The 479,958-nt window shown below is 38.7% G+C and overlaps 1 protein-coding gene across 6 annotated transcripts; it reads left to right on the top strand.

The window, feature by feature from the left end:
* The first annotated feature begins 81,096 nt into the window (after nt 1–81,096).
* Samd5 (sterile alpha motif domain containing 5) lies at nt 81,097–461,272 on the top strand. 6 transcript variants are annotated; one of them, XR_012447804.1, is made up of 3 exons: nt 81,097–81,805; nt 123,724–126,027; nt 126,985–128,612. XR_012447804.1 is itself a non-coding variant. In XM_074072460.1 (3 exons), exons 1-2 carry the CDS (start codon nt 81,347–81,349, stop codon nt 123,394–123,396), a joined length of 486 nt encoding a protein of 161 aa, XP_073928561.1. In that variant the 5' UTR covers nt 81,097–81,346; the 3' UTR covers nt 123,397–123,425; nt 123,724–128,612. The 6 variants fall into 6 exon arrangements, 4 of the variants coding, with proteins under 4 accessions (XP_073928561.1, XP_073928563.1, XP_073928559.1 ...); XR_012447808.1 differs by having other exon boundaries at nt 123,724–127,127; nt 127,733–128,612; XM_074072460.1 differs by adding an exon at nt 123,370–123,425 and having other exon boundaries at nt 123,724–128,612.
* Nucleotides 461,273–479,958: the final 18,686 nt, after the last annotated feature.

Here is a 479,958-nt window from a genome sequence, read left to right as displayed (position 1 = left end):
ATGTCCTGTGTAAATGGTACAGTATCATTCACTGCTTTAAATAGAAAAATATTGGCATTTTACCTCTTCCTAGGAGTTATAGGAAGATTCTGATTTTCTTCCATTAAAGATAATGTTTTTGTCATTATAGTCTCAGTTTTTGTACAGAAGTGTTTTGTCATAGGCACCCTAAGAGAAGCTTTTGAAATGTTTATTATTCGTACTAAGGCATCTTTTAAAGAAAAAAAATACTTCTCTAGTCATTTTATTTTTTCACATTTTATTCATGTTGCTAATACTTTATGTACTGTTTAGCAATATTTTTTTCTAATCATGCAAATCCTAAGGAAGTAGTCTAACATTTAGTTCTGATCCCCTTACATACTAGTTTTAGAAATAAAATTCCATGTTTTTTTAGTAAATGCTTTCTAAAACAATATAAAAATTGGGCACATATCTAATTAACAAAAACAAAGTTTTAGATAAGACAGTATTTGTTACTAACAAAGTAAAGAAGTCAGAAGACTTCACCCCAAGTTCCTACTCTTCAGTGAGTTTTAGTTTCATTTAATTTTTGGTAGTATTGGGGCTTATACTTGCTAGGCAGGCACTTTATCACTTGAGCCACTCCACCAGACCCCAGTAAGTTTTATTTTAATCAGGCATCTCTTTACCCACTTGGAAACATTATAAATCCTTTATGTTTCTCAGCCCTCCCCCTAACTAGTCCGTGGATTTTTAAATAATTTTTATAAGCACAATGATGCCATCCCTACACCTCATAAACTTCAGACACTCAAAATCGCAGATAAAACAACTTAGCACACAGAAAATTTGTGTTCAGGCAGTGATTGTAAAGATAAAGAGTGCTGTAGATGTGATGTAGCAGTGTCATGCCAGCAGCCCACAGATCTAGTCCTAGCTGCCTCACAAGGGTATCTTAACAGGTGGTGTCTGCGCTTTCAAGATCAAAGACTCCAAGAAATTATGGCATCACCTGAGTGCAAAAGTTAAAAGACCACATTTCAGAAATATAACCTTTCTATGGCCCTTTAACAATATGACTAGATATGGGGAGTGGATTATGAGAAGCCTGTGAGAACTGGACATTAGCACAGCTGTACCCAGTGTTCTGTAGGCTGAGTTCCACACATCCCAGCCACAGAATAAGGTGAGAATAAGATGCAAAGCAGCTGCTTTTCCTAAGATGTTTTTGCAGGCTGAGATTGGTACTGCCCCAGCCACAGAAGAGGAAAATGCAAATCAGCTGCTTTTCCTAAGTTGTTTAGGTTCAGAGAGGTAGATCACAGGTTTCTGTTGTTACAATGTCACTCCCCTCCGCAAGAGCTGTTTCCCACCTCCTTGTTTACCACTGGGTATAAAAGACTTGCTGAAGAAGGACAAGAGGCTTTTTGGCTTTTGAATGAAGGGAGGCTTTGATGTGGGAGGCTTTGGAAGGAAAAGGATTGCTGAAGGGAAAAGGATTGCAGAAGGAAAATTGCTAAAGGGGTATTGCTAAATAAAAGGGTTGATAGAAAGTCTGCACCAAGAACTTTATACATAGGCTTTAGAAAAGCTAAGCTAAAGAAAAGCTACAGAGAACACAGGACAGTGCAAGTCTAAGGACCTAGACTTTGAGAGTTATGCTAATGCAGGTTTTAGTTGCAAGTCTGAGGGCAAAGACTTTGAGAGAGATTATGCTAAAGAAAACATGGGACAGTACGAGTCTAAGGAAAGAGACTTTAAAGAACAGAAGACTTTAGAAGTGAGGTTTTAAAGAACTGTAAAGGAATAAAGCCTTAAAGTAAAGATAGAGAAAAGAAGCAGAAATGAAGAAAATAGAGTGTTGTGCATCTCCATCAGAGCACACAACACACCTCACCCCAACGTTCTATCTGTCTATCATTGTCCTTTGTGCATCTCTCACCACCCCCAGTTAGGCCTACTTTAGTTCAGTTAAGTAGATGCCATGAGATTTAACCATGGTTCTCAAAGAAGCATCAGAATCTCCTGAAAACACAACTCTTGTTAAATGCAGATTGCTGGATCACATCCACTGAGTCTGCCAACAGCATGGGAGAAGGCTTGAAGATTTGTATTTTTAAGGAGTTCCCAAGTGAGCTGATACTGCTAGTCCAGGGTCCAGACAGCCCTGTTCTAGAACCATGCCCTTCACTGCAGTTTCTTCTCTGTACCAAATACCTGATTGTCTCCTTTACTATCCTGGAACTTGGTAGGCAACATGCTTGCTGATAGGTTTTAATTTCTGAAAATTAATATATCTGAACTAATACACCAGACATATGAAGTAAAAAGAATTGATCATTTTTTAAAAGTGTTTCGGTATGTAAATATGGATATTACACACTAGAAGAACAAAACACTCCCCAAGGGGATAACTCCACACTGCTTTCCACTGCTAGCACTCAGCCTTGCCCCCATCCTCTCAACATTTGAACCTTTGGGCCAAAGAGTAAGACTACAGTAAGACCCATTCTTTTTTTCAACCTATTCCCATTCAGTGGGATTGTCATAAACATGTTAAAAAATTCTGTGTTACTGTGTGTACTTAAAAATGTAGAAAAGAAATCTAGACTACTTAAATGCTAGTTGGATTTGGGGTGCATTTTGCATTAATTCCTCTTATGTTCTAATTTTCTTTCTATTCCATGTTGGGGTTTTTTTGTTTGTTTATTTACATGTGCATACATTGGGTCATTTCTCCACCCTGCCCCCTCCCCCATCCTTCTCCCCCTCCCCTCCCCACTCCAGAGGAACTAATACAGAAACCTTAAAACGACAGGTTGTCATGAGCAGGGGATCGGGAACCAAAGTAAAGATCAGTTAGAGTTAAATCAACATGGGTCATAACACACAGGTACATGAAAGCAATAGTAGGAATCTTTCTGTATAACTATCCTTAACTAGCAAAAACGCTTTGTCTTTCTTGTTATGCATATGTCCTTTCTTCAATAAAATCAGTGATAAGGGCAGAACGAGACCTGCCTGAAACTATTCCATGTTTTTTAACTAGTCAAAGTAGATGAAAAAGCCAGGACTTACCTTATGAACCTAAAGCTCATAAACAAATATATACTGCTACTGCTTCATGGTTTGCTTCTTCCAACGTAACCATCTCTTGATAAATAGAGCAATGAATCCATTCTATAAAGATTATACAGATTCTTACAGGTTATATTTTAAAATCTGGTACATAACCTTCCGAACAGTCTGTTGGAAATGCTCATATTTTCCTGATAACTAAAACTTACAGTGTGTCTATTGGCTAATAGGCCAGACAGCCAGCCTAGGATTTTATGTAAGTGCACTGAAAGTGGCATTTCAAATGCTGACACATCAGCCGGAGTATGAAGACCAGCTTTCTGTTCCTGAGATTTCTAGCAATGCTAATAACTTTCCAACTCACTCAGTCTCTATTTGGCTGAGCTTGATTATTTGTAAAACTAGATCTAAATATTGACCTTAGCTAGGAAAGATAACCTCTAAAAATCACTAGAAAAACCATTTTCATGCAAATAAAGCTTTATAATCTTAAGACTATTAGTCCCTTAAATTTTTTCTCTCTAATATAGAGAACAAGTACTTTTTGGTGTTTAGCCATAGCATAGTTACCATTTTTCATAGGTCATTTATAAAACATCTCTAAACACAAAAGGTGTCTGCCTGAACTTTAACTGTTGTTTTCCTGTTCTTTTATATAGTCTCTAAAGTCTTTGCTTCTATTTAATAGGAAAAAGAGACCTTGGAGTCATATCAAAACCTGAGGCCATTTCTGGTGCTTACCCACACTGCAACTTCACTTAATCTTTATTGACACTGATTTCCATCACAGGTTGATGGAAAGAACAAGAACAGGGTCCACGTAATAAAATCCTCTGAAGGATGCTTTGTGCTTACAACCAAAAGACAGCACAAGGGACAAACTCTCACTAAACTGCTGCAGTTCCCTCTCCATGATATACATGGGTAGCTCTTGCGGGTTATGAAACTGCAAGAGTTTCATAGTCTGTAAAATGGTAATGATTATGAATCGAATACATGTAAAGTACTTGGAATAGTGTCTGATACAAATAATGATATGTGTATGTTTTTATATGCATATATACACAAATAGACATTTTTTTTTAGAGGTGTTGGGGTTTGAACTCATTGCATCATGCTTGCTAGGCAGGTGGTCTACTACTTCAGCCACTCTAGCCCAATATTTTTAAAACTATATTCTTCTTTTCTTGTTTTCTTTGGGAATGGGGGTTGGGCTTGATATAGAGTCTTGCTATGTAGCCTAGGCTGGTCTGGAGCCCTTAGTCGTCCTGCCTCCAGTTCCAGAGTGCTGGGACTTGTAGGCATGCACCACCAGAACCATCTTAAAGTCTATTCTTTATTCATTTCTCTCACAATTTGCTAAAAGGAATCCAGTTTATAATCCTCAAGCAGTTCTAATACTCTTGCTGCCTTCTGAATTTTAGTCTCCCACATATTCCCTGAAAACTTTCAAATGCCAAAACCTTCAACATGCTCCCTCCCTCTCTCCCCTTAGACTGTGGTTCCCAGATCTGGATTAAGAATGATCCAGATTCTCTTCTGCATCTCAGATAAGGGCACTCAGATCTGCACTCCTGAGTCACCCCATCATGATGTGGGGACCTCCTCTGAATTCCAAATAAGTCTAGAGCTTTGATCCTACTCAGACTTCAGTGAATTCCATCATTTCTTTCCCCTCCCTGGAGCTAAGCACTGGTGTCTGGCTCAGAGCCCTGTTCTCTTTCTCCATCCAAGCCTGTATGATTTATTATCTAGTCTGGATGGACCAGAAAAAACCATCTGCATCCCTCAAGTGGAGGCCAGAACCTCAGACCTTGACGTTTAAATTCAAGCTGCCATTGCTTCAAAAATCATTTTTGCCCCAAAACTGTTGTGTGTACCAGGGCCTCTAAAACTCCATTTTGAAATGCAATTATTAGCTTTTGTTTGTTTGTTTTTAAGACATGATCTTGCTATGTAGCCCAGGCTGGCCTCAAACTCAGTGTATTCTCTTGCCTCAGCCTCCCGAGGGCAGGAATTACAGGTGCATACCACCACACCTGGCTCCGGCTACTTTTGTCAACCAATATTTATTGGACGTCAAGATATGACACTCTGTTCTAAATATTGGAAATAGAAAAGTGAAGACCAAGGCCCTGCCCTAGAATTTATATCCCGTGACAATGACATTTTTCTTTTTCTTTTTTCAGTAACAACACTTCAGTACAAAGGGTGAAGTGTCCTTGGACACTTGAACAAGGGAAAAAAAGGAATTTCGGGTAGGGGAAATACATCATGTAAAACATCAACTGTTATCCCACCATCAGTATTGATTAAGTGATTGAGTACCTGTTCTCCCTTCCTCAGACCTCACGTTCAACCAGTCACTATTGCAGCATTTATTGTCACAAATTATTCTCAATTATTTTTCTTTCCTGTTCAGACCTGATTCTGCTTCTGCATCTTCCATTTGAATTATAGTTGCTATTTCTCACTGGAGGACCTTTTCTGTTAAGGTGTTTCTCTTTTAAACTTTTTGAAAACTCATCTGATAACCTGTCATGAAGTTCATTGCTGTAATTCATAATTTGGCAAAATGACTACTTAAGAGTCCCTTCTGTGTCTATTATCCTGGTGTCATAAACCATTCCATGTTTATCTGCTACGATGAGCTTCTGCCTTTACAGTGCATGCTGTCAATTCTCTGAGGCTTTGTTTATACCTGGAGTTCATGTTTGTTTTTGTGATTTTAAGCCCAGGAAAAACCCACTAATCCTTTCTAGTCAGGCTGCAATGTCATTTTCTCTTAAAAGCCTTCCATGCTCCCTGGAGTGTTTTAATTGCTTCCTCTTCTCCCTTGCAACCATTTCTTCATACCATTAGTTCAGTCCTTCTCACAGTGGGGTCTAGCTTGTTGGTCAAGCACCCATGCACCCATCTCCTTGAGATCATGAGCTCCTTGAGAAAAGAGACTTGGTAAGGCCAGCATTTGCCCTAATCCCTGTCAAATATGAAGTATTCCTTCATATTTGTTGGTAAACTGACAAAATTCAAGAGATTTTGTATTTTTTTCAATTTACGAGCACTTCTGGGCTTTCATGATATCTAAATGCACTTAAGTTTTTATATATTTCCTATTTTAGCCATAAATGTTCAATTGCTGACATTTCTCTTGGAATTTCTCTATAAATCATCTCCTATTTTTCAATACATTGATATTCCATTTAAAGGTTTTTATGGCTCTGGAAGTTCTGAAAACTTAACTGTTTCCAGAAGTTTTTTAATTCTTTAGCACTTTGTATTTTTTTTTTTTAAGAAAAGCAGCTTTGACACTGGCAGTGTAGCTCAGTGGCAGAGTGTGTGGTTAACATCCATGAGTTGGTCCTGGGTTCAATTCTTAGCACAAAAAAAGGAAGAGAAAGAAAATCAGCCTTATTAGGAAAACTAAAGCAATTATATGATAACTTGAGCAGCTACATTGTACAAAAAAGAACTTGAAATTTCTGACTTCCTCTAAGACCTATACTCCATGTACATGTACCTGGTTCATTATCCTCAGAACAGAGAAAAAAACCCCAGTTTTTCATTAAGTGATGATACTTCCCTTTCCTGTGTACAAAAGTCCATAAGAAACCTCAGGTTCTAGAACAAACTTTAGTACTCTGTATTCTGTGTTGTGTACATGCCATGTGTTGTTTGGAAACATTGCTTATGAGGTTAAGAAGACAAGACAGATACATGAGTCAAAGGAGGAACCTAGGCAATGCCAAGTCTAGTAACATGGTGGCTTGAAATAGTAATCAGGTTCTCATTCTCTTTCATGTGTGAATTTAATTTCTCAGAAAGGAACATTTACATTTGGCTTTATAGAAAAGAAACTTTTTAAAAAAAATTCATAGGAGAATCATTCTAGTCTTAACTTCCCTATTGTCTGTTTTCTACCCTACTAACCTATGGACTAGAATCACGTGGAAATACCCAAGATCTCACTTGAGACTGTAGTGTAAGGAAAAATAGAAACTACAGTGATATAAATTAATAACAAATGGCATTTAGGTACTGAGTTAAAGATATAAATAGCCCTACCTTTAACAAGTCACTACCTCTCAAGCAACTACACTCAAGCTTTGTTTATTGAATTGGGGTAGTGCTAGGGGAGGGGGTCAAAATATGAGATACAGTTAATTGATTAGGATTTTTTCATGACCCTAGGTGTCTAAAAATCTAGCTAATGGTTTCCAAAGTAAAGCCTGTTTGGTCTGCACATGTAAGATTAAGGCTTTTATTGGTGATTATAATGGATACTAAATGAAATTTTTTAAAGATATTGTTACAGCTTATACAAGAGGAACATAGTCACTGTGCAACCACGTAAGTGTAGGGATTCCAAGCCTCCTCCTGGAAAAACACTGATGTCTAAAGAATTCAAAGAAATGTGCTGACTCAGAGGTTGATGGTAGCAGAGCTAAGATTAGAGCTACTTAGAATAAAATCTGGATGTGGCTCTCCACATCAGAAGAGCATTTTCCTGCCCTCATCCTCCTTTCTCCTCAACACACTAAGCATCTCAGCACTTCTGCACTTGCTGTTCCTGTCACCAGGAACACCTTTTCCTATGCCATCATGTAGCTGGCTCCATATCTCTCAGGCCTTAGTTTAAAAGGTGAAAGATTTATACAATCTGAAGAGAAACCAGAGTATGTGGCCCAGTTTAAATGTCACCTCAAGCCTTTTTTAACTGTAGTGTCTGACCTTGAAATAATAACCTGCCCTCACCTTCCCATCCATATCAGGTCACCTTCTATTAGGGAAACTTTATTCAATTTCTTCCAACCTTTATTACAATCAAGATTACCTTGTTTAGCCATTTGTTAGTTTATCTGTCCTTCTCAAAGTCCCCTGACAGCGGGAGTCTCATCCATGTTGTTCCCTGCTGTGTCCCTAAATCTAGAATGGGGCAGGAGACATAGGAAATCATTAGTTATTGAATGCACCCAGGTCTTCTGAGACTTGGTCCAGTTTAACTGGGGTAGAAGAAAAGAACTTTGAGTTTTAGCATGTCACAAATTATAGGATGCCTGATGCCCTCGTTTTTGGAGCAAGGGTAATAATGCCTCCTATGAGACTGTGAGGAGGAAAAAAGTAAATTATACATGCAAAAAGTGCTTCATAAATAGAAGCATATCCCTCTACAAATAAGTCACCCTGAGAAATCTGAGACATTCTGTGTCAGTTTCCTTTTCTATAAAAGTAGAGTTGAATTAATGACATTCTAGCTATAAAATTTTTTTATTCTCTTTTATTTAATGGAAAAACCTGAAAAATTCTTCCCTTGTTAATATGTCACTACAAATGATACCTCCTTTTCTTATTCTTTTAGCTAAATGACACTTCTGGTTAACTCCTGTAATGAATCAGAAATTATGTGGGCATAAGTGAGGTGACAGTGCATACAATATGAAAGAAAGAGATTTGGATGCATTTTAAACAACTGGTAATGTAATGCTGTCACCATACTATGAGGACAAGCCAGTCATAAGCCTCTCGAACAGCAGCACTGACATGCACCCAAGGTAGCAGCATGCACTGTTCCATCACTGTAGCTACCAAGCATCCCAGTTCCCACCTGGTTACAATGGCAGTAGCCCTAAATTGTCCATTTGTCCCAACAGCAGGAACAGCCTTTTCTAGAGTTTGTCTTCCTAAATATACCTAAGGACCCCTAAATTGTTCATTAGTCCAAGGATTAGCCCTCTGTCTGTCTACTCCTGTTCAAACCACCTGGTTTTCAGAGGCTCAGCACTCAAATGTAATCCTAGGAACTGTCTAGTGGATGGCCATGTGTACAAGTGGCCACCTCCACAGTCAGGGCATTTTACTATGAGTGCACAAGAGGGAGAGAAGAGTTCTGCTACTGCTGCCCTGGGCAGGTTTTTACCATGTAGCCTGACCTCTGTGTCCAGAAATAAGGGTCACTTCTCCCCACATCACCCATACTTCTTTAAAACCTCAGGGCTTAAATGCAAAACTCCAAGTGTCTTTGATAATCCCTTCAGATTTTGTCTGCTTTCCGTCCTCCTGGATGAGAAAGAACATACAGGTGAATGGGGCCAAGGAGAGTCCAGGACCAAACTTGTATTTGACTGGAGTTTGTGTTCTCTTCAGCTGCACAGAGGCTCATTGCTTTCTTTGTGTCCACAGATCACACCTCACTTCCCTTGTCAGTACCTGCATAAGGAGTGGAGGAGGAACTTCGTGATACCACCTGTTGGCCTGTTCCAGGATGACTAGTGAGACTTATCCTACTGCTGCAAACTGTCCTTTCTCAAAGCTAGGTCAACAGCAATTTCTCTCTCTCTCTTTCTCTCTCTCCCTTTTCTCCCCTCCTCCTGCTCCTCACTTCCCCATCCCCTCTTTTTCTATCCCTTAGATTAATTCCTAGAATTATTGAAATGAGAATGTGTTTTCCTTCAGGAAAAACTCTACTTGAATGTCCAGAATATACTTGCCTACAAGCCTGCAACAGTCCAAAATAGCCCCCCCAAAATTTTTTTCTTGATCCCTGAGCTATTTTAGATTTACCCTAAGTAACATAATTATAAATACAAATAAATTGCTATTTACTTGTATAAGTCTTAGAAAACAAGACAGAAAAATAAGGAAATGTTAATTAAGAATGATAATGAAAAGCAGATATGTTTGTTTATTCCTTGCAGTATTCTAAATTGCATTGACATTTTCTTTCCAAAATACATCCATGATAACCTTTGCTTTTAAGTGTGCAAATTCACATATGAGTCAGGCCTGTGTATGGTTTAAAAGGATGATGAGAACTTGTGAACAACTTAAGAAGAAAGCAATCATGGTGATCAGGATGAAGTGATATGCATAAACACTAAAAGACAGGGACAAAAGAAGACAGGAGCAAACTCCTGAGGCCCAAATGAAAGGATCATGCCAAAGGTGTGGAGGGAGAAGTTAACTACAAGATGCAACCAGAGGACTGGGAGATAGTGCTCTGGTAATGAGTTCAGAGCAACTAATATTACGGACTCTCTTCTACTACTTTTTTTTTTTCTGGTGGTTTGATGCAGGGTCTTACTATGTAAAGCCTGAGCTAGTCTTGACACTCAATCTTTCTGCCTCAGCTTCCTGGGTGCCAGGATAACAGGCATGTGCCACCTGGTCTGGCTTTCTTGCCACTCTTGCTCCTTCTGCTTCTCTTCCACTATTGCCTTGGATTTCTTTTCTCTTATCATTTAAAGTACTCTGGGTTGGAGTTGGCTATTGTTTCTTCTTTTGTAAACAAACAAAAAAAAGTGGAAGACTTGAAGGGGAAATGGAATATAGCAATAATAGTTGAAGGTTTCAATACCCATTTTCAGTAATGGACAGCTAGATAATGATAAAAAAGGGAGTTAGAAGTTTCCAGCAATGCTATAAACTAGATCTAATGGATATCTACAGAACATGTCACACAGCATTAGCAGAATACACATTCATTTCAAGTTCACATGGAATATTCCCTAAGATAGACCAAATGTTAGACAATAAACCAAGCCTCAATAGGTTTTAAAAGATTAAAATCATAAAGACATGTTCTCTGACTTTAATAAGATGAAATTAGAAGTCAATAATAAGAGGGAATGGCAAAACCACAAATATGTGCAAATTAAACAGCACTTTCAAATAAATAGTCAATGAAAAGTCAAAATGGAAAGTAGAAATACTTTGAGATGGATGAAAATGGAAACAACATACAAAAACTTATGGCATTCAACTAACACAGTGTTCAGTGTTATGACACTAGAAGAAGGAGAGAAAATGAGAGCTAAGTAGTGGATAAGCTAGGTGTTGAAGGTCCCATTTAGTCAAGAGGCTGAGGCAGGAGGATAGCGAGTTCACATCCAGCCTAGGCTACATAATGAGACCCTGTCTTATAAAACAAAATGACAATAAGAAGTTGGCGATGATGTGGAGAAAATGGAGACGTATTTTACTGGTAGGAATGTTAAATCATGCAGCAACCTTCAGGAACATTTGAGTTTGTCAAAATATTAAATGGAGAATCAACATCTCAACCAGCAATTCCACATATAATAAAGAGAACTGAAAATGATTCACACAAGAATGTGTACACAAGTTCATAGCAAGATATCTCTAGACTGCATAAACCTCAATGTTCATGTACTGTGGAATGGATAAATTATGATATATTCATATAATGAAATATTATTTGCCAATAAAAAATGAGCTAATGGTAAATGCTACAACATGAACAAACCTTGAAAGACCTGTTAAGTCAAAGAAGCCAGGCACAAAGATCACTTATTACTCCATTTATATCAAATGTTCCAAAGAAGAAGATCCACAGAGAAAATGTGTAGTGTTTTTTACATGCTGGGTAGAGAGAATAACAATGATTGCTAAGGGCACATAGTTCCTTTGGGAGCTGATTTGAATGTTTTAAAATTAGATAGTGGTAATCACTGGAAATTGCAAATACACTAAAAGTCACTTTAAAGTATAAAACTTATGGAAATGTAATTTTTTAAAAAATGAACCAAGGAAAACTGTAAAACCACAAGAAATCTTACATAGCCAAAGTAATCTTGATCAAGAAAAATAAAGCTGGAAGCATCATGCTGTGATCTCAAAATACACAAAAAACTCTATATTAATCCACACGCTACAGTGCAGGCATAAAAACAGACACAAAGACCAATGGAAGAGAACAGATGTCAGAAGTAAATCTACCAGTTTACTGCCAACTGATTTTTAACAAATGTGCCAAGAACACAATGAGAAAAGCACAATCTCTTTAATAAATGGGGTTAGGAAAATGAATATTGACATGCAGAAGGATGAATTGCACCCTCTTCGCACTCCATATATAAAAACCAACTCAAAATGGATTAACCAGAAGCCCTGTGAAACTGCTGGAAGAAAACATTTGGAAAAACTCTTCTTGACATTTATGTGAGGCATGTTTTTTGTTTGTGTTTTGTGCTACTAGGTTTGAACTCAGGACTTCATGCTTGCTAGGCAGGCACTCTACACTGAGCTATACCTCCAGCCCATGGGGAATGATTTTTTGAATATGTCACAAAAAACACAAGCAACAAAAGCAAAAGCAAAACTAGACAAATGGGATTGCATCCATGTAAGGAAATGTCTGTAAACTATGTATCTAATAAACAGTTAATATCCAAGATATATAAGGAACTCATATAAATGAATAGCAATAAAAGACAAAAACAAATGAAAAATTGGTAAAAAGCTCGAACAGACATTTCTCAAAAGAATATATATAAATAGCCAACAAGTATATGAAAAAAATGTTCAACGTCACTAATCATCACAGAAATATGAATCAAAACCACAGTGAGATAACCCCTGATATTAAAGACAGAAGTGTGAACAAAGACGTGGAGAAACGGGAACCCTTGGACACAGCTGATGAGAATGTAAAATGAGTCGTTATGGAAAATTATATGAAATTTCCTGAAAAAATTAAAAAATAGAACTGCCATATGGTTTTGCAGTCCCACTATTGAGTATATGTCCAAAGGAAATTACACTGAATGTCAGCAAGACATGTGCCCTCCCACGTTCATCGCAACGTAATTCACACAGTCAATGTATAGATTCAGCCTAAGTGATCCTTAGTGGAAGAATGGGGAAAGAAATGTGACACACTGCACACACACACACACACACACACACACACACACACACACACAAATGCCATCCAATCTTAAAACAGAAGACAACATGGATGAACCTGGAGGAGATTATGCGAAGTGAATTAGCCAGTCACAGAACGAGTCAAACTTACAGAAGTAGAGGTTGGGACGGGATGGGTTGGGGAGATGCAGGAGGAATAAACTCTGGAGCTCTAATAGACAGTGGGGTGACTATAGTTAATAAAAATGGATGATATACTTGAAATTTACTAAGACAGTAGATCTTAAATGTTCTCGCCACACCAAAAAAAGTGATTATGTGAGATAATAGCTTGATTGTGGTGATTATTTCATGCTGTTTACTTACATCAAGACATTACCTTTAAGCCTTAAATATATACAGTTTTTATTTGTCAATTATGTCTCAACAAAGCTAGAGAAAAACATTCTCAAAGCACAGCCCCAGCTACTGGGAGGCAGACAGGAGGACAGTTTAGAGATCAGTCAGGCAAAGTTAGCAGGAAACCCTATGTGAAAAACGAACTAAAAGCCAAAGGACTGGGAACATGGCTCAAGTGGTAGAACATATGGCTAGCAAAGGTAAGGGCCTGATTTCAATCTCCAGTACCACCAACAGCAAACCAAACCAAACATAAAACAGTACCACATATGCATAGTACCATCCTACAGACTGCCTTCCACGGGCTCATCAGGAGACACACAGCTGAGGAAAACAATCAAGGAACATAAAGATCGATAAGTAGAAGTTGCCTAAACTGAAAAACAAAAAGTATAAAAAATATCTTTCAAAAATGGAAGGAAAGTAATTAGTTAGACTGACAAAAACTGAGAGCAAGTCATTCCCTGCAAAATTGCACTGAACAAAAGGTTGAAGTTTTCAGACAGAAGGAATGCATTATCTAACAGAAACATTTGCACAAAAATTGAAGAGCAGTGGAAATTATAAAAATGAAGGTAAATATAAACCTTTTATACTTATTTTTACATACTCTAAGAGATAGTTAAGTGTGCTGGTGCTTGGAAAAATGGAATATTTCTACTCCTTGTGTCTCCAATAAATGTAAATATAAAGGAGGAACGAAATGCATAGAACAGCTATGAAAACTGTAAAAATTTAATAAGTAAAGTCAGATCATGGAATAAGAATTGAATTTCAAGCATTATCAATCTGGCACTATTTCCCCCAAGGTCTAAATGTAAAAAAGCAACATGAACTCTAGAAGTAGGTGCTTTGATTTAGACAGAAGGAATCCAAAGCAGCACACAGAATAGAAAGGAACTGATAAGACCCAGAGAAAATGCAGCTATTGGCTGTTTTCCTACTGTCCTGATCTTCCACAGTCAGCTGAAAATAACCATATTGATATCCATTGCTACCACAAAAGATGGCTTGAACCAAATCTTTAAGGAAGGAAGCCTTCTGTAATCAAAGACTTCCAATGCTTCTTTTCCCTACACCACTTGACCCCAGATGGGAATGCAGTTGCAAAGGTTTGTGAAAGGACAGGTCAAATAAAGTTCCAGTTCGTGTCAGTAGGACCAAATGCAGGGGCCCCAGAAAATCAGAAAGTACCAGGAAGGGAGAAGTTCAAGAAAAAAAAATGTTCCCAGAATTTGCTTGAAAGCATTGGCCTCACCCCTGATGTGCATGAGTCTGATCAATTACCAACATACAGAAACTTTGAGGACAGAACAGATAGGTAGCTCACTCCTCCATTCCAGAAACAACATGGAGCCACATACAGGAGACAAGCAAGATCTAGCTGAAACTGCAATCAGAGGTCACAGAGGGTAGGATAGGACTTGCAGCCTGAACCTAAGGCAGGTCAATTGCCTGCTAACACAAAAACATCCAGGTGTTCATAGAGTTTGCAAAAAGATGCCAAGTCTCATTCAAACTACCTAAAATATAAACCAAAATTACATGACATATAAAAATCTAGGGAAATCAGTAGACACAGGGATCAAGATGACACAGAGTTCCAGTTATCACTGAAGACTTGAAAGTAGCTATTACACAGCTACTAGGATATAAAGACCAAAAAATAATAAGGGCTAAAAATACATAACAGCAGAATAAGAACTGTAATCCCAGAGGAAAGAATCAGTGAGGGTTAAGATAGATCAATAGAAATGATCCAGTTTGAAAGACAGTGAAAACAGTTTAACTTAATTGTTCACAATAGCCCTTGAAGCTAAACAATATTACTATCCCCTTGTTACAGATAAGGAAACTGAGGCTCAGAATATTTAAGCAGGAAAGGCTTTGGACTCTAGATGCCACTAACACTCTTCATCACCCACCTGATGCTACCCTAAATAACTATCTTAGGTTCTTTAGCAATTTCTTTAATGAGGTAAAATTATAACAGTCCTTACAAATCTTGGTTGACATAAAAACACAATACTCCATTCTAAGACTGCCTGTAGCTTTACTCCGGGCCTGAGTAAAGTCAAGCTTTGTTTTCATGGCTCTTCTGTCAGAACCGTGCACATTTCTGTTGGCTGGTGACAAGCAAGTTATTAAGCACTTTGCTTAAGACTAAAGTTTCCATTCAATAAGAATTTTGATGAATGAAAAAAATACTTCAAGCACTGTGATATCATTAGAACAGGCCACACAACCTGGGCTTCTAAAAGAAAATGCAACTTAAAAGCAAAACAGGAAAATAAGAATTAAACACACACACTGTTCACTGACACTTCCCTCTGGACTATTTTAGAACTTCCAGGCACCTGTAAACCCCATGCTTCCTTTCTTCGTTTTATTTTTTGAAACACCCTGTAGGAGGTCACAACAAGTCATTTGATTTCCTAAAAGCACCCATCAATGCTTTGTTGTTTTTGTTGTTGTTGTTACTCTGTTCAATGTGATGATTTGTACAACTATCAAAAGTGCACTGCAGGCCACCTCCTGGGGCTAGAGCTCTGTGGTGACCCCTGTAGTCTGCCAAATGCTGGTGCACATCTGGGCTCTGTGCAGAGCGGGGGACTGCTTCTCTTGCTAGCTACGTCATACTCCGTGCTGACGTGGGGCCAATGGTTATCCAAACCCCAAACCTCACAGCATTTTTTGGTACCAGCAGCTCCTTTCCTTTCTAGTTCCAACACTGAATGAAGGTCCATGCACCATCCTCAGGCTTTGGGTGAAGTCACTCTTGGTTAGGCCGTTCATTGTCCTGCCTCCATTTCTCTTGTTTCCAGCCTACCACTGAAATCTTACAGTTTTTCCTTCCTATTACCCACACACCCTAGAGTCTCACAGTCAACCTTTGACATGAGGTTTGTGTTTACTTGGAAGCTATCATTGCATAAGTTCAAAAGTTTGAATGCTTTCACTGGATTCTCCAGAAGATGGAGAAGGGGGTATGCTGGCTATCTCCCTTGCACCATGCATAGGAGGAGCACAGCATGATGTTTGGATGGGTTAACTATCTTCTCCTTACGAGGTTCTTCCACTACAAGCACATGATTGCAGTGTGGATCACATCCCACCAAGAATTCCCCAGTGGAGTTCACCAGAGACCCCTGGTTTCTTTACAGCACTGAGGCCTGGTCCCTGTCTAGGTCACAACTCTCATTCCAGTTATTTTCCCACTGACTGGTGGAAAACTGTCTTTCCTCCCAGAAAGCTACTGTTGTTGCTGCTCCTTGTGCATCTCTGTGGTGCACAACTGTGGGCCATGAGGTTTGTAGCTCTGCTCCACTTCCTGTTTTGCAGCTGTGGAGTGGAAAGGCACAACAAGAGTCACACATTTTGGTCTGTAGAACTATGATGACAGCCCAGCTCTCATAGAGTACTGATGGGGTAAAACTAGAAGCCATGTTCCAATCCTGACAGATCAACTGTTAGCTAGCTTACTTAGGTTTATGTAACATCCTGAATTCAGTTCATTATGCCAGTTTCCCTGGAACCCATCTGAGCCCCTTTATGGTTCCCTCATCTGACTACAGAGCCCTGCATCTTCAAGCTTCTGGTGGAGTTTTCCTTCATCCTCACTCCTAGCTTTCCCCCTTGCAGGGGTCACACTGACTTTGAACCCTAGTCTGTATCCCAGTCAGACCTCCCTTTCTCGCATGGGTCACTCCAACCTTAATATCTTGCATGGTCCCTTCTTCAATTTCACTTTCGCAAATGAGTTGCCATGATTTGAAATATATGTGTATGTTTAGCTTCCTCTGCACAATTACCTCTCCAATGCCTCTCCCTTCATGCTTCCATGAACTGATTACTCATCCTCCTACCTCTGTCCTGGCAGCAGCCCTGAGAGCTCCACTCCCCCCCTTTTGACCTCATTTCAGAATATCCCAATGGCTTTAAAAAAAATATTCCCTTTGTATGACTTGCTCTTCATTTTCATCCTGCCTCTTTGAACTTCCATATTTGCAACAGAGAAGGCAAGGAAACTCACCTTCATTATATCCCAGGTGTTGAAAAGTAGTCTCATTTCATATTCCTCCTATTTTATGAGAAATGATTGAAAGGTTGAGGAATGATGAGGGTATGGAAAAAAGGCTTAATAACATTCCCAGTGTTACATCAGCTAAGAAGGAACGGAATTTAGATTTGAAGATGTACACAATTCCCAAACTCCTGTGGTTTTTCCATCACAACACTTCCTCCCAGACATTATTTATATAAACAAAACTGAATTTTAAGTCAAAGCATCCAGAGACTCTTAATGCATTCCATTGTTCTCCTGGAATCTTCTAGAGGACTTAGAGCGGCATTTCACACACACAGACATGGCCCCTTAGCAAACCATTTCTTATAGTCCTGAATTCTAGAAATGGAAAGGACCTGGCAGATCACTCACCTCACTATTTGTGAGGAGCCTGGAAACCCAGGGAGGCTGCACAGCTTGTACTATGAGCTCCAGGAGGCCAGTTGTCCTGAGAAGTGCATCCCAGCTTTGTGAGAGGTCACGGCACCACATCTTGAGCTAAAGGCCCCATAGTGGAGATAAACCAATGGTCCATCTTCTGAAGACACCTCAGGACTAATCCATCCCCCCAGCCGTCCCCTCTACCTCTCTACCATTTGATGTCAGAGTCAGGTCTCCATCATCACCAGGGTTCCATTCGCACAATCATTCATTCCACAGACACCGCCCATTCTATGCACACACATCTTCACAGTCCCTTCCTCCATGTCCCTAAGCCTCAGTCACTATACTTTACTCTTCTGATGGTCCCCTTCCTTCGCTCTAACTGCTCACAGTTGCTCTAACTGTGCCCTCCTGACACTTCCTGCCACAGCCCTCCACATAGAAGTGGATCCTTTTTATATTCCAAGTCCCTAAAGGCCCAGAAAAGCAGGCATGCTGTTAATTCTTAACTTCCTTCAAAAGTCAAAGTAACAATTAGATGAGAACCCCTCATCGTCCCACCACAAAATGCACCCAACCTACCTGCATTTCACTTCTAGTCTCTGCCACGCCTTCTGCCTCCAGTGGCCTATGCAGGCTCGGACTAAGTCACTCTCCCACCTGAGCACAGGATTCCATCTCTTCCACCTCCTCAAGTGCATTGCCTCCAGTGTTTCCCACTCCAGCCTGCATCAGTTCATCTGTCTCTCCTGAATCCTTATCATGGGCACACAAACAGGACCTCCCTTGTCCCCAGCCCACACCTTTCCAGTAACACACACCATTTCACAGGAAAGCAATTGATGTTCTCTGGACTTACAGCCTTTACTCCTGTTTCCCTTAATGCTTTCAAGTCTCACTTTCATCCTTATAAAAGTGCTATAGTCAAGGTCACTAATGATGTATGCATTGCCAAATTCAGTGAGATCCTTCTCACTCTCAGCAGCTTTCCAGATGCTTTTTTACTTCCTTAATTTGGGGGAACAGTCCTGGGGTTTGAACTCATAGAGTCTTGTACTTGCTAGACAGGCACTCTACCACTTTAGCCATGTCCCATACCTTTTTCATTTAGGTTATTTTTCAGATAGGGTCTCATGCTTTTTGCCCAAGCCTGCCTCAGACTTCAATACTCCTACCTAGGCCTCTGGCATGGCTGGGATTACAGACATGAACCACCACACCCAGCTGATTTTAGCCAGCTTATTTTACTTAGCCAGGCATCCCAAAACTCAGGAGAATTAGGTTGGGAGGACTGTGAGTTTGAGGACAGCCTCAGAAACAAAACAAAAAGTTGTTTTCTTCTCCTGGGTCTGAAACATTGCCCTCTTTGGTTTTATTCCTTCAGCACTGGATGTTTTCTTTTCTTTTTTCATTTTGTCATATCTATTACCTGTTCCTTCTTTATCGGTCACAGGATACCTTCTCCATCTACACTTATACTTCCTTAGTAATCTCCCTTGGGCCCATAACTTTGAACACATGACTCCAAAATTCACCTCTTCAGCCAAGATGTCTTTCTCAATGACAGGATCCCACGTGAAGATGTCCATTTCAGATGTGGAAAAACTAACTAGCTAAATAAATAAAAAGCCAGAAGCTATAAAGGAAGGTATCTCATGAACGTATACCGGGTCACAAGACCTACCTCAAAAGACTCTCTGAGAACATGACTGCACGAAAATCACTGCCACCTTACACAAAACACACTTCTATGAGTATGCCTGTCCAGTCTTGGACTGATGACACCATTATTGTTGATCTTGATGTCCCAAAGAAAACTATTTCAAAATAACTTATGTAACCCTTTCACATCACCTTTGAACACCCTTGGCTTCCTTTGCCTGCTTGAATATCTGTACACATAATCCCACTGTAGCATTCATCCTAAGGAAGCCCATTATCATTGAAGAGTCTCTCCATTATGTGGGCTGACAATGTCACAAAGTAAACACATCCAAAACAGAAATTATATGCGTTAGAACTAGATACAGATATTGATTATATAACATTGTGGATGCACTAATGTCATTAAAGTGTTCCCTTTAAAATAGTTAATTTTAGCCAGGCACCAGTGTCTCATACCTATAATCCTTGCTACACAGGAGACAGAGATCATTCAGTAGGACCACAATTCAAAGCCAGCCCAGGCAAAATACCTAACACAAAAAGGGTTGGTGGAATGGCTCAAGGTGGAGGCCCTGAGTTCAAGCCCCAGTATCACAAAAAAAAAAAAAGAATAATTTTACATTATGTGAAATTGACTTCATTAAGAAAAAAAAATTTTTAAATCCAGAACATTTCTTTCTCTACCAAAAAAGTAGTCCTCCTTCATTTAATAGACAGACAAAATACCTTCTTCCACTTCCCAATTTTCCTGACATCCAAACCATGAGCAATTGCTACACTTTAATTCGTCTACCTACTTCTCTCTGTCTCCCTGACAACCCCCTCTCTGAGCCTCTACCATCTGCCCCTGCAACTCTGACTGCTCTCCCTGCCTCCACTCTTGGCTCTGTACACTACCTTGTCTGTTTAGCAGTCAACAGGATAGTTAGAAAAATATAAATCAATCCATATTACTTCCTGATTAAAGCCTTTAATAGATTCTCATAATAATTAAAATAAAAGCCAACTCCTGATCACAGCCTACAAGACTCACGAGGGTCTGACCCTGGTCAGCTGCTTCTCCATCCACACTCTGACCACTTTGTTTTACACTCACATATATGTCAGTCACAATGGTCATCTTTCTTTACTTGAAAATGCCAAGTACATTCCTGCTTCCTTGTATTATTGGAAAAAATTATTGTTTATCCCTGAATCTCTAGTAACAAAAAAGTCCCAGACACATAGTAGGTATTAAATAAATAAGTGTAAAATAAAAGAATTTAGTCCACAATTTTTTCTGCTTTTGTCTTTCAAAATAGCTTCAAAGTATTGTAGCATTATTAGAATACAAAATTATATCAAATGCTTCTAACTAAAATGGTCCATTTCCAGAAGAATTTTAGAAGATTCTAAAATAATCAGTAAGGATAAATATGTTGGTAAAAATTAAATGTGTACAATTGTAGGATGGCTGAGATTTTTCTTAAGCAACAAAAGAAATTAAAGCCATTAGTAGACAGATAAGATTTCTACATACACCTAAAATTTTATTAAGCAGCATAAAACAAAGTCAAAAATTTAAATATCTGTAGAGAAAAATATCCGCAGTGAATTTGACAAGATAATAATGTAACATTTTGAATACATGAGAAGCTCCTAATAATTACAAGAAAGCAATTTACATCTCAAAATAAGTCAATACATGTGTAGGTTTTTCTTAAGTGGTTCAGGTGGCTATAGGAAGATATCATCTTTATCTGTAAAATTATAAAAGTAATAATGAATAGCCAGCTTTTATCTGTCAAGTTGACACCACTTTTAAAAAGTAACCTAAGTGGGGAAAAGATCCAGGAAACAAGGTGTCTTCTCATTGTCAGTGGGATTTGTGGTTGAGCTGCAACTGTACCCTGGAATCTGGGCTAGACTGAAGTGACTTGCTTGGCAAGGGAGGAAGTGACTGTAAATCCAAAGACTGAGTGTGTAAAGAGTGTAGCAGTTCCAATTGAGCACTGAGACGCAGGGAGACTTCTGGTTGGGGCATGTTGTGGAGGCCCTGAGAACATGTGGATGGAGAGAGCTGTCTGGTCAGCCCTCAGCTGTTTAGCCCCCAGCCATCCAACTCATCCCAGCTGTGGGCGCAGACACCATGTGCAGAAAAACCCAATCACTCCCCACTGAATTGTGCTCATATTGAGCTTCATTAGTAAGTGACTGAGTGTTTTCTTTAGCCACTAAGTTTTGAGGCAATTTCTTACCTAGCGGTGTGTCACCAAAACAGAGGTGAATTGCTGCAATCATTATGTAATAAGCTTGTAACACTAATAAAAGAAAAAATGTAACAACACCCTTCCAACCTAAAATATCACTCCTTGGCATCTGTCCCAGGGAAACAAAAGCACCAGTGCATAGGATGCATGAACAAGAATGTTTACTGCAGCATTTCTATTGCAGAAAAAAGAATATAAGTGTGGCAAAAGGTCAGAAATAGAATAACACTGAATATGTTATGACACATGTTTTAAAAGAATTAGAATATTATCTGTTATTTTGAAGTGATTTACACCCAGTGAAGGAGATGCAGAAAAATACACAAAACATTCTGTTTTTGTAAAGCAAATGAGAAGGAAAAGTCCCCGACACACATCTGTATGCCAGATTTCATTAAATATCAGATTATAAGACAAATGGCAATTCCAGATAGTAAACAAATTGCATTTTAACTTTGACGTAAGGTGGTGTGTGTACATGGGACATAGACTGAAAAAAAGTGAAAAAACCACACCAGTTTGTTAGTACAACTTGAAAGGCCTTGCATTTGGAGTAAAGGGAAAAAAACAAGAAAACAGCAAAAAGGGAAAAAGAGATTGAACTTCTCATACACACGATAATATCCCATTTCTGTAAAACGTGCATTTGCAAAGAAACTACACTGAAACAGATCTATGTCTATCATTCATCTGTAAAATGCTCATAAAAATTGTCAAATTTAAAAAATCAACTTTTACGTGTTATTCATAGTGTGATTCTGTTTGGACAAAAACAAACAAAACACTTGCATATGCTCCTAACTTTATGAGCATGGAGAAGGTTGTGGGAGAGTATACCCCATCAGGGCATGACTACTCTACATTGTCCTACTCAGGATCAGTGTGACCACATTGTGACTTAAAAAAGACAAAGAAAATCTAAAATAAGCAAAACTTGAGAGAAAAAATACATTATGTTGCCATATGGCTGAAGTAAATTTGTTATTTTTATTCAAGGATCATCATTTCAACCATCCTTTTATAAATTATAAATTTTTATTAAATGTCCCTGTCATTATCATCTCAGGCCCATAATAAAGGAACAAGTGTTTTGCTGATTCCTGGGTGATCAATGACAAACTTGAACCAGGGAGCCAGCACAGTTTATATATCTTCGTCTATTGTCAACATTCTTGTCATTTTAATTACTCAGTTTAAACATTAAAAAAAAAAACTACCATTGATCTTGAAAAAATTGAAGGTTTCATTCAGATCTTGACATTGAAAAACCTTGTACTGTGTAACCAGTAGAAGAGACTAAGGTAGAGCTAAATCTGTCCCCAAGCACAACTAAATTTTTCCCTCAGTGTGGGAGTTCACTAAAAGATCACTAGAACTGTAGTCGATAGACTTAGTTGATTCTCCAGCTGTGTTCTGTGAACAAATCATTTCCCTCTTGGAGGCTCAGTTGGCTTATTTTTTGTAAAATAAAGAAAATCCCAGCCACACCTACCTCAGGCCTCATTATAAAGACTAGATGAGAAAATGTAAGAGCATATAGATTTTGCTAGATTCCAGAAGTCTTACCAAGGATACAATGGAGAGAAAAGGAGTACAAGTCAGAGACAGGGTTTTCTCAGGCATTGTCTTAGCTAGGTGACTGTGGGATTCCAGATCACCTCTGCAGACTTCATTTTTTCAGATGTAAAATGAAAGGTGGGTCTGATGATGGCTTGTAGTGCTTGATTTTTATTAGAGAAAAGAATCCAGTCCTCAAATCTATAAATTTAGAGAATTCCTACAGATTTATTAATTTGTATTTATTGTGTGAAAAAGAAGAATTCTCAAATTCTTTAACCATCCACATAAAGCTAAATATTATTTAGTTGAATTTGCTTTATGAGCACAAAGACATTAAACGATTCTTTTTGGTATTAAATGGTAATGAAAAGTATTTTACAAGGTCCAGATAACAAATGAAGACAAATGTGTCTATAATCCTCTTTCCATAAAAGTACGAAATCTTCATTTATCTTCTGGGATGACATCTATTCCTTTAAAAATATTTCCTTTATTAGATGCATTTTAGTGTCTGACTGTGCCTCTTCATGATTCTTACATCTATTATAAACTGGCGAGCTCTCAAATCTCTCAGCTGAGACTCGGTTCTGCTGACTTCCTGCATTCTTGCTGCTGATTGATGGACTTCCTCCTAATGGAGCTGCCAAAAGAGCAAAATGCACAAATTGTACTCTGCCCCTATTATGACTATGGTCCAATAGGATTCTTGTCAAATACTGTAATTCACATCTGCCTCTCCCCACTGATATGCATGATTTATTTTCTAATAGTGGGCTTTAAAATAAATACTAATAAAATATCATTGCATTCTGCTAACTTCTGTGTTTTATGTTTTCTTTTGTTTTCTAATGATTCAATATCTCTTTTGACGCAGGTATCACTCCTGTCCACCAAAAGCATGCAGTGGTCAGACCAGATACCTAATTAATTTTATATGTCAGTTTGACTGAGTCCTGAGTTGCCAGGTATTTGGTCAAACATTATAGTGGGTGTGTTTGAGAGGGTGTTTTGGATGAGATTGACATTTCAGTTGGTGATACAAGTGACATAGATCGCCCTCACTAATGTCAGCAGGACTCATCCAACCAAAGGCCTGAGTAAAATGAAAAGGATGAGTGAGAGAAGACTTCACCTGCTTGAGCACTTGAGCTCAAACATTAATCTTCTCTCAGACTAGAACTTACACCATTAGCTCTCCTGGTTCTTAGACCTTTTGACTTGGAATCATATCTCCAATTCTCCTGGGTCTCCAGCTTGCTGACTGCATATTTTGGCACCTCTCAGCCTCCATAATCATGTAATCAATTCTATGTTATATATACATATATATGCTATATACATGTATGTATATGTATGTATGCATATCTATGTACACACATATGTGTGCTCTATTGTTTCTCTAGACAATCCTATGACAACCTCTATCTAACTTTCAAGGTCTTCCTTAGTTTAACTCCACCCTAATATCCATTCTTATTTTAAAAGAACATTATTATATTAGTAGTTAACATAGAGCATGAAAAGCCTTATGCTAAGAGCTTTTATATACATTATCTCAATTAACACTATAATTGCTATAACAATGTCTATTTTTATTTCTTTTTATAGATAAGGACACTTAAATTCTGGGTAATTCTGGGAATTTGGCCTAAGTCTCTCTAACTTCTAAATCCGTATTCTTAGTCTGGGTCTATACTATCTTCACAATTTGCCAAAGGAACCCTTCCATAATCAGAACAAACCTTTTCAATTTGTTCTGGTCTCCATGTCTTAGAAAAATGACCATTTCTGAACTTAGATATATAACAGAATCATCTGGGGGAATTTTTTTTTTAATCTAAGGAACTCAGAGCTAACATTCTGACCTACAGTTGCTCTGTGGTATGGTTCAGGAATGTGATTTTTAACATTCCCAGGTGATTCTAGGGGATCTCACACTTTAGTTATTGGGAAGAAAGGCCTACATTAGGGTAGGCAGTGGTTCCCAAATTGCAGTCACTATTGGAATCACTCAGAAAGCCTGTCTGTTAGGGTCTCTCCTCAGAGTTTCTAATTCAGTATATTTGGGGTAGAGTCTGACAATCTTCATTTCTAACAAATTCTTATGTGAATTTTTTACTATTGATCTATATTTTGAGAACAACTTAGTTAAGCTATATTCCCTATTTTCAATTTGCTCCTTTTACTTCCTCTAATTCAAATTTCTACTTCTTCAAAGCTACCTTCCTTATGACACCTGCCCATTTCAGCTTTTCCCCTCCTTCCTCTTCCTTTTCTTATGGCACTGGTTTGTGTGTCATCCAAGCTAGCAGGTCCTGACCTCTCAGGAGAAACCCAGAAAAGAACAAGGCATCCAGTCTTGTTTTCTTCTTTCCTTAAACTCCCTGTTTTGAAAAACCCAGTGAATATGTTTAGGTTTGCCTGGGATATCCACATGTGCCTGTGCTCTAGCCACCAGTAAACCCCTCCTGCCCTCTCCTCCCCCTGTATCTGCCCCCATTCTTTGGGATGAAGCTCCCTGCAAAGTTGCTCAGGCAAGGCTTAAGATGCTACTGTGAAGATATCAGGAGCCACTGGACAGTCAGCATTCCCCATGCCACCCATGTCAGGACTGTCCAGGCACCTTGGACTCAGCACTTCTCAGAATTTTGGTCAAGATAGCCCATCAATTCATTTCCATATACAAACCAGACTGTGCTCTCTGGGACTCTGATGTAAATCCCAGGTACAGTGCACTCCATGTGACAGGATGTTGTATACCTGACCTTGACCTGAGCTCTTAGGCGGTGACTGATTTTTTTACTTACCCCAAGTTCTTTCCTGCAAGACATTCTGGCCCTTCTTGCTAACAGATCTGCTGAAAAAACCACCCTACTAATCTTCTAAACATGCCCAAATGTGTCTGAATCTGAGATGAAGCAATTCCAGTTCTCAATGGGATTCAAGCCACACAATACTTACAGGTGATTCTTAGAAGGAGGAAAGAAGGAAAGAAAGAAAGAGAAGGAGGAGAGGAAGAAAGGAAAGAAGAACAGAAGGAAGGGAGGGAGGGAGGAAGGAAGGAAAAAGAAAATCAAAGAAAAGACTCCTTGACTCTTGATGTTTATTTTCTACCTACATTTAGCCCATAATGCCCAGGATAGCATCTAAATGCAACCACCTCATAACACATCTCCATTGTACTTGCTGGAGCAAATGTTCCCTCCACACCACCTTCTATACTCTCTCTCCTCCTTTTCCACCTTGTGCTGTGCACTTTTCCAATCCTTTTTTTCCAAATAAGCTTGAATAATTTTACCTTTTGAACCATCTGTTCATAACTTTGGGTGTCTCTTCTACCACCTGGAGACAGCTCTCTTTCATCATTTCTACCTCCTTCTATCTATTCCTACCCCCCGCCACCTCCACCTCTATGCCCACCCCACACACTGAATAGGTCCATACCTGCACCTAGAGGAGGCTGCACAGGCTAGTATCTGGCTCCCAGAACAGGCCCCACCCTCTTCCTCTTTGGCTTCCTGGTGAGACAGATCAGAAGGATCTGATCCTTCCTAAGGGCAATTGACTGGGGCTAAGCACTATTAGGTACTGCTCAGAATGTTAATTTCACGTTAGGTCTTTATTGTAAGCACTCTTTAATGTTTACTTCTCCTTCAAATAAGCTAAACTGTGTTTGGGGTGGGGGAAAAGGGTGGACGGGAAACCTGGGCCAATTTGTCCTTCAGATTAACAGCTGTTGATCCCTAATCTTGTGCCCACCTGCCTTAAGCAAGATGTCAACTAAGCAGCCCTTCTTTTGGCTACTAGTCAGAGTGCTACCATGGCATCCTGGCTGCTTTGAGCAACTTCAGGAACACCTTAAGGAAACTACACTCCAGCTGCAAAGATCACTGCAGCCACCATGCTGCTGAAGCTACAAACTTCTGCCTAAAGAGGCCTTGCTCCAGTCACAACCACTCCAGGCAACTTGCGGCCAGCTTTGGAAGACTTCACTCCAGGCAAGACAAAACTTAATGAATTGGTGATGACCCTGCTTGCCCTGGAGCTAGTTATTCTCACTCAGGACAGGAGGGGGAGCACCTCTCCAGTGGCTCAGAAAAAACTCTGTGACTCATGCAATGTAAGGTCTGTGATTGGTAAAACTGGAAGCCTGCACCTGCAAGACTGTGATTGGTAGAATTACAGTCTGAAAACAAAAATGTCACACCCCTTTTATAGCTACATAAGCAGGCTCTTTCTCAGTCTTGTCAGGTCAGTCTTGGAGACTTCATTCCTGTGACATTAGGCCCCAGTAATGGATTCTCCTAAATTGGTCTTTTGTCTATTTGTGGTCTTTATCATGGGTCGAGTAGACAGCTGGATGAACAAAGAGTAGAAAAACTCTGGGGACTGCGACTACAGTAGCAGTGGCAGTGGCAATTAGGAGGGGATTGAAGAGTTTCAGAGAGCCACCTAGAGTTAAGGGCACTAATACCTGAAGCTCTGAGCTGTAACACTAGGAGGCTGCTGAAGAGTTCCAGGAATGACTGAGGGTGAAAGCTAAGACCACAAAGGACAGTAGAAGCATTGAGAAAGCAAGAGACAGTAGACAAGCTAAGACTTCAGAAAGTGAGAGCTGTGAAGAACGCAAGCCAGGAGTCTTGGGGACTGCAAGCCCCAGTCACCAGTAGATTTCAAGAGAGCTGCCATGTATTGAAGAGCTATAACTCTAGCCACTGGGTGCTGGCACTAGCTCAGAGCAGCAAGCCTCTGTCTTGAGCATATACAGCAATAAACCTCCAGCTTTGAAAGTTTGGAGCCAAATCCTCGAGCTTTCAAGGCGTAAAGCTGTATCTTTGAGCTTGGAAGCCAAGCGTTTGAGGTGAACTCAGGACCATTAACACTAAGAGAGCTGTTCCTTGCCAATCATGATTTCTGTATGGATGAAGCAAAAGACGCTCCTCCCCAGCTGTCTGTGACATTGTAATGAGCCTGGAACTCAGAAACTTCTGGGTACAGTCAGAGACTTGACTCAAGCTGGGGAGGATCTTCACTTTCTTCTCCGTTGCCTCAAAAATTCTCTTGAGATCGATCACCTCCATGCTGCCACCCCAAAACACATAGCCTTAACTCTAGAACAGATGTTTTCATTCAGTCCCTTGTATGGTTCCACAGCTGATACTAAATTCCTTTTTTGATCAGGAGTGCAAATGCCCAAAACAAGGGCCAGCTCTGCCAGCTCTACACCTCTCACCACCAACAACAAAATTTTATTTCATAATTAAGACATTTAAACTAGTCTTACCAAAACAGCTTGGTCTAGATTCCCTCTACATATGCATACATGTGATGCTGGTGTATATATAAATACATGTGAATATCCAACAGCCAAGCATTTACTGCATTGATTATTCATATTGCATATTGGCAATAGGCAGAATATTGCCAATATATTGGATTGGGTTGAAAAATTTGTCTTATGAACTTTACAACATCCTTTTTTTGCTTTTGTTTTTGGTGGTACCAGGGTTTGAACTCTCAGCTTTGTACTTGCTAGGTAGGCACTCTGCCACTTGAGCCATGACCCCAGACCTCATATCATCCTTCTTGGCACAACTTTAGTCTTTTTATTCTGGGGCTAATAATTGTATCTAGTCATTAGATTTAGGATATTTACTTTTCTGTTTTCTTCCTTTTTCTATTATCAAGCTTTGGCCTCTCTTCAAATTTTAGGCCTTTATTTGTTCTGTAATTATTTTTAAACAGTTTTATTCTTTATAATACAACTCTAACTATAAGAATTTTCTTGTAATTCTCAGAATTCAGAGCCTGAATCCTAAAATTTAACAAGATAGAAAAGCACAAATTTCCCAGAGGCTTTTTGTTTCTCTTTTACCCTCATTCCACTTGACTGTACAGAGATGGAATGAAGAATGACAGCAGATCTCACTCATAAAACAGGCTGGAAATTCAGAGAGTATGAATTCTGGCTCTGGCTTTGACATTCACATATTTATAACCCCAGGGAAATTATTTAAGCTTTTTCTCTGGTCCATGGCACACTTGTCAAATCATGTAGGATTTATGATAAATGTCGTGTTTGATCTATGGTAGATGCTGAAAGCTAAATATGGGTTTTTCTCTTTAGTAAGACAAAATAATTATCAAATTTATTTATTAATGCAGTAGTTTCTAAACCTTCAAGATAGAGGGAATCAAATTTTAGGCCATTAAAAAGATTCAGATATTTGAGTTCAACCACAAACTTGCTGCATCTGATTTTGAAGTAGTTCTGAGTATGGCCAGTCATGAGAGACCCTAGAGTCTCAAGCCAGACTGGAGAACTGCTTTTGCAATGACCACTTGCTATCCATCTTCAGGACACATTCATTACACTTTCATCATCTTGCCTAATTTGTCACTAATTAATGAGAGATGATCAGGTTTCAATTAGTGGAGATGTGTTATGTTTTTTAAGTCCTTGTAGTTCACAGAAAGATCTAGGGAGTTGACAGACTCATATACATTCTCCCAGACCTAGAAACAAAAGTCTTGCTTAATCAATTGTGTAAGGATCATTTGTTTAAAATAGAACTATAAAATAAAAAGAGGGAGAAGAGTAGAGTTAGTGGTTCCCATTGTATAAATTTCTGTTATATATTTCAAGACCTCAAAAGTTTTGTATGCAATGAAATTTAGCAAAACTATTACACTACGAAAAAGAGAATGTTTAATAAAAGGTGGAAGGGATCTTGGATGTTTTTCAATTGCCTGAGAGAAACAATTTAAAGAGGAAAGATTCACTTTGGCTCACAGTTTCAGACGTTTCAGTCCATAGTTGGATGGCTTCATTGCTTTTAGGCTCAGACAAGGCAGAACTGTCATAGAGGAGGGAATGGCATAACAAAGCTGTTCACCTCGTGGCAGCCACAAGCAAAGAGGAATAACAGGAAGAGGTGGGGAGCAAGACACATCTCACCCCCAGCAACCCACTTTCTCCAACGAGACCCTCCCAGTATTCTATTCATATTTTGAACCTGTCAATGGATTAAACCATTTGTTAGGTCATGGCGCTCATGGTCCAAAAGTCTCTGGAAATATCCCCACAGACACCACCAGAGGGGTGCTTTACTAATCTCCTAGGCATCTCTCAATCCAATCAAGTTGACTGTCAAGATGGACCATCACAGATGTGGAAGTGTGTCTTTGAGTGATCTTGAATTTGCTGCCTTTTAAGTAGCTTTCTGCCCCACCCCCAAAAAAATTACTTCCCAAAGCATATTTTCCAGCAGATAGGCAAGTTATAAAATTTATAGTCTTTTTTTCTCCTACTCAAAATAATACTCTGAATTGGTGGCTTAAAGGGCACCAGGATTTTGATCTTTTCTTCATTCAATAGAATCATGAGTTGTAAAGAATATTTATAACAGACCAGTTTACTGTGCCAAATCTCTCAGTCCTTCTGATCCTCTTCCCCATTCCTGCAGGAATTTTGTTCCTTTTATAACTAGGTCAGTTAAGATTGGGCCTCCAATCTATTTTTTGGCTTTGGGGTAAAACCAGATTCTAAGAGTGATAGGAATCTTAATTGAAATGTGGAGTTCCTTGAATTCACCTCCTCATCTTCTTTCCCAGTCTTCTTGCTTTGCTTCAGATATCCACCTGGTTTATTTAGCGGCATGCTAATGTCTCACTTTTGTCTCTAGGGCATCTTGCAGGTCACATGTCTCCAGGCAGATCTAACCAGGCTAGTCTTCCTTAAAAACAACTTTAAAAATCCCTGCTATGGTTTGAATATGGCTTGTCTTCTCCAACTCACGCTGGAATTCATTCTCCTAAGTCATATGTGAATAGTAGCAAGAAGATGGAAACTTAATTCCACTGCTGTGTTTAGAGGTGGGGCCTTTGGTATGTGACTGGGGTTGGATAAGGTCATTAAGATGGAGCCACCACTGAATCTTGGTGGTATTTTAAGCAGAGGGAGCAACATGTGTCTGTTCCCCATCTCTTGCCAAATGAGTCCCCTTTAGGACTCTACGAGCAAGAAAGCCATCACCACATGTGACCCCTAGATCTTGTACCTCCAGAACTATGAAACAAAATAAGCCTCTTTGCTTTATAAACTTGCTTGTCCACAGGTATTTTGTTATACTAGCAAACAACAGACTAATACATTCCCCAAGCCCCACAGTAAAGTTTTTGAACACAATTTATGTTCCTATACATCTAAGGAAAGTCACATACCCTTGCTAATAATGGTGGTAAAATTTCACAGTCATAATGATGTCCTCAACTACCTAAGACAGAGCAAGTAGGGCTTGAAAAACTCCACTCCCTCTCAGGAATTTGAAAGACTAGGATCCCTGCGATTCCACCTACTACTGATTTTCTTCTGCTCCTCCCTGTAGCCCTAGTCCATTAACACATGGTAATGCACACTGAGCACCTGTGTGCCACAGGTCTTAAAGGCAGCTGTTCCATGGCTGAGCCCATGGAACTCTGTGGTCAGTAGAGTCCAGCCTTTGTGCTGTCCATGGGCCTGTGTGTAAGTCTCCCCCTCCTCTGTTCCTTTTTTCTTTGAGACTGATTTAGCTTCTCAGTTCCCACAGTTTTCAGACCCTAATTTCAGCTTTTAGTAGCTACTTTGGGACTTTGAAGGAACAGTGACTTGAATTTGAGGCTGGAATTCTTCTTGCCCCCAAGTCTTCTTTAAGATCAATAATTCAGCATAGGATTGGAAGATTTATCTTGGGATCCAGAAAGGGTCTCATATGAAATAATTGAGGGGGGCTGGGAGCATATAGAGCATATAGCCTTTACTTGAGAATCATTCCCTTTACACCAACTTCCCATTAAAATAAAGCTTTTGAGAGTACAATAAAATACTAAAATGAAACCTGAACTAAAATAAACATAGCAAAAGATAAGAAGGACAAAATAGCTTAAAATCATAAGAGGTAATGTCTAGTCACATGCTTAGGCTGATTTAAATGCTTAAAGTTGCCAGTAACTGCTCTAAGGAATGGAGGTCAAGTTGGGTAGATATGTGGGGAGAGAGGTTGTTCTCCCCACAACAAGAACCAAAGCTTCTTGTTGCTTTGGTTTCTTGTTGAATATCTCTGCTGGGTATCCATATTTAAATAGTGCTGGAAGGTCTGTGCTGTAAAAACTAATTGCCACAATGGGATAAATATGACCTCTTCCTGCTTCCTGAGACACAACTTCTAGAAATGACTGTTTTGGGAAAGGATGAAAAGCGCAACTGCAACTGACACTACAAAACCATTTTATTTTATACTTTATTTTATTTTATTTTATTATTTTATTCTGGGAAGTAACTGAATCCAAACTTACCCTAAAGCTGCAAGCCATAGGCCCATTGAAAGTTGAAGCCAATCATTCCTATATGTTACATTTACAGACTAAGAACCGTTTCTTCTATGTTGAAGCAAAAAACACAGAACCCTAAATATAATTGTAGAACCCCAAAAAGAAATACAAACAGATCTGTACTATGATCCTGATGGCTACATACCATACTACAGATTCTCATCTGTGCAAAGCACTCAATGCAATTATGTCATAATGTTATCACACGTTGTTCCCTGGTTACCAGCTCACAAGCATGGAAGAGCATTTCTGTTTCCATCCCTCAACCTTTGACACCATTTCAACATGATAAACACGGGGACCCGTTCTTGATAGATTTACTGTAGAATACTCCTGTATGTGGAGCCTATGGCAACTCACTGCAATGACACATCTTTTGGCAGAAGCAATTTAATCTTATAGCAAGATGGCACTAACCATTGAGACTTCCTTGCTTAATATCTTAAAATTCATAGCTACCATGTTGAAAGTAGATCCTGTCCCACAATTCTCTTGCTGGAAGCATTCACCAATGAAACAGCAAAGAAAAACAGAGTACATGATGGGAATCTTCATAAAAATCTTTCTTTAGAACTGACCACTCCGCCTCATTACTAGTTACGTATCTATAGTGCAGTTTCTGCTGCGGGGTTCTTAGAGTAGTCTGGTGAAAGGAAGGGCCCTATAACTACCCCTTCCACCCCAGGACGTACATAGGTCCACGTTGTACCTGTTGACGGGAGTCAGAGGAGAGATGGTTGAATCTTCCTAAATCAGATTAGGAGAGAAGGTAGAAAATTGATCCTTAATCAGACTAAAAATAAAGGTGTAAAGTCTAATTTTATAAAAGCTTACTAACATCTGGGGCATGATTCAAGAGGTAGAGTTCCTGTCTAGCTAGTGTGAGAGGACCTGAGCTCAAATCCCAGCATCATGAAAACAACAACAGTAGACCTTACTAACAGCAGTCATAAGGAGACTGCATTTTTACATAGAATCAGACAAAGCACACCAAAAAGAAAAGCAAAACTAAAACCAATAACAAAGCACTGAATCTTGTTGGATCTGACAACACTCCTCAAGAGCTAAGGGCCTTGGATGGCCACGCATGGCTCAATGTCTTCTTGTTGTTATTCCTTTCTCCATCCCCAACTAATTACTTTAGAATTCCCATTTTATTCTGCCCCCTTGTAATTTTATGTAATCTTAAGTAGAAAGGAAGAGATGACCAGGTGAACACCTAGAGTTCATCTTTCCATCTTTCTGGTTATCATCACCAGGGAAGGAGTTGGGAAGATTTGGAAGGAATTTGAATCCTAATGTTTTCTTTCTGTGTAGAAATTAAGATCTTCCATCTATGGGTGAATAAAATCTAAATTTTCTGGGCCAACTTTCCTGGGAGCCTCTGAGGCCAAGGCCACCACAGGGCTGGTTCCAGGACAGGTGTTAACAATCACAAATACAATTCCATGTCAAGACTGAGGCCAGAATCAGCACTGAATTCCCACAGGCCAGGCCACACATCACAAAATGTTTGCTGAAATATGGACCCTCTATCACTGACAATCTCCTGACCTAAATCCCAGCCCGAACCTAGGCTCCAATCCTTTGATTTTTTTTTTCTCCTGTGGCTTTGGAACTAATAAAAGAAAAACTCCAAGATGTCCTAAATTTAATTAGAAGAGCTGCAGTATGGAAAGGAGGAGAGATAAGGGAAGTTAGTCAGTTTACAATTTCAGGACCAACTCGCAAAGATTACCATCTTCCTGAGTGTGTGTTAAAACCTTGACACAACCTGTCTTGTTTACAAAAATCCTGCAGCTTTTTCTTGAGACAGGGTCTCACTATGTAGCTCATGTTGGTTTGCAACTGGAGTTCATCCTACCCAGCCTCCCAAGTGCTGGGGCTACACTCACCTGGCATCATAGCAGTGTAGACTTCTAACCCCAGCCAACCCAAACCACAGTGCTTCTCCTTGTAGATGAGTTCCTATCCCAAAACTTTCCCCACTTTGTGTTATTCTGCCCTGCTATCTACAGCCAATATAAGTTCAACGTGGACAGTTTATGCTTTCTGTCCCCAGATTTCCATCATAAAAATAGTCTTGGCTCTTAGTTTCCATAGACATAGTTCCAAATGCAATCTGGGCTTGCCACTGGTGGTTGTGACTCTCTCAGGACCTGCTCTTTTTCTGGTTGGCATCTGTAATGGCTCAGGAAGCCTTTGATTGCCAAGAACCTTTAGTCTAAAGAGTTTGGGTTTTATAGTGCCCTGTAGACTCCCCTCTGGCCTGATCTCCCTCAGTCATACAACTTGTAAGATAAGAACTTAGCCCCTCCTCCTCTCTCACAGCCCTGCCTCTATAGACCACTCAATGATATGTGCGTTTGGGGGGAGGAGTGGTATGGCCCTCATCTTGTCCTTTTCCTATTTTTGTAGGTTCACAAGAAGCCCAAGACTTGTGGTTACTCTGTACATATCCTTCCCCAAATTGTGACTCTCGTGAAGAATATGAGTCATGTCACAATCAGGATATCACATATATATTTACATTGCCTTAGTTCTGGAAGCCAGAACAAAATAGCCCAGGCTGGTAGGGTGCATCCGAGCACATACTCCTAAGAACAAGTACAATTATTAAAATCATAAGTGTGAACTGAGAGAAACTCTGTAACAATAACTGGCGCCTATTCTTCAAAAACATTAAGGAAATAAAAGACAAAAAGATTTATAGGTTATAAAAGACAAAAGAGATATCACAGTGAAACACATGATCTCTTAGGTCTTAGATCAGAAAAATTTTTTCTTTTAATTTCTTTCTTTGGTTTTTAATTTTTTTGCTACAAATGATATCACTAGAAGGCCAGGTACGGTGGTACACCCCTATAATCTCACTTACTTGGGAAGTAGGAGGATCATGGTTGGAGGTCAAACTGTGCAAAAGCTTGAGATCCTATCTAATAAACAAACTAACAGAGAAGGGACTGAGGCATGGCTCAAGCAGTAGAGTGAGGCCTTGAGCGAAGTCCCCAGTACTGCAAAAAAAAAGAGAGAGTGAGAAAAGAAAAAGATTTAGTTTAATTGAAAATTTGAATATAGTATCTCATTCAGGTATCAATATGATTTTAATAATTGTACTTCTTCATAGGAGGACATGCTGGGGTTTGTAAAAGAAAAGGAAGGAATGATAGAGCAAGCGTAAAATGCTAACACTTGGAGAGCGTTGGCAAAGGGTGGATTTCCTTGTACTGTTCTTGCAACTTCTAAGTTTCAAATTATTTCAAGTTAAAACTTTAAAATTAAAGTTTAAAATTCATCTCACATATAAAGTATTTAAAGAAACACTGACCAAAATCTGGCAAAGCTTTGCCAAAGAAATAAGCAGAATAATTAAATCTCTAATAAGTTTAATATGCAGCTACACAGTCACAAAAATGAAGGAATTGCTTTTTTGGCTTTTCCATTTTGATTCAGATTTACGTGGAACACATAAATTCACTTCAGTAGAATATTGAAGATTCATCAATATGCTGAACATCTTTGACATCAAGTACTCCACCCATCTTTCCTAGGATGGTGTCAGAACCAGAATGTGCTTGCTATCCCAGGGTGTCATGGTAGCCCCATGCAGGGTGTCACAGACCTTGGTACAGAAAGAAAGCAGACCACAGTTGCTCCCACCTCAAACACATGCAGAAGCGAAAAAGAGAGGTGCTCCTCTTTCTTGCCTTCACCCTAGTTATCAGTAGAGCCTTAATAAGAAAGGAGAGAGCCTTGTCCTTCAAGTTTCCTGGTCACAATCAGAGAGGAGAGTCAGGCACAGTGGGACATGACTCCCCAGTCACATCAGTATAACTCACAAGGGACAGTTAGGAAGATTCCTCTACGAACTCTTAATAATTGTCAGAATCTTTTTCCGACTCTCTCTGTCTTTGCCTAACCCTCCCCCACCCCACCCGCACACAAACACTATTCTAATTTTCAGAAAATACTCAAAGAAAGTTAGCAAGCTGACTGGGCAAAAGTCAATCTCAGCTGAGGCAGAAGGTGCTACCAATTCTTCCCATTTCCTGAGTTTCTTGTGAAAATCTTCCTGAGCTTCTTGTGAAATTTTCTTGTGAAAATTTCCTGCCTAGAAGTAGTAGGGCCCAATCCAGGACAGCTAAGAGAAGGGTTCAAATCACCCAATAAAAAGTGTGTCTAGTTCAAAGAGCCTTCTCTGTTTCCTTTGTATCTTGGGGCCACAAGAAAAGCAGATAAAATAAGAAATCAGGAGGCAGAGATAGGAGGAGCACAGTTTGCAGTTGGCCCAGGCAAAAATTAGCAAAACCATATCTCAAAAACAAACCAGGCATGCTAGTGCATTTCTGTCATCCTACCTACTCAAGAGGCAAAGGTAGGAGGACTGTGGTCTAAAGACAGCTGAGGGAAAAGCATGAGACCCTGTCTGAAACACAAACTAAATGGGCTGGGGGAGTGTCTCAAGTGGTAGAGCATGCTACCTTAGACAACTTAAACAAACAAAGGGACAGCAAATGCCAAACAAAAGTCAATCCTTAATACACAGCTTAGACTCTATGTAGGGAGGTGGTAGGGAGAGTGAGTTTCTATAAGGGTGGGAAAGTTGATCAGTGAGAGCAAAGCACATTATAAGAGAGCAAATCAAAGGTCTAAAACGAGCTGTGCAGGTTCACCAGACGCACATAGACAAGAAATTGCACAGCCACCACACAAAGATGAAACAAACCAATAGGGATGGAAGGACACACCACACAATAATAATGAAAAGAGTAAAATACTATATCCACATTATACTAAGTATATACAGACTGTACACTGTATACACACTGCTAACATGATATATATTTATATAAATATGAGGAACATTATATATGTGCATATAATACTTCATACAGAGACTGGAATACCATAGAAGACTTTAATAAGACCTCAAAATTGCTAACACTGAGGCTAAAAAACAAGATGATAACAATAGAATTAAGAAAAAATAAAACTTGCTGATCACAGGAAACAAGTTGAAAACAGTTTTACAGAGTAAATAAATACATCAAAACAGAGAGGAACTGATGGGTATGACATGATATTGAATTCTGGGCAAGAGAATGAAGCATAAGATAATTATATGGAGGATAAAGAAAAGAGATTAGAGCAAATGGCTGAAAATGATAGTTGTGAGAATGGAGAGTTAGCATGAAGGAAATTAGTTGTAGCTGAAGCAGAGAAACAAGTGGAGTAAAGAAAGCATTTCCACTCTATGGCTGGACCATGCTTAATGTGCACAGCATCATCTATCCTCAGAAGCTAAGCAGAATGAAGCCTGGTTAGTACTTGGACAAGAGGAAAGACTTAAAAAATACAGAGAATTTTCTATGAAATTTCAAACATAAATATACAAATTTAAAAATACTGTACACCTTATAGCTTAGTTAAATTATTAAAATAAGGATAGAGTGAGCATTCTTCAGATATATGGGGGAGAAAAGCAATTTACCTACAAGAATGGAAAGGTTGGGCTGGCCTCAGATTTCACAGAAACATTCATGAGAAAATTAAAAATTCTATAAGAAAGAAAAGGATGACCCCAAAATATTCTATACAGCCAAATTTTCACTAAAACAAAAAAAAAAATAGACATTCTCAAGCATGAAAGCAGTCTGGAAATATGATTGTCTATGGGCTCTTTGTAATAACAAAAACAAAACAAATAAGCAAAAATAAACAAAAACCACCAAAACCCACCACCTAATTATAAAATCTAGTCAACCAAGAAATTAAGTTTAAAAAAATATTCTAAAAGGTAAAGGCAGTAAAAAGTAAAAGAAGTGGGAAGAACTTTAAATTAATATAGAAATAAGATCAAATAACTGGAAATTGCCATTCTGCATTGTTACAAGCCCCAGCATTGGGAGATAATTCGCTGAGCCTTCATGTGGCTGGAAGGCAGCCACACTCACTGCCTTTGTTCTGAACTCCTTTTTCAAGGTGATTGTATAGCAAATAGCCTTGGAAGATAGCAATAGTATCTTCTTATGCAACACAGGACAGCCATGCTTTCTGTCCATTATAAAATATTAGGGATTCCTAGATTCTTGGTTCCTCTCTTCTAAGGCAACTTGTCACAAGTAAGGTGTCTAGGTAGCCTCATCTGAATTGCCTTTATGGGACTTGGGGACAAATGGGGCTGATGTGAGGTACTCACAATGCTGAGTGTTTCTCACCCGGGAATCTCCTGTCTTCTCTGAGCCATGGCCACTAACTTGTTAGCTCACAGATAAGTTAAAACCTCAGACCATTCACAGTTCTTGAGACATATTAAAACAAAAATAATAATGAAAGTAACACACTGGAAGGGAGAAGAGGGGTAGATGGAAAGGTAGGGCTGATCTCATTTTTCTTGGCAGAATAACAATGAACATTATCTAAAATCAAAAAGTTTAATTTAGACAAGTAATAACTTCATTTTAGTGATGCTGTAATTGTCCTTTTTCTCTTACTCTTTTAGAAAAGAATACTTCTTAAAATAGAAAATAACAATTAACTAAAGTTCAGAAATACTCTCCAATTCTTTTTTCCATTAAGTTCAAGTAAAATTTAGTTTCTTGCTTTCTAATTATGAATAGCACAAATTTCATAATCACTTATTTTCATAAAATTGTTTTTACTCTATCCATCATTTTATCAGCATATATGCTGATAGAAATGTCTAGAATAATGTTCAACAGATGTTGACCTTGTTTGCTTCTGAGTGATGGGATTTAGATTATCTGTTGCTTTTCTATTGGTAATTGTCAATGTGTTTTTAATAGAAAGAGATCATTTCTACAAGTACTAATATGGTGGTATTCTCAACAAAGGTAGAAAACACTAAAAATATGCATGGATCTTAGTTGACAAAAGTTCACCCCCAAGCCTAGCCTTGATTCTTTCAGATTTTTACAGTTAATGGGAAGTTCATAGTATGAAATAAAGAGCTAGGATGTCTTTAGCTAAAGAGTAAGAGTGGGTAAACTTTTCTAAAAGAAGACCTTGCATAATAGTGTAGGATCCTCAAACTTGGACCCAACTCTTGGGAGTGCAGACAATCCACTTATATTGCAATGGCATTGGCACCATCCAGTACTCTTTGGTCAGAAGGAAGGCATAAGTGATAGTCAAGGTGTGCAGGAGTGATACCGTAACAATCACAGCCATTGTCAGTAGACCAGCTTTGGTGCTGGCAAAGAGGAGATAATGGAGCCAGCAAGGATCTTCAGTGGAAGCCAGCTGGCCATGGAGCCTCCTTGGGATCCAGATCTCAATTCACGACCTCTGGCAGCTATGGGAAGAGAGTGCTTGAAAAACTGAGCCAAAGAGAAGGTAATATAGTAAAGTACCTCAACATTATAAAAGGTATATATGACAAACCTACAGCCAGCATTATACTTAATGCTGTATACTTAATTATACAGCATTCCCTCTAAAATCAGGAACTAGACAAGGATGCCCACTATCTCTACTCCTATTCAATACAGTACTGAAATTCCTAGCCAGAGCAATTAGGCAAGAAGAAGGAATAAAAGGAATACAAATAGGTAAAGAAACTGTCAAAATATCCCTATTTGCAGATGACCTGATCCTATACCTTAAAGACCCAAAAAACTCTACTCAGAAGCTTCTAGACATCATCAATAGCTACAGCAAGGTAGCAGGATATAAAATCAACATAGAAAAATCATTAGCATTTCTATATACTAATAATGAACAAACTGAGAAAGAATATATGAAAACAATTTCATTTACAATAGCCTCAAAAAAACAAATACCTAGGTTAGATCAAGAAGAATTAACCTAGAAGGTAACACACATGCACAGGAAATCAATGCAAGTCAACTCCCTTTATAGTTATCCTTATCTCAACTAGCAAAAACCCTTGATCCTTCCTATTATTGCTTATACTCTCTCTTCAACAAAATTAGAGATAAGGGCAGAATAGTTTCTGCTGGATAGCGAAGGGGTGGGGGAAGGGTGGAGAAATGACCCAAACATTGTATGCACATATGAATAAGATAAAAATTTTTTTAAAAAGAAGGTAATATAGTGAAAAATAAGAATATAGGATACACCAGTTGTCCTAAAACTTCAGATACTCGGGCTACTTACTCTTCTGGCAAGATAAAAACCACAGAAGTAATATAACTAGATAACAAATGCAAAGGAAAAGTGTAAGCTTATTTTCAGATACAATAGTACAGCAAATATGTACATTGTACCTATGCACACTATTACATATTGGAATTAAAACTGTCTGCAAATTATCAAAATTTGCATGGCCAAAATGGAAGTCAGAGCTGGACACTGGTGTCTCATGCCTGTAGTTCCAGCTTCATGGGAGGCTGGAGTTGGAAAGATTGCTGTTTGAGGCCAACATGGGCAAAAAGTTCATGAGACCCCATCCCATCTCAACAAAAAAGGGCTGGGCATGGTGCTATGCATGGCAGATGGGTGCTGCCATCCCAGCTATAGCAGGAAGTGTAAAACAGAAGAATCAGGTCCAGGCTGGCCTAGGCAAAAAGCGAGATCATAACTCCAAAACAACCAGAAGAAAAAGGGCTGAAGATGTGGCTCATGTCAATGGAGTACCTGTTTAACAACTACAAAGCCTTGAGTTCTAAACCCAGTAGTGTCACAAAGCAAAACAAGATCAAAGGATACTTTTTAGTACAAAATCCACATCATTTCCCCTATCATGAAGAAAACAGCAACAAAAAATAAGCATGGAAGGGAGACTACCTACTTCCTCTTGTCACCAGGTGGCTCAAGAAGATAATGTACTAACCTGGTTGTGTAAAACCTGGAGCAAGCAGCAGAGCAGGGCCCCCTCCACTGACATCTTTGTCACTGGCCTCTGAGAACATAAGATTCCAGTAGGAGATTTTCCTAAGTTCGAAGGCCATGAAAACTAGGCCTCTTTCCTCCAGTCTATGGAGTAAGTTCTTCCCAAGGTCATCCTTGGAGGAGGCTGTAGAATGATGTCCAAGAGAAAAAGCATAGCTATGGCACATTTGCAGGATACAACAGGCAGAGATAAGGTCTCAAAGTTTTCAGAGGAGTCTCAAAAACATTAGCATTAAACAAATGAACATTTACTTTGTTTTAATGGCATAGGTTCAAAGGTAAGAGAATGTAGAAAGGGTAGCCTGTCGGCCTATAGAATCTATGTGTCCGGGGAAAACCAGGTGGGTGATGGAAACCCTGAACAAATACTTACCAAGATCATAAAGCATTTAAGTCCGTGGTGTCCCAGATGGGGCACCTGTTCCCCAGGAAAACATATAACAAAACAAAAGGGGTGGAAAGAAAATGGTTGATTAATTATTTGTCCTTGTCATAATAGTTTTTTTGTTTGTGATATTTATGAGTTTATAATTAAAATATACTTTTATGTGAGGTCAGTTGCCCCAAAACTCTTATTAATCAAGGTGCGTGATTTTAAAAAAGGATTAGTGTTACTGACTGTGAAGACATTCAAAGTCATAAGATGCGTTTCTAGTTTCAGACACCTGACCACATCCCACTTATTTCTGCTGTGAGACTGCTCTTTGAGGGCTCCTGGGCTGCAGCGATCCTGCACTGGACGCCTTCCAGGAAGGTACTGCACACACTGGCTGAGGCTCTGAGGAGCTTTCTCGAGGTTTCAGGACCCTGAAGAAATGATTAGTGAGAAGAAACTGTCGATTTAAATTAGAATGACACTGATATCTCTGTAATTAGTAGAAATGAAAATTGTTAATTAAAATGGTATCCTATTGTTTCCTCATGTGATCTCTATAAGCCACAAGATTTTAATCAAAATGAAGCCTCAATAGATAGAATTTGTTACCCTAAAGCAAGCATTAAAAGTACAGGGAAAAATGGTTCACTTCCAGAGATAGTTTGTTGTTGATAAACAATTTTACACAGCGAACATGCTCAAATTAGGTCTTTAAAATTTCATTGAAACTTTTCTGCTAGCAACTACTGTGGCCTGAATTGTGGCCCCTCTCCCCTTAAAATTGCCAAGGTCCTGAGTCCGAAGACCTCGAAATAGGACTAAACTTAATGACGGGGGTCTTTACAGAACTGTTAAAAATCAAACAATGTCATTGCAATGGTCCCTAATCCAATATGACTGATGTCCTTACAAGAAGAGTTGACTAGGACATTGACAACCATAGAGAGAAGACCATGTGAAAACACAGGGAAAGATGGCCTTCCTTAAACCAACCTCAGAAGAAGTAACTCCTAGACATCTTGATCTAGGATTTCTAGCCTTTAGAACTATGAGAAAATTAATTTGTTATTTGAACCATTTGGTCTTAGTAAACACAGCATCACTTCTCATTGTGTTGTGTCCACTGATGAACTAGACACCATAATGGGAGATGCATTACTCTTAGACCGGTTGACCCACTCCAGAGGATGGAGCCAGCCTTCTCTGAGGAAACAGAATACATGAGGTAGAGTGTAAAGTGCAGACAACTGAGGTTCTGTCAGGAAGGAGGAAAACGGGAAGGTTAGAGGACTGACAACGAGCCTCTTACACTATGCTACATTTCTTTTTCAGAGAGGCAGGAAGCTCAACCTTCAGTACTACACTAGCTGATTATAAAGTCAACTCAACTTGACCTACTTATTTTGAAGACTTTGGCAAGCAACTTAAAGTTTGTATATCTGAGTTTCTACATCTATTTTTATTATTGGTGAATTGATTAGTTAATATATGTAAAGTACTTTGAAGAGGACTTAGCACATAATGATTGGTCTCTAGGTCATAAAATTCAAATGTAGTCATGTTCTATTAAAAAAACTGAACACTTGAAAACTCTTCTGTGTTCTAGGGAAAAACATAAAAGTTACTGTTCCATCAACATTTCTCAAAGAAATATCTAAATCCAAGTGAACCTATTTCCCCATCCACTGGCTTTATGTCATTTTGATTAGAAAGGAATAGACACATGAGCAGAACCCTGAAGGCATCACTACAAAAATAATAGAGTTACCAGAAACCCTATCATGGTAGTCTCCCAAACAAGACTGTATTGAGAAAAGACATTATTGTTATTCAAAGAAGCCTTCTTTTAGCAACTGTGTTGATTGTGTCTTGTTGGATTCCTCCCAAATGCAGAGGGGCAGTTGTCAGAAAGATATCAAGTATTTCCTGTCCATCCAACAGACACTTTTTGGCCAGTGGCAATTTTTTAAAAGTGGGGGAACATTTTCCTTTCAATCTAGAACCTACATACAATGCCTAACACATGAAATACTTGAGTAAGTTTTCTCTGGTCAACCCCTGGCAACCCTGTGCAAGGCTAGAGAAGTAGCCCCAAAGCATTTAATAAAAGAAACACGAAAAGTAACACATGGCATCCTTGTCCAGATTAACAGACTATTTTAATTAAGGTTAGGAGCTAGGTCTCATGTATGATATATTTTGGCAACATTGACACTGATGATTTCCTGCTGTGTTTTGAGAATTTGAATGTTACCAAAAGTTGGGTGGAGGTTCTTATGAAGGTCTAAAGTGCTATTTGGTGGATGTCACAGGAGCCAGAGATCCCCTTGAGAGAGTCATGAAGGGGCAGGGACCAGGAGTAAAAGTGCCAGGGTAGGGATCAGGAAACCTGAGCACTTGTATTAATTGCATCAGGCAGAATAAACTCACAATTCCAATTAGATCTATTGGTAAAGTGACCCATAATTCCTTGCTCAACTGAGGATGCTTCTGAGATTGAAAGGAGTTCAATTACTAGTTATGCCAGGACACCATAACTTGCAGATACCCATCCATTCCCTTCTGCTCCAAGCACACATCCAAGCACCCACATCTTCCACTAGTGACTCTTCTGATTTTTTTCACTTGGTCTGAACAGCCTGACATCCTCTGCTGCCAATGTAGAAATTAGGCTCTGTGCCACTAGAAAGTTGATCTCATCTTGTAGTTAATACTAGGATGAATTGTCAAAACTTCCTGAATGAATCACAGACAAAAAACTTTTCTGTGAATAATAAAAATGATGACCAGACAATACATTAAAAAAAAAAAAAAAGCATCACATAATGAAAGAACTCTGAGGTCAAATACACATTTTTCCCTCCAGAATAGGACTTGGAAATCTCTAAGGTTGAAGCTTTCTTAGAAAGGTGACTGGGGTGTTGGACCATCTATAAAACTCATTAAATTATATACAAGCTTTTTTGGCTCAGGGATCTCTGAGTGCTCTGCTTTGATTGCTTTTCAGAAACTTTTGGCACTTTATTTAGTTATATAATAAGTGTGATTTCTTTTAGGAATGCTTTTGATATTACTTCCAAGAAAAATTCTCAATTCTTTTTCCTAACCAACAACAAAAGCCCACTTGGGCTTACCTAATATGTGATGCCTACAATCTCAGATTGATGTGGAGCAAAAACCCTTATGTATTTCCAAAACTAATGATGTTCTTTTTGCTATAGTTATAGAAAACATAACCTAATTATTTTATCTGGGGTGAACTGTGAATTACTTCATGAAAGTAATGATTCCCTCATCTTAAGAAGCCTTCTGTTTTGCAATGGATTTTTACATGTGTCATCTCTCTTCATCTTTTACAATATAATTTGCTATGATGCCATCTTTGCACCATATAATTTGCTATGATGCCATCTTATTGCTGAGAAAACAAAGCTCAGACAAGATGAGCTTTCTCCAGACCGGAAATATTACAGCTGGACTTGCACCCAATGAAAGAGAAGATTCCTGTTCCATTCTGTACCACAATTGCCTCCTGACCCTCATCTTAAGATAAATTGCAAAGCTGGAATTCCAAAGGAGCTAATCCACCTGGAATCACAGTGGGATCTTCTCCAACCTCCTAGCCTCTGAATTGGGTTCAAGCTACAACCCATTATCTTCTCCTAATTCCTTCTGCCTCCTGTCCCTTTTGAGCCATATCATTTCCTCTGGTATTTTCATGACATTCCTGCTTTTCATCTCATCTCCATAGTAATAAAAGGGAGCTGCCTCTGAATCTGGTTAGAGCAACCAGCTTTGTTTAGGAATTTTCAGCCTCATGCATACTTTCAAGTTTTTGGAAGCTCCCATAGAACATTAAGCCAGTTTAGAAAATCTACTTAAAGAGAGAAGTCTGTCTTCTGTCCAGCCCTTTTCTCTGTAACTTCTTTTCTAAGGAAATCTAACAGACTAAAAATCTCTTCCATAAAGGCTTGTTTTGGGCCCACAAGGGTGGTTCACATCTGTAATCCCAGCTACTCAGGAAGTGGAAGTAGGAGGATTGTAATCTGAGGTCAGCCTGTGCAAAGGCAAGAGAGTCTATCTGAAAAATAACTAAAAGCAAAAAAAAAAAAGAATAGAGAAAGCTCAAGAGACAAAATGCTTGCACAAGACCCTGTGTTCAATCCCTAATAATGACAAAAAAATTTTTTTTGACTGGTGGAGCACCTGCTTTGCAAGAGTAATGCCCCATGTTCAAACCCCAGTCATACAAAAAAAATTGTTTTGACTGTTATTTATGTGAGTGATAACTTGTCTTTTCCTTCAAGGAAATAGAATTATATACTTAACCTCGGTATATCAACTTTAAAGCAGCAGCCCGTTATGCTTGCTTAACTTGTGGCTTATGTTAACCTTGCCCTTTACTTCATCTATAGTTAATGGAGAAAGACTGTGAACCCTGACTCCTACCACAAGGAGAAGGGGGCAGTGTTGTGTCAGGATTAAAACCCCAAGTGGAGTTCCAGCTCAATGTACTTCCTTACCAGACCTATGTCGGTGGCACACCGTTCTGCAAAAGTAAATTTTTTTTTTTGCCTTGCTGACTCCTAAATCTTATTTCTAACATTTACCAAAACAAAGGTTATAGTGCAGAGATACAGAAGATCTTCAAAAATCTACATTAATGCAGTCAGTTTGTGCTATTATAAACCTTAATATTTTAATGTATCTCAAATCACCTGCATCAGAACTACCAGGAGTGTTTGCTTATAAATATAAGTGCAACCCTTTGCTCAATTTGCAAAATCAAAATAAGTAGGGGAGGGGCTGTAGAATCTGTATTTTAAACAAGGACCCAAATGGTTCTCAAATTCTGAGAACAGCTGCTTAAGGAGCTCAGTACCCAGAGCTGCCACTTCAGTTCTCTCCGAAAGCTTGGAAATGAGATTTGGTCCTGCTGAGAAAGGGAGCATCCATTACCCTCAGAGCTGGGGGATCCTCAGTTGGATTACAGTTCAAGTCCAATAGGCATATAAGAAACAAGCCTACAGAGGGTAAATAGTTAAGGAAAAGTGTTTTTTTCCCTTAGGGGCAGTACTGGGGCTTCATATACTCAGTACTTCACATTGCTAAGTAAGCTCTCTAACACTTGAGCCACTCTGCCAGCCCAGAAAGTGCTTTGCAGTACTTTTCACAGTACCAAACAAGATGATAAATCATGCGTTTTAACTACTTGTTCAGATGTGGGCCCCAGGATCTCCCCCAAGGGAGGCCTCACCACATCTCAGGCTTTATGCAATATGTGTTTGTTTTCACAAGTGTGGAGTTTAGATGCAAATGTTTAGTTGACATAATTTTATAGATACTTACTTAATCAAATATCTAACATTTATTAATTTGATTTAGTAGCTTTTCTTCAAAATATGAAGTCTCTATAAGAGTGTTCAGGGGAATTTAGAGCCCTGGCATCCAATATGACCTTGGAGGATGGTGGTTTAGGACATTATGAGTACCGGAAAGTGTCTTACACACCTCAAATGCCCATTTTTTTCTGTTCTCAAATGTTCGCTTTCAGAAATGGTTTAATCAGTTCACCCAAAAGTCATCAGGCGAACATACTGACAAAAAGTGCACAGTAAACCTGCAGTGTGCTGCGATAATGTACAATGAAGAACACAACAATCAATAATTCCCAATATTCATGTCATCAGTGCAGCATGTAATCATCTCTGGAGGGAAAATGGCTTTGCTAAATTAAGTTGGGAAATCAGCCTCGTGATTGCACATCTGAGAATGAAGCTGATTTTCTTTTCGGTTATTTATCTTTTCTTGCTGGGGAGGATCTGGCTGCAGATTTGGATTTTGTATTTGTAGCTCAAGATGGTGCTTTCCAACATTTGCTGGGATTACTGCTTTGTATAATGAGTTTAGTTTTAATTTCATAAAAACCTGTTGTTATGAACTAGGTGTTTGTGTGATGGTTTATTTTATGTGTCAACTTGGCTTTGCTGATTTTCTACAGGACCGTGACAAATGCAGTTTGTATGCCCCAAAATTCGTATGTTGGAGCCAGTCCCCAGCGTGATGGGATTTGGAGGTGAGACCTTTGGGACGTGATTAGGTCTTGAAGGTGGAGTCCACCTAAATGGGATTAATGTCCCATTAAGAAGAGATATGAGAGCCTTGCCTCCTTTCTTTTCCTGCCTTTGAGGATACAAAAGGATAGCTACTGCCAGGTGCTGGGGGGCTCAGGCTCGGAATCCTAACTACTTGGGAGGCTGAGGTTGGGATGAGCTCAGTTTCGGGCCAGCTTGGGTAAAAAAGTTCACAAAATGAACAGTTTTTTCAACAGAAAAAAACTCGTTGTCATGGTGTGTGCTTGTCATCCCAGCTGTGACAGGAAGTGTAAAACACGAGGATCACAGCCCAGGATGGCCTGGGATAAAGTGAGACCCATCTCCAAAATAACCAGAGGAAAACACACTAGATGATCCAAGTGGTAGAATTCCTGCCTGGTACTGAGTTCAAACCCTGCAGGGCAGGGAAGAAAGAGAGGGAAGAAGAGGGAGGGATAGGGAGGGGGAAGGGAGGAGGAGGGAAACGGAGATAGAGGGAGGTCCACAGATCAGGAAGCAGATCTTCACTAGACACAGGATCTGCTAGTATGATCCTGGGCTTTCTGGCCTCTGGAACTGTGAGAAATAAACTTTGTTGGTTAAGTCACCCCACCTCTGACACATTAGTCACAGCAGCCTGAACTAAGACACCTGTCAAACTGCAATCCTCAGTGGCTGTGAATTTTTCTATTTTGCTCAGCAATATATGAGAGTACTGACCAATCTACACCCTGTGTCAGCACTTGGTATTATTTTTTTAATTTTAGCCATCCTAATAGGTATATGATGCTATCTCATTTAAGTTAATTTGCATGTCCTTAATCACTCATGAAGTTAAAGACCTTTTCACATGTTGATTTGCCATCTGTATTTCTTCTTTGGTAAAGTGAACTCTTTGGCCCATATTTTTCTGGAGTTTTATGCTCTTTATATAGATATATATAAATAATTTACAGCATATATATATATGTGCTGTAAATTATTTGCTAAATGTATACCTGAATTGTTCTTTTTTCCAGCTTTTTAAGTTATTGCAAATAGCACTTTTAAAAATATTTTCAGTGTATCCATATTTAAATATGATTGAGTTTTGTGTGTTAACTTTATATCTTACCCTGGGCCAGGGTCCTGGGCATACTGCCAAATCACCAGCACTTGGAACTAAGTTTTCAGGTGGGAATTTATTTTTATTATGAGGAACTGGGGATTGAACTCAGGACCTTGTGCTTGCTAGGCAGCCATGCCAGCACTTGAGCCATGCCACCAGCTCTTTTTGTGTTGGTTATTTTTGAAATAGAGATTGGCTTTATGCTCAGGCCAGCCTGGACCTCGATCTTCTGTTTCTACTTCTAGCATTGCTGGGATGACAAGCACACCAGTATGCTTGACTCATTGGTTGAGATAGGGTCTGGAGAATGTTTCTCCTGGCTGGGCCTGGAACTGTGATTCTTCTGATCTCACCTCTTAAGTAGCCGGGATTATAGACATGAACCATGGAGCCCCACTTAGGTGGGATTTGACCACATGGGAAGTCTGCATTCCTGTTCCAAATACACCCCGCCCCCCCAAGTCCCGCTAGTCTCTTGTTAGGAGACTTCCAGTGAAATTGTGTTTCCCTTTTGACACTCAGAGCTAAATCTGAAGTAAGGGAGTGACTAACACCTTCATGTGGTGATATTTTTCTGTTTCACCCTATTTCTTTTAATCACCTCTTGTAAATTCCAGCTTTATGTGGAGTCAACACCCCACCCTCATGTTCCAGAGTTTGTGCATGGCTCTTTGAATCCCGGTACTGTGGAGCACAGGAACTGGCAAAAGCCACAGACAGTACTACTGCACACTCCCAGGCCACTCTCATTTGTACTTGTTTATCATTTTTGCCTTATTGCTTGTGTTTTTCTACCAGCTCAACCATGCTTCATAAAGCACCTTAAAACTTTTTACAGCAATTTCCTGTTCTTGTGATTATTTATTCTGCAATGTCACCTACAATGGAATCTAATTAACGTCTCTTTAATGTCACTCAAAACGGAGTTAGGAGGCGCGAGATTTAACCCTGTCCTAGCAGTGTGACCTTTGGTAAGGTTTTCATTCTGTGTCATTGTAACTTCATCTGTGAAAAATGAGGAGCAAAGACTAAAGGCCCCCTGTGGGGCTTTCTAGCTAAAAATGTCCACGCCTCTTAGATGCAATAATTCCTAATTGTGCAGGATCTTAGATTGTTATTAATCACATTCAAGGACTTAATTTACATTGACACATTTTCCCATACTCTGTGGTGTCTTTGGGGAAGTCTGGGGCCTGTCTTGTGTCAATAATTGCAAAGATGAGACGGTTCTACTCAAAAGTATAAGTTTTCTCTGACCTGACTGGCTCATTCATTTTCCCTTAGCAGGAGCTCTTATACTGGGGACTGTATACTTGATTGATGATTATTTTAATTCTGCTTTAAAATATTATAAAAGCAAAAGAAATATATCTAAGTAAAAGTTTATGAAAATGTTATGTGCCTGAAACTATGTCATAACTTCTACTAACACTTTTTAAATACGGGGTTTGGATTTCTTTAAAAGTGTCAGTCATAGAAATTCTAAAATTTCTGATAATGTTCTGGGATCTTTTATTTTTTACCACATTCAACACATTTCAAAACCGTTCAAAAAACAAACCATAAATCAGTTGCAGGCATTGAAAAGGAAAAATTCTCCTGAAGCCAATGCTGTGTTTATTGCTGAGAGCCCATGAATCATACGGAACAATGTAACCCAAGTGTGCTTCCCTTCTGCTATGTGAAGTTACAAGAACAAATCGTGGCCTTGAAGTAATGAAATACACTGAGATAGTACAAAAATATGTTATTCAGTTGCTTGCTACCTAATGTGATTTAAATTGTTTTTCATTCCATTATCCTCGGCTACTGGGCACTTAAGTTGAGGCAGATTTATGAGTATTTCATAATTAACAAGTGTTCCTCTCTGACAAAGAAAGTAGACAAATTTGGGGGGAGGGGGATCTTTTTTTTTCTCTGCTGCTGTGGAGTTTCTTCTTCAACACCTTACTTCCCACCAGTCTATGATACCATTAACTTTAAAAGCAAATTAGAATTTAGCCTCTTTCACTGTTCTCACTTCAGTCAAATCAAAAGGCACTTAATTAGCTTCCTTCTAGGATGTATTACTGCCATAACAGGATCTAATATAAACAGCATAAAGAGCTGGTCTAAGACTATGCTGTTCAAACACTTTGAATGAGTTATGACCAATGCCTAAAGGACACTGTGGATGAATAGATGACTTTATCCACTACTTGTAAGACTATCTAAATCCTCAAAAGGCCCATTTTGCTAGGTTTGGGGAGTAATGAGTCTTTGGACAAAAATTAAAGTTTGATAGTTCATTTTTCCAAGTTGTTTTAGCAAGCTTGGTTATTCCTAACAAATATGAGGTACTCTAAAAGGAAAATGACTTGTCTACTTTTCTTACCCTACCTCCAGCAAAGGTGGCACTTCAGGCCTTGTGAACCGTTTTTGCTGTGGCAGGGCCCTGCGCCTGTTCACTGAGCTTCTCAAGAGCTAGCATGACCTTCACACTGTGAGGACGAGACACCAGACCTTCTCTGGACTTTCCTGACAGTGAAGTACTCTACTCTTACACCGCATGATCACTTTGGCGAAGCCCGCAGGCATTTCTTAAATTCCACTTTTCTCCACACAGATTTTAGAAGCAAGCTGTAAGTCCTGGTGTGTGTTTCCCAAGATGGTTTAGTGATAACAGAAACCAAGAAAAGAAATATAGTTGTCCTTTGGTATCTCTGGGGAACTGGTTTCAGGACCCCTCTCCTCACAGATACCCAAATCTACAAATGCTCAAATGCCTTATGTAAAAACCCCTGTCTGCAGAATCTTTGCATATAAACTACACACAACTTCCTATGTAGTTTAAATCATCTCTAAATTATTTATAGTACCTAATCCACTGTAAATGCCATGTAAAGAGTTGTATCGTTTTAGAGAGTGATGACAAGAGAAAAAAATGTACATATTTAGTACAGAAACTGTATTTTTTTTCTTTTTTTCAGACACTGCATTTTGAGCATTTTCTATCTGCAGTTGTTTGAACCCCTGGTTACAGAGGTCATAGACTCCACAGCTGGCCAACTGTACTTTCAGAGGCGAGAACAGTTAACTGAGGTGGGCCGCTGACACAACAGACATGGGCCCTTGTGATATGACAACATGGAGGTCATTGGGAACCTTTCAAGAGAGTAGAGAGAAAAGATGTTTAACTGGGAGGAGCTAAGGAGAGGTGAGGAAATGGAGGCTGTGATCAAAGATAACTGATAATTCTGCTGTAAAGAGTAACAGGAAATAGTGATGTACTTATGGTGAGTCATGGAGTCAACAAAGCTTTTCTTTTTTTTCTCAGCCCAGGCTGGTCTTGAACTCACAGATCCACTACCTCAGTCTTTTGAGTGCTGGGATTACAGATGTGCCACCATAGCTGGCCTGAAGGAAGCATTTTTAAGATGGGAAATAGCAGAGAAATTTGTGTGTAGGTGAGAAGAAGCCAGTTGAGATGAGCAACAAGTACAAGAGTGAGAAGGGAGCCTGCAGAGGCCGTCCTCCATTACTCTGAAGAAGCAGGGCTCTGCTTATCAGAACGAAGCAGAGTCTACTTAACATTGGTGCAGTAGGACAGAACAAACTGGGAGGGTGGAAATTATTAAATAACATACTGCAATTTAAAGAACTGTTCCATATGCAAACGATTTCAGAAAACAGCCAAATGACTAATTTGAGTGTAAAAAGAGAAAGACAAATGTTTTATATTTAATATTTTAGGCACTTTAGTTTTGTCAACAATGAAGTCTTCAAGACAATTAGATAAGCCCATTGCAGAAATGGGGGAGCAGTGGGAAGAAAAATACAAAAATGTTATTGAAAGTGATGAAGAAAATAGTGAGACAGACACCCTTACTTTCTGAATTAGAATCTTCATTTAAGGCTATGATAGTTAAAAATGTTATTTTTGAAAGGAACTTAACAAAAACAATTGTAGAATGCATCTTGAAAGAAAAAACTATTATTTGAGAAAAGAAGACAGAGTCTAAACATCTTGAAATTATAAAAATTAAGTTAGCATGGTATTGGCATAAGAATAGTTAAACGAATGACTGAAACAGAAAAGGGAGTAAAGAACCAGACCTCCAAAATTAGCAAAGAAGGAAGGGTCATTCAATATATGAGCTAAAATCTGGTTAGGTTTCTTTTTTAGTTTATATTCTCACTTACCAACGTACTATAAATAAATTTAAGATGACTTAAATACAAGAAAATCAAACCATGTGGTGATTCTTCATGCAGTTGTCTCATTTTTGATTGGGAAATGACTTTAGTCTTTTTTTGTATTTGTTTTTCAGAGACAGTCTCCTTATGTAGCCCAGACTGACCTCAAACTCCTGATCCTTTCACCTCAGCCTCCCGAGTGCGGGGGGATTATAGGTGTGAACCACCACATCCAACTGGCTTCCTAATCTTAAAGCTAAGACAGAGAAAAAAGATTTGATTACATGAAATGATAAATTTTCCATTGCAAATGCAAAAGGACAGGAGGATCTCAGTTTGAGGCCAGCGTAGGCAAATCTTAATAAGACCATATGTCAAAAAACCAGACAGGTTTGTTGGTGCACATCTGTAATTCCAGCTTCTTGGGAGGTGGAGGCAGGAGGAACATGGTTGGAGTTTGGCAGGGCAAAGTTAGTGAAGCCTTATTGGAAAAACAAACTAACAGCAAAAGAAAGGCTGGAGGCGGGGCTCAAGTGTGTTGAACTCCAGGCCCTGAATTCAATCCCCAGTACTGCAAATAAATAAATAATTCCCCCCAAACAAACACAGCAGAACTGAGGGTGGAGCTCAGTGGCAGAGAGCCTGCCTAGAAATGCTCATGACCCCAGGTTTGGTCTCCATCAAAAAAAAAACAAAAACAAAAACTTTAAAGCAAACTGAAGGACCACATTATTTTAAAAAATTCCTTCAAATCAGTTAGAAAGTATTACGTCCCACAGATAAACGAACCCAGCATATGAACAGATATCTTACAAAAAACCACAAATTATTATTAGATATTTGAAAAATGTCACTTCTCTAGTTACATGTAATGAAAATGTAAACAATATTATGTAATAATTTTCATTGTCAAAAATACAAAAGAAAATCTTTCTATTAACTTGGTAAGATGGATACCTGTGGTGGAAAGACAATTTGTAAAATCTTCATGGAAAGTGATTTTGACACTTGAACACTGTGTATTTCCTTCCTCTTCCAGGGACTTAACCTTAGGAAATAATCAGAAATGTCAACCAAGATGATGCAAAAGATGTCCATTGAATATTTATTTATTTATGTGCACATATAAAAGTGAGAAGGAAACATATTCATTATCCATAATGAATAAGAACCATTTTATTTCTTATTGTCTAATTTCTAGAATTTCAAAGTAAGTATTTATTTTTCCTAAAGTAAGTTTAAGGAAAATTTCTCTTTTTAAATAGGTGAGTATGTCTACAGCCTATTCCAGTATTTGATGTGCAGATCTCCCATGATAATGCTAAATATACCTTGATTAAGGAAAGTATAATTCTTATTTAGAGATGAAAGTACACTATAGCCAGAAAACACATATGTCTGTAAGAATTTCAATTTTCTATATTTATCATTTTAGACAAAAATATTTATTCTAAAATCTAATTTATAATTTTGTAGACAGAAAAATTAATAGGCCATCTTTATTTTTTTTTTAAATGGAGCTGCTTGTTTTCCTATTGTACATATAAGTATTACATATGAACATGTAGCTCAATCAAATGATTTATCCACACTTACAAAAATGCAGCATTTCTATAAATTATGATAAAATAAAATACCATGTGCCAGATGAGGTAGCATATGCCTATAATCCCAGCACTCAAGAGACTGAGGCAGGAGGAGCTCATGTTTGAGGCCAGCTTGGGCTTCAGAGTGAGGCCTTGTCTCAAAAATATATGAATAAGTAAATAAAATACCTTGTGGTCAACTGAATACGTGAACCAAATGTTTAATAGATAATTTTTTTAGTATCTTAAGTATAATAATTTCAACATGTTACAGGTTGTCCAAGCTTAAAACTCATAATTAGAGTCTAGTCAAGTTGGTAACAAAACAAATGTGTAATTTATCCTTGCATATAATTTTTAAAAATTTGAAATAAGCCCAGTTTCTCTTCCATATATATCTGCAAAACCCATTTCTATTATAAATGGCTTCACAAACAACACAATTTTATGTTTAATTTTCATTATTATTTTCTAGAACAGTTTGTCCCCTGAAATATTAAAGAAGAAAGATGTTATATTGGGTTTATAACTTACTACCACAGCAGGATCTGCTAGTTTATTTTTCATAAGATATTTATTTTCTTGTACTTTTAAAAATTTAGAAGACATTCATTAATGAAACAGATTCCACATCATCAAAGAACTGGCTTTATTTTTAAATCCCGGTTGTGTCCAAATTGAAAACATGTGTCCATATTTTTCTGAGCACTGACGTCACGGGTGATAGCAGAAAAGCAAGCAAACATCTTTATAATGTAAAACATAAATCCTGAACTCCTTCACGAGACCGCTGTAGAAAGACAGCACAATACCGTGACGTTCTTAAGCTCACTCAGCATCAGAGCGCAGAGGGTCCCATTTAACGTTAAATCCCTTCTTTTACCTTTAATACTGAGTGTCCAGGAAGGTCCTTGGCTCAGTGGGACTGACACAGTGGCTCTGCGTTCATGTGACAACACATGGATGGAGACCATTCATCTTCACCACCACCATCTTTGTTTCTGTGGTGTCTCTAGTTTTTGCTTTCTTTTGACTTTTTAAACTTTTTGATAATGACCTTCGATTTTCTTCTTTCACCTCAACCTCTTCACTGCGCAAGTCCTGCTGCTTACAAAGTTTTATTCACAAGGCTTTAGTGAGTTCATTTCAGGTGCTTTCATAATTTTTGATCAAGTATTAATTAGTGTATTAATCCAATGCAGTGAAAATAACATCTAGCTTGGAACTGTAGAGTGCAGGTTGGCAATTGTGTGTCGCTTAACAGTTAGGTGACTACAAATGACTCACAGCCTCTCTGAGTCCTAGTTTTCACATCTTTAAAAGAAGAAAAATGCTTCTTTCAAAGCTTCGAGTGATGAAGCTTGCAAAAGATAAAAGTTCTCCACAGTGCTTTGCACAGTGAAGCACTAATACACTTATTATTTTATGGCTTAATGCTTCTTTGTCCTCCCTTCCTCCTAGTGTCTCTGAGGCTCTCCACATCCATAATTGAATTTGCTACTTTGTTAAGATTTGAAGTTTATGCTAAAACCTCAATGCACCCGCACTCTGGAGCCCACACACAAATGCCTTGCTCTTACCCCGTTTATCCACAGGTGCAGGCGCAGTTCTAGGCAGGGGGACGTGGTGTGGCTCACTAAACTCTGAATAATGAAATGATAGAGGTAAATTAGAAAAGTGTTACACAGAACTAGGAAGAATGAGACCAATTTTCATTTTGTTGTAGTTCTCTGAGGCTGCCATACCATTCTGCTATAGATCTGTAAACACAAGAGGCCCTGAACGTTTCAAAACAAAATAATCCAGAACAGACAAGACAGCCGAATAACTTAAGTAGAGGCCTTTGAAAATCCTAGTAAGTGTCTCTGAATTCTACTCTGCATGGATTTCCAAATAACCAGAGTAATGTTGCTCTTCTTATATTTAATGAAAGTATTTCTTTACCAAGAATTTGCTGAAGTTGTACAAACTCTTTAGCATAAATTTGCCGGGCCTAGAATTTCCTTGTGGATTTCTCTGCCAAATATGTCTTTACTGCTCTTTTTAAGAATATATACAAATCAAGAGTGGTGGCACATGCCTGTAATCCTAGTACTTAGGAGGCTGAGGCAGAAGGAACTAGAGTTCAAGGCCAGCCTGGGCTACAGAGCAAGACTCTGTCTCAAAACAACAAAAATCCACCATTTATCATCCCTTCCTTCACTCCAAAACTATTCATTAGACACTTGCCATGTAGCAGTGTTCTAGGCCTTAAGTACCCTACAGGACTCCCATGCCCCCCTAAATCTCTATTTTCATTAAATCTACATTCAATATTATGTTAGCTAATTGTAAGTTCTGAGGAGAAAATAAAACTTGAGAAAGAAATAAAGTATATGGGGGGGTATTCATTTATTTGCTTATTTGCTTGATAAAGTGATAAGGGTGGCCAAGGAAAGCCCTACAATACCTGAGGGAAGAACATTCCAGGCACAGTGAGCTGCCAAGTGCAAAGGTTCTGAGGGGATGTGTGTGCCTGTCACATTTAAGGACAGGCAGGGAGGTCATGTCCTTGAGTGAAGGGAGGAAGCTGAGGAGTTGTTGGACAGGGTGGTTTCCTACAGAGCCTTGAAGAACTCTGCCTTCTGGCTTCTACTCTAAGAAAAAGAGAAAGGTGAACACTAGGGAGGGCATTGGGCAGAGGAGAGAGAGGGACCCACACACGTTTCAATAGGGTCACTCAGGCTGTGGGGTGGGAATAAATGGGAAGATAGTGAGGCAGAAGTGGAGAGATCAGTCAGGAGCCACAGCGGTTATCCTGACCAGAGAGGAGGAAGGCTGGACCAGGGCTGTGATTCTGGGGTCACCAGAAAATATGAAAAGCACTGTCATTGTGATCACCCAGAAGGGTGCAGAGAGAAAGAGAGAAAAGAGAGAGAGAGAGAGAGGAGTTGGTGGACATGTAATTCAGAAATGCCTATATTATAAGGGAGCAGTAAGAAGAAGAATCAGAGTTGTCCAGAGCTAGGCCCCTGCTGGACTTCCACAGTAGGAAGAAGGACCAAGTTGTTCTGTCCTCCTGAGAAAGGAAGACAAAGAGGTCACTTACGTTCAATCTTGTACTGGACCACACTGGAGTAGTAACAACCAGAAAAAGAAATTAAAGACATGTAACTTGGAACAGAAAAAGTAAAGTTTTGTTTATTTTCAGATAGCATAATCATCCATGTAAAAATCCTAGGAAACCTACACACACAGAAAAACAAAAACAAAACCAAACCAAAAAAACCCCAGCTTGAATCAGTGAGTTTAGCAAGGTTACAGGATACTAGGTCAATTTTTAAAAATCATATTTCTTTATAATGCAAACAATAGTTAGAAACTGAAAATTTGAACATAACATTTATAATAGCAATAAAAATACAAAATACATAAGAAGAAATGTATACGTATTCAAGGCATGTACACTGAAAAAGGACAAAGACCTTGGTAATGAAGATTAATGAAATCTAAATAAATGGAGCAATACATGCTGATAAAGAACACATATTCAGATTTTATAAAGAACTCTTGCTACCTTATATTAAAACTTGATAAAATGGGCAAAAATTTGACACTTCACCAAAAAGATATCAGCACAGGAAAGTATGGTCAGTGTTGTTATTCACTAGGGAAACACAATTAAAACCATAATAGATACCACTCCACTCCACCTCCAGTTGAAATTAAATACATTTGGCTACAATTTGAAGAACTGAATGACAACCATTACAAAGGATTGTAGTTGTGCCAGTGGTTTTTCTGTTGCTATGAAAAACACTAGAGAAAACAAGACAGAGCCCTCTCGATCCCATCACCTCTCAATAGCGCCACCAGCTGGGACCAAGTTGTCAGCCCATGAGCCTTGGGGAACATTTCATGTTCAAACCCTAACAGTAGCAAATCAAATGCTCGTACCTATTGGTCAGGATGCAAGGTTATTCAGTCCCTTTGGAAGACATTTCATTGGTTTCTCTTTTTTTTAAAAAAACAAAAAACATTTATATTAGCATGTAATAGTTGCCATGGGTTTTCATTGTGATATTTCTCTACATTCAGCAGTGTCTTATGTAATTCCTAGTACTTACCATATAACCCCACAATTCCACTCATACGTGTTTATCCAAGAGAAATGAAAGCATAGCACCAGCCCACACGATGTGGATTCAAATGTTGGTAACGTCAGCATTCATAAAAGCTAAGAACTGGAAAGGCCCCCAAATGTCCATTAGCTGCTTACAAATGGCGGTAAATTCTTACGATTGAAAACGCTGGTCAATTCTAAGGTACTAATTACAGATTCACACAACATGAATAAGTCTTAAATGCATTTTGTTAAGTAAAAGAAGCCAGAAGCAAAAAACCACATATTTTATTATTCTCTTTGTATGACATTCTAGAAAAGGCAGACTCATAACAGAAAGCACATCAGTGGTTCCTGCTAGATAGGAGTGGGAACTTACTGCAAAAAGGAAGGAGGAACTTTCTGGAGAGATGGAAATGTTCTATGTTTTTATCGTGAAACTGGTTTTTGGGTTTTATATGCATAAAAAATTCATAAAACTGCATAGTTCAAATGGATGAATGTCATTGTATGTAAATTATATCCAAATAAAGATTTTAAGAATTTAAACATAAAGGACTTCTACAAGTATATTAAACATGGTGGCAAAAAAGAAAAAAAGATACCACTTATCACAGTAAATAATTCTGTTTTTCCCCTCTACCATAGCAATGCTAAAACAAGAATGTTACATTGGGTTAAAGAACTTAAGTAATTAACTTTAATTTATTCATTATTTGTAATAGGGTTTGTTGCAAATTAATTGCTGACCAAGAAGACAAGTCAAGACTGAGTTTTGTCCTTTTTTTCAACAAAGATGGTGCATTAGTCTGGTCAGAAAGCAGTAACAAACAGTCCATGCTTCACACAACAGAAATTTTCTTTTAATTAGGTTTATTTTGGCAGTACTGGGGTTTGAACTCAGGACCTTTTGCTTGTGAAATGGGTGCTCTACCATTTGAGCCACCAAGCCCCAGACCAACAGAAATTTTCTCTCACAGTTAAGGAGGCTTGGAAGTCTAAGACCAAGAGCAGCAAGGTAAATTTCATTCTAAGGCCTCTTCTATCAGCTTGTAGGCAGCTGCTACCCACCTGTGTACTCACGTGGTCTTCTAGGAGAATGTAAAGAGAGAAAGAATAGGCTCTCTGGAGTCTCTTCTTATAAGGACCCTAACCCTGCTTGATCAGAGCTCCACCCTTTTGACCTTATTCCCTTAAAGGTCTGGTGTCAAATGCAGCTGGATAAAGAATGAAATTGAATGACAAATAGCTGCTGTCCTCCACTGTCGGTGGAGACATGTTTATAGATAGAGTTTATAGATAAGAGTTTAGGAGTGCAGTCACAGAGGTTAGCATATAGAATTATGAGAATCTAGAATAAGGGGGTTCTCTCTGTGGTCACTCTGAAGAAACAGCAGGGACCCCTACCCAAATCTTGGTTCAGATGTCAAGACTAATACTGCCTTGCACACCCCCACGAGAGTGTGGAAATCTTAATTCCTTACATAAGTGATGTTTCAAGGGAGAGCCCCCACCCGCAAGTCCAAAGTGGCTTGACTGAGCCAGGGAAGCTGACTGGCTCTGGGCTTTTTCTGTGGTGAGGTGGTTGGGCTGGGCTGAAATTTCCTGCTGGATACAGAACAGGGAGCACAGGCTGGAATTTCTTATCACCTTACCCAGGTGTAGCACACAGGATGAGAGTCTGTGAGGCTTGACAGCTGTCAGGAGTAAAGCATCAAAAATGGAGGCAGGTGTTTTCCTGGTCACAAGTCCAGTTTCAGAGGGGTAGGGAAGGGAGAGGAAGCTCTCCTGGAGAAAACCAGGCCAGAGATCATACAAATACTAACATTTATTAGTATTTATTACTGTTTTCATCTGCTTATAAATATGTGGGAACTGCAAAAAATTGAAAATACAGAAGAATATAAAACAGAAATTAAATTTCACTCATGATCTCACCACCCTCAGACATGTTATCATTTAACATGTCTAGGTTTGATCATTAGAAAAGATAAATTATTTAAAAAATGATAGCATGGATTTTTTTGCTGGTGAATTTTTCAGTAACTCCAGCTATTTTAAAGTACAAGAACCTTTTTTCCATGCAGCCTTGGTATTGCTATTAAATGGTACTACATGGACGCTAACATTTCTATTGAATTTTCTTTACCACCTGGTGATGCTTCCAGACTATTCTGTTGCATTAAACATGGCAGAACCAAAACCACTACACATTTTTAAAGTTTTAAAATCTACATTTGTTTGCTAGAGAAGTGTTATTTTTACCACATCTACTTTCATTTTGTTGTCAAAAACTGCTGCAATTCAAACTTGACCTTTCCTGTTTGCTGCCTCTGCAAGAGTCCTAATACCTCAGGACCAACGGTTCTGAGGGCTCCATAGAAAATACTGTTTGCATTTGGAATCCACACTCTCTTGCCACTTTCATCTTTCAGGTGCCTAAAGAAATTGTCAAAGAAAGGAGGACAAACTTTCATGTTTAAAACATTTCAAGGAGGTTTGAGGCTGGGTCATGCTTTAAGTGGTAGAGCACCTGCCTAGCAAGCTTGAGGCCCTGAGTTCAAACTCGAAAAATGCCAAGAAAAAAAAAGACAAGCAGAGTGGGTTCCATTTATCCCTGTAATTTTTGCCTTTTAAAATTCCTTATTCTTATATCTAAATTATTTTTATTCATCCTGTTTTGCTCGTTCCCTAGACTTCCTTGTTCAGATCTATTTCCTGCACTTCACTTGGTGAATAGCAATCCACAAACCCAGCTCAATTAGAAAACGAATGAAGTTAGCTCCACCGTAAGGCAAAGATAGTCATGACCTTGAGCTTTGCCAAGAAAAACCTCAAATGTGCAATGACCTTGAAAGACCTTGTTGGTCAAAGTGGTCCCCAGTAAATCTTCTAGCTCATCCAAAGAAGACTAACTCTAGATCATGGAAACATGTAAACATATTTCCTCTGCATCAACAGTAAGACCTTTGTGTGATGTACCCAACACAAATGCATGCAAACTGACATTTCATTTCAAAGGGAGAAATGCAGCTTGGACCCTCCTTTTTGTAATCATTAGCTGAGTGTGTTCAGGTATTTATACAGAACAAAGGGCTGGAAGCATTTACTATTAGACCCTTTATAGAAAAGTTGGGGAATCCCTACCCCATGGGTAGATAGAACAGGAATCCCAAAACTTGTATTTATGCCAGAATTTATTAAGCATTGGTACTTGAAAGGAAATGATAAATATTTGAGTTGATAGATTTGCCAATCACCCTGATCTGGTTATTATTTGTTGAGCACATATACTGAAATATCATGCTGTGCCCCAAATATATGTAATTATGTCAATTAAAATTTTAACACAGATTTTTTAAAGTTGGCATTTGATATAATACTATAGATATTGGGATTCATTTAAAAGAAAATTATTACTGACTTGTAAGATGATGAGCTTTTACCCATTGCAAAATAACTGGGGATGGAGGATATCATGCCACATGTGGGACAGAAACAAAGCAAGTGACTTTGAAAGAAGGCATGTGGCCTGCTCTGTAACTTTTTATTAAGGGCTCATTCATTCCTGCTTTTTAATGGCATTGTGGCACACCTTAGGCAAATACACAAATAACCATCACCTTTACCGATAGACCTTAACAAACTTGGCTTGGTGCTCTGTGTACAAAGCTATAAAAGTCTAGTTTGTATTTCAAGAACCTTACTACTAATAATATTCACTGACATTCATAGAGCTATGTGCCCAGTGAACATTCTAAGTTCCTTACCAGGATTATCTAATTTCGTTCTCTCAGGAGCCCTATGAAGTAGGTGCGATAGGCATCAGCTCATTTTAAAGAGGAAATCCCATGGCTAAGAAGGTTCAATAACCTGCCCATGGCCCTGAAACTATGAAGAATCAGAGTCACCAAAGCAGTCATTCTAGCTAATCACTGAGATCTACTCACCATCCCACATCCTGCTTCCCCAAAGTCTCCCGTCCTGTGTGGCGAATTCTCACATAGCTTGGGGATCCATCATGAAACTCTGAAGGGAGGTGGGGTTACTGGAGAGGCCTTTCCCTGTGATAAATAGGACTTGTTGTCATGGTGGGAGGATACATTTCAACCCCCCCCACTAACTCTCAGCTGCAGGTGTAGAATCTTTGGACCACAGGCCCAACTAGTTTATGAATGACTAATAACTCCTCCTCAAGTCAGAGTGTAATTTAGGAGCACAGCACCCTCCAGCCCTCGGCCCGTCTGTCCTAAGCCTATGCCAGAAACTCTAGGCTAAGCATTCCTCTCTTCCAACAACCACATCTGTGCCATCCTGTCTGATCTAGGGCTTCGAACCTAGATCCCTATTTTGTGTTCTCTCTGGCATCCACTCTACCTGCTGGATGCTACTCCATGCCACACACCTGCCATGATTTTACCTGTCCACTCTCCCAGGGATGAGTAATAACACATGGACTTCCACAGCCCTATCATTTTGCCTGTCCACACTCCCAGGAATGAATAACACATTGCCTTCCAAGGCCCTAACATAACAGTGAACATCCTTATAGACTTTTGAAAGAATTGGGGGGATATATATGCTGGAGTAGAATTGCTGAATCTTTGAACCAGTCTGTGCGTCACACCCCAACAATCTTCTCTATAGACTTCAGGTATATCAGCATGTACACCTGTATACCTAATGTCAATATAAAACCTAGGTATTATATTTGGCATTTTATTATACTTGACAAGTAATACTTGTTGTTTTCCTGTATATTCCACGTAGCTATTAATGTACCCAGTCTAAAACCACAAGTCAGATAAATCATCACTACATACACACTGCAGACAAAACTGCTAAACATGGAACTGGCTGAGCACCAGCAGCTCTCCATTCTTTAACCCGCTGAGCACTTGCCTGCTGTGTTACCATCCATGTTTAGGTGTCTGTGATTCCCACTGTGCTGCAAGCTCTCAAAGGCAGTGAGTGTTCCTCATCTTTTATCCCAAAGGAGATGTTCTCAGTGCCTGACACAGGGCACCTGGGACATGGCTGCTAACTTGAATACACAGAAAACAGAGAACTGAAGAATCAGCTGGATGGAAAGTTGATGACATTTTGGTAGATGGAACTAAATTATCAGTTAAATAATAGCAAGACATTCATGTTTGCTTTTCAGGAAATTAGAACTTTGGATTCAAAATAAAGAGATGTTTTGGGGATAGAAGATGCAGTGGTAGGCTTTTGAGTCATTACTAAAGTGAATGAGTGAGTTGCATGAGAGAAGAACTGGTGTATTGAGAGGGTGACAGAAAGCTGGGTTATTTAGTGGTCATAGGAGAAAGAGCCTCTGCCAAAGAAGGGCAGAAAAAGGAAGCTTAGAAAGGAAGAGGGAAATCACTTGGAGTGTCGCCATGACCAGGGAGGTGGACAACAGGAGGAATCTGTGTCCTATCTACAGGTGGTGCAGTAGGGTCACAGTGAAGCCAAGCAGAGGCTGCTCAGTCTGAAAATTTATATTTCACTCGTGTCTTTAATAGAGCCTATTGATTTATATCAGTATTAAGAAATGTACATTTTTCTTTTATCTGTGAAAACTTTTTATCTGCGCTTCACTGTAGGACATTTGAAGTATTTATTTCAAGAAAAAATTCAGAATGTCACAGTTTTAAGAAAAAATGTAATTTTTTCTGAAACAAATTATGTTACAATATTTTCTCATAGGTTACTCTGTACTGTAACAAGGTTTTTCCTAAACATTAACTAATTCCTTTGGCTCACGTCACATAAGAGCTCCTCTGAAAAAATAGGAGCTACGTATATTTTAAAGAAATCCTGTATCTTTCCACTACACACTAACATCGACACCATTTGTTCAAAGAACTTGCATTCCCCTAGCAGCCCCACATGGAACTGGAAGATGTATGAATGTAAGCTCCTACAAGGTTACATAATTTATCACTGTGCTCTTATTTATCATCCAGTTATCGTCCTCATTGAATTTCCATTTTAATGCACACCCTAAGTTTTTTGTCAAAAAATTAAAACCTTTCTCCATTAATCTCACAGAACTTCTTGGAGAACATAGTGCTTGCAAAGATCTTAAATTTTTACCTCTTCAGGAAAAGTCTACTTTATAGTTTTATAGTTTATAAATCCATCATAATGATTTTTATAAGTTATTCCCACCTTCCTTTTACTACTCGAAAGCATAATCTTTTGGATTTTTCTGGAATGAGAAAGGAATTGGTGGAAGTCATTTTCTATTATTTCCAGGAATAGAATTAAATTAATGTAATAAAACTTAAAGAACAATGTCTTCTTTTCTTATAGTTTTTGTGCTGATTTCTTTTATTTCTTTTGTACCTGAAATTTATGTCTCTCTCTGCCCACAGTCAGTGACTTACAAACCGCCTTTTCCCATCTACACTACCGAGCTCAAGGCCTGGAAAAAGATCTTTGAATCTTGTGATTTCCTCTTCTACAGCATTTTCAGGGTGATAAGTAATGTTAGGGTGATTTTGATTAGAATGTAATTTGTGTTCTCTGGAATTCTATCAAGTGTAGTTAACCTTTCTTTGTCTCTCTAATACCAGCACTGGTGCTTCTTTCGCTAGTACAATAATTAGTTCTCATAACCTTAAGGTGGCACATTGCTTTCTGAATCATCAAGACAGATTCCAGTGTGGTTTTACTAGGTACCTTATTTATAAAATTCCTTTAAAAAAATAGCTCTATATTATGAAGTTTGTCCTAGTCTGACTATTTGGTTAATTGGAGCACTTCTTTCTTTGCTCATTGTGTGGTAGCAGAAAGACAGCCACAGTTCTAAGTGTGTTTGTGTGTGCTATAGTTTGGATGATCAATGTCCCCCAAAAATCCATGTGCTGGGCTGGAGGTGTGGCTCAAGAGGCAGAGCATCTTCTTAGCAAGCATAGGTCCCTAAGTTCAAACCCTAGTACTGCCAATAAATAAATAAGTAAGTAAGCTAAAGGCTTGGTTCATAGGGTTGTGCCTGTTGGGATGTGGACCTTTAAAAAGGAGGGAAATGGAGAAGGTCATTGAGGTTGTGCTCTCCAAAGAGATTGTGGGACACTGGTGCCTTCCTCTTTCTTTCACTTCTGATTATGGGGTGAGAAGTTTGTTGCACCATGTGCTCTTTCCCATTGTTAGCTAGCGCGCCCAGAGATCCAGAGCAATGAATCCACCTAATCTTAGACTAGAACCTCCAAAACTGTGAGCTAAAATAAACCTTTCCTCTTTGTAAGTTAAATATTTTGTTATAGTGACAAGACTAGCTAACATAGTATGGCTGTATACATTTATCATTTCATACATGTAAATCTTATCTTGTTTTTTCCGAGAGTCAAAGTTCAGTTAGAGCAGATAAATCTGCACTTGCACCTGTGTATCTCAATGCGACCGAAGAAGAACCCACAATCCTGCTGATGGTCTCATTCAGGTTTATGACAGTAAACCTCAACTGTGACCGAGGATGCTTACCTTGTTTTTCTAGTCCATCACTCTCCTTCTGTCTGCAGTGACCATTTCTGCACCACTGTAACTCCCTTGGCCTCCTGCTCTCCCAGCAGATGACTGGGCCTCTGGTCATCAATCAGAATATAACTTCTACCTCCTCCCCTCCCTAAGACTACCAATCCATCTGCATCTGTCCCCACAGACTATATAGTGCCAGCTGCTACAAATGGGATGGACCCTCTGGGCCCTACCCATGGCCTAGTCCTCCGCTCTTGCCCTGGCATTCTTCCCCTCCCAGCCACCTCCATTCCCACTTTGCTATCTTAGGATGAGGCAATTCACTCACTTGACTGCTCCTACCCAAAGTTAAGGCGTAAGGTTGGGTCCTCTTTTTCTCTGCTTCTGGCAAGTACTACAAATATATCATAAATTCCAAATGTTTCTTCCCACTTTTACCATTGTCTAGACCAAGTTCAAGTGGCTCTCACTACTGCTAGGCCTTCCTGAGTAGTCTCACTGCTTTCACTCTGGCTCATTGTAATCTTTATTCCAAGGAGCAGCTAGAAAGATCCTGTTAAACTATAAGTCAGTTCACATTGGACATCCTGCTCAATACCTCCAATGACTTCCAACACACTGCATGAAGCTCTATAACTCTAGCAGTCACTTGGCCATTCTCTCTATTCCAATTACCACCGCTTTCCCCAACTCCCACTCAGAAGGGGGGGTTTGCTGTTCCCTCTGCCTACCTAGGTATTTTATGGCACGCTTTATTAATTTTTAACTTTTTCTTCCTAGTTTTGGTGGTACTGGGATTTGAACTAAAGGCTTCCTAGGTAGGTGCTCTACGACTTGAGCCACACTCCCAGCCCTTTCTTCATATTTTTTAAACATCACTTGAAATGTTATAGTTGTCTGTGTAAGTTCCACAGGGACCAAAATTTAATCTCTCTTGGCTACTTTGGTGTTTCCGTGCTTATAGCAATGATTAGAACAATGACAAGCACTCAATAAATATTAATAACAAAATAATTAACCAATGGCATAAGGTATTTTTCGTATTTGCAGTTCTGGTTGCACCCCACTCTTGCTGTGGACATTGTACATATCCTTTAGTATAGAATTCCCGTATGATCTGCTTGGGCTGATATAACAACAGACTGGGAGGCTTAAACACAGGAATTTATTTCTCCCACTTCTGAAGTCTGGAAAGTTCAAAATCAAGGTGCCAGTGGATTTGGTTTCTGATGAGGGTCCTCACATGGTTGCCTTTTTGCTGTATCCTCACATGGAGGGGTGGGGAAGGAAAGAGAAAGATGAAGGAGGGGCAGGAGGAGAGAAAGACTGTGCACTCTTTTAAAAATGGTCCTAGTCACATTGTGGATGCTCCATGGCCTCATCTAGACCTAATTAACTCCAAGGGGCCTCCTTGCCTCCACAGGGGGCTAGGGCTTCAACATATGAATTTGGAAGGTCACAAACATTCAGTCCTTACCAGCTCCTTTCACACTTCTAGCTCTTGTCCTCTTCATCTCTGACTGCCACATGACATATCTGATTTTGTCAATCTCATCTTGTGGGTTTTCTTTTGTTTTTATTACAGTAGGATATCTGCTGCCTTTCTATAGGGCTATGAGTAATTCCATAGATAGAGTTTTCAGTGCCTATATATTTACGCTGTTATTGTGGAAATTTGCAAACACATAAACTAGCTCTATCTCCCCAGATTATTCTGAAGCAAATCCCCAGCATTATATAGTTTCATCTGTAAAAATTTTGTCTCTAAAATATAAGGAATCTGTACATCAAAAAAGGAAAACACGCATTACAACAATACCATTATCAGAGCTAAAAGTTAAAAAAAATTTAACAAATATCCACAAACTTGTAGTAAGCATTCATATCCTTTTTTTAAAAGTGTTTTTCTGTTTTTGTTTGTTTGTTTTGGCAGTACTTTGATGAATTCAGGGCTTTGAGCTTGCTAGGCAGGTGTTCTACCACTTGGGCTATGTCCACAGCCTTTTTTGCTCACTTTCTTTCTTTCTTTCCTTCTTTTCTTCCTCCCTTCCTCCCCCCGCCCCCCGGCCCGGGGTTTGAATTCAGGGCCAGGCATTCTACCTCTTTAGTTGCACCACCAGCATGCTTTAGTTGTTTTTCAAATAGGGTCTGGCATTTACGCCTTGGTTGGCAGGACCACTATCTTCCTATTTGTGCTTCCCACTTAGCTGGGATGACAGGCGTGTGCCACCACACCCAGCTTTTTATTGGTTGAGATGGGCTCTCACTGACATATTGCTTGAGCATACCACAGCCACAGCTTGGGAGTAGCTGTGATTACAGGTGTGAGAATTATCACACTTGGCCTTAAACTTTTTTATAACAACTTTTGACAGCATTTAAATCAGGGTCCAGAGGACACTGATCTGCCTTTCTCTTTTCTGGAACTCTCTCCTCTCCTCTTTTTTTCTTCTTCCTATTCCTCCTGCTCCTCCTTCTCCTCCTTCTTCCCCTTCCTTTTCCTCCTCCTCCTCCTCCTCCTCCTTCTTCTTCTTCCTCCTCCTCCTCTTCCCTCTTCTTCTTCTTTCCCCACTGTTGCTGAAAAAAAATGGCCATTTTTTTTCTGTACAGTCTCCCCCAGTCTGGAGTGGATTTTACTAATTACATATCCTACATTTTCTTCTCTTTTGTTTCCTATAAATTAGTAGTCAGATGTAGAGCTTTGATCAGATTCAGGCTTAATATAATTGTTGGCAAGACTGCTTCTTAGGTGGCCTACTTTCAATAAGAAGGTACAATGTGTTTTTTCTCCTTTTGTGAGATTGTCAGCAGTTATAAACTTTTGGTCTGACACTTGCATGTCATCCTTAAAAATTACTGAGTGTGAGCTGGCACTGGTGGCTCACCCCTGGGATCCTACCCACTTTAGAGGCTGAGGTTGGGAGGATTGAGGTGCCAAGCCACACAGGAGAAAAATGTCTGCAAGACCCTGTCTTACATGATCCTATACCTTAAAGACCCAAAACCCCTAGACATCATAAACAGCTACAGTAAGGTGGCAGGATACAAAATCAACTTACAAAAATCATTAGCTTTTCTATACATCAATAACGAACAAACTGAGAAAGAATACATGGAAATAATTCCATTTACAATAGCCTCAAAGAGTAAACTTAACAAAGGATGTGAATGACTTCTATAAGGAGAACTACAAACCTCTGAAGAAAGAGATCGAGGAAGACTCCAGAAGGTGGAGAGATCTCCCGTGCTCATGGATTGGTAGAATCAACATAGTAAAAATGGCTATACTACCAAAACCAATCTACATGTTTAATGCAATTCCCATCAAAATCCCAATGACATTCATCACAGAGATTGAAAAATCTACCCTAAAGTTCATTTGCAAACACAAGAGACTGTGAATAGCTAAGGCAATACTCAGCCAACAGAGCAATGCTGAGGTATCACAATACCCGATTTCAAACTATATTACAAAGCAATAACAATAAAAACAGCGTGGTACTGGCACAAACACAGACATGAAGACCAGTGGAACAGAATAGAGGACCCAGATATGAATCCACACAACTATGCCCACCTTGTTTTTGGCAAACGCGCCAAAGACATACAATGGAGAAAAGACAGCCTCTTCAACAAATATTGCTGGGAAAAATGGTTATCCACCTGCAAAAAACTGAAACCAGATCCATGTTTATCACCCTGTACTAGTATCAACTCAAAATAGATCAAGGACCTTAATATTACACCCAAAACTCTGAAGTTGGTACAGGAAGGAGCAGGAAACACTCTGGAAGTAATAGGTACAGGCAAGGACTTCCTCAATAGAACCCCAGCAGCTCAGCAACTAAGAGAAAGGATGGATACATGGGACTTCATAAAATTAAAAAGCTTCTGCACAACAAAATAAATGGTTTCTAAGCTGAAGAGACCACCCACAGAGTGGGAGAAATTATTTGCAACCTCTACAACAGACAAAGGACTGATAACCAGAATATGCAGGGAACTTAAAAAACTAAACTCTCCCAAAATCAATAAACCAATAAAGAAATGGGCAACTGAACTAAACAGAACTTTCTCAAAAGAAGAAATTCAAATGGCCAAAAAACACATGAAAAAATGCTCATCTCTAGCCATAAAGGAAATTCAAATCAAAACCACACTAAGATTCCACCTCACTCCTGTTAGAATAGCCATCATCAAAATCACCACCAACATCAGGCATTGGCGAGGATGTGGGGAAAAAGGAACCCTGTACACTGCTGATGGGAATGCAAGCTAGTGCAACCACTCTGGAAAAAAATTTGGAGGCTTCTTAAAAATCTAAACATAGATCTGCCATATGATCCAGGAATTCCACTCTTGGGATATACACAAAGGAATGTGACACAGGTTACTCCAGAGGCACCTGCACACCCATGTTTTATTGCAGTGCTATTCACAATAGCCAAGTTATGGAAACAACCAAGATGCCCCACTACTGATGAATGGATTAAGAAAATATGGTACTTATACACAATGGAGTTGTTCCATGAAGAAGATTGAAATCTTATTGTTCTCAGGTAAATGGATGGAACAGGAGAACATCATTCTGAGTGAGGTTAGCCAGGGTCAGAGGACCAAAAATCGTATGTTCTCCCTCATATGCAGACTTTATTTTTATTCGTTTATTCACATGTGCATACATTGTTTGGGTCATTTCTTCCCCTATCCCCTGCTCCCTCCCTCTCCACCCCCCCACCTCCCCTCACTTCCAGGCAGAATCTGTTCTGCCCTTATCTCTAATTTTGTTGAAGAGAAAACATAAACAACAATAATAAAGACAAAAGCATTTTTGCTAGTTGAAATAAGGATAGAGTCCTAGTATTGTTTCCATGTACAAATGTGTTACATCCTAAGTTGATTCATTTCTAACTGTCCTTTTCACTAGTTCCTGATCCCCTTCTCATATTGACCTCTGTTGCTTTAAGGTTTCTATATTAGTCCCTCTGTAGTGGGGACATCAAATACTTTCATGTTTTGGTGTCCCCTTATCATGTGACCCAAGTCCAACCATAATTCTGTATTTTCCCTAGATCTAAAGTCTGCATATGAGGGAGAACACACGATTTTTGGTCTTCTGAGCCTGACTAATTTAGATCTAGGGCAAATGCAGCAATGTTGTTGGACTTGGGTCACAGGCTAAGGGGAGAGCACATATGTGGAGGAATGGGGATAGGTAGGAAACCAAAACTTGAAAGTGTTTGATGTTCCCACTGCAGAGGAACTAATACAGAAACCTTAAAGTGACAGAGGTCAATATAGGAAGGTGATCAGGAACTAGTGCAAAGGTCAGGTAGAGATGAATCAATTTGGGTTGTAATACACTTGTGCATGGAAGCAATGCTAGGAATCTCTCTGTATAGCTGTTCTTATCTCAACTAGCAAAAATGCTATGTCTTTCTTATTATTGCTTATGTCTTCTCTTCAACAAAATTGGAGAAAAGGGCAGAACAGGTTCTGCCTGGAAGCAAGGGGGGGGGCGGGGGGCAGGGGGGAGAAATGGCCCAAACAATGTATGCACATATGAATAAATGTATAAAAAATTTTAAAAACTGAAAAAAAAAAAGACCCTGTCTTAGCAGAAAAAAACTGAGTGTGGTTGTGTGCACTTACCATCCCAGTGATGATGAAATAGGAGGGTCAGAGTTCAGGCTGACCTGGGCAAAGAGCAAAACCCTATCTCCAAGATAACCAGAGCAAAAAGGGCTGCAGGCATTCCATTAATAAGTGAAAAAGGCAGTAATGTATTATCATTGCCATGCAAATAATATTGAACTTGTGATCGTCCTAAGAGCTTAGGGACCTTCAGCAGTCCACATTAGAGAGCTTAGGTGTGTTAATGTATTAAGAGTTGTATTAGTGATATTATTATTTCCTTAGGTAGAATGAGTATAAAGAATTCCACCTTCTATGGAAATGTTACAATGAGCCTCCCACCCCACAAAACTATTTTATGCTAATAAAAACATTAAAAAGTAATTCCACCTCACCATTGATTTTGTTTCCTGAAATAAAGATCATATATTTTTTAAAAAGTAGAAAAAGTACTTGATTCATTCCCTTTATGTATCAGTTTTCAAAAAAAAATGTGATTCTCTAACATTCTGTAAAGGTTACTATAAAACTAAATAATAATCAAAGAGATATTCTTCAAACAATAATGATATTGATTTGGAAATAGCAGAGGACTGCTATGGGAGTACATGTGCAAGGTAGGCTATGGTTCTGTTGAAAGTATCTTGTCTGAGTTGTGCAGGCTTAAAGAATGGTAAAGATAATCTTCGTTACAGATATTTGGGCAAATGCAAGAGGCGTGCATAGGGTATGGAATACTGTCTATAGAATCTAGATGAAAAGCATCTCTTGGGGGCCTCTAGAATGTCCTTGAAACAGTATTTATCTCAGACAGGCAGGCATTAATGTCTACCCCATTACTTACCAGCTCTAACTTTGGGTTTGACATGAACAGTTTTATCTTGGTATCTGCAGTTCACATTGCCAATTTAGGTTTTATTAAAATATCACCTGGGCCCATATTTGATGGGCTTCAATCTACCTCAATTATTGTCCTTGTTGATAATGCTCAAATGACTCCCTCATTGCAGGGTGCTTATTCAGGTTGGCTGTTGAGTCCTTTTGGAATGACCCTCAGCCATTGTTGAGGAGAGAGTCCTTGCTTTCTGATATGAAAAAATTCCCCAGAAGGTATCATTCATTTCCTGCTATGACTACAAATAGGACTCAGAACTAGGAATCAGGCATTTCCCTCAAGAAGACTTAGTTCCTGCTAATGAGAAATGGCATTAGAAAACACAATTTGGGCTCTAGAGATCTCATTACTATTGGGTCAGTCATTGCCTCTGAATCTTCTTGTAAACAGAGAAAGAAAAAAATTTTTTTAAAGATAAAAATATGGGCCAGGCACAGTAGTTCATGCCTGTAATCTCAGCTACTCAAGGAGATGGAGATGGGGGAATCCTACTTGGAGGCTAGCCTGGGCAAAAAGTTAGCAAGACCTGCCTCTGAATGAATAGATTGGGCATGGTGACATGTGCCTATGTTTCCCTTATAAGTAGGTGGATGGCAGTCCAGACCAGTTCAAGGCAAAAATGTTAAGACCCCCATCTAGAACATAACCTAAAAAGGCAAAAAGGGCTGGAGACAAGGCTCAAGTGGCTTGCCTACAAAGCCCAAGATACTGAGCTCAAACCCTAGTACCACCAAAAAGAAAAGATAAAAATACAGCATAAGTTTATATTGACATTTCAAATTAAAATTCAGGAGTAGAGTTTTTATTTCAACTAATTGATGTTACAACAGTGCCCCTTTCAATTGTGACAAAAGTCTTGAATTTCAAGAAGACTAACATTTATCTTGCTGGAGATATAGCTCAATGTTAGAGTGCTTGTCTATCTTGTGCTCTGATTCCCCATACTGCCAAAACAAACAAACAAAAACAGAAATTCACAAACTATTAATTTTACTTCACCATGTGACACACACTCTCTCAGTATAATACTTCCAATACTGAAACGAGTTTACAATTTGTTGCTGGTCCTTTTTCCCCTGGGTAATCCCATCCTGCACGTATGATCAAATTATTATTTTTTTAAAGTCTCTTGGAATGGTTCCTCTATGTGTGTGTGGCTTTACTACTATGAAGCAAACAGGTTTATTTGTTTTATCTTACTTATAATTTGGTGAAGTTGCTTTTTTAAAAATAAATACTATTTTTCATAGTTATGCCCAATGTTTTCATGGTTCCACAGTCAATTCTACAAAACAAAAATATATTCAGAGACGTCTGGATCCTGCCCACATACCCTGTACTCTATTTCATCTATCCCTTTTTAGGTAATCATTTCTTGAGCTATATGTTTATATTTTCAATGTTAATACATTAAATATTACACATTTAATATTAGCAAATATTAATTAAATGAAGAGTAGCATGCTATACATACTTCCCTTCATTTTGCTTTTTTCTCAATTAGTGCTATATCCTGGAGATCACTTTATTCTTGTGAACAGAGATAGTCTTTAATTCTTTCCTCAGTTGCTGGGTAAATCAGTCACAGTGTTGATGTACCATGGCTTAGTCTATCAGTTCCTTACTCATGGACTTTTGGGTTGATTCCAAAATTTAATTGTTATTAAGAGTGCTGTGATGAATAATCTTATCCATACTTCTTTTCTATTTTTATTTATTTTTTGCTAGTATGTCTTTCAGATAGAGTTCTAGAAGAGAGATTGCTAAGTCCCAGAGAAAATGGAATTTGTTGGATATTGCCAAATCCCCTGCCATAGGCACTGTGCTGGTTATTCAGTTATTTTTCTCTCATTTCTATTAATATTTTATCCTCTACTCTGAAATGTTGGAACCAGGGCTCAGCCCACCACATTTCTGCTTTACCAATTGGGTGTCTTGAGTTTTGCCAAATGTGTGCATAAAGTAGACAGAATGGCAGGAAAAAAGAATGAAGTTGGGACATGCTGCTTTGTGATGTATTTCCTCTTTCTGTCAGTATCTCCTAGTGACCATTTCCACTCAGTAGGAATGGTTTACAGTTTCTAGCTTTCCACACACCCTGGGGACTCCTTCTGAGTTATCAACGCCAGCCAATCAGCAGCTGCAGTCCAGGAGTCTGAATCTCCCCTCTGCAGAGGCCTCCTGGGGCTTCTATACAATCAGAGGGTGACTTTTCCTTAGAGGTCTGGTCCCAGCTCCCTGGAGTCCCATCTCCTGAACAACCAGGCAGCATCCCCTATAGAGTTCTGGCTCTTGGTTCAGCAGGACTCATCCTCCCAATGCCATATTCTAAGAATCCCAACCTCTTTCCTTTCTTCCCCCTACCTTTAAGGATAATGGCTACGTCCTGAAGTTACTACAAGCTGGGATACCTCAAGGTTTACTTGTGTTTTAAATTTTTTAATACCTAGCTAACAATGTTATTTCTGTTAAACAACGTGAACTTTAATTTTTGGCTTAGTTTGACTCATGGAAGTGTATACCATTTCGCCTCTTTTTAAAATCTTCAATTTATGAGAACACTTGTATCTCTTCAGCTTGGCCAACAGAGTTTGTTGCTAAAAGTTTTGAATTTTTACTAATTTTGTTGATAAGAAAGGGTTTGTATGAAATCATAAACACAGTTTATGCAAACCCAAGACCTCTGTGCAGCATGGGATCCTCCCATCAGCAAAGCCTAGTTCCTCCAAGTATTGTTGGCAAATTGAGGAACTGATGTCTTGATCAAATCTTAAAATGTTTGAGCCTAACAGCTGCACTCTGAAATTTTCAGTCTCAAATTTCAGACTCTTATGTTGGGGTTATTCTACCATGTTGTCTGAATGAGCCCACATTACCTAAAGTGTGGACCAGCTGTGACCTCAGAAGACAGGCTGGGGTGAAGGGGAAGGAGAGATTGTCTTCTGGTCTGCCCATATAAAAAAAACTATAAAAGGCAAAATTCTTAAATGATGAAACTGGATACATTTAAAATGTAGCAGATATTTAAGGATTAAATTGAACCAAATAATTAAAATAAAAAAATGAGTATATTCTTCTATAATCTGAAAGTAGGAAAACTTTCCCAATTTTGGTTCAAATTCATGAAGCAATTAATAACATCAGTACAATGAACCTTTACCAAAAACATGCTGTATTGGCAAAGTAAGAAGACAAAGGCTTCCTTGACCTTGGGAGGAAATAGATAAGTGACCTCAAAGGTCAGAGATAGTTTCAAAATGGCTATGTAGCCACCCAACCTCTCTCTGAAGCTCCAAAGGGGACAAGGCCTTAGGCTTGCTAAGAACTTTCGTGATCTGCAGGTTTCTTATAAGTTGAGAGTTCAAGAGTTAAAGTATATATTCCAGTATCAACTCTACACCAAATAAGAAGGAATAAAGATGTTAAAGCAAACACACAAAATTACTTTGTCTACAAAAAGAGAGGACCAACCACCTCCCAGGTGTCGCAAGTCAAGTAGATCTCAGGAAACAGTTGTCCTGACTCCTGCATGAAAATAAACCCTTGGATGAGAACAACTCTTATTTGTTCAAGTTGGACAACTGGTTATAAATTGAGTGGTTGTATTATTGTGATTACATATTTCAGTATTTTGCACTTGTCTGAAATAGCTCTATGAATGCCATTTCACTTGTGTGAAGTTATATAGCCTCACTTTTAACTGCCAAGTTAACCTTTCTGACTTAGATTGAAACAAAGTAACAACAACAAAAACAAAAAAGTTCCCCTAGACACTGGCCATATCATCCTTCCCTAACAAAATATGGCACCTACCATTTTTTACCCCGGAAAGACTCCATTAATATTTCAGTGCATCAAAATACAGAATGTTTAGAGATTACTGGAGATAAGAGGATAGAATGCTTTTTAATAGGTCTCATTTTATTTTCTCTCACTCATATTGTCTCTTATTTGCTCTTTCTATTAGTGACTTCTAAGTCAATGACCTGTAGACCACCCATTTTATCCCTTTGTTCCTTCTTTAAAGAAAGAAAGGCTGTTATAATAGCAATGAATAATCTAATGACTTCCTGCTGGTACTCCCTACTGCTCCTTGTCTCTCCTTCTCTCACACATGTGTCGTCACACACAAGTATAACATCTACAGCCTAGTCACCCCTACCTGGCCTGCCCCAATTAAGGTGCCAACCATGCCTCCTTCCCAGACGCTGGAGAACAGACTGCCCCTTAGTCAATTAAACCCTTTCTTCTCATTTCTCCCCGTGCCATTCTTCCTTCTAGATGCTTTTTAGCTCATGGCTTAAGCACTGGCAAGGTGTATTTAACATTTTAAGGTTAATATTATATATTCTTGACTTTTACAAAGCTAGACACCCTGGGGACTGATGTTTAATAGATGTTAATGGAATTTAATCTTTACACACGCTAGGTGCAAACATTTGTCTTTTAAATAAATTTGTATGAAGCCTTATGTATCACCAAGAATTTCAAAACAAACTATTTTCCCTCTCTAACCTTAAACTGAGTTACTGAGCAAAGCAGAAAAGCTGTTTTTTATATTTAGAATTTAAAGCCTGAATATAATTATCATTAATTAAGTGCACTGAGAGTATCAGTGCTAACTTTGCATTTTGCTAGTTATTGCCACTGCAACATAGTTCTAAAACAATGCTTAAAAAGAAACTTCCTCCACAACCTATTTTCCCAGGAATTTTCATTATGGAAGGAGTCCTTCTGAGAAAAAAAGAAGAATGGTCCCCAATATATTAAATAATAATGGACATGTAAATTTTTGTTCAGAAAAAACACTCCAATAAACCACTATCACTCACAAATACATTCTAAAAATGAAAGGTATTTGACAATGTGTGCTGGATAAATTAGTGTTCTAGGACTGTCAGTAGGAGAATAATAGCTACTTATTTTTTTAAGTACATTTTTGTCTGGATGTCAAATAAAATGTAATTTCAAATTTTGGCCAATGTTATGATTGTCAAAATTTGGATAATAGCAATTCACAATTCATGAAGTAACATATCAAAAACTGTTGCTTTACCCTTTGCATATTATAATGCTGAAATCTTTCCAGTTCCAATTAATGAAGAAATACTCTCTTTTATTTATTTTTTGCTTTACTGTCTGGTACTGAAGTGTCTCCTTAATAAACATTTGATGAGTAAATGAACGAGTTTGACAGCAGCCAGGCACTCACAGCAAAAACGAGGTGATACAAAAAGCAATGTGAGGAACATCTGGGTGTTTGTCCCAGTTGTCACATGCTAGCTATGTGACATTAGGAACTTGACCTTCCAGAACTGTTGCTTACTCTATGTAAATTTGGATGCTGGAGGTGATATTGAAAGGCCTTCTAGCTTGAAAAGCCCTCTAAATCTTAAAATTAGCCCATAATTGTTCTTGCCAGTTTTATTTTGGACTTTCATCTCGTGACACATTCAGGCTGCAGTTCTGCATTTGTGATTACACACAGTGGCCTCTAGAATGAAATTTATTATGGAAATCAATAGGCAAGCAGTACAAAGACAGAAGAAGCCCTGCAGGTTCACACACAGAAGCATGGAGAAGTGTACAAGAGAGGCAGAAGGAGTATGTGGAGGAAAAAATGTTTCCCCAACTCAGACAAGTGAAGTCTCCATATAGCAAGTTTATGAGAGAGGTCAAAAGTGAGTAGGTTTTATTTATGACTGATTAACAAATGATTAATTTATGAAAGCCTTCCCTCCAAGAGAGCACAGGCCGATTTATTTCCTAATTGGATGGTGCTCTGCCCATAAATAAAGGTGAATCGCTGCTGCCTGTCTGTCCCGGAGAGCATGTGACAAGACAGGCTTGTTCTTGTCTCTGGCCTGATTTACTATATGACCTTGGGCAAGTCATTCATCTTCCTCCAAGCCGCTTTCCCTAATTGTAAAATGGAAATAAAAATACTCACTGCCTTCGCTGAAGACTGATGAGACAAGATGAATGTCTTGAAGCTTCCAAAGGGGAAAAGGCTGTGTATAAATAAGAAGGCAAAGAACTCCTAAGTTAGTGTGCTGCACTTTCACGACAATGAATCCTCTAGTGCTTCAAGCTTACCGGTCACAAAACAAACAAAGCAAAACAGGACTACGCTTGTTCAACTAGCCCAACTTTTCCTGCCGGCTGTGTAGGAGACCTTGAAGGCTCCTGGCTGGCAGCCTGACCCTGAGTTCATTACGTACTGCACAGGGCTGACCCTTGCTCACTGTGAACAAATGAGCAAGTTACTGTTTCAGTGACTCGAGTGCTTCTTCTGCAAGTCAATGGATGTCATATGTGTGTCACAGTACTTGCCATATGTGTTCAAACCTGTACTCATGCCCGTCATGGACTAACTTCCTAGTAAATATTTGCTGATGACTTCTGCTTCTTAGCAGCATAATTCAATCTACCGGAATATTTCCTTTTACAATGCAAAAGGTCTTTATGAGAGAGCGCTGGATACAAAGATAAAAACGATGTCAACATTTGTACTTTAGAAAGGTGGCAGTGTACCAGTGAAAGCCACTTCTTTCTGCTGAACAAAAACGAGTTTGGGGAACTTGGGCAACGCCTTAAAATTCGCTGGCGTTGACGCTAGGGGACACTGTGGGTCTGCTTTGGCGAGGGAGAGACGGTGACCCACGCGGGCGGGGAGGGCTGCGTGCATCCAGCAGCCCAACGCCCAGGCGCATCGCAGCCTACCAGGATCTGCGACCTTAACTAGGGCTTGGAAAGGGCGACCTGGGTAACCCCTGGCTGGGGCTGTACGCAGCCCCACAGCCACTCGCGTTCTTCTCTTCCCTTTTCCAGTTTATATGGTCCTTTCTGACAGCTGTTTTTAATTTGAGATTCTTGGGAACCCGGAAACACCTTGCAACTGTAGGGCGCTTTTACATGGGGTATTTTCCAGGTCTAAAAGGAAAAAGCTGCCATCTGATCTTCATGGGGTCCGAGACCCAAGAGGAGCTTACGTTCTTCTAATTTAAGAAGAGACCCCCACCCCACACACACACCTTCCTGACCCTCACCTTTCCCAACAGATTGGGAAACGACTCTGAAACCAATACGTGCCTTCCTCTCAGTATGGGGTGAGAGTCTGGCACGCCCCACGAGAAAAAGGGTCCAGGTCAGGTACTGAAATAGCCCAAGTGTGAAGCTGAATTGCATGTCTGCGAAAAGGAAGTAGACTGTGCCTGCCTCCAAGGTTCCTCTTCCTTAGTCCCAAGAAGAGGTCAGACTCAGAGAAACGCTGTCCAGGCCCTCGGGTCCCCAGTCCCAAACGGTTGCTGAGGCATTGGCACGATGGGGAAACTCGGTTGATTTTGTTCCTCTCTAGAGAGAAACTGCTACTGTGCCAGTGGCCCCGAATGCGAGCTGCAGGGCGAGGTTACGGATTTTCACGCGATCCTCGGGCCAGAGAAGGGAGGGTCTGCTCTGACCCCGGATCTCTTGGACTGGACGCCTCGCGTGCCCCTGGGGGCAGAGCCACCGAGGGTCCCTGGACAGGGAAAACACAGGGCAGACGAGAATGAGGGGACCCGGTAGAAAGCAGAGTAGGGTACCAGCCTAGCCGAGGAGAAAGTACACCCATCCCAAACTTTCGCTGATCAGGGGACCTAGGAAGGGCGAGTCAAGCAGCAGCAGCCTTTCGCGTTGCCCTGCGTGCCTAACTGTAGTTAGGAGGGGCTGCGCGCAGCGCCGGCTGGACACGGGCGGTCCCCACGTCGCGCCCACCCGCCCGCCAAAGCGCCACCACTCGGAGCGCAAAGCTAGCGACCACAGAAGCAGCCAGGTCACTGGGCTCCAGCCTGCGAGCGGGCTCCAAGGACAAGGGAACTCAACGTGCATCAGGAAGGGAGAAGGGACACTTGACCTCGCGTCCCCGCCTAGCCCTCTGGGGTGGCAGGGACGTGCCCTTGGGCGCTTACAGGTTGGAATCAGGCTCGGAAAGAAGTGAGCGCAGAGACTTCCACGGGCTAGAGAAGTCGGATTAAAAAAAAAAAAAAGTGAGAAAAAAATCCAGGGCAGCCACCGACGCCTGGCAGCATAAAAGCCAACCGGAGGACGGCAGTGACTGTCACTCCGGAAGACGCGGTGCTCTGAGAAGGCAGCGGCTCTGCGCGGACGAGCCACCTCCCCAGCGTGGGGCGCGCGTGCAGACGCCCGCGGCGGCGGCTGGAACGCGAGATGCTGCGCGCAGTCCCGCGACTGTCCCGGCTGGGGAGAGGCCCGGGCGGCGCGGCGCGGTGCTGACCGGCGCGGGTGCGCGGGGTGTGCCCGGCCCCGCCCGCCTCCGCCCCTCGCGCGCCCCTCCCCGCGGCGGCGGCGCATCCAGGGGCGGCGCGGAGCCGAGCGGAGCGGCTCGCCCGGCGCCAGTGCCTGCGAGCTCCGCCGCTGCGCGGGGAATTCACTTTGCTGCTTTGACGCTTCTCCGTCTCTCCGGCTGCTTCTGATGGCTCTCGGTCTGTCGGATCCTTTTCCTTAACAGGGAAACTTTACTGCGATTTCTTTTTCTCCTCCGAGGAGAGGATTAAAAGTTCTTCCAACTGGTGCAGCCCGTGCCGCTTGGGCGCTGAGAAGGTGTTTCCAGTCCCACCATGTGCACCAACATAGTTTACGAGTGGCTGAAAGCGCTGCAGCTCTCTCAGTACGCCGAGTCCTTCGTGGATAACGGCTACGATGACCTGGAAGTGTGCAAACAGATCGGGGACCCGGACCTGGACGCCATCGGGGTGCTGGCGCCCGCGCACCGCCGCCGCATCCTGGAGGCTGTGCGTCGGCTGCGGGAGCAGGACGCCGCCGCCGCCGGCCTCTACTTCACTCTCGAGCCGCAGCCGGCGTCCCCCGCGCCCCCAGCGGATGCCATGCCCCCAGGCCGCCGGGGGGAGCCGTGCGGCGGCCTGGCCCAGGGCACTCGCGGGGACCCCCGCGGCCAGACGGCAGTCCCCCGCAACAGGGAGCTAGTGAGCTACCCCAAACTGAAGCTGAAGATCATGATCAGGGATAAGCTTGTCCGCGATGGAATCCACCTGAGCAAGCCCCCGTACTCCCGCAAGGTAAGGAGGCGCCGCCCCGGCGGCCTGGGGCGCACAGCGGGAGGGCACGAGGTCAGGCCTCTCCTGCTGGGGCTCGGCACCGCGTTCGGGTGACTACTGAGAGACCAGGATGTTTTGGGTGACTGGGACTTTCTTCTACTTTCGGCGTTATCTTTTTCTTTTCTTTTTTGGTGTCTGTCTCCCTTAAGACGAGATTCCGCGTCCAGGTGTTAATTCCAAACTAGGACTAAGGCACCTGGGGCTCACCTGTCCGCATCTGTACTCGCGGTGCTGCTCCTGATGGAAAAGGGGAAGATCATAAGCCTCTGTAGTAGTGTTTGGGTCTGAAGGATACCAAAAAATGCTTAATACCGACTTTATTTTTGACTTTCCTTTTTCTCTCAACTTTTTTTGAGTTTTGGTGGACAACCCTGAAAGAGTGGGAGATCAGGCCCTGTTGTCCTCAGTTCCCCATGACTGAATCCTAACAGGGTTGCAGATTTGAGAAGTGTAGCAGTAATATGAATATCCTGGGAAAAATGTGAATGAGACATGTAGCTATCCACTAGAGACGCTGCACGTTCCTTTCCTTAACTTAAGTATCCTGGGGTAATGAAGTGCTGAAGACAGAGCACATAATAGGTCCACAGGGTGTGCTTGTGTGTGTGTGTGGGGGGGGGGGGTGGTGGTTATTGGTCCAGATGAAACAAGTGGGTATGTCTGTGACTTACAGAAAGTCTGCATTTGCAAGAGAAGAACAGAGCACAAGGAAGTGTTATTTCAGTTCCTATGAGGGATTCTCTATGGGGGAAGGGACTAGAAGTTCCTTCAGCTGCTCCTTGAGGAGAACTGAAGTGTGGAGTGAGTCTTGAATTATGAGCTGACAGAAAGTGCTGTTGCACACCAGAGCCCAGCCTCTAGCTCTGGGTGGGTTCTGCAGCCACTTAGAGTCCTGACTTGGCAGACAGCACAGGTAACTTTCAGGGATGCCTGGAAGTGTATGGGAAAACATCTCAGCTTGAACAGAAACCCAACACCCTGAGGGGGGGAATATGGGTGATCTAAGTGTCATGTGAGTGTCTTGGGCCTTTGAGTTGCTTTGTAGCTTTAAATGAAAGTCATAATGCTTGCGTTGAAAGAAGTTCAAGTGACAGCTTTGTGAAAAGTAGATAAAGTAGATGGAAATAAGGGGTTTCATGTTATCCATTTCTTATCTTGCAGGTAAAGGGAGGCAATTCAGATGATCGGCTGGACAACATAAATTGGTTTATAAAGAGGATAGGTCAGATAGTTTGCCTCAAATTAAACATGTATTCCACTTACGTGTCTAGGTTGGGGTAAAGGGACCTTGTCAGTCAGTAATACGTGAACTTAGTCTTAGACCAAAAGAGAGTGAAGCCTGTTCAATATTTGTTGTTAACACTGGTGAGCTTGGGCTGAGAGCACATGGAAAGGGCCCCGATCAAGTCCTGGCCACCAAGGGATGCAGAGAGCAAGGTATACTAGGGCTTGTTCAGTCTTCAGGAAAACTACAGTGTGATGTGGCTGAGAGGGCAGGGAGGCTGTGGGCTGGAGGTGAGAGTGGTACTCACCAAGGAACATGGTTTGATTCTGTTTCTTACAAAGCAAAAAAAGAGGCCTAAACACCAACCTAGAAGCTAAAACGATTTTGAGGACAAGCAATGTCTGAATGTAGGCTTGGAACTGTGGGGTCTTGCTTAGATCAGTCAGTCAGATATTTATACAGAATTTCCACGTGGATTGTAATGGTATTAGCTTCCCATGCAAAGAATTATTTCTCAATTTAGTTATGTAGCCTAGGCTGGCTTCAAACTCACAATCCTCATGCCTCAGTTTCCACCATACCAGGCTTTCAGCTTTATTTTTATATAAATCCTATAACAATGATGTTTGATAATAAATATATGTCCCTATTCACTTCTTGTACATATTTAATCTTCTTTCTCAAATTGACAGAAGAATAAATTGAGAAGTGTTTTCATAGATGCTCCAGCTAGGGACCAAAAAATTTAGAACTAACAAACTTTATTGTAAGAAAGAATAACACATACTGATGTAGGAATTAAGCATAATTAATGTACATGAAACTGAGTAGACAAATGAAGAGTGGCAGGTCCGTGGTTCATTTGGAATTTGTTGCTTATCTGCATTGCTTCTCAAGTGATGGATTTTAAATGACTTAGGAATTTGTTTTCTGAAGCAGCCCGTTCCCTCAAAAACAGTGTTGGGATTTCTTCATTAAAATGCAATTCATATTATAAGTTTTCCATTTTCTGTGGCTCAGTCTAGATCAGAATAAAGAATATTCATTTATGTACTTTTGGAATTCTGCTTGGTAGAGCGGCTTCAGCTTCCTTTAGTTATGTGCATGGCTGATCCCTGTGACTGTGCTTTGGTCAGGATACTGGATGGCTTGAACGTGGATTGTATCAAAGGATGGTCAAGATGGGAGTAGCGAATCTTTCACAGAAGAATATAGGTTGAGGCACTTCCTCAAAGGAAGTCTATGGGTTTGAAAACCAGGAGTTTGGAAAGGGCACTAACCTTGAAGTCAAAGGATGTTGGATGAGTCTATCATCTGCCCTGACTTAGCTTCCTTGACTGTGTGATTTCTGTGTTTGTGGAATAGGGATTAATTTTTATGTAAATTTATTTACATGTATAAGTTTTAAAATCAAGTTTCTCTATGCCATACCTTCCCCTGGACTCCAGGTTACTCTGACTGCAGGATGCAGACGCCCTGTCCTCAGAGATCTTAGGGTCTGGCAAGGAAGACATAAAATAGAATGAACAACATTGAAAAAGTGTGATGATTGCTTTGATGATTGCACGTGAAGCCATGACCAGCTGCATCCAACTTAGCTGCAAGGAATTGGGACCATGGGACTGGTAAATAGAGGGGAGAAAGAAATGGTATTCTGGAAGCTACTAGAAACAGTGGTGTTTCAAGTAGAGATGGGTCAAGAGGTAGGATAATGGTCAGGTAGGACAAGAACGGAAAGGAATCAGTGGGAAGTAGCAACCACCCCATTAAGGACCTTTGCAATGGCACTGTGGGTGGTAGAACCTCTAAGAGTGGAGACTGGGCATGCACCACTTTTTAGTGGAGTTTGAGTGGTTAGAGCTAAGGCTACAACTACAGGAGGGGAATCCTAGGGTTGAGAGAAAGGTTAGTGTTTAAGGCTGGGAAAACTATAGCATGTCTGTGTTGTAGTAGGAGTCAGAGAAGGGAACTAGGGAAGGAATGAGGGAAAGGAGACAACCTAAGAGACCAAGCACCTGGAGAAGGTGTGAAATAGGACCCCGGTGAGGGAAGGGAAAGTGAATTGGCTTCCAGTGGGTGGGAAGTGCCTGTGTCATGGTAGCAGGAAGGAAGGGGGAGAGACTGCTGTTGCTGAAGGCTCATATTGAAGAGCTGTCCTTTGTCTGACCAAATGATACGAGTGAGGGGGAGATAGAAAGATCAGAGGTTTAAGGAGAAAGTCGTATTAATATACACATATTAGCTGCTATGATTTGATGTTTATAATTGTGCCTAAATATAAACATTGCACAATAAAATGTGTAGTATTAAACGTACCTACACACATATGGCAGGGTACCGTCACCATTCATATATTTGTAAGACAAGCCATGCATGATGTCTTCTTGAGTGCTATGACATGTGGCAATGCTTGTGAATGGGGGTTGGGGCAGGTGTAAGGGGTCTGGGGCTACAAAGGTAGAAGACAGTCCCTAGGATAGATGGAGGGTAGGGTGGCTGTTTAAATCTCTTCACTGGAAAGTATCTCCTTGCCCATCTACCAACTGAAACTATTTGAGTTAGTATAACCTTATTTACTAATGCTGCAGAAAGGTTAATCTACATTCATACCTTAGTGTGAATTGAATTAACTAACAAGACTCCCTGGTAATAGGGGTCTCTATGGGTACTCTGGAGAGTTGGTCTAGGATGAAGGAATTTGGAGACTGAGGTGGCGTGAAGGAATCTGTGTGTGGAGGACACAGAAGAGGGATTTAGAAAGGAAAGAAAGATTGTGTCTTTTGGAATTTTGCCTTGGGTCTTGGCAGAACTAAAATGACAATAAATATTGTTCCTCCTAAGAATTCCTTCTGCTTTTATGATATTACCAGGGCAGATTAGAAACCAACAAACTTGAAGTTTGTACAACATACACAAGTATCCTCAGCCTAGATCCATCTAGGCTTTTCGCACATAAGTGGCCTCAGCTAGCCACCCATCTGTTTATCCATTCTATCTATTCATTATCTGTCCACCCATCCACCCATCCACCCACCCACCCATCTACCCATCCACCCACCTGTCCATCTTTCCATTTAACCATTAGTGAGCATGCATGCTGGGCCCTAGGATTAGAGCTAGACTGACATAGTCCTTATTTATGTGTAGTCCTTACCTGAAATACAGTAGTTGTGTCATATCAAAGTTGAATGTTCTACAGACATCACAGGTCGAAGAATTTTACACTTGTATTTATTCCAAGTGGCAAAAAGGTCAACTGGTAAAAACTTGAATGAAAAGGGCGTTAAAACCCCCAAGTCTGTGTATTCCCTTAAGTATTTTTTTCCCTTTTTTATTTTATCATTTTTACATTTACTCACATGTGTACACATTGTTTGGGCCACCCCAGCCCCGCCCCCTCCCTTAAGTATTATTGAAGGAGGACTGGGAATTAAATGCTGGTTCTGCAGGGCTTTTAGAAGACCAGGGCCAGGACTAGGGTGAGGCAGGTACCGCACTCAGAGTGCACAATTTAAGGAGCTGCTTGTTCTCAGGGTCCTGCAGCAGGGCCAACCACCATTATCAAAATAAACTCTTTATCATGAATATTCAAGTATGAGTAGGTATCATGACATCTCTCTAATCATACACCAAGCAATCACCTATCTTCCTACATAGTTGATGTGGTCTTCCAAACTTAAGCAAACATGATCTCTGTGAGTTACGACAGCTCCTGGACCTTATCCAGATGAGAATAACACAGTACAGTCATAGTCCTCCTTTCTGCTGGCACTGTAGTGTAGTGATTACAAGCACAGGCTCAGAACCAGACTGCAGAGTTCAAGTGCAGCTCTGTTCCCTGCTAGGTCACCTTTGGCTCCCCTGTGAGGAAAGGGCAACATAAGTGGCTACCTCATAGGCTTGTTATGGAGTTAGATGAGCTCACACTCATGAACTTGCTAGATCAAAATTTCCATCAGTTGTCTAGAGCTGCCCCAACAAGTACCACACACAGAGTGTTTAAACAACAGAAATTTGTTCTCTCACAGATCTGAAGGATGTAAGTCCAAGATTAAGTATCGACGGGCCTCGTTCTAAAATCCTAAGGGCCTGTTCTGGGATGCAGGTACAGGGCCTGGTAGAGGCTCCAACCAGCTTCCTTATCTGCCAGTGCACATCAGGCACCATTGAACCTGCTGTATCACCTGGTCCAAGTGGCAGAATGGCTTGAACTGCAGCCCGGACCTGCTTGCAGAACCATGTGTTCTGGGTCCCACACAAAACTAGCAGCTTCTCAGGTCACGCAGTAAATTGGCTGGAGTAGCACGCCAAAGGAGGAATCCGTTGCCTTCCAAATCCACAGAGGCACATTAGGCACTTTGCCAGAGATTTGTTTCCCACCTTCTGATATGCATATGTCTTCCCATTAGGTCTAGAGTAAGTTGGTTCATCTCACTCACTAGTTCTGAACTGCACAATGTCATCAATGTAATAGGCCAGTCTAAGGTCTTGTGGAAGAGACAGGTCATTAAATTATGACAGAACTGGAGGGTTGATGTTCTCCTGAGGTCAGACAGTGAAGAGTACAGCTGGCCTTGCTGACTAAAGCACACTGCTTCTAGTGGGCTTAACTAGCAGGTGTTGAGAAAAGAGTATTTGATGAGTAGCCTGGTGCTTGCCTTGGTTTTTTTCCCATGAACTCTGTACTGAGGTTTGGGCACAGCAGCCTCCATACTATGTAATGTATATGTGATATATACAATTGAACACAGAAGAGCTGTATCTAGAAGAGCTGTTAGCTCAACTCCTGATAAGATAGGTGGGTATTTGATAATAAGTTCTTTGTAGAATTTTAGCACAATTTTGCCCTGCCGTTTTATGTGGCTGAGGATACAGTAATGAAAATGATTTTTTAAAAATAAAAACATTTCAACATTTAGATATTCAAAATTAAATTGTGATTTTTTAAAATACTCATTTGGAAGATTACAGTTTTTCTGGTACTCAAAGCATTTTGGGGACTCATACCTGCAAATGCCTTTTGCATTGCCTTCAGTGATGGTAAGCCGTCCTTCTTCTTAGGTGAGTGTGGTTTGGGGGTGAACACTTAAGGTAATTGTGACTCAAATCAGGCAATGAAGAAGGGCGTTCAGGGCTGGGGGCATGGTTCAAGTGGTGAAGTACCTGCCTAGCAAGCACGAGGTCTGGAAAAAAAAAGACATTCAGCAAAATATGAAATGGAAAATTTATGTTTTTGGTATGACTTGCAAATTGGTTTTTAGATCATAATATTTATAATCCATTCCCTACTTTTAACCTCTTAAGAAATATACTCTTTAGTGCGTATCCATGTGTGCAAATATGGAAAGTCCTCCTGAAGGCTTTTCAAAATACAAAAGTTAGTTCCTGAGTGTTTTCAAAGACTGAGACACAGTCATGGTCTCTGCCACCAGAAATTATGGGAAGGTGGCTGTGTGTGTACGGGGGAAGAATCGGGTACACTGCACAGGTGTTAGTACACTCAGCAGCACAGTGCTCCATGGGCTGTCAGTGTTTAGGTAGTGCATTGGTGTTTTTAGGGCTTGTCATTTGCTTCTCCTGCTGGTCTTAGAAATCTTTCTTCCCTGCATTGCCATGTCAAGTCTTATACGGGTCGGAGTTGAACTCATTGTCCTTCCTCACTCTTGAGTGAAAAGTGGATGCCAAAGGCAGGCAAGAGAAGAATGGGGCTTCCTCTTAGGTAGTAAGCCATGCCACACAAAAAAGAAAGAAGAAAGGTATTTTGATAAGAGTGTAATTCTTTTCAGGTTATGTATGTGCTTAGATTCTTGTTCACCAGGAATATGTTCCAAAGTGAATTTTCCTGAAATAAGGTGAGTCACACGACACAGACTCGGCCAAGGCTGGTCCTTGAGATAGACCAGGACTATTTTGAGGTTTGGAAGAGCATTGACCATGGTCAGGAAAGTGAACAGGAACTGTGATGCTCATATCTTCTCAAGGTCATACCCACTGTGGAGTGAGAAACAACATCCAGTCCTTGGCGACAGCAAAAGCTTATTGCTGCTCTTAGTATTGAGGTACAGTGATTTTACCCATTATTTTCTGTGTTTAATGAAATAATTCTATTTCAGATCAATCACTATTTGGACTTGTGAAGGCCTGGGAGGAGAAGAAAGAGAACCCTTGTTTTTAGTCAATATAGTAACTATTAAGGCGAATAACTGTGGATCATGCCAAAAAGCATTAAGTAAACAGTCTGTCTTACATAAAGACTAAGTGACATCTAATAGCTTAAAGAGATTTCATTACTGCTTCTAATTGAAATAAATGGTCTGAGGCTCGCTAACAAGTTTAGTACTATGTTCCCATAAAGTTATAAATATCAACAAAATAAGACTTACTTCATTTGTCAGAAAAATAATTGGTGTGTTTTCCTTATTTACCAAAATCATAGGAAGTAGAGCTGACAAATTTAAGATCTTTTTCCCTAAGATCATAATAAGACTAGAGGTTTTTGGCAATCAGAGCTTATCATTATTTAATATTGCACCTCTATTTGACAATATTATTTATTAATTTATATTTTGAGACAGGGCCTAATTATGTCACTCAGGCTGGCCTTCAACTCGAGATCCACCTGCCTCAGCCTCCTGAGTGCTGGGATTACAACCTTGTACCACCACACCCATCCTTGCAAAAATTATTTTAAGAACTAGTCATGTAATAATACACAATAATTATTTCTTGATTCCTTCTTTATTTTTAAAGCAATTAATTAAAATAAGGAATACATTTCAATTTTAATATATTTAGATTTACCAAAACATATTTCTCCTGTTGGATAGAATTTGCAATTAAAGTATTATACTTTGCTGTATGTATTCTTTTTTACAGTTTTAAAAGATCCAAGTGATCATATAAGAATAAAAGAACTGAAGGAACTCGAAGGAACCCAAGAGATGCTTGTTTTTACAAATCACAGTGCTTTTGTTTATTTCAGACTGACTGCTTGACTCAGGAGCAGGTAGTACCATGAGGGAGGTGTCATAGCTTTGCAAACTTCCTCTTCAGAAGGACAATTGGAATCAAAGATGTAGGTTTGGAGTACTTTGTAATCTGGAGTCTTTGAATTAACATCCATGTAGACTATAGTGGTTATTACTTGCTGTGCTGGGGATCAAACTCAGGGATCAAACACACGCCAGGCAACCAGGAAAGCACTCCATCACTGAGCTACATCTCAGTCCTTACAATGCTTAAGTAATAAGAGAAGCTATTGGAAGCTTTCATACAGACCATCAAAACTCAACAAACTAGGCCAGCAAAACAATATTTTTTTTCCTGGGAGAAGTATCATTTCATTGCTATTATTTAGAATTATTAGTAAGGCATGTTCTAAATAAAAGATTTTATTTTGATCTAAAGGACCCTTTTACCTCCTGCAACTGGGTTGGGTTCCCCTCTGCCCAGTGTTTGATATAAAGAAAAGTGAGCATTTTAAGAGAAGTTCTTCCCTGTGTAAAGTGGTGTTCATATCTGTCTCACAGAGTTGTAGCAGGAATTAAATGGTATAATATATATGAAGTTGCTTTGTAAACTCTAAAAGAATATTCTAGATTTAAGGTATTCTTACTGATAGTGAATAAATCATTATGTTTACCACAAAATTTAAAAAATTATGTTGAAAGGCAAAGACACTGAATTGAGAAAGTTTGGAGAATAACAGAGTGTCTCAAGAGAAATTTTAAATGGCCTGTATCAGTGTGGCTCATGCCTATAATCCTAGCTACTCAGGAGGCAGAGATTGGAGGATCAAGGTTGGAGGCCAGCCTAGGCAAATAGTTTTCAAGACTTTATCTCAAAAATACCCAACACAAAAAATGGCTGGCAGAGTGGCTTAAGTGGTAGAACGCCTGCTGAGCAAGCATGAGGCCCTAAGTTCAAGCCCCAGTATCGCCAAAAAAAATAAAAATAAAAAAAATTCCGACATGGCACTATATTTGTTTGAAAGCTACTTGTAAGAACAGACGTACAACACTAGTGTCACACTGCATATGGATAAAGTAAAGCTGTTCCTGCTTCAGTCGTGTGATGCTTTGATTTCCGTATTCATTGTGAAGTGATTTCATCAGGCTGATTAACTTGTCCACCACCTCCCATTATTTACCGTGTTTTCATGGTGAAAACATTTAAGATCTAATCTCAGCAATTTTCAAGTATGCAATACATTAATATTAACATAATCACTGTGCTGTATAATAGAGCTCCAGAGTTTATTTATCCTCTCTAATTGAAACTTTGTATCCTTGAACCAACACGTTCACCACTTTGGAAAATGGTTTTAATGCTAATACATATTCTGTCTTGGTTTAATCATCGTTAATTTAAGCAGTCCCTCATGGAATACGGGTAGGTTGAAATCTTACCCATATTATTATTGATTATTATAATTTTCATTATTTGAAAATGTCAGGTTTGAGAAATGGCATTTCATTATTCTTTAAATTGCATTTCTTAGATTACAATTTCATATAATTTTATGTTTGTGGCTTTTTTTTTGTAATTATGCATTGCCTGTTCATGGTACTTTCTTATTTTTTTCTACTGCCCTTAGACCACTTCTCATTGTTTTGCAAGAGTTCTTCAGATGTTAAGGGCAATGATGACTTTTTTCATAGAAATTTCAAATTTTTTCCCAAACATAAGAATATGTTTCAGTTTAGAATTTTATGGGTTTCTGGATGTCCAGAATTAAAAATTCGAATATATTATACCTGTATGTTAAAAGCTATTTGTTACAAGCTAGAGGAATATAGATTGTGTAGAATCAGGCAATTAAATTAGAATTTTCTTTACTATTTATTTGGGCAAATGATTGTATGTCACTACACCCGGATTGCCTCCTACATAAAATGGGTATAAATAGTATCTACTTCTTAAGGCTATTGTGATGAATTGATGAAATATTACAAGAGGAGAGCCTCATGTAATTCCAGACATGTAGTAATCACTCAAAACATCTGGCTAACATTTATGGTCTTATATGGAATTTAATGATTGTAAAGTTATTCTCAATTTGAAGACCTTACCTTAAATTATTTGTTCATCTCTGTGCCATTTTATTGAGACTTAAAGGTTCTTTTCATAGTTAAAAAAAACTCTAATAAGAACAACTTTTTTTAACCTATTAAAACCATTGAAAATATTTTGCTAAAATTTGTATTTGCCACTTAGATTTTCCTTTTTATTAAGTTAGGAGAATCATTGTCCATTGTTGTGATTGCTTTTATCTTTATCAACCCCTTCTCAGCACCACAATTAATGAATATATATCTATAATCTCTTTCTTTGGTTTCTCTTTTTACATTTAATTTTCTATAGAGTGTGAAATTTATTTTGGTACAAGATATAATGTAAAACTCTAATGCTACACCTAATTATACATACAGTCATTTTATCTCCTGTTTTATAGCGTTTATAGTTCTCATTTCTTCAGTGTTACTGCATCGGCTAGAATTTACAAAGCAATGTTAATAGGAATCACAGTTAGGCATCTTTGTCCTATTTCAGTTTCTATTGGAAATACTGCAGATGTCCTGGTGTTATTCTGTGATTGGCTCTTAGAGTCTTCATGGTTTTTTTTTTAATCCTTTTTCTAATTTTGTAAGAATTTTTATTGGGAATTCTGTTGAAATATATTTTTAACAACTTAAAAGTAGTCAAGTTTTTTCCTTACTGGTCCTCACTCATGTTGAGATGTATTACCTGAGTAGATTTCCTAATAAGCCATTCTCACATAGCTCTGATGAAGTAAAAACATGAGGTGATGTCTCTTGAAGTCGCCTGAGTGTGAGATGGAGAATTTATAGAAATCTTTTTCCCAGATTGTTATTACATTCTTTTACGTGGTGTATTTTAGTTCATGAATATGCTTGACGTTTACCTTCAGTTGTATAACTACTTCATCAGTCACTGTCATTTGACTTCCTGCCACTAGCTTCTTGGAAGTTATGGTACCTATTTAGATGGGTTGTAGATAATAATTCAGATTTGGGTGTTCGGTTTTGGTGATTTGAACTCAGGGCCTAGTACTTGCTAGGCACATGTTCTGCCACTTGAGCTATCCCTCCGAGACCAATAATTCAGTACTTTTGGTTTGTGTAGACATTTTGTTTTTAAATCAGGGGGAGTGGGTAAGAAGTTACTTTAAATTCCTGTTGATTTTACTGTTTTCATAGAAAAGAGGGCCTTTTCTTTTCCTCAGTGTAGTTTTCAAAATGTGTTCTTTATTCCCTATTTCCCTCCAGTAGTCCACTCACTTCCTGTCCCCAGCCCTTCCCAGATTTTAGTGGAAGATGCAGATAGAGGCTGTTTCCAGGTGCCATGTCAAACTGAAAACCCTCATATGAGAAACTGAGGTCGTATTCATTTTAATTTGAATCTTTAGCTTTGCATCTCCACACCAGCTCATCATGTAACAGAGGTGAAATTGGAAAACTCTTTAAGACATATTAATTTAACAAACCCTGATTTATATTTAAACACTCATTGAAAGGTCAACGAGATGAATGAAAGAAAAGTCATTGAATTAAAAATGGGGTATAGGAATAGTGTATTTCTGGAGAAGATGCGTAAATCAGGTGCCAAAGTCAGCTGAGTTGGCAGAAATGGATACACCCAACACTTCCCAAGCTAGCCATCAATCATGCAATAAAGATATAGCCACTTTCAAGCAACCATGTATCAACGCAGAGCTCAACACTGCTGTGTTATGAAGCACTCCTCTGGGAAGCTCTTGATTGACAAAAATAGTACTGCTTTAAGTAGTAGCAATATTTTCATGGCCAGAAAGCAATAAAGCCATAGATGAGCTTTATGAAGGAAAAATATTTTACATAAAAACCACAGAGCAATGCTTAGGACTGGCTTCCTCCAGAATCAGGTTAAGGTGCAAAGTAGCTCCCCCTAAATGTGAAAGAAGAAGCTGATAATTTGATAAGTTGTTAATTACATCTCAGTCACTGTCATTTATAGGCATTGAAGAAAGGATGGGATTGACTGTCATCCGGGATCACACACACGCATTGTGTCTCTCGCTTCCTCAGGCTTGTACAGTAGGCAAATAATTCAGGAGACTCCTGTTGCGGCCATGATACATTAGAGAGAGCCAGAGGGTATGCAAAGTAATTTACTCTTTGAGAGTTACCTTATTGCAGAGAGGGTGGTAGAGAGCTGCCTGTGGATTGGTGAGGTTCACTTTTCAGTGTTACTGCTGTGTCACTCTAAATCAGAGCTTTCACTGCTACTTTTTGGCATAGCAGTTTGAAGCAATGTATTTCTCTCTGTCGATATGATCCCTGTGTGGATATGCTTACCTTGAAAACGGTGGTGGGTTGAATCTTCTAATCTGATCACTAATTAAAACATTGTGGCTGTGACACACTTGACCTGCTGGGCCATATTAGACCTGCTGTCTAACAGGAAGTATGCTATTGCCTGTCCTTCCCAACACAGCTGGTTTTGGATGCATATGCTAAATTATATTAAAAATGATTTGTGGGGGAAGGGAGAGAGCGATGATAGTGTTGGGCTTTTTTTTTTGAAAGTTGGCATATTGAAAAAAGCAAGCACTTAACAGTGAACTGATGCTATATTCTGAAAATTTTTTCATTGTGCTTTGATTTCATTAATTGTGATAATGAGACTTAGTCTTCATTTGACTATATGCTAATTAATTGTAGGTTTGTTTGGAAGGGAGGATGTCTCTGCTTAAATGGCCTCCCCTACTCTGCTCGTGGAATTTAGAAAGATAAAATATATTTTCCCTTCCTCCCTGGATTCACTTTTTAAGTTAACTTGTGTAAGTTAGACAACAGCCTTAAATGTGCCAGGACATAACAACACAAATTTTATGCTATTGTTCAAGTCTCAGGATAACCTTCTGAGGTAGAGGTTATTTCTGCCATTCCTGTTTTATAGATGAGGAAAACAAGGCTTAAAGAATTAAAATAACTTAGGCAAAGTCACACAGTTAGCAAAGTTCATTTGAAAACCAGGCGGACTGACCTCAGAGCCCATGGGCCTTATCACTGTCCAGTTCTGCAGAGAAACATTGCTTCATGGGATGTGGCAATACTCTGTCTTTCTGTTGGTGAAAAGTGGGTGAGGGTTAAGGAGTGGATATGTCCTAGAGGGTTTTTTTAAATTGCTTTTTAAAAATTTAATAGCATACCGATTAATTTAAATTTCAAAGACGTTATGTAGAATGAACCCATATTTTATATTTGATTTAAAACAAAGAGAATTCCTTCATTCTCTTAATATGTGATATGAATATGAAAGACAACAGGAGAATGAAGAAAAAGCGATATGTAACTTAAATCACACCAATCTGGTAACAAGAGTTCCTATTAAACGTGAGCTTCCACTGTCTTGTCCTGTGTTCTGTCATAGGATGAGGAAGTTATTAGTCTTCGTTAGCAGTACATTAGCACTGCTGTGTCACATACTATGCAAAACAATATTAGTTCTCTTTGCTTCATGTCTTTAGGAGTTTTTACCATATTATTAACGTCTTTGCTAAATCCTTACTTTTCTAGTTTAGTTTATGAAGATTCAAAGTTTTCTGTCATTTAGATAAGGTAGAGAGTAATTGGAGCCAGCAGTCACTTAATCAAATGCTTCTTTTCTTACCCAGACCAATTCTAGAAATGGATTTGGGTTACTTTTATAATCTGCAGTACAGTTTTTTGAGTATCCAGATGAGAGAGTTGGTGTCTGGGGTGGGACTGGGCAACAGTTGAAAGTCATCTTGGTAGGTAAATTAGCCAGCAAATAGTCCTATTACAAGGTCCAAATCCCAACAATCAAATAAAAATCAAAACAAAGCAGAAATGTAGCTACACAGTGTCTAAGTTGGTTTTGTCAGGAATGAGCATTTGCTGGGAGTTTGCTCATTAACATCTTGATGGTTTTTCATAAGCAAAGTGTCTCACCAAAATTACTTTTGAGGATACTTTTCTGGCACACATAATTCTTGATTTGTTTGCTTAAAAATATACCCAGTCATTTCTAATAAGCAACCCTTTTGCCTACAGGCAAGTATTTGAGAAGTCTCTTTTGCTATTAAAATTGAGAATAAATATTTGAAATTCAGTTGGTGGCAGTTATGATCTTGGAAACATACTCCCTTCTCAGCCTTGATTGTGCCAGGGGGACTTAACAGGTATTGAAAATCTAGTTAGCATGGTGCTAGTTCCAGTAAGACTGGGCCCACATTCCATCTGTGAAATCATGTGTGTTTTAATGAGAACAGACCTAGGATGTCTTCAGACATGTGAGTGTGAACACAAGGTGCACAGACCGAATGATGGCTTTAGTGTGCTTAAAAGAAGAAAAACAGAGCTTCAAAATAATGAGAAAGCATTGGTAATACCATAATATCCTATTGGCTTAGTAACTCATTTTAAATAATATTAAACTCTAGAGTTCTGCTTTCACTTAGGATGTGAAAACTCCAAGAAGACATTGTTCCCACTTTAGCAATGACAAAAAAACGAGTAATCTGTTTTTTTTTCCACCCCACCAGAGACCTGAGGTCTACAGGCAGTCAGATTATCTATATTTCAAGTTGAGGAGGGATACACCATTGATTTGTCTTTGTCAAGAGCCCAAGAGGGAGGATTAGCAACCATCGGAGCAGATTTGTAGAAAATAACTAGAATTTTTGTGAAATTTTAAAGGCAACAAGGGCTAGCATGACCATTTGGGATTTCTCAGGAACCATAGACAGAAAGAGGGTTGGTATCCATTTGCTGGCTTTTACAAAGTATTTATGAGAACAAGCAGAGGCAGGGCAGGGAACCAGAGAGGTCCCCTTCGAGGAGGTGACCAACTACTCCTGGTGAACAGGCACAAAACCCACCAGTGTCTGGGGCCGTCTGTCATGGGACACAAAAGCTGTTAGAGGCTGTGGGTAAGCAAAGAACCTTCCCCAAAACCTGACCGAGGTTAAAAAAAAATTGCAGTTCTTCAATACAGATAAAAATGATGATTTCCTAGCTCTGTGCTGCCACCAGATAAATCCTGTCTATACCAGGGGAGGGCTGAGAAATCTACTTGTCCCCAAGATTTGAACTGATATAATAGAGTGGTCTGCCATAGCTGGCAAGGAATGGGCTGAACCCAAGACCCACCATCAGTGCAAGATAGAGACAGGAAGTCATTCATGGTTGGGAGGTCCCATCCTTGGAGCGTCAGTGCACAGGATCTGTCAAAGGCAGATGCTATAATGGAAGAGCTATGAGAATGCTTCTTGATTGTGTCATGAGACTTGCATGGAATAAAAGCCCAAAACTGAGGAGCCCAGAAAGAGACCTCTTCTGTTGCATAGGTTTGCAGGGCCTGCTGGAAGCTGAGGGTGGAGCAGGAACACTAAGAAAAACCCTGTGTCACCTTACACCTCCCATGAAGCACAAATTGGCTGGAATCCACTCCTAGAGAAATTCAAAGTCCTTGCTGCACCAATGGTTACTATAGCAACAAACAAAAAACGAAAAGCTAGCTCAACTACTCTTTAGATCGACTCACCTACCCACAAGAATAGCCAGCAGAAGAAATATGCCTATTTCACAAGTAAAATCATTTTATCATGTGCTCAACTGGTCTTTTTTTATACAGTGTTTTACATTTAATCAAAAATTACAAGACACAAAAAGAGAATGGGAAAAATGGGCTTAACCAAGCAAAAAGCAGTCAAAGAACTAGACCCAAAAATGGGCAGATGTAAATATTTTAATAACTGTTAATTATAAAAAATGTATTTTACTAGAGTAAAATATTAATAATAGTGAAAATGGGGTACAGGTACAGGGATATGTGGGAGTTCTCTATACCATCTTTGTAATTTTTCTGTAAATATAAAAATATTAAAAAATAAAGTTTAACAAAAATTATATTAAGGAATATATTTTAAATACATTGTTATAAATAAAGGTCAAGCCAGAGACTGGGAGAAAGTATTTGCAAAGCACATATTTAATAAGGGACTGGTAAGTAGAATATATAAGGAACTCTTATAACTCTTATAAGAAGACAACAGACATAAAAAGACACTTAAACCTTCATCAAAGATGATATATGGATTGTAGTTACGCACATGAAAGATGCTCAACACTATAAGTCATTAGAGAAATGAAAATTAAAGCCACAATGAGTTGTGCCTCAATTAGACTTGCTAGCATTAAAAAGGCTATCAGAAATGTGATCAAGAATGTAAACAAGTAGAATTCTCAAACAGTTCTAGTGGGGGTGAGGATGGTCCAATTGCTTTGGAAAATAGTTTGGCAATTTCTTATAAAGATGAATGTAAACTTCTTACAAAACCAATCAGCCCCACTCTTAGCTGTTTACCCAAGAGACATTAAAACACAGGCTGAAACAAAGACCTCTATATGAATATAAATATTAGTTTTGCTTAAAATAATCCCAAACTGGAAACAACCCAAATGCCCATTAAGAGTAGTCTCATTTCTGCATTGAATGTCATGGATCCATGCTATGGAATAAACTAAGCAATAAAAAGGAACGGATTCTTTCAATAACATGGGTAAACGTCAAAGTCACTGTGTCAAAGGAAGGAAGCCAGATACAAAAGATTACGTAGTGTCCTTGCTAGGGAAGCACTCTACCATTAGAGCCACTCCATCAGCCCAAGACTACCTAGTATCTGATTCTTTTTATATGATATTCTAAAAAAGGCAAAACTATAGCAACAGATAAAAGAACAGTGATTGCCATGGCTGAGATGAAGGGAGACTACAGAAGAGCACATGGAGAATTTTGAGGCAATGGTGGATGGTGATATTGTTATGTCTTAATATTATGGTGTGCTTACATGACTATATGTATTTGTCAAAACTCATTGAGCTGTACACATAAGAAGGACAAATGGGGTGGGCATGGTGACTCACTCCTGTAATCCCAGCTACTTGGGAGATGGAGATAGGAGGATTGTGGTTTGAGGCCAACCTGGGCAAAAAGTTTGCAAGACTCCATCTCAATCAACAGATTGGGTGTGGTGGCATACATCTGTGATCCCAGCTCCTGGTAGGCATAGGTAGGAAAATCATGGTCCAAGCATGGCCCTTCAGAAACACAAGACCCTACCTGAAAAATACCTGAAGCTAAAAAGGGCAGATGGTATGACTCAAGTGGTAGAGCACCTTCAGAGCTAGCATGAGGCCCTGAGTTCAAACCCCAGTAATGCCAAAATAAAAGGATAGCTAATTGTATATACATTACATCTCAAAACACTCCAAAAATACCATCAAATTCTGGAAGAACATAGAGTAACTTCTCATCAATTTAACTGGGCAATCTCTGTCTATATTTTGCAGTGCTGTCTGGTGGCATTGAACTTACTAACTGCTTAGTGTTTACCTTATCTATAACATAGAATGACAATCCTGCCTACCTTGTATGAATTTTTGGGAGCATTTAATTAGGTACTACACATAAAGTACCTGGAAAAATGTCTGTAACTCAGCAAGTACTCAAATGTGTCTGGGATGCTGTTGATATTGCTTTAATTTCTGTGAATAATAAAGAGTCCTGTGTTACAGCTCCTTGTCCTAATGATGTCCTGAATAAAGAATGTAGAGGATATTGCTAATTTACTTTGAAATTGATGTTTGTTTGTGCCGCTAAGCAGTTCCGTTTCTGCATTCGTTCAGTTTTTTTAAACTGAGCAGTCTCTCCATGCTAGCCTTTGAAGAATCACCTTGAAGATTAAGACAGTCTGTGCCCTCAAGAACTCACTGTGGAAGCAGACTGGTTTATAGGGTCTGTGTTTACCGTAATGTGTGCTGTGAGTCAGCAGGAGGACCTGGATGGGGGTCCAGAGAAGAGGCAGGGAGGAAGACTTCCATGAGGAGGTGCATGTGTGGCTGGGCCCTGGAGTGATGTGTGTTGGAGGCAATCCTGTTACCAATTTGGGCTGTCTGGAGTAGGAATACAATTTTATATTAGTGTCCATGGGACACTAATGTGAGAGGGAAAAATTCTTAAGTAGAATCTTTGTAAACTGTATTTGATCTATTCATTGATATTCCAAAGTATTGGTAGTTAGACGTTGCAAAAGATATGGTTCTAACTTTTTCCCTTTGTAACTTAGACTTGCTGTCAGTTGCAACAGAGAGGTCAAACTTAAAACCAAATCCATCATCCTCCTAAAGAGAGTAGTGGAGATTTTAATTCAAGTGTGAACCATGGTGGGTGGTTACTGTGTGTGCAAAGGCAATGGGTGTGAATGTCAGAGTCTGACAGGGAGAAGCCTTTGCCAGCTTGTGTTAGGGCAGCACTGATTATTGCCCATGTCCCTAAATGTGCTTATGTTCAGCTCCTGAGGTGGGGACTGGTCTGTTGATCACATACAGGTAGACAGACACGACTAAGAAATCCAGGTTGCCTTCTGGAAATCTAGATCATAAAACATCTACCTTTAAACCAATCTTAAATTCCAACATTGCAGGGACCCTCCAGTCTACCACAAAGACCACAACTAGCTGTCGTTTGTCCCTACCATAGTGTCACCTACACATACACACCCTGCTAGAAATGAGTTCTTGAGCAGAACTCAGACATGAGCTAGGTGTGTTGCAATTAAGCAAAAAGTGCAAAGCCCTGTAAGATGAGCATTTTTAAGGCTTGAATTTGGTGACTTTAATATTTTTGTTTATTACTGCACCTTAGCATATTCCCTGATGATTATTAATTAATATTGCTTATTCCATTCAACATGTATTTGTTAAACACCAGAAATGGGCAAACCACTGTTAGGTGTCACGTGGGGTCTGAAGGTAACTATGGTATAATTGTGCCTTAAGGGAATTTATAATCTGGAGGAAGATGGCACAAAGTAGATTTTTATCATTCTTTTGGGCCAGGTGTGATTTTTCACAGTAAGTGGTGTTATGTTTCCACTAAGTTATCGGTGACAGGGAGGTGGTGAGATCATAACACAGTGGTCTTGTGTTTGCCCTAACACAGCTTATGTAATAGAAATGGTTACTGAGGTACCCAGGATCTATATTGTGTGTTTAAAAGAATAAAGTTAGTGAAAAAGACTTTCTCGCTTTAGAAGTGGTTTGACCAGGTCTCTTCTGGGAATGTGTATTGATGGAAGGGCGTGGGCATAAGGAAAGGGTGAACATGGTGGATGTATTTTGTAATCATATATGAAAATAGAAGAATGAAACCTGTTGAAATTGTTCTAAGAAGTGGGGCAAAGGAGAGGAGGGAGAACAATGGGGATTAAATCTAAGACATATTGTAAGCACATTCGTAAATATCACAGTGTATCCCCTCTACAACTATTATATGCTAATGAAAAAAACTATGAAGAAAAAAAGCAATGCTTTGAGAGGACATTTAAAAATATATACAGTTTGGGTTCTTTAGCATTTTTTCCTATGGTGGTCTTTCTTTTTTTCTGTAAAGTAGATTAGGCTTTATCGTATATGGGAAAGACATTTTTCTGATATTAGATTCTGTTTTAGAAAAAACTTTAAACAGAACTATCAAGTCAAACATATTCTGAGGTTATGCTTCAGGAAAGGAAGTATCTGGGTTTGAGAGTTCTGTTGAGGATAATTAACTTTGGACTTTCAACTGTAAGTATAAGTGACTTTGACAGGAATCACATCCATATCAGAGGAGGGATGATTTTTGGTAATACTCTAACTCACTACCACGCTGCATGTGTGCCCAGATGTGCACCCACACGTGCATGTGCACATACAGGTGCACATGTTCGCACATCTTACTGTTTGGGATTTTCCTCGGGGGAGCAGGGTCTGTGTGCAACATGGAGGAAGCAGGTACAGAAGGCCTTTTTCTTGGCAGAAATGAGCCTGTCAGTTCTCATTTCTCTCAGTGAGGAGTATGGAGTAAAGTAGCCTGAGGTGTCTTCTGGGGCGAGCCAGCTCTTTCCTTCCCCTGGCATCCTGCAGGTGTGCCATGTGGCCCGAGCCCCTATCTCCCAGCCACAATTGGCTATGGTTTTGCTTTTTGTCTTGTCCTCATAAAGGTTTGTGTAATTAATTTAATAAGCAGAATAAACAGTGAGAGGCAAACCTTGCAAGCTGGGGAGTTTCTGTAAATGCTAAAAATCACCAGCTGAAAGAATGCAGGTATAGTGGCTGGAGGAGTTAGTGAGAGGCTGGCCAGGTCAGTGGTTCCCACAGGTAGAGAAGAGTGGCTATCTGGGTTCTGAGTCCTGGGCATTTCAGCCTTCTGTGAAGTTCTATGTGATGTCTTAATCTTTTACTATGAAAACTACAAAATCATAAAGCGCAGTTAATCCAGTTAACCTCTGAACTTGACCCACTTTCATTTAGAATTACCCTTGTTTAAAATTATAAACTACTGTCTTGACTACAGCACATTAAACAGTGTTATGTTTATAAACATAAGCTTCCTCCCCGGTCCCACTCTAGATCCTTTCTGGCTTGAGAAGTTTATTTAACAAAGCCAGAATACATGTTCTCAGGACCTTTACATTTTTTTTTAACTCTTGAGGATTGAAAAATAATAGCTTTTCCCATTTTCCCCCCAATTTTAGAGGTAAAAGAGGTTCTTTAGGCTAGAAAACACTTTGTTAATTTTTGTTCTAATGTTTCAGAAAAGAGCCTTAATCCTGTTTACATGAGTAAAGTCCAGTTCACATACGAAATTACACTGAAGTCATAACAGTCAGTTATGATTATGTAAATTGTAGAACCGAATCTAGCTAAGCATTTAAAACACCCTGCCTGAAATTATAGTATTTAATTGTAATCTTAGATTATTATCAGGATAAATGTCTTCATATTTCCATAAGATGTGAAGGCAGGCCCGTGTCTTAGTCATCATGTCACTTGAGCCCCAGCACAAGGCCCAGTGGGCACTCAGTAAGGAGCACCACAGTGAAAAAGAAATGTTCACTAAATGCATGCTTTGAAACTGGGCGGGTGGCTGCTACCTACCTAACTACTGGGAGGCAGGGATCAGAAAGATAGCAAATAGTTCTCAAGATCCTGTCTTGAAAAAAACCCATCACAAAAAAGGGCTGGTGGAGTAGCTCAAGGTGTAGGCCCTGAGGTTAAACTCAGTACTGCAAAAAAAAAAAAACCAAAAAAATACTTTGCTCCATTTTTATTTTGTCAATGTGGAAAACATACCCACCAATAACTAATATTCATCTCAGAACAGCTGTGTCTGACTTCCTGGTTGTACTTGAATGGAGGAAATGCAAACATGTCCAGAAAGTCAGTGCAGGCCTTGGGCAGGGAGGCACTTGGCTGTCTGCCAGAGGCCAGCATATATGGAGCTCAGACAGATCCACCAAGCCTAGGGAAGATCCAGAATCCTGGTGCACAATGCTTAAAAATTTAGGGAAAAGTATACAAAATTAGATAGAGGACCTTGGGAAAGAGGTCACAAGGCTTCACATTCATTGTAGTCTAGCCTAGGATCAAAGGAGTATTTACAAAATTAAGCAAGCTTGCAGCTTGAGACGGCAAAGGCAAACAGGATTTGTAAGAGCATTAGTGGTGACAGGAGACAACAAGAGGAGTGTCACCAGAAGTCAGGCAGCTTGAGGAACTCTGGATTAAAGAAACAGAACCATTGAATATCTGTCTCTCTCCTCTCTCCTCCCTTATTTTAAAGGATTGTCTCATGCAATAGTGGGGGTCTGGCAGGTCCAAAACCTCCAGGACAGATAGACGGGAAGCTAGAGATCCAGGAAAGAGTTGAGTCTGAAGGCAGACTCAGTTTCTCAGGAAACTACAGTCTTCTCTCTAAAGGCCTTCAATGATTGAATGAAGCCCATCCACATTACGCAGGATAATCGGTTGGCTTGACTCAACGTGTTCTGATTTATATGCTAATTACATCTAAAAGTTATTTCACAAGGACATCTAGATTGGTGTTTGACAAAATCCTGGCTACCTCAGCCAAGTCAAATTGACACAAAAATCTAACTATCATGGCTTGGATTATGAGGAGTGCTTGGGAGGGCAGGCCACCTCCTGCCACACTGCAGAGAGAGCCTCTGGCACCTAGAATGGAGGAGAAGGACAGCAAGTGAAACATGGAGTTAGGTCCTGCTTTGCTGTTAGCTGGTGTAGTTTCAAGTCTGAGGGAGGTGAAAGCCCTTTTATTGTTCCAGATGTAGCAAAACGAGAGTATTTGTGAGGATGTGCATGTCATAGGAGAAAGGACTGTTTTTTGTTTTGTTTTCCTTGTAGAACTCCTTTGAAGCAAAATATTCAGAAATCTGAACCCTCCCTCCCCAAAGCAGAGTTCCCAGCTGCTCTTCTAGATGAACTATTCGGCCCAGAGCTGAAAGCAGGTCCCATGGGCAACTCCGGCATCTCTGAGGAGTGTTGTTTGAAAACCTCTGATGAGTGTCATTTTCAGGCCACTTCCCCAGAATATATATATGAACATTGAGTGACAAAATCAAGACCTTTTGCTCCTCACTGCCAAATTGTTGTGTATTGCAAGACCTGTAGTTTTGCCTTCCCTTGCATTGGTTTGCCTGAACACCCCCACACACCCTCTGATGTCTACAAATATTTTTACACTTTGAAATGAGATCACCATGGTAGATTACACTCCATTGCTAGAGAAAGTTCCAATGAGGTCAGAATTAGAGACCATAGTTGAACTTGCATAAACATGAAAAACTTTGACTTTTTAAACAGTTTACCATGGAAGGCTCCCTTTTGTTCTTGTTAGCGTTTGTGTGCTTGAGTTGCTTGGAGCCAAGTTGGGTAATAACTAGTAGAATTTAAAATATTTGGGCATAAGTAACTTGAGGAAGGACATCTAGTTTTGAGATTTCAAAAGTGGTATTTACAATTATGGCCAAATTTCTTTTCTACTACAGCACTAAGAATAGTTTTCAATTGATGAGCTTGTGGTTGATAAGAAAAGATGAAAATTGGTGGAATATTAAATGCGTAAGTTAAATTTTAAATCCACCTGCTTTTTAAATATACTATCAATTGAGAATAGAGAAAATGAATTCCTTGGGCTCAGGTAATCTGGGAATTGAGAACAAACATGAAGGATGGGCTCAGACGGTCTGAGTGAGTGGGCAGGAGGCATTCAAGGGGAGTGTTGTAGGATTATGCAGATGGGCAGCTTGCGAAAGGAATGCTCAAGGGAGAGCAAGAGCCTTTCTCCTAACGGTAATTAGAAAGGTATGTTTAAAATTAAGATACTCCAAGGAGAGTAAGACCTTGAAGATTCTGGGCACTGTGAACAGAAAATTAGAACACATCATTTCTAAAAGTCTCCCTATGGTAGCCAGCACTGTTATAAGAAAACTGTTGGTTTTGCAGGACTGAGACCTTCATTGTGGGCAACAGGAAAGTCAGCAAGAATCAACGTATAGAAAATTTTATTCTTAATAAGATGAATTGTACTGCATGATCAGCTATATGATGTAAATCATCAAAAGTATATTTACATATGTTCACATACTTTCCAGTATTTATGAAATATTTATCTGACATTCTAAAAGAAATACAGGCTGAACATCCCTAATCCAAAAATCTAAAATCCAAAATGCTCCAACACCTGAACATTTTTGAGCCATTAGCATGACACACAAGTGGAAAACTCTACATCATGTAACTTTATTTCATCCGTGCAATAGTAAAATATTGTATACGAATTACCTTCACGCTATGTGTGTAAGGTATATATGAAAAATAAAAGATTTTAGTTTGGACTTTGGTCCCTTCTGTGCATGCAAACATTCTAAAATGTGAAAAAAATTTGAAATCTGAAATCCTTCTGGTCTAAAGCATTATGGGATACTCAGCCTAAAATATGAGATTTTCCTGTATAATCAGAAATTCTGTCCAGAGCCACATTGACATAATTTCATTTGCCACCAAAACAACTTGACCCACAATTATCAAAAATGGCTGGCTGGGCATGGTAGCACACACCTATAATCCTAGTTACTTAGAAGGCAGAGATCAGGAGGATCACTGTTTGAGGTCATCTGAGCAAAACGTTCTTGAGACTCCATCTTAACCAAGAAAAGCTGGAAATGATTGCATATGCCTGTTATCTTAGCTGTGATTGAAGTGTAAATAGGAGGATAGTAGTCCCCAGGTTGGCCTAGGTATAAATAGCAAGACCATATTTGAAAAATATCTGAAGCAAAAATGGGTGGGAGGTGGCTCAGTGAAAGAGCACCTGCCTAGCAAGTACAAGGTCCTGAGTTCAAACCCCAAATTGCTTCAAATATGTTTACCAGAGGAGTATTAAAGACTTAGTGGCTGTTATTAAGTTATTATCCACTAACATTGCAAAGTTATGCTCAGGGTATGACTGTCCATCAAAATGGCTTGGTGACTTTGTCCTATGTTCATTTCTTATGAGCACATAAATAAGAGTGATGCCACAGTGTCTTTGTTACCCTTCTGCAAATTTAGAGCCATGCTTTTGTCATCTTAGTAAGGAGATTAATGCTGATATTTTCGGATCTCTCAGTTGGCTGCGATGGGTGAGGTTGGATATGGCAGTAACAGAGGAAAGGGTGCACTATTTTGTGTCCTATTGTGGATGACATACTCTTTTTAATTTTTTCATTCTTTCTTTTGCACACTATTGTTTGCTTTAGAAATATAAAGTCTTGACTGAATAAGAAACAGTCCACATAATTTTCTTCCAGAATTGACTCCCCAGATTTGGCAGTGTAAAATATTCTACCTTATTGCTCTACACAGAGAAAGTGCTTTCAGAGTTAATTCTGCATAGCTAAAATTCTTTGGCAACAAAATAATTCTGAATACTAGTAGAAAATTTATGGATTTCAATTAGGGTTTGTAGTGTATCACAATTCCAGTTTTATATTCCATGCAGTTCGGTGTTTTGGATTTTTAATGGAGCCAGTGCAGTAATAATAAAAATGATTCAAAATGCACCCAGTAATTACAAAGATTTGCTGTTGCCTTTGCATTGAAATGATGATGATTTATGCTCAGTGAAATTGTGGTCTGTGACTCTATTTAGGTTATTCTTGCTATTAAGCTGCTTATTAGTTATGGTCAGTGATTTAAAGCTTAAGAGCTATAATATAATAGAGGGCTGTAAAATTATTTATTCTGTAATAGATAATAGTAAATTTGAAACAGACGTTAGGTTAATTATACCCTGTACATTAAAGGATACATATTAGCCCTCTGTCTTTTCTTAGGTCTTCTGAAATTCATTTCAAGTAAGTGGGCAAATGGGTGATTGGACTAGATGAACTGGTTTACTCACTTGTGTCTCCTGGTTTGTGAATAGTTAACACGTTTTCTGAACATTCTTGAAAACAACCTAACTTCTCATTGTGAGTCTTCACCATGCTCAGCAACTGCTAGTCTTCACAGTGTGTGTCTGTTCCCAGGTTGATACACCTTAAAGTCAGCTGAAAAAAACAGATGGGATGTGATGGGAACACACTTGAGAAGAAGTAGACTTTGACCTGGTGTTGTGGAGGGAGTTTGTCGTTATTCCTGTGGATAGCAGTCATACATAAATTTAATGTCTATATATGTATGTGTGTGTCTATGTGTATCTCCATACACATATGTAAAAATTAGGATTTATATGCTTCTTATTATAATTTTATATAAAAAACATCTGGTAAAATTATTGACATGTATCGGAATAAGGATTTCTTGTAACATAAATTTGATACTCAAATTCATGTGTAATGTTTAGGTATCATATTAACTCAAGAAAAATATCAGAGAAAGAGACTATATCTATAAAGCTGTTAAATCATTGAGAAAATACATGTGAATTATCAGAATAAAATAGGCTTTAATAAAACAATATCTGCTCCTTCCCCAACCCCCAGCTATGTGGGTCTGTGGGGACCTCCTGCCATTCAGTGACTCAGGGATCCAAGCTCCCTCCCTCTCCTGGCTTAGCATTTCAACACTGCCTCTTCAGGGACATTGGCTTAGGATGCTTTTTATGAGTGAGGCCTGGAGTTGACTTTTTATTTCTGCTTACATCCCATTGACCAGAACTCCATCAAAGAGCCTCAGTCTATTGGTAAGGGAACCTAGGAGCTAAAGCCTTCCTTTGTGGTAAGGAAAAGAGAATTAAAATGGTATTAGATGAATGCCATCTAATTTTTCATCTGCAGCAATATGTAAATGCTTCTGAACTCTGCATATAATACTGTGAATTTATATTCATGAAAGCATCATTAATACATGACATCTTTTAAATAATTTCATGATCTCCTTGCTATCACATACTAATAAGTGGAATGAAAATCTGGTTGTACCCAGGTTCCTATCACTCCTGGCTTGGAGATTGTTTATCCTAGTTTTTCTGCTTCTTTCTTCCTTTAGAGTCATTGGTTGCCTGGACTAAGCACAACCCTGCCCAGTGGGCAGTTAATACTTCCCATTAGTCTGTCCCATGTTGGACCCAAGCATTCCATCATTGATCTCCTCCTTCTGTCCCTAGTGAATTCCCTTCCTTTCATGAGAATTAATGGTGCACATTTGGAAGATGTGAAAGAGTCATTATTTAGCTGTTTAACAGAACATTGCAATTGATAAATCCAGTTACATGTTGTATTAGTTTTCTATTGCTGCATAATTAATTACCACAAACTTGGTGGCTAAGAATAACACCCATTTATTATCTCATAGTTCTGTAGGTCAAAATTCTGAGCAAGCGCCAAGCTTGATTGGGTTCTCTGCTCAGGATCTTACAAGGCCAAATTCAAGATATCTTTCAACTTTGACTCTTACCTGGAGGTTCTGAGGGAAAATCCACTTCCAAACTTATTTCCTTGAAACTATTAAAGTGAGATCTGTGGTTTTTGCCAACTGTTAGCCATGGGCCACTTTCCATGTCCACTGATTACTTTACTTCATTTTCACGTGGCTCCCTTCATGTTCAGACCAGTAATGGTGGGTTGAGTCTTTCTCAGGAAAGCTTCCTGTTTTCCAGCCAGAGAAACACTGTATTTTGAAGGGCTCATGGTATTAAATTAGACCAACCCAAATAATCTCTCTTTTGTCATGTCGTGCTGCATTCTCATGGGAGTGACAGCATGTTCATAGGTTCCACCTATTCAGAGGGGAGGGGATTTTCTGCAAGAGCAAGAATCACAAAGGTCATTCTGAGAGCTCTGTCTAGCATACATGTTCCTGCCCAGGATAGTTTAGAAAGGAAGTTTTTGTTTAGTGGAGCCAGTATTTTTGCCAATACAGATTTGAAAGGTAAGAAATCCTTGTACAACAAGAATTAGATGTGAGTGGGTGTGACTGGAGTTAGAGGAGAAGAGAGGTTGAATTTACTTTCAAAGGCTTCTTGATATTTAGGAAAGACTAAAAAAGCAACTTTACTTATGTAATGAGTATATAAAATAGTTTACTTGCTTGACTTTAAAATTAAGAACAATATTCTTAAGTTTTCTTTAATAAGTATAATAAGGAAATACATGGTAACAGCCAATTAAAAAAGATAGATTTAGCGGTGAATAAAGAGAAAGCAAAGCGGGTGTTGTCTGCCGATATTTTAAGAAAGCAGCAATGCCCCTTAGAAGGTAATGTTCTGGGCTGGGGCCAGGGCTCAATGGTAGAGTGCCTGCCTAGCAAGTGTGAGACCCTGAGTTCAAACTCCAGTAGCACAAAACAGCCCCTCCCCGCAAAAAACAAAAATAGCACCTACCCATGTTGTGATTGTGCGTAATGGCTTAGTGATTTTCTTGCAAAGGAGCACACCATCGTCCCCCTCACATCTCTCCCCCGCCGTTTTTACAGAATGTGACAGAATTTGTTTATTCTATGCATCTGAACTTGATCGTACTGTCTCCTACCATCCTAATCAGGGAATGGGACTACAGACAACCAAGACCTAGTCTGAATTCTGTCATTAACTTCCTTAGATGTCACCTCATTGTGATTTCTGAGAATTAAGGCCATCACAACATTAATAAAATGAAGAAATTTATAATACGGGAATTAGGTGATTGCCAGTACTTCTTCTGAGGTATCTCCTTTGCCTAGTTTTATTTTCTCATTGGAAAAAGACCTGTTGAAAATGATCTTCTTTTTTTTTTTTTTTTTTGATGAGTCTTAATATTTCTAAGTATTGGGTGGCCATGAGCTCAAAACAAAACAAGATGCTCTGAATGAATCTGCACAGGGTTCCCAGAGTGAATTATTCCTCTCACCCTGGGCTTTCTGCCCATGACAATGAAGGCACAAGTGATGTAATAGCATCAGTGCATTCTCAGCCACCTGTTCTACACTGCCTCTCCCCACAGGAGATTATAGGTCCCTGCCATTTGAACTGTGACACATTTTAGTCAACCAAAGGTGGAGTGTGATGTGGCTCTCTTCTAAGCAGCTTTATAAAACTGTGCATCATTCACAGACTAAATCTTTTCCCTTAGTCACAATGACTGGTAGTGTTCTTGGTAGTGACTATTATGTCAGTGTTGAGCCTGGAGTGAAAAAAGTGGCACAGATTTGTAGCTGACTCCTGGTATGCATCTAACATAAGTAAAAAATAAACCTTTGTTGTAAACTATTGAAATTCTGGATCATTTGTTACTACTGCATAATTGGCCCATTCTTACGGATACTCTGGTAGCACTTCAGACCATCTTAGTCTTAAGTCTAATTCTAGCCACTGTGGAGTAAGCAGTTCTGCACAGGTGACGCATAGGTGCAAGCTGACAGCTCATTGGTGTAGGTTTGGACTTCCTGCTGCATGTCTAGTGGCTTTACTCACTTTGTCCTGTACTTCTACAGGAGCTGACTAAGCATTCCAGTATGTAAACAGGAAATGAAAGGAAATAAATACCTAGAAGGCAAACTTTGACAAGTGAGTAATGGAAGCTGATGGAGAAAGGTTTCCTTCTTTGTTTTCTTCCTTGAGTGGTTCTGAGATGTGTTTCCTAAGGCTCCTGGGAAAAGTTTTGCATAATTGAGCATCACATCACCCAGTAGCCAGCTCCCTCAGGCATCCTGTGTTGGCTTTCACTTCTTTGTTCCACTCTCTCTTTGCCTACCTCCTACTCTTAGGAAATTTCCCAAGAAACTACTTGCATGGGAGCTTTTATTTCAGACTTCTCTGGAAGAACATGACTCATCTCCACTCTTAATTGAACCAATCAAAGCATTATCTACCACCAGAGTGAATTATTTAAGTAATTCTACTGTGTGAAGGATTATACAGTACGTTAATAACAAATCACAAAACATAAACATGTTTCTACTCACACTGGAGGTTAGATTTGTTGGTTCAAAAATAAGCCATACCTCTGGCACACAGATTACCCTCCTATCATTAGATCGTTGGCTGTCAGTCCATCCTGAAGACGTAGCACACAAGGCATAGTTGGGAAGAATCCATATTTTCTGAGATTAAATAATGGCAAATTTTTAAATGCTGAAGCACAGAATTTAGGAGGTTTTGGTAGACCTGTCGTCTATAATACCTTGCCACCCTTCAGCTCCAAGTTGCCAGTTTGCTGACTGTGCCCTATGGGACAGCACTTGTTACTATGGGATATACTGCCTTGTTTAGAGAGTGAGATGACCAAATTCCCATAGTGTCTTGGCTCTGCTTCCTTGTCAGTCTGTTCCCTGTAAACATTAAAATCACAGTTTGAGAGAAAGAGTATATTTTAAAATCATCTACCCAACCACTTTATTTCATAGACTAGAAAACAGATCCATGAAGGTTAAAGAAAGTGATCTGCTTTATGGGGTGGGAGAGAGGAAATGAGGGGGATATAATTTTGACTGTTAAGAAGACACCATTCTTTTTTTTGACATAATTAAATTCTTGATTGTGATGCTCTTAAATGAACCATGAAATTCTAAGCACTTACAATGCAAGTGTGATTTTTAACTAAGGCTTTTTTTCTACCCCCAATCTGAATGTTAAGGTGGCAGATGCATAACTAATCTTAGTTGAATCTATATTAAGAAACCAGCAAGGTGTCTTTATTTAACTTGCTTGATCTGTGACTATAATGTAGTGTTAAGTAGTGTGATTTTACACATTGTGTTGGAAAAGAAAAATAACTTCTTTAATGTCAAAGGTTATTTTATATTTACTCTCAAAGGGAATGAGGAGTGCAGAAGAAAAGCACTGAAGAACTTTTTCCTAATTGATTTCAGCAGGGGTGTGTGTGTGTGTATCTGTGGATAAAGCCTGTGCTTGGGATTATGCCCTATGTCTTATAGAGAAGAGAGGTTCTAAAATCCTTGTTATCCTAATTTAAATCTTCTGAAAAATATCCAACCCAATGAGCTGTGGTTTTGCTCAGGAATGTTTCCCTGAATCTGTATTAGTTCCAAGAAATTTGGGTCTTTTGTATTTTATCTCTGGAATCATGGTTCCTGCAGAAATGATAGAGGATTATCGTGTTCTCTGGTTAATGTCTTTGCTTCAGATTCCTGAAGGAGCGAACAGTGAAATATTTCAAGGCCCGACTGTGGGAGATTCGGTGGAGAGGAAATCCAGCTATTCTAAGACAAGACATAAAATATGTTGGTCTTTAGTTTCTTGAAATTCTGCTCAAAATCTTCTTGCCTGCTGTGCACTAACCAGAGCAAGCATGTAGAGGCTCTTTGTGTTGTATTTGAAGCTCAGATTCTGGGGTTTGACTTTTAACTCTGTTAGCCATTTAGAAAAATATTTGAGCTTCTTTACGAATCCAGTTTTAGCTTTCAGAGATTCTATTTCCCTGTTAGGGTGACCCCAATCCAAGGAACACAGACCCCTGAGGAATTAACGCAATTGTGCTGTAACCTATTTGGATACCAGCTATTGCCAGTGGATATTTTCATAAATAATATTTGATATAAGTATATTTGAAGATCTAAAATTCTTGTTGCTTTTAAAGCAGTGAGTTTTCTCAATTGAAAGGCGGTGAGAAAGTAAGAAAAATATAGTAACGCTATACTCTGCATGTGTTTGTGCTCATGTGCGTGTCCAAATGTATATGCCTGGGGGATGGGAAGAGTGTATGTTTTTAAAATAATTAAGAGGTATTTATTCTACAAGCTGAGAATTACTACTATGGTAGTTATGGGATGCATGCTTCCCAAAGGTAAATGAAAAATTTTAAAGTTAATGGCTAAACAGTGCTTAAAGCATACATGTTATTCACAGTTTATTTTAATAACATTTGTGGATGACTAACTTCGTAATGCTGCTGAACATCTATTACGTTTTTGTTCTGAAGATGCGCCTGTGTGGCTGTGCCTCCTTAGGGCTTGGTTTACATTGCTCAGTGATTGAACTAAGAGCTATAAACCCCTGTCTTTGTATATGGCAGATACTAAAAAAAAAAAAAAAAAAATCCAGACTCTTTAGATAGGCTTGCATGGTAACCTGCCTTTCATAAATTAGCTTATTTAATCCTTGCAACAGCACCCTGAGGTGTAGGTACTTCTGCTGCTCCTGTTTTCTAGAGGGAGAACCGAAGCAAAGCATGGTGAGGTTGAATGGGAACAAGGCCATCCATCTAGGAAGAGGCAGTGCTGGGGATTGAATGCAGAGTATTAGCAGATCCTAGTCTGTACTGCTTCCGCCAGGTGTAAATGGGATGACTGCTAGGAAAACCTGGAGGCCAGCTTGTTTGGATTGAAATAGTATGTCAAATAATATGTGTCCTCCTTTCTTCCTTCCAAACTCTCTCTCTCTCTCTCTCTCTCCCCTTCTCCCTCCCTCTTTCTCCTCTCTCTCCTTTCTCTCCTTTCTCCTCTCTCTTCTCTTTCTCTTTCTCTGTCTCTGTCTCTGTCTCTGTCTCTGTCTCTGTCTCTGTCTCTCTCTCTCTCTCTCTCACACACACACACACACACACACACACACACACACACACACACAATCACAATCACATACTCTGTGCCTGCTGGGTACAATGACATTAGGCTATGTGGGAGCCTCTTTGTTGTACACCTTGCTCCCAAACCTTCTCCTGGGAACTGTGAATTCCTAGAAGCAGTGTGCATGGTTGAGGTCTCCAGTGTGTGGTGGAACTCAGACCTGTTTACATGTTTTGCTGTTTCATTTAACCTATTCACACTTCCTTAAAGTTCACTTGCATGAGGTCAGCCTCTTGAGGGTTGTTCAGATGGCTTGTACGTGCTCTGATGGCCCATGAGAACATTTGAAAGTCCCTTTTTGGCCTGTCCAAGGTAGAATGATGGAAAAGAGCATGGGTTCCTTGGATAGGCCTTCCCTCTGGCGGCTACTAAACATGCAAATATACTTTGTTCAGAATTGCAAAAAAGGACTATGAATGTTGTCTTTCTTCCCTGCCTGTTCCAATTTGGCAGGCAGGCCCAGTGGAGGCTGCACTGAGACTGGAAGCCAGAAGGCTATGGCTTACTTTGATAGTGCAGGCTGGCTATGCTGAGAATTGCCTGAGTCACTTTCCAAAGCTTTTGCTACTGTCAAGGCTAAGAAGTAAAGTCCCTGAAAGAAGCAAACATTTCTGGGATGACCAGCCATCTTTGTGAATCCTCTCACCAGACAAGAGAGAAAGGTCATCTCACTTCATGGCAGGAGGGTTCCAATTCTTAGACTGAGCCAGAGGGGAGGCCCAGAGAATAAATTTGGAGTGAGTATTAGGAAGGAGCTACCATGTGAAAGGGAAGAAGTATATTCCAGACTGATGAGTGGATCTGAGACCTGCTCATGCTGACTGTGACCTCTCCCCTGTCTCTAGTGAAACAGAGCAGTGGTTCTCAAAGGGTGGCCCAAACCCTCAGGGCTCGATGATCCTTTCAGGGGGTTTGTGAGGTGTTAGTTTCACAACAAAACTGTGACATCATTTGCTTTTTTTCATTGTGTAGATGTTTGCACTGGTAGCAGAAAAGCAATGGTGGATACAAATGCTGGCACATTGATGGTAGTCTATATCAGCACTTATGTATTCTTCACTTATATACACATGCCTCAGACCTAAAGAAACCATTTTCCACTATAAAAACCCTTGGTCAGGTGATAGAAATCAGTAAGTTTATTAAATATCAGCCTTTGTGAACATGTTTTAAAATCCTGTGTGACAAAATGGAAACTACTTATGAATTTTTGTTACAAGTGGACTGCATGAGAACCTGTCTCCTGGACAAACACTTGGGCTGTTGTTTGAATTGCTAGCTAAACTAGCTGCTTTTTCATGCATCACCATTTTCACTACTACTATGGGAAGAAGTATGATTATTTAGACTGCCAAATACTGGCAGACTTCTTAGAAGTAAATAAAGTGAACCTAATATTTCAAGAAAGACAATCAACAATATTTGTTGTTAAAGATAAAATTTGAATGTTCACAGAAAAAATATAAATTTAGAAAAATTCTATCTCCCACAGAGCTTGACAGTTTCCTAGTACTTGAAGAGTTTTTTTTTTTTTTTCGATAAATTGGGTGATAATACTAATGTCATTTTTTGATGTGGAATAATGTATATGTCAACCTTTGGAAAATCTGCCTAACTCAGGAACCCAATTCTTCCCAAATGACCAGTGCATGATGTTATAAGATATAGAAAAAAGTCCATTATAAGTAAAAGATAGAGCAGTAAATTTAATGGAATAAACAAAATACAAGAAGTTCATGTATTTTCATATTTCACTTTGCAATTGATCTTGTAGAAACTATTTTCATTTTGAGAATGTATCAAAAAGAATATCTAAAGATATCCATCTGAAAAGGTCACTCCACTGTTTTTCCCCTTTCCAATGACACCTGCATGAGTTTGGATTTTCTTGCTGTACTTCAGCTAAAAAATATATTCCCACAGACTGTGTACAGGAGATGAGAGCACCCAGAAGTCCATCAGACCAGTCATATGGAGATAAGCAAAAATGTAAAGCAATAGTACTCTTCTTAACTTGAGTGAGAAAATGTATTTATCTTCATAAAAATGTCATACATGTGAATATGTGATGCCTTTCCTTTTTTTTTTCATTTTTCTTTTATTATTCATATGTGCATACAAGTATTGGTTCATTTCTCCCCCCTGCCCCCACCCCCTCCCTTACCACCTACTCCACCCCCTCCCTCTCCCCCCGCCTCAATACCCAGCAGAAACTATTTTGCCCTTATTTCTAATTTTGTTGTAGAGAGAGTATAAGCAATAATAGGAAGGAACAAGGGTTTTTGCTGGTTGAGATAAGGATAGCTATACAGGGCATTGACTCACATTGATTTCCTGTGCGTGGGTGTTACCTTCTAGGTTAATTCTTTTTGATCTAACCTTTTCTCTAGTACCTGTTCCCCTTTTCCTATTGGCCTCAGTTGCTTTAAGGTATCTGCTTTAGTTTCTCTGCGTTAAGGGCAACAAATGCTAGCTAGTTTTTTAGGTGTCATACCTATCCTGTGATGCCTTTCCGAATGTTAATTTTAAATGAGCTAAATTTTAAAATATTTATCCCTTATAATTCCTTAATACAACAAATATGGATAATTATAGCCCATATAAACAAAAGCACTTTGGAATTCTCAATATTTTTTGAGACTGCAAACAGCTCCCCACACCAAAATGTTTGAGAATTGGTAGTGTAAAATATTGCAGTGTTTCCCAGCAGGAGGTTTCTGAGCTGAGAGAAGGACTCAGAAAGGTTTTTCAGGTTGAGAATAATGGCTGTCTCATTATGTATCTTAACTATACCCATAATAATTATTGAAACATTTTCCTTTGTAAAATAAAAACCTCATAGGCCTCAAATATACTTACTTTGCACCTTAAACTCTCATTTTTTAAATGACTGATATCAAGACAAATATATGAGCAATTAATTATATTCAATTTAAATTTATTAAGAATAATTATGTCTATGATTATAGTGTGTCATTTGCAGAGAAATGCTTGGAGCAACTGAAACCTTCTCTCTTATCTTGCAATTTCAAGCAAATGTTCAAGTATATAATAGGCCAGTAGAAATTTTTAGCAAAGAAAAAATAGTTCTATATGGCAATTATTAGCTGATTTTGATGCTATACCAAATGACTACACCTCAGTCTATATTTTATTATCCATGGAGGGCACACATAAATGCAGTATGTAGTTTTTAATGCATTTTTATAAATCATGCCTTTTCTGACATAATTGAAGTATTTTGCATCACTTACTGGATAGGAAGAAGTCAAGTCTTTTTCCTTACATGTTAAGAATGACATCAAATATAATATCTAAGTGTTTTACACATTTTATATTTCAAATAAAAATATGAATTGTTTTGCTTAAAGTGTTTTGTTTAAAAGTTTTAAAATGTGACTTTTGCTTAAAGTCACATTTGTGTATACTTCCAAAAATGATGAAGCAATTGAAAACATTCCTAAGAGCATTTGAGACATTAAATATTTGGTAAAAGGGCTGTATGTTAGGTTTCTAGGGCTGCTGTAACAAAGTACCACAGACTGTTTGGGTTAAAACAACAGAAATTTATTTTCTCAGGGCTGTGCTTACTCCAAAAGCTCCAGGGGAGACTTCTTCCTTGCCTCGTCCAGTCTCTGGTGCATCCTGCCACTCCTTGGCTTGTGGCAGCATCACTGTACTCTCTGCTTCTGCTTTCATGTGGCCTTCTCTGTACTTTGGTTTCCTTTCCTCTTATGAGAACACCAGTGATTGGATTTAGGGCTTCCTTAAATCCAGAATGATTTTGTCTCGAGATTTTTAACTAATAACATCTGCAAAGACCTCTATATCCAACTAAGGTCCCATTCTGAGTTTGGGAACACTATTCAACTATTACAGATTTTCATTCAGAAGTGACCATGGTGTACAAAAGTACACTCTGCTATTGGACAGAACCACTGTGCCTCAGATTAGTAACTTGACCCTGGCAGTTATCTGTACTTGAAGTCCTCTGCTTCTTCATATATTAGATTGGGTCCAGGATCACTGTCAAGTTGGTGTGGGTGAGAATAGAGGAGGTAATGTGTAAGCACAGTGCCTGTCACAGAGGGCATTCACCCAGGAAATATTAATGGTCTTAATTTTTACTGTTGCTGGGGCAGGAGGCAACAATGATAGAATGTTCTACAATACTGTAATGTCAATTATATTGGTGACTATTGGCGTGATAGTTTGCAGATTAATGTTAATGGTGATTCCAAAGACCATTATTAGTGCATTAGTAATAGATAATTTTACTGTGAGTAGGTAGATGTGGGAGAGACAGAGGGAGGGGGAGAGGAAGAGGGAGAGTACAAACCCTAAGTGAGCACTCCAAGAATCTGGATAGACAGACATCACCAAAAGTGTGTCATCTAAAGAGCAATCAAATATGTTTCAAAGGGTTGGACTGGTGGACCAAATGCAGAGTTGGCACTCTCTAGCATTTAGGATTTTCTGTATTCTAAGCATTTTAGAGGCTCCCTGTGTCTTGATTGCATTTTGGGTGGTATTTGGAGACCTTAAAGCATAATGCAGAGAGAAACTCTACAAGCCCACATCATGCTCACTCCATGTCATCCAATCGAACCTGCTTTACTGCAGCAGTCAGACCAATTTCCTTTCACAGATGTCATGGTGGTGATTTTGGACTTGTCTCCTTCTCCTTAAAGCTCCCCCTCAACACTGGTTCCACAGACAGCCTTAGCTCTGCCATTCCTGAGAAAAGGAAGTCCATTGCCCAAAAGTGTCTTCCCTCCCTCTCCCCTGTACCTCAAATGTGTTGCCATCTTTGCCCATCTGGTCTTCTTTTCCTCTATTACTGGTGAGGAATTAATTCTCTCTCCTCTGAGACTAATCCCTCATAATTATTACTCTTGACCCCAGTAATAATATGGCCCCTAGTTGTCCATTTGTTGTTTGCATTTAGTCTCTATGGAATCCTTCCACTCAATCTGTATATGTGCCCAACCTCCCTTTTGTTCTTGAGATCTCTCCCCCTTCAACTACCATTTCACCTCCATAACCATGCTTTTAAACTTCTCTGCAGAGAGGTGATCTAAGCTTGGCTTCTTGTTGTGACCAGCTGTTAATTATTATACAGTCACTGAAAGAAGAATACAAAATTCCTAGCAGTTAAATTCCTGATCCTTTCTTCCTGAGGAGGGAGATAAGATGTGGCTCCGACTCCAGGCCATGAGGATGTCCTGGTGACAGAAGGGATAATGTCCTGGAGCACTGGCTACCAACAGCAGACCACAGTCCTGCAGGTTGTTCTGTGTGTGTAGTTAGTTTATTCAAAATATTCAGCGATGAAGACAGCAAAAGCCTTTTTGAAAAGTAGGGAATTTACATAGCTATTCAGTTGGAAAAATTATAAAATCATTTAATGCCCCAAGGATAGCATAAACAAAGATGCTTTTATTTTTTAACCTCTGAATTTGTTCCTGAGAGTGTTCTGAATAATAATAATGCAGGAAAATTTCTCAGCAGCCTCTCCAGTATATTTTGCTTGTGCTGAAAAGCTGCAGTTAAGTCCTGAGTGAAGATTAGAACCGCGTGGGTCCGGGGGAAGCAGTGAGAAGCAGCTTCTTATAATCCACTTAATTTGTTCAGGAACAGAACACTAAATCAGCACCTAGCAAGGACACACCAGGATGAGGACAGATTGGATAGTGAGAGCAGTTCATAACTGAATGGCACTTGGGTATTTGTTTCTAAAGTAAAAAAAAGGAAATCTATGCAAACACTTTTCTAGTCTATAGAATCCCAGGAAATCTATTTTGTAAGATCCTCCAGTAGAAAAAAGACACCTTGGACACATTTACATCCCAGCTATTGATATAATATCACATTATGTCCTCCTTCCTGCTAGGGTCTGGGGCCAGCCTGGGCCTTTCCCATGGCGGAGTCCTCAGAGGACAGCCTTAGAAAGTCTTTCATAGAACTGAAAGCCATTAACACATATGTACTTAGTGGACATGTATTGATCACTTTTTCTCAATTATAAGCAAAGGAAAATGACTGAAATTTCCCAATAGGAACTTATTTTGGTGAAAAATTATAATGTAGGTGATTCAAGCAATGAACAGTCATAGTGGGCAAACTTAAACCTAGTATTCCGGTGGGAGTTAGAAAGAGGTGTAAAAGGTAGGGTTTACCCTTTTTAAGTCCCCTCTCTTTAACCAATGTCCCCTCTTTTTTAGTCCCATCATAACAGTCAGTGTGGCATAGCAGAATGTTGAAAAACGTAGCTTGAGTGTGCCATAAGGTAAAAAAATTCCTTGTTACCACCCACCCAAAGGTTTGGCCCTGTGCCCTTTCTGTTGTCCAGGAGGGGAGAAGGCAGTGTTTATATCATCATATTTAATTTTTTTTCTAGGATACCAGCAAACTGTATGAAAATTACAGACAATTAATCGTATGGACCAGTTGTCATTATTTTATTTGAACAGCAAAATATGGAGAATTTGTGTCTATTGGTTTTACATGTGTGATCCAACTGTATCTTTTAGTACACTATAACACTAGGTAAATAACTTCCCAAAGGTGTAGCCTGCATATAGGTCTGATTGCCTTTAATTAGGGGAAAATCACAAGGTCAAAATAGTAACAGACTTGAAGCCAGTTAAAAATCAGAGTAATCACCTGGGAAAAAATTAATCTTATAAATCTTCATTTGTAACCACAGAGTAATAGTTTCTTTGGCATCAAATAACTTTTTTTGTCTCTTTGTTTCTCAGATTAGAATGTGAACAATAATAGGAGATGTAGCATGGAAGAACTTCCAAGCTTCTGAAAACTGAGGGGCTCCCCCAAACCCCATAAAAACCTAGAACAAGTGAGAACGAGAAAGCCACAGTTCAGCTCAAGAATTAAGTTTGGGTGGCCCTAATGTAATGACTTGGACTGATAGTGGTCTCAAAGTCATGTGCGGGGTAAATAGACCAACTGAGATATGAACCTTTTAGCAGTTTTTTTTCTGCAAATGAAGAGATGAAATAATTTAGCACACAGCAAACAAGCAGCTGACCATCATTTTTGATTTTTTAAAGTAACCTTGTTTTTTAAAATAGGAAAATATCAGGAATAATAAGAACCAAAAATATAATGTGGTTTTCATTCTTCCTGAGGTTGTTTTTCATGAACTTTGAGAAAATTCAGATTTAAGGTGATTGCTTCCATGACTTTTTTTGGAGGAGTGTACTGGGAATTGAACTCAGGGCCTTATGAGTACTAGCTTATGCATGCTAGGTAAACGTTACCGTTGAGCTATAATCCCCAGTCCACTTTCATGATCTTTAAATCAACCTCATACTACAACCAAGGAAGAAGACATGAACACATGTGAACAGCTTGTTGTTTTTCTTGGTGGAGGGAACAGAGATTAGTTTTCTTTGTAGGATTGTGCCATATAATTTAGGGGAAAATGAGATATGAAAACGTGTGGTAGGGAGTCGTTCTGTGGAGTGGATTTTTAGCCCATAAGAGTTCTTTTCAGCTGTTACCCCCTTCCAGCTTGTCAGAATTTGAGAAATTTGCTCGTTTCCATTCACTTAAAGAGTGGGACCCAACAGAAGCAGGCTCTGGGATGTCACAAGGTATATTAGCCGTCCCATCCTGGAGCCCATTCCTAACAGGGAAATTACCAGTGCTTCCTACGCTCATGAAGCAACATGTGCTCTGCTAATTACTGTTCTCTGTGACTGCTGTCTTGAAACTCTCCATGACCCAATTGTGTGGAAATCCTGTTTGTCTGCCTCCCACCCTCTTCCCCAAAGAATGAAAAATAACAGATTGCAAGACTGGACTTGTTGAATGAATGTGATTCGCTTTTGTGGACCCAAAGGCATGAGAGTTTGCAGGGGCTGTCTGCGGGTAGATGTGTGAGGTGATACCACATCTCCAGATGAGTTTAATGTTGGTGATAACCTACCCAAAGGCACGCCCTCTCTTTCTCTGGGTTCCTGCAGTATGTGAGGTAGGTGGGCTGCCTTGCTTGGGGTGGATGGCCTTGTGGCCCTTTCCCTTCCTAATCACAGTCCCCCTGCATCTTAGTGACCCCTAATACTATAGCCTAGGCTCTGTGAGTTTTTGCTTTCTTTTTTCTGACTCAAACAACTAGTTAGCTTATGCTCTACAGGATGTATAATTTTTGTTGTTAATGTCCTTTCACTAGCAGCTTACATCTAAACAACTTCACCTTTTTTCTATCAAAACAACCTCCCTTCCCTGCGGGACTTCCTCTCAGTGCCTCAACCTCCTGTGCACCCCCCAGCAACTCACTTTGTCAAGATAGATTGAACGTTACTTTTTCACAAAGTGTAACAGGAGATCATTTTAATGGGGCCATTCAACTTGGATATGGGTTTTTAGGGTGACTTTTTGAATATATTAGTTATTGGGTAAGACATTTTCTTAGCATTACACACAAAAACAAAAAAGGAGGCCTAAAACAGCTTGCATGTCTGGAGAAAGAAACTCACTGAGCATGGACAGTAGTGCTTTCTATTCATATAGATATGATTGCCTTTAGAGAAACTAATTAATAAGGACACATCAGTTAACATATTGCCATTAGCAGGTGAAAATGCACATGGTAAAACAAATCACCCCTTAGAGAAATGTATGGAATTATTGTTCTTTACATAAGACTTCCTGATGTCTGCAGTATGATTTTTATTCTTTTGGTTCTTATTAAGCTTCAAAGGATAAAACTGAGTGTTAGGAGAGAGAGATTGAGACTAGAAAAACAAGAGAAAAAAATGATTCAATATTTTCCAAAAGCTTTCCCAGTTAAAATAACAACATCATCAACAAATAGTTGACCCCCAGCAGCACAAAAATCCCAGGAAAGACTCTGTTGTCCCTCTCTTCCTTTTGAACTATCCTTTTCTTCCTTTCCGTACATCTTGGATCTGTTAAAAGATTTTCAGCACATGGCCAAGCTGTAACAGATGGACAGAAAACTCTAATCTGTTCCTGTCTTAGTTTCAGAGAGGTCATGTGGCAATGAAGGGGTTGAAACTGTCAACACCTATCAGAGCTGGGAGATAATTAGTGTAATATAAATCTGAGAGCCCTGATTGATGACCACACAACAAATGAATTGGAGTAGGCTACTGTTTTGTCAGAAATCCTTACTAATCTGCTTCCAGCTCACGCTTTTTGAGTGCCTATGTGAAAAAGTTATTGTTTATGCATACAAATGATAATAATTCAAGACAATTGTGGATTTTTTTTACTTTGGAAGATGTGTTTTGAATTAGCACTTGCAGCTAGAAGTTGAATAGAAAAGTACGCCCTTTGGGCACGAGATAGGAAGCCTCTAGAATGTCTTGCTGGGTGTTGACTCTTGCTTTGTTACTCAGGTTGCTCAACCGTGTAGGACTGGATAGTGTGATTGAGGAGTGCAAACTATTACAAGGTGTGCTTTTATTTAATTATTTTTACTTTTCTTACAAGAAACATAAAAGGGAAAAGAAGTAGACCACTTTTAATAAAACACAGGCTTGAGAAGAATGAAATACACTCTTCTCTTGTTAGCTTGAAAGAGAAAATTGATCCACGTAAAGCAGAGATCTTAAAGCTGTTTTTTCAAAAGCCCACATGGGAACCAGAAAGGGACAAGCGTGACTTGAAAAGAGGAGCAGGAATCCATGCTGGACTCGGGGAAGAAGGGGTAAAGAAGAACTTCAATAACCCAGCTATGTTCAAATCCACAGGTCCCAATGGCCGGCATCCTAGAGTACTTAATGAATTGGCCGAAGTCTTCACAGAACCGCTAGATATCATTTTTGAGAACTCGTGGAGGACTGATGAGGTGCTGAAGACTGGAAAAGGGCAGATTTAGAATCTTCTTTCAAAAAGGGAACTGGATGGTGACCCTGGAAATACTCATCAGCTTTAACTTTTGGCTTGGAAAAGTTCTGGAATAATCAACTTAGTGAACTGGGTAACTGACTTATAATAGCTAGAAGTAAGGCAGTGAAATCTCACACTTAAGGGAGTATGTAGCTCATCTTTGAAAGGACACGCCATTGTGAGACACGGTCTTATGCCTATCTTGAGATTCTCCCCTTCACTCTGTGGACTCTTAATGAAAATAGATGGGGTTGATTAAGGCATTTGAGTAATTAGTAATTGTAAGTATAATACAAAAAAGTGGATTTATGATGACAACTAGTAATTATATCATTTCTAAATTAGCTTTTTTCTTGAGAACAATAGACTAAATTTCACATTTTAATATACATGTTCCACTTCCTGTTTTCATTAAGTTATGATATTTCATGTAATTCTGTATAGAACAGTTTGGTGAAGGAATTCTTCTTTTAAGGTACTTTCTATAGTTATTGCATAGATAGGCGTGTTCATAAAGCAGACAAGTTAGGGAACATCACCAAGGGAGGAAATGCCTTTGACTTCTCTTTTTGAATTTGATCTGGCTGAGGATGGGTGGTGACATTATAAGGGTGTCATCCTCTGACACATATTGATCAAGTGTCAGCTGTTTTTATTCAAAGTGAGTTTTACTCCCTGTGTGGTGACTGCTCCCACCCAGCTCTTGCTGAGCCCCAGTGTCTCGTCTTCCCTCCCTCCATGGCCCCCAACTGCAGGTCTTGGAGGAGTGGGGTTGTGACAGTAGTATAAACAGCTGTGTCCACCACAGTCACAAAGGAGAGTAGATTGCAGGAGTTGGGGAGGAATTTCTCTAGTTCTTTTTGCTGTTTCCTTGGGGTGTTGGTAGTTTTGTTTTCTGCTTAGAAAATATAGTCATGTTGATGGGGTCAAACCTTAGTTGAAAGGAGGCCGTGGAAGAGGTGCATACTGCAACAAACTCCTGGGGGTGGCGAGTTCTGAGAGCCCCAGCAGCTGTGCATTCTGCAATCTTCCTCCCACTACTGAGAAGTGTGTAAGAGATGTAAGCCTACATCAGAAGAGTCATGGATAAGAACAGGATGCTGTCAAAGGAAAAAGATTGTCATTCATCTTGTCTTGCCTAGGAATGGATAGGCAATTAAGGAGAAACTAGGTCTCCCAAGGACATTCTTTTTTTTTTGTTTGAATTTAGGGCCTCATGCTTGCTGAACAGTGCTCTACCACTCAAGCCACAGCCATTTTTGCTTTTAGTTATTTTTCAGATAGCGTGTCTTCACTTCTTTGCCCCAGCCAGCCTCACACTGTGGTCCTCCCACCTCTTTCTCTCTTATAGTTGGGATTACAGGCATGAACCTTAAGTTCACTTTCTTTCTTGATGTGGAGTCTTGATAACTTTTTGCTTGGCTGGCCTTGAACTGTGATCTTCTCATTCTCTGCCTCCCAGTCTAAGGGCATTCTTAACAACAGTTTAGCTACCTTTTAAAAAATGAGTGAAGGCACTGGGTAAAATCTGTCTCACTCTTAAATACAACTGCATGATTAGTTGTCCTTTAAACTACTCTTAGCTTGCAGTTTTGTAGGGATCTTACTCCAGTCAGTCGTTCACCACTTTTTCAAGTGAAGTAGTCTAAAATTTCCAAGTGAATTTCTTTTTTAAGGGATGGGGGAGTCTGTATAGATTTCTGATACAATTTATTGTGATAATAAATGGCTTCCTGTTTGAGACCTCGTTTTCAGGTACAGCATCGATGGCAGATTTATTTCACAAACGTACATTTGCATGCATTTGTTGAACTGAGACTAGAAAGGATCCAATTTCTGAAAAATCTGTTATTTCACTACAGGCATTATGGTGCAATTTATTGCAACCAAAAAAAGGCTCTGAGGTCATTTCAAGTTTTATTTTCTATTCAAGTAATGTCTGATTTCAACTGTTTGGCCAAATTTAAATCTCTTTGTGTGCACTGTTAGAATTAAAAATTTACAATAGTCTGCTTGAAAGACTTCTTCGTTAACACCAGAGGAAGAAAACTTGAAACAGACGAAGGAATTCCTCTGCATTAAAATCAAGAGAGGTGGGATGGAGAATATAAAAGAATTCTTCTTACCATGAACTGCATCTATTGAGAGAATTAAGCTTAAGAGAAGTAAGTTATTCAGTGTTTTTTTTTCTTTTATCAAAACACTGCTGAAATCCTGAATATTTGAATGAAAATGAAGTACCCATTAACCAAGGGACAGATATGTCAGCAAGACTCAGGCCCTGATTATCCTGATTTGTATTTCCTAGAACATTTAGTGATTAATTAGAGGCTTTTACTTTATAATTTTGCGGAGTTTGGAGGATTCTAGCAAAATTTCCTTCAATTCATCTCAAATTTTTGGGGGCATAGGTGGAAATTTTATTCACATAAATATTTCTTAATTGGGTGTGATGGTACAAGCCTATAATTCCAGCACCTGAGAGGCTGAGGCAGGAGGATTGTGAGTTCAAGACCAGCCTGGCTACATGGAGAGTCTGTCAGAGAGGGGGAGAGAGAAATATATTTTGACCTCAGGAAAATGATTTTAAGGGCTCCTACCATTGAGGAGTTAGAGCCAAAAATCTTGAAAAAACCTGAAGTTATTGCAGTTCAGTGAACTCAAGCAAGTTTCTTAATCCAGAGAAATTTACAGCATATCTTGGTGTTATAAAATAGCAACAATAAACATCGTGTTTTTATTTTAGGGTTCCTCAGACCTTAGTTCCAATTCTAGAATTATCCTAATAGTGCTTTCCTGTAGTGAATCTGTTAGAAGCATAAGCTGTAGCATAGTTTAAGGAACGATCTTAAACACTTCTGGAACTTATTAAAGCTTCTTTTCCCTTGTCCAGAAAATGGGAAAAATAAATACCTCCTACAGTTCTCAAGAGGCTTATGAGTTCTTGGCTGAGGACTGGCATTAGTAGTGCTGACCACCTCTCCCTTCCCTTCCTGACTTTTAGTTAGCTTCTTTATTCTCTTCTGTGGATGAGATTACATCAACGTGAACTGCAAAATGCAAGCATATATTGACGTGTCCCATTGCTACCCATTGCTTCAGACCCCTCTCCTTTCTATTAGGAGGAATCCTAAAAGGCTACCAGGTCTGATCATAGTGGGACTTCAGTAAATGTTTGGTGATTGAATGAAAAGAAGGTGATTTTTAAGAAACAATGATCAATGTCTTAGAGGCCAGCACTTCACAAGACCAGACCCAAAGGAAGGTATTTTCTTATCGTTCTGATTTCCATAACAGCTTCAGGTTCATAAGTTTGGGGTACAAATGAGTGAGTGGCAGATGGGCATTTTCCTTGAGTTTATGCCTCTGATTTACAAAGTAAGAGTGCAGTGGCCTTTCCCCAATTCCTTCTGGGAAGAATCCAGCTAAGAGATGACACAGATGACGGTGCATCAGCCAGCTCTCTTCTGTATTCAGAGAAACCAGCTGTGCCAGTGGCCAGGAGCACCTGCCTGAGAATTTTTCTCTGTGAAGAGCCAGAGTGTTTGTTCTGCTTCCTTGCATGGGGAGGTGGGAGGGCTGAAGAAGAACAAAAAGAGAAGATAAAGGAAATAAGGTTTTGGAAAAAATGTTTGACTTTTGTCAATTGTTACATGTAATATTTAATTCAGTATCAAAATATCATTTTGATATGCATATGGGCAGTTTCTCAATTTCAAAGTAAATAAAGGACAAAGAGTAGACTGTTGTAGCCAGCCTAACTGAAGTTAGGACCTGACTCTAAAATTGCCAGTTTTCAGTTCCAACCAAGTGGCAAGAAACAGAAAATCTTTTTTTTTTTATTTTTTTTTTTTTTTGTGGCATTACCAGGACCTTGCACTGGAGGACAGGCACTCTGCTACTTGAGCAACAGTCCCAGTCAAGAATTGGAAAAGTCTTCGAAAAGACCAGCTGTTGGTGTAGAATAAAGCCATGTGAGCACACACACAGTGGTGTTTCATTAAATAAAACAAGTTGTGCAGAGCAAAGCAACTTGGGCTGTGCCTTTTAGAATTTTCCAATTTTACCACTTCCTCTCAGTGTCATTAATTACATAAACCTACATCAAATATTTTACACTACTTGATTCTGCAGCTATATATTTATTCATCTCATCAGATAAAATCAAATAACTTTCTTGTCGATGGTCATTAGTTATTATTTTAGGTATTTCCATAAAAAGCCAAAGGAGGGAAAGTAGCAGTTAGTTTAGAAAAATTAGCAACCTAACTTTCTCGCTTAACTTGTTGAAATGAGTATTTTCTTTTGAACTGTTTTAAGATTTGGGAGTGAAGTTTTGTTTTTTACTATTGCTGTTAAATTTTTTTTTAAGAGGAAAATAAGAAGTCAGATCCCACAGTCAAAACTGGGTGGCTTTTTTTTTTTAAAACAATTTTGCCAAAATTTCTTCCATTGGGCCGAAAAGAAAACAAGTCAACTTCTATACATTTAAGATGAGAAATGTCTCTTATAGTTAAATTCTGTATCAGGCCCTTTATAAAATGAATTTTTCCCTTTTTAGTCCAAAAATGAAATGTTGACTCTCAAGGACAATAAATACTGAGAAGGACAAGTGCTAGGCCTTGTTCACTGGTCCTTGCCCTGTCCCTGGAACATGTTGGGAGACCCTGTTCAGGTTACCAAAGCCATCATTCATTGAACAGTTCTGCCCATACAGAAGTGAGAAATCTACATGGGTTTCCATAAGTAGCCAAGCACCATTCATCCTGATTGAAAGCTAGCCATTGGTTTTGTAAACATAATTGCAAATTGACACTGTTTCCTTTCAGTTATGTTTTTTTAGAAGGGACTCTATTGGAAGACTATGAAAAGCCTAATTGAAACATCATTGTCAAGCATCTCAGTGTCATGTGTGCCCCCACAGCCCTGTAATTCCCAAGCACCTGTCTACCCCTCAATAAATGTTATGCCTTTCACAGTGGTTCCGTCTTGGCCTCTTTTGTAACCATTCACATTTTTGATGAATTCAACAGCTTGTGCATTGTTTAAATTGACAATAGGTAAATGTTTATGGCACTATAGCATTACTGTCAGCATGGGAAATCAGACTTCTAACTGCAAAGCAAGGAAAAGGCAAGTCTCCTTAACTTGCAATGCAAAATGCAAGTAACTCCATCAGGTGTGCTTGGATGCTTCTGTATGATTGTTACATATGAATCGTGTGGACTTCTTGTGTGATTCTGGGCAGCGCAGGGGCTCACACATTGGGAGGTGGAGTGGGGTGCTGACTTGGGTGGTAGGAAGGGTCCTATGTGGTTTCTCTACATGTGATTCCACTCTAGCTCCCACAGTACTGAATCTACTTTATCTTAAAATTGTCGTGATTCAACTGCAGATAAGAGGATCTCAGAGGTCATTAAACTCAGGGTCCTAGATTGAAATCCCAGCATAAGTGCTTTTTGGCTTCAGGAAATTGGGCAAATGGAATAATTATGTACTTGTGTAATTATTCCAGTAGCTAGCCCCCAAACATTAATTTGAAGAAGTTTCATGACATTGCATTGAATTATAGATAAATGTCACCATGTGCTGGGTTTTGATGATTATCAGTGACTGTCTTTATTCCCACTGAATGTAAGATGAAAGGAAACTAAAGTTAAAGTAAAGAAAATATGGGGTAATTTTTTAAAGGAATAGGTAAAAATCTGAACTTTAGAAGAGGAAAGAGACCTTAAGAATGACCCATCCAATTCAGAAATTACGCAGTTAGAACATAGAACATGACATCCCATGGTAATCCACTAGACGGGTGGCAGATGATTGGTTTTCCAGATCCTCTGCTCCTGGCTTTTTGTTTGAAGCAGAAAAGACTCATCTTTCTAGATTGGAGTTAGTTTGAACTGAGATTGGTGGTTTCGAGATGTAGCCTTAGCATTTGCTTTCAGTAAACCAAAGCTCCATACATCCCAGGGCCCAGATGGGCCAGCACCAGGCTATGAAAAGCTGATCTTTAGATTTCAAGTCCTCTTCAGCCTCATAAGCATGTTTAGAAAAGTTCATGGCATTGGTGGCCAGCACAGAACTAGTTTTTTTTTTTTAATGGGAAATACACGTACATAGTAAATCTTACCAATAAGTGTTTGTTAAAGAATGAGATGGGTAGCTGGGGGTGGTGTACACACGTGAAATTGGAAGGCAGAGGCTGAAGGATCACAAGTTAGAGGCCAGCCTAGAGAAAGTTAGAGAAACCCCATCTCAAAAACAGAGACACGAACCAAAGGGCTGGGGTGTGGCTCAGGTGGTAGGTGTACTTGCCTAACATTTGAAAGCTCAATCCCAAGTACCGCCAAAAAAAGAAAAAAAGGAAAGGAAAAGAGAACAAATAAGATGGTTTATGTCATTAATGAAATCACATAAGGCAGCTTTTAAAGTCTTTCATCTGAAGCTGGATAATGAATACCTCTAGTCTCATTCCAAGCCATCTGCTGCCCCACTGAGATTTTTTAGAATTTAAAAGAGGAATCATGAACAATTTGAAATGAAAAACTTACTCCCTGCCCCCTCCCAGTGTTACCCCAAGGACAGAGTGCATTCGTGTAATTATGGACACTTTTTTGGCCAAGCTCCTGCACGCTAAAATGTAGCTATGTCCCAATAACAGGATGTCTGTGGAGTCTCATCTGTTTCTTGGTTAAATAATGAGCACCGGTTGGGAACTGTACGTATTCAGTGTGCATTCTCCTACATTCCTTTCAGCTCAGTCAATTTAACTTCAACTTCATTTTGGAAGTTAATCCATCTCTATAACAGCAGCTCACAAAAGTAGTCATTTTGAGTGAAGAATATACATTTAATTTTACTTTAAATCTTTGCCTATAAATCAGAAGCTCTGAATCCATTCTTGGTTTTCCTTGTGAGTAGAGCTGTCTGATCCACTTCCTCTTACACCTTCCATCTCCCATCTGTAAAAGCGTTCAGTGCACAGCAATACCAAACACCCTGTGAAAGGTTGGAGAAACAGATGGTATCTGTGAATAACCTCACACTCTTTAGGAGGAAGACACTGAATGGCATGGTCTGGTGTTTTCCATGACCTCCACCAGTCTGTGAGCACATGTGTCTTACTAAGGTTGTTTGCCACCTGGTACTTCCTTAGTTCCTGCTGTATTGCCTGGACCTTGTAGGTACTCAAAATAATTGTTGAATGAATGAATGAGTGGGATAAATGAATTTTCTCTCATGCCTGAGGAAACTGAACTGGGAGATTTTGTGAGTTGGTCATACCAGGGCATTTCCTATTTTTAGGTAACTTGGAGGAACATGTGATCTTTTTGTTTGTAAGACAGCATTACTCTCCAATCTGAGAAAACAAGTTTCCTTTCATAAGAAGTTTACCTGGGGGTAAGGTTTTGTTGCTATTATGGTCTTCTGACTTTCTTGTTTTCTTTTGTATAAAACAATAAAAGCAAATAATTTATTCAATAAAATTTTATATATGCAATGAGATCTTTTGCAGAAATGTATTGGGGATACAATTTGTGGAAGACACATGCAAATACTAAAATGACACACTATTTGAATTAAGATTTTCTTTTCATCATAATTTTCTAGTCTGAATTGTGAGAGAAATGTCATCGATTCTTGCAATTAAAGCTAATAAGTATCAATCTATCTCTGCAATTAAAGCCAATCAAACTATGGTTAATGAGCTTACCCCATAATGCTATATATCATATGCTACCACAGCACAAAAAAATGTGACAATCTGTTCTACGTAAATACTAACTTCCCATTTTCAAACACATAGCATCTTACACCAGCCTCTTTTAGTTATATTTAATACAAGTTTGTGACTCATGACTTTGTCCCTGGAAATCATTATTTTCTTCCTTAAATTTACTATAATCTTCTACCAAACAAAAACAGAGAGAAAGGAGAGGAGTAGTTAGAAGTTTGATTCCCACAAAGCTGCTGAGAATTATGATTGCTTGGCCTCAGAGGGACTTCACAACCCTCTGTCATCGCACACCTTGCCTTTCTCTTCTCTGATATGCACGGAAGACATGAGAGGGAGGGAAGAACATAAAAGGTTTAGAGTCACAAAAACTTGGATGCAAATCCCAGCTCCCCCTACTTGGCTATGTGAGCTTATGCAAGTTACTAAATACTTTCTAATGTGTTCTGTCATCTGCAAAGTGAGGTTAGTAGCACCCCCTTAAAATACCGCACAAGGCAACTGAAAGAGTCTTGTGCTGGAGGAGCATGAGTCAGCTAGACAGTTTTGGCGGGTACAAAGTGCTGGAGTAGAAACATAAAAGAGAGGTTGTGACTTTATGAGTGGAAATTGATTCAAGCTATGTTAGAGGAAGAACTTACATTTATGGATCAACTACAGAACAACATTAAAAATATAATTGCCAACACATAAAGAGCCATTTAATATGTACCAGGACAGAGCACTTTACACATATCCTATTTAATCTTTACGAAAACCCAGTGAACTTTTTACCATCTATAGATTATCTACACTCTACAAATGAGGAAACTGAAGTAACAAAAGTTTTTGGTAATTTGTCCAAGGCCACATAGACAGTAACCAACAAAGCTGGAATTTGAATCTCAGCAGTGTCACTTTAAGCCTGTCCTCTTAACCCTTATGATTTATGGGAGCCAAATTTAATACAAGAGTCAAATATAAAGACTACATATGAAGAAGTATAAGATAGCAGATTGACGAGTTATCGTACAAGAGGCGGTGCTTGAGGGATGAGGGTATGAACTAAAGATGGCGTCATAGTCAATTTTGTGTTGCTGTAACAGAATACCTGAGACTGGTAATTTATAAATAATAGAAATTATTTTCATAGGGCTCTGGTGGCTAGAAAGTCAAGATCAAGGTGCTGGCTGGTTTGCTTGTCTGGTGAAAACTCCCTCCAGAGGAGCACTGAGGAACACTGACCTCACATGGTAGAAGGAAGAAGAGCAAAAGAGCAAATGCTGCGTGAAGCCTCTTTTAAAAATACCTCAATCTCATTTATAAGGGAGGATCTCTTGTGACCTCGTCAGTGCTCACCACCCCGTGTCCTGATACTATCATCTGGTCAACATCTGAGTTTTGGAGGGGTCACATTCAAACCATAGCATTCTTCTCCCAGCTCCTAAAACTTCATGTCCTCACATGCAAAATACAGTCATTCTATCCCCATAGTCCCCAAAATCTTAATTCTTCCCAACATCAACTGAAAATCTGAGTTCAGAGTGCCCTCTGTCATCTTAGACATGCGCAAAACTTGAAGATGCCTCTGCTCTCCAGCGTCAATCTGTGGTATCAAGCAAGGGATGTGCTTCCCAAATGCAATGGTGGGACAAGCATAGGACAGGCATTCCCATTCTAAAAGGGAACGATAGAAAAGAGGAAGGAGTGATAGAACCTGAGTAAGGCCAAAACCCAACAAGCAAACATTATGCCTTAAGGCTCCAGAAAAATCCTTTTGACTTCAGGTGCCGCTCTCTGGACACATTGGTGTGAGAGGTGGTCCCTAGGCTCCAGGTGACTCCAACCGCACAGACCACAGATCTCCTGAGTTGGAGTTCGGAAGCCTGCTCTTTGCTCTTCTCCCAGTCCGGCTTTGCACAATGGTGGCTCTAGCTCTGGGATCTCAAGGCCATCTCTGCCCCCATGGCTCCACTAAGCATTTCCCTGGTGAGGGTCCCTTAGCTCCCCAAGGCCTCCTTTGAAATTGAGATGGAGGTGGTGGCCTGCACAGTTCATGCCGAGCCTGTAGAATGGGCACCACATGGGTATTAGCAGGGTTCAACACTTGTGCCTTCTGAAGTGGTGGCCCAAGCTGAACCTCAATCCATCTGAGGCACCGCTGAGGTAGCCAAGTTTTGCTGCAGTGGAACATGGGGAGCAGAGACTTGAAGTGACACTGGGTAGTGAGGGAGCCCTGAAGTCCCACGGTTGCCCTGGGCCCTTCCCTTCAAATCATTCTGCTCCCGAGGCTCTGATGTTCTGGGCCTGGGAGAGCTAAGGCAGAACTGAGGTTCTCAGAAATGGCTTTGCCGTCTGCTCCATTGCCTTGAATCTGGCCTTCTCTTGTCTCTATTAATCCTTGAGCCACACCCTCAGTTTTCTCTCCTTAACATACTTTTAAAAATACAAGGCCAGGCTGAGAATTTTCTAAGTCTTTATACTCTTCTTCTTTTGTAATCACAAATTCCATCTTTAAACCACTTCTGTCTTTTTGCATTTTACTAGAAGCAGTTAGGAAAAGCCACATCAATCCTTCAGCATTTTCCTGCTTAGCGATATCTTCCATCAAATATCCTAGATCATCACTACCTTCTACAAAGTCCTAGGATACAAACATAATCCAGCCTGATGTTTTGACTCTTTAAAACAAGGTGGTAGGCTGGGCATAGTGGACAGCTCATACCTGTAATCCCAAATATACAGGAGGCCTAGGAAAGAGGATTGCGGTCTGAGGATGGCCCCAGGCAAAAGTATGAGACTGTATGTGAAAAATAACTGTAGTAAGATTGGGCAGGGGACATGGCTCAAGTGCTACAGTACCTGTTTAACAAGCACAAGACTCTGAGTTCAGACCCCAATACTGCCCCAAACCAAACCAAGGATGGCCTTTCCTCTAGTTTTCATTATCTTGTTCTCCATTTCTGGGAGACCCCATGAGAACAGTCTTTGCTGACATTCCTACCAGCTTTCTGGTTGTGACCCACCTAGGTGATGTCTAAGAAGACTAAAGCTCTCTCTGTGGCCCTTCTGTTCTTCTGAACCCTTATCAGACTTGCTCTTAATCCACCTTTCATGATAATATAGGTTTTTCTAGCATTTATTTCCAAATTGCTCCAACCTCTGCTCGTTCTTCAGTTCTGAGGCTGCTTCCTTGTTTTTAGGTATTTGTTATAGAAAAACCCCACTCTTGGTAACAATTTCTACCTTACTCTCTAGTAGTGCTATAATAGAATACCTGAGACCAGGTAATAAGGAACAGAAATTTATTTCCTCACAGTTATGAATGCTGGGAAGTTCGAGGTCAAGGTGCCAGTAGCAGGTTTTGTGATCAGGTGAGTGCTGTATTCTCTAGAGAATGTCCTCGGGTCCTCACAGGGCAGAAGGCAGTAGGATGAGAGACCCAAAGCTGTGAAAGCCTCCTCTATAAGGTTCTTAATTCCACTAAGATGCCTCTTAAAGGGCCCACCTCTTAATACTGCCACCTTGACAACACCTGGAGTTTGGAGGGGGCATATTCAAGCCATAGCATTCGGTGTCAAATATGTTACATTCCATCAGGTCTAAGATGTATTCAAGAGAAAGGGCACCATTAAGCTCCACTGACAAAGAAGGATCTTGCCACTCCAACTATATTAAAGGTTCACGATAATTTTTTTTTCTATTAAGATTTTTATTTTCAATTTGTCAACAGAGCTATCTTAGACTTATTTATACATGCATAGTAATGATTCATCACTCAACATACATAAAAATAACAGTACATAGAAAGTGATCTGAAGATGGTGGCTAGAGGGAAGAAGCAGAAAGCGTGCCTCCTAAAGTGAAATCTTGGAGAGATGCTGGAGACACACCTTGCAGGCAAAACCACCGAGAAGAGGCAAAACTTTGACCCCGCCACACCTCCAGCCTGCACAGAGCATCTCCACTTCACATTAAATGGAGAAACCAGGAGGGCCCCTGGGCCGCCAGTTGCCTGCGCTCAGATGACTTGGGAAGACGCGGACAAGGTGAGCTTAGTGGTATGCAGTACTCCCACAGATGACCCTGGGCCAGATAAGCATAGCCCCCTGGACAGACCGACCCCCACCCAAGGAAAAAAAGAGAAACTGAGTACTAAGCAATAAGAACAATAAAGACACGTTGCAAAGAGGGTGGGGCGCCCTGAGCACCGAAGATGGGGGAGGGGCAATCCCTCACAGAACTGTAAACAAAGAAGCCGGCCAGAGAAGGCAGGAGTGGTGGCACACATCCAGCAACCAGGAGCAATTGGTGGAGGAAGGAAAACTCCACAGGAGATGGGGGAAGGCCCACTTCCCATGTGAGCTGTAAATAAACACGCAGGCCTGAGAAAGTGGGTGCAGTGTCACCTCCCCCAGTGTGCTTGGAAAGGGGAAAGCTTGTAGCAGTGGCTCATGCACAGGAGAACTCTGAGTAAACAAAGTCTGTGGGGCCCAGGTGAGTGCTAAGCTCACCCCAGAGATCTGCATAAATAACGCCTCCAGCAACAGCAGGCTGACATCAGTGGGCAGGCAAGCCACAGCCGCAGATACCATTCACAGAACTGACTCCAGACTCTTTTTTCTCTCTCTCCCTACCTTTGATGAGAAAACAACCGAACTACACCCACATGCTGAAAAACTTACTGAAACGGTATTGCATTTGAACTTGGGACACTTTGTGGGGTTTTTTTTTGTTTTGTGTGGTTTTATTTTATTTTTCCCCTTTGATGAGACAACTACAGAACAACATCTGAGGCACCATCTCCAGGATTAGAGTCTGAGGGACAAACACCAAAATTATTAAGACTGCAACTTTATTGCATTTGAACTTGGAGATTTACATATATATATTTTTTCATTTATTTATTTTTAATTTTTATTTTTATTTTCAATCCTCTCTCTGTCTCTCTAATGACTTTTCAGCTTATGGTTGATTAGTACACTGTCCCTGTTTATATCTTTGAAACTTTTTTGTTTGTTTCTTTGTTTTGTTTTTTCTACTTGTTTATTTGTTTTTTCCTTTTCCTTTAACTTCTTTGCTTTCCATCTCCTCTCACCCTTCCATTCTAAATATCATTAGTGCTATTATTACAAGCCAGAAAATACTTAATTGCACACAGTACAGGGACAATAACAACACCAAGGGCAATGATGGGAAGACAGAAAAAATAGGGAAACCAGTTTCCCCACAGCAAAAAATTACTACAGGAACCAGAGGGAAATGAAGAAAGCAGATACTCAGATCCAGACTCCAACAAAATGAAGATAAACTATGCCAAAGAACCCAATGAAGCCCACAAAATAATCTAAAAGAAGAAATACTACAAGTACTCAATGAGAATTTTATAGAGATGATACTGGATAGGGTCAACCAAAATGTACAGGAGACACTCAAGAAATTCTAAGAAAGTGATCCTACAGCATTTTTCTAGGCAGATTCTTCTACATTGTTTTCTACTCATGTCCATTTGTGGCCCTGTTGACCTCAGAGGAGCACTTCTGAGACCCTATGCCTCTGGATTTCATCCAAGCCCTTTAGAGTTTATGTGTTGGAACTTTCTCAATCTTAGCCATGGTTGTCTAAAGAAGGTTTTCAGACAGCCACTCTTTCTTCAAATGGCCATTAAATGGTTTGTTGACTGAAATGTCATGGGTTTGTGACTCTGCAGTTTGTGCCACCAGGCATGGCAACCACATTTGCACATGTGCACATGGTGACAGCTGTCACTCAAAACTGATGGCAGTTCCTCTATCTGTTGTTCTACATCCTGGTTTCATGCGTGTTTAAATGTGGAAATGTATGCACTCAAGCCAATGAGATGTGCCTGTCTGTTAAGATGTGTAATTAGGAAATTTTTACCGCCCATTTCATTTTTCCTACTAACACTTGACTTTGTCAATAATGATGCATTAGTCACTTGGCCTGTAACTGTCTTGGACACAGTATGAGAATTGCTTTTTGTAGTTGAGTCTGTGCTAATATTTTTCTCCAGTGGGTCTCTGGCATGGTTTGCCCATAGATGTACAATATGGACTAGTTAGGGTTGGATTACTGCCATCTCTCTGTATTTTATGGAGATCCCTGGCTCATGGAAAGTTTTTAAATGATGATCTAAATATTATTTTTATAGAATTTAGCACCTTCCCCTGTGGAACAGTAATGTATTTTTATTTTTAATAATGTCTGATTATAGGCTAACCCCTCCTACTACCAAACACCTGCTCACTACTGGTTCAGGGTAAGAAACTTTTCTGTTTGATCCTTAAGTGTTAGATCTCTGACAAAGAATTTTGAAGTTTTAAAATGTCTTCAGGATCATTTAAACTTTTTATTTCTTGTGCTCAGAATATGTGTGGTGTAATGGAAAGAGGGAGGATTTTGGGGCCAGGGAGAAAGGACTCCAAACTCTTCACTACTATACAGGCTTCATACAAAAAAAAAAAAAAGCCTAAGTGTTTTCACTAGTCAGAGCAAGCTATATACAAATTTCATTTACTTCTTCCAACAACCCAATAAATAATTGCTATTATTGGTCCATTTTACAGGTGTGGAAACCAAGGCCAGAAAGTTTTAAGTCCCTTAGGGAACTCCCTTCTTATCTGTTATCCTTGTTGTCCTTAGTTTTATAAGAGACAAGTTTGATGAATTCACCGTAAGCTATACAAGGCACACAGCATGTGTCTGGTGGTTGAAAGGAACCTAATTTTATTACACTAGTTCGTAATTGTTTTCTCTTACTCTACTCCATATGGAGTGTTAAATTGCTATTGGAAATTGCCTTATGGATTTTGAGAGGGAAATGAACTTTTTGGAATTTTTTAACCCAAATAAAAATAATTTTCTATTACACAATTTGAATCTCCCTGTTTTGTCATAAGGTATTAGTAATCTTTATATATTTTTTTAAATTAAGAAAGCCATCAAGCAGCTTTATACTGATCGCCAAGACTTCTAGTGCCTGTGAATATTCTCCATGATGCCTAAACTAAAGAATTTGTATTTCCATTGGTCAAATAGCTATTCCAGTAGATGTTTGAATGAGGCAACCTAATAGCCTCTGGGTGTTTGTGAATCAATAACCATCCAGTTGTTTGCATAGCAAATTGTAACTTTTAATCATTCTTCTTATGCATATGCAATCTCAATGTCAGCATTGGGAAAATTCCTTCTAGGAAACTATTTCATTACCCTGACCAAATAAAAAGTAGAATATTTATTACATATTTAATAGGAAGGTAATTCAATAACTTGATAAGTATAATTAAGGCATAGTTTTGAGAAACATTGAAGTTGTTGCCTCAATGTTTTAAGCCCATTTTCCCACTTGCCTGCCTTCCTTCCTCCCCTCTTTTTTTTCTTCTCAGTCTCCTTTTATATCTTGGAACTGACAAGTAAATGAATTGAACATATCTCTGTCAGCTCATAAATCTTATTCATCTGCTTTTATTTTCCATTCTATAATCTTCTTCCAAGTACATTTGAGGAATAAGTAAGCATACTTTCTAAAAAGCTTGGCATATTTCCTGGTTTTGGAGGTGTAAGGAGAGGGTTGGCAAAAACATGATTTTTGAATGAAAAATGAAGTCTATACTTACATTTAAAATCTCCAGAGAAAACACAGATATAAACCAAAGTAGCCATTTTCAGTAAGGAGAATAGCCAAGTTATATGTGATTTTGGTGACTGAGTTAAAAAAGAAGCATGTTGTAACTGAATATGCATGTAAATTTAGTGTATAGTATATCCATAACCCAAACCATAGTGTAATCTAGTGTGTATAGTGTATTTATAACCCAAACTATAGTGTAATCAGAACCAATAATTGGAAAGAAAAAGTTGATGAAAGCTACCTTCTATAATAGTACCAGTGTACTATTATAAAGGTCCAATCTATCAAAAAAAAATAAGTCTGTTAAATGCAATTTAGGAAGCAGGCAAAGCCTTTTACCATGTCACACAATGGACAGAAGTTGAGACACATTTACAGAGCTCACTTTGTGGAGTTATATATAACAGAGAGAAAAAAGAGGAGCAAGAAAGCTCTGCACTTAGTGTCCTGCCATCAGAAGAGAACTTTCCCTTGACTTTTCATGTTTTTTGAATTTTGTTTTTGAATTTTATCACCCCAATCATTAGTTGCTTAAGGTTTATCTTGATATCAAGCCTGCTTAGCTATGTTGTTCATGGCATGTTTTGGGGGTTTATCTATCTATCTATCTATTTATCTATCTTATTTATCTATTTACCTACCCATCTAGATATACATTTATCTGAATAAAATTTGCCTGGTCTCATACACATTAAATAATTTCGAATGAGTATATCCTCATTTCCATTCCTGCCTCCTTGAAGAAGAGATTTTCAGTAATAACTTGGACTGGGTATCACTCCTCCCTGCCCCCTTGTAGATAGAAGTGGAGTTTTTATGTTATTTATAAGGAACTTCATGACAATGTGTCTTTACAATACTGGATGAGAATTTTTTTCTTCTTTACACAGTTGCATGAGAACTTGACAATCTGGAGGAATTTTCTCGAGAATGAGTTTGCTCTTTGATTCAAAAATAATTCTGAGGCATCATCTACTTCTAGAAAAAAATAATATAATTCCCCCTTTGAAGATTGAGTTGTCTATGGTAGACATGGAGGATGATAAAAGTTGAAATATGAGTAGGTTGTAGCTCTTGTTCACCCAATGCTTCCAAAACAGCCAGGAGTTATAATCATCAGATAATATATGGCAGAGGAGGGCAAGAATCCTTCACGTTTAAACATACACCAAGAGTAACATATGCAAAGTGAAAAAAACACTAACACACTTATTACCCACGACACAACAGTGCATCAATGGAAAAGAGTTAGACGTGGGTTTCAATTCCTTTCTGACACCTAAAATCCATGTGGTCTTGGGCATGTTGCCTCACCTATCTTAGTACTATATGGACTATTTACTTAATTCTGTTCAGATACCAAGAGCCCAATCACCACATTCACTTTAACACTTGGCAAATATTCTATTAAGACTATGTGATGATCCAGGCACCAGTGGCTCGTGCCTGTAATCCTAGCTACATTAGAGGCTGAGATTGGGTGGATTCCAGTTTGAGGCCAGCTTGGGCAAATGGTTTGGGAGACCCTATCTCTAAATAACTAGAGCAAAATGAACTGGAGGAGGTATGGTGTGAGTGGAAGAGTGACTGCTTTACAAGTATGAAGCCTTGAGTTCAAACCCAGAAAAATTCCTACATAAACAATCCAGTTTGATTTCTTCCTATTATGGCTTATACTGTCTCTACAACAAAATTAGAAATAAGGGCAAAATAGTTTCTGCTGGGTATTGAGGGGGTGGGGGGAAGAGGGAGGGGGCAGAGTGGGTGGTAAGGGAGGGGGTGGGGGCAGGGGGGAGAAATGACCCAAGCCTTGTATGCACATATGAATAATAATAAAAAACAATCCAGTTTGAGAATAATTTATGATGCAGTACATCCTCTAGGGACCACAGTGGGCTCTGAGGGAACATGAACGGGATGAACAACAAAACATCTTGAAAGAGGAGACAGACGTCCTGAGAAGTCAACCTCTATCAAAACAAAATGGCACTGGTGTCAAATAAATTCCTGATATGTGCTGGGAAAGTAAAGGGGTATTAGTAATTGAGAATTGAGATTGCTTATGGGGGTGGGAGTAATGTAAAGGAAAGAGGAATTCCAAAATGGGGGGCTCCATGAGCACAGGTGTAGGGAGGAGGAGTGTTTTGTGGAAGACAGGACATTGTCTAGTGTATCTAGAGTGAAGGGTGAGGGAATGAAGAAAAAAGAAGATGTGTTTGATGTAGCATGGAAGCAGGCTTCATATGGGTGAGCTCATGAGCTCAGTAGATGGTTGAAAAAGTCCTCTGCTTGCTGACTTTGCCCAAACCAGCTTTACATCTAAGCATCTTCAAATGACTTTTATATTTGAATGGAGCTAATATAAACATCCCTATAAAATTATTCCCATCTGTATCAGTTGTGCATCTGAAATTGGTACAGGGCTTTAGAAAAGCCACCTGTCCAGTGTTATCTGCAGGAGAACTTACCATGAGCAATTTGGGGGTGCTGCAGTGAAGAGGGACTTTAGGGACCCCCCTCCCTTGACTAAATTAGAAGCAGAGAGAAAGCACAATTATGTGTGGCTGGCTTTTCCTCTTTGTGGTTTGTATTGTGAGTACACTGTTCTACTTTTTTAAAATCTCTGAAAACACACTGGTGGATTGGCTGAAGTGGTAGTGTGCCTGCCTAGCAAGTGTGAGGCCCTGAGTTCAAACCCCAGCACTGCAACAAAGGCAACAAAATCTCTGAGAATGTCCTGCATGTGCAAGGTGCAGAGCCCTGAGCCGTGGGCCAGGCTTCTGATTGGCCCCAGTGTTCCATGCTAAGCAAGCAGTACCTCGGAATTGCTCCCCAGCCATGGTGTGCAGCTGACACATGACCTTCTCAGGTGTTAGAAAACACATTTGCTTCAGGCATGTGAAGTGGGTTGAGCTCTGGGTGACATCGATGTCTTAGACAGTCTAGTTATGCAAAATAAAAATATAACTGAACATTAAAATACTTAATGGTTTCTTAAAGTAACATGCCCTTTCGCTAAGTGAAAACAGGATGTATAAAATCCGTATCTAGTTTGAAACATAGACATTTCATTACATGAATGTCTCCCCAATATGAAGCTGAGCAGCTGTTTCTCCAGATGCCACAGCAGGGCTCTGAAGGGAATTCTTGCTAAATCTGATACCGTAGTTAGCTAGATATTGGAAGAAATACTACAAGATGTCTCTGATCTAATCAGTAAGCCTCAGCAAACCAAAATTTAAACCCACGGCATGGAATTAATGTGGGAATTTGGAAGGGAAATGTAATTGCTAGGTTTTTGAGCTTGCCACACTCTAATTTAATTATTTAAAACCTATTAAGGATCATTCACGGGAATCCCTCTTTGTTTTTGCTACAATCAGTTGCCGCTGTGGCAGTCAATTGTTTGGACAAAGTGTAACATTAATATCCAGGAGATTTAGCTCACTATACTATGCTTGGGCCAGCAGATTAAATTACATGCGGAGCTCCTACAAAGAAGGAACCAGAAAGTTGCAGGTAGTTCTGTGGAGACAACTGCACCAAAATGAAAAACTGTTCAGCAGCTGTCCTATAACCTATTGCCATTCTGCCCCAGGGTAATAAAATGATGAGCAGGGGAAATTTATGGGATAATTCCATGGTCTAGAATAAATTACTTGATAATGATGAAAAAAAGTGGAATAAAAAACCCCACAAAATATTGGTAATTTACTTTGGAGAAACTTATTAGCAAAAACTCTTAGTTAATTCTCCTTGACAATAAAAGATAAATTTCTTAATGTTCTTCCATTTCTAAAATAGTCTTTTTTTTTTTTTTTTGGTAGTTCTGGGATTAAACCAGGGGCCTCATGCATGCTAGGCAAGTTCTCTACCACTTGAGCTATGCACTCAGCCCCCATTTCTAAAATATTCCAAAAATATGCCAGGCCCTGGTGGCTCATCCTATAATCCTAGCTACTCAGGAGGCAGAGATCATGAGCATCATGGTGTGAAGCCAGCCCGGGAAAACAGTTTGTAATACCCTATTTTAAAAAATACCCAACCAAAAGAGGGCTGACAGGGTGGCTCAGTGGTTAGAGGGCCTGCCTAGCAAGTGTGAAGCCCTGAGTTCAAACTCCAGTACTGCCGGAAAATCAATACAGTATTCTAAAAACATTAATTTATATTTCCAAGTTTAGTTATTTTATTTTTTTAAAGGCTAAAAGTGTTCTGTAGTACCTTAAGAAGTACTGACGTTAATACAAATATATATAGTCTATACATATAGGAAATATACTGGAAAGTTAAATTATGCTGTGCTAACAATGCTTATCTCTGTGCTAACAATGGTATGATGTAGCCATTTTTACAATTTTTCCTTTATTACTGAGTGTTAGCACTCAGCATTTGTCACTAACATGATCACTAAAACACAAGCCTTAAAACAAAGAACTCCCCCGAACACTTCACACACTTTCATGGAAGATTTGCTCACATCTTTCAAATGTTTTTAACCAAGGATTTGCTTTTGTTTCTCAAAGAGTGGATTTTCACTTTTATGTTTTATTATACTGATAAGAGAATTATTCAATCTCTGTGATTGGATCCACTGCTTCTGTAGCTGTCTCCTAAGACACAGAAGACCATGGCATCGGAGCCCTGGACAGTGGTCACTTAGCCCAATGATGCTCCAGCCATGTCCTCCCCTACTTCTCCATGTCCTTCTGCCACTGTGGCTGGCTCCACGCTCATACTCCTTGTTACTAACTAGTGAGGCTCTAGGTCAATGCCAGCATCAGGTGGCATATGTTCCCCTGATTCTGCACAGCATCTGATCACTGCTGAATTAATAGATACATTACATTAATATTCATGTTTGGTTAGTATGATATGCCTTCTTGGATTAAGCAAAGAGGGACATATATTTTTCTTTAAAGTGTTTCAGGCTACTAATTAAGTTAGCTCCATGAGTGCCTAGCAAGATGTGTCTTGTGTGTTATTCTTGACAGATATGATATCAGCTATAAACCTTTATGAGAAAATGTGAGAGAAAGGAGAAAGGAACATAAGAGAAAAATCATTGTTGACTTTACAAAAGCAGCTGCTGGTAAAAACAGATATAACAAAGCAATGGTTCTTAATCCTTTAGACTGCATAAATATGAGTACATTAGAAATTTTTGGAAAAGAGGTGACTTTAAAAAATTGAACCCATTCATTTATTCTGCACTATTGCCCTGGAGCTGAAGTGTCTTCAGTAAACCACTTTTATTTTGGAGAGGCATTTTGGGCCAGACGACAGGCTGAGGACCACAGTAATAGTGATCTAAGAACCTGCAGACTATGAGGACAATTCCTTGCTAGAAGAGCTGATATGGAGAGGAACAGAGGCCAGTGGAGGGTTTTTACACATTGACAGGTTCAAATGCAAAGTTACAGAGATAACGCCAAACACCCCTGTGAATATTATTAGGAAAGTGGAGGTGGGAAAGAACGCGGCTGGTGGAGTTTTAGTATGAACCCTTTTTTGGTAACTTTTAAGTCAGAAACGATGCTCTCAGAGTCAATAATTAATCTCGCCAAAGAGAATAAGATTTTTCTCTTAAGAGCTCTGATGGGCTCATTACTGTCTCTTGTGAACTTTGTTTAATGGGCAGGAACTCTCAATGAGAAGACAACTAAGTGATCCTACTTTGTAGGTGCATTAACTCTCTTAGGCCACTAGAAATTCATTCCATAAATTACCACTGTAGCATAAGCAATCACTGCTTAAAACCGAAGAAAAGTGTTCCAAAAGAGTAGCAACTTACTCCTTTTATTAGCAAGACAAAAAAATCCCAATGATAGTACTAAGAACCTGCCATCTCTTTGTCATTTGTAAAACTATTATTAATTTTGGTCTTTAATTAGTTGCACACAAATTACACGTTATGAATTTCTAAATAACTTTTTCTTTTTCTTTTTCTTGAGTCCGAATGCTTTATTAGTCTGAGTGTGAAAGTATCTCAATATGTTCAGATCATGAATGCTAAGCACAGAGAGTGAAACAGTAAAAATTTAGTGTTGACATCAATCCTGTGGAACAGACAGAAAAAGAATTAGGAGTTACAGCCAAAATCAAATTTGCCTACCCCAGTTCTGAATGGCCTGGTCATGACAAAAAGAAATGGGTCACAGTAAAAGATAGGGTGAACAGTGAGTATGAACTCAGAGCTGAGATAACAGTTCGCCTTAAGGAGGGCCATCCCTTGGTGCCATGATTAATTAAGGTATTTGCCAGTCACGTGGCTTGAATCATCCTTTGGAAAGGGCAGAAAGTCTGGATATTTACATAGGGATTGTACGCTCATATTCAAAGTGTTGTCACAGCTTCTCCTGGCAGCCAGTGACTTCTTGGCAAAATGTCTTCAATTATGGGCAAACTGCCTCGTCTCATATCATCATAAACCAATTTGTCAAGATGTATGTATTTGGAAAGCTAAGGAAACAAATATTTTACTTATTTTCAATGGGTGGAGAGAAATCCTAGTGTACATTCATTGAAAGAATACCAAATCTTATGAAGTGTCACTCTTAGATAAATGTTTAATAAAACATGCCTGCACTTTCCATGAAGGAAAAAACACACTAGACAAGAAATAGCTGTGTTAATGTAGAAGATACTTACAGGAAATTGCTGCATGGAGAGGCCAAAATATTTCTACTTGAATACCACATTAAACTAACCTACATTACCATGATCTTTCTTTAAATAAGTTCACATTGTCTAGATTTAAAATTTTCTGATTTTTCCATATTCTGTAATAATCTTGGGGGTTAAAGTGTTAATTATAATGCATATCACAGATAATATAAAGAAATATAGAGTGTGGAAGGGCCTCTGGCAGCAAAAATAAAATACAGTGAAGGACAATTAATGAAATAAAAACAAAAACAAAGAAATATACTAGCATTCTTCCATATTCCTTGCTTCTTATCTTTCTCTTTCTTCAATGTGCTATAAAAAAATTCAGGATTATGGGTACTATTAAACTATTATTGGTACATAAATTATGTTACATAACTTCTGTTGCTCTCCATCTATAGCTTTTTATGTTATTTTGAGCTTTGAAAAATATCTGCTTTCCTACAAGGTTGATTGTAAAGTCAGTACTTAAAAACAAATGTTATTTCCCATTAAATTTAGTAATGGGCTTTTTGAGTATTTACTTGTGTTTTACTTGTTTAACCTGTGTCTTCCCTTCTTGAGTATAAGAGGGCAAGAACCATGTCTTTTTCACCACTGCAATCCCAACACCTACGATAATTCTAATTCCTGGTAAAAATATTTTTTCAATGATTATTGAAGACATACTATTTTGAAAAAATAGCATCGAGTATAATAAGTCTGAAATTTTATAAAATAAGCAAGTACAATTAAGAGATCATCCAATCTCATGTTATAATGACTTTATTAATATACCAACAGGATATTTCTTTTGGTCACTGAATTAACCATATTTTTTTCCTGCAATATTTTCAAGACTTGTTTCTTAGTACAATTTGTGTTACTGTAACAAAATATAGGAGACTGAGTGATTTATAAAGAAAAGAAGTTTCTTTATATCATAGTTTTAGAAGTCCAAGAGTATGGCATTAGCACATTGACTTTTGGTGAAGGCCTCATGATGGAAACAGAGAGAGGACACAAGGAGGCTCAGGGGAGGGACCAGACTCACTTCATAACACTGTGTTCTCTGCAGGGTACATAATCCAGTCCTACAAGATCCAACTCAAAAGACCCAGCTCAAGCACTTAAGAAAGACATTCATCTATTCATGGGGCTAGAGTTCCCATGAACTAATTCTCTCTTAAAGGTCCCACCACCCCTCAGCACTGTTACATTGGGACTCAAGTTTCAACATGAGTTTTGGTGACAAGCCATACAACTTGGTGGGACTCTCCCTCTGCTAGAGTCCACCTTTGATTGATGTAGCTTGCCCTTAGAGGTCTACCAGAGTAATTATTTATTTTGTTTTTAAGTTCTTTTCTTTTTCTTCTTCTTCTTCTTCTTTTTTTTTTGCAGTACTGGGGTTTGAACTCAGGGCCTACACCTTGAGCCACTCCATCAGCCATGTTTTGTGATGGGTTTTTTTTTTTCCCAGGGGTGGGCTTCGAACTGCAATCCTCCTGATCCGTGCCTCTTGAGTAGCTAGGATCACAGCCATGAGCCACCAGCGTCTGGCTTGTTATTTAAGCTCTTAGAACTTAGCTTCTCTCCTAAATTTCATGTCTAAGTTTGTAATAACAAATACAGCTGGACTTTGAGGACTCATATTTCTGAAGGATGTTCTGCACTACCTAGAAACTTACAATGTTTGAAGCTTTGCATTTTGTAAAATAAATTTTGGAGCTGCTATTTGTACTTTTAGTGTTTGATCTTTGTACATAGACTCCTTAGAATGAGAGATACTTGCCCTCATAAGGTTTGCAAAATGGAAGCAAAGAAATGAAGGTGAAACAATAAGGTGACAGAAGGTAAGGAGTGAAGTCCAAAACAAAGTTGCTTTAAGTCTTGCTTATTTATTCTTAACATTATATGCTAATAAAATACCTCAGTGAGAACATAGATGTGCAACTAATGTGTTTTCAAGTATTTCACATAAATATACAATTTGTATAATACTGCCTAGTTTCAATGAATTATTTTAGTTACCTGAATAAAATGCATTTCCTTCCTCTGTGGTATGATTTTGAAATAGCTTTTGAAAGATTGCTACCCAAAAGAGTTTGTGTATCAAGATAATATTACACATGTGTTACTTATAAGAATCACTTAATGTAGAGAAACAAATACTGGGTTTTTTTCTTTTCACTTTTACTCATTTCTTCTAGTACTTTGATTCATTAACTATGGACATGATTTAAATCTGAGCCCTGTTGCCCAATTCTGCACTCCTAGTTTATCTCTGTCGTCCTGGTGTCATTATCAACAGCATCTCTCCTTCTACTTGCACAAGTTTGGACAATCATTTCTATAGTGAGTCCATTATTACAATATTTATAACACCTTCCATATAGTTAGAACTTGATTAACTTCTTCTCACTTTCCTCCACTATTGCTTCTCATAGACCAAAGTTGCCTTTCTCATATATGCCCTGGAGATATATTTAATATGGCCGTTGTGAGACATGAAGGTTTGGGAGATGAGTACAACATCTGGATCCAAAGACCAGCTTGCCATTTGCTGGCCGTGTGACCCAGGGTGAGCTAGCCAGCCTCTCCAACCCCTTCTTGAAAGGCAGTATAGCATAGGGATCGCAAGCCTGTACTTTGGTGCCCAGTGATGGATAGGAACCCCAGCTCCATCATAACTTAGGCAAATAGGAAAGTTCTTAGAGTAAACCTTGACACATACATAGCACTCAATAAATGTTAGCCATTGCTTTTAGTGTTCTGGGAATCAAATATTATATAAATGCAAGTGCCTAGTACACAGTCAGCACTCAATAAATGAGAATTAATAATCTTACTTGATACTATGTGGAATGCCTCTTGCTTTCTGTCTCTTCCTTATACCAGCAATAATGTATTGATCATCGACGTTCTAAACCTGGGCATGCATAGGATGTGTATATGGGCCCAGAATTAGAAACTCTGAGCAGATATTGCTTTATATCTCCAAATAGACTGTTCAGGACTGCCAAATAGCAGTTAAAAATCTGGGGAAATGCCAGCACATTTCAAATAAGATGCAAATATGAACTGCACTTGCTCTTAGAGGGTGTATAAAGGCTTTGCTAAACTAGAAATGCAGAGGAGGGTTTATTTATCCTCTTTTTTTGAAGTGAGAGTCAGAATCATGATGGTTTAACGGTTCTAAGTATTTTGTTGTTTTTTTCCAGGAGAGAGAGATTGTATTTATCTTTTTACAGGCCCAAACTTATCTCTCCATATGCATGAGGAGGTATTTCATTTATTTAAAAGGCAGGCAGCATAAAAGGCATAGCTCCCATGAGTGAGGTATACCTCCCTCATGTACCTTGCCTGGGGTCCTGCACTTGGAGAGTCCAGGAGGGTCTGCTGAATTGAAAGGTCACACCTGAGCAGAGATGAGCAGATGCTTGATTTCAGACTACCTTCTTTCTGCTTGTTTGCTGGGACAAAGTTCAATAATAAGTCTCCTCTACCTCCCTTAGCAAATGATAATTTATGCATAATATTGGACATTTCTTTGCCTCCATTTTAATGCTGGTAGTATAAGCGTGGGCCTTCTGCACAAGTTCAGTTCAGTGCTATTTCTGAGTAATGTGCTGCTCAGTTTTCCATTGGAATGGAAATTTTACTAATGTTAAGATAGGACATTTTTACTAATTTGACTTACTGTACTCAGAATAAGGGTACAAGAATCATTGTGACATTTTTGGAAAATGACTTAAGCTGTGACAAGCTCATGGCACCTGCATGTGTACATCTTCCCATGCTTAAGGCAGCACCTGCTTCAAGGAGCATGAAGTTCTGAGTCCTTGAGCCACTTCCAAGCAGGGCTGAGAAGGGTGACCCTGCCAGAAGCAGCTCTTCTGTCTCTTGAGGTCTCTCCAAGTTCTCTACCCTGGTGGGGGTGTGTGTGGAGGAGAACAGCTAAATGGGTATCAGGACAAACAGCTCAAGAGTTAGGACTAGAAAGAACTGGAGAGATTTGCTCTCTCCCTAGACTCTGGGGTCCTTCACCCTCTATATTCAAAGAGACATCCAGGTCATTTCTGCTATTATGAATCATTCCACTCTGGTAGTGGCTTCTATTGATTCTCCTTTAGAGGGACCATATTTCTTTTGTAGTGGACAATGAAGAAGTAGCTACAACGAGGTAATGAAGAGGTGGCCCAGGCTACTGTGGGAGAAGCACCCACCTATAGAATCTCTCAGGAGCACTAGGGGAAGTTCCTGGAGGAGGAGACCTGAAAGGTAAGCTGCAAGCCTATCCTCAAACAGGTTCTTTCTGATTATTTAAAAAAGGAAGTCTGGAGCGAGCTTTTTCTTCCTCCTCATTATTACTGAACCTAGCTGGACTTAACTGGGGGCGACTGGAGATGCAGAAAGGACAAAGGATAGACAGACAGACAAAAAGTGGGATCAGGTGTATTGGGTGCTCGGATGGAGATGTCCAGCAGCCTCATTGCTTATTTTCTCTATTATTCCCTTCATTTACTTTGCTTCTTTCCTCTATCTTTATTCTTTAATGGCTTACTCCTTTACAGTTCTTTAAAACCTTGCTTCTAAAGTCTTTCCTTAAAACCTTGCTTTTAAAGTCTTCTTTTCTGTTCTTTAAAGTCTCTTTCCTTAGACTTGCCCTGTCCAGTTTTTTCTTAACTGTCCTTTATCATAATCTCTCTTAGAGTCTTTGCCTTCAGACTTGCCCTGTCCCATCAGACTTGCACTGTCCCATGTTCTCTCTTTAGCTTTCTTAAAGCCTCAGTGCTCAGACTTGCAAACAACAGCAGCTGTGTCTAAAACCTGCATTAGCATAATTCTTAAAGTCTCAGTCCTTAGACTTGCACTGTCCCATGTTCTCTTTAGCTTTTCTTTAGCTTAGTTTTTCTAAAGCCTGTGTTAAAGTTCTCCATGCAGACTTTCTATCAACCCCTTTAGCAATTCCCCTTTAGCAATTCTCCTTCAGCAATCCTTTCCCCTTCAGCAATTCTTTTCCCTTCAGCAATCCCTTTCCCTTCCTTTAGCCTCCCTTCATCCAAAAGCCAAAAAGCCCCAAAGCAAAAGCCCAAAGCAAAAGCCTGGCGTCCTCCTTCAGTGAGTCTTTTATACCCAATGGTAAAAAGGGTGGAGCAGGAATTCTCGGGGAGGGGAGTGACATTGTAACAGGAGAAACCTGCAATCCACCTCTCTGAATGTAAATAATTTAGGAGAAGCAGCTGTGCTGCATTTTCCTCTTCTGTGGCCAGGGCTGTGCCAATCTCAGCCTGCAGGTAAACATCTTAGGAAAAGCAGCAGAGCTGCATCTCACCTTGTTTCTGTCCAGTTTTCATAGGCTTCTCATAATCTTCTTCCCACAGAAGTCCAGATATTTTAAGCTCACCCAATCTTTTCCTATCTGTACCTCCACACTTCTTTCTCATCAACCCCTACCAGCTTTCTCTGCCTATCACCATGTTCCCCCAACACTTCAGGTCCTCTTCAGGTCAGCCTTTCCCTCTTCTGATTCCTAACGTTCTCATGCTCAGTCATGTCCAAGGCTCAGCTCTGTATTTTTCTCACTATGAGTAGAGCAAACAGAAGTGATCTCCTCTGTCTTCTCTTTTTAAATAGACTCTAAGCTCCTGAGCCTGAGACTGTGTGCTAATGATAACAGCAATGAGATGATGGAAATAGTGATGAACAGGTTCTGTGCGAGGCTTTGGGCAGGATGGTTAACCATGTAAGACAACTGACAACACCCATTTCAAGGGCTTGCTTGAGGAATAAGAGAACATATATAAAGTACCCATGCCTCATGGGTGCTGTAACAGCTGTTAACTCTTATTCTTCTTCCTCACTCTGAATTCAGGCTCCATCATATCCATCCACTGTTGAGATGTTGAACCTCCTTCAACCCAGGGGTAGATCGTAGACTTCTGGAGCTAGAAGAGACTTTTAGGATTCTGTAGTCTGGGAGGTTGATTTAAAAAAAAATCTATATTGTAGCCTCCTACAATATTGCAGAGGTAGTTGAGGGTGTTGTGTGTTGTTTATGAGCTCATTCACTTAATGGGGAAAAGATATTAGTAGGGGGAGTGACTTAATTGGGTCACAGCATCCGTGACTGAATCCAGCACCCACATTTGTTCATTCTTTCATACATGTTATTGAACACTGAGAGCCAACTTCATATCATGCACTAGGAAAATATCTGGATTTATAGTGCCAAACAAATAAGAATTGACTGACAGTCCAGTGGAGAAGCAGAAAACATGCAAGTAATTATTCAAATAAATGTCTGATCAAGGAGAGGGTGGGGATTCCCCCTTTAGGTTCTTGCAGTCTACCAACCAAAGTCCTCCATACAAGGAGTCACCAATTCAATAGAGCCTACCTAAGTGGCATAAAATGTTGGCTCAATATATTTGGAATGTTCTTTATAGCAAGTGTGCTTGCAATAGCAACCCATGCCCAGTGTTGTGTAGAAGCCTCAGCCTAGTCACTTGCATTTGGCTGAGTGCAACACTTTTCAGGTTTTTATGCAGAGACTGACAACTGGAACACAGATTTGACAAGAATGAAGCCTGCAAAGGGCTCCACGTTGGACCCCTCTCTTATCCACATTTGTGTTTTTTTCCATCATTTTATTTTTCTTCTTCATATCTGAATGCTTACAGAAAGCAACCATGGCAGGTCTTCTTACTTTTTTTTTGTCTGTCCCAAACTCATCTCCATGAATGTAAAATAAAAAGCAACAGGAAGAAAAGAAGAAAGTGCAGCAATGAATGCTTCCATCTCGCAGCTTAATTAGACTGCACGTGAATTATCTGCACACTTTGGTGTTTGCCCCTCCCTTGCTCATCTTCTGCTCATTTCTTTGCTTGTTAAGACTCGATCAAAGGTTAGGAAGGAACAGACGGATGAGAATGCAATAGTCTTGGTTCCTTTTTATTATTAGTTCTCGTCGAAGGTTTTGGTGGCACAGAAGATTGAAGGTAAAATGAGATTCTAACAAATTTATGGATAATTCCATTGACTTTAATTATGCTGAGTCTGAATAGCAGAGAAAAGTGAGACCAATTTTGTGTTGCAAGTTTTCATCCAATCCATTATGCTACAAGGGCAGTATTGGTAATACTGGTTTTGCTTTAAGCAGTATTATTAAACAGACTTAGTGGAGTTATGATGATGGCTAATTCTTTTAATAATGACAATAGCGGCTGGTGATGTAGCTCATGGTAGATCACTTGCCTAACATGTGTGGAGTCCTGGGTTCAATTCCTAGCACCAAAACAATAGCAACAAACCTCAAAAACCAGAAACTAGAATCATCACTAGCCAGCATCTCTCTGAACTTGAGCCATATGAGGAAAATTGGGGGGTCCACTCAACTGGTCCTCAGATAATTCCAGCACTTGAAGCCCCCTGTGAAACATCAGAGTAAAACTGAAGTAACTTCACTGTCATTCAAAGTACTGTTTGCTGTACTCAGAAGGTGACAGTGTGGGCACCCTAAAATGTTGTAGCTGTGTTCCCGTGGTAATCACTCACTAACATCTCTATCTCCAGCCCCAAGAGGAAATCAGAACTTATCCTACCTAACCTAAACTACAAATGAAAAGCTTGGTGGAGCTATTAATTTTATATAAAATGATTTTTATAAACTATCTTAGAACTTGCCCTGCCCATGAAGACCTCTGTGTGTTACAAAATTGTGGGAATTGTTCTAGCACTGAGACTTGTTCTACCTCATACGGTCCCTCAAAAAATTCCCAGAATCTTTGAAATGTTTGCACTATGCAATCTGTTTTTTGAGCTAACAGCAGTGAATGTTACTTGTATTAATACTGTGCAAAACGCTTCCTAGGCAGGATAGAATAGTGCTCTCATCAGACCTATGAGGTAGTCTGTTATTTCTCCCTTTTAATAGCTCAAAGTGTAAAATAACATTTCCTGAGTTAGTTGGTGGCACTAAAATTTTAACTTGGGTCTTCAGCACAGTCTTCAGCAACCTTAATGTGCTGTAGGCTAGTACATTACCTATCTTTAGTAGGTGATTTGTAGGCAAGTCATCCATATGCCTCAAGCTTCAGTCTGTTTTCTAGAAAACATGATAATATGTGCCCACACATAGCTCAATATCATTTTTTAATATCTTTTTAAATACTGGGGATCAAACACAAGGCCTTGCCCATGCTAGTAAAACTCTGTGCCACCCAGCTGCATCCCCAGCCCTATCTTAGAATTTCAGTACCAAGACAACATGGATGAGTGTGGTGCTGACTTTTAGCAGCTGAATATTGTGCTGGCAGAGTTTGGATACATCTTGTTTTCATTGTGTGTTTAGCTGTAACCTCCTCTACATTTACCAGGTTCACAGTCAGGTAAGATACTCCTATCCATGTAGGAACCTGCCTAGAAAACCAGATTATTTTAGTACTTCTGACTGAATACATATGGAATACTTTACTATTCTGCCTTAACATTTTCCTCTTGGCCAGGATTGTGTATTTGTTTATACTTTTTTCCATAAGTTTTCTTTGACATACACTTATTTTTGTATTTTTATTGATGCATATTAAATTGTACATGTAAGGGGTCTTCATCATGACATTTCCACACTTGCATTTTTCTTTTACACTTTTTCTATTTTTTATAATAGCTCCTCTGACTCTTACCAAAACATATATTAGAGTATAGACAGGTTTATGTTTCATGCCCATGTCTTTATTTGCAGCACATTCAATAATGTAAACTTTCATATAAATAATCTCAAGTTTTTAATTTAATATTATTTTAAAAGTTGATTATAACTGTATTTCCAGTTTCAGATTTTTTAAGGCTGCTCATCTGTGGTTATGGCTAGAATTGCTAGTCTGGCAAAAATTTAGTTTGTGTATATTTACAAGTGATTATTGGAGATTAACGTTCACTTTCAACAAATATATTTTCCAGAGAAAATAGGATTATTACTTGCTCTGAGAATGCCATTTCAAAAATTCTGTTTGAATAATGAGTTCTCAAATACTCTAGTGTTTCCCCGATTATTAATAAGCTATTACCCAAAATTTTGTTAAGTTATGAGAAAGATCTATAAACATCATTAGGTTCACATACTTACATGTTTATTAAACAACATTTCTTTTAAAGTGACTTATATGTTCTTGACAGACATGCCCCTTTCCTACACGTGTGCATATCTACTTCACCTGGTACATTGGTGCTATAGAAGTGTCCACGTCTGCTTTCGTTTCATTCTGAGAGATGCTGTTTGGATTGTTGTATCAGCTGATGGAGATCTTTCTCTAATTTATTCAGAGACTTATTTCAGGGAAATGGCTTACCTTTGGCACCATGTACTTCAAGTTCAAATAAACACCATTTGAGAAGAAAAGAACTTCTTGTCTTTTTTTCTACTTTTTTGTTCTTCTTTTTTCTATTTTTTTTTCTGGCAATACTGGGGTTTGAACTCAGGGCCTTACACTTGCAAAGCAAGTGTTCTACCACCTGAGCCACACCTCCAGCCCTTTTTGCTTTATTTTTTTCCTGATAGGGTCTCGTACTTTTGCCCAGGCTAGTCTTGGACTTTGATCCTCCTACCTGTGCCTCCCATGTAGCTGGGATTACAGGTGTGAACCATCAAAAACCAGCTTATTTGTTGAGATGGGGGGGGTCTCACTAACTTTCTGCCTGGACTGCCCTTGAACTGTGCTGCCTTTGTAGCTGTGATTACAGGCATATGCCAATGTGCCTGGCTTGGGGACTTTTCCCTTCTTGCCATAATACTTATGGTGCTTGTCATGATGGTGGAGGAGGGGGTGGGAAGGGCATGTGCTGGGTTTCAGTGACCAGCTAAGGTATCACCTGGGGTCCTGGTGGCCATGTGTGTCTGTGATGCTGCTGTATAGTTAGCCAGGGAGTATTTTAGAAGGATACTTATCATGCAGATGGTTCTTTAGAAAATCAGCATTTTCTCAACTGTAGGGTTGGTGATTTTTAGGATTAATTAGTAGGGTTATTAATCTAAACAATTAAATTCTCTCCTAAGAGTACAGCTGTCTGATTAATTAATCTATTAATTAATCAGTGGTTTCTCCAGATGTCTGTTGAGGTACTGTCCCTTGAGCCCTGCTGAGATACGTTCACAGACGGCGAATGAGTCCCTTTCACTTATTCAACTTTACAGTAAGAGGAGACTATTTATTAAGAGAGGCCTGTTGTGAGTTTGCTGTGAGCAAAAATTTATTTGTAATTATTTCAGGTAATCCTTCTCACTCACGGATGTGACATACTTCCGTGTTGTGAATTGATAATGTTTGATAGAATCTTAATAGCTGCTCAGATATATTTCCTCTCAGTATACTAAAAAGTATAGTTACAAAATTAAACATTGCAGATGAAAAGAGAAGCGTCATCACACCCTTAAACATGATTTATTTATTTCAATAGAGCAAGAAAATTATACTGATATTTTGAGTCATGAATTTCATGACTTCTCTATGAGCCATTACCTTCCAAGGCTAAATTTTAAGTGGCAACCTGTCTTCCTGACTTTGGCGACTGACTCATGAGAGCTCCAGGTTCCATAAACAGTCCTTCTGTGACTATATCTGGGAATCCCCAGGAAGTCATTGTCTAGTGGATCCCAGGGTGACTTCCTCTACTGGACATGGCTGAACCACCTGACCTGTAGTCACTCAGATGCTCCCAACATACAATCACCTTCTCTTCTCTGTAGACCAGTTACCTTTTTCTGTTGCACAGCTATCTAACTTCCCAGTGCCATACTACTTTGGCTGGATTATGCCAGGCCTCCAGGCACAGCCTTACCACACCATTGATGCAGCAGAGTCCTTGGGATAACAAAAAAGTTGCATATTCTTTTTAACAGGAGTATGATTCTCTCTTCCCAACTTTTTTTTGTGGGGGGAAGGGAAGGCATATATTAACAGCAGAAAACAATGTGGATTTGGGGATCAGAAAAACTTGGATTTGAAGTGCTCACCTATCTCGTAATTGACTGATATTGACTTCACATGGTAGCCAAAGGATGCTACACTTGAAATACTGAATGCGATCCAAGCATCTCATCCTGCTCTTCCTGGAGTCTAGCTCTTGAACCCCCTGTAGAGTCAAGAACATCCTGTTCGGTACATCTGATGTGCACTCATTCATTCCTTGGTCAGGCTGGACCTACTTTGTGTGACTGCTAACCAACATTCTGTTGAATTATGTCCCAGAGGTGTGTCCCAGGTGCATCAGGTGGACCTGGTGCATCAAGGAAGAAAAGGCCTAGGTGATAGTTGAGGCTATGAATGTGTAGAAGTTCAGATGAGAGCGGAGGACAGACCTCTAGTGGACATTTCTAGGAAGGGCACAGGAGGAGAGCTATCAGTAATGAGTGTGTGGGAAGAGATGTGATCAATGTCTAGCAAAGGGACAGACCCAGCAAAGGGACAGAACCATAGTGGGGTTGTCACAGATATAAGGGACAGTCCAGAGTGCAAGTAGAAAATGTGCCACATGGTTCCAAGAATCTCTTTGACTGAGCAAGGCTAGGACAGTGGTGACACTGATGAAATGGTAGCCAAGAATGTCTAGTTCCCAAAGTATGAGAAGACAACAGGAAGAGATAACATGGCTTTCTTGAAAGAAGCAGGACTCTGATGAGTCCAGAGGCAGTAAAGGAGGCAGACAGGGTTAAGAGAGATGGAGAAAGCTGGGCATGTGGTTTTGCTTACCAAAATAATTTAAAATTTTCCGGGGGCATGGCTCCCAGCACCTGCCTGGCAAAAGCCGAGCCTAGAGTTCAAACCCCAGTACCTCAAATAATTTACCATTGGCAGTAAAATAGGCTTCTGAAATTATATAAATGCTTTTTAATTATTACCTCAATTGTAATTATTAAAACAAGAAATAAACTAATCTGATATAAATATAAAATTTGCCAGAGTTTGGGGGCAGAAATTTATTGTTTTCAGTCCCTTTTTCAGATTAAGCCTGGTATTCTAGCCACTGAAATACTTTGGGGCAAAAAATACAAGTCCAAAGCCTCCTTTGAGGCCTCAGCATGCAACTCAGATGTTTCTCTCTTGAGTTAGAATTCACAGCAAGGAGAACCAGATCCACTGTTGGTTCATAGTTCAGTTCTGTTCCTTGTTACTGAAGATTTGTAAACAATGAGCCCAGCTTTGCTTGATTGCTTGGTAAAGCTCAAAACCCACTGCATATATCAAACTGGTTTGGGGTTCTTTCTTTCATTTATTCAAAAAGCCTTACTGACATGTATTTTTTGACCTCTGAGGCAACACCAGTGTGGCCAGGAAACAAATCCTGACGCTTTGTGTGTTATTGGGGCTCCAAGAGATCCTCAGATGAGGGAATCTTCCTCGACCTGTGTGAGGGCTTCACCTCCATCTTCCCCCTCCCTGTTTTCCTGGAGCCTTCTATTTGTGGGGACCAGAGCAGAAGCAAAGGAACCAGGCACATAGGTGCTTCTTATAGTGTGCTCAGAACCAGAGTTGGATCTTTAGCTCTGAGTCCTGGAGAAGCCTCTATGTATGGAGCAGTCCCAGGGGATGCACCCTAGTGGACGTCCCATTTGTTAATGAATTGTGTTGACTTTTGCAGCCGCTCTTCCTGGTTCCTCCTCTTCCAAGTATTTCTGCTTTCATCCGAGCATGGCTCTGGGAAGTTCACTGGGAAGTCAGTGGATTCCTGTGCAAGAATACACCAAGCATCTAGAGTTTGAGATGCCAGATTTTTTTTCCTTTTTTTTTCCCTCTTGGCTTCAGACAAATTCTCTATTCTTTTATAGATAAAAGAGTTAAAAAAAAAAAAACAAAACAGAACAGTGAAGTGGCCAGCTTCCCCTTTCCTTTCTTTTGGGGAGTGTTCCAGGGAGCACCCCTCCTATCCAGCTCACCTTAGCTTGCCTTTCTGCGTTTAAATTCACAATCAGGCAAAGACGTGGAGTTATTCTTAGAGTACATTACTTTCTCCCCACTTCCCCTCTCCTCATTTAGAAGCCTATGTTTTGACATAATTTATCATGGGTTGTCACCCTTGATGATTAAAAAAGGCACTAATGAGACGAAGCTTGTCAGGACTTGATCACAGGTCTCCATGTTCTGTCGGATGGTAATGGGACGTCTTCAGAGATGCTGAGAAAGCAGGAAGTGTGAGAACGAATTATGGATTCTTGTAGATGAGGGCAGAGGTGAGGTGAGTCTACCCAGATTCAGAATTCCTTAAGGAAATCAGATGCCAGCATAGCTGTTTCCCCCTGACTGACTGTTTGAGTGGTGCGCTAGCAATAGGGAGTAAATACTCAGATTTTGAACAAGATGTCTGCAAAGTAGATTCTTCCAAAATGGATGTGAGGTTTTCTTGCTGTGATTGGGACTAAACTAAGAAGATGGTGCTATTTGAATGAAAAATACAGCGTGAGGGCCTGACACATTAAGCCTCCTATAGGTTTCATGTGGTCCATGCAAGCTGACCCCAGACAGATTAGGCCAAGTTTAAGTGCTCCTCCAATGGGACTTCTTGTTTTAGATCTATCTTTTAGTTTGGACCAGTGTGGTAGCTAGGAAATGAGTATTTAAAATAAATGAATCACAGAATCCATCACATTTCTGCCATATAAATTTGCAGATTATAAATCCACATAATTGTACATATCCTAAGTATCACACACACACACACACACACACACACACACACACACACACACACATCTGGACTACGGACATCTATTTCATCCAGGTATTTGGATGTCAGGTTATCTTTATGTCCAAAACAATTTATTTAACTTATGTGAGAACTTTTTTCAGTGTTAAGATTTGACCATACCTTATGATTTATTATTTAAGAAAACATTGTGTGGGTGTCTGTTTAATGTTGTTTTAGAGAATTGAAATTTCAGTAGATCCTGAGGGCACACTCTTCAAACCTTGACAGATAAGCACACATTGACATTGTTTGAAGATAAACATGTCTTAGATTATAATCCTCAATCCTGGTCATGAATTGGAACACTTGTTAGGAAAAGATATAAAATTTAAAAACTCAAATAATGAAGTGAAAGCATCATTTTTGTCTTTCTTTATGAAAGATTAATCGTGGTGTGTTGTTGGTGGACAGATGTAGCTTTCTTCGCCATGCACGTGGTTATGTAGGAAGAAGCAGCTGCTAGCAGGAATGTGTGCTGGGAACATTCATATTTTATGAAATCCATGTTGGTCTGTGGCCTCCTCACTTGAATTAGCGCACAGTTATCCTCAAGGAAGGCCGAGGAACCATCAGACTGGGAGGTATGGCCAACCATGTTCATATAGCAGGAGCTGCTGAATTCACCCCCACCAAATTGTAGCAGCTGGTTTTGTTTTGGTTTTGCTGTCTTATTTTGTAAAAGACAAAAATGCATTTTACATTTTTTAAATGTCGTAGCACATATTGAGAACTACATAGCAGCTTGAGAACGGGTGAAATCTCTCACCTTAAAAATCATTCATTTCCATTTGAAATTGGACAGGCTAAAGATTGCATACTCTTAAAAATTCTTTTTGCTAAAAAGTACATCACACTTGACATGACATTTTCAATTTTGAGAAGAATATCTGGACTGGAAAGGGTGATGGTGGTGAGGTAGTGCCATTAATCCTTCATTTAAAAAAATCATGTTATCCTTTTTAAAATTGCCTATGGGGATAATATATTGGGTCATATTTTAGAAGCATGCCTTTGGTGTATCTAAAGGGACCCTGTGGGGGGAAAAGAACATAGTCACAGAACATTCTGGTAAATTGTTAGGGGTATGTGTGTGTGTGTGTGTGTGTGTGTGTGTGTATGTGTGAAAGAGAGAGAGACACACACAGAGAGAGACACAGAGAGAGACAGATAGAGAGAGAGAACTATTCAAGCAAAAATGGTAAAATGAAACCTGTACATGAGGAAATTGGGGCATATCAAATGCTGAAAGAATACTTCCATTGTTTTCTTTTTTAAAATTTTTATTATTATTATTGTCCCACTGGGGGTACATTTTGATATTTACAAAAGTTCTTACAATATATCATAGTTGAATTCACCCCTCCATCATTCTCCTTTATCCCTCCCTCCCCCCATTCCTGGAATAGTTTCAACAGGTCTCATTTTTCCATTTTCATACATGAGTACATAATATTTCCACTGTATTTACCCTCCTACACCCTTTCCTTATATTTTGGCAGTACTGGTGTTTGAACTCAGAACCTAATGCTTGGTCTACAGCTTGAGCCATAACCCCAGCCCTTTTAACTTCAGTTATTTTTCAGGTAGTGTCTTGTGGTTCCCTCACATTCTGGATTTAATCACTGTATGCTTCTGATTCTAGTTGATACTATAGTCCAGTAACTTTTCTAGAAGACATTAGCTTATGAAACCACATGTGTATTTTTAAATCTTAATTTCCCACAGAAGTCAAATTAAAAATACTCAATTTAAAATTCAATAACCCTGATTTTTTAATCTAAACTATAAGCTTACTATTATTGGAAAATAATATTTTGTTTCTAACCTGAGTACTAAAACCTGGAGAAACAATAGATTTAACAAAACCACCAAACTGAGCTGTGCCAGACTGACAAGACGGTTTTTTACATAAATGTACTAACTGTTTTTTGACCAAATGATGTTTAAATATCAGGGCTGATGGCTTGAGTTAGTCCCTAAATGAGTGACAGATCTCATTTTTAATGCTGTACTTAATTTCTCCCAGTATGAAAGTTTGGCAGTTCTGGACGAGTACAGTTAAAAATGACAGTAAACACGTTCTGTCATTGCTAATAGGGAAGTGTAGACCGTTTTCCCTCCCACACAAGTCTCCGCCGGGAGACAGTTTCCCAGTTAGGTTAAGTGCTATGCAATTACAAAAGCACTTTCAAGAGGGAAAAAAAATGAGTTGGCACATTTGGAGAGTATGGAACACATAAGCTCATGCTAGAAGTGTTAGGTGGGGATCCAGTTCCCACTCTGGTTTTCGAAGATGTAACTACTTCTGTCTCATCTTTCCTTCAAGGGCCAAGGACACTTTACTCCTCAGTATGTTTGGAAGAATTCTTTTGATTCTCTGACACATTGACTTCATCGAGCTTCAGTGGCATGGAATTTGTGAGGCAAAGCTGGCAAATTTACCAAATGAGTTCATCTAGCAAATGAGTTCACCTAGTACATAATTGTCTTAATGATAGCTTCCCAGGTAGGTCTTCTAGAATACCTGCAGCCCACGTACGCTGATGTTAGGAAAACTCCAGGGTGTGACTTATTGGATAACTAAAACATGGAAACCGCGTAATTCTTAAAAAAAAAATTAAAAAGTGGAGAACTTAAAATATTTGCCAGAAAGTACTTCTAATAATATAAATGTGGCAACTGATTTGTATCTGTGTGCTATAATTAGAATGTAGATAATAAGGTTTCTCTGACTCTTTTTTTGTGTCCTTTCAGTGCCAAGTCAGTGTCATTTTCATGTTGCTATTTTTAGCAGGATTTGAACCTTATAAAATGTATTTGCAGGAAAGGATGGAGAAGTATCTATAAGTAATCCTGTTGTCTTAAGCCAATTATGGGAACCAAAGTGTCATGTAATGTACTTGAAGATAAATGTTTTTTAGATTTTTACATAAAGCAATGAATAGAAATAAGGCAGATGAGAAGAATGTTTTTAAAAATATTAATCAATTAAAAAATCTATTGAAATGCCATTAAAATCATCCAATTTCTCCTTTATGTTTTTCTAAATTCAACTGAACTTACACATTTTTCAAGTTTATCATGCAGTAATCCATGATGGAGATATGAGTTAGACTCCAAAGATAAAGGAATTAAACATAAAGATTTACTCTGGCTGGGTGCCTAGCTACTTGCCAAGGCTGAGATCAGGAGGATTGAGGTTTAAGGCCAGCCTTGGGCAAATAGTTTACAAGACTCCTTCTGTAAAATAACCCGAGCAAAGTGGACTGGAGGTGTGGCTCAAGTGATAGAGTGCCTGCTTTGCAAGTGGGAAGCCCTGAGTTCAAACCAGCCCCACAATCCCGAAAGAGACAAAAAAGAGATTGATTCTGGACAAAGGAGGAAATTCAGCTTTTAAGGAAAGAAGCCAAGATGGCAAAGGGAGTGTGACTATTTCCCAGAAAGGATGCTTGAGACACAGGATGCTTACCAGAGAGAAGACTCTAGCAGGTCAAGAACAGTGCCTGCCTGCCATGCCAGGTGAAGGAGTGAGTAACAAGTTTCAAATGCTGGGATAGCCCATGACAGAGGAATTAGATAGGTTCTATTTGGTCCCCCAAATAGAATTAGCATCTGTTCTGCTTGATGAAGGAAAGAAATCTCTATCATCCAGCTGCTTGCAAGAGGATGGGTGCTTGGGGGAATTTGTTGCCTGGTCAGCTGGGAAGACTCTTGCCATAGGCACTGTCAGCCAGAGACGTGCACAGAAGTGTAGGCCATGTAACTCTGGTAGCCTCTTCTGATGTTGACGTTGTGAAGAGATCTTGTACTGTTTGTGTTTCTTGGATTCCCATTTGACTTCACTTTTCTGTTTAGCAAATGTTGAGGTTTTATAAGTGCTCTTGGACTTATTCACACAAAACAAACTAGCCATGAGGGTCAGGGTAGGTCCTTAATTGCAATACATTTTACATACAGGTGGCACAAGAAGCATCTATTTCCACAGCATTGTGGTGCTTGTTTTAACTTATTCTTTTTTTTTAAATGGCAGCTGACATTTTGGCATTTTTTGCTCACCATTTGAAGGAGTCTAGCTAGTGGGTAGTGGATTGAGAGGAATCACAGCATTAATGACAATAGTTAAAACTTTCAATGCACTGACATTCCCGAAACTATTCTAAGAAATGTGGTAAATTAAATATATGTGACTATATATTATGTAACACACATATTACATATTATTATGTGGTATACATATGTATGCCCACTCTCGTTCAGTCCTCACACCATATTTATATCCCACACTTTACAGATAGGGAGACTAAGGAACACTGACATCAGGCAACTTCTTTACAAGGTCAAGAGCATCAGAGCCAGGAGGGACTCTGGGCAGCTTGTTCCCAATTGTGTGCTCTTGGTGACTGTTACACATATTCAAATCAGATAGCTATGTTCTCTGAAGTCATACACATCTGTCTGAGCTTATCCAAAGAAAGGCACACATGAGAAGTCCCTGTCTTCTGTTTTCTAACCAGCAAGTCTAACTCCAGGCGGTGAGCATGTTTCACAGTGGTGGTTTGCCAACATGTTGGAACATTACTGTCACCTGATGGGGCTTTACAAATCTTTTGTCTTCAGAATTGTTTTCATTAACTCTGATGAATTTTAAAATCTTTTTTTATTTTTATAGATTTTTTATTAGGATATATTCATTATACAGGAGGAAGTCATAGTGACAATTCCAATTAGACTTACATTGTACATTGGTTACCTTGCCCCCATCGTCTCTCCCCCTCAACCCCCTCCCTGCCCCACTTAAAGCAATTGCAAGAGGTTTCTTAATTCTGTTTCATATAGGTTTATGATGTCCATCAACCCTATTCCCTCACCTTTATCTCCCTCCTTCACCCTTCCCTATACATACTATACCTGTTTTACCATCCTGTTTTTCATTAATATTTAAGTTGATGTTCGAAGGGGTGTCTCAATGTATGCCCACTGTGGGTGTACTTTATTTTGGTCTGTTCAACCCCTTCCATTACTCTCCTTTACCCCTTTACCTCCTACCCCCTATTTTTTAACAGCGAAATAGAGACCAATTGCTTTTAAAAGGATACTTGTTTCCTGTGTGAAATTGGTAAGAGAGACTTTTAAAAAGCTATTATTTTTTAAAGTCTCTGTGATGGATTTAACTGTCTCCCTTTACCCCCAAATTCATATGCTGAAGTCCTAACTGCCCCCCACACCTCAGAATACGGCCTTAAGTGAAGGGAGAGGATGTTTCTGAGGTAATTAAAAAGAACTCCTTAGGGTGAAGGTGAAACCTAATCCAATATGACTTGTATGCCCATAAATGAGGACATTTGGGCATAGACACATAGGGAGAACACTGTGTGAAGATGAAGACAGCCATGTACAAACTGGAACACATCCTTTCCTCACAGCTCTGAGAAGCAGCCAACCCTGTAAACCTTGATCTTGGACTTCCAGCCTGCAAAAGTATGGAACAGAATATCTCTGCTGTTTAAGCACCCTGGTCTGTGGCAGTCAGCTATGGCAGGCCTGGAAAACTAGCATTCCTTGAGAGAAATCACTTCACACTTCTCCTGGATTACTGAAGGAAAAGAAATTCAGTAGACCGGGGAGGATCCCAGGGACTGGGCTTATCTAAACTTTTATTGTCCCTAGGTACAACTGGATTTTATCTTCCTGTTCATCTAGATCAAGTTAGCACAACATATTGTGGTTTTCAGTGTTTTCCTTAAACAGTTAAGAAAACAGTCCCCACCAAGCACAAAGACACCCACATTGTGCTCTGTAAATTATGAATGTGTCTTCTTTCCTTCTTGTGGGAATGGACAGTAGAATAAGGACATCAACACTTCCTACCCCCTGGGAACTACCAACACATATAAAGACAGAAGAAATACAATTTAAAGAAGATAACATGAACAGAAAAGGAGCAGCTGATTTTGTCTATGAAGGTCCAGAAAAGCTTAAAAGACAGGGAGGGCAGTTGGTGAGCTCAGCAGAATTTGTGAGGCAAAGAAGGTAGCACTGAGAGTGTGTTGAGTAAGAACAAGACACAAGAAACATTCTAATGATCCCATGTCTATGATGATGAAAACCGGCAAAGTTAATCTACAGTGTTGGTAATGAAAAAGTGGTTACCTGGGATTGGAGTAGTATTGCCTAACAGGGAGCAAGAGAACTTTCTGGAATGTCATACATTTGCTATGTGCTGATTTGGATAGTGACTTCATGGTATACATATGTAAAAATTCAGCAAGCTGTTTACTTAACATTTTTGCATTTTACTGGATGTAAAGTTGATCATAATTTTTAAGAAGATAAGCAGCATGAAGGTATGCATGTAGAATAGTACATTAAAAATAAAAACACCTTCAAACAAAGTATATCAATACGACTCCTGAGTTCACAATTCATATGTCTCGATTTTAAGAGCTGGTTGAAAATTAAAATTAGCTTCTGTTGATGCCATGGGAATACATTAGAGTTCTGATTTTAAGATTAGATTCAACAAATGTGTACTTTTAAATATTTATTAGCTTAAAAATAGATCCCCGATATTATTTGTCTCATGACTTTGGGCGTCTGTTCTCTACAATTTAGGGAAAAGTGTTCATTTTTTATTTACACCAAAATAAATTTAAGAACAAAGTTGAGATTTTATTTAGTTGGGGTGAAAATTATCCAATATTTCATTCGTGGCTGTGAACTTGTTTATAAAAAGCCCTCTAGAAATAGTGGAAGAATTTGCATGCACATTTTACTAGCAAACTACAAATATTAATAAATGTTTACTTCTTTGAAATATGGCAGAAATATGTGTCAGTATAAATGTATCTTCCTCAGCAGAGTGATATCAAAACATTGGCTGAGATGACTCGTATTTTTTTTTAATTGAATGCAGTTGAGTATTTTTTAAATAAATAAATATTAACCACATTTGAATGCCAGAGACTTCAAGGGTCTCCACTGCTGCTGTTCTGGATTAGAGGCCATGACTTTCATCTCGACTTTCTGTGGTTAAGAGAAAATGCTGCAAAGGCCCTGGGGCTGGTCTGAATTCAAGCTCTGCAAGTTTGCAGACTGTGTAATTTTGGGCCCTTGCAGTGTCCTCATCTGGGAAACCTAGCAGCTCCTGCCTGTCTTAGTAGGAAGCCCTGTGAGGACTAAGTAAGAGAAGCTGAAAGTGTGGGCCTGGTATATAATAGGTGCTCAATAAATGCTCCCTTCCCTCTCCCCTTTCTGGATCCCTCTGGCAGGCAGTGGCAAGGATCACACTGACACTGTGCTCTTGTACCTTTAATTCTGCTATTTACTTGTTGAGGACCATCTCAGAACTGAAATCAGTAGCACAGGGGGAGTGCTGTTTGGTTCAGATTGTTTTTGCTCCAGTTTCATTTTAATAAATAAATTCTGTTTAATATTAGATAACTTAACAGGACAAAAGTGTCTTGTTTTGTATGATTTGTTTATTTATTGGTATCTACCTTGTGGAGACTCCTTTGTTCTTTTCTCCTTTTCTCTTTCTGTGGGCTGAGCTGACCACAGGACCTTGCACACACTAGGCAAGTGCTCCACCAGGAGCCACACCCAAGCCACTGCATAGTTCTCTGTCTTAGTCACATGAGGGGCACTGCAGACCATCTTTCTTTGGTGGGATCTTATACCTGGTTTGACAGGATTCTGTCCTCTGAATGGGAAATTTCCATAGTGTATGGTAACTCACAGGATTATAAAGAACAATCATTCCCCAGAGAGGGTGTGAACATTAATGAACAGGTGAGAAATGCCCAGAAACTTCCATAAGAGTGGAGTCTCTTCTGTGGGTTGTGTGTTCAGTGTTGGCTGCCAGGTGATGGGGCCTCAAATGACTGCAAAAGATAACCTGTAAGAAGCAACTTTTCTGATTCATTGGCTTTTGGAATTGGTTTGTGACTTATAGACTCTACTTAGAACATAATTATGCCATTTCCATCTTCACAAATGTGGTGTACTCTGGAATCTAAGCTGCAGGGATAGCTTTATGAAATGAAATTACTCCATAGTGCTTTAAATGGAAATTGCTGCATCAGCTCCATGGCGGAATCTGTTCTGGAAGCTAATTGAAATTGCTCTGGCAGATGCTCGAAACAAATGCTGGGTTACATTAGCTTATGGGGTCACTTTCTCCACCATGTCATATGCACAACTCATCACATCGGCCTAGGTTCTAGGAAAGAGCACAGAACCAGTAGGCTGCTCCCATCAAAACACTGCATACTTCCAGTAACGTGACAGATCTGTCTGTGGCCTGCAGGTGCTTTGTACAATGACAATGCGACTTCTTATAAAGACCACTTCATTTGTTGATACAGATTTAATGTGAATGTGTTGAAAGGAGAAAACTTACCCTGTGCGGTGGTGTGCACCTGTAATCCTAGCTATTCTGGAGGCAGAAGCAGGAAGATTTCAAGTTCAAGGCCAGCCTGGGCAAAGGTAGCACAGGACAAAATAAAGATAGCTAAAAAACTAAATAAAAACAAAATGGTCAGGGAAGTGACTTAAGTGGTAAAGCACTTGCCTAGAATGCACAAGGCCTGGGTTAGTTAGGAAGGAAGGAAAGAAGGAAGGAAGTCATTCTGGGCAAGTGAGTCATTTATAATTATATCAACATTCATTTAGTCTTTTATTCAACAGACATTTATTGAGTGCCTAATAGTAATGCTAAATTGGACTGAATGCTTAGAATAAGCCAGAATATGCTGCTTCTCATGTTTAAATTTACTTAATCCTCACAACAGCCTATAATCTCTGTTTTCTTGGTGAGAAAATATAGACAATGAGGTTAAATGACTCCCTTAACATTTGTCCAGTCCTCTGAATGGAAGGCATTAAGCTGCAGGTGGGGCACACACGGAGCAGTAGGATACAGGGAAGCTCCTGCTTGGGTGCTTTGCAGTGGAGTTGGAGGGTGGACTAGGCTGATTGATTCAGAAAGTCTGTGGAGTCCTAGCAATGGTGGGAACATGGCCTGCCTTCTTTTCTGGTTAATGGCCTAGTGACACACTATTACCATTTGAATTGTGATGGCTTCTATATGAAGTGTAATGTATTTAGTCAAAATAAATTGAATGCTGGTGTTTTGCCCTTAAACCACGTGTAGCCCTTGCATGAAAGAGGATTGGCATTGCTATGCATTATGGTGATCTGCTCTGGGAAGCTCTGGGAATTCCTTCCCCTCCTCCATCGCTCTCTGCTTTGCTTCTACAGGTCTGAGCCCTGCATACTTTCCTTGCTCATTTGCCTTTCATTCTCCTCACTCACGGGTGCCTCATACTTCCTGCTCACAAAACATGGCCTCAGCCCTACTCCTGAATGACCCCCCTAGTTGACCAATTTTGACCACTACTTTACTTGGCTCCACTCTCACAATGAAGACCACAGTTCACAGCATTTATTTGTACCTTTACTCCTGTAAGCTATGTTGATTGAGCACTGACTATGTGCAAAGCCTGGACAGGAATTCTACTTTTGAGGAACTTATAGAAGTGGGTAGATAAGACTCAGTTCTACCTAATTCTGCTTCAGTCAAGAGGTATTAAGTACCATGAGATATAATACAGAAGGGAAACACTTCAAGAAAGATGTGGAAAGATTGCATGAGGGAGACTGTATTTTCTAAGCAGAGTTTTCTCACCAGTGTGCTGGGGACCACATACAGGTGACCAAACAGCCCTCACCTCAGTCATCAGCCTGCTGGAGGGACTTTGGCCTGGAGGTTTACCTTGGTGGCTTGTACTAAGTGCATCATTTCCTGCCAAGAACATTTTCTTAAAGAAGGGTTAGGTGTTGTGGTTTGAATATGAAATGTTCCCCATAGGTTCATGCGTTAAACACTTGGACCCCACCTGCCAGCAGTATTTTGGGTGGTTTGGGAAACTTACTGGGTATTTTGGGAGTATTTTGTCCCTGACTCCTTCCTGTCCCTCTGTCATGGCTTCTTGTCTGCTATGAGGTGAAGAAGCTCCCGTCTCCGCCCCCACCGTGATGTTCTGCCCAAGACTATGGGAGCCAAGCAACCGTGGACTGAACCCTCAGAAACCAAGAGCTAAAACACAGCCTTCCTCCCGTAAGTTGTTTCCAGGTTACAAGGGGGAGAGAACTGGGAGATAAGAAGACCTTGAGAATGGCTTTGAGGTTTTATAAGAAACAACAAAAAACTAAATAAAATGGTGGTGAGATCATGAGGTTGGGTAGATGCAGGAGGCATTTTGGATGGACAATCATAGAACTTGACTTTTGGCTGGAGTAAGGCCAGTGTGTGAATCAAAGGTGGGGATGGCAGCAACAGAAAGAGTGACATCAGGGATGATGCCAGAACTTGAGCCTGGTTACTCAATGATACTTATCTTTGCAGCCTCTGTCAGGTGACATCCTGCTTTCTGTGTTGTGGCACAAAGCTATTCTCAGTCTGAGGGAATGATTAAAGATTGGTCTGGGCCAGTTAAGGCCCTTTGTTTCCCTTTGCTAGTGACGTTCTCAGAGTACAGATGTGACACAGGTCTAGTCAACAAGCTTCATCAAAGAAGCCCACTAGGAGCTCTCAGATAAAAGCAAACTCTGCTATATGCAGAGTTTCTTGCAAAGTGAGACCATACATGTGTGTAACATTAGTATTTTGCTGCACGCAGTATCTTTTACTGCATACATACCTTGAGTTGATAAAATCACTAACGAGACCATGAGAAAGACAGAGGGAGAGGTGATTGTGATGGAGCAGTGAGAAAGAGACAAGATAACAGTTCTGTCCAGACCTGACATTTTTCACCCTAGGATAAAGTATTTTTTTTAAAATTTTGTTAGTCATACAGGTTTTGTAGTATAAACTTATGAGGTATAAAATAATGTTGTGACTTAAGAATACAGTGTGGAATAATTAGATCAAGCTAGTTAACCTGCCTGTCACCTCAGGAACTTCACATTTTTCATGACGTGAACTTTTCATTTTTCCTCCCCTGGTTGTGGCTCACCTGCTAGAGCATCAACCTCTCCTCCCCCCACACCCCAGGCCCAGCACAGGCAGGGACCTTACTACTGCCTTTCTCATACACATGTTGGAAAGTACCTTGAACTGACTTCAGATCCAAAGGACAATCTACTATAAGTCTCAGGGACATCTTTTAGAGTATCTTCCACAGGGCAGGAAGGCAGCAGGTGCTCAGGAAGGGATGGAGTGCAGGATTGCAAGGGTACCAGGAGCTCTGTCCTGTCTATTCCCTGGTGTGGCCTGACATGGCTGTGTCAGGAGACCAACCTAGAATAGGAGTCACTTGGACAAGTCCACATTCCTGATAGGCAATCGGGCCTGGCTTAATGAGCCAGCCTGGACTGTGAGGTGACAACGTGTAGAGCTGTGTGTGTGGTGTGCGTGACAATCAGGAGGGGTTCCCATGCACTTTACGGACATCTCAGAACATGTCTACTACTCTGATCACTTATGTAGTTTTTCTCTTCCAACAAGTTGCCCCCCTGTCACTGGAGGAGACTTAATGAATAACTAACCTCATACAACAAGTTACTTCAATGTCAAAGTCATTACTCACGTCAAAGGACTTTAATATAAAAATTGTGTTTCTGTGTTTTAGGATGTATGGTGTGTTCTGACCTGTAACAAATATTCCACCATGTCCATGAGGGGACAATTCTGTCCCTCTTCCAATGAAGCAGCTGTAGGAGGACAGATGGAGCAATCAGATATCATCTTTGCTGTTTCCATGACTGATCTTGTTAGCACACTTTCACTGAAGGAAATAATGTAACTCAGCAGACACTTGCAGCAATTCTTCTGAAAAAACAAATACATATTGTGAGAAAATAAGGTTTTGCTCATCACAACTTTGACAGCATTATGGCTGGTGTATCTGTATTTGAAAACTTACGATCTTAAAGGGTCATTAAATTTAAATAAGATGGGGGATAGGGCATGGCTCAAGCAGCGAGTGCCTGCCTAGTAAGTAGGAGGCCCAGAATTCAAACCCTAGTACTGCAATAATAAATAAAATAAAATAAAATGAACTTGAATAAGATGGGACACATCTGAGAAGTGAAGAATTGGTAAATGGCAGATGTCATTACAACATTTTAATTATACTAAAATTTAAAAGAGGGCTTATACAGTTGGGGGTTTACTGTGTTTATTTCCTGGGTAAATTTATTTTACATTCCAAATATTTGTGATTCTGAATCAAAATGAAGAAAGTTGTCTAACCCTTCATCCTTCTCCCCTCTATGCTTACAAGCAACCTGAAAGTGGAGCTATGTACTGGGTAGGCCTGGTGGAAGATCCCAGCTGCACATGTGCACCCTAGAAGGCACAGAGGTGACTCTAAGAACACAGGCTAGAGCTACCAGCTTTGCTTAATATGAAGTAACTAAACCATTATTTTTATTTTAAAGCAAAGAGAGATGGATTATAGAGAGAAGGCAAGAAGACATTGAGGTTTAAAATTTTTAAATTAAATTAAAACTGCCCATTTAGCCAGTCCTCCTCTGGTTTGGCACCTGGTCCTACATGGGTGACATTGGAGTGACCCTGAAGTGGGGAGACCAGAGCTGGTGTCGCAGTGGTGCAGGAGTTTTGGGCCCATGCATGGGGATGGAAAATATCTGTGGCAGTGGCCCTGGACTGTGAAGGCCGGTGGTCTCCCTGAGATTAGTATTTTGTGGTTAATGCAGGCACAGTATTCCCACTGTATCTTCCAGTCATCTTAATAAATGCCACTCCTTCCATTCTTTGTGCTTTAGTAGGGCTGGAGTCACTTAGCATGAGAGCCAGAGGGAACAGTGCTCACCTAGTCTAACTGGCACCCTACAGAATAAAGCCTGAGACTGGAACAAATAAAATCATTAGGTGGATCTGTGACACTACTAGATGTCACTCAGTCATCTATCAGGGACACTGGTTAGGAATCCAGGTTTCCTAGCTTCCAATTCCAATTCTTTTGGGAAAATGACAGTACAGACAGAGGGACACCTCAGCAATGAACACCTCAGCAAATGGAGTTCAGGGCAGTGTCCGGGACCTGTGGCCATAGCCTGTAGGTTGGTGAACTACAGCCCCATGTACAATCCATTTTTAGGTACCTCACAAACTAAGCATTTTTAGAGGGACACACACACACTCACACACAGCATATCTATGACAAAGACATATAGCCTTAAAGCTTGAAATCTACTCTGTCTGCTTCTTTACTGCAGTTTGCTGACGCTATGGCACTGGGGCAGATGGTGCAAGTCCACATTCATCACAGCCTCACTCACAGACTCCACGTCAGATCCACGCAGCAGAGCACCCAGCTCCAGCCAGCAGGTCAAACCAGTCAGGACAGTACTCTTCTATATTTCTCCCCTTGATGTGCTGTGATGTAGTTCTGACTGGAAGTCTTCTGACTGGGGGAGATGGAGGGATTTGGGGAAAATTAGTTTTTCTGATATATTTATTTGACAGTTCTGGTCTCACTTCTTTGAATGTGACATGATTGCTGGAGTTTCAGCAGCTTTGTTGTTACTCTGAGATAGACATCCAAGAGGATTACAGAGTCATTGGTCCTAAAATTACTAAAACAATGGCAGCAACCAGCTGTCTCAAAATGTCTTTCTGTGTATAAGAAAATCAAACCCTTGTTTACTTCACCACTATGATTACTTTATCTACCACTTGTACCCAAATATCTTCCTACTGATGGAGACACTATTCAACCTCAGAAATGCCTTACTTCCAACTTTTTCTAAGACATATTTTCAGATCAATCAAGAGTTACTGGACTTGTTCTCCAACCCCAGGCCTTTTTTTTTTTGCATGGTACTGGGGTTTTGAACTCAAGGCCTACACCTTGAGCCACTCCACCAGTCCTTTTTTCTAGAAAGGGTCTCCCAAACTATTTGCTTGCGCTGGCTTCAAACACTGATCTTCCTCATCTCTGCCTCCTAAGTAGCTAGGATTACAGGTGTGAGCCACCAGTGCCTGGCCTGCTGGACTTTTTGATCTATATTTTTATTCATAATTGTCTCCACTCCCTTATTACATATTCTGATACAGGTTTAGCATTTGTAATTAAATGATTATATATATTTTATATCCTTTTTGTGGTACTAGGAAGTGAGGGCCTCCCACTTGCTAGGCAGGCACTCTACCACTTGAGCATGCCCCTAGCTCCTTTTGATTTAGGTTATTTTTTAAATAGGGTCTCACATTTTTTGCCTGAATAGGCCTCAGACCATGGTCCTCCTACATAATTATACCTTCCTCATAAATGGGACAATGTGCGCATGTCACTATGGGAATTGGTTGGGATGGATGGCAGTTTCACCAACTTTTTGCCTGGGCTGATCTCGACCCATGATTCTCCTAATTTCTGCCTCCTGACTAGCTGGGATTACAGGCGTGAGCCAAAGCACCTGGCTTGATTTTTATATATTTTAGATAAGCTCTACAACCTTCAAAAACTACTTAAAGTTTCAGTTTCCAGATGTCTAAAACAGGAATAATAATAGTACCTCTAAAAAGGCCTGATGAAGCAGGTAAAGCACTTGTCTGGAGCATGACCCATAAGTATCACTCAGAAATGCATGTGGTTGCCATGTTGTGGGTGTCCTTCTCCTATTCACCCTTCCCTTTTCCAGGGCCTTAATTAGGTAATAAGCATTTTAGGTTATGAACACAGCCCACCCCTTTACTGAAGACAATGACCTTGAAACTACACACAAAATATTTATCCAAGGAGAGGCTGAACTTGTGAATTCAGTGATAGGAATACCCTGAGGCTTTCTCACTGTAGGTGGGATTCTACCTGGGATATTGAGATAGACAGATCTCAAATACAAAATAGCAGAGTAGGCTGCTGTTTCAAAAGTTACCTGATAAACTGGATGAAAACACGGAAGGAAGCCTGGCTGAGCTTAGCTATAGCATGGTTTGATGGTGTTCTATAGAGGACAGGTGAGATGGGATACCTGGTTGAGATACATTTGGTGTAGGAATTTTTTTTTTTATCGTACCATTTTATATGTCTCCTAAAGAACCCTTGGGGTTTGACAGGAAAAAGAATCTATTTAGTACAATTAGGAGCTGGGGAAAAAAGTGTTTTTTTTTTTTTTTTTTGTAGATGATGCTTCAAAGCAGGAATATTTCTATTGCAATAAATTATTTTTGATTGTCTCTGTACCTCTTCCTGCTCCACATCCCCACTGAATGGCATCATTAAACAGTGCCCGATGTGAATATTAATGCAAGGCAGAAATCTGCCAGCCAACACACCATGCATTCAGATGGAGGCTATCAGTAACTTTGCTTTCCTGTTGTCTGTGTTCTTTATGATGCCCAGTTTAGAGTTTGTGGGCCCTCCAGTAAATCTGAGGGAAGATTTCTTTGTATTTGCCAGCATAGGCCTAGATGGAATTTATCTCAAAAGAACATAAGCTACTGGCAAAAATGAAATTTTACCAGTTTTAAAAATCCAGTGCAGTCCACTGGATGTTTTACTTCTTTTTCCAAATGTTTGCTGCACTGGATCTTATTGTTCTGTGTGTAAAAGGATTAATAATGCTGGTCATTGGATCCCATAGCCTAGAATTTGTTGAACATAGTTCCTGAACACTGAATGAAAGCCCTAATAAATATTTTAGTCTATGAAGAACATCTAGCTCCTATCTCCTCATGAATAAAAATAAAACAGTTGTTTTATATGATATGATGGTGGCTTTGCTTGGTGTTTTTTTTCTCCCCTCTAGGTTTAATGTTTTCTTTTAACCCATTCTCAGGCTTTGGGTATGGAAGAAAGGCCCCAAGTAGAAGAGTGTGACAGCTCTGGTTCTTTTTAACAACTTGATGCAAATGTAATTTCTAGTCTAAAATAGCCAAAGAATTTGAAAATCATATCTGTCGATCATTACTAGATCGTTTTGAAGTATTTGTGGTTTATGACAGATTTTTCTAAAATTCAATGGTTTGGCAAATGTAGTAAAAAATGATCAACTTTTTGTCCATTTTAGCTCAGTGTAGGACAGATTCTTATGCATACTCTGAAAATTAAACAAACAAACAAAAAGCAGCAGGTCACCAGGATCCAAGAAGATTTGCTAAGATTCTAAGATGACTGTGCTGCTGGTGAGGGGAGGCCAGTCCAGTCATCCACATTGCAAAGGCGTTTGTCAAGAGATCTCATGATATACTTGTAGAGAATACAAAAATTTGCTCTAAAATGGTTTTCAAAGATTCATTGGACCCAAATGATTTTTTTAAACAAAAAGGTTATGATACAGATGTGCATGGAAGCAACGCTAGGAATCTCTCTATACAGCTATCTTTATCTCAAACAAGCAAAAATGCTGTGTCTTTCTTATTATCTCTTCTGTTTTTTCTTCAATAAAATCAGAGAACAAGAAGGTGGAACAGGTTCTTCCCAGAAGGAGGACAGGGAGGTGGCCCAAACAATGTATATACATGTTAGTAAATATAAAAATGATAAAATAAAAAAAATTTTTTTAAAGCTCACAGAGAAATGGAATATGACTCTCCTCCCCACAAAAAAAAAAAAAGAAGAAAGGAGAAAAGACAGAGATGTCTTGAGGGGAGGAGAGCGCCCCTTCCCTCTCCTTCCTTGCCCTACTGAGTCCATGGACTTGTGACCCTCTGTGGAGAACAGGTGGAAATCACTGGCTGATCAGGTGACATGCTGGGCTGTGTGGATAATTTATTGAATGACCACATGGAATGACAATCCAGCATGCATACTCCAGGGGAATGTCACAGGTCTTTGTCCTCTATTTCTCCTTTTTTTAAAAAAAAATTTCTTGGGTGTAGCCTCATGACCTTAACTCATCCTTGTGGGCTGGTCCTGGGAGGGACCTAATGCTCCAAGTCCCTTATACTTCAATAGAAATTTGTGCCATAGCAAAAATAATTGTTATTCTCACTGTAGACTCGCTTTCAGTGTATTGGGAAACATATTACTCTCCTAATAATAAATTTTGCTTTTGTTTTCACTAAAAAATAATTAATTAAAAATATTTATTGGGTAAAGATATTGGTGATCAAATTCTTGAGTAGGAAGATGGGGGAAGGTATTAATATTGGAAGGCAAAATCAGATTCTGAAGACATGTCAAAAGGACAGAATAAGTGACAAGGAAATCCAGTAAGATGAAATTCAATGGGAATAAATGAAAAGTTCTGTCTTTAGGTTAATAAATCAAGTCATCTACATATAAGATGGGATATAACTTAGCAGCGTGTAGGAGAATGGTTTGGCATTTTCAGCAGATTTTAAAGGGAATACTAGTCAAGAGTAGTTAAAAGATGCTATCTAGGACTGGGTGACTGGTGATCTTTTGTTCTTTGATGGCTAGGACAACCTGAACTGTTACAATCAATATGGGGATGACAGTTGTTGAGCTTTACTCTGGGTCAGTTGCTGTGTGTTTTCCTTCCTGATGGACTTCTGACCATGTAGTTTCTTCCTATGGGAGTGCATCAGGAGTCCTCTTTTTATATCCTGTCCTCCTCTCAGCACCAGGAAATGTGGACCGATGTTCTCTGTAGGGTTGAAGTTTAGCACTGACTCAAGGGAGAATTTTCAGTGCCGTGATCCCTGGGTTTTCTTAAGACAGAGTAGTTTTGTGTCTTGTGACAAAAGAAACACATTGCTGGGCGCTGGTGGCTCATGCCTGTAATCCTAACTATGTAGAGAGCAGAGATCCAGAGGATCTTGGTTCAAAGCCAGCCTACGCAAGCCCGTCACAAAAATAGGGCTGGTGGAGTGGCTCAAGGTGAAGGCCCTGAGTTCAAGCTCCAGTACAGAAAAAAAAAAAAAGAAGAAAGAAAGAAAGACATCTGGGGTGTGTGAGATCACTTGTAACCCAGTACTGAGTGATACAGTTTGAAAGTATTTGTAAATGGTGAATGAGCCTTAAGAATAATAATAAGCCTTTAAAGTAATATTCTTTGCCAATTGATGGTAACACGTGTAAAATCACTTCTACTCGTAACTCGTAATTTTAACAGGTGAAGGCAGAACTGCTTCAGAAATTCTTATTAAAATGTCATACAATTAATGTAAGCTCATCCTTCCTCTCTCCTTGCCTCATTTTGTCCTCCCACCTTCCTATCCCTCTCCCCCATACTTTCCTTTCTTTCTCTTTTCCTCTGTCTATCCTTTTCTCACTTCTTAAGCACCTTCTAAGACGTGGGTACTATAGAACAAAAAGGAACAAAACTTTTTCAGTTAGCATTAAGAGGTAAATTGAGCTGGGTGCCATGGCTCAAGCCTGTGATACTAACTGTTTGGGAGGCAGAGATCAGGAGAATCAAAGTTTGAGACCAGTCCTGGCAGAAGTTCACTAGACCACATCTCAACCAAAACCAAGCACGGTGGCCTGTGCCTGTCATTCCAGCTATAATGGGAAGCCTAAAATAGGAAGATTGCAGTCTGGGCAGGCTCCGGGCATACCATGAGAGCCTATCTCAAAAATAACCAGTGTAAAAAGGACTGGTGGAAGGGCATAAGTGGTGCAGTGCTGCCTAGCAAGCATGAAGCCCTGGGTTTAACCCCCTAGGGCCACCAAAATTCAAAGATCTAACAGAACAATTGCAGGCAATTTTAGGGTTTTTTGAATGCTTTCTTAAGGAGATATATCAAAATAGAACCTGTCTTATTCAGTGCCAAAGACTTGATGAAGTGTGTGCCCATAAGCACCAAATGCAGCACTTTGGAGGCAAGTGCCAAGTCCTTTTGTTTTAAATCTGTAGCCATCATCAGAGATAAACTTTCATCATGCTTACCTGCTATTTCCATTGAAAAGCTGATGCATTCCAGCAGATGATTCTTCCTGTCGCTTCTGTTGTGAGGTTTCCTAACCCGAGGGCTCCTTCAGGTTGCGATTTCTTATTCCTTTTGACACCAGGGGAAAAACAACAATGACACTATTAGCTTGGCTGGTTGCTGAGTGGATTGAAAATGAGTAGGGCATCTTGGGCTCACACTAGTGCCAGCAGTCTGGCATTTCATGGAGAGAGTCTTAGGGAGGAAGCTTACAACCCACAGACTGACAACTTCTGTTTTCCCCTGTAAAGGAGGAAATTTCACCAACACAACAGCTTCTGTGCAAACTACTGACTCAATCTGGTAACTTGTTTGTACTTGAACAATTTTAGAAAATGATTATTTTACAGACAATGATTGTTTTACAGCTACCCAAGTAATGATGTAGATTCTTTGCCTTCCTCTTCTTTTCTTTCATTCTTTGATTTTTTTTTTTTTGCTTGTGTTATATTCACTTTCTCCTTTTGCTTTAATGAGATAGAAATTGCATGCCAGACAGGGGTTTCAATGGTGTTTGGCATATCTAGCATCATCACCATCACTTTTAGGGCATCTTAATTACCTCAGAAAGAATCCCTGTGTCCATCAGCACTCACTCCATATTTCAACTTCCATGCCACCCTGACCCGTACTCCCAGCCCTCAGCAACTATAAATCTTTTGGTGTCTATCTCTTTGCCCATTCTGGACATTTCATATAAATGGAACTCACAGTATATGGTCTTTGTGATGGCTTCTTGCAACTAACACAATATTTTCAAGGTATATCTGTTTCAGCAGGTCTCAGTATTTCATTCCTTTTTGTGGTTGAATAACATTTCATTGTATGGATTTACCATATTTCATTTTTCTTAAGACCTAAGAGTTCTGTCCCTTCTATTATATTATAGAAGATTACTTTGAGTGGAAGGAAAATCCCCCCAGTAGACTTATACTTTCTGCAACATATAATTCAGTACCTGCCACAGAATACACACTCAGTATTGATGCTATAGAAGTAAATGTGGAAAAATTGAGTTCTGTGTCTTTTTGGCTTTGACAGAATAAAGTTGGTTAGGAAGAGATGGGAGAGAAAGTGAGAGAAATGTTTTGATGTGATAGATTGAGAATGGAGTTGTAAAAAAAAAAAGGCAAAATAAAGAAGAAAGGGAAGCCCCTCCCCATAGTAGGGCAAGAGGACCTCAGAAAGAAGAGTCCTAGATATAGTTGAAAAGCCAATGGATGCCCACAGGCAGTTCAAGTATGAGCCATAATTTTACAGATCATGTTGAAAATTTTGACAGAGACAACTGTATACACAGCTTGTTTCTTTAGTTGATATAAATACCCTGAAATTGTTGAAATTTGACTGTAAAACTGATTCATTTATGAATAATTGAAACTGTGACTTGGCACCATCTTCTTCACCACCATCAAACACCACCATCACTATCATCAACATTTATGAAACATATTGAAATGTCATTAAATAGCCATTTCTTGGTACTCAGAACACTTTGCTAAAAAACTGTACATGAGTTATTTTATTAGTCTCTTTAATAATCCTATAAGACAGGGCCTATTAATATCCCAAGCTTTATATAAGAGGTTAGAGTTTGAACTAGATTTGACTGGTTCTGATATCTATACATCCTTCTAAAGAAATTTCTAGGGGCAGTCTTATTTCTGTTGAGGTCTATTTTGACTTCATAGTTACACTTGTTTGGATATTGTTAGCAAATATCCACATGTAAAATATGTAGACCCCTTCCACTCCTATTGTGGTTTCTGTGACTGTCATTTGCCTATGGAATAGTCCAGATGTGTTGTAGACAGAGCCCTTTGTCATTCTTGCCCTCTTCAGCTTGCCTTTCAGGCATTGGTGATCTACCATAAGAGAAGGGTGTCAAACAGCCGCTATCCTTTCAGTCCAAGCCCGAAAATGAACACAGATAAGGAGCAGACCTGAGTCAACCTTCTTGATTTTAATTTTGGAACCAGCCCAGCTGACTTTCAACCTAAAGTTCACTCAGACCAGCTCAACCATGCAAATTCATGAGAATAAATGTTTGCTATTGTAAACTACTGGACTGGGCAGTTTGTTACACAGACTTATTCTGGCAACACTGTCTGTTACAATAGTAGCTACTTGTTCTTCCAACTATACTTTAATGCAGTAATTAATCCAACCATGTTAGATTAGATTATGTATTGCATACTAACTGCTATTATAGGTGATGCATATGGTAAGTCTTCATTGTTTTTTTATTTAGTGTTTAGTCAGAAAAGACAATGTAGAAGAAGGAGAAAGTTTGGTAAGTGCCCTGGTGGGCAACTGTTATCTCTGCTCTAGGAGTTCTGAAGAAAGGGTGTTATGAGTGTTGGTAGGTATCCAGAAAGGCTGAAGGACTTTGAGAATGCAGAGTGATGTATATAATAATCAGAAGAATTTAACTCCCCTGAACACTGAGAAATGCCATTTTTGTGAGACTTTCTACTATGCTTTCAGCACATAGCGATGGAACTCTCATCAAAAATTGAGAAATTGAAATCTCTCCCAATAATTTATTGCTGTGCTCATGAGGTCAAGTCACTGTATGACACTGCTATAGGAAGGAAACTACCAAATTCCCTCATTTTGTTCTCTTTCTTTTGTCATCAATCCCATGCTATTAAACAATAAGGTATGTGTCATTGCATTCCTGCATCTGTCACCTTTTACCAGTTTGTGTGTGTGTGTGTGTGTGTGTGTGTGTGTCCAGTGTGTGGCATGCTGGCTGCTGGAAATGGTGCTGCCTTGTCGTTAAGTATTTGGACTCTGGGTTCAGAGCCTTTCAGATGATTTAAGGGTTCTACATCAAGTAATCCTTCTGAAGGGTCAGTCCCATGGTGGGCCATCAACAGATGTTAAACACTATTGCAATAGTGTTTAACAGTGTAATCTAACAATGCCTGGTGGACAACCCTTGGACTCAAGAGTGACCTGCTGCCACCTGCTGCTATATTACTGTCAGCTGCCTAATTTTCAATATCTTTCTGGTCAGACCAAACAACGGACTTAGGGAAACTTCACAAGACCTTATTTTGGGTGAAGAGAAGAATGTGTTTTAAAATCATTCCTTCTGGGAAATAATGCTCCAGCCATGTGAAGACAAGTAAGAGGGAGAACAACAGCTCTACAGGTGTGGTGCAGCCCCCAGCAGGCTGGGATGGGGCTGGGAGCTTGTGGAACAACTACACCACAGAATAGCTCAAACCCTACCAGCCATGAGGCTCCATTGGCCAGCCTTGCTCTCAGGCAGAGAGGAATCCCAGGCCACGAGGATGGAGCCTTGACTGGGTGAGGAGGGTCTCATACTGATCAGCTCAGTGGGACCTGCCTGGCTCTCCAGAAACCTTACATTTAATGGAATATACTTATCTCAGCCCAAACCTGTGGATAAATACTTTATCGTTCTGAACCTCTGCTGTCCTGTCTGTAAAGAGGAGCCGAAATGAACCAGAAGGACCTTCACCCTAATGTACTGTTTGATGTAAGGAATGAAAGGCTAGAAAGATGTTACCATGTTGGTGTTCCCCAAATGTGCCCAGGTATTTGTATCATGGTGGGGCTGCCTTTCTCCCTGAGCGTCCTCTCTAGTAGGAAAACATGCAGCTGGCTGGTAACACTTAGCTGTGGTCCCACACCTTTCCATTCTGAGAAAGAAAAAGAAACCCTTCAGTTTGTGCGTGTTTTTAGCTTTTCTCAGTCCAGCTTTGTGCAGCAAAGTGGTGTTCAACATGATGGAGACTGAAGGACTTACAGTTCATTCTCGCTCCTCTGCCTAGCAGCTGCTTCAGGAAAATGAATGGTGGGCTGTCAAAGGAGTGCGTTCCTGTGTGTGATTTAAACATCTCCCTTTTCATAAGCAACTTCTGCCCCCCTTTTTTTTCATTTTAAACCAATTTAATACTTTTGTTCAGCACCAGCCATTATTAATTTCTCTCATGCACATATTTCAAATTCCTCACATGACAGTTTTGAGAAACTAATGAAAATTAGAGTGTGTTAGCATATCACATTCCTACAGAGACCTGCTAATACATTCAATTACACTTAGTAATGCTAATGGAGACTACAGAGAACAGGACTGCCATTTATACCTGCTAGCTCTCTCTCTCTCTCTCTCTCTCTCTTTCCTCACCAAATATTTAAAAAATATATATATAAGCCTAATGCAAAGGAAAAATCATTTTGATGCTATTTTAAAAAGTGGCTATTTCTGAAAATGCCTTGCTTATGGTAGGAAGTACCTGTAACTTGCTTATCATTGTCAGTAACATTAGTCCATTTATCTACACTTCTGAAAACCTTCCTTTTGCTCACCAAAGGCTTCAAAGGAATTAGATAAAGATATTTTTCTCCCCAGATACGTACTTTGGCAATTTGATTTTGTTTTAAAGTCGCACAATTACATTTTCTCCATCCATTCTGCAAATCACAGCCATCTTGGGAATTCCTTTGAAAATTCTGGTGAGGGAGGGAGGATGTGTGGTGGGCAACTGATCATAGTTTGATCAGCCCTGCCCATCAGGACTGGCTGTGGGACCCCCTATTCTATTGAGAGGTGTGGGCTTGAGTACGTGTGCTCTGGCCAGCAGGACCCAGTTAACACTAAATACTTTCACAGCCTATTACAGAGTAAATTTAAATGCACATTTATTCTTCCTAAGGCTTTGGGTTTCAATATTTTGTGCTTTGGATGATGGGCTTTTGGAATTCAGGAATAGTGTTATTTATTTTGTGTAACATACATGCACTTTTGCAAAAATTATTAATACCTTTGTTTACTAGATAGTGATTTAGTAAGCTAGTTCTTTCAAATATATTCATTAATTTATTTGTGCAAGATCACATGTTGGTTTATTTTCCTTTATTAAGATAGACTAGTTAGGACAGACGTCTAGACATCAGTTAACTTGGGCAAATTCTGTGCTGGGCATTGTTGTGTGTGGTATGGTTCTGAAGATAAACAAGATGAAGTTAGCTATTTAAGCTGTAAATTATAAATACTTGGTAGGTAAAGTTATTCCATTTTCAAGCCTTTTTTGAATCTTTGTAGCTTTGGAATCTATGTCAGGAAACTAGAATTTCTAGCTATGATGTAGTTACAGTTCTGATCTAAGAATAATGCTGTAATTGTGCAAATTAACAAAATACAAGGCATAATTAATGAACTTGCCAATTTAAAAAATGCTAAATATCTTCCAGTATTCAGCCTATGAAAATATGTGTATGTTAGAGATGAGGTTATTCAAGTTTGATTCTCTGTAGCCGAGGCATGTGTTTACATGTGAGAATGATATTTTCCACATGCAACCTCTTTTAGAGGACCTTCATGCATGGCTGTATTGTCCACATCCCTCAAAGAGAGCCCATGTGTCAGGAACAGTGTGGTTCTTGCCAGACACTGTGGCTTCCATCTTTAATCCCAGCGATTCTGGAGGCAGATATCTGAAGGATCAGCAGGGTGGCACCCACCTGTAATCCTGTGGGTAGAAGGATTGTGATCTGAAGCTGGCCTGGGCAAAAGTATGAGACCTTATATAAAACTAAAGCAAAAAGGGCTGGAGGAGTGGCTCAAGTGGTAGAGTTCCTGCCTAGCAAGTGAGAGGCCCTGGATTCAAACCCTAGTACTGCCCACCCAAAAAGAATATGGCTGCCCTTCTAGGGTCCTTGAGGAGTGATAGCTATCAGGGGCTTTCCTTCTAAAGCATGAATGCTACATCCCCATCTTCCCTACCCCAGCGAGGCAATGAACTTCACCCCTTTTGCTAGCCAGAAGTTCTGGAGGAAGAAGAGCAGCAGAAGCTTGTCACTTGTTCCCTCAGAGCTACCACCTCCCTGATTGTGAAGGTTGAGAAAGGTGTTCAGACAAGCTTCCTTAGTGTCTTTTTTGCAAGGATTTTCATGTGTAAATCATGAGCTGAAAGTTACATTTTCAGTTTGAATATCTGTTTTAGTTGGCAGCTAACTCCTAAAAACTTCAGCATTGATTAATTTTTTTCAGTGCTGAGGATCAAAGCCAAGGCATTGAGCATGCTAGGCAAGTATTGCCTCATCTGAGTACACCCCCTGCACACCATAGGTTAAATTTTAAATACTTTTATTTTTAAATGACAAATAATAATTGCATTCAGCATAGGTAATTTTTTTCCCCAGTATTGGGGATTGACCTTGCATATGCTAAGCAAATGATCTACCACTAAGCTACACCTCTAGCCATTTTTTTTTTAATTTTATTTTACTTTACTTTAGAGACATCCTGGCCTCTAAATTGTTCAGCCTGGCCTCAAACTTGGATCCTTCTGCCTCAAACTCCATAATAGCTGGGATTACAGGTGAATGCCACCACACCCTGCTTACATAGGTAGTTTTGAATAACCATATAGAAACAGGGACACTTTGTAGTTTGAGATCATTTTTTTCTTTTAGGAAAGTTTGCTGTTGCATGGAAAGGACCAGGATGTTCCAGATGGTTATGTAAGTGTAGAGGCAGGAGTAAAGCAGAACCAGCAAGCTAAATCGTTCAGCCAAAGCTACAAGCATTACTACTAAAAGGCTTAATGGTAAAAGGTGACAACATAAACTTAGCTAGAACTTCCAAGAAGGAATGCTAAAGGACCTAAAAAGTTTCTCAGACAAGGAAGAAGGATGTATTATTAACGTATTTACCTCCCAAAACTAGTATTATTGTGTCCAATCTCATTTAAATAAGATTCAATGGGAAGTATCCCTATTAAAAGAAGTAAAATCTTATGATGCTGTGTCTTTAATACAAATCCCAAAGCATCTAGAAAGATGCCCAGCCAAATGGCCAGTGGCTTGCAAGATTGTGAATCCCAGCTGTGACCTGAGAAGTTAGACCTGGGGATTTTGTCTTTGGGAGCACTCAGATGCTTATCTTGTTGCTTAGCAATTAAGTATTTTTTAATTTAAGGTTAGCTTCTCTTGTTCTGCTTCCTCCCCTCCTCAAAACGGCCTTTGAAGATTCACTGAACTCCTGCAGAAACCTTAAAGTTGCATAATAGTAAGCTAATCCTTTGTAAACTTGCTTTAGCATCAGGAGACACTAATATGGCTTGACACTGATGGGTGGTGGTTGCTTTGTTGGATGAGGTGGGACACAGGATCTGAGAAGCCAGACTTTCCAACCTGATCCCTAAATTCTTCTGTGTCAGCCTCCTCCGTGGCTCAGCTGGTGGCTAAGAGGTCCACCATTGCCAGAGGTCCCCTAAGTACTTCCTTTTCCATAAAAATGAGCTTCATCTGCACATGACAACATTCTACACCCAGCTGCTGGGGAGTTTATTAAGGGCTGATGGGCACTACAAGGATCTCAGGGTCCCTCATCACAATGTGTGTGATGGAGCAAGTCGCCCTTATCAGAAGAGGGACCCTCTGTGTGTGGTAAAGTGAAGCATTCAGAGAGGGCAAAGGAAATAGGCACACATCTCAGAACTTGTGTCTTCCTTCTGCCCTTTCCAGCTTGGTTTTTGCCTGACGAGACTCACTAACTCTCTTTCTGCCTTTTTAAATTATCTTTGCTTAAAAATTTAATGGTAGGATTCCTAGACACTCATCATAAAATTTCAAAATGTCTATAAAGAACGTGTATGTTTTTTAATGATTCAGATCCTAAAGTTTGAAGTTTTGTACATGATTAACACACAGTTCTCTGGAAACCCTGCTGCGAGCTTCTTTTTGGTATTCTGCTCTATGAGCTATTGCAAGATTTTTGCAGTTACGTTTTTAGTGTTTGGTGGGAGCCAGGAAATACAGAATCTACTAATTTTACCTACAAACTTTGAATAACTTAAATAACTTTTAAAGTTTTGAAGTGAACTTCTTGTTTCACTGAAGTTTGAATTCATGGGTATGTTTACCTAAAATTATTTTCCCCTTACTTCATCAGAAAATGCTTAGAAAAAATCTTTTTCATCAAAGCTTGGTTGTTGCTGTCTTATAACAATAATACTCTTGACATAAACATGTTTAATTTATCTTCACATGTTATTGTTTTTGTTTTAATTATTTCAGATCTAGAAATATGAATTTTACCTTTTGTTAGAACTTTTCCTTTTGTTTAATAAAAAGGTGATCAATGCAGTTATTAAGCACACATTATACAACATTTTTTCTTTTTCTGTATAAGAAAGTAATGAGCTGGATTGCAGTACACTGTAAGTGTTTATGTGGCACTTGTAATTATTTCGTATTTCTTAAAAATTCACTTCATTTTTAAACCTTCTTACTTTAAAATTTTGATTAAAGCTTTTTAATTTTTTAGCTCTTTTCATTCAACTCATTGTTCTTAGTGTATTTAATTTCATATATCTTATGAAGAAGAACCTGAATAGTGTCCCCATTGATAGATACTGGGGCTCAGTGTCCTCACCTGTGTACTGAAAGGTTTATGCTAGATGATCCTAGAGGTCTGTCAAGGCTTAAATTTAAATGGTGCTTTAATCAAGGCAGTGACCAAGGTGAAGTCACATCAGAGCCTGAATTACTCTGTTCATGTCCCATAGGCTTGAGACTTCACCTTTGTATTCAAACTACAAAGTCTTCTCTGCATTCCCTGAAAGACATTTGTTCTTGGAGACATCTACCAGTACTCAGTACCAGTGACTGTCTAGCCCAAGCCTTTCATTTTGTAGATAAGGGAAATAAGATTGTGTTTTATTGAAACATCAATGTTAGTGTAAAGAAACTGACATTTTGTTTTTTTTTCCAATAACTGTGCAACTCAAGTGTTACAATAAATAATCTCAAACCAAGGCTGCAAAACCTCTAAGCTAATTCTGTAAGCATTCCTAACTATGGTGGAAACCTACCCTTTGGCCCTGGGGGAGCCCTTCTTCCCTAGCTGAAGGTACAGGCCTCAGTGCAAATATGAATGGGTCCCAGTTAGCTGACTTCTGCACTATTGTCACCCTAGAATAAAGTCACTGAAAAGAACTGAAAAACACAAGTCCCTTAGGTGTGCCAAATCCTATGAGGATAATTGTTCCTTCCCCAGACGAAGAAGTTTAGCAAACAAACTCATCCTGCTATAATAAGAATTTTGCTCCTTCTTCATCCCAGCAAGGAACACTAAGCTGTTTCATATCTATTTCATATCTAAAGTACCAAAGTGGTGTCACTTTGGCACTTTATTTGATACTGCAAGTCCTCATGTTGAAGGACATGTGACATTATTCCTAAGTCATAAAGTCTATGTCTTATTCCATTTGTTAATGCTTTTGTTGTAAATTAGGAATTCATTTTTTTTAGCGTCAACCCAAATATGCTTTTTATGGACTCCAGCATTCCATCTAATTTTTTAAAAATTAAATATTTGCTTAGATGTGCCTCCTACAGTCCTTTTAATCATGTGGATAGATTCTTTCTTAGTTATCTGGGGTAACAGGGATAAGGCTGACTAAAACACACAGCAAAGAAGCTAATTATATCCAACTGTGTAGTAAGTAGTTCTATTCCTTGCTTTGGCTTTGGTATAGTAAAATGCAGATCACCGGTCCAATTTGAATTTTACTTCCTTAACCCTACAGTAACATTTAGAGGGAAGAAGAACACAATCCATAAGTGGAAACTGACCCCAAACTCATTAGACTTGTCCTTTGTTTACCAATAAAAGGCCATTTCAAGATGTTTTTTCCTACTCCTCTGGTAAAGTCTATAATCTGAAGTATTTTCTTTGCAGAATTTGGGTGTTTTATGGAAGACTTTATTTTACTGAAAAGAGAGAGAGAAGAGGGAGAGAGGGAGGAGGAGAGAGAGAGAAAGAGAAGGGAAGGAGGAAAGGAGGAAGGAGGGAGAAAGGGAGGGAGGGAAAGAAAAGAAGAAAACAAGAAAAAACAAAATAAATGATGAGTTCCTGACATATTAGCAAGCCTTTGCTTAGGGTCTTAACTTGTCAGGGTTAACCAGTGTTGTAAATCCAAAGTCACTGTGTTTAAATGTCAGGTATCATTACAAGTAGGAAAATTGGGACATTATTTGCATGTGAATGGGGACTGGATGTTGATTCATTTCATGATGAATGTTTGCCCTTAGTGAAATGTTTTACCTTCTGTGAAATGATAAACAATATTTCTTACTGACTGTAAAATGTGACACCAACATTGTGGTTGCTCCTTAAGTGTTACTCCAGTTAGAAAACTGTTCCTAAACAAAATAAAATGAAAGGATACCTAGTCAGGGGAGGCGATGAGCTTGGAGTCCTTCACTTTTAAGGTCCAGGCTTCCCTTCATGTATGGCTTTAGGGTTAGGTAGGTGCAGAAGAATGGGGAGTATACATTCAAGGACACATAATGATTTGTGGACAAAGACATTTTACTCATATTCCTTGGGAAGTATTTTTGATCTCTCTAGAAGAAATTAGATTTTTTCTTGTGTTTTATTTTATTAAAGTTTCTCTATATTGATCTAATCTGCTTTCTCATTTATAAGATTAATACTTTTAAAGGAATAAACACAATCACAACTGTGAGACTATTAAGGAGGAAATTATTTCTGGACAATGTGTCAGTATCTCTTCAAGATTTACAATTAGCGTCTTAGAGCTCAATCAAAAATGTTCTGTTTCTTAATTGTTTTTGTAGCAATATTACCAAATACTTCTATTGATTGAAAATACTCAGTTTTCTAAGGCCACTTTGCTTTATAATCTTTTCAATTAGATTAGAGTTTAAAGCATGATTCTGTAGTCTATATATTTCTAAATCATTTTATGTGTATATATGTGTATATAGAGGTGTATTACATGTTTTAACACAATAGTGCTCCAAGCTGTCATGAGAAGAATGGGCTTCACAGAGCCCTTGATTAGCCTAGGGTCAAACAATAAATTAGGAGTGGGGTCAGAATTAGAGTTTGCTAGGGATGCTGAATTCTGAGCTCATTGTTGAAGCATGCTGGTTCTAGTTTGATCTGCTAGAACTAGAGATCAGGATGCTGACAGTTAGGTTTTTGTACTCTGTGAAAAGACACTACAAAACTGAATATCAGAGACCATGCGGGAAGCCTCCTTCTTAGGATGGGGACACCAGCGGCCTGGACTTTATCAAGGAAATGCCATGCAGTAATCAGGACCCCCTGGGGCTGCCAGGCAGGGGCACCTACACAACAGGATACCTCACTGATTTGAAGAAATGTCACTACCAGCTGATGGTGTATGCAAGGAGGGACAATGATCCGTGCTTGGGGGTCCCTTGTCCTGACATGTCTCTTGCAGGAAACTGAGCAAAGACCAGCTTCCGTGGGCTGCATGAGCTAAATATTGAATTCTTGAAGTTCATACAGTATATTTCTGAAACAAAGAGAACACTGATTCTTCCTCTGCCTGAAGGGGTGAGACAGATTTCCATATTAGAATCAGAATTTTCTATAGCTCAAATATTTATCAATCCATCACAGATTAAGTATGTAGACCATCAGAGGATAAAAGGGCAAGCTACATTGAATTCTAACGTACTATGTATATTCTTGCACATGGGTGAACACCTTATGTTTCAAAGGAGTTCCCATAATTTTGCATGTGGCAGGGAGAGGGGTCATAAGCTTGAAAGAGGCAGGCTAGGGGTAAGAGGCTGATGAGGTGAGTGGGACACTGGACCTCTGACTCATCCAAGGAGTGCTGGTACTACTTGGCTTTGGCTGCTGACTATATGAGGAACACAGACTCAGTGCTATTAAATTTTAACACTTGTTTTCATAATACATTAAAACTCCAGGATTCTAGGTGAAACTGCTCAACCTTCAGTAACACCTTGTGCCAAATGAAACACATCCAAGGCCAGAACTGGCCCTTGGGTGATCAGTTTGCAAACACTAGGGTCATTACCAGTGACTTACTATATGTCAAGGTCTGTGCCAAATGTTTTATATGTATGTGCTCCTTAAGCTTAACCTCAGCCTTTTGGAATAGGTGGCATTATTCTAATTTATTGATAAGGATGCCGAGATCCAAAGCAGTTAGCTAACTTACATAGGATTCAGTTACTAGGATGTCACTAGTTTTTAACTGGGGAATCCTGCCAGTTTTGAGTTTTAGGATGATTACTCTGGCCACATTATTGAGTGAATTGGGGAGGTCATTGGTTTATGGGGGTGATAAAAGAAACAAATTGGAGTATTCCAGGTGAGAGGATAGTAACTTAAACTGAGATGAAAATAACGTTAAATGATGCAAGGATTATTGACATCATAGGACAGACCAGACATGGTGGCTGAGTAGGGGCAGAGGATGAGGGAGAGAGAAGATAAATTACAGATCAGGATTTTTTTAATCCAAAAAGATTTTAACTAGTATTTAAGTAAGTGAAACAAACCCAACTTTACTCATAATTAAGAAAATGCAAATTAAAAGCACACTGAGATATTATGTTTTTTTCTACTGGAAAAACTCCAGAAGTTTGACGGCTTTGTTAGAAAGATATGAAAAAGCAGTATCCAAATACATTCTTGGTGGGAGTTCAAAATAGTACTATGATTCCTCTGGAGAGAAACTTGGCAACCTGTATTAAGATTATAAATGCATTTGCCTTTAGCCCACTAATTTCACTTCCAGGAAGTTATTTTATAGATATATAGTTTCATATATGTGCAGATTTATGTCCAAGGTTATTTATTGCAGCACTGTGTGTGCAAAAACATTTATCAGTAGGGGCCTGGTTGGATAAACTGTTGTAGATTTCCACAAATGGAATATTTTCCAGATGTAAGAAAAGGATTAGGAAGTCAAATATCAAAGTGAGCAGAAATAAATGTTAGTTTTAAATCTTTTTGGAAGGTTCATGGTCTTTATGGAAAGTTGGTTCCCAAGTGGCTTAGTTTGTTTGTTTTTGATAAGGATTGATACTAGGGTTTGAACTCAGAGTTTTGTGCTTGCTGGGCAGGTTCTCTACCACATGAACCACTCTCCCAGCCTGATGTGTGAATTTTTTAAGAGCATATTTTATTGTGTATATTTAAGGAATACAGTGTAACACAGATAAGGGTAAGGTTTCTGATATAATTGATTGTGCAGACAGTTAAACTGCTCAAAAAAAAAAAAAAATGGAAAGAGCCACCTGCTTTGAGTTGGTGGCACATAGAGGTCAAGTTTGGATAGGCTGAGTCTGAGTTTGAGACATTCAAGTGGAAAAGTCCAGAAGAAGATATTTGATGCTCTAGGGAGCAACCTGGGATGGAGGGAGAGACTGTACGTAGTCATTAGAGATGGGAAGTGTTGAAGAGGATGAGTCAGCTGTGGTGGGGCATGTATTAAGAGAAACCATAATTGCTATCAGAGAATTAATTCCAGATGTTGTGAGTTGTTTATTTTATTTTTTTTAATTCATATGTGCATACAATGTTTGGGTCATTTCTCCCACCTTCCCCCACCCCCTCCCTTACCCCCCCGCCGCCTCCCTCTTTCCCCCACCCCCTTGCTACCCAGCAGAAACTATTTTGCCCTTATCTCTAATTTTTGTTGAAGAGAGAGTATAAGCAATAATAGGAAGAACCAAGGGTTTTTACTAGTTGAGATAAGGATAGCTATACAGGGAGTTGACTCACATTGATTTCCTGTGCATGTATGTTACCTTCTGGGTTAATTCTTTTTGTTCTAACCTTTTCTCTAGTTCCTGGTCCCCTTCTCCTGTTGGCCTCAGTTGCTTTTAAGGTATCTGCTTTAGTTTCTCTGCGTTGAGGGCAACAAATGCTATCTAGTTTTTTAGGTGTCTTACCTATCCTCACCCCTCCCTTGTGTGCTCTCGTTTTATCATGTGCTCAAAGTCCTGTCCCCTTGTTGTGTTTGCCCTTGATCTAATGTGCGCATATGAGGGAGAACATATGATTTTTGGTCTTTTGGGCCAGGCTAACCTCACTCAGAATGATGTTCTCCAATTCCATCCATTTACCAGTGAATGATAACATTTCGTTCTTCTTCATGGCTGCATAAAATTCTATTGTGTATAAATACCACATTTTCTTAATCCATTTGTCAGTAGTGGGGCATCTTGGCTGTTGTGAGTTGTTAAAGACAAACTGCATTAAGGCTTCTTGATGTCCTGGCAGGAAGTCACTCTGAACAGATGAAATGTCACTACCACCATTGAGAATTCATCTTCCAAGAGGAAATTTAGATGATATGGGCAGCTTTATTCCCTAAGTATCCTAAGTCCTTCTGAAAATGTCTACTTTGTGTTTATCTCGATAGAATCCAAAGTTCTGATGGACTGCTTCAAGAGATTAAGTACATTGCATTGATCAAGGTTATGTGACAGAATTTGAATCTAGATCTTTGGGACTTGATTTCACTCCATATAAGCTAGTTTGCTTGACCTTGGTGAGGGAGCAGACTTCACCCCAAGGTCAGCTGTCTCAGAGAAGCAGATGTGTGGAGTGCATCCGTGCATCCAGTTCACTGCCAGAAAGGGAGATCAGAGCCTCTGACCAACTGAGATGCACCCCACCCTCTCTTCCTTTCAGAACCATTCTCCTGCCAGAAATAGAAAACTCTGGGAAGAGATGTAAGTAATGGTGTCCGATTTAGATCCTCAGAATTGGAGATCATTTATTTTAAATAGCCCCATTCAGGCAGAACAGCTGTGCTCATTCTCTTTTGGGTACATCTGCAAGTCAGCGAGAAAAATAGAAAAAGTAACTAAAAGTAATTGGTCTGGAACTTTATTTGGAATTGTAACGCAATCATGAATTTACTTCTGACATCTAAATTTAAGTACCAGTTAAAAGTTACTGACCAACGATGATTCAGTATACACAGCTAATCACAACAAAAACTTGACAGGAGATGCCATTTCTTCCACACTAACATTTTCTTAAGCTTCAGCCATTTGAACCAACAAAATGTATCACTTGCAAAGCAGAATTGATTGTGGAAGATTCACACAGAAGACGTTTCTGTATTACCTCTGTTGGATTCTGATTAGAACTGTTTATGTTCACTTAATGTTTTCCATATGTTGTTCCTATGCTAACGCTTAGTCAGTGCATTTATTCTCATCCCCAGCTGTGGAAGTCTAGACCCTCAGCAACCGCTTCAAAACAAATGTCTGGATATTCAGGCCAGAACTATTTATTTTATTTTAGTTTCATTTTTCATGGAATCAGGGTTTGGGTGACCCACTTGTGACTATAACCACAAACTTCAGATTTTTTTTTTTAACTTTATGATGGAGCTATCTTGTCGTAGGATCATTCAACTTCCAATTTGACCAGCATTGCTATGTCCTATAGCTCTAAAGATAAAGCAGAATGTTCTAGAAAGTTCACATGAAATGAATTATCTTGAGACTTAAAGACTTAACTTTGTTATCTTGTAAAAGTGGTGTGTGTTCAATGAATGGAAGGAAAGCCAATGAACTAATGTACAAATAAGATTTAAAAAATCGCTTAAGATTTTGTCAGCTGAAGAAGAGCATAATTTAGTGACTATCCTTCCAAGATCTCTCTTTATGTGAATATGTTGCCATGTATTTTATTATTATTATTATTATTATTATGGTACTGGGGATTGAACTCACAGCCTCAACCATTTGAGCCATACCTCTAGCCCTTTTGCTTTTAGTTTTTTTTAGATAGTTCTCAAATTAACTTTGCCTGGGATCAGCCTTGGACCATGATGCTCCTACCTTTGCCTCCTAAATACTTGGAATTACAAGAGTGTGCTGCAATGCCCAGCTTAAATGATACTATTGTTGATAAAGCTGCAAGTATCCCTTGTATACTGACTCATAGGCAATGATCAAATAATTTCCCACCCATACGTAGACACTTTGGGTAGTGAAACGGGGGCTGTTAATAATTAGGGTAAGACAATGTGTGTGTGTGTGTGTGTGTGTGTGTGTGTGTGTATACCTCTTAGTCCAGGCTCCTTAGACTAATATTGCTCTTCTCATAGACCCTTTATAGGTATTTTTCATTGATTACATATTTTTGAATATTTACTATATGCCAGCTATCAATCAATAAAGTAAATAAAACCCAGTCTGCCCCCAAGAGCTCACAGCCCCACAACAGTTAAAACAGCATGCAGTGGAGACCATGGTAGAAGGCACCTTCCATATTATGAGAACATGTGGACCATCAGAGAAGACTGAGGTGAGTTTTCCTTCATTAGTGGAGTTAGCTGGTAGAGATGGAAACAATGGGCATTGTTCCAAAGAAGCAGTGATGTGTACAAAAGCTAGAGAGTGTATGGGATTTTGGGAAACTGAAAAAGGCTCAGGATGATTGTGCAAAATAAACATCTTTGGTGGAAGAAGGGGAGTGGCTTATGATGAGGCTGGACATGATGTCAGAGACTTAATTATGGGCCACCTCAAATGTTCTGCTACAAAAACTGGATTTTATGGTGAGGGCCTTGGCACATTTTAAGCAGTAGTAATCAGACGTGCATGTTAGAATTCCAGATAAAGATGGGATTCATAGGAAAGTTTGGGGTGGATCTAATAAGATTAAGGAGGTGGCAGCAACAGTGTTGTGGCAAGGGAAAAGAGGGCATGGTGGAGTCAAGTCCAGTCTGAACAGTAGAAACATTCACAGAAATGCAGAGACTCGGGATGAGCTAGCCTTGAAGAAAGGAAAGAGGGCAATAGAGTTGAGACACTTTTAGTTTGAGGCTCCCTCCAAGAGGGCATCTAAGTAGGGTGTGACTTCAGCAGGAACTCAGGAGAGAACTGTAGGTCAGAAAGAGAGCTTGAGGAGTTCATATCTTATAGGGGGTATTTGAAGTCCTGAGAATTTGAGGCCAGTTGGATTTTTATTACTTATCATGAATTTCTATTAACTCTGGTTCAAGGTTATTGAATTTGTAATAGAGTAGAATAAATGGTAGCTAAAATAATGACGTTTTGAAATTCCTTCCACCCCACCCATTTTAATGAAAGAAACATTTGTCTGAGAGATGTAAAATACCACTATTCAGAATTTATTGTCCATAGGAGTTGGCAAAGAGATTTTTAGCTCAAAATCAAATTTAGAAAAGTCCTTGTTCTCTCCCATTCATAATAAAGAAATGTGATTAAAGCTCTTTTGTTAGAAGTAACAAGTGATTACAGTCCAGACTCATTATGAGAACAGGAAGTCTTGCTTCACTGAAATCCATAGTCTCAACGCATTGTCGTCACTGCAACTTTCTCCACTGCTAAAGCCAACGTATGATTTTCCTCCTGAGGATTGCTTGTCTCACTAGTTGCTATGGTCTGAACATTCGTGTCTTCTCTGAATCCATATTTTGAAATGTTCACCCTGAAGGTGATAGTTTTAAGAGGTGGAACCTTTTGAATCATGAGGGCAGAGCCCTTATGAATGGAATCAGCGCCTTTAAAAGATAGGCCCGGGGAGTGCACGGTGAGTTATTTGCTTTTCCATCACGCAGGATTCAGCAAGACATTGGCAGCCTGTAGTTGGGAAGCAGCACCCTCTAGACCCCAGGCACGTGGGCACATGATCTTGGACTTCCCAGTCTCTAGGACCATGGGAAATGAATTTAGGGGTATTGTTTAAAAGCTACCCAGTCTAAGATGTTATGTTATAGAAGCCCAAACAAACTGAGACACAAATCAAATTGGGAATAATCAGAATATGGGAACCACCCCCAGCCAGCCCCTCCCAGCCAGGGACTCTGTTTGAATAAAGGCATGAAGGGTCATCTAACAAATTAGTTTACCATTTCCGTCCTTCCTCCCTCCCTCCCTCCTTCCTGCCCTCCTTCCTTCCTTCCTTCATTTCTTTTTTCGCCAATTAAAAGCCATTTGGTTATTAGAATTACTGGTAAATAAAAGTGTCAGCTAAAATGTAAAGACAGAAAAATGACAGGAGACATTATGTCTCAGGTAGTCACCTTTTCACTTTTCTAACTGCAAATATATAAAGTGTGTTAACTTCTGGCTACATGACTAATACATAACTGCAATAAACGCCATTTGATTTCATTTGAATATCCAAATTTTGCCTCTGGTTTAATGATTAAGAGGTTTTTTTGGCTGTTTTTTGAGATTTTTTTTTAAAGTGCTTTTTGAAATCCTAATCCTGTTTTATAATAATTTTCATTCCCCTTTCAACCTAGCAAAAACAGATTTTTTTGTTTGAAGTAGAGATACTGATGCCCTCTGTTATTTTCTCCCCTTAATTTTCTGTAATGCTGTGAACAGATGCTCAAGGAGAGAGTGCCAGTGTCAATGGCTCAGTAGAAATGGTGGAGGAGGCAGGACACGGGACTGGCAGCAAGTGTCCTTCTGGGGCCCCTTGTCTCAGATCACTGTAGACTCACTCCTTGACTGTGAGCATTGAGCTGGATTGTTGTTGCAGCTCCTTGCAGCTCTACTGGTCTATTACCCTACAGCCAAGACATATATTTTCATTTTCTCACCGTTTTTGGCACCTCACACTTTTCTTTAGCCTATCAAACATGTTGCTGAATCCTGTCACTTTATTCGGTCACCATTAATTTACTATTTATTATTTATGTGCTTGGTGTCAGCCACTGTCTTAGATGCTTTCTTTTCTTGTCATCTCTTACACTCATTAGACCTGCCTCCCCTGAGTGCCCAGAACACCCAGGTCCAGCCACTCCCATCTTTTGCCTCACAGTGATTAAGCTTCACTTCCCACTTCATATGTACAATGCCTGTGCTTAAATACACATCCTACTGTGTGTGTTCCTTCCTTAAATGTATGCATAAGACTTCTAAGGAGACTAAGGTGATAATGTGTTGTGGACATGAAATAATATTAAAAAATGAGAAGCAAGGTGAATCAAAGTGCTTATTTCAAATCATATATTTCCTAGAAACTTGTCACATTTTCATCCATATAGTAAGATGCAGAAATAGACACTCTAGATGTAGTTTAATAGTTAAAAAAATAAAAAGGCAATTATCTAAAGGTTGGTTATTTGTTTTAAATTCTATTTTTTAAATTTGATTGTCCCACTTACAAAATGATAGCCAAAGATATTTAGGGCAGGGAGGTGTGTGTGTGTGTATGTGTGTGTCTACTGCATATATTGCAAAGATAAAGTATGTGCCTATGAAGACTTCACACATCCATATGCATGTTATCCATGGCTCCATGGAACGGTCTTCTTAATTACGCTTTATATATGCTTTGTGCAGCCAGGCATTGATCTTTCAAGTGCTGTTGTCTGGTTCAAAGACTTGTAATTAGGCAGAAAGATCTGGTAAAATGGATTCTATGGAATTATTCAAATGCTCTGTATGTATAAAATTGTTCATCTAGAATTATTTATCTGGAAAAAGACAGTTTCAAATGTGAACTGAGCATATTTTTAAAAATTCTATTCCTTCCCGTTATTTACTTATATTCCATGCATTTCTTGGACATTTGCAAATTACAGGGCTTTTGTGTTTTGCTATGAAACTGCTTTGTGCTTTCCTGTTGGCCTGCTAATTGGTGAGCTCAAGAATCAGGGCTCCTGTATTAACCCTTCGTGAGCTGTGAGTCCCTGGGTGTGGGAAGCACAGTCATCACATTTGAGACTTATGCCTTCCTGTTCACGTGCAGCACTGGTCACAGTCAGGAAGATGCGATGGAGAATGACAAGAATTTCATCAGCAGTTTAGAACAGAATCCCTCCATGTTAAGGATTCTTTAATGAGCCCTTTCGTCTTTTTTTGTTAGCATTTGCCATTCCTTTGACTTGTGCAGTCTTTCTCCTGCAAGATGAAATCCTGTTAGGAATTTTAAATAAATAACTGGATTCCACATTGCCATTCTGAAAACCATGAAAGGCACTATGTTTATTTTTCTGGAAGGCATTGTCCCGATCCGTAGGTGGTCATGTGAAAATTCTTAGAATTTTCTCCCGTGAAAATGGAGAGACAAGGAGTGTCCTTGTTCCTCTTTCACACATAATTGCCCCACCATCACGTACCTTTCTACAAAGTATGAATTTCCTACTCCTCATCTGAGAAACCGTCTCTGCACAAAGAACTCCCCTGAGGACAGACAAGGTGGAACCTGGGGCAGCAGGAGAGTGGCAGGAGCCACTGAGCAATTTCAGTGACTCTTAGGAATGTGAATTCTCCATTCCTACATGACTTATTTTTTGACCACAAAAAATAAGTAGAGTCCCTTTTGGGACTCTACTGCTGCTCCATTTCAGCATCTTCAAAGCATAGCTTTTCTTCCTTCCCTGAGGCCCCTGCTTTCCACTCCGGCTGCTGCTGCTGCTGCTGCTGCTGCTCCAATGGATGTGCCTGGAAGTGAGCAGCACCCTCCACAAGCAGGGGTACTTCTTCCCTCCATATTTTTTTTTGAGGTACTGGGACTTGAACTCAGGGCCTACACCTTGAGTCACTCCACTAGCCCCCCCTTTTTTTGGTGATGGGTTTTTTTGAGATAGGGTCTCACAAACTATTTGCCTGGGCTGGTTTTGAACTGTGATCCTACTGATCTCTGCCTCCTCAGTAGCTAGGATTACAGAGGTGAGCCACTGGCACCTGGCTTCTCTCCATATGTCTTAGCAGTGTTTCCAACACAATGGTTTTCTGCATGGCTGGCTTGACTATTTTTCTTAAAAAGTTGTATATGTATATTTGTATATATAATGTTACATATTGTATACTATATGATATGCAATAATGCAATTATATATTATATTATATTATAATTATATTATTATATTATATTAATCCTAAAACAAAGTCCAAAAGCATCCAGAAGACCCAAGATGTCTCCCAAGACTTTTGATATCATTTGCTAGTCTGCCGCCTATCCTCCCACCTCCCACCTGAGGCAGCAGAGGCACTGGTGGCCACCACATCAGGGTCCTTGAGATTGACTAGCACAGCAAGTGGTTAGGACCACAGTGACTGCTCATCACATGGGTGCTTGGTCATCATGCTCATGGGCACCCAGCTGTTTTGCCTCTGGCAGTCAAGTGCAGAGAATGTGAGGATGTCTGTTCCAAGCCCTCCCCACAGGTTTTCCTGTAGTTGGTTCATATTAACATTTCGTTTCTTCTATAAATGATCTGTGGAAAGAAGAATAACAATGAATGCATCAAGTGCTACATAGACCTTTTCGGGCATACGAATGTTCCATTTCCCAATACATTTGCCACAGGCAGAAAGCACTGTGATTTACACACAGAAATAGTTAATGTGCAAGAGGGAAAGGAGTACTTGACTAACCGTTAGGCCAGCATGGGATGGGAGTGGTTTTGTATTGCAGCTAACTCTGTGACCTCAGAAGGTTACTTCCGGCTCATTTCTGTGTCTTTTTCAGATTAAAAAGTTCATTTATTAATTTTTTTCTCCTTTTTGTTTTAAAATACAAGATCTTGCTACATAGCCCAACCTGGCCTGAAACAACTGCCTATGTCGCAAAGACTGGCCTCAAACTCTCAATCCTCCTGCCTCTACCTCCCAACCACTGTGATTTCAGGCATGTGCTACCATGCATGGCTATTTATTTGTATTTTAAATTTTATCTTCTGAAATAATAATTATGCATGCATATCCTCTTTGTCCTTGTTCTCTTATAATTCTTTTAAGCTTCTTAAAACTAGAATATTATTGACTGGTCAGGAAAGCCACACAGAAAAAGACATTCAGAGTGGTTTTATTAATCAGAATCTGTGTGACAAAATTAGCTCTTTCAGTACATAATTATAGCCAGCACAACAAAAGCAAGTGGACATTTTTGTAATTTATTAATTCTAATATTTGCTTAATTATCTAGAATACATGTCAAGTGAATAGAGAAGCTGCAAACTACATCGTATATCCAACTGATGACTTTTACTACAATGCTGTGTCATTCATCAAGAAATGTGTTAATCATAGAGCACAATGAATGTGACAATTGAAATAATATAACTGCAGAAAGCATATAGATTTTCAGAAAAAAATGGGCTTTACATCAAAAAGCATTAAATAAGACAAAGAAAGATACTTTCTAACATTTAGAAGATTCATATACAAGGTGTAGTAACATAGTCATGAATACCTAGGTACCAAATATCACAGCAACTGCCTCCATAAGACAGAAAGCCATGGAGCAGGATGCAAACTTCAGAACAATTCAATTACATGTAAAAATCCAATACAAAATAAAGGTATTATATCAAAACACTGAGCCAAATATGACTTCTTATTGTTGAGACAGGATCTTGTAAAAGTGTACACATACTAGAAGAAAACATGACTGAATCCCTCTCCAACTTGAGTGTAGAAAAGGCTTTTTATTTCTTATTAAAAATAACAGATAAATTTGGGTACAGAAAAATAAAATGTCTGCATTCCAAAAGCAAAAACAACAAATAAAATCACTCAAAATGGTAAGCAACAAAAGTAAAGATGTTGAAAGGCAAATGACCCCTGGGAAAAATATTTTAAGCACTTATCACCAGTAAAGGACTCATACCTTACAACCTTTGAGTTTTAAACATGTTTTAATAGTTAAGAAAAAGAAACAAAACTCCTGAAAACAGGAGCAGAGGGCAGAAGACATGAAGATGCAGTTCACAAAAGGAGAGCATATGAAAATGCTCAATTAAAGACATGCTAATTAAAAAACAACAATATGATTTCTAACCATCATATTTGCAAGCTTGAAAGACTGGCAGTGCATTCTATTGGAAAAGTTGTAGGGAAACAGGCACTCTCCTCTACTGCTGGGGCACCATCACTACGCAGAAGGTTTTGGAAGTAGCTACAAACTATGTATGCATTTTTTTTCTAAGAATGAACTCTGAAGATAAACCACAAATGCTGTGTCTGTCTGTCTATGTATCTATGTATCTATCGTTTCATTTATTAGCTATCTTTCTGTCCCCACACATGTATGCATACACACACACATATATATATACATACATGTGTACATATGCATACATGTGTTAATTGAAACATTTGTTGTAATTATGAAATATTGGAAACTACTTAAGTCCAGACATAGTTTAATGCATGCACTGTGGTATACACACAAATAATGTATTATTCAGCTGTAAAAAAATGAGGAAATCCCTCTATAATTGAGGGATTTTCAGGGGATATACTTAAGTGATAAAAGCTATGTACAAAGCAGGATATTCATATACTTCCTTATATATATATGAAATTTAAAAAATTAGAAAATATGCATATATCTGCTTATTTTTACTAGGATACAGGAAGAATAAACCAGAAAGTGAAATTGTTTACTGATAAGGAGTGAGTGCAGAATAGGGTAGAAGGGATATGGAAAAGCCAGACAATTCTCTGAGTAAATATTTTTGTGTTGTTTTGACTTTTAAAATATGTTAATATATACAAATTAAAAATTAAATCAGTAAGAAGAGGAAGAAAACTAAAACAAATGAACTATATTTCATAGTGAATATTTTAACCACATTGAGGAGAAAAAAGAGGGAAAGAAAGAGTGAAGAAAGACAGGAGGGAAGGAGAGGGAGGGAGGGAGGGAAGGAAGGAGCTGTGAAACTTGTGAACTCAGAATTCAACTATGTATCCTTAGCCCTAGAAAGTGTGTATTGACAGTTGCAATCAAATCCTCTCTGTTTATTAGCTTTGATTACAGTATGGGCAAAGCAATTTTCAAGTCATTTTAGATAAATAACAGGATTGAGCAAGTATGTGGATTTGTTGATATTGTTGAAATCCAGGGGAATCACTAGATTCAGTGTGGAATAAACACATAAATATAGAAGGGGAAAGTGGGAAAGAGCCCCATGGGGATACACTGGACCTAGAGATATGCATAAACTCATGATGTATTATATATAGTGTATCAAATATATATACATTTGTGTATGCACATATATATGTCCATATGCTGTAGATAACTATTTATATGTGCATATGTGTATGTCTTTATATATTTCTGAGCTTTATTGAACAGATCAAGAAGGAAAGACATCTAATAGAAATGACCATACCTAGTACTTATATCTTGATCTTTAACACCATTCACCAATCTAAAAGGAACCAGAGAGCCACAGAGAAATGGCCAATTTCAGGTCTGGGGCAGGTTAGGTAAAAGGCCCTGGACCTTCTTGTTATGCTACAAAGGAAGGAGGTGCTGAAAAAATTTTGAAAAAGTGCTTCAAGGCTGCAGCAGCCAGCATGAAGGGGCTTCTCTTGGCCATAACTGGAGCAACTGGAGTGCCAAAATCAAGAGCAGTAAGGAATTATTATCCATTGAAAATGTTAGGAATTCTGAGGCCATGCCAGTCAAACAATAATACTAACAAACTGCAATACTCATGGGAGAAAAGAGGGTCTTGCTTCCAGGAGAATGGTGGCAGCTGACTGGAGAATGTGGAAGACTCAGGGGTGTGCAGGAGTTGGAGAAGTAGGACTAAAGATTGGACCAACAAGAACTATCATTTGATGCTAAACTTAGAAAGAAGTATTGATAATAACTAGTAGGATATTTTGATGGTCTGAAATTGTTTTCCCCATGTCCTGCTTATTAATTGTGAAGGAGAAAAATCTATAGTAATTTTATAGTGAAAAAAATTAGGCAATATGTTTTACCAAGGGATCAAAATCACCATCACCAAGGAAGGGTAGATGGGCATTGTGCATTGTTAGCTGTGATATGTTGAGAAGAATTCATCACCTGTGCAGGAGTCTGACCTAGAATAATACCTGAATCTAATCTCAAGGAACTTGTGGGAGAACATCAGATTAAAATAAATAATAAATGAAGATGTGAAGAACTACATTCTTCAAAAATGTCAGTTGTATAAAAGCCACTGAAAATTACTATAAAAGCCAAAGGAATGGTCCAGATAAATGGCTGTAGAAACATGACAAAGGAAATACATGGACCAGACACATCCTTTGCTCGAGGATAGAGAAATGGTAGGAAAGACACTTTGGGGACAACTGATAGAACTTTGAGCACTAATTGTAGATTAAGTAAAATTATTGCATTAATGTTAAATTTACTGAAGTTGGTAATGCCTTGGCCATGTAAGAGAATAGTGCTATTCTTAGGGATAAAGGACTTGATTTCTTATAGTTATGGATGCTAGAAAGCCCCAGATCAAGACACCAGTAGATTTGGTGTCTGGTAAGAGCCTATTTCTTTGTTCATGGATGGCCTTCTTTGCATTGGAGCCTCACATAGTAGAAGGGGCAGGACAGTTCTCAAAAGTGTCTTGTATGAGGACACTAATCAATTCCAACCTATGACCCAGTCTCCACCCAAATGCCTCATCTCTTAATATCATCTTGAGGGTTAGGATGTCAACATTATGAATTTTTTGGGGGATGCGAGAATCACAAACATTCAGTCTATAGCTCTAGTCAAAAGATAAGTGAGAATCCTTTGGATTTGTGTTTTTTAAAGTATTTAAAAATATTTCCAAATAAAAGGCATTTAAAAATGGGGAAAACAGACTTCTTACATGCATCCACAGGGGCTTACACACTGTTAAGTGATGTCCTGCTACCTTGTTCAAAGGCACCTTATAAATTTTCAGGCCAGTCCTGAAAATTTCAGAGGTCTCTCCAGAAGTTTCTCCAGTGCCCATCTCAGTCCAGTGAGGCTGTCCCATTTATTTCAGAAGAGGTTAATAAGATAGCCTGGGAACCAGTGTTATATATTTCATACCTCTTTTCATGAGAGAGTAGACTCTACTTAAGCCAACAGAACCAAAAGAAGTCAAGATAAAAGAGCACAGTTAACTGTGGAATTGTCTGTAGTGAATCTTTCCCTGCAAGATTCTAGTTGATTTAGCAATGGACACAATAGGTACTTATTAATTAAAAAATGTAGCAATTTTAGTGAGGAACTCGAAGTGGTAGTTGTTAAAGGACCTGGCACAGGTCTTCCAGTTACATATTTAAAAATGTTTTACTAATTGAGATTATATAAAACAGTAAAGAGGCCAGGGTGTCATGTGTCATCTCCTACTGAGCTATCCTAAATGAGGCAAGAATTGTCCTAAAGACTAATGGGGATCATGCCTATTTTATGAGGACTGATCTCAGTCTTCCTTGGGCTGGCAGAATTGCTCAAGGGTTAGAGCACCAGCCTAGCAAGCTTGAGGGTCCTGAGTTCAAACCCTGTTACCACCAAAAAACAAATAAAAAAATTTCTATGTCAATCTTCCTTGGATATTCATAATAATGCTTGTAATAGCTAACATTTATTGGGTGTCCTAGAAGACACACTGTGATAACCCCTTCTGTGGATCAGCTAATCTGGTCTATAGTCAGGGGTCACATGATGACCTTTCACTCAACAATGGACCACCTTTACAATGATGGTCCCAAAAGATTATAATAGAGTTGAGAAATTCCTATTGCCTGGTGATGTCATAGACATCATCATATCATAGCTCAACCCATTACTCACACGTTAATTGTAATGCTGATAGAAACAAACCAATGGTACCACCAGCACAGTACATAATAATAGCTACCGATAATAAATGACTATGTTACTGGGTAATGTGTTTGCTGTACTCCACGTTTATCTTTAGAGTATACTCCCTCCACTTACATAAAAAGTTCACTCAAAAACAGTCTGCTATATTACTTTGGCAGCTGCCTCATCCATCTCATGTTTACCATGTCTCTTGATTGCATCAAGAGGCCACACCGAGTGACTGACCTATACCTTTTCAGTTTGTAGAAAAGCACTTTGTGATGTTTGCACAACAATGAAATCACCACTAACCCTGCATGTCTTAAGACATAGCCCTGTCATTAAGTGGTACATGACTACACGTTCATTAGTTTTAGAGATGAAGAGACAGACACAGAGATATAATTTACTCAGTTTATGAGTGGTACTTACTCCAGAGCCTGACCACTAAAGCAGATTGACTCTGAGATTAAAGACATCTAATGGAGGATAGAAGAATGAGCTTAAAGACACTTTCTCAAAGGCAAACTTTCTTGTAGCAGTGACAGTTAAGTTCTGTGATAGAATGAGCTGAAACATTTAGACCAGTGTGTTCCTAAGAGCTTTGTAATTGCCAGGTGATGGTTGGTGTGCTGTGAGTCATTAATAGCTTAATGGGTATTCTTTGGGGATATAAGTTTCCTAATCAAATAAGATTGGGAAATGGCATGTTCTCAAAACATTTAAGAAATAACTTTCACATCATTGGTTCTGGGGACTTAATTGGGAATTTTTTTCCATCTCTTTGATGTGAATTTCTTTGCTATAAATTGTTTTACTCTATACAAAGCTTGCCAGTGGTAACCTACAAGATTCTCCAAAAGATCATGGAATGAGGGGAAGAGAAGAAAAAACAATAGGATTTGTGCTTGCATTTTAGACACCAACTTCAGTCTTGTATAGTAGCTCAGCCCCTGCCTGATCAAATGGCATGTTTTGAAGGATGGAGGAGCTGTTCATTAGAAAGATCACAGATTCTTGAATGTGATCCAGAGAAGAAGGAAGCATAATTTTACCTTTGGCTTCCCCAAAATACCAAAGAAAGAGTGTTTTCCATTAAGAGGTTTCTGTTAAATTGCATTTACTAAGCAAAAAGAAAGAAGTAGCAGCCAAAGTTTAAGTGATAAGCTATATCAAATAATTCTTTGGAAATACTTAGCAAACAGTGTATAACTATAAAATTAAGGTAGATTTCCCATTTCACGCCTTCCCCTTACCCAATGTGTTAGATTATCTTAACTTGAAGTAGCTGAAAATAGAACCAGGAAAGCTGTAGCCAGTCTCCTGTAGGTCATTGCCCTGCTGTGCCTGTGGAAAGAAAGGAGCTCTGTGGGGAGGAGGGGAGGTGGTCACAAAGTCATAACAGACCATTTTCTGTCTTCTCCCTGTGATTGTCCTCAATCACTGGGCAATCACGATGCTATTAAGAGGACCCTGGCTGAAGACACTCACGTGCTTCGCTTTGCCATTAACAACATTGACAGGAAGCTTTGAGGTGGCTGAGGAGCTGATGGGTCTTGAGAGCCTTGAATTAGACATCTGCCTGTCCTTATGACATGACAAAATGCCCCAGCACCTTCTGAGGAAGGATGCTTGGGCAAGAATGGGGACTGTACGTGTGTGACTGCCTAAATGCTTTTATCTCTTACGTGTCTCTTTTCCTATTCTACAGTTTGTTACATGGAAGTGCAGTAAGTCTCCGTTGTCATACATAATTGTGGCAGGGGCTTGTATGGAAACTGAGGTTCAGGGTGGCCTGGGAAATAGGATTTATAGGGTAACTTGCAGAACCCCTTCTTTGCCCAGATCTCCACACTCTGGTCACCTCTCTACCTATTGAGCCAATGTTGGGTAAAATGAACATTTCCAAGTTTAGCACCCCATCATGGTCCTGTAAGCCCTGTGGATTTCATGATCTGGTAGGAAATAGGAAGTCAGCTCAAGGTTTCTTTAGGACAACGTTTCAAGACTGATCTTGCAAGCTTCGTTTTTAGATCACTTTCTTTTCTCTAAGGTGCACATGAGCTTAGGTACAGATTTGCCTCTAATATACGAGATCAGGAGACTACAAACATCCAGATGGGCTGCCAGAGCTAAAGTTCCGGGTGACACAAAGAAGTTATAAGTATGTATTCCCTTTAGGAGCAAAGTTGAGAATTCTTTTTTGTTTTCCTGGGAAAAGAACAACCATGAAAAAAAAAAAAAAACTAAAATCTTGAGATTTTAATAATTGTCTCCTTTTAAAAAGCATTTACATTTGAAACCATACCTTCAGACTTTTTGTAAAAGAATATAATTCTAAAATACAGAATTAAGGAATGAAAGGGTTGTTTTTCACTTGGAAGAAATAAATGCACAAAATATTTGGGAAAACATACCTGTTATCATTATGGATTAAAATGAGGCATAGCATTGTGATGGAAAAGAGTATCTTTTAAATTTTGAGACAAAGCTTTTCTCTAAAAATTCTCATAAACATCTTGGAGGTGTGGGAGCATCATATTGTATTGGAAAAAGTTATTCATCACCAAATTAGTAATCACTCTCAAATATCATTGGCAGCAGCCATGCTGATTGCCAGAGAACCCTCATTCCTTAGGAGGACCTGGCTGCTTGCTCATGGCTCCCATTTCTACAGTCCATGAAATGTCTCCCCTGACTCATTTCCTCCTGTTCTTTATTCCTTACTCACTGACAAGAGTAAAGAGAAAGAGCACCAAAGCACAGATGACATGCTTGCCATTCTGAGGGACAGAGGGGCTAACCAGTGTCACTCTGTTGTGATGATCAGAATTAAATGAAAGAGAAAAGAAACATGGTATTTTATGTACTTACATACCTTTCTTAATTAAACAACTAAAGTTCACCCAGTTTTTAATTTATCAAACTTTGGTAACAGAAAACAAATTAGGTTAGAGAAGTAAGTCCCTTCAGAGACGGCTGCCCTGGGTATGCCTCTGAGACACCTTCACTCTCTTGACAATTAATGGCCTCATTCTAAATAAATCCACTGGATATCTTGTGTACTTTAAAAATGGAAATGAATGAGGGAGTAAAGTATTAGAAACAGAGGAAAATGGCTAATTTCTATTTTGTTATGTATTCAAATTATGTGAATTAGTGAAGGATTTAGAAGTTCAATAAAAAACTGAGGAACTGGTCACTAAATTGTGCAGTGAATTGTATAATAAATGTAATCCCTCTGGAAAAATTGATATCTGTCACCTTGTGGATGAGTGCACACCAGTGTACCAGGAACGTTTGCTCTACACTTTGTGCAAGATTGACAATGTCCAGGCAAAAAACCTTGGGTTTGATATCACTGAAGGAATATGTTCTTTCTATTGTCTTTGATTATCCCCGAACAATAATTCCAAAGAATTCTCCTCATTTTCTACGTCTCCTCTTTTGCATGTGTTTTATCATTTCGATCTGCTGTCAGGTCTTCTGTAAACCCTTTACATAATTGGATACAAGTTCTACAACAAAAAGATCCACTTTGACACCTGCCACTTCAGAAACAAGTGCAAGCAAAGAAACAAGGATATTATAATAGACAAATGTATTTATTTTGACAGGTGTGATTTGGTTTTAGTTATTAGTATTTCACAGTATATAGTAACTGTCTTGTAGGATATTTTGTAAAAAGCTATGACATCTGATAATCTGTCATTACCACATTAAAATACCTCTGTACAATTAAGGCTTTAGTCAGAAGAAGGGTTGACTTTGATTTTTAGTGTGAATTACCATGCAGCTACAGAAAAATGTGAATATGAGAATTAATGATAGTGTTGCATTTATGTTAAGCTTTTCATTAGCAGTTTGAAGATCTAGTCATTTCTGCCACTGTGACATCCTGAAACCTTAATACAAGAATCTCTAACACTTGACATAGAACTCTTTAATTGTTATGACTGTCCATTTCTCTGCGTTTTTTTTTTTTTTTAATAAGGGCTTCATTTTTTAAAAGAAATTTGCAGTCAGTCCTTTGGAAAATTTATAATAGAAATCAGGTTTTTAGTTCTAGGAGAACAAAGTAAAGCTGAGAATGTTCAGAGTTCATCTAGTGGTTCATCTAATCAGAAGGCCTGCTGTCATTTTATCATCACTCAACAATAAAAACTTCCATTCAGTCTGCATCATTTGTTTAAGTTTTCTGGTGCTGAGTTTCCTTGCAAACTCCAAACAGTAAGAAGAAAGATAGGGAAGGACTATTCTGCTCCTCTCCGATTGCCACAACACTTTCAGAGGCTAAAAAATCTGATTTTGCTTTAATTTGTACTCAGCAGTGTCAGCTCTGTCAGAGGAAAGGACATCCCTGCTGACAGCAATCATTATAACTCCAGGAGGCCAGCAGAGATAAATACACTATAAGCCATCTTCAGAGTGGGTCAAACTTGTTCTTAGGCTTTGAGGCCCAGGTACTTTGCAGAGAGATTTCCTCTATCAGGCGAGTTTCTCACTGATGGCCAAATCATGCTTGTTTGTGATCCTGTCTTAAAAAATGTTAGTATGTCACACACCAAAATATGACCGTTGTGTTTACTGAAGGACTCTTTTTCATGTGACAATGTATGGTAATGCTCGGCAAATGACAATCTTCACAAAATGGAAATAAATAAAAACACAAATTGCAAAACATTGAACACCATATGTAATTTAGCAGGCATTTCATTTTCATCTCTCTTGAGTGAAGTGCATATTTGCAGAGTTAATTGGAAATCAAGTATATATATTTGATATGTATATCAAATCCAGAAGCATGAAGTCACAAAGTACCTAGGTTCTTTATTTATTTGCAGTTAAGAAAAAATAATCTTAAGTCCTACAAAAGGTATAATAAATAACACCAGGCAAGTGTCTGTTGGTGGAATTAAATTATGTCACTGTTCACTCCTGCTTTGAGTATTGTTGTTCTTCCTTTGTTCGCTGTGTTTGGCCCACTGTGGCCTTTATAAAATTTTACTTAGGTAACAATTTTTTCATCATGTCCCAAGACTGTAGAGAAGCAAGTGGGGAATCACTCAACCTTGTTTAACTAGAATGAGCATTTGTACTGTTACTGGGAACATGTTTCTGGTAATGAAGATCTTCCCCTAAAAGAATGTTTTTATTGTATTTTCTACTGTATCGCCTTTATTGCATTTAGAGAGAAAATTTAAGCAATCGAATCTACAAGCATAATTTAATGCAATTTATAGGATTCTGTAAGGATGCCTCTGTTCATTTTGCATGGATGGCTCTCTTTCCTTTTTATATTCTTTCTTCAGAGAAAACCTAGGATACATTTTCTAAGTTAATATTTTGAAAATGTTGGAATAGCTTAGGAAAAAAGGGGGGAACATCAAAAAGAAAAGTCGTTATATCTACTGGGTATCATTATGGATGGGTTTTATTTCTTCTCTGAAAGTTTTGTGCTATATAAAATTTTGCCATTGAGATTTAAGCATTTTCATAATCAGAAGAGGAAAATAATGGGCATCGGATCATTGAGGAACAAGCTACCAGTCATTGTTCATCCATGGAATTCCTACTGTGTTCCTTTCTTTAATTAAATTTTTCTATCCTGCCTGATGGGATAGAGGGTGACTTCCCACAGCTCATGAACTTGCCCATCAACTTGCCACAACAGCCATTTCCACAACTGGATGCTCTGAAATGTCGTCTGAAAATTTTTGCCAAGCGAATCCTTGAGGTGGTAACTTGATAAAGGAGATGGCTCTGGAGTGACAGTCTATAAAGAACCTCATAGGTATAATGTCTTTTTTTCTCTGAAAGACTTAGAAATGGATTCATTTTTTTATCATTCTGTGTTGCTTTTGCCCTTCTAGGCTGCTAGCAAGTAAACACTATGAAATGATTGTTATTTTTCCTTCTTTAAGAAACACATAATCTCTGTCTACAGGGGTAGGTTTTAAACTTTTTGCTATCATTACAAAATGATTGATGAATTGGCCTTGCTCTGACTTAAAGCCAGGATTTATGGAGGACATATCCCACCTTATTGGGACGTATATGTGTATTTAAAGAAGAGCCCTTTAAATTAAAATGCTTTTCAGAGAGTCCCAAGATGATTTCATTCAGATTCTCAATTGGTGCATCTGCCAGCCCATTCAGCACTCTTGTTGGTTGTCACAAGTACCAGGCCTTGCCTTCCTCCTGGGCTCTTTTTTTGGGTGATAACTTATAAAGCAGAGGAAGACTGAAGTCATCTCCCTTGGTGGCTCCAGCAAGCCAGTCTCCCTGTCTCTCCGAGGTGGGAAGAACCTTTCTTTTTTTATAATCTGATTAGAAATGAAGTGATTTGGATACAGTAAAGCTTTGTATTTGATTCACATTGCCCAATTTAGTAAACACAATGAGACCCAGAAAAGTGTTCATGTACTTGACTCCTATAACAAGAAATAAGTCCCACGCCAAGAAAGAAGAAACCCACTGGATTCTTAAATAACAGAATTTAAAGACCTTTCCTCGGATGCTGTTGATAACTTTTGTCCCAACTTCTTTCTCACACTTATTCCTATAAATTATATCTGTTATATACTTTTTCCTGGCCATGTCCCATCCATCAAACTTTGTCACCAAATTACTGGTAATTCTCACTTTTAGGCCTTTCGTGTCATATGGATCTTTGTTGGAATATTTGTCTCCCCATTTTTTCAAGGTCAAAATGACATGTCATTTCCACTATCTAGAGCCCATCTGGCTGGAAATCACCCTCCTCTCTGTGAACCACATGGTTATTAAAGCCTTTCTCAAGTTTCACCTGGGATTAAAGTGCTTGTTTACATATCTGTCCTCACTATTACATTATTAGGGTTTTTAGAGATGATAATAAGACCCATGTCTTGAAATTCATCTCTCGTTTCACCACAGTTTATTGTTCAGAGTTTTGGAGGTATAAGGCAGTATGTTCGGTGTTATTGTTGTTGTTTAATTTGAATTCCCAACATGTATTTATTTTTATGGTAGGTGTTGATTAGAGAAAGGAAGAAAGGCATTAAAAAGTAATTTGCAAGAATTGGTAATAATCGCATCTAACAATTTGTATAGCGATTTGCAGTTTTTTTACAGAAAGGCGGTGGCATATAATAATAAGGAAGACTTAATGACAGAGACTGGGCTGTCTAAAACACTGAGAGGAGCAGCTTCCCCTGCCCTGAGCGTGCAGGAGAGGGTGCTTTCCACTTATGGGGGCCCACACCAGTTCAGTTCATGTCTTTGTATCATGATAATAAAGAGCTACTTTCAAAGCTGTTGATGTTTGCTTCCACTCTGAGGTAGTGGGCTAGTAACTGTATGCAGTAGAAATACAACTGGACTTTTGTATATCATTTACCACTTTTCTTGTCTCCTTCTTCCCTTCTGTCTTCCCATCTCCTCTCACCAGTCTCCTTTTCCATATAAAGTTTAAATCACATAAGTGGTAAAAGAGAACACGAATGATGATGAAATAATGATGAAAGTGAAAAATGAAACAATTTCAAAGTCTGTCTGACTCAAAGTGATAAAATCAAGAGTCACGTTAAGCACAAAATGATAAAGATATACTTGGTATAAGCTTTTATTCATGGTAGATTGGTTTAAATATGGCATTATAAAATATGTCTAGTTGCAAATAGGAAGCAAGAATTTCTACTCCTAGCAAAAATCCCAAATTTATACTAGAATATGTGAAGTAAAATGTGAATTTCTGCCTTTATCCTTCTGCCCAATCTCATTCTCTTTTAAATATGGAAATTTTATTAAACATTTTAGGTACATTTGTGTGAATATTTTTCTGTGCATTTCTACATGTGTACATGCATATGCAGGTTACAAACAACTTGCATCATGCTGTACATAATGTTCTGCAATTTACTTTTTTTCACTTTCAGTACGCCTTTAGAGATATTTTTCCACATTGGGTACGTAAGGCTTCCCCCACATTGTTCCCATGACTATATAGTTTATGACCCTTTTCACAATGATTGACAGGTGATTCCTAGGGCTTTTTGGCATTAAATATTATTGTACATGTATGTTTTTGCACATATACATGTATATATCTAGGACAGAATTCCAGAAGAATTATGGGGTCAAGGTTTAAGCATATTTAAGAAGTAAAATTCCTACCAAAATATCCCCAGAGTGGCTGAAACCAGTCACTAGCACCAGTAGCATAAGGGAACATGACTTTCCCATGTGACTTCCAGTATTGGGTGTTATTGATTCCTTTCTTTATATTTTCAACAAATCTGGCAACAATTAGCTTATCATTTAATTGTTATTTTTCCTATTATCAGAGAAAGGCAGCATCATTTCATGCATCCATCATATTTTTGAACATGGATTGCTTGCTTATCTTTCCCTTTCCATCTGTCTTGTTTATTCCTGTTTGGAAATGATGTGAAATGTATAATATCTTATATCTAGTACAGCTAGTCCCTTCTCATCTTTCTGTTTCAGAATTCTCTTAGCTAATCTTGCAGTTACTCTTCCAGATGGATTTTAGAATCAACTTGACAAATTCTCTTGGGGTTTTTATAGCAGTCTGCATTAAATCTATAAATTAAATTTAGCAGAGTTTACGTGTTTATAATATTGAATTTTCCATCCAGGAGCATGGTTAACCTCTACTCTTACAGAATTTTATTTGCGGCTTTCTATACAACATTACAGTGTGTATATGTTTGTTATTTGTCTTAGTGCTAGCCTTTTATGCTTTTGTCACTATGGTGAAAGGGAAATTTTCCCACTGTGTGTTCTTGTGGTTTTCAGGATACATGGGCAAACCAAGGATTTTTTATTTATTTATTCTACACACTTTATGATACACTTTGAAATTTTAGCATAGGTTCCGTGAACTTTCACAGATTCAGAAATTCATTTTTTGTTATGAAATAATACAAATTTTTCCAAGTTTGAATTTATAAAATAAAGAGATAAAATGCTACATCATTTTAAACAATCCAACATATTTTTTTCACTTATAATGTACTAGAGTTATGTGAATGTATCCTGTTATTTTGAGAACCTGTATATTTTTGTGTGGATAATTGTGATTTATTTTTGTCTGTGAAGTGCATATGTGGGAATAAAATAAACTGATAGCAAATAGCTAAAAAGCTTATAATGAAAAACTCAGCCTCCTATTTTAGCCCTTTCTAGTTCATCCACTGTCCCCAAAGGCCACCACTTCATGTAATTTCTGATTATTTTTCCTGGCATTTATCTTCATATTTCTAAATCTTCAGATTACATTAATCTTCTTCAAATTTAGCTTTTATTTGAAACATAAAAAATCATGCATAGTAATGGCATACTATATTATGTTTAATAACATCCTGCCCTTTCTTGAGGTATCAACATCTGTTAGTTGACTAGGTGAAGAGTTACTTTTATTAACCCTTCTCTTTTGCTCCTTCATTTCCTCCCAAATAAAATATATCACATTTTGTTTGTTTTAGGGCAATAACTACTATTTACACTATTATAACCATTTTACATTTTTTATTGCTGGACCAAGTAGTATACCATGATTTGATTTTGTCTTGGATTTTTTTCTAGTTCTGTGGTAACTTTGCTTCTTCTCTTCTTAAAATTATGCCATTCCTACTGTATCATTGGCTAGGACTCTTGGAATAATGTTAAATAGTAACAACAATAATACTGATTATTCTTATCTTGTCCTGGTATTTTACATGAATACCTTGGATATTTTTTTTTCAGAAATCTACATTTAATTGTTTCAAACCAGATCATTTTTACTAATAAAAATAGTTTTGTAAAATAATGTTTTATCCTATTTCCTTGAAAAATGACACTTCAATGGAAACCTCTATTTATTATGGTCTCAGTTTTTTTTCGAGCTTAGTAAGACAACAATAACATAACTATTGTTAAATGGTAATTTTATTTTCTTAAACTTAAGCTAAATTAAAAGAAAAACATTAAAACTTTAACCATCAGTTCCTTAGTGATGATATGGCAAAGAGGCTCTTCCACACCTAGACATGGTTGGCAGAGCTACAAGAGGGAAAGATGGGAGTGGAGGAGAGGGACTGATGTATGCAGGAAAGGATTTTTTTTTAATGGAGATTAATTTGTGAAAGAAAACAGAGGGGATAATGGGTGCAGGTCTTCAAATACTTGAATAACCTGTAAAATGATTATACTATACAAGGTAGTCTTAAGTGCTATAATTATTAGGAAAGATTATCAGTAAGATTAACTTGCATTTAGTCACAATTGTCAATACATACTCTAACGATATGTTATATTATAAATATAAACTGAAAACTACTGCTTTGTGTCCTTTTCTTTCATGTCCCTTTTGAATAAGAGAGAAAGGGGACAATGGCTGTGATAAATTATCAATTTCCAAGTGCTACACCTCCCTGGAGAGCCTTGCAGAGTTTGGGAGGGAAAGCAAGACATTCTAAGATTTTCCTCGGTAATGGAGATGGAGCAAATTGGAGGAAGAAGGGGATTGCTGACACCCAGGCTGACTGTCACAGCAGCCTTCCAGATGCTGGCCTGCAGAGCCTGGGCTTACTTGGGGCTAAGCAGTTCTCTCTCAAGCTTAAAATTCAGGTTTCACAACTCCCTTCTCATACCCAGTACCAACCTGAAAGCCTAGATTAGTAATTTGAATTCTATATCCAACTCACTTTTTGTTTCTTAAAGATCTGGTGGAAATCTCTACTCTGATCATTCCCAAACATTCCAATAAGGGCTTTGGGGTGGCACAGAAGAACACCCCCATTCTATGTGCTTTAGTTCCTGCCACTACTGTGTTCTATTGCAGAGCCCTGGACAAAATCGCTTTCTGCTTGAAATACCTGGAGTTGATCCTGCTTTTGAGCCCACACCCCAATAGAGGCAGTATCATTCTCTCATTTTTTAATGGCTTGAGAGGTAGATGGTTCATAGTCTTTGAACCAGTTTCATGTCTTATTAAAACAAACAACATAAATGTAGGATTTTAGCAACAAAAGAATCTAAAAGTGAGGAGAGACAACTGAACAAAGTCACTGATGACTATTTTCTCACTGTTTCCCCATTTTTTCCAGGTTTCAAGGTAGGTTTTCTCTTCCATCATATGCCTGTTCTAGGCAATAAGGTATTATCATTCTATTAAGCCAAGAACAACATATGTGAAACCACTGACTCTTGCCCATGGCAGACATCAATAATTGATCACAGCACTCCTGCCTGCTGATAGCTGATTTGGCCTACATTCTTCTCAGTACAGTGATCTGGCCAGCTGCTATGAATTGATTGAAATTGGTATGTAAAAAGAACCTTATGTATTGCCCCAATAAAAAAACCCTCAAAGACATAAAAACCATAATGTTTATATAAAAACAATTATGATCAGAGAATAACAGAGATCATCAAGCACTCTTTTTCTCTTCAGTTTCATTGATAATTTGTCATTCTAACAAGGATACTAAATGCTTTAGTGGTGACTGAGTGTAGCTCCAACCTATATTCATGGCTTCCTTTAGAACTGTAACCCTGGTTCGGAACCATGAAAGGCCTATCCTCAACCTGTTCCTTTTGTATTGGTCATGATGTCGGCATGCAAAGTGGGCACCTAGTACACATCCACACTATAAGATGTAACTGTTTCCCCAACAAACTGATTAAAGCAGATGTTCTTTTTGGAAGTACTAGGGATTGAACTCATGACCTCATGTTTGCTAGGCAAGGACTCTACAACTTGATCCATAGCCCAATCTCCAATCCTGTTGGTATTAGTTTATTTTTCAGATGGGATCTCATGTTTTGTCCTCACTGGACACACAATCCTTCTACCTCCACCTCTTGAGAGGTTAAAATTACAAGTGTGCACCATTATATCTGGCTTATGGTTTATTGATTGAGACTTATATCTGACACTTATCAGTAAGATCTATCTTAAATTTGCTATATTTAATATAGCATTTGTTGGTCCAGTAATTTAATTTAAACGTAGATTTTAGTTTACTTTTTAGCTTTACTTTTTTGTGCCAGGGAAAAATTGTAATACCTTCATAAAATCTATTTCAAATAAAATGACAGTGATTTCCCTTTAATACAGAACTGGAATGAATGTCTATAGTTCAAGGATAATGAATTGCATAAAACTTCTGCTTATTTACACTAATAAAATGGCATGCAAAAGAAATAAACTTCCTTTGCATTTTACTGACACTTGTAAAGATGCAGGAGAAGGCCGAGAATTTAGCTTTAAGTTTCACTATATAAACACCAAGGACAGTCACCTTTTACCTCTGTATTTTACAAACTTTGAAAGCATGGTGTGTGTTGTTTTTATGATAGTTGAAGTTTGTCATCTTTCACTCAGTTGCCTATTGGTAATGTTCCCCCTGAGAAAAGTCATCTGAAAATGTGAAATATGCCCAGACTGGGATAAGCAGAGCATGCTAGAAGTTTTAAGTTCAACTCAAGCATCAACTCCTGCCAGGTGCTGGGAACAATTCTGGAAGCTGCAGGCAGGAGCATGCATGAGAAATGTCTCTGTCCTCTCAGAATTCAGAGAATTTATAGTCCAACCACGATAGGAGCAACGAACATAGATCTTTCTGATCTGCAGGGTCCCTTCCTCAACTTCCAGTGTTTCCTGGAACGTCACCTCATCAGTAGGGCCTTTCTCAGAGCACTCTATTTTAATTCTGCAGTTTCCTTCTCAACTTTCAGCTCTCATTATTCCATCCTGGTTTATCGGACTTTTATTAATAGATTGCTATACTGTTTATCCATCATATTTATTATCAGTTTCCTCCCATTGGGAAGTAAATTTCACAGCATAGGTATTTTCATCTGGTCTGCTTATTAATGAATTTATAGATCCAAAAACATGCCCAACATAGTAGGCAGTCAACAGCACACAAGCTGGGATGCTTATATTTGAACTACACCTTGGAGAAGGGATAGAAATTTTGGGAAGGGGTGCAATTTTTCAGTAGTAAGAGCATGAACAAAGGTCCATGACTAGGTAGGAAGGAGTGGCCTGGGGATGGCTTGAGAACCAGGGTTATGAAGGTAAGAGGAGATGCAGGATTAAGGGAGATGAAGCAAAAATGTGAATGAAGGAAGGTGAGGACAGATGATGAAGGGATAGAAAAATAAAAACTGGTGAATGAATGGACCTTGCTTTGCTAAATCAAAAGGAGTGGTTTTTCCCATAAAGATAGTAACTGTTCTTCTGACTCATGACTTCACCTCACAAACCAAATCTTTGAAGCAACCAATGTGTCAGCCTGCTGAACATTAATTAGCAGAAGAAGTGGGTGCATTGCAGGAGTTGCAGGGGCAGTGGATAGTCAACTTGTAGTAAGGGGAGTCTCAGAGGCTGCAGAAAACTGGCCCTCACTGTACTGAACATGGCTGAGAATAATTCAGGAAGGCCAGATGTTAGAAAAGTTGTAATCTTTGAACTCTGGGCCTTGTGCTTGCTAGGCAAGTGTTCTGCTTTGAACCACACCTTTAAGCTCTTCAGACACAGTCTTGCATTTTTGCCTGGGGGTAGACTCTGAAGCCTCTCCAGTAGCTGGCATTAGAAGCATGGGCCACTACCCCTGGCCAGAGAAGTTGTCACCTTAAATGGTAAGAAATGCTCCAGGAATGATGGCACAGTCAGTCCTAAAGTTTCTGAATGAGGTGGAGGAAGGGAAGAAAGTAGGGCTTTAGCTGTCATCATCTTCAGTGGAGGGGTGCCCTGGGAGCCATGAAGGTAATAGCTGGGAAGCAAGAGAGCACGATCTTTCTGGCCCCTGGTCCTTGTGCTGGAGATGGCTATGAACTTGAGGAAAACTCAGCTACATTCATGTGAGAAGATGAATTTTTGTTCTTTGGCTTAGTACCTTACAAAGGGAATGGGATTTAAACACCCAGACCAGAAGGTCCTCATCATGGCAGAAACACGCTGGATGGCAGCAGAATTCTGGGTCAGGTTCAGTGCTGTGAAGGAAACAGGGAAGTGCCCAGGGATGGAAGTGGCTTGAGAGTGAAGACACAGAGACACAAGCACTGGAGAGGCACTAGGGGTTTGTAGGTGGTTCATACTTAATAGGGAGCTTTGTGAATTGTCACCTTATAGGCCCAACCAAAAGTGAGCAAACAGTCCACTCCAGGCGAGTCTCCTCGCTGATAATTGAAACACTCCTGGCATATCCCAAGTGTCATCTTATATTACCCTGCAAATAGCTGCTCCATTTAGGATTGCATTTAATGGAGCTTACTCAGAAAAGATAAAGAATGGTACAATTGCTTCTCATCCTCCATCTTTGAATAAGGCATTTACTTCACTGAGGAGTGGAGGTGGGGAAGATAATGTGTAATTTATGGCAAATTATCATAGATATTTATAGATACATTTTACTCATAAGACTATCTTAATTTTATTTTGTATGCCTGACTTATGAAGGCAAGGCAATTCTTATCTTTTCATATGCACATTAAAGTACACATATTCATTATATTAAAATAACATTGATAACACTTTGTGTCTTGTTACTATTAAAAATAAAATAGTAGAATTTACAAGGAATAACAAAATTTGTTATTATAAAGTGCCATCGTCCCTCATTGTTACGCTGTTAGAGCATCTTCATATTTTAAGGAATTTGCAATCACGTAAAATGTATTGAATTTGATAGACTCCCACTATAAAACAGCCGAATGCCTCATAACAACCAACAAAGGGGTTGCATTTTTTTCTGCTTGGCAGATTAACTGCTGGTTTTGTTTCCTGCCAGATCGCTCCCTGTAACATAACTAATAAATCAGGATTATTTTCTTTCTTTTTTGGGTTTTTGTTTTTTTCTAAAGCTTACCAGACCTCTTATTTTCTGCTAGATAGAAAGACTAGGGACTTAATCTGTACCTGCTCCCTGCTCTCATCCACAATTTTATTTAAATTCAAATGCAAAGATAAAATGGACATTAGGATGTTCTAGCATAGAAAAAAAGCCATAAAAGAGTTCATGGAACACACACACATATATACATACACACCCATGTACACATACGTCTTGTTCATCCATTTACCTGTTGGTGTGTATTTGGATGGGTTCCAGTTTGTGACTATTACAAGTAAAGCTTTACAAAGAATAAAGCTATGAATATTTTTATGTACTCAGTTTTGTAAGATCATTTGTTCTTCTTTTCCTAGGAATAGAATGGGTAGATCAATTAGCAGATCTGTGTCTACTGTTTTAAGAGCTAACTATACAGTTATCCAAAGTGGTTGTGTCATTTTATATTCAGGCTTTGTGTGTAAGAGTTGCTTCATATCCTAGCCAACACTTGGTATAGTCAGATTTATTTCAGAAACTCAAATAGGTTTAGAGTGTAATCTCATTATAGTTCAAATTCTGTTCCATTAATCTGTTTGTCTAGCCTGAAGTCAGTAAATGCTATCTTGATTATCATAGGTTTAAAAAAAATCAGGTGTTATAACTCCAATGCTTTTCTCCTTTTTAAAATTGCTTTGGATTTTCTTGGTCCTTTGCATTTTCATATAAGTTTTAATTGAGACTGCAGAGAATCTATAGATTAATTTGGGAAGAATTGTTATCTTAATAATTTTGAATCTGTTCATACACACTATCCTTCCATTTATTTCAGCCTTCATAACTTCTTTCAGCAATATTTTGCAGATTTAAATAAAAACATCCTGGGATTTTTGGACACTTTCATCTTTTAGAATTTCATATTTTGTTCTTATAAGTGATATTTTTTTTCAATTATTCATTTACTAGTAGTATGGAAATACAAATGATACTATATTTTGATCTTGTATACTGCAAACTTGTTTTACTCAATGTATTAGTTCTAGCAGGTTTGTAATTTTTAAACATAGATGAATTTGTGGGCTTCAAATAATGATGGTCTTTCTGTTTTCTTTGCATTCCGAATGTCCTCTATTTCTTTTGACTGTCTCATCTCTCTATTTCTTTTGATTATTTGTCTCCATCACAATGTTGGATAGACATTGTTGTTTTCTTCTGCTTTTAGGTGAAATGTGTTCAGTCTTTCCTTATCAAGATGTTAGCTTTAGGCTTTTGTAGATACCCTTCACCAGGCTGAGGAAGTTTCCTTTTAATGTTTGCTTAATTTTGCTCAGGAATGGATGCTGAATTTTGTCTATCATGTTGTATGAATTTGGTGTAATGCTCATATCCCAGTCTTTTAATATAGTGAATTGCATTAATCTAAATTTGATTGTTCAAAGAATCTTTCATTCTTGGGATAAGCTCCACGTGGTCATACTGTATTACCAATTTTATATGTTACTTGATTTGATCAGCTAAAGACTTCTAAGGACTTTTAAATTCTATGTCCCTGAAGGATTTTCATCTGTAGTTTTCCTATGATCATTTTCTATGATTTTAGCAGCAGAGTAATGCTTGCTTCATAATATGAATTTGGAATCTGTTGTCTAATTAATATACTTGGAACCAAAAGTGTTTCAGATTTCAGATTTTTTTATTTTGGATATATATTTTATTTTAGTTATGAATCCTTGCATATGCATTGTGAGTTATTTTGGGGATGGCACCCAAGTCTAAACATGAAATTCATTTATGTTTCATATAAACCTTAAACATGTAATCTGAAGGGAATCCATTATAGTATTTCAGCACCGCTACTCTTTGACTACAACCTATTGCATGGGGTTAGGCATTTTCTACGTATGGCGTCATGCCAGTGCTCAAATAGTTTCATATTTTGGAGCAGTTCAGATTTCAGATTTTTAAATTAGGATGTTCAGCCTGCATTCCTGCTTCTTCAATATTCTGGAAACTTGGTATGTGATTGGTATTACTTCTTTGTGAAATGTTTGGTGTAATTCAATAGTGAGGCAGTTTAGACTCTGCATTTTATTTATTTTTGTTATTTTGGTAGGAAGACTGTGAACTACAAATTCTTTTTTAAAAACTAGGCTACTTAAAGTTATCACCCAGCCAACTGATTTGCTCTTTGTTCTTTAAGAAATCATTTTAGACGGTTCTGACTGTTGTGTCTTCAAGTTCACTCATATTTTCTTTTATAGTAAGTAACCTGGTATTAATAATGTATCCTTCATGTTAGACACCTGTTTTTACCTTAAAATATTTATTTGGGTTTTTTATTGCTTTGGACTCATGTCTCAATTTTATCTGCTTAGTTGCTCCTCTCCCTTATTGAAAATAATGAATATAGTCACACTAATGTTTTTAATGCCTTTGCATTATTTCTACCATGTCATTTCTGTGTTGATTTGGGTTATTTTTAACCTCATTGTGGTCTCATTTTCTTCCTTCTTTGGATACCTCATAAATATTTAACTGCCTGTCAGATATTGTATCATGCCCATGAAATGTGACATGTTCCCCTCTGGCTGGTGGAAACAGGCACTGTTTCCAGCCCAGCAGGTCTCTTGAGTTCTCTTTCAGTATGGGTCTTCACAGTGTGGTACTCACTTGCAATCTCTAGATGTCTACCCCTCAGTGGACTCTCACCCATGTCTCCTCCATCTATGGTGGTCATGGATTATAATACCCCTACTTTGAGTCATGGCTTAAAAATTTGGTGCTACTTAGTAAGCTGAAGTCACTGTAAGGGCTCATATTGTTTGTTTTTTCACAAGGGATGTTCTTCATTGTTTAATGTCCAATGTGAGAAAACTTGTTTTGTATTTTTTCCAAGTTTTAGTTCTTTTACATGGGAAGGTATATGTGGTACTTGTTACTGTACCTTGACTAGAATTGGACATTTGTTAGGTCAAATCTGGAGGTCTCTGTGGGCTTTGTTTGGTCCTGGAGTTGGTTCAGAGATCTTTTTTTGGTCACTCCTAAACCATGGTCACTCTAGCATGCACCCTATACGATCCAAAGTCCTCACAAAAGTTACCTCGACCATACCTCTGTGTATGTAAAGTGATTTTGCTTTCATTTTTGGATTTATAGCAAAGGAAACACATCTGTGTAACTTTATTTTTAAGATATTTTAAAAAATCAAAATCAGATCTTGGCTTAACATTTAGCTTACAAAACTCCAACTTGTAATTAAAACTTAATAGATTCTGATTTGATACTGAGAATAACAGAAAATTACGTTCATTAGTCTGTAGTTTAAACTTATCTTTATATGTAATATTTTCTCACCTGCTCTTAGAATGATGTAACAGTTGATATACCTTTCTTATTATATATTTTGAGACATCGAGTAGTTCATACTAATCCTAATTTCTTTCATATATATGCTACTTTGCATAATATGTCTGGGTTACATTAAAAATCTAGTGAAAAATATATTTTTGGTTCTTTTCTTCATTGAAATTATTTGGTAATCAAAGTTTTTGTTCTGAATGAGAAGTAATGAGTTCTTCATCTGTCTGATCCATTGAACCACATTTTCATTCACTGAGTAAGCTGACAGTGACCACCTTGCCCCCAACCACTGCTGTGCCTCCTCACTGGGAAGTTGAGATGATTGGGGCAGAGATTGGGCTGAACTTCACCATTGCCTCCCATTGGAAGGAGTCTGTTTGAGTAAATAAAACTTGTGCACAGAATTGATTGCATGAATATTTTAACTGCTTCTAAAGTTTTAAATACCTGAAAAGGGCTGATTTACATGTAAGAGAGATGGTTGTAAAGTAATTGGAGACTCTATATTCCCTAAGAGTGATTCTCAAATTTTTTGGTCTCAGGACCTCCTTTTCCTCTTCAAATTTACTGAGGACTCTAAAGAGCTTTTATTCCTGTCACTCACATCTGTTGGTATCTACTGTATTAGACATTAAAACTGAGAAGTACTTAAATATGAATTTATTCATTTGAAAATCAATGTATTGCATGCTAATTTTGTATCGCTCCATCAGTTATTCTTAAGTGAAACGGAATCCCCCATCCCTCCTTTTCTCTTCCTCCTTCTCCAGTGAGTCAGTCCCTGGTAAAAGAGGGTACAGAATAATAGGAACAGTTCCCTGACACCTACTGATTCCTGCTAGAGATGCTGCAGTTTTTAGTCATTGCTTTTTTTATGATTATTACAAATAACAACATAGGAGAAAAGGCACTAATGTCTTAGCATTATGTTTTAAATAGTTTTAATTTCATAGACTCCCTGAAAGCACTTCAAGGGCCTACCTCAGGGCCTCTCAGCCCATTTCAGAACTACTCCTGGGCTAATGCTTTTATAAAATAATTATGGAAGTTTATATCATATATTTAAAACAATGTTCTTTGCTTTAATTTCTAACATTTTTATTAAGGCATAACATTCAGAAATATACACCTTGATCAGTTATCACAAAGTGAACACCCCCAACTCACCACCACCCAGATTGCAGAATGGAACATAGCCCACATCCCAGAAGCCCCTGCTTAGTCCTTCTTAGTCACTACCTGCTCTCTCCCCTCCAAAGCTAACCATTTCCTCACTATTAGCTCTTTCTACTACTAAACTTTATACAAATGAAATCAGGGCAGACATGGTCGTCATGCCTATAATCTCAGCTAAGTGAGAGGCAGAGGTAGGAGGATTGCCAAGGTCAACCTTAGGCAAAATTTTGCCTGAGACCCTATCCAAAACCCAAATTAAAGCCAAAAGGGCTGGGGAGCATGGGTCAAGTGGTAGTGCAGTTGCCTAGCAAGCACAAGGTCCTGAGTTAAAAAAACCAACCCTGTTACTCTATTTGGGAGACTAAGAGTTGGACAATCACAGTTCCAGGTCAGTCTGGGCAAAAGAATTCGTGAGATACCATCTCAGTGGAAAAAGCTAGGTGTCATGGCTTGCCACTTTCTCCCAGCTTATGGTGGGAAGTGAACATAGGAGGATCACAGACTGGCCTGGGCAAAAACTGAGTCCCTGACTCCAAAATTAATGAGACTATAAAGGGCTGGAGGTGTACTCAAAGGGTACAATGCTTGCTTAACCAGTGTGATGCCCTGAGTTCAAAGCCCAGTACTGCCCCAAAACAATAATAATAAAATAAAAATGAGACCAGACAGTATGTACTCTTTTGTGTCTAGCTTTTTCACTCAATATCACACTTGTAAGATTCCTCATGCTACTACTTGCTGCTGCTATCCGCTTATTTTATTTCTCTATGTAAATAACCACAGATTTATATATAGAAATAACCATATATTCATATACTGTAGAATGAGTATGTAGCTGTGGATACCCTTTATGTGCCTTGTTTTGATTCTTATGAGGGAGGTTATTCTGAGCAGCTATTGTATTTAACTTTGCTGTTCTATTCCTCTGTGTGCCTCTCTGTCGAGTTTATACTGGAGGCAGAGAGACTGGGTCATACAGTCACAGGTTTTACATTGTGCATGCTGCTAAATAATTTTCAAAGAGTTTAAACCTTTTACATGCCACAAATAGTGTCCCAGAATTCAAATTTTTTTTTTTGCCTTTGGCTAACATTTAGCATTGCCATCCTTTTTGACTATGTGTAGTGGTATCTTACTTTTCATTTCTCAGATGACTAATAAAATGGAACATCTTGTTTCCTAGACAAGCAGTCCTCAATTTGCACAGGATTGTAGGACTGTAAAAATGATCGTGTAAAATGAAATTGTGCAAAGCTAACATCATAATCAATGGAGAAATTTACAATTGTTCTAGGACCTTTAAAACTTTTTGTCAAAATATTTCTTAAAAGTTCTCTTACTGTGGGTTATAAATACATAAGGAAATGAAAAAATTTTTACTAAAATTTGTTTAAGTCTCTGCAACTTAGGAACATTGAGAATGAAAGTATTTTTATTTCAGTATTAAAAAAGGATTTAGAGCCATCTGGACAGTGCTTTCTCATGGCATAACCCATGATAGAAGCAAGCATCTTTCCTTTGCCTTGGCAAATTGTCACGCTACTTTCCACATCCAAACCACCATCCACTAGTTTACTCCTCCTGCTCCAATGCCATGAGATAGCCCAGAGTTCCTTTAATATGAAATATTTAGGTAGAATCACTTCCTCTGGGACATGTTAACCCTTTCCATTCTCAACACTTTCCATAGCTACAAGGATACATTTGCCTTTACTGGGTTCCTGAGTCTCAATGGCATTGGTGCCAGGTTGCCGACAGTCAGTTACTGCTTCTCTAACTGTATTTACATTAAATGCTAATTTCACTTCTCATGTTATCCTTCTCTTCTTTCTTGGCTTCACTTCCTTGTTGTTGACCAGTACCCTCTATCGATTATACATTTGGATAAAGCATCCTACAGTTCATTAGTGGGATATAGATGGCAACACAAATGCATGCTTTGTTGTCGGTGTGTGAACTAAATAACTGATGTACAGTGACCAGTCATGGACAATCTCTGCAAGAAACAATTTGACTGCTAACTGATCACATCACACAGCTATTATTTAGTCCATGATTTGTGGATGCAAGAGCCACCAGCAAAGTCTGTATTTTAAAAAAATGGTAGCAACTGAAATTTTCATTGTGTTGGTGACTGGTGAAATTTGTATACCCCATAAGTGTGCAAAATGAGAACTGGCCACTATTTACTGCACATGTGGATATACTGTTTGGTGGAGTATCTATTCATATCCTTTGAGTTTTTCTGTACACCTGTTGTCTTTCTTACTGACATGTAAGAATTCTTTATACATTCTGGGAGTTAGTATTTCTTTCATTATGTATTAGAGATATCTTCTGTGACTCTGTCACTTGCCTCTTTATGATACTTTATGGTATCTTTAAATATGTAGTCCAGTTTATCAAGTGTTGCTTTTATAAATAATGTATTTGACATTGTGTTAAAGAAATTTTTGCCAATTTCAACTTCATAGATATTCTCTTATATTATCTTTTGAATGCTATATTGTTGTGCTTCTGTGTTTAGAGTTTTCATCAGATGGCATTGATTTTTGTAATGAGAAGAAGTGGGAGATAAGATGCACTTTGCCCATATGAATGCCCAGTTGATGAGCCTTGTTCCTTAAGCAGCTTATCCTGTACCCACTATCATGCAACATAACTTTTGTTATGGATCTTTTCTGTCCAGTGGTATATTTGTCTGTCTTTGAATCATACCATACTGTTTAATTACTGTAATTTTACAAGAAGTCTTGGTATCCAGTACCATTAATCTTTGTTCACAATATTTTTAGTCCCTGTGATTCCATAAACATTTTATAACTAGCTTGTTGAATTAATAAAAATAAACATGTTAGAATTTGATTGAGTTCACATTGAATTTACAAATAAATTTTGGAAAAGATAACATCTTTATACACACATATGTATGTATACACACAGTTTTTAAATCCCATCCTTGTTTTTAATTCATTCTGTCTTTTTTCTAATATTCTTTGTAATTTTTAAGTTATTGACCAGGTAGCACAGGAAAATACAGAAATAATTTGAGGTGCTCTATATTTTTCTTTATGCAAAGAATAATATCACTGAATGTAGAATGCTGTTGGCTGATCTTCACTTTTAGCATTTTGAAGATATGATTCAATTGTCACCTGGCTTGCCCAGTTTTTGCTGAGAAGTCAGCCGTAAGTCTTATTGAAGCTTCTTGGAGATAAATGGTTTCCCCCACCTCTGATGGCAACATGAAATAGTAATACCATACACATAGGAATGGTTTTAGTACTTGAAATTCACTGAGCCTCTTAGAACTGTGGCTTAAGTCTTTCATGAAGTTTAGAAAATTTTCAACATTATCTCTTCATGTATTTGTGTTTTTATGAGCCATTTTCTTTCTCCTCTAAATTTGGGTCACCAATTACATTTATGACAGAAATTTTTGCAATGTGTTTTGCTCTTTTTGGTAGTTGTATCCATTTGACTCTCTTTTCTTTGTTTCTTTTTGTTTTTCTTTGTTTCACTTTCTGTTTTTGTTTTAAGTTTCTGCTAAAATGCTACATCTTATTATTTAGCTATTAATTATATTAATCTTGGTTTTGAAAAATTAAATATCTAATAACACTAATATATCTTTTCCTTGTATGTTCTTTCTCTGGTTTCTCATCATTCAGTCTTGCCTCCAGTATTCTTGGTAATTTCTTATTTATTACAAAATCTAGTACACTAAAATGTATACATAATTTGAGATTCTGAGTGAAAGCTATTTTTATTCTAAAAGGATGTACTTTTATTTCAGGCAGCACTTAAGATAAAGGCAGGTCACTTTAATCTGAAAGGGGCTGAATTGGCTTGGATTTTGTTTTAGTCTTGTGAATAATGCTGGCCTGTTTCTAGTCCACCTTTGTTTTTAGGATAGAGCCTTTGTGTTTTAATTGAAATCCAGTGGGCTTTGAAATTCAACTGTTGTCATTTCTTCTCTTTGAGACTACTGGAAGTTCTCTGCAGCTTCTCAAACTTGCCCAAGTTTGAGAAGCTGCCTCTTTTTTTAAAAAAATAAAAAGGTCACATACCACAATAAAAACCACATAAACAGTGTGCTTTTGAATAAAAATACAGTTGAAAACATGGTATAAATAAATATAATATATTTACATGTAACTATTGGTGAAATAATTTGATTTTAAGGAAAATCAGAAATATCCATTGTTTTGAAATCTAAACTGTAACTCAACTTACAGACTCATGTCTGCATGATACTTCACTTGGTACTACTTTTCTTGATGTAGTTATTCCTTAAAAAAAAAAAAGACTTTATTTAGCTATCCATAAACTAAAGCCATCCTATGTCATACTTAATCTAAGGCACAAACAATTTAAAATGAAGAGATAAATGGCCACATTTATAAATAGTTCTTTCTGGTTTCAGGTGGATATTTTTAGTAGAAATTTTACTGAGTTTTTTTTTTTTTTTAACTAATTTTTAGGAATCAATGAATAAAACTTATTTTCCTGTGAAATCCCAAATGCTAATTATATGCTTATAAAATTAGCAGGAAGTAATGTGAGTAGGTGAACTTTTCTTATGATCTTTTCAGCCAATTCTCTCCCCTGTAGGAAGCAGTCCACAGAAGTCACATTACGCAGTAAGCAGTGCCTGGCGGGAAAGAGGTCAGCATGAAAAGGAAAAGGTTTGGAAAGTTGGTACTCAGAGAACACAGTGGGCAAATATTATGCCATGTTTTCTTGGGGCTGAAGTCATAATTTTAAGCCTTTTAAAGGCATTTAAAGCGATATTTAGTTGCATGAGTATTTATTAACAAGTTTATAAAAAATGTATGTCTCCATTTAGTATGGTTTCTAGAAAACAAAATATAGTGGAAATTTGGAATAGAAAGAGTTTGACCATTTTTTTCTTTCTTTGAGGGATGGGAGGTACTGGGGCCTGAACTCAGGGCCTTACACTTGAACTCTACCACTTTAGCCATGCCTCAAGCCCTTTTTTTGCTTTAGTGATTTTTCAGGTAGGTCTCATGTTTCTGTGTAGGGCTAGACTCAAACTGGGATCCTCTTATCTATGGCTTCCCATATAGCCAGGATCACAGGTGCACACTACCACAACTGGCTTATTGGTTAAGATCCAGTCTCACTAACTTTTTATTTTGTGTGTGTGTTGGTGGGGGGTGCTGGGGTTTGAAATATGGACCTTGCACTTGGTAGGCAAACATTTACTCTTTTTGCTCTGGTTGTTTTGAAGATAAGGCTCACTTTTTACCCAGGTTGGCCTGTAGCTTGGATGACAGGCTTGAACCTTCCCACCCAGAATGAGGCTTGATTATAAAGTAATGAAACTATATAGTTACCAACTCCCTCCCCTTGTCAACATGGCCAAGTAAGTATTGGATTTTAAAGCTGTCTTAAGGCTCAAGCAAAAAACCACCTGAGCAACATTTCCTTACCTGATGGCATACAGCTCAATCTTGTCCCCAAGTGGTAATTTTGGCTTGCTTGCTGGCAACCTTTATTCTCTCACTTCTGAATGACAACATTGTCCAGAAATCAAGGCCAATGTCATAGGAAGTTTTTCCAGTCTAAATTGTTTTTGCAGATATTAAGCATTACATAAATCTTGCTAAAGAGAATGTGATGATAGCTCTGAAAGTAATTCAAAGGCAATTCAAAAAACTTGCTATTCGAACAATTGCAGCCTCCTTTGAATACATATGTAGCCATCAAATACAAGCAGAGTGTATGTTGTACAATGCACATTGACTTAGTGTGTGCATGCACATACAGACACACAAACAGCCCTCTCCTACTGCATACCAGGTACAGAGTTCATGATTTGCCTACATTATCTCATTTGTTCAGTTCAAGCACTTATTTAAAGGTGATGATAAGTTTTTGAAACATGGAAATTCTAGTGTAGTTCTATAGAATGAAATGTGCCAGAGGAAAACTGCTATGTCTTGCTACTGTGCATGACCCTTATCAGTAGCTCCTTTGCATTGTAAATCTTAAATCCACCATGATGTATTTAAATAGAATATTCTTTTGATCCTGATTTTGATACAGGGAACTGCTTCTCATCCCACAGGATTCCCTATAAAATAATGAGTTTTCTCTCATTGCAGGACATTGTTCCTCCTGTCTTTGGAACCATCATTTATTTAGTCATTTTGTTAGACAGAAAGGGGAAGATTTCATATCTGCACAGCTACAGAGCTGGTTATTAAGTGATAGTATTGCTATGAACAGATGATCACTCTACAGCTTTGTATGCAGGTAAGCCAAGGTCCATTCTCTAAACTGCAACTCCTTGTTGCAAATGCTTGTAAGATGCAGTCAACCAGGGACACAGGTGTTGGCCCCTTGGTCCCCCCAGAAAGAGTCACAAGATTTCGAGGCTGTTCTGTAGGCAACAGGTAGAGTTGTGATGCCTTTTGTAATTTTCTCCCACTAATTAATGTTTGCTATTGACAAATAATTGGGGCTATGGGGTAGGTTCATAAAAAAAATCTTGAATAATAATTAAGGTGCTTTATGTGTGTGTATGAAAATGGCGTAATGAAACCCATTACAACTATAGAAAAAAGGGGAGTATACAGATAAGAAAGAGTAATATGGAATAATCACAAAGAAACCCCTTTGTACAATTAATATATGCTAATAGAAAAAGTACACCTATTGAGATTGGCCAGAATGAAGCCTGTTTCCTTTAGCACAGAATCTCCAAAAGTTGAGAAAAATCATTACTTTGTGTGGGGGGGTTACTACAGAAAAATCTGTCACCACTTACAAGAGCCTCATTTGGTTTTCAATCAATTGAAGGACTTTGCAGAGGATGGCACTTGTTAAATTGATCTCAATTAAAATCAGTCTGAGTGTGAGCTGCGTCTCCGACAATAGCTGTGCAGGGTCTGGGTGGGGAGCCGCTGTTCTACCCGAAGAGCCCTGGCACCTGTCTGGATGGTATTGGCACTTTTCCTTTTTCTAATTTTCACCTCAGCCTTTTCTTCCAGGCAGGCTTTGCCCTCCCTGGCATCCCTAACGAACTCCTTTCGATGCATGCCTCTTCTCCAGGTTGTCCTGGAGATGCATGGTGGGACTGGAGGCGGCCTTGCAGTCTTTCACCTCTGACAGCAGGGCCTGCATGCAGCATGCGGCTGTCAGGACTGTGACAGGGCTTCTGGGGCTGGATAATTGGATACTTGAGGAAGATTCATAGGGCAATGAGCCTCAGAGCCCCTGTGTCCTGCCCTGGGGCAATGAGGGGCACAGAAGGGTAGAAAGAAAGAGATGGCTGCAATGGGGGATAGAAATCTGGTCTCAATAAATAATAATCTCTTTATAATAGGACATGAGGAAGACATTTGTTTACCATCAGGCCATGATTCAGGCAACTAGAGGAATGGTTTTTAAAGATTTCAGCATTGAAGTCTGCAAGATGGACCAAAGATAGGTTAGTGAGAGAATATGAGAGATGGTGAAGACCTCATCCGAGAGGAACGAATGAGTGTCACACGGAGCAGCTGTATTCCTACTGGAAGTTTGTCGTTGTTGTTGTTTTTAATCAAAGCAAGCCTCCTGACAGCTCATTATTAAGAGACAACAAGAAGTGACTTCATAAATAAAGTGTGGGGTTGGCGTCTCTGCAAATTAAAGTTCTTTGTTCATTTGTGACAGTCTGTTTAGGAAGCATCTGTTTAGGGGTGCCAGGTGGGATAACATTGTAAAAGTGTAATGTGATAACAATTAACCTACAGTTCTTTTTTTCTATCATCCCCTTTCAATTTTATTAGGTAGATTGATCATGAAAGGTGACAGAGATCTTTCATGAGATTTCCTTCTGAAGTAGCCTCTTGTGACTGACACAATCTGTCACAAATTTGTGGAGTTTATTTTCCCAAATAGTTATGATTTTGCTTACGGTATGTGTTAAGATGGTGGTTGGTTTGTTCCTCTTCCTTACAAAAGGTCAGAATTCAAACAAAATTCTATAAATAAAAATGTAGTCCGTTTGTTTTGTATGTGTATGCTATTATTATGCATGAGATGATAAATTCAGGTAATAACCCGTAGTATCAGAGCTATGAAATTAGGCTTTTTCCAGTGATCTCCTGGGGACTCTGAAAGCTGTGTCAAAAAAGTCAATAAAAAGTATTTTGATTGTAAGCACTTTATGTTTGGTAACCTAGAAAATTATTTTGAAAGACAGAAATTGGCATCAGTAAATAACAACTCATTATACAAGAGCCTCCCACCCACATCAAAGTTCTTTCATGGTCTAGATTTTTGGGGGGAGAGATATAATAATATCTTTCTTCCATTCTTGGTATTTCTCTTTCACAGTTGATTTCATGAAAGTCATAGCTCTTTGGGCCACAAAACAAACAATAAGTCCTCTAGGCATTTAAATAAGGAAAAAGGTTACATTTCTCCTTGGACAATGAACAGATATTTCTATGACTTGTTCAGACATCTTTTTTTGATTGTTTAGTTTATACTGTCAGAGATAAATTTCCTTATCAGGATTATTATTTTTTAATTAGTGGGATCTGGTTTGAGTTTTTATGAGTTTTCCTCATAAAAACCTCTAAAAATAACTCAGTTATTCTTAGGGCACTTGCACATATATGTTTTAATTGTTCCTTATTTGGGGTGATAATTTAAGTGTTAGCATAGCCTTTGTTTCCTGCCAGCTAGAGAATACAGGGCACACATAGTAAGTGGATCAGGATATTTAAATGATATGATACTGCTAATTAAAGTTCTTGGCAGTAAGAATAAATAAAGAATATAATAATTCTTTTCTTTCAACTTGTATCATGGATCTAAAGTTCTATGTGTTCTTTCATCCATTTATTCACCCAGAATAAATGAGAAAAAGTTTGTAATGGGCTGGGGGCATGGTAAAGTGGTGGAGTGCCTGCCCAGTAGTACCAAAAAAAAAAGTTTGCAAGTACACAGCAGGGATACTAAGAAGACAGTGTGTGTGTATATGTGTGTGTACCCATATGCACGCACACACACACACACACAGTTCCTTCAATTCTTCCTTGCATTATATTAGCAATCCAAAAAATAACTAGAAGAACAGAGACAATGTTCTCTTCTTCCTGATCTTCTGAGAACGATCAAATTAACATCTCCTAGTGTAGACAAATTAGCTAGAGCTTTCCTCACGCCATTCTGCACCCAGCTCTGGTCTTGGATAAGGGTGACTAAGTGACTCACTTGTGAAGGACAGGCAGGCTGGGTGGGCTTCCCTCACTTTGTGATCTTCAATGAGGAGCCTAGATCTGTGTACTTTCTACCCTGGCCTCTTCCGTCACTCTGTGGCCTCTGGTACCCAGCTTGTATCTGGTCCTTCCACCCTCTAAACTTGCCTTGCCCTTCTTCTCCTTTCACTTTTAACTGTGAGTTTGTGCACCAGTCTCTCCTGTTCTGCTAACACATGTGTGTGTTTGTGTGTGTGTGTATACCTAATCCAACATGTTAATTTACACTAAATTCTTCATGTCTGATGAAGGCAAAGTCATTATAGAATTAGACAGGAGATCATGCTATTAGGACTGGAGGCAAAGATCAGTGGTAAAGTTTTTGTCTAGCATGTATAAAGTCCTGGGTTTGGTTCCCTACCACCACAGAAAAGGAAAAACAGAACAGATGATATTCACTCACACACAGGTGAGTGAGGTGTGAGGCAGTCCTCACCGGCCACCAAACCCTGATGGAACTCATGATTCAGGCCACCTGTTACCTATTCCCTCATGCACTGTGCCTGAGCCCAGTCTTGTGGCTGGGAGTTCCAACTGTGTCCCTCCCTGTAACAGTCTGGCATTTTATCAAGAACAGGCTGTTGGCTCCACAGTGCAGAGCTGTGGAGTGTGACTAACCTCTTCTGTTAGCCAAGTGACTCTGGACAACTTGGTTAGCTTTCTATACCTCAGTGCCCACTTCTTGGGGCTAAAAGGGAGACTTGGAGTCTATGGGTTAATGCCCATAAAATGGTCAGTATGGAATTTCCAGACTACATGCTGCATCCAACAGTCCTACCACTGCTTGCATGTATTATAGATTGTAGTAGGCCAGTGGGACTGAGATTCAGAAAGAAATACTCAGCAAGGTGTCTTGTCTCAGAGCAAATAGCCTATGTACTTTCAGCCCTTTCCATGTGCACGGATTACATATACATGTGTGCTGTCCATACATAGCTGGAGAGAGCTGTGAGTTAAGTCTGTTGTAATAAATTGCCACAGACCGGGAGATAGAACAATGAGCATTTATTTCTTGCATTTCTGAAGGCTGGGAAGTCTGAGATCAAGGTGCTGGCAGATCCCCCGTAGGGTGATTGCTTCTTTGTGTACTTTCACCTTCTTTTGTTGCCCAGCTCACTCCTCCTTGTCTTTTGGGCTTGGCTCAAATTTAACACCCTGTGGGGAAAAAAAAAATTCAGCATTCCCCCCACACTCTGAGCAGACTTCTGTCACAACATGAATTTGCCATTGGATAATTCCTCTTTCATTCTTTCATTTGTTCATTCACTTCACAAATTTGTTTACACAGAACATCCATTATGTTCCTGACACCCAGCCCAGCAATTCTGAGAACAGTGGCCCAGGGCAGACAAAGCCCCTGCACTGGCCCAGTTTATAATCTAGTAGAGAGAGGTGTGTGATCAACAAGAAAACAAATAACCCATGTTGTTGAGAATCATGATGTGGTGGAGATAAAATGATACCAAACGAATTTCTGGGCAGAAGAGGGGAGAATTTGGAGCATTAAAGGAAAAGGAATCAGGCAGGAACTTTTATCCCAGCAGCCCAAGTGCAGAAGCTTAGAGCTAAAATCAATGTGGCCTGTTTCGACACCAGAAAGAAAACAGGTGTGGCAGGATGGTGGGGGTAGAGGAAGTGGGAGACTCCGGCCAATCCATGGCAAGGATTTCCTGGTTACCACTGCTGAGGTGTTGGTGACCATATGCATCAGAGAATCTGCTTTCTAACAACTCCCCAGTAGAAGCTATTTAGAGGACCTCTCTACTCACCTCCATCCTTCAACCACAGTTTTCTTGATTCAGGTGACTTGGTATTCTTCAACACCTGGCACAATGCCTGCCACAAAGCAGGACTCAATACATGTTACCTGTGTATTTGCTGAATGATGATCATGTGTAAGAAAATGAATTATTGCTTTAATGGGACACTGCTCTTACAGAATACCTTCTCTCTCAAACAAGACTCTATGTCCTTCCTTACCCCCACCAATTTGTTCTGCAGCAAGACTGTACAAGTTGTTTCTCTTGAGAATTCTTGAATAAGAGCCCCTCCCCTGCTAATTATAATCATACAAGCGGTGAACTAAACAGTTGGGGGTGAAAGAAATTCTGATGATGTTAAAAATGCAAATGGGTCACACCAGATTAATTCATTTAACTAACAGCTCCGATCTTTAAACATTAAATGTTTGAGTGTGAAATATTTTAGTCACAGGGAGAGAGACAGTCCACTATGAATGTTATCTGTAATCCATTCCTCAGTCAGCAATGATTCTAAAACAAACAGGATACATATTGTTAGCTAGTTATTAAATGTTCACTAAAACATTTCAGGATGTAATTTACATGATTCAAGATTAGCAAGACTCAGGGCTCTCCAGCTATTTGAGGTGGGAGAAGTAAGTCATACAAGGATCTGAACGGATGTTTGTGTTATCTGTGTGTTTGACTAATATTTGAATTAAATGTTTTATATTTAATCAAAGCAAGATTGAAGTTCATTATTACTGCTGATATGCAGTACTAATTACAGGAAATAACCAGCCCTTCCAAGTTCAGTGCCAAATGCTGACAGTGTGGCAGTCCTATTCTCTGGAGGAGGCAATTGTCAGCTGCAGATCTGGATGAGAATTTAGTCATCTATTTTAAATCCAGACTTTCTTTGAATTAAAAAATCACCTTGCCTTTGCTTTCCTCAACCACTGTTTTCTTTACTTTGTATTGTAAAACAATATTTTTTTCAAAATATAGGATCACATTATAATAATAAATATTCTTTCGCAAATTACACATCTGCCCCATTCTGTCTTTCATTATCATGGCTGGAAATTCTGTTCTCACCTGACCTCCCACTTTACAGATGAGAAAACTAAGGCTTTGTGTCATTGCATTCTGAGATTAAGCTTGATCCCAAAGCTTTTTAAAGGCAAAGCAAATGCATGGTTAGAATTCGTTCCCCCATGTATCCTATATAAATTTCAGAGGCATCCAGAAATTCAAATTCAAGGTTTTTTTCCCCCAGATATTTACATCTATTTCTCCTGTTTCTAAGATATTCTAGACTACTGCATTGAGCAGGTCACCTCGTGTGACTTGGCATTACAGATTGCCATTTAATTCTTTGTCACAGGTCCTGTACAACTGTGTTTTACTTACACAGCAGCAAACTGGCCTTGAGTGACCGTTGTGCTAACATGATGATCTCTGGAAGGAGTAACAAGTCTGAGAAGTATATGCCCGAGTCTTCTATAAAAAAAGGACTTAGTTTTAGTGCTATGATTTCATAGAATAAAGAACTGGCCTATCTTAAAAACACTATTAGGAAGGATAATGGCGAATGTGCTCTGGTGGTAAGGAATTGAAGTCACAAATTGAATTACACTCTTGCCTAATTTACTAGGAGAACAGACCAGAGCAAATGCCAACAGAATGAGACCTAAAACATTAAATGAAAGTTATATGATTGAAGAGAAAGATAAATCAGGGTGGAAGGAAGAGTCTTGTTAATGTGCCTGGTTGTGATTGCTTTTAGCTGGTAGAAAAGGACATTGAATCTTCCATGTTTACTTAAAAAAATGAGCCCCTTCCTTCCTGAACACTACTCTGAAACTTATTTTCCAGGCCTCTTCATGGGAGGGGAGAGATTAGAGAATGACAATTATTATTATAATAAACATTGAGCCATTAGTTAAGGGCCTTACATACTGATCTCAACATCCTCACTAAAGGGTATGATTAAAGTAATTAAATATTTTTAAGTGCTGTACGTATTTATAAATGCTAATATAAGCATAATATATGATAGATGTAAAAATTATATGTGAGCAAGTATTTCCATATTAGATTGAATGCGCAATTATGTAGAAGATATAAATATTTTTTAAATGTAATAATATATATTAAAGTAAAAAGATTCATTTATTTTGGCTGTAATCACTAGCTATAATTATGCATATACATTATATATACACACACACATATGTGAGTGTGTGTGTGTGTGTGTGTATGTGTGTTTTCAGTACTGGGACCAGTACCAATACCAGGGCTTGTGTGTGCACTCAGCCACACACAAGAACTATGCCCAGCTCTTTTGTTTTTATTTCATTTTTGAAACAGTATCTCCCTAACTTTGCCCAGACTTACTTTGCACTTGCAATCTTCTTGCCTCCACCCCCTGAGTAGCTAGGATTACAGACATCTACCACCACACCTGACTTATCATTGTATACTTTTAGATAAGCAAATTAAATTGTCCTTGGATATACTTGACAAAAACAAGAGGTTTTGTATAAAAGAGAGCTTGAGAGGCAGAAAATAGATACATATTTAAAGATAAACAGAAAGTACACATGATGAATGGAAGAAATCCAGAGAAGAGTTTGTTTTTAAATTATGACCACACATGACTAGAGAAGGGGAAGTAGAAAGAGACCCAAAGGCTATGATTTCATTGTGCATATGATTGAAAGGAGCATTAGGGAGGGTGCAGAGCTTTGAGCATGAGCAGAATCAGATATAGGAGACGTACTTGAACTGATCTGTGGAGGAGAGGTGTCCACACATTTGGAGAAGAAAGATGTTAGAGTTAGGGAAAAAAAAAAGCTAATGAAAATTAGACTGTGTGGAAATCATTGCTGAGATATTTTGAGGTTAATAAAAATAATCTGAGAAGTAGAGAATTCAGGAGTTCATGCACAAAAGATACAGAAAAACCCACCATTTTGTGGTCAGATGTTGAACATGTAATATCAGCTTCAGTGGGTGCAAGCTCTCTTTCCCCTGATTGTCCCAAAATTGAGTGCCCTCAATTTGGTTCCAATGCCTGGCCTTCCTCACCAATGGAATTGCTGGCCTCTGATAGTTTCAAAGCTAGAAACATTATATAGCCTATTTGTGTTTATGTGAAGCATTGCATAACCTATCCGTGTGTGTGTGTGTGTGTGTGTGTGTGTGTGCCTGTCTGTCCATTTCCCAGAAAATCTACATACAGCCTTCTCTATTTCCCACCTCGATTTCTGATTACTAGGCTCTTGGGAGCCTGATCCCTACCAGAAACAGAAGGTAGGGAGCTGAGTAAGGACCACCAGGGAGCTTCGGTCCTTTGAAGTATACTTCTACTCACACCGTGTTGCAATACCTTGTCTGATGACTCATTTGTACAGTCTTAATTGCATTGTTTCCAATTGTTTTTAGAGGTTAAAAAATAATACCCAACTATTAAAAGTATTTATTCATGATGAAACATTTCTACAGAGGTACTTTTTTATCAAGTAAAACCTCAAGCACAAAAGATCTCTGTTTACAAATTGCCTGGTTATTCCATCCTTGCTTTATGTGTTTTATTTGGAAGCTATGGATAAGCAAGAGACCTGATCTGCAAAATTCCATTCATAATTTCCTTTCTGCCAAATGGTGAATGTCAAAAATATCCAAGAGAATAGTTTACATAGAGAGATACTTTGGAAGAAAAAGTTTGCACTATGTGAACACACTTGCCTCCATGATGAAGAGGCTGAAGTACAGAGCATCATGTAGACAGTGCCAGTGTGAAAAAGATGTAAGTCCTTGAAAACTCAGTACCTGAAAACATACTTATGTGTACATGGACATTTTACATTATTTTCAACTCTTCAAGAACATTTCAGTTGTAAAATTTTATAAGAAGAATCATGAGATAACTGAGGATCTTGCTTACAAATGGGGACATACAGAAATTCCGAACATTTAACTTTTCTAGGGAAAAACCCTACTTCTAATTACTGTTCAAACCCTTCTCATTTTAGTAGGCACAATTTCATTAAATTATGTTCATCACTAATCATCTCTTTGATGAAAAAATTACATTTAAATACTCGTATCCAATAGAAACTGATGCAAAATAGATTGGACTACTCTGGGAATCCCTGAAGAAAATTTTTAAGTCCTATACTTAATTTGTAGGCAATTACAAATTATATGTCCAATGCAAATTAGAACAATGGACTGTGACAGATTGTGGAATACAGCATAAGGAAGACTCAAAAGATGGGAGGTCCATACTTTGAAATGGTGGCCAACAGAAAAGGAAGGAGGTCTTGTGTTAAAAATAGAAATAAATTTTTAAGAAGGATGAAACAGAAATGCCCAGTGTCACCAAAGGCGCTTGGTTGAAGATGTCTTGTTCCTCCTTGGGGATCAGCTGGCAGAGCTCAGGTCATCTCCCTGAATCACATTACCAGTCTGGTTGAGATAACACATCAGTTAAACTCAAACTTGTTACCCCGTTGTCATTCCCAAGAGGTACCAGTGTGAAACGCCACATTTTGTCATCAGTAAGTATGACTGTCAGCACTGAGCAAGTGAAATGGGAATTGTGAACAGTGATTTAGGAGAGGATTGTATATAAAACGTGTTGAAATTCTCCCCACAAGACCATTAAGTTGCAGGTGAACTCTGTAGGACAGCAAGAAAACTGAGTTGGAAACAGGATTTCACTGCTGCCCAATGAAATATATTTTAATATTGAGTGTCCTTCTCATTTTTCTTCTCCTATATAAAAGGCTTTCTCTCCAAAAGTTAGTATCACATGTACTGTGGCAATAGGAAAAATGTAAGTGGTTTTCATGAATGCATAGAGAACTAAGGTAGATATTGCTAAAGTTAATGGTATACTTTATAGTGTCAGATTTATATATCACCAAGAATTACCATCAGCTTCTGGCTTTGGTATTGCAAAAGGAATAATTTGCAAGAAAACACTTGCTGCATCTATCCATTTAAATAGTCATCCTAGTTTAGGTGATCATATTATTTACCGATTATTGAAGTGAAGTCTTTTTAAAGATAGAAAAAGAACTTCAAATTTCTGCTGTGTTTCTGAAAGATTAAAGCAAAATTTCATTAAGAAATAGTAAGAGAATTCAACTGTGTATTCTCATCTGTTACTAGCATTTTGTATTCCAAATAGAAAACATGCCAAGGTGCATTGTGTTTTAATCAATCAAAATGCAAAAATAACAGAGAAATTCACCATAACAACTGAAAATATTCCTTAGGGAAGCTTGCATTGAATTGCCTAGGTTTTGACATAGAGTAACCCAGCTGTCCAGCTATTGATTTGGGTATAATTATCTGCTGCTTAGTAATTATTTACATATGCATTGGAATTGTGTCACCGTGCTTTTCAGTGGGATTAGGAGCAATGGTAAAAATAGATTATTGTTTGGGGTAACACCATGGTTGCCAAAGATAAGGACCCATTGTTAGGTCTTTTGATGGGGCTGAATTTTTCACTGGATATGGTCCCACTCAGAGACATGGAAAAGATAGCAAGTGTACAATTGGCTTCTATATTTTATTAACAGTCCACAGTTGTGTATCACACTCTTTTACACATGAAAGTGCCACTGTTTCCTAGGTCTAAGCGCATTCATGTGTGTATGGGGGGTTATGTGTTTCCTTGTGTGTTCTTCTGCGTTATAAGAGATTTTTATCATTTGGTAATGGTTGATGCTTGGACCAATGAAGTTTATCTTTTGAGAAATCTTTATGTAGCAAAGGAGAAGAAAACAGTTTTCAAATTCATTGTCTCTAAAAATAGCTAAAATTGCATATTTACTGGGAGATTACTAAAAGATGGTCTTCCTCTGGTTCTCATGGCTTATTTGCCTAACTCCACAGGGCGTTGGTATTTTGGGGGATGATATTAGTCTATACTGAGGTTAAAATATGTGATCCATTCATTTTCAATTTTGTTCAATTTAATTTCTGATATAAGTATAAACTAACATTTGATTATTATGAGTATTAATTGAAGCTAATTGCTGCTGGAAATTTGTGGCTGACATTGTATCCTTTGAGAAGAGGCTGCAATCAGTGAAGAGCTACCAAGAATGTTCATAGTGTTTTCTAGTGTTTATGTATCAGATTTCTTCTGACTTGTGCTTATATGGCTGAAAAAACTTAGCAAGATATCACTTTATTAAGTATGATGTTTTAATATGGAACCGAACTTTCAGAAGAGTTGAAATCAGACATTATTTTTATGACTTCAGTAATTAAAAAATTCCCGTGAATATACAATTTTGTTTGAACATCCAGGAATGCTCACGTCCTGATTTAAGCAAAAAGGAAATTCGTCTATGTTTTCTTCATCACCCACATTCCATGTCTCCATGGGCCTTAAGTATACAATTGCTTCTAAAACATAGTTTCCACTTTGGTCACCTTCTCTCTTCTCTAATCATTTTATAAAACTATCATTTGTTGAGTGTCTACACATTTTATTTACAGAACTTGTAATAGTTACAAGTTGCTGAATGTGAAGATGAACAAAAATACTTCAAAGCTATAATTGTGTGAAAATATGAATTGATAATTAACTGATTTGTTTTCTGAGGTTCCTGAAACTCCTCCCATAGTTGTTCTTGAATAATAGGAAGAGAGATGAAGATCTACATATTTAGAACAGCCTGATCGAAATATGAAACGCTCTCCACTTCCTTTCTGATTCACTTATCTCCTTGCACATGTTTAATTGTAAAACCTTTCATTATCTTGTTAATAGAGACATTCAATCAATGTTTACAATCTATCTTTTGAACTTGTTCGCATTGGTGTTTTCCACCATTAATTGAAAGCTCCTGAATTGCAGACTCAAATTCTTTTATATTCTGTGTCTAAGATGCTTATTATTGTCCCATATTAACGAGATATGCAATAAAAGCTCTCAGTGAGTCTTTGTTTAACTTCTCCTGACTTCTAATGGAAAAATATTTTTCTGTATATGTCATCAGCTGATTCACTTTTCTGTGACTGGTGTTGCAGACATGAAGGGTAATGCGGTATAGTATGGCAGGAGGTTGGAGTTGGGGAGCAATTTAGGATGGTGAGTAAGAGCTCTTTGAATCAGATGGACCCATGACAATATTCACTTCATGACTTTTGCCTTGGACTTCCCCAGTCCAATGTGCTTGTCTATAAAATGGGAATATAATTGGAGGTTGAACTGCATGCCCTGCCCCCAATATAAAGTTCAAATCCTAACCCCAGTACCTTAGAATGTGACTACATTTGTAGATAGTCTTTACAGAGTACTTGGTTAAAATGAGATTCTCAAAGTGGGCCTTACTCTTATATGGTGGGTTTCCTTTTAAGAAGAGGAAATTCAGACACAAACAAGAAAAATGTGCACATACTATGAAAAGATAACCATCTATAACCCAAAGAGAGAAGCCTGAAACACTTCCTTCCCTAGGAATTCTCAGAATGAACCACCCCACTGACAACTTGATCTTGGATTTACTTCTGTCCTCCAGAGCTGTGAGAAATTTCTGTTGTTAAAGCCAGCCAGTCTGTGGTGCTTTCGTACGGCAGTCCTAGCTAACTAACACTGCCTATCTTATAGTTTTGTTAGAATTATATTGGATCGTATGTACAAGGTGCTTAAGATGTCCAAAAAATAGTAAATAAAATGATAAGGAAAAATAGAAGGGAACCAAAGTGGAAACATTTTCAGAAATATATTTATATTCTTAATGGCTATGTAGATATGGAAGGTGAGTTATGAAGAAAATGCAGAGAGCTTTCTTTTTGTTTAAGTTAAGCCCTATGCAAACATAAGAACATTTATGGATCAACTGTATACGATCATGTTTTCTATGAATGCAATTGTTCTTTGGGGATAAATGAGCCCAAATAGTAACAAATGACCCTCACACGAGGATTTATGACATTGAAACATAGAGTTCAGATGGTATCTGAATGCTGACTACTTGGTAGAAATATATAAGTAGTGGTATCCCAATCTACGTCGTTTCATTGGATTGGTTTCACACTTCATTGTTTTCTGGCAAAATATATATATTATATTGTGAGCCAAGTAATTTAAAAAATTGCCAGTGTTAAAAATGATACCTCCTGCTATTCATGCATGCTGAATAATCAGCCAAGGCCATATTTATATGGATCCAAAGTATACTTTTAAACATCACCTCTGTATGCTGAGTTATCCCTTTAAACTTAAAGAAATCTTTTCTTTGTAAGCTATTTTTTAAGATGAGTAAGTACAAGGTTTCCTTTTTCTTATCCTATAACTTCAAAGAATAAATCCTTCTCATTCAAATTTGGGTCAGATTATAATTTAATGTAATTGCTTTTTAAATGCCCAAATTTCTTATAATAATGTCAGGGTCAGCAAATATCTTGGTCTTAGAATTCTTTAGCTACCTTGCCCTTCACCTGCTTTGATGTACTGTGTTTTCTTTAGCACTCCTAGGTCTTTTCAAATCATAATGGCAGTAGTTAGGGAAAGTCATATAAAATGAGAAGTTTTATTTCATGAAACATTCTTTCCCTCTACACATGTGCACAATTTTAAGCCATAATCAAAACAATTGTATAGAAGGTCATTTATATTTGGGGGCATGGTTTGATTGGTTTTAAGATAGGTTTGTAAGGAAGACCTTCTTGGCACAGAAACTAGAGCAATCACCATCTGGGTAGCTAACTGGCTCTCCCACAGTCATCAGCTAGACCATAACTCTAGCTCAAATACCATGAGTCACAAAGGAAATGTGTAACTGATCATAGCAGGTACTTGTGCTTATAAGCCATTAACACCCAGCAGGGTAGAAAAAGTGGCAAACATATTCAACTAGTGTGAAACTTCTAGAAGTTCCCAGAACAATTCTCAGGTTCAAGAAGAGATGATTAAGAAAAATTCTAAGTCTTCTCTATCTGGTGCTGTCATTTCGTCCCTGGAGAATTTCAGAGGACTCCTATCTGGTCTCACTAGCTTAACCAACTCCTGTACCTTCCCCACCATCTTCCCAAAGCACACTGTATTCTCTTGTTTTTCTGCTTGCTCTCCAAATAAAATTTAAATCTCTCAACCAAGTCTTCAAGGTACTTCAAGATTGGCCTCCACTTTCTTCCAAATTCAATTGCTACAATTTTTTGTGCCATTCCTCCAGTCAGACATAAGTATCTCTGGGCCTTTGCATGCGATATTTCTGTTGTCTACAATCCAGGATTTCTGTTATCCATAGATACTTCGTTATCTAGCTGCCTCTTGCTCTCTATCAGCTCAACCTAGGCTTTCCTTATTCTGGGAATGGATGGACTCAAAGTTCCTTCCATGTGTTTTCCCCACCCTCCCAGCTTCCCACTCATTTGCATATCATTGTAGTAAAGTACTTAGTACTTGTGTCTCTCCATGGATAGTAAATAGTTGGGGGGGCAGAAACAGTGTCTTTTGCCTGTCATATACAGACAGGACTGAGCTAGTGTGTAAAACACAAAAGAGTAGGTGTAATGAGGAGCAGTGAGGAAGGAAAGGAAAGAGGGAGGGAGAAAGGGAAGAATGACAGAAAGTAGTAGAAGTGGGAAGGGAATCAATATGGATAAAAGGGACTAGACATGCTGACATTAATAAAGAACTCACTATTTATCCCACCTATCTCTTTCATTATGTCTTCATGACATCTCTTTGAAACAGGAATTATTATCTCTATTCTAGATGAGGGAGGCAGGCCTCAGAGAGTCTGTCTACTGCCAGGATTCTCAAAGCTATGAAGATATGGGATCAGGGTTTGAAAACCAACTTGCCCAATCCTCAAACCTATGCTCTTCTCTGACCCTGGGGTCCCTCTCACATTTCTAATAATCATGGGACAGATAGAGAGAAATGTCAAATAATCACCTTGTATGCCACAGTCTCGATCAGTCAAGCAGGTCTAATTCTCAGCTGTTGCTCCTTACCCTGAACTGTGGGCTGAAATAGAAATAAGCTCAAAACAAAGCCACTGGCCTATTTTTGTTAATCACTATAAACTAGTAGCTGTAGCAGAGATGATTCATTTAATTGAGGATGTAGAAAATGCTGTAGAGAGTAGAGAAAAGGCTAAGAATGCCAGATTAAATTTCCTGGAGAGACCAGCGGTTTGCATACTTCAAGGGGATCACTGGTGAATTCACAATCAGATTATAATGAATTTTAGCCCAAGTATTGAGTTTGTGGGATCCAGAAAATAGGAACTGTGTTTGTGTTTTGAGTCCCTTGCATCATGAAGTGTCATGTGCATAAGTACACTTAATTAGATACTCAATGACATTATTAATAGTGTCAAATGTCATGAATGGCTAATTGCTTATCAATGGAAAGCCCCATTTATGTAAACACCAGGGGCTCAATCTGAGGTCTGTACCAACCACCTTTTAAGCTAAGTCAGAGTTTTGGTAACATGGGACAAAGAAGCAAGCATTTTCATACAGAAATCCCTGAGGCATTACTGGGCCATAAGGACATTTTTAAAGAAAACATAATTTATCTGTTTAGAGATTGAAAGTCAGAAGAACCTTTTTAATACTAGTTATTAAAATTCACCATATTATTTCATAGCCATTATATCTAACCCAAGTACAATATTATCTTCTACAACTTCTGTCTTCTAAGTGGACTTTGATTTTGAATGGAAGGTTTTGCTAAGTGACTTAATTATGGTTTTTTTAATTTCTTTTATTCATATGTGCATACAATGTTTGGGTCATTTCTCCCCCTTCCCCCAGCCCTCTCCCTTTCTCCCGTCCCCTCCCTCACCCCCCCTACCCCCTTGCTACCAGGTAGAAACTATTTTGCCCTTATCTCTTATTTTGTTGAAGAGAGAGTATAAGCAATAATAGTAAAGACCAAGGGTTTTTGCTAGTTGAGATAAGGATAGCTATACAGGGAGTTGACTTGCATTGCTTTCTTGTGCATATGTGTTACATTCTAAATTAATTCTTCTTGAACTAACGTTTTCTCTAGTTCCTGGTCCCCTGCTCCTATTGGCCTCTGTCGCTTTAAAGTTTCTGCATTAGTTCCTTTGCATTGAGGACATCAAATGCTATCTTGTTTTTTTTTTTTTTTTGGGTTTCTTGCCTATCCTCATACCTCCCTTGTGTGCTCTCGCCTCATCATGTGATCAAAGTCCAATTCCCTTGTTGTGTTTGCCCTTGATCTAAAGTCTGCATATGAGGGAGAATATACAATTTTTGGTCTTCTGGGCCTGGCTAACCTCGATCAGGATGATGTTCTCCAGTTCCATCCATTTACCTGCAAATGCTAAGATTTCATTCTTCTTCATGGCCGAGTAGTATTCCATTGTGTATAAATACCACATTTTCTTAATCCATTCATCAATACTGGGGCATCTTGGCTATTTCCATAACTGGGCTATTGTGAATATTAATTATGTTTTGAAAGTAGTTCTGGGGTGTTTGCTTTACAACACCATTGCTGCTCCAACTCTCATATATGTTAGCATCAAAAGAATATGTGAAAAATAACTGATGACTTTTATCCAGAGATATTATTTAGGCCTAGACTTCTAAAACAGAAAAAGATGTTAAAAGGATTCTTATCCAATTTTCCTCTTTTTATAGATGAGAAACTAAACCCAGAAGATTTTAATTCACCTAAAGTCCCCTAGCTCTGTGTTATTTGTTCTCTACCCTTATTAAGGGCTGAATGGTTGTTTTATCCCCAAATTTATATGTTGAAAAAACCTTGCCTAAATGCAACAGTATTTAGAAGTAGGGTCTTTGGGAGACAAGTTTAAATGAAGTTATGAGGGTGGTGCCCCAGGATGGGATTAGTGCCCTTATTAGAAGAAGAAGGAAGGGATCTCTCTCAAGGTGAGTACACAGAGGAAAGGCTGTGGAAACACACTTGGGGAAGACAGTCCATTACCAGATCTGCCATGGTTTTAATATTGGACTTCCCACCTCAGAAATAGAGAAATAAATTTCTGTTTATTTCTGTATTCTATGAGAAGTATGGTCTGTTGTTCTAGAGACTAAAACAAACCTATTCATACACATAGGTTTAATCTAGTAATCATTAGACTTTATCTATAAATGAATTACATCAAAAGTCTTTGATAGTGACATTATTTCCTTTCCAACAAGATATGACATTATTTCCTTTTCAGTGACTATGGGAAGAGAAGAGGTGAGAACCGTCATTTTCTAAGTAGAATCTGGAGTAGAAGAGGAAGAAGGCTTTGCTTCCAGATTTCCGTTTGTGGGGTAGTTCACGTGAGAAACCGTCCCCCTTTTTGAAAGGCATTAGCTTTGATACTATAAAAAAAATTACTCTCAAGAAGAAGATTGCTTACTATATGAGGTGAATTAATTCTTACAGCAATGGAAATCAACTCTTATAGGACACCAGGGTGTCACTTAGTACATTGGAAGAGGTAATTTTCTGAAGAGAGATTTGTTTACCGGTTACGAAGCTGAACATTGAAGGGAAGATGGGTACATCCCCCACTGTGTGTGGAGAAACTGCCAAGTCAGGTATTGCATGTGGAGACTGCTTTTTACAGAAAAAGGAATTCTTTCCATGGTTTTCTAGACGGCTTAAGGTGAACACAAGAAATTTAGAAGAAAGAACAGAAGGCTGCCAAGGTGTGTTCCTCACAGACATCTCTGAATGGTTATCTGTCTTTACCACCTCATGAATTTTTATTTCAGGGTTAAGCAATTCCCACCATTTACAGAGGTGGAAAAGAATAGAGCTATGTTAGTCAGTTTTTTTGTCACTATGACAAAATACCTGAGGCAATCATTTCATAAGGAGGAAAGATTTATTTTGGCTCATGTTTTAGAGGTTTCAGTCCATGGTCATTTGGTCACTTGGTCCTGTTGCCTTAGTGCCTACAGTGAGGTGGTACATTATGCCAGGGAAAGTTGGCAGAGACTGCTGCTCACCTCATGGCAGTGGGGAAGAGAGAGAGAGAGAGAGAGAGAGAGAGAGAGAGAGAGAAAGACCCCTTCAAGTTCACACCCTCAATGACCTAACTTTCTCTCACTAGCCCCACCTCCAAAAGAGTCTACCACTTCCCGATAGGTAGCATAGGCTAACATATTAGCCTCTGAGAGATATTTAAGATCCAAGCCATGACTGAGTTCCATTACATTTAGCAAAGTATTCCCAAATATACATTATATCCCAAAGCTCTCATAGTCTAGCTCTGCTTTGGATGATTTCTGAAAGTTTATACTATTTATATCCATTAAAACACATATGTGAATGTTTATGGTGTCTTTCAAATGCAGAAACTTATCATCAATAAGAAATGATAAAAGTATGACAGATCTTGTAATTCAACTTTTCAGTAAGAGAAACAACAGAAAAATATGTTCATCATCATTTTCTGTAAATAGAGACATGCATGGAAATTTATTTAAATTTATGCCAATTTTCTGTCTTTGGGATGTATGATGGGCTTTAATGATTACAGGTGGTTTTATTTTAGCACTATCTTTTTAATTAAATATCAGCAATCACCAGTATCAGGAAAATTCAATCTTGCCAATACCTACTTATGAACGAGCTCCTGGGCACACAGGACACCTTTTTCCGGGTATAACTGTGGTGATGAGTCACTTTACCTCCTGCATATAGTGGATTGTTTTCTTTTTTTTTTGGAGCACAATTAGCATTATGCACTGATGCACATTCAAACACCACGGGGTGGGGGTGGGGGGGTGGGAACACACCAAACAATGAGAGACCTGTTTTTTCCCTAAGGCTCTGTTGGCCTGTGTGTTTGCCAGTATTTTGTGTCTCTTTAATCTATCCAGGCCTTTGCACAAGCAATTCCTCTACTAAAATGCTTTTACCAGTTGTCCTCATGGCAAACTCTCATTTAACATCTCTCATTTGCTTTCCCTGACACCTCCCCCTAGGCAGAAATGATTGTTCATTCCCCTACATATACAATATTTCAATTACATTGGATATATTTTTATTACTACTCTTTATTATGGTCCATCTTAGCAACTGGTTAATGATCCTCTTCCTTTAACAGGAACTTGAAGACAATGAATTATTTAGTCATTATTTTCTCTTGATTTTGTACGTGCCTTTGTTTTTTTGACTAGATGTCAGGCATTGTATGTAGAAGAACAGGAGATACGGAATAGTGTTGACAACCAGAAGTGGACACAGATATTGATCACTGAGGCCACTGTTGTAGATGACTGGGTCAGTCTAGTTTGTTGTTCGGTTGGGTTTGGGTTTTGTTGTTGCTTTAGTTAATCTTCAGTGCATTGTGTACTTCAAATTTCTCCAGTGGTAGACTGCTCTTGCCTTGTGCTTAGTATGGATCTGGAATGCTGAAGAAAATTTTCTACTGTTTCTCCTCTGTCCTCAGATTTCAGCAGCCTCTGCACAACTGGGTCATTCTTACCCTTCTTCCAGCAGAGAGTGCTAGGCTTGTGGTATGGCCATTCCAGTGGGAGTTCTTCAGTTCTGGTACATCCTTCCCTTCCTTCCCTTTTCAAGATAGGCACCCTTGAGTAAACAAGCATTTTATGCCCTTTTCCCAGAATAAATAGATGTCTTCTTGGTATCAGTTCAATGCAGAACTCTAAGCCCGAGAATTCCCTACTTCCTCTCCTCAGAACAAAGGACTTCTGCTTCTCTTCTTTCCCCAGAAGCACTGGGTCTTTTACTCTACCAGGACCCTCCCTCAGCAGCTTCAGGCTCGCTCCACATAAAAGAAGTCTCTGGGGAGGTGGAGAAGGGGTTTTTTTGTGTGTTGTCCTGAGTGGAAGCAATCACCTTGAACATTCTTGCTCACTGCTCTGGATTTTCTTCCTCACCCTCAACCTTGGGCATGATCACACATCAGAAAGTTACAAATAGGTGCAGCACCTGTTCAGGTCTGGGACTCCCAATTATTCTAACTTATCAAGCTAGCCCACATTTAGTCTTTAAGAACTGATAAAATTTAAGATTTGTTCTTCACACCAGGTCTCCTCACAGGCTACCAATGGCAGGACAGTTTGCACACATGTATCCTACCTTTCTTTGGAGGGCTTTGTCATTCATTTAAATTCAATTCACTTGGTTGCCTTGTGAGTCAGCTCTCTGAGAGCCTCTAGCAGCTATGACTGTTGGTTATCTGCTATTTATTCATTGGTAGGTTGAAGGTAATGTTCTTTTGAGACTTTCTACATCCTAAGCGGAAGTGGGACTTCCCTTGTATAATCATCCAGGAGAGGGCTAGGACACAGGAGACATTCCCTAAGCCATATGAAGCCACAGTTCCTCTTGTTCAAAAATCCACTTGCCATATTGCACTGAGGTACTTCAGTCTTCCTCTTTAACATTTCTCCTCAGTTTCTCCAATGAAAGTGAAATAGTTTAAGAAAAAAAATTGTTTTATTCTCTTGGCCTACCCTACTTTTTTCAGGACACATTAAATATCAGGAGATTTTAAACCAGTCAATGGTTGTTAATCCCCTGTCCTCATTAGGAAATGAGCCTGTCACAAAATCAACACATCAGATTATTTTTAAGGCATATCTGAGCCAATCCTATGTACTCATTGCCTGACATAAAAATTCAGGTAAAATAATCAGATGGTGAATGACTAAAGTACTACTGAGACATCTCTTTATCAATAATAAAAGGAATAAAATTATTCAAAAATGTGCGCCATTGAAAAAGTCACCTCATCCTGGTCTCCTGTGTAGATGAGCTGAGATGGCACATGGGATGCCACAATTGGGGCTTTGCACATTGTCCTGCCTGTGTTCCTGACTCTTCACAGTGATGGGGGAGGGGAACAGGCTATTTGCAGTGTTGAGAAAAATCAATTTTCATCTTCAAAAGATGAAACTACCAAGCAAGATATTGACTTAGAAATAAAGTATTTCTTAAAGACTTCCCATATCCTATAAATGTCAGACCCAAAGCTAAGAGTTTGGTGATTTAAAGTTTATTGCTAATTTCAGACAAACATGCATATAGCTCTGCCTCAAGAAAAGAACTAGTTATATATATTTTTCTTGCAGAACATTTTGTTACCTACATACGAGTGTCAGAACCTTCAAAACCTGTCATTTTGTTGTGAATAGATAGAACTTGATCCCTTTCTAGTTATTTTCCATTCTAAGGCTGTAGTCTTCTTTGTCTCATTGATAAATTACTTCCAAAGGTCCATGATAAATTGTACAGCACTGAGTTGACATAGTTTTCAATGCAACTTTTGCAATGCATAATAGCCGTAATTGTCTACACTTGAACATGGAGCACAGTATTAATCAGGTCAGGGAGACCTTTTATTCTCTTCTGGCCTTTAAGGCTCAATGAAGGTTAACTGGTTGGACAGTTGTTATTCCTATATATAGAGAAGTGGAGCAGGAGGACAATGCAGGAGGCATAAATCCATCCCCAGACATTGTGGGGGTGGAAAAGTGCCACCCCCAAAGGGCCTGAACCTACCTACTTTTGCAAGGAGTGACTGGAAGGTGCTGAAGAGTCTGGTATCTTCTTGTCACATCTCAAGCAAGTCTTATGTTGAGCAGCTTTATCTTGACTTGAAGAGTTCAACTGGATGAGACAATGAAATATTTTTTACTATTAACTCATGGAGCAGCCCTTGTGAGGAAAACAGATTGGCTCCAGATAAAATTAAGGAATTAATTCTTTCCGTGCATATTAGTATTATATTATGTGTTAAATTTACAAGTCTATTACACATATTTGAGAAACTACTATTTACCAGAACTGTGAGCAATAAAGAAATAGATTTAAGTTTCTGCTTCAAAAAGGCTTTTCACAAATAAAAAATAACCTGAAACGGCCATCTTCTGTCCCCTAAATACCATCTACCCCAATATCTCCCTACCTCTAGTTCATCTTTCCTACCTTGGTGAAGGCTACCTGTGTAGAGAACAGAGGGAATATTTTTGAAAGCTACAGTAATAATAACTTAATGAGTGTTTTCTTTGTGCCACACATTATACAGCCAATTTACATGTATTATTTTATTCCTACAATGATCCTGCAAAAACAATTTTAAGACTGGTAACGATTCTTATCAGTGCTTAAACAGAAGCTCAGGAGGTCTCTTCTTGACTCCATTCATCCCCTCCTACTTTTATGAGGTGTAAGCATTAAGACCAAGGACTGTGGAGCCTGATACCCTGGATTTGAATCCTGACTCCATTGTGGGCAGAGCTGAGTTTCCTGGACACATTCCTTAACCTCGTCTTGCCTAAAACCTTCTTCTACAGTCAGGGTAACAGTGGTATTCACAGCATTCTGTATCCTAAGGATTCCAAGAGTGAGATGGATCACCAGTAAGATCAACCAGTAAGAACTCTATGGTCTTATGATTTCATATATACAGTTAATTTTTAGAACTGCTTTACTTCTCCTACCATCTCATTTCATTTAGACTTTGGCAATAGCTACATAATTAGTCTTACTCCAGCCTGCCTTCTCCAACCTGTCCTTGGCATATCCATAAAGAACCATTTCTAAAATTCAGAGTGCATCATGTCATTCTCCTGATCAAAACCTTTCCATGTTCAGAAACAAATACAAACTCCTTTATGTAATGACTTGTCCCTGCCTGCCTATTAAGTTTTGTATCTCCCAATGTGATTCCCACAATGATTTTGTTTCAATCACAGGCAATGATTACCATTTCCTAAACAGGCCATGCCCTTGCACAGGCCACTCTCCCTGCCTAATGTTCTTGGTAAACTCCTACACATCTCTCAAAGCCAGCATAAACATATCCTACTGCAGGAAGTCTTTCATATATTCACCATCACCACCAAAGATGGGGGCCCTTTGTAGTAGCTTTTATAATATTTTGAGTGCACTTCGATCACCATTCTTACCACATCGTGTTGAAGCGAATTGTCTTTTGTTCCCACTAAATTGCCTAAGAGAAATTGTATTGCCTTATTCTCCCTTTTATTCTCAGGTCCAGCACAAGTAAGTTACCAGTAAATGAGTGTAGAAGAATCAACATAGTTTACTGATGCATCTTTGTGACTCTTATAAGGATATCATTCTAACACAGAACCACTGGAGGCCTGTCTGCCAAAGGTTCACCAGAGTGCTGAGGTGACAAAAACGATCTTCTTTTAGCTTCATCTAATGAAAAGCATCATCTATGTTCCTGTACCCAAATATCAGACAGAACTTGAAAAGATCCTGCCTTCTTGTCCCAGTTAATATGATTTTTTAAAGTAATTGATAGCATTCAAAGTATGATAGGGAGGCAATTCACTAATGTGAACATTGGTAACTAGAGGGAAGAACCTAGCATTTCTCTTAGCTTTTCTATTTACTGCACCAGTGGGCAATTAACTAGGAAGGAGGGGCTGCTTCTTTATGAAGCATCCTAATCAATAAACGATAGAACTAGATTAGCACCATTTTGCACCTCTAATGAGTTAATAGCTCAGAGCCTATCAAGATTTCTAACATTATAAAGAAGGGGGACCAGTTATCCTGTGTCTCCTAATGAAAAGCCAAATCAGAACCTACATTCTAGAAAAGGGATTGCCCTGGATTCTGTTTTGCATGATTTTTCAGATATATGTTTTATTTAGAAATAAATACAATAATGTGCTCTTTAATGATTGCACAAGGCTGTATTCATCTGCTAGGTTTGCAAGAACAGAATATCACCTCCTGGTGGACTGAACTGTTTTCTCACAGTTCTGGAGGTGGAAGTCTGAGGTCAAGATCAGCAGGTTTGTGCTCTCTTGAGGCTTCCCTTCTTGCATTGCAGATGGCAACCCTTTCTTACTGTCTTCATGTGGTCTTTTCTCTGTGTACTCACATCCCTGCCATCTGTCCTTCTCCTTATAAGAAAGACATCAGTCATATTGGATTAGGGCCCCACCCTTATGATATCATTTAACTTTAATTACCTCTTTAAAGGCCCATCGCCAAAATATAGTTGCATTAGGAATTAAGGACTTCAATGTATGAATTTGGGAAAGACATAATTCAGCCCATAACAACTATCCACCACAAATTGACCTTGAAAGGTAATCAAAAGAGCTTTGATAGAAGAATATTTTTTTTACGTCATACAGACTTATTGACTGTACACTAGGTGCCAGGAATAGTTCTGGTGCTGGATATTCAATATTGAACAAAATACACACATTTCTATTTTTTGCCATCTTGAAGTCTAAGTAGGAAACATAGAATAAACAAGATAGATAAAGAATATTGTATTTTATGTAGTGATTAGTGTTAAGTAATAAAAAGTAGAAAAGGTTGTCATTTTAGATAAACCAGCCAGAGAAGGACTCTCTGAAAAGGTGAGTTTAACTGAAGACCTAAAGGAAATGAAATTGTGAACCACATAGATAGCTGGGGAATGAACTTTCCAGTGAGTGGCAACAGCAAGGACAAAGGTGATAAGAGGTGGTGTGCTTCCCAAGAAGTGCAGAAGCCAGTGTTACTAAAGCAGAGTGAATGAGAGGGAAACAAAGAGAAGAGGACATCAGGATCAGGCCTTAGGGCCATGCAAAGGACTTTGGCTTTTGCTCTAGAGAAAATGAGGGGCACTGGAAGATTTTGAGCAGAGGCACAAAAGTCTCTGACTTGCATAAATGGAATTACTTTGGTTGATGCATTAAGAATCAACTAAAGAGGGACAAGAAGGAAAGAAGGGAGAAATGGTGAGGGGGTATTGCAACCATCTAAGCAAGACATGGCAGAGGCTTGGTGCAAGTACAGAGCCCTTGCATTCTGGGTATGTTTTAAAGGTGGAGCCAAGTAGGAGATATCAGGAGGCCCCAAGGTCTTTGCCAGAACAACTGTGTGGAGAGTTACTGTTCCCCCAGGAGTAGGTTTGGGGAGGAACATTAGGGGGTTCAGTTTGAGGCGTGATGTACTTGGGACATCTGGCATTGGATTACAGGGGAGTGATACAGGAGACATTGGCCTGGATGACATTTAAAACCGGAAGACAGAACAAATATACCAAGGATAAGCACAGATAGAAAAGAGATGCGGTGTAAGAACTGAGACCTTGAACATTCCAATCTCAGATTAAGACACAAGCAAAAAGAGGGGACTGAAAGAAAAAGGCAGAGACATCGAGGATCTGGTGACCTGCAACAGGGGTAGCAAGGGTTGCGAGAGAGGAGGTGACCTCGTGTAGTGGTATAGCAGTAAGCTGGGGGCTCTGAGTTGACCATTGGTGCTAGCAAGGCATAGGCTGTTGTGACTTTGAGTTTTAATGGAGTTAGCTAAAGAGTCTGGTTAGAATGGATTCAAGACCAAACTTGGGGATGGTGAGTAAATATATATATAACATTTCTAGACATTTTACAGCAAAGAAAAGGAAAGGAAAGAGGTTTACTATTTTCTCATGCTATATATGAGTTCATATTAGTTTTTGCCATGTCTGTATGCTATCTTCATAGACTCGTAACAATGATGGTAACAGCAACTATGGAGCACCAACTCTGTGGCAGGCATGACCCTCTAAGCACATTCATAATTTTTTCCACTTTCACCACTGTCCTATGCGGGAGATATTATTCTTTTCACTTTATAGATGAAGAAATGAGACACAGAAAAGAGAATTTGCCATACATCACACAGTCCACAAGCACCAGGACCAGCTTGGAGCCTAGACCTTTGACTCCAGCACCCAGACTCTGCCCTCTTCCCACTTAGGTCTACACTGACTGACGATGTACTGGAGAGTCCACTGGATCTAGGGCTGTCACATAGGTGGGTCAGGCCAACATGGACTATGCAGAGGTTCTCAGGGAAGTTCTTACAAATGCTACTATGTTTATTCTAACCTATTAACCCAGAGAGGAGTGCTCCTGATCAGCTGGCATGGAAAAAACAAACTTCATCTTCTTCAGTAGCTTCACAAACAAAGCTGCCAGTAGACACTGGCTGTAATAACCTTTGCAAATCTGTTTGCATCACTCTCTATTCTCTCTACTCTGTGCCCTCCATCCTCTTAAGCACTCCTTTAGTTAGCTGCCTAGTGAACAATCCATGATTAGAATTTATGTTTAATGGTTTACTTTTTTCATTCTAACCACTGCAAAAAGAGGATTCTGAATACACCACTTTTTTCATTCATTCATTCACTTTCTCATTCGTTCATTCTTCCATTATTTCTGGCTGCAATAAAAGAGCAATAAAAAGAAATTAGAAGGGCTTGTCATTCATTCACTTTCTGTAATTGTTGAGAAAAGGGCTACCAAATAAAAGGAATTGTCAACATCATGGGAAGAGGCAAGACCTATGCACCAGAAGTAAACATGTAATTTCAAAGAGAACAGATTGACCAGAGCATTTCAAAGTGTTTGAAGTTCTGAACCAGAAAACAAGACTTTTGACGATGTAAAAACTCCTACAGCTAAATACTTTGTGGACTAATGAGATTTTTCAATGGAAACACAAAATCATAAAATATTAGTATTAAATGGAGAACTGATGAAAGGCAATTATTGGAATGCAGTGTACTTTAAAAGAGGATTGAATTTCAGAAGAAAAGGACCATCAGCCAGCATCCCTCATTTTGCTTTGTAATTGCAATTTCTAGACCATCTGAACAATCGTGTGACCCTTGAGAAAAGAATTAGTGATTGCAATCACAGTCTCCTAATCAAGCATCTTGAAAGGAGCAATACTTGAAAATCTTCCTCAGACAGGGCTTGCCAACCTGTTTTGCAGTTTCCCCCCTGTGTTACTGCTATGATTTAGTGTTTCAGGTTTGCTAATAATTCTCTAATCAAATTAAATCAAATATGGAAGTTGAAATAGGGGAGCTAGTAATGTCACCTGCAAAAAATGGAAGTGATCGGTTTAATTGCTGTCTTTTGAATTCTTGCAGTAACTCTATAGTAAACAGTAGAATGGTGTCAAGGTGGGAGCTTGCTGCTCATACGGTTAAAACCAAGGAAGCAGAGATATTGCGTATAGTTCTCTATGAAGATGGAATATGCTATTATTTGGCTGTTTCAGGTTTATTTATTTGACTATTTGGGACTTGTTTTCCCTGTGTAATATTTTTTGCAAGCATATTTGCTTTTGGAATCTTGTTGTTGGAGGGGATCTGGCTGTGACATAAAAGTCATGACATCTTTGCTTTCCCTTCTGCTTGTAATCAGCCTTTCCCCAACAGAATCAGGAGAGTCATTTATATGGATCAGCACCTGTTGTTGGAAACAGTGTTTTAAATCAGACATGGAGAAGGAATTTAAGGCACAAATGAATTATTCACTCTAAATGAAACGTAGAGCTGGCTGTAGTTTGTAAATTTAACAGGGTAGTTTTTTTGAAACATGCTAGGTCTGTTAACTCCTTCTTTAAAGAAGGCCTTAGCACTCCTGAAAGCTTTTGTGTTTTTCTTTAGATATCAAGTGATTGTTCCCATTCATAGTTACTTCTATCAGGCTGCTTATATTTTGATATCTCTAGGGTTATGTCTTTTACAGATGAAGTGGATTCACTTGAAAATGAAAATGATTTTTGTATAAATACTTGAACAAATTTACCCCATTCTTAGATTAGCAGGAATAGAAGCAGGTCATAACAGAGGCATTAATGATTTAACAGCAGTTTAAAAGAATGTTAATGATTAAATAGCCAAGAACTTTTAAAAAATCAATTTATATATGTTTAATAACAAGATTTTACATGGATTATGTATGTGTGCAATTCTTAGTTCATTGATATCAGCTTGTGGTTTTTTATCCTTTTCTTTCTTTCCTAGAAACACGAGTTTTAAGTGAATATTCTGCAGAGGGCCTGTGTTTTCTGTGGTTTGGGGATTTGGAACTATAGTACTGAAACAACTAGACTGAGACCACCATTTTCTAATTTCCCTTTGGGCCTTTCTCACATCAGTGGGCAGAATGATTTTTTTAGTCACTCCAGTCAAGACTTGATTCCAACTACAGACTCAGAGGTGAAAAGTCAAAGGTCAACCCATTTAGCCAGCCAGTTCTCCAGGTAGAACTTTGATAACTATTCCAATTATTTTATGCTTTCTTTCTTTATCCAAGAATTGCTATAGTTCATGTTATCTCACAACTCCCATCATGTTTTTCTATGATTTAAAATTATGGAGATTCTTCAGGCAGAAAATGGACACATATGCTTAACATGGAAAAGCTATTTGAAAGCCAGTTTTAAGGTGAGCTGCTAAGATTTTGCAGGGTTAAAATGCTTCTCTGAAAAAGGACCGTTCCCTTGGACAATGTTAAATTATGAGCAAATTGAGTCAGTCTCTAGTTCATTGAATTTGAACTTGTTCTTTTCCTGTTTCCAACTGTCCAAAATGGAAAGGGGCAGAAAGTAGGTAAAATTAGTCATTTCAATCTTATCTGTCATATTTACATAAGATCTTGCTATTTTCCCTATGACATGAATTTTTCCTTCTGGTCTAAAACATTTTCATTGCGATAGCCACAGAACCCAAATAGGTTTAGTGAGAGCTTGTTTTTGTATGAGTGAATTTGGTCCTAATTCTGTGCTTTAAGTGTTTTTAGTCTTTAACATGTTGCATTTCCTTGCAAAATTATTATGAATGTTTTGGAAGAAGTAATTACTGAAGAAGTCATAATATATTAAGGACTATGTTTCAGATTCCAACAGAATGATTTTTTCCTTGAGATTGAAAACAGACCTTATATTGACCAAGAATCCAAGACAAAGCTGATAATGACTTTTGCCTCTTTCTGTGAAGGTAACAACTTTATGTATGTTTGCATGGGAAATTAAGACTTAAAATACAAAAGCATATCGGAATAATGAAATCCAGAAAACATATTATAGGTGTTCCGTAAGTATTTTTAAATTGATGAGACATGAAAGTTAACTGAGAGTATTCCAAGGCAAGGCACATAGGGAGAAGCACCAATTGAATGCCTTCTGCAAGAGATTAACTCTCTTAATTCCATTATGAGTTGGTATTAGCTGCCAAAATGATATATGTGCCTAATATGTTCTCCCCAAATCACATGAGTTTTGTTTTTAAAAACTAGCACAATCAAGAGAGAGACAATTATATGAAAAGCATTTATTGATGGAGCAGGTGATGCACTATAGAAGAGCTGGTTAAGCTTTTCTGAAATGAAAGCCTATTGTTTACTGAAAGATTTGACTCTTCTTTTACTGGTTTCAATAATTTCCAAGTTGACAAGTTGTGATCAATACTCTGTTATTGGCCTGATAATTAACAGATGATGGCCTGTCTCTATGAATAGTAAATGCTCTGTACTAATTAACATTTGTTTTGATTACTTGGTATTTAGTTGTCAAAGGCAGCTATTGTAATGGCATAGAATGTTAAAAGAGGCTTTTTTGTTGGGGCTTTTGATTGATATCAGAAATAACTTTTTTTTCTATGAAAGGGTGCCTGATTTCTATTAGTGCTCACTGTACTATGACTACAGTAATCTGAGAGCCCATCTAAGATCCTTGAATATTTCTAATGAATTATAACTGTGACCTCTCAGCTTTAAGAGAGAGAGAGAGGAAGGATCTGTAATCAAGGTAGAGATGATAAAATTCCCAAAGAAGAACTCAAAGGGCTAAATGGGTTTGATTGAAATATTGCTCATTTAATTAAAGTTTAAGAGATGGCATAAAGTTTGAAGAATTTCAGAGATTGTATAATCCATTTGACAATTTTTATAAATCTATGTACTTGTTCTTTTTCCATTCAAGGGGAGAATGTCACTGAGGTTTAGGATCTGTGGTCATCTACAGGACTGTCTAATGGCTTACCATTGTGGAATTGATGTCCTTTCTACAGAGATCAGGTAGCTGATGTTTTCTTTTAGCCTGAAATATCCTGATCTGTTCTCACATGTTCATAGAGGTACCACAAGTGGAAATTGTGTAGACCCTAGATTTAGATATCCTGGCTGTAAGCCACTCCCTTTCAAGGCAACTTTGGGCATCATGTTAGAACCTATTTCCTCATCTGTAAAAGAGTGACTGTTACATTTCTCTAGTTGGGTAGTTGTGATGATAGGTGAAATCGGGTACAATAAGGTCCTTTCATAAAACTTGACACAAGTTAAGAGAAGAGATTCAGGAGGCAGATTGGCTACCCCCAGAGCCAGGCAATGCTACCTAGTAGCAGGGTGACATTAGGAGAGTTTGTAACCTCTCACCACCTCAGTTTCCTCATCAGCAGAATGAGGATAACATTTTATCACTCTCATGTGGCATTGTTTACAGATTAAATGAGTTGGTATATGTAATTACTATGAGGTCTGACATGTGGTATATGTTATATATAAAGTGTTTGCTATTATTAGTATCATAATTAGGAGTACTAAGTAAGGGATAACCATCTAACATGCTTTCATTCATTCATTTAAGATATTGAATGAAGAAGATATTACTACAAATTCATATTCTTAACATGATCTGAAGGTTTGAAATGTCATAAATGAGGGGAAAGTCTTGCTTTCCTTAGTGGTAGAATTTGTACACTTTTTGTTGGCTACACTCATTGAAAAGCTACAAAGTGCGTGTAACTCAGGAGGGGTGGCGTGTCGACTGACAGGCAGAGGAACAAAGGGGTCAATGCGTGCACATCATGATTATCAACATGTCTTTTCTTAACATGCGAATGTTAAGGATAATAGCTCACAAGGCACTTTCAAACACCGCGATTAAAGTTTTCACATTTTCAGCAAAGTAAACTTAAACATATTATATTCCAAAACTAATTTTTAAGTGTTTGTCTAAGTGTCTAGTCTCGAAACTGGTCTCTTCTATGTCTTGTTGTTCTTTCTTAACTCATGAGGTCTCAATTGAAGATGTAAATTTTAACCTAGGACCAGCTCTTAAACTCAATTTAATATTGCTAGTGGATAAAAACCAGATGTGTTCAATGGTATTTATACTTATTCATATTAGCTACAAAACATATGCCAGTCTTATTTGGGGTTTAAGTTATTTTCTATGAAAATGGTTATTTTCTTTTTTTTTTAATTTTTTTTTTATTATTCATATGTACATACAAGGCTTGGGTCATTTCTCCCCCCTGCCCCCACCCCCTCCCTTACCACCCACTCTGTCCCCTCGCTCTCCCCCCCACCCCCTCAATACCCAACAGAAACTATTTTGCCCTTATCTCTAATTTTGTTGTAGAGAGAGTATAAGCCATAATAGGAAGGAACAAGGGTTTTCGCTGGTTGAGATAAGGATAGCTATACAGGGCATTGACTCACATTGATTTCCTGTGTGTGGGTGTTACCTTCTAGGTTAATTCTTTTTGATCTAACTTTTTCTCTAGCTCCTGGTCCCCTTCTCCTATTGGCCTCAGTTGCTTTAAAGTATCTGCTTTAGTTTTTCGTTCTTCTTCGTGGCTGCATAAAATTCCATTGTGTATAGATACCACATTTTCTTAATCCATTCGTCAGTGGTGGGGCATCTTGGCTGTTTCCATAACTTGGCTATTGTGAATATGCTGCAATAAACATGGGTGTGCAGGTGCCTCTGGAGTAACCTGTGTCACAGTCTTTTGGTTATATCCCCAAGAGTGGTATTGCTGGATCAGAAAATGGTTATTTTCTATGAAATACTTCAATAAAGATAAAAAAGAGAAAGTTGATTTATGATAGCACTAACTTTGGAATAGAGATTATAGACAGTGTATGCTACTGTACTGTGTTAGGTGTTGCATATGTATTATAATGCATACTATACATTGTATTTCTTAAGTACCCATGCATCTGCTTGGATTGGTGGTGCGTTCCTGTAATCTCAACCCTCGGGGGAATGAAGCAGGAGGATTGCAAGTTGAAGGCCTGGGCTACACAGTGAGACCCTGTCCCAAGAGAAAAAGTACACATATGATTTTTGTCTTTTATACTTGGCAGCACTTCCCCCATCCTTGGGCAGGCTGAACTTTCTGTTATGCTCTCTCATCATGCTTTTCAGTGATTTTGGTGGCCAGCACTTAATTAAACTTCATCTCCTCTTTTTACGCTCCAGGTATTATTATACTGCTCTCTTCAAGAAGTAATTTCTGTGCTGTTTATTGGAGCTGTGAATTTAATCATCTCAATCCCGTGCTATTGCAGGGTGACTGTAATAAGATGTATTGACATTTCTCAGGAACATAGTTTTGTCCCCATTGTGTGTTGCTTTGCAGAGTCCTGAAGACTGTGTTTATATTATGGCACATCTAAATAAAAACCAGTCTCTCCTTTCAGGACAAGGATAAATCTAAGTTACCAAAGCTTTAAAATATGAGAAATTCTGGAGAAGAAGTTTAAGGAACCACAAGGTGTAGTTTGGGATAGAAACAAAGGCAGCCTGGAGCTGGGGGAGGGCTTTTCTTGGCACTCAAGTGGAATGTCAAACAGCCCAAATTCTCCCACACAACCTCTCCCATGTTAGAGCTTTGTATATTTCAAATTTCACCTATATTATCCATTTACACATAAATGTGTATGTTTATGTTTTATGTATACAACAGGATGTTTGCAATTCCCTAATCTAATCTCCCAAAGAGACAAAATAAAACCTTTAGCAAGGAATGGTAGAAGCTAAGAGGGTGAAGAGTGATAATGGCATGATACCCTTTGAGATTATGCATTTTATCCTAAACATTTTGCAGACAGTAAGAGATAGTGTAGTTATAAACGTTGCCCCATAGCAGAGGGTAGCATAGGTTACACAAAGACTTGGAAAATACATGTAAATATCCATTTGCAGATTTTGCTACCTCAGAGACCACAAGGTTCAAAAAAGATAAGCCAACAAAATTGAGTGACAAACTCTACACTGCAGGCAGGGGGCCATATGGGTACCTCGGATTGCAAGTGATGGCCCAGAGTTGGCACAAGTTCTAGTCTTTAACAAGAAGCCATAGATCTGGATTTTTAGACATAAAATCAATTCTTTTGCACACTATGAAAGGCATGCCACACACACCCACAGGCTGGCCTCAGCCTGTAGGCTACCTGCTAGCTTAAGTGTTAAGAGAAGAGCAAACTTAACATGAGGGCCGTGAGAAAACTCCACAGGGCAAATGGATCCTCCTTGAGTTCTTTGGGAGGTCACCTGATCCTTTAAAAGTTCTGCCTGGTCTAGGTTGTGTTTAGGAAAAAGCATTTTGGTTATCAAGACAGGCTTCCCTTCATCCACAGCAGCACAGAGTTTCTAGTTCTGTCTTCCTTATGCATAGTGGTATAGTTTGGATCCTAAGTGTCCCCCCAAGGTCCATGTTGTAAAGGCTCAGTTCCCAGAGTGAAACTGTGGGAGGCAGCGGAGCCTTTTAAAGGTCATGCACAGCAGGGGTTCTTTCAGGTCACTGGGGGCTGTGCCCTTGAAGGGGATTGTGGCACCCTCGTTCCCTCCTCTTTCCTTCTTTTTTGTGTCCTCACTGTAAGGTCAATAGCTTTGCCCTGCTGTACATTACCCACTGGGATGTGCTGCCTCTCCACAGGCCCAAAAGCAACAAAAACAACCAACCATGACCTGAAATTTCCAAATTATGAGCCAAAATAAACCTTTTCTCTTTATAAGTTGATCCTCTCAAGTATTTGTTATAGTAATAGAAAACTGACTACACACATAGTCAAACATGCAGGAATCCTAAACTTGGGTGATGTTGTACTCTAGGTTCTAGTTTTATTTTATTTTCCAAAGACTATCTGAAGAGCAACTAACTTAGCACACTATAAATAGAATCAAATTGTCTTAGGCTAATAGACTAATTTTTAGGACTATCATTCTCTTTTCTGTGAGGAATAAACAAAGTGATTTACTAAGCAAATAAGTGGGTAGTCATTGTGAATAAGCAATTATTTACATTAGTTAATTGATATTAATTTATATATATATTGTTGTGTTAGTTTCTTACTGTTGTGAGAAAAAAACCTGAGCAAAACAACTTGACGGAGGAAATATTTATTTTGGCTCATGGTTTCAGACCATCATGGGTGGGGATGGTGTGGCAGAGAAAAGCAGCTCACTTTATGATGGCCAGAGGCTGGTGAGGGGGAGGAGAGAATACATGAACTACAGAGGTTTCTCCTTTTCCCCCTTTTATCCCACATTGGCCCCTAGCCCATGCTGCCCACCTCAAGGGTGGGTCCTCCCAGCTTGGTTAATCCTCTCTAGAAATACCCTGACATAGAGCTCCAGAAGTGTGCTTTTGCAAATCTCCTAGGTGCTTCTCAATCCAATCAAGTTGACAATCAAATTAACCATCATGTTTATTTTAAGCTATTTATACTATTTTAAATTATTTACCTGTGTTAGCTCTGTGCCACCATAACAAATTCCTGAAATGATCTACTTAAAAATGAGGAAAGTTTTGTTTTGGTTCACAGCATCTGAGATTTGGATCCATGGCTGGTTGGCCTCATTGCTTCTGGGGCATTGCTGAGGCAGCACATTCAGACAGAGAGCAAGTGGTACAGGAAGCTGGTCACACCCTGGCAGCCTGGAAGTAAAGAAGAAAAGGAGGGCTGGAATGCCAATATCCTCCAGTGGCCTAGCTTCCTTCTACTAGGTCCCACCTCTTAAAGGCTCTGCTATGTCCTAGCACCACAAGCTAGGAGCCAGGGTTTTAATGCAAGGGACTTTGGAAACATTTTACATTCAAATGATAGCATTACCTATCTATTATTTATATTAGTTAATACAGTTTCTTTCATTACATTACTACTTGCTTTATATTAAATGGCCTATTCCTTTGTCATGCATTGCTTACCTCTTTAAACACTTGGGTTCTAGATAGATGAGTATTGGGGTTTGAATTCAGGGCCTCCTGCTTGTTAGGAAGCACATCCATAACCTTTTTTACTTATTTTTCTGGGTGTTCCAGAACTGGCCTCAGACTGTGATCCTGCTACCTATGCCTCCCATGTTGCTGGAACTATAGACACACAACACTATGCTGAGCTTATTTCCTTGAGATGGACTCTTGCTAATATTTTTCCCAGGCTGGCCTTAAACATGATCTTTCTTATCTCTGTTCCCTGAGCAGATGGAATTACATGCATAAGCCACGTGGGCCTAGATAAATGGATATTAAACATGGATACATAACAGCAGCTTCTGTGTGTTTCTCCTGTTTCCCAAATGTCTAGGGGTGAGACCTCACATAAGTATTTTGAAAAGAGATGTTAAGGTACCTTTCTGGAGATGGCAGAGCAAAAAATCTTTGATTTTCCATACATTTCCTTATTTATCTTGGAGCTACATTCCAGTAGAATTTACTCACCATGAGACTCCAGGGTAAGGAGATCCTCTTTTTAAGTAAAAGAAGTAACCTCCTTTCTGCTAAGACTGTGCCTCCACCACCCCAGTCTTGTCAGCCTCAGCTGACAAGTGCTCAGTGACATGGACCTACCCATGGCGGACTGCTCCCTCCCCATTCTGCTTCAACTGTTTTATCAAATGAAAGCAGAAAAAACTAAGCTATTCTTAAAATGTTCCCTTTTTCCTAATTAGTTTAAATTTTTTGTAGTGTTTTACAAAAGAAATAGAGTCTCTAAGTCAGTAAATAAGACCAAGAGAATTGCTGAGTGTGGTTGCCTGGTCCTGGGCATAGAGAACGTTTAGCTTGCTTTGCTTTTCGATAATCATGTGAGGTTTTCTTAATGTTGGGCTGAGCCTCTGTCTTGGTGTTTCTCAGTTAACACAGTTGGCATTACTGTGAGAAGCCTGACTTCCCACAGGTCATTTCAAGGCCTGAGTTTTAAAATTGACTGTGAAGTGTGTGGTTCAGCTTTTAAAATAAAAGATTTGCTTCTTCAGTTATATACCCAAGCATTCACCATGGAACAATGTTTCTGGTGCTCTGCCTCAGATTCCTTTTGAGAAGAGCAGGATAGTCATACAAGCTGGGTTATAGTCTTGCTTTTACTATATGATACATGGTGATAATGCTGTTTGAAGTTGCTATAACAAGATATCTTAAGGTGGGTACTTTATAAAGAAAATTATTTTGTTTAGCTCACCCTTCTGGAGGAAAGGGCATGGCACCTGCATCTTCTTGACTTCTGTGGAAATGTCATTGTGAATGACCTCACATGGTAGGAATATGTGCAGAAGGGTGAGTAAGCAAGAGAGCAGGAAGGAACAAGGACCCCTCTTTTATAATGACTTTCTGTACTGGGAACTAAAGAGTCCTGTGAGAATTATGTTAATCCTTCCAAGGGGATGTCCCATGACCTGTTGTTTCTCTTGAAGGCTCTCCTCCCTTAATACCATGACATTGGAGGATTAAGTCAAATCTTGCTAGAGACAAACCACATTCAAACCATAGCACATATGAATCTGAGCGCTCCTACAGGCAGAGATGGAACCCTGTTCTTCAAACGAGGGATCTGAGGAAACCAAAGATTTGTGTTTCTTAAAGGAAACATTTTTTTTGCTGGGGTCTTCAAATTGCACAGTGCCCCTGAAGCTGATGGTGTAAATGACCCCGTGGACCAATCACCCTCTCCCCAGATGGTTTCATTCTTTGTTGCTTTCAGCTTTTCACAACTGTGACAAAATGTTTGAGATAATCAGGTTATAAGTAGGAAAGGATTTTTTTGGCTCATGGTTTCAGTTGTTGGTGGCTTGGCCCAGTTGCTTTGGGCCTGTCGCTAGTGGCCCAGTATGTCCTGGTGGGACCACGTGTTGGAGGAGGCCTATTCATCACACAGCAGTCTCAAGAAGCAAAGAGAGATAGGAAAAGACCAGGACCCCAGTATCCCCTTCAAGGGCATGCCCCCAATGATCTAACTTCCTTCCACTAGGCCCCACCTCTTAAAGATTCCACCACCTCCCAGTAGCCCCACAGGCTGGGGCCAGCCCTTTAATACCTGGATCTCTGGGGATCATTCCAGATCCAAACTATAGCAGAGGTTGTTGACTAGGTACCTGTTTAAAATTCTCTTGAGTTTCATATTTGTCTGCAAGAGTTTCAGTTTTACTGAATTGAACAACAATTCAGTTGACATGTAACATATTGATTTTCTTAGTAATTAGTGTCTTCTGAGCTATTGAAATCTATCTACTTTCAAAATGCATAGGAAAAGCATTGGCAGAAAAAGGCCAACAGAATGACACCTCCCAGTGAACGGTGGTGTGTCTGCTGCCTTTTATGAAGTTCGTGTGTTATTGTCAGGAATGTCCTGTGCTGTGCCCAGGGGTCTGTGTGGTACACAGCATCTGGTTCTAGCTACATAGGAGAGAAATGAACCTCAGTAGTAGGGTCCTGACCTGAGGGTTGCACTCTCTAGGAAGCAAGGCTCTTCTGGGGATGGACAAGCATGTCTTTTACATTTTTGAGCTCATTACATTGGCATTTCTTTGAAGAAGTTGAAATGTTTTATCATTAGGATCCTCATAAGACCTGACATGTGTTTCGTCCATGTGCAGCATGTGTGCATGTTTACATAAGAAATAAATAAAGGGTTTCCCAGTCACCATCTTGCAACCTATACTCCAAAAACAAAGTCTGAAAGTGTAATTGTAATTTATAAAACTGATGAAAAGGTTATAGGCAATGACATGACTTTTTATTTCTTAGAAATAAAAAAAACTGTGTTTTATACAGGCAAAAAAAAAAATCAGCAACAACATCTTACCACAAAGAATTGACAGATGTTTAAGGAGAAAGAAATTCTAATTGCTATGTTTCAATTACATACATTATATAGATGTATCAAATAATCACACAGTACCTTACAAATAGGCACAATTTTAATATGTCAATAAAATATTGCTTGGAAAAACAGAATAACGAAATTATAGTAGTGTTAGGAAGTAACTGCAGGTTGGTTTTCTCTGGTCTTATTGGTCACCTGCCCTATTTCTGAAGCTGTTCATCCATATGTATATATGTGGGTGTTTGTGTGCAGGTGTGTGTGTTAGAGTGGGTATATGCGTGTGTGTTTGTATGTTGTGTGAGTTGTATGTGCGTGTATGTATATGTATGTCTGTACAAATGTGTGTTTGTGTACATGTATGTGTGTGCTTCCTTTCACTTGAGTGTGATAGCAGAAGTTGTCTGCTGTAGGCCTATGGATCACTTTAGGTGTTGGGTTATTTTTAATTGTTGAATTGAAATGGCTCTTACCCACATACTATAAGGCTAAACAGCAACAATTTTCATGTGTCATGCATGTTTTTGAGAAACTATTCTGGAGTCATTCCTGTGTGTATTTATCATGCAATTTCTATGATATATAAAATTGCTATTAGGTGAAAACATCTTACCAGGGAAACATTTCATTTCTTGTTTTAGAGCTATACTGGCCTTTCACCTTTCTTCCTGTTTAATAGTATTTGCCTGAGTTCGAGTTGGCTCTGAAGAAAGCTTCTGGCCTCTGCTCTCTAGTGGGCTAAAGGGGATCACTAGCAGCTGATGGGATAGTTGCTCTGGAATGTAATACAGGCTTTCAAAAGATGAAGTAAGCAAGCTTTGTTCCTGAACACCCCTGCAGGGTTTTTTTAAAGGACAGAGGAGCAACCAAGTTATTTTGCCTCTTCAAAAAGGAACTAAGTGATTATTTAGGATTCCCTTCCCCCTGAAAAAAGTGAAAGCAGAAAAAACAAACTCAATTAATTTCACTTGTATTAAGTAGAGGATGTTACTGTGCAGATGCTGTCATATCTGTGAAAATGTATTTGAGATAAATCTTAAAATGTAGAAAGACAAGAAGTCCACTGCTTGCTAAATTGCTACATTACCCATTACTGTAAAGGTAAATTGGAGGGGAATTTTGAAGAGTATCACATATTCCATTATTTTTACAATCTATCAATTTATGAAAGTAGTCTGAGCACATATTTCAATTTATTAGGGATAATTGTTCTGGGAATGCTAACACCAAAGCTCAATAATATCAATAACAAGTTTATACCTGAATTTGGGGTCATGGTTGAACTTTAGTCCTCTCTACTTCACTTACCCCTCAACTATTCACATACTATAGATTGTTTTATTAAATGCACTAAACAGAACATTTATCTGCTAAAGTTCAATCTTTTAACTTAAAGCAAGTACAGATGATTATAACTAATATTGATTGCCTGCTTTTCATCTTAACTATTTACCATAATATTTTATGTGTTCTTATCAGATGACAGTCTTAGATGTCCTTTTAACTAGCTCCTCAAGCAGTTAATTTATACTGGGCATTTTAGTTATGACTCCAAGTTCCAAGTTAGTAAATAATTGTTGGTTCCTGACGTTCATACCTGATTATTGGAGGAAAACTGGCCCAAGATTTGGAATAGTCTTTCTCCCGCCTTCACAAATAGTGTGCTCTAATATAACATTAAATTTATGAGTTAAGATTTCAGTTTTAACCCTTGAGATTCCTCTCTGGCTGGATTCAGACTCAGTGTTTATTAAATGCATACTGGGAGTCAAGAAATCAGAAAGCTTAGACACCCTGCTCAGAGTCACAAGTAATAGGTGGAAAGTCAGAACTGAAGCCCGGGTCTTCTCAGCTGTGCAGCTCTCTCTGCAAAGCATGGTTAGGTTAAGTGAATATTTAATATTCTTCCTGCCTTCATTTCTAAATACATCTGTGGCCTGTTTATTAGCTCTGTGGCTTTAGGCAACTTACTAGCCTCTCTGAGCTTTATCCATTACATTTGTATAAAGCGGATAATAACATTATTATGGTAATTAAATGAAGAAATATTTGTTACAAAATGAGAACGGTTCCTAAGTGCTAAAGGAGTATTTAAGTAATAAATATGTGTCTTTCTCAAGGAAAATTTTTGTAGAAGGACAAAATTATAACAAGTAGAAAATTGCACTGGAGACAGACAGAGGAAAGTAGAGTTGCTTATGCACACAAAAGTGACTTTTCTATAGCTCCTAGGATTCTGCAGGAAATTGTACCAAGTCAAAAAAAATGACATAGTTTCCTCAAGAAAAATTATGAGGAGAAAAGAAGAGAAGGAAAGGGAGAAAGGTGTAAAATAAAAGCGACATGGAAAACCTTGTATACGTCCTCATGTCACTAAACCTTGTCAACAAAATGAGACAATAGAAAAATATAAACATTAACAATATCTGATAATCTTACACAATTATTGTTAAAATTTTAGCTATGATGATGTCTACTTGTGCATTTTTTTAAAAAAGAGTTCCTCCATTTTAGAGACATATGCACAAATTATGTTTAAATTTTATTCAAAATATGTTTGTGCATGTGTGCACAAATAGATGACATATGGTTGCTTGGGAGTTTATAAATATTAAAGTTGGGAAATGGGTACATGAAAGTTCACTGTGCTATTTGTTCTAGTTCCCTGTGTTCAAATTTTTCCATGATAAAAATATTTTAAAATAGAAAAAAGAAAGGAAAAAGTTTTAGTGGAAAAATTTTTCTCAGAATTATTACAGTCAACAATAATATCTGATACTTAGAGGCTGCTTTTCATGAATTCTCTCATTTAATATTTAAGACAACTCTATGAAGACAGTCTGATTACTACACCCACTTAAGAGTTCATAACATGTACACAACCTGTACCCCTCAATACACTGTCTTCTTCAGACCAGACCGCCCCTGAGAATTGCTGGCTCTGCTGATTAGAGTGGGACATCAGGTGGGTCCCACTCTCACCAATGCAGTTTTAATAAGGAGCCCATGGTCTGGGTGCCTGGTATGTTAATTATATCCACCTTGACATCAGAAGTGACAGAACAGTAGGCTTTGGGAAGAGATCATATACTAGCTCTGTGTCTTACAGAAAGTTACTTTCTTTAGCTTTAATTCCCTCTCTTGGAAAATTGACTATTTGAATACTTATTTCATGGGGGTGTTGGTGGGGTTTTGATTCAAACACTGTGTAACTCTGGAAGAGAGACAAAAAAACCACACTTTTGTGTATCCTCAGAGCCTCACACAGGATGAGTGCTTAGAAATGGGTCCTCCCTGCTGTTTCTCTGCTTCCCTTCCTCCTTTTCTTCCTCCTTTTTCAAGTTTGGTGAAAGATTTGAAGTGGTCTGCTTGGCCACTCAGACTCCCTGGACCTCAACTTTCTCTCCTCAGGGGGTGGCAGTGATGAAGGAGTAAAAAGTGTAGGCAAATCACCTGGGGCTGCTCTGCTCTCTTGTTGTATGCTGGACACACACACACACACAAACACACACACACACACACACACACACACACACACACACACGACTATTTTATTTCTAGGGACTCAGTGAGCTTAATGTACTTTGCCAAGCAGAGAGATCTTTAGTCCAGAAGTACTAAAACAATCATGATTAAAGTGGAGGTCCAAGGTGAAAAAGCAGTATGAGAGAGGGCACAATTTAGTTGACGCAGATTGGAATACACTGGAAGAGCTTTGAAATGTGTTTCCATTGTCAGTTGGATGTTGTTAAGAAAGTGCAATAGAAGGTCTCAGAAGACTTCTCATGATCAAAAGTGGGCAGAACAGCTTAGGTCCTTAATAGTCACAGTGATAACCTGGAATCAAGCACTTAGTGCATTTTACCCAACTTCTTCAAAAAGATCCTCCCAAGATCCTTAGGAGGCATCCTGGATTCAACAAGAGCAAGGCATCCCAAGTCAGGCTCATTACTTCAAGATGGGGTTACCTGAGTAGAAAACCAGGCTGAAACCCCTGTGACTACTGAGAGTTCAGTGATTCAAGGAACACACCCCAAATTCACCCATATGGACCAAGTATAGTAAGATTCACAGCCTAGTGAGTATTGTGCCACTGAAGGTGATGTCTAGTTTGGAAATTATAATTCACGAAGGAACGGAATGGGTCAGGAGCATTTAGCTAACAGATAAGCTCCTAGTGGGACACATGAGTGGTGACTTACAACATTTAAATATGGGGAGAAGAGAGGAATTTATCTTTAATTTTGGAGAAATGTTACCCCAAGGATCCCTATGACAAGAGTGCAAACATGGCTGAGGTTCTGTGACATCAAAGTCCAGAGTGGTCCATCCCAAGACAAAGGCAGCCCTGAGTGACAGGCCATGCAAATAGAGGGGAGTGGATAAGGAGATAGGATTGCTGGTGAATTAAAAGTGGCAGGAATTATTCTTGTGGGCTTCATTGGGTTCTTTGGCATAGTTTATCTTCATTTTGTTGGAGTCTGGATCTGAGTATCTGTTTTCTTCATTTCCCTCTGGTTCCTGTACTAATTTTTTGCTGTGGGGAAACTGGTTTCCCTGTTTTTTCTGTCTTCCCATCATTGCCCTTGATATTGTTATTGTCCCTGCACTTTGTGCAATTAAGTATTTTCTGGCTTGTAATAATAGCACTAGTGATATTTAGAATGGAAGGGTGAGAGGGGATGGAAAGCAAAGAAGTTAAAGGAAAAGGGAAAAACAAATAATCAAGTAGAAAAAAAACAAAACAAAGAAACAAACAAAAAAGTTTTAAAGATATAAACAGGGAGAGACAGTGTACTAATCAACTGTAAGCTGAAAAGGCATTAGAGAGACAGAGAGAGGATTGAAAATAAAAAATAAAAAGAATAAAGACAAGAATAAAAATAAAAAATAAGTAAATGAAAGAAAAAAATATATAAATAAAATAAAATAAAACAAAATAAAGAATAAAAAATAAAAAAACCCTCCAAGTTCAAATGCAATGAAGTTTCAGTCTTAATAATTTTGGTGTCTGTCCCTCAGCCTCCAATCCTGGAGATGGTGCCTCAGATGTTGTTCTGTAGTTGTCTCATCAAAGGGGAAACATAAAGTAGAACAAAACTGCACACACACACACAAAAAACAACCCACAAAGTGTCCCAAGTTCAAAGGAGGTGGGTGCAAATTCTTTTTGGGTTTCACTCGACTGAATTTTATCTCTTCTTTTAAATCTTTATTTATTCCATCACACTGGCAATTTTGCCTGGTATTATGAGGCTTTCTAAACCTGCCTTATTATCTATTTCTATAAAGGCATTTGAAGATAGCAACTTGGCTCCAGCCATCCTTACATTCCTCACATTCCTGTAGCTACTGGATTGATGGCTAATAAATATTTGTAATTTACCATTGTTTATCATTTCCAAATAGCAATCAATTTTATAAAAGTGCATTTTTTTCTTTTCCTTCTTTTTCGTTTCTTTTTCGTGGTACTGGGGTTTTGAACTCGGGGACTTGCACTTGGTAGGCAGGTGCTCTACCACTTGAGCCATGCCCTCAAGCCCTTTTTGTTTTAGTTATTTTTCAAATAGAGTCTCAAATTTATCCCGTGGTTGGCTTGGACCATGATCTCCCTATTTACACTTCCTATGTAGTTGGGGTGACAAATGCATACCACCACACCCAGTTTTTTATTAGTTGATATGGAACTTTTTGCTTGGGCTGGCTTCAAACTGCAATCCTTTACATCTCCACCTCCCAAGTAACTAGGATTATAGTTGTGAACCACTGTACCTAGCTAAAAGTATATATTTTTTCTGAGAAGACAAAGTTTAAATGAAGAAGGTTTAGATTTTGGAAATTTTTCCCTCCATACGTAGTGGTGTGAATAATTCTGTCCTCTTCTGAAAAAAATCATAATAGACAAGTTGTTCGTGTCCAGAAGACAAAGAAAGGTTCTTTTTCCTTGCAATGTGTTGTCATCAAGACCAAGTTTCTTTCTAACTCAATGGAATATAACAAGTAACAGCTAAGGAGATTGAACTCTCACCATAGTGAGTGTTCAAAAATACAGATTCATTGCAATTATTAAATCTGGGTGTAAGAAGCCTTGCAAATGGGGTCCACCATGCTCTGGGGCAAGATGTCCATTGCTGTAGGCGATTCTTCTCCTGCTTGTGAGGTGAGGAGGTCAGGTGTGGGTACACTCATTGGGCAATAGCACAGGTAGTTGGGATTAAACTCTGATTCTACCGCTAACTAGATGTGACCTCGGGCAAGTTACTTAAACTCTCTGTGTCTCAGTTTACTTTCCTATACTATGAAAACAGTAATAGTGCCTGCCCTGTGTGGTGGTCGTAGTGCTTGAATGATTCTTATATAAATAAACACTTAAGATGGTGCTCAGGTGGTAAGTACTGCATAAGTGGCTTTTTCATCATTATTACTCATGAGGCTTATCAGACACAGAATGTTTTCTTGGGAAATAATAGAGAAATGTGAACTATCCTCCTTCATCTCTTTGCTTCCTTGCCTGGGTAGACATGGGGCCCATATTCCCTTTGATCTATGAAAAAAGGAAGGAAAACAAGAAAGAAAAGAAGGGAACAAGATGGAAGACTATATTCTACTGCTTCTCTGCTTTCCTGGGACATGAACTCTTTGGAGCATCTATTGACGACAGCATTCCCTAGGAAAACAGATTCAAAAGTTTGTACAGATAGACATTGATTTATTATAATAAATTTCACATCTGAAGCATCCATCCAGGGTCAGAACCAGTTTGGATGGCCCAGATAAACAGAAGTTTGATCCAGAGTGCACGTCTCAGTCAATGGATAGCTTAATAAGCTACTTTCCATTTATTGACTATTGTTGATTTAAAGGCTGAGAGCCTCCTATCTGTCTAAGCTGCATTTTAGTTAATGACATTTAATGATGTTTTTATGCTAATAACCTCATCTGGCTGACATCTTGAGATGCATCTCTGTGGCGGCCCTATTATAGCTGTCTTTGCTACCCAAGTTTTTGTGGGGAAATTGTGCCTGTTAGTGAGGAATTTGCATTAGTAGGAAAAATATTGTAAGTGTGCAGAAGGGCCTTGCTGGGGACAAAGAGCCTATATGGCAGATTGTAAGTTTCCAGGGGATGTGTGTTAATCAATAAGTGACATTATTTCATGCAGTTTATACCAAGCTGCTCATATTACTATGACCATATGTAAGGTGTGCAGCAGTCTTGAATGACAGATGAGAGACACCTTGAACTCTTTGCAAAGGAAGGTGCTGACCCTAAAGACAGAGTAGGGGAGAGAGTCAAGAGGGCATCTTGGAACCTACTTTCCATGGTTAAGGTAAGGAAAGCTATGATTCCCCCAAACAAAAGTGATATTTTTCTGTTCTATTATTAAAGTAGTCTGTGGATATGTGTTTCTAAGTGAATATACACAAATAGCAATTAAATCACAGTTTTCACACACGAAAGCTTGTCACTATATAAAAATTGTTTCAAACTGTTGTCACTCAGACTTTTGATAGTTATTCTATTCTTCTCTTATTATTCCATATCTGCTTATTTTATACTTCATCTCTCACTAGACATTACTGTCATCTATGAAATAAAATTAAAGGTATCATTTATTAATGCATATGGTGCTTTTCTGCAGGAGACATAGAATTATATATTTTATAGAACTTATAGAAAACAGCTTTATTGACTTAGACTACATTTCTCCCAGAGTACTGAGGTTTGAACTCAGGGCTGCATGCTTGCTAGGCGGGTACTCTACCACTTGAACCATGCCCCAAGCCTTTTGTGCTTTAGATATCTTTTGGATAGGGTTTCATATTTTTGCCTGGGACTGGCCTCAGGCTGGGACTGATCCTCCCATCCTCTGCTTCCCATGTAGCTGGGTTACAGGCATGGGCCAGCATACCTGGCCTTACTTTACATTTAAACATATCGAGGAGTAGTTTTTTTTTCTTAAGCAAAATGATTGATTTTTCCAAGTCAAAAATAGAGAGTGTGTTTTGTTAGGTGAATGTAAATATAAGCCTAAATTTCCTGGAAATAATGTATTTCATTTAGTAATGTATTCTCATTATATTATCAATTGATCTCAGCTACTCTTACCTAATTTTGCTCCTGTGTTGTGCATCTCCTGGCTTCCTTTGTCTCTCAGAATGAAGAAGCAAGAACCTTTTGCTTCTCTAGCTTCATCTCTGTGACCTTTCCCCTTGCTCACATAGCCCCCAATCCAGTTTCTCACAGTGATACTGGTGATACTCCAAATACTGGGGGAAAGGCAGGACTGTTCAATCCCCCACATGTGGATTCTGCTTCCCAGCCTGGCTTTGATAAAGTAGGTCTGAGATGAAGGCTAGCTGGTTCTGCTGCTGCTGAGCAGGGGACCATATCACTGCCCCTTCACTCTTCTAACAGGGAACTAACTGGCTTGCTCCCACCACAGGGCCTTTGCACTTGTTTACTCTGCCTGGAAAGCTCTTTATCAGATATTTTCTTTGGTATTTTCATAATGTTGCTTTCTCTAGAGGGCTTCTTTAGCCGGTGGATTTAAAGTTTCAGCTCTTATCATACTTTCCTCATGGTACTCCCTGTCATCCTTCTCAGCTGCATTTTTAATCTCCATTTATCTTTCACCCATTGGATATTTAATGTAGTGTAGTCATAGTGTTATATGCTTTTCACCTGCTTTCCTGCTGGAATAGATACACTCAAAGTACAGAGATCATTATGTTTGGTAGGTTGGTTTCCTGTTGCATCCTCAGATCCTTGACCAATCCCTGGTGCACAGTATCTCTCACCAAATACTTGCTGAGTGAATGAATGACTGATACTAACTAGGAGGTTATAACAGGGGTCCAAAAGAACTATTGAAACCATGAACCATGATTCAGTGAGTGGCAGTTATGATTAATGACTGGCAAGGACCACAGCTCTCTAGGACTTTGATGAAAGTCTTTATCTTTCAGGAGTTTATATGCTGGAAAGTATGAAGTTTTTCATCCCCATGAAAAAACTGATCAAACCAGTATCCAACTACTAAATGCAACTATTAAGGCCTCCCTGTTGGGTACAAAAGAGTTAAAGTCCTTGCTGGAAGGAGCTAGCTCTTCCCTTGCCAAGATGTGTTTGTTCCTCTTCTCATTTGGTTTCAGCGATAATGCTTTTTTCTAATACTAGTTTTTCCCAAAAGATATCTGCGCTAACTTACAGTAAATACAAGACATAGAACAAACAGAAGAGAATACAGGAATAAGGACACAAAAATCTGATCATGAAGATAGGTAGGTGATAATAACTTATAATGGAAAGTACCATTGCATTTTAAATATCAACTTATTAGGATTTGTTATAGCATAAATGTAAAACCAGGAACATCTTTGGCTCTAGGCTGCCATTTGTTGATAAAATAGAATGAAATATGTTTAGAGGGCAAGAATATAGCTATGTATTTGTCCTTATTATTTCTGAAATAATGAAAACAAGAATCTTGCTTCTGTCTCAATTCATAATCTTTTTGGAAAAACCCTCTGATAAGTGTGTAATCTTACTCATATCGCCTTTGCCTTTTAAAATCAACTAATACCTTATTCAAAAACATGAGAGGGCTATCAAGCTTCAAATAATCCTACCATCTTTCGTTGTAATTTTAATTCATGATCTTTCATAGGTATTTTTAACTCATGAAGTTTAAATCTGAAATATGAACTTTTATCCATGACTTAAAGACTTACAAAGTTTTAAATATATTGCCATGTTGGAAATTTCTGAAAAGTGGAATGAAATGCTAATTATTCCATCATCATTTGCACATATCTCTCAAACCCTCTCTGAAATTGATAGAGATATTTTTCAAGCCTTCCAAGTAATAATGAAACTATTGAAAAGATGACAGCTTGTGTGTGCTAACTGTGAGCTATGTACTTTTATGGGAAACATGCAAATTAGGGCTCATAGAGGGCTGCATAGTAATAGCCTCTAATTATGTCATATTTCCTTGAAATTGTATAATATTTACACATATTGGCACTAAGGGTGACACCATGGAGGGCTCTCTGGTGACACACTTTGGTATCTGCCCTCATGATGGTTCAGTTAGGGTAGAATGAACACAGGAAGCTGTGCCAACCCACGAAGACCTGAGCACTCTGCACTTAAGCTTTTCCCAAAGAAATATGTGAAGAGGCAATTTAAAGCATGCTACAATTTGTTTGGAATTCAGATTTCTGCTTTTAGAGCTACTTTCTGTGTATATAAAGCATTCACAGACAATTGAAAGCAATTGGTGGGTTCCTGCATTTATTTGTGCCTTACTGCCCCATAGCAGGAAAGTGTGAGAATACAGTGGAACTGGAGTGTGATGTGTGTTTTATTTGATCTTATAAGAAGTACAACCGACTTAACTTGGGAAAAGAAAGATAATGTTTAGTGCATTTGCTTAAGCATTTCTCTGGTCAGTGCTAATTCTGACATTCAGAAAGCAATGCTTTTTGCTTTACTACAGCATGATTTAAACATGCATGTACAGAAAGTGCAGTGAAAAGAAGTGTGCGTGTGGTGCTGGCACTGAGCTTATCACATCACAGGCGTACAGTGAAAGGGAATCACACACACACACACGCACGCACACACACACACAAACACGCACACGCACACTCACACCTTTACCTATGGTTAGAGCTGCTTTGCTCTCATTAGTACAATATTCTTAGTTTTCAAGTGTATGGTTAAGGAGTACTAAAGCAATCTTTGGCAAATGACGTTAGTACGTGACAACAACAGTCACTGAAACACACACGCGCTCACACACACATATATTTATTTACAAAGTGAGAAAATGTAGAAAATTGCTTCTCCAAGAAAGATGGGATTTTCTGTTATATATATGAAAGTCAAACCTTATCGTCTAACCATGCTTCTTGGTTCTCACATCCCTACCTCCTCTATCCTTCAGGCAGCCTCATTGGCTCAGTGGTATGAGACTTACTCACTCCTAGTACGAATTCCCTGATGTCCAGACTCTGGGAACAGATTTTGATTTAGCCAAGTTTAAGTTCATGTGTCAGTAACCCTTTTTGAGTGCAGCCTATAATAGAGAACACCTCATTTTTCCAGGGACTGTAGGAGCCATAAAAAGAACTACAGAGTTTATAGCTACACTGTAGAAACAGGACTAATATATATTTAATTATACAATTAAATTATTTTACTGACTTCTAAAACTTCTTAAAACTTTGTCAATGAATACATTCCATTACAAAGTGATCTCTTTGAGCAGATAATATAAATTTGCCTACTAAAGGGGCCATGTCACAAGACACAGAGGAACTTATATTTTGAGTATTCTTGAAGTCATTTGCCAGAATTTTAGAAATAACCAAAACTCATTTGAGTCAAGTCTAGTGAAGAAAATATTTAATCAGAGAGATTAACATCAGATTGGAATAAAATTTTAAAAATACTTTTAGTCAACAAATTATTGTAAGAAAGATGATACCACTGGTTTCATCAATATTCTTGTATCATACAGAATCTCTTCAGTGTTTGAGATAGTTTTTTTTTTTGATAGTTTGATATACTATTCAAGGTAATTTTGGGCCACATATCACAATATACAGCATACACAGAAATCAGAGTTTCCTACTTCAACAAAACCAGATTTTGGTTTAGATTATAATTTTGTTGTTTATTTTTTGTGTGTGTTAGATTATAATTTTGATACATGTACTTTCTGGATCCTGGAGATGTTGGCATTCCCCAGCAAAGTCATTGAACATTTGTATGTAGGTTATATTAAAATAAGTACTTTAAAATTAAAAAGTAGTCTTGCCTACTTAGTTTTTTTTTAAATGATGAAGCAAATGATCCACTTCAAATATTTTCATTTTTTTATAAAAATGTACAGCACAATCTTTCTAGGAATTTTTCTTGTGACATGGTTGATTTCAGAATAAGTAAAATTAGTTTACTTCTTCCATTTATTAGCTATGTGAGTCAGGTCTTATGGCTATCATCTATTAAAAGAAGAAGGTGGACATTAATATCCTTTCAACTCTACCATCTCATAGTTGTCTGTTCTTTCCTTAAATACAGTCCTTAGCCACCATTTGTGTCTTTATTAAATGATCTAAATCTTTGACATTTTTAATGTTTTTATGAATGAATCCTAAAGACTGACTAGACAGATAATAATTTCACATAGCAACATAAATATCTTCCTTAGCCTGCTGTTTTGGTCAGAATTGTGACTCTCAAATTTCTTGCATTCCCTAAAGCTTATTTTAGCACAGTTAGTAAATAGGCTGTCAATTTATCACACAGAACTCAACATTCATTATTTTGCTTCAAGTGATCACCCATTATTGTCCTGACATCAGGCAATATTCACTCCAGCTGTTAGCACATGACAGTTGACTGGCTGGACTTGGAACTATCACTGCTCCTCATTGAAACACGTCCCATGTATTCTTGCTGCAATGCAATTGTTCTTCCTCCTCCACAAGTTGTTCAAGAAGAAAATTAGCCTCATTTCTTTACAGAGACATTTTGCATAAACATGCAGTCATCATTTATCTACAAGCATATGAAGTTAAATGTAATCAATTTCTGTTGTGTACAAGTATTCAGGGTGCTACTGTTGGGGTGTCCTTGCTACCAATGGCAGAAAAAGGTTGATAGCAGCAGATCAGGGACCTTCATTCATTTGCAGCTGGGATTCCTTGATCTAAAAAAGTGCGGCATGTTTTTATGAGTATAAATACTCACAGATGTCCTCATTCTCTCTGAGTGGCTCAGATACCATTTGAGACTGGTTAGAGCACCTTCCTTCCACTCTTTGGTTAAGAGACAGAATTATGTTACATATAAACCAATACCAGCTCAATCAAAAAGTCATTTATACATTTGGCAACGGTTCTGGTACTCCAGCTTTCTGCTGGTGTTTGTATCATAGAAATTGATCCTGTTTAAGAGTCATAGATATGTATGGCTGTAGAGAAGTGGTATCTGAATACATTGAGAGGAACTGCATCCACTTAGAAGAAATGAGTCATTACTGTTGGGAAGGTTTGAGTCCTCAGACACTTGGAGGAATTTGATTTCCTTACTAATTTTATTTCCTTACTTAACTCAATTTTTTTTGGTAAAATAAAACAAGCAAATGATATCCCCCTTTCCAACCTCAGTGCTTGGTTCTATGGAGAAAGTGAATTCTTTTAGTTGGTTAACACTAACCTTTAAAAATAAAATTTTTAAAATGACCAAACAAAGCAGCCCTGGAAGACTAGTCAGTTTTTCATCCGGCTGAATGAAATCCTAGGTAAATTATTGGTTTAGACAGTGTTTCGCTCTATGATTTGTTGTTTAGTTTAGGATAAATTGTATGCACCACTGCACAGCAGCAAGCTGGATCGTGTGTACTCTCAGCAGCCTTGCTGGGTGACAGAATGGGGTAACAGAGCCATAATTTATAGTCACTAATATGAAGATGTTATATCAATTACCTAAGGAAAAATATCCCACTGGATTTATATCCTTTAGTTATTAAAAAGTGGCAGCTATCTTAAATTAGTTATAGAAAATAAAGAATTTTGCAACAGAAATTAATCACTGTCATGATCCATACACAGACTCTGAGTTGCAGCGCTTGGCAAAACATTTGTTTGGAAAAGGAAAATTGCTATTATGGTCACCTTAATAGAAACAGACAATCAAACAAATCTTAATTTAAAAGATTTCATGCAGCCATAAATCATAATGGCATTGAGATTTAAGGCACAAAAAGCAACTTCATAAAGAAATGAGGCATGCCACAGAGAGCCAGCAGCCAAGGCTGGTGCCTTCCCATCCATCCATCCTGTTAGCTATGCTGCAAATGGTGTGATATTTCAGCCCCAAACTAGACTGTTCATTTTGCAGGAATATACAACAATCTCCCAATCTCTTTCCTACAGTGTCTTGTAGTCTCCCAATCCATCCTCTACCCAGCAAGTGGAAGGATAGCTTTAGAATATAAATGGAGCTGGAACATCCTTCCTAATCAAAACCCATTAGTTGCCCTGAGGATGGAATCCAACTCTGTCCTCCCCTAAGTGCCCTGGGCACCAGTGTGCTGGCCTTCCTTCACTTGCTTCACTCCTCCTAGGGTATCATGGCCATACTGACATTTAATCTCCATTTATTGTAACCCGTCATTTCTACTACTTCTAATTTCACTTGATCTGAGTTCTACAGCAGAAACCAAAATGCAAACAAAGAAGAAAATCTCCTTAAAAGAGGAATGAAGAGGAGCTAAGCCAATGGAATTTGAATCACTTACTTAATAATTGTGCTATGCAATGTGTATTGCTGATTGTCATATCAGCAGAAAGTTGTGTTCTGTTTATATATAGTGAAATTGATGAATGCCTTAACCAATATTTTGTGGTTGAGCACCAATATTTGCATGTCTGTGAGTGACAGATACCCACTATGCAGTGTTACTGGTAGGTGTGACATCCTCTTGGAAGGCAAAATGCATCATCAACAAAAGCTAAATTTTCCTCATTACTGTATTGCTTTGCCATCTGTCTGCCTAGCTTTCTCGGCCTTCTTTAAATAGGCTTCGGACTGGCCAGTGTCTCTGAGCATCCAATCCTTACAGATGGGGCCTAGCTTCAGGGCCAACTGAGCTGCAGCTGTGCCTAGTGCAGGCCCAGTTACACACTTTTTGGCCAGTAACTCTTGTTTGGTTTTGACAATGGTCTAATGGCATTAATATGTCAAAAGAAGAAGCTATTGACCATATTGATGAGCTAGATAGATAAACAAAAATTTTAACCAAGAATACAAACTGCCAACTTTCAGAATAAGCAATTTTTTTCTCAAAGACTGAGTTCCCAAGTTGGGAGTAATGGGAGAACTAGCTAGAGTCAATGAAGGGAAGTCAGCATTTGGCAGTGTGTTTTCAAAATGGAGTAGGCAGTATATTCTACATGGATTATTTCCAAGATGTCAGTCCCATATTTCTTTAGACTGAAAGCATAAATGGAGTTTGAGGAAAAAATTCAAATGCAATTTAATTTTCTTAATTTTACAGAATATGTGAATTCTCAAAGCACTATTTTTTCCTGAATGGAGTACAGCCTTATGAAAATTCTGTTTGTATACTCTTCCCCATGAATGAATCATGTAAAATACAGCTCCAACCTGCAGAAAAATAAACAAGAGTCTATCTAGTCTTTCTTCATGGTTCAATTACAAATGACACAATTCAGCTTTTCAGGTATAAACACAGAATTAGAAAAAGGAACTCAATGTTTAACTGCATAGATTAACGGGCCATTTTTCATATCCTAGGCCAGGAAGTAATGACTTAGAAGTAGCTTCGCTTTGCTTTGTAACCAATGAGCATATTGAGAAGCTGTGACTCACTTCAATCTCAGGTGTCCCTTCCACCTCCATCTGCCTAGTAGCAGTGAACAGTTAAGATATATGTTTAATGTCTCCTGGTAACACCTTTACATGAAAGCATGTCTTAACTAAACCTGCCATGACTATCCAAAGATTAAAAGTTTTATTTGATTATTTTTTTACTATCTTGGAATATTACATGATATTTAGTAATATAGTAACTTTCACAAAACATAAAATGAAAGTATTTAACATATCAGGTAAGCCAAGAAGGTCACATGAATGTAGATAAGCGTCAGCATCATGTCAATACCTAGAATGATCTATGAATGTTTGGCTTTGCCTAAACTCCTGTTCAATTTGCTGAACTTCTACACTGATCCATATCATTCACAGTTTTTCTGTTCTAGACCTCTACTCAATCAGAATTTGTAGGGTGACTTTTTTTTAAACACGTAGAGATACATTTATCTTTCTATTTGGGAAGGGGTGGAAGATGATTTGTCAAAAAATTACTTTGAATTCAAATAAAGTCTAAAAATAACATCCTGTGGGCAGGAAGAAATGAAAATACATTTTAAACTTTTTTAGCATTTAATTCTATTTATAAATAATTTCTTGACAATCTCTAAATAAAATCCTTTAGAACTTTTATTTTGTACCTTTGTGAGATTGTAAACTTCATTTAAAAAATATAATCTTTTGACAAACTCTTTAATTTCAATCTTAATATGCCCCATGTCCACAAACTGCTGAGTGATAATACACGTACTTCTTTACTTAAAATGAGGTTTTGTTGTCATAAATCCACTATATGTTGAAAATATTCTAAGTCAAAAATGTGTTTGATACACCCTACCAAACATCAGAGCTTGCCTACCTTAAATTTGCTCAGAATTCTGACGCTAGCCTACAGTTGGACAAATATCTAACACAAAGCCTACTTTGTAATAAAGTGTTGGGTATCTCAGCAATTTGTCTAATACTGGATCCAAAAAACTCTGGCACACAGTTTACTGAAGAGTGTCAGTTGTTCCCCTTTGTGATCAAATGCTGACTGGTGCTGCAACTTCCTGTGGCTGCCCTGCATCCTGAGAGAGGGTCCAACCACAAATCAGTAGCTAGGGAGGGGATCAAAATTCAAAGTTAGGTTTCTACTGAATTTTTTTTTCACTAATGCAAAAAATTGTGAGTCAAACTATCACAAATTCAGAACCATCTGCATGCATCCTACAGGGCTCAATGCATACTAGTGAACATTGACTATTTTGTTAACTTCTTATAATTTTTTTGGTGGTACTGGGATTTGAACTTGGGGCTTCATGCTTGCTAAGCAGTCTGCTCTACCACTTTAGCCACACCTCACAGACCTAAACTTTTTAAAATGCTGTGAATTGGCTTGTTAGAAATGGGTGATAAGAGGCAGGATGTCATTTATTTTCTTTCATTTTGAAACCAAGAAATGAGGAATTGGAGTGGAAAGAGGCTAAATATATCATTAGATAAATTCAAAACACAGAAACCTTATATATAAAATGAGATATGGTTTTTGATTAGATAAGGAAATGTAGTTCTTATAATTTTTATAATACTGTATAGAATTCTCTCTAGAAAACCACCTACAGTTAATTATAATGTCAGTATTATTTAGAAAGTGTGTATGTTGAACTCAGCTGGTGGTACACCTCTATGACCCCAGCACTGAAGAAACTGAAGCAGGAGGATCATAAGTTCAAGGCCAACTTGGGCTACACAGCAAATCCCTGTCTCAAAAAATTAATTAATTAATTAGTTAACTATTAAAATTAAAAATAAAGGTTGTATATCAAAATTTATATAATTTAAGTATTTTTTCTGTAAAATAATTGTTGCAAATATGTTAAATTCTTTAAGAATATTTCTATCAGATCAATCACAGTTAAAAGGCTTGCTTTTTTAGGCTTCTTAGAAGCAAAGCAACTATTTTTTTACGTTATCTTGGAGCACTGGATATTGAACTCAGGGCTTGCGTGAGCTAAGCTCATGACCTACCACCAAGCTAAACCCCCAGCCCTATATTTTTTACATTTTTATTAAGAAATTCCATTTACAATATAAATTTAGGGTGCTGGGAACATATCTATCCATTTCAACTATTGGGTTAGTGTCTCGCCTCTAAAGACCTTGGATTTGTATTCACATTATAATAGTCTGCTTTTTTGCCCACTAAGAACTCATGAATTCTGTGATAATCTCCTTTCTTTAATCTTTTTTGATGACATCAAATGAATAATAAGGGAAAAACCAATTCTTTTACAATTTTATTTTGCAATCTTTTGCTTAATATAATTGTCTTAATTGCTATTAAGTGAAAGATAAATTGAAAAACCACAGATCCATTAAGCAGAGGACATTTAAAGACTATGTAACTCAGTCAATTCACCCAATGAATGCCTTGACTTTCAGTGAGGTAAACTGACTTTCCTGGGGTAATAGAAGCAGAGCAGAACTTAGGGCTCCTTCATTTCTGGTTCAGTGCTTTACCCTCTCCCATATTAGCCAACATCAGTGGTTCATCAGAATTAGTAGTTCATCTGAAATATTGAAATTTGGGAGAATATCATGGAACAGTAAGATGTAAGATATTCCCTGGGTACAAGATGAGTGACACATAGATGAAGAATTTATAAACTATTATGATAAGTAATTGTATTCGTTGGTAAAACTTAATAACTTTTGTGTTACACAGACATTAGTCGTCATGCCTGTTTTTCTTATTCATTTTTCAGATATCCAGTAAAACAAAAATATTGATAAACACATGAGTGCATACCAATGCCATACCAAGTTACATTGACATTTTCATAAAGCAAAAACCAGTGATATAGATTGTCATTATTTAAATTTTTGATATTTTGTTCATTGTGGGCTTTTTATTAAGTAAAGTCAGTACTGTATGTTTTCTTAGTTTTTACCTAGTGTCCTCTTTCTGTCCCAAGATCCTGCTCAGAATACATTACCTCTACTTGCTATGCCACATAGATTTCTTTACAAAATTTTATTAAAATATTATTACCTTAATTATTGAGATTTCTGACATCCACTTCAATTTGCACCTGAGATGAGTGTCTCCCTTGCCTCTTCTTAGACCTGACTCAAGTATACACAAACACACACACATATACACATGTAAATGCACACACACACAGCACTTTATTTTGCTTTTGAAAGAGCTTTATGTACCTACTTTTATCCAAGAAGAAAGCCCTTTTAGATAAAAATGTGATTCTAGGATCCAATGCAAAGTAGGAGTATATATCACAAATGTAACTCATGCATGTTAAATGGTATTTGTGGATGAAACTGCAGATTTCTGACTGTAAATACCCAGAGTGCCACAGTGTGTGTATTATCTGGGCTCTCCAATCAGGCTTCACAGCAGTGTAATAAAATGAAGATATAAACCTGACAACCAGAAGTCATAGATGGTCTACCCTTCATCAAAACACAGCTAGTAGCATTCCACTTTTGCTTTTAAGATTGTTCCTGGATTCTTATAAAAAATAAATAGGAAACTTCCATTTACTCTTCTCCAAAATATTTCATCATCCTGCAACTTAAATGCAGATAATTATTTTCACCAGATGTTATTTACTGAAATAATTTCTGTACTAGACAATAACATTTAGCACTGTGTAATGCTTTGATGTTCTCTCATGCCCCAATGCATTTGGACCTATTACTGGATCATTGCTACAAGGCTGGAAGTTTCAATAATTTATAGGCCATGTTATGCTAGGAAGGGTAGTAAGTCTGCCAGCAAGATGACTTGAATGTCCCCCATACATCAGTATTCTTTAGTTTCTCATCTGAGTTTCTCTTACACCCATTTTTCTTAAATATAAAAACGCAGCAATACTTGTGTAAGATTTTGAGCAAGAAAGGCTACATTGCATTCCATGACATAATTCTTTATTTTCTGTTTACATGTCTTGTACAAGATACAACTTAATCATGTTATACTTGTTCATTAGATTATTTGCTGATGTTGAGATTGGACTTTTGCCTTCTCTTTATAGGCATAATGGTTTGATATCCTCATTTTAATTGCTGGGACAAAGTTTACACAGAACAGGGACGTTTCTGGGTTAGACTCTTTATCTTTTTGGAGAAATTTGCCTAAGAGAAATAATACGTGTCAAGATCCATTGCCTAAGTTTGCGTGCAAAATATATAATGTAGGCTTTTGCCTATATATTTTACTCTACTAAGTGGCTGTATAAAGATGGTATGGTTAAGAACACATTTAAAAAATTGTACTGAGTCAGTATATACTCATGGGTGAAATACCCTGGTGAAATCCCTTTGAACAAGGAATATATACTTGAAAAATGAAAGACTGGAATGTTAATCAGATCCTGTTGGAGGGTATTTCTGGATGGGGAGGGAAATGGAGAGGGTGAGGGAGGGGGAATAAAATTAATGTATTTTACATATTTCTATGAAATTAGAACAATGAAACTTATGAAATTAAGTGGGAATGGGTAAGAGAGAATGAAGGAGGGGATGAATCTAATCAAGGGATATTGTAAACATACGGAAATGTGACTGTAAGCCCCATACAACTAACACAGACTAACAAAAATGTTAAAAAATAAAATGTATTCACAACCAAAAATTGTACTGAATTTTACGTTAACACTACGCTCTGTACTCTTAGAATTTTCATTTTTTCTATTTTGAACGTATTAACTCTCCTTTGTTGACTCTGCAAAATGACAAAATATTTTTATTTTCTCAAAGTTTAGTAAATGAAAACTTTCATCTCATAGAGTGGCTAAATTCTTATATTAGAAATTACTCTTAGCCAGACAGAGTCTCATGCCTGTAAGTCCTAGCTACTTGGGAGGTGGAGAATGGGAAGGTTGCGGTTTGAGACCAGTTTGGGCAAAACATTCAGGAAACTCCATCTCAACCAATAAAAAGTATGCCTGTCATCCCAGCTATACGGGAAGCATAAATTAGGGAATAACAGTCCAGGATTGCCTGGACATAAACACGATATCCTATCACAAACATAATGAAAGCAAAAAGGGGTTGGGGTGTGGCTCAAGTGGTAAAGTACCTATCTAGCAAGTACAGGATCCTGAATTCAATCCCCACTCTCACCAAAAAGAAATACTCTTACTTTATCAAAAATACCTTTGAAATGATAATTTCACATTTAGAACTAAGACATATTGCATGGCTTCTACCTAAAATGATAATGTGCTCACACATGCATTTTTCCCCTTTCTAAAACCCAGCTAAAGTACACTAAAGGAACTAAAAAAGATCTGAATTCACAAGAACAAAGAGAAGCAGAGGAAGGCAATGATGGAAAAATCTTTTAGCAAACCTTGCTGAAGCAAAAAAGCAGATAGCAATGTACTTATCAGAGCAGAAGTAATTTCCACCTTGCCTACAGAGGACAATATCACCAGTGAGTCAGCCTATTCCTTGCTCCCTACCTAGGGGCAGCAGGAGCTGCTGAGGATGAGGCTAGGAGAAGCAGCCTTGATTGATAGGCTGCACAACAGAAGCACGTCAGTTTTTCTACTGACCTGTGCTCCTTGGAGGATGCACTGGTTTCTTCACTGGAGAAACTGATACCGGTTTCTTTTTTTTTTAATTTTTTATTCATTTATTCACATGTGCATACCTTGTTTGGGCAATTTCTCCCCCTACCCTTCCCCACCCTCACTTCCAGGCAGAACCTGTTCTGCCCTTATCTCTAATTTTGTTGAAGAGAAGACATAAGCAATAATAAGAAAGACAGAGTGTTTTTGCTAGTTGAGATAAGGATAGCTATACAGAGAGATTCCTAGCATTGCTTTCATGCACAACTGTGTTACAACCTGAATTGATTCATCTCTACCTGACCTTTTCACTAGTTCCTGATCCCATTCCCCTCTGTTGCTTTAAGGTTTCTATATTAGCGGATCTGCAGTGGAGACATCAAACACTTTGATGTTTTGGGTTTCTACCGATCCCTATTCCTCCCGTATGTGCTCTCCCCTTAACGTGTGTGACCCAAGTCCAACAACTATGTTGTCTTTGTCCTAGATCTAAAGTACACACATGAGGGAGAACATATGAATTTTGGTCTTCTGAGCCTGGCTAACCTCACTCAGAATGATGTTCTCCAGTTCCATCCATTTACTTGTGAATGATAACATTTCATTCTTTTTCATGGCTGAGTAAAATTCCATTGTGTACAAGTACCACATTTTCTTATTCCATTCGTCAGTAGTGGGGCATCTTGGCTGTTTCCATAACTTGGCTATTGTAAGTAGCGCTGCAATAAACGTGGGTGTGCAGGTGCCTCTGGAGTAACCTGTGTTGCATTCCTTTGGGTGTATCCCCAGGGATTGCTGGATCATATGGCAGATCTATGTTTATATTTTTAAGAAGCCTCTATATTGATTTCCAGAGTGGTTGCACTAGTTTGCATTCCCACCAGCCGTGTACAAGGGTTCCTTTTTCTCCACATCCTCGCCAACACCTGTTGTTGGTGGTGTTTTTGATGATGGCTATTCTAATAGGGGTGAGGTGGAATTTTTGTGTGGTTTTGATTTGCATTTCCTTTATGATGATACCAGTTTCTGATACCAGTTAAAGGCTGAAGTGAGTCCCAAGGATAAATAAAGGTATCAATTGTAAATATTAAGAAAAATATCAAAAATCACCTAGAATTTTAGGACAGCCTCAAATTGAGAAAGAGGTAAGCAGACACCTAGAGGAATCAGAATTTTGTAGATAGCAGAAGAAAACTAAAGAAAAAAAATCCTCTAGTATCAACAGACATATGGGGAATATGTCTATAATAACACGAAACTCTGAAAAGAAACAGATTCTCAGAAAGTACTTGAAAAATTAAACATTTGTTAAGAAATAAGGATCGCACTATAAATTGATGAATGAACTATTCCAGAAAGTAGGAAAAGAGACAATCAAAATAGTAAATGAAATTGTGGGATCATCATTCCAATGCCATTTATCCCTACTTTAAGGAATTCCTGAGAGTTGAGAGGAAACAATGAGGAGAAAATTATCAAATGAATAATGAAGAAAAATTCTTTTTAGAACAAAAGAGCATCAGAACCCAGATTAAATGGGCCCACCAAGCACATAGCCTCATGAATAAAAATTGACTAACTCAAAACATCAAAACTATTCAAAACACCAGGAATAAAATATAATTTTCTTAACCTTCAAGAAATACTTAGTCATTCATACTTAAAGGAAAGAACACCAGAATGACTTGGGAATTTGTGCTAATAACAATGGATCAAGGGAAACTTAAAAGTATGGATAAAAATGATTTTTCAGCCAAGACTTTTATGACCAGCCAAACTATCAGTCACAGGTGAATGAAGAATAAAAGATGAGGATATACTCACAGAATACACCTCCCATGTGTCCTGTCCTAGAGAAAGCAACTGAAGAAGAGACCTCTGCAAAACAAAAGTATTCAGTATGACAGAAAAATGCATGCATTTGTGAGAGATTCTGTCAGAAGAATGATGAAGGCAATTGTTAGGGTGATGCCTGTATAGAGCAATGAATACCTACTAAAGCAAGCAGGTGGTGGGGTTGTAGGAGAGAAGTATCCAAGAATCAGGAAGAATTGTTAGAATACTTACATAAAATTTGCAAAATTTATTGAGAGACTTTCAACATATCCATTGATATTTGGGGAAAAATTAAAGCCCATAGAAATTAAGCTATTAAATAAATAATAGCTTTACTACTTCCAAGACAAAACACAATTTCTATGAGAAAGAAATAGTAATCATAGGATGTTATCTAGCTCAATAGTGAGCAGGATTTCATTGTTACAGTGATATAAACAGTGATGTGACCTATCTACACTGAGGATAAGAGGAAGAAGAGCATGTATGTGTGACAGAAAGTCTATAAACAAGATCTAAGGTCAGATTCCCAGGGAAACACACCCTGTGGCAAAAGTTTCTCTGGAATCTGTCTTTAATATAAATATCTGTAGAGGATGAAGGAAGCAAGTTTCCAGGAGGAGGAACCAGTTTATGATGCTTGTACAGTTACAACAAAAACTGTTCTCTAGAACTGAGATGGCCACCAGAGTGATACTCTAGAACTCAAGGGAACTGGCCCAGTATAGCCCAGAATCCACTGGTCATTGGAGATGGGCAGCTTGGTGGATTGAATGTTTGTGACCCTCCCAAATTTATGAATTGAAAACCTTAATCACTAATGCAATGTTATTTGGAAACAGAGACTTTGTGAGATTATTAGAGCTAGATGAGGTGATGAGAGTAGGGTCCTTGTGATGGATTTCATTGACCTTATAATGAGAGGAAGAGGCAACAGAGCTTGCCGTGCCCTCACCAGGAACAGAATCTGTTCAAGGCCAGTGCCTTGATCTTAGACAATGAGAAATACATGTCTATTGTTTAAGCCACACAGTCTACAGTCTTTTGTTGTAGCAGACCAAGATGACTGAGATAGGAGGGATTATGATCTTTTTATGGCTGACAAGGCTATTTTCAGGATTTACTGGAAACTCACAGCCACCAACACTCCAGTAGCTGGGGAATGAGGGCCTCAGTCCTAAAGGGGGAGCCAGGGAGACAGACGCACACAGCATTCACTACCTAAAACTGTTAAGTCAAGAATGGAAGTATAAGCATTGTATTTAGAAATATGCAGTTAAATGGCACAAAAACAGCTAAAGCATGTAGAACTTGCAAATGAGGGGGCATGTGGAAGAAAGGAAGGTTTTGTTCTGTTATGAGCCATTCAACATATTGATTTTAGCTATGTGGACATGTAACTTCGATAAAATTAACAGTTTTAAAAGTATGCTAGAGGTTAAACTTTTTTGTTATGGAAGCAAACTGCTAAATATAGTGCCATTTTGCTGACGGCAGATAATAATTTGGTATGCCAGTACCTGTTTGAGTCCAATATTGACAGATGTTCAAAGAACAGTGATAATAGCAAAATACACGGACTTCTGACTTGGGGCAAACACTGTGCTACATGACCTTTTCTTACACTTTTAGTTACACCCTCACTGTCCCTGTGATGTAGGCATTATTACCCCCAGAGTAATTAAAACAGAAATTTTCACTTAGAGAAGTTGAATCTGTTGCTCATGGTCCAAAAACCTAGTAAATGGTAGAGCAAGTATTTGATTCCAGGTCTTCTGAAGTCAGAGCTTGGATTTTTAACCTCTGTGCACTCCCACCTCCATGTACTTACTGGCTTAAAAATGTTGACATGTCCCTTATTTGGTGACACACATGACCTTTCCACCACCAGTTTCCTTGCCCTTGGATGGTGAATGCCCTGTGGACTCTAAATATTTTTTCTCTCTGATTTTCCTTTATGGCATTTTTGCTTACATGCTAGAGATTAATAGTGATTTAAAAAATCCCATATGAGGCATGAACAGAAACACTCCATTCTGTCCAAAGTGAATTAACTGAAAATGGACTGTCACTGGAAGATACAGAAAGCACAGCATCTGTGCCTGGCCCTTTGCAGGTGCACAGTACATGTCAGCCATCATCACATAGGAGTCTGCAATGGATCCATATAGCACAGCTCCTGGGCTGTGTCTGAAGAACAAAGCTCTATTATTCCACGAAGATACCATTAATTTCCTACATTTAAATCCCTCATTTCCATTTTTGTCTTCCCCTTCCTTCTTGAATATAGAAATATGTGTACAAAACGTAAGCTTCCATATGGGCATTCAATTCAATTATATATTTTCCTTCCACCCCACTCCCCTCAAACACATGCATTGAATGACTTTATTATTCATTGATAATGGAATCAAGTATAACCACTGTCCTCTCCCGCCTTACTTTTGGAAGAGAAAACAAAATTAATCAATTATAATTGTTTGTACATGTTTACTTTCTCTTGCTAGAGGACAGCATCTTCATAACCTTTTAAGGTTCATGTTAGTGTGTTAGTGATGTGTTTCATAGGGTAGATTACAGTGTTTACATGCTGTGGTACATTAATAGGCTTTCATTTATTATTTCCATTTACCATGCTTCACCTTGTATTTTCAGTAAGAAGGTTAGACAATAAGAATGGATGTCATATTTGACCAGTGTGGATTTGTTTTCTTGGTTTATCCCACTATTTGGAAATGGAAATTATACATTCCTTGACTTCGATCTACTTAAAAAGACATAGAAAAGTAAATTGTACTGAGATTTAAGATGATAGAGAGTGGGGGGGCAAATCCTGTGGCACGTGAGGACCGAAACTGTTAGATTAACTAACCTGGTGCCAGTGATGAGCGCCCTTTGTGTGAATTTTACGCTCTTTGGGAATAGGCTAAATGCTTACTGGATTTATTTTAGTTTCTTAGCTGGAGCCGAGGAATGACTTTCAGATTGAAAAAGAAATGCTTGGGTATATAGCTGGGGACTAGGATCAGATAGCCCCCAGCTTATCCATTTGAAATCTCCATTTAGCTAAAGCCTAACACATTTTGGATTAGCTGCCTTTTAAGGTTATCTTGGTCCCTGCTGCCTTCTATTGCTACTGACTGTACTTAAATTTTTTATTTAATACCTAGTATGAGTTTAGATTGAGGTCTGCAGCCAAGGAGGATCTTCTTTCCACACAGGGAAAGAGATTAAGGATCGGGACCCAGAGCTACTCAAAGAAACTATTTCTACCTATGTCCACACCAATTTATAACTATTGGCATGATTTAAGCCATGAGACTGCTGGCTCAGGATATTGGATTCTTTCATTACTAATTGACTAATTGAGTTAACCATAAAACAGAAATGATGTTATGTACTCTTCTCTTGGCCAATATTAATCTTAAATTTGATGTGAAATGGGCTGCCATGAAGATTGTTTTGAAATCCAATTTACTGACTACTTGGAGAGGTTGTGTTTTTTATTTTGCTTGTACAAATGGAGTTGAATATGGAGTAGTTGATGGAGTTGAAGTCAATTCTAAGATGATTTACTTTTTAAAATAACTACTGTAGGCCTCGCCATGTTTACTTTGGAATACTTTCTGAGAAATAAACACCTTTAAAAAAGTAGATTTCAGATTTTAGACAGCACACTGGGAATGGGGAGGTGTTCAAACCTGAGGAGCTGGCTACTGTGCACTGTAATAAAGGGAACGTCCAGTGATTCATTGTGATTGCTAGTGAAATTAAATTCATCAAACATAGATTATTAAAGCATTGATTATAAATCCTCAGACACTTGAGAGCTGTCATTGACTTGTAGAACGAAGGAAAACATTCTGAAATATAAAATTATTTTAAGATAGCAGCTCTTCCTTGAGGGAAAATGTTACTCACCCTTTTTTTCCCCATGACCTTTTACCAGGTAAATCCCTTGATGATAAATCAGGGCTTCTGAACAGTGCTTGCTGCCTCTAAAAGGTGTGAAAAGGGGTAGGTTGAGACTTGAAGGCTGCTGTTTGTGGCAATTCCATGAAAAACACGTCTCTAAACATGTCAGTGTTGGCTCTCCAAGATGCTCTTTGTAGTCTAATTGTACTTATGCCCTTTTCTGGCTTCAGGATAAGCAGTGGGGCCACCAGGGTGACATATCCCTGCCTCTTGCTAAAGGCTCAACTGGTCATAATTGCGGTTCCTGTTCTGTAGCCTTCCTTGCCACTACCCTACTTCCAAAAACATCATTACTGTACCTCAGTTATAAAAAGGAATAAAGACTATGGTAGTCATAGCTTGAAAAGCGTGAAAAGCACCTAACCTTTCCTCTGTCTCTTCCCCTTTTCTTAATTAGAGTTGAATTTGTCCCTATCAAATGAGCAGACTCATGTAGTGACAATATCAAGTTCTTAGTGTCTCTGTGGTCAGGTTGATCATTCATCAACTTGTCTCCACTGTAGCTTGGTGCTAAACCTCAATAGAGCCTTCTAATATGTGCCATTTTGACAGGATTGAGTCAAAATATGACATTTCTTATCACCAAACAATACCTTTAATGTGGAGAACTGGATCTGACTGGAACTCTGGGCTACGCTCCACTCCCGCCCTCAGTCCCATGCCCCTCAACCCTGCCCCATCTCTGTCATTGGTCTCTTCACCTTCACCTTTGTGTTCGTCAAAAAGGAAAGATGAGGGATGGAATATCTACTACTAACATTATTGGATTTGATGAAGAACACAATATTTAATTTCTAATTAAAAGAATCTCAAGGTCAATTTAAATTTTTCTAATCCCAATACCCCTAATTCCATAATAGGTACATTAAAATATTTCATGCCTGTTGCTCACCCTTGCTAAGTGCTCAATAAACATTTGTTGAAAGGAACTAAATTTGATTTAGACACTTGAAAGTTTTGCTCTGAAAAAGCAGGTCTACATATTCTATTGTCACAGACTCAAAAATCCAATCTTATTTCATGAGTCTCCAACACCAAAGGCCTCATTTCTCAGTCACAGGACAGTGATTGAGTTCTGAGATGTGGGCTCTGCCACAGAGTATTCACCTGTAATTTGCATTGAAATGTAAAATACATTATTTGAGAATACTTCAGGTAACCTAGGAAGGTATTTAATTTAGAAACCATCCTGAGGGGGAAAGCTTAGTCTATACCAAATGAAACTGGAAACACTCTAGGAATTTTAGAAGTCAAGTGGGAAGCTCAGAACTTGAAGAAAGGGCAGGGAAGAATTTCCATCATATATGGCGATATATCAATGTATTTTTAAATATTTTACACTAACCTTAAATGCTTAAGCTCTAGATAAACATTAAAAGCAATCCTTGGTACTACTAATTTGGTGTTCATATTCTTCTACTTGGGCTACCATAAAAAATACCCTAGACTGGGTGGCTTAAGTAACAGGAAAGTTTTCTCATAGCTCTAGGCACTGGAAGTCCAAGATCAAGGTGCTGGCAGGCTCCTGATGACCATAAGGAAAGGATTTGTTCATTCCTCTTTCCTTGGCTTTCAGATGGCCACCTTCTCTCTGTATCCTCCCAGGGTCTTTCTTCTGTGTACCTGCAACCCTGGTATCTCTATGTGGGTCCAAATTCCCTCTTTTATAAGGACCCCAGTCAGATTGGCTGAAAGTCCCTCAGGACATTCATTACTTCATTAAAGGTCCTCTCTCAAAACATAGTCACATTATGAAGTACTGGGGTTTAGGTGTTCAGCATATGAATTTGGGAGTGAAAGGATTCATCCATAATGATGTCTGAGCTAGAAGTCATTTTGGAAGCAAATGACCCAGGCAGTAAGTAAGCACAAAGTGCTCACAATGTATGTTTGGACCTGCTGGGTGGAAAACAGTCATACATGGTGTGGTTCTCACAGAAGGCTCCCCAAGCCACATGGTAGGTGTCGTTGGTGAAATGGACTGGGATATTTACAAACCAAATATGCTCAGTCACTGGTTATTGCTACCATTACCTTAAAAGCCCTTTCCTCCTATGATCTATTAATACCCTTTACCTGCTGCAAGCTCCAAAATAAATGCACTGCTAGCCAGGAACCCATGGTTCATGCCTGTAGTACTAGCTACTTTGGATGCTGAGATGGGGAGGATTATGGTATAGACCTCTCTGGGCAAAAAGCAAGGTACTATCTTCAAAATAATCAGAGCCAAAAGGACTATGGGTGTGGTTTAATTAGTAGAGCACCTGCCTCTCAAGCACAAAGCTCTGAGTTCAAGCACCAGTACTGCCAAAAAAAATGCCTTTCTGCAATCTGGCTGCTGCATATGGAAATCCTGAAATACAGACCATCTGAAGATCAGTATACTGTGTTATACTGATTCTCTTCTCTGTTGTCAAGAGAATCATTTTGTCTGAAAGTCCAGGCAGAAGGGCTGGATTTGAGAACCAGCCCCATTAGATACAGCTTAACTTGGGGAGGTTGCTGTATATCTCTGAATTACATTCTTTCTTCTGTAAAGAAGAGAAAATGGCATGATTGAGCAGTATGTAAAAGGGGCTTAGTCCATTTGAGCTACTATACTAAAATACCATAGACTAGGCTGTTAATAAACAATACACAATTATTTCCTACAGTTCTGGAGGTTGGGAAGTCCAAGTTCAAAGTACCAGCTGCTCTGTATTTGATGAGGGTCCACTTGATTCATACATACCTGTCCTCCTGCTGTGTCCTCACACACTGGAAGGTCTCTTTTTTATAAGGGCATTAATCCTGTATCACAAGAGCTCTACTCTTATGAACTAAATACCTCCCAAATGTTCTTCCTCTTTATATGATGACTTGAGGGTAGAGGTTAAGATTTCAACATATGATTCTGGAAGGACATAAACATTCAGCTCATTGCACAAGGACTAAGTAAGATAAAATGTATGAAGTGCCTTGCATATGATAGGATTTAATAAAAGCTAATTTTTATGACGTTTCTTGCAATTTTACCCTTGAACTTGAGCCATACTACTTCTACTGCTCCCTTCCACATGCAAAGGGTTCAAAATAGCATTGTCACAGGCATAGATATAACTGACGTATATGTTTCCTTTCATTTCCCTGAAGCAATGAGATAATGAGTTGGGGGCCCCTATTGAAGCCCCTAAAGTAAACCAGGAAAGGACACCTCCTTCCTGAATCAGTCTTGTCATATCTCAGAAGTGAAGTTAGAAGGGAGTGGGACTTATGTTTGTCCACAGTTCTCAATCCCACAGGCAACCTGTGCAGGGCTGAGCCTCACCTGGGTTCCAAGGAGACCAGAAGTACAAATCATACTCTGGGGTCTGACAGGCTGAGTTCAAATCCTGATTCTGCCCCTTTCTATCTGAGAGAACTTGGCAAGTTAGTTAACCTCTCTAAGTCTCAATTTCCCCACTTGTAAAATGAGAATTATGTAATAATACCCCAAAGCGTGGTCATGAAAAATCACCTGTCATTATCTACATGAGTAAAAAGTATTTCTATAATGCTGAGTAACTTATTAAGGAAAGCTTTAATAAATAAATGCCAGGGCTGAGGGTGTGGCATAAGTTGCAGAGCAACTACCGAGCAAACATGAGGCTCTGAGTTCAAACCACAGCACTGCCAAAGTGATAGACAGCTATTATCTGTTGTACTTGGTTCTTGAGCTATCAGTATTCCTCTTCTTTTCTCACTGTCTCTTGCCTCCTCTCCACCTTTCCCCACCTTAGTTTCCTCCTCTGTTAATTGAGAATAGTGATAATCTTTCATAGGGTTATTATGAGTACTTAAGGAAATATTTAGAAGGCATTCACAGTGGTGCTATATAATAAACAAAATTTGAATATTAATTAATTTTTACATTCCAGGATAAATGCTAGAAATAGGCTGATGAAAGCATAATTTCTTCCAGAATTCCTGTTAGCATAGTAGTGAAAGGCATAGGCTGTGGGGCCATTGCCAAGGTTTCAGACTTTTTTTCTTCCATTTACCAGCTGGGTAAGATTGGACAAGTTTTTAACATCTCTGTTCTTCAGTTTCCTCATCTATGAAATGGGGACGAGAATAGCATAGTGTGATTGCGAATACAAGATGAGTCAACAAATGTTAAGACATCAGAAGAGTACATGGCACAAAGGTGTGTGTATGTTAATATTATTACTTTATTAGTATTATAAGTCTGTATCAACAAAGCTAGGGTAAAAGTAACTCTAAACTAGACAATAAGAAGACTTAAGTTCTCTTTTTCCTTGAGCAAGTGACATTACCTCTTTTGGTCTTGGGTGTTACTGAGGACATTTTCAGTTTTGACATTCTTGGGACTCCTGTCTTGGTAATGATCAGAATTGTGCCTTACTTAAAAAAATATTAGTTATTTCATTGCTTTGGAAAGTGAAACAAGAATAAAATTTACATTTTGCAAACATATCCCTAAAAACCATTTTAGCCTTGGGGGTCAATCTTCTAGTTACTTGAAGGTCATGCTTTGTAATTGAGCCAGGGTTTTAGTCACATTAATTGTTTTTATTAACACCTGCATTTTTCTCCTTTGTACTTTCACCAAGAGAAAGAGGTGGAATCGTGAACTCGTTTACACTCTGGTTGGAGATTTAGGGAGTCTGCAAGCCCTAAAAAAACTTAAATGGAAATATTCCTTTCAGAATTAGCCCCAGTGAATTATTGGAACTCTGTTTCAATGGCCATTTCTCCTTTCTTTTTCTGTCCTATCTTCAGAAAGGCCTTCAGGAGAGGATCTTTTAGCTCTTCCTCCCCTATTAGTTTAAAGAAACTGTTGCTTTTAAAAGCACAGAATTGTTAGTATAGTTCAGTGACCTTCCATTAAAGAAATATTTAAAGTATTATTTTTAAATGTGATGACAAGGGATGGAGAACATATAGTTTTTCAAAGGAACTTTCCTGGAAAAACTGTGAACTGACTGGGGTTAATGTCTAGAGGTAATGGCCTCTCCCAGTGGGTCATTAATTCCCAGGAATTGGCCTGTGCTTCAATTGCTGTTGCTTAAGTAAACAATAAATAACATCACACAGATATGTAATGAACTATAAAACGACCACTTCTCAACCTGCATTGTAGATATGCCTGCAGCACACGCAAGACTGCCTTCTATTAATCACCTCCCCACTTGATTGATTACTTTCAATCAGCACCCTGTCCCCTATTTTCTTTTAAAATAGATTAATTCCATACTTATGAGGTCAGGGAATAAAAGCATGACTGTTAGGCCCAGGAAAAACAGTGTCTGTGCCATAGTATTTTTTTGACTGCAATCTCTCTCTCTCCTTTGCCTCTTTCTGTCTCTCTCTCTCTCTCTCTTCTTCACGTACACACACGCACACACAATGTCTTTCTTGCACTTTCTGTTTCTCTGCAGCAATTATTTATTATATCCCAATAGTACAGATATTTGTGCTGATAACATCGACTCTTTCAAGGGCAAGGGCTATTTTAATTATGATACTAACACAAGGTTTCATGTTCTGCCCATCTTCTGCCAACATTTCTGGGTCCTCTTGCTAAACCTCTCTGCAGCCTCTACCCAAGCCATTATTTTAATTAATTTATTATTGTTGTTGTTGTGTGTTGAAGCAGGATCTATTTATTTAGCCCTGACTGGCAAGAGCTCATAATTCTCCAGTCTCTGCTTCCCAAGGTTGGGATTACACCCTGCCTTACGCAAATGATTATTTTCTTCTCCACAAACAATTTTATTTGCTTGGCCTCCATTCTCTATTGGTTCTCTTTCTATCTTATTAGCTATTACTTCTTAGTCTCTTCTGTTGGTTCTCTTTTTGGGATAAAATATTCATAACATGAGGTTATACCATTTTAATTATTTTTAAGTGTGGCATTAAATACATCACAATGTTGGATGATCATTGTACTGTCTACTTTTAAAACTATCTAATCACTCAAAATAGAAACTTTGTGCCAATAGTAATAATTCTCTATGACTCCCTCTTCTAGCCCCTACTACCCCCATCCTACTTTCTGTCTTTCTAAATGTATCTATTCTACATACCTCATTTAAGTAAAATCATACAATATTTGTGTGTTTAATTTTGGGTTATCTCACTTAGCATAATATTTTCAAGATTTATGCATGTGCTATAACTTCACCCTTTTATGGATAAACAAAATTCCATTGTGTGTATATGCCACATTTTGTTTATCTATTCAGTTATTGATGGACATTTGGGTTATTCCACCTATGGACTATTGCAAATAATGCTGCTAATAAACGTGTACAAACAGAATGGAAATGTTGGGTCATATGACAAATTCTATTTTTAACTTTTTAAGGAACCACCAAACTGTTTTCCATGGTGGCTTCTGAACCATTTTACATTCTCACCAGCAATACATAAGGCTTTGGTTTCTCTACATCCTGGTACTTGTTACTTCCTATCTTCTTTTTATAGTAGCTAACCAATGTGTGTGTGCGGGAGGGGGTAAGCGTCTCCTCTCCTGTCTTCCAAACTTGTCATCACTTGAGCACCTGAAGACTTAGTCTTTGTGTCTTCTCTTCCTGTCTGCTTTCACCTCATGGTGATCTCCAAAGCCTTAGCTTTGAATACCATGGACCTGCTATGGGCAGTGCCCCAGTGTCCTCCTACTAAAGGCTCACAGGTGCCATTGCCCAGTGGGCATTTCTATTTGATACTCAACGGGCATCTCAACAACAAAGCATCTAACTGAAGTCATGTGCCAAGGTCAGGCACAAGCCTGTTTTCACACAGACTGCCCTCATCTGTCAATGACATCTCAGGCCCCAAACTTTAGATTCATCCTTTACATTTATCTTCCCTGCCTTCTACATTCCCCAGCAAATTCTGTTGGTTGGCTGCACTTTTGAAACACACTCAGAACTTTGGTGGCATTTCACATGCACAGAGGAGGACATCCCCATATAAAAGAGTCCTCTCATCCCACTCTATTCTCCAGAACAAATAGCACCATAAGAATTTGTTTAACTTTCATGTCCTATACCATAATTGGTCTGGGGATGAAGCTCAAGTTGTAGAGCATCTGCTTAGCACCGCAGTGCGAGAGCAGCGACTTGGTTGGCTTGTTTACTACTTGTCTCCCTTGCTCAGAATAGTTCTGATCCCATAAATAATTATGAAATGGATCATTGAAGAATAAGTGAAGACATAATCTGCCCCCTAGGTTTCAATAAAGTCAAAATAGATATATAATATTAATATTGTACAGATATAATACAGTATTATACATGTGTCTTTATCAGGTAAAAATTATAAACCACTCTGGATTTTTTTCAGGAAAAATGGATTTGTAAAACGTCAGCCCTTCTTCATCACATGATCAAAATATGTTTATTTGAGCTAAAGTTTTTTTGTTACGTTGGAGACTTTCCTCCTTTATAAAAGAGAAGATATCAAACAGCTTACCTGATCAGATAGTATTGCTATAACAGATATTCATTATTTGATTGGGCTACTTTTAGTTCGATAGATGCTTCTTTTGTTGAGGGCATCCTCATATACAGTTATTTTTCTTTAACACTGCTCTTTGTTAAGAATTTTCTCTTGAGAAAGAGAAAGGAAAATGATGCTATTAAAATATGTAATATATTTTATCATTGAAAACATTAGTAATGTGAGTAATAGGTAATTATATTATTATTACCATAGAATTCTTATAAATGTGGTCAGGATTAGAGAGTTTGTCAAATTTTAAGCTCCCCAGAGGCAGAAGAATGGTGTGGGAAGCCGTTGATCCTTCTCTTGTTGAGTAGACACTCAGTAAATTATCACTGAATGAAGGTATCAGTTTGCAAGGAGAATTACCCTTTTTCTTTATTCTTTCTGGAGAGATAATGCTATATAGTGCAGAGAACAGATGAGGGTTCAAGGTCTGCCTCACTGGCTGTGTGTGTGGCTTTGGGGAAATCCTGTTCTACCCTGAAGCACTTCACACTCCCTGTTGGAGGCAAAGGAAGCATTAGGCTCCCAGCAATTCCTGTCTCCAGGGAGAGCACCTAAATCCTATGTAAGTGAACTGTAAATTGTACTACAGACATTGGTTGTTATTGTTATGGCTACTTTTATAATGTTTGCTTTCACAGAATAAAAAAATAGTAGGAAAGATAAAAACCATACCTTAAGTCTGATGCAGATCAAATAAGCTTTGAAACTCCAACTATTTCAGCTACTGAGGTGGACAGACAGACATTTCTGCAAGTGTCATCTCCATTAACTTTACTTCTTTGTTAGATCATAGTATCCTAATGTGTAGATTCTCTTAGAACTTCCACCAATTTATAAATTAATTCTTGAATTATATTTTAAAGTTTAAAACCCCTTAAGGAAATATTCTCTAAATAAGCAAAGCACTGTGAATTTTTATAAGCAAAGCATTGAGTCATTAATTTTTGAGGAATTATCAAATTCCAGAAATTAAAGAAAACACTTGTATCTAGATAGATTTTAATTGAGATACTAGCTACTAAAGTTTTAAAATAATTAACTTCGGCATATAATAATAAGTCCCTTTTAGAGGTGAAAAGCATTCAGAGAAAGATATGACAGCTTGTTTTTGGAACTTTCAAAACTTGATGACCTGTCTTAACGGGTCTCAGGACCTTGCTGAAACTGATCTGATGATTCTCTTAGTCATTCAAATACCCTTTGGATACCTCATTGTTCTTCATAGAATATTTTTCACCTTTATTGATTATAAGAAAATCATGTTATTCTATGAAAAGAAAATACATATATTGAAGAAATTCAAGTATTGCTGGACAGTCAACAGAAAAGAGAATACACACACAATATATTGTTATAAGTAATTTACATATAAAAATGTGGATTATCATACACTCAGCACGTTGATAGTTTTCTGATTTTTGATTCTCCTAATTTTAAGCAATGAAAAATAATTTTTTCATGTGCCTTCAATTTGATGTTTCCTCTGAGACCCTATGAGAAAATTTCCTCATTTAATTTAAAACTCTATACATCATGACCGTGCAAGTCCATCTGGAAGCTACAGGTGCTATGTTTCAATGAGTTATATTTTTTTTAAAAAAAATTGTTGTTCTGGGTGGGAATACATTGTGGCATTAACAAAAGTTCTCACAATATATCAAATATATCTCAAATTCACACCCTCTACCATTCCTCTTTATGCCCCTTCCCACTTGATGAGTTAGATTCTTCTTGCTCAGAAGCAAACTGCCTGAGCTTCTGTGTCCCATCCAATGTTTACAGGGTCCCAGTCCAGTTCTGTCCCTTGCTGGTTCTGTAATCTGGAGCTAGAGCCTCGCCTCAGTCCACCTCAGTTTATCTAACTATGAATAGGGCTAATAACAGAAACACTCCCGCAGAATTGCTATAAGTAATTTACACATAAAATGTGGATTAATATATCTAATGTAGTCTTGTAACTTATATTTATGTAAGTTGGCAACACACAATCATGTCTTGAAAATCATGCCTGCTTCTTTATGCGTGTTCTTTGAGTATTAGCTATGACGAGGATGGTGGTGGTAGTGATGGTGGTGATAGTACTCAATCTCCCAAGAGATCAAAAAGAAACAAAAGTCTTGTCGTTTTTTTTAATCTTTCTGTCGTGGCAGATAAAGTGATACTAGGCTATGGAAGACAAAATGCAATCTATAGTAGAAGTGGGCTTAGTGTGGTTGCCAAGCATGTCTGTTTTTCTTTAGAAATGGCCCTAGGAGCTATTGATGCAATACACTCAGATTTAATAATCCTATTTTATAAAATCCCACTGAGCTCTTTGAGATAAGAAAAAACAACTAAAAAATAAATAAATTGCCGGAAGTCACACATTGAGAGAGGTCAAAGAAAATAAATATGTTCAGCACTAGGTCTAACGGTTGAACACGGATTAATTTTAATGGCCCCACTTAGAGAATGTGACAAAGTTCCAACACTTTATGGCAGGCCCAGTATTTCATGCTTAAAAGTTGATTCAGATGCATTCTCTCTTTGTTCTCATGTGGCCTGTATAAATGGGTGCCAGTTATCTGCACACAACTGCAGCTAGAGAGGAAGATATGAGTATATGAACATCCATCCAAGTTAACGATGGCACGGATTATAGTGCAATAAAATAATCGTCCTTCTCTGCTCCTAGCACACTGCTTTTTAATTCAGCCATGACATCCTATATGGAAATATTTATCCTGCACTTCTCACTGGCTGTGGAAATTATTCTCCTGAAATCGGCAGGACACTATCTGATGTCTCACCAATAGGGTTGTATCAGCCCTAGTGATTAAAAGGATTATTTATTTGCTTACTCAGAAAGGATTAATGGCAGAGAGCAAAGGCTTTGTTTAAAAATCATGTGCCATGACTTCCTGGAGCTTAAGGAAGAGTCTAAGAGATAAGAGACCACTGTATGAAGAAGCTTTTTATACAAAAAGTAAAATCCTCAGCCAGCAAATGATCCCTTCCTGATGAATTCTGACCTAGCATTAAATAAACAATCATTGCTGCCATTGCATTTTGGCATTCCTTTAATCCAGGGTCTGCTAGAACTCTTTTACTCAACTGATTATTGAGTAGATTTTGTGTGTGCATAATTGAAGTATAAAATATGGAGTCCTTTATACCTAATTGCATACTAAAGCAAAACAGTAATATGAAAAGAGCATTTAATTTTTGCAATGCCTGGGTTTTTCATTTTGCAATGCATCTATGATGGTGCAGTTTACATATAATACAAACCTTCATATCATTTTCTGAATTCTTTGTTTGAGCCAATAAATGTCACAGTGTTTATAATGTTTTATATGGCCCAAACATGAACTGATAGCAGGTACTAAACCTTATACTCTCTATATAATGTCCCCAAATTGAAAAAGTCTCATGATCTAGCCATGATAACTGTGTTGATATTAAAAATATCAAGAATAATGACACACAAGGACATCAACAGAACTGTACCAAAATTAAACCTTGAAATACATCAAATATCACCTAAAATCTACTCCTTTGTGAAATTTTCATTATGGAAGAAAATTATGGTATTTCCCCTTCTGGTTAACTTATAATAATATTTAATTATGGGGAATTTTTTAATTGAGATATATATTCCCGTGTTCTTCCATGAAAAAAATTATGATAGAAATTGACAAATTTAGTGAGTAGGGGGAAAAGAGAGGGTACTGGAGAGGGAAGAGGATTGAAATACACACACACATATATATATGAAACAAATATATATGAAATATATATATGAAATATATATATATATATATGAAGATATAATGAACCCCACTGCTGTTTGAAAAGTGTGGAGATGAGGGAGGGAGTTAAGGGAACATAATAGAGGGGGTGAACTTGTTCAAAGTACAGCATTCACACCTATGGAATTATCACAATGAAGCCCCCTTGTAATATTAATGTATGCTAATAAAAATTGTAAAAAAGTAGAAAAAAGGGAATTGACAATTTTTCTCTATGGTACTACTATGTCAATGCTATTGACATCTTAATGGATTAATATATAGAATCTGAAATAAAATTGCCATTTGAATCTGATCTGTCTACCTTGTGCTACCTCTGGAGTCCTCGGGAGGGGTGGGGCTATTGTGGAAATCCAGTTTCAGGAGGAGGACATTACAGGGTTCAAAGGCATGGATGAAAAGGTCACTCATTTCTCTCTTGTATCCCCATTACCTTGCTTCTACCTTCTCTGAATACTTCCAGAACCATCACCCATCCATGCAAGTGGTGGCAGAACAGAAAAAAAATTAAATTATTTCTATTTGAAGCAGAATTAAGTTTCTTAGATGGAAAGATTTTTAAACTAAAAAATGTTTAATTTCTTGCCCATAGGAAGCACAGATAGATGGTATCTTCTTGTGTAATAGTTAACCACGACTAGCTAAATCACACACACATGGGAACACTTTACCATTTACCACTCCATAAATAGTCTGTGTTGTCACAATCATTTTATGAAATACATGTGAAAGGTTGTTCTAGCCCACTATTTTTGGGTTATCTGCCTGAACAATGCAACCTGCTCATTTGTTTAACTTCCCATAAAAACTGAAATTGTTCTCATTAACCCCTGTGACATCTGAATGTATGTTTTGTTTACAGACAGACCCTACTAACTTTATCGATATATTTTACATTTAGCTGCCTAGTAAATTTGCAAATGCAGCAATTATTACAGTGAATTTAATTTCAGAGGCAATGTTCTGGATTTTTCCTTCAAGACAATACAAATGATGCTGTCTAATGCCAGTAAACACTAGGCAGGAGCCAAGTTCTTCCCAATAAATACAAAGTTTGTGATGAGATGCTAGCTTTCCTTTTGCAAACTGAAGGAATTATAATGAAATTCTAGAACAAGCTGCATTTCATGTGTGATTACAAACCTCTTATAACATTAAGGTAATAAAGAGGTAGGCCTGTACTCCCAGCTACACAGGAGGCAGAAATGAGAGAATCACAATTTGAGACCAACTCTGACAAAAAGTAACTGATAGCCTATCTCAAAAACAAGCTGGGAGAGCCAGGGCACAGCTCAAGTGGTTCAATCCCCAGCACTGCCCAAAACAAGCAAACAACAACAACAAAGCTGGGAATGGTGGTTCATGACTATTATCCCAGTAACATAGGAGGCAGAGGCACCGATCCTGGTCCAAAGCTGTCCAGGCAAAAGCATGAGACCCTATCTGAAAAACAAACTAAAAGAAAAAGTACTGGGAATGTAGTTAAGTGGTAGAGTGCCTGCCTAGCAAGCAGAAGGCCCTGAGTTCAATCCCTAGTATGAAAGAAAGGAAGAGAGGGAGAGATGGACAGAGGGAGGAAGGAAGGAAGGAAGGAAGGAAGGAAGGAAGGAAGGAAGGAAGGAAGGAAGGAAGGAAGAATTACCTGATATATGTGGGGACGTGGCTCAAGTGATAAAGCGTTTGCTTAGTAAGCGTAAGGCACTGAATTCAAACGCTAGTACCCCACAAACAACAGCAACAAAAATTAAAGGAACAAAGATAGGGAACATTTCCTTCCTAGCTACTTAATTTCATTCAACTGCTTCTAAGTTTTGAGTCAGAATATATTTTTGCTATTTTTAATGAATTGTTCAAGTAGATGAAAAAGTTTATTACCACCAATTATGTAAGAATTAAGGATCCCATGTTGTGAATATATGCTCTGATTATGTCTACTGATTTCTTACAGAGAGGTATAAACACATTGATGTCACCCTTCTCACCCAGATCTTTAAGATTCCTGCAATGCCCATCACTCTATAAGCTGGCTTCCAGTTAGCCACAAGTCAAGGCACTTGTTCAGCTGCCTTTTGTCACAGTGCCTGACTTTCTTCCCTAATTCACGTCTCTCAGGACCAGAATCCTGTCCTAGAGCTCCTCCTCATTGTCACAGATCCACTTCCCAGGTCTGGATGTCCCAGGACCTGTGCTTTACCCACTGCTGTCCCCCACCTGATCCCCTGGCTGGGATCATCTTTGGTAGGGATCATTTCATACTGAGTTATTGACATGTACCTGACTTCCTTGCCAGACCATCTCAAGTCTGTCTGATTTTCAAATCCTGACCATCATTCTAAATTCCCAGGTAGTCCTGGTTTTGACATTCTCAGGCATCAAGCTCTTCAGTCAACACTCAGCCCTGACTGTCCTTTGATACTGAGAATTTGATGGGCAGGAGGATTTGTAGAAGTGTGCATACATGCCTTATAGCTATGTCCAGACTCATATAAAGTTGAGTATATAAACAGTGTGGTGACATTGGAGGAGCTGTTTAATGAGCACAATGAACAAAAGGTATAAATGCTAGGCAAATGATAAAGGAAAAAAATGTCATTGGTTGTTAACAGTGTTGTTACAGGAAAGTCTCAAGAGATTCTTTGATTGCTTCCAGATAATGGATTTTTGATAAATTCTTAATTTCTAAGTCAAGAATTAAAAATAACCACTTCTTGAATTAGCCACATAATTTGTAGTCCACACGGCGGTGGGATTCTCCTGGTGGCTCTTGCATTGATAGTGATGGGAACATGGAGACTCTGGCTGCTTTCCAAGCCTGAATAATCCTTTCCTGCCAACTAAATTGCATCTGTAATTCCATCAGGAATGCATGTTCACTTTTTTTACATTTTCTGTTTACTTTGAGAGACTGAATTTTAGGAAACTAAGGCACTTACATTCTGCAAAATGTCTCCTAAATAGCTCCATCTCCAGCCCTCTTGGGTTTTTTTTGTTTGTTTATTCATATGTGTATACATTGTTTGGGCCATTTCTTCCCCATGCCCCCTGCCCCCTGCCCCCTCTCTCTCCCCCCCACCCCCTCATTCCAGGCACAACCTGTTCTGCCCTCTTCTCCAATTTGTTGAAGAGAAGACATAAGCAATAATAAGAAAGACATAGTATTTTTGCTAGTTTGAGATAAGATAGCTATATAGAGAGATTCCTAACATTGCATCCATGCACAAATGTATTACAACCCAAATTGATTCATCTCTACCAGACCTCTGCACTACTTCCCGGTCACCTTCCCATAGTGACCTCTGTCATTTTAAGGTTACTGTATTAGCTCCTCTACAGTGCAGCCCCCTAGTTTTTAACATGTCCCCCAAGTGTCTGCCTGTACTTTTAGTGGATTTTGATAGCCTTCTAACATTTATAAAATTTGTAATACCTGGTTCTCATGTACTATATTGCTTATGCTTTTGTTTGCTTAAATGTAAACATTCCATAATAATCTATTATCCTTGGAAAACACTAATTTTTTTAATTGGGAACTTGTAGTATAGTTATGTTGTTTCCATATGGATGAATATAGTGATCTTCCATCTATTTTATTCATCTGGAAACTCAAAGCTTCATTTTGTGAGGCAAATATAAGCTCATATGCTCCCTTGTGGTAAATTTAAATGAATATTCTCATTGCTTCGGAATATATCATGCATACCTAGTTAAGAGACCTTGAAGCAAAATTGTCATTTCTGAGTTTCATCAGGCAAAGGATGTATTTGCCTTGGCTTTAAGCTTACTTAAAGGAGAGGGGCTGGTGTGGAAAATTTGCTCAGGTGCAGAGACAAGCAGACTACTAACATATGCATGAAATAGCTTCATTTCTGTATTCCAAATTACGTGAGTTGGATTCATCCTGATGCTATCCTTATTGCTGCTAATGTTTTTCAAATTTATCTTGAAGTTATTCACTCTTTCTTACATTCTTCCAAAGCAGAAGGTGGAATGAGAGAGTCCTGCCTTTGAGGGGCAACTGGACTGAAATATTCTATGTGTTCGACTTAACAAAGCAAATATACAGCATGACAAACCGTATTTTGATTTCTTAATTTTTTTTGGCACTACTGGGATTTGAACTCAAGGCTTTGTGCTTGGGAGGCAAGGCACTGTATGACTTGAACCATGCCTCCAAGCCTTTTTGCTCTAGTTGTTTGGAGATAAGATCTCAATATTTGCCCACTGGCCTGGAACTGTGATCCTCCTGATCTGGCCTCCCAAATAGCTGGGATTACATGTGTGAGCCACTGATGTCTAACCTTGATGTCTTAAATTTTTAAGATCCTAACATTTAAAATATTTGCAAGAATATTTGCCTTCAGACTTGGTTAAATGCCTTGCATACAAAATTAAGCAATTTCTTGAAAGTGTGTTGGAGGAGAAAAATAATTTATGACAGGAAATCTACCTGTGTAAGGAATTTAGCCAGAAGTTGTGATGTAATGGTAAACAAATAACCTTCAAAAAATGTCCTGATAAATTTATTTACATGTCCATAGAAAGGACCTGAAGTTTGCTGTCATCATAAAGAATTTTGTTATAGAAAGATCTCGATGATGTGGCTAATTTATTTGTGCCAGTTGCCGGTGGAAATGAAATTAAGCCTCGTTAACTTGAAAGAATGGATGTGCTCCATGATGGAGGGGTACAGCGTCTCTAAACAGCAGGTACAAAGTCCTCAAAGTGGAGGACCTCACCTGGGACAGACAAGGAGATTTCTAAAAATTACTTTATAAATCTTACTTTTTGATCATTTCTGAAATTAAATTCAGTTCAGCTGAAGCCTTTATTGCATTGAATTTCCCTGTAAGTCAAGGACCAGCGGACATGAATAAGAATTAAAGAGATCCACAAACAGAGCCCTGAAAAAATGGATATACATCACTCTTAGAGACCACAATTGGACAGAGTCCTGAATTGTCATTGACAGGTTTCTCAATCTTGTCCCATGGTGGCAGCAAACAGAACAATTTTCTGCAGTAGCTGTTGTGACCAATTTATATGAAGATGAAATGTTTTCGTGAGGCAAATATATATGTGTATATACATATATATGAGATATATGCATATATGAAACCCTGATATGTGCTTCTGTCTGATGCAAGAAGTTTTTCCTTGGTTGGCCGAGCACAGAGAATCTGCTCCAGGATGTTTGGGAAGGGTTTATTGGCAGAGGGCTTTGCAGTATCTATTGTGCCTGTATTGAACACGTTTTTACAGTGAAAGCAGAATAAGTTAAGTACACTTATTTGCAGCAGCATAGCTCATTTGGTCATCTAGAGGGGTCTTATGTGTTTATCAGTTCTCAAAGTGGAGCACATTTGGCTTATATCAAGAACTGCCTAAGCATGTAGATGAATGGCTAATAAGGCTTTCCCTTTTGCATGAGGCAGTAATTGGAAAAAGTCTGCTTGGACGTCAACCCAACAGCTGAGCTTGCTATTTGATAAAGGAATTGGAGTTGCATGGATGGGTTTAATGGAAATGGCAGACACTAAGGTGACAGATGTCTGCCCTAAAGGTTTACAATTCCAAATCATTTGTCTTCAAAATATTTAGGGTATAATGTTTACATTAAGACAGAACCCTATGGGTATTTAAGTATATTGTCATTATAATTAAGGTTACCTAAATTATTTTGGAAGCTGATGACAACTGCAGAGAGTTTATGCCACTAATGAAATGTAAACAGAAATGCTAAGAGAAAATGTACTGAAGAGCTGGGCATATTTACTTTCTTGAGTAAAATATAATGTACATGAACTTAGAATAGTATGTTGAGAGCAAAATGAAACTTGACTATAAATTTAATGCTGAAATGTTTGGGATTGTATTTCCCTTGAGGATCTAGCTGTTTTAAAATGACCCAAACAATGTATGCACATGTTAATAAATGAATAATAAAATAAATAAATGAATAAATAAATAAATAAAATATATCTATCTTCCACTCATAAAAAAAATGCAAAGACTTTCAGAAAATATGTAAAAACAGGGCTGGTAGAGTGGCTTAATCAGTAGAGCACCTGCTTAGCAAGTATAAAGCCCTGAGTTCAAACTCCAGTACCACAAAGAAATGACAAGAAAACAAATATAGCAACAGATAGGTGCTTGTACCTATAGGATCCTATACACTTTATTGTACAAAAGTCTATGTACACTTTCAAATGTGATTTTCCAATTCAATGTAGATGCTTTCAAGAGATGATATAGCATAGTAACTAAGAATGTATAAAGTTTTCAAGAATATTTCTAGAAAATATTAAGTACTACATGAATATTAGCTCTTGGCTGATGGATGCATAATTCTGCTTTCCACTAAGTTGCAGAAGTAATTTCTTCCAAACTTTTGATCCAGGATCCATTGAAAACATCACCATGTACTCAGGTGAGGGTAACTTCATACTCATGTTTTCCTTCTAAATATTATATTTTTATTTTTATGAGAAGTTTTAGGATGGTCTTTATTATGAACCTTTTATTTAAGAATACATTTAGATTTACTGAAAAGTTTACAGAGTCCTGTTGTACATATGCCACATGGATTTCCCCCATTGCCAGGATCTTCTCTGTTTTGACACATTTAGTAGAACTAATAAATAAGCAAACACTGACATGTAATCAGTAGTTATGTTGGCACTTTATTCATATTTCCTTGATTTTTTGAACTTGATGTCCTCTTTATGTTTATGCATGAAATTATTAAATATGTATTAAGTAACCCTACTGAAGGGGATGGGAGGGAAAGTTGCTGGCCCAAGTAACTTTGGAAATGAGTAGAGACTACATGACAAAATGTGACAGGTACTATATATGAGCATTATAGTCTAGGTGACAAAAGAGTACCAGTTTTAAAGCCACTATACTTGTGCACTAAAACAGAACAACTCAAAAAGTGTATAGTGGATTGTAGGAGACAGATTTTTCTGACAGAGTCAAAGGTTACATACACGGCAGAGGAGAAAGGTACCCATTTGATAATGTATTAGAATTGCAGACATACTTAGAAGTTCATGCTTAGCTTACTACAGATGCATGTGAATGTACATAGAGAGGGGAGTATTTGTGTACGTGTATATATATACAAATTCATGTTCTGGTTCCTTGCTTTGTCAGCTAAGAGAAGCTAGAAGCAATACCACCATAACCATGACAAGCATACCTAGTACCCAGATCTTGGCTTCTAATTCCATTCTCCACTAAAAGAAACCAGGGCTCTCTAGTGAAATGGATGATTCTTGGCCTGGAGCAAGAAATATATAAGATGATCCTAGGGCATTTTGTAGTAAGAAAATAAGTATTCAAAACTCATCATCAGCCATAACCCAAACCAACAACAATAGAGGCACATTGAAGGGATGCAAGAGCCAACTGAAAGTCTTCCCAAGTGAAGTAAGAAAATAAAGTAATAATGGATTATAAATTTTGAAATAAATATCTGTGACTCTACATAAAGAAATAATTTTTAAAAATAAATGACAAATGATTAAATAAAGAAGTAAATGGAAGAAGAATACACAAATCTTCCATGCAAAGAATTAAAATAATTTATATAGATACATCATCCTTAAAGAAGTTGAACATACTTTTCTAATCCTTAAGGGTGGGCTTCACACAGTGACTTCCTTCAAAGAGTACAGTATGAGAAAGAGGGAAAAGAGGGATTTTGTGATGGTGAAACTCAACATACATGATGTGAGCCAGACGATCAAGATCAACATCAATAATTGTGACCATGTTGATAGCATGTACCACTGACAGGATGGAATAATAATTAATTTTATCTCAGTAGTCTTATTCCTAAAAACCTATAACCTCAGTCTAATAATGAAAAAAAAAAAAACCAGATACATCCCAACTGCGGGACATTCTATAAGATGCCTGACCAGTATGCCTTAAAACCGTCGAAGAAATCTGAGCAACTGTCATAGCCAAAAGGAGCCCAAGGACACATGACAAGGAAATGTAATGTAGTATTAGATGGAATCCTGGAATGGCCAAGACACGTTAAGTAAAAATCAAGGACATTGAAATAAAGCATGGACTTTAGTTAGCTAAAGTAAATGCATATACACGTACAAAATGTGCATACATATGTGTGTATGCATACGTATACATACATACACCAAACTCCCTGCTGATATTCATATTTCTTAACAGCTGGACATTATTCTATGTATAAATAGGAAATATAATGAAACATACACTTATGGGTATCTATTTAGATATTTATTATATTTTTTTCTTCTTTTGACAATGGTGATTATATGTATTTTGTATAAAATGTTGACTATATTTTTTGTGGGTCTGTATTTGGTTTCTCAGTTCTGATTCATGGCTTATTCTTTTGCTCATACCATACTGTCTTGGTTACTGTAGCTTTACGAGAAATATTGAAATTGTATAATGTGAGCCCTCCAACTTTGATCTTCAGTAGTCCCTTTGCCTTTCTGTGTAAATTTAGAATTTTTGATATCTATAAAATAGATTACTAGTCATGACTCCCTTTAGGTTATTCTACTTGGCACTCAAAAATTATTTACCATTGCAACAATTCAAATCCACTCTCCCAAATTTGCCTTTACTGTGAGGTTATTAACCTTCAAAATATTTTAGCAATTGCAACACTATTGCAAAAATGTAACTTTCTTCCCAAGGAGATTTCTTTAATGAACAACACTTATTTGAATGTGGTTAGTTGAATATTTAAATACTTGACTTCTAATATTCTTTGATAAACACCATACCATACAGGACTTGTAACACCTATCCCAAAGATTGTTGGGAGAGTTAAATTACAGAGCTGATAAGCTTTAAATATGTTAAAAGCTTTCAAAGTATTCAACAAACATTACTAATTCTTATAGTTGACCCATTTTCCTATTTTAAAAATCTTTGAGTAGTATTTAATCTCACACAATAGTCTGCTACAACATTTATCATTCCGTTAACTATTGTTTAATATCATACACATTGAAAGCACAATACTGCGTTATATAAAAGCCTTACTATCATATAAATGCATTTAATTTCACCCTAGGATACATTAAACATTTATAACGTTAAAGTTAATGGATTTTTGAGAAAGTATTAGATTGTTATTAAAAGGACAAGTTTGAGACTATGTAAACATATACTTTAAAATATGGTAAGGTTGTGAACATTGAGAACTTTTATGAATTTCTCCATTAAATGTTTGATAATTTGAGTTCATATGATATGTTCATGCAGCATACATAAGAAGCAGTTTATGCTTCTTATGAATAATGAATGCCCAGAAGCGTCAGAATAATATATAAAGGGCAAATATGCAAGGTTTCTTCCGCCATGCTCAGGAACTGTAGCCTGCAGATTCACCCTTTGGACACATTCTTCTTGGGCTCCCTTGCTAACACCAAAAGCACCCAGAGCAGTGAAGTAAGAAGAACCGCCAGTGTTCCTTTCTACATGGAGGGCACTACAGGGTAACAGATATAGCTTATCTAGTGCCAAAGTACTCACAACTAAATAGAAAACAAATTAGTAATACTATCTACCACGTTCTTCTATTAAAAAAAAAAGAAATCTCAAAAGATTTTTGCCAGAGTAATTATTGGAAATGACATTGTTAGTGGGTCAATGTTTAGTGTTTAAAGCCTAATGAGTTATTAATGTTTGAAAATAGCACTAATAATAACATTCCACACAATGAATCAAATCAATAAATAATGTGTACAATTTGTCGGTGGGGGAATTGCAACATCCAAGTAAGACAAATATACTCCTGTAACAAATACCATTATTTCCATAAAATGAAATGAAAATATTCTAACCAAATTTTTACCAGATTGAACTAAAATTTATTTTATTATTTTATTAATAGGGATACATAAAATGACTATAAGTAAATTCTTATTATTTGATTTGGGTATTAAATGTCATTGAAGTACATGTGTTTCATTACACCTATGAAGATTGGAATTGCAGAAGTACACTCCTATTTTCAATATAATTACCAGAAAGAAGCTTATTCTCCCACAGATGATACCCTTATAGTATGGCTATCAATACTGCCCACATGTCCCATCATTATTAAAAATTCCTACAAATCGGGCACCTTGGGACAAATACGTGTTTTGACTTCACGATACCCTAAGTTTATCACTATTAAAATAATTTTTAAAATGACTATTAAAGTGACTTCAGTGACTTTAATCATTCAATAGCTCTATTTTGAGCATCTTCTACTTATGTTCAGTACTCTGGTTGGTACTTGGTACACAAAAAAAATGCTTTGAGGAGTTTATATTCAGTGATGGGGACAAAAATACAAATAGGAGTTGAAAATGCTGTTTTAGGAGCACTGACATTGCCACTGAGAAGGAGCCCTAATCCTGCTGGGCTGTTGGGGGGCAATACTAGTGAGGAAGGCAGAGAAAAGAAAGGTCAGGGAGGCTGAAATCTTCAGAATGATTAGAGATTGGCCCAGTTTGGAGGTCAGTGCTGGCCATTCCAAAGGAAGTAACTCTCCTGACTTGACACAACGCAAGGCATAGGGCTGTAAGCTTTGAGTCAAGAAAATTCCACATTCCCTCTGGGTTTCTATCTGGACTTCCCATTCCATCACGGGCTCAAAGAGAGAGGAGCCTGTGCTATTGGCATTTTAATAGATAAACAAATCAATAGAAAAGAATAGAGGGTACAAAATTAGATCCACACACATATGGTCAATTAATTTTTGGCAAGGTAACAAATAAGTTCAATGAAGAAAGGAAAAATCCTTTAAATCAGTGGTGCTGGCATAACTAGATCTCCATGTGGGAAAAAGAACCTTGATCTCTTTCTCAGGCTGTACATCAAAATTAATTTGAGATGAATCATAAGCCTAAACATAAAAGCTATAAATATAAGGCTCCTAATAGAAAGAAAAAAGGCTATGTTTGTGACTTTGGAAACACAAAGATTTTCAGGATTCATCACAGTGAAAATTGATAAATGGGGTTTTATTAAAATTGAATACTCCTGTTCATTAGGAGACCCAATTAAGAAATGGATAGGCAAGCCACACACTGAGATAAAAGTTTATAATACACATATTTGTGTATACTTGTCAAGGGACTTGCATTTAGAATATCTAAATAACTGCTGGAATCTAGTTGTATAAAGACAAAATGCTTGATTTAAAAAAAATTAAATGGACAAAATTATTGACTCGAAATCCCCGAAAGGGATATAAGAAAATATGTAAGCAGGCAGTAATAACACAAAAAAGCACTCACTATTATTCACCATTAAAGAAATAGAAAAGTGAAACCAAATGAAGACCACAGTAAAAACATTAAAATGGCTAAAATTAAAAAGACTAATAACTACAAATGTTGGCAGGGATGTAGAACAACTGAGCTCTTATAAATTGCCCATGGGGGTGTACAAATGGTAGAGCCAATTTGGAAAGCACTTTGGCAGTTTCTTATAAAGTTCAGCAAGCATGTGCACTGTGAATCAGCAATTCCACGCCCCTGTATGAAAAGAAGATAAGAGAATATAAGTTCACAAAAGATTTGTATAAGAACTTTCATAGCAACATTGTTCATGCTAGTCCAAAACTGAAAACAGTCCAAATGTTCATCACATAGAAAACTATAAATAACTGTAGCATATTCATACAATAAAAACTTTTCAACAATAAATAAAATACTTTTCAATAATAAAACAACATTGGTTTATTTTACAAACCCATGCAACACAAAAAATAACCTCAAAAACTAAGTGCAAGAACCTAGATATAGAAGTCTATATATCATAGGATTCCACTCCTTTAAAGTTCTATAGCAAACAAAATCACTGTTTTTATAAATATCACATAGGTGGTGGCGCTTTTGCTGGCACCATTTAATCAGTAACTGTGGTTAAATTGACATATTTTTAAATAATTATTTTCTCTGCAAAATCTAAGACTTTGAGCCTGTGTGTTATTACACATAGGTACCATGCTGAGTAAGCTACTGTATGAATTGTAGATTACGGATGTTTCTTATTTGATACTCAAATACATCAACCTTTTCTCTATCAAAATCAGTCATTTAGAAGGTCCTGATGATTACACTTGCAAAACATGTCCCCAGTACAATCCCTCACACACCTCTGTCCTCACTGTGTTCAGCCATCATCATCTCAGTGTTAGTCCCTACACTGATCAATTCTTCATGCTGAGTCCTTCTCTTTAGAAAATTCTAATATGTTGATACTATTCACTGGATTAAAAACCTTCAGTGGTCCACAGTCTGTATGCCCTTGCCCCATGACATACAATGACATTTAAAATGGAGGCAGTAGTAAAACGTGCTAGCCAGTGTTTTATATTTCTAATCCTGTGAAGTCTTCGTTACAGGCCCCTGAAGGGAGGGCAGTCACTCGCCTTTAGCACACGGATGAAAGTTAACAGATTTGGTAAGTAGCTGCACAAAGACACCTAAGTGGAAGTAACAATCAGGATTGGAACCTAAAGTGTCTGATCCCCTGGCCTTGGAGGCTTCCTTTCTCAAATTCTCACTGCAGTATGCCCTCCCTAGGGAAGCTTTCCCCAGGCTCCTGTGTGTGCAGTGCCACCCACAGCTCTGTCCAGCACCACTTGCTAGCCATAAGTCCTTTCCTACCTCCATCATTGTTTTATTTTGAAGATAGGTCTAGGTAGTTCCCTCCCCTCATTGGAGCTCCTCCAGAACAAAGGCTGCCTTCCTCATGTTATCCCAGTCATTAGCATACAGACAAGAAGGTTCATAATACTTGTTTATTTACTAAATGAATGTTTTACTGCCAGACAATCTAGCATCTAGTTTCCTCTGCCTAATTTTGCTCTCCCACTGTAAATTAACTTCCAGACAGCAATCAAATGGTTTAAAGTTCAACTGAAGAATTCAAATATCAGAAGGAGGGAAAAAGGCAGGGGATATTTTTGCTTCTCAGACTGAGTAACATTATAAGGTGACTGCTTAACCATGCTGTAGAATGCTGAATGTTTCAGAGCTTACAGTGATTGGCTGAGATATTAAGCAGCATTGCCAGCTGTTCAAAAATGGATTGCTCCCAGCATATAAATAACTACTGTTATGTCTCTATCAAATTCTAGACCTTGAATGGCATATTTGATTAGAATGAAATGAAAAAAGAAAGAACTGTTATAAACAAGAAGCTGAGATTAAAACAATGTATTCACCAAGTACCCATAGGGAGTTAAAATAGATTTTGCATGAGTGAACATAGAAATTAAATAAAATAATTGCAATCTTAGTGGTACTAAAACATAGACTCTGTGCTGTTTAATCACACTCCTGGTAATCGTTCTTTTATATCCCCTTCCAGTGGGGTGTATTGTATAGGATAGTTAGTTGTGTGTCAGGCTAACAATTTCTAGCCCGGTTGTGTCAACGTACCCATCTGCGGTCTTACTAGTATGACATATACTTAGAGGAATTTTCTTGTGCTTCTCGTCATATTAATTACTGACCAGCTGCATGAAATATGAGCAGTGGCAGCTTGTGAATTTCTATGTGCAGGCATAGACTCTTCCATTCCTCTCCTAAGTACCCACAGAGTATTTTTTCCATGGTATCCATTGCCCTACCTGACCTCAGCTGTAACACAGCCGCCTCTGTTTTGGATGTTGTCTTGTAGTAATGGAAATCCAGCTTCCTTTGTTGAAATAATAACAATTAACTGACTTGAACAGACCTAGTAGATGGGGAGTTGACCAATTGAAATGAGAGGTAGTGTTAAGGAGAAAAAGAGAAGAGAAAAAAGTCTTGGTATCAGTGTATTACTCAAGCCAGCAAGTGTTTACTAAACATTGGACTTGTTCCCAGTGTTATGTTAGGTCCTAAAGACAAAGATAAACACACAGAGGAAACAGAGGAGAAGTCCAGTGAAAGCAGCAAGATGCTAAAAGCTGCAGTGGATGAGAACTCAGGAAGAATATAGGCTGAGTGTTAAAAACCTTTTAGAGATTTCTTTCCAATACAGTGCAAATAGAGCAAAATTAAAGACAATCCTGAGGAGTAACATGCAATTCACTGACCTGAGATTGAATGGCACCATCAATGGGAGGAATAAGAGACACGAAGTAACAAATCCACTTAAAGTCCTACAAGAATGTATTGCAAAAATGGGCTTGCAATACCCTCAGAACATACTGCTTTATCTTCTTTTCATCCTTATGATCAGCCACATCACATGGGGACCACAGCAAGAAACTTTTGTGTGGTGGAGGCTTGGCAATAGCAAGGGGGAGGAGCCACAGATATAAGGAAGATAATAAGAACAATTGAGTCAACACACTGGTTCTCACAGACCAGGGTAAATCATTTGTGCTAATGATACATCCTTTGGTAAGATTAATAATCTATGCAGCTAGAAAACCTACTCCAACAGAGAGGTAGACAACAGACCTCCACAGCTTCTCTTTATTAACAAGAAAACTCTTAACATCAGCACACACACACACACACACACACACACACACACACACACACACTCATTGCAGTTTGTTGGCTGCCACTTCTGTTCATATCCTTCAAACACCATCACTAGAGCCTGTCAGAGTGAAACCTTAATAAAGGTGTCAGTTCCCTGTGTTGTATCATCTCGGTGGTGGTGCCTTGTGTCTGTTTTGACTCCTTTTGACTTTGGGAACCTAGTCCTGCCTGTTTGCTGGGACTAGTAGCATCCCTACACACACTGAGCTCTGCTGCACACACATCTCATTGTTTCTGAGCATTTGCCTGATGTGTATCACTTACCTAGATCTTTCTTGATTATGAGCTTCTGGCCCAACTCCCTTTTCCCATGTTTCCTTGTTCATAGCATGTTTTGCCCCTCCCACCTAGGCCAACGGTTTTAAGAGACTTCTCTGCCAAATGCCATGAAATTCTCTTGGCAACTTTGAGAGTCCTAGGGACTGAATTATGTCCTCCATCTTCCTAAGTTGACTTCCTACCCCCATCCATGTGATGGTATTTGTAGATGGGGATTTTGGGAGGTGATTAGGTTTATATGAGGTCATGAGGGTGGGGATTAATGCCTTTATAGGAGTCACCTGAGAGCTTACTAACTCTCTCCGTCTGCCGTGTGAGGGCATAGGTAGAAGGTGGCCACTTGAAAGTCAGAAAAAGGGCACTGGTGGAACCAAATTGTGGATCTCCCAGTCTCTAGAACTGTGAGAAATAAATTTGATGTAAAGCTACCCAGGCTATGGTATTTTGTTATGACAACTCAAATAGACTAATAAAGAAAAGAACTTACAGATAAGGAAAATAAGACTCAGAGAATATAAGCACTTTATTTCTGAATTTAGCTAAGTATCATCTCATTTTACTAAAAATTCGTTGCTCTTTTCACTACGTAGTGCTGCATTAAAAATAGAATAAGTTATCTTATCCCCGTATTAGACACTCTATTACTGAAGTTAGGTTTCAATTATTCATATTTTCTGTGGGTATGGCTATCCAAGCCATGTCTCTATCATAAGACTATAGAACTAGGTCTATTGACTTTCTGAAATAAGACACTCAACTGAACTCCAGACACATGTGGCTTCTGTGAAATGACACAGCCATGTGCAGTGTAATGACATGTCTGTCAACGACGAGCTCCATATCTAATAATTCCATAAGATCAATTTTTAATGACACTGAAAAATTCATATCACCTTGTATTTTTACTATACATGGTCCATGTGTTAGATACACAGATAATTAACCATTGTGTCACAGTTGCCTACAGTATTGACTACAGTGACATATGGATGGTAAACCTGGCATAGGCTGTGCCATATAGCCAAAGAGTATGGTGCGCTATGCTATCTAAGTTTGTGTGAATTTGTGCTTGTCACCCAATGGCTCACCTCATAAACACTGTTCTCAGAATGTATCCATTGTTAACACACACGGCTATATTTAATTGTGATAATGTTTTTGTCATATTTTAGTGAAGTAGGGATATGATATGCAAGCAGGAAAAACAGAAATAAAAATATGATTCTCATTTTCCCTTCAGCTACCTTAAATATTATCTAAAAAAAGAGGAGTTTCTCTTGATAGGACTCAAAACAAGAGGCAAACGAGCTACTGGTGCTGTCCTTTGGAGAGCTGTGATAGAGATGGGGTCAGCTCCATGAGAGGCAGCCCACCTCCTCCTATGGGGCGAGCCACTCGGGACTGTGGTTAACAAGTCAGTCCTACTCTTTTATGAGTTCTGTGACTGTGACTTACTTTGTTGAGTCTCCAAAAGTCAAAAGACATAATCCAAGAGGTTTACTTTACATCTCTAGGATTGGGCTTGTTAGGAAATGGCTTAAGATATAGTTTTATGCAAATTTCAGCTGTTTTATTTTCCAACTTAAAAATACATTGAATGTAAAATCCATGAAATCACAGTAATTCTTTTAATGCTCTTTCATCTGCTGTATGACCCCATCCATCTCTTGGTTTGAATCAACTCTGCTTGGTGAGCAGTTTGAAGGCAGATCTATGGATGTATGGATGTACAAATGGTAGTGGGACAAAATAATGCAATTACTTTGAGAATGTATGTGGCCAAACCAAGCTTATTTTACTAATATTAAGCAGGACTTTTGAAAGAAGATAAGAATTCCATCAAACAATTTTGTTCATACTTAAAAACTGGACAGAAGTGAAGTTTATGATGTTAAGACTTAATGGATCTTGGATTGTGTATATGGTGAGTTATGGAAAAAATAGAATTTAACTTCTTAAAGTAAAATAGGAATTTATTATAAGACTCTCCAATTTGTCTTAGAGACCTATGTTTGTGTTTTTCACCAGTTTTTGAAAAAGTGCTGTCTTATTATTTATATGTATACTATTTCTTCTGTCATTCATTTCTCTATGGGAGATGTTAGTTCCACCATCAAAAACTCACAGTGCATTTCCTCTTTGTGTGGGCATGAAGGCTTTTTCAGAAAGTCAGTTCTAGGACAGATTACAGATCTCTAGCTGCTGTAACCCAGGTGTGGTGACCCCACCCCTCCCAGCTTAAACAGAAGAACCCAGAGGGCCACTGTGCAGAAGGTACAACACATCTGTACCCTGAAATCATTGGCTTTCAGTGAAATTGGGTTTCTAAAGCTGATGTCATTTGAAAGATTAAAAGGAAAAGAAACCCTCAAGGGAGATAATGTTTCAGCTCATCTTCTTTTTAAAGAGTAAATATAATTCATAGAAATATAGAGGGAAGAAATTCAGAGAATTGGTCAATGATTGGGTAGAATAACAAAAGTAATGCATAGCAGTGTTCTTCATTTCTTCTATTGGCGCATGGCTACATTGGTGTCAATTTTCCCTTCACTTTGAATTCAGATTATCAGGAATACTTTTTAATGCCCTAAGACTGTCTTGGGGCAATCTTGGCACTCTGGACATTTAGGGCCAGATCATTCCTGCTGTGGGGCTGTCCTGTGCATTATAGAGTACTTATCAGTGTCTCTGACCTCTCTTAATTGAATGCCAGTGGCATCACTCCCCATTCCCTGCTATGACAGCTTAAAAATTGTCTACAGACGTTGACAAATGTCCCTGGAGGAAAAAGCCCTTCCCTCTCCATTTGAACCACCTATCTTTGTCATCCATGGGCTCTATCAGTGGCTAGCTCTAGCATTTATTTGGAAAATGTCAATTGGATGACTAAACAAAAAATTGGAACTAGTGTCTTTGCATATGTACAGGCATCCCTTGTTTCCACAAGGAATTGGTTCCAGGACCCTGTACATATGAAAATCCACAGGTGCTCAAGTAAGTCCTTTACATATAATGGCATATTTTCCCATAACATATGCAATCATCTTACACATTTTAAATCATACCTGACACAATCTAAATGTTATCGAAATAGTTGATACATTGTAGTGTTTAGGGAACAATAATAAGAAAAAAGTCTGTATCTGTAACCAATGGATACACAGGACTAACTATAACCAATTTGGAGAGGTATGTGAATATATTAATACATATACTTTAAAAAATAGATTATGATATATAATTTCTAGAAAAGATTTTATTGTTACTAAGATAATTTTAATGTAATTATTCTTTCATTTTCCTTATTTATAATCACATAATAAGTTTTATTACATAGAAATTCCTATGAATTTTAGAGACATCAGTGTCAGTGTTGTCATTCTTCCTTTTTCATAGCATGTTATTCTTAGGATGTCACGAGTCTGCTCCTATTAAAAGGTATCATGTGTCTTCCAGAAAGGCTGCTGATACTATTCTGGTGTCTTTATCCAAACTGGTCCTCAGAAGATGGTGACCGAAGCCCTAGAGTGTGGTATGGTGCTGGCTTACCCTTGCTCCATTGGACAACATGATATGGAAATGGCCATTAGTACTTCCTGGGGAATAGGATGGTCCTAAGGTGGTACGTGGAGATGGGAGAAAAGTCAGGGAAGGAATGAAGCATAGTGCTAAAGTGTTTCTACTCTTCAGGCTCCACTTTCACCTTGATCTTTTAAGAGCGACAAATAGGCAACCATCTGCATGGTGCTTTCTTCGCATACTTAATGTTTAGGTACCACTGGTAACTGTGGCAGGCACTGTGCTGCGTTTACTCATTTAATTCTCACAATAGGGCCACAAGTAATACACTGTCATTATCCCCATTTAATAGAAAAGAAAACTGGCACAGAGAGTACACACTGTCTGAGTATGATTAATATCATTCCTAATCTCAGTATCAGTCACTCCTTCTAGGTATTGGGACTATACAATGTATGTATAAGTGGCATTTTCCTTGACCTCAAGGGACTGATACTTCTCTGGGTAGGGGAGATAATTAAAGCATACAAAGTACAAAGAACTGGGTGAAAACACAGGAAATGCCATAAAAGAAGAAATAGAAATGTGTTTTGTGTTGCTTTCTGTGCAACATTGGGTATGATTTTTAGCTTCAACAAACCTATTTTCTCATTCCCAATACTGGAATAATACTAATGTCCATTTATGGGTTTTTTTCGAGTGCAGTATTTGTCATCTTGTGAGTCCATAAGAAATGTTATGTAGTACTCGAATAGTCATAGAGTGTGGGATTATTTCATTGGAGTATACAAGTGGTTTCATGGAAGCAATATTTTAAACAAAGTTTGAAAGATCAGCAACACAATATCTGATAATGGAGGGAAAATTCATTCTTAGTGGAAGAAATAATACACACAAAAGAATAGTGCAGGACAGCTCAGAAACTGAGAAAATCCTAGGAGTTGTTTGTGCAGACACAAAGAGGTAGGAAGGCAGGTTTTGAGGGTATTAGCTTTGACCAGCCTGGGGCACTTTGAGTTAGGCAGTGAGGAACTGTGGGTAGCTTTTGAGTGGAAGGCAACAGTCCTTTAGGAAGATTTGTCTGCTGTTGTGTGCAGGGTACACCTCGTAGGAGACACAGAAGACCATCGCACTGGAGCACCCGGAGGGGCCGGCTATGCTCGTGGAGTGGCAGGGAAAGGGGAAAGAAGAGTCATACAATGGTAGAATTGACTAGATGCATGGAAGTGGAGGAGGATTTGCTACAAAAAAGATGTAAAATGAGTTTTAGATGCTGAGAACAAATAAGTGGGAAGCTTGTGTGTGAATAACAAGGAACTCAGCTGGAAGTCTCAGGAGCTACTAAGTAGTTGACTTTCACTTCTTGAGTTAGAGGTGCCATCTGTTTGGGGATGCACAACAAACATGTCTTCTTTCCAGGACGGCTATCTGAGACAGAGATAGATATCCAGAATTTGTTTAAGCTGATGTGGAGAGAAAGCATAAAGAATGTCAGTGCCATGGAGAGAGTGGAGTAGAGCAACCAGCAGGGAAGCCTGAAGAGATAAAGGGGGAAGTAGGGAGTTGAGATGAGAGCCAAAGGAGAATATGAGAGTATGAGAAACCCAGGGTGGAGGGTGATTCCAGAAAGCAGCTGGTTGAGGGACTTGGGAATCTCAGAGCGCTCCATTTGGGTTAATCATGCAATTTGACAATTAGAAGATTTCTCTTTGGAAGAAAATTTCCTCTTCAGTGATGGATAGGAAATACTGTGGTAAGGAATGAACTAGGTGAAAGGGTGCAGAGGCTATCTGTGACTGGACCCACAAATTAATATGCCAACCTTGGTGACTTCCTGTCTGAGGGGGTTGGTCTTTGAAAATAGAGTGTGCATGAGTGTGTGAGCGTACCAAGGATGTGCCAGCATGTGCATGTGGTATGTGCCTAGGGGAAGGGTGTGGTGAGCAGGAGGATCCATGTCCTATTTCAACCACAGTTCATTGTTGCCAGATGGGAATGGGAACCCATTGTTGCCAGAAGCTTTGATTTTTCAAAAGAAATAGTAATCTAGTTGATTTCTCTTTTTAAATGTGAAATCTGCATATGTTAAACTGTTGGCTCAAATTTTTAGAAACTTTGAACCAAATAAAGCCTATTTGCAGGTGGGACATGGCCCACCAGGTACAGTTTGCTTCTGGTGCAATTGGGTTCTAGAAGAGGAAAGGAGAGAGCAGCCCCTGGGCAGTGCTGAGCTCACCACAGGCGAGTACACTCTTTGTTTAATTAGGATCAAGGTTGTAGGAAGGTTATTTTTAGATAAGAGGAAAATGGGATCTTAACCTCTGAGAATATACAGCAAACCCTGCCTTATTCATGGATTTATTTCATGTGCTTTCAGCAAGCATGGTCAGTCTATCAATCAACCAATAAATAAAAGTTTCAAAACCGAAAATTTTTAATTCCCTGCCATGCATTACACAGCTCAGGTGATATGGATAAGCACTCAGTGCTTGTGAAAGTCTGCCTCCTCAAAAGCAATTGGTGCCCAAAAAGCAAGGTAAAAGTGAACGTGCTTAATTGAAGTGATAAAGTGACAAACTGAGATTTGTTGAAATGTGCATATCTTTAGTGGAAATTGGTGGCATTATGGGAAAACGAATCAAGCAATCTGTAGCCTGCATGAACTCTGTGCATCTTGAGCAGTCCTGGTTTTTCCTCGATGATGGTCTCCTTGAACCAGAGACCTGCGGACTCCAAAGGTTTATTGTATGGGAAGGATATGAAGGGCAACTAAAAGAATGCTGGTAAATTAAACATTCCCATTCAGTTTTGTTCTGCAGCAATATTGGCTCTCCCTTACCTATCAGTGTGATTCTCTTCACACCACTGGTAATTGACAATGATGGTAGACCAGAGATCTGTTTGCCATATTGTCATTGGATGAGTGACACTGATGAGTACTCCAAGACTAACATCAGTAGAAAAGCATACCTTATCTGTATTTGCAATACATTTTAAAACCATGAAACCTTTCCACCTGTGTTATTAAAGGCAGGGCCTGAACGTCAACTGAGTCACAGGTGGCTAGGGAAGGAGGAGGTCGAGGCACAAAAGAGTACAGGCATCAAAAGTGTTTTGGTTCAGGGTTCTCTAACCAACTTTCTATAAATTGTTTACTTCTGCCAAGTTTTAGTAGCAGTCTTCTAAAGATATTTGTTCTTCTCAAACTCAATAGAATTAAAATTACAGATAGTTTAAGTCTAGACATACAGACTGGTTGGTTTCTGAAATATTTCATTGCTATCTAGTTGGGAAATTTTAGAATACACTTTCTGTGGCCTTGTGTGTGTATTTCCTTCTTAAACTGCAAGAGCTGAGGGATATCTACCATCAAGATAAGCATCATTGCCCTGTAACTGATGGGAAAACTGAGGCACAGAAAGGTTGAGAAGCCTATTCAAATGTCATCCTCTTAGAAAGTAGTCCAGTATGGCTTATGACGCAGTTGGCTCCAAAGCCCGTGTTTGGAGGCAGCTTTCACCAAATGAAGCAATGAATGACTTGCTCCACTGAGTTTCTGCAATAAATCTCATATTTTCTTCCTAAAGTAGCATTGGGCTTTCTTTTGCTCCAGCCTGTGGGGACAGCTACATTTTCCACTTTTCTAAGAGAAATTACAGATGCAGCTTTTGAACTCAGTCCCTGTGATTTCCAAGGAGACTTGTAAATTTGTAGCTAAATTTCAATTGTGAAGACTATGGAACTTTTATTTATTTATTTTATTTAAATTTTTTTTGTATGGTGGGAGTACATTGTGGCATTTACAAAAGTTCCCACAATATATCAAATATATCATAGTTGAATTCACACCCTCCATCATTCACCTTTATTTCCCCCACTCCCATTCCTGGAATAGTTTCAGCAGGTCTCATTTTTCCATTTACATACATGTCTACACAGTATTTGTACCATATTCACCCTCCCATGCCCTTTCCCCACCTCCTCCTTCCTCCCAGTGGTACCCCCCACACACCAGATAAGACCTGTTACTATGGGACTTTTAATTTCTTATCTTTCTTTCTTTTTAATGTCATTTTGTTAAATTATTATTTTTTAGTTAGGGTTGGCCATGTGTGAAATCCTAGAAAGAGAGTCAAGTGTCCATTCTCTTCTTTGCCCAATCATTCATCTTTTTATAGTTAAAGTCTTCACAGATGTGTTGCTCAGGGTCTATCAGCAGGAAAGTTGACTTTTAAGGTTATAAATAGCTAGCCTATCTTTTTATACCATCTTCAAAAAGATGCCTACCATAGTGCCAGCACAAGGCCCAATGCAATGCTTTAGTATTCTTAATTTATTTTTCTCCAAAAGCTCAAACGTATCTCAGTTTTTTGCCATAGTTGAAAGATACACCTAGAATTTCTGTCTTTTAACTAAATGTGTGTGTGTGTATTTGAATGCAAGATATAAATATTTAAATCTTAAATTTGTAAGTAAATTTACACATACCTAATGCAATCTCTGTATCCCTTTAGACAGATGTTAATGAGATGATAAATATTGATACACTTTACAGGTATACGACTTCATGAGACTCAATGTTTTTAGGCAAAAATATGTTCCTCTGCAGTCACACCACACAGACTTAACATCTGTTTTAAAGTGTGTTAAAATCCAGCAACTCAATGTCAATTGGATCTGGCTTTACGGTATGCTGGCTTGATTATGGCTCTCACTGGGGGAGGAGAGCTTTCTGATATCATCCAAACCTCCAGAGCACCATTCAAAGCAGCTGGTATTCTATATATTACATAATTATGAAGCACACAGTGTAGTTTGGAATACTTAAGAGGCACTAGGGGCCCACTTCTCAAAATATTTACAGCCTTTTATTCTTCTAAAAACAATAATTTGCATGCCTAAAATGATTTGTGTACCTTTGCCATGCAAATTTCCTTTGGCCTCTTTTTTGCTGGTAAACCTCGCTCTGAAAATACCAGTGTTTAGTAATGAGTAGGCCAGAGGGAGATGTAGTTGGGAAAAAAAGGAAGGCTTAAACATTTTTCCCAAGGGAAACATCATAGAATAAGGAAGATCTGGACTGGAAGTGTAGTTCAGTGGTAGAACACTTGTCTAAGTCTGGGTTTAATCCCTGGAACTACAAAAAAAAATTAACTTAAAAAATACAAAAAAGAAGAAGCCCTGAGTGAAGGAACTCCCACTGAAGACAGGCCTAACTCCTGAGCAGAGGCCCCTTACACTGAAATGAGACCTTCTGGAGTTGAGTGCCAAGTACTCAGCTCAGGTCACTTACTGAGTTAGAAGGACTCTAGGAAGGTTGTTGAAGGCCTAGACAGCCCAGTGAGGCAATGGTGGAAGACCTCAGGCCAAGGACTATCACAGTGACTCAGTGAATCTGAGCTTGCAGTGGGGCTGCCCCTGTCGTCTGCTGTCTATGCAAGTCTCATCCAGGCTTTAGAGTCTCATGGAAGCACTCATGCTACAGCATGAATTGCACCTGTGGTGTGCTGAGTGCTATGCCGGACAACAAGAATGTGAAACTAAATGTGATAAAATAATCTTTTAGAGGCTGTGTTATAGAAGACAACAAGAAAGGCATAAACTCAAATAAGTGTGTGTTTCCCAGGCTGGCCTTGAACTCCTGGCTCAAGTTTTCATGTGGCCTCAGGGACATGGTAAATGTGAGATGGGTGAGGCTGCTGTCCAAATGCAGCAGGCCACTTTACAGCACACTTCATTTTTATTCTAAAATAAAAATTAATAGTGTGGTACAATATATACTTAAGCCAATAATTGTTGCTTATGACCATTACCAAGTATTGTGTACTGTACATGACTGTGCTACACTTTTATACAACTAGCAGTGCGGGAGGTCTGTTCACATCACCACAAACATGAAGAATGCATTTTACGAGGGTAAAGACACCTCTAGGCAGCAGGAACTTTTCAACTCCATTATAATCTTGGGGACCACTGTCATCTAGGGGTTCAATGCTGACTGTGAGGTCTGCATAGGAATGACTACTGAGGACACAGGAAGAATGTTCAATTCTACACAGAGGAGCAGTAGTGACCAGGAAGGGCTTTGCAATGCAGATGGTGCTCATATTCAGCAGACCATTCTGGAACGAGCCCAGAGGGTTTGAGGGTAGGGTTGGAGAATGACATGCTTGGATATTTTGTTTGTTTCATAACTACATCTGTCAACAGAGCACTGAGAAGCTTTCCTGAGCTTACCTTATTTCTTCTTAGTGTCTATTGGGGATCAAGACTTGGTGTTTGGTATTTAATGAAAATACAGATTGTATTAGGAAGGTATTGCTGTCATGGTGGGTTGGGACTCCTCCTGGAAGTCAGGTAGGGGCAGGATATCCTGGGACAGGGTCACATGATTTAGCCCAAAGTAGAACCGGTGGCAGAGCATTTAATCTGGCTTCCATCCCACTCTAAAAGAGGTGATTGTAAAAACTAGCATATTTAATAGTAGATTAAAAGTGAACAAGCTCTTTAAGGTTAGCTTGGTTAGAGACATGCTAACCTTAGGATTATGTTAATAAAAAGCTATTAGAAAGAGGAACAAAGAGCTGGATCAAAGTAATGATTAAACTTTTTTCTATATATGTAGTCACTTGTCTATCTAGAAGTATCTGCATATATATGAAATAATCCAGATATAGAAAGAAAAAAAATTGTATCATTTCACTTATTTGTGAAACTCTTTTTTAAAAAAATGTGTAGCTATAGATACAGAGAATAAAACACAGTGGAAGTAGGGGAAAAATTAGAAGACCGTAGGTCAAAGGACACAAAGTAGCAAGTTTATAGGATAAGCAGGTCTAAAGATCTAAAGTGCATGAGAACTACAGCTAATAAAACCATATTATTATTATATTAGAGGATTTTGTTAAATAAGTAGATTTTAGCTGCTCTTGACACATACACATATGTGAGATAATTAATATGCTAACTTGCTTCACTGTATTTTACCATCTATTAAACATAACTTCATGTTGTAAACCCCAAGTATACACAATAAGATATCTTTTTAAAGGTGATATTAATATTTAGTGTGCTCGGAATATGTATTGAGTATAAAATATTGAGAATTCACAGAGTACTTATGTAATATTATCACATCCACAAAGCAAGAAAACAGGCAAAAATCTTAGTGATGGTTATTTTGAACAGAGTATTACAAAAGACAATGATAAAGGAAGTTTGTGTAGTTTTCTGCATGTCTGCAAAACATGCAAAATATATAATGAAGCTGTATTTGTTTTATATGCAGAAGGTCTTTTTTTGTTCATATAAAGGATAAATTTTGAAGTAGCAGTTAAACTAAGTCATCTATGTGAAAAGGACAGGAAGGATACCATTAACTGTTCCTAGAAGACAGTCTTCTACCACAAGCCTGCCTCAGACATGTATTGAAGATGGTAAGGTTTCTTCTCTGTTCATTCAATCAGCAACAATAAGAGCACCTACCACATGCTGATGCCAAGATCCAAACAATAGGTTTGTCCATGGCCTCATGGGGCCTCAGGTCTAGAACGAGAAAGAGTCATGTAGACAGAAACGTGCAGAGACAGCTTGCAGGTGTACTAAAGGATGTCTAAGCAACTTACAGAGAGAAAGTGGGTACTTAAAAATAGAAACCTTATCTTGCTCAACCCAAATTCCCTTGAGTTTGAAAGCCTTTGCTCCAGACTTCCTACCAGTCCTCAATCCCTTCATCATCATCACAGTTAAATGTCCTCTTGAGTGCCATATGCATTTCTGCTATGACATAAGCTCCCTGACAGTCACATCATGTCTATTTCATATTTATGTGCCCCCAAATGCCTTCCATAGAGTAGAAAAGCTATATATATTATTAGGACAAGTAATGGTCCAATATTGTGAGGCTACACATGCAGTTATAATAGAAAATAGTTCACTTAGGCTCAAGCAAACTTTATAAACCTGGCACCTGCCTGGTGAAAAAAAGGAGCCACATCTGATCTCAGCAACTATGGACTGATTGACTGATCCATTGATTGATTGATGCCTTTTCCAGTTGTCATATGGCAAGGGAAGGCATTTCTTTATAAAATTTGTGGCTTCTGACACACACCACAGCATCTGTGTTTCTTAACATACAGTCTTAGCTATCAGCTAGGTCATGTGATCTCTTATATAGAGAGAAAAATCACTCTAGCAGTATGGAAAGATAGAAATTTCTCTGGAATAAATCATAGTTATATGGTTTGCAAAAAGATACTAAACAGAAAATGGTAGAGGGTTTAGTGAATTATTATAATCTCCAAGAGGAGCCTGGCTTTTTGTGGTGTCCTGGAACTATGTGGGTAACAGCATCCACGCCCTTAGGTCACAGGGCCCAGTGCCCCTGGCTAGAGTGTGATCCTTCAATTTTCACACAGCGAGAGTGACAAAAGCTAATTGTTTGGATCCTGTTTGTGTCCTTCCAACCCCATGCAGGTGACTCCTTAACATAATAATTAACCAGAAGGGTTAGTTAGTGTTTTAATTATAGAGTTTCTAAGCCTTTAAGTAGAATGTGTCTAAAAGGTTGGTTCCATATGGTGAAAAGAAGACACATTTCAGTGAAAAGAAATCTTCCCTTAAATTTACTTTAGTTAAAAGTGTAGCTTAGTTTTTGGAAGAAACACCTACTTCTGGTACATAGCACATTATGGTGTATTGTGAACATACACACACGCATGCATGCACACAGGCATACCTTGTTATGGACCAAACTAAAGCGTTTTGAGCCTTGGACAATTAGAAACATGAGTTTTGCTGTGAGGAACTTGCAATGAAAGGTAATGCCATGCACACCATGCAACCTTCTGAGAATGAAGCTGGTGGTTTCTTCCATTAAAATAATGATGAAACTTTCATTGTGCTGATCAAAGGGGCCTGAGGAAACTGGAGGAGGTGCATATATGCTTGTTGTCTTGATTGCGGTGATGCTTTCGTAGGGCACACAGATGTCAAGACAGCAAATTTTATACTTTATGCCCAGTTAATGTATGTTACTTATTATTTCAATAGTAAAAATAATAATTGTGGTGTGCTAGTCTCAAAATCCCCTGTGCACACACCTCATGGTGAATTGTGAGAGTGAGTTAGCACAAAGGCCAATGTGCCCAATTTGGCCAATGTCACAAATGCCATTCCTCCAACCATCCAACATTCCTCCTGAGAGCTATGAAAATGAAAAATAGCGGCTGAGGATGGGACCAAATGTGTGCCCATCTATTCAGCATCCAGGACAGATTACCACTGGCCTGGGCCTGTCATTGGTCTGGAGAGAGACAGCAAGGTCTCCCATCACAAATGAAGTTAGGAACCTGGCTATAATCCAGAGTCCTGATGTAGTCACACCAGCAAGTCGTGGTTATCCCTCGCAAGTCTGTCACCCTATGTAGCTAATTTGATGTCTCTAGACATTTATAGGTGAGATCCCTTCGCTTTAGCTGACTTTTCAATACGCTCTTGTACTTGCTATTCACAATAAATGATACACTGTAGGAACTGGGCAAGAGATAAAGAGTTTACAAATTCCAAGTGCATTTTAACAAAGGACAATGACTTGTATGCGAAGGAGCTTCCTAACAGTACAGAGACAAGGTTGTAGTCACAAAATGCAGTCTCACCTTCCCAATTGGGGAACTAGATCATAGTTCCAAATACTCCAGTTCTAGCCCTTGGAGATGGACTCCAGAGCTGGACCCAATGAGTCCAAGCCCAAGGCTGGAGCAGGGATCAACACCTCAAGAAGCTGGAATACCAGATGAGGAGAGGGTTTGAGACCCACAGGCTGCCAAGAGGAGATGGGCCATCCATTGGTGGTGTATCTCTCCCCAGAGTCCCCAGAATCATGGTGGAGACTTCCTCTCTTTCTTTTTAATGTCACGGATGCCAGCACAGGGATGAGAAGAGAAAGGATAAGCAAGAAGGCTGGTGATCAGAACATGGGGTTGGTATGGGGAGGGCAGAAGAGAGAGGAAGACAGCAACATTCCCAGAGCTTATGGATGTGCGGTAAGAGGGGTTAATATGTCTCAGGACCACCTCTGGGTAGGTAGGAATTTTCTTCAATACTTTGAGCTGTAGAAACTAAGTACACATAAAGTTGCTCTGTATCCCTTCCTTTAAATACATTATTTCTTGTTCTCTGACTGAAGAGTATTTCTGTTTCAGTTCAAAGTAAAATCAACCTGTTAAACCCAGATGTATTTTTCAGAAGTACATGTGTGACAAACTAGGGTCCCAATACCCAAATGTTTAAAATAACTCTAAAATTAAACTATGATCATATCTACTTTCTGAGCATCTGAAAAAAGAAAGCTCAATTTTTCTTTCTAGGTTGGAATATCCTACTATAATTAACTTTAATTCATTCTAAATGTGCTTTAAGAAACAGGCTTTCCTCACCTCTGTGCAATTTCATTTTATGCTTTTAATGATTTGAGGTAGCTCCTGCTAATTTTTGTTAGCCATTCACAAATGCAAATGGTAATGAGGCCTTTGTGTATGTGTGTGAAATTCAGAATTCATTCCTCATCTAATAACTCTGTAAAGAAAGTTACACCATAGGAGTCCATGGTAGACGGAACAAAAGGGCTTCTATTGTTCGAATCCAATTTCCATGTAATCAAGTTGGGCGACAGCATGTTTGCTCTTTGAATAACATTTGTGTGCCGTCCAAAAGGCTTGGGCTGGGGGCTGTGCAGGCCAGTTCTGTCACTTATCTGGGTATAAAGGTCAAAGGGAAGAATTGTTTCCTGAGTGCCTCTGCTCAAAGTGTGAAGCAGAGCTTGGTGGCTGCCTTGATCACTACTTTTGTCAAACTAAAATCTAATGAAGCTTGCGTGTCTTTTGACTGACTTACTAGGAAACAGCAAGAGGTTTCTGAAAAGAAAAACATACCTTTAAGTCTTTGGGTCTCTTTTTAATGTGTTAAGTTTTGTTAAAGTCATTGTATCCACTACTGCATTTTCCCACGTTTAGTGGCTGACCACCAGTGCCTGGTACACAGTTGGAACACAATAAATAATGTGGTATTTTTAGGCAGGTGCTCTACCACCAGTCCTGAGTAATGCGATTTTAGAATGAATGAAATTCAATTACCTCCTATGCACAGTACAGAAATACCATTACTTAATCATACCCTTCTATTCTACAAAGTCCGTTTTATTTTGATCTAAAATATGTTGACTTCCTATCATTTTCTTGTAAGGCAAAAATTAACACAAAGTCTTCTCCCATAGATGTGATATAAACTCACTTTTGGTGTGAGGAGATGCCTTTGTAAGATTGGAGATAAAACGGTGCAGTGCAGGCAGTAGCCAAATGATTTTGTGCCCTTGACTGCACTTCAGCTCAGTGAAGAATCCCAGCTCTTATAACCCCTCCACCCCGACATAGCTTTGCAGAAATCTCTGAAGGTTCCAAGCAGCACCGTGGTTGTCATAAAGGTGACCAGGAAAAGCTCTCCTGGGCTCGCCTGGGAATCCACACACAGGATGCGAGTGCTGTGGTGGAGAAACAGCACCACGCTGACCTGCTGCAGGTTCTGCCTTCTAAATCGATGCTGATAGAATTCTCCAAGTCTGTAGTTAGTCTGAGATGCATGCTCTGGTGTGCTCTACACCAGACAAACTGCAATTTTCACTTTAGTTTCCCAGGAAAACAGAAGATGTTTGGAAAAGTTACCCTGCAGTGTAGTTGTTAATACCTTTAAAAGAGAAAGTGCTGTCTTTTGTTTACTTGGTTGCTATGGAAGGGAAAGAGTAGATTTCAGTCCCTGCTTGCAGAGTCTAGTTTCTTCACACACATGGTATTTTACAAGGCTGTTCCTTCCTCCATCCCTGCACTGTCTGTTTGTGCAGAGGAAGTCTGGGCAGGTGTCTTGCATCTTTGTCTTCTTGGGATCTAGCTATGTTTCAGAATAAAGTAATAGAAACAAGCTTTTTAAAGTTAAAAAAAAAAAGGGAAGTCTTCAGTGTTGACTCCAAGACATATTTTCTAACATTACTGATTCACACCCACAACTAGTAAGTGTGATCGCCTATTCACAAAGCTTGTGTGCAGTAAGACCACACTAAACACACGTTAAGTGCACACCTATTTACTAAGCAATTGAATTGATACTAACAGTGTTAATTTTGTATAACAGGTTATGTTGTTTCACTGAAGCTGGTTTAATAACTATGAATTCAAAAAAATATGTTTCAAGTTCTTTTTCCCTCGCCAATGTAATTCCTAGAGTTTTGAACACCATGGACTATTTGAACCATCATTCCTGTATTTGTTATAATTAATTCCTTCTAACAGTGAACATGAATTCAAATTGCCGTTCATTTTAATGAGTTGACTAACTCAGTAGAGCACCTCAAAATACAACATTCATTGAAAAATATGATGTGGAAAATTCCTAATTTATATTTACTTCTATTGTTACTTTAAATGAAGTGTACTTAATTTGCTTATCCAGGGACCATTTGCATCCTCAGGTTTATGCCATGCTGTGAAGTTTTTTTCTGGGAAAAATTTTATGACACCTTGGAGTCATCCAAGTGACACAAAATACAATTCTTCCAGTCCTGAAATCATATATCCCATCCTCCTTCTTCCAATGGTTTGTTGTTGTTGTCTTTTCTTTGGGGCAGTACTGGGATTTGAACTCAGGGCCTTGCACTTGCTAGGCAAGTCCTCAACCACCTGAGACATTCTACCAGCCCTTTTTGTTCCAGTTTATTTTTCAGATAGGATCTCATGCTTTTGCCCAAAGCTGGCCTTAAACTGACATCCTCCTACATCTTCCTCCAGAGTAGCAGGGACACACACCCTACTGTGTCCCACTTTTTTCTTGAGATAGAGTCACACTACCTTTTTGCCCAGGCTGGCCTGAAGCCACAATCCTACCATCTGCACTTACCATGTAACTGGGATTTAGACTTGAGCCAACATTCCTGGTCCTGTTCCAAGGTTTAAGAAACATTGTAGCAAATGTACTTTAAGTGGGTAAATGAATGTAAAACCATTAACTTGATCTCAGAATATTCTTTAAATGATAGTTTGTAAACTTCCTTGTGTGTTTGATGTTTATATATTTGCTATTTGCCCCTCTGATTTGGTAGAAATAATAATTGTTCCTAAACAAGTACATGCTTTTTTTTGGAGAATTTCTGAAAAATACTATAAGTACTTACCCATAGTAAACTTTGGGAGACTTAAATTTTCTGACTATTTCTTCAAGGGCATCATTTTATTTCCAACCCAAATTTTCTCAGGACTTAAGAGAGTCCTAAAATTAAGAATCACTGGAATTTATTTAACTCTTTGGCACTATTAAAGCTTAATTCTAGTGACTTACAAGAAAACACAAAATTTCAAAGTATAATCATAATTCTTTAGGGTTTAAATGCTCATAATAGAGATACTTGCAGTCTCATGCCTGGATATGTGCCTTTTAGAAAGTAATTAGGCACTAGAAAAATTGAGCTGGATGCTACAGAGAAAAAAAATGTAGGCTGACTGCTATATACTATTTTATTTCTCTATTTTTTGAGCTATGAGCACTGTGGTAATTTCTTAGCTTATTTAATTTGGATAAAATTTGAATAAAATTTTGAATTTTATTCAAAATTTGAATAAAATAACAATGAGTAATGACAATTTACATTTATGTATTTAGAGGTAAATAGCATAATTCCATGGTGCACTTTCATGTACATCTCATTTGACTCTCCCAAAACCCATCTGCACTGAGAGTTGTTATAATTACCATTTGGAAGAGAGAAATAAGAGTTTAGGCTCCAGAAGGATCCTGAGTAACCCAGGCCCTTCAGTGGAGGAGAGATACAGCTGGTCCTCGGGACGGGCAGATTTCTTCAGTGCTAAGTCAGAGCTTGACCATCTTCAACTCACAGGCACTCAAAGTCCTTGGCACCTCACAGTTGTATTCCTGTTTTTAAATTCTGTGTCTTAAAGCTTCTGCTGACATATTGCTTTGGAAGTTGTGATAAACTGATATCTCCTGAGAACCTGATTCAAATGCATGAAATTCTGGAAGGGAGTTTGATAACTGTGACCAGATTCTAATACTTAAAATTTTCAGTATCTTTGGGGAACTATTAGAAATTCTATGAAATTAAGGTAAAAGTAGAGTTCAATATGCAAAGGTTTACAGGCAAACCTGTAAAAACCTAATATAGAAAAATACCCCACAAAATAGGTAAATTAGGAATTGGCTAATTGCGTTTTAAAAATGGATTCTTTATTTGTACAATTAGGTCCCCAGGGTTCCTTTATGTACTCAGCTCCTCTGGTGCATTTAATGTTTGAGATCAGATCATTAACCACTTGATTAAATGGCTGGGGGAAAAAAGAAGAGGAAAAATTGCTAAAGGTTTAGGAACCAATACTAATCACTAAAAGGATGATATGTCCATCCAAAATTAAAATGTGAATTAAAAATATAATGAAAAAATTTCTTTTGAATCACCCTAATTTTGCTTATATAATTTTTGAAAAAGACACTATTGGCAACCTAAGGTTCTTTGTTACCCAAACTGCTAGTGTGTTTCATTCATCCAACACATATTTATTAAAGCAGACAGTGTCTGATATCATACAGCATGCATACTGTGTTTATTAATTTTATTCTGAAGTTTTAGGGATGACAAGATGTGAAATGTCAGTGAATTCAGAAGTTCTCCTTTAAAAACTTAAATAAGCAGCCACATGGGATAACATCTTTGTCTCTTGTAGTATATCTTCTTTGTACACTTTCTGAAATATATTATTGTAATGAATGATTATTATTTTCTGGATTATTTGTAAAAGATAAAGGAAAAAGCTCTCCTTAATTTGGTGCTTGGCATATTTATATGAATGTTTGGAGGCTACAGCAATGGCAATTACCATAAATATCCCAACTGGCACATTTTATTAGCACAATCTCATATAACATAGATGAATCAACCTGACATTTTTTCCTTTCACTCTTTGGTCACTGTAATAATTGGTTCTGTTACAGGTGGGTAGTGAGCACTTAATTTCTTTTAGTAACTCTAAGTAATTTAATCTCATTAGTGAATCACAAGTTGAAGATCTATCTCAAAGTTTAAATATCATAGTTTTCATGACACTTTCTCTGCCTTATGAATTTCATGAAAGAAAGTAATCTATTAATACTTTACATATATTTACTTATTCGTGCGGAGTGGTGTTACAACTCCAAATTCTATTTATATAAGCTATCCATAGGAACTGGGTTTAATTCATTTATTTTTACCATGATTACAACTTTTAGTTGAGCAAATATTGAACTTTATTAATCCCACCTGTGAATCCTGCTGGGTAATAATATGTATTGGCACATGTATTTAAGATTCTTCGGGCTTTGAGCAAAAATGTTACCATGGGAACCTGATTTCATAGCCCATACTCCTTTGCAAAACTACACCTGCCTTGTGGTAGAGGTTTCCATGGCAACACTTTTGTTCAGAAAACATAGAACTTGAGCAGAATATGCCATGAGTCTCTTTTAAATATGTGCATTGATAGTTGAGATATTGCTGTACTTAATATGCATATTAGGAATACAGGTGGCACCACAGTGGGCAGCAGTGTCCTTTCTTCTTTCCAGTGAAGAGGTTCCCATTGAGTTTATCAGTTACCATGCATTGGATAGAAAATTAGAGCAATTTTATTCTCTTTCCCCTCTTCTCACCCTCCCTTCACTTGGTCCTCTTCTTAGAGTGTGGTGAAGTATCTTCCTACCATTACCAGGGTGATCATTTGTGATAATGCAAAACTGTAAAGCCAAGATGTGTGACTAATGTCTGGCCAAGCCCAGCAGGCTGTCTTTTAAAAGGGCAGCATCAATCTTGGGGTCTCTAATGCTACATAATATTCTCCTAATGGTTCTTCAACTTACTCACAGATACTTTACTCCAAAGAAGGTCTGGGCTCCAATAACAAAGTGCCAGAAAGAAGGAATAAGAATTCATTTTTATATATTTGAACCAGTGTCTAGCCTCTTTATCTCTTAAGTTAATTTTTGGTGTAAGAAGAGTTGACAACTCCTAAATTAAACTGACCCAAGTTCTTTCTTTGCTCATTATTCATTTGTGTCATACTACATTTATAACTAAGGCCATGTGGGAAGAGGGTGCTATTGCCCTGCAACAGATAATGCCAGATCATCATTGTTGTATGATTATGGTTCTATCAGCTGTTATAGGTATTCTCATCTATCAGGGCCTGCATGCTGGCATGTCACTATTGCTTGGCAGGTCTTAAAACAGGGAGCGGTGGAGTTTGCGGTGGCCTCAGTGAATGCTCACAATCCAAACAGAAGCTGAATAGGGTATATTATTAATGTCAATCATCAAAGGGACTTGAGAGATCACAAAGCTGCATTCAACAGAATCTCTAATCAGATCATCTTCCTTGATCAGGGAAAGGAATGTAGGAAAATGAGGTGAGTCAAAGGAATTAGAACAAGTAAATGCATTCAGAATGCATTGATGACAAATTAACTCAGAGTCCAAATAGAGATTGATCTGTCTGATGGAGTGGAAGTATAAGTTAGGAGCTTGAGGTCAGGCTTCTGCCAATTTAAGGATTAGAAAGGTTAGATAAATACAAGTGCTATGAAAGAAAAATATGCCTTTCACATTTATATGAAAGGAAGGAAGGAAGAAAAGAAGGGAGGGAGGGAGGGAAGAAAGGAGGGAGGGAAGGAAGATGAAGAAAGGAGAGACAATGGGAAGGTAAATTCAGGCTAGGGAAATGCTAAATTCAGTGAGTTCATTAGAAGAATGTCACTAAAAGAGATGGGCAAAAGTTGTTGGTGAGTTTCAACACAAGCGAATTCCAGTCCTGGATCAGGAGAGAGATAATTTTGGTCTTCATGCTCACCTGTAACCATGGATTTGTCTGCTTGGTTGCCTTTCTGTGCATTCAACTGTGGGCCTGAGCTAAGATTTTCACATTCTGTATCCTCTGAATGTGTGGGTAAATAGAATGCAGGCTCCCATGAAGTGTTTTGTCTCCAGGAAAATGACTCTGACTATAGCAATTCAGATTTATTTGCAGAACATTCTAATGAGCTTCCTTTGAAGAAAATGCTTCCTGTATTACAGAGAGCTTTGAAATTGTGGAAACTGCTGATTTCCTGTCTCCTGGTCAGCACTAATATTATAGTCTATGCCCCAATCTTTGTTAAGTTTATGAAATGATTTTAAGCATTTTTAAGTGATTGTAAGCATTGTTTAAATACAGTTATGAGAGAGTGTTCAGCTCATGGTCATTGTTCAATCACTACTTCTTGAATCGAACTGAATTGAATTTCATCAGTCTTGGAAATGGACCATGAAGTTCTGTTTTCCTTAAATGCCAAAGAAATGCTCTGAAATCATCAAGAAGGCTGGCAACCCAAAGCAAATAGTGACCTTACCCTTGTAAAAATGCAGGGTTTGGCCACACCTGGAAGATTTTGTGAAGTCGTGGCCACTGAGCCTTAATTCAATGGAAGATGAAGACCTTAAAGCCCAGGGAAGCTGAGAAAGAAAGATACCATAACCAGAATGCTCCAGGGCCCAGGAACCAGCCAGACATGCCAAAGAAGATTGAAGGAGGCATAATCAAAGGCTGAAACCCATGGGCCTATGAAGATGACGAAGATGGATTTGTTCGGTTATAGCAAGGGAACCAACGCTCCTTGCAAATTTAGGGAGGTGAATTGAGAAGGAAGAAGGTCACACTAATGGGGTTAATTGCTCTGAATTTAAATAAACTGGACATATAAAACTCAAACCTAGTGCAGTACCTTGACTGGGCTCAGACCTCTGGTAGTTTTCTGTATGTGACCTGGAAACTGTGTCTGAGGAGGGGATGGGAACATCTGTGGCTCTATACTTCTACCTTTGGATAGGTTGTTATTCTCCCAGACCACTGGTCTTCTCTCAATTCACAAACAATGAACTTAATATCTAGCATAGTCCCAGTTTCTGTATCTGATCTCACAATTAGCACCTACAAAGGAGAGAGGCATTTTCTCTTATAATTTTTCTCAAATTTTTGCTAACATCTATTAGATAGTAATCTGGCATCAAAGTATAAATGTCCACACATACATATACATAAATGTGTACACATATGCATATACATGAATGTATATGTTTATGTAATGTGTATTGTAATGTGTATGTGTCATGGAGGTCCACCAAGAGCTCTATGATTTGCAGATGTTCTTTAGGTGGGTTATATGCATATGGGGACACTTTAGATAAAGGTAGCCATATGAATTTATGCCCAAAGGTGTGAACAGCTCTGAGAAGCTACATATGGCTCTACTGGGCAACTAGGACATTAGGTGATGGTGAACTGTGCCCAGAATAAGGGGTTGAAGAATCACAAGGGCAGTGGTCTAGACACCAGATAATGGGGAGGGGCCTTGGATGCTCTATTCTAAATGTTTCCTTATTCTGTAGGTAATGGAACCCCACTGAAGAGTTGTAAGCATGGGAGACGCATAAGAACTTGTATTTGAAGAGGCACACTCTGGAGGCTGGGTAGAGCAAGGTCAAAGAGATCTGTTAGTTTAGAGGTGACTTGTTAATCTCAGAGAGAAAAAAGGAAAGCCTGAATTTCCAACAGTAGCAATGGGGATGCAGAGAAAGCTAGCAGAGGTTTTAAGCTTGTTTTCTGTCCTACTGTCTCTCAAAAGGCTCCTTCCATTTACATTGCTATCTCATTAAGTGGAGGATGAGCAATGGACAGATTGGTGAATTATATTTATGCGTTTACCACCTGCTTTCATTTGTTTCCCTTTTACCATTAGTATCATTTCCTTCTTGAAATAGGAAAAAGAAAGGGAAAAACTCATTCTAGTTCCTTAAAAGCAAAATAACTAATAGGTTATGAATGAGCTGAGTTTATTATTTCTTCACTAAGCCAGGATTTTCTGTAATGAATTTTGTCAGGAAGGTCTAATTAATCCATAATGATAGTCACTGAGTATAGTGAGAGGGAGCCTGCTAAATCAGCTCTTGTTAGGCAGTTTTTTTTCTCCTAGTGTTACTTCTAACCTTTACAATGTACTTTGCTCAAAGGAACATACAGTCTACAAAGCAGAGAATTATTGAAGTACGAAATTATATACATTTTACGGTTACAAAAGCTTTATCCTCTGGCACATACGGAAGTGTAAGAAATCTCTTTTGACCTGGCATGAAGATGATGTTTGTAATATCTAGGCCTGCCTGAAATACCTAGTCTTTAAATAAATAAATGCAAGTCAAAAATAAATCAAAGGGGAATGCAAATTGTTATAATCTTAAAAATAAAACAAAAGCAGACATTTATTATGAAATAAACATATCAGTGCTCCAAATCCAATGAAAAGATAGGTCAAATTATTAAACGCAAATGTCTCTTCCCATTTGTGCAAACTACCATGCTTCTTCATTTTAGACTTTTAGTGGTAAATTTGAGCATATATGAATGGTGAGGAGCAAAAAAAGAGACCTTTCCACCCAAACCTGCTCAGGTTATTAGCATTCCCTCTGTTCCCATCTTCCTCTTTTTTCTCCCAACATAACATCTCATGGCTTCAGATGAAAAGACTTATTGGATTCTCTGTTGTCAATTGGACAAGTTCTCTCTGGGGTCCTTTCTGTCAAGATCCTCAGATTCCATTTGAATTTAAAACAGACCTGTAGGCTTTGGAGACACAGCTTCCCTGTGTTCTGGGAAACAGAGAAAGAGTTATTTTTAAAATATCCTACTAGATCTTCATTCCTAAGGCCAGGTAAGGGAAACTGGCTGATGTTTCACAGTGTTTATAAGCAGCGAACTTTAGATGTGTAGGTGATGAAGAAAGGAAGGGTTAACAGTTAGGATAGCAATTACTGAATGGGCATGCTGAGTTTTCTAGCTGATTTTTTTTAAAATTCAATGGACCAAGTCATTTGAGGAATCATGTAGCCCAGTAATATTGGGGCTGTTGGGACAAGACACCTTTCTTTGGGTAAAAAGAAAAGTATTGGATAATTCTTCCTTTATTTCCAAGAATGATAATATTAATATCTTTTTCATTAAAAATTGGAAGAAATGATTTTATTTTCAAAAAGTTTTATTCTGAGATATTTTTTAAAAACTGTATTGTGCTTCATGGACTGTCAAATCAACATCCTAATACTGAAATATTTTAAGTTGGATTGTATGATATGGTAGAAAAAGCAACAAAAAGAGAAATAATTCAGTTATGAAAAAGAAGAAAAGGAAAAAAATAGATGGAGCAGAAGCAATAATTACTACTAAGTGACTATGGGACTTGTAAAAATATTTTAGATATAAAAGTAAATCTAATTTTATTGTAACATTTTTCTCCCTTTCTTAAAAGTGTTTTTTTAGGTTAAATGTTTGCCAAATTCTCTTTTAAGATATTAGGAACTTCATAGGTAATTTTCCTTGTATGATTATCTGAACTGATAGATGACTTTTTTTATGGATAGAGCTGTAAAAGAAAAAAAGGTGGATTTCCTTATCATTTTATGTGTACTTAACTTCAATTGATTTTACTGACAAGAGTGCAGTTAGGAGAATTTCCCCAATATTCCACAACATAAAACTGTCCCTCCATCTGTCTTGTGTCCCGACAGCCTGTCCCATTCATCAAATCTGTTCTTTCCAGCCACCATCCACTGCACATCTTCTGTCTACATCAGTGTCTCTACCCTTCTGTTAAATCACAGCCCATTCCAGACTAGGTCCCTTACCTCTCCAACTGCTCTAAGTATTTTTATATTTAGCTTCCTGCATCATCAATACCTTTTGCTCCTTGGTCACATCAGTGTATCCTGTTGCCCACTGTGTACTGTGCGTGCCTGTGGCCAAGGGTACTGTCTTGTGTCACTTACACATTGCAGTGCACACCTAACACCCAAGGCTCCTAAATACCAGTCCGTAAGAGTTTCCCCTCAAATAAAAGGAAAAATAATAATACCATAACAAGCTACCACTGGCCCAATTTGTTTGATGATTTCTATTCTCAGGTAATAATTATCCTCTTAAGATTTTACTGTTAGAATGTAGTGAGTCTTAAACAGCAGGTTATTTTTAATTTTCTTAATAAAATAACAACTCAGTGTCAGTCTTTCAAGTCCTTTGAAACTAAAATCCCAACATCTGGAATCCACTTGTCTCTGCATTCCTGCTAGGGCCTGAGACCCCCCCCCCCCATGTCTTTGTATGGCCAGGCTGCCTTGCTCTTTCTCCTTTTACATCTTTTCCTGTATCTGGTGTTAAGTTATAGGAAATCCCCGCTTTATACCTACTTGTGATGCCTAATTATAATTAAAATGTTAAACACAAGTCTCAAAAATATGCTTGTTGCACAGTTAAGTATTAATAATTCCAAATTTGGAAGACTTAAAGAAGTCGTGAATTTTGGTAGATTAAGTGAATTAAGTTTACATATTGTAGACAATAAAAATAGCAAAGACTAACTCTTTAAATATACCTCACACTGTGATTTATGGAAAGCTATAAAAACTCACATTGATTTTACAAGTCCTACATAGTATTCTACTCAACACTTAAGGGAAGAAGGAAGAGTAACAGGTCAGAATCATTTGCTAGTAAATTCTGTGGCTGTGAACCTTCTGGTTACAAGGCAGTTTGGTTTTTTTTACTAATTAGGCATATAAAATCATACCATCTTCTGTGTGTGTGAGCAGTTCTCCCATCGTTTTTTAAATTGTAAATGTGTTTCTCTTCTTTAAGCTATGTATAGCTATCAGTTCCATTCTACAAATATTCTTAGTCCATGGAACATATTTTCTGCTGAGCACTGTGAAATTTAATTCAGAAGTGCTTTATTGATGCTTCGTTTTTGTGACCTTTCCAGTCCTGTGTTGGTGACATATTGGTCCTCTGTCTCCAGTGCTTTGAGAATCTAATAGATAGGATGGAATGGGTCAGATAATGAAAGTCCCTGGTACATTAACTTTCAATTTCATGAATGTCTGAATATTGCCAGGAAGATGAATAGTGAGACTTACTTTGCTTTTACATTTTAACATTTATAAGCTAGTTAAATTTCCCTTGTATTATCAGCAGCCGAGTCCTGGTCTCCAATATTAATACACACATTTATATTTTTGAGCAGTAGCATAAGAGTTTAAAATAATTTATAAACCACAGAACAGACGACTTATGAATGCATGCTCCTAAAAGAGATGAATAAATAGAGGTTTCATTTCATGTGAGTTATAGCATCTGAAGTACACAGTGAACAGGCTCCTTCTGTATTCCTCTTTGTGTTACTGACATAAGAGGAGAGTTGGTGTGGATGACTGATCTATTAGAGGTAGTTACAATCACCCCCAAAAGCAGTGTTATTGTTTTAAAGAAGCATTAATCCTCTCTGATGATGTTATAGCAAGTATATTCATTTCAAAGAATGTGTTGAAATAGACCAATCTTTGGAATGAGGCTCAGAATCACTAGAGTGATCAGTAATATAGAAGGGTCCTGAGTGATTAGGTGAGGACAGGGATGAGAAGGCACACAGCTGTTAAATTGTTGGGGTGAGGACACTGATATGTGAACTCATTTGTACTCCCTTGGGTTATTTTATAGGCATTGCATCATCTGCTTTTGCCCTGTTCCATTCTCATCACTGTATTTATAGTATCCATTTTTATAAAATATGGTCAGATTTAGACAATACAGTGTTTCTGATTGCACTTTATACTCCAGCTGTATTTAAAGACTTGTGCTATGTTGCCATGCTGGGAAAAGCTGTTTGTGAAATTTGAGATTATGCCCTAAATGAGAAATATTGTCATTGGTTCGACTCATGGGAAATTGTGACATGGTAACTCTACCTAACTGGACTCTTTAACTTGCAGTTAAATGCATAAAGTATATGCTATTGCATTTTGACACAAAAAAGAAAAAATGAGTTGACCTTAAGTAGTGAGTATATAGGAATGTGAGATGGTTCTTGTGTTTGCATGGGTCTCACTATGTAGATTCTTTGAGAAGCTATCAGGTTCCCGGCTCCCACTGCAGACTTCCCACAATGCTGTCTGTCCTCTCATAGGGGACATCAGTTTGCTCAGTTGCTATTTCACCAACATTGAGGGGGATCTTAACTGGCTCATCTTACTCATTTCAGCCCACACCTGCAGCCTCCAGTCATGATCCATCTCTGCTTCACCCTCTTCAGTTTCACCACATGACCTCCATCACCTATTATGGCAGGTGCTATTGGAAGAGGCTTGAAGATACACCTTTGCATTTCCTACCATGCCATTGCTGGGTCTGTCTCCCCTGAGGTCCATTCCTTGACTTCACTTTTCTCTGCTCCACTTGCCAACAGCTCACCCAGCAAGTCCCCAAGTCAGCTGGATTCCAGGAGGGCTGCACCAATGAGGGGAATCACTGGAGGGGAGTGCAGACAGTAAGGAAGTTGCTAGGGTATTCCTCTCTCCCCTTGCAGTGTACTCAGAAGGACCTGTACGTCCTTCTGTCTGGCTCCTCCTAGATAGGTCCTCTAAAGTTCCAGATTGTGCTGGTCAGTGAATCCTCTGGAACCTGTTACTCCATGGTGCAGTTTGAATGTTGAATCCTGCCCGAAGGTCTGTGTGTTCAATGCTTATGCCCTGTGGTGATGCTGTTGGGGTAGAAAAACAAGTCCATTTGAGGTCCTTAGGTCATTGATAGTGTGCCCTCAAAGGAAATTATGTAACTCTATTCTCTTCCTCTTCCTGTCTTTTTTGCTTCCTGGCTTGTGATGTAAGCAGTTTTGCCCACTGTTGGCTCCTATCAGGATATGCTGCCCAGAAGCCCAAAGCAATGGGAACACTTGAACTTGAATTGAAACCTCCATAACTGTGAGACAAAATAAACCTTTGCTCTCTAGAAGCTAATTTACTTAGGTATTTCATTCTAGTGCCAAAAAGCTGACTACCAGCCCCCATGTCAACCCTCTTTCCCTTTCTCCTAAAGGTCCTGGTGGCCTCCTCTGATGCTTATCTGCAGGTTGCATTACTGTTCAGACTTAGCTTCTTGAGTATGCCATTACCTGTAGAAAATGTCTTTGCTTCAGATTTACTCTTTTTAAATACTCTACTGTGGCTTCTGCCTCCCTGGTTGGAACTTTGCATATGCACTCACTGTAATTCCTTCATGTGTATACTGTCTCAAAGCAGGATAAAGCCACAATTTCTTATCAAGCTGATCCCTTCAGGCAGAGCAGAATGACTGTCTCATTTCTCAAAGAGTATAGTGCAGTCAGGTTTTAATTGGTCAGTATACAGATTCAAAAAAAACTCCCACTCCAATTATTTTTTGTCTAGACACGTAGTCAGAAATTATCTACTTATGGATGTTCAGAATTTTTTGTCCTTAAATTAAGATATGTACCAATCTGCTTTAAATCCAGTATTTAAAAACACAACCTCCCAACCTTACTAGATTATAAACCCTTTAAACTCAGTCACTGCATCCTTTCTCATCTCTCTCTCATGGTCCCTAGCACAATATCATACACATATGAAGTGCAAAACTATTTGTCAAATGAGTGAATGAAGTATACTTCAAACCAGAAGTGAAGTTTGTATAAAATGCTCCTTTATTAATGATGGTATTGATAGTTGCTGAGAAGAAGCAAGGAAGGAAGGAAAAAAAGGAAGTTAGGAGGGAGGGAGGGAGCAAGGCAGGAAGGAAGGAAGGAAGATGGAAGGAAGGAAGAAAGGAAGGAAGATGGAAGGAAGGAAAGGAAAAGAAAATGAAATAAAACAAAAGATAAAAGAAAAACACAAGGAATTTATTTCTCAAATTTGTTTCTCTAGAGAATTAGACTCTATGTTTAAAAAACATACACCACAAACAATATACTGATGGATATGTTGAGAGTTTTAATGTGCTATTCCTAGAGATAAACCACATTTCAGGTACTAAGAATATTAATTCAGTGATTCTTGTGGTTATTTTATTTCCTGTGATATAAATGGACTTTATGGGTGATTGCTGGTTTACCCAGTGTCCACTTTTTCTTACTCTTTCTAAGTACCTCTTTCTCAAGCTCATGTCTTTTGGGAGAGGACAATACTGTTCCCAGCTAAGGAGTATATACATGCTTGTCTAAATTAATCAGGGAAGCTCATTTTCTTTCTCAGCTGATTGGTTCAGATAACCCAGACATAAGCTAATAATCTTGTAAGATTCCTCTGGTCTATCTGGACAGTAGTTGGTTTCAGAAAGGGTGTATGACCTTAATTTAGATCAGTGAGACATTAGAATTGGAAAATAATGTTCTGTCCCTTTTTGGACTATGTGACATGTTGTGAAGCTTAGAACTGCTACACCCCTCATTGCATCCATGATGGAAGCCAGCCTTAGGATGAAACTGACTTGTAGAAGCCAGAGCAGAGATGGAAATAGAGATCCTGGGTACCACCATTGAGTGGCTGACTCAGAGTTGATCCTATTCTAGAATTTCCTACTACTCTTTAAGTAAGGCTTTCTTTTAAATGCATGATATACCACTCTGAGTACTACAAAGACAATCTAACTAAAAAATTCAGTCAATGAAGGCTCTAAACCTAGGATGTAAAATTAGACCATCAGTGGATGAACCAAAGAAACAGAGCTCTCCTGCCTCCTGAGTGATGGTCTTCCTTTTTTCTTCCATTTCTCCCTGTCATTACCTCAAGATGCTCATGGCATAATAGTCTACTCTCAACATGAGGTATTTAGTTATCAAAACATGTGTATTGTTAACAGAGCATGTGTAGGTAGTGTTTGTATTACCCAGTAGACTAAAAAAGAATTTAGGATCCCCAAGAACAGAGACAACTAGAGGAGAAATTTGAGTGACCAGAAGCCCTAGACTAATACATTTTGACAAATGTGCAACAGGAGAACCTTAAAACTACAGAACTGTTAAGAAAGACATGTGTACTGGTCATCAGAAAGTTCTGATAAATACCACAAAATAAAAATATGGAAGGGATGGTAGAGATTGGATAAGAACTTGGAGGCAGAACATATCATGAGTAAGATCTAAATGCATGGGCTTTGGAGTCCCACAGACTTTTGTGTTCAAGTCCTGGACTTACTTCTGAACCATGCTTTCTCTTCTGTGAAAGTCGGTATTATGGTTTGAACATGAGATTCTCCCACACAGGCACATGTATTGAAGGCTTGGTCCCCAAACACTGGCACTATTTTGGGAGGTAGTAGACACTTTAGGAAGCAGAGTCTAGCTGGAGGAAGCAGTCACTGAGGGTGTGCCTTTGAAAGGCTTCTTGTCCCTGAACCCTTCCTGTCTCTCTCTTTGCTTCCTGACTGCCACAAGGTGAGCATCTTTCCTCTTCCATGCCCTTCCACCATGATGTTTCTGCCTTGCAACATACCAAAGACCACTGGAGCCAGTTGGACCATGAGCCAAAATAAATCTTTCCTCCTTTAAATTGTTTCTCTCAGGTATTTGTCATAGCAACAAGAACTCTGACTAACACAGTGGATGATAATATTCTTCTGATGCATTGTAAGAATTTAATGAGAATATGTATATACATGTCCATAAAATATTGCTTAAGACATAGTAACCACTAAGACTAGCCGGCCTCTCCTGTTATTGTTATTTTCTATAATTTAATCATGAAGCAGTAATTGTCGACTCTCAGCTTTTTGTCCTTTGTTGCAATATTCCTGAGTTAGTTCAGTCAACCTGATTATACAGGAGTGAGACCTCCACAACCATAGATTTGTGCTAATATCTCTGCATTGACACCCAGGGACAGATGGCAGGGAGATGAGACTTACCTTGGGTCAGAGTTGAAGAGTAAATCTTATTAAAGTAGAACTTGTAAGCTACACTGGTGTGGAAAGTGGACAGGCAGCAGTTTTTCACTGTGTCGTAGTGGAGATATGACCTAGGCCAACAGGACTAGAATAAGGTCAAAATGCCCAGAGACAGGGCAACAATGAGCACTCAAGTCAAAACCAGACCATCCTGGGGCCTGGAATAAATCACACTTTTGGTTATTTATCTCCAACAAAAAATTTTAAATGAATTTCTAGACTAGTTCAAGTGTTTACAACCACTGGCAATCCTCCCAACCTTACAGCTTCTCCCTGTGAACTCTTTCTCAGTCTGCTCTTCCTTCTACACTCACTACTACCATTTGTCTGTACTGTTGCATTGAATGGTTACACATGTGCCCTTCACCTCCCCAACTTCTGATAAAAGTGCCCACTTTTTAATTTTTTATTGTTTCAAGAGCCAAGCTTAGGATTTAGATGAATGAATCTGTGACTCAAAATAAATCTCTAAAATAGTTGGTTTTTTTTAAGTTTCCAAATTTGTAATTTGCCTATAAAGACTTTCATATCTAGACCAATTCAGTAGCTTGTCAATTCTTAGAACGTAAAACTTGAATGTTGCCCTCATAGCTTACAAGAAAAAAAGATAGAAACAAAGTGAATAAAATGCCTACTCTGTGTCCAAAGGCATTTGTCAGACATTATCTAATTTATCCTCACAGTAATCGAGCTATTATTATTAAGTTTGCTTTAAAATGAGGAAACCAGAGCTCAGAAATATTCAATATTGTCTAAGACAAGTGGCAGGGCTGAGAGGAGAAGCCAGGCCTTTGATCCAAAACTCATATATTAGTTCTGATGCTTAATTTTTCAAAATACACGTTCCTTTTCATTTCAAGCTTTAGCATTCATCAAAGGAAATGTCTGTATATGTAAATTCCCTGCACTGATAGACCAAGTGATTATTTATAGCCTGTTGACATTTGCTGAGTTTTCCGCTCACATTTACATTAGCCTGACATCCCCACGAGAAGGCTTGGAAATGTTTTGATGGCCTGTCAGAGATTTCTAAATGTATATTCACTGATTCATTCTACAAACATCTTTTGAATGTTTACTGTGTTCAAGGTACTTTGCTGGGGTGAAACAGCACAAAATCTTTGAGGGACAGTTTCATATAACACCTACTACTAGGGCAATCATTCTTAAAGAATTATTCTAAGCTGGGTTCAAAGTTGCATGTACCTGTCTTGTATGGGGTTTATCTGTGAGAACCAGATGTATTCCTGACAGTACAAATGCATAACTTGGGCAAGAGGGCACCTGATCTAGGAAGAAGAAAGGGAAGAACTCCATGAAAGATATGAGGTAGAAAACAAGGATTCAAGAATCATGGCTGCTGTTTAAGAAACATTTGATCCTGAGCACATAACTTAATTACATGAAGGGCACTTTGCTTACTGGGAAAATACAGGTGCCAAGATTTCTTTCAAATGAGGTAAGAGTTTGGAGAAATAAAAAGTGGTATACAAATGCCAGACTAGTACAGTGATTAATATTTAGCCTAAGCTTTCTTTGATGCTCTGAAATCTTGGAAATGAGTAGCAGCGAATACATGATGAAATGAGTAGAATGCATGGTTGATGACTGACCAGGGATTAGGACATAGAGAAGACAGAGAGCTTTATTTACACATAGGTATCAATGGGAGAAAAATGATAGTTGGAAATTAGAAAAGGAGTCTGGATTTTGAAGTAGAAAAATAAGAAGTATTCATTCTAAATACATAGCACAATTAAAGAGGAATAAAAGAATTCTTCTTTAGGATACACACATAGCTGGTGCTCTTCAAAATTTAAGAGACAGCTTAAATGAGACAGAGATTTGCAATTCAACAAATGTAGAAACTGTTGTTTGGTTTTTTTTTAAATCCTACTTTATTATAGTCTTTTGTTGTCAGCCAAAGAAGCATTTCTGGTTATGAAGTGAAATCTATTTAATCTAAGATTATTTTAAGGTTAGATTATCCTGATTCAGTGCCCTGCCATTCACAGTTACCAAACTCTCCTTTAATGAACTCAAAACATCAAAGAAGATTTCTATCTGAGCCAGCCAACAAAAAGATAGTAGTAAATACATAAAACCATGGACATTTTATTTGGGTTTTTAAAGATTAAGTTTAAGGTGGTCTTCAAAAAGTATTAAATCCAGGCTGCATTTATAGAATGGGAGCTCGGTTCTCCTCCCTGCTCACATTAGTTTGGGTCTAGAGGATATTTATTAGACACAGAACAGCAGAAGAGACTAATGTTAAGGGAGGAAATTGGTTTCCTGCGCTGCAGTCCAGCTTATTTTTAAATTAGCAGAAGCAAGTGTTAATATGGAACCTTCTGACCAGTAATCACATTATCCTTTCGCTTTGTTGGAAAATCACAGCAATCCGTATTAGTATTTCACACTAGTTAGGAGAGTGCGGTAAAATGGTCCAGGGAGACTGCTCAGGGTGAGAGCTGGGGAGGGAGAGGGATTGTGGGCAGTGAGGTTTCCTGGGAAAAGCTCCTCAGTAGGCAATTTCATATGGAAGCTAAAAAGGCTTTTTTTCTGGACAGCAGTTCAAAATTAAAGCACAAAAGACAATGAACATGGCTCAGCTCTGAGGCTGGGTTATAGTTTACTCAGATGCTGACACAAAATCAATGTTGCCACCACCTATTGATGATTTATTTCAGTAATTACTCTTGAACCCATAACTAAAATGCTGTCCAACTAGGACAACCTTGTGGTACTAAATGCATGGACTTTCTTCTTTTGGTAGATTAATTTACATGCAGTAATGAAAACAGCCATTTCCCTGACTGGCCACTCAGCAATCTAGTCAATGCTTTAGAAAATTCAGAGGGAAAATTAACACTGCTTTCAAACCCCGTTGGCCTGGTGGCTCAGAATTAGACTGAAAATTAGTTATTTTCCCATTCGTTAGGGTTATGGCTCTCTAGAACAGCAGGTAGAAGTAGAAGGATCTCAGAGCCTGTCTCTCCCGAGCAGAAGTCACTGGCTGACATAGGGCCCTAGCTCTTGCCCATCACAGTTCCCTCTGTTGTGTTCTCAGTGAAGTCCTCAGACTGCTACAGAATTTTCTGGGTAAGGAAATATATTTCCTTACTAGGCAGAAAAGGAGCATTTACACACAGCTAATTATTTTATGCCCCTTTATGATTTAGGTTGAAATATAAAATCATGTATTAGTGATATGCTTGTGGTATTGACTGGTTGGTCCTAGTTTACTATGTCTAGAACCATACAGAGTATATTCATTTGTTCTTGTAAACCAGGGAGACTTGAATTTGGGTGGGGAAAAAAATACATGTTTATTTTCAATGACATTTCTCAGAACTTTTTATTTTCATCATAAATGAAGGCAAATCAGCATAGCACTACTGTCTTTATTGAAGGCTTTGAGACCAACAGAAATCACAGGCATTTTCCTGAAATTTAAGTTGCTGTTTATATCTTGAAATAGGTTTTTGTGCTCATTTCCCCTTGAATTAATGATATTTTTGTTATATTCCTAGATATTATTTAATGTGCTAGAATGTCACAAATGTTTATTTTAAAACATTTGGTAACTGTATTTCAATGACATTGGTTTTGTTTCCAACATGTATTTTATTTCAGAAATAGTTTTTAGGTAGTTGTATACAAAATTTAATTTGAAATATATGATAGGCTTAACTGAAAACTAAAACTGTAAGATAGGAAAAAATATTCTGAACCTAGGGCTAGGTGAAGAGTTTTAGAAATGGTTCTGAAACATATGTGGTAAAAGGAAAAAATGACAAACTGGACCTCATCAAAATTAAAAATCTTTGCTCTGTGAAAACCCTGTTAAGAGAATGAAAAGATGGGGCTGACAGAGTGACTCAAGTGGTAGAACACCTGTCTAGCAAGCGTGAGACCCTGAGTTCAAATCCCAGTGCTACCAAAAAATAAAAAATAAAAAAAGACAAGATGGGAGAAAACATTTGCAAATTTCATATCTAACAAATAACCTATATCTAGAAAATATAAAGAACTTTCAAATCTCAATAATTAAAAAAATGGCCAAAATGCATGACAAGAAATTTCACCAAAGAGTATATTCAGATAGAAAATAAAAACCTGCAACATCACAAGCCATAAAAGGAATGCAGATTGAAACCACAATGAGGCCTCACCGCGCACCTATCTAAACGACTTGAAAATGATGACCCCTACCACACGCTAGTGAGGAGGAGGAGAGCTTGGATTTCTGATACCCTGCTGGGGAAGGCACATTGCTCAGCCACTCTGGAAATTAATTCAGCAGTTTCTCCTATGAATAAACAATGCACCTACACTACTTAGCAACTGTACTTGCAGGCATTTGTCTTAGAGAAATGAAAAACCTATGTTCACACAAAAATCTATGCCTGGATGTTCACAGAGACTTTCTTTGCAACAGCTTTGAATCTGGGAACAGCTAAGGCATCCATCAAAGAGGAGTAATGTTAAGATTAAACAAGTTGTGATCCACCCAGGGTGTGGGGTCCAATTCAGCAATAAACGTGGAGAGCTGCTGACACATTCAATGTCAAAGGAAACATAAGAAGTGAAAAATGCATTTGGGGGCAGTACTTGGGTTTGGATTCAGGACCTGGTGCTTGCTAAGCAGGCACTCTACCATTTGCTTTAATTTACTTTTCAGATAGGGTCTCCAGCTTTCACACTAGGCCAGCCTTAGACTGCATTCCTCCTACCTCCTTCTCTTGGGTAATGGATACTACAGGTGTACAACACCACATTGCAGTTTGTTTTTGAGATAGGATTTCATAGTGCTTGAGCTACAGCTCAGTGGTAGAGCACTTGCCCAGCATACACAAGGCAATGGGTTCAATCCCCAGCACCACAAAAATAAGTAAATAAAAATTTCTTGTGAGCTAGGGCTTCACTAACTTTTTTGCTCAGTCTGGCCTTGAGCCTTGATCCTCCTATTGCTGCCTCCTGAGAGTCTAGGATTATAGACATGTACCACCATACCCAAAACTAAAGCAATTCACTTAAAAAGGCCACATTCATATGACTACCAGTCAAGATGAGAAATTAACATGAAGTCCTCCAGATAAACACCAGGAGGCAAGAACCACCATGTGATTCTTCTCCATTCTCATCTCCTGAATGTGAACTGTAGGTGTTTCTCTTCCCCTTTCCTATTTTTCCCTACTTCATCCTGTGAGACCAAAATAAATTCTTGGTAAACTTCAAAAAAGATAAGGTCAAATAATGTGTAATCCCATTTATGCAGCATTTTTGCAATAAAAATTATAGAAACAAAGAACAGGTTAGTGGTTCCCAAGGGGTAGGGATTTGGGGGATATGTGGCTATGAAGAGATAAAAGTGTAGCACAGGGGAGACTGAATTAATGGAACAGTCTGTATCTTGATTGTAGCAGTGGTAGCTTAAAGCCACATATTTAATAAAATTGCAAGAATTACAAACACACACACACACACACACACAGGCACCCAGATGAGCACTAAAATCTATATACAGCTCTGTGGATTGTACCAGTGTCAATATCTTGGTTCCGTATTGCGGTTGTTAACACTGGGAAAGCCAGGTAAAGGGTACACAGGCTTCTGGTACATATCTTTACAACTTCCTGCAAACTTAAAACTATTTCAAAGTAAAAACTTTTCTTAAAAATTGAAAAACTAACAAACGGTATTATCTTTAGAATGGATCTTGTGGTCCCTGCAACAAAAAATAAAAGTTAGGAACATTTGTTAGAAACTCTTACAAATAGACTTTCCATGAATCATGAATACCTGGTCAGTGAGAACCAAGGAATTAACTAACTTCTTTTACTCAAAGCAAAATCATGCTTTTGCTAGCCACATACAAACAAGCAAAGGAAGTTCAGATGGTGGCTACTGACATGGCCTGTGAAGACCAACACTAGACTGTTCCCTCCCTCTTTTGCTCTCTTCCTCCTCCCTCCTTTTTTCAGGAAAAATACCCCTGCTTATTAGACAAACTGAGGTGTTATTTCGGCCTAAGTGTAGCTCCAGAGTGGTATAATTCAAGAACTCTCTTTTTAGAAGTAATAGTAAACTCTAGGTAGAAATTGGTTGCACTTGAAACACAATGTATACATTATTTTTCAAACACACCTCCACATCTTGTCCCATCAGAATAGTTAGGGGTTGTAGCACGCCTGGAGTGACATGTCCTCTGACAGTGATGCTTTCTTCTGAGACACCTCCTAAAGACCTGCCCAAGACTGCTGTATAGTTAACACTTTTTTCACATGAGAACAGGAAATATATAAACCAGTTGCATAGTCATTTTATCACTATCAAACGTTATGTCTGGATACTAATGTGTGACCCACACTTTTGTACAACTAGAGTTCAGGAGATGAGTTTCCACCAGCATCACCACTGCACTAGGATAGCAAACTTCATCAGGCAAGAGCAATTCTTCAGCTTCGTGAAAATCCTATGGGACCTTTTGTACATGAGATCCAGTGGAACATCATTTTCAGTGCATGACCGTACTTCATGCATCTTCATTCAGTTAATCCTTCAAGCAGCTAACTGAGGAAGAGCTATTCTTTTTACTCTTTTCTTTTTCCCTTTCCCACCCTGTCCTTCTTTCCCTTTCCTTTCTCTTTCCTGTCCTCTCCTTAAGACAGGGTCTGACCATGTAGCCCAGGCTGGTCTCAAACTCCAGATTCTCCTGCCCTAGCCTCCAGAGTGTTGGGATTACAGGTATGTATCACAAAGGCCATCTAGAAACTATTATTTTCAGTATCCTCATTTTAAAGATGGGGAAACTAAGGCTCAGAAAGGCACCAAACTCACCTACTCTGTACACATAACAAGGTGGAGATGGACCATTTAGCGCTCAAGTTCTCAGTCACTAACATTGCTTGGAAATGTGACAAATCAGCACCAACTGACCACACACATTATAAGGACATACACAGACTGCAACCATGCAATCTGGTCCACAATCCATATCATCTGGAGCACTTTAATATGGTTTAACCACATTTTCTGTATTTGGGGTCCATATAGCATGCATAAATTCCCTTAAGGATTTAGATTTGAGTCCTTTTTTACATGCAAAGCCAGAAATCTTGCCTTTTTCTGAATCCCTTAGATCAAGGATTGACAAACTTTATCAGTAAGGGGCCATATTGCAACTATGTTAGGTTTTGCAGGCCAGAGAGTCTGTCACAGCGACGTAACTGCCTGTTATGGCTCAGATACTAACTATGGCTTCCAACCCTCCTTTGGGATAGCTTGGTAGTCTCTGTGAAGGTTGCTTTGTAAGTTAAAGGCACGCTCTATGTGATGAATTTTTATAATGCTGCATTTTAGTAATCAACCACAGGCAAATGCTCTCTTAATATGAGATTTTTTTTAAAACCCCCATTCTTATTCAAAAATAATTGCTAAAATTTTGAGAAAAAAATTAAGAGGGGCAATTTATATGTCAGATAAAATCCAAAAGAAGCAAAATGCTGTCTAATGTGAAGAGTATTTTTTGAAAATTCATTTCTTTTCTTTCTCTGGATTGTTCAGTATATTAGTAAATATTATAAATTTATCTGGGAGACTTATTTTGTTCTTTAGTTGTTCTATGATTTCTTTCCTTCTGCTTCTAAAAGAAATATACATGTATACACATATATATGAAATATAACACATGTATGTAATATACACTTATATTACATATATTTATTAATATGTAAATGTTTATTAGCACATAATATATAAAAATATATTTATAGATACATAAATATTTCCTAAGAATGTCTCATATGCAATGGTTAGATTTTCTCAGCATTGGCACTCGAGGTCATATTTTTGTACTATTAGTATCTTGTTATATTGATATAAAGTGCTTATTGGGTGTTGAGTATGTTTTTTGCATCCTAAATTAGCATTAATGGTAGATTATTGCTGAACTATGCAGCTTTAGGATTAATTGCCCAAATCAGTTCAAGACAATCTTCACTATGTGAATAAAGGGTTCCTGATAACATATGTAACCTCAGTGCCAAAAGTATGTTCAGAACCTCCATCTTGTATGAGAAAACACAGCCCATTACCAGAGGCTTTTGTTCAGGCAAGGCCAGGACTCAGGTTTGGAGGCAAGGGGTCCATCTAGCTAAAGAGTGAAACACTCGGTGTGATGGGCAGGAGGTGAAGACAACGTCCAGTGAAGCCTTTGTCAATTTTTAGCAGGTTCTAGCACACAGTGGCAAAGGTATTTGTCATAAATATAAGAGTGACATACTTTTGGTAACTTTAGAAGTGTTGTGATGAAAAAGAGGGGAAGCAAAGAGTATGACTTAAGACCAATCTCATCTGTTTGGCTTTTTTATCATGAATGCTTTAAACATTTGTTTAAACTTGACTTTGCATCCCTTTATTTGTATATAAAAATTCAGAGTGGTTAGAATGTTGTAAGTGCTATTTGAATGAATCTGGAATCTTGAGAAAACATGTACAAAAGCCAGCAAGTTTTATGGTTTTCTGGCTTGAAAGGGCAATGTGACACACGATGTACTTATTATGAGTTAATCAAATGATAACATACCAAGGCAATTTATTATGGATACAAATAAAACCCAGTTTAAAAAAATACATCGTGTGATAAATGTAGAAAATCTAGGACTTGCTAGAAATGAAAACTAACTGGCTTTTTAAATTAACCAACAGAGGCCTGTGTCTAAAATTAAACTTATTCTTTCTACTAAAGGAAATAAAATTCCATATGAGAGCTTTTTTTTAAAAGGACCCTTTAATTATAGGAGGTTAATATTTTCAATAATAAATACTGCAGTGATGCATTCTCAGCAAGTAAGCACCTCTACTGTAAGAAAACAAAAATAATATGTAAGTTATTCAATCCTAAATTTATGCTGTGCTGGATTTAGTGGTTATGAACTTGTGCTATATTCTGCTTCTTAAACTATTTTACTAGATAATAAGCATTATTTAGAAAGCAGAACTTCAAGGTGGGGGCTTTTGAATGGAACCATTTTGGAATATCTCTAACAACATTCTGCGTCCTTACTTCAACACTTCCTACCTCTTAACTTTTTTGAACCCAGCTCTATGTTATTTCCCATCTGTTCTTTGTTCAACACTGCTGGCTATTGTTCCAAACATTTCTAGTCACAGTCAAGAAATGTTTGGGAGGTTTTTTTTTAATTTGTGAGACTATATTCACTATCTCGAGGGTCCTGTAGATAATTAAATAAGATCAACTTCCCCCACTAATCTGCCTCAAATCTGGGGACAGATGTCCATCTAACAGGCCACATTTGTTTGAGTGCCCCAACAAAGTGTATAATGAAAAGCCAACCCCAGATTTTTGTATTGTAAAGGTGTCATTTAAATTGTATTAAGAAGTAAATATTGCATGTTAATATGTAGGTATTTTTTTCTGAGTCATGATGAAGTTTTACTTAGATACGTTTTATTCTTCAGGATAAAAACCAAGCATTGTTTACAGATAAAAATATAATTACTGGCCAAATATATTTTTGTAGTATTGAAAAACTCCTGAAATAGATCTATAAGTGCTTTGCTTTTATATTCAGGTCTTGCAAAGACCTAAAATTTATAGAAAAATGTAATTCCAGTTTTTAGAGTTCATAAATATTCTCAATATTGCTTTCTATGCAAGTATTTGTTTATTTGGCCTACAAAAATACACAAGCACATGACTATATTTACATATATACCAGGTCTAAATGGTACATTTGCCATTCTCACATACACCCTGTGTTACAATTGAGGTAACTTATGGAGAATATGGAACTCTATATTTAAAGTCAGTACTATAAAAATAATATCAATAATCTTTTAAAGTATGGCTAATTAATAGTATTACTATTTTCCTATTCAGACAGAATGTGAGAAATATTTGAAGTCTAAGAATAATTGTGGCATATCTTGAGTACCTAGATATTATATCATGAGCACATGTTTAGTTTCTTTGATAAATTCTTGGTACCCATATTTCCACTAATATAATTTTCTATCTTGAAAGAAAGCATTTAGTTGGGAGCTTTATCATTAGGACTGAATTGATTATATGTAAATAGATGCACGATGCAAGCAGCAGCGCTTTCAAATAAGCTCAGACCTGCATCTTAATTGAAAAATACCCACAAAGAACTGCTTCATCCTCTGCATTCCTTCTCCCAGTGATATAGTCAGTATGATACATAAGAGAAAAGCAGTGCTAAAGATGAGCACTGAAGACAACCACTTCCTTAAATTACAAATGCTGGTAAGGAGAGAGGTAGAGAGCCACCCTTCCCTGCTAGAACCAACACATTGCTTTTTTCTGTTGATGCAGCCCACTCCAGGCCAATTTGCATCATTGTAGCCGATGTAAGAAAATTGTTGGAAATATTTTAAAGCCTAAGATTCATATACAACATCCATGCTTATTTCTTATAAATCCTTAAATCATCCCTTCATCTTTCTTGTCTCTTCTTCATTACAAAAAAGATGACTCGCTTCTGGCTCACTCATTAAGAATCAATAAGGGAAACAGGACCTACATCCTAAAGTTTAATTCAAGGTTTGTTAGACTGTAAAGATTCTGATTGTCTCCTTCAGTTGCCTTCTAAAGAATGGACAAATTTGAAGCAATGCTGTCTGACAGGTCAAAGCTGTTCAAGCCAGCCAGCTATATTGATGCTCCATAGAGTGAATTTCTCTCATGGCCTCTTTGCTTTAAGTCTCTGTAATAGGACTGTCACCAGGGTCTCTGCCACAGGAAGTCTAAGAAAAAACTGCTTCTCAAGAAAGAGAAGAGGAAGCTCTGTAAAGGATATAGGATATCACCTCCCTTGTCAGCCCCTTCTGGCTCCTTTGCAAGTCAACTCCCAGTGTGGCCTGTGAGCCTCAACAGAAGGCCAAAGAAATTCCGAGTATATAACAACTTTGGGGTAATGAGTAAACCTGTTAAAACAATGTCCCTGGTCTACAGGTAGAAAAGAATAGTTAATTGTATACTTTCAAAGGAATATTCTTTTATATTTCCCTTTTTATTAACATATATTAATTGAGGATATTAATGGAGTTCAGTGTGATACTTCCATGTATGCATATAGCATCCACCCATGAGATTAAAGGGAGCCCTAAAATAAGGAAAACAGCAAAGATTCAAAATATATCAATTGTATCCAGATTTTTTTTTCATCAGATAAATGCCTTTTGAAGAGCATGAGATTTTTTTTTATATATCAGTTAATGTTTCCTTCCAAAAGCCTCATTTGTTAATTTTCTGCAAAAGAAAAGCATTGCTCTTTGAGATATCTATCCTAATGACTCTGACCTTTTAAGTTACCACTGCATATGGATAAAATGCTTTATCATGATTAATGGATTTTCTGTGTAACAATCACTTTAGGTTGTATAACTAATATTATTCTATCATCACTAATACCCCTTATTGTCAGAAACAAAGAGAAGTCCATATTAGAACTACCCTCTCAATGTTCTTAAGATATAGTCCATTATTACTTTTTAAAAAATCAATTTTCATTTCTACCGAATAGGTTGATTGCTTAAGAATACTTAGTAAGGACCTATTCTGGACCATCCATTATTCTTATGTAGAATAACTCTTCTAGACATTGGTATTTTTAGCTGGGAATGTAGTTCAATCATGTAACTGCCCTAACATGTGCAAGATTCTTGGTTCAAACCCCAGCACTTCAAGAAGACATTGTTGTCTTTAAAAAGTTCCCCCAGGTGATTCTAATGTGTAGCCCAGGTTGAAAAACACAGCTCAGGAGACCTAGGTCTGGGAAGAGGCTAAAAGACTTTCACAGGATAGGAGACTTCTGAGATGGATCTGAAGCACCTATGACCATATTTCCCAGAATGCACCAGATCTCATGTGATCTTGGAAGCAAAGCAGGATTGGGCCTGGTTAGTACCTGGAAGGAAGACAGAGCTGAAGAGAGTTGAAGTTTCCCAGAGGTGGAGGAGCGGAAGGAACTGTATGAAAAGAAAAAGGAGGTTTGACATCCAACTGACTTTTGTAGGACTAGACCATCTGCTCTTAGGCAGGACAGAAATGATCAGAGGAGACAAGATTTGATCAGAAACGCATTGAAAAGAGCCCTCACACCATGCTGAAGAGTCATGAGATTGTGCTCATAAATAGGGTGTGATTTGACCTGTGTCTGAGAACGAAGAGCCTGCATTTAGAGGCATATGAGGGTGTGAAAACTTGCACATTGGTGGGAGTTCACATCATTCAGGTGAGCAATGGAGATAGGCTGTGATTGCCATCAACTGACATTCTCCACTGCACCAGGGATCACTAAATACACATCACAACTTCTTGTACATTTATTTATTTATCTACTTAGTTAATAAATTTATTTATTTTTGAGACAGGTTCTTCCTACATAGCCTTGATCTCATGACCTTCCCACCTCACCTCCCAAGTACTGTAGCTTGTACCTATGCACCATGCCTAGCTTGTACACATTTTTAAATGTTGTCAAAAATGGCTGTAAATATGCTAATTCTATGCCCAGAAAATTTTTTAAATGCTTGTTTCACAAGAATTTCAACAATTAATTTCTTAGGAGCAAAAAAGCAGACAAGTCAAAACACAATGAACACAGCATTTAATACCAAGTGTCCTTTTCTAAAAAAAAATAATATTTTCTCAATTAATGTGTACATGTGCCTACTGTATCCTAATCACTATGGGGAATGCAGAGGGAACACACCAACAGGTTAAAGGAACAAATTTAGCCCAACTAAAACAACACTACGCAGTTTTGTACCAATGGTATGATACAAATTGCAAGTACAAAACCATACATAGGTAACATTCATAATAAAAAATAAAGTAAAAAAACTTCAGTAACAACGAAAGCTTCAGGAGAACCAAGTACTATTTTGTCTTACTCCTGAGAGGTACTCAATTAATAGTTAATAGTATTTAGTTAATAGTTACTATATTATTCATTGTCAATACTCTGGCTATTTGTTGAGTGGACAAATGGATGAAGTTGGTCATAAAGTTTTCTTGGAAGATGAGTAAGGTTTGGAATTGAATGATGGTATCAAAGGTAAGCAAAGATGCTTCTACTATATAGAGGATTATGACAACCAGACCAAGAATTGTACTTTTGATGCCATCAGAGCCATTTAAGAAATGTTTTGCACAGAAATTTAAGACAAGAAAATATATTCAAATATCTGAAAGATTTTGCAAGAAAACTCTATGACTTTCCAAAAAAGGTGAATTAGGCCCAAGAGCATGTGTAAAAGAGAACTACATTTCCATGTAAATTGAAATACATCCCTTACTACTGGGATTTGTTTCATTACTTCTGGTTTTATTTAGAGGGTCAACTTGAGAGGATGATACAGAGGACTTTCATTCATCTAGTAACACATTGATGTGAAAAATTTATTCTAAATCTTACAGTCAAAGTAGCAAATATTGGAATATGTTCTGGCTCACGTGGATAAATTTAAACTAAAAAGAGCAAAATATTTCCACTTAGTATACTAATAATCACAATAAATTCAAATAATCTCAAATCCAAATTAAAAGGCAGAGGTTCTCAGATTAGGCATAACTCAACTAAATGCTGCCTACAAGAAACAGATTTACAACTGAAAGACACAAATTGGTTAAAAAGCAAAAGAATGGAAACAGATACACAAAATTTATTTTATAACTTAAATGAGGTGTCTACTAATATCAGGCAAAGTAGATTTTAGGAAAAAAAATATTACCCAGAATAAAGAGCACAATATATAATAAATGGGTTAATTCATCAGAGGATATAAATTGCCCCCTATTGAGAATCACTGACTTGGATGAAATAGGTGAACTTTAGAAAAAACTACTAAAGCTCATTCAAGAAGACATAGATAATTTGATAGCCCTGTATTAATCAAAGAAATTAAATTTATGTTTAAAAATATTTCCACAAAAAAATTTCACTTACCATTGACCTCACTGGTGAATTGTATACCAAAAATGTAAGGAAGAAATAATAGTGATTGCACATAAACTTTTCAGGAAATTGATGGCTGGGGATTGCTTTGCAACTCAATTTTATGAGGTCATAGTAGCCCTCATACCAAAACTGCTCCCAACACAAAAAAACGAGAAATGTTTGAGGAGATGGATATACCAATTACCCAGCCATTACACCTATGTACGTGTCTTGAAGTGTGACCCTATACCCCATAAATCCATGCACTTACCATGCGTCAATTAAAAGTAAAAAAAAATTCAAACTATAAGCCACTATTCTTCATGAACATAGAAACAAAAGTTCTGACCAAAATTTTAACAAATTGATTTTAACAATATTTTTTAAAGGATAACATATGACCAAGTTGGGTTTATTTCTGGAATTCAAAGTTTACTTAACAATTGAAAATTAATAGTGAAATTCATCATACTAGCAAAGTAAAAAAGAAAAATTATATGATTATCTCAATAGATGCAGAAAAAGCATTTGATGAAATTCAACATCAATTCCTGGTTTAAAAATCTCTTGAGTAGATAAAGAATAGAAGGGAATGTCCTCAACTTAGTAAATGGTACCTAGAAGATACTTACAGCTAGCATTATATTTAATAGTCAAAAATACACTAAACTCTTTCCACATAAGATCAGGAAGAAGTCAGCATATCTGCTCTCATCACTTCTTTGCAACCTTTTACTAAAGGTAAAAGGGCAATAAATAAATCAGTAAGTAGCATCCAGATTGAAAAGAGAGAAATCAAACTGTCTTTATTCACAACAGCGTGATCAACATACAGAAAATTTGATTAAATCTATACAGTAACCAGGAATACTAAGTGAGGCTAACAAGATTGGAGGGTTGTGATCAAAATAAAATTCTTATAATGTATCTATGTGCTAGCAATGAACAATTGAACTTATAAAATCACCAGGTAAAAGTGCATAAAATATAAACTATTACCTAGGGATAAATCTAAAAAATGTGCAAATGTTAAAAATGACAGAACATTGCTGAGAGAAATTAAAGATGTAAACATAAGGAGATGTAGATGGTTCTCAAGGGTCAGATAGTGTTAAAATGCTAGTTTTCCTCAGATTTATAGATCCAATGCAATACACCTGCTAGGAAAATAGTCTGTCAGTTTCTTTAACAACTTAAAACTATACCTATGGTAAGATCCATTCCACTGTGGAGAATTTGAAAGCATATGTCCATAGAAAGATTTTACATGAATGTAGTGGAAATTTTGTTTTTAATAGCTGAAACCTGGAGACAGTCCAAATATCCATCAACCAATGAATGGTGAAGTAAACTGCATGATCATTCTATTCAGTAATAGAAAGGAATGAGGTACTTATACATGCAATAGCAGATGGATCAAAATAATTGTGGCATAAAAATCCTACAAGGCAAAGAAGTGAACACACATAGAAAATTTTCATTGATATAAAATTCTAGAAAATGCAAAGTAGCTTATATATATAATTATATGTATATATATTTATGTATATATAATTGTATGCTTTAAGTATGTGCAAGTGAGAGTGCCATTTTTGCTGGGGAGAAGTACAGAAAACGTGAAAAAAAAGAAAAGAAAGGGCAGAATATTCAAAGTAGAGAAATAACCTTACAGTTGGTAGTAGACTTTCAAGAATTATTTTTGGACACACTGCTACCAGAAACTGTCTACATGGTCATCAGGCACCCCCAAGACACAATTACTGGGCCAGAGGATACAGAGACTTTGCTGGACTTCGAAAGCTTATTACATGAATCTACATCCCTGCTGTTACCTTTTAACCACCAGACTGTCCCAAGAATGGGGAGTGGTACTTTGTCATTGATATTTTCAAAATCCATACATATTGATCAATAGAATTACTTATTAAAAAAAAAAAACGTTCTACATCCATGGGATGTTAAGCTGTCAACTTTCTGGAATCCCGTAAGGATCTTTTCAGTAGCCAAACATTCTGCAATAACATACCCCATGTTAATGTGAACCAAGAGCTGGTGATATACTTCCTTTTCTGTTCAGTCCTGCTTTAACTTCTGCAGAGGTGGTGGAATGGTACAGATAAAACTAAGCAAACAGTTATCAGTGAGTACATCTGATTGGGAGACTCCCGCTATTCACATTGAAGGTGGAACAAATGATGACTCTGAGGGTACCAACCACTGTAGGGAGAATGACAGAGTTGGCTCTTGAAGGCAGCACCCCAGAACTACCAGTCGCCAGACACTCAGGCTCCTTTCTACCACGTGACTCATCTCGTAGTGCTAGAGCTGTGGATTCCATGCCTTGAACTGCCTGGACCCCATTTCTGCAATTATACATGCTTACATGGTTCCCTGAACTTTGGTATAAGTCTCACCATGTATGTGTACCTGTAAATGGGGCTTTAAATGTCACCCTAGTTTTTTTTTAACTTTAGTATTTGAAATCTACTTGTTAGAAATTAACACTATACAAGTGACTTATTGTATACTTTATAATTATCAAAATGTGTACAAAAAGCTAAGTAAGTAGCATAATGTACGTAAAAAAATGTTTTTCATTGATGGTTCACAGAAAAGCACTTATGATACCACTGCCCTTCCAGGCCAGGCAAGCCACAAACCAAATACCTGTAATGCAGCCTTTGAAGTCTAGAGCTCTGCTGTTCTCATCTGACTCCCTTCCTCAGGTCTGTCTCTGATCTGGTTAAAAGTTGGCTCATCCCATCAGAATACCATCATTTCTTCCTCAGGGTGAGCCTTGCATTCAGAGTGCTCTCAGAGGCCTCTGCTGGCTAACAAAGCAATGGTGCAGTGGCAGAGGATGGAGGTAGGCTTGCTTTGGTTGTAGCTTGCCAAATGTAATTAAGTTATGGTGGAGGGATAGTCAGCCCTGCACCTGCCTCTGATTGTGTTGTCTACTGTATATGTGTGCTTCCGAAATGAACCTGGTCCATGTTGCCTGGTCAAATTGCCATTGATCAGGAAGCAACACATTGTAAACAAGCTACATTTGACTTGCATTTCCTCCCTGGGACTCCTATAGGTCTTGGACCTTCTTCAAACATTTATTTCTGTTGCTATGCATCTTCTTATGTTGCTATGTTTAAAGATTTTAGTAAGAATTGTTTGATTTGATCTTTATTATTCTGGTTATTTTGAACAATTTATTGTGTTAGTTTAGGGGCACTAGAGGTACCTAATTCTACTCTAGTAGATGTAAGAAACGCTCAGATAGTGTACACTTGTAAATGCTTTCAGAAGTAATTAAGTAAATAGTGGTAATCAATTCTAAAAATGATAAAATGCTTATAATGTACAGTTGATGAAAGAATTTGTATTGGGGGGCCTGGAATAGCCATTCCCCCTCCACCATACTGCTTAGACATATTTAAAACTCATTCAGTCATGTAAGTCGGTCAGAACCTGTGGTTAGGTGAGACCACTGAGGAGCTCTCGTGCTTCTTAAGGGAAGTGAGCTCAGGACTTGTCCTCATTTGTCCTCAGTGGTTCATTTATTCAGTGACTATTTATTGAATGACTTCCAAGTACTGGGTGCTATTTGAGAATACAGTGTGAACCACCAAATCGGAACTCCCTCTTAGAATGTGCATTGTAGTGTGAGGAAAGTCAAGAAAACCGTATAAATAAGTATGAGCTATTTCTTCGATAAATGTAAAGAAGAAAGAAGAAAATCAGGAAAAGAGATTGAGACCTCAAAGAGGAAATTTGTGTTTTTACTGGGGCCCTGGAGGGCCTCAGTGAGAAGGTGACTCACAAGGAAAGTACCTTTGTGTTTGTAGTAATTGTCCAGAGAAAGGGATGCTCATGACCCAAGGAGAGGGCTTACACCAGAGTGTTTCTGGGGCCCTTGTGGGGCCCTCTGAGCTCTAGTCTACTGTCTGAGCTGAAGGCTCAGGGGGACAGGATTTACCATACATCTTCTAGCACTCCTGTCATAGGAAGTTCTGCACTTTCTGGCCTGCTTGCTTTCTACATTGATCTGAAACATTTGTCCGTGCATGTTGCCATGGTTTGAATGTGACCCTCCAAACGTTCATGTATCAGAAACTTAATCCCAAACTGATATATGAATGGTTTTTATAGGTGGGGCCTTCGGGAAGTAATTGAGACCAGATAAGATAATGAAGATAGAACCTCCACAATGGTATTAGTAGTTTTTTAAGAAGTAGAACAGAGGGCTTGGTAGAGTGGTTCAAGTGGTAGCGTGCCTACCTAGCAAGGGTGAGGCCCTGAGTTCAAACCCCAGTACCACTAGAAAAAAACCCAAACAAGTAAAAGAGGGACCTGAGCTAGCACATTCACTGCCTCAGTACACAATGCCCTTCACCATGATAGGATGCAGCAAGAAAGCCTTCACTGGATGCCAGTGCCACACCCATGGATTGCCCATCTTCTCCATCTGGGAGCCAAATACTTTGTTACAGCAACAAAAAATAAACCAAGACCTCTACAGTAGAAAGCGACCTAAGGAAGAAGACAGAACAATAAGAGCAAATTTGTTTTGAGCAACAAAATCCTTGTGGTAAATTGATAGCTGAAAGTATCTGGCACAGGCCCTTTAAATCCTAGTGGCTGTTGATTTGGGGAAGGCTGCTGGTAAGGAAAGATGAAATAGCCATGAAACCTTGCTGGCTTTTCTTCATAAGCTCACACATGATTAGGCAACACATTGGTGGCTAAAAGATAAAACAGTTAACCAATTGTGAAATAAACCTTATAAATATTCATTTATCTTTGGATTTCACTAATAGCTGTCCAACAAGGGAACAAATGTTGATAATTAATCAATAACACAACACTCTGAAAAGCATTTTTTTTCCATTAAGGCTGCATCTAAATCCCACGGCACATTCTGGTGGCTTGCTCCCACATGCTAATTAGTTCTTATTCTGTTTTAGTTAGTTTTTCAGTCTGTTTACCAAATTGCTGAAATTTTGTCTCTAGTCTTCTGTTATTGAAATTTAAGGTAATTGCATGAGCATAGATCTGAAAATAATTTGTCTATTTACATTTAAATATAATCAATACTATTTCTATTAGGCACTAATAAGAAAGTTTCCTGTAATGTGAATTGATGATAATGTTTGTATTAAAATATTTAAACCACTATACTACTTTCCTAGAGATGCCCTAGCAAAGTTTCACAAACTGGGTTATTTACAGCAATATTCATTTATTACTTCATATTTTGGACTCTAGAAATGTGAAGTCAAGTTCAGGGCCATGCTTTCTGAAAGTTATGTGTCCTTCCTTGCTTTCTCCTGGCTTCCGGTGGTTGCTAGATGTCCTTGGCAGCCCTTGAGTTGTGGATGCATCACTCCAATCTCTGCCTCCTTTGCACTTGGCCTTCCTCTGGATGGATGCTTGTTCTTTCCTCTTCTTATAAAGATACCAGTCATACTGGATTACAGCCCAGCCAAATCCTATGTGATTTCATCTCAACTGCACTATGTCTGCAAAGACCCTGTTCCCAAATAAAGTCACAGTCATAGGTGCTGGAGTCAAGAGTACAATGTACCTTTTGTAGGCACACAATTCAACCCATGTAAATAGTCTCTTCACTAATATTTCTATTTGGTATGCAGATTTTTAAAGGGTAAACTATTTTAAGACAGTCAGTTGTAGATCTTCACAAAAATGTTTCTTTACTTTGGAATTTAAGTGAAGACTATGCATCTTTGACTGCAAAGGTTACATAAATGCCAGCAATAGATTTTGGAGTTGTAATTCCTCAGGCTGGTCATACCCCTACACACACTTTGAACAAAATGGAACAAAAGTTAGCTGTCTAGAGCCAGTCATGGTAATCCCAGCAACTTGGGAGGCAGAGACCAGAAAGATGGAAGTTCCAAGACCATCCAGGACAAAAAATTAGCAAGATCCATCTCAACAAGTGTATGTCTGTAATTCTTGCTACTTGGGAGGCTTAGGTAGGAGGACTGCTGTCTGAGGCAGGCCCTGATCAAAGGCATGATCCTACCTAAAAATCAAAGTAAAAAGGCTTAGCAGAGTGGTTCAACTGGTAGAGTACCTGACTAGCAAGTGTGAGGTCCTGAGTTCAAACCCCAGTTCTACCAAGAAAAAAACAGTTGGCTTACTAAGTACCATAAACTTGAACCAGTGTTTGTTTCCAATGGAAATACAACTTTCTTCCATGAGACTGTGTCCTGTGTTTTCCTAGCTTGCTCTGTCAAAATCTGACATGACTTCATAGGAATTGCTTCAACGAGAATAAATAATTTCAAAATATAAATAAAATAATTACTTGAATAAATTGATTCACATTTTTCCTTCTCAATATGAAATAGCAATTAAGAGATAACAGGAATATACAAACAATAGTTGCACTGTAGAACACATCTGTATGATTCTGTGAGGATTAAGATTTCTCTTTTCATCTGCTAGGGTCAACACTGACAAAAGTACAGCAGAAATCAGGTCACTGGCCTTTCCAGCTGACAGAATTAATCACACCTCTAGCCTTTCTGTCCTTTCTATTCCAGAGGTGGGTAAGTAGTGGCAGACATACAAAAGCCCTACTCTAGGGCTGGAGGGGTAGCCCAGTGGTAGAGCACTTGTCTAGCCCCGTGTTTGATCCTCAGCACTGCAAAGAAGGGCTCTGGATAGAGGGAGGTTGCATTTGATCAGTGGATGCTGTATACATCATGGAAACATCACACCAAACCCCTTTAACGCGTGTAGCTAATACAGGTTAATCAAAAATAAAAAGCCATTTAAAAAAAAAAAAAGGAAAACCCTTCTCCATTTTCATCACTGTGATTATGTCCCAAAGTTGTCATAACCTCAGGTTTCCCTACATCACAACCTAAAATCTCTATCTGCCCACATTTGCACTTTCAGTCCTGGTTTCTATCTAGAGACAACAAATTTATTTGAGTTAGCTTTCAAATTGTGATGCTCAGGCAGGGCCTGTGAATAAACTCCTTAAACATGACCAAAAAGAAATGTAGATTTGCACAGAACTGAGAAAAAATTCTGTGGGAGCTATCAGGGTGGTGTTCTGAGTTTTCAGCTGACCTCCATTCCTCGGGTTCACTTGGAAACCTTTTCCAGAGCCCACCCTTCAGACCCAAGGGGACAGAGGTTGAAATAAATACCAGGAAGCAGAATCTCTAAAGGATGCCCCTTGTGTGAACTTGAGGTAGAAATTCCTCCCTGGCTCTGTGACAGCAGCTGTTACTGAGTGACACCAAGCCCAGGGCAGCCCAACTAGCAAGCAGCCCTGCATATAAATAGATTCGTTTCTGTGCTGGAAATGGAGATGACAACTCAGAAGGGGGAGGTCCAGGCTGGGGCCAGAAAGCATCCTCCCTAAGAATTCTCCAAGGGTGTTCTTTGTCCTCCTGAGTCACAGTTCCTTAAATCAGAATTGTCCAGAAAACTCACTTCAAAGCCACTCCATATTACAGACAAATCAGAGAAGACATGGGATATTGGGTTTGTTGTTTAGTGCATATATGTAATTATTTTTCTGGTTGTCCAAATGCTCTGGAGAATCAGGTTGAATATCAGAAGCAGATGTTTTTACCCTTCTCCCTTGAAAGGATGTTTCTAATGTCTGTCAGACAAGTGGATGAAAACTGAGGTTAGGAACCACTTCAGTGCCAAACTTCACATTTCCAAAGAGTTCTTTTCTTTGGCAACTTCTACCTTTCTAGAATTTATCAGTTCTCTCCTTTGAGGCCTATTCTCTTCCTTACCATTTACTTCAGTTTCCCAAAAATACATGCTTTCCATCAAGATAAAAGGACCAATCAGGATTGGAGAGGCTCTACCTAACTCCTGCTCCTAGCATCCTTCAAAAAATTCACTCTGCACCCTAGGAGCTGGGATGGATTTTGAAAAGCTAGATTCGTGGGAAGAACAGTTGATCACTATTTAAAATTTATTTCCAGGTGTCAAATACAGTAAAATAACAAATTTACCCTAAAATAAACATAGCATTTTAATGTTATCAAATGAGCTTACATGTGAAAGTGAATATGAAACAAAATTTTATGTTAAGCAAAATTCGTAACTCTCTTTATCATCACTTCTAGAAATAGCCTCTTTGCAAATGTGAAGTTGGCTGATTTTGTATTTTTACCTAAAAATGGCCTATGTTCTCTAGAAAGGGGATTTCTGGGGTCAGTTTTATTCTGATTTGAAGAAGTACCATTATACAAATTGCCCATTCTATTAGCCTTCCCTTTGCAGAGCATTTTCAAACATGCAATAAATACAGGCTGGGGATTACAGGAAGAGGTACAGAAGAGGGAAGAAGTCATAGCAGTCCCTATATATTTTAAGTGATTTCCCTTTACAAATTTATCTTACCAACAAGGGTCGGAAGAAGAAATCATTCACTTAGCAGGATAGAGGTCAGAGGTAGAGGGTCATGATTGTAGAAGCAATATTTACTGAAGTTTACTTAGAGACTGATCTTCAACATGTTGCTACATTCCCTGAACTAATGATGGGCTTTCAATGCCTGAGTTCATTCAGATCCTCAGGAATATCATCTTAGAATTCATATCAGACAGGTATGATAGTGCATGCCTATATTCCTAGCACTTAGGAGGCCCTTGTTCAAGTTCGAGGCCAATCTAAGCAACAGAGTGAGACCCTGCCTCAGAAAACAGCAACAAAACAAAACAAAACAACAACCAAAATAACAATTAATAGTAAAGAAGGGTAACACACATGCACAGGGAATCAATGCGAGTCAACTCCCTGTATAGCTATCCTTATCTCAACCAGCAAAAACCCTTGTTCCTTCCTATTATTGCTGATATTCTCTCTTCAACAAAATTAGAGATAAGGGCAAAATAGTTTCTGCCAGGTAGCGAGGGGGTTGGGGGGAGAGGGAGGGGAGAAATGACCCAAACATTGTACATACATATAAATAAAAGAAAAAAATAAAGAACAATTACCTTTGGTTTAAAAAAGTGGTGTGAAAATCTATCCCAGATGAAAACTCTTCTCTGGCATATTATAATTGCCTTGGTGTATACCACAGAGAGCTTCACCAACTAATATCATAGCAGAAGTTTCAAAACACCTGAATCATCACTTAAAGAGCACATTGTTCTGCGTCTAATGGTGATACAAAGCTAAAAGATTTTGTTGCCTATTGTAAAATCCAATGAAGTGAAAACTTAAGCAGAAGATTATCAGGGACTTGTAAAATGGAGTTCAGGATCAAGTTGGCTAACATCTTTTTCCTCCTCTTTTGTTTCCCTTTAATGGCATTTTCTTCTGTGCAGACATTTATAGGTGACAGATATGTCATTGTGCCAAATAGGGCCCCAGGTCTTACCTTTAGCTGTTTACCTGTCACTATTATCTTAGCTGCTCCTCTATTAGATTTTGAGAAAGTGACCACATTCTTGTTCTTTCCAGTGTTCCGCTTTGATTTCTGTCCTCTTTTAAAGACTATTATACACAGATCTGCCACCAACAGTTTATGCGTCATCTTCACCCAGGTGGCTGAGTGACTTGAATTCACTGAGAGTGTGTCCTGCTGGCTTTTCATGACAAGGACCTGGCTAAAAAAGTCCATTTCACTGTTTGAGAATTCTTAAGAGAAAGTGTTGGTCCAAAAGTGTGCTTAAAATGGATGTAATTAGCTTTAACAAACCTATAAAATTTTCCTTTTATAAAATTGTAAATATTAAGGAATGATTTGGCTAATAAATAAATGCAGATGGTAAACCCACCATCTATGCTACATCTCTGAATGGTGTTCCACACAGTGACACCCCAAAAGGAAATCAAAATGGAATGTCTTTTCCATAAGTACTTTTGGAAGATCACAGAATACTATGGTTTGACAGGAACAAGACTAGACCTTATACAAAGCCTATTAAATCAGAGGTTGGTAAAATTGTGACAGTAGAAAGCCTAAGATTAGCTTTATTTAATTTCTCTGCTTATTTTAGTGTGTAAATCACAGCTTTATATTGCAGCTTTTCAGGTTATATAATTTTTATAAGACAAGCTAGGAATCCTGGGGAAAAGGTATATTTTATGACTCTTACTGCATCCACATGACTGGTCCTAATATTTGAATTCTTCTACTCCTAAGGTGCTCCTTGTCCTATATTTCTGCCTACTCCCTCTTAATAAGTATAGTCAATAAACAATTGCTTCCAGGCTAAAACATTCAAGGCAAACAATTTTAAAATAGGTTTCTCTTATTTATTCATTTTTTTGCATTGCTGGGATTTGAATCCAGGGCCTCATGCATGTTAGGCAAGTGTTATACCTCTTAAGCCACACCCCCAGCTATTTTGTTATGGGGTTTTACAAAAATATTTTGGTTTTGAGATAGGGTCTCATTAACTTTTGCCCATGCTTCCCTCCAACTAGCAATCTCTGCCACCCAAGTAGTCGGCATTACAGGCATGCGCCACCATGACTGGCTTAAAAATAGGTTTCTTTACTGCAGTAATCCTTTCAGAGTCTTTACTATGCTAATATGTATCATAAAGCTGCACTCGGGGAGTAAAATAGATTTCTTTCCAAACTGATTGCACCAGGGAACCATTTGCTAGGCTGGCATCTTCTGAGGTCACAGTTCCACATGTTGTAATTTCCATTTGCTTTAGCGAGAACTGAAGTTGAGACTCAATGGTAGGCATGTGGAGTCTTATTTACATAAAGTATTGAGTGTTGCGATATGTTATATACCCAGACTCTGGGACGTGTGTGTGTGTGTGTGTGTGTGTGTGTGTGTGTGTGTGTGTGTGACAGAGACCTGCAGCCAGGGCACCTGACTGTTTGAACCTTGGAGTCATGTAACACTTTGGCAGCATAAGCGTTATACATTTCTGCATTTTGGCCTTCTTGTTACATTATTAAGTTTAGCTGCTTCTCCATTCTATAATTATTAATTATATAAAAAAGTAATATTAATTATATTGGTAGTTATTTTAATAGTTGCTGGGTGAATTAATAGATGCATGAATGAATGCAGTTTTGTATACATTTTTCTGAAGTGATTTCAAGTAAGTTTGACTTTGGGGATCCATGGATGCCTACAAGGGATATTATTAGTATGAAAAATTTCAAGGCTGTCTTCAGCAAAAGACAAAGAACAAGAAAACACTTTCACTGTGTTTTGCTAATGCCAGTAAGTTTTGAGTACAAAACCACTTTTAAGTAGATGAGTAAATAACTGATCATGTATTCTAAGCAGTTGTAACCTACTGATAACCTATTAGTCTAATAAGAAAAAACATCTTCCAAAGCACATTTGAATAGTAGGTACAATACAATAACACACTGTAATGCTTTATACAACTGCATTCCCCTTCTGATTTTCCATTAAAGTAATAAAACCTTTATGCTTCTAATAGCTATTAAATTAAAAGAACCAGGTTTTGATTTATACAATTACACTATTTTAACATTCATTTTTAAACTGTTACTGTGTCTTCGTAAGCTGGGATTCTTTTTCATAATAAGCTACTTCTGAGAATTCAAGAGCGCAACAGTAGGTGTATACCTGCAGACGCGAACGGCTCATTGTCTTCTGTTGATCGATTTATAACACGTTCACTGCATGCAGAAATCCTAGTGTGTGGGAGAGAGCTACTTTCTTGAATTGCCATTTCTGAAGACTCTGGAACTTTACGACATGGAAGGGACACAGATTATTTGCTTCACACCAACAGTGTGTAAAATTATAATGAGAAAGAGGCATTTCCTCAAAGAGATAAGACATGAAGACCAGTGGAAAATGTTCAATGTGCAACAGAAAGTAAGGCAGCAAGGTACAAAACCCTGTGAGGAGAGATTCCATTATAGACTTAGTACACAAGGAGGGGGGGAGGAAAGTCTACCCAGGAGCTAATAAGATCATAATTGGTTGGTGGGGCTTTGCACAGTTTTAATGATGTTCTTAATCATTTCCTTACATTCTGAATTTGTACAATGAGGAAACAAATTTTCTGAAAGAATGCTCATCTGTCTCCTTTCCCCACTTACTCTTACTGCCTTCTCTTCCAATCAGGCAAAAAGGCAGTAAACCTGTAGTATATAACTTGAGGTAGTGTGGCACATCTGTGTGAGGTAGACTCTGGCTAAAATAATTTTTAAAAACCAGATATCCTGAAGATGCCCAGGAAGAAACAGGGAAGAGTCCATCTGTTTGACCCTATTGGGCTTATTTCCCATAAAAGCATATGATTTGAATTTCCATTAAAATATATAATTCTTACAGAGATGTTAAAGAAGAAATTGAGTTATTCCAGTGTGAGAAAGTAAGTATAGAAAATAAAGTTAAATGGAAGGAATGCTAAGTAGTCATGATTTTATGCTAAGATACAAGCTGGGAGAAGGAAGAAAATTCACTAGCTCTCTGTGCAGATGAGAGTGCGCTATAATTTATAAACAAACTGCTGTTGGTCTTACGGCAGTAAAACACTTGGCCAAATATTTCATATATATCCGGCTGCAAGCTACTGTTGTTTATTTTCTCACAATTGTGGCCAATTAGCTATACTTTAGAATATTTGTTACATTGTTTGCTTTTTACTTAACACTGAGGATTTTCTTAAAGACAGTCTTCCTTATATTTTAGCCCAGACTGACCTGCAACTAACTCATGATTCTCTTGCCTCAGCCTCCCAACTGTGGGTATTACAGGTGTGCAGCACCGTACCTATGAAGATGATATTTTTACATTTTGTGCTCTAATATGCTTTATGCTCTGAATATATATATATATATATCAATATATATGAAATGAACATACATATGTATATATATTCAAAAAGAGAGAGAGAGAAAAATAACTTCAGAGCTGCTGAAAAACCTGAAAGTCTCCTGTGAATCTTTCCTAGGCGGAAGGATTTTATTTAAAACTTTAGGAACAATATGTATAATGCCTTTTAGAGAAGTCCATGATAAGGGCGGTACATTTCGGGAGTGAATGATTTCTGCTTCTGAAAAGAAGTGTATCATGAGATGCAATGAGCAGAGGCCAAGGGGACCCTTTTCTGTTGCCTAGTAGATACATGGCACACCATCTTTTTTCAAGTAGTGTCATGGGGATTGCAGCTGCAGATTGCACATCCGATCCCCAGTGCCAGAGGAGGACTGGTCCTTCTAGTTTGCTTTTGTTTAGATTTAAATGACCTCATTATCTTACTTCCATGGGATCCCCTGAGATCTAGCCCCAATAGGACAGCATCTCAATGGTTACCCAAGATAATGTTGAGAGAATATTTGGTGTCTCTTCTATTGCTGAAAAATCATTATATTCCATCCAGGTAATGTCATACTACAAACACAAGCCTAAAACATGAATTAAAAAAGATTCACCAAAGCATTTAACAATAGACATTTATTTATCTTTGTCTTTAGTGCAAATTCATCATGGCGGGAATAGCAAGGGTGTTGGTGGGAATGTGAATTACATGTTTTTATAGAATTTGACCGAAGCCAGAAGTGTCACTAGAAAACTTATTTTAGGACAGATTGATTTGCATTTTCAACTATTGACACTGCAAGAATGTTGGGCAGTTGGAGGTAAGTATGCAGGGAAAGTCTCTTCTACTGAAGTGACTTCTTCTTGGGTTATATAAATTTATTTTGGGGTCATTATATGGATAATTTGTTACTAAGTAAAGTAGTTTGTCAGGTTATGAGACATTAATCTTCCAATGGGTCTTTAATTAGGACAGATGCACTAAATAATTCATAGCAAGACTTGGCCTGGAAACATTTATAACACTCAATTATACCATTTTACAGGCAATGGCAAATTGTTTTTGTGTAGTCTGGAAATTGTGGGACTTAATTAATTACCTTCAATGTTTTAGACATCTGCTCTGCACTCTTAAATGCATTAAATTGGCAACTCATGAAAATGGCTAAAAATAGGGTTCAAATTCCCCAGATGGTAAAGGGTGAGGATCAGCTATGACAGGAAGAAGAGACACTCTGTGGTGTACTGGAAACATGAAACCAAATTACTTATCCAGCGACATTCAGCTTATAAGGCTTTCAAGTGTGTGATCATTATTTTTTAAAGAATAAGAATTTTACATAGTATTTTTAAAGCATTCAACTTGCAGTTAAATACATTTCATTCTGTTTTTCTAAGATACGCTGCAGTAAACAAACTGAGAAACCAGGCAGAGTACAGATATAAAACACGTATCAATCTCTGTCATGTAAACACCTCTGAGTGAAATTTATTTCTACACACACAAATAACTTTGCCCCTATAAGCTGTATCACAGACGTGACAAAAATAAGTACTCTAGACATATTTGCAGCGACATTTCCATGTCATAGAACTTCAAATGATGGAAGGGGGAATTACGAGCTTACTCCATTTGTAATTAGATCACAGAAAACAGATGGTGATGGCTTTGCAGTCAGTAGGGGGATGTGACCATTTCAGTAAACAAAGGAAAAATGAATGTTCACTTCATTTGTCATCCTAGAAATTTCTCTGAGTAATATGTTCTATGGATCTTCTGCTTAAGAATAGTATGTGAGTCAATTGCAAAGGAACTGAGCATATTCTGAAAATTCCAAAAGGGGTAGAGAGACTGCAGAGAGGGTTTCCTCATCTCATCTTACCATAAGAGTCTGCATCACTTGTGGGCCTAGCATGGAACACCTCTGGTCTAGGAGCCCAGAGTCTGGAGCTCTCTGGCAAGACATTTCTCCCAAGTCTGTACTTCCTCCAGGGCTACAGGCAGATGTTTCATCTGTACTGACACAGGGGACAGGTCCTGCCCCCCAAAGCATTCATGCTGGGTTACCATGTGTTTCCCTCCTGAAGAGAATAGGAGAAATGGGGTTCACCACTGACAGGTCCGCTGAGTGAGCTGATCTTTGTCACAAAATCTCTGAAACAATCCACATGAACGCCCTCTGTCAGAAACATGCCAGCCACATATGGACTTCAGGATTTTCTCGGATCCACAATTTTAAAAAGTAAAAAGAAACAAATGCCATTAGATTCAATAACATATTTAATTTGATAGAACCAAATTATTTCTATTTGTGATCAATGTAAGAATTATTAATGCAATATTTTATTTTTTATTTTTGTTTTTTACTACTATGTCTGTGAAATCCATCTTTATATTTGCAGCAAATCTCGACCTGGCTGAGCACCTGTCATGTGCTCAGTGGCTCACTATGGCTAGAGGCTACCATGTTGAACAGCACAGCTCTGGATGATGGTCAGGATAACAAACTATATCCCCAAACGTGTTGAGCACCACAAAGTAGCACCCAACACCAGGACATTCACCTACCGCCCAGTACCTGGAAGACACTGTTAAGAGAAAAACTTTAGACAAATTGAATTTAGCAGAGTTTTTTTAAGCAAAAATCAATTCATGAAGCAGGCAGCCCTTAGAACCAGGAAAGGTTCAGAGAGCTTTATCCAGCAAGGAGGGCAGACAGTATCAATAGTCAGAAAAAGACAGTAACATATAGGAACAGCTTGAATGGTTATAGCTCAGCATTTGCCTTATATGGGTACAGTCTAATCCTACAGCAGCCTGCAATTGGCTATAGCTCAGCCACTGTGATTGGCTGAGGCTCTCTTTGTTATAAGAATATATTGTTGTGTTCAGTTGCAGTTGGTTTACATACTAAGTTAGGTTGCAGTTTGCTACCTACAGAGGCAGCTTTAGACCAGATTTTATTTAACAAGACAAAATAGGTGTTCTTTATAGAGGCCCTGAGTGTGATAGTTACATGCCTGTAATCTCAGCTACTCAGGAATTTGAGGAGGGAATATTACAAGTTCAAGGCCAGCCTGGGTTACTTAGCAAGACCCTTCCTCAAAAGAAAATTCAAGGACTGAAGATGTAGGTCAGTGGTACTTGCCGAGCATACATGAGACCCTGTGTTCAATCTCCAGTAACACACGCGGCAAAGAAAGGGAGGAAGGGAGAGAGGGAGGAAGAAAGGAAGGAAGGAAGGAAGGAAATATGGTCAAAAGAATCCTATTCACCTGCTATTTTGGTATAATTACTTCCTTTATTTAAAAAAATAATACAATGATGCTGGCAGAGTGGCTCAAGAGGTAGAGTACCTATCTAGCAAGTGTGAATCCCTGAGTTCAAACCCCAGTACCACAAAAAAAACAAAAAGAAAACAATGAGACCCTAGCTTGTTCTCAGCTGGGTCTTTCCTAGTCTCCATTCATACGATCTAAACATTTTTGACAGTGCTAAATTGAGATAATTTAATTAGAATGCTATTTCCTTATAGACACAATATTTTTCATATAATATGCTTTTGGAATTACATATGACTTTAAAGTAGTGAGATTGTTTTAGAATTACTACTGTTATCGTTTTTATTGAGACAGGGTCTTACTGCATAGCTTTGAACTTGAATTCTCCTGCCTCAGCCTCCCAAGTGCTAGGATGACAGTCATGTGTCACCATCCCCAGCTTAATTTTTAGAATTATTGCTATCTAAAGGAATATATTTAGTCTTAAAGACAGTACTATAAAAATTACACAAACTCACACTGCAGGTGTCTACCCTTGATGTTGTTAGGCTGCTATTTGAGCCTACTTTTCCCAATGAAATAATAAGCCAGACAAGTCAAATCTCTAAAAGGCAACCTATTTCAAAGATTATTCAGCAGGATCTCAAAATAAAAGAAGTGGTAGAAGGAGAGATACAAGGGTGAGAAAAAGTAGGAATTGTATTTCCCTTCTTGTTCAGTTTATCAGAAAAGCAAAATTGACAGTATGATGGCACATGTGTCTTGGGCACCACCAGCAACCCCATTGCTTATTTGTACAATGACCTCAAACCTGGAGCAGATCACCTACTCCCCCTTTTGTACTGGTAGAGAGGTTGGCAAGGCAACAATGATAAAAACAGACATTTGATCAGTCATTCAAAAATCTGTCAACTTGTTGATTTCCCCTTAGAATTTCTTCTACTGAAATTCCTCCCCTGCTTCAAATCTGATTTTCATGAGGCTAGCCAGTCGTTTTTAATGCAGTGAGTTAAATCTGTAACTGTTTTTCTTCTCAATAAAAAAGGAAAATTTAACCCTCAGAAAAATCTGAGTTACACACAAATGTAACTCAGAAGTACACATAAGTGGAGCTATTTTAACTCTAATAAGGATCAGAGGCTTCTAATTAAGAAAAGAAGGGGAAAATATTCTGCCCTACTGAAAAGAAAATGAGGAGGCTAAGGAGTGGGGAACAGGAAGAGATGAAGGAGGGGTGATGAGGTTTTGTGATTAACAGTAATGGTCAACACCTACTAGGAACGCACTAGATGCTAGGCACTGTTGGTAAGTGCTTTACCTGAACTAACTAAAGCTGCGCTAATAAACTTTTCTGTAGCTATGACAAAATATCTGATAAAAATCAACTCACAAGAGGAAAGGCCTATTTTAGCTTGTGGTTTCAGTCCATAGTCAGATAATTATGCTGTTTCTGAGGTAAGACAGAATATCATGGTGGAGAGTGAGAGTGGAGCAAACCTCTTTACCTTGTGGAAATAATAAAACAGAGAAAGAGTCTGACAATGAGAGTTAGGGGCCAGGAACAAAATATACCCTTTAAAGGCATTCCCCGTGACCTACTTCTTCCCAGTAGACCCCATTTTTCTATAGTAGCACCATCTGGGGACCAAGCCTTCAACACATGAGGTTTTGGAAACATTCCAGATACAAACCATGACAGCTTCCCAATAAGAGAGGGCTAAGCTCCTCACTTCACAAATTAAGAAATAACACATCAAAGAGTAATGGTACTTGCCCAAAGTTCTACTAGAAGGAGACAGAAGCTGAATCTGAACCCAGGCTGGTACCACTCCTCTACATTGTTTTACTGTAATGAGATATGGGATAAAGATTTGTGGGGGCTGACTTGGTGTTCATGGATTCACCCACTTCATGACTCCTAATGGCATGGACATGAAGAAAATCCCCTTCATTCAATCCGGTGACACTGCTTTCAGGTCACAGACACAAGGACCCAACAACAACATCCAAAATGAATGAGTTGGTACAATGTGGCACCATATTGGGAAAAAACTAGCTCAAAATGGAAATTCTGTTCCCCCAACAAGTCTCATAGCTAGACTCATAAAACAGGAAGTATGTCTGATTTTTAAATTTTTCTTAGGTATCTATTCTTACTATGTAATTAGTTGACTTTTAAATAGATGGGAGTTTGTGGGGAGGGGTAGAACAGTACTGGGGTTTGAACTCAGGGCCTTGTGTTTGTAAGACAAGTGCTCTACCACGTGAGTCACACCCACAGCCCTTTTTGTTTTGTTTTCAGATGGGATCTCAGACAGTTCTTTTGCCCAAGTTCAACTTTGGACCACAATCCTACTATCTATGCCTCCCTCGTAGCTTAGATTATAGGCACATGCCACCACATCTGGATTATTCTTTGTGATAGAGTCTTGTTAACATTTTTGCCCAGGCTGCCCTCAAACTGAAATCCTACCATTTCCACTTCCCAAGTACCATGGATTACAGGTGTAACTACTGCCTGACTTTTTGTCAGTTTTTTTTTAATGAGGCTATTAATTGTAATGTGGGTTTCATACAAAGAGGAAAATAAGTAACTCAAGTCATACATAAAATTCTTTAAAATTAGCTATATGATATAGGAAGGTTTTCTGTGTGTACATTGTAGTAGTGCTAATGGTACTTGGTTATTACAATGGGTTATTCATTAAAAGTATAAATTCTCTATTACATGGTTCTTATTTTATAACTAGAGAAATTTTAAGGTACTTCAAGTAAAATAACGACTTTCTGCTTAATTTGGTTCCCCTTTTTGTAATTACAAATCCAGTACTTTCTTTTATCAGATTTATCTTGACATCTTTTTTTTTATCTTGACATCTTTATTAATACAGTTAGCAGTTTCCACACCTAGATTCTTTTAATGTCATGTATACCTTCTGGAAAGTGAGGAAGTATTTTAAGATGTATCACCAATGTTATTTCAAAACTCCTCAATTAGCAGTAGGCTTACGTATAGGCAAGACCGAATGGCTTGCTGTTGCATGTCTCTTGAGAATGAGTCATCAATAGTGACTGTATTTTTTTTTTAATGGGCCACGTATATGGTGGGACTCCATCTCAACCTTGTCTGCTGCTGGAGGACTAGATATCTCACTTGCTTAATTACTCACAAAACTTAGGACGGTGCTAAGCAAGACAGAATCCATTTTGCTAGGGTGAGAAAAATGTCCTAATTTGCTTTATTTTCAAGCATCGCTTCTCTGATTAATCATTATCCAAATGTTACCTGTCTGATGCTTTAGATTCTCACTCATTTCACGTTAGATCTTAGATTTCTTCATCCCATTATTGATTTAAAATGTCTCTGGCTCTCTCATGTTGCGTCAGGTAATTCCTGTTATTGGAAAGCTGTGTTCAATCTCAAATGACCTTTTCTTGTATTTATTGTCAAGCTAGCTTTACAGCCCACATTAAATGCAAGCTTTTGTGCGAGGGCTGCCTGGGGAGTGACACCCTGAGAGTGTTTGCTCAGTGTGACCCTCCAGACAGCTGGCCACAGGATGGGGCAGTGCACCCGGGATTCACTGTGCTTGTTGTGAAGTCCATAGCCAAGGCAAGGCTGTATCTTAATTCGCACCCTAAGAGAAGATGGAGAAGTGCTGAAGAGGGGCTTGGTGCTCCCATAGTGTCAGTACTTTGGACCATGTTGACTGAGAATTTTCTGGCTGTGTGAGGAATTGGCAGGCACACTTGAGACCTTCACAAAAATCAATTTGATACTTTTCAGTATTTGTTTTACTTTTAATGATCTTTTATGATTGTACATTACATGTTTGTAATGACAGATTCAGTCTGTGTGGTTGAAACAAGTCTTTGAAATGGCTCACTTACGTTAAGCTGTGAGGCCCACACTACTTCGCTCTGAGAAAATCCATAAGAGTCTGTTCGAGCATAGATTGTTCACCCAGTCATGTTTTCAAATTGGCATTTGCATTTACAAGTTGAATTTTTCAGCCTTTTCATTTAGAATAATAAACAATTTTCAGTTGGTTATTTCAATAGTTAGAAAGTAAAGGTCTCAAATTTTAACTCTAATTTTATACTTGTCAGATTTATTCTGCTTTAAGTTATATGCACTGACTTTTTTTTTTAATCACCAAAAGCAAACAACTTCATTTGAGAAGTGTGAATTACATGATTAGAATGCTAGGTTTAAATAAACTCACCAAAGTTCTAGTCACTGAAAATACTGTGATGCCCTGCCTGAGCAGAGTGATAGCTATTTCCTGTCTATGAGTTAAGGTCTCACAGCTCCACAAAGCTTTAGTATACAGTCTCAAGTTCAGCCTCCAGAGGTGTCAGGCATCTAGTTTTTAATTTTCACTGTTCAAATCTTATAGTTCCTTTCTCTTGTTACTGAGTCTTGTGTTCTAGAATGCCAGGGGAAGAACATGGGGGTTTTCACTCTACAAACACAGATTTGTGGGTGCACACTCTGCACTCAGTAGACCCCTCTGATATTTGGTTGAATGCTCTGCTGTTGCCATCTTGAAATTTTTAGCAATTTTATTTTACTTCTATACATTTTTCTTTTTTGGCAGTACTGGGATTTGAACTCATGCTTGCTAGGCAGGTGCTCTACTATCTGAGCCACCCTCCAGCCCTTTTTTGCTTTACTTATTTTTCAGATAATGTCTCTCACCTTCCTGGCTCTCACCCCAGAGCCATCCGTGGACAGCAATCCTCCTCCCTCTGCCTCCTGCATAGCTGGGATTACAGGATAGCTCCACCATGTATAGCTTGTTTATAGAGATAAGGTCCCTGGCCTTTTGTCAGGGTGGCATCAAACCAAACAACAATCCTCCCAATCTTCGCCTCCTCAGTAGCAGGGTTCTTAGTAATTTTAAATGGGAGTTCTACATTGTCATTCTGCACTGAGCCCTACCTTCTTCTCTCATGGTCCTGGGAGAGAAGGAGACTGAGAGGGCCCTTAGTCTTTCAGAGTCTTGCTCCATTATTGTGGGTTTGAATTTGGAGTGCCTCGTCCCAAGTCTCTATTGGAAACAGTGTTCTGTTCCTAAAACCATTTCAGTGAACATGTACACCAGTAGCATTTACTAAGAACTTAGGTTCCTCAGCTCAGACAGATGAATCACAGTCTTGACACCTAGAGCCCAGGAATCTGTATTTTCACAGACTTCCCATGATTCTCTGTTTACTAATGCTTTAGAGAACCTCTAAACTGACACATTCTTCTATGACCCCATACTGACTGATTCAAAACTAAGGGAGAGGAAACAAAAAACAATGAATTCTACTATGTCTGGTCCACTTTATGACACATTGTCAGAGGACAATATTAGCAACATGTGCTAAAGGAAGGGCTCCCTCTATTTGATTTGGCAGAAGGTAGTGAAGTCTTCATTTGGGGCCAGGCTACTCTAAGCCATTCTTTTTTTTTTTTTTTTTCATTTTTCTTTTATTATTCATATGTGCATACAAGGCTTGGTTCATTTCTCCCCCCTGCCCCCACCCCGTCCCTTACCACCCACTCCGCTCCCCTCCCTCTCCCCCCCCCAATACCCAGCAGAAACTATTTTGCCCTTATTTCTAGTTTTGTTGTAGAGAGGGTATAAGCAATAATAGGAAGGAACAAGGATTTTTGCTGGTTGAGATAAGGGTAGCTATACAGGGCATTGACTCACATTGATTTCCCGTGCGTGGGTGTTACCTTCTAGGTTAATTCTTTTTGATCTCACCTTTCTCTAGTTCCTGGTCCCCTTTTCTTATTGACCTCAGTTGCTTTTAAGGTATCTGCTTTAGCTTCTCTGCATTAAGGGCAACAAATGCCAGCTAGTTTTTTAGGTGTCTTACCTATCCTCACCCCTTCCTTGTGTGCTCTCGCTTTTATCATGTGCTCATAGTCCAATCCCCTTGTTGTGTTTGCCCTTGATCTAATGTCCACATATTCTAAGCCATTCTTGTGGAGTTCTTATTTTCATTCATTTCTCCTATCACTGCTAAAAATGGGATGTTTGGCTTATGCAATTCTGGATGATGGAGCAGCTGTTTCAACCAGTCATTGACTCTGCCAGTGACTTTGCAAAGATCAATTACAATGATAAGGATATTGTATTAAAGTTAGCTGAACTAGCCATAAATCATTGTTTGGAGTAGACTTTGGCAGAGTTTAGTAGTTCAGAGTCTACATTTTGGAGGCAGACAGGCTCCAGTTGTATCCAGACCTATCACTCAACAGTGAGATCTTGGGAAATCGTTTTGTTTTTTTTTTCCCAACTGTTAGGTTTTTTTTTTTAAATCTATCAATAAGGATATTAACAGACCCTAGGATTTGTTATGATGATTAAAGAAGATAATCCAAGTAGAACCCTAGTGCAATATAATATTAGAACTACTTCCCCTCCTCTGTGTTTTTGTACCAAATATCCACCTTCTCACCCACCCCTTTAATCTTCCTTTAGTCTACAAAACTGATTGCACATTTCAAAATAGAAGAATTTAAAGCTCCCCAACTCTTAGCAATGATCATATTTGAGGAGATAGAAAAGCTAACGATGCTGACTTGAGTATTACCCATTACACACATGAATGGGTTATACTCTACCCCCAGAATAAGCACAAATATTATATGTCAACATAAAAATCCTAGTGTGCAGTGTCAGGTACAAAATATCTGTTCAATGTAATTATTAATTTTAAACTATCAAGAAAAACTTAAAAATTAAGAAACTTGAAAACTTAACTGAAATCTTGCAAATCAAATAAATTTTAGGTGATATGCATATACATATGTATACATATCAAGAGAAAGATAGATAGATAGACAGATATTGTCCATTGGTACTGTATCTCTGGAGAATCCCAACAAATACAATAAATGTAATAATTTTTACTTTTTAAATTATCACGTGCTATTGGTGAGACACAAACATCACACAGATGATGCTCTCAAAAATACATAGTTTGGAAGGCAGTTGTTCTGGGGAGGGGCTTGGGCATTGATCCTGTGCTGTGATATGGACACTTAGGAAGTTGCAGATCAACACAAAATGTGTGTAGACTGCAATGGGGACCCCTGGTTCGCTGTCTAGCAGTTATGTCGTGTGCACTGCTCTGCTCTCTGGGCAGATTTCACAAGTGCTTCTGGCCAAGCAATATTGATAAAGAGTTTTGCCTTTTCATGAAGGGGCTTAGCCAGAGTAATTATTTATCTGCACAGGCTAACACCTCCAGCTTCCTGCCTGTGAACTCCTGTGAGCAGGGAGGTGGGCATGATTGACAGGGAGCCAAAACTCTGTCACCTGGGTAAAACTCTGCTGGTGATGAGGCATCCATACTCACACCTCACCTTTCTGGACCTGCCAGGCTACATTTGCTGGCAGCAGCTCTGAAAGCTTTCTGTGGGAAAATGATGTTTCAAAGGTGCCAATTACAGCACATATGTATTTCACCTTGAGAATTTCAATCGGCAGAGATAATATCATGGGTTGCCCTTCGAGTTTTATGGGAGGTTCATTTGTACTGAGAGATCTGATCGAAATGCAGTTATTAATGGAGGCTTTAGGAAACAGTGTGCCGAAAGCAATAGGGGATTGTTTTTTTAAAAAGCATGTCCTAAAGGACCGTTTACCAGCTAGCTCTCAGCAAATGTTTAAAGAATAATGGTGCGCTAATAACATGTTCTCTGAGAAACCAACCAGATGTAGTTTCCTGATGGAACATTGTATGTAAATATAAATTAGCTTGTTCTACCCATGGTGTTGGACACCTAGACCTGCATGTTTTCTTTTTGCTTAACACCCAGTCCCATGGGAAGGAAAATGGACCTTTCTGTTCTTCCAGCTCCAGCAAGCCAGCCCTCAGCCCTTCTTTCTCCACTGAGGACAACTGTTAGGCAAAATGATAAAGTCATGGAAAGCAACATGGCTGACATCAGGAATGTTTATGGAGTATCTGTTATGGATCAAGTGTTTTATATGACTTTTTAAATGTATGCCCACAAAAATTCTGTGAAACATAGAAGAACATTTTTTTATCTCCTCTGGAAGAAACTGAGATTCTAAGCTAACAAGTCTTTCTCTGTTTTTTTCTCTCTCTCTCTTCTTTCTCTCTCTCTCCCTTCCTCTCTAATACACACACACACACACACACACACGCGCGTGCACTCACACACATACACACACACACACACACACACACACACACACACACCCCTTCACCCTCTGCACCTCCCAATCTCTATACTTCCAGGCCTCTGTTGTACTTGGTGCAAACTGATAAAACTCATTCACAAGTGGTGGAAACTTGATATGGTGTGCCTATCTGGGAAGCTTTAATATAAAAAGTGAAACTTAGTAGAAAGGATTGTTTTATAAATGGATTTTCTGACTCAGTTGAGATTGTGGCTTTGAGCTGGAGCTTCTGAGCCCCCTAGGATAATCCCAGCCAGAGCCCTGTTACCTCTGGCTCCACTTCCAGTTTCAAATCCCAGCTTCTTTTCCAGGTGTTACCCGCTGTCTCCTCCACAGCAATTCTTGGCTACTTCAGTCTTAACACAGTGCATGTCTCCTTCCTCCCACCAGTTCAACAGACATTCTTGAAGGCAGTTCTAGAACAGAATTTAAATGTTGGTCAGATTCTTTATAGAGGTGTGCTAGATTCCAGGAAAAAGAAATACCTGATTTTAAAAGAACCCTTAACTTGAGATCCTTCTCAATTTCAAAGGCTTTGTCTTCTGACAAGGATGCAAATCTGCTGGCCTGAATACCCTAGGCAGTGGCTGGATTTCTTATTCTCCCTTTGCAACTTTTACTCCAGTGGTTTTGACACAGGTTTTAGAGAAAGCGAGAAACATATCCACCTGCCATAGCAAATAGCACGACAGACACCTCTTCCATATGGATGACCTAATTCTACCATCACAGCCCAAGAGTGGTCCTCACAGGCAACAGAAACCATGGGCTACTTATTTGCAGAAATGACAGCTCTGTAGCAATTATGGGAAAACCAAGATCTTTGTTTGTGTCAGGAACTCTTAACGCTCAGAGGAAGAATGATTTGCAGTCACACAACAGGGGGAGGTAGTTCATTATCAGAGGAAACTTGGGCAAATGAGTCATTTTACCAGGTCCATTTAGACGCTGCTGCACTCAAAATGAAGCCTTCACCAAGTCCCCCATCAAGGTTCCCTGCTGCAGAGGTAGATAAGTGGTACATCAGACCCTCACCCTCTTCACTGGCCTTGTGATATCCTCCCTGGGGCATGAAACTGCATCCTGGAGCATCAGAAGTCCAGTACTGCTGCTTACCTGTCATCTTGCACCAGGGGAGATGTCCTCCAGCACATGATTTTCATAACAAAGTGCCAGCTTGACTTCTGCTTGTCAGAAACCTAAACCACCAGAGCTCTCTCCCTGCCACAGCACACAATAGCTGCTGGCTGTGTTCTGCATCTCAATTTCGTGGTGTCGGCTCCCATCAAATTCCTGCAGAGAACAACAGCCCAAGAGGCCTGCCAAAACATCAGCTCTCGCCATCCTCAGCTCTGACCACCATAGTCACCTACCAGAATGGGCCACTTCAGCTTTCACAGCAATGCCCTTATGGGACCAGCCACGAATTTAACTTGAAGCCCTTGGCTTTGATCTGGGGTTGATATGGGAAATGACATGAAAGATGCAGCTGTATGTCATGAACCTGCTCCAAAGAGTCCTGTCCATTCCCCTGGTCAGCACTCCATCTAAGTACATGGACAAGTCCTCTTAGAGTCCAGTCAAGCCACGCGGGGTTTGCTCTTAATGAAAGGGTGCATTTCTGTTTCTACACTAATGAGAGTTCTTTTACCATCATGGTTCCCTTTTTGCCTAAGCTGCAAAAACCCAGGGCTAAAATTTCTTCTGCATCACAGTGGCTTTCTTTTACTTAAGCTCAGCGTGTAATTATTTCCACTCTCTTTCCCTCTCATTATTTGGCATTTTCCTGGACACGAGGTTAGGAGTTATCTTGTTTATTCACACAACCACACCTAAGAGTATGCATTTATTGTCCTGATTTCATAGACAGGGAAAACTAAGCAAAGGAGAGATGAAGCGATTTGCTCCCATTGAGAAAAGTTGTAAATAAACAAGGGAATGAAAAAATCGTGCAATGTGTAATTACAGAACTTGCTGGAAGTAAAATGTTCTTGCACTTGTCATTGTAACTCTGGCAAAGCCACTCGTGTTGATGTGGCCTGGGTTCAGCAAACCAACTTTCTAAATGTCAGGTAAGACGTTATTGTGGACAAGATAGGGAGGGCCAAGAAAAATGTTCAAAACAAAAACTTACCATGGAATTCAGGCATCCGTGTTAGGAGACATAGATCTTGTGTATATGCATTTTGCCCTATCATTAGGAAGCACAATTTAGAAGGCAAGTAATTATAATTTAAGGAATCTGCTTAATACAGTACCTAAAATTACTGTCAGATAAACATTTCTTGAGAAGATCAAAATATATGGTTATTTCACATTTTCCCATTTGGATCTCTTTCAATTTCTACAGTTTATTAGCTTGGTTTAGTGTCTTTGAACATTAGTCAACATTTAAAATGTAGGTTTTTATGATTCTGGGTGATGCAATTGCTTCCAAGGGAGAAAACATTTTGTAAATTACATGTAAATGTTTTTACTTGGATGAGTTCTTTTGCATCTGTGCAGAGGAACATTTTAATTTACACAAGAATGAAGGTTTTTCATGATTGAATGTAGTATGCATGCTTGTGTATCTAATTTCCACTTCATTTATACCCGAATCTAGCAGACACAAGGGGCATTTTGTTGTAATGTAAGTGCTACTTAAAAATAAAATACAATTATAATAAAAAGCTAAGGATTAGTGTGCCATTTCTAATTTTATTTCAGAACTGCCCCATGGAGTGGGTTGGAGCAGATCTGAGTCATGTAATTTGGAATTATGATGCTCTAAAGATACAGGCCTTGAAGACTTCATCCCAGGAACAAAACAGTTGAGAAGCTCAGAAATGCAATTGACTTCAAAGCATCAAACCATCTCTCCGTTCCCTCTTAGCCACAGTTCAAAGTAGCATATATTCTTCTACATGTAAAACTGCTCTAGAACTCATTTCTACTTCTTTTCTTCCTTAAGCTCTGAGATTAGCTATTTTTAAAAATTGGATTTGAAAATCCTAAGGATTATAAAGGTACCAATTAATTCAGCTTCTTCTCTTTGTTCCATTAAAATCTTTCAGAGAAATAACCAGCTTCTAGCTTCTGTTTATTGACAATGAAAAGGACGAGACATTTTGACATTAATCAGTTGCTGGGTTGAAGGCAAAGGTACAGGTTTCCATGTTCTAATTCTATGTTCCATCACTGAAAATGTAATAATAAAAGCCACTGAAATGTAGAAGTGGGTATGAATATTTGTCTCTTTTGAATTTAGAACCACAAGACTTCTTTGTGTTTATCTCATTAGATCTGAATTATAATGTCCTAAACTAATGAAAGGTTATAGCATAAGAGTTCAAATTCACATAAACCAGCCAGTTCTAAACTTTCAGTTTCTCCTTCCTTTTTATGGCTTCTTTGTTTGGCATGGCTATCCTTTTAGCATTTTTTTCTGTTTCCCTACCCTCTTAATTGGTTTCCAGTTATTCCTGCCCTTTGGCCAGCTCGGGAAAGAGTGTTGGAATTTTCTCTGACTTACAAAACAGAATATTGAGGCTCTGGAAAATTACAGGCATCATACCCAAGATCAAATTAGTGTTGGCAAAGAGTGTGACAGCTTACAGTGCTCTAGGAATGAATGGCACATGGAAACAGGTATGGTCCAGGTGGGGTGGAAACACATGAGCATGTAATCTACTTCCTTTGCATCTAACTGGCTCTATAGTGGGACAGGTAGGCAGCAAAGGCAGGCCTGCAGGTAAACTAAAGATAGTTTCCCAGCACACCTGCAGCTGCAGTGCCTTCGTAAAGGCTGGGGAACCAAATTGCTTCAATCTCTGATAGTCAGTTAGTTACCTGCCTGCAGAGACACAATACCTGCTAGAGGTAATATAATCCTTCTTATTCCATATTAATTTTGAACTCATTTCAAATCTATAAAGTACAGGTAACTGTTGAATCTGCTAATGGAAATTCTAATGACTCATTCATTTTGAAATAGAAGAAAAGGGTATCAAATAAATAATTTTTAAAAAAAAATCTTCTCACCTCATGTTCATTTTCTTCTTTTGTTTGTCTCATCTTATTTCAATTTAATTGCTTTATATTGGATGTGGTAATTACACGAACACTAATTACCTGAATCCATTTAATTCTGTGGCGTTCGGGGTTATCTGACAAATGTTGAGTTGAATGACAACATTTAAATATGACTGCGTGACTAAACTGTCTGTCACAATATTTGCATTATTGGGGAATTGTCATCTTGGAAAGTACAGTAACCTTGAACAATCACTTTATTTATTAATAGGATAGGAGCTATTTCTAACTTTGAAATTGCAACTTCTAATCTTGCTTTAAAACCAAGATCTAATCCTTCAGATTTAGAAAAGTTGAATCACATCTTTTAAAAAGACATTGTAAAAATTATGTATTGAGACAATGAATTTTGTATCTGCTATCAACACATTCCTTCCAAGAAGCCCACTGTACTTCCAACATTACTTTTGTCTACCATGTGGTTTCTAAGGCAGCCTTTTTAGTGTTGTATAGACCCAGTAAATCTGAACCAAGTTTAGGTATATACCCAGAGTTTTAGGGCTTTCACTTAATAGCAAGTTTTAACATCTAAGTTAGACTCAACCCTTCTTTTTTTAAAAAAACAAAATAAGGCTGGGTTGTATCGGAATATTTTATTTTCTCTCTTAACCCATAGTCCTTCAAGATAAAATTTGCAAGGATCAATCCTTCTGGTAGATAAAAATATGCCATTGGAGAACTAAAAATTTGGAGGAGCTGTAAAAAATTAAAAGCAAGCAGGACCCACAGAAAAAGGATCCTGTTAAAAAAGAAATCAAAACAAAACACAACATACATACACACAAGCACTGCCTAGACAAAGTACAGGAGAGAATTACCACTGGGGAAAGAATTTTTCAGGGGCTCTCCAGCTCAAGAACAATGCACATAAGAAGTAGAAAAGAGCCTTGAGGCCCCAGCCACAGTGATTACAGAAAAAAAAAGCCTATATGATTTCATGGGAAAACTCTACTATGGGTTTATAGAACATATAATTTCTGTACTACATAAATAGCTCCAAAGAAAGGGAAATGTTAGAAAAGCTTTCCAACTCATTCTTTAAGACCTGCAAAACAGAATAAAGTACCATGAAATAAGAAGAAAGACACAGTCTAAGCTTATTTTTAAGTTTAGATGCAATAAGCTTAGGTAAAATATTTGCAAATAAAATCTAGAGATAAATTAAAAAGGGTGTTTCCCAGGAATGCCATCATGACTCATAATTAATATTCCTTACATTAGGCCAGGCACCAGTGGCTCATGCCGGTCATCCTAGCTACATGGGAAACTCAGATAGGGAGGATCACTGTTCAAGACCAGCCCAGGCAAATAGCTCATGAGACCCCATCTCCAAAATAACCAGACAAGGGCTGGTGGAGTAGCTCAAGTGGTAGAGCACCTGCCTAACAAGCATGAGGCCCTGAGTTCAAACCCCAGTACTGCCCCTCCAAAAAAAAAAAAAAAAAAACAACCAGACAAAAATGGACTGGAGGTATGACTAAAGTGGTAGAGTACCTGCAGGCACTCTCAGGGTATGAGACCTTGAGTTCAAACCCAAGTCCCACCAAAAAAACCAACAAATGTGTGTGTGTGTGTGTGTGTGTGTGTGTGTGTGTAATCCCTATATTACAAGGCATTAGAAATTGATAATGAATTATATGTACTAGAAATAACAGTATTTACAGATTTAAATTTTTAACACATGTGCTCATTTCTATAGATACCAAAATTGCATTTGATCAACTTAATACCAAATCCCAACTAAAGTAGTAGAATGGAAATGAGCCATACAAACCCAAAACAGAATAAAGTAACTGTCAAAGCACACTCAGAATAGAAAGCAATCTTGAGTAAAGGACATCTATCAAAAGAAACCAAATTTTCGATGACTTGCCACCATTAAACCACTATAGTTACTAAGGAGAGAGGAATGTCTGTGTGGCACACAGACTAAGATGACCTCTGCCTGTTGGTGGACACACCTTTGTGGAGTGCCTTCATCTTGAGTGCGGATGGAATCTGGGACTTCTAACCAACAGAATATGACCAAAGTGATGGGAAGTCACTCCTGGATTCAGCAGGTTGTTTAAGACCCCGTCTTACTGGCAGTCCCATTCTCGTTCTTACTCTCTCATGGCCTGAAAAGAGCCTCCAATATACACATGGTGATATCTCATTAGATGTTAATTCGCATATCCCTGATTATTACTGATGCTGAGATCTTCTCATGTTCTTATTTTCCATGCATGAATCTTCTTTGGTGAAAAGTGTTCAAATATCTTTTTTCCCATTTTATATTGGATTCTGTTGTCATTGTCAAGTTTTGAGAGTTTTCCTATAATCTGGATAAAAGTCCTTTATCCGATCTGTGATTGGCAAATGCTATCTCTTCTTGTGGAGTTGTCTTTTCATTCCTTTTTATTATCTTTCAAAGAGAAGATATTCTTAATGTTGATGGATTTCAATTTATCACTTATTTTCTTTTATGAATTGTGCTTTTAGCATTCTGTGTAGGAAATCTTTGCTTTACTTAAGTTCACAGGAATCAACAAAGATTACTACAGAAATCATTGCCAATTTGTGTAGATCAAGATTTCCACCTGTTAATATTTTCCTTATGCTTGAAGGACCTTAACTTTTGTAGTATTGGTCAGATGGGGATGCATTTAGACACCCAAACCATTTTTATTGAGTCTTTAATTTGAAGATCTTTTCATTGAGCAGAAAGTTCTAGTTTTACAGTATTAATTATTTGGCAATCTTTAAATTCTTGGGAAGCTCTTTAGCTTGCATTGTTTCCAAAGAGAAATCTGCTGTCATTCTTATCTTTGTTTCATGGTACATGTCTTTTCCCTCATCTGGCTGTGTAAGATTTTCTTTTTTTGCCTTTTTTTTTTAAGATTTTCTTTTTATCCTTGCTTTCAAGCAAAATAATTATGTGTGTATTAGTGTACTTTTTTCATATATTTCATGTGCTTCTGGTTTGTTGACCTTCTCAAATCTGTGGAAAGATTTGAACCATTTTTTCCTCAGATTTTCTTTGGTTCCCTCACTGTCTCCTCTCCTCCAGTTATGTGTTTGGTCACTTGAAATTGTCCCCAGTTCACTGATTATGTTAGTCCATTTGCATTGCCATAACAGAATATAAGAGGCTGTTTGGACTCAGGACTTCCCAGTTGCTTGAGGTACTCTGCCACTTGAGCCACACTTCCAGCCCCCACTCTTGCTCTGCTATAACAACCCACTCTCTTGAGAATCAACTGGAATGCTCAAGAACTACTTAATCCCTTCAGAGGATGAAGCCCCGACTGACCTAATCACCTCTGGCTAGGTTCTACTTCTTAAAGGTTCCACCATAGCATTCAGGTCTAAGTCTCCAGTACGTGAACCCTTGGGAACAAGGGGACAAGGTGATGTCTAAAGTATAGTGCTGATTTTATTTTCACCTTTTCTCTGTTTTATTCCGAACACTTCTTTTGCTATGTCTTCATGTTCACTATTTTTTGGTTGCAGTATCTATAATCTGCCATTAATTCCATTAACTATAAGTTTAGCCTTACGAATTTATTTTAAACCTTTACATGTTTCACCTGGATCTTTCTAATATTTTTCAAGTTTCTACTTAGCATATTCAGTCTTTTCTCTAGCTTCTTGAATCATATGGAATACAGTTACAAGAACTGTTTCCATGTCCCTGTCTGCTGATTCTATCATCTGTGTTTTTCTGGGTCAGTTATTATTAGACACCAGACATTTTTAATTTTATCTTATCAGTTGCTGGATTTTAATATTCCTATAAATAGTCTTGGGCTTTGTTCTATCATGTAATGTGGGTCAATGGATTTTTCCCCATCACTGAGGCAAGACTCTTCTTACTGTCCTAAACATGCTCCCAAATTCTGGGGAAATTATAAGTCAAAGTAATCTTGCTATGGGGACACAGACTACTCCTGGTTCCATGTGGGCTTCAAGCACTATTTATCTTAATCTTTTGGGTGGGCTTCTCCCTGGCCTCAGGTATTTTCCTGACACTCATCTGAATTCTCTCTAGGAACCCTCTGCAGATCTCTGGAGTTCTCTTCTCCCTCTCTGATTTGCTTCCCTTAGCTACATCCATCTTCACATCCCTAGACTCCCAACTTTCTGTCACCTTTCTCAGAGGACTGCCAGGTTCTGCCTGGATTCCACCTCTCTTAGAAACTCTCTCCAGAAAGAAGCTGAGACAGTCATAGTGCGTTTACCTTTGATAATATAACATTTGAAAACATTTCTGAATTAGAACAAAGAAAACCCCATAAGCAAGTATAAAGCAAACATGAGATCAAGGGAAAATATTTGTTATATGTATAGAATAAAAAAGATTAATATTCAAAATGCAAATTTTTAAGGAAAAATAGCCCCCATAATGTTCAAATTCACAGAAGAAACATACCTATCTAAAATGCATGTAAACCTATACTTACCCTAACTAATCATTGAGGTAATGTAAATGAGGTGTAATTTTCAATTATCTGATAGGAGGCAACCAAAACAGATCAGTAACTTTCAGTACTGGTACACAGCATGGAAATAGGACACAGAGAACATGGCAGTAGTGTTTAATGTGCATAGCCTTTCTGAAGAAAACGTAAACACTTGAAAGATCAGATGCATGTGGTCTTTGATTCAATAATTCCAATTCTGCAAGCCTACCTTAGATTTGTACCTATTTGCATATGTGTGTTTAGATTTTCAATCACTCATTGAAAATAAGATTGGAAATTATGAGCCAAAATAAACATCTTCTCTTAAAAAAAAAAGAAGAAGAAGAAAGAAAGAAAAGAAAAGAAACTTGGAAACCTCAGCTGAGAATGGCACACTTGATGGGGTTTCCTTATTATAGGAAACAATAGAGCTGCTAAAATAATGTGGTTTGATATATGTATGTTTCTAAAACATGGTTAAGTACAAAAGTTACAGAGTAATACAGAGATCCCATTTATGTTTTCAAAAATAACCTTTCATAAGAGTACATATTCTATACTTACAAATATATACTCTATATACTTGTATATACTTATATGATCTAGATATAAAAGCATAAAAAGATTAAAGGGCTATGAATTCAGTGGTCAATGAAGATGACCTGTGAGTGGAGAAGGGAATTGGGGAATGGGCTGAAGGGAGACTTTCATACTTATATAACTTTTATATTGCTGGAAGTCCAGAAATAAACAATTCAGAAAATTTCAGAAATAAGCAATCCATTGTCTCTTCCTTCCTTCCTTCCTTCCTTCCTTCCTTCCTTCCTTCCTTCCTTCCTTCCTTCCTTTCTTTCTGTTTGTTTTTTTGAGGATCTTGTTACAAGCCCAGCCTGGCTTCAATCTCGTGATGCTTCTGCCTCAGTCTCCTGAGTGCTGGGATTACAGATGTGCTTTACCATATCTGACTCAATACATTTTAAATTGCACTCTGTCCTGAGTAGTGTGATGGAATTTGTTGCATTCCCACTCTATCCTACCTCAGATTTGAATTATCTTTGCCTATCATGTCCACACTGTGTGTACCACCAGCCTATCAGTCACTTAGTTGTTGTCTTGCTTCTCGGATTGACTGTAGTGTAGTCACAGTGCTGAATCAAGTAAATTGGTAATTCAGATTTGCCCAAAAAAATCTGTAACGTGTTTAAGTATCCACTTCTCACAGTACAATAAGACATTTGAAGAGACTACACTAATGTTACTTTTATTACAGTACATTTTATACTTGTTTTATTATTTGTTATCATTATTAGCCTCTTATTGTGCCTAATTTCTAAAGTCATTTTTATCATAGGTTCATATGAATAAGAAAGACATATATTCAGTACTGTCATGATTTCAGGTACTCCCTTGGGGTCCTGGAAAATATTTCCTGTGGATCAGGGAAGACTACTGTACTATTTGTGTCATTTTAAAAATAAAACATGGAGGAACTTAAAAGCAAAATAAAGAAGAACAGAAAAAGAATGTCAAAGAAAGAATAAAAAGAAAATTGCAGGTTTGCCTGACTGGTGTATGTCATGAGGAACACTTGAGGTGGTGATAGTTTCTGGTCTGCTTTGGAGGACCGTAGGCTATAAGGAACATAACACATACTCAGGGTGGTGCTAGCCATTATGCATTTGTGGGCTGTGGATTGGAGACTGAGTGGTGAGATTAAATGTGTAAGAGAAGCAATTCCATTTGAGGATAGAGGAAAGCAGAGACTTTCAAATCTTCAGCTTATTGTTAAAGACAGACAGGTAATATGACAAAATCTAATGTGAGAAAATGTAGTTTAAGAAATGAGAAATCCATTTCTGAACTCGTTTAAGCTTTCTCCCCAGATCTAAGCTGAAAGCTCATCGGTGGCCACTGCTCAGTGTCTCCACAGTGGCAGAGTTTAAATTAAAACAAAGCAGTGTGGCATTCTCCAGGGAAGCAGGGCCCCATTGTGCGAGGCCTGATGAAGGAGGAGCAGGACCAAGCTTCCACCACATCCGGCCCTCTTTCAAATCCAGGATTTCTCTGGATTACTTGTTTCAACAAGGATCCAGCACTGGGTCAGCAGCCCATCTATGATTAGGCGGCACTGAGCAAGCACTGGACAGCAAGCCTGGGCACATTCCAATCTCTCTCTCCCTGTCTCCCTCTCCCCATCCCTCCTTTCTTCTTTCCTTCTTATATTCAATTCAGCAACAATTTATTGTGTAGTTACTGTGCTGGGTGTTATTCTTGCAAACATGCTGGAAGTACCACAGTGAATGCATCACAGGAAACTGCCACAGCCACAACTCCTTCATCCTTTTGTCTCCTTCCCTCAAACTTCTCCTATCAGCAAGAGTACATCCTGACCAACCAACTGTCATTTTCTTACTAGATTTTCTAGGTACTTACAGGACGTGAAGCAAGTGAACTAACAGTTTGGTTTATAAACCAAGCCCTTAATAACTTACTTAATGTGCATTAAACTCCCTGAATACAATTCTGTTTGCACTGCCAAAATTCAGACTGGGCTCCTGCAGAGTCCTGGCTTCCCTGAAGGTGGGTCTTAGTGCCCACCTTGAATGATGTCTTTCCCCCATCTCTTAAGTGTACCTCTCCCTTAGTGGATGACTCCAGTTGTTAATTAATTAAGAATGACCAGAGAACCTGGAATACGAGATGGGATGGAAGGAGATGGGAGAGGTGGCAGCACAGACAGATGTGGGGTCACCTTAGGGGAGTGAGCCTCCTATTCACACACGTCAAACTTTCATCAGATTGAGTTTGGTGTTCCCAGATCCCTTGATCGAATCTATTACCACAACTCTAGTACTCCTCTCTGGGCTTCAAAATAGCTCCAGGGTACTTCAACCAATGGGGCTTTTTAATAGTAACAACCACCATTTTTATAAAGTACTCAGTACATGTCAGGACCTATGGTCACTGGTTCACACCCTCACACCCTCACTATGGACAGGTGGTAGAACCCCCATGCAACAAAGCAAGAGACTGAAGATCGTTGGAGTCACATAATTTTCCCAAAGTCACTGAGTTATTAAGTTATAAAACCAGGACAAGAAGCCCGACTCTGACTCCAGAGCTCCTGCTCCTCTTACCACTCTGCTGTTTACCAATTACTGCTTAAGCTACTCTAAAACTCAGTGTAAAACCAGAGAATGTACCTCATTAGGCTGTCATAGAGTTCAATGTTATACTCATGTAAAATCCCTAACAGGATTCTGGCTGGTGATCTTTCTTCTTCAAATAAGCTCCATTTGTTCACTTTTCTTCTTAAAATATCATAAACTCTACTAGCACAAAATCTACTGATTTTATTACTTGATTTGGTTTGTGAGTACATTATTTTAATGCCCATATAAAACTGATGTTCATGCTAGTCATAAAGTAATCTAAAATTAAATTCTAAGGATGAAACAAATGTCCTTAAAGAAGTCTTCTCCATTTTCATGTTTATGCAGAGGTTATTTTTATATATTCCTTTTCTCTAGACATGAATTCACATTTACATGTTTATATAAGAATGTATGGATAAATTTTTATTGCATAAGCCATTCACTTTTCTTAATACATGTATCATGAATATAACATGTCATGTAAGAGTCTTCTAAAACATGACTTTTTAAAGCTGTATACTATTCCATCCCTTTTTTGAGTGTACTTTTTAAAAATACATCATCACTTAGTGGATGGACTTTTATGTTTTTTCCTAGTTTTTTTTGAGATAGGGTCCACGCTAGCCTGGAACTCACTATGTAGCTCAAGCTGGAATTCAACCTGTAATCCTCCTGCCTCAGTCTCCTGTGTGCTGTGATTACAGGCATGAACCACTACTCTTTCCCATATTTCGAATACCACATTTTTCATATTGATTTCTCAAGTCACTGAGACAAATAACTTCAAGATCTGCCCAGTTCCTAATGAAGCAGTTCTCAGTCTTGTCCTGATCCTATTCCTCACAGACACCAACAGTGCATCTGCATGAGGAGAAACATTTTGCAAAATAGTATTTCTTCTCCCTCTTCTGCAGTTTCCTTTGGAAATCTCAGACTAAACCCTATAGACACAGATCCCATTGATCTATCAGTCAATGAGCTACATGTGAAATTATGCAGATAGTTTCACATTTACATGGAATTAAAATTTGTAGTGTGTTTGATCATACAAAACATGCTTACTTGTGATGGCTCATCTTGATTGTCAACTTGGTTGGATTGAGAGATGCCTAGAAGATTCGGAAAGCACACCTCTTGAGGAGTCTGTGAGGGCATTTCCAGAGAAGATTACCTAAAGTCACAACCAGCCCTAATGCCTGTGAAATCATCCCAGAGGCTCAGCTCAGGGCCTGGATGGAGAAAAAGAGGAGAAAGCCTGCATTACAGTCTATCTATCTGTCTATCTATCTATCTATCTATCTATCTATCATCTATCATCTATATCTATCATCTAACTATATATCTAGCTATCTGTTTACTTATCTATTATCTATCTGTCTGTCTGCTTCCTGGCCACCATCATGTGAGCTGCTTTTCTCCCCACCCCCTCCCCACCATGATGAACTGAAATGTCTGAAACTATGAACCGAAATAAATCCTTTCTGCCTTAAGTCATTTTCTCAGGTATTTTGCCACAGCAATGACAGTCTGACTGACACAACACACATGCTCATTTAATTCTCCAGAGAATCCCATTTTACCAATCAAGTAACTGAAACCACCTGCCCAGAAAGCAACAGAGGGTGATCCACCCGAGACTTATGAGTCTAAACTCTGTCTCCCTTCTATCTATATAAAGATTAAATTTGATTCATTAGCATTTCAGCAATAGGAGGTATTAGCAAATTAGCAGCTGCTCAAGGCAAAATGGAGTTTTCTCATCTCGCTTCTCATTAATAAAAATTATTTTGTGGGAAAGAATTGCTACAAAATTTGATTAGTTAAAAACCACTAGCCTAACTCCGACATCCAGATCATAATTGATTTTGTTCGATGAAAAGTACAGCTGCCAGGACGGGCCCTGGCCAGCCCCAAACACTGGCCCCGTCTTCCCTTACAGATGCTAAAATGCTGTCCTTAATGTATTGTCATTTAGAGGTGGCAAAGTCCTTACCAGCTGTGAACATTACAAGTGCAACAATAAAATATGATTTTTCTCCCCTGGATAATGCCCTGGTTACAGTGCTCCAAAAATGAGTTACAGACAATTTCTTTGTTGCCCCCACGGACCTTTAACTGGAATACATTCCAGACCTTCTGTAGCTTGCATCCTTATAAATTTATTCCTGTCAAGTCTAGGCACGTATCAGGCTCCCAGAGTGAAATATGAGAACAAAAATGGGAGCAGAATCAGGTGCTGACACATTTGCCAAAGGGATGCAGAGTGAGGCAGTCAGTCCAAGGCGGAGCACTAAGCCCAAGACGGTATCGCAGGTGGCGTTTGCTGCATCCTCCTTACTCATGCCTCTATTCAGATACCAAGCCAATGACAGTAAGGAAAGGTTGATTCCATTTCCCTGCCTTTGCTTTGCTGCCAATCATGCACCTTAAAATAATAATAAAAGCACATGGCACCTGAACATAGGAGACAGAGAATCAGAGAACCATCCTGACTGATTTGACCTTGGCCACATTAGAAAATCAAATTGCCTACAAAGGTCCCACAGAGATGGGATTTTGTCACAGTGAAAGACTTTCCAAGTGGACAAAGACAATGTACCAAATCAGCCATGCTGGTCCCAGAGAACTGGAACTGGAAATGCTGTCTTCAAAGGACAATTTGGAAAATAGGACTCAAACATCAGCGAGATTTTAAAAGACAGCTGACATTGGGCACTAACTAGTATTTGATTTGTGATGGCCAGAGGGAGTGTGTGGCACGTAGTAGAGCTGTAGCAAACCCATTTTATCTTAGAATGGTTTATTCAAGTTTTATGTAGCCTCTCTGTGATTTGAGTGGTCTCCAAGTCATCAGTGTACCTGAGACCTTTGGGGAACTTAGTAATTGTCTTGTTATTTTATGAAGTCCTCAGACAGGTCACACTAGTGTTCTTGTGCTTTGCCTCCCTCCCACTCTAAAAGTGCAGTCTAAGTCTGTGGAAGTAACTATAGGCAAATCACAGGAGAGAAGACAGGTGTAATTATGTGCATGGAGGCCTTGCAGGAAGGAAAGGACCCAATAACCCAGAGAAAGTCAGAGCTTCGCACCGGAGAGGGGGACACGGAGGGTGAGGGGAACTCGGGGGTAGTAAGTGAATGGTAGAGGAGGTGAATGGGCTGGGACAAAGTTCTCTGTGCTCTAAGTGTGGTATTTGATTTTCAGTCTCTTCCTCTGTGATGAGTTTTAATCTCCTTGGTTAATGAAATTAGAAGAGTGAAGACTGTTGAGTTCCTCTTTAGTGGATCTTTAAGCAAATGAGGAAACTTCAGAGAAAAGCCTCAGACAGCACCTCCTGCCTTCAGTTTAATGTAAGAAACATACCAAGGGGCCATAGCTTCTGAGCCTCAAAAGTTCAAATCAATCTATGACATTGATCGTGTGCAGTGTGGGTGAGGGAGAAGATAACTAAGGCCTGGTTCCTGCCCTCATGTAGCTGCCAATCACCTCAGAGTAGTAAGTGGAATACCCCACAGTGAGAACTGGGCTCTGAGCTGGACTCTGGGAGCTCAAACACAGGATCATTCATTCTGAAAGGAAGGAAGAGAGGGAGGGAAGAAAGAAGGGAGAAAGGGAGGGAGGAAGGAGAGAGAGAGGGAGGGAGGAGGGGGAAGAAGGGAGGGAGGGACAACCGTTCCCTGAATCCTGGAGATAGAGGAGGTGCAGGCTCAGGCTAGAATGCCTAAGTCTCCACAGGATGCCAAAAACAGCCACCTGACTGAAGGAGAAGAAAAGAGAATGTGGGGAAGGATGTACAAAGAGTAACCCCAAAACAGAAAGAGTGATAGATTGTGTTTTTTTCCTTCTTTATTATATTATTGTTGTACTCTGGTTACACTGTGACACTTACAAAAGTTCTTATAATATATCATAGTTGAATTCACCCCCTCCATCATTCTCCTTTATTTCCTCACTTCTTAGAATAGTTTAAACAGGTCCCATTTTTCCATTTTCATACAAGAGTATATAATATTTCTACTACATTCACCCTTCTTCACCCTTTCCTTATATCCTCACCCCCTTTACTGGTACCAACCCCCAGACAAGACCTATTTTACCTTCCTGTTCTATATTTTTGAAAAAGAAAGTTATTTTTGTTTAAGATAGCACTACAGGGAGTGTCTTGTGACATTTCCATGAATACATATAACTCGAATTAGTTCATCCCCTCATTTTTCTCCTTTCTACCTTAGTCCCCTTCTTATGGTGATTTCAACAGGTTTAAAAATTCAGTATTCATGCTTATATAGAAAGTATATCACCTATATTCACCTTCTTAATTTCTCTCTTTTGCTTTCTCTTAGTGACCTCTCCTCAGCATAACCTGTCTTTCATAATTATTGCTTGCATTTGTATTGTGTCTGTGTCACATATAAGAGGAAACTTGCTGCTTTTGTCCGTGGTTTTTAAAGTGAAAGTATTGTTTAAATTAAAATGAGAGTAACAAAGATCTTTTGCTAACTATCACCCTATAAGAGTCCTTTCAAAAGATTCATTAGAATAACAGAAAAGAACATTATAGAAGAAAATCACATTACCAATTTGTACCTGGAATTTTGGCCACAGCCATTATTCTCCATGCTGTGACCTGGATGAACCTTAGAAGTATTATGCTGAGCTAAAGAGGCAGTCACAAAAGACCTACCATGTGATTCTATTTATATGAAATGATCTGAACAAGCAAATCTTTGGAGACAGAAAATAGATTGGTGGATGCATGGGGCTGGTTAGGGTGGGAGTGACAGGTGGTGAGCAATAGGTTTCTTTTTAAGGTTAAAAATGTTCTAAAATGACAATATAATGATTAAATTAGACTCCAAATATACTCAGGATGATGAAGTTGTATTTTTAATGGATAAATTTAGTGGTACATGAACAATATCCAAATTAGGCTGTTTAAACAGTCTTCATAGTGCAGCTTCACATGCTTAACCACGAGTGTCGCCTTGGGTTTAGACACAGTCTCAAGAAGGGTGAGACTAACCTGCTTGCGTTGTACCGAGTCAAAGCCTGGGTGGAGCAGAGCACACTCTGTGACTGGCTTTGCCAATCTTAGGGCAGCATACAGCCCTGGCAGCCAAGTTCCCTGAAGAAGGGTTCCCTTTTTAGACAGTAGCAGAAAAATGGTCAGGCATGATCTGACTGTCACACCAGGATAATCTCTGAAGACAGGGTGTAGTGGAAAGCCCAAGGGAGAGATCAGGACCCTGACCCAATTCAACTGCTGGCTAGTTTGTGGCTCCAGGCATATTCCCTCCACCCCCAGCCTTGGACTCTTCTCTAGCATGTGAGAAGTTGGATACAAGGACTCAACCAGGGCAGGAGTGTGAGGGTCCAGCCACTGGCTGTCAGGACCCATCAGAAAACAAGTCAACTTGCGAGTGTGTCCAGCTGAGGGCCTGGTCCATAGCTTGTCAGGCTCTGACCTTGACTTTAATCATTCTGAGGGCTGACCCCTCCCTCAGAGGCCAACTGTAGACATGGACTTTGATTTATATGCCAGCTTGCCAATGTATAAATTTACAGCAAGAAATGCCACAGTCAAGGGGACTCGATACATTTCTTCCAGTCAATGCATCACTCCCTTTTCGAAATCTAAATCACATGTCACATTATGATTGGAAGATTAGTTAGTGAGCTCTGAATCACAGGAGATGACTCTGGCTTGGGTAAGTCAGTGAGTTCCATTTCTGGTAGTAACTTACTGTGTACGTTAGAACGGGACAGGCTGGGTTGTGTCATTAGGTCAGCATCTAGTGCCCCTGATGGTAATAGCCTCCCTAGGACAAGAATCTGTCTACCGGTCTCACCAACACACCACCAAAACATCAGCATCTGATTTTCTCCAGGTCATCCCATTGGTCATATCCAAGTTTTGACACTTTGTTTCTGACCCAGGAAACATTTTAACTCTCAGGTCTCTTATTAATTAATCTGGTCTTATTCATTGTACGCAAATTCTATAGTTTGCCTTTGGAAACTGGTGGAGAATTTTGCCATCACCATATATCCTTATAGCAGATAACAATATCACCATATATAACCACATCTATGTATTTACCTACACACATATGTAATCATGATCAAGCAAATGACAATGTCAACACATACCCAATTATAAAAACATGCTGTCAATGATTGTGAAAATCAAATAAGATAATGTGTATCAGCAGTGCATTGAGCATTGTAAATCATTTTCCTTGTGCAAGATGTTAATAACCAACTCTGGGACTAGATCCAATTTGGGGCTATTATCATGTATGACCTAAATGCATGAGAATCGTGGGACTCAGGGGTAAAGACCAGCTAGGGAGAAGATGTTCCAAGGCATGCCCTTGGACAGCTCAGGCCTGTGATGTTTTTGTAAGGCTTACAGAATGTGTTTAGATTTTCAAATTATTTACAACATTTAAAAAAACAGAAGAAATCGCCTAAAAGGACATAACATGCTTTTTTCCTATTTTTATTGAAAAATAGACTATCTGACAAGGCTAGATTTATAGTCCTTTTTCATGTATCTTAAGTTTTATTTTTAATTTATGGGGCTAGGCCTATCTTCCTCTACTGCAACAATAGTAACATCTTTAGAGAAAGTCTGAGTTCACCAGTGTGCCACAGTCCTCACTCCACTCCCCCGGTCTTACTCCACATTATCACACTGTCATCTATTGTCATTTGAATTGCCACCTCTGATTGTGGACTAATTTGGGGGGGGTTCTAGAAAAGTTCCTCCTTTCAAAAACCTCTCCTATTTGTTCCCTGTCAGTTGAAGTTAATGTTTAAAGATGAAAAGTCTGTATTCCACATTAGCTAGACGGGCCCATATACCAGGTAAATTATTCACACCAAGTTGTAAAACTATTGATTTCAGCCCTCTCCTGGGTAGAATTTCGATGAATTGGGAGATTGACTGCTATTCCAAGAAACAGAAGGAACAAGGGTAGCAAGAATTAGACAGGTGATGCTAAAAGCAAACCAGTATCTACTTGATAATTGTGTTGAGTTTCATCTCCTTTAAGACAGACTCAGTCTCCCATGAAGTCTTGACACTGAGTCCTAATCTGCATGCCCCTGGGGCCCTACCAAAAAGAATATGTGTTGGTTTTGAGTTAACATAATTCTTTACCATGAAACAATTATAACAAACATAGAGTGAGTTCAGAGTAAGAATTATTACCCTACCTGTCAAGCCCCATAGAAGGTGGATCAAAAGAGAGGGAAGTCTTGTGACACCCTGTTTATATGCACGAAAATGGCTCACATGAAGCAGTGATTATGACTGTTTCCTTGATGTTGAGTTGATAGAGGTTTATCAGCCATGATACAGTCTCTGAAACATGCAAGGAATTTGTAAGATTTCACTGGGAAAGGAGCCAATTCTGCTATTCTGTCTTCTGTCACTTTGCTGGTGATGCAAATGCGTACACACAGGTAATTCATAATGAGCAGTGGTGTGGTGGTAAAACCAGCCCTGGTGATGATCAGCTGGCCCCTGGAACGCAGTGTTGAGCAGGTGAGATATGAGGAGGTGGTTAATGGGTGCTTGGTCGGCAGGTCGCCTGCCAAAGGGAAATGAGAAGTTGCAGTAGTTTCCAGACAATTCTGGAAAAACAGAAACCCTCTCTATTTCCTCACTAATCGTGCAGTTATTTATGTCAGAGTGCAGACAGCTCGACTACTCAAACACAGCAAGCCAACCTATTGTCTACAGAGCCAAGGAAGGAAGGAGGCCAGGCTGTTCCCCAAATAGATGTAAATGCCATACTATGTTACTATTATTATTTTCAAAAGGAAAAATTATTATCCTATCTCTTGGGAAGGTATGATGAATGATTTGCCTAATTTACTTTTCTCTATCATAAAAGCAAAAACTAAGGATTTTTTCATATTCAAAACTAAACTTACTTAAATTCCTATGTGGGGTGGCTAAGTGCTCAGAAATTGATTTTTCTAAAGGAAGCATATTTATATACACATAGAATAAATAGTGGTAATAGCTTGAGAGCATGATGGTCAGGATTCAAATCATAGTTTCACCAACAGCTAGCTCTACCACTCTGAAAAAGTCACTTAAAATCCAAGTATCTTAGTTTCTTCAGCTATAAAATGGGATTACTGTAGAATAGTGCCTGGCCCATAGTAGGTACTCAGCTAACTTATGGTTTATTCATCTCTATACATTTCTGTGTCCATCTAGAAGTATAATAGTTGATTCAAATAGTATGTTATTTAGAGCACATTTATCTCAATTGTGCATAAGTAGAAGGCAATTCTGCACAAATAAGAGAGCTTATTGGGTGTCATTCTTAAAGAGCGCAAAAATGACAATCTGGTGTGATTAAATGGCTTCCTCCTTTGCATAAATTCATTCATTGTAATATGAATACTCAGAGAGTATATGTTCTTATCATTCTGAGTGAGGTTAGCCTGGCCCAAAAGACCAAAAATCCTATGTTCTCCCTCATATGTGGACATTAGATCAAGGGCAAGCACCACAAGGGGATTGGACTTTGAGCACAAGATAAAAGCGAGAGCACACAAGGGAGGGGTGAGGATAGGTAAGACACCTAAAAAATTAGCTAGCATTTGTTGCCCTTAACGCAGAGAAACTAAAGCAGATACCTTAAAAGCAACTGAGGCCAACAGGAAAAGGGGAACAGGTACTAGAGAAAAGGTTAGATCAAAAAGAATTAACCTAGAAGGTAACACCCACGCACAGGAAATCAATGTGAGTCAATGCCCTGTATAGCTATCCTTATCTCAAACAGCAAAAACCCTTGTTCCTTCCTATTATTGCTTATACTCTCTCTACAACAAAATTAGAAATAAGGGCAAAATAGTTTCTGCTGGGTATTGAGGGGGGGGAGAGGGAGGGGGCAGAGTGGGTGGTAAGGGAGGGGGTGGGGGCAGGGGGGAGAAATGACCCAAGCCTTGTATGCACATATGAATAATAAAATAATAATAAAAAAGAGAGTATATGTTCTTCTTAGTGTAGTTTTTCAACTGGATTAAATAAATCATTTTCACATTCTGATGGGACCCTTACTATCATACTCAGGATAGTGAGAATCTTCTGCCACAGATGTGAGAACTACTAGCACCTATGTTAGAAAGAGTGGTAAAGAACTTGAACCTGACCCTAAGAAGGGAAGCTCTGATGTGATAGCTTATTTATTTAGCATTTCTTCTATGAGCAGCACTAGAAGACACTGCTAAGACCTCATGTCATTCTTGTTGTAGGTAGGACATTAATAAGCAGCCCCTCAATGTTCATTTATTCATGTAGATTTCCCTAGACTTCACTTGGAATTTCCTACTGATATCCCTGTCCTCAGTTTCCATTAGACAGAGGGCCTTTAATGTTGTCAAAGACTAAGTTTCTAGACCCCACCATGGTACTCAATGTTGTTCTTTCTATCCAAAATGGCCCTCTGTCCTCAGACTTCATTAGTTTCTAGTTCAGGAATCAATAGTTTCCTCTAGCATTGAGCCTGAGTACTTCCTGTTATTACATTGCTTTCACAATTATGACTTTCCAATTTAAGCCTTGAATAATGTAGCAATCAAGAGAAAAATCAATCATTCTTGGTCCAGATGGCCCCACATTCTTGGAGATGGCTCTAAGCACTTGTTAGAGCTATGTTCCTTTAACCATATTTGTTGCATTTTAAAATAACTACATACCAAAACCATATTACAAAATCCAGCTAAGATTTAAGGTGTCCCTATGGCGTTATGCGGATAAATGTACCCTGAGAAAGTTTGGACAATGACTTAGGATTGCAAAATGTCTTTGTTGTGCATCCTCCCCTTAGAGATTCACCCAGGTCATTTGCATAGCCTTGTGCTCTGCATAGCACGCAGTCGAGGAACAGGCTTCACCTCATTTAACCTGATATTTCTCTGACTTATTTTTGACCATGGGAACCTGGTTTTTCTCAGAACCCAAATTAACCCATCATCAAATAAAGGATCTGCAGACACTGTGGGAAAACTGATCAAACAACTTGGCTGTTTCTTTAGAGCTCTCATCAATGATTAATGGCAATAAAAGATTGCATTCTTCTTACCATGGTTGTAATTGTGAGATGTGTTCTGTGAATTTATGGTTCCTATTCACAATCTTACCTCACTAGTCTTCAAAGGTCAGCTGAAATTCTGTTGAAACTTGTTCCCGTCCTTTCCTTGTGTATCCTTAAAATGTGATTTTCCTACCACATCCTGATTTCTATCATAGTTATGTATACCCCTGTATGTTACAGAAAATCAGAAATGATGCAAAATCCATTTTTTAGACTCCCTACAGACCTAGTTTAAAATAGGTGCTTACTAAATAATTTGGTTTAATTGTGAGAGATCAGTTTTTATAGACCTTCTAAGGACTCATTTGTCAGAAATGATCTTTTAAGACCAACCTTATTTGCCATATATAATATCAAAGGATAAGGAGTAGTGTTAATTATTTTCTCTATGAGGTCAGGCCTGGAAAAGGGGCAGCAAATCTTCGAGCATACAATTATAATGGAGTCACTGTTCCATGGCTAATTACTTATTAGTCATTTCATTGCTAATTTGATTAATAACATTAATATAAACCTTTATGTTGATTTTATAAAATGCATTACAAGGTAGGTCAATATTCTGGCCCTCATTATATGGATGGGGAAAGAAGACATAAAAAGTTGATCTGATTGATTTACCTCAAGGTTATCCTTTATGAAAATGAAAAAACAAAATAAAAACTCATTCCAGTCAATGGCCAGTACATTAAACAGATCTTCTGACCTTAATATTGGAAACTAAAGAAGTGCATATTGGTCAAATGGATGCCTTATTAGGATAAGTTTAGAAACTATACACAGTCAATGACATCTTTTAGCAATGGTCATTGCAATATGGCTGCCTTACACAAATGGAATGTGGTTTTCCCACATGTATGTGTAGGAAATGTTGGGAAACATAAGCAATATTTTTATAAATATTAGATTTATTAGTTATAAAAATTTTAAGATCACAATAAATTAATAGGCATTTTGAATTTCCAAGGTGGTGTCATAATATGCGGTCTTTCCAAATTTCTTTGTCTGTGAAGCACGCTGTATGCTTCCCATGGCCTATTATCGCTCTCATCCAGCAGCCTCCCAACTGACTTCTGCTAGCTCTCATCCCCTGTGTGTGGCAGTGGCAGAACCTGCTGGCTATTCACCATCTTCCCTTCCTCAAGAGCAGCTGGACAAATGGCTGCAAACTTCATCTCCCAGCTCCATCTTGGCCATAGAACGCATCCTGCCCCTTGATACTTGCAAGGAATTACTGTGTGTAACTGAAGTGTGCTTTCCCACTTCCTGCGACTGGACTAGAGTTACCAGAGCCACACTGGAGACCACATGCTAACAATGGCAGTTATAGTTAGCTGAGTCCCCGGAGAACTGAGTGGAGCAGGGAACCTGCCAACCCAGAACACCTTCAACAGATTGGGTGAGAAAGAAAAAACTCTGCTGTGTTCAAGTCAGCACAGTTTGGGGCTATTTGTTACAGTCATTTTTACTGCCTAACTAATACACTTAGATTCCTTATTTCTCTTTCCCAAGCCACATGCCTCTGCCATAAAAGTCTGTGACTCACCTCCTACCCAGTTGTCTGGACTAATCTCACCATCACCTGTTCTCACCATCACCTTGTAGCCCCTGAAAATTAAGCTAGGGAGCACAGTACTATGACTTTTTATTTTATTTTATTTAGGGTTTTTTTTTTTTAGTGGTACTAGAATTTGAACTCAAGGCTTTGCATTTGCTAGGCAGGTTCTCTACCGCTTGAGCCACACCCACTTTCTGCTTTTAGTTTGTTTCAGACAGGGTCTTGCACTTTTATCCATTTGAGCCAGTGATCTTTCTACCTCTGCCTCCCAAGTAGCTGGGATTACAGGAGTGTACCAACACACCAGGCCCCTTTATTTTAAATAAAGGTAAAAATTATCTTTTAAATGAGTTCCCAATATCTGTGGTAGCCTAAAGATGATTTTCTTATAAATTTCCACTAGACCTGACCATACCTGGACCTTTCATTCTCTGAGGCTTACTTTTCATTAGGCCAAAGAAACACATAATTACTTCAAAATACCCTTGTACAGCCCTTCTTTAAATCCACTAGACTATGAAAAATTTGAGGGTTGGGTGGGAAGGAAGGTCTTTCCTCTTTTTACATTCAAGCGCCTGCATACAGTAAGGACTCAGAAAATGTTTTACCAATGTGGGAAAATGTATTTAAATTATTTTGGCTGTGGAACAGTTTGCAAATCCTGTCCCCATGTAGTTCTCTGTTTCTCTGAGAAGTAGTAATCCTGTACTAAACTTCCTGAGTTTTTTTCTGGTTTTTTTTGTAGTACTGGGGTTTGAATTTAGGGCCTTGAACTTCCTAGGTGGGCACCCTGCTAGATGAACCACACCCCCAGCCCCTTTTGACTTTATTTTTCCAATAGGGTCTGGCGGTTTTTGCCTGGAGCCAGCCTCCGACCATGATCCTCCTAGCTATGCCTCCTGCATAGCCTTTACTTCAGCTCAAATGATTGTCAAAAGCTTAGGACTGTAGGTTGTCAGCTGTAGCCTGAGGATTTATGTGGCTTTGTCCCAACTAATAGTTTTTTCAAAGTTATCTGCGTGTACAAGCCAGCAAGGTAGCTGCCTCCCTCTGCCTTCACAGAATATTTTGATGTTTTAGGTTTGCCTATGTCTGATTCATCTTCCTTTTAGCTCAAAACTGGGCCCAGACTTCATAGAAACCCAGAAGATAAATGAATAGGGCCTCCCCCGAAGCTTCAGTTCACCCCCCAATTACTTTGAAGCTGGATGAACCCAGTAGCCTGGGCTGATCTCCACTCTACAACTGAGCTGGTTTCCCAGGTACAACAAAGTCTTTTGCCCACCCTGGAGCAATTGAACCTTAGAGTCACATGAAATCACTCCGCTTGGCACCCATAGTCAGGCGCAGCTCCTGGCAGCAGCTTTTTAAGTTTTCCATTGAAAACTACCATCAAGTGTTGGGATTTTTAGCAATAGGTGGACAATGGGAGAGGATACCTCATGATTCAGAGATTCTTGGAAGATTGCACTTGGATCTGCCCATGTGTCCTTCCACTCTCACAGCTAGCCAGCCTTCTTGAGGGGTGCAGGCTTACTGGGACTGGCCTGCTGAGGACACAGGAGACAGCAGACTGTGAGAAGTGGGCTTTCCTTCCCTGGCATGCAGGGGCAGGCAGAAAATTGAACGGATAATGGAAACTGATCCAACTAAAGTGAACAAGATGGAAATGAGGATCAAACTGAAAAAAGTTCCCTTCTCCCCTCGCCATAGCATCTTCCCTTGATTCTAGGCTTATTCAGCACCCAAACTATGCTCACTGCTTCTTGTCAGAGAAGCAGGTGAGAGCGCCTCAGAGCCTATAAAAAGAGTTCCCCCTCAGTCTCACACCCTGCAACCTACCCCTATGTAACTCTCCCTCTTCCCTCTACTTCTCCATCTTCTTCTTCATCTTTGCCTTTCACTCACTTCTGTTGCCCTCTTCCTCAGTCTCTGTGTTGTCATCCTCTCCTTTCACTGGCAACAAGAAGGAAAACATTTTCATGGTTTAATTCTTCAGCCAATCAGTCAATTAAAACCAACTTCCGGTTAGACTAACCTGTCAGCAATTAGAGCTACAATTAATTGACACGGAGGCCAGTAAATGTGTGGATTCAGGAACAAATGGCCCAAATGAGTAAAACACTTGTCTAAGGCTGCCTCTCCTGACTTCACAGTCGCTGTTATCCTCCCATGAACCTCCAGGTGATGTTCCAGTGTAAGTCAAATCTGGTGTCTAGCAAACAGCCTTGTAGTGCATTTTGGTTGTTACCTACACAGTGGTAAAGGGCACAGCCCAGTGGAGGAGAAGTTGAAGCAAGTTACCCTGATGGGGCAGGAAGACCATGACATTGACCTTAAGACCAGCAGCACCCCTTCCCTGCTGCACTGTTATGGGGAAGTTCACTACCAACCCCCATTTAGTTTCCTTCTCTGTAGAATAAAGATAATTATGCTTACCTCATAAAACTATTGTTAGGAAGGAAGTAACATAGGGCTCAATAAAGGGTACCTACTCTCTCCTTTATTTCTCCAGGCTGGACAGTGGGTATTGAGGGTAAAGGAATGTCTTGCCTGTAGGCTGCAGGATCTGAAGAAGTGTGCCTGTCTTATTTACCCTTGGAATGTCTCTGGGTTCACATGGGTGCTGTGCCTTACAGGTGAACTGGAAGTTTAGCTCATATTTTTTGGGTAGGTAATGGAAGAAAAACAGACTCTACAAACAGAAGATGACCAACTCCTGGTCTGAGACATGGTAGTACATCACCAAGACCCAGCAAGGATAGGATGTGATAGGAAGGAGCTCTTCTGCTGCCATTGATACCTTCAGTCAAAGGAGAGTCACTCCTTTGACTGAAGGCCTTTGTTCCTATAAAATGCAGAGCCTCCCAAGAGAGCGGCACATGAAATCTTATCATCCATTTGTATGGTTTCTTTTTCAGTGGTGCTGTTTTTCTCTGTAATGCATTTTTTTTTTACTTGTATGAAATGTCACATGCTCAGATGCATCCATTTTATAGAGTTTTAAAGCTGATAAGCTGAACCAAAATGCACATTTTTGGTGTTTTCTTTTTCTTTCTTTTTTTTTTTTTTTGCAGTAATTTCAAAGGTGTAACTGAGCTTAGCTGTAAATTGCTGGTTTTAGCTCTTCATGGCAGGCAGCATTTGATCACTGACAACTCTGTTTTCTTCATTGTTTCCTGACTAAAATCTCCACAGTCTCTATAACTATGTAAATTACCAAAATCACTAGTTTCCCATTATTTCTGCCCCTAAGCTGCTTAAAATGTTTCTATATTCCTACATTTGCAGTGCAAAACAGAGCAGCGGGTGACAGCTGAGTTCGGCTCTGTTATCCAACCTCTATTTAGCAGTTACTTGTTTCAAAATTTATAATAATGAATTTTTCCCTGGGGTGGGCTCCATGTCCTGTGCAGATATTGGCAGAGGCCAGGCAATCCCAGTAGGGGAACAGGATGGCACGATGGGTATGTACCTGGGCAGAGACTCTGGGAACTTCATGCTACATGCAATGCAAGTAGTGAGCTGTGGTTTTATGACAGATGATGCAATGGGATATCTTATTGCTATTTCTTTAACTGGTAAGACTCAAATAATGAACTTAATGTGGTGTCTGAGTATGATTTAGTTTTCCTTTCCTGATTCATTACCCATTAAGTTAATCTGTCACGAACTGGATCGCTGGGTCTCCATGTGAGCTTGTGTCAGCTTGTGTTAGGAAAGAGAAAAACTCTATGTTGCATATATTCATAGCAATTCATATAAATGCACATATATGCATGTATCTGAAAATAAATCAAAAGACAGAATTGTAGGAAAGGGATCGTTGATGGGATAGCCTCTAGAAGGGATCCTAGGATTTGTTTACCCAACCTAAACCCTCATGCTGCAGATGCAAATATATTTCTGCTGTGGCTGCATAACATATCTAAAGCAGCCCCAAGAGCGAAAGGGTGTAATGTCAATACTGCAGTGAGCATCCGTCTAAACCAGGCATTGGAGTGGGTGGGCCAGGATCCCATCGATCCACAGATGTGCTGATTTAAACCTTGGAGGCTGCTTTTGCACACCAAAGGAGTAGAAGGTTCTGCATCAAATCCAAATCAGTAATGTGGACCCCTAAAAAATGAAAGCCCAGTACTTTTGTGTGGTACTCTATACCTTTGAAAATACTTAAACATTGCCTCTGAAATACAGTGTGGCAAAGAAATTAGTAGTGGGTATCTCCATTTCACATGTGAGAATGCAGACTCAAGGACATTACATAAAACCTAATTATTTAGTGGGAAATATGCTAGGACCAGTACTGACAAACTTTCTTTCTTGTGTTCCATCTGTCCTTATAAATAAAGTTTTATTGGAGCAGCCATCCTTATTTGTTTGCAAACTATGTCTACTTCACACTGCAATGGTAGAGTTGAGCAGTTGTGACAGAAACCTTATAATCCGAAAAACCTGAAATGTTTGCTATGTGTCTCTTCAAAGAAAGTTTGGCAACCACTGAGCTAGGGCACATGTCCCAGTCTGGCCCACTCGGGCTCAGGTGTTGAAGCCAGCGAGTATAACACAAGAGGAAGTCGTGATGTGTATCACCCCATCACCACATGTTTGGCACTCTAATGTTTTGTGCTCTGGTGACAATTTTGAGAAAAAGCAAAGAAAACACTTGGAAGATTTTGTTTTTACAAATAGAACCTCAGGAAGCTAGCATCAGAATCGCTTCCCAGTCTAGTGAAGAAAGTATTGATCATAGGGTTTCTTCTTAAGTCTCACGGAGCACATGTGGCCCATTTAAGTAACAGATACGCCCTTGAATAGAAGGGATCACGATCTCACAAAATCATTCCTATGTTGGTGGCAGTCAGCTCTCATCATGATGTCTATTTCTCGTCCTCAGACTCCCTGTCCCCCTCCCCTCACCAGCTAGCTGGTAGGGCTCCTGAAAAGTGGCATTTCTGGGGAGGAAGTTACTCCTGAGGTCCCCGAGAGGGAGAGAATGTGCAAGAGATAGAAGGAAGACTACAGCTGTACTAGAGCAATTGTGCCTGCCTCCTGCTACCTGCTGCAATGCACTGGCACTTTCCTTCCTCTCCAGCCATTCCTTTAGTGACCTCAGCTATTGCTGGAAGGACTCAGGACTCATGGAAAAAGGAGTAGAAAATTCCCTACAGTAAGTTTCCTGGAAGGCTCGTATTGATTGGCCTGCAGGTATCTATTACAAATGACAAAACGAAGTCTGGGTCTGCATGTGCTCAGTGTGCTAAGCTGAGGAGCTAATTTTCCAGAATCTTCCAGATTTATACACAATAAAATGGAGGCGAATGATAACAGGTGACTTGTGTTAGCCAGGCTATTTGTATTAAAAAAAGAAGGAAAAAAAAAAAGAAAATTTCTTCCATTAATATAACAAGTCACACATAATACCCCATTATATTTTCTTTACAGAAATAGCAGTTTTATAAATATATTTTGTAATGATATTTTCAATTATTGCTATGCCCAACACACTAGTAAACAGAATAAAACTGTATTTTCTTGTACCTCTTGGCAGGATGGTACTAATTGTCCATTCTAGTCACATTTTCAGAAACAAAATTCATCTCTTTGTGATGTTTTCTCAAGAATTGAATGTTCTGTCAAATACTACATGAGCTCTTTGGAGGAAGGTGAATGTTATCCATCCTTGACTTAGCCTGTTACCTCTGGGCAAAATTATTTTTTAAAGACCTTCATGTAACTGAACAGAAATACTTAGGAAGGGTAAAATTGCAGAATGTTTTCTATTGATCTTTCCCTTAAAATGCCTATAGAGAATGAGCAGGAAGCTCCCTCTAGATGTTACCTTTTCTGCGCGGCTATATTGATGCTGCAACACCACTCTGGTTTAGTGGAGGTGGTGTTGCCTGGAGACTTCTCCCTGCCTGATGCCTTGTATGCTGCCTCTGCTGTCTTTAGAAGTTAGGATTCACTGCTCATCTTACCAAAACTTCAGACCTTAACCATGCAAAGTTAACATATCAACTTACAAGTCAGAGTGGAATGGGACTTTCAAGGTTCAGTCCCTTTCCCTCCTTTGCACATGGATTCATAGCATCTCAGGGATCTGTCAGCAGCAGGTCACTGATTAGCACAGAGCCAAAACTGAGGCCCAAATGTAGGAGCCAGTGCTCTACACTCCCCTGCCCTGTGGGGCAATCTCTGACCAGCCCCTTCCCTGGGGAATCCAATAGGAACTGTCCTAGAAATGCCTTTCTTTTAACCAAGAGCTTCTAGAGTCTGCAAATGGTTAAGTAAATGGAAGAAATGTTAAGTGAATCTGATTTTTGTGGGTTTTTTTTCTTAAAATTAAAAATTATTTCTTATCAAAAAGAACATAGAACATGCCCTTTCTTGTGTTCTCCTGAAGGTGAGACAATGTGTATCATGTGGTTGTCAAAGTGCCTCGTCCTCTGCAGAAGACACTGCATAAATGCCACTTTTCTATTCATGTTTAAGCTTGCTCAGGAGTCTTTTATATAACCACTTTATTGAGGGAACACCTTCTATTTCCAAGTAATTTTAAATCTCCAAGAAAGGAAGAGTGTGTTGTATAAATCTAGAGGTTTATCACATAGTAGACCCAGAATTGAGTTTAAAATAAAACAATCCAGTCCAACGGTGGGGAGTAACTTTGTGCTGTGATGGGCCTTTAGCAAAGTGGCACATGTCACTAATTTATTACCACGATGTCCCATTGGTGGAGAATAAGGCATAAAAAAGGCACAATTCTCCTAGAAATGACTAATTTCTGATTAATGTTGATGAAGCCAAGACTCTGCCCCATCCCAAAATCTAGAGACCATAGGTTGGAAAGTCATCACGGGCATCTTTTTGTCATGGTGAGGTCCTCTTGTTTTTTTAGAATGTGAGTTATAACTCTTGGGCCATGATGCTTTTTTAAAATTTGAAGTGTGCAACCATCCATATACCCAAAGTTAAATTCTCTAGGACATAATAGAAACAAATACCAGAAGGCAGTAAACATCAACATACCCCACTGATTTATGGCAAGGAGGGGGAGTGAGATTTATAACCCTGGCACAATGGCTTTAGCACTCAGAATATTCATGTGTTGCTCTTCTTTCATGTTAAATACGTCTTTAGTTCTTTGCAGAGGGAAACAACACTTTTCCTTTGGAAAGGCTTGCCCCTACTGATTGATTCATCTAAATGTGGATTACAAATTCCCATTTTTTAAAGTTGACATTTGTTCTAACTTTATTTATTTATTTATTTATTTATTCACTTACTTATTTGTTGTGATACTAAAGATTGAACCCAAGGCCTCACATGTACTGATTTTAAAAATCAAATCACATGTTTTGTTTTCTGCCCTTCATCTTCATGAGTGTCATTCAAGGGGTATAAAATCATAAAACTGGACAGCTAAAGAAAGTTAAGAGATTGTTTCAAGTATCCCCTGTGATGCTGACCCATGAGTGCTTATGGTTAGTGAATGTCATGAACACCAAGAAGCCAGTGTCTCCTGTCCAGAGCTCTTTTTCATCATTACATATGATTTTTACTAAATCCCTTTTATATAATTTATATGTTTATAATTTGATTTAATTTTCATTATCTAGTTAACTTCAAAATTATTTTAGGCAAATTATTTAGCACCTTGTAATTGAGAAGACTGAGAGCCTCAGCTTTTTCCTCATAAGGCTCTTCACTGCAAAGAGTTGATGTTGGTAGTGACAAGGATGAAGAGCAAAGAGAGCTTCTGTCAGAAGTACGTTCAGCTTCATGACATTGAGAAGAGGAACCAAATGGACAGGTTAATCTCTGAATAGAATGCTTCCTCAGGAACAGTGTGAAAGCATACTAGGTGGTCAACAGAACTAAAATACACCCTAGATTTCCCATAGCTATAATATCCACTGTGTTTTTATCTCTGTTGCAAATTTTTACAAATACAAGAAAACAAAAAAAAATTTGTAAAAATCTAAGACCTGAGATGCTTTAACTCAGGACTTTGCACATGCCAAGATTTCAATTCATTCATTAAATAGATCTTTATTAAGCAGCTATTCTGAGCCAGGCGTTGGTCTAGAGTAAGATTCTATTGAACACCAAGTACTCAGCTTAGAGTTGAAGAAGCAAAGACAGATTAGCAAGAAATTGCAATCAAGTGGGAAAGCCATCAAAAATGATCACTTGTGGCTCTGTATAAGCTTGATTCGATCACTGTGCCAGAGGACACTTTCCTAGAACAAAGGAGAGTGCTACCCCTCACACACAACCCAGAACAAGAAGACTGAGCTCTTTGTCCTCACAATAGTCTTATTTTTTCTTTTTTTATTATATTCAGACGTGCATACAATGTTACAATGTTTGGGTCATTTCTCCCCCCTCCCCCCACCCCCTCCCTTACCCCTCACCCTGTCCCCTCCCTCTCACCCCCATCCCCTCGCTACCCTGCAGAAACTATTTTGCCCTTATCTCTAATTTTGTTGAAGAGAGAGTATAAGCAATAATAGGAAGGAACAAGGGTTTTTGCTAGTTGAGATAAGGATAGCTATACAGGGAGTTGACGCACATTAATTTCCTGTGCATGTGTGTTACCTTCTAAGTTAATTCTTCTTGAACTAACCTTGTCTCTCGTTCCTGGTCCCCTTCTCCTATTGGCCTCAGTCACTTTAAAGTATCTGCTTCAGTTTCTCTGCGTTGAGGGCAACAAATGCTATCTAGTTTTTTGGGTGTCTTACCTATCCTCATACCTTCCTTGTGTGTTCTCGCTTTATCATGTGATCAAAGTCCAATCCCCTTATTGTGTTGCCCTTGATCTAATGTTTGCATATGAGGGAGAACATACGATTTTTGGTCTTTTGAGCCAGGCTAACCTCACTCAGAATGATGTTCACCAGTTCCATCCATTTACCTGCGAATGATAAAATTTCATTCTTCTTCATGGCTGCATAAAATTCCACAGCAGTCTTCACAGTTAGGTAGCTCAGCTATTCTCACTTCTTAAAACGAACTATTCTCAAACCTAAATGAATGCTGAAGTAATGTTAATGTTGGAAGGTGCTGTAAAGATCTAGTCTAGCCCATCATTTTTCATCATGTGGACTCAGGAGATAATGTGACTTCTTCAAGACCGCTGAATGGTAGTGCTAACACTACAGATGTCAGCTCCACTTCATCCCAAACCTTAGTGCATTGGGAGAGTGTAAGAACAACTGTGGACATTTCTTAAGCCAGGGGCCAATATCCCCAGGCCTTTTGCCTATGGTGCTCTGAAATTTTGACATAAATTAAGCAGAGACCCCAGATTTCCTCCTCTCTGAACCCATAATAATACTTTTTCTTTCACCATTTGCTTTTCATTTTGAAAACCATTATGGGAAAAGCAATACAAAGTGAAATAACACAAGCACAGGATTGAAATATTTCCTAGAATGGTCAGAATGATCTGAAGAGACCATGCTGTCAGTGGAAGGCACACTTAAAAACTCAGTTGCATTTCTTTGAAATTGCAAAGAATGTAACAACTAACTCAGTTCTAATTTCCTGTAAGTACAGAGTCACTGCCTCCTAGATGCTTCCAGGGTACCCATTCTCCTGGATGAACTGAGTGCTTTCCCCGACTCTCGTGATGTCCTCTGCTTGTCTCTGTTGTGATCAGCACTCAGGATACTGTGTTACACTGTCCCTTCATCCTCCCTCCTCCTCCCTCCTTTCTCACTACACAGACTGTCTTCATGACTTTTAAGGGAACTGAGGTGATTTGAAATAGCTGCAAATATTTGTCTGATATTATTGTTACATTTTGTTAGGTGACAAAAAATATGGTTTCAGGTATATGTGGCTTAGTACAAAAATTTCTCCAATACTTTTAAAGCATAAGATAAATCTGCTCCCACTCCAAAGAAAAAAAGAGATGCTCTTACTTGTATCTCAAATTACAATTCTTATTAAAAATAGTATGGGCATGAGTGAGGATGTGTTATGTGAGGAAGGATATTTCTTGGATAGGGAAATGGAATTCCTCCATCAGTTCTGCTGTAATTAAGTTAGAATTTAAAGCTAAAAATCCAGACATTCGATGATGTGTTCAATAACTCATGCTGGGATCTATTTTTTCAGTAATGCTTATCTTTCCAAGGGGCATAGTTAATTTCTGTAAATTATTACAGAAATTACAAATCTACTAGCAAATCAATACAACTAATTGTAAATTAATAGATTTCTAAGTGTGAAGGAGTGTGTGATAATGTAGATGAGTTCTTTAAAGCACATACCAGTTCCAGCATGGAGAGCTCAGAGCTCCAGCTGTTTCATGTGACATCTTCAAGTGTAAACACATTTCTTTTTTTTCTCCAACTCTTCCCCTGTACCCCCTCACTTCCCACTGACTTAGTCTGCCACTGTTGCAAATAACATTTCCATTAACCACCTACTGTTAAATCGCAGAGTAATGATGATTTTTTAAAAAATCCACCATGCAAACAAGCCAATAGAGAAGCAACTGGGGTTACAGTCTGTCTCAAACATTTTTTAGTGGGTCCTACCAGTGTTCAAAGTAAAGGAAAACAACATGTGAAGTTAAATAAATTGGATCTAATTCAAGCATTCTGGAGTATGGGTTTATAGCAAGTGAAAATCTGACTAGAGTGTACTTACAATCATGTATTCAATGCACTAAACAAATAATCTTTACAATTGTATTATGTGTCCATTAATTTTAGCATGGGATTAGTTATTTTAATGTATATATCAAATCACTACCAATCAATTTTAGGCAATTATGGACTTATAAATAAAAAGACCAATAATTATCATAATTATATTGAAATAATCAATGAGTGTGCCAAGGTCTTGTTATATCTTGTGCATTTGGATGAATACAAAAAGAAAGTATGAAGAGTATACTAATTTAGCACTGCACAATTTGCAAAGTGATTTTTAACTTAGTTTTGGGTTTTAGAGTGGTAAATTAAAGCAGATGTTAATCACATTCTATAGGTGAAATAGGTCCAGAGAGTTTAAACATCCTGGGTCTACAGCTAGTACTAGTTAGGATGCTCATTGTCACAGACATTTTCACGGGTCCCACCAGTGTTCAAATTAAAGGAAAACAACATGTGAACTTAGATAAATTGGACTAATTCAAGCATTTTAGAGTATGGGTTTACAGCAAGTAAAAGTCTGACTAGAGCGTATTTATAATCTGCATAAATTAATAGTCTCATTGCAGGGAGAGTTATATAACAGTAATCTATTTCAGTTTATAATGTGGTTCCAGAATTGTACTTGGAAGTCAGATAGCTCAGAATCAAGTTTGAGGCTCACACAGTATAGCGGCACCAGAGTTATCTGGCGGTTGGGGCTGGAGAAACTACAAGGATGACAGTTCCAGGAGCAGCCATCACCAGCAAAGAGGCCCAACCACTCCCATCTCCACAAGTCTCTCTCCTAGCTTGAGCTGACCTAGGAGATGGTCAGGTTCATTCTAGTCTGCTCTAGTATATGGTTAAGGAACTGGCTTGGTACCTAGAGAAGGGACCAGAAACAATACAAGGCCATAGGGACGGTCAAAGGCTCAGAGGCTGCCTGCTTCCCTTGGCCATGTACTTCTGATGTCTGGTGACTTCTGCCCTCAAGTCAATTTCAATAAGTATGGGATGAAGTGGGGCAGTGGAGCCTGGGGGATAGAGAACAAAAGAGTTTGCCTACTCAGTCTGAAGTGGGTACCTCCACTGATCATGGCGGGCACTGGTTTACCAGCTTCTGTGGCTGTAGTTCAAGTCTAAGAGAATCAGCGATGTAATGAGTGTGGCAACTGCATTTCAGCTCATCAATAATGAGCAGATTTGTAGGGTACACTGAGCTAAAGTTTTAACTTGAGGTAATTTCACCAAGCTATAAAGAATCTTCTTATTACTATTTTTCAACATTGCTGGTCTGTAATCATGCATACACCATGTGCTTTTCAGAACATAAGCCTAGTCTGAACAATTTTAAATCTTAAGTGGGCTCACGAAAACTGTCCACCTCACCATATGGAGACAGTCAAAATTCAAATTTTTCATCCTGAATTTTGCTTAATATATTAGTATTTCCCATGTTTTCAAAATTCTCTTTAAAAATTCCAAGGGCTGCATAATTTTAATGGCTGTACAAAGAGTATACATATTCAACTATTCATCCATAAAATCCTGAGTGGGAATTCAGAAGCCTCCCAACTCTTCCTATGTAGAGAGCAGCCACTCAAACGCACACAACACCTTGTCATAAAGAACTACAACACCTGTTCCAAGAAACTTACTTTGCCAGTGACCTCAGCTATTCTCACTTTTGTAAAGGGTTTAAGTGTGCTCACACCCAAACTGATGTCAAGGTCAGGAAGGTGAGATTTAACCAGAGGAGCTGTAGAGATCTAGGCCAGCCCATAATTTTCTGTTGAGTGGATTATTTAGGAGATGTGACTTCTCCAATACTACATAAAGGTGGACCAAGATAGCATGGGACCAGATCTCCTGATGCATTATTCATTTATGTCAGTTGTCCAAATGCTGTCATATCCAGCACACCATTTTCATCTGTTTTCTAATTTTTCATTACTTATCTTTAAATGCAATTCATTGATAATATAACTTACACACCCACATATATAATCGACTAAAATTTAATATAATGAAGAAATAAAGAAAAAACTCATAATAAAGTGGTGTGCCCTTCAGTCCACATTGCTTGGATACAGAATCACTGGAAGACAAATGATGTCGTACAGTCACATCTGTTTGTAGAATCACTATACAAGTGACAGTTACAAATGCAAGCTTACCCTGAGGTTAGATTGGCAGGTAATATTCCACTAATGGTATTACATTTTTTTTTTTTTGTGGTGCTGGAGTTTGAACTCAGAGTCTCATGCTTGCCTGGCAGGCCTTCTACCACTATAGCCACACCCCTAGCTCTTTTTCACTTTAGTTATTTGTCTAATAGGGTTTCATGCTTTTCTCCCAGGGCTGACTTCAAACCACGATCTTCCTATCCATGCCTACTGCATAGCTGGGGTTATAGGTGTGAGCCGTCATACCTGCTTATTTGTTGAAATGGAATCTTGCTATCTTTTTGCCCTGGCTGGCCTCAAACCTCTCCCTCCCACTCTCTACTTCCTGAGTATCAGAAAGTATAGTGAGATTACAACTAATGATGTGATTTTCCAAATTGCTGAACAAATCTTGGGAAAAGATGTAAAACATTGAGGGAAAATAAAGTAGAACCTTCTTTTAATATACATAGTACTTGAATTCCTAGAAAATTCAAATCAGTGTAAAGCCTTCCTAAAAATAATTAATATTTGTGTTTGAAACTGACTTTTATTGTAGGCTCCAGATAATATAAACTGGTTTTCACCTGCATAAATGTCCAGTAGGATATTTTAAAGCCATGTGAGAAGTATGGTGCTCTCCTCACGCTGCAGAGGTTAGAGCAGCCCGGCGTGTGCCCACCAAATGTCATAGACCTCTCCCTATCACTTTGACACTGCCCCCAAATTTCAAACAATTCCCTTGGGAGGTGTCAACTCTCTTGGAGAATCTCGGACTTAAGGTTATCTTTCTTCCCAAAGCTATAAGGAGAACAGAAGAGCATTCTAAATAGAGGCTTCTGGAGAAAAGTTTTGCTCTTCTTGGTACAAAGGGACATGCTTTGTGAACTAAAGCATGATCGTGTCATCTGTTCTTACTTATCCTTTAACATGGTGGAGAAAATGAGGCAGATGACTAGGCACTGGGTTTATTATGAAGAAAATAGAATCTGATAATGCTATACATCTCTCAAATAAAAATAATAGCTGTCCTTATGCAGCCCTCCTATGTCAAACACGTTTTGGCAAGGCACTTTGTACTTACAATTTATGTGCCCTCATTTTTCAAAATTATACACTACAGATGTAATCTTGGTTTCTTCTTCTGCAGAACTTCAGCCCAGTAGGACACAGATCGAAACTCAGGCTTTGCCTGACAATGTAGTCCCTCCAAGTAATTCTATAATGACACTCTGTACCACCTAGTTCAGTCTCAAAAGGAACATTCTAGAAATTAAGATTTGGGTTATTTAAATGACATGGACAAAATGCACTTCTGTCTTTGATGCCATGTGCTTCAGAACAAGAAATGGCAAAAATCAATAACTGTATATTTAATTTGCAGAATGTCATAAAAGTTATTGCTGTGCTACAGAACAAGGAGACATTGTTGCCAGTCAGCGCTGTTCTTTCCAATGAGAATGTACTTCTTCGAATTGCAATTTTACTATGTATTTATTTTATTATATAAAAGCCCATGGCAATCAATGAGAGAGATGTTTCTGTCTTTGGTTTCATAGAAATTTGCATATCAAAAATATGTAATGATGTAGTGATATACTGCATAAAAATATAGTTTGGTAAGCATAGAATTTTTCTTGGCATTTTTGAATGAAAAGAATCCTTAAAGCAATACTTTGAGAGCTTAATGTTTTCCAAAGAAATTTTCCACATCCATCTTTCATTCCTATTTTACACACAGAGAAAGGGAAATGCAATAATGTGCATTAATATAATAGCGTTAAATTAGTCCCTTTCCTCTGGAATGCTCAAAGCACTGTTCTGTCCCTTGTTGTATCATAATATGTAGCAAATTTGTGGACTAGTACAAGACAAACATTATTCCTATTTGACAAGTAAGCAAACTGAAATACAGAGGTCTTAGACAAAAGCACCACAAAACACTTCAGGAATGATGGGACTTTGCAGGAAGCTGGGTTCTAGGGTAGCTGGGCAGAGGAGGGGAGTCAAGGGGTCCCAGCTGACCAACTTAAATCAGGTTCACATACAAATGGGCTAGCTTATGGTTGGAAGGACCCAGGGGTATCACAGAATGGCAAGCAGACATGTAGTTAGAAGTCACTAGGGATATTTTACTTCCCTTGCAAACAATTGGAAGGATAGTACATTAACTCAGGGAAATACTAATATTATTGTCTTCCCCCTTACTCCCCTCTCTTTATTCTCGAAGTGAAAGTTGAGTTGTAGTAGGGCTCATGGAATAGTGTGTGTGTGTGTGTGTGTGTGTGTGTGTGTTCGCTGGGGTAAGGGGATAAAATTCAGGTGTTGCTAAATCTTACGGGGACTGAAGCATGTCACGCCTGCACAGCTGAATGTATAAATAGCAAACTAGTCTCAGACATTGTTTTCTTTTCACAGCAGAGTTCACATAAACACCTAGACAGAGGCTGCTGATGGAGGGAAAGGCAGTGGGTCGTCTGTTGCTTATTATCTAAACAACATCCAGTGACTGATGTGCTTTGCTTAAACAGTGATAAGCTGATTTCTGGAGTGAAATCATGATAATAATGCAAAAATCAGAATTTTAACTTCACATTATAAAAGCAAGTGAAGTCATTTCCCATGAGGAAATGTAAATACCAGCTCAATGAGAGTTAGCTTTTTCGTTTATCCTCGTATTTTTGACCAGGCATAGAGTCATGCGACTGCTTACACATTTGCTTCAGATAACTTCCTGCTTTCTGGCAGCGTGTATAAAATCCCATCCCAAACAGAAGATTGAGAAGCATTGATGATCACCACAGACAGAAGATTTGACAAGCTACTGTTATGGTCTAACACACCAGAACAACAAGTGGAGACTAGAATGCAAACATGGTGACCTTCCTGACTTAGCACGTGGCAAATGAAATCCATGTGAGATACTGGAAAAGTGAAGTCAGGGTCTTTGGGATCCTATATGAAGGGGAAGCAATAGGAAAAGGATATGAAATCATCGGATAGTTGAAGAAAGTCACCTAATCAAGGAATTTCACCATCTTGCTAATGCACTCTGCAAAATGTTTGCTGGGATACTCACAAACATGGCACTGGGGTGATCACAGCAGGCTAAGGAGTGTGGAGCTGAGGGTCTCCCCTCTCCTTGCTGTGTAACCTCAAGCAAATACCTTCCTTCCTTCTTTCTAGATGTCTGTGTTTTCATTTGCAAAATAATTAAGTTAGATGAAGGTTTTTCAGAAGCCCCCTTACAATTCTAAGCAATCTAAAATGCTGTGACATCTTAAAATAACCTAGAGTAATGCAAATGCTACTTTTTAATTTCCAGCAGCATCAAAAGCAGCACAAATAGCAAGCACTGCCTACAGGCATCAACTTTACCATGACTCCAAATCAGGTATATTCATTACATAGCAGACAAAATGCCTCTGATCTGTTTTACAGAAATCACATCATCCCAAAGAGAAATGTGCCAAAAGATACCGATGCCAAAATAAGAAATATTGTTCCAGCTGCAAGTGACCTTTCACAGTGAGATCATTCACTTGCTGGTTATGCTGTCATATAAGTTAATACTGCCCTTGAAAAGGTCATTGCCAAGGGTGTGCCCCTGGGCATTTCCTAATATATGCCTCTGATTTACTTCTTCCCCATAAAAGACTCCCTAGGATGAGACACAGTGCCCCACCTCCTCTGAACATGGAAGGGAAACCTTTGCCCTTGTGTTACAGGCATGGCATTAAAGACAATGGTGGGGGAAGAGGGAAGGAAGAACACTTAACTACCAACCTTTGCTACCTGTGCTGATGAGGGAAGAAGTCATTTTAGTAAGGGAATTTTCCAAATAGCTAGAAATGTAGTTCTTCATATGACACAACATTACAACTCTGAAAAAATTAAGATCATTTACAAAATGTACCAAATGTGGTAAAGCTCTCCAGTTCCAGCAACAGACAGCACTGAGTAATATCAGACTGCAGGTTGTGGTTCCTATTCACTTTCTTGGTCTTGGGGTCTCTTTTGAGAGTGGTTATAAGCCAAGACAGCCGCTCTCTAGGGGACCACTTACCAGAGAGAAGGTTACGTTTGGGAGGGTGTTTTTCAGGTGATGCACAATGAAGAGGTGAAACCAAAATTCATAAACAAGAAATGTGTTACTCACAGAGAGCTTAGGGGGTGCTGATATGGAGGCATGAAAAGTCTGGGAGTGGCAGGGAGTTCAACCAGAAGATAAGGAAAGAGAGAGAGAGCGGGAAGAGACAGACAGACACCTGTGGGAGTGTGCCTTTATTAAGGTCCATAGGCATTGTCCTCTGGGCTTTCCCACATGAGTTTGTGGATTAGCTAGTTTAAAGAAAAAGTGAGTGAAGGGCAGAACTTATTTATATGATTCTGGTGTTGACCATTAGGGTTTTTTTTATGGCAGGCAGCTATGTGAGGTTTGGGGTCAGTGACATAAGGAACAAGTGCACCAAATCACCAATAACCACTCAGGGAGGGGACACTTTAACAAGGCCAAGGGTGGCAGGGTACAACGATATTTCAAACAACTTGTGCCAGGCCTAAAAATGGATGTCAAGGTGGCAACTATATAACACACATTTATGGCACTGCTTCTTATTGATGCTGGTGCATAACGTAATATGTACGCTTACAAACACACTGAGTACCTCTACTACAACTGGCCTGGGCCAGAATTCACCATCAGATTCAGATGCAGACCTTGCTTTGCATGGGTTTGGGGTATCCTCCCCTGTGCCATGGGGGATGTGGCAGAGAATGGCTCAGTTCTACTGCATCCTAGGCAAGACCCCACCCTCCCGTCAAGATCACTCACACTGAAGTTCAGGGGGTCAGTCTTCAGAGTGGCATCACAGGGCCTTGGAGGGAGCTGGAGATGAAAGAGTTTTAAAAACTAGGGAGCAGATGATGTAAGCTACATCCTATAGGGAACTCCTCTGCCTTTTATTTGTTCTCCCAGGAGATCATGTGCCCTGTCATCAATCTTCTCTACCTGCTCATACTACCATTCTCTTCCTCTCCCAATCCTCTGCTCTTCCTCCAAAGTCTTTTATATTTCCTGATATGTCTCCCAGGCTTCTCACCTCCTATGGAAGAAAGCTGCCCATTAATAGATATTAGGACCCTTTCATTCATTTGTATTCACTTAATGGATATTCGTTAGTTGCTATCTATGAGCCAGGGGTATTGGGGATAAAAGCAATTAACAAAGTGAATAAAACTCTCTGTCTCCATGAACTTGATGTTTATCTGGAGGAAACAGGAGATAAAGAAATAATCAAACCTGCTATCTGATGATGCCATGGTAGGTAATAAAGCAGAAAGGTGAACAGTGCTAACTGGAAGGAGGGTGTGGCTTATAATTTTAAACAACCTTCTCTTTGGTAAACCAGCCATAGCAGGCCTTAACTTGAACTAAATATGTTTTCTCTGGTAGATGTTCAGGGATTTTACATTATTTCCAAAGGAAGTTTTGTGCAGAAATTGGGGCTTCAAAAATACAAAATGTTACTGAAGTAGGGGACACCCATGCTCCTTTGTCAGTGGCTTTGGCCAAGTATCTAATGGTTCTCTTACGAGGTTACCTGCCTGATCAACTGGACTTGGAACTCGCAGGTGGTGGGTCCTTGCATCACAGAGAATCTAAGGACCTGGACCTTTCACAGGGTCTCAGCAGGCATAGAATTATCTTGGATCATTTTCATGATGGGCAGTACTAAAAGTCAGACTCCTGATCATCAGGGGAACCAAAAGCAGACTTAAAGATCAGGACCCCAAGCCTCCCTTCTGCTGGTGTTGCAGGGAAACCTTTCCTACTCTCCATAAAAACACATACAGTATTTGTTAGGGACTAGTAACAGGTTGCTTAGCTATGTTTAGGTCTCCCCTTTGAACTTTTCTAGTTCAAGTTGTTAGTCTTGGAGCAACCAAGTTATCGTGGGCTCTGGTTCTCAGATAAAATAGACCAGCTCTCCATGGCTGGAAGCACTTATCAAAGTGCGGGTCATCCACAGAAGGCCCAACAGCAGACTGGCAAGAAGGGGAGGGCAGCCAGAGCAGGATGGAGAAGACCCAACTAAAGCCACACTACTTGATTAGAGCCCCTAAGGGTCCCAAATAAGAATGGGAGTCCAGTACTGTGGCTTTAGACAGATTTGTCCCTGACCATGGAAAGAGGGGATCTGGGTGGTCAGCTCATAATGAAAACATAAAAAATGACCTCACTAAGTATTTGTTGAAATTGGAAGGAAAGAACTTTCCTCAAGAGTATTGGCAGGCAAACAAAGGAAAAAGAGAGCTGAAAACCAATAGGACAGAGCTATCAAATGTCTGAGTGCATTAGCTTCTGAGGGCTAATTACCTCACACTTCTTGACTCAAAACCAGAAGTCAATTCTATCACAGTTCTGGAGGCTAGAAGTCTAAAATCAAGACATCACTGAGGTTGATTCCTTCTAGAAGTTCAGGGGAGAATCCACCCAGCAGCCTCTCTCCCACTTTCTAGTGGCTCTAGTTATCTTGACCTTCCTTGGCTTATGGGTACACCGCTCCAAATTCACATGGGTTTTTTCCCCTGGATCTCTGTGTCCCAAATTTCCTTTTCTTTCTTTTAATAAGGATGCCAGTCATTAAATTTAGGGCCCACCCTAAGTCTAGGATGGTCTTCTTAAAATCCTCAACTATATCTCTAAGTCTATATTTCCAAACAATATCACATTCTCAGGTATCCGAAGTTCAGACTTGGACATATTTATTTTGGAGGCCACGGCTCAAACCATTGCATTGAGCTTATTACCTAATAAGACAATCACAGTTAACGTCTACTAAGAGTACAGGCCTAAGAAAGACTCATATACTTGTTCTCCATCCACATGAGGAAATAACTTGAGATCCAAGTCTCTGCAAATAGTTAAGTTTGAGAATGGGAGCAGTGTACACCCACATGCTGAGGAATTGGTCCAAACTGATCCGTGCTTTAATAAAGCAAGCATAGCATATGCCAAATTATGCCATTTAGTAGGTGTGGTATGTCACAACTCTCCAAGATCCAGGGCAGTCCTCATGGATTGCTGTTTTAACAGTGACTAATAAGCAACTTTACTTCTGAACTATAGCTCTTCTAGTATGTGAAGCCAGTATATTTCATAGCTAAGATTATATCTTATAGAAGATAACTCATACTTAACATCATATGAATTGGCCTCTTTGTAGCATGTCTTATTGAAGTAGAATTTTTAAAATATTTTCATACTCATGAATAAATTTTTTTAAGAAAAAAATTAATGCATACAAGACTCTACTGCTTTCTGAAACTGTATCCTAAAGGAGAAGATGTTACAGATTAGGAATCCAAAGATGTGGTTGTAGAAATGGACTGCACTGCCAACTGGATGGCCTTGGCAAGTCCTCCCTGGATCTTGTGCAACTTGCTATCCTTTGTAAACCAGGGGAAAGCAAACTGACAACTTATCTCCATGTTCCATGCCAGAGTCATACTCTTAGTAACTATGTATCCGAATCTGACAGCATTAGTAACTCCAGAATCCAAACTCAGGTTTTCTCATAGTGTTGGTGAATTTAGAAGGGATGTAAAGAGAAAGCCAATAGGTTTATAAGATTTTAAATTAGAAAAAACTCTAGTACAGTCTTCCACTTTGTCTCCTTATATCACTGCACAAACTAGCTAATCAGCAGTCTTGTCTGATCAGGTACCAGGATGGCTAGCCCTACTGAGGCTGGGAAAGGGCACATGACAGAGGAAATGCACAGGCACTAGAAGTTTCTCTCTACAGAAAAGAAGTCTTTCCTAAGGGTGTACAATGCAGAGTTTGAAAGGCTCTTGGGCCATGTTGCTCCTCCCAGCCCATTGACCTCCCTAGGTTAACAATGACCTCCATAATAAAGATCACAATGATATTTGGAATGAAATGATTTTTTAGCAAAAAAGAAGAAAGCCCCAACCACCAGGGTCAAAAAGCAACTCAACACCCTGTGATTTATCCCTTCCTCTTCCATTCATCACCACCAGCTTCTTTGCCAAAATAAATTTCAGAGGCGTTTTTCAGTTAGGTTATCATATTCCTGAGAACTTAGGATGACACTTCACCTCTATTAGACTTATCTCCATTCTGGTAGTCAAGTCTTCAGAGGAGATGATATATAAGTGTGTATCTTAGGAGGAAGAGGAGGATGGGATAAAAGATGTATGGAACTAACAAAAATTGAGTCCTAGTTGCCAGGGAAATGAATAAAGATCACAAAATAGAACTACTAGTCACATGATCCCTGGAACTAAACAGCTGACCTTCCACCAACAACTATAATACCACCTCAGCTTTATGTCTGCCATTTTCCCCTACTGAACAAAAAATATATAATGGAATAATTGCAGGCAATAACATTAAAGCCTTCAAGTAAATCTTCATTTCTTTATTTTGAAATTCAACCAGCCTTATTCCAGATGAATCTTATGGATGGAGGTATATAGTCTAGAGATTATCCAGATACAAAGAAATTCACATCCTCCAGCAAAGGCAAGATTGCCTAATCTATAATAGTCTAGGCAGCCTTAAAGTCAGGCTGTTGGCAGTTTCCCTGGATCAACCTTATTGGAGTAGGCCTACCAGTAAGTCACCATACAAGGATTTTCAGGCCATATTATATTCCTTAGACTTGGGAACAAGAAGAGTTGATCATTATTTTGCAATCATGCAGCTGGGCTTGTTAGCAGAAATTACACCTCAGAGGAATGATTCAAACTGAAATCAGCATGACCACCAGACTTTTCCCAGGAAAGCATCAAGTGATATTATTAATAGCCAAAGGGCTAAGCCATCCTCAGTACAAGATTATGTAATCAGATGCCTACAGAAGAATTTTAATTCATGTCATGGGTTTAAGAAGGTTTGATAGAAATTGCCTAGGACTTTTCTCAGATACTTGATTTGAAAATGAAGATTTAAAATGTGTATATGCATGCCAAAACATACAAATCCCTCTTAGATACTAGTGCTTCAAGGTCTCTAAGACACTTGAACAGTTGGGAATTTTTCAATGGGAAAATTCATGGCTGGTTAAGTTGAGTTGCTTATGAATAACACTAGAGCTTCAAGCAAAGTGAAAATTCTTTGTAATTCCAGAGGTGATTGAGTCATCAATGAACCTGTGCCTGTGCTCCACTTCTAGGAAACACTGGCTTAAAGTAAGATATTAATCTATGTTAAGGAGCCTGTGATGGTGTGGAGTGAATCGCTCCTCCAATGGAAGAGAAACATCTTTTTGTGTTAATGCTTTCATTAGAAAATCAAAAAATCGTTATTACTAATAGTACTAAAATGTATTCATCAAAGAAAAATGATAATAATTTTCATTTATTCAACTGATATTTATTGAACATCTCCTTTGTGCTGACTTCCCTATCAAATAATAGACACTCAGTAGCCATTAAGATAACAAACATTATGCTCCTGGAGTTTGAAGGCCAGGAGGAGCGACTGGTTAATAAATAGACTATTGCAGTGCAATGTGGAAAATGACACCTGTCTTGCCTTGTCTGAGAACCAGTCCCCTGCTCATGAAGGAGGGCCTTGATACCATAATAAAATATAGGGCTCTAGGTCCCCTAGCCAGGATGGTTATACAAGGGATGGACACTCAACTTCAACTGGTAAATCAGAATCTCTTCCTTGTCTCCCACGACTGCGGTGGAGAAATGAAATGCTACCTCATCAGAGTGAGTTGCTTAAACTGAATAAACAGGAGCTGGGACCAGGAGAGAGAGATGCAGGAACTATTTCTACTATTTCTCAGCAGTTAAGACACCAGTGTATGGCTTTCCGCAAACTAATGAAATTTCCCAGTTTTCAGGATACCACTGGTTGTCCAATAATTCAGCATAATTCTGACTCTAACCCCCAGGGTAACTGCCACTGCAATTGGCAGTCACAAGGATTGGGTGGCCAGGGTACCCACACTTCTGTCTGATTTGGCTGTAAAATCCAAGGCTTCCACAACCCCCTCTTCAGTATTGACAACTTGCTAGAATGGCTCACAGAATTCAAACTATTATAAAAATATAACCCAAGAGCAGCCAAATGGAAAACATAAAAGGACAAGGTATGGGCCAAAGGTCAGGGAGCATCCATGTCTTCCCTGAGTATGCATCCTTCCACCACTTTCATGTGTTTACCAACTCTGAAGGTCCCTGAACCTTGTTGTTTTGGTATTTTTATGGAAGTTTCATTATGTAGGCATGGTTGATTAAATGAATGATCACTGGTGATTAAGTCAACCTTTGGCTCCTCTTCTCCCTGTGGGGTGAAGAGGGGTAGAAAAGAAAGGGTCAAAGTTACAAGTCACTTCTTGCACTTTCTGGTAACCAGCCTCTAACCCGATACTATCTAGGGATCTACTGAGAGTGGCCATATTAGAATAAAACTCATTCCTATCACCCAAGAAATTCCAAGGAATTTGGAGGTTATGCACTAGGAGACTGGGGACAAAGACAAAAATGTATGTTTATCACACCTGGCATTGGAGTGCCCAACAGAGAAATAGCCTTCAGAAAGAGAAGAGATATTAGAAAAGAAATAATAGAGCAAGAGACTTCAAACCTCCAAAGAGAGGAAGAGAAGGAGATGAAGCAATCAGTAGCCTTGTTTTCCAGTGGCTTCCCAGCTATGGAACTGGTTCCCATCTTTCTTGAGTTACTGTTGTTCAACTTTACCTCGGGTTCTGTGAGACACCCCAGCACATTTTTTCCAATTTTTCTTTTAGCCTTGCCTCATTTAAAATGGGGTTCTATTCGTTTACTACCAAAAACATCTAGATTTGTATATGTATTTCTGTAGGGGTAAAAACATCATGTATGGGACCACTGGGGAAAGGAGTAAGTCAGTCACATGGAGACATGGAAGGAAGTGAAGTGCCATCTGTGCTGTGTTTTAAGGCAGAACAGAAACCTGCTAGGCTGAGAGCAGCGTCTTAGGTAACAAGAATAATGCAGGCAGAGCCCAGAGGCTGGATAGCATGGGGCATTTTAAGACCTATGAAAAGTTCTCTGGGTGTGACACAAGTAGGGGCAGCATGATGTTGTGGGAGGAGAATAGCAGTGTCAAGAGATGACTACCCCAGGTTGTGGGCAGAATTCATCTCCTTGCAACTATAGGATTGATGGCAACTTACTTCAAAGCAAGAGAGAGAGAGGAAGTCTTAACATTAAAACAGCATAATATAATCAGCTTGGGGCATAGCTCAAGTGGTAAGGCACTTGTCTAGCAAGTGCAAGGCCCCGAGTTCAAATCCCAGTACCGCCAAAAAAAAAGAAATCTCAAAACTAAAACAGCATAATATAATCAAAGAAGTGGTATCATCTTTGTCATGTTCTGAGAGTTAGGAGAAAGTCAGGACATGGATTCCAGAAGCTGAAGCCACCTTCAGTGATGTTCAGGCCAGTTCCCCCTTATTCCACTTGTGAACACAAAGTATCTACATAGCATCTTTTCAGGCACCATCTACTGTTTAATTCCAGATGACATTTGATGATTGAAAAATTCTAAGAACTGAAGAGTCTACCAAGTAATATTCCTGTGGGGTCAGCAAATACCATGTACTCTGAATTAGCATAAATCCCATATCTGACGCATCGTCTTATAATCAAAGGACATTATGATTCAGAAAGTGTATGGTTAATGAAATCTCACCTAAATGTATTTGGAGGCCTTCTAAAAGCAGATGCTCAATCAATTTCTACAACCTATTTCTTGAATTTTTGATGATTGAAGCATCTTAAGGGTTTTTTTCTCCCACATACTGTAATGCATGTTAGTTTCCTCTTCATTTCACTTCATCTGTGTTGTTTATATCAAATAAAAAATGTCAGAGGCAACACCTCCCCGTGTGCAGTATGTTTTGCATGAGGCATTGGAAGCATTGCACACCGTCAGGGAGTTCAGGTCTCTGGTACACTGCCACCTGTGATCCAGTCCTGTGTGTGGAATAAGCACCGACTCTGCTGTTTGTGTGATATGTACATTTAATTAAGTGCACAAATTCCTACAGGCACATGGTTAAAGAGCTTTGGCAGATTCCCCACTCGAGGGCTTGGCTCTATGTAGCTGGAACTCTCACTGTGCTGGAATTCCACATGTGCCTGTATTTGTAACAGTAAGTACTGATTTAATACCCTGGACGCCGTTGTCAGCTTCCATTTCAGTTTATAGCACAAGCACTTTAATAACTCAGACTGAAATAGAGGACAATATGTTAGGTATGCTCTGTTTGTTCACTTCATACAAAATGAACATTTATGAACAAAAAATTCAGGAATCATTACAAGAATGTCCCAAAACAACCTGTGTCTGAGGCTTAATCCTCTCCAGTACATCTTCAGTTAGTACTTTGTATTACAAAGTGACTTAATGAGAATGGTACTGAAAAACCAAAATCTACAAAAACAAAATCAAATATTTCTAAAATTCAGTGACAAAAACATGACACCTTCGAAACCAATTTAACATGTTACAGATGAAAACTGATTGTGTGTGTAGTTTTTTTTTTTTTAAGGGGGCACATTTACTGGTACAGGGTATTGAATTCCAGTTAGGTAGCATAAGGCAAGGGAAACAGAACCAGGAAGAAATCACCTCCAGATCTGGCATTGACAAAATCTCCAATTTAGAGAGAACTGCTAGTTCCTGGGCCTCAGCTTAGCTCAAGCCAATTCCCTAAGAAGATGCAAAATAAAAGCAAATATAAATAAGACATGTATAAATAAGAACGTCCTACTTGACTTGATCTTTTGACATCAGGACATCTGTCTGACTAAATTCTTTGCTTAACTTCTTAGTAACCTTTTCAGCAAAGAAGATGAGGGTTGGAAGTGTAGGGAAGTCCCTCCAGCTGTGAGCTACTGAAGAGGTCAGTGTGGTGGCTCTGGACACACAGGGCTCCTGACTAAACACAGACACTGATCCATTAATTGTTGGCTGAGAGCTCCCTATGGAAAATCCACAGCTAGAGCTGTAGGCTCAGACCGTGGCCTGCTAAAGTCTTGCAAAGAGAATTTCCAATGAGACAGATGAAGTTTGCAGAGGAGCATGCAGGAGGTCCCAGGGTGTCGCAGTGCCACCTCAGCTGGCCTCCCCCCTCCTGCATGCTCCTCTGCAAACTTCATTAGTGTGGGGGCTCCTTCTTCTTCTCTCTCTGCCCCCCAACTTATCATGTTTGTAGCTTTTGTAAGCGTCTCTCATTTTTATCTTGTATTCTGAACCTTTACAATCTCATCCGCCCTCCTGGGGTTAGGTCTTTTTTTCAGAAGTCTCAGAAATCTTCACCCCTGCCTTCTCACTTATACCCTTGGCCCACCATTCCAGCCCTCTAAATGTGCAATGGGGGTTTAAATTTCCTTGTCAAGATCTAAGCTCATCTCCACGCACATCATCTGCCTGGTACACCAGCTCCAATCCGGGTCTTTTGAATCTTCTCTCTCTGGCCTTCTGATTGGTTGGCCGCCATTGGGATGCGCCCAGCCGACCTGATTGACAGAAGGTGTCAACCCTTTGAGTTCAAGATCCAGGCCAGACTCTGGCTCCTCATGGGCCGAGGGTGGAACAGGGAGATACCAAGGACATCACTTCCAGGGAGAGGCTAAAGAACTCCCCAGGGACTTTGTCAAATCCTGCTTGGATTGAGGTTTAAGCCACTTCTGCTCAACCTTGCCTCTCCCCACTTCCCTCCCGTTTCTTCATTAAATCTTTCACCCAATATCTTGCCTAAGAAAATCCTTGCACACTTGATTTTTTTTCTTTTTTTTTTTCTTCTCCCATCTGCTTATTTCCTGGAACTGCTGTAACAAACTACCACAGACTGGGCTGCTTTCACAACAGAAATTACTTGTCTTACAGTACTTCAGTGAAAAGTGCAAAATCGAAGGGCTGGCAGGGCGGTTCCTTTTGAGCGCTCTGAGGACAATCTGTTTCATTTCTCTTTTTGACTTCTGGTGACAGCCAGCAGTCAGTGACATCCTTAGCTTGTAGGTCAATCTCTGTGTCTTTCTTCACATGGCATTTTTCCCTTGTGGATCTCATATAGCTGAGCTAAGATATATTTAACAGCCAGCCCCATTATTAACTCCCAATTCTATCCCAACTCATGAGTGCCATCGGAGGCCTGGGATTCAGTTCCAACTTCTTTTCCATCCAAATGTCCCGCGCACACATCCTAGCCTATACAAGTCTGACTATTCTCTATTTCCAGCACTTTCCCTGGACTTTCCCACCCCTTTGGTCTTCATTTCCTCCCATTTCAACCTAGTACTTCCTTGCTCCCACAAGGCTCTACTTATCAGAACTCCGTCCATCTCCCAGGCACTACAAACGCCTTGCTCAGGCTACCCACAGTCATATTGACTTTTGTCTTCTCAGAATTCCTCTAGCATTTTACCATATGCTGCTTTATATTATCCTACACATATAGATATATAGAGCTGATTCCAAACTACGTATTTCTTGAAGATCAAACAGTAACTTTTCAGACTTTTAGCCCCCAAAATTACTCACCCATACATAATACATATCAGATATCTACTTAAAACTTGTTTAAAAGGATTCAATAGAGCCAAGTAACAGAAAACAAAGAATTATTTATCAAAGATGGTGACTTCATTGGAACTGATGTCAGGAATGAGGTAAAAAGTCAGAAACATTGCAGTTCGCAGAGGGTAAGGTACGGAAGTGACGGCACTGGAGAGGAATGGATGTGAGGAGGATGGTGTAGACATGGAGGGGCGAAGGCTGGGGAGCTAGGTATCACTAATAACACAGGTCTCACCCTCGGGTTCTGTGAGTAGGGAGGAGTGAGGAGTTGCCTACTGATCCTTCATGCCCTGCCAGTCAGTGGGGGGCAATTTCTGGAGTACCTTCTTTGTGCCAGGCACTGTAGGGAAAAAGAGTAAGCCAGGGTCACAGCTGCTGTCCTGTCCTGTGCTTGGGCTGACATGCTCTTGAGGCTCTGCATGGCCAGATCGCTCCTGGGAGGTGACAGTGAGAAGCGGTCAAGGACCACTAAGCCATGGCCCCTAGCTGCGTTTGCCTCTTTCATTCCACTGTTTTCTTATGAAGAACACTACTGAACTTTTAGTTGTCTGCCAGATGGACCCTGCAAAGACTCATTGATGGATCTGGGAATGACTTCACACCCTGTCTCCAAACCCCTCACCACCCTAGGATGCTCTACCTTTCCTCCATGAAACCTCTCGGGCCACCCTGACTGGGACCCTCATAGCCACTGCAGTATGTTTCTTGTAACCACTGTTGCCTTCCACCAACTTGATATGTGTATGCACATTCTTTTTCCCTCAGACTGTTAAGTCCTTGGGGACATCAAAGTTGGTTTTGTATCCGATTTCCATACAATAGCTGTGATCATCTTTTACACACAGAAGGCATCCAATGAATAGCTCTGGAACAAATGAACAAGTGAGAATAATTTATGGAGCTGACTTTGCCTGTGAACTATTTCCTTGTCTTTGTTTCCTAGCCATTTCTAGTTCTAGTTCATATTCCATTATTTCTTTTTAAATTCCTTGTTGATCTTTAGAAGACTTGAGGATTTAGAAAACAGACTATTCTATTTTTTAAGAAACAGCCATGCATGGGGGCACATACCTGTAATCCCAGCTACTTGGAAGACAAAGATCGGGAAAATTATGATTCAGTACCAACCAGGGAAAAAAGTTAGTGAGACTTCCCATCTCAACCAACAAGCCAGACACAGTGGCATGCTTCTGTAATCCAAGCTATCTGGGAAGCACATGTAGGAGAACTGAGTTCTGAAGCCAGCCCCAGGCAAAAATGCAAGACCCTATCAGAAAAAAAACTAAAGCTAAAAAGGGCTTGGGGGCATGGCTCAAGCAGTAGAGCACCTGCTGGCAAATACATGTATATGGGCAGGGAAATTGAGTTCAAATCCCAGTACCACAACAAAAACAATATCACAACTGAGGTAATAATTTATGTTCTGGAGAGTATAAATGTAAACCATTTTAAATACAGATTGATTGCAGGTGCACAGGGTCTCTGCTCTCTTCTGTTGCATAGTATACAGCTAAATAACAGACCAAAGTTTTTCATTTTATAACTAATTAGGAGCCGAAATTAGAAGGCTCATGTAAATTATAAATGTTTTATACTTTGAATAACTTGGCAATCAGAAATATTTCAGATCAGGTAACCTAAAGTCAGAGTGATCTTTTCACAATCACTTATCGGAGTTTTGGGGTCCATTAAGTTAGAGTTACTGCTTCTTCCCAGAAATCCTTCAACACGGCTCTATAAACCTACAAACCACTTGGCTAAATCTGATGTGAGATGGGGATGGTAGAGGTCAGGCTTAGGGGAGTGGATCTTTAATAATGGGAAGGAGATTCAGTGCAAAAAAACCTCTTGCTCAAAACAACAAAATTGTGATTCAGTTACTTTCAGATGCCTGCTAACATGTTTTCCCTGTTGCCTACCTGTGGTCATTTGTCACAGTGATTTAGGGTGAAATTAACTCACTGGGGTTTTGCACAGTACAGTTGGTAAAGACTTGCTCCCTCCACACAAACCTTCCTTCATACATAAATAATTTAAAACTTGGCTTTCTTCTAAAAATTTTATGATTTTCATTGAGAAAATTCAGGCAGTCCAGGGGGCCAGGATGATCTAAAATCTGTCAAATGCTAGCACCTTAATCTCTGCTTTTTTTTCTTCTTGTTCTAGGTAAGTGGTGTTTTCCCTTCATTCTTCAGGCTGAGTTGATTGGTCTGGTAAGTGTTGGTTTGGTTGTGAGACATGGTGTGACTTCAAAGCTGCATGTGAATTCCCTGTGAGAACCCATAAGCAAACCAGAAGCACAGAGGACTGTGTAAATGCTTTTTACCAGGAATACCAGGGTGCATTAGACTGTGTTGAGATTTTTTTCTTTCTGAGCTTTTGCTTTGGAGTTACAACACACTTTGTTCTTAATTCTGGAAAAGGGCCCAGGGGCTGATTAAGTGTTGATGAAAACTTGCCTTTCATAAATTCTTTTATGTAGATTTTCTCTTCCTTTTAAACTTCTTTCTGCCTTTACTGGAATTTTTTAAATGCCTCCCTTGATTTTGATAAATGCATAAAACTTCAGAGAAAGGCATCTTGTATAAGATTTTGTTGCTTGTGCATGGTGTGTTACTCTAGTATATGGCTTCATCTCTGCAAAGAACTCCCTGTAACCTTCTGGTGCTGTCCTCCTGTGCAAGAGGACTTCACCCATACAGTACTAGGTGGTCCAGTGGTACTGGCACCATGTCATAATTAATGCTTACTTCACAGTAGCATTTTATAAAATTACTAAAACTTACTAACACAGATAAATTTCTGTCTTTCTAGTTACAGGATTTCTTTCTGTAAGTTAGGGAATGTGACTTGCTAACTTTCTAGGTAGGTTGTTAATGTCAAGATTTCCCCTTTAAAAGAATGTCCAGGGAAAAACTACAGGGAAAAAACAAAAGTCCTTCGATGTGTGCATAAAATTTCATAGTAGAATATACACATCTTATGGTTTGGTTCTACTTTTTGAATTTTTTATTATAGATGACTCTTCTACTTTCTTGAGCTGACACAGAAAATGCTAACCCACATTGTATTTCTCAAACACTATAGGAAATTAAGTCTCCCTGTGTTAAGGTGCAGTTGATTGTAGTACGCTATTGGTAGGTTATTGGTTCTGGTAGAAGCAGTTACTGCTTAAAGACATTGAACTTTGTTCAACTGTAGTTGTTTACTCACTCCTCCTTCATACTCATCCAAAAAATCCTACTCTTACATTAATTTATCTGTGATACATGCAGTTTGTTGCTTAAAGAGACTTATATTTAAACATCTAGATCTATTTTGGTTTGTTTTTTTTTTTCTTCTTTCAGTAAAACATGTTTTACTTGTGTTTATGTATGTTTAATAGAACATGTTTGAAGAGGCATCCCTAGAGGTCACCTAAGTTGCTCTTGACGTGTTCAAAAGACTATAGATGTTGCTTTAAATAACCTGTAATGGGATTTTGACCCCATGCTGTTTTTAGTCTTGCAACAGAATTTTTCTATTAGAGTCTGGATTAAAAAGATCAGAAAACGGGAGACAAAAAGATGGAAGGTGAAGAAGGTTAGATTTCAAACTTGCATAGGCTTTTCCCTGGGCTTTGAAGCCTATCAGAGCCCCACAGACATGTGAACCAAGACATTATTTGAACAGCTTGCTTGACGATGGCCTGGATGGTGAACCACATTTTAAATTGACAAAGTTAGCCTGTGCATGGAGCTTTTTATTCTTGCCTTTGACCTTATTGGATGCCACAGATGAAATATGGTGGTGTAGGCCTGAAAAGGCCAGGAGCTACTTATTTATACCACTCCTGTGACAAGGGGGGGGAGAAAGCCACAAGTGAGCAAATGCAGTATGTTTAACTCTATCCCCTTAACTCAGGTGGAAATAATACAAAGACGATTTGGTTCCAATCTGTAACCCTGTTTTGGCATGAGGTCTTCCTTTGTTATTTTAAAATTCTTTTTATCTTATTCAGGTAAGCTTTGCAGAAAGGTCAATTCTGAAGAGATGACTGGGTTTTATTTTCACTACAAAGAGAGCTTGAAACTACCTTATGTGAGATAAAGTCTATTTTTTTACTTAGGCTTCATGGTTTATATCATGCTACTTCCATTATAAATATCTTCCACTTTGCAATCAAATACACTAGAGCTTCTGCAAGTGAACTTATCTAAAATATTCTTATTTTTCTTATTAAAAAATACCAATCAAGCTCTTCATCACATATAATGATCATACTGAATTTCTACTGCAAGATAAAAGTAATGATATGATTACATGCATGACAGCTATATTCATTTGTATATTATGCAAAAATTCATGTGTGGTACTATGAGCTAAGAGGTAATATACTTCCTTGATGTTAAATTATTAATTTTACTAGATTCATTTTGTTCTATAGCATTTATCATATACTCCAAATGTGATCCAGTATACTGAAGAGTTGGATTGAAATGTAAAAGGCATTGTACTTTAATCCCTTTGTGTCAGTGACTGTGAAAGTGCTGTGCAGTTAACGAGAAGTATAGTGTATCTTTGTCCTCATGAAGCCACAAGATTGCGGATGGGGATTCAAGAAATGCTAACTGAAAAAGAAAAAGGAGAGAGAAAAATGAACAGTGAAATATAAAGCATGGTATAGAAGACAAGTATCTTAGGAAAATGGAGAACACTGAAATTTGCCTGGTTAGTTGTGTAGGAAAAAAGTTGAGTTTTCTAGAACAGATCTGATCTTTTTGAACATTCGCCATATCAGATAGGGAAATTCAGACTTGATAATTATCTCCTATTATTTAAAGTCTTACTCCATTGTGAAAAAATAAAGTTCACACTCCCTGCAGTATCTGGCTGTGAGATGCTACTCTGTCTACCTACAGCCCCGCCCCCAGCATGGCTGCATGCAGGAGGCCACCTGAGGCATCACTTCCTGATGTCCTCAGGCTCATACATGCAGACTGGCTCAGACCCAGTGAGCTGAATCAAGGTTTGCTTGTGGCATTCAGACTGCTGTTGTAACCTTCGCTTTGACCAGTCCTGTCTTGGTGTGTCCTCTTGAGGTCTAGTTAACTCTCATTTGGCCTCCAGTTGGAATGCTCACCCTGTAGTAGGTCAAGAGTCCCTAGATAGCACATCTACCTGTGTTTTCCTACTTATGGGGCTCAATGGAATTTTGAGACAACTTCCCAGGGCAGTTCAGTGAGCTCAGGTCTGTAAAGGGCCTTACCACCCTCCAACCCCTCTAACCAGCCATCTGGACTTCTCAGGTCATTTCAGGCCACCTCTGAAACAGTCTGTTCTCAAAAACCCCAAAGGAAGTAGGATAAAAACCTGTTTAGTCTCAGCCAATCTGAATGCTCCAACCTATTGGGATTATGAAATAGAGAGGGAAAGTCAAGTTTCCTTTCTCAGCTTCCCTTGCCTCCACATCTCTCTTCTCACAGTCCTTCTGGAATGATCTTCTACCTTCTTTGCATCGTATCCTGAATTCTCTCTACTCCTGGCAATATGACAAATTCTAAGATCTGGTAGCCAGGCTTGCCTCTCAATATGCTAAATGAAAGCAAATAGGACTTTAAAATATTCTTGGTTCATCAATCCTGACCTTCAGAATTGTTGACTCAACTCAAGGATTCTATTTGATCACTGAAGACTGAATACAGACACTTTCTTTTCCTTCTACTTCCCTCCTTCCCTTCCTTGCTCCTTTCTTTGATTTCTACTAATAGCCCAATGCCCTCTCCAAGGTGGGCAGATTGTGCTCACAGCAAGCAGCTCATTTGCATGAAATGCAGAAGAGGACACCACATTACAATGTGTCTGCCATATTGCAACCCCTTGAAGGACATCGGAGTGGATTCAGGGGGATTGTGTGTTTGATCAGCAAAGGAGACACCACGCAGCATCCATTTTGCAGTGTTTGATAAATTATGCGGGAGATAGAGAGACGCACTGGGCTAGAAGGAAGGGAAAGTTGATTATTGGCAAGAGGTTCAGTCACAGAGAATCACATTTCTAAAGTGACTTTGGCAAAGTGAGGTTCAATAAGACATTCTGAGAGATACAAAACAAACCTATTTGGAGTCACAAAATATCACATGTCCCCCATGAAGACTCATAACGTATGCTAGCATATTAATATCTCAGATAATCCCTGCCATATTGGAGTACATGGACGACCATTTAACCCATGGGGACCATATTCATGTCATGCCTTTTAAACTCAGAAAACTCCCATTGAGAACCACGCTGGAGTCAGGCTGAGATGAACCATTGTTGGTGGGAACTAACATAAGAAATGTAGACTTCAGGAATGTCACTCCATTTTTAGTGAGACGCTCCTATACACAAGGTACACTGATTAGTCAATCCAAAAATATGACTGCCAAATCAATTCTTGAGAACTTACAACTTCTCAAAATTGCTGGTTTTCTGTTTGAGAGGTAGAAAATTTCAGATATATACAGTCACTTCCTTACATAAAATAACGTGCTTTTATTTGAAGATCAAGATAGTTTACCAATGTTCTCAAATAATTTTTATAGCAAATGGCTTGTATATTTCCTTTTCTGAGTCAGTCTGATCTATTAATAGTAATGAATATCAATTGTATTCAATGCTTTGAACATAACATCAAGATACTACAAATATTTTTTCATGTTACTAAGACTTCCATGGGTCTTTGAAAGGACCTATATGAAATAAAACTCAGAGGGCCCTGCATTTAATTTTATAATGAAATAGCTCCTTTTAAAATTGAAAGTATTACAACTTTTTATGTTAATCATGATAGAATGCCTCAGAGGACTTTTTTAATTACGTTTTTTATGGCTTGACCAATTTTATGATTTAACTTTTAATTTCTTCCTCCTGCCTTCATATAGTATTCTTCTTTTTAATGTGTTTTTATTTTCACTGAGTACCTGGCATGTTCAAACATCCTACAGTCAATGTCAGCAGTGCTGGAGCCAAGAGCTCCCAATTGCCCACAAATTCAAGGGCAGGTTTTTTTGTCAACAATAATTTTGTTCCTTTTAAAAGTTATTTTGAAAATGATTTCAAATAAAAAACAAAAAAAAAGAAAATGATTTCATAATTTTAGATCTTTGTAAAACAAGGTGGAAGGATTCAAGTTCATCTGAACTATGACTTTTTGTTTATTGAATTACAACTTCTCTCTAGGTTGGGTTTTTTGTTTTCCTTTGTCTCTTCCTTTAGTCATTTCAGCCATTCAACTGTCAGCAGTTCTGTTGGGAAAAGTAAGTGCATATGAAACTTGAAAGTAAAGGTTGGTAGGGAAGAGTGACAAGGGTCATGCAGTGTCAGGGCTGAAAAGGACCCAAGAGGACATGCAGCTTGGTGAACTAATCACATCAGCCCTATCTTTTGACTTTCAGCCCTGTTGAAGCAAACCAAGTTTGAAAGACATTTGAAACTGGGCATTTGAATGCAATTTGGTGGCTATGTGTGGTAATCTCTAGGTCTGCTTATTTTTAATTATGCTAAAATATATAACATAGAGTTCTAGTCATGCACAGTATTGTAATATTCCTTCAGTTAGATAACACAATTATAGCTTGCAGATAAACTGCTCACTTTTTGAAATATAAAAATGTATATGTAAAATGTATAAAGTTTCCTAAAAGTGGGTCATAACATATCCCATAGTTTTCATGGACAAATTGTTTTGTAGTACTGGGATTTGAACTCAATTTTTTTTTTTTATTGATTTGAACTCAAAACCTTTTTGCTTTAGTTTGCTTTTTGGATAGAGTCTCATGCATTTGCTTGAGCCAGGCTTGGATGATGATCTGCCTACCTCTGCTTCCTGAGTAGATGAGATTATAGACACGAACTATCACTCCCAGTTTGTTTTTAGAGATAGGGTCTCACCAACTAGCCTTGAACCACAATCCTCCTATGTCCATCTCCCAAGTAACTGGGATTACAGGTGCGAGTCACCACATCTGGCCCAAGCACTCAATTTTAATATGACATATTTTGCTAGTTGCTATGCTAAGTAATGAAGTAATCTGTTGTGCAGACTTTATATCACCTGATAGAAAAAGTTAAAACTACCCAAATTTTTATCTTAGCAAAGCTAAAAGAAACCCTAAGTGTATTTTTGTAGATAATCCATTTTTGAAAATTTCATAGATAAAACAGCTTAACATCAGCTTACTGACAGAGTTAAGCTACCATGCAGACACCTCAGGATGGGCTATGACCTGTCTTTATACCAGTGTAACTTATGCTACAACAAAGCTAATCTTCTTCCCTTTTTTTTTTCCTTTGGCAAATTGCAAAATTAATTGAAAGTATGCCTGTAGTCAAATTCTTCTTGATTTTATTTTCACTGAAGCATTTGTTCAGCAAACGAAATCTTTGCTTTATCACACTAGTGTTTTAAGTTTGAATTGTACTGAGTTGTAATTCATAAGTGAAATTTTCTGCACTCGGGCAATTAAACTCTGAAAGAGAAGTCTGAACGTGATGAAACTCTAGAACATCAGGTTGAAAAAGAGCAGCTTAAAGCTGAGCTGTTTGCCACTGTCTTCCTTTCAGACATAGTCACTATCTGGTGAGTCAGCTGTGAGCTTTCTGTTTATGGAGAAGATTTTTGTATAGCTGTATAATTATTTAATACAACTCAGCTTTAAGTTGTACAACTTTGAGCAGCACCAAGTAGACTGATAGGGACTGAACAATATTGTAAAGATTGCTGTAATTCCATAATGACTTATTTTAGTGATGACATTTAATTCTGCTTGTTGGAAATGAACAAAGAGTAAGCTAGCGAGGTGACTTTATCTTGTTAAATGACGAGTCTTAATTTTGATTGCATTTCACCTGAGAGCACTTAGCTGAAGTATTTACCTGCATTAATTTAAACTATTCATACCCCAACTATAACGGATTAAAAATCTACTTCTTTAAAAAAATAAAAATAGTTAAATCATCTCTAAATATTTTATTGCATGCTGAGAATATTTCAAGGCAATTGAATATTTCATTTTGTGGTCTCAATAAACTCTAAAGCCTAACGCTTTTGTTTAATATAAAAATTAAGGTTTCAGAATCACTAGACTGATTATTTCCTATGGAAAAAAGTATTGCTGTGCAGATTTAAAAATTGCTCAAGGGTGCAAAGGAGTATTAAAAAATAATTTCATAGATTGTAACAAAGCTAATGTTTCATTTTTTTGCAAAACATAAAATTAATTTGAACAGCTAAGTCCATTAACATCAAGGAGTAAATCTATTTAAGTGAAAAATTATTTTCATATGTAAGCTTTTTTATGAAAAATATTAATGGAAAATTCTTCTCATATATTGAATCATTCCCCTTATTTGATATTTTTAGAGCACATATATTTTCCTTATTATATCCCTCTAAGGAGATATTAAAAAAGTCATATATAATATTTCTACTTTATAGCCAGTGATACAGCATTTGTATAGTCATCTCTGAGAACTTTGTTCTGGATGCTTCTGCACCAATGAGAAGGTTCTCGACACGGTAACTTCTCAATCAAAACTATGGGACAAATGTCATAGCCCTGTTTCACTGCTACAGGTAAATTTACTTGATCTTGCAACCAAATACATCAACTCCTATAATCCATTTTTTTGTGCCGTGTTCAACTACATTGTTGGTTTGTTTTTACCTACCCCTCAGCTACCTTCTTCTTAGCCCATGTTATGAGATGATTCATCTGTATTTGATATAGAGTGCAAAGAACTTTAATGACCAAGTTAAATTAAAAGTATCATCATTATCTGTCATTTAATCAATTGGTGAGTGCTACCAGCAAGCCCTTTGCAGATAATATTGTCACATATGGATATTTTCACTGGACAAGGAAAATAAGGTGCTTTGCTCTATCACAAAAGAGGAAAATTTCAGTGAGAAATACATGTCAAGACACTTTAAATAAAACTGGAAGAACCATAAATTGTTTGTGTGTGTGTGTGTGTGTGTGTGTTAAAATTTTTGTTTGCTTGATTTTAATGTAATTTTTAAGTTTTGCATTTTTTTCAACTCAGAAGTAGGATCCTTTTTGTTCAGAGTTTTAGAGAAAAGTTGAAACCTACTTGAAATCTTGGAGACTTGTAGCTCACCCTTCCCTTTTCTCCCTTCTGTTTCCATCTGCCACCCAATTGATGGGACCCACCCCTGGCTATCCTGGAAGTGGGAAAATGCCCAAGTCCTCTGCACAGACTGTCTGGGATGGCTTTTCTTTTTCCTCTGACCCATGAGTTTCCAGGGGAATCTGACCACGTGGCATGTACCAGACTGAAAGGAGATCTGACAACCCTTTCACAGCACCCCAGGATCTTTGTGAGTTTCCAGGGAAGACAAAATGCAGACCTTTCCCTGGAGCTTAACCTGTAGACTTATCCATTCTGTGCATTGAAGCACATTTTGTGTCTTCGTGGAAGTATTGAGGGGAGGATGCCAAGTTTGCTTTCCTTCTTTTTGCTAAAGGCAAACCCTTTGGGAATGCATACTGTGCTCTTTCTGAGTCTCCAAGGGCATTCCAAGACAGAGGCAACTGTACTTTCAGTCGTTGACTCTACCCACCTACTGAACAAAGGACCAGCTGGTTCAACCTAACTGAATTCCACTGCAGTGATCTGCTTATAATTTGCCTAAGGAGTGTTCTCTTTGCTTTAAATTAGTGTTTAAAGTGTACTCTGAGCAGCGCTATGTGTGATGAATACAGCTAAGGACAGAAATTCTTAGAAACAGTGTGCAGTGGGTGTTCAGTAATTGTTATTCATTGATTTACTTAAATATAATAGAGTCCTGGAATTAATATGCTATACTTAAAGAATTTTGTTCATCAAACAATAAAACTCTCTATAACTACAAATTTACTCTGATGGGTGGCTGCCTCAGTATTGATAGAAATTTCAAAAGCAACCAAGGTGATGTCAAAATTTGTGAGCTTCCCTCTAGCCATAGGACAAAAAGCAAAGCATAATTCCTAATGTACAGTCATACAAAAACTATCCAGCATCCATGTAAGTCTACTTATTGAAGAGTCTGGTGCTGAACTATATCCTTTAGTGTAACAGGTACTCAGAAATGCCTGGTGTTAGAAACACTGACTCCTTACCTGGCCCACCAGTTAACTGGAAGTAGCACAGAAAGCTTGGTATCCATGTTTCCATTTTGTATCTGTCTTTGCTCTGAGTCATTCTCTCCTGTAGCCACCTTGGATTCCAGGAAGGACAATACTAATAAATAAACATCTTGTGACAGTACTCAAAGCTACCCTCGCCCCACCAAAAATAACTTTCTTATCATGACCAGGCCCTGGCTGACCAATCATGAGATAATGGGGACCATCAGAGCTCTGTAATGATTACATATACCTCTCATCCCATGCTCCAATTCTGCCTCTAAAATTAAACCTAAAGATCACGTCAGCACCTTGAAGACTTGAAATGCTTACTTTGCCTCTTCCTGTGGTGAGCCCAGGCCACATTAGCTCAGCCCTTCTCTGTCTTTCATCACTGTTTGTCTCTTTTTTTGGTACACTGTGGCAATGGCTGGACCTGACATGTGGAACCCCAAGAGTTGGGTCTCTAGCCTGGAGCTCCTATTATGTTAGGGAAAAAGTCTAACATACTGGATAGATCAGCCATTCAACTAAGGATTAGAGTGGTTGTTGTTAGGACTTATAAAGTTATGAAATCTATATTAAAAGTGAAAAAGCTTATCTAAATCCAGATAATTGATTATTACATGAAAATGCCAATATTCCATACTTTTTGATCTGTAAAAATGGATATTTTATGTAGATTAACTAAGCAACCAGTAGTTGTACCAAGCACTACTGTCTAGTTGAATTTTAATTTACCGTGGTAACCATTATTAGATCTTAAAGAATAAGGAATGCCATGCTGTGATTGACTTGATTAATAATGACTATGTCTTTTATATTTTCTTCTTAGCAAAAAATGGCATCTGAATATTGTTTTCAGTGCCAGGCTCCCTTCTAATTATGTCTTAACCCCTAATTCCCAGATGTAAAGTGTTAGTTTACCATTTCAGAAAAATCTAAGAGGAAGTGAAAGGCCTTCTAAAGTATTTTCCAGATAGTTCTTTGAATATATTATGACATTGAAATGTGATCCTAATATTTAAAACTAAAATAACTGCCTATGTTGAAAAGTAAGAATGAAGCTCCCGCCATTATTAAGTCATAGAATTCTTCCTCACTGCTTTGGGGAAGCAGCCCTGGCCTTTTATCTGGTGAAACTCCTGACTTATTGCCAGAATGTATTGGAGCAGCAAAGCCTGGTTAGCTTGTAAATCTATCATTTGAACCATAGCACTTGAAAACAAACACAGTTTTAGCATATACCAGGTACCTTACTTTCCATCTCTATAGTAAAGTATGCATGGCAAACTAAAATTGTGGTCACATAGCCATTTGGGATAAAGATGTTCATAGGAATTGTTTTAAATGATTGTAGAAACCATCATTTTCTGGAAATAGCAGCTATGTGTACAAATCAAATCACCTATGCATCTCACTTTAGGATTATGGCTCTCACTGCATTTCTTGATGGAATTATACCTACATTACCACCAGCTGCCTCTTCTCAGTCTTAAGTATAATTCTATTGAGGAACTCTGTTATCATATCAAAACACAATAAAAGTCTAGTTATACTGTTCAAAAGTCTTCACACTGGAGGGCTCTTTGATTGTGCATGTGGGAATGGCTCCACTGTCTAACCCCCCATTCATCCTTATCACCCGGACTTACTTTAGCATCCTTGAACAGCATCTGCCTGGATGTGACTGTAACAGTCCCAGTTGTATGAACAGCATGTCTCTGGGCCTCTAAGTGGGAAGTTTGTAACAGGGAATGGCTTCTTAGGATGGGGATGCCTTCAGCTCCAAGGGTGTCAATGGCTTACCTACTTAACACATTGCCGCTTCCTGGCATGGGACAGCACTTTCTGCTCTATCTTCATTCCTTCCTCAGGTGCTCAGAGGGCTACACTTTGTGTGTAAGTTTAGGTGCAATATTCAGGTACCAACTCCACAGGAAGGCCTTTACCACCACTGTGTACCTAGTCCTATACCAACACTGTGAGAGTTAACCCAGTAGAGTGAATGAGATCAAATTAATAAAAAAGAATGAATGGCTGGGTGCTGGTGGCTCACAGCTGTAATCCTAGCTACATGGGAGGCTGAGATGGAGAGGATCAAGAGTTGAGCCCAGCCTGGCAAGTAGTTCATGAGACCTCATCTCCAAAATAATCAGACCAAAATGAACTGGAGGTGTGGAGCAGTTCCAGTTCCACCCAAGTGGAACATCTGCTTTTTTGCAAGTGCCAAGTCCTGAGTTCAAACCCACTCCCACCAAAATAGGGATAATGATGATGATGATGATGATGAATAAATAAAGAAAGAAAGAATAAGTGTGTTGTGGCTGCCCTGAGGTAAACTCCCTAAGAATGGCCAGTATGTCTCATTAGCACCCTTTTGTAGTGCAAATATAAAGGAAGTAGAGTGCACTCCTGAATAGAAGGCACTCAAATATCCTGAATGTCTTAATTTTTCAAAAGAAAAACTGGCAAGTGGACTTTTCTGCCTCCAACTCTGCTTAGGCAGAACACCCAGAAACCACAAAGATGGCTGTAGTTCCTCAAAGCAGTTAATAATTCCTCTCTAAAGAAACAACATCAAAACAGATTCAGAGTGATTAAAGTGCTTCAAAACCTCTTGGGAACTATTCACTTGTAATTTGTTATTTCTTGGACCGTCAAGGGCAGCTTTTATGAATAGGAAATGATTGTTATTTACAGCCTTGTTTGCTTTTGATGGAGGCTTATGTACTGCCAAGGTTACCCTGGGTTTGAGAAGGAAGAAGATTCACTTTCCCTTTTTTAGATTAGTGGTTTGTTGAATTTGAAATAAAGCAAAAATGACTTTCTTTTTGTTACATTAATAAAAAGAGAAGAACAGAAGAGAGAAACTTGGGCTGCATTCACACCAAGTGGATTGAAATACTGATTACACCATCAGGTTATTTTGTATAATATAGGCTGTCAATATGAAAAACCCAATGCTACAGTAGAATTTTTATTTGATATTTCTATTGACAGTCTTTGTTCCAGATTAAATCTCAGTGTTTTTAAGAAGAAGGAAACAGGAAAAAGCAGGTATTCAACAAATAATTTGAAGAAAGCTGAAAAAAATCACTTCTATTTAGATAGGTAGAAATACTGTGCCCAGTTCATAAATGTGACCACTATTAATTCTACCAAGCCACAGAGTCCCTCTCATTGAACTTGGCTTCTTCTCACTTACATTGAGAATATATACATTCCAGAATGGTGGTGTTGGCATAGGCAGGTCCCTCTGCTTCTGTTCACAGCAGTGAGGCTGTTAGCACACAAGAAGTTGCCTCTGTGCCATATAAAAATTCAATTAGAAGCTCCAGGTAAAAACTTAATTGAAAGGTTATAGAAACAAATGCACTACACACCTGGCCTTACAACCTGCCAAACTCGGCTCTGCTGAACCATCAGAGAGAGTGAATTCTGCAGGCACTGGCCCCATCTATGAAAAATGCCTGCTTGCCAATGGTATACATTCATGGCCATAACAACAAACTTGGGAGGGGAAGTATGTTTTGCTATAAATTAGTTACTGAACGACTACTGCCTCGTGTATCAAGACCCTCCTTCTGGAATTTCACCTGAAATATGCTCCCAGTCTGAAGGCCATGAGAAATATGTTAGGCTTTTAAATCTGTAGCCGAAATCTCACATTGAGAAGTCAAGCTGTGCAATGCTTTTTGTTCACTTCCATGCCTAAAATCTATTCAGATTTGTGACCCTCTTTCTCTTCTCCTTAGTAGTACAAGTCTACCCAATTCAAATAGCTCCCACACGTCACACTGACATTTCAAAATATAAATACAAGCATAGTTTCCAAATGCTATGGTTTGAATGTAGCTTGTCTACACTCCCAAACTCATGTTGAAATTTGACTGTGTTGTGGGATTTTAAGAGGTGATTAGGTGATTAAGTAAAGACAGATTAATTCCATTATGGCCATTCTGTCTGGACTGGGTAAATTCTCATGAGACTGGATTAGTTACTTTACGAGTGGGTTGTTAAAGAAGTGAGTTCTACTTCCTCAGCCTTTTCTTGCTCTCTCTGTCTTCTGATGTGTTTGTTTGTCCTGTAACTTTTCACCATATTAGGACACCCTTTGCCAGACATCACACTAAGCCTTTGATTTTCTCATTCTCCAGAACCATAAGCCATAATAAACTTCTTTTCTTTATAAGTTACCCAGTCTCAAGTATTTTGTTACAACAACAGAAAACAGACTAAGACACTAACCAACAGTTTCTCCCGCTGCTGCAGAGATGTCATTTGTTAGTTACTGTCCTGGGCGAGGCCTCTAGTTTGTGCTTAATAATGAAGTCCATTGAAAGAAGAGTCCACTGTCATGAAATAGGGCTACTGTTCCTTAGAACTAAAGAAGGTAAGTAAAATGCTCAAAGTCACCAGATCAGATTTTCAAACCAAGCAATATGACTCGAGCAAAACTTCTCAAGCAGTTCAGGCTCTAATCTCTCCAAAAGACCATGACTTTCTCTGAATCAAATCAACAAGGACACAGTCATCAATGATGGATGGAGATTTCATGGAGCCTAAAGTTTATGCAATTTGGGAGATGTTCACTAAGAAAATGAATGCAAAATTAAGAATACAAGATGAACAATAGGATCTTAGTTTGTGGCTTTCAGCCTCACAGTGGGTCCTCCTTAGAAATAACCAGGTTACAGTTGGTGAATGCCCAATAGTTCATTTAAATGCCTATTACTTTGACCTAAATTTTGGCACATTCTTCCAGCAACTTACTCCCAATTTCCATGTGGCAAAAAGGGTTCAAGGTCGATTTTCCCCACGAACATAGAAATATTCCACTTGTGAGGCACTTGGAATAAAAGTGTGGTTATTGGTCTCAAGTGTCACACAATCTGTCAGGGCAGAGACGTGCTCACGGCTATAATCCAGTGTATAATCCTGTGAGAGAGGGTGTGTGAGGTGCTAAGAGAGTCCCACTTGTTTTTGGAGATTGAACTCCCAATCTGCCATCTGCAGAAGCCTTCCCATACTTCTCCACCCTCACTAACCTCCTCTGAGGACATGGGACACTTTGCATCTACACTGCAGTAGCACAGGCCAACTCATACAGTCTGGCCCCTCTACCCAACTAAACTCGAAGCTCCTTGGAGGCAGGTGGTATACCTGTTACCACAGGCTCTAAGGGGTTGACACTGAATAGCTGTATGACTGCAGGAATGACTGAACCATTGATAGATGTACACCAATAGATCATGGCAACCTTTCTGAACAAAAGTCAGAGAACAGTGCAAGTTGTGGGGATGAACGCCTATAATCCCAGCACTTGGGAGGCAGAGGAAGGAGGATCAAGAATTGGAGGCCATCCTGGGGTACAAAGTAAGACCCTGTCTCAAAACAATCAATCAATCAATCAATAAAAACCAGTCATTAGAAGCCATCATTGAGCAGGGAAACTGAGGTAAAACCTTTTTTAAAAAATATAATTCTATAATTACTATGTTCTGACAGTTAAGGTCATTCAATGTTTTATCCCCAAAAAGTATTCACAATATTAATATTTCTGCATATGTTTTTTATTGAGGTGAAATTCACAAAACATAAAATTAATCACTATAAAGTGAGCACGTTAGTATTATTTATAATGTTATATCAGTACCATCTTTAACTAATTCTAAAACATTTTCATCACCCCAAAAGGAAACCCATACTCATTATGCAGTTATTATGAATTTCCTCATCCCTGGAGTCCTTGGTAACCACTAAACTGATTCCTGTTGCTATGGAATTACTTATTCTGGATATTTCCTATAATAGAGTCAAACAACATGTGATCATTTGCTTTTCACTCCTTTCAGTTAGCATAATATTTTTGAACTTATTACAAGTTATAGGAAGTATCATTCCTTTATTCATCTTATGACTGAATAACATTCCATGAGATGTATAGACCACAATTTGTTGACCAGTGCATTCATTGATGGACATTTGGATTGTTTTCACATTTGGGTTCTTGTGTATTGTTGTTTGGAACCTACCTTACAATGGATGTATCCAAGTCCCTGTTTTAAGTCTTTTTGGGATGTACACCTAGGAGTAGAATTTCTGGATCATATAGCAATTCTATGTTTAACATTTTTAGGAGCTGCCAAACCATCTTCTTCAGCAGCTACACCACATTACACTCCCACCGGCAATGTACAAGGTTTCCAACTTCTCCATTTCCTTGCCAGTGCTTGTTATTTTCATTTTAAAAAATTATAGCCATCCTAGTGGGACTGAAATAAATTCTATGTACAAATTATTTCTGCTATTTTTCTAAAGACATTCAATAGTCCTAGCAATCAGTTTTTATTTTACCTCCAGTTTTGTTTGAGTCCCAAAGTCTCAGAATCTGGTATGATTTTTAAAACATTTTGCTAACAATTAAGACCACAATGACAAAGACATCTTATATAACCAAAATATGCCAAGGGTGGCAAATCAGGACAGAAGGATCTGTCAAATAAAGAAGGATGTTCCACTAGTCAGGTTCCCTAAAAGAAAATCTTTAAAGAAATTTCCAAAGTTTAGATAACAAAAATGAAGATTCACAGGCAAATCTCATTTTAGTTATCAATCTTTATATTTTTAGAACTTAATTGAAAAGTGGGTTCTAGAAGCGGGTTAAAAAAATAAGCACAGCTGCATGTTGATTACCTGAATTTTATTTTCCTCTCTGTAAAACTTTCTTTGTTGTTTTGGATAATTTTCTTAATCAAATATCTAGAAATCTTATACCCCTGAACTTACTTCTATTCTTCCATGTGGAATAGAACATTTGAAGACCAAAAAGTCTGAGTTACATCCTTATTTCTAGTCTGTGTTTCAGGGGAGATGAGCTGGAAATTAATCTAAGAGCTGGACTGTAGGCAGTTGAATAAAGGTGAGACTTGTGCAGTGAACATCTTCCTTGACTTTAAAATCATAGACTCATAGAACCTTGATGTCTGTGGTTTTAATGCAGATCTTTTAGTAGACCCTCCTCCCTTCGCATTTCTTCCCAAAGTAAACCTTACATTAAACACACAGCAAACACACACCACAACAACGATCAACAAACCTCTTCAACAGACAGAAGCAGAACTCCTTGGCTCAGGCCAGGAGCTCAAATGCCTCTGAGCAGCCGGCCCTGTCCTATTCCACACCAGCCTTCCTCAGATACTGAGGAACACAAATGGGAAATGGGAAATGCTGATCTAACTCATTACCCTCCCCCTGTCATAGAAGGTTCCAGCTGCTGCTTGGAACATGGCCAAGAACCTACTCCCCCACAAGGCATCTATCTATTCCACTTGTGAACAAGTCTGAACATTGTAAAGGAATTTGACATGTTGATGCAAACCTTTGCCCTGTGACTTCAATCAGTTGAAGTTTTTGTTTTACCTTTTGTAACTGCAACTCTTTGCCATGTGACAGTGGTCCAGGTTTGGAAAGACAGATATAGTGCCTGCTTTTTCTAGTCTAAATATCCCCACCTAGTTCCACCTTTCTATGTAACATTCTTCCAGGCCCTCACTTTGGAAAGACTCCAGTTGTCCTGGTTGATTCACAGTTCTGGACTGGCAGCTTTGCTAAGCCCAGAGGACCTACTTCCCCTGTGTTCTCAAGGCTGGATTTCCACTAATGAAACTGAAAAATATGTTTGTATGTTTTGTTGCTTTGTTGTTGTTTTCATTTTTGGCAGCCCAGGTTTGCCATTGGTACAAGTTAAGTTTGTGACCACGAAAGCCACTTTTTTCCCACATGTTCTGATCATTAGTTAGCATTAACTTTTAACAGGTTTTGTCTAGAAATTAATATATTCTAGAAAGACTGGACAATATAAACTCCTTTTTTCTGTTCCTTTGGATTCTATAAGCCTTTATAACTTTTAAAATCACATTAGTAAAAATGCCAATGGTAACTATTTTGATGTCATGAATAATATTAAAAGCTTCACTTGGTAGAGTTTTTTAGGTTATCAAAATGCATGGGAAGGGGCTGGTGGAATGGCTCAAGTAGTAGAGCTCCTGCCTAGCAAGCATGAAGACCTGAGTTCAAACCCCAGTACCACCAAAAAAAAAAAAAAATGCGTTGGGAGACAGTACTGAATTGCATTCTCACAATCCTCTGAAATATGTCAAGCAGACAGTCTTCATTTACATAAAAGAAAACTGAGATCCAGAGACGATGCTTAGAATGGCTGCATCATCCCAGTTTGCCCGGAATGGCCTCAGCTTTTGCAAACTATCTTAGCAACCTAGCCACAAACCTTTTTTTGTCATTGTTGTTTTGTTTTTTTGAGACAGGGTCTTACTATGTAGCCTAGGATGGCCTCAAATTTATGATCCTCAGCCTTCCAAGTGCTAGGATTAAGCATGTGTTGTCAGGACTGCCAATGAACCTGTTTTTCTAGAGAAAAAAAAAGCATCTAGGTTTGTACAATTTAAATGATTGCCTTTCCACTCAACTGCCCTGCCTCTGTCCTCTGCTGCACCCTTTGGCTCCCCATGTGTTACTGGTGAGGAACACACCAGAAGGCTGAGGTTACGTTTTTTCCATAGTATCTGGCACAAAAAGCAGTCTCAACCCAGGGACTTTGTCTTAAGTGTCTTCCACTGCTGACATGTCTGACCAAACACATCACTTTCTATGGAACTCTAAGTAAAGACAACATTTCTAATCAACTAGGTATGAAAGGAGGATCTAAGCAATATTTGGGATCAAGCTAAAGTAAAGTCTAGACCAAGGATTTAAGAAGGCAGGGCTGCATAATTATAGTTCTTTCTGCATGTGAAAGTTTGAATGTTGAGTGATCTGCAAATGATGGGAAATTAGTTTAAAAGCAGAAAAATAGAGTTCTCCCCAATCTTTTCCCAGCTCTCTCCTATAAGCTGAAAATGTATAGGGCTTTAAAAAGGTGTTTTGAAAGATATTTTTAAAAGTCATAGATTATCATTTGTATGTGTTATAAATGAGGTTAGGTTATATTCTACGGACATTCAGAAATGCTTTTCCAGTGATACACATTTGCTAACTATTAGAACCTAGTTATTGCAAGCAAAAAAAATTGAGCACTCTTTGGAAATACTTTGAAGTTTGTGTGTGTGTGTGTGTGTGTGTGTGTGTGTGTGTGTGTGTGTGTGTGTTGGTTGCCTCTTTGAGATGACCATAGTAATTTGAGCAAGAAATAACACTTTATTATGTAATGCATGATAGTTGTCTGATCAAAGCATTTGAAACCTATCCTCACACCTCCCTTGTGTGCTCTCGCCTTATCTTGTGACCAAAGTCCAATCACCTTGCTGTATTTGCCCTTGATCTAAAGTCTGCATATGAGGGAAAACATACCAATATTGGACTTCTGAGCCTGGCTAACCTCGCTCAGGATGATGTTCTCCAGTTCCATCCATTTACTTGCGAATGAGAAGAGTTCATTCTTCCTCGTGGCTGAGTAAAATTCCACTGTGTATAGATACCACATTTTCTTAATCCATTCGTCAGTAGTGGGGCATCTTGGCTGTTTCCATAACTTGGCTATTGTGAAACCCAAAAATCATTATAGTATTTGATGTCCTCAATGCAAAGGAACTAAAGCAGAAACTTTAAAGCGACCGAGGCCAATAGGAGAAGGGGATCAGGAACTAGAGAAAAGGTCAGTCTGAGAAGAATCAACTTAGAATGTAACACATATATACATGGAAGCAATGCTAGAATCTCCCTGTATCGCTATCCTTACCTCAACTACCAAAAACCCTTTGTCCTTCTTATTATTGTTTATACTCTCTCTTCAACAAAATTAGAGATAAGGGCAGAACAGTTTCTGCCTGGAAGTGAGGCAGGGTGGAGGGGAGAGGGAGGGGGTAGGGAGGAAAGGAGAGGGCAGAAGGTAGTGGGGAGAAATGACCCAAAAAAATGTATGCACATATGAATAAACAACCAAAAAAAAAAAAAACCAAGTTCAGACTATCAAGCTTGCTAGGCAGTGCTGTACCAATGTACCAACTCTAAGTATTTTAAATAATTTTTGTTTATGGTAAATAAAAATATAATTGGCTTACAAAAAAAAAGCATTTGAGATGACAGTGAGAATAACAAATGTAAACTATTAATATTATTGGGGGCATCTGTCAAGTTGTGTTAGTCCTCAGATTTCCTTCATTAGAACATCTGAGCACTCTTCCAGCAACAAATCATAAAACTATTTCTCCTTTAGGACAAAGTCACAGTTAAAGAATTTAAGTCTAATGGGTAGCAGTAAAACTAAGCACTAGCAGGGGGAAGAGATAGAGGCTCTCTTCTCCTTCTTCTTGGTGGGAACAAGAACAATTTACCAAACAATTTACTTTGATCTGACAGTTTTCAAAACTTTGTTATAAAGGTTTTCTATAACCTTTTTTCAAACTTCCTCATGATAAAAAGAACTTATGTATGATAAAGTCTATATTTTATATAAACTACTCCTCAAACTTCTACAGACTGATTTCATATATGTGTGTGAGTGGGTGTATGTTCGTGTATGCCCATCTTTCTTATTCCCCGTGGTGTAATTGCAGAATTCATAAGAAAGTTAGAGGGAATCTTATCAAGGTAACTTAACTAATTCCTTGACTCCATGTAAGACATTATGAAGACATTTGAGGCCTACTTTATAAAAGCTACATAAAAGCCTAAGCTATATGGTACAGACTCATATAGATCTATATTATATACATCCATAAGCATACACTTTATGGGCACATACTACTTGCATCTCTTAGAGCCTTAGATGTGTATACTAAATAAACATGCTTCAGCCTATAGAGATATAGTCTTATAGAGGACTATTCCTTGGAGACATGTACGTACACATATAGGCCTGGAACTTAGAGGAGCTTCACGGGCTATACCTTACAGAAATGACCGAAGATTCCTTAATGAACAATTCAAGGCCTAGCACACACAATTGAGGTATCTTTATAATCACATAATTTTCAGACTTAGAGGTTCAAATTCTGGGCTTTCTCCGCCTTTTGAGTATTGTATGGACAAGGACACTGAGATGTTTGGTATGTTTCCAGATTTGATGATTAGGGACAAGACTGAACATTCCGATTCAAGGATGCTACATATTCTCTAAGTGCATAATCTTGGCTCTTCTTTACACACAGATGTCACAAACTTCAGACCACAGCACTATGTGCTGAATTGGTTGATATAACATATATGAGCAGGTAACCGATCCTATACACCTTTCCTAACTGACAAGAGATGGGCCTTTGGGTATGATTAAGTCAAGAGGCTAAAGCCCTCATGAGTGGGATTAGTGCCCTTATAAAAACAGCCAGAGAAACCGCCCTGCCCCTCTACCACATGAGGACACATGAAAAGATGACTACCCATGAATCAGTGCGTCCTAACAAGACAGTGAATCTGCCAACACTTTAAACTTGGACTTCCCACCCTCTAGATCGCAAGAAATAAACTTCTGATGTTTTAAGCTGCTCATCATCTTGTGATGGCAGACAGAGCAGAGTAACTCACATCATTGTTGTACAATTTTTCTTTTTCCTATACCTCTCTCACATGCAGATGTCTAAAAATCCACCAGTATATCAAAATGGAGTCTCTTCAGGTATTCAAAAGCATTCTGATATTTTTGCAGTTAATATGTTTCATTTAAAACATCACCCAGGCAGATTGTTGTCAGCCTGTAATTTATTTAAATTGCTGTTGACTTCATTTCCATTTTGCACTCTCTAGCTTAGCATTTCAGAGGCAGAAATTGAATCTGTGTTTAGAAAATGCAATGTGTTTTTCTTAAATGCACGTTAAATTTTGTGAGGCTTCTAAGCAGTGACTCCTTCCAGAAATTAAAAATGAAGAGACCCAATTGGAAGTCAGGAACCTTCTTTCCTAAGTGGGAGGTGAACTTTTTAGGAATGCCTTCGGGGATACTGGAAACCGTGAAATGCACTTAAGCAGGCTGGGTCTAAGACAGAGTATTGATTCGGATGTCATAATTAAATGAGCCCGAGACTGGGCTCAGATAGGCACGATTTGAGATGATGGATAAAGAGTCAGGAAGAGATATGAGTTAGCCTCTCTTTCCCTAATAGTACTTGTCAGAATTTCAAGGGTGAGAGGTTCTATCAATTGGAACAAGAACGGTGTGGGTGTGATGGGGTTTGGCATCTTATCAATTCTCTGCCTTCTAAGAGAACATGTGTGTGACATCTGTGATTTATTTCCGATCTACCAGTCTGGTGAGCATGAGTCTGGAGTTTGCTGCCAAATTACTGTACTCGTCTACATCCTAAAAGGATGCTGTCACATTTAAGACTGTCAGAAATTCAAATCCTTCCCGTGGGTGATCTCAGAAAGTACACAGAATAGGGATTGACTTCTCGTTTGCTGGGAGCCATGTGTGAATCTCATGTTGCTGCCAAACAATTTATATTTTACCAACATTAGCTTTTCCCTCTCAGTTTTGGCATACATGGTTAAAACAATATTGAATCAATGGAAATACAAAACATAAAAACAAATTCTCCAATAATCTCACCACCTCAACACAAAAACTATTTCTTACACCTTCCCCCGTCCCTATGCAGGCTATAATATTAACTTTTTTATTCCCAGAAAAATGTTCCTGGTTAACAGTCATTAATTCTCATGAGGGATTGTCTTCCCAAAGTGGGGAAGACAGTGTATTCTTGGTTGGATGTGAACAAAAGAAGAGAGATCTCTAAACCTGTTATCTAGAGTTATACAGAAATGAATTCAATTGCACCAACTCCTGCAAGGAACACACGTTTTCCTGGTTTCTGGTGTGGCTCTTGGAAGGTATTCTGTTGTCATCCAACTTTGTATAGATTAGATTCCCTCATCCTTACATCCTTACCCTCAAAGGAGAGAAACAGTGATATTAGTTCATCAGGCATCAGTGCTGTTTTATATTTTTCTTTCAATGCCACCTTTTCCGAGGCTTGGACCAGAGAACGATATTTAAATTTGACACAACAGCTCCTCTGGCCATTGAATCATGATCTTCTGACCTGGGGAGCTTGTCTGAATCTATGGGACTTATTGAAAAGACCTTAATATTGCAGAATGGCAGTTCTTACCAATTAGTTGTTCCCCATCTCCCTTTTCCTGCTTTATCCTCAGTATTACAAGAGTCATTATTTTAAGCCAGTCAGTTGCCTCGGGAACTGTAAAGTGACCCTACTGATAATTCTCTCTGGCACTGATCATTTGGCCTCACCTACCCCCCAAAATGAAATTTACAAATGTCTTTTATTCTTAAGGCTTCACACATAAAGGGATTTTGCAGTTTATGTTCTTACCTAAGAATTATAAACAAACTGGAAAACCATCACGATGTATTTTATTTACTGAGAAGTTAATTTCCGGTCCATTTATAATATGTATGCTTACAGTGCCTGCAAACTGATCAAAAATCTTCTATAATATTTCACGGGCATTGGAAAGTGCTTAGATCTTTAGAAATCTATACTTGGAAAGATTTAGTTATTTTATTGCCTAACTCCCTAATCCTACATGTGAGCAACAGAAGGTTCCAAAAGGTGGCTCAGCCTGAGCCACCCAACAGGGAGGAGCAGGATTTGAAGTCAAAAGGCCTCATATGAATCACTGACTCACCTCTTATTTAGTGCCTGCGAGTCCTTGGGTGATTCATTCAGCTTCACCTTATACCTTGTAAAATGGAGAGGTGACCCTTGTGTCTAAATTTGTGAGGATTAAATAAATTAACAAAATGCATATCTTTGTTAGCAGGAACTAGTCTTTAATTAATGAGAAAGATCCTTCAGGTTGGAGATGAAGATAGTGATCCTAACAGTGGAATAACCATGATTCTTATGCTGTAAAATCTTTAATCCCTAAGCCCCCGCCTCTTTTCTCTCTGCCCCTCCCTGCCCCTGAGGGGACCGGAGTCTGTCCCACATTGAAGGGAGGCTTTTTCCTATGCTGTTTAGAATTTCATCCCCATGCCTAGAGATGAAGAAAGTGTGTTGTGCATTTAAACAGTCCCTCCTGGAAAGTGTTTCCAGAAATCAACAAGCTGTCAGGAGCAAATGATTCATTTCTCATCTACCTGGATGACATCTGGTTTAAATGTGATGAATACATGCTTGTTTAAATCACGTGGTGACGGTGATGCTATCTGACAGAAATGTTTGCAAATATTTTGGGAATCCCCTAAGTGCTTGATACCAAAGACAGAGCTTGTTCAAAGGTGGGAAAACAGCCTTAACTTCAGCCTATCAAATCAATGCTTGCCTCTGTCTCCCAAGGCTGTGTGATTAGCAGCTACACCTGACACACTGTTTGAAGATTAAAAAGTAGCTATTTTGACACTAAATGTCTATGCCACTAGCAACATGCTGATGTGAAAGAAATGCCCAGTGGTCATTGGGACATTTAGGGAAAAGCCTTAGAATAAAAGAAATGTCAAGTGTCTGCACATGTTTAAATGGACTCCAGTACATTGAATGGTTTGGTCATTGTTTCATTAATTTCACAACTGTTTATTTAATGGTGATTAGTGGATTGTACTTTGCCAAACACAGAAAAATCTAAGAGAAAATAGAAGATGTCTGCCTGCTAGGGGACTTCACATGGTCACTAGAGAAATAATCAATCTTGACACAATGCTTGATGATTCAGGTCCATAATGGACAGATGTGGCATATCCTGCAAAATATCTATATGCTGGATGTTATCAGTTATTCTGGATTGTTCTTGCCAAGTTGATTCCTTTCCATATTGAATAATTTGAGAATTAGCAGTACTTAGCTAGACTGCATGGATAGTAATTTTTATGTAGGGAATTTAAATTATATAAAGAAATTCTAAATTATCAGAATATTGAAAGTTGAAGGCTTATGCATAATGCATAACAATTGCTCAGTGAGTTAGAAATAAACATTTACATGGAGAAAATCATGTGAAACATGTCAAAGCATAAAGAATGCATGTTTGATATACAGCCCATCTAATAGTATATTTATGCAAAGAAGAGAGAATGAATTTCCCTTTTTATACATGACATCAATAGCTACTGTTTGTATAGCACGTTGCACTTTTTAAAATACTTCCCATGAATTATGTCATGTGAGATAATGATTCTATTTCATTTCAGGTAATTAATTATATTTTTCAACACTATAATTGGCATTTCAAATATATGGTTGTTTTGCTGAACCTTCAATAAACGAAACCAATTTTATGAGCTATTTATATAAAGTAGGCACCAAATATTTCAGAGTATTTGATTTTTACATACTAAGTCTATAATCCCTACTATTATGTACTCTGTAAGTTATTTGTTGCTAATTTATGTTTGGAAAGAGAAGGGGGGGTTTATTAATAGCATTATAGTAGGCATTTTATGGTACAACCAAAAACATAGCAATTTCTGTTTGACACAAATTAAAGAGTTTTTCAAGCATGTCCTAAAGCATGAATGGTTGTAGAGTATACCTAGAGTGAGAAGAAGTAATCATCTCTGCTCAAATAAGACAGGAAAAAAGGTTGGGTGACCTTGGATTGAGCAGGATTTTTGAGGGCCTTCACCAGACTGTATTTCAGAAAAATGTAAAACTCAGAAGAATGTCTGTAAATACATGTGTGTGAGTGTGTGCACATGGGTGTATATGTCTGTGTACATGGATGTGTGTATATGTACAGGAAAAGACTGAAAGGTATAGAAAACTGGTAATTACCTTAGGAGAGCAGTGTGAATGGGAAGGTAGGGTGAATGAAAAGCACATTTTTTTATTTCAAATACCTCTACGCTATTTTGGTGGCATTTTTTGGTAACAAAAAAAATACTCAATTACTTCTATAAAAAAAATAAATAATTGTACCTAAAATGCAAGATGAGACAGGATAAAAAAAATGGAACAACCCAGTCAGATCTGACTTTTTTGTTTGCTGGCTCTTAAAGGTATTTTCTGGGGTTTCCTCAGGGGAATTTGGTGCCAGGCCTCTCAAAATGGAGAACCTCCAATTTTAGCCTTTCTTATCTCATTCCGTGTATCTCTGTCCAGTGGGGTGTCATTAACTATTGAACAGGTGCCTTGGGGATTGGAGAGGAGCTCTAAGTGTAGGAGAATTTGCAGATTTCCATGGTAGAAATACTCTCAAGGTGGCCAATTTTAAGCTACCAACCTGAGTTAAGCAACTCATAAAATCCCTTGGAAATTGTCAATTGGCTCTATAACAAAGGCTTATATAGAGGTGTCCAAAGCCTTGACTTTCCTCCCGAGGGAAGCTTTTGGATTGAGTATCTGGTTTCACTGAAAGCCTGTGCCATGGGAAGGAAAGATTAATGACAGGATGGAGAGGCAGACTTGTTCAGTAATTCTCTAAGGAACCCAAGGGAACTGGGGGCCCCAAGACCTTAACAAACAGCCACCACCAGATTGAAATGACAGCTGCTGTCTTTCCCACAGGAGCAATGGACATGTTCCTACCCAGTAATGTCAGTGTTGAAGAAAGTTACATCGGCCCCTTAGAGCTCTTCATTTATAAAATGGAAATAATAATTCATGAGCCACCTACAAAATATAAATCACAAACAGTTATGTTTACATATTTGCACCCAATATGCTTTCTTTTTCAAATCAACACTTTTGAAGGCTGTCCAACTTTTCCAAATGGCACACTGTATGGTTTCTATGGCTTTGTAGTCTCATTCTGTTTAGTACTAAAATAATTAGTTAATTTTACTGACAAAGAAGACTGTCCTCTGTAGTTCTAAGTGGCTTCCCCTTTTAAGGCACAGATTATAGCAAGGGCCAACCTAGTTCACCTGTATGCTTTGGGTAGAGCCTGGTCAAGAACAACTATAATGAGAAAAGAGTTTCAACTTAATTAAGACAAGACTTTTTCAAATGACTGCCTGAAAATCAGCAGAGAGCCTGAGGGTATCTCTGACCTTAATTCTAAGAACCTAGACACCACAGAGAAAGACTTCATCTACAACCAGGAAAGTAGCTGACATCTTGATGTGGGAAGGTCAGGTCATTTATGTGATGCTTTCTTGGAAAAGTACATTGCCACAGTAGTTCAGGGTGGGGGGCGGGGGCTGTTAGACTCTTTGTGAGGCTAACTTTACCCAGAGTCCTACAGTGACCTTGGAAGGAGTTCAGGGTCTCTTTCTCCTGCATCTTTGCAGCCCTCTGGGGAAGCTCACATTAGGAAGAAGTGTTTGATTTGCGAATTATGGGTCTCAGAGAGGTCGCCTGAAGAATGTCTTCATCTCAGTTTGCTTTTGTTGCTTGCTGAATGTGATGTTGCAACAGGAAGATTAGATCGTTCTTGTTTGTTTAGAAAAAGCATTCAGTAAAACCCGGGGCCCTTGGCATCCTGCAGCTGCTGGGCAGATCAAGGGGAAGCCCCGTGCATTACCTTGAACTAAATTTCTTCATTAAAGTTTCCTTTTTTTTCCCCCTTAACCCTTCAAAATTGACTTAGAGTAATGGTTGGTTGTATTTGTATTATTCTTTGGTCTCTGGTTTGTTTGTTTGTTCAGCAGTGATTTGTTGGAAGCATTCTAGCTATAATAAATACCACCCAGGTACTACTTAGAAGGTATCACCCAACTTCAGCTGCTGTTATTAAATCCTAGCATAAACCAGAGCCAAGAGCCAGGCATGTGGTGAAACACTTACCTTTCTGTGTGTTGGTTCCAATCAAACATGGATCATCCCTCCTGCCTGGGAGAATCATTTCTAAAGCCAAGTTCCTTTCACTAAAGAAATATCAGGAAAACAAAATATTATGTGAAAAATGTAAAATGTAAATAGATATGACTAAATGAAAATAAAGATAGTTAAAAACAAGCTAGTCACAAAAATAAAAAGAAAAAGAAATAGCAGCACCATGACCAAAAGCTCATGACACCTTCCTGAACATCCAGCTTCCTGAACCTCCAGCTTCAAGGGTTAGAGTTTCCCCTCTCAGTGTTGCCTCATTTGCATGTTGCTTATTTTTATCTTGTTTGGACTTTGAAAATGGCTATCATTTTCCAATTTGGCTATTAACTCTTCCCCTCCGGTGAACAAATTTCAGTATGTGCAGTAGTGTCCCTTTTTATTGACGGGCATATGTTCGAAGAAACCCAGTGCATGAACACTTATATATTCTATGCTTTTTCCTATGTGCCCTGCAGCATTGCCACCTAGTTCCAGAGTTAATCTGCCCTTCCATGTTTAAGCCATGATGCTTCCTTTGCATCACTACTTTTGTACTTTGGGACCATTATTGAGTAAAATAGGGCATTTGAACACAGGCATTGAGATGACACAGAAGATGACCTATCTGATAACCAAGACAGCTTCTAAGTGACCAGCAGGCAAGTAACATATACAGTGTGGATACACTGAACAATGGGATGATTTGAGTCCCAGGCAGGACAGGGTGATGTTTCATCATACTACTGAGAATAGGGGAATAATTTAGAACTTATGAATTGCTTATTCCTGGAAACTTCCATTTAATATTTTTGAACTGAGTTTGACTACAGGAAACTGAAACCTTGAAAGTGACACTGCAGATAGATCAAGACTATTGTCCCCTTATTTCTGATTTCTACCTAACCCCCTACAATATTTGAGTGGCATAGCTGAGGTTGTGCTGGTGTGTCCTACCTGTGTGATGCCTTGGAAAGGAATATTCCCAGTTTTTTGTTTGAATTCCACCAAATAGAGTTCATTTGATAGTATCTTAGAATTTTATTAGCAATAAAATAATTGGTCACAAACTTCCTATCATCGTCCATGCAGTGTATAAGCTATGTGATCCGAACAGACCATACTTTCCACCATGTCATCTATAGATGTATTCTACACATCTATAACCTATAACACTTAAACCTGGATCTCTGACATCAGAATTCCCATTTTCTCCATCATTCAATGCAGCCTGTATGAAAATGAACAAATGACAGAAAGTAGCCTCCCATAAGTATATGAAAACACTATTTTGGAAAGAGGTTTTCTCATAGCACACTCAATGTACCAAATAACTGTTGGCCTACTCAGAGTTAAATACAACCTTTTAATGGCATGTGGTACCCCAGGGAGATAGGATTAGCAGAAGATACTTAGCATTCATTCCCCACATTTCAAACAGAAGCAAGAGTTGTTTTGATAAATGAATTGAACAACAGGGCAATTTCACTATTGCTTCTAGAAATACCTGTCAAAATGGTGAGAAGAATTTAGTGTTATCACAAAATTTCCCCACGAAGGACCAGAAGTTGTGTTTTCTTTCACAGGGCCCTTTGAGGGTGAAATTCTTTTTCTTTAGAGATGGTTGGTTGAGATTATCTCCCCCTCAATATAGAAAGCTTTAAGCCTATAGTGTTTCTTGTCAACGATGATGGCAAGAACGTACACCAATTTTAGCAATCAGGACTGTTGAGAACAAGGGAGGATCCGAGTTAAAGATAAAATGATTCTTCAGTGAGATGCAGGTATAGTATTCCATGTTGCTAGTTGTTCTTTATTTTTTTTTAATTTAATCTGGCAGCAAATAAAGACCTCATGCTATCAGAAATAATCCAATAAAGAATCCTCTAGGGAATTTTTGAAAATAAGGAAATCAGTGGGAACTTGGAAAGGGACATTCTGGAAACCCAGCATACACATGGCCTCCTCCCACACATACACACAAGCCCATAAACAGGCACACACATGCACAATATAATGCCACACCCATACACACTACACACACTCACACCCACCACATAAACCCATTTACACGGACACATAGGCAACGCTCTACTCACCATGCCCATGCACACACACCAGCCAATGACAAACAGGTAATAACCAGAGCTCATAACCAGGGGACTAAGGTGACACTTCCACTGATCTGCTAAGTTCTCTGCAAGTATTAGCCTATGGTTTTTGCACACTCACACCATGACAGATGTGCTTTGATTGTCATCCCTTTACGGATGAGGAGTTAAGCTCAGAAAATACAGAAGAAAGGAAAGAACACATGGTTCTCTGATCTGCACTTATACTCTGCATATACTCTCAAAGGCCACAAGAATTACAGCTTCAAACTGTTGCTCTGGCAACTCTCTCTGCCATACGGCCATGTAGAACTCTACTCTGTTGGCAAATTACAATGCAAACTAGTGTGCTTGAGAAAGATTTCAGGACTGTCATCTGCCTTAACTTAGCATCAACATCTAAGTAGATGCAACTGGTTGGCGCCAGTGTCTCTGGAAAAGCTGGCCTACCTCTCTCCCCATCCCCGTCCATTCTCCTCAATGCCATAAGTACTCCTTAAAAACCCAGGCCTGATCACACCATTACCCTGTTGAAAAAACCCTGCAGCGAGATAACAGCCTCAAATCCTGAGCATGACATTACAGGTGAACTTTCTCTGCCAAATAACCAATTTGGTCATAAAAGCACAACTTGGAATCTTATTTAACCCTATTCCCTCTCCATTTCTGTATCTGGAATTTCCCCTGCTCCATTTCAGGACCGGTTCACATGCCACATCTTTAGGGGGACTCCCCATCTCCTCTGCCGATGCCCTTTTTTTCAGCATTTATTGTGGCATAATGACTGTGTACACCTGACCTACTCGCTAGACTTTCAGCTTCCTGATAGCAGATACTGCTGTTTAATCCTATCTCCCAAACAATTAGCACAGTGACTGGCATGGAATAAACATATGAAATACTTTCTTTGTATGGTTTTTAATAATTAAGGGAATGGATGGATTTCTCCACCCTGTTGTGCATTTGCTTCTATCTAGAACTTTCTTTGCAATTAGTTGTACATCAGATTTTGTGATACTTAAATTTTTCACTTTAACTCAGAGTCATTTTCAGGATTCCTGTGCCTAGTCTAGTGGTTCTTTTATGTGTGGTATATGTTCATGCTATTTCTCCTAGAAAATATTCTTTTTTACTTGCTCCTCTGTGAACAAAGATATTTATGAGGCAATATTTCACAGTAGTTAGGCCCATAGGCCTGTGGTTGTGATCTGGGCCTACCACCCATGGCTCTGTGCTATGGGCACATTGCCTGTGACCACTTCTACAGCTGCCAGGGGAATGTGGTGTTTCACCCAAGTCACGTGAAGAGGAGGCACTAGCTCATACATCCTAGCCATGAAGAAGGACTCCAAGAGCAACTGCCAGCTCTTACTGCATTCTCTTCAGTTGCTAATGATAAATAGTGATCAGATTCTTGAATTCTCCTGTGAACTGAGACACCCTTAGCTGTCAACCTGTCTGGATGGGTTTTAACCTATGAGAAGGTAATGTGTACATCTTAGAAGAGGTAAAATGGCTTCTTCACTTCTTTTGGAAGTAGGTGAGATATGTCATAATAAAGACATTATTGAGAAAGAAAATTCTTGCTGATATGGTACTAGAATAACATTCTCACCTCATACATTTTTAAATTATTAAGATCAAGCCAGATCTGAAAATTAGGACTAGTGAATACATGGACCAATCTAAGCTTCCAAAGTTGACCAAATGATGTTTCATGGCATTCTTGAACTGATTTGACCAATTTTTCACAATGTGATTATAAAACTGCTTGGAATATGCTTTATTTTAAATAAAACCAGCAACTAACATTTAAAGGTGCTTAAATATTGACTTTCCTTCTTTCATACTTCATTTACAATGTTACCAGAAAAAAAAATGAGCTTGGATGTGATTGTCAAACAAAGACTTCAGACAGTCTTCCTGGTGAAGAGGCTGAATTGTATCTGGGTTCTTTTCTGCTCCAGCAGAAATTCTAATTCTCATGGAAGCTTGAGCCTTTTGAGTGCTGCATAACATCTCTCTCCCCATTGATAGAGATAGATAGATAGATAGATAGATAGATAGATAGATAGATAGATAGATAGATAGTTAGACAGATAGACTGATATAAGATAGATAGATAGATTTATACAAGATAGACAGACTGATAGAAGATAGATAGATTTATACATAGATAGATAGATAGATAGATGGATAGATAAATAGATAGAATCAGGCTCTTTATTAGGCTCTTCTTTTTAATTTTTTGCTTGAAGATTAATCTTAATGAATCCATCAGAATGAAAAATGAGGATTTCTCCTTACAGGTCGTCACATTTGTATTTACAAATAGGTCTTATCATTTGTGCTGCTATCAGAAGCGCTGTGTCATCTACTTTCCACATGTCTTCCAACCAACTGTGTTTGTGTTATACATTGTGGAGTGGTATGGGTGGGCAAAAACAAAACAGCTATCACAAGAGAACCGAAGAGCTGGTGTTGGTACAGGTGGCATCCTTTCATTTGGGATTTTAAATGTGTTTACTGTGCCAATGTCTATTCTCTTAGTCTTATTATTTAAGGAGTTGAGTCTTTGGAACAATTAGGCTCTTTCTCCGGATAGGACCTATGGATAAGAGAGGGTAACAATGGCCAAAGAGCCAGAACTGTCTATGGCTGCATCCTCTCTGAGGATGCGGGTGGGGAGGAGAAAGTCATATTCCCTGGCGTGTTTTTCTCATGTCTTATTTCTTCATTTCCAGAATGCCATGATTTAAATTTTTTTTAATTAAACTGTGAAAGCCATTCTGTGGTTTATCTTCCTAAAAGAGGAGATTACAGATATTAACTGGAAAGCATGTGTTTCATCCCAAATATTTGAATCTGTTTTTTAATTCAGCTCTAAATTCTACCTGTGTCCAAATCAGCCTTCCATAACCCAATGTTTCCAAAAGCAAGAGTGTAATTTTAGGTCCATGTTAGCATCTGTTACCAGTAGGAGATGGTAAGAAGAGCCTGGAAGACAAATTAGAGTCCTGTTGGGTGCAATTGTTTTTTTTGTGTTTCTCTGAAAGTATTTACTTCTTCTACATTTGCCAAATTTATTTGCCTCCCCTTGCAGTAGTGAAGAAACAAAGTATATTGCTGTATAACCTGAGGCTTGACAAGATTTGAGGTTCACAGATCCCCAAATCCTGCAGAGAAACAGGTCTTGCTAGTAGCAATGGGACAGAAGATTCAAAATCAGAATGAACACACAGTTGTATTTCTCCACCAGGAACACCCAAAACCCTGCAGCTACCTTTAAGGGAAGAAAAAGCACAGTATGCATTTGAACTGAACTGTGATTTATGTCAGGAAAATCACAAAGTGTGCATGGGGTGTAACTTGTTGTTGTTGTTGTTTTTCAACCCTTCAGACAAGATAGAAACACAAAGCTTCAGTCCCAAGCAAGGTTTCTAAAAAAAGAAAGAGGAAAATCTATTCTTGTCCTTCCTGCTGCAGTTCAAGCCAACTGATTAAAAAATCTAAACAAAACCAATGTGAAATTCATTGTGAAGCCAAGGCTTTCTATCACCATGTCTGGTTCAAAAGTGAGTTGTTATAGCAACAGGAGAAAAGTAAATGAGCATTTCACGTTGCAAAATTACGCCTGTCTCAGACTAAACAGCACTGTCCAGGCAGTCAAATGAGCCCAAGTCATTTAAAGGAGAATTCCATTTTAATTGTGAAGGCTTGCACCAAACCTATCTTTAAAACTAAAAAGTTCATTTCAATTAACCTTATTCTCCAAATCAATATAATAAATTCTCTGGCAGGATGAGACCAAGCAATGTCCTGTCTGATGAAGATGACCTCAGGAAAATGTGGTGCCAGGAATTTCTACACTGAAGAAAAGCCCCAGTGTTGAGTGGCCCTGAGCAGGGGGCCAGGGCAGAGAGCCTTTCACCTCTAAATCATTGATTTTAATCCAGTACAGATTGGAAGCAGGAGAGAGACCTTGCTTTTTAACACTTGTTCACTGACCTGTATTAAATTGGATGTTGATCTGAGTCTAGCTTCAAACATACATCTATACAGTGCACATTTTCTGATCCCCACACCGACTTCAAGAAAGAGGTAAAAAGGCTCTGTGAGGTTGGATCCTAGTTGTCGTTATAAGAAGCTCATTTCAAGATGGATGTATCTATCTATTTAGTTAAGCATTTATAATTATCAATGTTGCAGATTATCACATTTAAATTAATTTGTAAATATGTAAAACAACAAGGGAAGGAGAACCAACCCTTAGTCCCTAAGAGCGACCCTCCCACAAAGCCTAAGGCACATTTTAATTATAAGCTATAACTGATCTGTATAATTAGCCTTGGCTAATATTCCCTAATGCCTTTCTATTTAAAGAGACAGGCACTCTATTTATATACACAGACACATTGACAGCTCCTAGAAATCATCTCCTTGTTAAGAATGGCAGGCACAGAGCAAGTGAAGACTGGCCATTTGGGACTATAATAGAAACCAAGCCTCAAAAGCTCTTAGGAGTCAACGGGTGGGGAGACAAAGTTGGGGAGAGGCTCACCCAGCTAAACTGCACTGGTCAAGGGTGACTGCGGCCTCTCTTGGCCCCCTGTTGTGAAGGGAGGAAGCAGTTGCTCCTTCCATGTCCTTGGCCTCAGTTGCATCTTGAGACTCAGCCTGCTGCCATCTGCATGGGAGTCCCAATGTGACTAACCATCTGACTCCTCCAGGATGTAACAGAAAGAAGCTTTTCTGATCCCTACTATGATGGTTTGGGTTTAGCAAGATTTGAATGGGGGTTAGGAACCTATATTTTTTAATACATAAAAATCGTGCATATTTATGGGGTACATGGAACATTTCAATCCATGTCTGCAATGTGAAGTCACCAGATTAGGGTAATTAGCAGATACATCACCTTGAGCATTCATCACTTCTTTGTGTGGAGAGCAGGCATGAAATATACTATCAGTTGTCAGCTGTAGTTACCCTACTGGGCTCTAGAAAACAGAAACTGAATTTTTCTGCTTGTGTTTTGTTTTAATCAGTTTAAGATTACTTTCTCTCTCTCTCTTTTTTTTTTTTTTTTTTTGGCAGTACTGAGGTTTGACTTCTGGGCCTTGGGCTTGCTGTATCTCTTGGCTTTGCTAAGTGGAAAGCCAGGAAGAAGGGATTTCTCATCATCAGAGAAGCCAGCACCAGGGAAAGGCAGAGACTGCTGCCTCTGACTTCCACGTCCTTTCCACAGGCAGTCCTCCCACTTCATGTAACACTTAACATTTCCACACATTTGGAGCAGTTTGATGTAATTCTGTGACATCTGCAAAGGAAACAGAGTGCAGCTGAAACGCTGTATCCCGGGCCACCTGACACATCCTCCTTCTGCTTCAGCCAACCTCTTGACTACTTAGTTATTTTATTAGTTACTTTATTTTACCCCTGACCCCCTTGCTTGGCTGTCTATGTCTCATCCCCCAGATCTTAGCTCATATATCACCACGTTCTCAGATGCTCAGTGGAATAGGTTCCTGAGCTTCCACCCACTTCCCTCCTCCCCAGTGAGGGACCCTCTGTTACAAGACCATGTTTCTTTCCTCCCAACTCTTTCAAATGTTCTGAAAATGGCTAACATATATATGTAATGTATTCCTCTTCCCCCTCAAATAGAAAGTCCAGGAGGTTGGAACCAGGGGTTGCCAGTGAGTGGCTACCACCACCCAGTGTCACACAGCAGGCTAGGCCACTACACCCAAGCTAGCAGTCTATGAGACTCAATACCACACTTTAGAGGATGGAGATTGGGCACAATCTTTCAATGTCACTGTCATGCTGGCAGAGCAGATGTAATCATTAGGAGTGTGTATGTTCTGAATGACGAATGATGATAACTAAAAATTGTGAAATTAAAAGTTTTATTAGAATTTATACGATAGTTAGTTTCCTTCCTTCCTCCCTTCCTTCCTTCCTTCCTTCCTTTTTCTTTCTTTCTTCCTTGTCACAGGAAGAAATTCTCTGAGGATCATTTCTCATCTTAGAGTCCTGTGCCTTCAGAGACATTCTCATTTACTTTGTAGCTTTGACACTGGCCTAAGAGATTGACAAGGTCTTTAACAAATCAGCCCTAGCCACACATGCAGTTAAAAGGAAGGAGCAAGGCATATGACCATGAGAGTTAAGCTGACACGGACTGGCCACCCGTGATGAGAATATGTTGGAAAGTGAAGTCAGAAAAATACTGCAGCCTCCCACAGGCCCCTCCTTCTACCACGAAGTGCTTCTGACATTAAAATCTTAAGGAGTCCTTATTCCATGATTTGGCATTAATGTTCAAGTTATTTTAAAAGCAGATTTTCTCTGAACATTTCTGGTAAGCTTCCCTTTTTTAGTTTGCCAAAGCTTCTCTTCCCAACACTCTTCCAAATCCAAATACATTTTTCCTTTAAAAAAAATTGCTTTTGCAAGATAACTGCCAGAGTTGACACTTGCATGTGGTGATTAAAAAAAAAAAAACTACACTGTCCCTTCTCACCACCCCTGATGTCTTTATCTGACAAAATCCATATGCTGTGTGGTCACCATGGCAACTAAGTAGGGTTGTAATTGCAACCCTGGAAAGCTAATTTTTTTTCACTCAAATAGTGGCATACGTTTAACCTGTCTGAAGTTTCAACAAACCATCTTTTAATGACAAGTGTTTTGAAAGGTCTAATTTAGTCTGTTTGTTTGAAGGCACATTTCTTCCTTTTTTAACTTAATAAACTAGCTGTAAAGCAGGAGGTGCAGGAAGAGAAAGCTGCAATATTTTCTGACCTTACTTTACAAAATTATACCTGATCATTTTATAGCAATAAAATCGAAACATATGACTCTCCCTGAAGATTACACAGACCTCAGCGTCATCACATTCCATTATGAGAACCAAACAAGTCTCTGTGGAGATGCCACTGTAGAGACAATGTGGTCTTCAGGCCTGGGCTCCAAACTCCTGTCTTCCGCCTGCCATCAATGACGTGCACCAACTAAACAGCTATTGAACTGGTTTCTCACTGACTGAACTTTGGCTGAGTTTTAATTTTCCTTCTTTGCTTCTGGTTCACAGTAATTTCTACAGGAGCTGAATTTTGTCATAGATGAGGCATGGCTTGGAAAGATGGGCTTCATCACCAGGATCCCTGGGTGGGAGGGAAAGGGTGGTCAGAATCATAAAGTATCTGTTGAGGAAGTTTGAAAAAGCTAGATCTAGCCCAGCCGAAAATGGTAGGTGTTACCCTTGGGGAGTCTATGTCGTGGCTACCTGGAACTTCACAGATTAGAAGAAAGAGCACAAGATTAGAAGGCTGGGATTCTATTTCTGACTCAATTAGTTTCTTGTATGGCTATAACTTGGGCACATGCAAGTGTATGTCTTGATGGTATGAGTCACCTGTCCCATTGAGAACCTTCTGCCTGAAGGATGGATGGAACATCTGACATTAGCCTATCTGCTTGAGGGACAAGGAACATCACAAGGAAAGCCTTAGCCTAAAAGAAGGAAAAAGAGACAGCCTAGCATTGTCAAAGAACAAAGGGTCAGTGAAGGGGGGGAGACCATGGACTCAGTATATCAGTAGTGCATGTCCTCCGGCCCCTTCCCATGTGCCCAGCCAAAGAACACTAGGACCTCTTGTCATGCACCAGAGGCCAGACTGTGGCCAAGGGAATAAAGTAGAGAAAAGAGCCTTTGTGCTAGGGTGATAATACTTCTTGATTTATCTGGGAGAATCTTGTATTCCATAGCTATTGTCCTTCATGATGCTCAGTGGCCTGGGTTGGATAGTAAAGTGTATGATCACCTATCTTTAGAGGTGGGAAACTGATGAAAGCCAGGAGGTAGTGTTGTTCCATACAGTGTGTCATAATGGAGCTTTGGGTGGTGAATCGAGGCAACTCTCCCAGCTGAGGTCACTACTGGTACCTGAAACAGACACAGTGGACTGAGTGGAAAACAGCTACAATCCCAACAAGGAACGTGAGTTTATGCAACAGGTATATTGTCATGTTCAGAAGAATGGTAGCCAAGGAGGATGGCTATGATGGGAGACTGAAGCCAGGGACTTGGGAGAACATGTTAAGTCACACTATGATCCCATAAACACAGGGTAAGCTGGATAGAGGCAGAGCCCATGGTTTTGTTTTCGTAGAGTGGTAGCATTGTTGACCGCAGCTGTCCCAGCTCCAGAGGCATCAGGCATCTTCTGTTGAGCCCCCAGATGAATGGAGTTTATGACACAGGCCACCCTTCAATGTTAGATTTTCAAACATGCTCCCAGTGGTGGTTCTTCACCTGGTCCAGCCACCAGCTTCATTCCAGGCAGTGTGTCCTTTCCAGCCACCTTACCACAAAAGCTGTGATAGCTCAGGTTAGAGAAATGATTTTCCTTTCTGGTATCTGTTCAAACAGGCAAAAAGTTTGTGAGGTCCCTATCTCAACCAATAGCTGGGTATTGAGGTATGTACCTGCCATTGCAAGCTATTTGAGAGGCTGAAATCCAAGCAAGCCAAGGCAAAAAGCAAGACCATAGCTACAAAATAACCAGGGCAAAAATTACTAGGGGTGAGGCTCAAGTGGTAGAGCATCTGCCTAGCAAGCATGAAGCACTGAGATCAATCCCCCCAGTACTACCAAAAATGTGCAGACAAATTCTGGGTACATTCCTTACCCACCCCCATGT

Source organism: Castor canadensis, chromosome 1 (assembly GCF_047511655.1).
Source record: "Castor canadensis chromosome 1, mCasCan1.hap1v2, whole genome shotgun sequence".
NCBI lineage: Eukaryota > Metazoa > Chordata > Mammalia > Rodentia > Castoridae > Castor > Castor canadensis.
Note: the sequence above shows the minus strand (reverse complement) of the source record. Positions and strands in the feature narration are given on the sequence as shown.

What these genes read in the sequence shown, in the direction of transcription:
- Samd5 (XM_020168709.2), top strand. Translation starts at nt 81,347, where the DNA reads ATGTGCACCAACATAGTTTACGAGTGGCTGAAAGCGCTGCAGCTCTCT. An exon ending in AGCCCCCGTACTCCCGCAAG is followed by an intron (nt 81,806 to 123,723) that starts GTAAGGAGGCGC and finishes TCAAATCCACAG; the next exon opens with GTCCCAATGGCCGGCATCCT.